This window comes from Capra hircus, chromosome 5 (genome assembly GCF_001704415.2).
Source record: "Capra hircus breed San Clemente chromosome 5, ASM170441v1, whole genome shotgun sequence".
In the NCBI taxonomy this organism is placed as follows: domain Eukaryota; kingdom Metazoa; phylum Chordata; class Mammalia; order Artiodactyla; family Bovidae; genus Capra; species Capra hircus.
The window spans coordinates 105,336,572-105,890,136 of NC_030812.1; the positions used below are offsets into that span (position 1 = coordinate 105,336,572).

General features: G+C 53.1%; 10 protein-coding genes and 1 pseudogene across 21 annotated transcripts; 5 read left to right on the plus strand and 6 right to left on the minus strand.

Moving 5' to 3' along the window:
- TSPAN11 (tetraspanin 11) lies at window positions 72,570–139,519 on the plus strand. 3 transcript variants are annotated; one of them, XM_018048622.1, is made up of 10 exons: window positions 72,570–73,104; window positions 75,504–75,609; window positions 103,484–103,578; window positions 115,472–115,663; window positions 127,493–127,567; window positions 128,758–128,862; window positions 130,007–130,165; window positions 130,594–130,680; window positions 130,819–130,923; window positions 136,079–139,519. In XM_018048622.1, the coding sequence occupies exons 3-10, from the start codon at window positions 103,495–103,497 to the stop codon at window positions 136,136–136,138; spliced, it is 867 nt and encodes a 288-aa protein (XP_017904111.1). In that variant the 5' UTR covers window positions 72,570–73,104; window positions 75,504–75,609; window positions 103,484–103,494; the 3' UTR covers window positions 136,139–139,519. The 3 variants fall into 3 exon arrangements, with proteins under 3 accessions (XP_017904111.1, XP_017904113.1, XP_017904112.1); XM_018048623.1 differs by lacking the exon at window positions 130,819–130,923 and having other exon boundaries at window positions 72,571–73,104; XM_018048624.1 differs by lacking the exons at window positions 130,594–130,680; window positions 130,819–130,923.
- On the minus strand, window positions 142,867–333,320 carry TSPAN9 (tetraspanin 9). Of its 2 annotated transcripts, XM_018048626.1 has the most exons (9): window positions 333,243–333,320; window positions 325,473–325,541; window positions 222,263–222,342; window positions 151,186–151,377; window positions 150,757–150,831; window positions 148,793–148,894; window positions 148,006–148,137; window positions 147,560–147,643; window positions 142,867–146,109 (listed from the first exon to the last, which is right to left on the minus strand). In XM_018048626.1, the coding sequence occupies exons 3-9, from the start codon at window positions 222,323–222,325 to the stop codon at window positions 146,038–146,040; spliced, it is 720 nt and encodes a 239-aa protein (XP_017904115.1). In that variant the 5' UTR covers window positions 222,326–222,342; window positions 325,473–325,541; window positions 333,243–333,320; the 3' UTR covers window positions 142,867–146,037. The 2 variants fall into 2 exon arrangements, with proteins under 2 accessions (XP_017904115.1, XP_017904114.1); XM_018048625.1 differs by lacking the exons at window positions 325,473–325,541; window positions 333,243–333,320 and having other exon boundaries at window positions 222,263–223,189.
- On the minus strand, window positions 359,376–422,769 carry TEAD4 (TEA domain transcription factor 4). 2 transcript variants are annotated; one of them, XM_018048627.1, is made up of 12 exons: window positions 421,624–422,769; window positions 390,820–391,074; window positions 375,371–375,435; window positions 374,923–374,985; window positions 370,362–370,490; window positions 369,115–369,158; window positions 368,663–368,718; window positions 366,326–366,465; window positions 364,917–365,090; window positions 360,961–361,101; window positions 360,445–360,597; window positions 359,376–359,662 (listed from the first exon to the last, which is right to left on the minus strand). In XM_018048627.1, exons 1-12 carry the CDS (start codon window positions 422,138–422,140, stop codon window positions 359,549–359,551), a joined length of 1,851 nt encoding a protein of 616 aa, XP_017904116.1. In that variant the 5' UTR covers window positions 422,141–422,769; the 3' UTR covers window positions 359,376–359,548. The 2 variants fall into 2 exon arrangements, with proteins under 2 accessions (XP_017904116.1, XP_017904117.1); XM_018048628.1 differs by lacking the exon at window positions 370,362–370,490 and having other exon boundaries at window positions 421,624–422,768.
- Window positions 393,273–395,487, plus strand: LOC102182287 (annotated as a pseudogene). Its single transcript, XR_001295743.2, has one exon. The product of XR_001295743.2 is annotated as a histone-binding protein RBBP4 pseudogene (transcript).
- Window positions 431,179–461,439, minus strand: TULP3 (tubby like protein 3). Of its 5 annotated transcripts, XM_018048630.1 has the most exons (12): window positions 459,862–461,305; window positions 459,727–459,753; window positions 449,243–449,294; window positions 442,623–442,857; window positions 441,745–441,918; window positions 439,024–439,157; window positions 438,467–438,664; window positions 436,105–436,217; window positions 435,764–435,878; window positions 434,265–434,363; window positions 433,631–433,802; window positions 431,179–433,084 (listed from the first exon to the last, which is right to left on the minus strand). In XM_018048630.1, the coding sequence occupies exons 3-12, from the start codon at window positions 449,273–449,275 to the stop codon at window positions 432,951–432,953; spliced, it is 1,407 nt and encodes a 468-aa protein (XP_017904119.1). In that variant the 5' UTR covers window positions 449,276–449,294; window positions 459,727–459,753; window positions 459,862–461,305; the 3' UTR covers window positions 431,179–432,950. The 5 variants fall into 5 exon arrangements, with proteins under 5 accessions (XP_017904119.1, XP_017904121.1, XP_017904118.1 ...); XM_018048632.1 differs by lacking the exons at window positions 459,727–459,753; window positions 459,862–461,305 and adding an exon at window positions 461,327–461,439 and having other exon boundaries at window positions 442,698–442,857; XM_018048629.1 differs by lacking the exons at window positions 459,727–459,753; window positions 459,862–461,305 and adding an exon at window positions 461,327–461,439.
- RHNO1 (RAD9-HUS1-RAD1 interacting nuclear orphan 1) lies at window positions 462,411–472,024 on the minus strand. 2 transcript variants are annotated; one of them, XM_018048634.1, is made up of 3 exons: window positions 471,984–472,024; window positions 465,227–465,481; window positions 462,411–463,645 (listed from the first exon to the last, which is right to left on the minus strand). In XM_018048634.1, exons 2-3 carry the CDS (start codon window positions 465,395–465,397, stop codon window positions 463,091–463,093), a joined length of 726 nt encoding a protein of 241 aa, XP_017904123.1. In that variant the 5' UTR covers window positions 465,398–465,481; window positions 471,984–472,024; the 3' UTR covers window positions 462,411–463,090. The 2 variants fall into 2 exon arrangements, with proteins under 2 accessions (XP_017904123.1, XP_017904124.1); XM_018048635.1 differs by having other exon boundaries at window positions 471,900–471,985.
- On the plus strand, window positions 474,064–484,386 carry FOXM1 (forkhead box M1; the record flags this gene model as incomplete). The annotated part of the gene is given in 7 exon segments (NM_001314325.1): window positions 474,064–474,597; window positions 475,219–475,370; window positions 476,973–477,173; window positions 478,760–478,888; window positions 480,223–480,292; window positions 480,438–480,613; window positions 483,328–484,386. Coding segments are annotated over 7 exon segments (2,247 nt in total). The 3' UTR covers window positions 484,342–484,386.
- On the plus strand, window positions 485,880–489,273 carry LOC102183046 (uncharacterized protein ENSP00000372125). The gene is made up of 3 exons (XM_005680994.2): window positions 485,880–485,950; window positions 487,193–487,784; window positions 488,807–489,273. The coding sequence occupies exon 2, from the start codon at window positions 487,193–487,195 to the stop codon at window positions 487,745–487,747; it is 555 nt and encodes a 184-aa protein (XP_005681051.2). The 5' UTR covers window positions 485,880–485,950; the 3' UTR covers window positions 487,748–487,784; window positions 488,807–489,273.
- Window positions 505,104–513,225, plus strand: NRIP2 (nuclear receptor interacting protein 2). The gene is made up of 6 exons (XM_018048636.1): window positions 505,104–505,597; window positions 509,107–509,262; window positions 510,347–510,429; window positions 511,073–511,194; window positions 511,417–511,469; window positions 511,751–513,225. The coding sequence occupies exons 1-6, from the start codon at window positions 505,406–505,408 to the stop codon at window positions 511,841–511,843; spliced, it is 699 nt and encodes a 232-aa protein (XP_017904125.1). The 5' UTR covers window positions 505,104–505,405; the 3' UTR covers window positions 511,844–513,225.
- Window positions 513,629–524,225, minus strand: ITFG2 (integrin alpha FG-GAP repeat containing 2). 2 transcript variants are annotated; one of them, XM_018048637.1, is made up of 13 exons: window positions 522,680–524,225; window positions 518,549–518,644; window positions 517,964–518,005; window positions 517,699–517,870; window positions 517,479–517,553; window positions 516,812–516,951; window positions 516,294–516,442; window positions 515,815–515,912; window positions 515,567–515,620; window positions 515,373–515,464; window positions 515,068–515,185; window positions 514,552–514,725; window positions 513,629–514,428 (listed from the first exon to the last, which is right to left on the minus strand). In XM_018048637.1, exons 1-13 carry the CDS (start codon window positions 522,773–522,775, stop codon window positions 514,325–514,327), a joined length of 1,410 nt encoding a protein of 469 aa, XP_017904126.1. In that variant the 5' UTR covers window positions 522,776–524,225; the 3' UTR covers window positions 513,629–514,324. The 2 variants fall into 2 exon arrangements, with proteins under 2 accessions (XP_017904126.1, XP_017904127.1); XM_018048638.1 differs by lacking the exon at window positions 517,479–517,553 and having other exon boundaries at window positions 513,645–514,428; window positions 522,680–523,511.
- On the minus strand, window positions 529,761–538,012 carry FKBP4 (FK506 binding protein 4). Its single transcript, XM_018048639.1, has 10 exons — window positions 537,664–538,012; window positions 535,686–535,830; window positions 535,109–535,251; window positions 534,116–534,236; window positions 533,690–533,846; window positions 532,976–533,066; window positions 532,803–532,886; window positions 532,367–532,552; window positions 531,516–531,755; window positions 529,761–530,535 (listed from the first exon to the last, which is right to left on the minus strand). Exons 1-10 carry the CDS (start codon window positions 537,766–537,768, stop codon window positions 530,428–530,430), a joined length of 1,380 nt encoding a protein of 459 aa, XP_017904128.1. The 5' UTR covers window positions 537,769–538,012; the 3' UTR covers window positions 529,761–530,427.

The following is a 553,565-nucleotide window of genomic DNA, read 5'->3' on the forward strand; positions in this document are numbered from 1 at the left end:
CTGAGAGGGTGTGACCGACAGACATCCTTGGATCCTCAAACCTGAGGGGGTCGTGGGAGGGGACAGAGGAGGAGGGCTGGGGACAAGGGTGGGTCTCCACACTGGCTGCCTTTCACTTCATCCTGTCCCCCGACTCCTGTCCAGAGCCCAGCAGGTAACAAGAGCCCAGGAGAAGCCCCAGGCCTCGATGCAATCTCTGATGAGCCATCACTGAGACCAGCCCCCCCCCGACCCCCACTCAGGCGTCTCCATCACCCCCACTTGTTTATCCGTGAAGAAGTCGCCATTTCCTCTGCCCACCTCCCCCCACCCCCCGACACCCCACTCCCACTCAGCTTGGCTCTAGTCTTCCCAAGACATGGGTCCACATTTCCTGGTGTTCAGCCTCTGGATCCCACCGAGCGTGGCCCTGGTGGAAAGAGGCAGGGTAAGGGGCGGGGAGCCAGGTCTTCTCTTTATACATATCATTTTCAGGAGTGGGCCTGAACCTGTGCCTTTCAAATCTCCCAAATGTTTCTTTGAAAAGCCCTGTGTCCAAAAGCCTGTGGCAAAGTCAGAACCTAGGGTCACTGGTGGCAACCTGAGTACTGAAATGGACATTCTGAGCTAAGGATTCATGTGCCCAGGGCTCAAAAGAGGCCTCAGCTCTCCTCTTGTGCATGCCTAAGGCCCCCTCTTAAGCCGCCGCAGACACAGCTGTCCACTGAGGCTGTGATCTAGAGCGGTACATGGTTCTTCCTTTCGAGAGACACCAGTTCCGGGGTGGGGAGCAGGGGCTCATGTGGCCCCTGCCCCACCTGCTCCCTCCAGGACACCCTGCACATGAAGGCATACATAGTCCTCCGCTCTCTGAGGAGCACTGAGAATGGAGAGCCTAGGGAAGGGGGGCAGGTTTAATCTGCTCCCGCCTCCAGCAACCCCCAACCTCAGCCCCATCTCCTGGAGATTTTCCCTCCATTTCAGCATTTCAGGCTTTCTGTGTCCTCTGCCCTCTCAGGGAGACGCACGTGGAGCCTCTCGGGAAAACAACACAGGTTAGTACCACTGGGGCGGGGTCCTGAGAACCCAGATGCCCCAGGGGGCTGGAGGAATCGCCCGCCGTCTGGGGTTAGTGAACTGCGTGGGGACATTCGCCTTTCCATGAATGCAGCAAGGACCCCGCCTCTCTGGGAAATGAGTCATTCCACATGCATTATCCTTCTAGCTCCCTGACACTAGCCACCAGCAGCTTCCACATTTCTTTAAAAGGTTGGTGGTTTTGGAAGAAAGTTTTTCTTTTTTTTAAACAAATTTATCACCCATGACTCATTCCTCTGCCTTCTTAAACTAAACAGTTTTGGACATCAGTCAGCTGCCTCAAGATGGGGTCACCAGTACGTATGCTGGCACTGTGGTGTGGGGGTGACCTCCCCCACTCCAGGCAGCAGGGGCCGTGTCCTAAGTTGTCTTTCTACCCCCTCAGCACCCAGGCCTGCACAAGGCCAGCAGGGACACCGTGTGCATTCATGGGGTTATGATGACGAAGCCGGCGGAGGCTCCAGGCAGACCTTGAAGCTCTAGATGGGTCTGATTCCCGAGCAAAGATGTCTACTGTGCTTGGACCCTCTCTAGCCATCAGATTACCAGGTTGCCAGACAGGCTTTCCTTCATTCTAACGTTTTTTAAAAATCAAAACATAGATCACCTATCACTAAATGTACCCTTTAAGGTGGTTTTTAGTATATTCTCCAAGTGGCACACCCATCACCACTAATTCCAAATATTTTCGTCCACCCCGCAGAAGAAATTCGCATCAATTGTCACTCCCCCGTCCCTTCCCCCAGCCCTGGAAACCCTTACGGTCCCCCTCCTGTGCCCTGGACCTTCTTCTTCTGCACATTTCCTTAGAAACGTGATCTTGGTACCTGGCTTCTTTCATCAGTATAGTGCCCTCAGGGCCCCCCCCCCACGTCTGAGTGGTCCTGTCACTTCCCCTTGCGTTTCTAACCTCCTGTGAGCACCCTGACAAAACCAGTTAGAGCGGAAAGTCTTGTGTTAAACCCCGAGATCTTGTAAACACGTGGGGCATTGGGGGGCTTTTATTTCAGGTGCTCAGAAGTGTGGCCTTCTTGCTTCTAGTCTTTGACTATTTTCTCAGTGGCCAAGGCTTGTGGGTAGGCAACTCCCAGATAAGGAAAGTATCAGGGTAAGAATTATTGCCTTCCCTCGTGCTCTTCTTTTTTACACATCCTTCCACAGTTCTCCAGCTTGGAGTCTCCCAGTTGCACTGAAGAACTGGTCTATGTGAGACAGAGAAATACAGCCCCAGACCCTCAGGAACAGCCCCATTTACCCACATAGCTTGGCCTCCATCTGCCAGGAGCGGGCATAGGGCCCTGGACCAGGGTGCCCTGGTGGACATCATTTCCCAGGACACCAGTGTCAGACATAACCACTGACCACAGGAGAGACGAAAAAAAAAAAAAATTACTCCTTCATAATCTGGTCTAAGCAGACACACAAACGTCAGGCGTCTCCCCATCTTAGTGACGCACCCGCCGCACACGAACCGTCCACCAAGCATCTCACCTTCTAGGTGATTAACTGAGATCTGCAGTCAGAGCCTCCCACCTGCTTATCTCTGTTATTCAGAGAGACCCCCCCCCGCCATGCTAAGCTACACCCTCCCCAGAATTGTCCATCACAAGCCCAAGCCCCAAGAGTTCCTTCGAACACCCTCTCCACAGGTAAGCATTCTTCCTTTTGGAAACAAGTCAAGGAAAACCCATTTTTGTTCAACTTCAGGCATGTTCTGGGTGGGTTTAGGCAGGAGGCACGTGGCAGAAACGGAGGTTCCCCTGCGGGGTGAGGTGAGCCACCACCGAGCCCAGCCTCACTTTCCAGACCCTGAAGACAGCATTCAGCTGTGGCCCTCACGTCAAGCCTCCAGGCCTTCCGCTGAGCGGGCCTGTGGCTGGGGATGAAGCTCGGCCCAAAATAAGTTCCTGGATCACCTGGAGGGCCCTCGGCTCTGAGCCCCTTCTGTTCTCCTAGGAATGAGATGCTGTGGGACTTGTCGATTGTCTGGTCAGACTCGGGCTGCTCCCTGGAGAAAGTGTTTCCAGCCTTCTAACAGCTGCTCCTGTGTCTGTCTCTGTCTGTCTGTCTGTCTAATGTCTTAAGTGCTGTTTGTGGGAAAGCCAACAGGAAGAGCACAGACGTGAAGATCGAGAAGTCTGTCCTGGCGCTGGTCCCCAGGACGCAGTTCAGGAGATCTCTTCAGATCAGTGCGCCTTCGGACCCCACTTGACCCTCAGGTCACTGTTTCAAAGCCGTCAAGACCCCTTCCCCAATCCCATCTTTCTGTTGTTCTGGGGAACCGCCTTCCTTAAAAAGTTCCACCTGCCTGGATTCTGGAAGATTTGGGGTCAGCCCCTGACCGCTGACATCCAGCCATCGGCCTCTGACAGTGGTCATGAGACGCAGAGCCGCCTACAGAGCCTCCTTCCAGATTCTTCTGGTTTGCTCAGGGTCTTTCTTCTTAAACCCAAATGACCCTTTGGGGGCATGACACCTGCTATTGTCATTTTCTCTGTCACCTGGTACCCCTGTTTCTCTAATGCAACTGTGAGAGACAAGTTGGAATTGCAGTGGCCCCTTGAGGGAATTTTGACACAACCAAGACAATTTGAGAGGAAACTGCATGGAGACTGTCTTGTCTAAAACAAGACTATTTACTATATGAGACACAACCCCCACCCCCACCTTGGTTTCCATACTTTGGGGATAAGTAAGTGCTGGCTTTTTGCCATGTAGCTTGATACAACTGTCAAGGGTCCGTGCTATTGTCTAAAACAGAGTAAGGCCATTCGCTTTTGACTGCATATGTCAAATTCTATTCTTCCCTGTCTAACCTTCCTTAGCTCTCTGTGCAGAAGAGACTCCATTAGCCTCATCATGATAATTTCATATTATTGGAAGCCAGTTTCCTCCATTTTTAAAATTTCTATCTTTCCATCTATTAGAAAACTAAAGGTAACCAATCAAAATATCAATCTCTAGTTGTGTGTGCCTTCCAGGAATAGCCAGAGTGCAGATAAACTGTCAAAAAAGTCTGAAAAGGAGAGTGGTTCAATTGTGTTTCTTTCAGTAGACACTGAAAAGACACTTACCTACATAACAGTCTTCTCATTTTTACTACATTGTTGAGACAATTATAAAAGGCTTTAGCTCTGAGATAAAGGGCCTTGGGTTTGATTCAGCATCTGTAAAAAAATTAATTTACCCTGTACAAATAACATCAGCACAGTATTTTGCTTCGAATGAGGCCCTGGTTCCAATTCTCGTGATTCAACCTTCCTAGGTTTTCTATATTGGTTTCACGATGTAAGTAAGTTCTGCTGTTTTCATAACTTGTTTAAAAAGAAGAATTATATGTATTTACACACATAATATTCAGCTAAATAGAATAATGATAATGGCTCATGTAGGGGGTGTGCAAAGCCCTGTAGGTTCTCGTTCATGTGTATGTCATCTTCTGCTTTCTGCGTATCACTGTGCTTTGCTTTTTCTCAACATGAGCTCCCATCCCTTCCTCCTCTCACTATTTTACTCCCTATGGTCCTCTTAGGAAAACTCAAAACTCTTTTTTTTTTTCAGGCTTAGCCACTGCCCTGAATTTAACTGATTCTTGACAAAATTTAATAACGCTTCTTTAAACATCTAAGAAGGTTGATTTCCTTCTGTGGGCCCCTTCTGGTTCTTAAGTTTCTCTCCCATGACTGATTCCAAATTTGAGTCTTTGAAAATCGAAACTTGCTTTTCCACTTCAGCAAGATGTTTCTGCTGTGGCTATTACAATCCTATCAGCAGAACTTAGTCCACCAGGAATGGGAACTAATATTGGGGCTCTTGGAGCTACAAGAGCCAGACTGTTCTTGCTCTGCGGGAATGAATTGAATCCACTCAAGGGATCTGTCCTGATGTGAGAGACAAAAGCTTTGCTCATGTTTATTGTGCTAAACAATGTTCTCCTAACCCAGTGTGTGTGCCCCCACTGCTTCTGCAGACATTAGACTTTCACCCATATGCCAACACACTGACTTTCTCTCTTCAGGGGAGCTGTTGGGAGACTTTCAGGGGCGTCCAAAGACCACCCCTCCAGGCTTCCCTGAGGAGTATACTCAGAAACCTCCAAAAGAGGCAAGCATGGAGCACGTCATCCCCTCTGAGAGCCCCAGTTCCCACGGTAGGGATTAACATGACTGAGAAAGATGGTCTAAACCATTCTCTGACCCTAACGGCATCGTAAATGACAGCACCCTCAAACACAGAAGTCCAGCAGGTCAGTTCAAACGTCACTAGCCAGAGTTGGCTCATTGTGAGTAATCACAGAAGCCTCAGCCTCTTTGTCGGTAGGGAAAGGGAAACTGACATCACAGCCAACATGTCTTGCCATCCCTGTATGTCCACATTATAGGACAACACAGCATGTGACTGGGCACAAGAGAAAGCCACCAGGCTCTAAAGCAGGCCCAGACGGATCCTGGGACATGTTTTCATCATCTGAGTTTCATAACCTAGGCCCCCTGGCATCGAGACCAGTCATAAGAACTAACCAGCCTTTTGTTTTCAGAGGGAGCCTGTGTTGCAGTTGGTCCATATATTCTGCCCAGGGTCTGTGATGCTGCCCTGTAGCCATTAGCAACTCACAGGAGCCAACAGCTCACCTTGTAGCAGAGGAACCAGAAGAAGACTGATCCCTAGACCAACTAATACACTACATTCTCTGAACCACTTTCTTGATCTAGACAGCAAAAATTCAGCAATGGGCAAGATCTGGGTGTCAGAGATGAATGTCCTGCAGCTTGACTCTCTCTTGGTCAAAAGAAGAATGTTCGGCTGGAGGGCATGGCCAATAAAGTTATCCATTTTTTTAAGAAAGGGAAACAGAGACTCATAGAGGTGAAGTGACTTGCCCAAGTTCACACTACTGACCTATAGCTAGGCCAGAACTTGAACTGGGGTTGTAAGACCTGGCTGGGGACCTAGGGGAGAACATCCCCTGTTGAGTTTTCTGCCTTGGCAGCTGTGAGAGGGAAGAGAAGGCACTTGGGGACCATGTGTCATGCAGGAGGGACCACAGCCTCGCTTGGTCCCACAACCCGCAGGATGTCAGACCTCAAAGAAACAATAGAGACCACCCAGTTTCACCCCTCAGTCTACAGAGGAGGACATTTCAGGCCCAGAGGAGAAAAGTGGCTTGTTCAAGGTCACACAGAGGATTAGTTACAACGCTCAGACTTGAGCCGGCATCTCTAGAGCTTGGTGCCCTCAGTGTCCTGCCCCCTGCCCCATCAACATGCATTCACCTTGGCCGGAGAGCCCGTTACCAGGCCCTGCTTCCACGCCCCTCCCAGCCGCCTTAGGAAGAGACATCTTCAGGCTGGGGAAGCCACTTCTTCCTAGCTAGTATTTTTAGACACATCCTCTAGGTTTCTCAGTCGTCTGAGGCCATCTCAGTCAAAAAGGGAATTCCAAGAGAATCTAACTCTGTACACGTGCATCATTCTCCCTGCCAAATAAAGAGAAGCAGCGAATATGACATTAGCAGAGGGGCAACTCCACGTTGCTGCTCTCTTTCAAACATCCTCAAGTTACATTACACCCACCTGTGCAATCATTGTCTGCGTTCATTCTCACAACTAAGATTCCAAATTTCAGGTCTATATAGCCAGACCATCATGCTGCTCCCCTGCTCAAAAACTTCTCTATTACTCCCCACATCTTAAAAATAAAATCATGAATTGTTAACCTGTTATCCAAGGCCACCTGTCACCCTGTTTAATCCTACCTCTAAGGTTAACTCCCACTCTCTCTTCCCATCAGCCACTCAATCTAACTCCTAATGGCTCAGATATATGAAAAATAAACACTCCTCTTTTTTATTCCAAACCTGTTCCCTTTCCCCACAAGTCAGAGATGCTGGGGTGTCTATCTTTTCTTCCCAAAGGACAGGGTCTTTTCAGTTTATTTTTGTTAATCCCCACCTAGGAGACAGTTCAAGAGGTGATGGGTCTTAATAAAGAGTAAACAAATAAGTGTGTGCTTAGGGAAAATTACATTTATCCTCCCCTTGGCACCCCTGGGAAGAATCAGCTACTACTGTAGAGAAAAACAAATAATGTCTTGAGATTTTCTCAACAGAATATAAACATAAAGCTCAAACGAGATAGCAAGTTGGAGAAAATGTGACGCTGCTTTATTTTTAGGAATTTTTTTTCTTTCTTAAAGAGGCACACTCAAGAAAACACATTGCGTTAGGAGTGCAGGAGATGGTATAAATCTTTGTGGTTTGCGTGCATTTTTTAACCAGCACTCCTGACTGGGGAAACAAAAGAGCCTCTTTGCCTGTGTGATTGTGCTCTCTTCCTTCATTGCTTTAAATAGGCAAGATGTGGTTTGCATTCTTTTCACCGCTAATGTTTGCTTTGTATTCCTGAACAAAAATAACTCACCCATTTCATACGGCTCTCAGAGGTTGATAATTATCCCATCTCCCTGTGCATTCCACTCATTTGTAACCAGGGTCTCCAGTGTTGCTAACAGAGGCTCCCCCAGTCCCACATCCCCTAGGATGAAGCAGTAGGTGGTGGGTCTAGGTGTGTGAAACCCCAGGCAACAGCAGCATCCTTTAACCTGACTAGAGAATCCTCAGGCTGGAAGGATTATCTTGCACATACGATTGCTCTAGACAAGAACATGCACCAGCATCCCGGGGTTTGGTATAAAGCTCCTCTCCGTCACCATTGCAGAGTGAGGACTGCTCTTTACAGCAAACGTATCTTTTTCCTGGTTATGTTCCCCCTTGATCATTGAAGGTCCCCTGTGATATAGGTGGTACTCTCTAGATCACAGTCAAAAATGTTAAATGGCTTGTCCTAGAGCACACAGCTTGGCAGGGCCAAGCTTCAAATTTAAATCCAATGCCGTCTCCTTTATGCTGCTGCAAACCTCCTCTAGCGTTTATGAAAGTCCAACTGCTTTGCAACGTGGAGAAGAAGCAACTATGACCTTCCTTGATATTGTAACCTAGCTAACAATCTTTGGCCTAGAGAGAATCTTCCAGAAGTCCAAGACAGATAAGTAGACCTGTGTCCTTGCAGATGTGTACTTCCACCTGCTGACCACAACCGTACGTCTCAAGCCAAAAACTAGAAATTCTCAGGGCAACGTTGTCTCAGGCGTGCATCCCACTTTCAAAGCCAGTAGATTCAGGTTTCTCTCTCCATCCTTCCAGATGTCTCTGATTTTACCATAACCAAACCCTGAATCTTAGGTCGAGCCTTTCTTCTGCTAATTTTACTTCTTGTGCACACATTCCTGTGACCTCCACCATTCCCCAGTAAGTACTGATCCCCACCCACACTTGTGCAGTTATGAAGACTCTCCACATCTTTTCCATCCACCTGCATCTATGCTACAAGATCTCAGGGAAAAGGACCAGCTCACGCTTCCTAACAGATGCATTTCTGTGACTTCACGGGCTTTGACCAGTTCAGTCCAAAGGGACCATGCTTTTGGATGTCAGTGGTAATCAGGGGACCGCTGACCCCTCCCCAAGCACTTTAATTCCTTGGCACCCCTCTCCTTGGCTTATCTCTGGCCCTGCCAGCAGTTGCTTGTAGGACTAGTCCTGACACCCATATGGGAGCACATTGATGGGTAAGAATAAATAAAACACCCAGTTCCTTCCTCTGTCTGAAACTTGACTGCACAGGAGAACACATCCTGCTCCAAGACAGGAAGGAGGCAATCTCAGAAGAAAGAGAAACTCATGTCTGCTGAAGACACAGTTCTGTCCAATGAGGTTAGGGCAGAGCTGTTGGCAGCTTCCGTTAATTCCGTTGGGGCAAGTGAGTGGCAGCTGGCAGTTAGTTCAGAGGTTGCGCTGAGGATGCTGGGGTGGAGTTTTAAGTAAACAGTTAGTTGGCCCTTATACATCATGAGCAGTTTTAAGTAAACAGTTCAGTTCAGTTCAGTCGCTCAGTCGTGTCTGACTCTTTGCGACCCCACACATCATGAGCCTAGCTTAAGTGCCCAAGGAAATACAATAGCAGAATGAAAGGATATTCACAAATGATGCCAAAACCTCTTGTTAGTCTTTGGCTTCCACATCCTTCCCCCAGACTGGAGCTCAAGTGCTAAACAGGCCATCTTCTCCATCACTTCCACCTTCCTTCACGTAGAGGGTCCGGTTGTAAAGCAATAGCTGAGAAGTGGGAAAGATAAAGGGTTATTTAAAAAAAAAAAAAAAAACTGCTCTGGAGAATCTACAGAAAGTCCTGCTGGAATTAGGTTATGAATTTCTGAATCTGAGCTAGGTTTGTTGGGTCAGTGACTTTGCCAGTTTATTGGCTCAAAAATTGACAGAACAGGTGGTGTTTAATAAATGCTCTTTGGATGGATAAACAGCTACGTGAGTGTTTACCTGAGCCTGAAAAACTGCTTTTATAGGCGCAAACATAAAGCCCCAGCATCCTCAGGCCTGTACCTGCTGGAAAAATTCCTGTCTGTCAGCCCCAGAAAAAAGTGGGAGAGAAGAAATGAGTCCTGAGCATGGGTAATCCAGGGAATATCTGTTCTCCTTTTCTTGCCCTCACTTCCACTGTGGTCCTAGAAATCCCATCAAGACAGCAGCAACAGGCAGTTAAAAAAGAAACATTCTTTGCTGCCGCCTCTCGGAAGTTTCCTAGATACCTGACTTTCTCCCTGCAGCGTGGCCCCATGAACACGGTGATGACAAGCTTCGGCTCTGAAGCCAGGGCACCTGTTACTTGATGTGAGACTTTGAGCAAATTACTTAACGTCTCTAAACCTCAATTTCCATTTCTTCAGTCTGTAAAATGGGGATAATATTGGGTAAAGCACTAAGCGGAATGCCAGGAATATAGTTAGTGCTCAATAAATGTTTCTCATCCCTCCTGCACCTTATTCTGCCACTCCCTTCTTTCTCTCCCTATCACTGCTAACTGCGTTACCACCTAGGATCAGCCAGAGAGTAGAGTGGTTAAGGAAAAGTTAGTTCATTTGGGAAAGCCAGGAAATGGCTGGCAAGTCTGAAAGCGAGCATGGCAGCTGTACCAACTGCTTGGTCTTTGGAAGAAAGGCATAATGAGAAACTGGGGATGCCCGCAGCCCATGTAGATTGCTAAGAATGACAGAGGTGGGTCTTCGTTCATAAACTAACTGGACCCTTAGAAAGAAGACTAGAATTTTTTGCTCCCAGGATATCTCAAATGGCACCTGGGTTGCCAAGAGCCTGCTATTCAGTCATTGAAGTCACCCAGCAAGACGGATGTGAGGCAGATTAACAGTCTAGGTCTGTGAGCTGGGGTAGAGCACTTGGGTCTCAGCTCCAAACCCTTATGGGTAAAATGAAAGGGGCCGAGCCACATATTCACCGAAGTACCTGCATGTTCTAAGACTTACATTTTCAAAGGTTCTCTGATAGTCAAGAGATTATCCTAGAAAAGTAAAATACACAAAGCTTAACCTCCCAGGGGACCAGTAGAAATGTTTTTGTTGGATGTTAACTAGAAAGTGATAAGTGACTATAGTCTACCAGGGTCCTCTGTCCATGGGATTTTCCACGCAAGGGTACTGGAGTGGGTTGCCATTGCCTCCTCCAGGGGATCTTCCCGACCCAGGGATTGAACTCGGGTCTCCTGTACTGCAGGTAGACGCTTCACCGTCTGAGCCACCAGGGAAGTTAGAGATGGATAAGAATTAACCAAAGCTGGAGATCAGAGGACTTGGACCCTCAAACCCTTTCTCAGCACCAGACGTGGCACCTGGAATTTCCTAGGAGACACCTATAGGTTCTATCTTCACCTCTGCTCTGAAGATGCCCCCATTGAGTGAGAAAGTGACAGGGAGCCCCCAGCTGTGTTCACCCCATCACTAGCCATCTTTTTTTCCCAAGTTGCAGCAGAGGAGGAGACCCCAAGGTCTCCCATCGCTGCTGTGGTCCCCAGCCAAGGACCCCCAATCCTGTGCCCCTGTCCCCCAACAGAGCCCTGCTAGGTGTTAAGTGTAGCTGCACTCCACATGCCAAAGCGCTTCCTCCTTCCATGTTTGTCACAAACATGCGCAGTGTTGTTTGCATGCATTTGCAGGCAGGGTTCAGGAGACCGTGGGTCAGTCCACTTATACAAGAGAACACCCAGTGACCACGTCTGAAGTCCAAGAAGGCTTTCCAAAGAGCACAGTTGGTTCTCCACGGGGTGTGAGGTGTGCCTGCCCCTGTGTGAGGCTAGAATGCCCACACAGGATCCCCCATGCCTGCCCTCCCCACACCAGGCCCAGGAAAGGGGCACTCTCTTTGAACGTTGGCTTGAAGTCACACCACTAGGAAAGAAACAAAAGTTTCGCCCAGAATGTGGGCAGATGAGGAGGGGGACAGAGGGCAGCCAAGAGCCCCAGTCCAGAGCTGGTCACCATGCACTGAACGCTTGGTAACGCTGCCCAAGGTTCTTAGATTTCTAGTCAGTCAAACCTGGCCCTGGTTTCCGAAGTAAATGTCCCCAGAACAGCTGAGGGAGTAAAAGGTTTCTGCCTGAAAGGTGAATGTGGAGTGGCCCCGGCCATCAGGTTCTCGGGCCACCCTGACAAACACGCCTGCTACCTCACACCTTCAGTCTTTGCACACATCCAGCTGAAGGAAAGAAAAAAAAAAACCCAACTAGAAGAGCAAGTGGATGAGGAGCAACCCCATGGGGCCAATCATTTTCAAGTGGACACCCTCCGAGCAAGTTGGCAAATAAACCAGGACTTGACCTTTTCCCAGGAGACTCGGCAAAGTCTCCTGTTGATTACCCATGCAAGGAGAGGGGGTTCGGATGATCACCCCAAGAGGGAGTAACTGGCCACCGACTGCAAGAGCGAGTGGGGTGAGACCCAGAGAATGGGAAAAGTCACAGAGGCCACCAAAGCCATCAAATGCAGAGAAGGTCATTACTCACCAAACAAGGGGAGGGCCCCACTGCATTAAGAAAGGTCAGGGAGGTGGTCCAAATGGAAGGGCCACAGGACATAGAGAGTGTGCACCAGAAGAAGTTTGGTCCCAACTTTGGAGTGACTCCTAGAGCAAATTATAAACTGTCTTGGGATACCTTGCTGTTCTGACTTTGTAGCACAGAGGCCTGGGCACAGCTCTGAACAGATTCCAGAGGGATGGACCTGTGGTGCCTGGTCCCAGCTGGAGGATGTGCCTGCTCTCAGGTCGGGGAAGTTTTTCTTTGACACATACTTTTGTGAAGAGCTAGGAGCCCCAAGCTCCTTGGCTCCTGCATAGCTTTGAACGTGCCCATCACTCCAGCTGTCTTTTCCTCACTGCCAACAATGGACAGGCAGGCTTCTCTCCTGGCCAAACAGACGTGATAATCATGGGAAAGTAGCTGGAGAAATTTGTTAGCAAAGCTATGTTTTCCAAACCGGAAAACTAAGGTCCAGAGCCTCAGCCCCAGAAGGTGGGGGGAATAATACACGATTTCAATACCGCTGAATTGGGGTGGGGTGAGGCCAGCTGGAATGATCTCATCAGAGGTCAACAAGCACTCACATATGGGCGGTGGGATTACAGGTGATTTTTATTTTCTTCTTTTCTGGATCGGTTTTCTATATTATTCTTTCCCATGCTGGGGTCTATATTCTCCGAATTTTTCCACTAGCTGTGGTTTTGCGAAATCATATTTTTGAAAAAAAATGTTGATGTAGCAAGGATGAACTCAAGGTCAAGGTGGCTGTGGAGTTGAGGGTGGGGGTGCTTCCCCTGCCATCACCCCCAATTCCACCCAGGAGCTGAGAACTCAGAGCCTGCTGCTGAGTCTGGCACCCCCCACCCCATGCTAACCAGAGCCCACCAGGGTCCATCTAAGCCAGAGGGGCCTGTCTGTGCTCCACCCCCCGAGAAAGGGTGGCCATGCGGGTCCAGGATCCGGACACTGGCTCTTGCAAAGCTCACTCGGAATCCAGGTGGAGCAGAAACTGCAATGAGTATCTGGCCCTTAGGCGATACCTCTTCTGCAAGATGGACAGAGAGTGCCTGGTGCTATCCCCAGGTCCCTGGGTTCCCAGGATGCTGCTTCTCTGGCCTTAGTGTTTTCATGACAGGGATGGTCAGCAGCCCAGGCTGCCGGGGTCCAGCCCTGGTGGGTCCAGGGTAATTCGAAGGGGAGACGGAATCGGCGTCCTAGGAAAAAACTTATTTAATTACAGATATAAAGAGAGATAAGAAAAGAATAGTGTAGTAGGAAAATTAGTGGAGAAAAAGAGGCTGAATGACTTGGTTTATGTGGAATACCAATAAAACTCCAAGACAAGGACTTTGCACCACCTATGTAGGCCACAGGCGTCTTTCCGTTTTCCCGAAGGAGAGGAGGCACTGAGGCCTCCCCGGTCAGATCTTAGAAGCCCAGGCAAAATTAGCAGGCTTGGTGAGTACCCACGCTCCAGATAGGAATTCAGCCAGAAAAATGGAGAACAAGAAAGAAACGACACGGGAGAATCACTCTTTCCAGAAACTGATCTGTTTTCTTTATTTTCAGGTTTGCTTATATACTTTTTGTTATACATAGGGATGAATACAGAGTCACGCGGGGTCAGCAGACTTGACCCTTGTCAAAATCAGGTGCTTCATATAAAATTATACAAAGGTCTTAGGGGTTTTACATCATCTTCTGGCCATGAGGCCTGCTGACATTTTATGGCCCTTTCTGATAACGGTCAGTCAACCAGAAAACTTATTTTTTCCAGGGGTGATTTTTTTCTTAAACCAGGCGCCACTCTCCAAATGTACCAGATAAAGTTGCATTCCTACAGGGTGAGGGTGCAGGGGGTTATAATCAAGAAAAGGAATTTACTTAAGCTTAGGGTTTAGCATGATTAATATCAAAGGTTAATACTTATTTCTCCCATATGCTAGTTATATTCATTATAAGGGCAGGGAATATGGATGTTTAGCAGCAAATATTGGCTCAACAAATGAAAAACCCTTCACCAATATAATTTCTAATCAACCCACTATACTATTCTAATAATTTTCTAACTTCTCAAAAGAGTCTTATATAGAAAGTTTTAAAGCATCTCGTGCCTCTCATGGCTGGGAGGCTATAAACAATCACATGTGGCTGGACGAAACTGCTCAGGCAGGCTAGAGAAACTTCAGAGGAGTTTGTAAGTTGAAACACTCTTGTCACGCCCAGGAATTTTTATTGACTGGAGCTGCAAGTTAACTCCTTCTCCGAGAGAGGTGGTGGGAGGGTCAGCCCCCTGTAAAGTCAGAGGTGTAGGTGGGAGCATAAAACAGTAAAGTAGGCAGACTCTGGTTTTGGATCTCCTGAGGCTCAATCCCGCCTTTGCATAATGCCGAGCCTCCTTCCTCATGACCTTTGCCACAGGCAGAGTTCCTCACGCTGGCTCCCGGCACCAGGCCCCCAGTCCCGGCCACCCAAGAGAAAGCCTCTGAGTTGAGAGAGCCCACAACTTCTGTTCTGTTGTTCACCTACTATTTCCCTGTGGGAGGGTTTCAGTTGTCTGTCTGGTAAAACTCCCTTCCCCACACCCACCCACCCGTGGCCTTCTTTCCTCTATTGTTCAATCCTTAGTCAATAGGGAGAGGGTGGACACCGCCAGTGTCTCCATCCCTTGTCATCTGATCTTCACTGCGCTGTGTCCTCCAGGCTCAGATGACTCAACCCTGGAACTGGGGTGGGGACCTTCCCCACCACCCATCTCCAGTCCTCCATGTGTGCGTTCCTTCCGCATTGGGTGGATTCGGAAGCACCGCCCTGGCCCTCTCACAAGGGAAAGACCAGGGAACAACTGGCCAACACAGCAAGTCACTCAGTGTCAACACTTACGCTCAAGCGTCCTGGCTTTCCATCTGGCAAAAGAGTTTTGCAAGTGGCTTTGGAGACTCTGGGAGTTCCCCTGAAGTGCTATAGAAAATGGTATAGTGTGGATGTGTTGGCACTGGGCTTTTTTTTTTTTTTAACTTGGCAGAGGGATCCATGGTTTTTGTTAGTTTCTGAAAGAAGTCTGTCAACCAGAAGAGCATGGAGAATGCTTCATCTAATGGCTCCGTCCCCCAGCTTAGACAGAGCCAGCAGCCTTAGGTTGTAGTGGGTACGAGGTGGCCACCTCCTAGGTGGTAGAGTGCACAAGACTGCCACAAAAGACTCTGAGTTGGCCACAGAGCCTTGTGGTTCCAAGAAAGGAGGCAGGTGCCCTTTATGGGGCTTTTGTGCTTATCGGCCGGGAGCCCAGCTCCACAGCTCTGGGGTTCAGTCCTTGCTCGAGCCCCACTTTTCCTCAGCCATGTAGGACTTATTATCCTCATTTTACAGATGAGGAAACAGGCTCAGAGAAGTTAAGGAACTCCCCCTATGTTACACAGCTGGCAAGAGACAGAACCAGACCTGGAACAAGGACTGTGTGAGGGCTCAGGATCTGCGCCGGCTTCATGGCCTTCCTCAGCCTGGCCCCCACTCCTGGGGCCCCTGCTGAGGTGGTGGAGGCCAGAGACACGTCACCTGACCTCCTGGGCATCCAGGTCTCCGTACCTGCAGAATGGCCTTCCATCCCTCCGCCCCCGGCTCCCAGCTGCCTGGCTGTTTGCAGAAGGGAGGCAGAAGGACCTAGCCAGCCATCTTCAGTTTAGCGGGTTCAGCTCCACCGCCTCTCCTCCCCCAGCCTCCACCAACCAGGAGCTGGGCAGGAGGTCAAGGCCACCAGCCGGGGATGTCCTCAGCCTGGGCAGAGCCCAAGACCCGGGCCCTCACCACCTCCTCTCCGTCACCTGGGGTGGTGGTTCAGATAGGAGTGGGGCGAGAATCCCTGGGTGCCAGGTGGGAGCTGCTGCCCTAAAGCCCACAGCGGGCAGCTCCCACCTGGCACGCTCAGAAGTACCCTAAGTGTATGGCACGTTGTTCACGGGGGAGGGGTCAATTTCAATTTAGCGAGGAGCACAGTCCCCCAGCTCCCCTCACGCCCCTCGCCCTGTGCCTCCTCCCCCAGGGTCGGCGGTCCCTTCCCTACCTGCAGCCTCCCTCCCCCCAAAACACCCACAAAGAGCTGGTACATCATCGTGGCTAGGTTTTGGGGAGGCACTGGGAGCCAGCGTTCTCGGCCCGTCCCTCCCATCCCCCACCCATGCTCCGCCAGGAATGACGTCCTCTGCGGTCCTTCCCTTCCACTCCAGCCCCCATCACCCCCTCCTCTAAAGAGCTCTCACATAATGTGGTCTTGTCATCAGGATAGGTGATTCACTTCCCATCCAACTTTAAACACTGCCCCCCTCCGCAATGAGTAATCCTGACTCCAAAGGGAGCCTTGCAGTTGTCGGCCGCAAGGTTCTCTGGTTCCTGCCACTCCTGTCTTTCCCATATAAGGCCCTGAGAGGTGGGTGGGGGAGGCCTTGGTGATTGAGTGGGCACCCAGCCCAGGTAGGGGAGGGGCTGATGCGGGTGGGGGTCCAGGGGACTCAGCATGTGGACTAGAGATGGGAGCCCGAAGCTCTAGCCACCCTGATAGTCCTTTCCAGCCCCCCCCTTGAAGGGTCTGTGAAGGGCCTTTGTGGACACATATGAGGACCTCAAATAACATGGGGAGATGTCCCTGAGGCTCGTTCCCAGCTCTCTGATCACCTCCCACCCCCAGGCTCTCCTCAAGCACATGCCCAGATCTCAAGAGGGCAGCCACCAGGCACCCCTCGCCCGCAGGTCACCATGCTTTGTACCTTGTGACACCACCAACCACCCTGGCCACAGATGCTGGATGTGAGGTTAGTGCGTGAGCCCACGGAGGCCCCCTGGGGCCAACCAGCAGCCCAGGAGGTACGCTTGCTGGGGCCCCAGTCCCCCCAAGCCCAGTGTGTCCGCCCCCCACCTCGTAAGGACTGGGAGGGAACTTGAGGAGATGCTGACAGAAGGACAGAGAAGCCAGGGCCTCCCTGAGGGCAGGCAGGGACCACGGGACATGAGACAGATGGCAAGTGAGATGCCGGAAGCAGGTAGTCTGCTGGGAGCAAGGCGGGGGCAAGGGCAGAAGGTGCTGGACCTGCTGCGACTGTCTGGTGCTGCCCTCGGCTGAGAGCTGGACGTGGCCCAGCCTGGCCATTCCCCCATGTATCCTTACAATACACCCCCGTCACCTGAGGTGACCTGAGCCTGTTACTGTTGCTCATGCTTTCCAGGGCCCGTCGTAGACTTTCCACGAGAAACCCAGGCGACCATGTAGTCTCAACCCTGAGGCCCATGCTCCACCAGAAGCCAGAAGGCCTTCTCCCTGCTGGAAGGCCAGGCTGAGGAGGGGGCTTCCGTGAATAAGAGCATCAGGGTACCATGTGCTGGGCCACCTAGGGACCTGATCACAGGGGGGCTGATGCAAGCCACCCAGGGCCAGGAGGCCTGGAGCAGTCAGGACCTGGGCACCCCAGGAGGAGAGGCTGGTAGGGCAGGGAGGTCTGTGAAACAAGGGGCTTCTAGGCCACACAGTCAACCCTTCTGGGCACATCCTCAGATATGGGTCCTCGGTCACTGCCAGTGGGAACCACAGGAAGGAACCAGAGAGGCCACCTAGCCCAGCCTCTGGCTCTGGACAGGGGACTCCAGCCTGGGACAGCTTCCAAGGAGATCACTTGGGATACTAGCTCTTGGAACTCCCTGGGGGGGAAAAAGCACAGAAGACAGGGCTGGAAATAATTTTCAAGCTCCAGGTCAGATTTCTAAACTTTGCTGTGCTCTGCAGTTGGCCAGTAAATTATCTTTCTGCAATGCTTAAGTGAAACCAAGGGGGAAGGGGGGCCCTATTTTCTCAGCTCAGCCCCCACCAAAGGCAGGCCCTGCGCTTCCTTTCTAAAGAACATTGCAGGAAGAGGTCCTTGCCCTCACCGGCATTAGTAACTGTGACTCCGTGCCAGCAGCCTGTTTATGGGGAGAAGCCGTGTCTGTCTGCCATGTCCCACCCCCCAACCCTCCCCCTCGGGACAGAGAAAAATGGCTGCAGTTTTCCTGTGGAACACCATTGCAAGGCACAGGAGGTCATAGTGATGGCTGAGGACAAGGCAGCTCCCTGGAAAACCTTCCAGAAGCTTCTTTTAAGTTTGTCAAAGTACAAGGTCAGTTCAGTTCAGTTCAGTCATTCAGTCAGGTCCGACTCTTTGCAACCCCATGAACCGCAGCACGCCAGGCCTCCTTGTCCATCACCAACTCCTGGAGTCCACCCAAACCCGTGTCCATTGAGTTGGTGATGCCATCCAACCATCTCATCCTCTGTCATCCCTTTCTCTTGCCCTCAATCTTTCCCAGCATCAGGGTCTTTTCCAATGAGTCAGATCTTCTTATAAGGTGGCCAAAGTATTGGAATTTCAGCTTCAACATCAGTCCTACCAATGAACACCCAGGACTGATCTCCTTTAGGATGGACTGGTTGGATCTCCTTGTAATCCAAGGGACTCCTCAAGAGTCTTCTCCAACACCACAGGTCAAAAGCATCAATTCTTCGGCCCTCAGCTTTCGTCATAGTCCAACTCTCACATCCATACATGACCGCTGGTAAAACCATAGCCTTGACTAGACAGACCTTTGTTGGCAAAGTAATCTCTTTGCTTTTTAATATGCTATCTAGGTTAGTCATAACTTTCCTTCCAAGGAGTAAGCGTCTTTTAATTTCATGGCTGCAATCACCATCTGCAGTGATTTTGGAGCCCCCCAAAATAAAGTCTGACACTGTTTCCACTGTTTCCCCATCTATTTCCCATGATGTGATGGGACCAGATGTCATAATCTTAGTTTTCTGAATGTTGAGCTTTAAGCCAACTTTTTCACTCTCCTCTTTCACTTTCATCAAGAGGCTCTTTAGTTCTTCTTCACTTTCTGCCATAAGGGTGGTGTCAACTGCATATCTGAGGTTATTGATATTTCCCCTGGCAATCTTGACTCCAGCTTTTGCTTCATCCAGTCCAGCATTTCTCATGATGTACTCTGCATATAAGTTAAATAAGCAGAGTGACAATATACAGCCTTGACGTACTCCTTTTCCTATCTTAAACCAGTCTGTTGTTCCATGTCCAGTTCTAACTGTTGCTTCCTGACCTGCATACAGATTTCTCAAGAGGCAGCTCAAGTGGTCTGGTATTCCCATCTCTTTCAGAATTTTCCACATTTTATAGTGATCCACACAGTCAAAGGGTTTGGCATAGTCAATAAAGCAGAAATGGATGTTTTTCTGGAACTCTCTTGCTGTTTCCATGATGCAGTGGACGTTGGCAATTTGATGTCTGGTTCCTCTGCCTTTTCTAAAACCAGCTTGAACATCTGGAAGTTCATGGTTCACGTATTGCTGAAGCCTGGCTTGGAGAACTTTGAGCATTACTTTACTAGTGTGTGAGATGAGTGCAATTGTGCGGTCATTTGAGCATTCTTTGGCATTGCCTTTCTTTGGGATTGGAATGAAAACTGACCTTTTCCAGTCTTGTGGCCACTGCTGAATTTTCCAAATTTGCTGGCATACTGAGTGCAGCACTTTCACAGCATCATCTTTCAGGATCTGAAATAGCTCAACTGGAATTCCATCACCTCCACTGGCTTTGTTCGGACGTGGTGTAGCTCCTTTCGGCCGTGCTTGTGCGCTGTCGCAGCCACCCGTGATGGCTCTATCCAAGAGGTAGACTCTTCTCTGCCCACCCTGCATACTACACCAATAATAACTGTGTTTTCTGAGAGTTTTGATGATCTGATAGACCCGCACAGTGCCTCAGCATCCAGATGTTGGGAATTTCTGTGGACTATGATGATGATGTCATGGTGTTTGTCCAGGAAACAGGCGAGGGCAGTCTGAGCCTCCTTGGTAACTGTACACATAAACCTTGCTTTTTCACATGCCCTGCAGAATCCTTTACACTGGTTATCTTCTTTGATAAATACTAAAAGTACCTGGAGTTGATCTGGATGAAATCTCATGGGGCCAAGTTGCTCATCAGCTACTGCTACCTTGTTGCTGCTGCTGCCTCTGCAAGGCTCGGACTCTGTGCAAGGTGGGGAGTCCTTGTAAAGTAATCACACTGTGATATGACCCAGTGAAGCCAAAGAACCACAGAGTTCCCTGGCTAATCAGTTCGAAGGAGGGCCTGACTGTCAGAACACACAGGGGCCACCTGGTGCCTCTGCCCACCTGGTGGTCCCAGCACCTGGAGACAATAGCAGCCAGCCCCCTCCCCCAACCCCTCAGAGCTGCTAGGCCAAAGGAAGCTTGCAGACACACGGTCTATATGTAAGTGTAATGACGCGCAGTCATCCCACGTGCCCTCAAGCACCGTCTTGCAGGTGGACACCTGTTAGAGGCCCCACGAGTGTTCGAGGACGAATGGGAGAGAGCTAGGAGGAAGAGCACTGGACTGGGAATCAGAAGACCTGGGTTCTAGGCCTAGTTCCTCCATGAGCGGCTGTGAGACCTTGGGTCTCTCCCCCAGCTGGGTCTCAGTCTGCCAGTCTGCAGTCCAAAGGAGCTGGACCAGACGGCCTCCTGGGACCCTTCCCTGGTACTTTCCTAGCTCATCATGTAAACAGCTCCTGTTTGCTCAAGACAGACACTTGCAGTGGTCTTACCTCACCATCAGAGGGAGACGAGGCTGGTGGAGACCAGAAGGCATCCTCTGGGGTCCCCAAACCCTTTCCAGCTCAGCAAGGTCAAAACTAGCTTCATCGTTAATCGAAGATGCCATGTGCCTTTGCCGCTGTGTTGATACTTGCACTGATGGTGTTGAGTGTGCAGCGGACGCATCAGACGGGTCTCAGGGCCAGTCGAACAAAGCAGGGCTGGTCATCATGGCTGTCACAGGGGACTGGGTAGGGGGGTGGGGAGTGGAGGGGGGAAAAAGCCAGTTTCCCTTAGGAATGCCCTTGATGAAGCAGTAAACGTGAATTTCACTCTACTCCTGATACGCTGTTTACGATATTCTTTGGGCTGCTGAGGGAGGTACCCAGAAAGCACTCGGGCTGTTCATCCGGGCTAGGTGGGGTGCCGGAAAGAAGCCCATGGGGGAGGGGGTTGAGTCGGGGGCTGCAGCAGCCGCTTTAAACACAGAACAGTATCTTCACTTGAAAGAATCATCTGTACTCCAATTGTGTAAACGCTGGTATTCGGTAGCCATGTTTTTCAAACGTCAGCGAGCTGGTCACTTCTAGGAGAACAATTCATAGTGTTTTTTGGCCAAAATCAGATCTTTCCAGGCAGAAACAGATTTTTTGATGACTTGGATCTGTTGTTGTGATCTTGACAGTTGCCCAGAATTTTAAAACTTTTGTAGTAAGATGAATACAAACACATGTAATTTCTTTTACAGTGAGATGCGTCAAACTTGAAAAGACTCGTGCAAAACTTTTCCAAAAAGTTATGTGTGATGTTTCAAAAATCTCACATGCGTGAAAGGAACCATCCAAAGGTTGAGAGAAATGGATGTATTTGGATGTAACAGAGTATAAAAAGTTCATGAACACAGCAGATTCCACGTTACAACTAAGCTTGAAGAAACTGCCACACGTTGGGTTTTGGGGTAGCACCAAAGAAGACTATACACAATTATTTTGAAAGCTATTAAAATGTGTCTCCCTTTTCCAACCACGTGTCTGTGGACAGCTGTAAGTTCAAGACACACTTCAACCAAAAGAACGTAACCACAGCAGACTAAATGCAGAAGCAGGTGGCAGGATTCAGCTGTCTTCTGTAACTGAAGACATTAAAAAGATCTGCAGATGTAAAACAGAGGTTTTCAACCAGGATGAGACTGTCCCCTGCCCCACTCCAGGGGACATTAGTTGTCATAGCTGAGAGGCGGTGCTGGGTGGCCCTAGGTGCCCCTAAAACCTAGTGGACATTAACACCAGGGATTTTGCTCAAAGTCCTACAAGTAGGTACAGGAAGGCTCCCCTTGTCCCCTCTCCCCATACATCACCAAGAATAACCTGGCCCGAGATTTCAATAGCGCCACGGTTTAGAAACCCTGATATAAAATAACACAACCTCTCCTCAAGGTTTGTTTATTTTGTTTCAAAAATACTCACGTGAGTGTGTAACATATTTATTATTGTTATGATTCAGGTAGTATATATATGTGTATATATATATATATTTTAATTTCAGCTTTCCTTTGTTACACCGGAATCATCAGTAGACATAATCCACATAAACAAAAGCTCTTTGGCGTCCTTAGCGACTTTCAAGATTACAAAGGGGTCCTGAGACCAAAACGTCTGAGGACTCCCCAGACAGGCAGGAGAAGGGTATAGATGACGAAAGGAAAGTTGCTGAGCAGGTCTACCCACTGGCCACCATAAAAAGAAGAGCCCTTCTCTGCGGTAGATGTGCCCCCAAGCGTATGTAATTTCTTCCCGAGGCCAGCTGAGGGGGTGAGCGCCAGAGTGGGGTGAGAGTATCAGCAGAAGAACGTGCCTGGGCTTGTGGTCACCAAGGCGGACACAACCAGGACTGACATGTGACATGCACCCACTGTTCCCCAAAAGCTTACTGTCTAGAAGGGAAGAGAGACACGATAGCTTTGACTGTAATTAACATATGGATGGGAAGCAGGGAAATACATGCACGGGGCTCATGAGATCAGTGGGCAGGAGTCCACGATTAGGGGTTGGTGGGGGGTGGGGGTTGAGGAGTGGAGATAAAGGAGACAGAGACAGCTCCCCAGAGAAAGTGCTGTCTCAGTTGAGTCTTGAAGGATGAGTAGGAGTTTGGTCTCAGGGCTTGGGAGGAGCCCTACGGAGGGGACGGGGTCCCAGACACAGGGAACAACGTAAGTGAAGTTTCAGAGGCCCGGGGGGTTTGGAGAAGGTATGAAAGGGTGTAGAGAAAATAAACACGTTGCTAGATATGTCCCCTCCAAACAAAATACAATGCCACCAATGAAACTAACATATTTTCAAATCAAGAAAGAACCAACAAAATAGTAAGAAAAGAAAGAACAGCTCTGATAACGTGCAATATCTATTTTTAGAAGAGAACAACATTCCGGTGTTCTGATATCAACTACCTATTTGGGAAAACACGAGCGAGACCTTGCTTTCTTGTCCAGACACAGGGTAAGATGCTCCGTGATTCCTTCACCGCCACCCTCCACGCCCAAGCCCCCCATGCCCTTCTCTATCTTTACCTTCTTTCCATCTCTGGTCCACCAGGGCTTTCCAGAACATTCACTGTGGGTCAGCAGATCCTGCCAAGAAAGGGCGAGGGAAGCTCGTTAGCAGAGATGGCCCGGACCTGACTCCCCATCGTTCAGAAAAGGATTCCCATGGCTCACTTGATCAAAGACACCCACGCTTGCTTCTCCCACCAAAGAAGATGATTGAGGTGGTTGTGTGTTGATTTCTGAAGCAGTAAGTCAACAGCATCCAGCACACTGGACCAAAGCACCCTGGGTGGAAGGAGGCTTTGCTAGTCGTGTAAAATAAAAGAGGAATGGGGGGAGAAGAGCCCATCTCTGCTCACCAACAGCCCCCATCAGAGGCTTGAGCTGGTGGGAAGCACACGCCGTGCTTGCCCCGGGCCCAGGGGAGAGGCTGCCATTCCCAACAGTCACTGCTGGCTGCACAAGAAGTCTGTCTGACACGCATCCGTGACTGTGTTTCCAATACAAGTCTGACTGGTCTCCCTTGAATTAAAGAGGCCTAGCTGGTCCCCAGCCTGGGGTCTCAGCCCAGGATCCCTCGGAGGGCCTCCTGCACAGGCTGGTATGGGTGGCCCAAGAGGGCTCAACCAAGATGTTTTCCCAGGACAGCGGACAGCCGAGACCACACAGCCAGAGTGAGGTTGTACGGGGAAAGGGGGGCTCAGGATGGGGAATCAGGTGCTGGGGAGGAGGGCTGGTGGATGATTCTAGGGACAGGAGAAGGAAACGATCAGGAAGGGCAGAGGCCACAGAGCAGCTGAGGTGGGACCTTTAGGGCAGCCCGGGGGCAGACAGCAAAGGCTCGAGGGTGCAGTGGTGTGTGACGAGCGAGTCCTTACTCAGGAGCAAACAACCAGGAGGGTCTCACCCTCAGAGGCCTTGCTCACACACTCCTCTGGCCAGTAGTCCAGGGGTGGACAATTGCTCCTGGACTTTGTGAACATCTATGGGCCCAGTGGGCTGTGTGTGTGTGCCTGAGTCGGCGAGCTGGGCAGGGAAGAGGGTGCCCTGCATCCCACGATGGCCCAGCCCCTCCCAGCATCCCAGGCCAGGGCACAGGCCCAGAGTGAAGGCTTATCAGCCAAGTCTCTAAATTCAGGTGGAATCGTACAGGTACCCCCTTTGGTGGTGCCAGGAGGCAGACGGCTCAGAAGGGAACACCCATATCACAAGTCCCACCGGCGGATGGGTGGCCTGCACACACCCTATAGCACACGCCGGTCACTAAAGGGGGCTTCTGGGCTGGCCAGCACTTCACCCACACGAGGTGCCAGTGCCAAAGATCCAGTTCAGGTCAGTCGCTCAGTCGTGTCCAACTCTTTGCAACCCCATAGACTGCAGCATGCCAGGCTTCCCTGTCCATCACCAACTCCCGGAGCTTACTCAAACACATGTCCACAGAGTCAGTGATGCCATCCAACCATCTCATCCTCTATCTGCCCTTCTCCTGTCTTCAATCTTTCCCAGCATCAGGGTCTTTTCCAATGATTTGGTTCTTCGAATCAGGTGGCCAAAGTACTGGAGTTTCAACTTCAGCATCAGTCCTTCCAATGAATATTCAGGACTGATTTCCTTTAGGATGGAGGGGTTGGATCTCCTTGCAGTGCAAGGGACTCTCAAGAGTCTTCTCCAGCACCACAGTTCAAAAGCATCAATTCTTTGGTGCTCAGCTTTCTTTATAGTCCAACTCTCACGTCCATACATGACTCCTGGAAAAACCAAAGCCAGAGGTTAGGTCTGAACAAACAGCCGTGTGGGCCAGCTGCTTGGGTGCCTCCCTCCTCTCAGCCTGTGAAGCTCATCCAGTGAGCCAAGGGAACCGTGGGTGCTGCTCTGTCACCCGTGAGTAACCCTGTTTACTCGGGTTATCAGAAGTTAGTGGCTGAAACACCATAGCTGCTCTAATGATAACAACAGCTGGAACAGCTAACAGTGCCAAGCACTGTTCTAAGCACTTCACAAACATTAACTCAGCTGATTGGCATGAGTCGATCAAGTGTTGTGTCTGCAACTTAAATCCTCAAAGTAAAGGTACCTGCCTCTGGTGACTTAACAAGAAAGCAAGCAGGTTGTGCCAGGGCCTCGGTACGGCTCCCCCACCCCCCAGGTCTGATGCTGTCTGGATGGCCCCGGGCACCAGAGGCAGAGTGTTTCCTTCTTTCTGCGCTTGTCCAGCTGTGATTCAGCAATGGTGACGGTGAGGACACAGGACACCACGTGGATGCACGTGGCTCTGATTTATCAAGTCCACTCCCTGTGAGGTTATAAAAGCAGCACTGGGAGGTCTACCCCAGCCCAGAGGTTCCCTCCAGCCCGCAGCCCCCCAAATCCCCGCCCTGCTCTACTCCAAGTCCCTCATTCAATCATCATTAGTTTAGATGGCACAAAAGCCCCCTCCCTCTTCTCCTGACCTCCCCCCAGGGGAGCAGGGGAGCCCCAGGACCGTGCCCTTGAGGACCATATGTTCTCTGGTCTTTTTTCCCCCACGGTCACAGCCGGAGGCAGGGATGTAGGCGGGACCACCGCAGGGAGCCTGTGTGGGCAGCTTCTGTACACTTTCGGCCACCCTGTGGAGCCCCCTCACCCTCACCTTTGAAGCAGGCCAGCCAACCGCCACACCCCCTGTCTCCCCACTTCACTCTTGCCCCAGGAGTTCAAGCAGCATCCACAGTCTGCCCCGATCATAGCAGCCGAGCTCCTTCCATCAACATGGTGCTATTGGCCTGACCTGCATGCCAGTCCCTTCCCACCGAGGGAGAGCTGATCTCTGAATTTCCCCTCTGACCACGGCTTCCACTCAACACCCGCTGATCACAAGAAATGCCTAGAGGGAACTGAGACCGTAACTGGAAAGACCAGATTTTGCACAAAGACCAAAAGTGGATGACCTTGCAGGAAAGGGGCCCACCTCCCCGGGACTTTGCCCTGCAGCAGGGGGCACTGCGAGAGACCACGGCCCCAAGGCTCTTGTCTGGAGCAGGCGTCCTCCTCCTGGCCACAGTCCCCTTAGGGATCATCAGGCTAAACTAGCATGAGAAGCAAGGCAACAGCCCCAGGGGGAGAAACGCCAGTGGGGTCGGGGTGTCGATCCCCAGGAGGCAAGGTGAAAGCACCAGGAGGAGAAATGCCGATGGGGGCAGGGGTGTTACCGTGATCACCAGGAAGGCCAGGAAGGCCCCTCACACAGGAAAAAAGCGTCCCCAGCATCTGGGAACAGCACGCTCCTAGAGTGACAGGGGAAAAGCTTCATAGCTTGTCTGATAAGAATGGAATTAACCCAAATCCTTGTCTGGCTGAGTTCCAGACTCAGGAGGAATAGGACCATGGCCCTCTCATTCCTGGCCACTGCCATAGATGTGTGGCAAAGTACGAGGACTTTGAGATCACCCTATACCTAACATATTAAAAATATCACAGGGAGGTGTGAGCGAGGGAAAGGGGGGTGGGGCTCCTTGAGTTGGGTTCAGAGAGAAGACGTTTAAGCTGAAACCAGGCAAATTAAAATGATTCAGTTATGAGATTTGGGGGCATGCATTTTGGGCCAGTCTCTAAGGTAGGAACAAACTTGGGGAAAAGAGATAAAGGCCACTGTGGCCAGGGCAGGCTGGGTGTAGGGGAAAAAGTCAGGGCTGACGCTGACAGGGCTGGAGGGGGCCAGGCTGTGCGTATAAGTCAGGAGACTGAAGGCCAGGGAAAGGGGTTTGGATTTTATCACAAACCAGATAAACATTGGTTAGAAAGTGGCCGGTGATGAAGTCTATTCACAGTTAAAGATAACTCCGTGTGGTCCATGGAGAAACCCAGAGAGGAAAGGAGCAGACACGTGAACACCACGTAAGAGGCTGTGGGCCATGGCACTCTGGGCGGGAAATCGGAGTAGGAGACAGACACAGTTCCAGTTTGGGAAACGTCTTAGAGGCTTGAGACTTTACGGTAGATTGCATGTGAGTTGGGGGAGAAGGGGACTGAAGACGGATTCCGAGGGTTTCCCTTGAGCAGCTCTAGCTGGATGGCCGGGCCACTTAGATGAAGTTGGGGGGAGCGGGGAGCAGGTTTGGGAGTCGTCGCTAAGAACTCTTGCTTTTATAACAGAGTCGATCAAAACAGTGGACAACTTTGCCTATCAGAGTGGAGTGTTATTTGCCAGATTAAAATCCAGAACATCCCAAAGGGAGCCTGAGCTTTTGTGTGTGTGTGTGTGTGTGTGTGTGTGTGTGCGCGCGCGCGTATGTGTGTATTCTCCAAATTATAAAATCATATCACTCAAAAATCTTCACCTTGAATATATTCTGAAATAAAACTTGGTTTCCAATTTAAAAAATAAATAAATGAAAAAGAAGGCTGGTTTAGGACATGTCGAATTTGAGAATTAATGGCTTGTAAAATGTAACGCCATCATAGGACCCAAAACCCTCCCCAGAGCTATGGCTTCTTCCCTGAGGTTTTAAGCTCTATGGTGAGGACCATCTACAGAGCCCACAGGGTTACAGGTCATCCCTAAGGTCATCAAATGATGGCTTTGTCCTTGGGCCACTCATTCATTCATCTGCCCCACAAGTACACACATGGGTTCCAGGGAGGAGGTCTGCACTTACCACGATCTTCATAAGAATCCAAACTGTAAAAGACTTGGGATCCAGAATCTGTCATCTCACTTTTTAAAGATGATCTTTTGTAGCAGATGGAGGCAAGGGAAAGTGCAAAAGTCCCAAGCATGGCCACCAGCCCCTCGGAGAGGGTGCATCTGAGGGGACTCACAGCTGCTCCCAGCCTACCCCAGGATCCCAGCCACAGGGTGGTCCAGATGGGAAAGTCTTACGTCCCATCCACCCCAGGAGGGACTGCGCTATTCTCGTGGGGTGGTGGAGGGAACAGGTCAGGGTGGACAGTTGCCCAGGAGCCTCGAACACCACCACCACCAGCTCCCCGTCTTTCCCCCACCAGCAGAGCCTTCTGGAAGGTAGGCTCCGAAAAGTCACTTTCCTCTTTGCCTTTGGTTTTGCGTTCTTTCATTTTCACTGTTGTATTTCTGCCTTCTGTATTTAAAATAAGAAATAATAGCCACCCTACAATCCGCTCTTCAGTTACTTTATTGACTTCAGATTTTCTGAGTTCTGAAAGAGTTTGTTGCAACATTATTTCCACTGCTCTCCTTTCCTTGTGTTTCTTTTTCTCCCCACTTTTAACTTTTCTAGCCAGATACTCAGTTGTCCAGTTCATCACCACACTCTCATCTTTCGGAATGCTATGAATTTTCCTCTTTGTGTAACGCTGGCTCTCTTTCTCAGGTATAGATACAGTGCTTTCACTGTCAGTATCCTAAATAATGGTGCAGTTTGGGCTCTTGTGGGTCATTTTTTTTTCCTGATTCAAAGTTTCTTTAGAAGAGTTTTGAGATGTCCAGAGTTGCTTTTTGATTTTTGCAACTTGTTTATTGAATTTACTGAAATGTGATTACAGAAAATGACCATCAGAAAATTTTATTTTTCAAACAACATTGAATTCTTCTTTGTAATTCAAAGGGTGAATTCTGATGAATGGTTTGTGGTCACCCAATGGCGAACATTTGTTAAATGTTTCCAATTATTTCACACAGATGCTTTATGCCCAGGGGAGTTCAAAACCCATGAAACAGAACCATCCACTGAGACAGCAGAGCTTTGTGTGTGAGTCCTCAGAGACTGCCAACTATGGGTTTCCACTTATTTGGGCTCTTATTCCACAAACATGGGGAGCACAAGCGCCCACTGCATGCCAGGCCCTCCACAGGGCCCAGGGACACCAGAATGAGGCCTGATGGTTATGGATAGACACGTGCTCACCACACAGTCCTGAGTTCAAAGACCTTCCCGGTACAGGGGACAGTGGGAGTTTCACCCTGTGATGGAGAAAGACCAATGTCTGGGGTCCCCAGAGGTCTACACACACCAAACTTGAGGTTTGGCCCATCGCAGGCTTTTTAGCAAGCCAGCCAGCAAGAGAAGAACCTGGATGGTCAGATCAAGAGGAGGAACAGCTTTCTGTCACTTCAACAAAGATCCGCATTCTGAACAAAGAAGCCAAACCTGTTGGAACACAAGAGGAAGAAGCTAAAAGACTTGAAAATTATTGCAGGCAACTGAAGGAACACTCAGGACCTGTATACTGACCTCTAGGACCCGTGGAAGGCTAACCAGTCCCTGCAGGAATGTCCATTCATGGAGGAAGAAGTGGCAGCTTCCGTGAGAGAAGACACACAGGTGGTAACGTGGGGTCAGGAGGTGGAAACTGGCTGGACCCCAGGCTCCTGCTCCTGGGGCCAGGAGAGAAGGGCTGATATGAGGAAGGAAGGGAGCATCTGAGTGCCCAAGGTAGAAAGAAAAGTCTGTATCAGGGCAGAAGAAGAAGACGGAGATCTGAGAGCAAGCCCCAGTGGACAGTGCAGATCCAAATTTCTCAGGCGAGTCCCTGAAGTGACTGAACTTTGTCAAGAAGTGGAGCTTCTAGGAATATTCTGTCAAAGCAGATGATGACTTGGAGCAAAGCGGGGGGACTGTCCTGAAGCAAGAGACAAGGTGAGCCATGCAGATGAAGCTCCAGATATCTACAGGGGCTGGGGGGGAAGGTAACTACAAGACCTTGAAGAAAAGCAGAGAGGTATTTCTTCTTCTCGAAAGCCTGATGCTGTCTGGTGAGCTGAGAGCTCTCGAAGTTCTGCTGGGAGCTCAGGAGACAGATAGATGCCTCCTTATCTCCACAAGGGGGTTGCAGATCAGAAAAGAGTCACTGAAACGGATTAAAGTCAAGCTCCTGGAAGCGGACCCTTGTGCGTCTGATAACCCAGGTGGAGCATCTGCCAGAGAACACTGCTCCCGGTCCCTAGGCACAGGTAAAAGCCTTGGCTCCTTCCCTCCAGAAGCCCCTCGTGGGTGCTCCTGCTTCCTCCTCGTCCCCTCTTCTGCTCCTCTTTCCTTCCATTTATCCCCAGATCCCACATTTCCATGGATACTAACAGGGAGCTCAGGACAAGAGGTCATCCCCCTCGCCAGGAGCTGCTCAGGCCCTGAGGTTCACCGCATTCTGTCCCCCTCAGGGCCAGATCATCCCTGGACCCCCTCCCTCAAAACAGAGCGAGCTCCCTCCCAGGGCCCCTGACTCTCATGACCATACTCGTCAAAACTACAAAAGACCAAGAGGACCTCAGGACACTGTGCTTCTCCAGATATTTTTTTAATTTTCCGCATTTATTTTTAGTTTAAAAAACTTCTAAATGGAATTGTACTTTTACTCAACTTGCATTTGATAGTATTATGATTTTCAAGACTGTTTTAAAAAATAGAGGTCATTGAAGATGAATTATGTTATCCAGATATCTACACGGTGGGTGTAATATGTGTTGTATTATGGATTGTATTATCTCTTCTAGAAAATGTAAGCAGTAAATTTTCATTTAATGATTCACTTGTATGTTCCCCAAAAGTATATGGCATCTCTGAGCAGTGCAGCAATAAAGGACATTTGAAATAGCAAAGACTGTATCCTTCTGTTAATGTTCCACAGTGATAAAAAAGTGGAAGCCACTTGTTGGTCTTAACAAATTTTGATCGATCTTTTAAAACTTTAAGTTAGATGTCAGATCCTAATATACCCCCTATAAACGTTTCTTCCTAAAATTGTGACTGGCATCTGAAAGAGACCCCCAAGGGAAACATCATAGCGGAAGATTCGTCCATAATTGCAGGATTCACATCTTTACCCTTCTTTGATGGGATATCTCTTATCAATAAAAATCCTGGGCCATACCCCCCCAAACGGGTACTTCTTTGTATATAAATTATAACGTATGTGTCTCTGTATAAATACATTTATTATAAAGCAAATGTTAAATGCTTTTTGAAAGGATGCCATGAAAAATTTGAAAGGTTCCCAATGTATTTAAATTTACTCATTAATTATGCAAAATGTCTGCTCTCCTTAAAATGCCATCCATATACTTAGTGAGAGCAATGTGGTAGAAGTCACGCCATTTTTAAAACAGCTTTGGTGGTATGCTTTGACATACATCCATGTGAATATCTGAAATATCAAATGTTTGACGTGCCAATTCGTGCTTGCTTTTGATGGTCATCAGAGTTGCGCTCCCAATGGCACAGTGGACACACTACAAGGGTTTCAGCTCTGCCACTCTGACCATCCCCTCAGAAGCCATCTGAGACTTCTGAGAAGTCTCATCGCAGAAGCCAGGCAGGGTTGGGGCTGGTGAATGCTTGGACAGACACACACCACAAAGCACACTGTTAACAAGAGGAAGCAAGTCTGCATTTTTAAAGCCTAGAGAACTGGGCAGTTTAAGTCAAGTTCTTCTGTGATCCAATTAGGCCTTTCACTGTTTTTCGTTCATAATGAGAGTGACAGATTGTTTCAGGCGCAAAAGAAAGGTTGACTACACTGTTTTTCTTGCTGTTTTTCTGTCTTTGCAAAATCACTTATCATTCATCCATGCATTTCTTCAAGAAATCTTAGTCACTCATCCTTGTTATGGGGTTAGTTTGGTTCAAACTAGATAATACATTTTAGTGGGGCCTGGGGAAAGGGAAAAACGCTGCACTGGGCTGAAAGCCAACGTCTTTGCATAATGAAGCTCCTCCTTCCCTTCAGCACCATACGGGACATGTCATCCAGGGGGACTGGCACAGGGCTCCAGACTCATGAACCATAGGTGGAGCCTGAGTGCCGGGCACAAGACATCAATCTCTATCCAGATGGATTGTTTTTTAAGATAAAATAAGAACATAAGGTCTAATATCTTCATCCTGTGCCTCGATGGCTTGCATAGGCATCCCGGTAGAGGCCACCTATTCGCTTTCCGAATTTAGAAAGACTCAGCACATGCAAGTGGCAACTTGCCGCAGGTCTCACATCACAGCTGGAGGAAAGAGCAGGCCTCGCCAAATGCCCAGGCCAGGGCTCACTCTGCAGCACAGGGTACCTGAAGCTTCTGCTACTTCCACCCTCTCCAGTTCCTGACCCAGTTTGAGACCCCTAGTTCCCACAGAAAACAATGACTGCTCCAAAATTAAGGCAGCAATTTTATGCACAAGCGCGAATGTGTGGGTCATGGCGAGTTGAGGGTGGGCGACACGGGAGACGCTGCTCGTTATGACTATAAATGCAAGGGAGCAGAGTCACCCCATCTTTATCCCCACGCGGATTGTTCTGAGTGAGGTGTGACAGTAGCCGTTGTCTGTGAGAAATCAGAAAACACTGAACTGGTGCCTCCTGAGAGGAGTGAGCTACAGTAGCAGTTTCAAAGGATGCAGCTGAAACCACGAGCTGATAGAGTTTTGGGCCAACAAGTCAATCAGGAAAGACGCTGGGATGGAAGGTGAGAAAAGGCGAATCCAGCATTTTAGAGAAATAAGGAAATGATCAGAAAATATATCAGATTTTGTTTTTGTTTTTTTAATTGATCTCAGATGACAACACCTCCAGCTGTGCTGGTGACATCAAGCGTAAACGAGGTGTGACGCTGGGCTGAAGAGCCTGTTCCATTGAAACCAGTGGTACCCAGGAGTGGGCAAGGGAGCGGGAGAGGCCACCTGGAACAGTGTCGCCAGCCGTCAGGATGTAACAGCTCAGTCAGTCAGTCGTGTCTGACTCTTTGTGACCCCATGGACTGCAGCACGCCAGGCTTCCCTGTCCATCATCAACTCTCGGACCTTACTCAAAGTCAAGCCCATTGAGTCAGTGATGCCATCCATCCATTTCATCCTCTATCATCCCCTTCTCCTCCTGCCTTCAATCTTTCCGAGCATCAGAGTCTTTTCCAATGAGTCAGTTCTTTGCATTAGGTGGCCAAAGTATTGGAGCTTCAGCTTCAGCATCAGTCCTTCCAATGAATATTCAGGACTGTATATATTTGGGATATAACAGATAAGGACAATTTTAAAGTTTGGGACTCCACAAAGGATCTTCTGATCTGTCCAAATATGGATGCAAAAACAGGGGAGAAACTAATAAAATATTGACGCTTAAGGGGGAAAAATAATACAAATTTGAAATATAAAATAGATTTCTCACAGCTTTATCTAAATTGCAAAAGGAATTGAATATGAATACATAAAAATGCAAACTACACACCAAAAAGTGTGATCCATAAAATCAAGTGACATATGACAAGTTGGGAAGCATTTGCAAATATTTTCCTTAGAGAGGTTGATGTTTGTAAAATCTAGGCTATTTTACAAGTCAACATGAAAAGCATTAACACCCAATGGACATATGGGCCAAGTCCTTGAACAGAAAAATCACAGAAATTAAAATATCATTGGAAATGCTTCCAATTGTCAAAAAAGAAATGACCACCATTTTCAAAATGACATGTTAATGCCAAAAAGGCGATCTCTCCACCACAGAGGATTAAGAACAGTCCTCAAAATTGACCATACTCAGCATTAAGAAAACTCACCACTCTGTTCTTATTTTTCTCATTCCACCATGGACCAGTGATGGAAACCAGTGTGGGGGCCACTATTGGCATCTCTGACCTAGAAAATTCTGAGTACATGGACAAGCCTGTGCACACTGATAGAGGGCCCCAAACCACATGGACACCCAAGGGTTTCTGGGCTATTAAGGAGGCCACCAGGGTACACGTGTCTGATGGCCTTGGAGTCTCCAGAGAGAAACAGAATGACTCAGGGATGACCCCAGTGGCCCCTGGGCCCTAGAATGGAGAGGATCTACAGAGCAAACCAGTCAACCTCTTGGTTGGCGTGCAGGTGAGGGGCTGGCCCCATGGAGGCAGATGTCATGCAGCGAACGTCCCGCCTGTTTGCAGAATGCATGGGGCTGACACCCAGACCCCGTGTGTTGTCAGTTTTTCATCACAGGAGGCTGACAGCTCAAGACCAGCTGTACGGCACTGGCCAGCTGCAGCCACTGAGAACTGAGATATATCTAGACAAATGACGACAGCCGTTAAGGAGAAGGGCCAGTGACATTGGCGCAGGAGGTGGCAGTCACCGCCGCAGCTGAAGGCGCTTATCTGCTGCATGGGTGCCTGGCACAGAGACTGAACCAGGGGATGGGGAGCCTCAGAGGGGTTCTACTCACAGAGCAGAGGCAAGAGGCCCAGGTCCTTCCTGGGGCTTCCCAGGGCCCCGCCCCCACCCGAACCCGGCCCAGAGGAGGCTGCATCTTTGCCATTGTTCAGTCTCTCTGTCGTTTTCAACTCTTGCGACCCCAAGGACCTGCAGTATGCCAGGCTTTCTTTTCACCATCTCCTGGAGATGGCTCAAACTCACTTCCCTTGAGTCGGTGATGCCATCCAACCATCTCATCCTTTGTCGTCCCTCTTCTCCTGCCTTCAATCTTTCCCAGCATCAGGGTCTTTTCCAGTGAGTCGGCTCTTCACATCAGGTGGCCAAAGTACTGGTGTTTCAGTTTCAGCATCTGTCTTTCCAATGACTATTAAGGGTTGATATCCTTTAGAATTGACCGATTTGCTCTCCTTGCTGTCCAAGAGACTCTCAAGAGTATTCTCCAGCAACACAGTTGAAAGCATCAATTCTTCGGCATTCAGCCTTTTTTATGGACCAGCTCTCACATCTGTACATGACTGCAGGGACTGAATGGTCGGCATGGCGGGATCTGCATTCCCCAAACCCTGGAAAGTCCTAGCCTCCAGTTACAGCAGTAAGAAACCTGCCAAGACAGGCAGAGCCTTCCAAACCTGCAGGTACCCCTGATGTCTTTTGAGCACCCACACATATCAGGCCCTTCTCCCAGACAGTTGATCTGGACCATGCCCTGCCAGCCTCACCGCGTCACTTCAGTCCCCATTTTGCAGCTGATGACGCTGAAGTGAGAAGAGCTCAGAGACTATATGAAAGCTCACACGATAAATGGCAAAGCTGAGATTCACACCCAGGTCTCTCTACTCCCAAAGCCCCTGTTTCAGGCACAGATACTTCCAGAAGGAGGTTTCTGGGAGCAAAAGCTAGAAACAAACTGAAAACACATGGGAAGGAGAATGATTAAAGGAACCACGCAGCCCCATAATGTAACCAAGCAGGACCCTCTGAGGCTTTATCTGAACAGATTACTGCCCACCCGACTCCCGTGTCCTCCGTCCACCTCTTGTCTGCAGAAAATCTTTAGTCTCCTAGGTCTTCCCCAAGTTCCAAAGAGTAAATCAGGGAAGTGAGAAAATGCAGAAAGGAAAACTGTCAAGTGAGACAAGATAATAGTTTAGTTCATTAAACAGGGTCTAGGGCCTCTAATTCCTCTTCAAGGGCTACAGATAATATTCTGAGCTGTCTTTTGAGCTGTTTTACAGATATTGAAATCTCTACCAGGTGGAAGAAGTTAATTGTCTGCTGTCCACAAGCCCAAAGACCCCAGACCAATTGGAAACACAAGGGGGATCCACAAAGTAAACTCCCAATGACCTCACCACCAACCAATCAGAAGGCGGCCCATGAGCTCATGACACACCCCACAAACCTTCTCTCTCACCCTGTCTTTAACAACCTTTCCCTGAAAGTCTTTGGAGAGTTTTAGTCTTTTAAGCAGTAGCTGCCTGGACTTCCTGCTTGGCACCTCCAATAACCACTGTGAGCGGACCAAGTTCGGTTTGGTAACAATAGCATGTGATTCTATGCAGCTATTGAACAGAAATGAGCTGGATTTATATGTATCAACCTAGAAACCCTGTTTTATGGTTAGGAGCAGGGGTGGAGGGGGCGCAAAGAAAGTTGCAGAAAATACATTGTATCATGCATATACTTGAAATTCCTATACTTGTGAACATGTTCACAGTGGCATAAAAAACTCATGGAAGCCTATGGTGCAAAGGCGCCTTGGACACCTCATGGAGCTGGGAGTTGAAGGGGAAGAAGATGATCATTGAGCTTGTCGTTAGAACAGTTCAGTTCCGTTCAGTTCAGTCACTCAGTCGGGTCTGACTCTTTGCGACCCCATGAATCGCAGCACGCCAGGCCTCCCTGTCCATCACCATCTCCCGGAGTTCACTCAGACTCACGTCCATCGAGTCCGTGATGCCATCCAGCCATCTCATCCTCGGTCGTCCCCTTCTCCTCCTGCCCCCAATCCCTCCCAGCATCAGAGTCTTTTCCAATGAGTCAACTCTTCACATGAGGTGGCCAAAGTACTGGAGTTTCAGCTTTAGCATCATTCCTTCCAAAGAAATCCCAGGGTTGGTCTCCTTCAGAATGGACTGGTTGGATCTCCTTGCAGTCCAAGGGACTCTGAAGAATCTTCTCCAACACCACAGTTCAAAAGCATCAATTCTTCGGCCCTCAGCCTTCTTCACAGTCCAACTCTCACATCCATACATGACCACAGGAAAAACCATAGCCTTGACTAGACGGATCTTAGTCAGCAAAGTAATGTCTCTGCTTTTGAATATACTATCTAGGTTGGTCATAACTTTTCTTCCAAGGAGTAAGCGTCTTTTAATTTCATGGCTGCAGTCACCATCTGCAGTGATTTTGGAGCCCAAAAAAATAAAGTCTGACACTGTTTCTACTGCTTCCCCATCTATTTCCCATGAAGTGATGGGACCAGATGCCATGATTTTCTTTTTCTGCATGATGAGCTTTAAGCCAACTTTTTCACTCTCCTCTTTCACTTTCATCAAGAGGCTTTTTAGTTCCTCTTCACTTTCTGCCATAAGGGTGGTGTCATCTGCATATCTGAGGTTATTGATATTTCTCCCAGCAATCTTGATTCCAGCTTGTGTTTCTTTCAGTCCAGCATTTTTCATGATGTACGCTGCATATAAGTTAAATAAGCAGGATGACAATATATAGCCTTGACATACTCCTTTTCCTATTTGAAACCAGTCTGTTGTTCCATGTCCAGTTCTAACTGTTGCTTCCTGACCTGCATACAGATTTTAGAATTGTTAGAACAACAATATTTCAAATCCATAATTTTAAATCACAAGACTTGCTTTTGTGTACTCTGGACACACAGTAGGAGCTGAGCGAATGTTTGCTAAAAGAATCAAATTGAACCCTCTGGTTCACTGGATCCCCCACCAGTGAGGCAGGCTGCCCAGAGCAGGAACAGGGAGTCTGTGCTCCCAGAGACAGAAGTCAGGGAGCCGGGTGACGGCATGGGCAGCCTAGCCTGCCGAATCTGCTCTCCATCACCTGGGCCTCAGTGCTGCCAGCGATCAGCTGGAAATCACCTCACCTTGATGTTTAACTGACTCATGGCTTTCGCATTTCCAGGCAGCACGATCACTTTAGCAGCCCCATAACCCAATTACGGCCACGCACCCAGCCGAAACCTCATGCAAAAGTGGGCGGCCAAGCGGCCAGCTGCATCAGTGCCTCCTCTTAGAAAAACCACCAGAAGCATGAACTCTCTAGTCTATTAATAGAGACCTCCTGCACTCTGACAATAGCAGCGCATGAAAAGAGGACGCTGATACCCGGGTTCTGAGGGATGAGACCAGAATTTTCTCACTGTGGCTCAGCCTCCAGCTTACCTGGGGCTGCCATTGTTGAAAAGATGGAGAACTTTTTGCCTTTCAAAGGCATGAGCTTGAAAGTTACCCAGCATTCCTGTGGAAACTGTACTAAGATGTTTTAAAAGCAAGTTGAGTGTCAAAGACAAATGTGATGGAGCCGTGAGATGAGAAAAGCCAAGGATCTCTCAGCACTTTGGGTGGACTCAGTGCACGACTGGGTCCCGCCGATCCTCACTAGGCCATGATCTTTATTCAGGCGAGTGAAAGGGACCCAAGGAGCCCAGTAACCTTGACTCCAAGTCACAGGGCAGTGACCGCCTCACCTCGGGCCAACCTCAGCACAGCGTGGGCTCTGATCCTGGACCTCTCCCATCCCTGCCCCTCCTCCCAACCTCCATCACTCCTTCCTAAGGAGGAATCAGTGATAGGACTTCCCACTGGTTAAGACTCCAGTGGTCAAGACCCAGCACTTCCACTGCAGGGGGCATGGGGTCCATCCCTGGTCGGGGAACTCAGATCCCAAATACCGTGAGGTGTGGCCAAAATATGCAAATAAAGGATTAAATGGGATCTGGGCTCAGTTGCCATTCTGACATGGAGTGGATCTGGGACCAAACCCTGGTTCCCTACAGTTGACATGTAACAGGTGAAACTCCCCCTGCCAGGACACAGAAAGGACCTGTGAGTGTGTGAGGTCCTGAGACAGTTCAAATGAAAACACATGAAGTTATCACAAGAAGGAAATAGCATCCTCTACAGCCATGCAGCGATGCGCGGTTTTGAAAGCATTTTGCAGGCGACTCTCAGGAGCCTCGTGTAACACGCCTCACCCCTGAGGGCTGGCGGGACTGGCCGATTGGCCTGTTTAATATAGGAGGAAACTGACGCAGCAGGAGCGGGCAGAGCCGAGATCAGGGACTGTGCTGCCTTCCCGCCCAGGCGCCTTCTGCACACCTTATGGAGCAAACAGCAAACAGCAAACAGCACCTCTCCAGAGATGCCTTTCCCTGCACACCTTGGCCCTGGCACAGAGAGAGGGATCCCGCCAGCCGTAACAGTCCAGCCCGGAGCTAGGGCTTCCCCAGGGCCTCATCCCCTAGTCAGCACTGCCCTTTCATCACAGCTCATGTAAACCCCCAGACCCTTCAGAGATCGCAGCTGGAAAGTGAGTTATTACACAAAAAATGATGGAGATTCAGCCATGTTCACCATCCCCCTGCCAACACATACACACACTCACACATACAACACACCGCCGTATCATACCTGAACACTTGCTTCTATGCATCAGGGTCTGGAAACTCCTCCCACTGAGTTTTCCTGGAAGCACCTTCTGCAACCTGATACACCAGCCGTGTCCCATGGTGATACACCAGCCGTGTCCCATGGTGAGAGGGGAGAGCACCCATGAAATTGTAGCAAATCTGGACACAGTGCCACTTTATGGGGTGTGTGTGTGTGTGTGTGTGTTTGGGGTGGGGGGCTTTTGCTCAGAGTTATGTGAAAATCAGTATACTCAGGAGACAGCAAGGAGAACGTGGGTCTGCTTTTCATTCCATGCTCGAGATAAACTAGGAAGTGACTGGCCCTTGACAAAAATCTTCGTTTCCCTGAAGTCTTCGCTTGTTGGTGCCGAGTAGCCCTCGGTTCGCGGGGTCGACACAGGGCCTCTCGGGGCACCTCGGATCAGCTTTCTCCTCCCTAGGCTACACTGTCCTTGGTTCCACCACTGTCCTGAATGGGTCTGAATGGTGGTGGTTTCCTTTCTACTGTCTGGACCTCTGGCTCACAGTATGCCGTGCTCCAGGTCAGGACAGACGATGGCCATGCTCAAGTGCAAAGCCCCTCATTTTTCCTCTCTTGTCTGCCTCCTCATTCACCCCACAGGCTGTGATGGAAGCTTTGCCTTTCTTTAAACTCCATGACTTGTTCCCAATTCCTCCTCCTCATGGGAAATCCCTGCTCTTCCGGTGCCCCATCTCCCTGCTGGGAGCACCCTCTCTCCATCCTAAGCAGCAGCGCCCACTGCTCACCCCCATGTCTCCCGGGTGATCTCCCAAGTATATCAAAATGCTCAAGCCCCCTGCGCCCACACAGCCCCCCTCACCTCGAGTGCCCTTTCTTGAGAGACCAGCTTCTTGAAAGTGCAGACTGCAAATTCCCTGCTTGCTCATCCCCATCACTCCATAACCCATGGCTCAGACTCCCTAAGGAAACGGTTCCTGCTGGTATCTTGTCCAGTGACCTTGACTGTGCTCTTGTAACTAACATCTTGCAGCCCTAGCCTTGCTTGACTGCAGCCTTGGCTACCCTCCATCCTTCCTTCCTGAAGTCTGATCGTTTTCCTTGCTCTCTGGGACTCCCATTTCCTAGTGGTTTTGTCCTCTGGGGTCTGCTCCTCTTAGCCAACCTTTGTATTGGAGTATCCCCCTACCAATGGCCGAAACTTGGCCCTGCCCTCTCTGATCCTCCGAGCCTGACCTCTGCAGTTTCCCTTTCCCACCTTCAACCACCAGCATCACCACCACCCCTCCACCCCCATGGTGAATGTATCACCTGACTCAGGGGATGTCACCTGACTTAGAAGCCTCTGCCTCCTGGAGGTCTTGCCTTAAGCCCCCGACTCAAAGGGTCATCAGAGCCAGTGATTCCACCACCACCCCTTCCCTGAAGTTGGCCCCTCCCTCCATGTCCATGAGGCGCTGCTCTGACCAGGGCTCCACCTTTTTCAAGCTGAACGTCTCAACTGGCTTCGATGCCTCCGGTCTGAATTTTACCCAACTCATTCTCTGAACTGCAGGCAGAGGGATGTTTCTAGAACAGAAACCTATGTCAGTCTTCTGTTTGAGGCTACCCATAGGCTTCAAAGGGGCTCCCCAGGTGGCCCTAGTGGTAAAGAATCCACCTGCCAAATTAGGAGACGTAGGAGCTGCGGATTTGATCCCTGGGTCGGGAAGATCCCCTGAATCAGGGCATGGCAACCCACTCCAGTGTTCTTGCCTGGAGAATCCCATGGACAGAGGAGTCTGGCAGGCTACAGTCCATGGGGTCCCAAAGAGTTGTACATGACTAAATTGACTTAGCACACACGAGCATGGGCTTCAGAGCCAAGTCTAAATTCTTCAGCATGGTGCAGGGCCCTGCAAGGTGTGGATGGCCTGGTCTCCAAGGTCCTGAGTCTGTCTGACTCACCTACCCGCTCAGGGGTCAGCAGCTCACCCAGAGCACCTTCCCTGCACCTGCTCCCCGCTCCCGGCCGGCCCTCTTCCCTGAGCTTCTGCAGTTATCTGGTCCTCCTGACGCCAGTGGACTGTCTCCCCACTAGGCTACAAAGACCTCATCTTATGCTTCCGTGTTTTCCAGAGCATATCACAGCATCGCTCCATTGGGTGGGTGGATGGATGTGCCAGAATGTTCTACTCTCTGTGGGGCAAACCCTGCCTTAAATATATTACAATATGGTTAGTTCTTGGCGCCAGACTGGACAGGCCTAGATAATGTCAACCAGTGCAATGAAGGGACCTGAAACCATGTTACTGGAAGATTTTAAACAGGGTGGGGAGTAGAGTAACAGAAAGGGCTCCTGCTTATGGCTTCTTAGTCGGCATTTCTTAAAAATGTGATCACATTCAGTCTCCATAAGAATAACCTGACATCAATGTTGCGCTCATTGTACAGATCCAGAATGAAGGCACGGAAACGTCAGCTGGGCTGAGGCTGCACGGCTAAGTGGGAACACCAGATTGAAACACAGGTCTGTGTCTCATCTCAAAACCCATGTTCTATCCACCGCATTTTGCCCAAGATCCATCCAGACGACAGTGAAGGCTGGAATAGGGATGGGGGAGCTGGAGACCAGGGACGAGACTGCTGTGAGGGTCCTGGTGACGGACGCCAGGAGGGGTGAACCAGCACAGGAGGGGTGGGGATTCAGAGCCGGACGTGGCGTTCAGGCTCCTAAAAGGAGCATCACACAGCGTGGCGTCCAGCTGGACACCTGGAGGAGAGAGGGGAGAGTGGGCGTGGCTTCTGGGGCAACTGGATGCAGATATCCCTGCAAAAAGAGGTTTTCTGTGACCTTTAGAGGGAGGTGACAGGAGTTGGATTCCTGCTCTGTACACGGACATGCTCTCTGGCCAGGATGAAAGGGGACAGAAGTGGAGGGCAACAGACACCAGCTCAGAGCCCCTCGGCAGGGACAGGCAACCGTGGGCACCAGGGTCAATGAGGTGAGGACTAAATGGAATGCCCTGACTGACCAGCCGGTGGCTCTGATCCACTCCACAGGTGTTGAAGGGGTCACAGAACAACGCCATCTGTTTAGCCTCTCCTACACTTCACAGGAGAAGGCGATGGCACCCCACTCCAGTACTCTTGCCTGGAAAATCCCATGGACGAAGGAGCCTGGAAAGCTGAAGTCCATGGGGTCGCTAAGAGCCGGACACGACTGAGCGACTTCACTTTCCCTTTTCACTTTCACGCATTGGAGAAGGAAATGGCAACCCACTCCAGTGTTCTTGCCTGGAGAATCCCAGGGACGGGGGAGCCTGGTGGGCTGCCATCTCTGGGGTCTCACAGAGTCAGACACGACTGAAGCGACTTAGCAGCAGCAGTGGCAGACACTTCACAGAGGCAGTAAGGATGGGGTTTAATGCAGGTCAAAAGGAAGGACCTAAAAGCTGAACCACCAGCTCACAGGCAAATATGGCCATGATATCCTCCCGCCTCACCATCCAGCTCTAACGATGCATTCTATGTTGTCTGGCTTTTGCATAAAAGAAGACATACAAACTTTCACATTAACTTCCTTTAAATTCAGTGGTACTCTGCATGTAATAAAATAAACTAACTTGGTTAAAACGGAACATTTTTGGAATAGCTCCTAGGTTTTCTGTTTCTGCTCCCACTGACTTTTTTTTAAGCCACACAACTGGCCTCGTTGGCTATCTCACCCTCCGACAGTCTGATGTCTGGGATACACAGACAGCCCAACTCCGCCAGCCCCTCTCATCCATCTGATCTTAGCTCATAGCAGGTGAAATTCATTTCCAAGTAGGACTCAAGGACATGCTTCCCCAGCTTCCTTTGTTTATCACCAAGATGTGCGTGTTGTCTGTTGAGTCACTTCAGTCATATCTGACTCTTTATGACCCTATGGGCTGTAGCCCGCCAGGCTCCTCTGTCCATAGGATTCTCCAGGCAAGAATACTGGAGTGGGTTGCCATGCCCTGCTCCAGGGGATCTTCCTGACCCAGGGATCAAACCTGTGAAGTGAAGTCACTCAGTCGTGTCCAACTCTTTGCGACTCCATAGACTGTAGCCTACCAGGCTCCTCTGTCCATGAGATTTTCCAGGCAATAGTACTAGAGTGGATTGCCATTTCCTTCCCCAGGGGATCTTCCCAATCCAGGGCTCGAACCCGGGTCTCCTGCATTGTAGACAGACGCTTTACTGTCTGAGCCACCAGGGAAGTCCTACCTGCTTCTCCTGTGTCTCTTGCACTGGCAGGCGGTTCCTTTACCACTAGCGCCACCTGGGAAGCCCCAAGTGTGCTTATCACCAAGATAAGCCCAGGCAGTTCCAGGGAGAGGGGCCTCTGTCTAGTGTAAGGGGGTGCAGAAAGCACCTTTGGTCCATCTAATCATTGATGATCGAGAGACTGTCCAAACCCCAGAACCACAGCCCGGCAGCCTGACATCTCAGAGGCTCATGGGAAACAGACTGGTCAAAGAAAAGCTTGGCCGTCTTTGCATCTTACCCCATGCTCCATTTTACATATGAGGAAACTGAGGCCCACAGAGCTAAAGGGAGAGCTGGTTCTGAGCTGCTATGCCCACCGCCAGCACCCTAGATCAGACCCCACGTCCCCACAGCCTCCCCAATCCTCTGCCCCTAGAAGACCCACAGGCTCCACGCAGACTTTGAGGAAGCGCTGAGGACGCAGCTCTGCCACCCCAGGCGAGCACCACCCTGGGGGTAGGCCAGCAGTGCCCACGGCCCCAGCAGATGCAGAGACCCGGGCCAGTCCCTCAGTGGCAGCCTTGGCCTGGGCCCCTGGGTTACGCGGCCCTTCCTCCTCCAAGAGGTTAATGGCTCTGCCTTCACATTTATCAGACTGGCTACTCGCTCTTTCAAAATGGAAAGAACTTAGAAACATTGTGATTAAGTTCTGTGCCTTCAAAGGGCCTCTTTCCCTGAGGTGGCAGTTATGAATTCCAGGGGTGGGGCTTGAAGGCGTGTCCTTTGTGTTCCCCAGGAGGCAGGCAGGAGTCAGGCTCTTGTGAGAATGCTGTCCAAAGTGGAGGAGACAGCAGCCCGGGTTTCAGGGACCGAAGGGCTGAACAGAGGGAGCTTAGGATGCTCCCCGGCGTGGGGAGAGCTGACATCAACTTCACGGGGGGCTGAACCCCCAGGTGAAGCCTGATCCTTGGTGGGCAGCTTCTCAGGCTCCATGCTGGGGGAGACCCGGTCCACGGCCTATAGGTCTGTCTTTCCAGCCTGCCCTCAGCTACAGAAAAGTGACCCCCGAGGCTGCTGCACTGAACCCAAACCCACTAGATTCCGAGCAGAAATAAATCCCTGCCTTCTGGGTGTTCACAGTCTATGGAGATGGGTCTGCACCGCTCTCCACTTTTTTTATTTTTTCTGAACAAATACGTTTTTAAGCTAAACTGAAGGCACAGCGGAAGAGTGGGAGATGAGATGGATGGACGGCATCACAAACTCAATGGACATGAATTTGAGCAAACTCCAGGAGATGGTGAAGGACAGGAAAGCCTGGCGTGCTGCAGTCCATGGGGTCGCAAAGAGTCAGACACGACTGAGCGACGAACAAGAGGCCCCTCAATTGGTGAGACAAGGAGAAGGTCTTACATTCTCCTTGGACTCATAGAGCATTTTCACAATATCTTTGCCTCCCAAAGGATGCCTGACATTTGATATAATTCTGATCATTAAGATTTCGGCTTCCTCTAAAGCATGTGTCCCAGGCCCCACCCACTCCCACAAAGCCACACTCCAGTCTCACGGAAGCAGCCCCATTGATATGTCCTGCTTGACCCCAACCATCCATGCACGGGGTGGGGTTATAAGCCGAGAAGACCCTTGGTTCCGTTCCCAGAAACAGATTGGCCAACTGAAGAGCGTGAACGGAATTTACTGGGAGAGGGCAGTGCCACTCCCAGACAATTCTAGAAGGCAGGGGAGACAGGATCCAAGCTCTGGGTGCAGGGGAGTCTGGGCTGGACACCCTGATGAGTGACAGCCTCCACTGGCACTGTCACGGCCACTTCTAATTTTCCACCGCACCTACCTGTTTTTATGAGAAAATGTAAAGTACTGAAAATAAACTAAAGCAAATGATCGGGTGCGAGGAGGCCATGCAGGAAGCTGATGTGGCTACAGGTGTTTGGAGCCGGACGGAGAGAAATGGAGGGATTCAGGCATTTTTAAACATGGGATTGGAAGTTCTCAGCGATGGATTAAACACTCGTCGGGGGTGGGAGTGGGGCGGGAGTGGGACGGGAGCGGCAGGTGGGCAAAAAGGAAAATCCAGTGTCTCGGCAAGTGGGTGGTCCGTGGTGCTCTCTAGCATCGCAGGCGAAAGTGGGCTGGGAGGCTCGGAGCTGAGAACTCAGGCAGGAAGCTGGAAGCTTAAAGGTCAAATGCAGCCTCCTGGATGGTCACTGTGGGTGGCGCCCCGGTGTCTGAAGGCTACGGTGGCATCAGTGCCCCTGCATAGGGTATCGAAAGGTAAGCTGACATGCGACAGCCCCTGCAGGTAGCTGCAAGGTGCAGTGGGACCCAGGGTCTCCCATCAGCTCTGCGACAAACCCAATTTGTGACCTTGAGCAAACTGCTTGCCCTCTTGGGTCTTGGTCTCCTGGCCATCACTAGCACTCCAGAGACTCATGGATGAATACTGAAGGAGGCGAACGCCACGAAAACGTTTTCCGCTAATGCCAAACCATCCACAAAACGTCTGTGTATTGCCTGGGCAACCCAACGGCTTTAAAAATCTTAAGTGGCTCTTCTTCTGATTCATCGCATCCTATGCATTTAACTTCTAGAACACATTTAGCCCTCAAAATATCTTGGTACATTTTCTACCCACCCCTTAACATTTCAGTCCTCCGTCTTCCACACCACGGCTCCATTCTGGCATCACCTGTTCCCCCAGCACGTCCTCATCCTTTTCCTCTTCGAGTCAGGAGCCCAGCACACCCACCTTCCCCCCCAGAGAAGACAAAAGCCACCAGACACACTGCCTCGTTGGGTCTGCCCAGCCCCCTCCTGAAAGAGAAACCAGCAGAGACCTAAGAGAAAAAGACCACGGGTGCCACAGGGCCGCAGAGTCAGACATGACTCAAGCAACTTAGCACACGAAGGGGAGGGCAGGCAAGGAGTTAGGACCCAATTGAAGGGAGGGACAGCGTAGTTAGATTCAAACCTGACCCCCACACACACACACGTCCCCTGGAAGCTGTGGGATCAGGGAAGGTCTCTGCAGCATGTCAGTTTCAGCCCTCTGGTCACTGGCTAGATCATCGGTGTCATCAGCAGTGGAGCTGAATCGACCAGGAGTCCCAGCCCACCCTTTTTGTCACTTGGACCAAAATCAAGGTTTGCACCACTTTGTCAGAAGCATTTGCCTCATCCTCCCATCCTTCCCACTACTTGCTTTTTTATTTAAGCAGAAATTGCTTCTAGGGACTTCTCTGGCAGTTAAGAGCCCGTGCTTCCAATGCCAGGGTGCAGGTTCAGTGTCTGGTTGGGAAGCTAAGATACTCACAGCCAAAAAACCAAAACATAAATCAGAACCAGTATCGTTACAAATTCAACAAAGACTTTAAAAATGGTCCACATCAAAAAATATATATATTAAAAAAAATAATAAATTGCCTCTAAAGTGACCAGTGAGGCTGTTGTGTTTGCTGTGTGGGATCAGCTGTGTAGGGAGCTGAAGAGCAGAGATTCAACAATTCCCTTGTTCATTGTCACTGTTTAGTCAGTAGGTCATGTTCAACTCTTTGCGCCCCCGTGGACTGTAGCCCTCCAGGCTCCTCTGTCCATGGGATTCTCCAGGCAAGAATACTGGAGCAGGTTGCCATTTCCTCCTCCAGTGAATCTTTCTGACCCAGGAATCCAACTCGGGTCTCCTGCATTGCAGACAAATTCTTCACCACTGAGCCCCCGGGGAAGCTCAACCCCTTCGTTAACCAGTGACCAGATCCAATGTGTGAGATTTTGTTCCAAGGACGCTTCTCTTGAAAACACTTAGCCCAGGTTTTGCTTCTCCTGTGACCTGTTTGTCTGATTTTTCCTTCCCTCCTCTGAGTGCTCCCTCCACATCCCAGTTTCATTCTTCCTATCACAAGGGCTGAAGAGCATTCCGAGGGTCTGCAGTTGAGAAGCAGAGAGAACTCGCAGCCGCACCCAGCCTCCATCCCTCAAACAGCAGCCGCCAGCCTGCGGAAAGCTAGGACGAGTAAGGACAGAATCAGTACTGAGCCCTTTGTAGGTGTCAGGAGCCACGCCGAGTACCTTACATGCAATACGAGAGCCTTGTGAAGTGAATACTCTTAGCATCTTCATTTTACGGATGGGAAAGCAAAGCACAAAGCGGGTAGACCACCAGCCCCAAGCCCCCCAGGTGGACACTGCAGAGCCCAGTTCAGAAGCCAGGCAGGTGGCTTCCACCAGGGCCCCTCTGAAAATGAAGACACCTGGTCTACGTCCATGGCCAGAGAACCCACTAAGGTGGGATTTCTGACTCCTCGTCCCACCTCTCCTCCCCAGACGCCATTTGAAGCCCCTTAGAGATGGGAAGAGGACCGCCCTAAGCCTCACTTGAATAAGGAAGGGGTGGCAAGGTGGGATGAACGCCTGCTGGAGAAGTTTCCAGCCTCCGGGCTTCTGAGCACAGGTGGGATTTTGAGCTGGGGTCAGAGCATCAGCCCTTTGAGGTCTAGATGCTGCTTCAAGTGCGTGCTCAGTGCTCAGGTGTGTCTGATTCTTTGCAACCACATGGGCTATAGCCCACCAGGCTCCTCTGCCCATGGAATTCTCCAGGCAAGAATACTGGACGGGGTTGCCATTTCCTACTCCAGGGGATCTTCCCAACCCAGGGATCAAACCTGCGTCTTTTAATGTCTCCTGCATTGGCAGAAGGAATCTTTACCACTAACATAGGTGGTAAGACCAGCCCACTCCATACCCAGGAAAGTTCGCCAGTGCAGGGACCCCACCTCCTCCAGGCAGTCCCCCATCTCTCCAGACCCGAGTCCCCATCCCATTGCTTCCTCTTTCAATTATCTTCACCTCAAACAGCACAAATTGTTCTTCTCCTTTCAGTACGGTCCCTTCCTGACTCAGGGCCCTCTTACGTCTTTCTGAAACCGACACCAGCATCCAGGAGAAAACAGAAGCCGGCAGAAAGTCTTTGAAGGGCTCTGCTAAGAAGCTCTGCACTGCCTGTCCCTCTGCCAGCGGCTCATCCACATTTCCAGTCTGTTCCTTCCAGACCTGCCCTGGCCTCTCACAAGCATGCTCTTTCCAACAGCTCACACCTGCTCCACAAGTGTTTACAGCACTCACACCAGACACTGACTGGTGGGCCAGGAGGAAGCCAGCGTGCAGACGAAGCCAGGCCTACCCCAGAGTCTCAACAAGGAGAACGCCGAGCCTGGGGTAGGGGGTCTTCCCAGACGAGAGGCACAGCCTCTACCCACTGAAGGGGAGGACGAGCCCTGGAGTGGCAGGTGGAGGGAACAGGAGAGGGGGTCCTGATAGGGGATCCGGGGAACAAAGCCACAAGCACCCTGGGGAAGGTGAGTCTGCTGCTCGGGATGGTAGGACCAGATGAGCATGGCAGGGTTGAGAGGGTGGTGCACAGTCCAGGGAAGACAGGAGGAATTTTTATCTTTGTTCACTTCTGCCTGGAAAGGTATCTGGCAGGTAAGAGGTGCCTGTATTATGCCTGTGAAATGGGCATTTAAGTATCGGCTGGATAAATTAATCAGAGAATGAGTGCACACTACAGGAGATGAGAGCAGGGCCAAAGATGGGAGGAGCCCTGGTCCTTCTCCCCAGAGGCCACCCTCCAGAGCCCAGAGGCCCGATCACTGAGAAAAACACACACACAGCCTACCTTCATTGACTTCTCAGGCTAGAGTAATCACCTAAATGAAACAGCCTATTGGCCTGACCCACAGCTATTCATTCAGCCCAAAAGATGCATTAAACATCGGTGTGCATGCGCGCGTGTATGTGTATGCTCTGTCTCTCAGTCATGTCTGACTCTTGTGACCCCAAGCACTGTAGTCCACCAGGGTCCTCTGTCCGTGGGATTTCCCAGACAAGAATGCTGGAATAGGTGGCTATTTCCTTCTCCAGGGAATCGTCCCAAACCAGGGATCAAATTAAGTACCTACAATGTGCCAAGGATGGCACTGGGCAGTGGAGGCCCAGTGGTGAGCAAAATGACCAGTTCTCTGCCCTCTTGGACATTATCATCTGATGAACAACATCAAAGCAAATGAACAGCAGAATTATCCATCATAAGAAGTGCTAGAACTCCTGCCCAAGTCACATCCTTCTGAGATGAGGCAGTGTGGCCTAGTGGACAGCAGTGTGAGCTCAGAAGGCACACCACCTGATTCAGTCCTGGTCACACTATTAGCTGTGTGACCTTGGGCAATTTACTTACCCTCTCTGAGCTTCAGTTCATGCATGCACGCACACTAAGTCGCTTCAGTCGTGTTTGACTCTTTATGACCCTATGGACCATAACCTGCCAGGCTCCTCTGTCCATGGGGATTCTCCAGGCAAGAATACTGCAGTGAGTTGCCATGCCCTCCTCCTGGGGATCTTCCCGACCCAGGGATCGAACCTACGTCTCTTATTGCTCCTGCAATGGCAGGCAGGTTCTTTATCGCTAGCGCCACCTGGGAAGCCCAAGCTTCAGTTCCTTCCTGTGCAAAATAGGAATCTTAGTAATATCTTCATCTTATCTGGGTTACTGCAAGGATGAAATAGGTCATCCATATAAATACCACACAACAGTCTGGCATCATAAAATGTCACGAATCTGTCATGGTTGTTGCCAACTATTGTCAAGGGCAAGGATCCGTGGCCAAGCTGCATGAAGTCATTTCATCAGCTCCCTGAGAGCTGATGTTTCCTAACTGACCTGACGGTGCCACTGGTCAGCGGCAGGAACAGAACAGTGCAGCCCAAAACTTTTCATTGCCTGTCTACGCCTTGGTCTAACCAGCAACAAATTCCTCCCTTCCAGCTTGTGATGTGATCATTCCCCTGTGCAGAATCAGATTCAGGCTTAGAGTGGAGCGATAACCGAGCGTCCGTCATGCCCTGAACCGGGGGATCACAGGGCCCCCGGCAGCTGGCACGGCAATTAGTGACCCGTGGGCCGTCATGTCCCTGCTTCTCGGTGTCCTCCCCTCTTCGCCCCCGGCTCCCGCCCCCATGCCCACAAGCACAAACAGCTCTGGAGCTGGACGGCCACAGGGGACGCCGAGCTCTCATCTAAACCTTTGAACCGAGCCGATAACCAGCTCCAGGCTGTTAATGGCCACACCAGCCACACCAATTACTCCCGAGGCTCTGATAGGCTGTGTTTCTGGCTCCCTTCTGAACTCCTCTCATCACAGATCTACCAGATCTATTCTGCTGTTCCTTCCCGTCCTTTCTTCCCCTTTCATGTGTGTGTGTGTGGGGGGGGGGGGGCGGGGGGAGTCATATCTATCCCAGCAAACTCCCACATGCCCACAGAACATCAAAGCATCCTTCTTTTTCTGCATCCCAGGGGCTCTAGATGCAAGCGTTACCCTGGCACTGAACACTTACGATGGTGGTTGTCGAGTGGATTCCTTCCTCCAGCTAAACAGGACCTGCTTCGAGGCTGACTCTGTGCTTCTTTTCTCTCTGTACCCCTGTACCTGCCACACAGCAGGAGGATGATAAATGTGGGTTAGCAATGAATGAACCAATGAGGGAAGGGGGAAGCATGACCCAGCACCTTCCAAACAACAAATCTGAGAAGAGAATGGCTGGGAGAGGGCAGCAGAGACACCAGAGGGCGGGCAGGCTGGTCAGTGAGGCTGACCCTGGGTAAGGGTGCGACCGAGCATAACCTTAGTGGTTTTGCGGCGCTAGTGGTAAAGAACCCACCTGCCAATGCAGGAGATGCAAGAGACATGATTGGATCCCTGGGTCGGGAAGATCCCCTGGAGGAGGAAATGGCCACCCACTCCAGTATTCTTGCCTAGAGAATTCCATGGACAGAGAAGCCTGGTGGGCGACAGGTCCAGGGGGTTGCAAAGAGTCGGACACGACTGAGCGACGGAGCATGCAGACGTGCAAGGAATCCCTAGTCTGGGCCCAGACCTGTGGGTCACCAGCTGTGACCTTGGGCAGTCCTCTTACTGCTCTAGGGCTCAGCTTCCTCATCTACAAAAGAAGGGAGTTGGGCCGGGTGATCCCTTCACTCTTGTAATTTTAATACATGACCATGTTTTAATTCAGTTCTTTTTTTCTCTTTGGCCTTGCCCCGTGGCATATGCGATCTCAGTTTCCTGACCAGAGGCCAAATCCGTGCCCCCTACACTGAAAGAACAGAGTCCCAATCACTGGACTTCCAGGGAAGTCCCCCGAATTCAATTCTTGACTGTCAAGTCTGGCACCAATAGAAAAGTATATCGCCACCCCCATTCCCAGGACCCCTAAAATCCACCTCTCTGGGTCCCAAGAACACCCCAGATGAACAGTATCACTCAAGGACTTAGCACAGAATATTATGGTGATTGAATTGATCTCCCCCACCTATGCCGTGACCCAGAAAGGAGCCCCATGAAGTCATCACTGGAGATTGAGGCAGTGGTCTTCCTCACACCTGGAGGGACCGATCCCACGTCTGAGGGCGTCGACCATAGTCCAGTGCTGGCCAGCGGTCAGTCCTGGACATCGGGACAGCAAATCAAAGGAGAACAGCACAGTCCAGGGGCCACTGGACAAAAGCATAGTTTAGTCACCACATGTCAGGTAATAGTGAAAGGTGAATCAAGAGGGATGAGTCTTCAACAGGGGGAAAAAAATGCGCTTAGGGAATAAGAAGAAAGAGAGCCAGGGCTGAAATGAATTGTGTCTGATATGATCTTAAAAAATCACTTTATCTCATCTTGCCTGGAGCAAAAGGGATGTGATGTCTACCTCCAGACAGAGCGATGTGGGGAGCAGTAATAGAAGAAGGGTGAGAGGCAGCCAGACCTAGGTTGAAAGCCCAGCTCCATCCCTTACCAGCCTTGAGCAAGCCTCTTTAAGACTCAGCCTGTTCACTGTAAAAATAGGGAAAATGGTATCTTCCTCACAGGGTTATTATGCGAGTTTAAAAAGATAACGTATGATCATGGCCAATGATTGCAAAAACCACCAGGGACTGTCACACAACCACCCAGTAGCGCCCTGCAGCTTTCAAACTAATTACAAGGGAAAATGGCATCTCTGAGACACAGAAGTCAGGCAACAGCCGCCTCGGCCAAGTGATCCTAACATCATCAGCAGCGGGACAAACTGACATTTTACATCGCCCCCCCAGTGGGATGAACTGAGAAGCGCACAGCGTCACTTGTGCAATTATTCTTGCCAAACAATATTTACCCCGAGATCTTTCCATGAGGGAACATCAAACAAGTCTAAAACTGAGGGACATTTTGCAAAAATAGCTAGCTTGGACTCCTGACAGTGGAAGGAGAAAAGGGGGGTGAGAAACTGTTCTACATTAAAGGAAACTATCAAAGCATAAAAAATAAGGGCAATTGACAAGCCTTGATTAGATCCAGGAAGGAAGGATTGTTATTAAGAAAATTGGGAAATTTTTAATAACCACCACAAAATGAATAGTGGAACTGGTTTAATGTTAAATTTCCTGCATGTCATGGTTCTATTCTATTTATGTAGAAGAATGCCCTTGTTCTGAGGAATTATATGCTGATATATTTAGGATGAAAGTGTCGTGATGTCTGCATGTAACTCTGAAATGGTTCAAATATATATGTATATAGAGAGAAAGAGAGAAGTACAGCAAAATGTGAAACTAGGTATAAGAAATAGGTGTAAGAAATAAAGCAATTAGTAAAATTCAACGTTTCATTATATATTACTACTAATTGTAGGTTTGGAATTTTTTCAAAATAAAGCTTTTGGAGAAAAGATAATGCTTATCAAGTTCTTGGCACTTAATAAAAGCTCCATAAATAGTAAATATGATATGCTGGCGATGATTATATCTTGGCTTGATGGAAACTACTAAAACCTAACAATGCCTATTCTATCGCTATATCTCAGTTCCTGACCTTCCCTGTGAGGTGGCTCAGCCCCTAGGCCATTGGGCTGAGGTTTGGTTTTCTACCCAGAAACCAGGACAGTTATCAGATCCATATGTGGAATAGCAATGAGAAATGGGATGCTGAGAGGATGGTAATTAGACATAATGGAGCAATCAAATTCTTCTCAGGGGCCGGGATAAGTCAGTCCACATTTCTGCAATCACGACAGTGACACTCTGATTATTTGTGTGAACTCTGTCCTGGTTTATTTTCCTCTTTTTTTTTTATCCTGTTTCAGACTCTGATGAAATCAGTGTCTCTCTGTGCTTTTTTAACATCCCAGGAAACTTAAAAGGGAAAAGGACTGCCTGTCTCAGGAGGCTTGATGAGAAGGCAGGCGCTGTCGGAGGGACAGTCCGGTTCTACAGACGTTGACTGAGTACCTTCCTCTGTGTCAGGCACTTGGCACAGAAGGAGGAGCTAGACCCTTTCTTGTCCCTGCTCAAAGGATCTATAATTGAAGGGAAAAAAAAATCTCATAATCAAAACACTGACAAACCATATGAATTCTTCCTTAAGTGTTAAGGCATGTAAAACACGGTGGGGTCATTGTGTTTACCAAATCATAGTTGAGTTAAAGAATAGTTGAGTGGATGGATGGATGAACGGATAATGGAAAGATGGAGGGATGGATACAGGAAGAGATGGATAGATGGATGGATGAACAGGCAGACAAAGGGATGGAGAGGTAAGTCATGAATAACCCTCAATACAGGCAAAGTAGAAATGCTCCCCAGGAATTGCTTCCTTAAGGATGTGTCTACACCAAAGCTTCCAGTGGCTGGTTTTGCCTCCTGGAAGCCTTGCACAAGCAAAATAGCTTTACAAAGCCTAGAATCATTGAGAAAATAAAAAAGCATGAAGAAAGCCAGAGCTTAGATATGGAATAATTAAAAACAATACTTGAGGAAGACAACTTATACTTACTGCCATATTTTAATTTTGTCCTAATCATATCTTTTCTTACGAACTGTAAACTCGGGGTTGTAATTAAGGCATACCCTAATAGTTAAACTGTTGCTTTAATGAGGAGTTTTTCTTTTAGAAATAGCAAGATAATATGGCTGAATCACGCTCTTCATCTCTTACCCCTTCTCAGTCATACAAAACTAGAGTAAATTTATTCATTCCCTCCAGCTGGTAGGGAGACACGGTCACTGTGGGCATAATCTAGGAAGAATTGCCAGACTTTTGGAGAATGTCTTGCTAACCCACTCAGAATAAATGAAAGCAAGAGACAAAAAAGCTTATTTTACTGGGGAAGGAGTACAGTAGACCAGCAAATTCTGCTGACTCGGGAATCAGCTCTTAAGCAACTTCCTTCCTTTGGCTCTGCAGAAGACCCCGTCAAGAGGATGAAAAAGCAGCCCACAGACAGGGAGAAAATATTTGCCAACCACGTATCTGACAAAGCACTGGTGTCCAGAGGAGGTCGGAACTCTTAAAACTCAATAATAAAAAACAAACGGATCCTATTAGAAAAATAGGCAAGAAATACAAAGAAACATTTCAACAGGGAGGTTATGCAGATGGCAGGTAAGCAGGCGAGAGGCCGCTGAACGGCACTGGTGACCAGGGACAGGCAAACATAAGTCACGTGAAGACGCCATAGAGCCCGCTCAGAATGAGCGCAGTGAAAAAGTGGTGGCCACATTAAACACCGGTGGAGACGTAAAGAAACGACAACTCACACGTGGGCATGTGCAATGGAACAGCCACTCCGGAGAACAGTTTGGCCGTTTTGTTCAAAAGAACTAAATACGCAGCTATCGTATGACCTAGCAATTGCACCCCTGGGTATTTATCCTGGAGAGACAAAAACTTGTATTCACACAAGAAACCCATACACAACTGTTTCTGGCAGCTTTCGTCAAAACAGCCCCAAACTGCAAGCAACACAGGTGTCCTTCAATGAATGAACGGGGACAAATTTATACCAGGAATACTGCTCGGCAGTAAGGAGGATCTATTGATATATGCAGCAGCTTGGATGAGTGTCCAGAGAATTGTGCCTAGGATACAAAACAAGCCAATCCCAGAAGGTGACAGAACATATGATTCCATTTATATAGCTTTCTTGAAATGACAAAATTACAGAAGTGAAGACCAGATTAGCGGTTGCCATGGGCAACTGAGGGGTATAGTAGGAGGGGAGGGATGAGGGAAGGCGTGGCCATAAAAGGATAACAGCAGAGACCCTTGTGATAGGTTACCCTGCATCTGGAAAGTACCAGCATATTTCTCCTCCACATCCTCCTTGTGATACTGGCTATAGTTCTGCGAGACGCTACCGTGAGGGAAACCCATTAACGGGGCCTGGACTCTCTCTGAATTTTTCTTACAACTGCCTGTGAATCGAGAATGAGCTCATAAATAAAAAGTTTAATTTTTAAACATTGCACCAGGAAGCCCAGAGCCCTGTGGTGGGTGTTGGAGAAAGATGACAACAGGCCCTGCAAGTGAACAAGAGGGAAAAAGTCAACAGCCTTACAAGGGGTCAAGACACACTCACACTGATATTCCCCTCGCAGGAAGAAGGAAGGAAGAGAATTAAACCACGCAGACCGGTTTACCAAAGAAACCTCTTTCAGCCCGAACTCCTCTGAAGCCAGAGGCTCCATTCAGCCTGGCACACTTTCAAACAGCAAGGCCCCACCCCTCCCCGACACGGACTTGGAGATGCGATCCGTTTGCACAGAGTCAGCAGTCTGGAACATGTGTTTGCAATCGTAGGCTTCCTGTGAGGTTCGCGGGCCTTCATCACATGTCTTCCGGCATCTCTGTGGTTTGGGAGGCTTGGCCAGCCGGCTGTTGGACTAAATTTCCAGCTGAGCATAAACAAGGGGTCCAAGGGGCAGTTCTTCAGCCAGCAGGCTAGACTGTGGGCCTCGGGGTGCAGACGGGGCCTGATCTCAGGCATTTTTCTCAGAAGATTATTTATCTTTTTTTCCCTCGTGTCAGAGAAGAAAATCCCTCTAGGACTGACCCACTGCTCCATTCCGGCCTCTCCTGGGAACCAGGGAAGTGGCACAGAGCCCCTGCCCTGTCTACCCCCACCCTGTCTGCAGCCCAGAGGGAAAGCTGGCAGGCCAGCCACACACATCAAGCAAAATCACTGCCTCCCCGCTGCCTGGCTGCAGCCCCCACTCACCCTGGCCCTTGCAAGTCCTGTTTCGCACGAGTAGCTCCCAGAGGAGCCATTCTTGTCCTAATGTGCTTCTTGGGCATTTCAAGGGGTTCCATGAACCACACTCTCAAAAATCATGTTCTAAGGTATTAGCGTGACCGATTTCTCACTTAATCTGCCCCTACCATTCTCAACTTCTTTTCCGGATGGGATCACAGAGATCTGGAAAAGCTCATTCTCTCTTACTTAATGCTGACATCCTTTCAACAATTTCTCCTCCTCCCGCCGTCTGCTTCAGGAAACAGAAATCAAGAGTTTGATGAGGAAACTTTCGGGAATTCCCTGGCAGTCCAGGGGTTGGGACTCTGAGTTCTCACTGCTGTGGGCTTGGATTCTATCCCTGGTCAGGGAACTGAGATTCCACAGCCATGTAGCTGATCAAAAATAATAAATAAATAGGTGAGGACTTCCCTGGTGGTCCAGTTGTTAGGAATCCTGCCAACGGAGGGGACGCACATTCGATCCCTGGGCCGGGAAGATCCCACAGGCTGCTGGGCAGCTAAACACATGCACCACAATGGCTGCGCCCGGGCGCTGCCACTACTGAGCCCGTGTGCCCTAAAGCCCGTGCTCTGCAACAGGGGGAGCCACAGCAATGAGGAGGCTGTGCCCCGCAGCTAGAGAGCCGTCCCCGCTTGCTACAACTAGAGAAAGCCCTCACACAGCAGTGAAGACCCAGCACAGTCAAAAATAAATAAGACTCAAAAATAAATCAGTGAGAACACTTCCTTAAGCTATCAGCTCACACTGCTCCTCCATCTGGCCTCAGGTCAGAGTCCTGAGCCCCCTCCCTCCGTCCAGGGTCTCCAGGACTATCCTCAAAGGCAAAGAAAAGCAGCTGACGAATTTTCCAGAGGCTTTTCTACAAACGTCCTTTATCACATGCAGTCTCAGGGGCCACATACTGGAAAGAAATGTCAGCCAGCCAGGGGGACCATGAATGTTCTCTATCCATACACGGAACTTTCTCAAGGCCTGTGCTTTTGTTTAGTAGGGGGTGAGGTGGGCACAGAGGAGAAAAGTGAGAGAAAGGACAAGGAAAACTGCCCAAATGACTAAGAAACCTGGTGATGGGACAGTTCCAAGACTCTGTCCTCAGAAACAGGGGAAGCAGCCTGCGGTGTATCTGCAGGGCTGCTGATCCTCTGTCTCAGCTGTACCATGAAGGCTACTTACCGGGCTGAAAAAGCAACGGAGTTGGGCAAGCAGGCGGGGCGAGCGCAGTGGGCTTCCAGTGTGCGGGCCGCTTGCCCTGCAGTTCTCCGTCCTCTTAGCCAGACACAGATGTGAACACCCTTCTCACTTTACAACAAGGAGATGAAACCAGTCCATCCTAAAGGAAATCAACCCTGAATATGCATTGGAAGGACTGACGCGGAAGCTGAAGCTCCAATACTTTGGCCACCTGATGAGAGGATCCGACTCACCGGAAATGACCCTGATGTTGGAAAAGGCTGAAGGCAAAAGGAGAGGGCAGCAGAGGATGAGATGGTTAGAGAACATCACTGACTCAACGGACATGAATGTGAGCAAACTCCACGAGATAGTGGAAGACAGGGGAGCCCGGCATGCTGCAGTCCACGTGGTTGCGAAGAGTCAGACGTGACTGAGCAACTGAGCAACAGCAACAGGAGGTGCCATAAATAACAGAAAGCCTGACAACCAGGCCCCAAAGAATTAGGAGTTCTTTGTTGTCACATGAATCTAGAGGTAGATATTCCAGGGCTCAGATACTTATTCCGTTTGCATCGACCCTAAGACCCACTTTTCTCTTTTTCACATTTTAACATCTTGGGAATCCGACTGTGCTTTACCAACAAACCAGGGTTTCATTAGGAGCAAGCACCTCTCTTTCCTACTGATACTTAAGTAAAGGTGTGTCTTAAAATACAGACGGTGTTTCAGTGAAAGACAATGTGTTCTCAGGAGCTACACTCTTACCTTGGGGGCATTCGTCATGCTGCCTTGCCTCATGGTTGCAGGGTGGCTGCTGCACCTTCGACCATCACATCCAGATTGCAGATGGCAGGAAAAGAGATGTGGGAAGGAAATTCAAGGCTTTTTCTTCTGGAAACTTTGTCTTTTAGGTTAGGAAGAAATGCTCCTTCCAATAAATGTCCACTTTTATATTATTGACCAGAACTGGGTCTCATGGCCATCTGTTGGCTGCTGGGAAGGTAAGCTTTAGGTTCCCAGGTTCCGAGTGAGCCAACGTGTCGTGTCTGCTCCAGGAGGTAAAATAACAATCCCATGTCCTGGCTACTGTAAACAGAGCTGCTCTATAGCCAGGACGGAGAAGGCAATGGCACCCCACTCCGGTACTCTTGCCTGGAAAATCCCATGGACGGAGGAGTCTGGTGGGCTGCAGTCCATGTGGTCGCTAAGAGTCGAACACGACTGAGCGACTTCACTTTCACTTTTCACTTTCACGCATTGGAGAAGGAAATGGCAACCCACTCCAGGGTTCTTGCCTGGAGAATCCCAGGGATGGAGGAGCCTGGTGGGCTGCCGTCTATGGGGTCGCACAGAGTCGGACACGACTGAAGCGACTTAGCAGCAGCAGCAGCATAGCCAGGACATGGAAGCAACCTAAATGTCCATCAACCAAAGAATGGATAAAGAAGACGCGGTGCGCACATACAATGGAATGTGACTCGGCCATAGAAAGGAAAGAAATAGTGTCATCTGCAGCAACACGGATGGACCGAGACTGTCATACAGAGTGAAGTAAGAAAGAGAAAAACAAATCTCGTATATTAACGTATATATGTGGAGTCTAGAAAATGGTATAGATGATCTTATTTGCAAAGCAGAAATAGAGAAATAGACATAGAGAACAAATGTATGGACACCGAGGGGGAAGATGGGGTGGGATGCGTTGGAAGATTGGGACTGACATGTATAGGGCTTCCCTCAAAGCTCAGTCGGTAAACAATCTGCCTGCAACGTAGGAGGCTCGGGTTCAATTCCTGGGCTGGGAAGATGGACCAGATGCCAAGATCTTAGTTTTTTGAATGTTGGGTTTTAAGCCAGGTTTTTCCCTCTCTTCTTTCACTTTCATCAAGAGGCTCTTTAGTTCCTCTTCGCTTTCTGCCATAAGGGCGCTGTCGTCTGCATATCTAAGGTTATTGATATCTCTCCCTGCAGTCTTGATTCCAGCTTGTGCTTCATCCAGTAACTATTCTCTAAAAAAAAAAATTAATTTGAAAACATAGTATAATAACAAGCCAAGTCTCTGCCGTGTATAATAGTAGAAGCTGCCCAAGCAGCAGCTCTTTACCTCTACACACAAACAAAAAGGCATGACTTCTGTGCTGGGGTGAGGAAGCCAGCACACTAAACAACCTCACTTCTTGGAACGTGGCAACCAACACTCTCCAGGAATGCAAATAAGCTTTGCCCAAGGAAGAGGGAGACATACAAGATTCTGCAGCACTGTCTCCACAAGCGCATACCCCTATTTATTTTCTGGTGAAAAATAAATAAACACACTGTTGTGCTTTGCTCACAAATGGTTTCTTTGGTTTTCCTCCACCAAGCGCAGCCCATCTCCTGCTCCTGCTCCGGTGTACTCTCAGCCCTGCGGCCCCTTCCAGCCTCCGCGGGAACCAGCCAGGCATCCTGGGCATCTGGCCATCCCATGGATGTGCCCAGCTTTCTCAGGGAACTGGAAAGGAGCTGATCTCTCTTCAGCCTTTCACAGGGCTTTCCTGGTGGCTTAGATGGCAAAGAATCTGCCTGCAATGCCGGTGATATGAGTTCAATCCCTGGCTAGGGAGATCCCCTGGAGAAGGGAATGGAAATCCACTCCAGTATGCTTGCCTGGAGAATTCCATGGACAGAGGAGCCTGGTGGGCTATAGTCCATGGGGTCTCAAAGAGTCGGATACGACTGATCGACTAACAGTTTCACTTACTTTTGGCTTCTCATAGAGTAACTCATGTAGTCTCCCTGAGAACCTGCACGCAGGGTATAAGCATTCCTATTTGCCAAAACTACGGCTCAGAGAAGTTAAGGGCGTGTTCAGGGTCACCAGCTGGGAAGCAAGGAGCTGAGATACAAACCCAGGCTGCCTGCAGCCCGTTCCCTCCGCGGCACGACTCAGTGCCTCCCCCGTGTTGCTGATGTTTACCTCTCTGTTTAGGCCAGAAAAAACCACATCAGGAGGCCATGGAAAGAGTAGGTATTGCAACTACAGGGGGCCTTAGGACCCCAAGACCTCCGCTCTTCTGCCTGTGCTGGGCGAGCTGTGCTCTGGAGTCACAGAGGTGGCCGGCACAAGACCAGCCAATCCATTTCCCTCCCGAGACAGGCGAAGACACAGAGGCCCCGAATGGCAACAAGAAGAAATGGAGCCAGGCCTCAGACCACAGCTTCTAGGCCACTCGCAGTTTCCAGCATGATCTTCAAGCTCTCCAACGACAGTCACTCACGGGGCCAGGCCGAGAAGCTGCCCCCGCCATAGTTACCTTGTGGATTTCCATTCGTCAATTGCACAAAAATATTTCCAGATAGAGGACCATAGGCCCAGCATTGTCCTGGAAATGGGACAACAAACAAAAGGTAATGACCAGGTACTCGTGCAGCTTATATTCTTGTATGGCAGACAGGAAGCTTGTGTAAAGGGCCTGGAGCTGCACTTTAGAACTGGGGTCAGGGATGCACTCTTGTAGGAGGTGACACTTACACGAGGAAGGATGATAAAGAAGCAGCAGGTGAAGGTCTGGAGGAAGAATGGTCCAGGCAGGGGACAGAAGGCCTTGACAGGGAGAGGGCTTGGCTACCCTAGCAAAGAAAAAGAGGCCACTGGGGCTCGATTCTGGAAGAGAAGAAAGTGACAGGTGGGAGAGGAGGCCAAGGGCAGGTCCCGTATAGCCCAGGGGCAGGGAGAGGGGCTTGGCTTTTGTTCTCCATACAATGAGAAGTTGCTGCAAGGTTTGCACCTGAGCCTGGGCTCTCACTTCAGCTATAGAAAGATTGTTCTGGATGCTGGGGAAAGAGCAGAGAAGGGGCAAGAGCACAAAGAGGCAGCTGAGTCCTCAAGCAGGGCCAGCAGTCCTCAGGTCATGTCCTCATTAAACTGTGAGCCTGGAGTTTTCACAAGGCGGCACTGCACAGCTGTGCGGGTTGTGCACTGCCCAACTCCGGGATGCCCACCACTTAATCTACATATGGACAGCATCCCGATTGCTTCAGTCCTTTGTGATTCTGAAAGACTCTTACCAGCTTGACATAGTCATGTCAAAGGAGCAAAATGAAAACCTCTTTAGTACCATTTTTCTACATGAAAGTGAGACACACTACAAATCACTGTGTCTAGGATGGCATCTTTAATTATACAAATTAAGGATGTAAATAGAAGGAACCAAAAAACCTAAAATAATCTTGTACCTTTAATGAATTCACATCCACTGGAAAATACATTAATCCCTTGGTTATCTGGCCCAGCACTTAAAAAAAGAATCATGGATGATGAGCCCCCAAAAATGGATTTATAATTGTAATTGATTTAAACATGCACCAGGGACTTCCCTGGCGGTCCAGTGGTTGAAACTCCGCCTTCCAGTGCCATGGGTGCAGGCTCCATCCCTGGTTGGGGAGCTAAGATTTCACATTTGGCCTCCAGGCCAAAAATTCAAAACATAAAAAAAGGAATGTTGTAACAAATTCAATAAAGACTTTAAAACTGATCCACATTAAAAAAAAAAAAATCTTAACAAAATCAGCATGCATGGGACGACCAGTACTCAGAGACAAGCTGCAGCTCTTCCACGGGCAATGGCATTTCAGTTCATATTACTGTCCAAACCTGACTCATGAATATTTAAAACAAACATAAATTCTTGTTCATTCTCTCATCAAACATGTGTTGAGAATCTGCTGTACATAGCCAGACACTGCTGGGTCTTGGAGGAAACAAACAACCTGTATGTCCCCTGCTTTCAGGGACCTTGGCATCTAATGGTCTGCACAGACACTAAACAAGGAAAAACACACAAATACATAGACAGTTATAACTTGTAATAAGGACTAGAAAAGAAAAGGACAGAGAAGAGATTAGGGTGGGGGAGACTCCTTTAGGTTGTAAGGATCAAAGAACAAATCCCTGATGCCTTTATGATGACCAAGGGCCACCATGGACATGACACCTTTCCATGGCTCTCCCGCCTCATTCTCCTCGCTCTCTCTTCAAGCAAATATTTACCCAGGAATTCATTCTCTTACCCCCATTATCCTCCATGCCCACCCCAAGCCCTCCAAGCTCTGGGACCCTGAAGCAAGCAGATAATCCTCAGAACCAGCACCACATATCAAAGTGTTCTCGGAAGGACAGCAGTGAGCAGTCTTGAAGAAAGAGCTTAGTTTCTTGTCCAGGAATTGGACCTGGGTAGCGTAGATGAAAACCAGGAATCCCAGCCACGAGTCCACCAGGTGTGTGTGAGGAAGCACACAGCCCCTAGAGTCCCCACATGAACCCCCAGAATTGACTCTGCTGCACAGACGGCCTTGGCGGCCCCACAGCAGACTGGCAGGCAGACTCCCAGGCCAGCCAGGGAGCAGAGCAGCAGAGAGCATCACAGAAGAGCCCTACCCCCTGCCGGGCCCCCCAGCCTCTGGCAGGGCCAGACCCCAGGCACAGACTCCCCAAAGACGCCTCTGCCAAGTCTGCCCAGGGCTGTGCTGCTGAAACTGACCGCATCACCTGAGTGTATCCAACAGGCTTAAGAGCCACTGCCCCCAGCAGACCGGATCTGGGAAATTTACATTGACCACATTTTAGATTGGGCCCAAATCATGATCTATGCTGTCAGCAGAGCCTCCGGCTGGTTTCATAATTTATCCCACAGGTATCGAGGTCTATTACTGTCCGGCTGTGCTCAGAGCTAGAGAAATAAAGATGAATGGAACCTAGTCCTCACTCTCCAGCAATTTCCAGCTGACCGACTGTAGCATCCCGGGGTGTCCTGAGCTAGAGCACCCATTAGTCCAAATGGCACCTTTTACACAAACTAGGAAGAGGGACCCCCTCTAGGCCAATGTAGTCTGGTGGACAGATAGGGCCGGCCACTGGTCCCCCTCTGTCCCTTCATCTGAGCACCCTGATGCAGCAAGCAATCTTGTCTCTGAGCTGGAAGGTCATGATAGGCTGACAACTTACAGTCAGAGTCGAGCAGATGTTTCTGCTCCCATGGGATTCGCACGTTAATGACGTCTTTCAAATGGAAAACAGACCCAGAAAGTCCTGCGACAGTGGAGGGAGGAGTAAGCCAGCTCTGAGAAGGTAAGAGCTGCAAACTCAAGCCAGCATGGTGTTTATTGGAACATAAGAAACCATAATGCTTAAAATACACAAGAGCTCATATTCAGAGCAGCAACCAGTATTAAAGGGAACCAAGTGATAGATAGAGTGGGAGCTTTTATAGTCGCTGTGGGACCCAGTTACACTGCAGCAGTGACTGTGCTATAATTATTCTCGACTTGTTTAATGTGTTTTTAGTATTTTAATGCCACAGGGTGCCACACACACACCAATGAGGAAACACACACATACACAAAGGTTGGAAACCTTTAGTCTACCAGGAAAGAGGTGTAAAGAGAAGAATTCTAGCTCCTGACTCAACTCTTACTGGAGACCTCAGATCAAAAAGACAAGACATGCAGTTCTACCTAGAGAGGTCAAGGAGGACTTCCTGAAGGAGGTGAGAATGCAAACAACCTTGAAGACCGAGTAGGAGCTTCCTGAGCAGACAGGATGGGGAGAGCCTTGTGCAGATGTGAGAGGAAAGAGCAAGCTTTGTGGACATCCTGACTGCAGGCTGTGATGTGGCTGGATGTGGGGAGGGGATGAGTAAAGGAGGGGGAAGGAGGGCGAGGGAAAGCAGCTCATGAAAGAAAATCAAGGATGTGGCTCTGTTCCTTTTATTTCCTCTCAATTCAATGTCTCCCCCCTCAAACCCTGCAGAAAAGATAAGATTAGTCTGAAGACATATGATGGCACTTTCTTTGGGATCAGTGAGATTCCACAAGCCTGCATCTTTAACTTGAGTGGGAAATGAGTAGTTTGCAGAAATACCCAGGGCCCGGCTCTGCCGAACAGAAGCCCATGTTCAGGATTAGTAATGCAAAATGAAAATGGGGGCCTCCTGTTAGAAAATTACAGAGAATTTCAAGACAGCACCAGCAAAGCATTAAATGAAGGACAAGCTTCTTTGTATCATCCATGACTCTTTCTAAGTGCTGGGCCAGATAATCAAGGGATTAATGTATTTTCCAATGGGCATGAGGTAATTAAAAGTATAAGATTAATGCCATTTTCAGAAAATTGCATGGACCTAGAGATGATCATACTAAGTCAGCAGTCCCCAACCCCTTTTGGCACCTAGGGTCAAATCTTATATATAACGGAATACTATTCAGACATAAAAAAAGAATGAAAATTTGTCTCCAAGTCAGCATCATGGATGGACTTGGAGGGCGTTATGCTAAGTGAAATAAATCAGAAGGAAAAAAAAAAAGAAATCAGAAGGAAAAAGACAAATACTGTACAATGTTACTGATATGTGGAATTTAAAAACTACAACAAATTCGTGAATATAACACAAAAAAGGCAGACTCACAGATATAGAGAACAAACCGGTGGTTACCAGGGGGGAGGGGAAAGGGGAGGGGCAATAGAGGGGTAGAGGGTTAAGAGGCACAAACCACTAAGTGGAAAATAAGCCACAAGGAAATACTGCATAACATGGGGAATATAGCCAATATTTTATAATAAGTATAAATGGAGTATAACCTTTAAACATTGTGAATCACTGTATTATACCTGTAACATATAATATGCATCAACTACACTTCAATTTAAATTTTTTAATTAAAAAAAAGAATGTAAAATCTCTTAAGTCAAAATGCTCCCTTTATGTCCTTTTTACCTTATACATTTTGAAACTGTGCACAAAGATTTATGAGTACATAAGACCAAAGCAGAACAAAACCCTCTTCTCGGACCATTAATTCTTTTGGCTTCAAATTCCATTCTATCTTACGTTAATAATGGCACACCTGTTTCCCATGGTTAGAGGTTCCATTTCTTCACTCTGCAGCTTTCTGTCTTCTACTCTTGTATCCCCATTTAAACAACATATACCTGGATTTTGTTTTGTTACCCAATATGAGAGGCACAACCTTTTAATGGACACTTTAACCAAAGCACACAGATTGTGAGCACTGGAATACAAGGATGTATTTTGTCCATAAACTTGTATTTTCCATTCACAGTGCTTTCCTATTGTTTCTCTTCTTTTTTTCATTTCTTATTTTTGTTCGATTAATCACGTTTTAGTTGTTGTGTTTCCCTTCTCTCTTTTAACAGTTTATAATTTATATATCCCATTTCTATTCTTTTTTTAAACCTTTAATTTTTTTCAGTAGAAGAAAATGAAGAGTTTTATTTCCAGTGGTGTGTGATTTTCAGCTGATAACTGCTTTATCTTGCCCTGTTTGTTGTTGTTGTTTTGAATTTTTAGCAATGTTAAGTTACATGGATATTTTCTTCTTGTGAAAAACAAAAACATTATGGATTTGGTCAATTCCTGTTTGATTATATCCTCAATGCCAGTCCCTTCTCAAAAAGTAGTGACTATATTAAGTCTAGAGATATCCTTCTAGCATTTTCCATGGATTATATTCTATATATTATATAGACATGCAGTACCTGCGTGCTCAGTCACTCAGTCGTGTCCAGCTCTTTGTGACTCCGTGAACTGTAGCCTGCCAGGCTCCTCTGTTCATGGGATTTCCCAGGCCGGTTGCCACTTCCTACTGCAGGGGATCTCCCCGACCCAGGGATCGAGCCCACATCTCTTGCATCTCCTGCATCGACCAGCTGATTCTTTACCACTAGTGGTACCTGGGAAGCCCCACATTCAATACACGCATATTCACGAGAACTGGTATTTCCTTCAATTCCATTTCCATTAATTCCATTTAATAAGTAGGCCAAAATATTGGAGAAGGAAATGGCAACCCACTACAGTATTCTTGCCTAGAGAATCCTGCGGACGGAGGAACCTGGTGGGCTGCTGTCTATGGGGTTGCATAGAGTCAGACACGACTGAAGCAACTTAGCACGCATGCGTGCATTGGAGAAGGAAATGGCAACCCACTCCAGTGTTCTTGCCCGGAGAATCCCAGGGACAGGGGAGCCTGGTGGGCTGCCATCTACGGGGTCACACAGAGCTGGACACGACTGAAGCAACTTAGCAGTAGCAGCAGCAGACCAAAATATATGCGAAAAAATGTTTCGCAACCACACTGTGAAATTTTTTAATTAAAAACATTCTAAATATTCATCAACAGAAGACTGGTTAAGTAAATTATGGCATATTCATATATTACATCAAAGGTGATGCAATATATTCTTAATTTCACTGATATAAAACAGTGACTAGAACATATTTTTTAAAGAAATAAGGATTCCCCTGGTGGTCCAGTGGCTAAGCCTCTATGCTCCCAGCGCAAGGAGCCCAGGTTTGATCCCTGATCAGGGAACTAGACCCCACAGGCTGCAACTAAGACCTGGCAGAGCCACATATATAATAAATATTTTTTAAAAAAGAAGCAGAAAGAGAAATAATCAGATTACAATCACACACACACAAGTGTGCACACGTGAACATGCGCACGCGCGCACACACACACACACACGGGAAAGGGTACTGACATAATAATCTAGTGATTCCCCGTGATGGCTAAGATTTCAAGTGATTTTGCTTTCTTTAGTATCTTATATTAATTGAATTTTTACAATCAGCATACACAGATCTTATAATTTTAAAAATATTTTAAAAATCTTTTCCAAAAAGATTAATCTTAAATGACATAAATGCTCCGGGAATATTTGTCATGTTTATCCAAAGGTTTCTCCTCCTCCCTGGCATATGGCCTTTGACGCTGGGAGATCCTATGTCTCCATTATAAAAGCAAGCTCTGGAGAACTTCTAAATAAGGAGGAAAGAGGGTTAGCATCATGTGCTATGCATACTAAAAACATCCAGCTGCAAATAGTCTGTGTCACTTCACATGTCACTGGTGTTATTTGCTCAGCTGTCAGTCCTTATGTTTTCTGAACCCTAGACACGTTTTTCTGTGTTTTGCCTTAAATAATATTCTTCTGGAAAAGAAGCAGGCAGTAAAGCCCTTCGCGAAGAATGCCAAGAGCATGGCAAGCGGTCTAAGCAATGCTTCTGACACTGTTAATGAAAATCAATAATTATTTCAAGTACTCGTTAGTGCAATTAATGTTCTTGGCATCATTGAAAGTGTGCCTCGCAACCGTTGAAAAACTCCTACTCCTGGTGGAACATTTCTGTCCTGGGAATTACCCCTGAGATCGTGAGGTTTGGTGCCACAATCATTTTGTTACTACCTCCTATTAAGCATCAGGAGTTGCTGCAATAGAGAGTAGCTTGGTCATTAAGCTCACAGTTAAATGCAGGCTGAAGTCAAGCTGATCAATATTTAATATCTTGTCATTCCCCTGTCCCTTTGGAAGAGGCTCACCAGAGGCTACTTAACGCAATTTGTCACGTGAAGAAACCAAGACCAGTTCCCGCACCCTAGGGGTAGAAAGAGTCTTAAGAAGAGTTTCTCCTGATTTTAAATAAAGATGAGGGGCTGGGCTGTCACACAAGCTAAAGGCTGTACACATGAGGGGAGTGCTTTCTACCTGGTTGAGTCCACCTGCAGGAACATGGCCATTCTTCCTAAAAAGGGCTCGCAGAGTCTACACAAAGAGTTCTTATCGGGACCACATCAGGACTGCGGTTTAACCAGCAGGCATGTCAGGGAGCAGGAAGAGAGGTTGTCAAGGGAAACTTCATTTCCTTGCAACCCTCCTGGGTGCTGACTGCAAATTGTTTGGGAAGACAGGCTTGTCCTGGAGGTTGGAGAAAGCCAGGTTTTACATTTTCTGACCTGGGATGGCTCAGGGTCCACCCTGAACGCTAGGCTGATACACCAAATGTCCTGGGGGCGGGGATGCCAGTAACATCAGATCATGCTGTTGTGTGTGTGTGTGTGTGTGTGTGTGTGTGTGTGTGTGTGTGTGTGTGTGTGTGTGTGTGTGTAACAGGTGATGGTCATTTTAGATCTAAGGAAAGAAGTCTAAATGGCATTATTTTTTTTACGTCTCTAAAGGAGTCTCAATGACTCCCACCCCCCAGCACTCCGTGATGGGTCTCGCTCAGACCTAAGGCAGCAAACAGTGCCGACTGCAGACTGGAAGCAGAAGCTGCCAGTCTCCAGCCAGGGGCAGAGAGTGCCCTGCAGGCCTGGACGAGGTGCGTGCGTGCTGCAGCCGTGTCCGACTCTTTGCAACCCCACGGACTGTAGCTTGTCAGGCTACCCTGTCCATGGGACTCGCCAGGCAAGAATACTGGAGTGGGTAGCCATGACCTCCTCCAGGAGATCTTCCTGACCCAGGGGTCGACCCATGTCTCCTGTGTCTCCTGAGCTGGCAGGCGGATTCTTTACCACTAGTGCCACCAGGGAAGGCCAGGATGAGGAGCACAGATCTCTAATCGGGGACTGAAACTCCTCCTTCACTGTAGCTTCCTACTGGGGTTTCACCAGCCCCTCCTGGTTTTCCCTCAAATGAAGGACTTTGTTGTTATAGTTTAGTTGCTCACTTGTGTCTGACTCTATGCAGCCTTGCAGACTGTAGCCCACCAAGCTCTTCTGTCCATGGGATTTCCCAGGCAAAAATACTAGAGTAAGTAGCCACTCCCTTCTTCAGGGGATCTTCCTGACCCTGGGTCAAACCCAGGCCTCATGTACGCATAGGCAGGCTCTTTACCACTGAGCCACCAGAGAAGCTCAAATGAAGGGCTATTCTTCCCATTTTTCAGAGCCAGGAGCCAAGGCTGGGACCCAGCAGCCAAGCCCAGGCATCTGTGACTCAATGCTCAGAGCTCGGGGGGCCGGTGTGGGGAGCTACAAAAGGGGGTCCTGGCCTGCATAAAGAGAGCCTTTGGAGGAGCAAGCTTGACCAGAAACCACAGCCTTCTACACATGAATACGGGAGGAGGATGGGAATGGATTACATCCAGCTCACATCTCACTTGCCTCTCCTCACCAAGGTGGTCCAAGTCAACCCCCAGTTCCCTTCCCCACAGGGGCTGGATCCCCAGCCACTCTGTCATCTTCTCCAAGTGTGTCCTGTGAAACAGAATGGAATGGATCAGGTTCTTGTTGGTGGAGCAGCACCTGGAGGGGGCTGGGGATCCATTCTTTCAAAGAAGGTACTGCTGCTGCTGCTGCTAAGTCGCTTCAGTCGTGTCTGACTCTGTGCGACCCCAAAGACGGCAGCCCACCAGGCTCCACTATCCCTGGGATTCTCCAGACAAGAACACTGGAGTGGGTTGTCATTGCCTTCTCCAATGCATGAAAGTGAAAAGTGAAGGTGAATTCGCTCAGTCATGTCCGACTCTTAGCGACCCCATGGACTGCAGCCCACCAGGCTCCTCCGCCCATGGGATTTTCCAGGCAAGAGTGCTGGAGTGGGGTGCCATTGCCTTCTCCAATGCATGAAAGTGAAAAGTGAAGGTGAAGTCGCTCAGTTGTGTCTGACTCTTCACAACCCAATGGACTGCAGCCCACCAGGCTCCTCCGCCCATGGGATTCTCCAGGCAAGAGTGCTGGAGTGGGGTACCATCGCCTTCTCCATTCAAAGAAGGTGAGGACAAAGCAAAGACCAAAGTCTAGGACTTCATGGCCATGAGCCTGATATGGGAACACAGGCCACGTGTGGTTCCTGAACACTTGAAATGTGCTAAGTGCAACTAAAGCACTAAAAGTTTTATTTCAGTTAATTTAATTAACCTAAATAAATGTAAAAACTGACCATTTGAGGGACTCCCCTGGCAGCCCAGTGGTTAAGACTGCAATTCCTCTGTAGGGACGCAGGTTCGATCCCTGGTATGGGAACTAACATCCCGCATGCCATGCAGTGTGACCAAAAAATAAATCAGTAAAAATGAAAAACTGGTCATTCGATTTGGTTTTTGGAAAGCGTAAGTATATATCGAGCAACTTAGGTTTATAAATCTACTTTCTCAATCTTAAATTTTATGAAATCTGAATGCAGAGCAGACATTTCCAATGAAAAGGGAGCATCTGAACTCAGAGGTGCTATGAGTGTACAATGCACACCAGGGTTGGAAAACTCAGTAGCAAGAAAATCTAAAATACCTCTCTAATAACTTTTTATATTGATGCGTCCTGAAGCCATCACATTCTAGATATACTGTGTTAAACAAGATGTATTATGAAAAGTCATTTCACCTGTTTCTTGTTTTACTTTTTTTTTTTAATGAGGCTACTGGGAAATTTAAAATTACATATCACATTTCCATGGGTTCACTACTCTTCGATGTTAATGTTGCCAGGGACAGTGCTGGAAAGCGGACATTTGTCACTGGCCCTCTCATATTGCTAAAAGGTCCCTCTGGAACATTTTCCAGCCCTCTCTTTTCCAATTACTGTTTCAGCAACACTAACTTCCACGAGCACGCACCTCTCCTGCTCCTCACCCCCACAGCCTCTTCTCTGCTCAAGCCTCCTCCCTCTTCTCTCCTCCACCGTTTTGAAACTACCTTCTACATCTCCTCCCACCCATTTCTCAGGGCTTTTTCTTTACCGTTCCCTTCTCTGGCACATCTATGTCACTTCATTAGAAGTTAAGGTGCTCCCCAGAGGTCAATGTCCTCCCCAGAGGTCAAGGTGCTCCCCAGAGGTCAAGGTCCTCCTCAGAGGTTGTGGAAAGTTCAGGGAGAGGCACTCATATTCCATCTGCTCTGTCTTCTCTCCCACCACAGGCTCAGCCTTCACCCCAAGTGCAGTGCTGGGGGTCCACAGCCTCTCCCTTGCCCAGCCCACCACCTTTTCTTTCTCACTGACCCTCTATCTCAGAATGGATTTCTGGGAAACAGGCTGTGCATAGAGATGGACAGCCCAGCATCAATGGGAAGGACTCTTGGGGACACGACTGTGAGAAAGCCAGAGAATGAGACCAGGCAGACAGTGAACTTGAACTGGATGCCATTTCCCCAGGAGCTGAGCCCTCAGGAAGCTTTGGAGCCCGGATGGCCTCAGAGGCCTCTGGAGCAGAAGCAGCTCACCCGAGTGGGTCTAGATGCCCCTAAAGGGATTGAAGGCAGGAGAAGGGGACAATAGAGGGTGAGATGGTTGGATGGCATCACCGACTCAATGGACATGAGTTTGAGTAAACTCCGGGCGTTGGTGATGGACAGGGAGGCCTGGCATGCTGTGGTCCATGGGGTCTCGAAGAGTTGGACACAACTGAGCGACTGAACTGAACTGAACTGAAAGGTGGGGGATCGTGGTTCATCTTCCCTCCCACCTCCAGCAAAGAGACTCTCTCAGAAGCCCCCAAAGACATACTCATCGTCAAGTCTAATGCCGCCTCCTCTTCAGAATCCCTGGAGCTGGGGTCCTGCAGGACCTGCCCCTCCCCCACCTCCTACTCCAGTGATGTGGCCCCTGGCACCGTGCAGGCCCCCGCCAACCAGGACAGTTTCTTTCACCCACTCCTTTCCCGCTTAGACTTGGGTCTGTCTTCAGCCAGGCCCGCTCTGCCCCGTCTACACCCGCCCTGCAACTCAGCTTCACAGCCCTCCAGATCTCGGGTTGGCTCCCTCACGCCCAGCACCACAGTGGCAACTCCTTTCTGAGACCCGCTGCCCTGGACGTTCAGCTGCACACCCCCTTCCCCCCCACCGCCCACCCCATAGCTCTAGAGATCTGTCCATGGCATCTTCCCCAGTCACCGCCCCATTTCAGGTTTTCCTCTATGGGGACCATGGACCCCACAGAGACCCCCACCCCACCTCCCCTCTGTCCACCTTTCACAGTCCTGGGAGGCCTGTCAACTCTCCCCCGACTCTGTCTTCCCGGACCCAGCAGTCCAGCAAACGGGTAACCGAGCTCCCCGCGGTCAAGTCTTAAGAGACCACGAGGTGGGTAAATTCTGGCCTTTGCTACTTGGGGAAATGGCAACAGCTGTCTCGCCCTGCTGGTCAGATCCAGTTTAGGCAGCTCTGCCCCTGCGGGAGGCCAGGACAGGACAAGGTGCGGGGCGGGGGGCAGTCTCTGCTCCTTCTCTTCCTTTTCCTCCAGTCCCTCCTCCAGGGCCCAGGAAATGGGGAAGTGGCAGCACACCAGACTCTCAGAGGGCTAGGGCAGTGATGGGGTCGTCCTTGTGGGGAGGACTCTGCGGGGAGGGGAGGAGGGAAGGGAGGCTCTGTGATAAGGCCTGGTTCTTGGAGGCCCTGGGCAACCACCCCCCACCACCACCACGGCCAACTTCTCCCAGGACCCTGCCGGTTTAACGCCCCACTAGGGGCCGACCCGGGGTGGGGGTGGGGGCTGGGCAGCGAGCCCTGGCGGAGGCCCAAGTGGGGACTTGCAGGCCGCCCGACATCTATCCATCCATCCGTCAATCCCCGCTCCTCGCAGGGACCCGGGGCCACCCCCCAGCGGCCCTGATTCCCACTGGATTCGCCCCCGCTCTCCAAACGAGAGAAAGACCAACCCCAAACAAAGACCAGCGCAGCCGGCGGGGCGGCGGGAGAAGGAGCCCGGGCATTGGAGGGGCCGGGGGTGGGCGCTCGGGAGGCGGGGCGCGGCCGCAGGAAGTGCCGATCTCGATCTCGGGGCTGAGCGCGGCTGCGGTGCTGACCCGCCAGCCCTGTAGCCCCTAGCCGGCCGGCCCTGGAGGCCCTCGCTGCGGAGCCCGCAGCCGGTGAGTGCGGTGGAGGCGCGGGAGGGGGCCCGGCGGCCGCTCGCGACTCCAGGGGAGGGGGCTGGAGTTGGGGGTGCCCGGGGCCCAGCGCGGCGGCCCATTCTGGAAAGGAGGGGCACGCAGTCCTGGCTGCCCTGTCCCCAGCTGGCGTCCCCAGCTGTCCTCCCGGGACCGCCTGTCTGCGCTTTGTGTCTTGGAAGGAAGCTCAGTGCCTGCTGTCCCTCCTCCAGACGTCACTCCCTTTGTCCACCCTGACTCCTGGTGGCTCTTATGCGCAACCCAAGGTGACAGGTCGAGGGCCATCCCAGCTAGCACGGAGGTGTCCTTGGCTTAATGCGGGCCGCTGGCATGTCTCCTCCAGACATTGGACTGTTCTTGGCGCAGGAGTCGTCTGTCTGCTGGGCGGGCTGGTCCCCAAGTCCGTGGGCACATCTGTGTATTTGGGGTACCCGGCCCTGCAGGGCCTGTCATCCGCGTGTCCTGCCCCTTCCTGTGCGTGCAGCTGGCTGGCTTGTGTGGAAGGGCAGGAGGTGTGGAAGGGCAGGAGGTGTGGAAGGTTCTGGGTGTGTTGTTTTCACCAACGCTGCGTCCACACACATGACTTGGCTGGAGAACATGGAAGGGGCTCAGGAAGGCCTCTCGAGCTGGGTCTCAGGGGCCGAGGGTGAGGGGTGAGTGCTGGTGGTCTCTGCGTGTGGACACACACTGTGGGGCAGGGTGGAGAGGTGAGGCTTCCCTGGTGGCTCAGTGGTTAAAAATCCGCCTGCCAGTGCAGGAGACACAGGTTCAATCCCCCAGTTGGGAAGATCCCCTGGAGAAGGGAATGGCTACCCACTCCAGCATTCTTGCCTGGAGGATCCCATGAGCAGAGGCAGGCTACAGTCCATGGGGTTGCAAAGAGTTGGAGAGGAAAGAGCTCCTGGAAAAACCCCAAGTGCCCTCTAGCTCCTGGACTCTTGGGGACACACCCTGGGTAGGTGGACATGTAGGGAGGGACCGGGGCTGTGGGCAGCTGCGTTAGAGGTGGCTTTAGAGGCCTGAGTTTGAACCAGTGACCTGTCCCCTGCTCCTGTCATCCTGGGGCTCCATTGCTTTGGGTCTAATGAGTGCTGTCCTGCCCACCTCTCGAGGTGGCTGGCTGCTTAAGAGAGCTGAGTCCTGGCAGAGTGCTTTGACAGCAGGCAGGCTCTGACGGCACAGGCCGAGGGCTGAGCCACAGTTCCAGTTGAGGATTTGGGGAGTGCCTGCAGGAGACCTGGGTTCAATCCGGGTCGGGAAGATCCCCTAGAGAAGGGAATGGCAACGCACTGTAGTATTCTTGCCTGGAGAATCCCATGGACAGAGGAGCCTGACGGGCTACAGTCCATGGGGTCACAAAGAGTCGGACATGACTGAGCAACTAACATTTTTGGGGGCCCCCTCTGCAGGCAGTGGAAGGAGCTATCTTCTCACTGCTTCCCTGCATGTTCCAGAAATGAGAGTGTGTGCCCAACGCCAGCCGTGATCCCCTGGAGTGTGAGGTTTGTGCAGGCCTGCCTGGGGCAGGCCCTTTGGTGTGGATGCCTCGGCAGCACACAAGGGCAGCTGGCTCGATGGGTCCTCTGGGCTGTGCAGAGAGCCTTCTCCAGGCAGGCCGGGACCTTCACACCCACTGGCTGGCTTTTCTCCTGTGTGATCCCTGGGTGCAGCCAGGGCACCTTCTACAGCTCAGGCCAGGGAGGTGGCAGAGGAGGGAGCTCTCTGTCCCAAGTCACCAGCCTCATTTCAGCTCAGTTCAGTCCAGTCACTCAGTCGTGTCCGACTCTATGCGACCCCATGGACCGCAGCACTCCAGGCCTCTCTGTCCACCGCCAACTCCCGGAGTTTACTCAAACTCATGTCCATTGAGTCAGTGATCCCATCCAACTGTCTCATCCTCTGTCCGCTTCTCCTCCTGCCTTCGATCTTTGCCAGCATCAGGGTCTTTTCAGATGAGTCAGTTCACCAGCTTCAGGGTTCTCAGTTCTGGTCACAGGGGACCCTGCCCGACACTGGACCTGCCGAGGAAGCCTGAGAGGGTGTCTAGAGTCCTGAAAGCCCCAGACACCAGGGTGTGATTGTGCTTTGTGGCCCCTGGATGTCACCTGTCACTGAGGCTTCTTGGCCCATAATAGCTGCTTAGGAAACATTGAAAGGAAAACTGGGCTCAGTCCAGCTCGGCTTCCTACCTGCTGTGTGACCTGGGAAAAGTCCCTTCACCTCTCTGGGCTGTGCCCTCGTCTTTGGTTGAGATCGGCATCTTTCCAGGTTACAATTCTGATCTTGACTCACATTTCACATCCTCAGAGAGGAAGGGACCATTTATCTAAAGCAGCCACCTCCTGGCTAAGTCACATTGCGCTTGTCTGTTTCCTTCCTAGCACCATCTGACCCTCTCTTGCCAGCATCCAACCTCACGGAGAGCTTCGCTGAGGAGCGGCCCCGCCTGGGTCCTGTTACCTGCCGGCTCATCACGCCTGGAACCTGGTGGGTGCTCCAAGAGGCTGTGTCAGTGAGTGAGTGAGTGACTCAGTGAGGAGTGTGTCTTTTACCTTGTGCTCCTGGGAGCTTGTGCAAGAGCTGCAGCCCCATAGGCAGGTCCTGGGGCTGTGCACCCCAGCTCCGGGCTGACCTGAGTTACAGGCTGGCTTCTGGGTAGGACTTCCTTTGACGAAAGGGCCCTCCCACTATAATAAAGCTAGAAAACCATTGCATCCAAAGACGATAGGGCCCTTTCAATACCAGTACTGGGACTGGGAATATCCCATACTTGGGGAGGACCAGAGGCGGAGGTTCAGATGGTCAGAGCTATCGTCCCACCAGGTGTCTCTGCTTGGCCATGGATTCCATCATATGGTTGATTTTTTGCAACTGGTTTAATTTCCTGAGTTTGGGTCAAGGCTAGTGAGAAATTGACTCTGCACGTGGTATGGCACGGGGCACTGAATCAGGAGGCTACAGCAGGCATCCCAGAGTGAACAGAATGCACGCTGATATTGGAGAACTACACGTGCAGGGGACCCTTCTGTCATTGTCCTCCCTTGGGTGTGTCCCAGGCCACCTGCCCAGATATGTCTCTCTCTAGGAGATTGCTCAACCTGGTTCTCTTGAGTAGCTGGCAGTGGAGAACACCCTCCTCTTTGAGTGATTCTTGAGCCTGGAGGCCAAGGTGGATGGCAGGCCCTGCCCTATATTTAAGCAGCCATGGGAAATGTCCCTCCTTTGTCGCTTCTTGTAAATTCACTTGTGAATGGCGGGGTGATTCCGTGTCCAGTGCTATGCCTGGGTTCGGGATATAGTTCATCACCACCTTTGCTAAACCCCGAGGGCCAGGCATCAGTGGTTCACCCAGGGATGGGGAAGGAGGTCGAGTTGTTCGTAGGGTTGTTTTAGGTCACTGGTCAAGGAGGGAGACAAGAGAGAAGTGGACAGAAGGGACCTGAGTGCAAGACTGAGCCCTCTGTTAATTCCTTTGACCATTGACCTTGCTTCTTGTATGCATCCCCCCAGGCTGACTTGTGGTTCTCGGGTCCATAAGGTTTATACTACAAGATGGCACAGGCAGAGGGCAGAGCCAGTGGCGGGGGGAGCCAGGGGTTTGGGGCATGAGCCTTGGTCCTGAGAAATAATAAAGAGCCAGCCTTGACCTCTGGGCATCTAGTTGTGGAGGAGACGATGCTTACTCCCAGGAGGAGAGGAGAGAACAGCTGAGTGCAGACTGCGGAGGAGGCGGGAAGGGAGGCTCCCCCAGGCCACAGTGGGAGCTCAGAGAAGAATCGGGAAAGTCCAGCCTGGAATCTGGGCTCTGCTTTCTCCTGAGCAGCTTCCGTGACCTCACTAAGCCTCAGTCTCCTGCCATGTAAACAGAGGAGATGGTCTCTGGGTCCTAACCTGGATTCAGGTCGTTGAGGTTACCCAGCAGGCCAGCCCCACCTCTGGATGCCCCTCCAGCTGGGTGATTCCCCTCCCCAAAGGTCTGCAAGGAGGAGCCAGTTATATTCCAGAACTTCTGCCCTACTCCCTGTGGGAGGAGGTGGGTACGCAGATGGCCCTTCTTAAAGGCTTAAGGAGCTTTGCTGGCAAATACCAAGAATTCAAGACCTGAAGAGATTACAGAGGCTCAGGAAATGTTATGGGAAGTTGCTCTGCCAGGTCCCTGGAGTGCTGAGATCCAGAGTAGTGTTCTCAAACCCTCTCTAAAGGTAGTGGGGGTGGGTAACCCACAGCCGTCCTCACCCTCGTCCTGACTTATAAATTCCTCCTCTTCTTTTTAAACACGGACCTTTGAAAGATGTTCTATCAGCCAAACTTCAACATAAGTGAAAATGTGTTTTTCTATCTGACAAAAGTAACCAAAGACCCACCTTTCTGTTTTGTTTCATTATGTTTTTTAAAAATATCAGCTTATGTCATTTACTGACAAATTCTGTTGTGTTTAAAAGGCTCAGAAGGAGGACATCCTAGGTGGTCCAGTGTAGAGGGTGCAGATTCAATCCCTAGTCAGGGAACTAAGACCCCACCTGTCTTGGGGCCAAAAATCCAACACATAAAACGGAAGCAATATTGTAACAGATTAAATAAAGACTTTAAAACTGATCCACATTTTAAAAAAATCTTTTAAAATAAATTAATAAATAAAAATAAAAGACTCAGAAGAGGAAAGAACGAAGGACAGGAGTGAGCTGTGTGTGTCAGTTTGCTAGAGGCCTGGAACTGATTGCAGAAGCTTACTAAAAAAGCATCACCTCTTCTGGTTGATCGAGGAGGGTGGTAGCTGATCTCTGAAGTATATTGGATAGGTGAAGGCCCAAGTTTCTTGTAATACTGTAAAGAGAGTTCTCTCTTGGAAGCCCCCTTCGTAGACATCTATGAGAGTTCTCACGTTCAGAAAATGATGTCCCGAAACCTGGTTGCAGAGTTCTATTGTGCCCCACTACTAGAGGATGGAAATTACATTCACAGTATTGACTTTCTGCTCCTGGCAACCAGCACACAGCTGGGCAGACAGTAGGAGTTCAGTAAATGTTCACTGGGCGGATATTTCAGGAAGGACTCATCAGCCTGAGACCGTGTCTCAAACTCTCATCCGGGACTTTAGTTCAAAAATCGGGAAAAAAGGACTATTAAAGGCACCAAAATATAAAGCCTTTTCCTTTCTTCCCTGCCCTCTTTCTTGACTTGTCATGACGGGTTTTTTTTTTGTTTTTTTTTGTTTTTTTTAACTTGCTTTTTAATGACGTTGTGAGTAAAGTCAACGTTTTGAATGATTTGCGTGAATTGTACCATTCACTTTTACATTGTTGTTCAGCCGCTCAGTCGTGTCTGACTCCCTGCAACCCCATGGACTGCAGCACGCCAGGCTTCCCTGTCCTTCACCATCTCCTGGAGTTTGCTCAAACTCGTGTCCACTGAGTCGGAAATACCTTTACATTGGGCGGTGCCAGTTTTCAATGTAAATAGACAGCCCTTTAACTTGTATGTTGAGTCATCAATGTGACACAATTCTTATCTCACACCCCTTGTGTGCACAGGTATTTTATTATTATCAGGACAGTAGAAATGGGGCACGAAACTGATTCAAACTGTTTTTATTTCACTTCTTGACACACACACATTCTATCAACACACTCCACTTTTGGCTTAGTGATGATAAAGGAAGGCTGGAAAAGAAAAGAAGCTATGCTTGACCGTCCTTGCTTTTCCCCCGTGTCATCGTTTGCCGTGGAAATGGGTGTCTCATGCCGGAAGCAGCAGAAATCAGAAAGGACGGGCCGTCTCAGGCTCCTTTGGTTGTTGGTATTTCTCAGAATGCACGGCTTTCTGTCGGCTTTGAACCAAGCTCTGGTTCCTGGCCAGCAGGGAGCCTGGCCTCAGGGGCTGCTACGTCGTCGACGTAACCCCTTACCTGTGCAATAAGCCCCCTACGTACGAACCTTCACATTATGAACTTTCACAGATGCGAACGTGCGTTCACACGTCCGATCACATAAGTTAGTTCCCGTGTCTGGGGTATACTGTCGCGTGCATGCATCCTCTCTAAGTGGGTGTGTATTTGTGTTCTTGGTACAGTGGTGCGTAGAGGACAGTGGTACAGTGTCTTTATTTCAAGCCCAGGATGTCTGGAAGCAACTGTAAAGCCAGCGGCGATATAGCTAGTACTGCTGTAATTTTCAAGGTGCTGTACTGTAAGACTAAAAATGTGTCTGTATTTTTGTGTTTTTTAATGCATTATTTGTATGAAGACTATTATAAAACCTATTACAGTACAGTACTATATAGCCTTTTGTGTTAGTTGGGTACCTAGGCTAACGTGATTGGACTTACCAGCAAATTGGACTTAACGAACACACTCACAGGACCAAACTCCTTCGTATGCAGGGGGCTTCTTGTACTTGTTCTGGGCTCTCTGAACCCCACACAGCAAGAACGCCCTGGGATTCTATGCTCACGGGACACCAGAAACGCCAGGTCAGACGTGGCAGCAAGGAGCAGTGGGCACGTATACTATGTGTATCTCCCCGACGTGCCCACCATCCTGTGGGACTCGATGTACCACACACAAGTTCAAAGATAAATGATTAAGAATTCCGAGATGAAACGGCTGAGCATTAAACCAGAGGTGGGGCCTTGTGAAGCTGTACATGTTTGTGGCCCAGGAAGTCCAGGAGGACCCTCGTGTGGGTCACATTTTTGGATAGTGGCCCAGTTAGGGCAGAATTAATCCTTTAAGGCAAAAGGAGAAGGGGGCAGCAGAGGATGAGATGGTTAGGTAGCATCACCGACTCAATGGACGTGAATTTGAACAAACTTCAGGAGATAGTGGAGGACAGAGGAGCCTGGCGTGCTGCAGTCCGTGGGGTCACATAGAGTCAGACCCGACTTAGCAACTGAACAACAACAACAAATCCCTTAAAAGAGTGGGCCGGTCAAGTGTCCTCAGATCCCCACTCAAGGTTTATATCTTTGGAAAATGCTGGAGGCTGCCGTTTCCTTTCTAGGCCTCCACCCTTCTACTTGAAATCATTTACATTTTTTGAAAGTCAGCTTAGGTCATTCCCCTCACAAGTTCTTGAGCGTTTTAAAGCCTCGGAAGAAAAGAACAGGAAAGGAGCAGAGGTGGGTGTTGTCCATTTCATCTGGGATCTGGAACGGATCAGAAAGCAAAAAGCCTCTAGGAGTTCTGAGGCCCATTCAGAGAAGCTCCTCAGCTGCTCCGGGCATGGCTATTTTCTGGCCAAAGCTGAGCAGATAAGTCGGGACAGGGGAAGGAGTGGCCTGATGACCAGGGACCCAGTGCCCTCAGGGCTGGAGAGAAGGGAGGAGAGGAGGGGCCGCGTGCAGGTGCCACGTGGCTCCACGTTTGGGGTGTGTTTGGCATACACAGAGGCTTAGGGAAGCCAGGAGTTTCATTCCAGAAGAAAAACTCCTCTCTCCCTGTGGGGAGGGAGGGTGAAACAGGAAGCTCGGACTAGAAGCACAGAGAGAGAAATAAATGCTCAGAAAGCAATGAGCACTTTCTGGCAGCTCTGAGCAGACCACTGAGGGCTTTTCAGTCACTGGAAATGGAAAGTTCCAAGCACATGGCAGGAAGCAGGTAGTGGTACCTTGAGCCGGAGGAGGAGGGTGAAAGGAAGCCTGCCCCCTCTTTAATGTAGAAGGAACACTGTGTTAGTGGAAACAGTGAGGATAACGGGAAGGTGAGCGGGAGAAGCCGCATTTACAGGGTGCCTTCTGTTCCTTTGACTCAGTCTGCCTTCTACCTTGGTTTCCATTTACTGTGTGATTAATGCTGATCGTGAGTTGCCGTTTCCATCGTTAGATTTAGTAGTTGCGTAACTGGCTGTCCTCCAGGGCTCTGCACACCATTTTTGGATGACCAGCAAGCTGAGGGTGATTTTTACCTATTTAAAGGGCCAAAACAAGCAAAACACAAAGAATATACAGCCGAGGCCAGAGGCCCACAAAGCCTGAAATGTTTCAACTGGTCCTGTGCAAAGACAGAGTGCTAGGCAGTAGCAGTGAGCCCCAGGCTGAGATCGTGGACAGCTCAACACACCCAGGGTGTCCCCACTCTGAGATCCTAACGTTCAGTGCAACTCAGGCTGAAAAGCACTGCCCTGAGGCAGCAGTTCTCAAAGGGAGATCTCGGCCTCCTCCAGCTGGTTAGAGATGCAGCATTCTGGCCCTCCTGACCTGCCAACTCAAGAACTCTTGGGCAGGGATAGTAAACCGCGTTTTAACAAGCCCTCCAAGGGATTCTGATGCACCTCAAGTCAGAGACCACTGTCTCTCTTACCCTTAGCCTTTCAAACCTAAACCTTCTTGTTTGCAGGCAAACGTCATAGATGGTTAGGTGGAGAGGGCAAGGTGGAGAGGGGTGGAACAGCGAGGCCTGGAAGACTCTTCCAAGGCTGCATATAACTGTAATCATTACTTTATACACAACCAAGGCCCTAGGAGACACTAGTTTGGAGACACTAGTTTGATCCCTGGGTTGGGAAGATCCCCTGGAGAAGGAAATGGCAACCCACTCCACTATTCTTGCCTGGGAAATTCCACGGACAGAGGAGCCTGGTGGGCTACAGTCCGTGGGGTCGCAAAGAGGCTGACGCAACTGGGCAACTAAGCACAGGGCCCCAGGAAGTGACATGCGATGCAGGAAGCAGGTCTTGGGACTAGAACACCACCACCATCGACAGCAATAATGTTATCCTTTTAAATTTTTTTAAAAAATTTTTTCGTTGTAGCACATGGCATGTAGGATCTTAGATTCCCGACCGTGGCTCTAACCATCGTCCCCTGCATTGGAGGAGCAGAGTCTGTACCGCCAGGGAAGTCCCAACAATAATGTTATCTTTAATCAGTGTTACCATGAATAGCAATATTAGCTTTGGGCTCTATTTTTCATGACTATGTGTATGTTTCTCTTCTAGTACACCTTTTAGAAGGTACACATTTGGTAAATGCAAAGATTTAAGCACACTTCTAAACCACCTTGAAATCATTGAAATAAACATTATTCGTGCCTGGGAAGTCGGAAAGCTGTATTGCTGACCTTCGCATCATGACTGAGTGTGAATTCTGTTCTCTTAGCATCCCACTCCAGTGTTCTTGCCAGGAGAATCCCAGGGATAGGGGAGCCCAGTGGGCTGCCGTCTATGGGGTCGCACGGAGTCGGACACAACTGAAGCGACTTAGCAGCAGCAGCAGCATCCCTCAAAGGTAGACAGACCACTCCCACCCAGGGTGCTTCAGCCAGTTGCTGGCCCTCCAGTGATGTAGCACATGGATACTGACCAGAGCGTCGCAGGGACCTGAGCCTATTGCTATCCTGCTGCGTGCCAAGCACCGTGTGAGGCGTGCATGCATGCTCAGTCACTAAGTCATGTCTGACTCCTTGCGACCCTGTGGACTGGAGCCTGCCAGACTCCTCTGCCCATAGGCTTCTCCAGGCATGAATACTGGAGTGGGTTGCCACGCCCTCCTCCAGGGGACCTTCCTGACCCAGGGATGGAACCCATCTCCTCTGCATTGACAGGTGGGGTCTTTACCACTGAGCCCCCTGGAAAGCCCATGTGAGGGCTTAGCCTATGTCATCTCCTACCATCATCACGGTGCAGTTATCCCCATTTTACAGCTGTGGATTCTGAGGCACAAAGTTCAAGGCTTCCCCCAGTCCCAGGATGTCTGGCCTCAGCATTGGTGGGGGTGGAGGGAAAGCTCGCCCACGATCAGGCGGTATGTGGCATTTCAGTAAATCTAAGCTGGTGATCCTGTGGACATGGAAACCAGTTATTTCCTTCCCAGTTATCCCAAGCCTTGCCCAGTGTCCTGGGTGTCCTTGGAAGGGTGAGCCTGCTCCCTCCAAAGGCTTGCATGCACTGACGTGCCATCTTAGAAAGAATTCAAGGATCAGAGGCGCATGGGCGACCAGAAAGAAAGACTCCATCTGGGTTGTCAGGAATGCAGTTGCTCCCCGTGGAGCTGGCTGGGTCCTTCCATTCTTCCTTCCTCATTTAGAAAATTAATAGCCAGACTGGTAGGCAGATTTTATGTATCATCAACATCAGCAGTAATGAGGCATCATTTTAGAGTGTTCACATCTCCAAAGTACTAGACCCTCCCTAGCTTCTGATGTCCTGGCGTTAGTGGGCTTGGTTACGGCCAGAGGCAGCGACAGCTCAGGGGTCGTGGTCATGGGGACAGCCCTGTGGGTCTACAGCATCGCCCCTCCCCCACCCCAAACCAGGACTGAAGATCAGAAATACAGGTTTGTGTCCCAGTTCTTTCCAGTCTTACCTGGTGAGAATACAGAAATGGTTTCCCTGGCCAACGTATGGGGATGAAGTGATTTCTAAGTGATTTCTCCATCTTCTGGACCTGGGATCTGCAGACAGCTTTCCAAACTTTGGGAACAATGGATAATGATGCTCCTGGTGATGATGTAATTGGTACCCGATTCGGGAGCCAATGTGGGCAATAGCTAGGGTGTTCTGATGCCAGGTCCGTTTCTATAACATCCTCCCTCTGTAACTCATGAAACTAAAGCTCTTTTGGAAAGAATTAGGGTGACAGTACAGGGGTTGCTGGTTAGTTGCCATATGAGTGTGCTATTTCTTGGCCCGGAAAGGTCTAGCATCTCCAAAGAGACAGGTTTCTGTATGCTTGGCTCTCCTACAGGGGAGATTCTAATACTTTGGCAGGGGGGCAAGATGGGGGATGATAAAAGTCCCTAGAAGATTCATTTTCACAGACCTGGGGATGAAGAAACATGATTTATTTATCAGGGAGCCTAGCAGCTTCCAAGTGCTCTTCAATAAATTACATCATCTCCTGGACTTAATACCTAGCAGATTTACATCCGAGTCCCAAAGTGAAAATTGGCGTTTAGAATCGGATGCATGAGTGCCCTCTCTCACCGCCTTGCACACACACGTGCACGGATCCACCAATCTGTGTGCTGTGGCAGACAGCGAGCTGAAGCGGGGGGAGGTCTGGAGGCCCGGGACGCCTGGCTTCCTCCCCAGCTCGGCCTCTGCTGCTTCCCTGGGGTCTCTGAGCCTGTATCTAAGACACGGCCTTTCCTGCACGAGTTCACAGTCCAGGTCTTGTCTGTACCCACCCAAAACAGACACCTTAGCCTATTTCGGAGGGAAGTCATAAACCCCTTTGGGGATGTGCTGAAACCTATGGGATCCCCCTGCAAGTAAATGGCAACATTTTTCCACACAAATTCAGGGGCCTCCAAGTTATATATCTAACTCCTTGGAAGCAATGGTCTTCCAAAGCCTTACCGCTAGGCCACAGTATCCTGTACCAGACGCAGTGCAGGCCCTATTTTGAAACCAGATGAGGAATTGCACCGATCCTCCTCTCTGGGAATGGAGATGAGTTACTGTGTCATTCAGGGCTTTTTTTTTTTTAATTTCCTGGTGCCTGGGAAGGAGTGCCTGTGCCTTTCTGACTCCCGGGGAGTGGGGGTGGGGGTTGTGAATGTCCATCAGCATGACGTCCTGTGCATCATACTGAAGGGCTCTGAGTCACTCCCACCCCCAGCATCCCTCCTGCAGTCTGGCTCGTCCTTAGAGCCACAGAGCGGCCAATCCACCATGGTCCCCTCGATGGAGGCCCTGCTGCTGCTGGTGTGATGGGGGTGGGGTGCGGGCAGGCTGCATGTTAGCCATACTTCCTGGTCTTCATGGTCACGCTCTTGGGGTCCTCACTCTCTCTCCCTTACAGGATGGAGGGGGAAACTGACTTAGGTGCTGGGATGACCTACCCGAGGTCACACCACTGGTCAGGATGACGTGTATGTGACAGCCCAAGCCAAACATCAGAGAACCGCAGTGGGGCAAGGGGGTGGGAGCAGTGTTGTGGGGCATCTCTGTCTGAAGATTTGGGCCCCTGAGTCAAGCCCGGTGGCGAGTCCTTGTTGAGTCTAAGAGCTGGGACCATCGCTGCCGGGGGACCTGAGTGCCTCTTGCACCCTCCAGGCTATGAGTGCGTCTTACGCCCCTTCCCTGCTCAATACCCACAATGGAGGAAACACCTCCCCCTACCCCGGCATCCAAGAACAGCGCCACCGCGAGTTCCTCCAGCTCCAGTCTGAGCCTGAAACCCAAGCTTGGGAGGCCTGTGGGCCCAGTGCTCCCCGCTTCTGCCTGGGTCACTGGGAGGCTGCGGGTATGGGGTTTTCCCTCCCCTCTGGGGGCCACATTCACCCAGCCCTTCTGACCGTCTGTGAGTCCCTCCAAGGCACTGGCACCCAGGTGTCGGCTGGACCACTGATGGGTGGACGGGTGGGTGGCACACTGATGGGAAGACCTGCTTCAGATGCTCCCAGCCTACCCTGTGCCAGACGGCTGGACCAGAGCCCACCGGCTGGCATCTCTGGCCACCGCCTCCTCTGGGCCTGTGTGTGGTGGTCAGCCTTTTTGCCCAGCCCTGGTCACCATGGCCCCGGACTCCTGAGGTCCCAGTGCAGCTTTCTAAGACCCAGCCTGGGTTCCGTCTCCTGGCTGAGTCCAGGGTCAGGACAGTGCAAGTCAGAAGTGCTGGGAGCTGCTGTGGGGAGAGGGAAGAGGCCAGTCCTCCTGGCCTGGGGTCCCGAGGCCCCCACCGAGGGCACAGAGCAAGGCTCCACTGGCCAGAGGCCTCCTGGCCAGAGGTGCTGTCATTAGCAGCTAAAAGCTGAGCAGATATCAGAGAAGCCTGATGCTGAAACCGGGGAACAGCTGGGCTCATGAACCAGCCTGGCCAGACCCAAACTAGGACATGCTCCAGGGAGCAGGCACCGGGAGCTGGGCAGGACGACCTGCCAGGCTCTGGGATACGGGGGAGCATGCGGGGAGTGGGCAAGGGGGTGGATGTGTAGTTAGGCTGAAGGACTTTGCTTGTCTGTGGGGTTGGGAGTCTTAAGAATGTCGACCTCATAGTTATCATGAGAATTGCTCACCGCTTGGCTTTCTTATTCCCCTCATCTGTGCAGGTGGCCTGAGGTGGTGACGGCAGTACATTTTATGTTGTATGTATTTTGCCACAATAAAAAATGAAAGAAAAAGTAGAATGGGGTTGAGGCCAAGGAGGACTGCACAAGCTGAAAGTGAAATTATAGTCGCTCAGTCGTGTCCGACCCTTTGCGACCCCATGGACTGTAGCCCCAAGGGTCCTCAGTCCATGGGGTTCTCCAGGCAAGAATAGTGGAGTGGGGGGAATCCTCCCAACCCAGAGATAGAGCCCAGGTCTCCTGCTTTGCAGGCAGATCCTTTCCTGTCTGAGCCACCAGGGAATCTCAGCACAACCCAAACCATCTATCAGAAGAGGGGCTTCTCAGATGATCGTGGAGGTCCCTTTCAGTTCGAAAAATACCTTCAGGGTCTATGATACAGACCCCTGGGATGTAGCCCCCTGGCTCTCCCCCGGTTTATCGACCGTGGACAGCGCCGTGTTGCTGCTGCTGTTCTTTAGTCGCTCAATCGTGTCCTAATCTGCAACGCCATGGACTGTCACCCACCGGCTCCTCCATCCATGGGACTCTCCAGGCAAGAATACTGAAGTGGGTTGCCATTTCCTTCTCCAAAACGAATCTCAATGCAACCCAGATGGGACACGAAGCCACAATCCCTCGTGCCAGGTGATGGTACCATTAAAGAATAAGGAAGCTCACACCTGCATCTTGGCCTCAGACAGAGCTGGAGTGGGTTACTCTGTGGTTCCCGCTTTAGGGTGTGTAGGGGAGGGGAGACAGGGATCAAGTGAAATTGAATGCGGGGAAGGGGCTTAACACACTCCCTCTGCCAGAGAAGCCGCAGTTTTATCTGTTTCATATGTTGAGGGTCTACAGGAAAACTTACCTAAAAGAATGTCCTGCTAGAACAGCAACGTCCTCCTATGCAGATGAAGAGACTGAGGTACACAGAGGGCAGTGACCTGCCCAAGGTGCTGGCAGGTAGGGAGGGATGCCCCAAATTAGACCCCCGGACACCCGGGCCCTCCCCCGTCTGCCAGTGCCTCTGTAACACCAATGCCATGTCCATTAGCCATTCCGAGCATCATTCTCTTTGGGAATCATGGGAAGGGAGGGCCACCCTCGGTGCCTGTTCCTCGCCTGGGGTCCAGGCCACACTCTCTCCCACCCAAATCCCCTCATGCTGAGCACCTCCCTTCCCTGGGGATGATGACCAAGTAGCTCCCTGCCTCCAACAAGGCCTCACACACAAGCCTCCATGTGGATGATGAAAGGAGCAGCTCTTTCTAGGTGGAAAGTGTGATCCATTCATTCACGAAGATCGGGAAAATTATAATATAGATCCATCTGTGAGTGTGGGAAAAATTATAGACTGGATTCTTCACTATAATTAAGCTGGTTTTAGTGGGAGCAGTAAGTACATTTGATGGCAATGCTTTGTTCTTTAAAGGTGCATTTGAGACCCAGTGCATCAGAATTAAAACCCTGTGGTGGTAGTTTAGAGCGGCAGTGATTTTCCCTGGTGGTTCAGAGTCCCACGTCTCACCACCAGCCTCCTCTGCTCCCCTGGCTTGGTTCACCCATGCAGGTGGGCAGCCGAGGCTGCTGCCTGGGACTGATGGTGGCCGAGATGGCCAACCCTTGGATATGAGAGTTGGACCATAAAGAAAGCTGAGCCCCCAAGAAATGATGCTTTTGAACTGTGGTGTTGGAAAAGATTCTTGAGAGTCTCTTGGACTGCAAGGAGATCAACCAGTCAATCCTAAAGGAAATCCGTCCTGAATGTTCATTGGAAGGACTCAAGCTGAAGCTGAAACTCTAATCCTTTGGCCACCTGATGCAAAGAACTGACTCATTGGAAAAGACCCTGATGCTGGGAAAGATTGAAGGCGGGAGGAGAAGCGGACGACAGAGGATCAGATGGTTGGATGGCATCACTGATTTAATGGACATGAGTAAGAGTAAGCTCCAGGAGCTGGTGATAGACAGGGAAGCCTAGCGTGCTGCAGTTCATGGGGTTGCAAAGAGTTGGACATGACTGCGTGACTGGACTGAACTGGCCTTCCTAATACCACGGTCTCTATCATGACCTTACAGAGCCACCAGAAGTCAACAAAACACATACCTGGGCCCACGGGTGATTTTGAGAATTCGCTTAAGTGAATGCTCATCCCCCCAGGCTCTGCTTTATAGCTTGCTTAACCATTTGGGTTTACTTAATTTAACTTCCTAAGTAGTGACCCTAATCCTGTCATCCCCTGAGTCAGAAGGTCCAGTGGTGTCCGCATGCTTCCAGAATAAAGGCCAGTTTTGAGCCTGGCATAGACCTGCTTTGCACCTTCTTTGCTAAATTCCCGTTGATCCTGAGCACTCTTCCGGGGCTCCCTCCTCAGCACCCCAGGCACGCGTTTCTGTCTGAGCCTTGTGCATGGTGTGGAAGTGATGCCCATGTGTCTGACTCCCCAGTTGTGGTCTCTGCGAGGTCAGGGCTGTCTCAGTCACCTCTCATCTTTCATCCCAGCACCTGGCGCATCACACAGTGAGGTTCCATGAATTCATAGATTAATGAGTTCCTCTCAGATGGGAAAACAGATATAGGAGCAGTGAGAAGCCCACTGCAGCCAGAGATGTGGGTGGGTGTGTGGCAGGATGTGGGCAGTGAGAGGTTCAGAGGAGTGGGATCGTGGCAGGTGGGTTAAGGAGAGCCAGGGGAGGGGTCAGGAGACAGAAGAGCCCTGAATTCAGCAGCAGAAAGCGAGCTTCCAGGGGAAGGTGAGATGGGTGGTTTCAAAGGCAGCAGAGCTGAAGAAGAATGGGTTTGAGATGCTGCCTCTGGCTTTGGCAACTAGAAGTGACTTTGGGGTGAGTGGAGGGGTAGGGGGCCAGACGCCTGGCTGTATCCCACCCCCGTGACTCCCCTCTGCAGAGCCCCACAGCCTGGGCTCTGGGGACTTCTGCTTCCGCTGCTGCTTGCCCTACAGACCCTGAACCCACCCTGAAAGGCCCCCTGTGAGCCTTCATCCTCGCTGCACGAGGCTTCTCAGGAGGTGTGTCCGGGCTCCAGGGGCCAAGCCTGGACAGGGCAGTGAACTCTGCATGGAGGCAATTCCTCCCCTCCCCTCAAAGCCCGCGGAAAACCCAGACCTGAGGGGCCTGGACTTTGATGTCCCTGGCCCCAGGACCTGGTTCCCGGGTGTGTCAGGGAAAGATTCAGCCTCCTCATTTATGAAATAGACATGATGGCACCTGCTTTGCTGAACCATCAAGACCGTTGAAGGCCTGGCCCTCCTGAGGACCAAAGCTAGAGGAGGCTGGGATTCGGACTGCTGGCCAGACTCTGGGAGAGGCGCTGGGGCTGGAGATGGTTTCTCCAGGCCCTAAAACAGCTCATCTCCATGACTAGGAAAGCTTCCGTTTCTGGAACAGAGCAGGATGACCTGCCTCCCTTGGAGCTGGCATTTGTTTATTTAATGAGCTACTTCCCAGCTCAGCGCACCTCTAACAGCTCAGCCACTACTGCTGTGATGCTGGGCCTCCTGCAGTAGGAGGGGGAGGAAGCCAGAGGGTTTGTCAGCCTGAGAGCCCCCTGGGGCTGCCCTCAGGGCTGTGGGCTTTCCTAGCCTCCGCCAGGGAGCCATACCCATGGGCTGAAGCCAGTGCAGGGAAAAGAGGGCACGTGGAGGTCGGAGAGGAGCTGATACATGTCCATTTTCAACACCTGTGGTTTCATCTGAGGTCAGCCTCCTCTAGGGAGCACCTGTATGTCTGGTCCCAGGTCCCTGGGTATGTCCTGGTCCCAGGTCCCTTTCGTGCCGTGTTTGGATTATTTTCAGAAAGCTTTTCTATTTTGATATACCGTGGATCTGGGACTGTGTTTCTCAGCTGGGGCTGGCGTTGAGAGATGAGGGAAAGGAGAGGGTGGCCTAGAGAGGAGGGAGGAAGCACCTGGTGGCTCGGGCGGGACGTCCCAGGAGGCCTGGCGGGAGGTGCTGGGCTGGTGCTGAACCATCCATGCGAAATGTCTTCCACACTCGGGTGCATCAAGGCGCACAAAGGATGCTGTAAGCTTCGCTTCTCCCTTTTCAGCATCTTTGACCCAGGCATCCTGGGGAACTTGGGAGACATAGTTCTGTCACTGTTACAGGCACAGACTTTCACGTGGCTCTTTGGTGCATATGTCCATCCATCCATCCATTCCCCATCCAGTGATGCACTGGGTGCCAGGAGCATGTTCAGGATACAGACTTAGCTCAAATCTTAGCCAGCGCTGTGGTTAGGGGAAATGCCTTATGCGTCTTTGTGGCATTGGTGAGGCTGGATGTCAGAGCTTGTGGGCTGGAGAAATCTACAGCGTGTGGAGGGGATGGGCCAGAGAGTCAGGGGCTTGAGGAATGTTGAACATTGTTGGCACACAATGTAAGATACGGGTGAAGAGCCAGGACTGAACATCCACGTCGGGATATTTTTTTAAGTGAAAAGAGTACTGCCAATCTTCATGTCAAGGTAATCGGTGTGAACCAGGACTGTCGGAAGAAACTGGCCTTGGGTGGGCAAACTGGAACACATCGGCCCCCGAGAGGAGTCACTTTGAAGCCAGACTGCGTGACTGAATTCCACCCCTTGCTTACTGACCGACTGGCCCAGGCAGAATCTGTCCCCTCTCTCTCCCTCTCTTCTTCTGTCACATGGAGTAATGCCTATGCCTACTCATGGGGTTACTGTGAGAATTAAAAGAGGGGACACTTCCAAAGGGCTTGGGACCATACCTGACAGGTGGTATGGGATCAGTAAGTATTGGCCCTTGTTATGTGTAAGCACACGATCATATACACGGAGCCTCAGGTGAGGCAGAAATTACATGCCAGCAATAAGGCCTAGGCTAGGGACTCGGCCTTACCCACCTCAGTAAGGGATATAGAGTCATTGCAGTTTTATGTGCTAAGTTGCTTCAGTCGTGTCTGACTCTCTGCAACCCCATGGGCTGCAGCCCGACAGGTTCTTCTGTCCATGGGATTTTCCAGGTAAGAATACTGGAGTGGGTTGCCATTTCCTTCTCCAGGGGGTCTTCCTGACCCAGGGATCGAACCTGCATCTCTTATGTCTCCTGCATTGGCAGGTGGGTTCTTTACCACCAGCTCCACCTAATCAAGGCCCACAGACACAGAGCAAGTTAGAAACAGAGATGGAACCAGTACCCAGGTCTCTAGATGCCAAGGCTAGTCCTCCTTACATCCTGCAGAGGGACAGAAGGGTTATGGAGGGAATCAGTGGAGGTGATAGCCACCCCTCTCTGGGCTTAATGACCCCATTAGCCCTACTTTGATGACAGAGGCCTTGCTACACTGTCCCGTGGAGCCCCACCCATGGGTCCCCCAGGCTGCAGCCCTGCCTTGGAGCCCCTTCTCCCACCTCACAGAGGGTGTTCCTTTCGCAGCATCTTCCTGTTTTAAGAATGGAGATGAGGTGCTTAGAGTTCACCAAAACCCTTGCCCCTTTCCCCCTTCTTTTTCAGTAGAAATAAATGTTTTTAAAACGTAATTAACAAAACTGAGAAGTACGCACTCTTTTCAATACATGTGGAACATTCACTACAGGAAATGATTTTTTCTGGGCCATAAAGCAAGTCTCAACAAATTTCAAAGGACTAAAATGATACAGAGCATATTCTCAAGCCACGGTAGAGTCAAGCCAGAAATTGGCAAGAAAATCACAACTGAAACATTCTCCAAATGTTTGAAAAATCAAGCAACACTTGAATAATCCTGGATCAAAAAAGAAATGGCAGTGGAGATTAGAAAATACTTTGAAATGTATAGTGAAAATATGATGAATTAAAATGTGCAGAAAGCAGCCAACACAGTACTCAGAGGAAAATACATAGCCTTAAAATGAATCTGTTCACTTTGAAAAAGATCATCAAGCTATACACTTAGATCTCTGCACCTTACTATATATGTGTCGAACTTCAGCTTTAAAATTTGGTAAAACAGGAAATCATCCAATTTAGCAAATTCACACTAAAATACAAATGAGTGATAACATTCAACTATATCTACCTTTTAAGAGAAGGGTATTAAAAAGTATAGGAAAAAATGGGGTTTTTTTGTCACACTTTTAAGCAGAATGTCCTTACAAACCGGAAAATTTCAGATGACCCATGTCAGAGTTTGGAAGCCTTTCAAGTGAAACTGAGACCAACCCATCCAGCAGGAGGTTGCACATAGAAACATATTTGGCTGAAAGAGAGCTTAGAAATAGAGATGTTGATGAAAGATAAGAAGGGGACGTCTAGGAAAAATAATGTCCAAATACATATTTTATAGGTTCATATTAAACACGGTTGACAGAGACCTAAGGAGCTCTTTACTGGTATCAACCGTACTATTTCTAGTATAATCCTCAGTAAAGTGAAGTGAAGTGAAGTCGCTCAGTCGTGTCCGACTCTTAGCGACCCCATGGACCGCAGCCTACCAGGCTCCTCCGCCCATGGGATTTTCCAGGCAAGAGTACTAGAGTGGGTTGCCGTTGCCTTCTCCGAAACATCCCCTTTAAAGCTCAGTTGCTTTTCAATGTATAAGCTCAAATTGATTTCCCTATAATCTATAGAGAGTATAATTCTTTATCATTCTTACCCTGCATGCTTCCACCGCAGGTTAGTTGATAGACTCTCATGACAGAGGCTCATCTTAATAGTAGCCTTAGTTAAATATTATTAATATTTATGCTCCCTTCTTTTGAATGACTGTCATGTCTGGACCAATCAACTTTGTCAAAGTAAGGGACTGATTTTCTGCAGGTGCCTTCTTCCTGAGCAGCTGAGGAAAAGGTCTCCTGTTACGGCCATGGACGTGACCCCCACTAGTGGGCAGTGGGCTTAGGTGCAGAGGCTGTGACCCTGTATCTCCAGCGGCCAGATACACGGCCTCTGGTTGACGTTTTCTATCAGGTTACCCATGACTTGTTCCTCATCAAAGACCTCTTAGGGCGTCGGTTGTAATAATCCCTTCACCCTGGCACGGCACTGAGTTTGTCACCATAGTACACACAGTTCTTGTAAATTCTTCCGCTCATGTGATGCCCATGACCACCCTGCAAGGGAGACAAAGCCAGACCAGCATCAGCCCCATTTGACAGATGAGAAAGCTGAGGCCCAAGAGGACCTATGACCTGCCCAGGGTCACACAGTCATAGGTGACAGATGATAGTCACACCAGCATCTTCTAATCTGCCGACTGTTCTTGTTTGTTCGATGATTCTTTTTTTTTTTTTTTTTTTTTTTGACTGTGCTGCATGTTTGCTCCTGCAAAGCTTTTCTCCAGTTGTGGGCTGTGGTGCTTGGGCTTCTCATTGCAGTGGCTTCTTTTGTTGCAGAGTCCAGGCTCTAGGGTGCTCAGGCTTCAGTAATTGTGGCGCATGGGCTCAGCAGTTGTGGCTCCTGGGCTCTAGAGCACAGTCTCAGCGGTTGTGGCTCACGGGCTTAGTTGCTCTGAGGCATGTGGGATCTTCCTGCATCAGGGATCAAACCCCTGTCTCCTGCATTGGTGGGCGGATTCTTTACCACTGAGCCACCAGGGAAGCCCTCCCTGTTCACTGATTCCTATCATAAGCGCTAGGGAAGTCCCCATTTCCTGGGTCAGACGGCGATTTTTTTTTTTTTAAAGAAGGACTCAGTAAAAACAACAAAGAGTGATACTAGCCTACAGGCAGGACCTCCAAGACTGTGTATGTATCGCTGCAGAGACTCAGAAGGCAGACAGACCACCTGCTTAAGTTTTAAGCACAGCCCCGACTAATCCATTGAATACGCAGGGGTACTTGCAAATGAAGTAAAAAAAAAAAAAAAAAGCCCCGTACTTAGGAAAATATGTGCCTCTGGTGTTGGGATTTTAATTCAAGTTTCACTTCTGGCACCACCCACATGATGCTCTAAGTAACATTTGAACCTACGCGTGGTCCAGAAGAGTCGCCTGCAGCCCTACCTGCCCACAGTGAACACGATGACGTCACAGGACAAGCCGGTGGTCACCCAGAGCCCCAGGCTAGCCGAAGTCTTGCTGTAGCACTCACAGCTGGCGACCCTCAGCCCTGAGGTCAAGGAGATGGAAAAGCAGGGAGGAGGGCGATTTGGGGTCTTGGTGGCACTCCTGACCCAGGATCCTGCCAGGATCAGAGAACAGTGGCCCCACCCCCTCCTGCGGTCCCCATCTGGGGTCCATGCCCGGCGACACCCCTCCATTCAGCTTCAGCTAGAGACCGCCGAGCTGGAAGCAGTTACAAGAGGCCGAAACTAGAACTTTCCACAGACCGGTGAACATCTGCTCCCACTCCCACATGCCTCTCCGCATTCTCATTCTGTGCCTCGGTTTCCTGCCCAGTGAAAGGGGTGATAACCCTCTCGTGGTTGTTTTTGGTGTTAAACCAGTTGGTGCACACACAGCGCTCAGTGCAGAGCTCACCACGCTCTGTCGTTGTTGTTACTCACTCAGTGGTGTCCGACTCTTTGTGACCCCATGGACTGGGGCCCGCCAGGCTCTTCTGCCTATGGGATTCTCCAGGCAAGCATACTAGAGTGGGTAGCCATTCCCTTCTCCAGGGGATCTTCACAACCCAGGGATCTAACCCACGTCTCCTGCCTTGGCAGGCAGATTCTTTACCTCTGTGCTACCTGGGAAGCCCCTAAGCACCTATTGGCATTTTAGCAACAGTTGATGATATAAGCATATCAGCCAATCATAATCCTCTTGGTGGCCATGGGGCAAAAAGTCTAGCTCTCTGTCCTGCCATTAATCTGCAGTGTGACCTTGGCCACAGTGTGACCCCCCCCCCAGCCCACCCTGGGACTCAGCTTTCTCAGTTCTCAAAGGGGCCAAGTCAGGAATGCTGGGTTCTGACCAGCTGTCCCTCTTGGAGGCCTGAGGGAGCCCCACTTCTCGGACCCCTTCAGAGGGATGGTCCACCCACCAGGACTAGGCCAGGCGTGTGGAAATGAAGCAGAGAGGGAAGAGGGTGAAGCAGGACCACACACGCAGCAGCTGCAGCCACGGTTCATTCCAAGCCTATATTCAGTTACACGTTAAACCACTTAGACTGTTTTTTCCTTTCCAACTGTTTGACCATCACGCAGGCCTGACCTTTTGTTGACCAAGAACCCAGAGCAGGAAAGTGGCACTTATTTAACTGATGGGAGAGGGTGGAGCTGGTTTTTCCACAGCAAATATACTGGTTTCATTTTTATTTTAGAATCACCAAGCCTCCCCTACACCCCAAGCATGGGATCTCTCCACTTGAGAGATGGAGGCTCAGGGCACCTCCAGTCTGAGCTAGGGCTCACAGGAGCATCAGAGAATAAGGGGTTGCTGAGACCCCGGGGGTAGAGAGTGTATTACAGACAGTGTATTATTGTGTTGTTCTTTTCTGTTGCTAATTCAGGCCCGTCTCTTTGTGACCCCATGAACTGGGGCCCGCCAGGCTCTTCTGTCCATGGGATTCTCCAGGCAAGAATACTGGAGTGGGTTGCCTTTCCCTTCTCCAGGGGATTTTCCCGACCCAGAGATCGAACCCAGGTCTCCTGTACTGACAGGCGGATTCTTTACTGTCTGAGCCACCAGTAACAAGGGTCAAGGAGGCAGGGCCACCTCCTCATACCCACAGGACTTTCTGGGATCCTGTGACACAGTTGACTATCATCCCCTGAGGGGAGGGAGGGTCTCTGCCCCACCTGCCTCCCCCACCACTGTCTATCTCGTACCCCTTACAGGAGCGTCCTCCCATTGATTCCTGCCCACCCAATGAACCCCACTTAAGAAGATGAGTCTGTTTCTGAGAAATCACGAGACACTCCTTGGAGCTCAGGGGAAAATGGTTCTGGAAGATGATCCAAAGCCTGGCTCCTCCAGTCACTGGGGGTGGAGGACGGGGGTGCAGCGGGGCAGGGGGGCAGGAGAAAGTCTATCAGGCAGCTGGGGTTTGCTTTCCTCTCCAGGGGCTGCTGCCCCATTCCCACCCCACCCCCTACTACGAGCCTCCCCAGGAGATGGTCTTAATCACAGGGGAGGGCTGAGGAAAGCAGGGAGAAAGGAGGGCAGGGAAGAGAGTGGTCTAAGCCGGCTGCCTGCCGGGCCCATCTGGAACCACTCAGGCCCACCCACCCGCCTTCAGCCTGTCCCCCCATCCCTGGTCACTAGCCAGGAGGGTTTAGTGGTGGCAGTGGCATCTTTCCCCGTGAGATGAACATGCAAATCACCCTTTCTTACAAAGTCAGAAACGCTTCTCCACCTTAACTAGGCCTTCTAGCTGCTTCCCCCGCCTTCTCATTTGAAAATATCTACCTTGGATCTCCACTCCCTTCTCGCCCCCAGTATTGGACCCCTACCCCTCAGCATCCTCCGCTGATGCTGCTCTGGCAAAGGTGAGACCTGCCAGGCTCTTGGGATGGGCTGTCTCAGCAGCACTGGCCCTGTGGCCCATCTCTGGCTCCCCTGTTCTCCTTCGGTCCAGTCCCTTGCGAATCAGTCTCCCCAAGGCTGCTTCCTCCTCCCAGGATCTTTCCTCTGCAGCCTCCTGGCTGTATGCACACCTGCCTTCAGTGTCTGCCCCCTGCTCTCCAGCCTGCTGCCCTTGGCCCATTCAGACCCTGCCGTCTTTCTCTTGGACACCAGCCTCAACTGCTTAACTGGTCTCCCCAAGCACCCAGGCAGCCCCAGCCCCATGCCGCCCCTGCCCTGGGACTCTCTCTGAAATGTGGTTCTCATCAAGGGACCGCCTCACTGAGCACTTTCCTGTGGGTCTCAGGATGTGAGTCCAAGTTCCAGGGCTTGGCTGCCCGTGGTCTGACTCCTGCCTGCCTGTACACCTCTAATCCCTCCATTTACAGCCCGTACCAGTGGGCCCCAAAGTGCAGACAGACAATCTACTTAGGATTCTGTTCCTAATTACTTTCGTCTTAAAAAAAAAAAAGCTTTGATGGTATTTGCTATACAGATTGACAACAATCCATGAGTAAAATTTATAAATAAATATACATATTTGTGGGGTGTGCTGAAAACATTTTAGTGATGAGTATACAGTTAGAAGAGCTTGGTGACCAGTGCCCAGCATTACAGCCCATCTCACTGCCCATCCTCAGCAACCCTGTTCACATTCTCTGGCAGACATTTGTGCTTACCACTCCATCCACCACACCAGGCTGAAGTTAGCTGTGAGTGATAGAATATTCAAACACATACCTTAAAGAAGCCATCAGTTTTTTTGTTCTCTCATATAAACTAAGTCTGGAGGTGAACAGCCCACAGATGGTATAGCAGCTCCAAAATCATCTGAGATCCAGGCTCTTTGAACTGATTGCTCTACTCTTTTCAACTCATGGTTTCCAGCTCATGGCTCAAAATGGCTGCTTGAGCTCCAGCCATTCCATCAGCATCCCAACTTGCTAGAAGAAGGAAGAGGTGAAGAGAGACATGCCTCGCCTTACTTTTAGGATATTTCTGATTACTAGAGATAAAGAATGGCATTTACTAATGATAAAGGGGTTGATCCATCAAGATGATATCACAACACTAAATCTGTATACACTCCAAGATACATGACACAAAAATGAACAGAGTTAACTGCCGGGGTCCAACCCCGGTGGATCCAGGGAATTTGAAGTGGGGATGGAGTCAGTGAGGAGAGATTTATTTATAAAGAGAGATTAGGAAAGAATAGTGTAGTAGGAAAATTAGTGGAGAATAGAGGCTGAATAACTCGTTTCCACAGGAGACTAATAAAGCTCCGAGACAAGGAGTTTGCACCATCTACATAGGCCACCGGCGCCCACTTGAATAGCGGAGGGTGCCCCACCTTGGGCTCCCTCTCGCGTGGGTCTTAGAAGCCAGGGCAAATAAGTAGACTCGGAGAGCCTCTGTGCTCCAGATGGGAATCCAGCCTGAAAGGAGAGAAAAGAACAACATGGGGGAGCCAAGCATTGGTGCCAGACCCACAACTTTATTTTCAAAAGCAGCTTATATACCCCAAGTTGTACACAGAGAAATAATGGAATATGCAGAGTTATGCAAGGACATAACTGACCCTTATTGAGACCAGGCTTTCTTTTTGCATACATCCCGTATACAAAAGGTCTTAGGTGGTTTTACATCATCTTCTGGCCAGGGGGCCTGTTAACATTTTTATGGCTCTCTTCCTAGATAAATGTCTATCAACCAGAAAACTCATTTTCCCTTGAAGTGTTTTCTCTTTAATCTGTATCACCCTCAAAGTACTAAATAAAGTTACATTCCTGTAGAACAAAGGTGCAATGGGTTATAACAAAGAAAGTACTTAACTCAAAGATCTAATGTTGCTAATACCGGGGCTACTACCTGTTTTTTCTACATACAAACTATATCAACAAATAAAAGATATGAAAACTTGGCAGCAAGTATTGGCTCAACAATGAAACCCTTAATCAGTCCTATTCTAATGATTTTGACTCCTTGGAAGCCCCTACATTCCTAGGATGTTTTAAGCTTCCTGTGCCTCTCGCAGTCGGGAGGCTGTAAACAATCACATGCACAGCTGTAAGAGTCCGGACAAACCTGTCAGCCAGGCTAGAAAGCCATCAGAGGGGTTTTTGGATTGAAACACTCTTATTATGCCCAGGAGACTTATTATCTAAAAGCTCTAAATTAACTTTTTCCAGAAAAAGGTGGTGGGGGGACAGCCCCCTGTTAATGCCAGAAGAGTAGGTGGAAAGCATAACACAGTAAAGCAGGCAGACTCTGGTTTTGGGGGTAGAAGCTCGAGAAAATCCAAGGGGACCCCTGAGGCCTGATCCTGCCTTTGCGTTTTGTCAGGCCCCTTTCCTTATGACCTTTGCCACAGGCGGGATTCCCCATGCTGGCTCCCGGCAGTTAACCAACAAGGACATACTCTATAGCAAGGGAACTATGCTCAATATCTTGTAATAAACTCTAATGGAAAATAACCTGAAAAAGAAATATATATATATATATAGTGTGTATATATATATACACTATCTCAATATCTTGCAATAACCTATAATGGAAAATAATCTGAAAAAGAATATATATGTATAGAAAAAGAATATATATATATATATATATATATATATATATATGTGTGTGTATACAACCTAGACAGCATATTAAAAAGGAGAGACATTACTTTGCCAACAAAAGTCTATCTAGTCAAGGCTATGGTTTTTCCTGTGGTCATGTATGGATGTGAGAGTTGGACTATAAAGAAAGCTGAGCACAGAAGAATTGATGCTTTTGAACTGTGGTGTTGGAGAAGACTCTTGAGAGTCCCTTGGACTGCAAGGAGATCCAACCAGTCCATCCTAAAGGAGATCAGTCCTGGGTGTTCATTGGAAGGACTCATGTTGAAGCTGAACACCTGATGTGAAGAGCTGACACATTTGAAAAGATCCTGAAGCTGGGAAAGATTGAGAGCAGGAGGAGAAGGGGATGACAGAGGGTGAGATGGCTGGGTGGCATCACCGACTCAATGGACATGGGTTTGGGTGGACTCTGGGAAGTGGTGATGGACAGGGAGGCCTGGAGTGCTGCAGTTCATGGGGTCACAAAGAGTTGGACACGACTGAGCAACTGAACTGAACTGATACATATATATGTATATATATTCTTTTTCAGATTAGTACATATATTATTATATAATATTATTATATATTATGTATTGTTATATATATAGTTGAATCGCTTTGCTATACACCTTAACTAATACAACATTGTAAATCAATTATATTTTAATAAAAAATGTTTAAAGAAAACAGTAAACAGAGTTGAAGACAGATATACAAGTTCATGGTCCTAGTGAGAGTCTGATATACCGTTTTTAAGAGTCAGTAGAGCAAGCAGCAGAGAAGACAATGGCACCCCACTCCAGCACTCTTGCCTGGAAAATCCCATGGACGGAGGAGCCTGGTTGGCTGCAGTCCATGGGGTCGCGAAGAGTCAGACACTACTGAGTGACTTCACCTTCACTTTTCACTTTCACGCATTGGAGAAGGAAATGGCAACCCACTCCACTGTTCTTGCCTGGAGAATCCCAGGGACTGGCGAGCCTGGTGGGCTGCTGTCTATGGGGTCGCACAGAGTCAGACACGACTGAAGCCACTGAGCAGCAGCAGTAGCGGCTGAGCAAGCAGACATAAAATCAGTGAGATTGAAGCTGTAAAAAGCACGGCTAGCAAGTTTGACCTAATTGATGGCTACAGAACTATGGCAGCTCACAGTGACAGGGTTTACCTTCTCAAACACATGGGAAACATTCACCCAAAAATGTTACCTTAAGAAGGTGCATACACTGCTTCTGCTTCCGTGCCCTCTGCCATCAGTTAATCCTGGCAGTACCCAGCAGGGAGGGGGGCTGGGAAGTGTCATCTGCTCCAGGTGGCCAGGTGCCCAACTGAAATGGGGGCTTCTGGTCCTAAGGCTGAGGGGGAACAGGTGTTAGGAAAGCCAGCAGCCTCAGTCCTCCTTGCTCCCTTCCCCTGGCAGCTCTGGTCCCAATAGCAGTGCATGGTGGATAAGGGCTTGGGCTGAGTCAGAAGCTCCTCGTTCTGTTCTGGTTTTACCACTTATTTGCTCTATAACTTGGATGAGTTATTTAACCTGTTGGAGCCTCTGTTTGTTTATCTAGCAAAATGAGAATAACTCTATTTCAAACCATCTCATCCATTTGGCATCATCGACTCAATGGACATGAATTTAAGCAAATTCCAGAAAGTGGTGAAGGACAGGAAAGCCTGGTATGCTGAAGTCCATGGGGTTGCAGAGTCAGACACGACTGAGCGACTGAACAACAGCAACTACTACTTCATAGGGCTGTTGGGTAGCTGGAACGAGATCATGTGTGTAAGGCACTTAGTCCTGGGCTTGGCACGTGATAAATGCTCAGTGTTAGCTGCACAGAGAGGTTAAGTAACTTGCTCCATGTCACACAGCCAGGAAATGACAAGGCTAGATTTCACATCCAGGCTTCTGGCTCCAAGCTGGTTCTGATACTTCTCTGGGGACCTCTGCCACCCCCAGCAGAGGGCCCCACAGATGGTAGGGCCCCATGGAAGGATCACACAACAGGGAGGATAGGAAACCATTAGCCATGTGACTTGAGAGAGGTTATGTTAAAATGTGTGACTTAACTCAGATGTGTGTGAATTTCCTCATTTCTTCTGCAGAAGGTTGGCTTAAGTGAGCCCAGAGGTTTCTACTGATGCTGACATTCCACAGACCCTTGTGGTTCTGTCTTCTCTACCCCTAGTGGCTGAAACTTTGCCATTAGCAATGTGTGGTTTTAGTTAAATCCTGTCACCTGCCTGAACTCTTAAAAATATAGTTTCCTTCGGGGTATCCTGATACCTCAGTTTGCAGGTCAAGAGAAGGCTCTGGTGCATGGACCCAGTGGGCCCCGACTGGGAGGGAAGGACCAGTCACAGGGAGAGGAGAATACAGACAGGCGAGGCCGAGCCCACTGGCCCAGGGGGTCCCTTCTTAGGGACCCGCCTAGTGACCTGCATGGTGACTGTGTCATAGCTCCTGGGTCAGTCGCCTAGTCAACTCCAGCCACTTTTTTATAGGGCTTCCTTTTTTCTCCTGTATTTTTTCTGCCACCCTACCTCTCAGACTAAATTGGAAGAAAATGGGTTTTGTCTTTTTTTAACGAGAAGACAAAGTCTTAAATTACCTTATTTGAGGTCTGCAAATAGAAATCCCAAATAAGACAGCCACCTCTTCTTTTCTCTCTTCCTCTTGCCTTGTCTCAGGAGCCCCTGAGCTCGAAATAAATCACAGAGCAGTGGCTCTGGAGGAAATCATCTGGGTCGGACCGGTACCAGTCACCGAGCGTGGGCAAGGCGGTGGGGGAAGAGCCCGAGTGGACAGTGGTGGGAACTGGGGAGAAGGAGACAGAGGTGGGCACACCATGGCCTTGCTGCTCTGGGTCTGGAATAAAAGAGGTCCCCCTAAAGGGGCGATTCCTTAAGGAGCAGCTGCGCTGAGTGTCAGCGTGTGTGTGGGTTCCCAGGAGATGACGAGCCCGCGGAGAGACCACAGAGGCTGCTGTTGGAACTTATATGCGAATGAGACCACCAGGCACAGTGACCCTTCAGTTTCTCATCTCACTGACGCCAGCGCCCAAGGAGCCCACCGGTGGGCATCAGGACTAGGGGAGGGAGCATGGCTCTGGGGCAAAGACTAGGAGTTCTACGGCTGGCGTCCTGGTTTTAATCCGTGTCCCAGGTAATCAAAATAGCCAACCGAGATTTACCCTGTGCTAGGGACTATGATCAGCCCCTCACAGAGACTATCCCATCGAGTCTGCAAGACATCCCGCCATGCAGGCATCGTCATCATTTCCTCCTGTCCAGATGAGGACACGGAGGACAAGAGGTTCCCTAACTACCCAGATTTTCACATGGCTGTGACAGATCAGGGTTGCAACCCAGGGAGCCGGGCTCCAGAGCTCTTGTCTTCCTCCTGCCAAGCCCCTCAGCCTGCTGACCCACTTCCTTCTTAGGAAACTCGATGTGCCAGGGCCAGGCAAGGTGGGCTGGGGATCATTGAGGCCCTTTCCGAGCATGATGCTCTGGTTTGAAATTCATACCTCACCTACGTGTGCAAAGGTCCTATTCAAATGATGCAGGATTCCACTGCAAAGCAGGTGCACTGAGTGTGTGTGTGTGTGTGTGTGTGTGTGTGTGTGTGTGTTGTGTGTATTCACGCACTTGTGTCTGGCAACCCTGCTGAGACAGGGCAGAGAGTAAGAGCACAACAGGACTGGAGACTTCCCTGGTGATCTTGTGGCTTAGACTCTGCATTCCCGTTGTGGGGGGCCCAGGTTCGATCCCTGGTCAGGGAACTAGATCCTACATACCACAACCAAGAGTTCACATGCCACAGCTAAAGATCCCACACATCACCACTAAGAGCCAGCACAGCCATGGAATTCTGCAGGCTAGAATACTGGAGTGGGTAGCCATTCCCTTCTCCAGGAGATCTTCCCGACTCAGGGATCAAACCCAGGTCTCCTGCATTGCAGGCAGGTTCTTTACCATCTGAGCCACCAGAAAAGCCTGTTTAAAAAGAATACAGCAGGACGGTGCAAAGTTGGTAGGAAGACTTGCAGGTTAGACCTACGTCAGAGGGGCCAAACCAAGATACACAGGCCTAGAAAATTCTGTCTGGGTTACCTCCTTTGTATGTCCAATGGACTCTGGGTTTTTCTGTTCTTTGCTCAGGGTTGCACACCCCCAACCTCAGAGCCCCCGGTCAGACAGGCTTGGGAGCCCCTTGAAAGGAACCTCACTGGGGATCCTGGCTCTGGGCTGGCGAGGCTGCCTCTCTGGACGCCCTGGCCACACATGTGTCTTTTTTGCAGGCCCAGCAGCCATGGCCCATTACAAGGTGGAGCAGGATGACTGGCTGATCGTCTACCTGAAGTATTTGCTCTTCGTCTTTAACTTCTTCTTCTGGGTAAGTGCACCCAGCGTGCTCCCCCCTACCCCAGCACCGAGTGAGTCAAGTCATCTTTGCTGTTTTGTGAGTTATCACTATGGCGTTGATTTTTTTCTTTTCCAAAGACCACTCAGGAGCAAACTCTGCCTGCTTGAGAGAGAATGTGTGCGTTTGTTACTGAGGGGGAACAAAAGTCTCAACCCACAGATTGGCGTGGGCAGCATCATGGCCTCTGAGAGAAGGCTCACTTGTATCCCAGCATCCTCGGCCCGCAGGGTCCACTCTGCCTTCCCAGCCATAGCTCGAGGCCCCGGGGCCTGGCTGGAAGTGTGACGGCCTCTAATTACTGCTTCTTTGTGTTTGAAGCCCATTTGCCTCTTATGACTCACATTCTCCAGGCCCGAGGCAGAGAGGCACAAGTCCTGGGGTGGGGTGGAGGATGGCAGGGCGGGGGCGCAGGATGCCTCTGTGCTTGGGGAATGGTCTCCATAGTGACCCCGCCCCAGGAAACTGCCCAGACTAGGTCTTCTGGGAGCAGAGGAGTCTGCGCACTTGAGACAACTCTCTGGGTAACCGGGAGCAGAATACCATCAGGTGCCCAAAATAGCCAGATCCTGGAGTGTGTGTATCACTTTGTGAGATGGTCTCACTTGACCTGGAGGGCTAGGGTGTGGGCAGCGTGGGCAGCTCTGCTGTGAGCAGCTCCTCTGTGCTGGCCAAGGCTGTTGTGTTCATCAGTAAGTCATATTCGACTCTTTTTTGCGACCCCATGGACTGCAGGATGCCAGGCTTCCCTGTCCTTTATTGTCTCCTGAAATTTGCTCAAACTCCTGTCCATTGAGTCAGTGATGCCAGCTAGCCATCTCATCCTCTCTCACCCCCTTCTCCTGCCCTCAGTCTTTCGAAGCATCAGGGTCTTTTCAATGATTCTGCTCTTTGCATCAGGTGAGCAAAGTATTGGAGCTTCAGCTTCAGCATCAGTCCTTCCAGTGAATCCCCAGCTAAACACAAGTTAGCTCTGCAATGACAAACCTGCATTTTTACCTGAATAATGTTCTTGTTCCCCCTCCCTCCCCTTGGAAAAATCTTTTATGTTATATGTCTCTAAGAGCTCCTTTTCAACTGCTCAGTGGGACGCCGCCTAGATTCAAATGGAGTTTTGTTCAAATCAACCTCAGATTTTGAATGTACCTCAGTTTATCTTTTATTGGTGTATTTCACAGATGCCCTGAAATGGTGTATGTATGTAAAGTGCTTGATTCCGTCTCTGCACACAGAAGGCACTCAATAAGTGCAGTATTTTGGATACATGAGATGTAGAAGGCCCCCAAATGCCACCAGATCAACCTGCCGATGAGGCTGGTTTAGGTTTCCTTGTTGCCATGGCAAAAGATGCAGTCTTGGAAGCATCTCGGAAAGACAGAGGCAGAGATGGGCTATGTCTGCCTTTTCGGTCTTTCATTAAGACAAATGAAATTGCTTAATACGGGGAAGGGTCCTGGCGCAGCAGTTAAGACTTGGTACACATACCGAGGCAAGGGTTTCAAAGAGTCGGAGACGTGATGCTATCTATTCAGAAGTTGAATGAGCTGATACTTGTTTAAATGCAAAGTTCCTGAAACAAACCATAAGCTCATTTTATTTGCACCTTTTATCTTCCTGGGCAAGTGTTTCCTGGAATAGTGGAGTTGTATAGAGGAAGACAGTGGAACAGTAAAGTCACGTGGGTGTGATCAGTGTGCTCTGTGGGTGTAGACACTTCCGATTCCCAGAGATAAATCCAGTGGGGTGTTTAGGATACTCGCTGAGTGAGGGTTTTTTTTAAAGAAGAAGTATGCTTTTCCTGATCATGAAAGTCTGATGTATCTACTTTAATAATCTTAAAATACTGAGAAATATAAATAAGGAAAAATTGGTCCAGTATCTCACTGTCTTGGGCTGCTGAGGAGCCTTAACAAAGCAGCATAAATTGGGTGGCCTCAGACAACAGAAATTTGTTGTCTCATAGCTCTTGAGGCCAAAAGTCCAAAGTCAGCTCCCCCGACACAGATCTCCTGCTCTGAGTTAAAAATACCCCTGCCCGGGGGGCCTGGCTGAACATGGCAGGCCTCCAGGGACCCAGTCAGCCAAGTCTCCTCCCCATGTAGGGGATGGTCAGTTTCAAAGGTTCAAGCTTTGAGGTTCTGGCATCTGTCCCCCAGACTCCCTGTGATCTCAGTAGACATGGGACAGACCCCTGGTCTTCCTTCTCCCACAGCAGAGCCCAGCCTCATGCATTCAGCAGCACACAGAGTCCCTGGGAATTTTCAAGAATTCTCCAGGGAGGGATCTTGTCCACGAGGACCCCTCCCACACACCCCAGAGTCTAGTGGCTGTTCCTCCCCTCGGAGCAGCCCCTCTCATAAGATGCATATCAGAGCCAGCACTTTGAGTGCTCTCCACGCCCCCCAGAGATCCCCACCTCTTCCCCCTTCCCCATAGAATCTGTGTAGAGCACCAGGGAGTGTCCCCAGACACCCCCATTTGCCGTCCACTGCCCCTCCCCCCACCCCGAGCACAGCCACGGAAGGTGCCCTAGACGGCAGAGGCAGATTGATAGGGGTGAACAATCCAAACACTTCCTCGTCAGAACAGTGGTCCTGCCCCGGGCATCTCCTTGCTACACGGTCCAGATCCGGCTGGGAGAGAGTAAGAAAGCCCAGGTTCTCCCAGTGGGAGGATTTGTGGGGACTCCCCTGGATAAAGACCTTCCGTGGATCATCCCTTGCGATGCTCGGATCAGCCCTGGTGGCCGTACCTCTGTCACCAGCAGGGAGCAGGCTCAGTCAGTTCAGATTTCTCCTTACTGTCTTGTTGTGATAAGCGAGCTGGAGCTGAAATCCAGGTGTTCTGGTCAACGATAATTGAAAATCCAGTTTGTGGCATTTATTAAGCAGATGCTAAGTGCCAAGCCCTGCTGTGGGCCCTTGGAGTGTCTGTGGACAAAGCTTCCTGCGTCCATGGAACTCACAGCTGAGGGCTCCCCTGGGCTGTGCTTCCACCTGCATTGTCCTAGATAACCTCCCAGTGCCCCGAGGCTGTGAACAGCTCTGTGAGAGCCCCGGCTTACTGAGGGGGAGGCTATCTGCCCAAAGCCCCAGAGCTGGAAGCACCTGTCTCCCATCCCTGAGTTGTGTGCTTGACCATCGGCTCTGATGTCATCCATTGCCTCCAGCTCCGAGTCCTGCATGTTCCCTGTGTCCTGGGGGTATGTGCTAAGATGCTTCAGTCATGTCCAACTCTTTGCAGTCCTGTGAACTATAGCCCGCCAGGCTCCTCTGTCCATGGGATTCTCCAGGCAAGAATACTGGTGTGGGTTGCTGTGCCCTCCTCCAGGGGATCTTCCCGACACAGGGATCCAACCTGCGTCTCTTATGTCTCCTGCATTGGCAAGCAAGTTCTTTACGACTAGTGCCATCTGGGAAGCCCATGAATTAGTGACACAGTAGAGCGTGCCAGGAAGACTCAGGCTCAAGTTCCAGCTCAAATTCAGAGCCTATTGTCTACTGTCATGGTACTGTGGGCCGAATTGTGACCCATTGGGATTCACGTGTTGAAGCCTGAATCGTCAGTGAGGCTCTATTTGAAGACAGGACATTTAGGAGGTAATTAAGGTTAAGTAAGGTCATAAGACCTGCCTCTTGAGAAATCTGTATGCAGGTCAGGAAGCAACAGTTAGAACTGGACATGGAACAACAGACTGGTTCCAAATTGGGAAAGGAGTACGTCAAGGCTGTATATTGTCACCCAGCTTACTTAACTTATATGCAGAGTACATCATGAGAAACACTGGGCTGGATGAAGCACAAGCTGGAATCAAGATTGCCAGGAGAATGATATGCAGATGACACCACCCTTAGGGCAGAAAGTGAAAAAGAACTAAAGAGCCTCTCGATGAAAGTGAAAGAGGAGAGTGAAAAAGTTGGCTTAAAGCTCAACATTCAGAAAACTAAGATCATGGCATCTGGTCCCATCACTTCATGGCAAATAGATGGGGAAACAGTGGAAACAGTGACAGACTTTATTTTGGGGGGCTGCAAAGTCACTGCAGATGGTGACTGCAGCCATGAAATTAAAAGACGCTTACTCCTTGGAAGAAAAGTTATGACCAATCTAGACAGTATATTAAAAAGCAGAGACATTGCTTTGCCAACAAAGGTCCGTCTAGTCAAAGCTATGGTTTTTCCAGTAGTCATGTATGGATATGAGAGTTGGACTATAAAGAAAACTGAGCGTGGAAGAACTGATGCTTTTGAACTGTGGTGTTGGAGAAGACTCCTGAGAGTCCCTTGGACTGCAAGGAAAGCCAACCAGTCCATCCTAAGGGAAATCAGCCCTGAATATTCATTGGAAGGACTGATGTTGAACTGAAACTCCAATCCTTTGGCCACCTGATGCGAAGAACTGACTCATTGGAAAAGACCCTGATGCTGGGAAAGATTGAAGGCAGGAGGAGAAGGGGACAATTGAGGATGAGATGGTTGGATGGCATCACCGACTCAATGGACATAAATGTGAGTAAGCTTTGGGAGTTGGTGATGGACAGGGAGGCCTGGCGTGTTGCAGTCCATGGGGTCACAAAAAGTCGGACACAACTGAGCGACTGGACTGAACTGAACAGAACTGAAGGTTATAAGAGGCTTCCCAGGTGGCGCTAGTGGTAAAGAATCTGTCTGCCAATGCAGGAGACTTGGGTTCAATCGCTGGGTCCGGACGATCCCCTGGAGAAGGTGTATTCTTGCCTGGAGAATCCCACAGACAGTGGAGCCTGCCGGGCTACAGTCCATAGAGTCACAAGGAGTCAGACACGACTGAAGTGACTTAGCCTGCATGCACTCACAAGAGATCATGAAGGTTGGGTCCTAATTCCATAGGTTGGTGGCCTTAAGTGGAGGAGGAGAGCACTCTCCAGAGGACATGTGAGGACACAATGAGAAAACAGCTGTCCGTAGGCAAAGAAGATCCTTACCAAAACTGAATCAGCCAGCACCTTATTTTGAGGACTTCCCACCTCCACAACTGTGGAAAATGGAAATAAATTTCTGTTTAAGTTGCCCAGCTATGGTGTTTTATCATGGCAGCCTTGAGCAGAGTAAGACATTAGGCAAATCACTTCATCCCACCGAGCCTCACTGTTTTCATACGTTGTGTGGGACTACCAGTACCTGTAAGAATTAAAGATTGGTATCGAGGAAAACATTTCCCTCTATTTCTGGCACATACTGGGTGCTTAGCTGCTCTGTGTTGCTACGGTGATTAGACTAAGGGGTCTGCCTCACCTCCAAAAGCTTTCTGTGTCCAGATCTCTGACTCAATGGCTTTGGGGATCACCACCCATGTAAGCAGCTTGTGAACACATAAGAAATGCTTCCATGAAGCTAAACTTACCTTTACTGTGTGCTGTGCACTCATATTCTCTCTTCCATTTCATGGTGGGTGTTCTGTTCTGTGTTTTAATGCAGGCTGCTGTTGCTTTTGTGATTTAGTTTCTAAGTCCTATCCGACTTTTTATGACCCCGTGGACCTCAACCCACCAGGCTCCTCTGTCCATGGGATTCTCTGGGCAAGAATACTGGAGTGGGTTGCCATTTCCTCCTCCAGGGGATCTTCCGGACCCAGGGATCGAACCCATGTCTCCTATGCTTCCTGCATTAGCAGGCGGATTCTTTACCACTGAGCCACCTGGGAAGCCCTTTAGTGCAGGTTACACCCATCCCACCAAGTTTATCTCACAGCCCTGAATGGTTACATCCCACAGTTTGAAACACCCAGAGCAATGGGATGGGAGTTGGGGCGGGGGTGGGGAGTGGTGGGAAGATTCAGGTGCCAGCTATGCAGTACAAGGTCTTGATGAGATTTTAAACCAAGCCTCCACCAGCTGCCAGCACAGCACAGTTTGGGGGTTATAAATCATCTCACTCTCCAAAAAGATCCTACAAGCACTCTGTAATTATCCTCACTCCCATTCTGTAGATGATAAAATGTCAGCTGAGATGATTCCCAGAGGTCAGTTCTGGGCTTTCTGACTCTGAGTCCGCTGCTCTTCCATCTCCATAGACCACAGACAGCTTTAGATCCTTCTCGCTGATGCCTGTGTGAACTCCCAAATATCCCCAGGGGTCAGAGTTGAACCCAGATTAAGATGTGTTTTGATGGCATAGGTAGTTTAGACACGCAGAGTGTGAAGAATATAAGCAAAACTGAAGTAGCGTGGCAGTACACACCCACATTCTGCATCTAAGCTCTGCCCCACCTCCGGACCCCTACCCCCACCTCATCCCATGTCTGCCCCCCATCCTTCACCATCACCTGCCCCTGACTCCCCCACTCCACCATGCAGTTCCATTAATGCAGAGTTGATCATGCCCATCTCACCAGCAGGATACAGCTCTGGGTCAGGAACCAAAATGCCAGTGCTTTCATGATCCTAAAATGAGCGCGACCCAGGCTTGCTAGGAAATGCTTTACTCGCCCTCCCGTGTCCTACATGGGTCCCTACAGTTCCCATCCCTCTTGCAATGTTGCTCTCTAACTTATTGTTTTAATTAGCTGCTTGGCTGTGTTAATAATCAAGGCTTTCCCAGCCTCCCAGGAGCTGCGCGGGCTGGGAGAACCAAGGAGCAGCGGCTCCCTTCCCTGGAGAGGCGTCTCTGCTCCGGAAGCTCTGTGCTGTCCAGGGTGTTGGCTGCTGAGTGGGCATCTCCCTCAGGGGCCCGTGGGGCTCGGCCTCCAGGAAATTCCTGGGATCCTCTGGGAGAACACGGGCCAAGGCGGGAGGCAGCTGTGATGGAGGACTCACCAGCCAGGGGGAGAGAGGTGTCTTGAGAGCACCCCTCCAGGGTCCCCAGGGAAGGAAGAGACTGCTCACCTCCGCGCCGAGGGGAGAAGCTTTCACTGCTCACCATCACCCCCACAGAATGTGGCCTGTGCCCACCTCCTGAAGCAGGCCATCCAAGGAAGAACAGCTGAGGGGCCCCGTGGCTGGCGTTTCTGCCACGTCCCACCTTAAGATGCCGAAGTCGCAGGACCCCATGGTGCCCGGGCATCCTGCCTCTCTGAGCCGCAGCATCTGCTGGGGGACAGGCCCTGCTTGGGGCGGGGTTGCTCATCTGGTCTGCCCAGGGCCACGGTGGGGAGGCTGGTCCAGGAGGAAGCCTGGGGTGGCTGCTCTGAGCTCTCCCTGAAGCGGCCCAGAAACCAGACAGTTTGCTTGGAGGAATCCACACCTGAGTCCAGGCTGGGGGCCTTGGGTGCTGGGTGCTGGGGGCGATTTTTCGGTGGGGATCCCAGCTGGTCAGCCCTGGAAGCACACACACTGCCTCTGGAGTGAGCAGGGACCAGGAGGCCATACAGGGTGGGCTGTTGTTGTTGTTCAGTTGCTAAGTCTTGTCTGACTGTTTGCGACCCCATGGACTGCAGCACGCCAGGTTCCTCTGGCCTCCACTACCTCCCGGAGCTTGCTCACACTCATGTCCATTGAGTCAGTGATGCCATCCAACCATCTCATCCTCTGTCGTCCCCTTCTCCTCTTGTCCTCAATCTTTTCCAGCATCAGGGTCTTTTCCAGGGAGTCCCCTCTTCGCATCAGGTGGCCAAAGTATTGGAGCTTCAGCTTCAGCATCAGTCCTTCCAATGAATATTCAGGGTTGATTTCCTTAAGGATGGACTGGTTTGATCTCCTTGATCTCCATGCTGTCCAAGGGACTCTCAAGAGCCTTCTCCAGGGTGGGGTGGAGGGACAAAAACCCGTGGCAGTATTTGGAGTGGCCAAATGGCGAGCTGTGATGTCAGAGGGGGACAGGCCCCTGCTGTTCCTGTAGGAGAGTGAAGAGTCCAGAGTGACCCTGGGGGGCTGGTTGGTTTGGGCAGTGGTGGTCCCGTTGATGAGGCTGCCAGGGGTGGGGAGCATGGAGGACAGAAGTGGTTCTGACTGGGTGAACTCACATCCAGCTCCCAGCCCTTCCAGCCCAGGTGGTGCTTGGCCCCTGGCGGCCTGTAGCAAACACTTAAGGGAGAGGACAACACTGTCACCTGTGTGATCCCGCTGCTGACCGGGGTCCCTCCACCGGGAGCGCCACCATCCTGGGCCTGCTCCAGCGGCCGGTCCTCCACCGACCCCAGCACAGAAAGCCTTTCAGCAGCCACACAAGACAAGGAGAAGCTGCAGTAACTTTTCCATTCTGCCTGCTTTCCTTTTCTGCCTGCAGCCTGAGGTCTCTCCAGCACACGCACGGACGAGCATGTGCAGCCACTCAGGCTAATCCTCCCCGTGATGACAAGTGACTTTCTGGCCATGCTTCTCTTCTATAAATGGGCCATTCCTAAAATTACACGGCCTGGGTGCCCTGCCGCCCCTCCCGGCCCGTGTGTGTCCTCGTGGGTAAGAAGGCCAACTTCACCCTCTGCAGGGTTTTTCTGGCTGATTGGCTGCAGGCTCTGGTTTTGAAAGATGTACCTAATATTCCACAGGAAACCAACCCAGTTTCTGCAAAGAGCCAAATGCTGTTGGATCAACTCTATGCAAATAGCTGTCTGCCCAGCTCAGCGGGGTCATTTGGCTCCAGCCCGAATCATCCTCCCCCGGGGCCTCTTCCACTGCTCTTTCTGCTGACCTGACATCTCAGAACTGCTTGTTGAAAGCTATGAGTGCTCTGGGTTTTTTGTGTCTTTTGGGCTTTGGGCCACAAGGCATATGGGATTTTACCTCCCCGACCAGGGATCAAACCCACTCCCCCTGCATTAGAAGGCAAAGTCTTAACCACTAGACTAACCAGGGAAGTCCCTAAAGATGATTTTCTAAAGAGCCAACTGGATCCCAAGGAGGACCCCCCCTGGAGGACTTGAAACCCACTCCGTGTCCCCAGCAGACGCATGGGATACCCCAGGGGAGGGTTGGGGGCCTCACTGACTTGGACTCGCCTCCTGATTTCTGGATGTCAGAACCAGTGTGGGTTTGTTGCTTTCCAGACCCAAACCAGGGCACTGTGTCCACCCAGACCCTCCTGTGTGGGCAGGGGCCTGCTGCCACCGTGCCTAAGCTGCGGCGCCCCCTGCCTTGTGAGACCCCAGCCCGTCTGTGACCGCAGGGTGCGCTGTTCCTTTAGGGGGCAGTGTGCTCCTCCCCGGGAGCACGTAGTCTTTTCCTTTCTTGCATAATCTGATTTTCATCCCTTTGGACCGAAAATCCTGCTCCTCGTTACCCCACCTTATACCCCAAAGCTACCATCACTGCGAGCACCCTGGCGTAGACAGGGAAGGAGGTGGGCAGTCCAGAGCCCGGCCAGGTGCCTCCAAGTGGTGGCCCAAAGGGAAGGTGTTCTTGGGGTCCTGCTCGGGGAGGGGGCACAAAACACTGACCCCTGTTAACTAGGAAACTATGTAATGGTTCTCAACTGGAAGCTACTGGAACTTGGTAAAGGAACCGTGGCAGTCCCACCCCCAGTCACCTGCGTGATGCTCCAAGGTGCCCAGGCAGTGCAGCCCGACTGAGGAGTGCTGTCTTAGAGGATGAGTGATGGCCCCTCAAGAGGCATCTATGCTGGGGTCGTTGTCTATGCAAGATGGGACCACGACCCCTGAAGCAGGGCACATTAGTCCATGTGGATGGCACTTCTCTGGGCATTGTGTGCAGAGCTGTTTATCAGAGTCTCAGTGGGTTCCATGTCCCCCAGCAGATTAAGTGTCCCCGGGGCAGTCCGCGCCCATCCCTTTGGGTGGTTCTAGGTCCAGTGTAAGCCTGTGGGGTCGACAGGCCTCGTGGATGATGTGCAGGTTTCTCTAAAGACCCTACACGTGCTGAAAGGTAGGGCCACTCAGCGCGGTCACGTTGGCTGTTTCATGCTGCCCAGGATCTCTTCTTGGTGGTAGCACGTGCCTTTGATTAATAAGAAATGAGGAGTGAATTATCACTTAATACACTGCGTTCGGTGGACAGAAGCCCTTCAAAACCTAAGATCCCTGGGAGAAAGTCATCAAAGGGGCCCTTGGTGATTAGAGGTTAGGAACCCCTGGCCTAATACACCCCGATTGTTTGAGGGATGGAGACATGAGGCCCAGAGAGGTTCAAGGACCATCTTTAGGTCACACAACTAGTTATGCACAACTGAGGCCCTCAGCCCCAAGCTTCTCAGGTGGACTGTAGGGGCAGAAAGAATATGTGCCGAATATTTTGCTGGAAACCCTCACTTGACACAATCCCGCGGACCCAGTTGTGGGAAATCCCTTACTGGTCACGGAGGTTGCGTGGCCAGAGATAGCCCGTGCCCTCAGAGGACTGTCCTAGGCCAGGATTTCATCAAACGTAAGATACCATCGCTTGTAAGATACGCCCTTGTTTTCGGTACCGCAAGGCAGGAGTGCTGCCAGCTGTGGTTGTCAGGTGCCATCAACCATAAGCTGTATCTTGAGCTTTGTTGGTGGTGTTCAGTCACTCAGTCACGTCTGACTCTTTGGGACCCCAAGGACTGCAGCGCACCAGGCTTCCCTGTCCTTCGCTATCTCCTGGAGTTTGCCCAAATTCATGTCCATTGAGTCCGTGATGCCGTCCAACCATCTCCTCCTCTGTCATCCCCTTCAATCTTTGCCAGCATCAGGGTCTTTTCCAATGAGTCGGCTCTTTGAATCAGGTGGCCAAAGTACTGGAGCTTCAGCTTCAGCTTCAGCATCAGTCATTCCAACGAATATTCAGGGTTGATTTCCTTTAGGATTGACTAGTATGATCTCCTTGCAGTCCAAGGGACTGCAAAAAATCTTGATCTTAGAGATGTCACAGTGTGAGGAAAAAAATGTGTCATGGAATCAGAGCAGGTGGATTCCACTCAGAGCTGGTTCTCTTAACCTGCTAGAGGTGCTAAGCGGGACAAAATGGTCCTTAGAAGGAAACACGTGTATCTGAAAGCAGGAATGAGTCGAGAGCCTCCCAGCCCGGTGTGTGCAGTCCCAGGATGGCGTACTCGGACTGGCCCTCAGCAGACCTGCATCTGCGTCTCAGTCTTGAAACTTGAGGGCTGTGCTCGTGAGCACATTCTAGTCCCCCCAGCCTCCGTTTCTTCATGTGCAAAAGAGGGGAAATGTGCGCTCCCACCTACCTGCCCTGAGCCTCCTGGACTCTTGTAAAGCTCAGAAGAAGACATGGGAAGTTGAGTCCCAGAGGTGCCTGGTGCAGACTCATGGTTAAGGAGTCCCCACCCGCCCGCAGAGGTCCCTGTCCGGCCGCTGGAGGACACACACACGCAGGCACACACACGCTGCCCGGCATCACAGGAAGGGTCATTGAGCCTCACTGTAGGAGGAACAGGGCAGGTGTGTCCCCAGGGCCCCTTCCTGGGATCAGGGCTAAAAAGGATCAGTCAGCAAACAGGACTCCTCCCCTCCTGCTCAATGTCCTGCTGTCCCAGAGCGACTCCAGCCTCTGGGGCATGTGTCCCTTCTGCCGAGGGGGCAGCATGGTTGAGCCACAGGCCAGGGCCCAGAGCTGGAGCCAGAGGTGGCCCTCAGGCAGCTCCTACTCCATTGGTAGGGCGCAGGTAAGAAGCCCAGTCGTGTGGCCCCCCAGGGTGATGAGAAGGGGGCTTGTGAAAGTGCCCCTCTGGGGACACGAGCAGCAGGGTGGCAGGAGGGGTCCCCACGACTAAAGTGTCCCTGACTCGTGACAGAGATGCTCGGGCATCGTGGTGGGAAGCAGGGGACTGGGGGGTCAGACCTGCATTCTCACTCTGTCCCTGCTTCTCCCCTTGGCCATGGAAAAGCCTCTGTTTCCGCATCTGCAAAATGGGCAGCCAGACCTTTCCCCCGGGCTCCTCCAAGGACCAAGTGAGTGGATGGGCAAGAAGGGTCCCGCGTGCAGTGGGTGCTCAGACCCCGTGTCCCGCAGGTCGGGGGCGCCGCGGTCATGGCCGTGGGTGTCTGGACCCTGGTGGAGAAGAGCGGCTACCTCGGCGTCCTGGCCTCCAGCACCTTCGCCGCCTCTGCCTACATCCTCATCTTCGCGGGCGCCCTCGTCATGCTGACCGGCTTCCTGGGCTTCGGCGCCATCATCCGCGAGGACAGAGGCTGCCTCTCTGCGGTGAGTGCCTGCCCGGCAGCAGGGCGGAGGGGGCCACCCGCCCGCCCGGGGCCTCCGACCACCTGTTCCCCCCCTGGGCCCCCGACCAGGCTCCGTGCTGAGAGCCCCACTCTGAGGCCTGCGGAGGGCTGGGGAGGGGCGGGTGGCCACGAGCCGGCTGTTTGCCACCGTCTCCAGGTTCTTATTAGGACCTAAGCCAGGAGGATGCCTCGCTGGTGGTGGCAAAGCTGCTCCCTCACCTCCTTCCTGTCCCCTCCTCTTCTTCCTCTGTCCAGGCTTTATCATGGCAATTTTCAAACATAGGCTAAAATGAACAGAACTTTTTCATGAAGCTCACGTCATCACCCAGACTCACCTCCACCATCTCAGAGCCGATCCTCTCTGCCTGCACCCTTCCCCGCCCCCACCGGAGACCCCAGACTGCAGGCGTCTGTCAGTGCCTCAGGGTATACCTCGAAAATCAGGATTCTCTTTTGAGAAAGGGTAACGACAAGACTGTTATCACACCTAGAAACCATTAAGAGCCGATCCTTAATATCATGAAATAACCAGGCAATTTCAGATTTCCCCCGTTGAGCCATAAGCTATTCTTTTTTGTTGTTGTTTTTTCAGTTTATTTGAGTCAGGATGGAAGTGAGGTCTGTGTGTTAAAGTCGGCCAAGTTGTCCCTCGGGTCTCTCTTGGCCTCTCGCTCCCCATCAGTCTCTGACTCTTCCTCGCAACGTATCTGCTGGAGGAACCAGGTCATTTCGTTGATGGCTCTGCTCCCTCCCCGTCTGGACTTTCCCATGCCGTCCTGATGATGCTCTGGGAGTTGGATGTAGAAGCTTGGTCAGACTCAGGTGGGATCGTTCAGGCAGGTGTTTGTTTCATGGGTGAGGTGGGCACAGGCTTCTTGACAAACACCCCCTGGGAAGGTGGGAAGACTGCTCCCCACCCCCACCACTGCTGACCCTGAGCACCAGGGAAGGAAGTCAGGGCTATACCCGAGGGGGCAGAAGCCGGAGTCCCACTCTGGACTCCCAGGCCTGACCCTCCCTCCCTCCCTCCCTCCTGGGCACCTGTCGACAGATCAGGCTCCCTGGGGCCCGGCTGGCATCTCCCCCTTCATGTCCCCAGCCACAAGCCCTGTGTGGGCAGTAATTAAGAAGCGTTAGTCGCTCAGTCACATCCAACTCTTTGCAACTCCATGGACTGTAGCCCTCCAGGATCTTCTGTCTATGGGGTTCTCCAGGCAAGAATACTGGAGTGGGATGCCTTGCCCTCCTCTGGGGGATCTTTTCCACCCAGAGATCGAACCCAGGTCTTCTGCTTTGCAGGCGGATTCTTTACCATCTGAGCCACCAGGGCAGGGGAGGAGGGAAGCTGCAAAACATTCAGACATAGACAGGAAGGGTCAAGGCAGATCCAATCTGAGTCTCAGTGAGGAACCAGGTTGAGCTACAGGAATCAAGTGACGAGAAGAAGCCTTGAGGTCAGTGCCTAGCCTGCCCATCTTTACGTGCCCAGCAGCCTAGGACCTGCACATCCGACCAGGGAGGGGAAGCTCCATCCAGAGGGCCTGAGTCCCAGGCCTCTCTCACCAGCCACAACGCAGTTTCAGCTGTGGATGCAACAGTGTGCGTGTCCAGGCTCAGCGGGACGGCTCTCCCCTGCCTGGAAGAAGTTTTAGTTTTGCTCTGAGGATCGCCCAGAGCAAGGTACAGGCCGTGCAGATGTGGCTCCCGGGGAAGGAGGGGTGAAGCCCACAGGGACCAGCCTCCAGGGCTTGGCTTTGACCCGACCTGTCCTTCCAGCCATAGGGCAGGGGTGCCTTGAGCCAACCCATCCCCAACAATGTCCCCCACGCCGGAGTCCCAGCGAACCTGCTGATGCCCCTGATCAGATCACTGTTCGCTGGATAAGAGAGAACACAGGCCTGGCTGAGCGACACCAGGGATGCACTGTTCTGGGGGCAGGGAGGCCCAGCTGTGATGGGACAGAGGCTCACAGGGGCTGGAGCCGCTGGGCTCTTCCCCTTGGCGTCCTTGGGGACCAGAGGAGAGCCAAGGTGTCCATAACTGACCCGCCCAGCGCCGACCGCAGCCTCCCCTTCCTACACCATCCATCTGTGAGAGCTGTCCTGCCATCCAGCCTCCCCAATCACAGCCAGACTGTCATGTGGTCTGAGACCTGCCCTGGGGAGGTAGGTGGGGGGGGCAACCATGGAAGATGCGGAGACCCAGGAAGGCCAAAAGCTTCTGCCTGTGGCCCCAAAGTACACCTTTCACCCTTCTGAGCTTTGGAAGGTCAGCAAACAGACCTCTCATCTCCCTGGGCCTGGAGGCAGCACAGGGGACCACAGGGGCTGCTGGACAGGCTGGTATGAGATGCCTTCCTCCTTCTCAGCCCCACCTTGACCCCCCTGCCTGCGTTCACTTCCATCCATACAGAACCGATGGTCTCTTTGCCCCAGCATCACTAACCAGACACTTAAGAGAGGCGTCCACCTGAAAGTAAGGTCAGGAGAAAGTGCCCGTGCGCGCGCGCATACACACACACACGCACACCTATCTAGGAGTGTGGAGCCTGGGGCTTACAGACAGCAAACCTCAAAACCTGGTATTTTCTTCCTTTGCTTTTCTCTGCCCGACCCTTGAAAGAATCCAAGGCAGACCCAGTCTGGGGACTGAACACAGGTGAGGGAGCAGACCCTGAGTCATCCACCTGTTGGCCCACAGCCCCTGAATTACTGAGCATTGGAATGTTTTAACCAAGAAGACGGCTGTCAGACTTTTCTCTGGTTAACCCGAGTGGACATTTTAAAACCCAGGCTCCCATTTGGAGGCAAGTGGAGATGCTTAAGGCAGTTTAAAAGTGTTCTGTGGTTTCTGGAGTTTCCTTCCTGGTTTCATTTCTTTTCTCCCCCTCCATGTCTGACTTCCTTTTGAAACCCTGAGTCAGCTAAAAGGAGACGTGCAGTGAGTGGAACGCTATCTAAAGTGGTCCCTGAAGAGGAGAGGGAGAGATGAAAGACCAGGCATCCGAAGAATCTACGTCCAGCTTAGCTCAGGCCGAGGAAGGGGCCCGACATCAAAAGCTCCCCTCGAGCTGCCGGGAGAGGGCCAGCTGGCTCCCACAGGCACGGCATCAGGCACGGCATCTGTCCCGGCCCGAGCCCTTCCTCCAGCACATCTGCAGCCCCTCAGAGTCACTTTCCCCAGAAGGAAATGTTCATCAGGGACAGGAATAGCACGTCTTCGCTGGTGCCGAAATCATGATCAGCAAGAAGTCGGAAGTCTGCAAAAGGGGAAAGGGAACGGGATTTAAATTATTCACGCCAGCTCTTTTTTAGCGCAGGCTGCGTGAATAAGCCAGGTCATTCAGGCCAGCCCAGTCCAAGACGATGACCAAGACAGATGCTACCCTGATCGAAAGCAAGGGATGTTTTTAGAGTTTTGAATGCGGGCTCTGAACGCTCACATCTTCAGTCAGATGAAGATGAGAATGGGTGGTTCAGGCTCAGCTGGGTCTCCATCAGGGCTTCTTTTATATTTAGGGGAAGGAGTTGAAGAAGTTCTAGAACCGGTCTTGAAAATGAGGGGACCCCAAGTTGCAGCGCTTCCACTGGGCTTCATTAACCCGGGCAGTCAGGGCTGGAGTAGAAACTGTACCTGGTGCTGCGTGCTCGGGGACCCCTTGGAAGTCACCTGGCCCCTCCCGGCCACCTTGATGTCCCCATCCCCATACGGGGGGCTGGGGGGAAGCATGAAGAGAACAAGACAGTATTTTAGGTCTTAGGAAACGAGTCACCGCATTATATAAAGATCATCAAGTGTGGCTATAATTATCATTTGCATCACCAGCACCAGCTCCTTTGAGAAGGAGCCTAAATGAATGGAGTTATTCTTAGGGCCGTGACTCCCAGGTCCCCACATCTTGGCTGGGCCACTCTCTCTGTAAAAGCAGGGGACAGGGTGGCATAAAGGGTGCCTGGATCTCCATGCCCAGGGTTTTGACCATGTCCTCCCCAGGCTGGTTTCTTTCTCTTTTTTGGAGGAGTAGGGAGTCCACCCCATGTGGTATGTGGGATCTTAGTTCCCTGACTGGGGATCAAACCTGTGCCCCTCGCATTGGAAGCGCAGAGTCCTAACCACTGGGCTGCCAGGGAAGTCCCTCCCCAGGCTGGTTTCTCACCCACTCCTTACTCGGTCAGGGCCCCACCAGTCACCCAGCCAGGTGGTCACAGCCTCGTCCGTTGGTGGCACTCTGCTCTTGGTGTCACCGCCTGCATGTGTCAAAGGAATGGGTCCTGCAGCCGAGGCCTGGGGAACCCCGACTCTGCCCCGTCAGAGAGGGCCTCTGCTTATCTGCTTGATTTGGATCAGTGGAGGCAGGGAGTGGGCAAGAGGACCCTCGCCAGGCTCTTGGGGGATCAGGTACAAGTAGCCCCAGGAGCCGTCCAGAAGGTGCCCCACGAGAGCCCCCACAGTCGCCCGGGGCCCCAGTCTCCCAGCTGGGGCCTGGGCGGAACTCAGCTCTGCCCCCCACCAGGACAGCACACGGTAGGTCGCCTGCGAAACTCAGCCCCTTCCTCTCAGATCCTCCCATCAGCCTCCTCCTTGCTGGCCTTGCTTAGTTTAGGGGCTGCACAGGAAGGGGCTCCCTGGTGGCCAAGGGGCGAACCGCCCCACCCTCACCACAGCCCCAGAAAAACAGACTTGCCCGAGGCCACACAGCCGTCACCTGGCTTGGCCCAGGCCCTTCCCCTGTCCCTGCCACCTCCGCCCCTGCTTCCTGGAGCGCTCCCACACAGGGAGTGGGCACTCAGCTTGTTGTGACTCGGGGTCCATGGTTGACATTCTGGGTGCAAAGGGAAACACAGAGGTGAGGACTGGGGGCCGGTCACCTGGCTACCCGCCACCTGGCCCACCGGGAAGTAGGGGTCAGGCTGCAGAGCGCTGGGGTGCAGGGGTCAGCTGTGAGTGCACCAGAGAAGCGCTTCGGCTGAGTTGGAGATGAGCCTAACACAGCTGGGGCTTCCCAGGTGGTGCTAGAGGTAAAGAACCCACCTGCCAATGCAAGAGACGGGGGTTCAATCCCTGGGGAGCAGGTCATGGGGGCTCATGGCAACAGTTGCTATGGGCCTCTGTCAGTTCTGGAGATGACCTTGGTGTGGCACCTGCTACCCAGGGATTTGCACCCCCGTCTCTTGCATCTCCTGCATTGGTCTAGGGCTCCACACAAACCTTATTTCACAAGCAAGCGCCCAGCAAGGATGGCCCAGTGAGGGCTGGCCATGGAGCAGAGCTGATGTGGAGAGGAAAAACCCCCTCCCAGCCTGGCCCTCTCTGTGCTCCCAGCCTCTCAGGCCAGCTCGCGTATCAGCACCAGGCAGGAACCAGAGCACACCCCGGCGTCCTGCAGAGCAGCCCCCGGCCGGGTGGAGTCACTGTGGCTGGGCTGGGGCCAGAAGGGTAGAGGTCACCTTCATCCTTCCAACAGTGACATTTTGTTACTGGAATGGCTCCAGGCTCCAAAATCCACATCCTCACTTTTCTGCACGAGCAAGTAGGCAGCTGCGCCCCTGAGCCCTGACTGTCTCCAGCCGGCAGTTAATTGCCAACAAATAACGTGGCCTGAGGTCACTGCTGCTCAAACAGCTGGCTCTGTCTTTTCCAGTCCAGCCTCTTTGGCTGCTCCAAGCTCCCTGACCCTCCCACGGCCGTGATTGGATCACACTGCCAAGCTGGGGGCTGCAGGCCGCCACTTCTTCCCGAGACTTAAGCTCAGCTGCACCTAACTCTGCTCTCTCTCCACTGGAGAGAGTCAAGACTCTCTCTGAGTCAAACCGGCCAGTGTCTCTGCCTCACCCCCACCTGCCTGGACACCGAGCCAGCTGTGGCTTGGTTTCCATCCCTGACTGTGCTGATTGTGGAGGAGACAGAGGAGAAAACCTTTGTCCAAACCCCCTTCTTTGTGGCAGAAGCAGTCCCATGGAGAAATTCCCAAAGTCCAGTGGTATAAAGTTCTTAAAACTGACCTCAAGACAGCACCAGCTGGGCTAAGTTGCCCGATCTCGTGGGCACCAGTGAATCCACCCCAGAAACTATATCTGGGGCTCGGCTTGCCCCAGATACAGGCAGGGCAAGTCCATCTGAAGATCCACTTGCTAATTAATCACCTTAATGTCACAAGGAGGAATATTTTTGCGTGGTTCCTGTGGAATCTCTCATTAAAGAAGGTATCAGATTGGTTCAGAAAGGGTTGTGGTGTTTCAGCTTCATTTGGGATCCGTAGCTTTAGAAACTATCCACCTTTTCTTCCAGTGCAAACTACTCCATTAGAGAATTAAAGAAAATAAAAATGTTGGTAGATGGTACAGGGTGGAGGTCAATGTTTGGGTCCTGTTCTGTCTTAGCAGGCTGGTCCGTTCTGTGACTGGGCTCCAGTCTGGCGTGTTTGGAAGGGGCCTGTCCTGATGGAGGGCTCTGGGGTAGAGGTTCCAAGAGCTGTCCTTGGAAATATCATTACTGGTTTCTATCAGACCAAGATTTGGGGGGTCAGTTCTGGAAGGACGGGGGGCAGGGCTGAGTACAGGATTGGGAGGCGGTCACAAAACTCAGCAAAGGGCAGGGGTCTGGGAGGAGTGGCTGTGGGTGCGTCCCTTTCACCTCACGGAGGAGGGGGACAGGACGAGATGCGGATCAGAGCCAGAGGGCGAACATCCCCGGGGGGTCGGACAGGCCTGAGTCCCGGGAGTCAGACGGGGTCAGGAGGAAGGGTGTGGCCACAAGGTCAGGGTCGGGACCTTCTGGCTCGGGGAGGACTTTGCAGAGGCCTTGCCCGAGCCCAGACTAGACAGCGCTCAGCTGCACACAGAGTTGTGGTCAGGGCAGCAAACCCAGGCAGGACCAGCAGAGACCAAGGCATGCCCTGTGTGCGCTCGAGGGGTGTAGCTCAGCTGGGCAGTCGCTGGACTCGGAGGGTCAGGCTGGGCTGAGTAGAGTGAACGGGACGGATATAGGCATCAGAGCCGTGGCTGTGACTCCCGCGCAGGCGTGAAGGCTCAGGGCCCCTTAGGGAGGAGGTGGCCTGCCCAGGGGGTGCCGTGCCTGGCCTGCCGGGAGGGCACTGTAGGCTGGGGGCTGAGTGGTGGTTGGAGAGAGACCATCCTGTGCCCAGTTTCCCCTCTGCCTCTTGTCGCCACCCTCTCCTGATGACCGGTGTCCCCCTAACCCTGGCCCCCCACCATGAGCTCAGCCAGCCCATCCGCCCACTGCCCACCCCCATGCTGTTAGCCATCGAGGGGACACAGTGGGGTCAGCACCAAGCTCTGCAGCCGGGATCCCTGGGTTCAATTCCGGACTCATGCTAGCGGCGTGACCTCTGCCAAAATGTAGCCCCTCCGTGCCACAGAGCCGTGTGATACTGGGGCCACAGAGGCGTGTGACAAACCGGGTCACGCAGGGAGCACCTGCTGTGTGTGCTTGGGGAGCATCTGGGTGGGTCAGGCACTGATTCTGCCCAGGGAGGGCTAATTTGGGGTTGTTGGGGGGCGTTGTGGTATAGGGGATCCTGCCCACCACTCCCATATAGAAAACCTACCTTTCCCCTGCTCCTGAGAAGGCAGCACCCATGAAGTTATCACCCACTAAGCCGCGGGCCGGGAATTCTGGGGGCCCCTTGGGGATGGTGGGCTTGGGGTCCATTATGTCCTGACTCATGTTGAAATACGACTTCTGCAAATGACTCACAGGGGTTCTGAGAATTTTTTACTGCCTTTTGTTAATTCCAAAGTAACAGCAAACCAGATTTAAAGGGGACACACTGTAGCTTAAGAACCTTCTTCAGGCTTCCCAGAATCAAGTACTACAACAGACCTTCAGGGCCAGCCCTTTCCCAAGGACCCACCTGGGGACCCCAGAGTGTCCCCCAGACAGCAACATCTTCTCTGCACTCCAGGTCCCACGGTGCCCTCAGCTGAGTCCATGTAGACATCCCTCATCCTGCCTTGAATCGTGGTCCGAAACCTCCTGCTGTGAAGGTGCCCTCGCAGGCAGGTGCAGGGCAAAACCTCTCACCTGCTTCTGTCTGTGTTGCTTCAGGCTTCTCAGGGCCCAGACAACCTTCCTCGGGCTCGTTTTTGCCATGTCTCCCATAGTACTTAGAGGCACACGCGCAAATCAAGTCCCAGCATCAGCCTCAGAGCCTAAAGGTAAATGTGTGAGTCAGAGCTTCTCAGCAGCGTTGGCACCGGTGACATTTAGGCCAGATCATCTTTGCCATGGGACCTGCCCCATGACCGTGTCCCCGGGGCGTCTACCCACTCGAAGCCAACAGCGCTGCTTCCCGGAGTTGTGACAACAACAAAAAATGCCTCCAGACATCGCCGGTTGTCCCAGGGAGGGCAGAATCATGCCAGGTGGAGAAGCTTTGGCATAAATTAAACTAAAGCAACAATTTCACGCCATCCGCAGATCAGAAAAGGATTAAGCTGCTGCCCCCACGTGTGGGCTGCCTGCTGTGGCCAGTTCCCCATCTCACAGGCACGCTCAGTGAGAAGTGCGCTTGCAGTCTCCTTCTGGAGCTGTTTTCCGAGCATGGCGACCCAGCTCTGGACCAGGCCCTGAGGAAGAGCCAGAGGAGCCTAAGAGAGGGGCCCACTCCCCCAGGGGCTCACGGCCACCTGGGGAGAGTGCAGTCGTGCTGACGCAGCCTCCAGGTAGCGGTGGGTGAGGTCACGCCCCTCGCCCAGTAGAGGCCACTCGCTCACCTGGGGACTGCTGCGTGAGGACCGGGAGGTGGGCAGGGGAAGCCGCAGCGGAAGACCAGGGCCTGGTCAAGGGGAGAAGCAAAACAGGCACCATCAGGAGACGAGGCAGGTGAAATGCTGAGGCGCTGGGGCTGGGACCCAGGGGGGGTCTTGGGGGGCTGTGATGAGCTGCACAGGGAAGGCCAGGGAGGCCTGGGAACAGGGCAAAGAAAGGCTGGGAGGCTGGGCCTGGATTCAGGGACCGTCTACGCAGACTTCTATGCCGTGGGAGTGCTAAGATGATGTGGCTGGACCCGGGGAGTCAGGGCAGGCTTGGTGGAGTGTGAGGCAGGGTGCAAAGATGAGGACTCATGGCCCCTGATGGCAGAGCCCCTCCGCCCCAGCCTGGCCCCCCATGCCCAGGCCGCAGCCAGCCCCGCTCTAGAAGCTAGGCTGCCAGGATCCCTGTGTGGGAGGATCTCCGTGCAGGAGGGTCCCAGTGAGCATGACCCTTGCCCACCCCCAGCGACTGTCACCCTGATCTGTGACTCAGGGCCTCCCCCGCGCAGGTGAGTGACATGCCTGCAGCGGCACCCCGCCCCCTGATCACCCCTCCCCCTGATTACCCCGCCGCTGGCACCCGCTGTCCATCCCCCAGAGCCCCGGCCTGGCCCTCTCTCCCCTTGTGGAGGCATCCTCACATCCAGGGCACCGGGTGGAGGGAGCCTGGAAGCCTCTCGGGAACACTCCCCTCCCTCCTGACAGCTCTCGCAGGTCGCAGGTCGGGTAGCACAATTGACACCCGCTTGATGCCTCAGGGCGGTTTTGAGTGACTGGCAGGCACTCATTTAGCCTGCCATCGCGTCAGGATGTGGCTGGGTCCCCTCCCTTCCCATCAGCCCTCCACCCCAGCCTGGCTTCGGGAGCAACTGTGGCAGTGATGTCCCGGGGGCAGCACGGTCCACCCTCCCACGTGACCCGTGGCTGGAGGGGCGCTGGGCCTCCTGGTACCGAGGGCCCCAGTGTGCACTCAGGAAGCCTGGGAGAGGTCATTGTGAGTAGGGGCCAGGTGGCAGGAGGGTGGTGTCAGTGCCAGGCAGTCAGGGCAACAGGGGCTCTCACCTGCTAGAGGAGGGTGGAGCGGGTGGCAGGCTAGTGCCGTCATCCCAACCGCTGGTTCAGCCACACAGGCCTGGCTGCCTGGGTTTAGGGGGATGGGGAGGCTGGTTCCAGCCCCCTACTCACTGCACCACATTATCGCTTCACACAAGGCACCAGGGCCCCCCATGTGGAGCCAGGCGGTGGCTGGGCCTGGATATCAGCCAGTGTCCCATCACTGCTGCTTGGGTTTCCAGGCCCTGTATCCAGGCCCCGTATCCCAGAGGTTCCTCCAGCAGCAAGGGCGCATCCACAGACCTCTGAGCAGCCTCCAGCCTCGGCTTATCTGGACAGCGTTCCACTTATGGCGGGACCCCTTCATCCAGACTCCTCCCCGTGGCAGGAAAGGTCCACAGGACCCTTGTGGAACCTGCCGCTCCCATCCCCACCTCTCATCCGGGCATCCAGGAGCCTGGAGAGCCCCGTGCCTCCATCCAGAACCCGCACGGACGTGAAGGTCCTGTGGACCCGGCCTTGATTCACATCCTTGCCAAGGGATAACCGGGGCTCCTAGCCCTGCTGGGGGATGGACAGAGCTCGGACATGCAGGCTTTCCCAGAACAGTGCTGACCCTGGGTGTGGGTGCAGAAGGGGGACCAGGGACCCCCACTGTGCTCTTGCCTCGGGCCCCACCCCACCCATACTTGAGGCCCTGCTGGCAGCTCTGATGCTGGGAGGGCGGGACCCAGGAAGACAGCTGTGGGGAAGGGGGTGATTTACTCAGCCTGAAAGGAAGCCTGACTCTCAGTGCAAAGTTATTCCTCTGTGCCAGCTGCCCCAGGGGCTGGGAGGTGGTCGAGCTAGCCCTGCAGCCCCATGGACCAGCATCACCCCGGAACTGGCCCCACACGGGCCAGGCCCTGCGTGGTCTCCTTCCCACTTGTACCCCTTCCTGCCCTCCTCCCGTCCCCTGCCTGATGAACCCTGGTTCCCACGTTCACCCCCAGGCCAAGCCTTCCCTGGAGTCCAGTGACCTAGTGGCCGATGGGGGAGCGGTTCCCCCCAGAGAAGGAGGCAGCACTAGTTAGGGCTGGGGGAGGGGCCCCTTCCTCCCCCTCCTCCTCTCTCCCCCATCCCTGCTCCCATCCTCCCTCAGCCCCTCCCTGTCCCTCCCGGCCACGAGGGTTTGGCAGGCATTCCCGACCCCTTGGCTCCTTCAAGAACACCTCAGGAGAGGCAGTGACACCAGGCAGGGGTGGGAGAGGGGTGCAGACCCGTCCTCCCGCAGTCACCGCGAGTGCACAGCCTGGAACCCAGCCCGGCAGGGCCCTGCAGGGCTGGAAGAAGACAGGGCAGTGCCTTTCCCAGGATCTCCACTTTGCTGTTTCCCAGCCTCAGCTGTTGCTGCCCAGCCGGCCTCTATATACTCAGTCTCCTCTCTCTCCACTCCCTGAACTCCAGCCCCACCTCCCCCGAGCGCTGTACACCCTCCAAGCTTCCCCAGGTTCTCCCCTCCACCTAGAACGTGCATCCCTTCTCCTTCACCTGGCATCTCATTCTCAGAGATACTGCTCAGGTGTCACCTCCTCCAGGAAGCCCACTCTGACTATTCCCCCCAACCTGGGGCCTTCCATAGTTTCTAGAGCTTGCCCCATAGTAGCGTTTATAACACAACGTCGTGATCACATACTTATCTCTCCCCTCCACCAATAATTGAGGGCAATAATTGCCTTACTCTACCATACCTGGCACATGGGAGGTATTTAACAAACACTGGCTGTGTGGATGGATTAACGAACTGATAGCAGATCAGTGCGTGAAGGGTTGAGAGGGGAACTCCAGGCTGGCAGCCAGGAGAGGTGGGTGTGTCCAGAAGATGCTGTGAGGGATGGGGGTCCCCATTGTCCTGGGGAAGTGTTTGCCAGGGGCCCTGAGGGGCCAGCTGGCCGCCCAGGCCTGACCCTCCCCCTGTGACTGCCTTCTCTCCTTGCTTCTAGTATTTCTGCCTGTTGCTGGCGATCTTCCTCGTTGAGCTGGTGGCGGGGGTCCTGGCCCATGTGTACTACCAGAGGGTGAGTGGAACGCCCTCCTTGTCTTTACTTTACCCATCAGCACCCCCAGGAGGGACCACAGTGGGAGGGGCTCACAGAGGCAGGGAGGCAGCGACACACGGTGGTCCCAGGCCTCCCCTGCCTGCTCTGGACAAGGAAGAGGTGGTCAGAGCCCTCCCACTGGGTGCTCTGTGACTCAGGGGTGATACTCAGCTCATACAGACAGATGACCACATTGTCCCTTCACACCAGCGCCCATGTCACTGACAGATATCCTCAGATAACTATGTAAATATTTTGAACCCACACGTGCGTGCTCAGTCGTGTCTGACTCTTTGCAACCCCATGGACTGTAGCCTGCCAGGCTCCTTTGTCCATGAAATCTTTCAGGCAAGAATACTGGAATGGGTTGCCATTCTCCAGGGAATCTTCCCAACCTGGGGATTGAGCCTGAGTCTCTTGCATTGCAGGCAGATTCTTTGCCACTGAGCCACCAAGAAAGCCCTGTTTTGAATATTACCTTGTAATCAAAATGAAAATCAACACATACAGACAGTCCTCCATATTCACAGGCTCGATTCACAGACTGAACCAAGCTTGGATCAAAACTATTCAGAAAAGAATTCCAGAAAACTCCCTAAAGCAGAACTTGACTTTGCCATGTGCAAGTGTTTATGTAGCATTTACATTGAATTTACAGCTGTTTCTACAGTGTTTACATGGCATCAGGTATTATCAGTAATCTAGAGATGACTCAAGTGTACAGGAGGGCGCACATAAGTGATGTGCAAACACTGCACCATCTTATATAAGGGACTTGAGCATCCACGGAAGACCCATGCTGGCCCCGGAACCAGTCCCTGGGTACCAAAGGATTATCTAAAGTCACCTAGTGCCCGGCCTCCCCTCTGCCATCCCACCAGCCTGGAACTGTGGTCCTCCACCTGTCTCCCATTCCCATCCATCACACTCCGTCCTGACACGGGGTAATAGCCTTTGCAACACCATCTTCACAGATCCTGCCTTCTGTGCAGCCTCCTTCCCATGGTCCCCTGGTCCTGGGCAGTCAGAGAGGGCTTCCTGGAGGAGGTGACACCTGAGTGGCATCTCTAAGGATGAGATGCCAGATGAAGGAGGCATGGCCTTAGAGGGGCCTGGGGACAGTCTGTGGGTGTTTCTGCTGATGCACCTTCTCCCTCCATGCTCCTCAGCTGAGCGACGAGCTGAAACAGCACTTGACCCGCACCCTGGCCGAGAACTACATGCAGCCCGGTGCCACGGAAATCACAGCATCTGTGGACCGTCTACAGCAGGATGTAAGCATTGTGCTGGGGCCTGAAGGCCACACAGACACGGTTCCCAACCGTCTCTGTTCCTGCCCATCTGTGTGACCCTGGGCAAGTTACTTGCCTTCTCTGAGCCTAACTTGCCACGTCTCTGAGATGAAGCCTCACAAGGTATGGGAGTGTTAACCACAGTCCCCTAGGTAGAAGGCCCTCCCGCATGACAGTGCTTCCTGGATCCTGGTTCATTCATTCCTCCCTTTCCTCTGCATTCCCCTCTGGGTACCTGGTGGGCAGCAAGCTGGCCATGCCAGGATCCAGGCTCTTCCCGTCAGCGGGCCTCCTGCTTCCTCCCTGGGGAACTGATGGCCGCGGCTCTGGGAGAGTGAACTGGAATGGGCAGAGTGTTTCAGAAAAGCAGCTGTAAGAATTTCCCAGTTATCATCAGGCAGAACTCAGGGGATGGAGGGTCTCTCCTTGCCAAGCAGGGACTCGCAATTGCCCAGCGAGGCCTGCAGTCCTGCAGAGGCAGGGAGGGGCATGTGGACCTCAGTCCAACACGGTTGCCACTGGCCACACATGGCTCTTTGCATCCAAATGTAAGACCTCGGCCTTATGCAGCACACACACCAGCCCTTCTGGTCAGCACTGACCTGCCCATCCAGCGGCCTCTGGGACACCTCTGTGTCCTGCAGGCCTGGAGGCGCTGAAGCTTCGAGGTCTGAATGGGGGACACCTGAGCCTCTGGCAAGGCTTGGGTCCCTATCCTGGGGGTCCTGTCTCCCTGGATGACCAGGAACCCATGCCCTGGTGGTTTGGTGCTGCCCTGGGCCTGCCACACAGGGAGACACAGCCCTCCTCCCTCGAGGACCTGCCAGCACCCACCCCCCACCCATCTTCTCTCAGATCCTCCCTGCTCCCAGGACACCCAGGACAATCTCCTTAAAGGACATGGGTGCCCCAAAGAGGTGGCCATCAGGTTCCTGCAGCCAGCTCCCCACTTGCCTGGAGAGAAGGCCCCCCCAGAGCCAGCTCCCTGCTCAAAACAGGGCAAGCGAAAAGTCTCCAGCAAATATGGATGAGATTAGGGTCTGAACACTGTCCTGTGGGCCTGTAACTGAGGGGTTGGAGAGGCCAGGCTCCCTCCTCACCTCCAGCCTCTGCCTCTGCCCCCCAGTTCAAATGCTGCGGGAGCAACAGCTCAGCCGACTGGCTGCAGAGCAGCTACATCCTGTCTCCAGAGGCCGAGGGCCGCCGGGTGCCGGACAGCTGCTGCAAGACAGTGGTGGCACGCTGCGGCCAACGGGCACACCCCTCCAACATCTACAAGGTGGAGGTGAGTGCCCTGTCCCGCGGGGCCCAGAAAGGCCGGGCAGGTGGGCGGGGTGGTGGAGATCACACTTACTCTCTGACCACAAGACGGCCGTGGGCCTTCAAAGGTCCTCACAAAGTCTGGGGGCTGCAGCTGCTCCAGGGAAATCTGGGGACATCATAGTGTGCCCCTGGGTCATCTGAGAAGCCCATGGGCACTTGAGAGGCTAGACCTGGCCCTTTAAGTGTCTGGCCTCCCTCAGCGGGGAGCAGCTCCCACCAGCCTTTCCTCCCCATCCTCACCTACTTCCGGGCCAACGTGTGTGTGTGTGTGTGTGTGTGTGTGTGTGTGTGTGTGTGTGTGTGTGTGTGTGTGTGTGTGTGTGTGTGTGTGTGTGTGTGTGTGTGTGTGTGTGTGTGTGTGTGTGTGTGACCTGCCTACCTGCCTTCCAGGGAGGCTGCATCAGCAAGCTGGAGCAGTTCCTGGCTGACCACCTGCTGCTCATGGGGGCCGTGGGCATCGGGGTGGCCTGCCTGCAGGTGAGTTGGAGTGAGGATTCTAGGGGGGCGGTGTCTGGAGCCCCGAACCCATCTCTCGCTGGCTGAGATCTCAGCTCCTGGCCCTCTGCCCACCCCTGCCTAGCCTGCCCTCTCCACTCCCATCTCTCCCCTCTGCAGCCAAGGTCACGCTCTTCCCCCAGAAAACATGAAGGAAAAGGCCCTGGGGGCCACCTTGAACTTGTCAGGAACAAAGACCTGGGAGGAGTGGGAGCGTGGGTGCAGGTATGTGCAGGCACGCTGTGTGTGCACGCCAGCCTGCTGTGGTGTGCGTGGGGTCCGTGGGCGTGTCTGCATGTACCCAGGAGTACGTGGTCGGGGCTGGATGCATGTATGTGTTTAGGCGTGCTGTGCATGTGTGTATATGTTCGTGCATGGACAGGCACTCGTTCCTCTGTGTGTGTGATGTGTGTGTGTGTACCCCTGGGGGGGTGTGCACCCCTGTGTACACCCGGCTCTGTGCTCCAAGGATGAGTGATGCTTTTGCCCCGTTTCATCACTCACACCCCTCTCCCAGCCACCACCCAGGGTCCTGTCGAAGGTGGAGGGAGTGGACTCAGGAGAGGCAGATGCAGTGAGTAAGGGTTCTGCAGGCCCACCTCGCCCAGCAGAGCTAGAGTAGCTGATTCACCACAAAGTGTCACCCCCGAATCCCCATCCCGGGAGGTCAGAGCAGAGGCCGGCATCACAGGACCCGTCCCATCCAGCCCCTGCTCCTGTGCGACGTGAGAGGTCACTTCCCCGCCCCTCAGGGCCTTTGCAGCGAGCAGCTCATTCCCAGCTGCGAGAGGTGTCAGTGGGAAAGGGGGTACCTGGCTCACGGAAGGCCTCCCTGAGTGCTCTCCTCCAACCCTGCCACGGCCAGAACCTATCCAGGCCAGCAGATCAGAGGGCTGATGGCCCAAGGGTCTCACTCCCTGAGCTGACACCAGGCCCCTGGCTCCTGATCCTTTGTTTTCCCAGGCTCTGTTCCTGATGCAGGGTCCGTAGAAAGAGTTGGGGTGGTGGCGGTCTTTAGGTTGAGAGCCTCCTCGGGTAGGGTTCCTTCTGATCACCATCTCCGTCTGTGCACCCAGGGGACCTGGCTGTAGCCCAGGGTGCGTGGGAGACGGCCTGCCCTCTGGTGGGGACCAGCCCACCTAGGGCTGGCTGTTCCGTCTCGGAGCCTCAGTTCCTCATTTGTAAACTGGGCTGGTCACACCAGATCAGCGACCAGTGTGCACATCGATCACTCGGCTCATCGCAGACGGACAGCAGCTGCTCACGAAATGGTACCCACCACGTTATCATTTCCACGTGTGCACGGCATCTCTCCAGAGAACCTGTGGTTTCCTGGCCAGACCAGCCCATCCCCTTCATCCCCACTCAAGTGCAGGCGCAGCGGGTCTCGGGGGCACTCACACGGCCCCTTCGTACCTACCCAGGCAGGCCTCCTGCCCAATGCACTGACCTCTGGGAGCTGCCAGCCTGACTGGGGAGGGGGTGCCCCGCTGCTGTGCCTCCCTCACCCCAGCTTTCCAGACACCTCCTGCCTACTTCAGGTGTTGGGGGCCCGCTCTGCAGACACTGACCGGATCTGGGCTTCACTCTCCATCCATTTCCTCCTGACCTCTGCCCTCAAAAGCCTGAAGCTGAAGACAAGGGCAGTGAGGCCAAGGGCATGGAATGAGATGACAAGCCTGAGGTCAGGCAAGTCCAGCCATAGGAGTAATTCCAAGGAGGTTGGGCCACCAGGCAGTGCCCACAGCTCCACACTGACTCCATCATGGGCAGCTCACCCTTCACAGTGCCCTGCAGAAATGTGCTCCTGTCCCCGAGAGAGTGTCATTGGGCCACCACCAGGGACCCATCCCTGGCCCATTTTCTCTGTCCATTCCATCCATGCTGCTGCAGCGACCAAGCCTCGGGCTCCATCGCCCCCTGCCGTCCAGTGCTGGAACTACCAGCCGGGCCCCCAGGCTGTCATTCTCCACCCGGCACCCAGAAACCTTCCCCGCTCCCACTGACCCGGCACTTTGGAGATCCCCAGGCCCAGGAGATACAGGCCAAGATGTCCTGTCCCCCTGCCTCCAGGAACAGGGTGGGAGGGTGATGCCTGAGAGTCGGAGGCCCCCGTTGTAGACAAAGGTTCCTCTTCGATGTGATCTGGGGGGCCACCCTCCCTCCAGAGCCTCAGTTCCCTCACTTGCAGCGTGGAGGAGTGGGACGTCTGCAAGCCTTTCTGAGCGGCAGTGTTCTCTCATCGTGGCTTCCCCAGTGGCACCTAGTGGTAAAGAACCTGCCTACCAGTGCAGGAGACGTGAGAGAGGGGGGTTCAGTCCCTGGGTTGGGGAGATCCCCCGGAGGGGGAAACGACCATCCACTCCAGTACTAGTGCCAGACTTTATGTTTTTGGGCTCCAAAATCACAGCAGATGGTGACTGCAGCCATGAAATTAAAAGACGCTTGCTCCTCGGAAGAAAAGTTATGACCAACCTAGACAGCATATTCAAAAGCAGAGACATTACTTGGCCGACTAAGGTCCGTCTAGTCAAGGCTATGGTTTTTCCAGTGCTCATGTATGGATGTGAGAGTTGGACTGTGAAGAAGGCTGAGTGCCGAAGAATTGATGCGTTTGAACTGTGGTGTTGGAGAAGACTCTTGAGAGTCCCTTGGACTGTGAGGAGATCCAACCAGTCCATTCTGAAGGAGGTCAGCCCTGGGATTTCTTTGGAAGGAATGATGCTAAAGCTGAAACTCCAGTACTTTGGCCACCTCATGCGAAGAGCTGACTCATTGGAAAAGACTCTGATGCTGGGAGGGACTGGGGGCAGGAGGAGAAGGGGACGACCGAGGACGAGATGGCTGGATGGCCTCACTGACTCAATGGACGCGAGTCTGAGTGAACTCCGGGAGATGGCAATGGACAGGGAGGCCTGGCGTGCTGCGATTCATGGGGTCATGAAGAGTCGGACACAACTGAGCGACTGAACTGAACTGAAGTGATCCTCATCTGGAGAATCCCCGTGGACAGAGGAGCCTGGCGAGCTACCGTGCATAGGGTTGCAAGGGCACGACTGAAGCGACTTAGCACGCAGCACGCACGTTCTCTCATCGGTGGGAATCTCACCCAGAAGCCCAGTTTATTCAACGTGAGGCCAGAGCTGACCTGGCGGAAGGAGGCAGGAGTCAGGAGACTGCGGTGACAGCTGTCCAGAACAACCTCCCATGGTTTTCCAGGAAGGAGCGCGCCTCGGTGCGTTGGAGGCGCTGCAGCTCCTGGATGTCTCATGAATTCTGTGAAGACCAAGCAGGAAACGACGATGACAGAGCAAACCTGCTTTCAGCCTCCCAGACTCGCGGACCAGGCACTGGTCTGCCTGCAGAGATGCTGGCAGGCTAGATGGCCAGGATGCACGAAGGGACAGGCCTCTGGGAGCCTCCAGGCTGTGATCCTCAGCCAGGGCTGCACGTTGGGGTCACCTGGTGAGCTTTGAAAGGTCCAAGGCCAGGCTGCACCCCAGCACAATGAGAACACCATCTGCAGCCGGCACCCTGGCCACAGTGCCAGGGTCAAGCGCCTGGGCCTCACAAAGGCTGGGCCCAGCAGCCTGTCCTGCCCCGCCCTTGCCTCCTCCTCTCCTGCAGCGCCCTGTCCTACGTGTTCTCCACTCACAGCTGTTGGTACAGATCCCTCTGTGTCCTCTGTCAGGAAGTGGGCGCTGGGGCTCTTTCAGAGACAGGTAGTTAGCACCCATGCCTTGTCTGCATGTACCGGGGTGGTATGTATATGTGTGTGCGTGCACGCTTGTGTGTGTGTGTGTGTACACTCATTGATGTCCATCTCACTGTGCCTTCCCCGGGGCACCCTGGGGCCACACTTTGTGTACAGAGCGCTAGCTAGGCGCTCCATCCTCCGAGTCCTCCCCAGCGTGAGGCGTGCGCCTTGGAAGATGCAGCCAGGAGTCTGTGCTGGGCTGGCTGCTCCCATCTGGCCTTCCCTTCAACAAGGGTCAGAAAGGTCCAGATGACCCTGAAGGACGAGTCATCGAGCCCTGATGGGGGGATAGGGCAGAGAGTGTGCCTGACACCTGGGTGGCATGGCTGGGACCGCCACCCGCTTAGAGTGAAAGATGAGATGAGCTCTGAGCCACCTTTCAGCCCAAGACTGAGTCCCCAGGTGGATTAGCACTGCTCTTAGCACCAAGTCTGACAGCTGAAAGCTGTGTTCCCAGGGGGTGAACCTCCCGCGTGGGGACAGAGTTGGGAGGGGGAAGGGGACGCCGAAGGGCTCAGCCCCTGTGCCCTCCTTGAGCCTCTCAGAGAGACAGTAGTGTCTGCCAGTCCTGGGGCATCCTTGTCAGCCTGCCATCAGGTGTGTCCAGAGGTATCTCAGCAAGATCAGGTCAGCTGGAGGGTCTGGGTAAGACGGGGCTCTGCTTCCCGTCTTTGGGAACCCCTCTGGACCCCTGTCCATGGCACAGTCATGGGCTGCCCCCCCTCCACCGCCCCCTCCTGTGGGCGGGGAGCCAGGAGCCAGCGGCGTCATCTCTATCCGGGTCACCGTCACAGCCCTGGGCCTCCTTGGCCTTCACAGCCTGCCCTCCTCGTCCTCAGTGCATCCTTGGGCGGGAGGGAGGGCGGAGGAGGAAACGAAAAGCGACGCGGGGGACAGCAATCGTCTTCCTCCGCGTTCAGAGGTCGGCAAGCGAGACGTGGAAGGTGGCCGCCCAGTACTGCCCAGCCTCGGCCAGCTAGTTGGTAGGACAGAGCGGCCAGCGGGCAGGGCAGGCTCCCGGGGCCCAGGGTTCGTCCTGAGCCGGCTTACAGGATGAGCTGCTGACTGTCCTGGGCCCTCCACTCGGATCCTTGGTTTCCTTTCCTGCACATCAGCTAGAGAATTAACTCTACACCCTGGTCTTTGCTCCAGAATCTGAGAGCAGCAAGACGTAGACAGACCTTCCTGGAGAAAGGCTGCTTCGGCAGCGATGAAGGGTGACGATGTCACTACCCGGGGTCTAATTGAATCAGGCCGTCTCTGGAGAAGAACTGGGACCACAGAGCTGCAATGTGGATGGGAGGCTTGTTCAGAGGTGCAGGCCCTCACCCAGGCCGCAGGACTGGAATCCACAGCATCCCCGGGCAACCCGTGCACATTCAAGTGGGAGAAATACTGCTCTTGGCTAGTGGTTCTCAAAGTAGTCCCCGCCTCCAGCCCCTGCCCACATCACCTGGGAGCTTATTGGAAATGCAGGCTCGCAGACCTGCACCCAAGGCCCCCTGGGTCTGAATCTGCCTTTGATTGAGTCCACAGGGGGCTCCTGGGGGTGGGAAGTCTGGCTCTGGCTGGCAGGCTAGCAGACTCCTGACTCGTGTGTGTCCCTGCACTCTCTCCCCACAGATTTGCGGCATGATACTCACCTGCGGCTTGCACCGGAGGCTCCAACTGCATTTTTACTAACAGCCAACCGCATCCTGCTCCGACTGCCCCTCACAATTTCAGGGGCCCAAGGCCCACAGGCCAGGCCTGCGGGGTCAGCACCAGCTGGCCTGGAAGCTCCCAGCAACTCCCCCTCCTCTGTGCCCAGCCCCTCCGGACCCACCCAGTAACTGCAACCACGGCCTCTGCAGCCCCCACCTGGCCGGGGACCCTCAGCCCCCGCCCTCCACTTCTGTGTGCTCACCACCGGAATCCTGGGGCAAGACGGCACAGCCCGAGCCTCACCAGGCCTAGGCTCCCATGGACCCTGGGGGGCTGTGATGAAATCTGCTTTCCTCCCCGCTCCTGAACCCTGAACGGGGGCTGGCCACTTTGCCCCCACTGGGATGCCCGCATACGAGCCTGTGATCCCCCCTATGGGCGCTGAGCACCCCTCTCCCACCCCTGCTGGATGTGCTCTCTGAGAAATGCATCGAATAGGCAGTTAGAGTTGGCTCTGCCCCCGGAAGACCGCGGCCTTTGCCCTGCCCCCTTCCCCTCCCCTCCCACCCGCACCATCTCACCTGGAGAGAAGTGTCCCATGGCCTGATTCCTTCCTGCAGGGCAGGGTTGGGTAGTGGCAGGGTGGAGGGCAGGGGGTGAAGCCACCAGGGTGGGGAGCAGGTGCCTGCCCCAGGCCCTCCCCAGGAGGGTCCCCTGGGAGCCCATGACCCCAAGCCCCAGTCTCCAGCCATGTGCCCCTCGGGGGTCTCCTTTCTGGACTGACGCTCAAAGAAAGCCAGGTTTTTTAAACTATCGTCTGCCCTTCATGTTGGTGGGAGTAAAATCCTTCCTGATTAAACCAAACCCCAGACCCTGCAAAGCTGGAGCCACCGAGAAGGTGCAGCTCTTGAGCTGAAGGGTGCTCTGCCTCGAACCTCCTTTTCCTGAGCTGGTGCTCCTGGACCACCCAGCCCCCAGCGCTTGGCCTGCAGAGACCCCGCTCTGCTTCCCAGAGTGGACATGGTCCCTTCATTAGGTTTTCTCTTGCATCTCTTGGAGCACGGAATTTTCAGAAAGGACTTTCCAAAATGTGGACAGAGTACAGAAAGGAAATTCTAGGAAACACTGAGCACAGATGCTGGCAGTTTTCCAGAGAACATGAATCAGCTCATAAGATCCCCCAGAGGGTCCCACGTGGGCAGAGACCCCCATGCTTGTCCCCGGGTCCCAGGTCCTGGATCCTGCACTTCCTACTTCCCACCCTCAGGATGCCGAGGTCAAGTCCAGAAAGGGCACACCTGGCCTCCGCTCTCTCTTGCTGACCTGGGCCCATCCCAGGTGAAGGTGTTTTCTTTCCCATTCATGGATCAGTGCTGTCCCCGTCACAGCCTCCACTGTACTAAAACCGCACACCCCTGGAGAGAGGCGACCCATGCACACAGAGGGCAGACCAGCCTCCTGCAACAGGTTGCCTCCTGCCCTGGGATTCTCTGGGGCTGTCAGGAAGAGCTGTGGGGTCACTGATGCCAGTTCACTCTAAGGGAGACCAGCTTTCCAGCAACCCTAGAGTCCCAAGGCCCCCCAGAAGTTGGTGCTGTGATTGTCTTTGCTGCCTCCAACTTCCTGGATTCGTGCAGATAACCAAAAATGACCGTAAGTCCCAAGTTCTCTGCAGGGCTAGTTGTTAGCTGACGTCTTACAAAGTGAAGGCTGAGGGGCCCGAGGGAGGTGGCAGTGGGCCGGGCAGTGCTGGCTGGCTGCACATGTGCCCCTGCTGGGGTCCCTGCTTACTTTATCAAGGTCAGAGGGGGCTCACGGAGGGATAATGGGTAGGTGTCACCTGCACAGCCTTGTCCTGGTGGAGGCCCAGGAGAGCCGGACTTGTCTGCTCCCACCGCCCCCATGGGTAGAGGCCATCCTGGCTAGGGTAGGAGAACTCTGGTTCTGCCCTGGGAATGGTCCCACCCAGAGGGTGGAGGTCCACACTGCAGAGAGGGAGAGAACAGCCCTGTGCTTTCTGAAACTGGGACCTCCCTGTTGGTGCCAGCAGCTCGGGAGATGAGACAATGTGAGAGGAAACAGTAGTTTCTCATGGAGCGCACAAAGGGTTAGGATGGAGGCTGGCCCATCCTGCCTGCAAGGATGCAGCTCTGTGCCCAGGACAGCCCCTCCCAGGTCCCTGCTGGGAGGTGTCCCAATCCCGAGCTCCTTGGAAAGGAGGACACAATGCTTAAAGGTCATCCATCGGTCCCCCAACACCAGGGACTGGCCAGAAAGCCGGGGCTGTGCAGAGGTCTGGACATGGCAGGCATGGGAGTCCACGCGGCCCTGGTCCTCCCCCTGGACCAGGCTGCCCCACCTCCTTGGGCTCCCAGCGCAGCACCCAGGAGGGGCGGAGTGCTACACCCCGGGGACTCTCATCCCCACAGCCAGTTTCTGGCCTGGACTCTGCCACCTGGTTCATCTTGGGAGGCTGAGGTAGAGGAAGTGAATTGAAACCATTACTGCCATCGCTGCCCATCCCCCTGTCAGCCTTGTAAAGGTTCTCTGCCTGGTTTGCCACTTGAAGCCTGGACAAAAGGGGACGGGGGTTTCCACGGGCTAAGGAAGACACCTGTCTTTGTATCGCCACTGGGTGGTGCCCACACCCCCGGGGGACGCTGGTGATGGAGTTGTCTAAGCTGGGTTCTCAGCATTGGTCAGGATCAGCCTGAGAGCTTCTGAACCATTGCTGGGCCACCCTGGGCTTCTTATCAGTAGCAGGGGCCACAAGCCTGCGTCCTGCCAAGTTCCCAGGTGACACTGATGCTACTGGCCTCGGGGCCACACCTTGACAGCACCTGCCCTAGAAAACGCCACAAAGCAGGCCTCTGCCACCTCCCGTGTGTGTCACACCCCCCAGGGTTCAGAAGCACCCCCCCCCCCCAGGTGTCAGGCCAAATCCCACTGGACTCACCGGAGCATGGGATAAAGCGCCCGACCCGCTGTGTACCTGCCGGTCCGTGACCTTGGCAGGGACACCGGGGACCTGGGTCCTCTCCCTGGAAGGGACAGTGATGCCCCAGCCCTGTTTTCCCACCACCTCTGTGTGCCTTGGGAGGGCCCACTCCATCCTCACGCCCCGTCTTCTGTTTCCACACAACGCTCAGCCTTGTGCTCTGTTCACAGTTCCATGTGGGCCCCCTCTCTGCCCTGCTTCCACACCAGACTCACCCCTGCAGGTGCCACCAAGAGTCCCAGGCAGCCCAGTGTCAGGAAGACTCCTGGATCCAGTTGCCCATTGGCTAGGGGTCATCACAACGTTCTGGAAACGGAAAAGTCGCCTTTTTGCACAGAGAGGAATTGCCCCAGCGTAAACACGCCCCTCCTTAGCCTCCACCTCCATCCTGGGGGCACGACAATAAAGGAATGGTATCCAGGGCTATAGTGTTCACTGTCCCTTCTTGGCCATTGGTTTGTCAGAAGCCCCGCTGTGCCCTGAAGTGATGGGGGCAGGGGCCCCAATAGGAAACCCACCCACCACACTGGTCAGGGCCCTGCTCACCCCTGCCCGCCCGCCAGTGTCCTTAGCTCCGGCCTCAGGTGGCAGCCGGTGGGCTGCCTTGGGCTGGACCCTGTTCCCTCCCTGCCCTGGCTTGAGGATGAGCAGGCTGTGGGTGGTGGTACAGGAAGCCCCGCTTCCCCTTTCCTCCTGCATCCAGCAATGACTGAGCAGAAAGGTGAGGCTGCAGTGAGGGGGGTGGGGGTGGGGTCAGGGTTTCAGAGGATGGGCAGTAAAGCATGAGCCTGGCCCTGTCCATCTGCAAGGTCCACACCGTCCACGTCTCTGCCCTTTGTCATCAGCCAGGCCAGCCAGAGCCAAGAGGGCTCCTGTTCCCACTGGCTGGGGACTGCTTCTAGAGAAGGGGACAGTTTCCAGCAGACTTTGTAAATGTTGCAGTAACTATCTCCAAACCCCTAATTGGGGGTTAGGGATTACAGGTCGGGGATCAGGTCTAATTTCACATGCTGCTCCTGAATTGCCAACCAGTAAGCAAGAAGGCTGAATCTTCTGAGAATCTAGGGTCTCTGACAGAGAGTGGGCATCTACTGAGACGACGCTAAAGCTGCAGGAATCCAGTGGAAGGGAGTGGGGTGGGGGGAGGGAGGCACAAGGCAAGGAGCTTCTTGACGTCGCTGACCAATGAGATGGCTCTGCCTTTCCAAGTGTCGGATCAGCCCTGCTCTGGACACTGGCCAAGGCTAGACCCTGCACTCACCAGCCACTGGAAGAAACCTCTCTGGCAGCAGAAGGCTCTACCAGCAGACCGGCAGAGCGTGGTGTGGCTTGGCCACACTGCTCCCCATCTGCTAGGCATCTGGGGCGCCCCCCTGGTGGCTCAGACGGTAAAGAACCTGCCTGCGATGCAGGAGACACAGGTTTGATCCCTGGGTTGGGAAGATCCCCTGGAGAAGGAAATGGCAACCCACTCCAGTATTCTTGCCTGGAGGCAGCCAGACCGCCTGACCCAGGCACACCCCGGGACTTATTCTTTTTGTTAGTTTGAGGAGATGCGCTAGTCCACCACGGCTGTCATTACATCAGCAGAAACAAGATGGCTAAATCAATAGCCTCCTAGTCTTCGCCGGACACTGTAAGACAGAACACTTGCAAAGCTGATATTCTGTGTCCAAAATGACATCCCCTTAATCTGACTTCCATGGATTATTGAGTGCCGCTATTGGGCTAGCGGAGCAGAGCAGGCTCACGGAGGGGGAGGAAACACTCATGTCCATGTCCACAGATCTCCTCCTGAGCTCTCTCCCCCGTCCATACCCCAGCTCCCCCTCTAGATCACGCTCTTGCATCCCCAGTTTTCAGCCAGGGGATGCTCTTCCTTGGGGTTCCACCTCTTGTCTGAGGACTCCTGAGGGCCCAGACTTGGCCAGTTTCTTGCCCAAGTGCCTACTCTGGTCCGGGAGCAAGCTAGATGTCTTTACATGCACACTTTTATTTAATCCTCATGAATTATATCCTGAAGATTTAATTCTGCAAAATAATATTATCTTCATTTTGCAGATGACGAAACCAAGACATGTTCAGTGAGAGCCCAGTGCTCACGTGGACACCAGCCACGTGCAGAGTGGGAGCCGAACCCAGGCTCCAGCCCTGCAACCAGAGCTCTTTCCACCCAGACCACCCAGACGTGGTGCCCCGCTAAGGCTGAAAGCTCAGGCTCAGTGACAGCCAATAAAACAGTTGTGGTCAGGAGGGATCTATAGAGCACACAAAGGCATTTTAGGAGCTGTGAATCAACGTCAACCAAACGAGATTTAGTTACAGCCCGCAGCCCTCTCCTCCCTGTTCACGAGACCCATGAAGCCTCCGTCGGGTTCCAGGAGCCCTCTCCTGTTGAGAGAGGCACTCATGATGCCAGGAGGGAAGGCAGGAAGGTTCCTTCTCCCCCCAGACTCCGGTCCATCACCACGGCTTGTCAGTCCTCCCGTGAGTCCCTCTCTCTTTCCTCGCATCCTGCTGGTATACCTGCCTTGGTTGTCACTGCAGCCAGAGGGCTGGCGCTTATCACACTAGGCTTCAAACCTCTCAGGGGCTCCCTCTGCTCTTTAAGAGCAGAGTTCAAGCTCTCCCACCAGCTCACAGGCTGTGGTCCCTGCCCAGCCAGGGTACCGTGCATTCATGTGGCATAGCTCAGTTGACAGGTGCCCAGCACTCACATTGCAGCCAGGATGCTCTGGGGCCCAGGGAGCCAGCCGGCTGCACTCTGCTCCCAGAAGCAGATAGCACAGGGGCTGGGTGGGCATCCCCTTGGGACATCCACGGGCTGGGGGCAGGAATGAGAGCAGGACAGGAAGGGGGAGCAGCCCCACCACGCTCTTATGACTTGGTTGGTCCTCAGTGGATGACGGGGTCACTGGCCCCTCAGCCCTAAGGCCCTCTGGTAACCATCCTTGGGGAGGCTCTCAGGGGCTCCCACTCTAGCTGGACCTTTGAGGGGGTCACCTCAGACCCCCCAATCCTCAGCAAAGCCTCAGGGGCTTCGGAACACGGCAGCCATGGGAAGGGGCCCCAAGGTGGGTGCTCAGGACAAGTCGTGCCAACCTGGTCTCCCCGCAAGGAGGAATTCGAGGATACCCCGAGCTGTACCCACCCTTCCTTCCCGCCCAGCCCATCAACCCGCCTCTCTTCTGTGCCTTGTCACCATGACAGTGATGGCAGAGGAGAACCACAAACCAGAGCCCCAGCCGGGGAGCCAGCGAGCATCCCACTGCAGCCAGCAGACCAGGGCTCTCGAGGTTCCTGGGCCCCCCTCTCCCGACCACTGACGAGCATCTCACGCTGATGGGTGTGTCCCAGGGCCAGGTCACAGTGTGAGGTCCCCTCAGTCCCGGGTGAGACATCAGGCCCACAGGAACATCGCAGGCACTTATCCCTGACAGCCCTGCCCCACAGGGGCCATGGATGACTTGTTCCGGGACTGCTGCCACACACAGGTACAAACCCAGCCCACAGGATGGGCCATCAGTGGTGGGTGACAGACACTGAGCTGGGAGCTGGCCTCTCATGCAGCCGGTCCAGACCACTCAAGCTGGCCCCTGACGGAGCCTGCATCCGCTGACCAGGACGAGGAGGGCGTGAGGACTGCTCGGCCCCCAGAGAGGCAGGCCGCCCACCTACAGATCTGTAGCTGGGGCCCGAGGAGGGGAGGAGGCCCCTGCCCTGGGCGCAGCGCAGGGGACTCAAGAACACCACAAAGAGACAGCCTGCGTGTGCTTTTGACACGTTACCAGCTTTTATTTAAAAACATGCTAAAAACATGGCGTTCCACAGCCAGGACCAGGATGAAGGAAGCGTACAGATGTGGCATCGCAAGCAGAAAAGTGCGCTGAAACCAGCCCACGGGACCCCGCTCGGCCATGTCTCCCCGGTGGACGGGGTGCGGGCAGGAGCCCCAGCCTCGCCCTCGACGGGGGGCCCGGTCAGGAGGGAGGCGGGGGCGTACCCTGGACCCGGCCGCAAAGAGGGGAGGATGGGAGGACGGGAACACCACAGGCCAGCCCTGCAGGGCACCTCCTGGCTCTGTCCGGCCAGGTCCCTGCTGTTAGCACCTCCACCAGCGGTGGGCAGGGGCCGGAGAGGTGGGGACCTCCTTTCCATCCACCTGGACCATGCTTTGGCCACCAGAGCAAGGAGGGATGGCCAACAGGTCCGAGTCAAACCAGAACACCTGCTTGAGGGTCTCAGAGGGGTGGGAGGGCGATCAGCAGCCTTGCCAGAGTGAGAGGCTCACACTGGCGGCAGGGGGGAGCTGGGGGTGGGGGGTCGCACAACTGCTGCCCCTAGGGGCGGTGCTCAGCCCTGCTTGCCCACCTGCCCTGCACCCACCTGGCTGCAGAGAAAGGCCGGGTGGAGGCAGGCATGCCCCTAAAGGCTGCAGAACCTTGGCCTTTGGAGTCCACTCTAACCTGCCTGCATCAGACCCCCTGGAACTGACTCTGACCTGGGCAGGGAGCTGCCAGGGAGGGGACTTACTCAGGTAGCTCTGGCGTGAGCCCAGAGTCAGGAGACACCGAGAAGATGCCAAGCCCCGTCACTTGACAGCACGCAGCGTGCCTTCTGTGCAGCAGGGGAACCGCTCTGCACGACGGAAAAAGGGTCGCAGAAGGGCTCTCCCCTGGTACACAGAGCCTGCTGCCCCATGCGGACGCGGCCAAATGACCGATCAGCCAAGCACAGGGTCAGGCAAGAAGGCAGTTTGGGGAACTGTGGATAAGGCTCTGCAGACAGATGGACGAGGCGGGGTGGCTGGCAGGAGGAGGGAGACTGAGGCAAGGGCCCCAGGGCTGGAGGGCACCCCCTAAGCTCCAGAAACATGAGATTCCAGGGAGACCCAATCACCCCCAAGGTGCTAGGCTTTTCCTGTTGATTTTAACGAAACTTTAAAATTGCATTGATAGGCATAAACAACGGCCCCTCAAAAACAAACACTACGCCGCAGTCCCAATGCGCCACTCAAATGCTCGTGTGCTGAGGGTGCCTCAAGGGGGCAGGGTGCACGTCTATTCTGGGCTCTGCAGACCTGGGTTCCCAGGGGAGCCACTGAAGCTCCTTTCCAGGAAGTCAGGCCCAGAGGGTGGGGAGGGCCGGTCCTGTGTGCACCGGCCTATCCTCCTCCCAAACCCCGCCCACAAGCTCGCCCACAGGCACCCCCACTCCTGTCCCGGGAGGAGGTCTCTACTTCACCCAGCTCACCGAGACCACCCTTTTCTCCGCTCCCCACCACCCAGAAGCACGACCCTTGAACACACAAAAGTTCTGCACTGCTGGTCCCAACCGTCTTATGCTTAAGGAGAGAAGGGGGTGCTGGCTGGGTGTCAGCTCTTGGACACACAGGATGGGGAGGAGACAAAGCGGGGGCCCGTCTGGGGAAGTGCTAGCTGGTGAGGAATCTTTCCAAGCTCAGCCCTACAGATTCTTAACTTATATTTCAACTGCACAACTTGCTTAGACCAGCGTGAACCCTGGTGGGGGCACCTGGCTGCGGCCGGACACCCCCCAGCTGTCTGACTCAGGTTGCTTTGTCCTGGGGCCACCGTAACAGGATCCCTCTGGGTTTACTCGAGTTTCCTCTGCTTTCCCTTGGGGTCGCAGAGGACATGATCACCAGCCACCGCCGCATCAGTGAACCCCGAGCAAGGAGCTGAGGGTCCTGGCAGCCGGGTGGACATCCACCCCTCCCTCCCTCCCTCCCAGCAATGACTCCAGCCGGACCATCACGGCTCCCCCCGCCCTCCCCTCTGGAGGTCGTGGGTCCTCTGTCACTTCTGAGCAGCTCCACGGAAGGACTGCTTCCCCTTCCAGAAGCAATGTGAGAGAGTGAGCAGCATCTGAACTAGAGAGGTATTTGTCCGAGAGTTTCTAGCAGGAATGTCTGTGAAATAACGGGTTTGCAGAACCTGTCGCGGGAATCCCCCGCAAGGGGTGGAAGGGGAGCCTCCCAGCCCGCAGAGGGCAGGTGGGAGGAAGAAGGAAAAAGAACTGCTCATCAGAGATGCGTAAGGACCCACGCCTGCTCGGCCTCGTTCCTGGCAAAGCACCCCCAGCCCCCAGAAGACCCCCTGCCCTGTGTCTCGCTTCCATCCCGTGCCTCCCGCACCCCTGTCTCCCCTGCCACCTTCCCCCAGGCTCCCCCCTCCCTCAGTGCATCCTGGCCACAGCCTCCTGAGTGTGCCCAGAGGTCTGTCCTGATAGAAACCAGACGAACGGACGTGCCCTGTCCCTTCCCGTCCCCCACCCACAGAAAGAAAACCAAACCATTACAGAAAATCAACGCAGTACAAAGTTATAAATCAGAAAGCTAACCCTAAACTTATCTGAGAGATAGTATTCCTGAATAATCATAATCAGAGTAAAATAAAATTTAGAAAAAAGTTACACTGTAAGGTATAAAATGTCTGGGTGAGACACTCCCACAGCCCAGCCCGGCCTGGAGACGGTCAGCCGGCCCCCAGCCAGTGCACACCCCCTCCGGGTGGCTGGAGGGCACCGGGGCCCTACTGAGCAGTCTCTCCACCAGAAGGCAGCCCTGAGCGCCCCTACCCCCACCCCATGCCATGCGGGGGAGACAAAGTGTCAGCTGAGGAAGAAAGACAGGGCAGAAACGCATCAGTGCTGGGGGCTCCAGGAGCACGCCCCCCACCCACCCACCCTGTCTTCTTTGGCAAATACACAGGAATCCGGGCGCCCCAGCACCCCAAGGTCTCTGCATTTCCTCCCCCGCCTGCGGCCTCCGCCCACCGACAAGGCTGCGGCAGGTGGCCAGGAAGGCAGGCCAGGGTGGGGATGCAGGGGTCAGCAGTCTGGAGGTGCAGGCGACACAGAGCTGAAGGCCTCCTCCCTCGCACAGTGTCTGCGGGGGCCGGGGCGCTCGGCCAGCCGCTCAGGCGTCGTACTTCTTCCCAGTCCGGTGGATGTGCTGGAAGAGGGTCATAGAGAAGGCCATGCCCAGAATCTGAAAGACATGGGGCCAAGGGGCCTTAGACAGGGGCCCAGGGGGCACCCAGCACCCGCGGGGGAGCCCCTCTCATTATGCAGACACCAGGGGGTGTGAGGGCGAAGCAGAGCTAAGAAGGGCCGCACATGGGGAGTTTGGCCCCTCGGACTGTCCAGGCTGGATGTCACCCGGCTGTGAGGCCCAGAAACCTGTTTCAGAGCATGGTGAGGACAGAGGCCTGACCCTAAATGGGAGGGGGCTGAGGAGCTGGGGAGTCGGTGGGGAGGCGGCAGGAACGCTGAGCGGAGTCCCGGGGCCCACGGCACGGTGACTCACGGCTGCTGCCTTGGGAGGATGTTATGGCCGTCTGTGTCCCTGCACCCCCTGGGTCCTGACGCACTGGAGGAGCAGGAGGGCAGCCTGCCCACCCCTCAGGCAGCAGGGCACAGCATGGACCCGCTGGCTGGGGACACTCACTGCCTCCGTGGCTCCCATGCTCGAGGTCTGTGGTGGCCCTGGAGGCCGGGGGCTGGACCCAGCCCAGCCCCAGCACCCTGCTCCAGGCCTTGCCGTGGGCTGCCCTGACCTGAGCCCCACTCGGAACCACACAGCCTTCTCCCACAGGCCTGTCTCCCCTCGGAGCCCCGAACGGGCACAGTGGCTCATCCGCCAAGCTCAAAGTCTCTTCGACAAGCAGACTCGGTCCGAACCGCAGGCCCCAGGGTTTAGGGAAGAAAAGGGACTTCGAGCAGGATGTCCGTCTCTCTGTGGGCCCACCGGTCAGGGGTCGGGGCTCACCAGGGGTAGCAGCTACACACAACTGGGAGAGGAGGGAGCCCCCAACCTCCAGAAAGACGGGGGGTCTCCTGTTCCCACCGCGTCAGCCTCCTGGTCCAGGAGGGAGCTGAGCATCTCTCCTGTTCCCACCGCGTCAGCCTCCTGGTCCAGGAGGGAGCTGAGCATCTCCTTGGCACCCTTCTCTGTCACCCATGCTGGGCCGTGCAGCACAGCCACCCACAAAGCGCAGACCAAGGAGGGCAGCCAGCCCTTCCCCAGCGCCCTCCCGGCCCAACGCTCCGGGTATCAGACTCACATAGTGCTAAGAAGTGACCCGTGATCAAGCCCACTACACAGATGCGGAAACAAAGGCACAGAAACTGAGCTGCGTGCGCCAGGTGGCACACGCGCACAGGCGCTGGGGTGGGACAGACCCCAAGGAGGCTGCCCCTGGGCCTCCTTACACTGTGCCACGCGCTTGGGTCACAAAGTAAAAAAGGTCCCTGTGCCTAGGGGGACAGGCCTGTCCCAGCCAGCCCTTCCTGCAAGGCCAGCACAGGCCCAGGGCTCAGGGGGACGTGAGGAGGCTCGGGCAGGCCTGGGGCGGGTGGCAGGGTGGCGCGCAGGCCCTGTAGGGAGGGGTCTCCCTCAGGCTGTCCCCTCCACCCCACTGGCAAGATGGCCCCCTTACCTGTGTGATTAGAAGGCACATCCCCACCGTGCCGAGCACGTGCTTATTGTCAGCAAACCACTGTTTGACCTTCTCATAGCAGCCCTGGGGAGTGAGGACCACAGCTTCAAGTGCTGGGGTGAACCGTGGACCCTCCTGCCCAGCCCCCACCTCACTTCCCTTTAGACCCCTCCCCCACCCCGGTTCCGTCCACAAGGCCCCACTGCACAGCCCCAGAGCCCTTTCCTACCCGACTCTGACTCCCCGAGACATGGGCCCAGACGCTCACTTGCCACTGCCTTTCGGCTTCAGGCCCGTGTGCCCTCACCCATCCCACATTAAGCCACCTCCTCGGTGTCCTGGGCCACCACCCACCCCCACCCACACTGTCCACCCAGGGGCCCCCGGGGTGCCCAGACTCACCGTTCTCCACTGTCCACCCAGGGCCCCCGGGTGCCCAGACTCACCGTCCTCCACACGAGGGTGGTGTTGTTTTGTCCGCAGCCCTGGGAGTTCTCCATGCAGCAGCGGTCGGGAACCGTGTTCTCCCCCAGCACCGAGAACCAGTCTCTGTAGTCGGTGACGCCACAGCAGTGCATCTGTGGGAAGGGATGGGGGTGGGGCGGTCAGACGGGTCTAGCTCGAGCCTTTCCCTGCTGCCCAGCCCCACGGGAGCTGGCCCCCAGAGTCCAGCTTGCTTGTCCCTTCTCTGGGCCCCAGCCAGGCCCAGAGGACGGAATGATATCTCCCTCCTGGAGGCAACCGCCTGCTCTCTGAGCAGGGTGCTGGGCACTGGGCACTGGGCAGAGCACTCAGCCCTCTGCTTGTCTGCGCCCAGCTCTTGGCTTCGTGATGGCAGCCCCGCCCCAGGCTCCACGTGGAGCTACACGGACACGTTTCCTCTTAGGACAGGGTTTCCTGAGTCACAACCGGGGAGGCAGACCTGTTGCTAAAATACTGTCATTCGTGCTGAGGCTTCAGAAAGGATGGGACGGAGGAGGTGCCCTCCTGATGGCCCATCTTGATTCCCAGCTCCCAGCCCCTTGGATGGCTGCTGGCCACATCCAGGCCCCCACGCAGCCCACCACCCGCCCCGCTGCCCCGCTGCCCCGCTGCCCCGCTGCCCCGCTGCAGCTGCCGCCCAGAGCACCATGTCTGACCCAGAAAGCCGGTGGCCCAGCCCAGGCTGGGAGGCGGAGTCTGAGGCCCAGGCCCCGCCTTCCACCCACACCTGCCCCCGCCCCCAGCCCTCACCTCTGCCTGGATGATGTTCCAGGCGTTCTTCAGCCCCACGTTGTTCTCCGAGTTGTACAGGAGCAGGCCCTCCTTCAAGTCCTTCTTGGCGTTCTCATTCACCTGTCGGGCGAGGGCAGACTCAGGTTGGGGTTGGGGGGGGGACCAGGAGGCTGCCCCTCTCCCCAGGTCGCCCAGGTGAGCCGAGAGTGCCGGCCCCGCAGACTCATGGGGGAGGCCTGCTGGGGGCCGGAGGTAACCCCCGTGAGAGCCGAGCATTTCAGGAGGGAACAGGGACCCTCAGAGGCGGAGACAGCACAAGGCCCCCAACAGCTCCCCTGCTCCCAGGACATGCCCCCCACAGGCCACGCCGCTCCCTGGCCCATGACATCCCACCTTCCCTGCTGGCCATGTGGGAACACACCCTGGGAACTGTAGGGCGCAGAGCCGCCGTCCAGAGTGTGGGGCCACCCCTCGCCAGCAAGTTGCTTACCCTCTCCCACCTCTGCCTTATCTATAACACTGGCGCATAACATCCACCTCGGAGACAGTTGTGAGAGTTCAAGGCATGATTCCCATGAAGACCAAGAACAGGGCCGGCCCACAGGCATCTCTCAGTATCATCAGTGCCTCCTTCATACAGATGCAGAGGAATCACTGCTTCTAACCCTCACAGTGACTCTCCCTCTCGGTGTGGCCTGGGAGACTCCTTCAGGACCCGAGGGGCAGATGGTTACATGGTTCTGGTTACCATGAACAGAAGTGAACAGAAGTGCCCTTGAGCCCTAAGTCTGCACACTTGGCCAGTCATTCTTGGTGGTCCCAGAGGAAGTTCCCCGACTGGGTGGAGAACTGTCCAGCCTGCACAAGGGTCAGTCCTTCTTAACCTCCTGAACCCCCAGTGCAGCCTGAGATCAGCTGAAGTGAGTGAGTGAAAGTCGTTTTCACTCAGTCGCGTCCAACTCTTTGCAACCCCATGGACTGTACAGTCCATAAAGTTCTCTAGGCCGGAATACTGGGGTGGGTAGCCTTTCCTTCTCCAGGGGATCTTCCCAACCCAGGGATCGAACTCAAGTCTCCCACTCTGCAGGTGGATTCTTTACCAGCTGAGCCACAAGGGAAGGACAAGAATACTGGAGTGAGTAGCCTATCCCTTCTCCAGAGGATCTTCCTGACCCAGGAATTGAACCAGGGTCTCCTGCATTGCAGGAAGATTCTTTACCAACTGAGCTGTCAGGGAAGCCCATGAGATCAGCTGCCTATCCCCAAAGGCCTCTGGAAAAGGAAGCACAGCTCCCTTGATGCTGAGCCCTATGCAGTATCACCTGGAAAATTCCACCGTGTTACCTCTGGGTTACCCTCCCTAGCACCCAGCCCAGCCACCCAGTGAGTTCTGCGCAGAGTTTCTGGCCTAAAATGTGAACTTTTCAAATTCTTGGAGAAGAGCTTCAATAAATTGGAGAACTTCAAGAATTTGGGGCTTCTCAAGTTCTTGGAGAACTTGACCCTTGTCCAAGTGGTCAGCACAGCTATGCTTGAATGCTCCCAGTAACAGGGAGCTCAGTGGCGCTACCCAGCTAGGGCTAGGGTTAGGGCATCCCTGGGTGACTAGAGGGTCTACATCCTAAGACATGCAAGTTAGTCCCTGAGTCAGGAAGATCCTCTGGAGTAGCAAATGGCACTCCACTCCAGTAGTCTTGCCTGGGAAATCCCATGGACAGAGGAGCCTGGCACATTACAGTCCATGGGGTCGCAAAGTGTTGGACACGACTGAGCAACACACACACACACACACACACACACACACACACACACACACTTCCTAAGACAACACAAGCCACAAGCAGATGAGCGCCCTGCTGCCCCCACCAAAAGCTCTCGTCTCCTCAGAGATACAACTCGTCGGTGCTTTTCCTCCAGATTCCCTGACCCAACCCCAAGGGTGATGAGACCTCATGTGCCCCCTCCCCTCCTGGAAGACTCACCTTGTCCATGTAGACAAAGAAGAGGATAATTAAGATCAGCTCTGCCAGGAGGATGATCAACAGGACAATGAAGAACTGGAATGAGAAGGTGCAGGCATGGGCACGTGGTCATGGACTGGGAGGGGTCGCAAACAGGATGGCAGGGGGCAGGCTTCCCAGGTAGGGAGGGGCCGCCACTCCTGAGGATCCCATGTGGGCAGGGGAGGGAGATAAAGCCTGACAGCCAATCAAGGAGTGGGAGGGGTGCCTAGGCTGGGGGTAGCCAATCATGAGGAAGAGGGGTGTGGTCATTCTAGAAGCTCAGGCTAGACACCCAGTGGGCTCAGCAGGCCCCAGTGTTCAGAGGGCTGGGGGTCCGGGGGGGCTGGGGGACTAAGGGGACTGGGAGACTGGGGGGCTAGGGGGCTGCGGGGCTGGGGTCCAACTTACGCTGAGGAGGAGGCACCTGTTCTCCTTGATGGCCCCCAGGCAACCGAGGAAGCCCGTCACCATGACGATGGTGCCTATGGCGATGACCAGGTTGGCTGCTGACAGTGAGGGGAAGCTGGGGGAGAAGGTGGCAAAGTTGCCTTGCGACACGGACAGCCAAATGCCCACTCCAAGCAGCCCACAGCCACAGAGCTGGAGAGAAAGGAAAGCCGTTAGCCCAAATCCATCTCCATGGGACTCGGAAGACCGCCGGTCCTGCCCCAACCATCCCCGCCCCTCCACCCCATCCCCGGTCCCAGCCATGAGACATGGAGCAGGTACCACAGGGCCCGAACTACATTGCAGGGGTGGTGGCCTGCACAAAGTCCCCAGCCTCTCCGCGTCTCAGTCTCCTCATATGGCAAATGGGATGACACCAGCCTCATGACCCCTGTAGGGTCACTTCAATGAAGACAGATTAAACAGGGCACGGGGAAAGCAGGTGACAAACACGGAAGGTCCCAGCTGCACACGCAGGGCTGCGGGCGTCCCACTGAGCAGAGGCCTGGAGCTCAGAAAGGAGAGGGGATGGGGTGGGGCCAGGGTGGCCAGGGAAGCAAGTGAGGGCTTTGGGAGAGAGCCTCAGAACCCCGTTCCTCAGAGCCAGACTCGGCGGCCACTGCGTCCCGCCACCCTGATGAGAAGGGGCACTAGCCCACAGAGCAGGAGGAAAAAGTCCACAGAGCTGGAAATAGGAAGGAGCTCCCTGGCCCGGCTGAGGGGCTGGCTGGTACCCGCTGTGCAGGAACCCACCACTCCCCACACACCCCCAGGGAGCTGGCAGCTGCACCCAGCTCTGCTGCACGGCTCCCTGGGGCTGCGATGCCCATGACGACGCGGTCTCCACAGCGGCCTGTCTTCCGCTCCATAAACTGACACTCCCTCCTCCACCCCTGCGGAGCCTGAGTCCATCAGTCACCAGGTATTTACTGAGGACCTACAGCCACAGGCTTCCCTGGTGGCTCTGGCGTAAAGAATCCACCTGCCAAAGCAGGAGACATAGGAGACGCGGGTTCTGCCCCTGGGTTGGAAAGATCCCCTGCAGGAGGGCATGGCAACCCACTCCAGTGTTCTTGGCTGGAGAAACCCACGGGCAGAGGGGCCTGGTGGGCTACGGAGGCTCCTACAGAGGTTGCAGTCGGACACGACTGAGCGATTAAACAACAAGAGCACAGCTGTCAGCACAGTGGTGCTGGTGTTAGGGAGCTGTCTTCCCGGGGCCTCTACTGGGGCCAGATGAGAGGCAGGGAAGCACAGCTTCCCAGACTGTATGCTCGGGGAACAGGTGAAGGGCCCAGAGCTCAGGTGCCAGGTGGAGGCGCAGCCCCACAGACAGGTGGATGGGGCAGGTGGAGAATGAGACACTGCCCGCCTCTTCAGGACCACTATGAGAATTTAAAAGAAAGAAGCCCTGTGGAGAGGGTGACAGGGCCAGGCGCTGGCCTCTGGGTAACATTTCATGAGCCAGGTGCCAGGCTGCGACGCTCAGAATCCAAGCCTCCAGGGAGCAAACACGTGGCAGCGAAGGCCGGGCAGCCACATGCAGGCGGAGAGTGGGAACAGACAGGGCCAGAGGCTCCTGGAGGAGACGCACTTCATCCCTCATCTGTTCCACAAACCGGAATGGCGCCGCCGCTCAGGAAAGCCAGGCCCTGCCCTGAGCTCAGGGAGACACCCTGGGGAAGGGGGGACGCAGACATCACACAAGCAAACAGAAGACAAAAGTCCAGGTGCAGTGAAGAAAAAGAAGTCAGAAGAAGAAAGAGTCAGAAAGTATTGGGGGTCGGGGCGGTGGCGGGGGGCGGTCAGGGAAGGCCTCTCGAGAAGTGTCATTTGAGGAGGGACCCATGAAAGGAGCGACTTTCCAGTGATAAAGAATTCATCTGTCAGTGTAGAAGGTGCAGGGGATGGGAGTTCAGTCCCTGGGTTGGGAAGATCCCCTGGAGGAGGGCATGGCAACCCACCCCAGTGTTCTTGCCTGGAGAATCCCATGGACAGTGGAGCCTGGCGGGCTACAGTCCATGGGGTTGCAAAGAAGTTGGACACGGCTGAGCGACTAGGCACCAGAAGAGAAGTAAACCACGTGAATAATGGGGAAGGAAGTTCCAGAGAAGAAAGCAGGTGAAAAGCCCTGACTGGGGGTGAGCCTGGCCAGCTGGGGGCAGGGGAGGGGGCAGCGAGGTGACAGTGGTGAGGACCAGTGGGCGGGCCCTCACAGCATCTGTTCCCGGTGAGATGGCGAGCCGGGAGCAGGTCAGGGACGTGATCTGGGATTTCAGTAGGTCACTCTGGCTGTTGCGCGGAGAACAGGCCATTGGAGGGCAAAGGGGGCAGGCGAGCAGTCAGGCCACTGCAGTGACCAGGTGATGGGGCAGGGCGCTGTGCAGGAGTGCAGAGAGATGCTCCAACTCAAGATGCAGCTGGAAGGGCTTGCTGGGCTTTGACGAATGAGCAGGATTTTGATAAATGGGGAGATAGGAAGGTGGTCCAGACGGGGCATGACAAAGGAAGTGGGGCTTTTCCCACCGTCACTAAACCAGTGTGCTTCTGCTCAGTCATGTCCGACGCATTGCGACCCCATGCGACCCCATGGACTATAGCCCGCCAGGCTCCTCTGCCCATGGGATTCTCCAGGCAAGAATACTGGAGTGGGTTGCCATGCCCTCCTCCAGGGGATTTTCCCGACCCAGGGATTGAGCCTGCTTTTCCTGTGTCTCCTGCACTGCAGATGGATTTTTTACCCACTGAGCCACTTGGGAAGCCCCCCTAAACCAGAGATGCCCCCCAAGAGCTGCAGCGATGGAATCGGATGACCAGAGCGGCTGCTGGGTCCCCGCGCTGTGGAGAGCCACCCTGGCCCCATGCCCCGCAGCAGCCCCAGAGGGACAGGGCCAAGGCTCCAAGGTGTGGGCACACCAGGCCCAGAGCCCCCACCTTATGGGGTGCGTCTACTCGGCTCAGCTGGGGACTGGGTGCCACCACCCCCGCAACCACCAGGTGGCGCCTCCAGCCGGGTCAGAGCTCTGGATTGGCAGGGAGGCACGGAGACTATCCAACTTGTCACTGACTCTCTTCAACCGGTCACTTTCTGTGCTGCCGGCTCAATCTTTCTTTCATTAATCACCCCATGGAAATTCATGCTCTCCACGCTCAAGATTTAAGGCTCTACAAGCCAGACCCTGGAATGAATAACAGGAGACCTCGCAGCCACCAGCTCACTACTGGTAAGGAGGTAGGCTTTGGGACCCCCAGAGCCACCAAACACTCTATGCTGGAGATGCCCTCCCCCCAGCCCCAGGCCTGGGAAGGTCTTCAGGGTACCAGGCAGGGCACTTGATGCAAGAAATGCCAGCATCCGAGGTACCAAGGGATGACACTCCAGCTCCCCTACCCCACTGACGCTGAGTGGGCCCCGGGGGGATCCTCATGCCCCTCCTGGGGGAAGGGCCCCCATGTGGGAAAGAAACCTCAAAAGCTCAAAACCTCCAGGCGCTGGTCATCATCTCTGGCTTCAGGCTTCCAGCCTCTGACGTGCCATGCCAGCTCCCCAGAGCCTGCCTGGGAGGGGGAGCTGCTCCCCGGCTCCCACCCCTGCTTCCCTTTCTCTTCCTGCCCTAGATCGCCTCGCCCCAGGGAAGACTCGGGTGGGGCCTGCTGCCAGCACCAGGGCAGCCCCCACCCCAAGCTGCCAGTAGCTGGGACCCAAGCCCTGCATCTTCCCCTCAAACCCACACCCCCATCCCTGCCCCACAAAGGCCACTGCTGATGGCATTTGGAGACATTTCCTCCCCAAAGCAACAACATGTCTCAGACCCCCACCAGCTAGAATCAAGCCCACAGCTGGAAGAACCTTCAGGAGAAGGCAAGGTGACTCGGAAACCAGGACCCAGCCAAACTCCCAACCCAAAGACACCAGGCACCTCGCTATACCAGCCGAGCCTGGCAGGCATCCAGGGTGCCTTTACCCCAACCCCAACCAAGGGCACTTCGAGGTATTTTCCACTGGAGCTCCAAATGAACCCGCTTCCAGCTGTGGGCAAACCCTTGCATTTGCTGGTGACTTCAGCGTAGAGCAGTGCCTTCCTTTGGCAGGGCCCACGGATCTCCCTCCTCCAGGCTCACCCTTCAGAGGGACCCTTCAGAGCCCGCATCTTCCTCACCACCGTGGGCCCATCCAACAGAGGCACAGCAGGCAGACAGACCAGCAGGCTATGGCCTCATTGCTCAAGTCTACTCTAATTAGCCAACACCCCCACGGCATTTTCCCATCTTCAGTTGAAACCACACTGATTTGTAGTTTTAATATATGTTTCCGCCACATCTCCTAATGTACTTTTCACATAGCATCCCAGTTGTCTGGGGGTGAAGCCATAACCTCCCCTGAACCAACCTCCCTCTTGAGCTCCATGCCCCCAACTTGCTTAGAGTCCAGGGACAGCCACTGCCTGTGCCCCCCACAGCGGCCACCATTTCCCTTGCATGCGGGACAGCCTTCCCTGGGGTGACCTTTTGCATCAGGGCTGAACATCCCTGCCCAGCCCTCTGTGCAGATGCGCTGCCCACCCCCATGAAAATACCAGCACCCCCAGGCCAGGTTCACAGTTCAGCCATTCCACTCCCATTGTGGGGTCCAGAGCACGCCTGGACACTACAGACACATTTATTCCATGAATGAGTGGATGGGTGGGTAGATGGATGGATGGAGGGAGGGATGGATGGATAGGTGGATGGATGGATGAATAGATGCATGTGTGGATGGATAGATGGATGGATGAATAGATGGACGGATGGGTAGATGGGTAGATGTATGTATGAATAAATGTATGCATGTATATATGTGTAGATGGATGGATGAATGGTGTGGATGTATGTAAGGATGGATGGACAGATGGATGGATGGACAGATGGATGGGTGGGTGGATGGATGACAGATGGGTGGGTGGATGGATGGATGAATAGATGGATGGATCGATGAACAGACGTATGCATGTATGTATGTATGCATGTATGTATAGATGGATGGATGGATAGATGGACAGATGGGCAGATGGGTGGATGGATGGACGTATGAATAGATGTACGCATGTATATATGTATAGATGGATGGATGGATGCATGTGTGGATGTATGTAAATATGGATGGATGGACAGATGGATGGATGGATGGACAGATGGGTGGGTGGGTGGATGGATGGATGGAGGGTTGGGAGGGCTTGGGAACAGGGCCTGACACAGACACACAAACCCACCTGAAAAACAAGCCCCCCTCAATGCACCCGCTTCCCCATATAGCACCGAGTTCCCCCCAGCTCACCCGAAGCCCACCCTTCGCCTGTGTAAGTCGCCTGCTCTTCCTGCCCGACTCTCAGAGGTCCACACCCCCTCTGACTACCTTCATCCCCGTGGCCTCTGTGGCTCTGCAGGGGCCCCCACGCCCTCTTTGCTTTGAAGGAAGCCCTCAAACCCTCAGCCTCAGCATGTCCCCATGCTCTCTACAAGCCAGGGCCCAGTGGGATGTTTAACGACATTTAATAAATTAGTGGATGTGGAGAATAAGAGAGCAATCAGAAACGAGTTTAATTTCACAGCCAACGTGCCGGCTGATAACAATCCTGCCCTGCCCTGGAAGAAGCCGACTGCCAGCAACTTCACCACAAGGAGAAGAGGAAGCATCAGGACTGGGAAGGGGGGCTGCTTGGGGCTTCAGCCATCCTTACCTCTGGGGGCTCTGCAGCTCATTCACTGTCACGGCAATGGGAGGCGGCGCCGACGGATAGTGCTTCCGATTCGTAAGAAAGGGACAAAGTCCCCAAGCCACCCAGTAGACAAGAGGATGAGGGCACGGATGGGGTGGGCCCCTCCACTGAGAGGGCTCCTCCGTGCCTGTCCCTGGCTCTAGGGGTCAAGCTTCTGTCTGAGGCCCCCAGGGTCACCAGCCAATAACACACTCCGTTCTTTTTAGCACAACTCTAATTGGTCCAGAATTCTTGTTTATTAACTCAGGAATCTGCTTCCCCACGGCTAACATGTGTCAGTCCTGGTTTTGCCCAGGAAGCCCACCAAGCTCAAGTGCGGCAGGACTTGAAGTTGTCTAAGTCCCATATCTAACAACATCCTTTCCCAGCCTTCTCCCGGCCCATAAAAAGGCTTTTAGGGCTCTCACCTCTGAGTCACCGGCAACTACGGAAAGGTAGGTTCCAGCGCTGGAGGGGCTGGCACGGAGAGCAAGACCCCACCCTCTCCCCCTGCACTCTGAGCTCTGTACCTCTACTAATCCAGCCTGCGCCGGCCCTGGCCTGGCTGGCAGCCACGACACAGGTGTGGCTCACACTGAGCCTGTGTGTGATTCAATCAGTGTGATTCCTCGGCCGTTCTTTTTTGGACCCCACACTTTGTCTCAAAGCCCCCGATTTCTTCACGACTTCACAGCCCCCAGTGGCACCAGCTGGCAGAGGTGACAGGGAGATCACACCCATATTTCTGAGCCAAATTTTCCTCCAAATAAACAGGACATAAGGCATTTGCATATCTCAAACCCAGTTACATGCTCATTATTGGAAAATGAGGTTATTTTCTATCTGAGATGGTTCTAGGGGCATTTAGACGCAGCCAGGCTTCGGGGTTGTTGTATTTGTTGTATTTGCTGTGCATCTCTGAGGTTAATAAAGCTCTTAAATTAAATGTTTCCTGAGCCCCCTTCTCTCCAGAGAACTTTGCAGGGATGTTGGGAATGTGGGAGCCCCTAGTCCGATCCCCTGGCACACCCTGTCAGTCCTGCTACGACACCTCTTGCCGTGTAAGGCTCTGAAAAGCGCTGGGGGCAGGGCGGCTTCCCTGGTGGTCCAGTGGGTAAGAATCCACCTCCTAACGCAGGAGACACAGGTTCAGTCCCTGGTCTGGGAAGATCCCACGTGCCATGGAGCAACTAAGCCTGTGCTCCTCAACCTCCGAGTCAGCACTCTGGAGCCCGTGCTCTGCAATGAGAAGCCTGCACACTGCATTGAAGAGTAGTCTGCTCGCTACAACTAGAGAAAGCCTGCGTGCAACAATGAAGACCCACCACGGTCCCCCCCAAAAAATGCTGGGGATGAAAGAGCTGAGATGGGGGAGACGTGAAGACAGCCCTTCCTCCCTCCAGGGGGTTCGGGCTCCGGATGTGGGTAAACGCCCAGGCACCACAGCCCTGGCCCCCAGCTGGTGTCCTCTGATCCCGACAGGGACAAGGAGGGGCTGGTTTTGCTGAAGTGCTGCCCATCTGTTTGGGCTTCCTGGCCTGACCTCAGTGCATTGGGACCCCAGGGTGATGACCAGTCCTGTGGCTGTCTCTGGGCTTCAAAGGCCAGGTTAGGGGTGCCAAGAGCAGGCCCAGATCCCAGGACAGCTGGGATCAAGAAGCAAGGACTAAACCCGGGAGTGGCGGGGGTAGAGGGGGGGAGGTGTCTATCATGCACTCTCTCAACACAGCCCCCTTACAACTCAGGTCCTCCAAACTGTCCCTCCATTTGGGAGAAAGGCCTGAAGGGCACCAGGGCTCCCCTCCCCCACCTACACCTACACCCCCATTCCCAGGCCATCTGGGCTCGTCAAGTCTGACAGCAGGGCCCAAATCAACCTTCTCAGGAGCCAGCATCTTTCCATCTTCTCAGACTGACCACAGGCCCGCTCACTCGGTAGGGAAACGGAAAAGGAGGCAGGAACCAGCTCAGAGCTCCCAAGGGGGCCCGAGCGAATGGAGCCCGAGGATCGGGCCCAGAAGGACCACAGAATGGTGTGTGCTTGAGATGCCAAAGCACAGCGGGTGACACGAAGCCCCCACCGGCCTTGCAAACGGGCCGTGATCACCCACTGGTGCAGCCACACTGACCCAGGCCACCAGCCCGGCAGATCCGCACCATCTTCCCACTCAAGCAGGGGTGGGGTGGGGTGAGATGGGTGCAGGGGAGAAGGGTCACACAGGGAGCACTGCAACCCAGCGTTCCCAAGCCCACTCCCCAAGGATGGAGCCCCCAGACGTGGGGTCCCCTCTCCTTGGGAGAGCACACAGTCATTCTCCATCATGCTCGGAATACGCCGAAGAAGCAGGCTGAAATGGCAGGGAGCAGGCTCAGGAGAAGACAGGCAGCAGTCCTGGCTCCGGGGGAGGTTTCTGCTCCCCGAGCCAGTGAGAGGGCTGCCCCTGCACCACTGGAAGCGAGGAGCGAAGGTGACCTCAACTCCAGGACTTGTTAGCACCCAACAGGACACAACTCGCAGCCTCAGGCCACCACCCCCAGGAGCACTCTCGGGAGAGTGTGAGTGCACACGGGGTGCCTAGAGCTGGGGCAGGGTGGGTGTGCACGGCGCCCCAAGCACCACGGCTGCCTGAGTTCTGGACCTGTCAGACAGCGAGGCACTGTCTGAGCTCCCAAGGTCACCAGAAGTTGGAGGGAAGAGCGCCAAGGACCTGGGATACTTGTCAGCTCTGAATCTGGAGAGAGGATTTCTCATCACCAGCATATTCCTTCCCTCCTGCATCTGTTTTATTCGATGCATCTGGGGAGAAAGGCACCGCGGACAGCGTCAAAGCATGGAATGGAAGGTGGAACCCGGGCTGCCGCGGGAGGCAGGGATGGCTTTCAAGGCTACATTGAAGCCAGGGCCACACCGGCTTCCTGAGAAAGTACAACCATCCATGGCCCGCATCTACAGATGTGAAGCCCCAGGGGAAGGCAATGGTCCAGCATCTCCGGCCGCAGCCTTTCTGGGATGTCACTCCACTAAAGACTGAGGAAGGGGGGAAAAAGACACCTCCCCAGCACTCAGGGACACTGGAGGGTAACGGGATTATGCCCACCGAGCACTCTGTGTTCCTGAGAATATAAATGATACAAGGTACCGTGCTATTATTCACACTCCGTGGAAGATGCAGGGATCCCTTGAATTCACATCGTATCTTTCTGACAGAGAGCAAATGGTCTGGGAGACTCTAGTTCACCCTACAGAATGTGGCCATTCTCCCTGTTTGAGGAAAGCTGTCCCCAGCTCCCCCTACTCCCCCAGAGAGGAAGAAGAGCTACAGCGTGAAAGTACCGTCCATTTCTGGGTGCCTCTCATTCAGCAAAGCTGCCTCCTCCACTCAGTATCTCACGGAACTGAGGCCCTTTTTAATAATGTAACGAGAATGGTCTTCCCTGGCTCCAGTTCAAATAACACTCTCTAATTACACGTATAGATATCGGGAAGGATCGGACTGACAACCAGGTCCATCTCTGGCCCCAGGACAGCCCGCCCACACCTACGTCTGCTCTAAGCCCTGGACGTGGCCAACGCGATTGGTCCTCTCTCCAGGGATGCTGTGCCCACAGCCGGATTATTTATACTGCCAGCCGGGAGCTGTGTCCACCCATGCCAGGACTTGGCATTTTTGACACGTTTTGTGGGGGGCGGTGCATGGGCTGGTTAAATTCAAGCCCCCCTGACAGTGATGGTCTCTGCACCAAGTTACACAACAGTCTGAGACCCCTTCTCACCCACCCCTGAGCCGACTCTGCCATCTCTTCGTCCGCTAGTAGAACTGGAGACCCTGGCCCACTCTATTCCTCAAGGTGCTCACTGCGATCAGGTCACTCGCTGAAAGCAGCCAGGCCAGGGTCGGCAGGCTAGTATGTCCAAGGTCACAGAGCTGGTTCAGGGAGGACCATGCCTCGCCCCATCCTATCCCCGACTTCACTCTCCCCCCAAAGCTGTGCTGCCAGGGACACTGATCACATGCCCCACACGCTTTACTTAATCCTCCCGACCCAATGGCAAGGCCCCAGGGTGGTCATTTTCGTCCTTCCAGTTCCACAGCCTTGGAGGACCAAAACACTGAGAGGTTAGATGGTGAAACAGCGAAGGAAATCTGACTCCGGAAGCCATGTTCTGACCCACCAGGCCCCACGGCTTAGATCTCTATGCTGGGAGAGAGGAAGGCCAGCCACAATGTATAGGGCACGCCTGGCACCCACCTGCAGACGAGGAGGGTGGGGAGGGCAGGGAGGGTGACCGTGATGGTGGTGACGATGACAAGGAAGACACCGAGAACGCTGATGAGGAAACTGGCAGCTACTGACCCGAATCCACACCGAGAACTGTGCCAACCCCGCCTTGCCACAAAAACCAGACAAGAGGCGTCCTATGGTTTCCCATGCCTCCACGTCGCAAAGGAGGAAACCAAGGATCAGGGGTTTACGACCTCGTCTGAGCTGGACTTTAATGCAGTTCGAAGTGATTCCGAATGCTATGACTGGTGAATCTCTGGGCCTCCACTGCTGTATTTGAAGTAGATAACCAACGAGGACCTACTGCACGCCACAGGGAACGCTGCTCAATGCCGTGTGGCAGCCTGGATGGGAGGGGAGTTTGGCGGAGAGTGGATTCCTCTATATGAATGGCTGAGTCCCTTCGCTGTCCACCCATAATTATCACAACATCGTTAATCGGCTATGCTGCTGCTGCTGCTGCTGCTGCTGCTAAGTCACTTCAGTCGTGTCCGACTCTGTGCGACCCCATAGACGGCAGCCCACCAGGCTCCCCCGTCCCTGGGATTCTCCAGGCAAGAACACTGGAGTGGGTTGCCATTTCCTTCTCCAATGCATGAGAGTGAAAAGTGAAAGTGAAGTCGCTTAGTCGTGCCTGACTCTTCGCAACCCCATGGGCTGCAGCCCACCAGGCTCCTCTGTCAACCCCATGGGCTGCAGCCCACCAGGCTCCTCCATCAACCCCATGGGGTGCAGCCCACCAGGCTCCCCCGTCCATGGGATTTGCCAGGCAAGAGCACTGGAGTGGGGCACCATCGCCAAGTTTTATTGTTGTTTTTTAAAAAAACAATCTCTGTGCCTCAAACAGACAAAAAATAAGCAAGTTTTTAAATCTTCATTTTATTAAACATTCTCGACAACTTTGCGGCCCAGTCTGAGTCAAAGGAGGCAGGGAGAAGTGTTGGGGAGGAGAGGGCCCAGACACAGTCCAGGGAGAGATCACAGAGGGGAGGAACAGCAGACGGTCATCCTGGGTGCAGGCTGGGTGGGTGCAGGAGAGGACCCATCGCTAGGGGTGCCCCCAAAGGGAGAGGGGCATACAGGGGGCAGGGGGGGTAGAAGTCGCGCCAACCAGGGCTGCCCACTTCGCTGATTTCAACAGATTTGTGGAAACTGTTGGCTATCCCGCTGCAAGAGGAAGCCAGAAGGAACGAAACACACGAGCCTGGAGCTCAGCAAACCTTCTTTCCGTGCCTCCAGTGCTACACCCAGAGGAGCTTATGGAACCGACCCATTCCCCGCGCCCCAGTTTCCTGGGGGAGGGGGTCTTCCACATGCTTCCCACAGTCACCCGGGGTTTGCTGCTACCCGCATCAAGCACGAGGCCCCTGAAGCTCGCGGGAGCCTCAGCCTCGTCTCCTGAAGGCCCATCACCACCCGCCGCACGGCCCACAGGCTCCTGAGGACACTGCTTCTGACCCACCAGGAGACTGAGTTCAGAGGAGCTCCCAGAAAGGGACATGAGACTTTCCTCTCTTTAGGAAGGGGCATCAGGGAGGCCTGACCGCGGCCCCGATGCCCTTCAGCCCGGTCCCTCTGCAGGGGCCCCAGTACCTCCCCCGAGCCAGGCCATGGCCACACAGGAGCGGGAACTCTGGCTGGACCGGCAAGACCCGGCCGGAAAGGCATCCGTGAGGAGCAGAAGAGCACGGGACCAGGCTGAAGTCTGGGGTGGGGCTGGGACGGCTTTGGCCTCATTTCAAGTTCACGGTGCTCTCAGGTACAGGCCAGGGAAGCTCAGAAAACAACTTTGCAGGGCTTGTTCTTTCAAATGAGGTAATTCACGGTTCCTACCACACAGAGTTGTAGTTGGAATTGAATGAGATTCACGAAAAAATAAACTTCCCAGCGTGGCGCCTTCACAGAGCTATCAACGAGGGTCGTTATGAGCATTTATGGCCTTCATTCACCCAGACTGCTGAGACCCAGCAGAGCGGCTGTAAGCCAGGGGCCAGTGGTGGACAGGGGTCCTCAGCCCCCAGCCCCCGGGGGTGCCCACCGGGGCCCATCCAGGCCACACACCCGTCAGCCCACACGCGCCCTCCTCACTCTGCCGCCCGCCCAGTCCCTAGACGCCCATCTCCGGGAGGCAGCTGGCTTTCCCGCTCTGCGAGCCTGCTTTCTTTTGGCAGGGAGCTGCTGCCGTCTGTGCTCTGGACCGTAAAACAAGTTTTCATCAATAAATTAAGATAAGCGGAAAGCCAGTGCCAGAGGGGGCGGGCTGAGGCGGATGGGCGGCGGGCGGGAAGTGGCTCTGTGACCCAGAAGGGGTCTGAGTGGATCCAGAGCAGGACTGGGCTCCCCGCTTCCTCTCCCTGGATCCCAGGGGCCCCTGCCCCCAGGGGTTCTCAAGATCGGAGGCTCACTAGGGAAGTCCCTGGCCTCCCTCGGGTCAGTTCCATCCCCCCGGCGAGTGAGCAAGCGGCAGCGACAGGTAGAGAGTCAGGTTCCCAGCAACGCTCCAAGCCAAAATAACGATCGTGATCGCTGCATCAGACACAAGCTAAATCTAATCAGACACGTGCCCGCCCCACCGCTGACACCGAGACCTGCCTCTAAAAATAAGGTGTGTTGGGCCAGAGCCTCCCCACTCCTCGGCGTGAACTCTCAGGTCCCTTCCACATCCCTGCCTGGCTCACAGCACCCCGCTCACCCAAGAGCCTTCCCCCTCCCCTCTGCACCTTTCTCAGTCCCACCCAGGGCCCTCGAGTGTCTGCTGGCGTGCCCACCTGCTCCTCCAGGCTGGCCAGCCCTGCCCTGACCACCGCCTAACACCTGCAGCAGCTCCGACCGTCTGACCACTCATCGGCCGTGGACCTTTCTCCTGCCTCCCAGTGCTGACCTGGCCGGTGATGCCCCGCTGCCCTCACCTCTCTCTGTGCGTGTCCCTGGCACCCAGCTGAGCTCTAGGCCAGATGTGGACAGAGCCACAGGGGGACAGAGGGGTGCGGGGATGGGGAAAGCCAGCCCAGTGTCCAGCTCAGCAACAGGAGCGCCTCCCTAGCCCTGGCGAGAGGGCAGAGCCCCCTTCCAGCCCTGACACTTAAACAGGCCGGAGCATATGGCAGGAGAAGGGCCATCTGTCCGTCCAGCACCACACGCGGGGAGGCACGGCCCCGTGTATGTTCCGAGTTAACGGACAGGTGAGCCTTTGGGCAGAGTGGGTAGGTGGAGGGGTGAACCCTGAGAGGTACAGCCCACGACCACATGCTGGCAGCTCCCTCCCTCCTTGAGCCCCAGCACCCACCTTTCCAACAGAAGGTCGAACCTCACAATATCCCCACCTCCCACCTCAGCCCCAAGAGCCTAGGTTTTCTACTCAGCTCCCCGCCCACCCTAGCCGAGAGGCAAGGAAAATAGCTGTGTCCAGTTTGGGGTGTGGAGGCGAGGTCTCTGAGGCTGAACGGTTTGTCCCCGAGCTGGGAGCCCACCTCTCTGCCTCCCCAGAGTGAGGTGGGGCATCACTGGCCAGGTCAGCGCAGCGGCTGGGAGAAAGGTCCATGGCCGACGCCCGATGAGTGGTCTGATGGTCAGAGAGACCCCACTTCCCTTAGGGAAGGCAGTAGGAGGGGACAGTAGCAGAGCTGCCCTCCCCACCACCACGGCTCAAATCCCCCAGTTAAGGAAACAGGTGCCCCGAGATGAGACAGGGTCCCACGGTCAAGGGGGCAGGCAGAGAACAGGGCAGGAACCAACCCCTGAAACACACACACATACACACACACATACAGGACGGCAGGGCTCCAGGCCATGATGACATGGAATCGAGACTGCTAATCACACCCGACCAGGACGCAAAGTCGGGATCAACCACGTCTGAGCTCAGGCGCTTCCCCAAAGAGGAAGGAGCAGAGGGGTGTGAGCTCTTTGATCAAGTCCAGGGCTGGGGGAGGCCAACCTCCAAGCAGATCTGAAATGGCTCTCCCCCTCTCCTCTGGGCCCCCTCTTCTGCAGCGTGCACACACACACACACACACACACACACACACAGACAAGTGCTCCCCACACCGACACCTGGCAGGAAAGGAGGCCATTTCATAAAGGGCAAACGGAAAAATAACCTCGATGTGACGCGCGGGTTGGCAGGAGCTGGGCAGAGTTCAGGGAACAGAACAGAAACATATTGACAATAGCAAAAAGAAACAATTACCACGCATTTTCATGAGATCCCATCCCCAGGAATAAATTTGCTCTGCCTTTTGCTTATTCGACAGAAAAACACGAAGCAGGAGATGGAGAGGGATGAGGACCGGCAGAATGCAGACGCTGGCACTTTGCGGCTCCACGTTTCCCCGAAGCTCTCTAAAGAGTGTTTTTTGGAGATACAGGCTGACACGGCAGTCAGGAGGAAACAGAAAGAAGAAGATTGTAAGTGGACAGGTTTCAGGGTGCTGCCTCCAGGGCACCCACAACATAGACACCATCAGATTAACAGGGAGAGGGGCCGCTCCCATCCACTCAGCAGAGTTTTGCACCTCAGGAAGTAGAAGTTATCGGAAAAAAAAAAAAAGATTTTAGGTCCACGGTACCAGCTGCTCTGGGGGAGCCAGAGTCTGGCTTCATCTCAGGAAAACTCTGATCTCTTTTGCACAAGCGAACCTCTAAGGGAGTCCTACAGATTCTGTCCCTTCTCTTCAAAGCGGGTCACCAAGGGCCAGGAAGGTGGGGACCAGTGCTGGGGCGGGGTGGGGGAAGCACGACAGCCCCGCAGAGCAGCACATCCTGTGCCAGCTGGGCTGACACCGCAGACACGCCGTCTTCTGTGGAGGGCCCTGTGCCTGCACCGGGATGGGGGTCATGCTGACCACATAGGCGCTGCCCTGCCTCTCAGGTCGCCAAAGGTCCAGGGCCCTTCGGTCGGACTGGTCATCAGTGCATCCTCTCCATGGTGTCACACGCTCTCTGACTGATGTCCTCTGAACCAGGGTGTCTGTCTCAGCCTCCTGAAAATGTGCCTTTCCCTCCATGTCCCCTATCTGGGGACACGTTCCCCCAACCAGTCCTCCATCCAGGAATCAAAACTTGGATCTGCAGCCGGCGATTCAGCCTGGCTTTGGAACCCCAGCTCTGCCCCTGCCGCAATGAGCCTCGTCCCAGGTGACCTCTGTGACTCTGACTGGTTTTGGTTGGTTTGGCCCCTCAGTCGTGTCTGACTCTTTGCGACTCCCTGGACTGTAGACCACCAGGCTCCTCTGTCCATGGGATTCTCCAGGCAAGAATACTGGAGTGGGTTGCCATTTCCTTCTCCAGGGGATCTTCCCGACCCAGGGATCAAACCTGGGTCTCCTGCACTAGCAGGCAGATGATTTACCCACTGAGCCTCCAGGGAAGCCCGTGACAGAGTCCTCATCTTGGAAAATGGGGAGAATAATGCTAACTCCCCCAAAACTGCATGTGCTACCTGCAAGGTTTGTTGTGAAGCTTAACTCGGAGAAAACTTCTAACGCCTTCAGAACAAGAGCATGGCCTAACATCATACAAGACTGTCTTCACCGTCATTAATTGCCCTCCCGTATCTCACCATCTCAAATCTTCCAGCCGCCTCCCTGCAACTCCCCTGCGCCCACTTGAATGGCCCATCCTTTCGGCCAGAGCACCGGGAAGCACCCCTGTTGGTCACCCCACCTCCCCCTGTCACCACTGCCCTCTGCACACCCCCCCCTGGGGTACATCCACAGATACGGCAGGAACTCCTGAGCACAGCGTCCACTCCAGACCTCCTGCAGGCTCATCTTTTCATTATCACGGTGCTCTCTCCCCACAGTCCAGGGCACAGACCCCTCTGTGAGGTACCCCAAGTCCCTTCCTGTGCGCCTCTCCACCAGCTCTTCCCCCAGCCACGCCCCTCTGCCACCCACCACCTGGCAGTGCCCATTCTTCCTGCAAAGGGCTCATGAGCTCTGAGCTCTATCACTGGAAGCACCTTACACCACCTAACACATGTCGCCCCACAAGAGTCATTCCTTTCTGGTTTTGCCTAGGCTGACTCTTTTTCGCATCTCCGCCAGCACCCTGCATATAGCAGGCTCCCAAGGGGTAATTTTTTCTTTTGTTTTCACAAAGGCAAACTCCCATGGCAGCATGGGACTAAGATGGTACAGCTTCTTCTATGCAGCCCCCAGCTGGTCCCCTGGGTGAAAAGGCGCCTCCCCTTACACTGCCACGGCCTGTAAGGGTCAAGCCTTTGCATGAATGCCAACTCTTTAGTGGCACAGAATGCTGTCATGTCAAACGCAGCTGTGTCCCCACCCCACCCCACCCCGCCCCACCCCGCCCGAGGCTTGTGACCACAGGGATCACCAACTTGCATCCTCTGTGGGACTCAGTTATGCCATCATCTTTCTTCCCTTCCAAAGGCCATTATTAGGCAGAAACGATGCCAGGGACCATGTGCAGCAGAGCTGGCCATCTCACAGGCCCTCCGAGTGTCCCAAGGGACCGCTCCATCTGACTGCCACCGGGTGGAAGAGGGGTGCCCCTCCCTGGGCTCAGAATCCTGCACCTACCCACTTGCCCGCGGTGACTTCCACATGGATGCCTTACAGACACCTCACACTTAATGGGGCCAGCTAGTGAGCCTGATGCTCAAGCCAAGGGGAGCCCGAGTTGCCCATGACTCTCTGCTCTCCCACCATCACCCAGCAGCAGGTCCTCATGACTCTACCTCCGAGTTGTGTCCCCAGCAGACAGAACCCTCCCGTCTCCTCTGCCACCCCCTGACTTCCCTGAACCTCTGCAGTCCTTTCCTGGTTTCCCAGCGGTCACTCTTGCCCTTCCGTTACCCTCTCTGCAGAGCAGTGTGATGGTCCTTGTTCAAACTTCCAAAGGCTCCCCTGGTGTGTGGAACAAATCCTAATCACCTCCCATGGCCTCCGAGACTCTCCACAATCTGGCCTCTGCCTTTTCAGCCTCCTCCACGCCCTGGGCCCGGTCACCAGCCTCTGCTAGCTCCCACACTCTATGCTACCTATTCAGTGTGTCCCCGATCCAGAATGTTCTTGGGGACAAGACCCTGGGAGCAGGTTCAGTGAGGGGGGAGGGACATGGTGCAATGCCATTCAATACCTCTTGGTTCATTCAATACCACCCCTAGCTCCTCACAGCCTTGACGGGAGCAGGACGAGGATAAGAACCAACTCCCCTGACATCTTGGTCTCAAATGCCAAACAGCAGCTCCAAGCCCAGGGAGGGGTGAAGGCTCCCTCTGCTCTTAGCCGCTTCCTGAAGGGGATGAGCCTCACAGCCTAGGCCAGGGATGCTCAGAGTCCTCGTTCCTCAGGAGTGGGGGGCCTGCGTTCTTCTTCCCCATCCCAGTGGACAGGATACCTGAGAGATTTCGAGATATCCTTGGGTGGGAGGACACATCCCGGGCCCACTCGGACCCCCAGTGAATCTTGCCCAGGCTCTCCCTTCCTGAGCCCCCCAGCCCCTGAGCTGGTCCTAGGCTGGACCACTGGGGTGTAGATGCAGCCCAGGATGGACCAAGCCACGCGCAAGGGGCTGGACCCTCAGGGGCCCAACACTACCGCAGCGCCCCCACCTCTCTGCCCCTCTCAATTATTCTTCCGAAAAACTGCTTCTGCCAAGCCACTCCCATGCCCAGAGCTTCACGGGCTCTCCATGCCCTGTGAGGAGCCCATGCCCTCTGGCCTGACAGTTAAGGTTTTGGAGAGGCAAGCGGCCATGCTCCCTGCCCAACTCACCTGCTAGGAACCATCTCACTCCTGCCAAACAGAGAAGTCAGCTTCCTTATCACCAAACTGTCCCCCTTTTCATAGAAAGAGGACCTTCCTTCTCCTAGCTCACCCACAAAGCTGGTTAAATGTCCTCCTTCAGGGCCATCGGTCTGTGGCAAAGAGCATGAAGAAACTGAAGGATAAAGCCCAATCCTCGGGATTTCTCTGCTGGGCCAAGGGCTAAGACTCCAAGCTATCAATGCAGGGGTCCTGGGTTCGATCCATGGTCAGGTCCCACAGGCCGCAACGAAGGTTAGCATGCCACAGCTCAAGATCTCACGTGCTTCAACTAAGACCCAGCACAGCCAAATATATACGTACTTAAATACTGAAAAAACAAAACAAAACAAAACAAAAAAAGCCCGGTCCTGCCCATGTCTGGGCCCCCGCAGCATCAGTGCCCTGCCTGAAGCTCCCGACTCAGTGCACAGTGACTGATTAGAGAGACGATGTCCCAGAAGGTGCAGAGGACACGTGGAGGGGAACAGAAGGCCAAGGGGGACGGATGGCAGGAGGCTCCAGAAACCCGGCTAAGATGCTGGCGAGAGGGCGGCTGGGGGCTCAGCAGAGGAGCCCAGAGAGCTTGTTGGAATAATTTATTCCCACAGCATCTCGGAGGGCTTCGACTGGTTAGGTTGATAACCGAACAAGCAGCGCCACCGATCTTGGACGCCGCGGCCGTGACGGGAGTGAGCGCGGAGTGACAGCGGCCGTAAAGCAGGGGACGGCCCCTTTGGGGGCGCAACACTCCACGGGGCCTAGCTTCACAGGCCTGCAGAGGAGGTTCTGAGAAGCGCAAGAGTACGGCCCGTTCACGGTAGCAGGAGGTGGAGCAGGACCCCACATCCAGAAGGAAAAGGTGAGGCTGGAGGAGAAAGCCAGACCAGACCCCACACTTTTCCGGGAAGCAGCGGGCACCTCCCATGAGGCTGGCAGCCAAAAACCGCCCACCCGCCACCCTGGGGAACCCCGAGGAGCAGGCAGGCTGCAAAGTTACCCTCGCTCTGCCGAAGGCACGGCGGTGCTCCAGCTCAGTAGACAGGATGGGGGCAGGAACCATGGAAGCCTAGAACCATGGTGGGGGTGCTCCCTGCTCCTACTCATAGGGAGTCTCTGGGGAGTGGGTCTCAGTGCATCAGACTGTGGGGAAGGGGACAGGACCCTGACCTTCAACAGTGCCACCCCAGCACCCTGACCCTTGGCAAGGCAGGCCTGGACCTAAGCTACTGCCCAGGGAGAAGCACATGGTCTCTGCCCCACACGATGACCACAGGGCTGCCCCAGAGCGTCCTTCCCCCGGACAGCCCTGTGGGAGAGACGGTCCCACAGCACAGTCCGCTCTGGACTGCAGGTCCCAGCTCTCCCCCGGACGGACCCTCCTGAAGTCCAGCCCCTGACGGCTCCTGCTCTGGTGTGGACAACGTGGAGTCGTCACAACTTTGGGGGTCTTTTTGCAGCCCCCTCGAAAGAGTTAACCTGGCCTCAAAGTCAAGATCGGGGGCGCTGCTAGGGAGCTTGTCTGACCTCCCGAAGGGATTAGCACCCGGCTCAAGAAATGCCAACCAGCCATCAGAGCCAAATTTAACCCAGCCGTCCCCTCGGCCCTCGCCAGAGCACTCTCAAAATCGGCGATTACGCTAGAGGCAGCTCTCAGTGCAACCCGTCATCCGCTATTTATAACACACTCGCTTTCTGGGAAGAACCAGACACTGCTCGGCACAGCGAGGCACCCAGCGCCAGGCCTGCGGCCTTGGCCTAGGGGACTCGGCCACTGGGCCGCCCCTGCTCAGGACCCCGCCAGAGGCGCCTCCCCCGGGTTCAGAGCAGCCCAGCCATGTCTTCTCTGCAGCCCAGACCCTGGGCATCTCTGCCAGGGCCCAGCATTTCCTTGTGCAGATTCTAGGCCAACCACCTGGAGGTCCCCAGGCCCCTCTGGCTGCTGGCTCCCCCATAGCCTCCTCCGTTTTCCTCATCCCTCCATCATTCTGCATAGTCCATACAGACAGTGGAATGATATTCAGTGCTGAACACAAATGAACCCTCACACCATGAAAAGATATGTGCATGCATGCTCAGCTGCTAAGTGGTGGCCAGCTCTTTGCAATTCCATGGATTGCAGCCCACCAGGCTCCTCTGTCTGTGGGATTCTCCAGACAAGAATACTGAAACAGGTTGCCATTTCCTTCTCCAAGGGATCTCCCTGACCCAGGGATCAAAGCCGCGTCTCCTGCATTGGCAGATGGATTCTTTATCTCTACGTGTGAAGTGAAAGCGGCTCAGTCTTGTCTGACGCTTGGCAACCCCATGGACTATACAGTCCATGGAATTCTCCAGGCCAGAGGACTGGAGTGGGTAGCGAGTCCCTTCTCCAGGGGATCTTCCCAGCCCAGGGATTAAACCCAGGTCGCCCACATTGCAGGTGGATTCTTTACTGAATGAGCCACCAGGGAAGCCCCATCTCTACGCGGCTGGACATTAAATGCATATGACCAAGTGAAAGGAGTCCATCTGAAAAGGCACACACTATATGATTCCAAGTATACATTCCAAAAAAGGCAAAACTGTGGAGACAGAGAATTAATCAATGGTTGCCAGGGTTTGGGGGTGGGGTGAGGGTGAAGAGGTGAAACACAGAGGACTCTTAGAGAAAATACTCTGCATGACACTATACTGGTGGGTACACGTCAAATCCACAGCACACACAACACCAAGCATGAACCTTCGCGTAAACTACAGACTTCGGGTGACCACGACGTGTCCATGTACAGTCATCCTCGGTGACGAATGTTACATCTGTTGGGGGGTCTTGGTGATGGGGGAAGAGGCTGAGCTTGTAGGGGGCAGGGGGTGTAAGGGTTATCTCTGAACCATCCTCTCAATTTTGTGGTAAGCCTAAAAGTGCTCTTAAAAAGAAAAAACTCTTTTAAAGAAAAAAAGAGAGGTGGATGACAGCAACCAGCTCTATGAGGTTATCACTAGCAAAAAAAGACAGCTCTTGCACTCAAGGACACAAACAGAAGCCGGTACCCATCCTTCAGAGACACCAAGAGGGTCCAGCTTTGTTCCCACCAAAGGGAGGCCAGACCATCTCCTGAACCTCAGCTCATCTCCGGACCCGAGAGAGGCCAGCCCTTCTCAGCACTGCCCTGCCGCCAAGGGCCCATTCACTTGCCCACACAAGGACTTCACCTGAAAGATGTTGCCTCATTCTAAGTGAAAAGTGTTAGTTGCTCACTCGTGTCCAACTCTTTGCGACTCCACGGACTGTAGCCCTCCAGGCTCCTCTGCCTATGGGATTTCCTAGGCAAGAATACTAGAGTGGGTTGCCATTCCCTTCTCCAGGGGATCTTCCTGATGTGGGCAGATTCTTTACTATGTGAGTCACCAGGGAAGCCTCATTCTAAGGGTCCCCCAAAGAGAAAGGCTCGCTGGCTTCTGGGGTATAAGCAAGATGTCCCAAGAAGTTCTTTCTGAAAGCCAGCTGCTCCTCTGCCACCGAAGGAGGGGCATCCCACCGGCAACTAACACAGGCCCCCGCCCCTCCTCCCTGTATGGGCTCATGGCGGCCACAGCCTTCTGGGGTGGCATAGGGACAGCCCCGTAAGCATGGTGGCGAAGGGCTGAGTGGGGAGAAAGTGCTAGAGAAAAGTTTAATAATAGCTGGGTCGGCACAGCCCGTTTCCTTTTTCAGCTCCCTGGCGGACTGCTCCCATTACGCGATGAGGCCATGGGCAGGGCCGGGCAGCTGCTACCAGGACTCAAACCCAGGTCAGCGCGGGGGCCACGTCTCCTCAGGGCACCCCAGGGTCCACATGCCGTGGTCAGATGAGGGCCGTGCACAAACGCGCTGGGCTCACCCAATGCGGCTTCTCTATAAATAAAGCCCGGAGCTGGCGGGACAGGTGGGGCCAGGCCTCAGGGTTGACCGTCCTGCACCCACCAGGCCTGCAGCTCCGCCACCTGCCTTGCTCCTCACTGGTCCTGCTGACCATGGACCGCTATCCCGGGCTCTGGGTTGGGGGAAGGGGAGCTGGTGAGCACAACAGGAGGCCGGCATGGGGGGCAGGCTGGCGTCAGAGCTGCCCTCGCGGCGATGGGGCAGCTGCTGCCCTCTGTCTGGCCTCTCCATCCCCTGGAAACCAACAAATAAATTCACCCAACAGTCAGCACACATGTGCAAAGAGCGTCCACCCTGCACAGAAGCAGAGGACCACAGAGGGAGGAGACCATGTCAAACTGCACTGCATGCTTATAACCGTTGATGGGCCATAAAGGGAAACTGACTCGGAATCAGTATTAAAAGGGCAGGACTGGGGAACAAACGGCATGCTTGAAAACAAAGCCCTTAGCGACGCACAGCTCAGCTGTGACTCATCTTCGAAACCTGTTAAATGGGTTTGAAGCTAAAATAAGTTTGAATACGAAAAGCACATGGAACAGTGCCTGGTTTCAGAACCACCAGGCGCTGGGTGCTGCGTCATCTTCACGGTCAAGATGGACAAGGCAGAATCCAGGGCCTTCACCAGAGTCCTCTCTCTGGTGGACAAATGAGCTGAGCACGGGTCTGGAGCCAGGAACTCAGGCCCGGGCCGGGTTAGGAGGAGCCTGCAACCCTGACCCAGGTGCAGCCCAAGCCGAGCACCAGTGTCCAGTTCTTCATGGACCTGTGGACGGTTCTCCCCTGCCTCTAAAACGAGAACTCCACCATCACCACTGTATTTAGGCCTCCAGTATGGGGGTGTGGGGAGGGGAGGGGAAGGGCGAGAGCAAGGAAGAGACCCTTACCTCCTGCCAAGCCCAGAAAAGGTCTAGAGAAGAAGTTTGAGCCCTGAAGGCAGCCAGTACCTGGCCTGACACAGGAGGGGCCCCCACCCAGCTGGGGTTGCCAAGTTCACCATCACAGCCACCATGCACGGAGCAGGGCTTCGTGCTAAGCTCTAGGCTGGCTGTTTCAGACCCACTGTCTCATGTCCTCTCACACCCATCCGAGGAGGCGGGCACTGCTGTTCGAGGCTAACCAGCGGGGCCGGGCTGAGTCCCCAGTCCTGTCTGTCCATTCCGTTCTTATCCCCCCACCTGCTGTGCATCAGTCTCCAGAGCTGTAACCAGCCACCTTCCCAGCCAGGAGAGGGCTCCCCTGGGCTAAGGCACAGTGGACACAAACATCCCCAGGGGCACGCTGCCCCTTGAGACCTGCCATGCCACGGCCCCTTCCCTACTTCCCCTCGAGAATGAACACCTCTTCACCACTGCCCTGGGCATCCCGGCCCCAAAGACTGGGCTCCATCTAATCCCTGCCGGGAGCTCCTGCACCTGGATGGGCAGGGACTAAGTTTCCACCAAAGCTGGTCCTGGGCCGATGGGTGCCCATCCTCTCCGGGCGTCAGCATCGGGGCGAGCGCCCTCTGTCTACGACGAGGATCTGGGACAGTCACTGCAGGCGCTAAATCGCTCAGCAGTGACTGGCGGCAGCGGCCCGCCTGCAGACTGCCATCTCGTCTCGTGCCCACTGACACCTAGGAGGTCAGCACCCTCGGCATCCCCTTTACCCGAGAAACCGAGGCTCAAGAGGTTGGGGATCTTATCCAGCGAGAGGCTCGGCCAGCCAGACCCAGAACTCAAGCTCTGAAGTACAGGCCACACTGGTTCTTCATGGGTGACGGTCATTCTTCCATTCACCGAGCCGGCAGCAGCCTTTTGAGTGATGGGACGGCCTCTGCTGCCTGTCTCCATCAGCTCGTTATTGGGTTTTCTCAGGAACCTGGGTCTACTTACTGTGGGCTTTGCCTGGTGGGGAGGGTGACTCTGGCCAGTGAAGCAGGATGACCGGGGTCGGTACATCTCAGACGAGTTCACGGCCTTTCTTGGAGGTCACGGGGGCGCTCTGAGAGCCAGGGCAGAGCCTCGTGGGCCCCCATTTCCCAGATGGTAAGGTAAACACAGTGGCCAGGCCCCCTGCTCAAGCACAGCCACAGTATCACAGAGACAAAACAGACAAACCTACCTGCCGCCCCAGCCCGGCCAGCCACGTGATCCTGAAAACCCTCCTCCAGAAGGCCCTGCAAGAGCCCGGCCTCCACCCTCTGCCCTCCCCCAAGACAGGGGTCCCGGGCCCATGGAGGGAGAAAGCGGCCAGCCCCCAGCAACCAGCCCCTCCAGGGAGGCGTCCTGGCTTAGCCCAGGAGGTACCTCTCTCTGCTCCCTTCAGTTTAAAATAGGCCATGGGGACACCTGCCAAAGACCCAGGGCTCCTGCCAAACAGGAGGATTATATTTCTGGCCCAGCACCGTGAAACCCGGGGACAGCTTCCCGAACCGACAGCTGACTCCTGGCTGTGATGACAAGACTATCCTGAGAGTCGGCCCGGGGCCGAGCGAGCAGCAGGCTCCCTGCGTGTGTCCGGTGGGGTCCGGGGGTGTCTCCACCCGGACTCCGGGAGCAGGGCGACAGCTATATAAGGGCACACGTGCGGGGGGAGCCTGGGGGGCTGGGATTCCTCTGGTCCCGGCGGGAGCTCACCCTCACACGGGCCTGCGTGCACACCTGCCGCGGATGAACATTCCTGCACGCCATTCCCTGGCCCGGATCGGGCTTCCCCATCCCGGCAACATCACCGCACCCTCTCACCTGCTCCTGGAAGACCAGCCAGAGGTTCCACCTCCCTCCTGCCACTCCAGTCCCACACACTGTGCAGCCAGCTTTCCACGAGCAACGGGTGGGACCGTGAGAGGGCTCAGGGAAGTGGCAGGGACACAGCCTCAGGTTTTAAGGACAAGAAGCCCGGCTGCGGCTCGTGGTGTCTGGGTTTATCCCACAAGGCTCTGGAGGGCAGAGCTGGGAGACCAGAGTCAGAACTTACAGGTGACAAATGATCCATCAGCCTCACTCACCCAGAGACCCGGAGCTGACCAACAGGGCAGCTGCCACTGGAAGTCTGGACACAGACCCACGGCCACCCTCCAGGAGCTTATATATGCTTTGGGGCAGGGGCTGTCCCAGGAGTTAGTGGGGTCCCAGCCACTTGGCTCTGTGCTTCCATACCACAAAGCAACTCCCGGGAACAGAGTCTGCCTTCCAGTGGGTGCTCGAGCAGCCCACTGGGGCCGACGGCCCAAGTGGGAGGCTCCCCTGGCAGCCCAGGGTGGAGGCTGGAAACCCACTGTCCCCTGCATCCTTCTGTCCCTTTAAACTTAAGACGTCCTTGGCAACAAAACAATCTCCTCCACATCCACACCCAGAAACTACCAAAGGTGAGGGGCGGTTAGTTCTGCGGGGCAGCGTGATGAGCCATCTTCATTTATGCTCTGTTCCTACCCCCCTGCTCTTCCCAGTGCTCTCCAGTGGCCACATACGAATTTTACCATCAGAAATCAAAGGATGAACTAACTTCCCCCTCGCCTCTCACACACCCCCATCAGTGGTGAAGATCAGCCACCTGGAGACCTCTACCCTCCCCTTGCCGTCCCCTCTGACACATTCACACCCACCAGGGGAGAGTGTCACACGCAAGTGGATTCTATTTCTAGGGCCGCTCATTGCTGGGAAGGTAGCAGGGCTGGACTTCGCTGTTTTCAGGCTCTGGACGCCTGTGCGGCAGCAGGTGTGCCCAGCAGGTGCCCACGGAGTGCCACTTTCCTTCCTGTCGTCCTGGAAGTGGTCTCTGCTGTTGCCAAGGCTCCCTCACCACCTCCAGAGATGGCCTTGGATCTTTAACACGCCTGTAAATTTCTTTAAGAAACCCAGGCTGGTGGCAAGCCCCAGAGCAGAAGAGCTTCCAAACTCTATAATCTCTGGCTAGGACGGTACCAGCCCACAGGCAGCCTTGAATGGACTCCCAAACATAGGAGGGAAAGAAAAAAAGAGAAAGCTGAGGAAGAAAGGGAGCCTGCAAGGAAGGAGAGGCTGAGGGGAGCTGAGAGGGACCCTGGACCAGAGCCCGGCACCACCGCACCCACCTCAGTCCACCTGTGACCCCTCCCAGCCCCGAGCCCCTTTCACTTAACAGGTCATGCCCATCGTAGCCATTAACCTGGCCGTCCCTGGGCCTGGCACCCGTGGTGGGCACAGGAGGCCAAGAGCCATGCTCCGCGTGCCTCCGGGGTTCCGTCACAGTACCAGGAACGGCTCTCATGTCATAGGCATGCAGCAGTGAGCCAGCGGGCCTGGGGCCGGCCGTGCCCACAGCCACCGGGGAGCTGACCTCAGCATGGGCGGCTGGGCCCGGAGTGGGAGCAGAGACAGGGCTTCTCAGGGTGCATCCGTGCAGCGGGAGGCGTCCTGTGTGTGCAGCCGTGGGCGGATTGGGGAGGGGCGCCCTGACTCTACGGGGGAGACCGCTCTCACGTCAAACAGACCAGATACACAGGAAGCGAGTGAGACGTGACAGGGGCCCCCAGAAAGCTGCAACCTCCGCATTCTGGAAACACAAGACGGGGAGGGCGGTGACTCAGGAGACCAAAGTTTCCAGAATCGTGAAGGACGATGACACAGCTGCCCAGAAGGCCTCAGGGCAACAGAGCCTCAGGGGCCGCGCAGAAAGTGGGGACGCTGGGGGCGGTGGCCCCCCTGACAGCCAGACCCCCGGCCAACACCGGTGGCCGGGCTGCCCTCCCAGCGCGGTGGCCCTGCCCACGTGCAGTCACGTGGCTCTTTAACAGGTGTGGGCAAGCAGAAAGTACGTGGGGTCTGCAGTCACATCCCCGCCCCATCACTCGATCGGAGGGAAGCTGTGAGTCAATAACATACCACGCTGGGCCGTTCCCTCGCTTGCCAAACACAGATTAGGAGGCCTTCCATGTGGGATGTCACAGGCATGAACCCCAAGGACGGTGCCGGGTGAGAGGGAGGGGCACCAGGGGCACCAGGGGCCCCTCACAAGGGTCCACATCCACCATGGGTGACTCAGACGTGGACCTGTCCACAGGAACATTGGATGTACATCTGGGGAGAGAGAGGTATAGCCCAGCTGTGGCTCTCAGCCCTTCTGTGCCTGAGTCTTAGCATCGAGCACGTGGACCAACTCTCCCGCTTGGCTGGCCGAGTGCTCGTAAGAGGCACTGCAAACGACAAGGGCGCCGGATACACCTGGGATGCTCTGATCAGAGTTCACAGCTGAAACCAAGAGGCAGGACAGGTTGGTCAAGTGAAAGAGAGAGAGAATCACGGCCAGAGGCGGCGCTTTCAGGGACATTAGGTCCATGGAGGAAGCATGGAAGCAGAAAGAAGAGCAGGAGAGCATCTGTCTCCAAAGGGAAAGCCAAAGAGCTGTGCCTCCAAAGAAGGGGCCACGCAGGCTCCTCCTCTACCACCCACACTGGCCCCCCGCCTGCCAGCCCAGCCACCCCTGCCCGGCGTCCCGCCTCATGGGGCCAACTCCGCTCCATCTCCCCAAAGAGGGGGATGGGGTCCAAGGGAAGGAAGGTCCTGGCAACAGAACAGACCAGAGGGAAAGCAAAAGAGGGGACTGGACAGAGAGCAGCTCACACAGACGCAAGCCTTCTGGGCCAGCCTGTCCTCTAAACCAGACGGCCAGCAGAGCAGGGCTAAGCGTGTGCCCTCCTGGGGTATCTCTCTGTGGATTCCTCTCAAGGGCTCTACCCCACCCTGCCTGCCCTAGTGGGCGGAGGGCGTGGTCTGAGACCCAGGAAGGGTCATTCTGGCCTGACACCTCTCAGGCCTCCCTGCACTTTTTCCTGCTCTGCAAGAAGGTTCCCCCACCCCCAGGGCATCTGTGCCATCCCCGGCCTCCATGCTAGCCACCCTCTGGTATCAGAGACACCTGGCGGACACCACTCTACATTTTCCAAACCAGCAAATTCCATCAGCCGCGGCCAGAGTCAGTGAACTCGGCTGTACCCTTTAGTACATTTCACAGGCCTCTGTCAAGTCGCTTCTGCTGTGACCCTGATCGCTCCTGCCAGGCCTCGGACAGGCTCACAGGCACCCCCAAGACACCTCCCTAGCAGCCTCACAGCTTCAACACAGTATGTTTACGAGCACCGTCCACAAGTCCAGCACACAAGACACGCCTCCTCGCTGCCCTGGAGAAACCCACACCCCCTCCACCCACTTCTTCCTTCCATCAACATCAGACGACGCTCTATCCCTCACCCCCCAGGAGCCACAGACACACTGCAGACTGGGGGCTGCTCCCACTGCCCCCAGAGCAGGCACGCGGCCTCCTCCCCATGTCGTCAGAGCCACACTCACCACCAGCCCCCAGGGCTGAGCCTCCCTGAGGCCCGGCCAACGGGGATGGCCAGGCAACACACGGAGAAGGGGGCTGGAGGACACACCAGGGCTGCTCTGAACAGCCCCCAGCGGGGCTTTACCCTGCCTTGCCCAGAACACGGCCATCATTAGGCCCAGAAATCGGAGGGTCACGATCCAGAAGGGCGCAGGTGTCCTGACGATGGGTTTGGAACAACTGGGCTAATGTTCCCTTGGCGCCAAGAGGGACGCGGACTTGGAATCCCAAACTTTTCAAGTGGGAGAGGTTGCCAGCTGTCCATCTGTCTCCTTCTGTCTCCCCACAGGGCCAGCCTCAGGGTGACCGGGGTTCATGCCCTTCTGTGAGAAGCAGCTGCAGTCCCCCTTGCCCCAAGGAACCTGGGAGGAGGGCACTGGAGCTGAGAGAAGGATGGCGTGTTGTGGGGGTGCGGGTAGGCAGCCCCCATCCTCCCCTGGATTTTGAGGAGCCTGCCCAGGTCTTCCCACGGGGACCGCAGCCCGTGACACTGACGACCTCCTCCACGACAGACGAGCCCAGACACAGAATCCACCTGTTCAGGCTGCGGCCACAGCCCCACCCCCACACCTGGGCACCCCACCCCCACCCCCAAAAGGATGACTGGGGGTTGGAGGAAGCAGGCTCCTGCCTCCACGTCCCCTCTTGCCTATTTCATAAGCGCGGGCTCCACTGACACAGAGCAAAGAAGCCACGTGGAGAGAGCAGGGAGCAGGCAGTCCTTCCTAGTTACAGGGGGTCCATGGTCACTGGGCCCCACCTCACCCCACCATCTTGACCCCTTCCCCTGCACATGGCTGGGCTCCAGCTCAACGGGCTTCCTCCTTAGGGACATTCAAAAAGGGGTCGAGAGAAAGAAGGCTGAAAGGCGTGCCTGTCTCTTGGCAAGAGTCAACCTGCCCTTCCTATCTGCAGGAGAAGCGGCTTCGAGGACATCACCCTGTGCCTTCCCGCACCTCTGGGCCCTCCCTTTGGCCCGAGAACCAGGAACGGGCCTGGCACCTTCCTGGGCTGCCCCGCCGGCTGGCAGGTGCGAGAAACGTGCCTTGGTCCAGGCACCTGCTCGCTGGCTTGGCCGCCCCAGGACGGTCCGGTCACAACGGTGCCGAGTTCCAGAACCAGGCGCTGCCAGCGAGAGGCAGAGGAGCAGAGCCTTGCCAGGGGCCGGAAGAGGCGGGGGGAAGACTCAGATGGTGCCCTGGACTCTCGGAGGTCTGTTCCCCCTCCACGCCAGGACCACGGCACCCAGGTGAGCACCCTGGCTCAGACCTGTCCTCCCCAGGAGCCAGGACACAGCGGGTGCCTCTGCGGCTGGGACACTAAGGCCATGGCACGAAGGGGCAGAGATGGGGAGTTGGCACAACCGAGTCGTGGAGCTCCAAGAGCACGGCACCAGATGCCGAGAAACCAGAGCTGGGTCGACTGGCCTCAGGATGGGGAGAGAAGGAAGAGCCCAGCCATGCTCAGCGGGAGAAGGTTCCAGAGTCTGGCTGGGGCGGTGCACACTCCCTTCTCTGCTATCCCACTCCAGCACGATTTGACTGCCTCCCGCCCCCACGTTCCCTGCCATTACCCAAGCTCTCACACCCGTGACTAAAGAGGCCAGCAGCCAGATGGTCCCCTTCAGGGAGCGGCCGGGGGCTCACCATCTGGCGAGACTGATGCTGTGAGCCTGTCTCTCTAGAGGCCAGCAGCGCTGGGGGAGCCACAAGAGCTCAGTCTCCCAAAGTGGACACTGCCAGGCTCTCAGGACTGACCAGCCAGGCCTGGCCAGTAAGGTTCCCAGGAACGCAGACCCAGAAGGCCACGTGGGAGAAGCGGGACCCCAGGACGGAGAATGGCAAGAGTAGCTCAATCAGAGAGGGCTTCCTGGAGGCAGCGGCCATCAGCGGCCGGGGGCCTGAGAGTCTGTATCAGAGGAGACAGGAAGTCAGTGGGGCCTCCATGTCCCTCCTCAGCCAGGCCAGGGCAAGGTGGCCACGGGGAGGGAGTTGGGGGGAGGAGGGTGGCAGAGGCAGAGACTGAAGCCTGAGCTGCCCCCCTTCCCACCAACTCCTCCCAGGCTGGCTGTGACCCAGTGCTGCGCTAAGCGGCTTAGCCAAGGGCCCTATCTCCTCGGCTCAGGGCTGGCATCAGGGGATACAGGGAGCCAGTGCGACCACTAGTAAAAGCCAAGCTGATCCCTCAGGCCCTCTGAGCCTCTTATGTGCAAAAGAAGAACAAGTGCAGCCTCCCCGCTCTGGGGCTGGTGGGGAATCGGTGGGGTCTTGGGAGCGAGCACAATTCTGAGCCTGGCACACAGGAGACCTCCGCACAGGGGCCCATGACAGTGGAGTGGAGGCACCGTGGGTCGGAGCCGCAGAAAACAAGGAACAGAGATCAGGCTCTGTGCAGTGACCGCGGCAGGAAAAAGGTGGACGAGCTCGTGGAAAGCTAGAGCATCTCCCAGACAGGCTTGAGGAATGACTCTGCACCAGGAAGGCCCATCCTCAGGCTTCATCCCCACCGCCCCCGACCCCAGCACATCAGTCCACCCACAGCCCAGCTACCCCCTGCCCAGAAGAAGAGAGAGCTTTCCCGGGTCCAGAATGGAGTGTCCCTCCAGCCCAGGGCACAGCCCACCGCCTGCTGCAGCCCCCGACTCTGAGCAGCTGCCTGGCGGCCATGGTAAAAACAGGGCAGGGAGCTCTGCCCTCCACGCCCCTTCGGGACACTGCCTGGCCGGCAGCATTCCGTTCTATACTGAGCAAGTGACGCAGCAGAGCCGCAGGCTGGCCGTGCCGACAGCCTCCAGCCCCACTGGGCAGCGCACTAGCCAGGCCAGCCTCTCCACCAAGGTCAGGACCAGTCCAGACCGGGGCCCACACCCACCACGCAGAGCAGGACCGGGGTGAGAGCACCGGGGTGAAGTCAGGGCCCCTGCATCCAGCCTCTCACATATAGGGAAGAAACCCAGGCTCAGAAGGAAAAGGCCTGTTCAAAACTCTCACAGCCCATTTCTCTGGGACCACTTCCTTGGGTCACCTTTTCAGGAAGTCCTTCCTATCACATACAGTCATGTACATACACTTTTCCTTTTTTTTTAATTTAGGTAAGGTGGCTTAGATTGTAAAGAATCCACCTGTAATGCAGAGACCAGGGTTTAGTCCCTGAGTCGGGAAGATCCCCTGGAGAAGGGAATGGCAACCCACTCCAGTATTCTTGCCTGGGAAATCCCACAGACAGAAGAGCCTGGTGGGCTACAGTCCATGGGGTCATAAGGAGTCGGACACGACAGACCTCCCCCAACCTTATATTCAGGCTCTTTCACCTTTAGTCCACCTCAAAATGTCCAAGCGCACCCCGCCCCCGTTTCCTCACCCCACTCAGCTTTCCCCCTCTCCTTCCCCAACCTCCTCTACCTCAGATGCCTGCAGCTCCTGATGACCCTCCATGAAGGCCAAGTCCAGGGCAGCAGGCCGGGAACCAGGACACCTGGGCTCCTGTCCCTCCCATGGGAGGCGACCTAGGCGATGGATCTCAGCAAGAGGAGGCAAGGAGGCTTGGAGCGAGGCCCGGAGTCGCGGAGACTCGACGGAGCCCACAGCCCCTGCTGCTTCTAAAGGGGAACCAGAGCCCCCACTGCCGGAGCCTGAGCACAGCCACTGGACTCCCTGGGGCAGCGGAGCTGGGATGAGGCGAGTCCCAGGACAGACACTCCTCACCCCTCCCATCTGGGGAAGTGAGAACACGGGCCATCGTGGCCCCCGTGTGAGCAAGGCCACAAAACAAAAGGTGCGGGGCTCCCCTCTGCCCAATGAGCCCTGGGTGCCTTTCAGAGGAGTCCAAGGCAGGGAGGCAACTTCCCAGGAAGGATGCCCGCCTCTCACTGCCCATCCCAGTTGCCCCGGGCTGGCCTTCTCCCTCTTCTCCAGCCCAGGAGGATTGGCGGGGGAGGCTCAGGCCTGGATAACAAGGGGCTCCTAAGATCCAGGAATGAATCTTGAGCCCCGTCTGAATCTAGTCCTGCTCTGCCCTGAGGCAACTATGGACAGCCCTCTCTCAGGAGAGAGCAGCCACCTGACCCTCCCTGGGGAGGACCAGGCCTCTGGTCCCCAAGGAGAAAACCCATCAGGGAACTCCCTGGGGATGAAAGTGCCACTGGTACAGGGCTGCCTGCAGCCCACATGCCCCGCATCCCAAGTTCAAGCAGTTGAACACTAACTGGTCTGCATGCTGCCCCACCAGGGATGGGGGTCTGAAGTGGTAACAGCCTTCACCCCATCTTCTGAGTGGGAACATGAGGGCATTCGACTTGGCTCGGAGCAGGGCAAGGGGGCAGCTGGCTGTGGGTCTAAACCCAGGCGTCCCCTCCCAGCCAGGGCTCTCCCGTGAGCCACGGCAGCATTGACATGGCTTTCTGAGGAAGAGGACTACGGCGAGTAGGCTTTGCTGCCAACTCAGGAGAGGAGCCAGCCCCGTCGTAACTCAATGACATTCGCAAAGGGCACTGTGGGAGCAAACAAAAGCCACAAACCACGTTCAGCACTAGGCAGGCTGGCCCCCGGCAGCTGCAGTCCCTGGTGGGGCCAGTGAGGACTCTGCACGGGGCCCCCAGGGAAGGCGAGTGTCAAGCCGGCCAGACGAGAGAGCAAAGGACACAGAGGCAGCCTTGAACCTTCAGCCTCAGACCTCGGTCTCTCTGACCCTCACCTGCGAGGTGCGAAGAGCGTCTCTTCTCCAGAGGACAGATAGAAGTGCTGTGCGCACTACAAACAGAAAGGAGGGAATATTCTAGTCTTCTGGAGGCTCGAGGGGGAGGGGAAGGGACGGGAGGTGGGAAGACACAGGAGGTCGTAGGGAGCATCCTCGGCAAGGCCAAAACTCCGAAAAGCAACCTGCAGGCTTGCCAGGCAAGCCCTCCATCATCACAGGAAGGCCAGCCTGCAGCCAGCGTCCACCGAGTTCATAAACATGATGAAGAAGGCTGTTTGCAAAATTCATACAGCGGAATGAGCTGCAGATGGTGGCGGTGCTGCCCTCCGCAGCGGGAACAGCTGGCCACGTGGACACAGGGCCCACTCAGCCCACTTGCGGCTTTGCAAGGGGAGGGGGTGCCAACATGCCCTCCCCGTGATGGGGGTCAGGGAGACCCTGAGCCAGGAAACTGCCGTTCATTCCAGAGAGATCAATCAGTCAGGTTTTTAATTTCAGCCCCACCAGGAGGGCTGGCCAGACCCAGACAGAGGAGCAGGCTGAGTCTGCCTCGTGGGACCCAGCCCTGGAGGGTCCTCGGTGTGGGTGGAGGAAGGGGTCAGCAGACCTGAGGTCCTCCCTGGCGTGAGGAGATGGGGTGGGAAACGCAGGGACCAGAGCCTTCTCTCCTGCACGGGGCCCTGCCACAAGGCCTGAGGTCACGATTACCCCAGTGGCATCAACCCTCCTGCCTTCAACAGCGAGCCTCCAGGAGGCAGGTCCAGGACTTGGTGACCCAGCTCCCAGGAGGGCAGCCCATATACAATGCTCTAAAAAAAACGTGAAGAAACGGAATATAAGGATGATACAAGGAGGCCTCGGCCCCAGTTCAAGATGCCCCTCCCCCTCCTGGCCACACTCCACCCCCGCTTCAGCAGCAGCCCCCTGCTCTAGGAAGCCCCCCTACTGCTGAGTCACGCCCAGCACATCACATCTGAGGGAGCCGCCCTTCCCGTGGTGCCGCTCACGTGGCCGGGCTGCCGCTACCCAGTCACCATCTCCACTCCCGTGTGTGCGTGTCTGGGGGCTGTGGGCCGGCCACGTGCTCCCTCGGGGCAGGCCCACCTGTGGGGCAGATCTCAGGTGACCCCACAGCTCCAGGGACCCAGACAGCGCTCCAAGACCAAGTGCACGAGGAGCTTTCAGAAACTCGCAGGATGAGCATCATTACCCACCCCTTTGCCTCCCGCTGAGCTCAGAGGAGAGTCATCAGGCTGCCACTGAAAATACGTCCAGGCCTTCATGACAGAGGTGGCGTGCACAGACCTGGCTTGCCAGTCTCTTCTCTGCCTCCACCCCCATTCCTTCCAGTCCCCAGAAAGCCCCGGCCAAGCTCTCAGTAATACCACAGAGGCCAGGTCAGACTCAGATTCAGCCGCCGCATGCCGGACACTCTTCACGTGTCATCTCGTTTACCAAGAGGAGCAGCACAGCGCAGATGGACAGCACAGGTGCCCACTGGTGCCAGCCCACCCTGCAACCACCAGCTGTGCGACCGGGGCAAGTCACCTAACCTCTCTGAGCTGCAGCAGCAACATGGAACACTGTACCACCCCTCTCTTGGGGGTGTTGCTGAAATGATGCCTGTAGAGTGTGTACCCTCTTGGCACGCACTCAATCAGCGGTCGTTAGTATCACACGATTGCATGACCCCCTCAGGGTATCACTGTCTTCTCTCTGCCACAGAGGAGGTGACGCTCGGAGACACCAGACGACTGGTCCAGGGACAGAGGAGACAGAGATGGGGGCTGGAGCCCAGCTCTTCGGGTCTCAGGGCTGCTGTTCTTGCAACACCATGGGCATGCAAAGGGCACAGAAGGACAGAAGCAGCAGATGTACCCTCAACCCTGGGGAAGCCTCAAGTCACAAGAACCAAGGAGCTGTGGGACTCTGGCTCACTAGACTGCCCCCTCCCTGACTCTGGCAGCGCCCTGGGGATTCTGGAAGATAAGGCATGACCTTAGCAAGTCTCTATTTGAGAGGACTGGCTAGTCTCCCCAGATTAAATGCTGTTGCAGCAGCGTGTCCAATGCTCCCCCCCACCCCAAGCTAATCAGATTGACACCTGCCCTCCCCACAGCAAAGCAGGAAGGTGCTGCTGGCTGGGTCTGGCAGTTAAGTCTCACATGTTCCAGCGCGATGGGAAAGCAAGCATGTGCAGTGCTCTGGCTAAAGTAGAAACACAGCTTGCAGGGGGAACCAGATTCTCCACCAGCAAATGGCCAGCAATCACCAGGGCAGGTAAGAGGGTCGGGGGCACCTCTCGAGTCATAAGCAACCCACTTGAGAGGGAAATATACCCATGCCCGTCACAGCCAGTCTCCATCTGCCAAGATCCCGGGTGTGCAGACGTAACCTCGAGGGGAGCGGGCACCTTCACAAATGTGATCCCCGGTGGTCTCCTGGGCCACGCTGGGGAAGGACACCCTTCTGCCCCGCTTCACAGAAGAGGGAACTCAGAGGACATTAGGGGACTTTTCCAGCATCACACAAAATAGTGAGGAAAATGCTCCCAGCCGGCGTTCTCGCCCATGATGCTCCTGGTTGTCTGCCAGCTTCTTCCCTCACTCATTCATTCACTGTCCACTCATCCCTTCATTCATTCACTAAATTTCTTCCCTAAACAGCTCTAGTTCACTGCCCTCTGGGTTGTGTATCCCCAGATGCCCGAGAAAGCCTGGGACACCAGGATGGCGTCTTTGTTTCCTGCAGATCTGCCGGGACAGCACCTCTCCTGGCCCCTCCCAGCAGAGCGACTGGGTCGGGAGGCTGAGACCAGCACAGCCCATGCCCCGCCCCCACCCAGCATGCAGCCCTGGCCTAGAATTGCCTCTCCACTGCACAATGAAGCTAAGAGCCTCATAGAGAACATATCCAAACCACCCAGGAATACGGCTCTGGGGATGTTATTTTTGGAGGAGACATGCAGTAAGGAACAGGAGGGACCGAGCAGCCAGTCACCCAGCTCAGAGGCAGGGGTGCGTGGCCAGTGAGGACCCGGCCAAATAGTCAGTTAATAGCGGGATTGACTGAGTGCCCACTACAGGACCGGGGGCAGGGGAAGAGGGGTGCTGTGAAGGATGAACAGAGGTCCTGCCCTCAAGGGGCTAATGGTCTGGTTGGAGGGGACATGTCTGAAAAAGGAACTGTCTGAGCAGGACACAGACCCTAAGCACCACCAAGAAATTCAGAAGAAGGTACAAGCACGGCTCTAGAACGCGTAGTTGAGGGCCGTGTATAAGTGCCAACATCGCAAAACCAAGGAGAAAGGAGCAAAATACAGCCAGGATGGGGGTCCCCTCCAAGAGGAGAGGCCAGTGATGACCACAGGAGACGTGCTGGTGAGGCTCTGGCCTTGGGGGTGTGGTGGGTGCGGGGGGGTCCCTTCTATTAAGCTTTATAACTTACATGTACCTTCCATACCTTTAAAATACTACCAAATGAAATTATTTGATGTTCTTGCTAAGTTAATTATTAATAATCAGTAGTGAGACTGGGACGGGGTTGGGGTGGCTGGATAGCTCCATGAAAATGACCTGCTAATGGTGACCGGGAGAAACAGAAAAGGATGAGGCAAGGTGCTGTCAGGGGGAGAGAGGGCCCCAGGCCCGGCCAGCAAGCTAGGGTTCTCCCGCACCCCTCCCCTCTGTCGCCTGCTCCATGCTCCTGCAGCGAAGGGAAGGCGGCTGACACTCTGAGAAGGGGCCGGGGTGCTGGACAGGGCAGCTGTCCTTACATGAGAAGACCACCCCGGTCTTCTCAATCCGTCCCTGCAGCTCTGGGGAACAGACCAGGACCGATGAGAAGGAACTTTCCAAAGTAAAACACCCCCAGACGGTAAAACACCCCCAGGACCGGGAGGCCAGGGGTGGACTTGTCAGGATCACCCGGGCACTTACTAGCCAAGTGTGTGTTAGTCGCTCAGTCACGTCCCACTCTTTGTGACCCCATGGACTGAAGTCTCCAGGAATGGAATTCTCCAGGCAAGAACACTGGAGGGGGTTGCCATGCCCCTGGCTCTCCTGCATTGCAGGCAGATTCTTCACCAACTGAGCCACCTTCTTAACCAAACCGAACCCCAATCCCCACTCCTGCCCAAGGGTGTGAGATGCAAGCTTCCCAGTGACTCCTGATGCACAGCTAGGCTCAAACCATCAGACTGAATGTCCTCTGGGTATTCTCTAGTTCAAGATTCCGGGAGGCAACAAGGGAATGGAGAGGAGGCAGGCAGGGAACACATCCGATCCGGGTGATGGTGGAGGGGAGGGGAGCGGAGAGTTTCCAATTCCCACAGCCCTGAGACCCAGTCCAAACCATGCTGCTGCTGAGTTCTCCCTCTCTATTGTTAAACAAACCTTAAACAGGTTTCATAGCCACTGCTTATCAGAAGGAATTTGAAGTGAAGTGAAATGAAGTCGCTCAGTCGTGTCCGACTCTATGTGACCCCATGGACTGTAGCCTACCAGGCTCCTCTGTCCATGGGATTTTTCCAGGCAATAGTACTGAAGTGGATTGCCATTTCCTTCTCCAGGGGATCTTCCCAACCCAGGGATCGAACCCAGGTCTCCTGCGTTGTAGACAGACACTTTACCGCCTGAGCCACCAGAGAAGTCCCAGAAGGAATTTAAATGTAAGATGGTAAGTGTTGTAAGAGGGCATCAGAGGGCAGACACACTGAAACCATACTCACAGAAAACTAGTCAATCTAATCACACTAGGACCACAGCCTTGTCTAACTCAATGAAACCAAGCCATGCCTGCGGGGCAACCCAAGATGGGCAGGTCATGGTGGAGAGGCCTGACAGAATGTGGTCCACTGGAGAAGGGAATGGCAAGCCACTTCAGTATTCTTGCCTTGAGAACCCCATGAACAGCAGGAAAAGGCAAAATGATAGGATACCAAAAGAGGAACTCCCCAGGTCAGTAGGTGCCCAATATGCTACTGGAGGTCAGTGGAGAAATGACTCCAGAAAGAATGAAGGGGTGGAGCCAAAGCAAAAACAATACCCAGTTGTGGATATGATTGGTGATAGAAGCAAGATCCGATGCTGTAAAGAGCAATATTGCATAGGAACCTGGAATGTCAGGTCCATGAATCAAGGCAAATTGGAAGTGGTCAAACAAGAGATGGCAAGGGTGAACGTCGACATTCTAGGAATCAGTGAACTAAAATGGACTGGAATGGGTGAATTTAACTCAGATGACCATTACATCTACTACTGCGGGCAGGAATCCCTCAGAAGAAATGGAGTAGCCATCATGGTCAACAAAAGAGTCCGAAATGCAGTACTTGGATGCAATCTCAAAAACGACAGAATGATCTCCGTTCGTCTCCAAGGCAAACCATTCAATATCACAGTTATCCAAGTCTATGCCCCAACCAGTAAAGCTGAAGAAACTGAAGTTGAATGGTTTTATGAAAACCTACAAGATCTTTTAGAACTAAGACCCAAACAAGATGTCCTTTTCATTATAGGGGACTGGAATGCAAAAGTAGGAAGTCAAGAAACACCTGCAGTAACAGGCAAATTTGGCCTTGGAATGCGGAATGAAGCAGGACAAAGACTAATAGAGTTTTGCCAAGAAAATGCACTGGTCATAGCAAACACCCTCTTCCAACAACACAAGAGAAGACTCTACACATGGACATCACCAGATGGTCAACACCAAAATCAGATTGATTATATTCTTTGCAGCCAAAGATGGAGAAGCTCTATACAGTCAGCAAAAACAAGACCAGGAGCTGACTGTGGCTCAGATCATGAACTCCTTATTGCCAAATTCAGACTGAAATTGAAGAAAGTAGGGAAAACCACTAGACCATTCAGGTATGACCTAAATCAAATCCCTTATGATTATACAGTGGAAGTGAGAAATAGATTTAAGGGTCTAGATCTGATAGATACAGTACCTGATGAACTATGGAATGAGGTTCATGACATTGTACAGGAGGCAGGGATCAAGACCATCCCCATGGAAAAGAAATGCAAAAAAGCAAAATGGCTGTCTGGGGAGGCCTTACAAATAGCTGTGAAAAGAAGAGAGGTGAAAAGCAAAGGAGAAAAGGAAAGATATAAGCATCTGAATGCAGAGTTCCAGAGAATAGCAAGAAGAGATAAGAAAGCCTTCTTCAGCGATCAATGCAAAGAAATAGAGGAAAACAACAGAATGGGAAAGACTAGAGATCTCTTCAAGAAAATTAGAGACACCAAGGGAACATTTCATGCAAAATGGGCCTCGATAAAGGACAGAAATGGTCTGGACCTAACAGAAGCAGAAGATATTAAGAAGAGGTGGCAAGAATACACAGAAGAACTATACAAAAAAGATCTTCACGACCCAGATAATCATAATGATGTGATCATTAATCTAGAGCCAGACATTTTGGAATGTGAAGTCAAGTGGGGCTTAGAAAGCATCACTATGAACAAAGCTAGTGGAGGTGATGGAATTCCAGTTGAGCTATTTCAAATCCTGAAAGATGATGCTGTCAAAGTGCTGCACTCAATATGCCAGCAAGTTTGGAAAACTCAGCAGTGGCCACAGGACTGGAAAAGGTCAGTTTTCATTCCAATTCCAAAGAAAGGCAATGCCAAAGAATGCTCAAACTACCGCACAATTGCACTCATCTCACATGCTAGTAAAGTAATGCTCAAAATTCTCCAAGCCAGACTTCAGCAATACATGAACTGTGAACTCTCTGATGTTCAAGCTGGTTTTAGAAAAGGCAGAGGAACAAGAGATCAAATTGCCAACATCTGCTGGATCATGGAAAAGGCAAGAGAGTTCCAGAAAAACATCTATTTCTGCTTTATTGACTATGCCAAACCCTTTGACTGTGTGGATCACAATCAACTGTGGAAAATTCTGAAAGAAATGGGAATACCAGACCACTTGAGCTGCCTCTTGAGAAATCTGTATGCAGGTCAGGAAGCAACAGTTAGAACTGGACATGGAACAACAGACTGGTTCCAAATAGGAAAAGGAGTACGTCAAGGCGGTATATTGTCACCCTGCTTATTTAACTTATATGCAGAGTACATCATGAGAACTGCTGGACTGGAAGAAACACAAGCTGGAATCAAGATTGCTGGGAGAAATATCAATAACCTCAGATATGCAGATGACACCACCCTTATGGCAAAAAGTGAAGAGGAACTAAAAAGCCTCTTGATGAAAGTGAAAGAGGAGAGTAAAAAAGTTGGCTTAAAGCTCAACATTCAGAAAACGAAGATCATGGCATCTGGTCCCATCACTTCATGGGAAATAGATGGGGAAGCAGTGGAAACAGTGTCAGACTTTATTTTTTCAGGCTCCAAAATCACAGCAGGTGGTGACTGCAGCCATGAAATTAAAAGATGCTTACTCCTTGGAAGAAAAGTTATGACCAACCTAGATAGTATATTCAAAAGCAGGGACGTTACTTTGCTGACTAAGGTCCGTCTAGTCAAAGCTATGGTTTTTCCTGTGGTCATGTATGGATGTGAGAGTTGGACTGTGAAGAAGGCTGAGCACGGAAGAATTGATGCGTTTGAACTGTGGTGTTGGAGAAGACTCCTGAGGGTCCCTTGGACTGCAAGGAGATCCAACCAGTCCATTCTAAAGGAGACCAACCCTGGGATTTCTTTGGAAGGAATGATGCTAAAGCTGAAGCTCCAGTACTTTGGCCACCTCATGCAAAGAGTTGACTCATTGGAAAAGACTCTGATGCTGGGAGAGATTGGGGGCAGGAGGAGAAGGGGACGACCCAGGATGAGATGGCTGGATGGCAAAACAGACTCGATGGACATGAGTCTGAGTGAACTCCGGGAGATGGTGATGGACAGGGAGGCCTGGCGTGCTGTGATTCATGGGGTCGCGAAGAGCTGGACATGACTGAGCGACTGAACTGAACTGAACTAACTGAAATAAGTAAAGCTCACAGTAAAAAGACAAAGGAGCTTATCAAGGAAGCTGGAGCTTGGGACAGAAAGTATCTGGGGAGGAGATTACACGGATGATCCAGGATTTGCATATATCAGTGTGTTGGGAGTGGGTACCCGGTGACACAGGACACTCTGGAAGCTGGGAGGCCTGTGCCTGCCCCACTCGCCATCCTCTGGCTGTTAGAATCCTATCGAAAAGAAAGTTCCAGGGGTGCACGCCAAGACCAGACAGCAGGGACCTCCTCGGGAGAAGTAGGGGCCGAGCCCAGCAGGCTCCGGTCCCCTGCGGGGCTTGGGGGACTGCCCGTCTGCACCGGAGAGGCAGCACGATGCTTGCAGGTTGCAGGGAGACCCTCCACTGGGCTGGCCCGGCCTTTGGAGAGCCAGCCCAGCCTCACGGAGCTCGCAGCGCGGGGCAGAGAGGAGCACGGACTCTCTGATGGCCGGACCCACATGCCACAGCGGGTGAAAAGGTGGAGGAAAGTGAAAGGCCCTGCCCGGAGCCAATGAGAAACCCGACCCAGGAGATCATCTGAAGGTGCCGCCCGCCCACGGCCTGGAACAAACCCCATGCAGGCTCCGACGCCAACATCTGTTGCCCTGGCACCGAGGCGAGCCAATTCCACGTGAATTTCCGCCCTGCCAGCCCCACGCTTTGCTGACCTCTTCAGGGTGGGCCCGGCACAGGCACAGGGGGAGCCGGTGGTCACGCGTGGATCTGGAGAGCTCCCTCCAAGCCCTCTCCCCAGGGCATCTCTCCCTCAGGAAGCGGGGGCAGGGCCAGGGACCTGGTCCTGGCCCAGGCCAGCGTGAGGGCCTGACCTGGGAGCATCGTCCCCAATGACTCCCCACCCCAGAGCACACTGGCGTCTGCCGTGGGGGCAGCAGAGCTGGGATCTTCCTTCCTGACCTGGAGGGTCAGGGTACCACCAGCGGGAATCCAGACGCCCCAGACGGGGGGGAGGCACCCGGGCCTGGTCAGGGAGGCCGAGGGCAGGGGGCACCTGGGATGTCCCTGCCCTCTCCACCCCCACCGCCGCCTGCCTCTCTCATGTCTGCACCTGCTGCCTCCGGGAGGGATCACAGGCCCCACGGGCAGAGAGAAAGAATGCGTGGCATTCTTGGCAAGAAGCTGAAATTACTTTTAAAAGCCCACAATCCTTACACACCCAGGCACACACTCTTGACTAAGCAGTGTCCCCAGTCTGAGGTGTCCTTCACCTCCCAGCCAGCAGGCTGATGGCAGGACACGCTGGGCCCTGATAAACAACCCCCCACCCCACCCCAGCCCTGCCCCATCACTCCAGGCAGGGAGGGGCACAAGAGATCCTACTGGCCGGGGGTCTCCGGATGGGGGTCAAGGAAGCCCCGTGGTGTCCCTGGGGGTCTCCTGGGTGACCTCGGGACAGGCAAGCTTCCAACAAATCAGTACTTCCTCAGGGAGCAGAGGACCAGAGCAGCAGCTGACTGGGGAGGAGAGTGGGGAGTGAGGGATACAGGTCGGGGATGAGCTGGGAGCAGCCAGCACGACAGGCTGGGAGGGACCCTCACCCCCGCTGGTCCCAGAGTAGCTGGGAACACCCCTAGGGCCTGAGACGGTCTCCAGGGACTGAGAAGCCGCTGTTCCACCCTTATTTTGGGAGACTGTGGCCCCAAGTGTTGAAGAGCATTCAGTAGGCATCGACTGTTTACAGAGGCAGGTGCTCCGGGTCCTCTGGAAACGTTTGGCCCCAGGGCGGGGTGGGCAAGGCCCTGGTGGGCACTGCTTGGCAACAGAGGAGACCACCTGGTCAGCGGAGGGACAAGGGCTGCGGGTGGAGGTGTGGGGAGATGGGGAGACAAAGTCAGGGAGAGCAAAGCTGGGCCCCGGGACCAAGCACCAGGGAGACATCCGCTTCCCCCGCTGAACCCCCAGAGGAACCGGAACTGAGCCTGCCTCCTGACCTCCATGGAGAAGAAATGGCAACCCACTCCAGTATTCTTGCCTAGAGTATCCTGGAGACCTGCTGTCCACAGGGTCGCACAGAGTAGGACAGGACTGAAGCGACTTAGCATGCATGCATGCATTGGAGAAGGAAATGGCAACCACTCCAGTATTCTTGCCTGGAGAATCCCGGGGACAGAGGAGCCTGGCGGTCTGTCGTCTATGGGGTCACACAGAGTCGGACACGACTGAAGCGACTTAGCAGCAACAGCAGCAGCCTGACATCCAAGACCGTTCATCCCCTCAGGTGATCCAAGATGCCCCCCACTTCTGCGAGGGTTCCCAGCCGCTCAGGCAGGCTCGGGCAATCTGGGGGCAGGCGGTGTGCAGGGGAGCGGCCAGGGTAGTGCTCGGATGAGCAGGAGAGGTGGGAAGGCTGGGGAATGAGCCGGAAGGGCAGGAGGCCCTGGTCTGCTGCTCAGGGAACCACAAGAGGCCCACACAGCAGCGGTTCCTGAAACGTCTTTGCGATAGAGGCTGACGCAGCAGTGCCTGCCAGACCGAAGGCTGCCGGCCGGGCCCGTGAGGCGGCAAGGGGCTCCGTCTGCGTTCAGCCCAAGTAGCACCTAGAAGGAGAGCAATGCAGCCACAAGCCCTTGTCCTCGCTATCTCCAGTTCAGCAAAATGCAGCAGGGAAGCAGCCCACTGCTCCGCCTCTGGGCAGTACCACCAAGAGCCCACCCCCCCATTCAGTCTTGTGCACCGGGCTCTCAGCCTGGGCACAGGCTCACAGCATAGACAGGTCCTGGTGAGAGGCCCTTGCCAGCCAGCCCCAGGCAGGAACACTGCAGAGGGCAAGTGTGGTCAGAAGTCAGGAGAAAGTGTCTGATCAACAGTAAGAAAGCAGAGGGCACCCAGGGATGAGTCCAGAGAAGGCGAGTCCAGAGGCCAAGAGAGGAACCAGAAACTCGAGGGACCTCCGGGTCCAGAGGCTGAGAGTTAGCAGACAGAGTGGGAGGGAAGCATGAGGGCAGCTCGGCCACGGCCCTGACATCCCCCGCAACCACGAGGCCCCACATGGGGGTCACCACCCCGGCTCTGTGCCCCGGCCCTTGCAGGGAGGGCTCGTATATCCAGGGTCTGAACTGGGACCAGCTCCTGCCGCCTGGGTCCACAGCACCTGTGGATGCCCTCACGTGTCCATCCACACCCTAATCCAGAACCCGTGGGTGACCTGACTTAGGCAAAGGGTCTTCGTGTGTGTGACTGCGTTAAGGGCCCTGAGATGGAGAATCATCCTGGACCACCCCTAAGTACCATGACAAGCATCCTTATAAGAGAGATGCAGAGGGAAAATAGGCGCTTCCCTGGGGACTCAGGCGGAAAAGAATCTGCCTGCAAACAGGGAGACCTGGGTTCCATTCCTGGGTCGAGAACATCCCAGGGTGAAGGAAACGGCAGCCCACTCCAGTATTCTTGCCTGGGAAATCCCACGGAGGAGCCTGGAGGGTTACAGTCCATGGGAGTCACAAGAGTCGGACATGACTTGGAGACAAAACCACCCCTATCGTTGATTTACAATGCTGTGTTAGTTTCAGACATACAGCGAAGAGATTTCATTATATACATACATGTATCTATTCTTCAGAATCTTGTCCCATACAGGTCATTACAGAATACTGAGTGGAGTTCCCTGTGTTGTACAGTAGGTCCCTGTCGAGTATCTATTTTATATATAACAGCGTTCATGTTATTCCCAACCTCCTAACTTATCTCTGCCCCCGCCTCCAACCTTTTCCCTTTGGTAAACAAAAGCTTGTTTTCTAAGTCGGTGAGTCTGTTTCTATTTCATAAATAGGCTCATTTGTGTTATACTTTAGATTCCACATATAAGCGTTAACCGTAACAGTGTTATACGGTATTTGTCTTTCTCTGCCTGACTCACTTCACTTAGTAAGATCATCTCTAACTCCATCCGTGTTGTGGCAATGGGTTCATTTCATTCTTCTTTATGGCTGAGTAATATTCCATTCATGTATATGCACCACATCTTTACCCACTCCTCTGTCAATGGACATTTAGGCTGCTTCCACGTCTTGGCTATTGTGAACAGTACTGCTATGAACACTGAGCTGTGTGTCTACATTTTCAAAGTATGGTTTTCTCCAGATATACGCCCAGGAGTGGGACTGCTGAATCACCTGATAGCTCCATTGGCCATTTTTTAAGGAACCTCCATACTACTCTCCAAAGTGGCTGCTCCAATCTACATTCCCACCAACAACGTAGGAGGGTTCCCTTTAGGAGAAAACTTTTTTCAAATGCATGTAAAACATTTAGCGCAGTGCCTGGCACATAGGAATTCCTCAACAAATACTAGCTGTTGCTACACCCTTGAGAGGAGCCATGAGGAGCAGATGAGAAACATGTATGAAGGTGTTTGTCAAACAGGTGAGCATCACACAGGTGTCCGTCATCCTTGGCCACTATCACTTTGGCGGAAGTCAAGCTCTGTACCACCCCAGCCCACCTGCGTGGGACTGATCACCCATGTTTATGAAGCATCCCACCTCCTGCCATCTACAAGGCCCTCCGGGATCCAGGCCCCCTGCCTCACACAGGCTCAGGCAGGGAGGACCCAGCCTGGTGGAGCAAAGGGGCAAGCAGGACAAGTCACACGAGGGGGCGAGGGGATAGAGGCAGGGGTGGTCCGCCCACGAGGCAGCCTTGCACCATCTCTCATCCACACTCCTCCTCTGTGCCCGCCAGAAATAGCTCTGTCCCTTCAGGCATCTGACCGTGGTGGCCCATGGAGCCCAGGGGTGTACCAGCCGTGGGACCATACAGAAGATGGGCCTCCCTGAGGCCAGTCCTCACCAGGAGGCTGCAGGAGCTCTCGGAAGCCTCTGCCAGCAGCGTCGACAAGCCAGACTGCACAGTCTTGGGGGACACGTCCAAGACCCAGCAAACCAGGCACAAGCACGGCAGATGGCACCTACTGCCGCCCTGGGGCTCTCAGTCTCCCTTGTGTTGCTTGAAATGACCGCTGGCTTCGGCTCTTGCATTTAACTCTTCACCAGTAAACACTCACGGGGCTTCCCAAGTAGCGCTAGTGGTAAAGAACCTGCCTGCAGGTACAGGAGACACAAGAGACGAGGGTTCGATCCCTGGTTCAGGCAGATCCCCTGGAGGAGGGCATGGCAACACACTCCAGTATTCTTAACTGACAAATCCCATGGACAGTGGAGCCCGGCTAGCTATAGTCCATGGGGTCGCAGAGCTGGACACGACCGAAGTGACTTAGCACGCACACACTGATTCAGATTTGCCCACCGAGGTGCTTGTCGCTGATGCACAGAAAAGATGCTATAGGGCTCGGCGTGTCCACAGACAGAGGCCTGGGGAGGAGGGCTCCATCCGAGCCTCCATACCCCACCCAGACACGCCAGGTAAGCGCTAGGGTCTCCCGCCTGAACCTAAGTGTCTCACTAAGCAGTGGGCTTGGGCCCTCTCTGCTGTTAGGTCAGATGTAAGGAGACAGCCCTAAAATCTGAACCCCAGGGAAGGCCTGGTCCCTCCATCCCCAGGGAGAGTCAGTGCTTCCCCTGGAGGGACGGGAAGAGGCCAGGCGGGCCCCAAGGACAGCCCAGCCAGAGGACTCGGGGTGGGCCCTCCTGAGGCTGCTGAGATGTGATCCATTCTTTCTGGAGCTGAGCATCCCCCAGAAACATCCCAGCCAGTCTCCTTGAACTTGTGGGTAGAGTGGGAAAATGAGTCTCCTTACCAAAGCCCCAAAACTAAGAAGGGAAGGTTCTCGTCTCTGGTCTTGAAAGAAGTTCCTGCCATTATGCGCAGATCTGAGACTAAAAACCACCTTCCTTTTTGGCTCTTCCTTTCTCCTCCCCCAAGGCTGAGCCAGGGCAACCTCCAGGATCTCTGTCCTCCCCAGGCTCCACTCTGCAACCCCCAAAACTGACCAGCAGGAGAGACGGCAGAACAGCAGCCCTGACTGCTCTCTTCTGCCTCACGTCAGGCCTGGGATGATGGTTTTTTGGTTTTGTTTCTCGGGTTGTTTTTTGTTGCTGTTTTGCCTGTGCTGGGGTTTCAGGGCATCACACCAGCTCTCTAGTTGTAGCACCTGGGCTTGGTTGCCCCACAGCAGGTGGGATCTTAGCTCCCTGACCAGGGATCGAACCCACGTGCCCTGCATTAGGAGGTGGATTCTTCATCACTGGAACACCAGGGAAGTCCCAGGCCTGGGATGTCGATGGGCCCTGGGACCTTGGCTGGTCAGAAGGAAGGAAGTGGCTCCAGCCTGGCCCAGCAGGGAGACTGAGGACAAAAGCAGGGTCCCTCTGGGTCCTCCTGGCACAAGCCCCCTCCTCCAGCTGAGAAGGATCCTGCCCACCTTTCCTGGGGACCAGCCTGGAGGCTCTGGGGCTCCGGGGCAGCTGTGGTCACGCCCCTCTGATGAGTGTGACCTATTTGGACAATAATCCCTTCTATTCCCCCAGACAAGCCAATTCCTCTGCCCCCTCTTCCTGTTATTGCAGAGAGAAGGGGGCTGTTTCCCCACTTCCAGGCTCCGGAACCGAGCTGAGTCAGGCAGCGTGCTAAGATGCATTGCTCATCTCCCCATGAGGACACAGCAACCAGCCAGCAGCCCACGGGGAACTGCCCGCCTGCAGCTGCTTGCAGACTGCTCCCGAGCAGTGGGCACGCATAATACTCCTGCACTCAGACTTCCAGACCCCGGGCGTGACGGCCTCCCTACTACCCTGCCCCCTCCTGCAGAAGGTGCAGAAACCGAGCTGGTTCCGATGCTGGACTCCTGGCAGGGCGGGGTGGGGGGTGGTGGCCTGCCGGGTGGGGCTCAGGGAGAGACACCAGGAGACAAAGCCCAGTCTGGCCTGAAGTGGCTCACCTCCGCTCACCCCGAATGCAGACGAGAGCATGCGCCAGGCCCCGACTTCAGTCCAGGTGCCCGTCCCAGCGTCCACACAGCTTCCTGTGTCTACCCGCTCACAGCTCCTAGCACGCCACGCTGACATGGAACCTGTCTCTCCGCCAGAAGGCAGCTCTCTGGGCTGGGGCTGAGCCCACTGAGAGCACCTCTGTGCACCACGTGGGGCCAGGTTACAGAGGATGCTCACCCTGCAGTGACGAGTGACAGCCTGACCACCACATGGGGACGCTTGTCCCAGACACCCTCGCCCTGCTCCCCCTCCTTGGGGCACTGGCCCATCCAGGGCTGACCTGCATCCCCCCTACCACCACAGGAAGCACGTGGCTGCAGCAGTCGAGCTGACAGAACTGGGGGATGTGTCAGGGGCCCGCACTGGCGTCAAACCAGACCCGACAGCTGTCATTTCCCCAGCCCGTCACACGGTCCTCCTGGCACAGCACGTGCGTCTGGGAGCCGGCAGGCGCTCAGCCTTACTTGAGATGCGGGAATCCTACCCCCAGGCTCAGCCTCCCCAGAGACAGGATCCAGGCCCGCTTCTCCCCAGCGGGGTCTGCACGGGTGGGAGGTGGCTCTGATGGGAGTCAGGCCTGGGGCTTCCTGCTGGCCAAGTCCTCTCCTTCTCCGGCTCCCATGTGAGTAAGGGGTCGGGCTGCTTGCACCCCTCCCTCTGACACTGCAGGTCCCCGCGGGCTCCCAGCTCCACTCCAGCAGCCTGGAGCACACAGCACGGTCCTCAGGGAAACCACACTGTCGTTTAGTCGCTCACTCATGTCTGACTCTGCGACCCTGTGGATTGCAGCACGCCAGGCTTCCCTGTCCTTCACCATCTCCCTGAGCTTGCTCAAACTCATGTCCATCGAGTCAGTAACGTCATCTAACCATCTCATTCTCTGTCGTCCTCTTCTCCCGCCCTCAATCTTTCCCAGCATCAGGGTCTTTTCCAATGAGCCAGCTCTTTGCATCAGGTGGCCAAAGTATTGAAGCTTCAGCTTCAGTATCAGTCCTTCTAATGAATATTCACGACTGATTTCTTTTAGGATTCACTGGTTTGATCTCCTTGCAGTCCAAGGAACTCTCAAGAGTTTTCTCCAACACCACAGTTCGAAAGCATCAATTCTTTGGCACTCAGCCCTGTTATGGTCCAACTCTCACATCCATACGTGACTACTAGAAAAACCGTAGCCTTGACTATTCAAATCTGTGTCGGCAAAGAAATGTCTCTGCTTTTTATTATACCATCTAGGTTTGCCACAGTTTCCCCAACAAAAGCCTTGGTGTCCAGTTTATGAGACAGCAGGGTCCCCACACTCCCAGGGATGACCTGCCACCTGACACCATCCATGCAGAGAGATGGAGCCAGGCACTCACATCCAGTGATGGGAGGATCCGAAGCAGCAGGAATTCTGGTTAGACAGAAGGAGGAACTTCCCACCTATCAGTTCCCCATTTTCCTTTTTTTTTCAGAGATCTTTGACATTAGTTAGTATGGCTCCCTAACTGGTAGAGAGCCATTCTCTCCATAGGTGCTGTATAGGTGGCTCAGACGGTAAAGAATCCGCCTGCAATCCAGGAGACCTGTATCTGATCCCTGGGTGGGGAAGATCCCCTGGAGGAGGGCATGGCAATCCACTCCAGTATCCTTGCCTGGAGAATCCTCATGGACAGAGGAGCCTGGCGGGCTATAGTTGCTGCTAAGTCACTTTAGTCGTGTCCGACTCTGTGCGACCCCATAGACGGCAGCCCACCAGGCTCCCCCATCTGTGGGATTCTCCTGGCAAGAACACTGGAGTGGGTTGCCATTTCCTTCTCCAAAGGGCCAGACACAGACACAAGTGACCGACCAAGCGCAGCGCAGCAGCACAGTGTGGCTCCCGTCTAGAGCAGCACAGACCCATCTGAAGTCAGAGAAACGGACTGGACGGCAGTTCTCAGCCTTGGTAGCAGGTGTATGTGAATCCCTCGGGTGGGGGTCCCCAGGAGACACCCCAGGCCAATTAGAGCAGGATTTCTGAGGATGGAGCCCAGCATCAGGATTTTGTCTTAAATCTATTTGTGACTCCACTGGGTAGGGAAGAGTGACAGCCATCCTGCCGTCCCCGTCAGCCCCCAGGCTGATGGCTCTGTTAACAAGTGCCTGCTGCCGCCAATTCAACGCTCCACGTCCAGACACCTGGCCTCCCCTGCTCTCCCCCAGAGCCCAGCCCAGAGGGTGGGCAGTGAGGACGCGGAGGAGCTGATGATGGGAAGTGCTAGGGAGGCAGGATACTCGATGACGGCCTGGCCTCAGGGGTACTGTTTTTCACTCCAAGGCAAGACAGACGCACATGCGTGCGTGTGCACACAGACAGGCCCACCCAGGCACTCGCACAGAGCGCCACGCTGAGCGTCATGACAGCGAAACACACTGCAGAAGCTGGGGGTCTGGGGCAGGCAGTGAAACAAACTCGGTCTGGCCAGACGCCTCCAAGGGACTTCAACAGGATGGTTAACTGGCCCAGCTCTGGACAAATCCATTTCGAGACACCTCTCCATCAGGAGCTGGCCGTGCCGGGGGAGCCCTCGGGGTTGAGCTGTGTTCAGATCAGGCGGGGAAAGGGCTCGGAATCTCCCTGTAATGGGTCCTGGTTGTTCTAAGGATGACGACCACGGTGCATTTCTGATGTTAATATCGTCTGGCTACCGTGTACTGCAATTATTCTGCATCGATTTTAGAGCCGACTTAGCACAATAGCAGCTTCTAATTTGTAAGCAAAACCGCGGCGGCATAAATCAAACTGTTAGAGGGAACACCACGGAGCATGCTAATGGAGTTAATAGACAGCAGCGGGCAGCCTGGGCAGTGGGCCCCGCAGGTCCACCCTGCCCGCGGCCCGGCCTCCCTGCCCACGCTCCGCCTGTCCACCCCAACCTCCCCATGCGTTTCTGGCAGCGGCTCCCCAAATCTGGATGGATGAGCTGGGGCTAAACCCACAGTGTGGGACAAGACCCACAGCGAGGAGAGGAGGAGAGGTCCCAGCACGTGGCCCGGGGAGTGATTTAAGGAGAGAGCTACAAACCGTGGGAGAACAGGGACCCAGAGGCCAGCAGTGGGGAGCCTGAGCCTCTGGTTCTTGCTAACAATTAGTATTTCCTGGGGACCCACTGGAGAAAGACCCTGGACTTGGCATGCTCTCGGCAGGAACGCGGGTGATGGAGCCAGAGCACAAAATGAGCCATCGCACAGGCCCCACACACGAGCATCGGGGGCTTCTCTGGGCGGCACTGGGCTGGGGAGCGGCTGTCAGGAGCCAAGATCCCTGTGGCTCACCCAGACATGCCCTCACGGGTGCTGGGAGGCCTGTCAGCCTGGCAAGGGGAGGTCCGGCCAGGCAGTGCGTGCTGGACCTGCCTCCCTTCCCCCTCCCCCACTTCCTTCGGCCACCATCACCGCAGGCCACGCCAGCAGGGCCTCCACCCCCACCAGCTGCAGCCGTCCCTGACTCTGGAAGTCCCAGTTCAGCCCAAGGCCAAGTGGGGATCTCGTTCGCACAGCCTCTTCCTTGGGGCTGTGGTCCGCCCCCTGGACCCCATCAAGACCAAGCCCAGCATTGTGTCAGGGGTAGCCGAGAAGTTCAATATGGTTCATCAGAAGAACTGCCAGGAGCAGACGGCAGAAGCCTGGGCAGATCTAAGGAAACAGAGCACTGAGCCGCTGCCCACTTCCTCTCCAACACACCCTCACTGGGGTCCCTTAAATAACGCATTTTATGTCCAAGTCCGACGGTAAGTTCGAGTGCAGAGGGAGAACCCAGAGGATTTCTCAGGCAGTGAAGCGAGTCTGTATCATACTTCCATGGCGGACCCCTTTCATGGTACACCAGCCAAACCAACAGAAGGTACAACCAGGGTGAACTCCAGTGTAAAGGGTGGACTTGGGTGATAAAGGTGCGTCAATACCCCTTCACTGATTATAGCAAATGTATGCTCTGTTGAGGGGTGCTGACTCCCAGGGGAGACTGCCTGGGGTTGGGGGCAGAAGGTCCCTGAGAACTCTCTTTAACCTTCTGCTCAATTTTGTCATGAACATGAAAATGCTCTGAACAAGGCATTGAATGGCCTGGTGACAGTGTTATGAAATAAAATTTTATTAAAACTAAAAAAAAAAAATGCTTTGATCAGATGCTCAGCCTGCTTCAATATTTCCCATGGTTTTTATTTATTCTGTTTTACGTTTATTTATTTATTTGGCAGAACCACGTCTCAGCTGCGGCAAGCAGGATTTCCAACCTTTGTTTCGGCGTGTGGGATCTTACGAGGGCAGCATATGGGATATAGTTCCCTGACCAGGGGTGGAACCCAAAAACCCTGCATAAGCAGCATGTAATCTTAGTGACCGGACCACCAAAGAAGTCCCTACTATTTCCTTTTTATACAAAATAATGTCTCCGTGTGTCAAGGCAGTCCAGTCGTGACAAGGTAAGGTCTGTGTCCCACCCCTGCAGAAGCAGGTGCCTCAGTGAATGAACAAATGAACAAGCCAGGGAAGAAGCGAGTAACGGATGGGGTGAGAGCCCAAGCGAGCGGTCCTGATGAGAGGCTGCCCCCTCCCCCTCGGCGCTTGGGGTGACGTAGCCCCATGACCCTGGCTGCTCTCCCCTCCCTCCTTCCACCAAGGGCCAGCAAACCTGCAAAAGGTCAGCCCGATGCCCAGTCCAGGGCTCTCTTGTCCCAGAGCCATAGAAGGTGACTTGAACTATCTCTCTTCATCTTTGGAAGTGAGCACTGGGTGAAGGGTGGCTCCAGAGTTGCGAGCTATGGGCCAAGGCCGGAGTGCTGCTTATCCAGGATCTACCGTGAGCAGGGCCTGCCCTCTGAAGGACAGAAGCTGCCCCACCTGGGCCCCTCCGCTGGCAGCCTGGCGTGCTAGTCCCCAGGGGGATGGGACGTGAGTCTCCCGTCACAGGGAGGCAGCCACCAGGGCCAGGACGGCAGGGCTATGTCAGTCCCAGTGAAAACCTGTATCAGATTCCTCCACAGATCCCCCCCCATGCTCCCCACTCCCAATAAACAGCCAGTTTCAGCCTGATCACCCTGCCCGCTGTGCCCACCAGTGCTGAGCCACTCTGTGCTGGGCACGGGCCACCAGGCCTGGCCCCTGAGTTCCCTCCATGAGGGTAACTGGCCATGGGGCTTAAGACCTTCCAGCCAGGTGCTGCCTGTCCTCCCAGACACCCCCAGAGGGCATCCGAGATGAGGCCCGGGGCCTGGCCAGCTCTGAGAGCTTCACACCAAGTCACGTTCCCCAGTCCGTCACTGGCCTGCAGGAGCAAAGGGAACACGGCAGTCAGGAGCAGGGACGGCCCCCGAATCAGCCAGAGGAGATTAACAAGGTGGGTGCTCAGACCAGCGTCCTGGGTGGTGTGAGCTCCCAGAATGGGCAGCTGCTGTGGGTACCTTGAACTCATCCTCGACTTCTCCCTTCTCCACTCTAATCCTGGATCTCACAGTAAGGAGTACAAACCAGCCTCGATCCCAGAGTGAGGAGTACAAACCAGCCTCTAGGGGCTTAAAAGGAGGCTTGGTTTAAGAGGACTGCCAACCTGGCCACTCCTTCACTTCTGGCTAGGGAGGTCAGGATGTCTCCCCGAGGAGAGCTAAGCTAGGCCTAACACTGGCCCCAGGACTGAGTAAACGGGCTGCCTCCTTTCCCAGATGGCACTAGTGGTAAAGAACCCGCCTGCCAATGCAGGAGACTTAAGAAACGCTGGTTCAATCCCTGGGTTGGAAAGATCCCCTGGAGGAGGGTATGGCAACCCACTCCAGTATTCTTGCCTGGAGAATCCCATGGACAGAGCAGCCTAGCGGGCTACAGTCCATGGGGTCACAAAGAGTCAGACACTACTGCAGCAACTTAACACAACCAAGCAGCAGCTCCCTTCCTCCTGCGAGCGGGACAAGCCCTGCAGACCCCCACAACAGCGCCCAGGTCAGCTGTGGCCACTGACATCGTCCACAAAGGAAGACGTCAGCCTGGAGAGGCCGGGCCGCCTTGCTGGACCACGAAGTCTGACTCTGAGCCCACGCTCACAGCCGCCGATGGGAGAGAAAGCCCTCATCTTTAGCATATCCCTCTTGGTTTGAGGCCTTCACTTCACAGCCACACAATGCAAAGAGTCACCACGGTGACTGCCTGCCTGGCTGAGTGGCCCTGACAGCTGGCAAGTCCACTCTGGCGCCCAGTGCTTCCGGCCCCTCCTAGGGTCCCAGCTGTAGTCCAGGGCACTGCTGCCCGAGGTAAAGGAAGATGAGAAACACCAGGTTGATTTTTCTGATGGCCCAGATTCAGCTAGATGCATTTGTTACCGGCCGGGCAGCTGGTGATGCAGACATGCGTTCATCATCACGGAGAGGAAGAGGCAGTGGGTATCCCTGCGATGCTACCTGGCGCCCCTCTGCCCCACCGCACCCCACCCCACCCCACCCCACTCCCTCCTGCCCTTCTTCCCTCTCCTCTCCTCCTCCTCCCTTCTCAGGCCCTGCTCTCCTCTTTCACTCCATCTCTGCTGAGACCCTCGGTGGGGCGCCCAGTCTCCACCACAGACAGGCCTCAGCCCCGCCAGCAAGACCAGGTGGCCAGGTTACGGCCCATGATAGCCCCTCCGCTTGCCTACCCACGTCCCGCCGGCCTGGCTCATGCTGGCCCCGGGGCCAACTCCCGGCCCTCCTCTCAAGAGCTCAGAGAGGTTTTCACTCCTGTTTAAGCACTGAGTCCCTGGAGAGCATCCTAAAAGCACAGAACCCCACCTTCCATTTCCTCAGCCTCTTTAAGCCCTGGGTGGCGGGACTCACTCCACTTCTGGCCGCCTCCTCCTGCCCTGAAAGAGCTAGGGGAGGGGCGGGAGGAGGAGAATGACTCGCCTGCCCGCCTCCTCCAGCTGGAGAAAAAGCTAACACACAGCCTAGAGGGCCGGCTGGGCGGGGCGGCTGAGAATGCAGACAGGCCCTCCAGCCTGGTTCTGAACACAGGCTCCCCACAGCTCCTGGCTGGGGAGCACGGCTACACCACTCCAGCCAGCATCACACACACACCTCACCCGGCCCACACGCCCATCACGCGCTGGACAATGGGCTAAACCCTCCAGTGTTTCAGTTACTCCCTGAGCCAGAAATTGTCCCATTCTACAGAGGAGGTCAGGTTTGTACAAACAAGAAGCGGTGATGCCAGGAATCAGACACACCTGTGTGTCTCCAAAACCAGCGCCCTTCCCACCTTATTACCGTCACCTCCCACCAGGGCTGGGGAAGCCTGGAAGGAGGGAAGGAGGATGAGAGAATGTTGCGGACAGGGCGGGGGCGGGGGGGGGGGCGAGGAGGGAGGGGAGGAGCACGGGGATGTGGGCAGCACACAGCCAGGCCAGAGCATCCCTGTCTCCGTGTGCTTTCTTCTCCCCATCCCCAGTTTCCTGGGGGAGAAATGTGTCTGCACCACACGGGAGGTGTGGAGCAGCGTTCACCTCAACCCCCTCCCTGCACCCCGAAAGGCCGGCCACCCCTCTGCCTGCTGCCTCGGTGATGGGGAGATGCCAGAGCAGTGGGCGCTGGCTGGGTGGGGCTGCTTCCTCCTGCATCACTGAGGATGCAAGACCTAGGTCAGCCTCTAGCTCGACGGGGCTATCGCCATCAAGGGACCCAAGATGCCTTCCACAAGGGCCCCCAAATTCCAGGTCAGGGGGCAGCACAGGGGGGCACGGAGGCTCACCTCCCAATACCTCCTAACAGCCAGGTGGCGGGAACCCAGAGGGAGAGAGGCATGAACAGAAGTTTGGAAACATCAAACGGGAAAAAAAAAAAAAACAAACAGAGAAAGAACCCCAGCAAACTGAGCAGCAGGGCGGCGCCCCGCCCAGCCCTCCTCCCCAACCCCTCCTCCAGCCCTCCTCCCCAGCCCCTCCTCCAGCCCTCCTCCCCAGCCCTCCTCCCCAGCCCTCCTCCCCAGCCCCTCCTCCAGCCCTCCTCCCCAGCCCCTCCTCCAGCCCTCCTCCCCAGCCCCTCCTCCAGCCCTCCTCCCCAGCCCCTCCTCCAGCCCTCCTCCCCAGCCCCTCCTCCAGCCCTCCTCCCCAGCCCCTCCTCCAGCCCTCCTCCCCAGCCCCTCCTCCAGCCCTCCTCCCCAGCCCCTCCTCCAGCCCTCCTCCCCAGCCCCTCCTCCAGCCCTCCTCCCCAGCCCTCCTCCAGCCCTCCTCCCCAGCCCCTCCTCCAGCCCTCCTCCCCCAGCCCCTCCCTCCCCAGCCCCTCCTCCAGCCCTCCTCCAGCCCTCCTCCCAGCCCTCCTCCCCCCCCTCCTCCAGCCCCCTCCTCCCCCAGCCCTCCTCCAGCCCTCCTCCCCAGCCCCTCCTCCAGCCCTCCTCCTCCCCAGCCCCTCCTCCAGCCCTCCTCCCCAGCCCCTCCTCCAGCCCTCCTCCCCAGCCCCTCCTCCAGCCCTCCTCCCCAGCCCCTCCTCCAGCCCTCCTCCCCAGCCCCTCCTCCAGCCCTCCTCCCCAGCCCCTCCTCCAGCCCTCCTCCCCAGCCCCTCCTCCAAGCCTGGCTCAGAGCTCCACTCTGGCAGCCGAGTCCCCCCAGGACAGCGAGCCCTTGGGGCAGCGGCCTGGCCTGGGATTCCATGAGGGCCCTGTGAAGCAAGGGGCCATGCCTGTCTTGTCTAAAGGCTGCAGGTCAGGGCCTTAGCAAAGGAGGGTCACGTTCCCATGTTTCCCCAGGACACCTGCAGCTGCCTGGAGACACCGGCCAACAGTGGGGAGCAGGCAAGGGGCTGCAGCAGATCCCTGGAGGAACCACCCAGCCTGGAGGCCAGGCCACCTCCTGCCCCATCTAACACACTTGCGCACCTATGGTTCCACTGAAGCCAGGTGGGCTTGATCTATTCCCCATGTGGCTAGACCCCCGACCACTCAGCCTCCATAAAAGCAAAACATGGTCTTGACACTCTCCAGGGAAGACGTGCTTCCAGCTCCTCAGAGACAGTGCAGGATGGGGAGGACCGGGCTGGAGAAGCTGCCTGAAGGTTCTCGGAGGGCCTGGCCCTGTCCACAGATTCAGCAGCACTGGTCTAAGCAAGGGTGTCCACATGTGTCTGGGGAAGGAAGGAGCCTCTGGTCTCCCCGAATGGAGAAAGGAGCGGTCCACGGTGATGCAGGCGAGCATCGTTCCCCAGAAACCTACCTCCACCTCCATGGTTGAAGCACAAGCCGCGGGCTCTGTCCAGCAGAGGACAGGCACCTGATCTGGGCAACCCCATGGGGCAGTTACAGCCAAGAAGAACATGCTCCCCCAGCACAGACCTAGGCAGGGAGCGAGGGCAGGGTGCCCCATCAGCCCCAGGTCACAGGATCCATGCTGTGTGATCCCAAGATACCCAGGGCATCCCACGGTCATCCCAGGACCCCGGAGCCCCAGAGCAGCCAGAAGCCCAAACCAGCCCAACAGAGCCACTCTCTCCAGCCTCGGTAGATGTTTCCAGGCTGGCCCACTTCCCCCCAACCCAGCGCAGAGCCTCAGGTGGGCCCCCACTCAACTCCCCACTTCCCGGGGGTCTTGAGCAGGCTCTGCCGAGGTGTCAGCCTCCATGGGCACCTGGGCAGGCGGCCTGCAAGAACCAGACCCACACACAAGGCTGCCTGGAAGGAGAAATGCCTCGGGGAACAAGCACTGCCAGCTTTGGGGCCACCCAGAAACAGAAACATGGACACAGAACCATAGGCAGTCACAGAAAGAACAAGACAGGCATCGTAATGTACACCAACATCACCCTCTACAGGTTTCAAGGACTTCCCCAAACACCCCGATGTGTCCTCCGGACGATTCTCCCAGGCCGGCCAGCCGAGTGTTAAGGTTTATTCCCATTCTGCAGATGAGAAGCTCAAGTCCCCACAGGCAGGCCACGGCAGGGCGGCCAGGGGAACCCGCACGCCTGTCGAGGCTTTCTCCACGTGTGCCCTGGGATGGCCCTCGAGACAAAGTCGGAAGGACAGAGGGTCGAGAGGAAGAGGGGATGCAGCCAGTGGTGGTGGAGAGCCAAGAAGTAAAAACTGTGTGTCCTTTCCAGTGGGGGCAGGACAGTCCTGCATTCACAGTGGGACAGCACCACAGCCTGCAGCCGTGAGTTTGTGGGGGGGGGTGGGGGGGCGGTGGTGTTCGTTTGTTTTCTCAAAGGGCAGAGGCTGCCAGTACAGCAAGATGGGGAGGCGCCCGGATCGGAGTGGGTGCTGGGAGAGACAGAGGTGGGAGGCGGAGGGAGGCAAGAGCAGGGGGCTGGGGAAGCAGGAAGAGAAAGCTCTTCCTAGTGCTGCAGGGTGGAATTGGAACAACCATAATTAAGGCTTCTTTCTAACAATAGGAAGGGAGCCGGGAGGCGCTGGGTGTCAAACACAGCACCGTGCTCCCCTCCTCTCCTCTCCATACGGGGGAGCCTAATGAAGCAGCCCGCCCCTCATTACCGCTTGGCTTGGCTCGGTGGTGACAGCCCTCCCAGGAAGGGAAGGCGATGGGGGAGGTGGGGGCAGGGGGTGCGGCTGGATCCCAGGCCAGATTCCCCTCTCCTCCTGACCTTGGGTGGGCCATGGGGCCCAGAGACCATGCACCTGGGCCCAGCCCCACAGCACAGTAGCTGCAGGTTCCCGGCCAGGAGCCCCGAGATGAAGCAGAATGTGGGGCAGTTTGGTGAGGCCTGGAGAGTGAGTTCCAGCACAAAGAGGACACATCGGGTCCTGGCCAGTGGCTCCACCCTCGCTCTGGCCTCAGTTCCCCCACTTGCGAGACGTAAATAACTCCACCCTTAGTCCCTAGCTCCATCTCCGGTCCCCAGCTCCATCTCCGGTCCCCAGCACTATCTCTGGTCCCCAGCTCCATCTCCGGTCCCCAGCTCCATCTCCGGTCCCCAGCACTATCTCTGGTCCCCAGCACTATCTCCGGTCCCCAGCTCCATCTCCGGTCCCCAGCTCCATCTCCGGTCCCCAGCACTATCTCCGGTCCCTAGCTCCCTCTCTGGTCCCTCACTCCCCCCAGGCTACTAAGAGGAAGAGAAAGATAAAGCATCTTGAAAAAACACAAAGGGGAGCATAAGAAATGCATAAGATCACAGGATGTCACACTCCGGAGGGATCTTAGAGACAAGCTGGTCCAAGTCCACCACTGACCAGATGTAGTAACTTCTGCCCAGAGAGGAAGTAACTTGCTCAGGGTCACACAGTCAGCCAGCAACAGCCAGGCTGGAACCCAGGGCTCCGTGCCCCTCTGCCACTCTTCCCTACCCTCCCACCTGGATCCCAGGAGCGACTGAAGAGTTAACTAGTGCACATCTCCCGTGAAAAGCAGGACTCCTGCACTTCTAGAAGCGGGGAAGGAGGCAGTCTACATAGCTGGGCCCACTGGGGGCTGGGAGGCTGCCCAGCCCCCCCACCCCACCCCACCCTGATGAGACGCGAGGCGCCTCCATCCACACCTCCATCCAGGAGGGAGGAGAGGAAACAAAACAGCGATGCTGAGAATCCTGTCGCTCCTCCTCCCACCGCTCCTGACTCACACCCACACAGGCGCCCCATCCCCGGCAGGCGGTGGAGCTCGGGGCAGGCGGAGGGGGCTCCAGGCAGAGGGGAGACGGGAGGGGATCGCTCGCTTTGGCTGCCATAAATGGTAAGGAATCAAGCACCTTGCGATCAGCTCTTCTGCCTGCATACACGTTTCTTTTCCCCACCTCCACCAGGGTCCCCATCCCCTCCCCAGCGCACCCCACCCCCCAGGCCTCAGGGCCCAGTCAGCACCGTGTCCTAAATAGCTCAGACATCCCAGGGCTCATGCCCAGGACCCAGGCTCATCGGCCTGACAGGCTGTCACTCTGATTTGGGTCCAGCGACTTCTCGCCCGCAGGTGGGAGGCCTCCCTTCAGCAGGTGGGGGGGACAGTGACTTGGAACACACCTGACCACCACCACCCCCCTGCCCCCGCCTGGCCACAGAGAACGCTAGGGCTGCTGCTGCTCACCGCAGGAGCATGGAAGGCTCAGGAAGGTCCTGCCAGCAGCCGCACCTTTCTTAGTTGTTCAGTCGCTCAGTCGTATCCGACTCTTTGCGACCCCATGGACTGCGGCATGCCAGGCTTCCCTGTCCTTCATTATCTCCTGGAGTTTGCTCAGATTCGTGTCCGTTGAATCAGTGATGCCATCCAACCACCTAATCCTCTGTCTTTCCTTAGAGCCCATGGCAAAGGGCCGTGGGGGTCTGCGGGCCAGGCCACCTTCACCTGTTCTCCAAACCCACCACCTGCAGTCTCCACCGACGGCGGGGGAGAAAGTCCCTGCCCACCACACTGGACGCATCAGAGCCTTTCCAGGCTTCCAGTATCACCTTATTTCTCCTGCCCCCATGTCCTCCACGCTGCCCTGCCCCCTCTCACGCAGAAACTTCCACAACTGTCCCACTGCCCTGCCTTCTCCCTGGCTGTCCATGCCCTATCCTTCGGGTTCTGGAGCCCCATCCTTGCCAGCCGTCAGATATTCCCTGAGACCTGCCTCCTCCACCCAGCCTGCTCTGCTCAGAAGTCAGATGGCAGGCACTGGACACAGAGATGCAGACATCGCCTGCCAGGGTCAGGAGAGCCCCCAGCACCATCTCTGGACACGGCAGCCACTCCACGCGCGGGGTTCCCTCCACTCCCGAGGGGCAGCCACAGGCCCCCCACCCACCCCCCTCCTCCTCCAAGCTCACCTCCTTCCCGGGATCCATCCCCAGGTTCACACCCTGCTGGGCTCAGATTCCCCTTCTCAAGTGTCTGCCCCTTGTCCAGGCCAGTCTGGGGGTTAGTGAACCAGGGCTCATCATTGAGGACACATTTAGGGAATCAAGGGACTCAGCACTGAGGAAGGTCAGGACACCCCAAGGCAGGGCTGAAAAGAGCAACATGCCCACACCCACACCCCAGGGCACTGGCTGGCCCGGGCTCTGGCCCAGCGTGGTCACTGGGGAGGCGTGTGGAAAGGGGCTGACAGGCTAGGATCCACGGGGGACACCCCAAAGAGTGTCTTCCCTCTGGGGAAGCCAGAATACCTACCCCCGAGGGACTCAGACACACCCGGATGGCACAACCAGATGCTGGGCACACAGAGGAGCACCCAGGCTGCCCGCCTCACCTGCGGGAGTCAGAGCAGCCACGCAAACAGAGGCAGAGCCGCTGGCCGGGGCCCTGGGTCTCACGTCTCCACCTGCTCCTGCCCTCTCTCTCCAGGAGGTGTGGAAGGCACATCTCAGAGGACGAGCAGACCCCAGGGGCGGCATCTGGCCCTGGGAGGCTGGCAGGGGGCGAGCACTTCACCTACATTCTACCCTCCCCTTCTTCTGGCATCAGCATCCGCTTTTTCTCCAGGGAATTCTCCTCCTCCCCCGTGCAGATGGCCTTGTCCTGTCAATCAGGGACAGGACACCTCTGCCCACCCCTGCCCAAGGGTGGGCTGGTGACCAGCCAGCTTCTCTCTCCCAGGGACACCAACTCCTGAGCAGTGAGCCCCAAGGGTCACAAACAGCAGGAGCTGTGGCATCCTGCAGAGCCAACGGGGCCAGGCTTGCTGTCATCTGTCACCCTCTGCTTCTACTCTGTGTGTGGGCACGCGACTGAAGCAGCTTAGCACACACGCACATGTAAACGCACACACACATACTTTCACTATGAAAGTGTTAGTCACTCAGTCACGTACAACTCTTTGCGACCCCGTGGACTGTAGCCCGCCAGGCTCCTCTGTCCATAGGATTCTCCAGGCAAGAATACTGGAGTAGGTTGCCATTCCCTTCTCCAGGGATCTTCCTGACCCAGGGATTGAACCCAGGTCTCCTGCACCGCTACCAGATTTTTTACCTCTGAGCCATCAGGGAAGCTATTCACACATGCATACATGTTTGTGTACATACATAAAACATTAGTTATACACACGTGTGCACACGCATACACATACATATCTGTGTGTGCAGCGGGGAGGAAGCTCTGAGAATGTACAATATGTGTACCTCAGGGAAGATGCAAGCGCAGAACCAGACCAGTGGAAGCTGAGGATATTTTAAAAACCCTCAGCCAGGGGAGCTTCCCTGGCGGTCCAGTGGTTAAGATTCCATGCTTCCACTGCAGGGGTCATGAGTTTGATCTCTGGTCAGAGACCCACACGCTGTATGGTGCAGCCAAAAATAATTGTAAAGACCCTCAGGAATTTGTCCTTCCCTCTGTGCTATCAGAGCAACTTCAGACAAAGACAGATTCACGCTGGCTGTCCCTCACCCCCTCCTTCTGCTTGTACTCTCTGTACTGTCACTGAGACATACCAAGAAAGGTTAAAAGAAAAGAACTCATCACTGAGGACTTCCCTGGTGGTCCGCAGCTAAGACTCTGCACTCCCAGCACAGGGGGCCCGGGCTTGATCCCTGGCCAGGGAATTAGATCCCACCTGCCGTATTTAAAGATCCCACATGCCTCAAAGTAGATCTAAGATCTCGCGTGCTGCAACTAAGACCCAGCACAGCCAAAGAAGTAAATTAAAATAAATATTAAATTAAAAGAGCAGCAGAAACATTCTTGAAAAGCATAAGATGAGCAGACTCGCCTTACCACTTGTGGAGACTTGTCATAAAGTATTGGGAATTGAGACGGTGTAACACAGGGAAAGATGTACGGTACCCATCGGTGGGGAAGGGAGGCCTGGCGAGTGGGCAGGGGGGCGCTCAGGCAGCTGATGTTACAAGAGGAGGGGAACAGGAGCCCTGCTCACATCACACACAAATACATTCCAGATCTACAGAGCACTCAAGTATGAAAAGTAAAGCTTTCAGAAGTAAACACAGGGTACTCGCCTTTGATCACTCATTCATTCAAAAATTTATGAGTGCCTATTATCTTGTGACAAGCACTGTCCTATTACCAGGGACATAAAGATGTCCCTGAGATATTATATATTTCCTAAATAATACATAAAACGTACAATCTCACAAAGAAAAGAGACTGAAAAGTTTGACTACATTAATGTAAAGAATTTGTTTATCAAAAGACCTGTGAAGAAAGTGAAAAGACAAGCTGGAAATTGTGTTTGTTCAGCACTTAGAAGACAACAGATGATTATCCAGAACATAAATACAATACCTAAATATTAGTAGGAAGTAGCAAACAACTCAGTAGGAAAATGAACAAAAACATCAACAGGCATTCCCAGCAAAGAATGACTGATAAACCTAGGAAGAGAGGTTCACGAGCAATCAGAGAAATGCAAATTTAAAACAAAACACAGCATTTTACACCCACTGTACGGGAGAATGCCCAAAATTTTCTACTTTCAATTGCCACTCCACTGGGGGAAATGTCAACCGATGCTTCCACTTTGGAAAACAACCTGGCATTCTCTGATATGGTGGAGACGCAAGCATCCTGAATCTGAGCAATGCCAATCCTTGCTGTGTTCCCTGGAGCAGTTCTCCAAGTGGGGTCCTTGGATGGGCTCGACACTGAGGAACTTTATAGCCATTTGACATAGCCGGAACATTCCTGCACACAATCAGTGAGCTCAGGAATGCAGGGGGTCACCTGTGACTGCAGCTGGCTACCAGTCACACAGGACACCGCCATCCGAGCACTGGAAGGAAAAGAGCTGCTCCTTCAGAGATATTTTTGGAAGCGCTGCCCTAGAGACACTCCTGCATATGTGCACCACGAGGCTTGTTTAAGAACGCTCCCAGAAGCATGTTTGCAAAGAAGGAAATAACCCAATGTCATTACGAGAAGAACACACCACCACACACTCACACAACAGAACCCTCCGGAGCAGCAAAAACACAGACGCTCTTATAACACACATCAACATGGATGGATCGATAAGTGTAACACTGAACTTCTTCAAAGTTCAGAAGGCTTCCACCTCTCACAAGTTTAAAAACAAGCCCAGCCAAACGACGCGGTGTTTAAGGATGCCTACACGTGCAGAAAAGCTATAAAGAGACACTTAACACAAACTGTCAGGAGAACGGTTCTCTCCAGGGAGGGTGCTGGGTCTATGGCCCAGGGAGGACCACAGACACTTCACGGGTGTAGATAATGATCCCTGAACTGCACGGTGGGCACATGTTTGTCATATACATTTTCAAACTATATGAATTTAGATATGCTATATTACACATTTTGAAAGTTTTAAATGACCATTTTTTTTTTGGTTAGTAAGGTGACCTGGAGGAAGCCCAAATGCCTGGCATCTCTTGTCAGCTCAGATTCTGGCCAAGCTGCCCAGCACAGCCCAACCCTGAGTGCACCAGCGCCCATGACCTGCCCTTGGAGCACCCAGGGCAGAGGGCCACGAGACCCTGCTATGTGACTGCAGGCCCAGTCGGCCCGATTCACAGCCCCAGGGACAAAGGGAGGCAGAGAAGGTATGGTCCGACTGGAGTCAGAGGGAAGGGTGCAGTGAGGCAGGGCAGCTGCAGGCCTGAGCTCTGACACCTCTGCCCTCAACCACTGCCTTCCACCCTATCCTCCATTCCCACTTCTATCCCGTATGCCTGAGAGCAGAGGACATCCAGAACTCTCCCCAGCCTAACGAGGCATCTGGGGCTCTGTCCAGGCCCCAGAGCCCTGCCCAGCACTGTCATGCCAGCCCTGGACACCTGACTCACTGTGGGGAGGCTCCCTGGGGGGCCATGCTCTCACTGCAGCAGGATGGTGACAACACCTGCACCCACCGGTCACCAAGTGCAACGTGCCAGCATCTCTCTATGAAGCGGACCTGGATGAGGCACACTGCTGCACCTGGGCCCCGGGACAGCCCCACAGCACAGGTGATGCTGTCACATGTGGGGAAACCCAGGCAGCAGGAGGGGCAGGAGACCCCAGCCACACAGGCCTCATTCCTGGGGACTCTGAGTCAGTAGGTCACAGGTCGAAGGGCAGGGTGTCTGTCTGTACAAAGCTGCCTGGGTGACTTGAACCTATAACCCTAGGGAAGAGCCCTGGAGTGGACAGGAAGCCCCTGAAGGCAATCACCCTAGCACACCTCCTGCATGGTACTGAGCTGCCTGAGACGACAGAGAGGATTTGAACCCCACAGCCTTGCTTTCCAAGGGCTTCCCTGATGGCTCACACGGTAAAGAATCTGCCTACAGTGCAGGAGACCCAGGTTTGATCCTTGGGTCAGGTTGGATCCCTCAGTCAGGAAGATCCCCTGGAGAAGGGAATGGCTACCCACTCCAGTATTCTTGCCTGGAGAATCCCATGGGCAGAGGAGCCTGGTGGGCTACAGTCCACGGAGTCATTTCCAAGGCCTCCTCCAGGCTCTCAGGAGGCCTGCCAGGACCCAAAGGAGAATATGGCAGAGCCCATATGAATGGAAGCACAAACTGACGCTGTTAAAAGAGATTTCAGGTCCCCTGAGGTCCCAGGGCTGGAGGAGGACAAGCTGGGGGTGACGGCCCTCACCCTCCCCACCGCGTGCCATTTTTAACGTCCCAGTCCCAACCCCCTACTGCTCCTGCCGGCAGATTAGCTTTCAACTGTGAACAGGGACAATGGTTCAGAAGACTTAACTCTGCCTGACGGGTCTACCTCTGCCTCAAAGCTTCCTAACTGGGACCAAGTAAGCAGGCACATCGCAGCCGGAGGGGAGCGGCAGGCGGCTCCTAAGCTGGATTATGAGCTGCAACAGCTTGCAGCCTGAGTGGCAAAGCAAGACCTGTCACGGTGGCCACTGCCCAGAAAGCAAAACATCACTCTCCACAGAGCCCTGGCACCAAGCCAAAGAGCCCCAGCCGCTCACTAGCCCAGGAAGCCACGCGCTGCTGGCCCCATCCAGGCTGTTATTACCCATTGTCTCCTGTGTTAAGCCCATTTCACACGTGCTGGAGACCGTCTGGATCACCCTTCTCCCTGGCCTCATCCTCATCTATCCAGCAAACTCCTATTCATCCTTCAAAACCCAGCTGTCACTGTCCTCTCTGTATCTTGTTGCTATTAAGCAGTATTAATTACTGGGTCATTGCGGCTCAGATGGTAAAGAATCTGCCTACAGTGCAGGAGACCCCAGTTCAATCCCTGGGTCAGGAAGATCCCCTGGAGAAGGAAATAGCAACCCACTCCAGTATTCTTGCCTGGAGAATTCCACGGACAGAGGAGTATGGCAGGCTACAGTCCATGGGGTCACAAAGAGTCAGACACAACTGAACGACTTTCACTTTCTTCTTTTTCAAGAAGCTCTAATGGAGACTCACTGCCCAGAACTGCAATTGCCTATCTTACGTGCCTGACTCCTCTGTCGGGCTTACAGCAGGTGCTCAATAAATGCACGCACGGCACACTAGCCACAGAGCACCTTTCCACAGAAGAAAGAAAGAAGACATAATTCACTAATGCTTTTTTATAAACTTGGACACTCTTTAAAAGAAACAGGCGGTTTTTCCCTTGCCTTTATGTCTGATGGACAGACACATTTTGGAGAAGGGGTCAGACAGCCACCACCCCACATGGGAGAAGGGAAAGACAGGTTAAGTCAGGCTCCCAGGATGGATGCAGGGTCGGGGCCACCGCTGCCCCAGCCCAGAATGCTGGGGCGGGTGAGGGGTGCTCAGTGTCCAAGTGCCCCGGGGGGAGGACAGGCCAGGTGACCTCTCCAGCCGCGACTTCCTGGCCGGGAAAGCTGATCCGCCCTGTACGAGCCCAGTCAGCCGGTCCCCAGTGCTGGAGGCCCCTGCGCACGCAGCGGGCATTCAGGAAATAGTTGTGGCATGAGTGCATGGGCTCGATTGAGACCCCACAGCCCAGCGAGCCTGCCGTCAAGTTCAGCCAAGGGCAGCCGGGCGCACGGAGGCAGGGCAGGGCGAGGCCCCGTCCTCCGGGGAGGGCTGTGGAGGCGCCAGTGGCCTTTCTGTGCTCCTTCAGGGCAGCAGCAGATGGTGGGGGACAGGCCTGGGGCCTTTCCCCACCACGGCGACAGCATTTTCCCCGTTTCAGAGGGACTCTCTCTCTCTCTCCACTCTCTTCCTCCCCGCCCCCTCTTGACTGACACCAATGCTGGCTCTGACATGATTTAAAAATAGATATCAAGACAAGGAAGTTTAATTTTTAATGCTTTGGAAAGGAAGCGAACACAGCCGGCATCCCCTCGCGGCCACATGCCCGGGGCTCCGGGCGTCTGCCCCCCTCCCCCGCCTGACCCACCCCGAGGATCCACGTGGAGCTGCCCTGCGGGTAGCAGGCCGGGAGCCCTGGGGTGCGGGGCGGGGAGCCTCTCCATGCCTCCTGCTGCCCAGCTTGGCCTGTATGTCCTGCTCGGATTCTGTGCTGACCCCTCAGAGCCCACCCCCGCCTTCCCTGAGAGAAGGCAGCCCACAAACTCAGGACACGAGGCCACCCCACCCGTACTGTGCACAGACCTTGTCCTGGGCGTCATGGACCACGGGGCAGCCACGGCATCCACTGGCAACGAAGCCAGTACCGAATACGAGCCCCCGAGGTGACTGGAGGGTTGAGATCACGCTGCCCGCACCCAGAGGGCAAGTGAACAGCCTGAGGGGAGGCCAAGCTAGAGCCCTGCCCCCCCACATAGGAGAGGTCAATCAGGGCACACCCCCAACCCGACCCACCCCTGCACCAGCCTTCCTCCTGCTCCGGCAGGCACCCTTGGGTAATTGGCCTTTATTAAGGAAGCAATCCACAAGGAACGGACTTTCCAAAGGGGCCAGAATGTCACCACTCTGCCAGGCATGATTTAAAGCGATGGGACAGCTCTGCCAGCCACGTGAAAAGTGACCACGATCCTCAGAAGCAATCATGACAGCACCCCCAGCTCTACCTCCAGCACCCCCTCTTCCATACAAGACAGGAACTCAGTGCGGGTTGGGGGGAACAGGGCTGGGGTCACAACGTGCCGACCCAAGAAGGGGACAGAGGCCCCCAGCACTCGGAGCTCCCCCTGTACTCAGAGTTAAAAGCCCTGAGCCTTTTGTGCCCTCCTGGAGGGGCTTAGATGCACCTGATCTCTGCCTGGAGAACTCCACCAGATGGTCCCAGGAGGCCGGTGAGATTGGGGCTGACTGCCGTGGCCGGAGGACTGGTGGAAGGGCCCCTCAGGTCGGGGAAACGCCTGCCCAGCTCACTTCCTGTCCACCTCAAAGCCAGCCTTCTCTTTGGCCCCGAGGATCTGGGCAGGGTATATGCAGGCCCAGAGGAGATGAGCTTCATTCAGGCAGGCTGACCTCTACCCCACCATCTATATCAGGCCCTCAGAAATGCGGCCCCGGGTGCCAACCTGGCTAGCACCAGCTGGCTCTAGTCTGCGCTGCCAGGGGCAGACCTGAACACCACCCCCTCCTCCGCCCGGCAGGCACCCAGCAGCCTGCAGGCACCTGCCCTTTCCTGGGGAAGAGAAGGAGGCGGTGCCAGCCCCAGGGCCCCGCCTCCATCCTGCCCCCGGTGATGTCACCCCAGCCCTCGCCAATACCAGCACCCCAGAAGCTCCACCCAGTGGCCAGGAACTGAGCCCACTCAGGCCTGCGATGGGGGCTGCAGTGCAAGAAGGCTGCACCCCTCCCGGCAGCGGGACTCCTCCCTGGGGGGCTCCCCCCGAGGCAGGGGGTGTAGAGACAAGAGGCGGGTCTGGAGAAGGACCAGGTAATCTTCAGGATCTATGGGAAGATGTCTATGTATGGACTGCAGGCCTCAGGTTCAACTCTAATGCCTCCTTAGGAAAAAAAGCCTCCTTTGGGGATGTGAGCCAGGAGACTAGAGAACAGATGCTACACAATTCCTGACAATCGCTCTGGGTCCCCGAGGGCTCGGCTCTGACCGCTCGCCTCCTGGCCCCCACCCTATCACTCCCCGCTGCGCTTTCCAGGAGGACTCTCCAGGGGTCCTGCCTCGTCAACAACCCCACCCGCCTTGGATCTTTCTCTCCTGACTTGGCTCTTCCCTCCGTGGCTCCCCCCATCTCAGACCCCCAAGCACCTCCCACAGGAAGCCCCTGCCGCACTGGAGCACAGGGACCACTGGCCCAAATCCTGGCCGCACCTGCTCTTCCCCCTCCCAAGAAACGCAGTGCCCACAACGGTCACACACACACAAGCATTCTCTTGTGCTGATTTTCCATCTCTCCTAAGGTCCGGGCCTTATGTCATCATCTCATACACTACTAGCATGAAAGAGCTGGGTCTCTGAGACTCCAAATTTTTCCCAGCCCATAGCATGTCATGAGAAATCTGAAAATACTAAGTAACCGGAAAAGTCAGAGGCTAGGAGAAAGTGACTTCTTGCCTGGTAAAAGACAGGTGGGTGGTGCTTTCTTAATAGGAGGAGTATGTTTTCTCACTGTAACCAAAAGGGAAGGCCGTTCCACCGACCGGCTCGTTCTCCTTGGGATTAAAAGTTGCTTGTCACCCTACAGCCAAGCAACTAGGACAGCCTGTTCCACTGACAAGTTTGAGAACTGACTTCTCCTCCCCATCAAGTGGGATGTGGGAACCCCTATCCCACGTTTGAATTTTGTGCACTGATCCTTCGTCCATTCACCCACAAACACATAACTATTAATAGTGCCTTCTAGGTGCAGGGCCAAGGTCCCTAAATTCTTGGAGAAATGAAGAGGCAGTCATACCTACTCCGGCCAGAAGGTGGCGGGGTGGGGGTTGGGAGGAGCGCAGCTGAGTGGGAGGTACTGGCCAGGGCAGGGAGCATCCCATGAGGGCCTTTCTAGCAAGAGAGGGGCACGGGCAGAAAGGCAGAAAGGGAGGTCGAGACCATGAACAAGGGCAGAGAGGGAAGTGAGCGGGCAGCATTTGTGCAAATCCGCGGGCACCAGAGAAATACACACGGGTGCTTGACTGACACAGATGCTGGCCGACGAGCCAGAGGACCAGCAGCAGCTGCCCAAAGGCGGCCCCAGAACCATTCCTGACATTCCCATGGATCTGCCCCAGTCTCCCCTCACCACGGGGCAGGTAACACCTTACAGCCGTGGCCAGAGGACCCCAGGCCATGGAGGTGTCCGGGGAAATCCTACTCAGACCATCTCAGACCAAGTTCCTGGGAATAGAAGAGACGGGGGCTCCCTCCCCAGAGTGAAGGCAAACAGGCGGGACGTCCCGTAACTAAGGAGGTGAGGCTGTGAGGGAGACCATCACAACTCCCCACTCCCACTGGACTGCAAAGGAAACCAGTCCTTGGGGATAAAATGATTTGCCCAAGGTCACACGAAGAGCTAATGCAGAACCAAGGCCGGAGGCCAGGCTTCTTCCTGCCCTAGCCTGAGCGCACCCCACCTATGAGAAAACTCACCCTGCCCAACCCTACACACCCACAAAAGTTTTTCAGTTCAAGTGGGTCAGTTCACACAAACTCTTGACCACCAAAGCACACTGTGCCCAGCCCACTGCGCTGAATGACTCCCCTGCCCCACCCTCCCCCGGGGACTCCTCCTGGACCGTGGGCAGCTGACAGCCTCCAGGAGGCAGGAGGACAGCCCTGGGGCAGAGCCAAACATCTGTGCTGACTACAAACATCTGGGCTCTGGAGGAGAAAGGCGAAGGCAGAAGTTGAGCTGAAGAAAGAACCAGATATGAATGTAAGAAGTTTTCAGATTCGCCAAACTAGGATAGATATTTCTCATGCACACAGGGAAGGGAGGAGAACAGCAGACGGAGAATAATTCCGAGCCGCCCCACCCACTGACACCTCCCCTGGAACATCATCTCTCACCAAGGATGGGGCACGCCCTTTGTCCCTTCCAGTCTCCGGGTTCCACGGCCAGAGCACATGGTTGGCCCGCTAGCAGTCCACTGCAATCCCTCAAAAGCAGCTGCCGCCACCCGATGGCAGCACCCCTCCCACATCCTCCTTCTCCTCACAAGCCCCAGCTCCTGGGGGTGAGGGTTGGGCAGAGCTGCAGGCCACTCAGAGGCCCCCTTGGGCTGGGACAGGGGGCCCCCAGCTCTTCCTGGGATTCACTGGAAGGAGGGGGAGGGGTGTGACCTCCACCGCTAGCCCACCTCACGCCCATAGAACGCAGCAGACTGTGTTCTCCAATACGCAAGAGGAATACAAGAAGAAACTCGGAAAACCATGTGCACTTCTGCCTGAATTCAACTCAAGGTCACAGCTGTTAAAAACGCCGACCCCCACACCTATATCTGCACAGGGCCCAGTTGGAGGCACGGGTTTCTTGGGGACGGGGGTGGCGTGGAGGAGGTGGCGGCAAACTTCAGCAGCCTCCTAGGAGTAGAACAAGTCTCTCCTGGAAGAGTTGCAGTCTCCATTCAGCCACCAAGGAGAGAGAAAGATGTATGAGAGAGGGAGGGAACTGTGTTTCAAGACCCACTTACCACTGTGCAGAGAGCAGGGCCCTGCTGCTTGGAGCGGGTAGAGGGTATGTGCTTAAGCAAAGAGGAGAGGCCACGGCAGGTGAGACACTCGGAAGGACTTACCCAGAATATCAGATTGAAGAGGAACATCGCGTACTTGAGGCAGCACAGGCAGCCCCTGGCCATGTTGCACTTCTTAAATTCTAGGAGGAAAACAAAGGACAGGTCCAGATAAAACACCACGTACTTGCTGCCTTTGGGCGCATTGTACTTGTCGGTCTTCACGCCGGCCTCGGCGTGGCTCTGGCCGCGGGAGCCCGCGGTGCCGTAGAAGGCGCCGGCCGTGAAGCCGCGGCCGAACGGGCGGCCCGAGGTGGACGGCTTGGCAAAGTCCGAGTCCTTGCTGTCCAAAGATGGACTCCGGTGGATCGAAGAATCCTCGCTACTCGACTTCTCCATGCTCGCGTCGCTCCCGGCGGGCGCGGGGGGCGGGGGGCATCGCTCCCGGAGTGGCACGGAAGGGGCGCCCGAGAGGGGCGCTGGGCTGCGAGAGGGTCGGAGGAGCCTCGCACGCCCCGGCTCAGCCCCCGGGCGCGCCGCCGGCCGGACTCCGCGCTGGAGCCGGGGTGGGGGTTGTGGGGGTGGGGGTGGAGGGGTGAGGGCCCCGCTTCCCACCGGCCGGCCCGGGAGGGCTCTGCAGCGCGGCTTGGCTGCACGCGCGCTCCCCGGGCGCCGGCTTGCCGGCGTAACTTAGTGCCTCTGAAGAGGCTGCGATTGTATTTCTCGATCCCAAACGTCAGCTCGCCTCCCAGGCGCTGCACCGCCGCTCCACACGAGGCACCGGGGCGCCGGGCTCGGGCTCCAGGGCACACCTCTCTCAGTCTCAGCCCGGCCCGGCCACTTTGCGAGAGCCCGCCTCCTCTCGCTCCGCGACTTTGCGGAGCTGCCCCGGGGCCCTGGGCTGCCGGGCGCGCGCGCGGCGGCTAGTGACGAGGGATCCGCCGCAGCTGCAACCACCGCTGGGCTCCCCCTGCGAAATCCCGGCCCGACTCCCGACTCCCGACTCTGAAATCTCCGGAGCCCCCTCCCCGGCCTTCGGCCCCGCCCCCTGGTTTGCATTCGGCCAATGAGCGCCAGGCCTGCAGGGGGGCAGCCCCCCTCCCGGATGACACCACGGCTTTAATGGGATTAGCGTTCTGCCGGGTGCCTACACCAGTGCGCCTCGAGCCCAGATAAATGTCAAGGGCTCCGGAGCCGCGGTGAACCAGAACCTTCATTGCAAGGCGCTGGCCTCTTCCAGAGGAGAAAAGGGGGTGGGAGGGGAGGGCAACGGCTGGAGGGACCACGATCCAAGGAAACCAGAGGAAAGGGCTGGGGAGGACTAGAGGGGACAGAAGCGCGGCCACAGTCGAGCTGTCCGCCGCCCCATGTGTCCACGGGGCCTTTCCGAGCTGGGGGCACACGGTCTGCGGGCTGCACACACACAGAGGCTGGTGCGTCTGCACACGTGGGTCTGGCTGGGGCACGCGGGGAGACGGGGACCGCAGGGGAGGCGGGAGGTGTGGGAAAGGCTCCGGCGACCCGCGCCGCCAGCCCCGCCCCCTTCCGCGCACGCGCGCGCGGACCCGCGGCTCCGGAGGCTCCTGCAGCTGCGCGAGCTCCCCGCACCTACCCACCCTCCCCTGCCCCACGCTCCGGGCAAGACCCCCATCCGGCTGAGAAGAGTAGACGGCCTAGGTAGGGTCCTGCCTTGCCCCTCCGAATCCTTCCTCGCCCAGGGTGACACCGGGGTGCGCGGGGGCTACCGGATGCCCAGGGCGCAGCACCAAGAATGCTCTGGCCGAGGACTTGGGAGTATCCAGGAGCCCTGCATCCTACCGCGAAACACCAGCTGCGCCCCGGGCTCGCGCGGAGGTCTGCACTGCCCAGTTGGCAAATAGAGAGAACCAGAAGACGGGGTTGGGCGGGGGAGGGCATCTCTCTTTTCGCCACCAGCCAGAGGGTGAGAGAGCCCCAGAGCACCCCGGCCCTGTATCCCACGCCCAACACCGCGCCTGGCCGCCGGGAGGCGCTGCGTAGGGTAGCTGGCTCCGGTGTGTGTGTGCCATGTCCTCCCCGGATCCCATCAGACATTTACTCCACACCTGCTCTGTGCTGAGCGCCCAGGGGAAAATGTACGAGGTGTGTGGCTCCTGCCCTTCAGGTACACAAGATCCAGCCAGGAAGGCAGAAAGACCTCAATCACCAAGACGGCGGGCAGGAACAAGAGCTACCATGCGGCTATGGCCGAGGGGGACATTCATTCCGACCAGACCCTCATCACAGATGTTCCGCAGGGCCGTAGGCTGCTGAGTCTGCATCTCAGAACTGGAGGCAGGGCGGCATTCCGGGGTGCAGCCACTTATTCTGAGGGCACCTCAGCTTCTTTAAACGGACCAGCAAGGGTTCTGCTATTCCAAGCCCCTTCCCCACTCACATGGCAACCCAGAAATGGAACCCAGTGTGCGTCACAGCCATGGCAACTTGCCATCCCCTGGTTGGGCACTGCGGTCCCATGGGTGCTGTGCACACGGTGGGGGCAGATGTCTGGCTAACTCTGATGGGCCCCCCGGCCACCCGACTGGACTGGCTAACGCCTCTTGTCCGCTTCAGCCTGGACCAGCTCCGGAGGGCTCCCAGCTGCACTTCATTCGCACCACATCACTTCTTTGATGCAGGAGAGATCATACCAGCTGGAGAAACCTGTTTTTCACTCTGAGCTGAGAGTTTAGTGTGTGATCAGGGTGAGGTAGTTCACCTTTCTGAGGTGCCATCTCCTCCTCTTTAACCTGGGGTTCACAGAGACCACCCCCTAGAGGAGTGGGCCAGTGTGAGAACCATCTGACGACGCTGAGTGCTGTCCAGGGGCTGTCATCGCTAGTCTCGGGATGGGCACTTGGAGTAAGTCAGGGCCCCCAGGCTGGCCCTCTCTGCCTTCTTAATTTCCTTTCAACTTGCTCTTCTCCCCAACTCACACTGTCCTGAACTGTTCCACACTCATTTCCGATTATACGTGGATTCCTGCCAGTAACTACTTCCTCAGCAACTGATGCCCTGGGGGGAGCAGGTGGGCCAGGGGCAGGACCACAGGCAGGTAGGAGAGGAGGAGGGGTTGTCCAATGTAACCAGAGCTCTGCTCTGCTCCCTCCTGGCCTTGCTCGTCAAAAGGGCACTGAAGTCCCAGTCGTTGGCTGACCCACAAAGCTTCAGTGAGGTTCCACGAGGGCATGCAACTTAGTCATGATCAGAAGAAAAACCGCAACGCCGATATACAAGTCCCCAGTGTATCCCAGGCACCAAGCGTCAGCCACAATCACCCACGGAATCCTCAGACAAGCCCGCGGGATCGAGATGGTTATCACCTCATTTTACAGTTAAGGAAACGATGCTTTCAAAGCCCATGCTCTTTACTCCCTTGAGCTCTAAACCCAGTTCTGCCCTTAGGAATCTGCCAGTCTAACAGACAGAATCTGAAAGCATAACAGGGATGGGACTTCCCTGGTGATCCTGTGGCTAAGAGTCTGAGTTCCCAATGCAGAGGCCCCAGGTTCGATCCTTGGCCTGGGAATTAGATCCCACATGCTGCAACTATTAATAAGAGTTCCATGCCACAACTAAGACCCAGTGCAGCCAAATAAATAAATTTAAAAAAATAATAAAAGCATAACATGGAGCCTAGTGAAAGGTCATTAGCAGAAGGAGCTGAGTGAGGGGCAAAGGGAAGGGGGCTGGTCAGGGCAGTGCTGCTGGACCGACGGTCAGCAAAGGGGAGCCCCTAGCTGCCGTCCCCTGGTTGGGCACACCAGTCCTGTGGGTGCTGTGTACACGTGGGGGGCAGATGTCCAGTTAATTCTGATGGACCCCACGGCCACCCGACTGGACTGGCTAACGCCTCTTGTCCACTTCAACCTGGACCAGCTCCAGAGGGCTCTCAGGTGCACTTCATTCTCACCACGTCACTTCTTTGATGCAGGGGAGATCATACCAGCTGGAGAAACCTGTTAGATCAGCCCTGCATGATCTTGTGGAGGGCTAGAAGAGGAAGGGGTGCAGGGAGAAGGCAGTCTGCAAGACAGGAAGCAAGTCCCTGAAAAGAAGCAGCTCTGGAAAAGCCGGAGAGGAGCCACGGGAAGGCAGTTTCAGCTAGCGGCTTTGTCCTCCGTCTACCACGAAAAGACCATGCATCCATAATAGACGGCTCATAGCGGGCAGGACGTCCAGGGACACTGGGAGAGACAAACATGAGGACGTGGCTGTAGGCCCTAAGGAGTTTGAGATGCAGTGAACAGACCAGGCTTCCACCCCACTCCAGACCATCCCTGGAGAAGCCCACACACAGCAGAGGGACAGAGCATGCACGAACCACAGCGTGCAGAGTGAGCTCGGCACAAAGCTGGAGCACGGCCCTCCTGGAGAAGGGCCAGCCGGGACAGGCGAGGCAGGGACCAGGGAGGGCATGGTTAGGCGGCCTTCCGGGGGCAGCGAGGAGACGGGGCCTGGGGGTGCGTCACAGTGAGCTACCTGTGAGGCCTCACATGACACATGGGGAGTCTGGGCTTCATCTTGGGGCTTCTCAACCAGCGGGGAATGGCACAGACTCAGGGCCCTAGGAACCGGGCCTGGCAGCAGGGTGGAAAGGCGAGGTCAGGTGCTATGCTGACTCTGTTTCTTGGACTTCAGGCACAGAGGGAACAGCGGAGAGAGACGGTGATGGCAGACAGCATCCCCCTTCCAGGTCCTCATCGACTCGCCGGGCTCAGGAGAGCTGGAAGGTACAGACTGCCCTTGAGGATCTCGGAGCATGTGAACAAGGCAGAGCTGCCTTTTTTTTAAATTATTAAACAACAACGACAAAAAGTGAAGCAGGTACAGAATTCCCAGAGGAATGAAGAGACGTGAATACGTGAAATCTCTGCTTCACAGCAGCTGGGGAGGTGAGGGCTTCAGAGTGAACACCAAGTTCTTGGCCTCTCCTTGCACTTCTTGGGCCTCTGGGCTCTCACCCACCTGCACACATCAGAGCTGACGGGCCACATAGACTCCCTCTGGTCCTACACTGAGGTCTCTGTATCTGACAACGTATGTGGCTCGTGAGGCATCCTGGACCTCTGAGGTTCAGATAAGGCGGCCCCACCGGAATTTAGGTGAGGCGGGGAGCACTTGCTATCCAGAGGGCTGCCCTCGGAGGAGAAGGGGGACTTAATCCCCTCACCTCAATTTTTTTAAACTCCAAAATTGAGATCGTCTTCAGCAATATATTGCTAAGCAAACAGTTTATGGATAGATGGCGTCAGAAGGAAAGAAGGATGGATAGATGAACAGATAAAAAAGATGTAGGGTACGTGGAATCTAAAAAGTCACGACACAAATGAACTTACAAAACAGGAAAAGATTCACAGACTTGAAGAACAAATTTCCAGCTGCCGGGCGAAGGATGAGGGGAAGAGACGGTTAGGGAGTTGGGGATGGACATGTACACACGCTAAATTTAAAATGGATAACCAACAAGGACTTATTGTATAACACAGGGAACTCCATTCAATGCTATGTGGCAGCCTGGATGGGAGGGGAGTTTGGGGGAGAATGGACACATGGGTGTGTATGGCTGAGTCCCTTCGCTGTTCACCTGAAACTATCACAACATTGTCAATCGGCTATACCCCAATTTAAAATTTAAAGTTTTTTTTTTAATAAAAAAAAAAAAGATGTGTATACAATGGAACACAACTCAGCCATGAAACAGACCCTGCCATTAATGACAACACAGACAGACCTCACGGGTTAAGTGAGACAAGTCAAAGGGAGAAAGACAAATACCATGTGATCTCACTCATATGTGGGATATCAAACAAATAGACAGTACAAAACAAGCCACAGACACAGAGAACAGAACAAGGCTATGGGGGTGTGGGAGGGGGTCAGCGGCGTGGTGAAGCGTGGGAACCACACTCTTGGTGCTGAGCAGCCGCAGAGCACACAGAAGTCAAAATACCATGCGGTACAGGTGAAACTTACGTGTTATAAACCAAAGTCACCTCCATGAATGTTCAAAAGAAAGACAGAGGTCGAGGGAAGGATGGAGAGGCCCCTGGCAGGGGCCACACCCCAGGATGTTCACAGGAAGGTTCACCCATCAGGGGGAGGTGAGGAGGGTCCAGGGTGGGGCAGAGGCAGAGAGGGAGGGGGAAGAGGCCTCCTATTTGCTGTAGAAATTAAATAGCTCCAGGTCAAGAGTCACCAGACTTGGCTAGGATTCACGAAGGACCATGGTGATGGTAAAGGGTTGGGGAAGAAAGGAACTAAAGGCCAATGAGGCCCTGTCATCTGGACCAACGAGCATAATTCTTACAGTAGCTACGGTCCCAGTCCCCAACTGATCAAGAGGTAACTGAACAGAGAAAGATACGAGACAATACATAATCAATATAAAGTGTTCTTTGGCTCAGATTCTAAGGGCAGGTGCTGGTGGGTCCTCCTAAGGGTTTACCTGGGCCTCGCCTGTCTTCTGAGCCCCGAGCATGTGTACCTAGACCCTGTGCTTGGCATCCCCCAAGTGGCTGTCACGAGGGCAGCTCCAATCTCTCAAGCCCCATGGGACTGACATCGACCCTGCCCCTGCCCGGCGCCTCTGGCAGCACTTCTCAATAAATGGCCTAAACACCCATCCCAGCGCTTACGCTGGAGCGCCCCACCTCCAGTCAAACAAAAGTCCATCTGATGAGCCACGTTCTTCTCACTGGCTCCACGGGCACCACCCTGGGCCAGCTCCCTCACAGCTCGGGGAGGATTCTCCTTCCCACCCCTTCTCCAGGGAGCGGTCACCCCATCTTCTCATTCACCCTGCTCTCTTATGGCCCTTAGTGTCTTCTGTTTTGCTGATATTGCGGTCGTGTGTGTGTGTGTGTGTGTGTGTGTGTGTGTGTGTGCGCGCTATTCTACTTTTCTACCACAATCCACAATCCTAAAGCGACCTCAGAGGTCTGGCAGGCCTGGCCCTGCCCCTCGCTCCAGCCCACTGTGCTCCCGCCAGCGAACCCTCGGAGCCCACCCTCCTCAGAGACTTTGCCGTGGCTGCTCCCTCCGCCTGGAATGCTCTTCCTCAACCCACTACCTGAGGACACGTCCCTGAGCTCTGGTGAGTTCTTCACAACAGTCCCTTCCACTTCTCTGCCTCCTCCCCGCCCCTGCCGTCTGAATTAAAGCCTGAATCCTCAGAGTCCCCCTTCCCTCCCTTGCAGCACTTTTGTCGGCTTGGAAGCACATGTTTACCTGGGGGACACTCTGCTGTCCGGGTCTCCGACCCGACCATAAGCCCCAGGGCAGCAGGGGCTGTATCCAGGACAATGCCTGACCAGCAGCGGGACCACCGCGTGATGATGAACAAGGAGGCGCTCAAAGCAGGCGTGCGTGGGGATGGGTGACCACCATCACCGGGAAGGGCTTCCTGGGTCCCCACCTGAGGAGCACAGCTTCAGGACGCCGGTTACCTGCGTGACCTCTGGTTCCTCAACTGCAGGGCAGGAAGCCTGCACTGGTTGCTTCTCTAAGGCTCTTAACAGCGCTGAAACCTCCCCACCCAGTGACATGGGACCCAACCTGCTTCTCATTCAGGACAGGGCAGGGCAGGAGGAAAAGCACCTTGGTGGGCAAAGGCTGGAGAAGCCAGAGGGAGAAGACTATCAGGACGTGCCAGCAGAAATGAGGCTTCACGGACGTGAACTGCAAAGAGCAGCGGCATGGAGCAGAAACAACTCCGGATGCCAGTGCACCCACCCCTGCCCACTCCCCCTCCATCCCCTGAATCCACTTAGCTAAACTCCCCCAGGACAAACCTCCCCGGTCTTCCCCGCCCCCACTCTTGGCACCTCCCTCCTCCCCGCCACCACCTCCCAACCCGCCTGCCCATGTCCACAGCGGGGCTGGGGCCCATGCTCAGAGCACCAAGGCACCCAGGTCCATCCCCTCCCCTGCACCGAGCTGCTTGCTCAGTGCCATCTGGCCCCAGACCTGGAGCCCTCAAGTGCGAGGCTCGTCCATCGTCTTTGTACCCCAGAGCCAGGGCCCAGCACTCAGGAGCCATGAAATCACCCCTGAACACACGCAGGGAGAGGGCGGACCTCCTGGGGGCCTGGAGCAAGATGACAGAAGGATGGGCCCTGCCTTAGGGCAGGTGGGGGAGGGGCATGGTGAGCGCTGCCATGCCTCCTCTCTGAGCAGGCTTACAGGGTGGGGGCGCAGGCTGGGGGCCCACCAGGGAGCTGCCCAGCCTGGGCTCTCAGGCCCTTTTCTCCAGGCAAGTCCCAAACAAGTGCCCCAAGTCCAACCAAGCATCCCAGTCAGGTCTCCCCAAGGAGGGCCTGCTGTGCACGCGGGCACTTACCACACCAGCCCCTCCCGGACGCCCAGAGCCAGAAGCACCAGTAATGAGCACTTATCACGGAGGGCAGGCGGCTCTCAGAGGTGAGATAAGACCAGCTGCAGGCACGGGGCAGTGTGGTGAAGCCCCAAGACTACCGCCATGCACCAGTGGAATTTCCTGACCCAGCAAATCCAAATATTCCTAAACCGCTCCGTGGAGGGCATTGACTGGCCGGCCGGGACGGTGCGCTCTCTGACCCAGAGGCCGGCCTGGGCAGGGGGGGCTCACACAGCTGGGACCCTCCCCCAATTCAGGAGCTGCCGCCCCTCTCCCCCTGCACTGAACACAGAACCAGTGCAGGAAGAGCAGACGGCACAGAGATGCTCTCGAGAAGACGGAGAAGCGACAGAGGCCGGGCCCCCGCCTGCTCTGAAGCCACGAGGGACGGGAGCCTGCACGCACACACACACACACACACACATCCCCCACTCCCGGCCAAAGGGAACAAGAGGCACAGGGTGGGGGTGGACAGTGGTGGGGAAGCCCCACTAGGGCATTCCTGTCGGGAAGAACTGGGCTGTCTGAAGACTCACAGGTCTCAGGGCCTGAAGCCACGTGGTCTCTGGACCACCGGCCACTCTGTACGGTAAGGCTCCCTCCCCTGTGCCCACTCAGGCTTCCCTGAGTCCAGGCGGCCGCCGTTCAGGGTGCCGCCCGCCCAGGGGGCCTCAGAGAAGCATCTGGTCCACCCCAGACCTGGAGGCATGTCTCTCACCTCAGAGTGCTTGAGGTGAAGACGGTCACAGACCACACACTCTCATCTGCTGTTCGGGCTACTAAACCTTCAGGAGAGTCCTTTCGGCAATGTCTAGGTTGCTCTGGCAGATGGCCACTCTGGTCGTAACCTAGCCGCACGCGATGCAGACCCAGACTCGTTCACCCCTCGCACAATGCACGCAGCCCCCCAGCCCGCCTCCCCCACTTCCCGACGTCTACTCACCTCAACCTGTGCATCGGACACCCCCCACCTCCGCCCTCAGCCTCTCCCGTGGGTGCTCATCTTGCTAGCTCACCACCATGTGTCCTCTCCCCGGAGGCCCTCTCTGGGGTCACCGGCCAGCTTTGGTCACCTCCTGAACCCTGGGGAGCTCAGATGTCCAGGCTGGAGCTCAGAGAATGTGGCTGGGCTCCGCAAGGCCTGAAGCGTCTGGGTGACTGCGTGTCACTCACCCCCAAGCTCCGGCCCCGAGGGGCACTTCCATGTCCCCGTCAGGCCAGGCGCCAGGGCACACCTGCTTGTCCCCTCCCCCACCTGCTGCCGGAGGAAATGCCAGCCCGCCGCCCCGAGCAGAGGGCTCCTCACTCCTAACAGAGATCTCTCCTTACGCCAAGACGTTTGCCCGGGCCCAGGGCTGGACCCTGCTCCTATGTATGGAGGCAGACATGGAGCCATCCCTCAGGCACAGGGGGAGGAAAGAAGTCGGGTGCGGGGGGGGCCCTCAGGCTCTAGGACCACCCAGCCAGAACAAGAGCCAACCCCCTTCCCCCACCCCGGTCGACATGGGACACATTCTGGAAATCCCGGGGAACACGCCGACACCCCCAGCACCGCTCTGTGTCAACCCCAGTCAACGTGTCCCCATGCTCTGACCTCACAGAGCAGGAACCAGGGGCAGGTGCCAATGACAGAGGCCGAGGCCCCGACCCCAAGACCCCGGCCGTAGCAGAGTAAGGATGATGACCAGGGTGGGCTGTCCACGTCTAACAGCCGGCTCTCTGGGGCAAAGCCCAGATCTGTGGTGCTCACCACCTTCCGTAGTGTAAATATTCCCCGTGGCCAGTTTCAAGCTACTCGTGGTGTGACAAATAACTGGCAATGTTCCTGCTTATTTACTACCAGGCTCTTGACCACTGGGACAGCAAGGCTTTGGCCAAGCCCTGCAACAGCCCAGCTCCCTCCACCCAGGGGAAACTCCAAGCCAAGGAGAAGAAGCTAGCACCCTGCTCATCCTCCCAAGAGAAGTCACATGTCAGGGTGGGGACAGGAGTGGACACGTCATGGGGAGGGTCCTGGGATCCCCCACAGGTGGCCTAACGACCCAGAAAGACCACGGACATTGACTCCTGGACTATGGTGACCCTCTCAGGTAAGACAGGCTTGTGGATTCCCTAGGGGCTCAGATGGTAAAGAATCCGCCTGCAGTGCAGGAGACCCAGGTTCGATCCCTGGGTTGGGAAGATCCCTGGAGAAGGGAATGGCTACCCACCCCAGTATTCTTGCCTGGAGAATCCCATGGACAGAGGAGCCTCGCGGGCTACAGTCCATGGGGTCCCGCAGTCCATGGGGTCCCGAGTCGGAAGCAACTGAGCAACTTTCACTATTACTGCTAAGATAAGTCAGGCCAGGTTCCCGCTCTGCTCCAAACCCTCTAAAGGCGCCCATCTCTCCCAGAGTAAAAGACAAAGATCTCACAGTGTTTTCTCAGTCGACACACGTCCACCTCCCTCCTCCCTCCACTTGGTCCTTCCTGCTGCTTCTCACGGGAGAGCCTTTACACTGGCTGTTCTCTCCTCTGGACACTCCTCGTCCAGGTGTCTCCTTGACCAGCTCCCACCTCCTTCACAGCTGCCACCTCCCCAAGGGCTGCCTGCTGAGCTCCGTACCTCCCCAGCGTGCCCAGCATCACCGGGCCCTGCTCTTTCCACAGCACTCAAACCCATCATTCAGCGCAGTTTGCTTTATTGACTGATGGTTTACGATCTCTCTTCCCCACCAGAACTAAGCTTCACGAGGGCAGGGGTTTGCTGTGTTTCACGATTTGCTGTTTTTCTACGGCCAAGAGCAGCTTCACACATGACAGACCCAAGTGCACGCATGCTCAGTCATCTAACTCTTGCGACCCCGTGGACTGCAGCCCACAGGGCTCCTCTGTCTATGGGATTCTCCAGGCAAGAATACCGGAGTAGGCTGCCATTTCCTCTTCCAGGGGATCTTCCAAACCTGCATCTCCTGTGTCTCCTGCATTTGCAGGCAGATTCTTGTACCACTGAGCCACAAGGGAAGTCCCTTACACATGGCAGGTATCCAGCACACATTTGGTGGGTAAAGGTAAGGCCAGGCCAGGGGAGGTGTCTGCCAAACCCAAGAGGAGGTGGGTAGGGAGCAAGGGGCCCAGTGGTCAGGGTCCACCTGGCTGGGACTCAAGGTGCCCTTGACCTGGCACCCCACCCCTGCATCTCCTTTTCTCATTCAGGCTGCATGGGAGCCCCACGTGGCTAACTCTGAGCAGTACCAAGGGTCAGGGCCAAAGAGGATGCCGGCTCTGACACCCTCTGACCCTGCAGTGGGAGGCCCTGCGGTCCAGTCCGAGGCCTTCCCTAAAAGGTCTCAGGAAAGACAAACTCCCTGCTTCCCCGTCTGTACCTGCCACGCCTGAACCCCCAGCCTTGCGATCGATCAGGAGACGCCCCCAAAGAGCACTGTCCACCCACGGGTTAGAGCCACTGATACCCCAAATCCAGGCAGCTGCCCCATCCCGCCTCAGCGGGTGCCCCACACGCACAGCGGCCAGCTCACTGGCTATTTTAAGCTCCACGGCCCAGCTGCAGCACACTGCCCAGGCAGGCTGGTGGCCTGGGGAGGAGGCAGGGGCTGCTAACTCATGGAGGAGCGCTGACCTGGGGAGCTCCGAGAGGGCTGGGCATCTTCTGTGACCACACTCCCTCCAGGAGGGACTGGAAACTCCCGTCCACACCCTCAAAAGCACCAGCCGTGAGAAAGTGAGTCCAGGGCTGCCCGGGCACGCCCAGATTCCACTGCTGAATGTGACCCCTGAGTCTCCACATCAGAATGAGTGCTAGCCCCACCCTGCCTGCCCCCAGAAATGCCAACACACTGGAGCTCCCACTGCACCCGCTCTCTGGGGCCCAGCGACGCAAGACAGGCCACACTGTAGACTGAAGACTTGGGGACCATTCACCCCCGAGACCCCAGCCCCTTCTCCACAATGGTCTCCCCAGCGGCCGCTCAGTGTTGGCTCACAACCACACTCAACAAACCCTTGTTGACCAAATGGTTGCTTCTAAATGTGTTCTCAACCACATGGGATGGAAGCACGAGAGACACAACCCAGTCTTGACAGCTGGTATCAGTATCAACGCTACTAAGTACATTTCTGCCAGCCCCATGGGGCACCAAGCCTGACGATAAAGACCACAGGACTGGGCTTCAACTGGTGGCTCAGTGGTAAAGAATCTGCCTGCCAATGCAGGAGACACGGGTTCGAGCCCTGATCCCAGAAGATCCCACATGCCAAGAGGCAACCAAGCCTGTGCCCGACAACTACTGAGCCTGTGCTCTAGAGTCCGGGAGCAGCACCTACTGAAACCCACGCGCCCTAGAGCCTGCGCTTCGCAGCAAGGGAAGCCGTCACAGTGAGAAGCCCGAGCACCGCAAAGAAGACCAGCCCCCGCCCACCATGCGCCCTAGAGCCTGCGCTTCGCAGCAAGGGACGCCGTCACAGTGAGAAGCCCGAGCACCGCAAAGAAGACCAGCCCCCGCTCACCACATCTAGAAAAAAGCCTGTGAAGCAGCAAAGACACAGTACAGCAAAGAAAATTTAAAAAAAATAATAATAAAAAACACGGAACCAAGGAATCAAGAGAGTTCAGTGACAACACTAGGGCGCCCCAAGCTGCGGCCCTTCCAAGGAGGGAGGTCACCACCCAACTCACTCCACGGGGATGTTTACACCTGTGTTCTCTGGGAAAAGGGTCTCCTGAAGTTGTGCAACGTGGAGGCCCTGCTCCAACCCACCCTCCTCCATAGGACATCCAGCAACCAGGAGCTGCCTTCCTTGAGAAGCAGCGTACAGAACAGAAACCCCAGGGCGAGCTCTTCCCACCCCCAGCCTCCGCCGCAGGACATCGGCAAGCCCGAGGCAGGACAGGTCACACGTCTGGGGCTCTGGCCACATCGTCTGGCTCTAATTGCTCCGTTGAAGCAACATCAGAGCCAGAGAGGAGGGAAGGAGACCCAGAAGGTGCTGTAATTAGGAAGCTCTGTGACCTAGCTCCTTGCTCCCGTCCACCTCGAGATGGATCTGGCCACCCACACCTTAAAGAAACAGACCTATACTGGGGGAGGAGCGGGAAATTCCTTGAATTTCCTTGTTGGAGGAAGACTGCCAGAAGCTCTGGGTCTTCAGAGACCATTGGGTCCACTCCTCCTCCCCTCTCCTGGCAGCCCCTTCCCCTGGCCTCCGTCCTTCCAGACTCTTTCTGAATATTTCTATTATAACTATAAAAGCAATGGCAGCAGCTTGCATTGACAGAAGATTAAAACATTCCTTGTTGAAAGGGACTTCATACAAGTGACTCTCCCCAAAGTCAGGTCAGAGACAGCATCACGTGGAAGGCAAAGGGCCTCATACCACCCATCCAGCCCCACGTCCCCTCAGCGAGCTGTCCAGGCCCCCACGTCAGAGTCCTCGGATGTCTGGTACCAAAATCGAAATTTCTGGAGGCAGTTACTATGACAAGCTCCTCTGTGACCAGCCCCTCCCCTTGAGAAGGTGGTTAACTGGACTCACTACCCAGGCAACAACTGGGGTCCCCCCCAGCTCTAGGAAATCTTCCAAAACTGGAGGCTCTGGGGGGTAACGAGGCCCCCCACGGCCCGGTTCGGTGCGTCCCCTGAAGAGACATCTGCGCGTGATCACCGAAGTGGCTGAGACATTTCAGTCCGTCATCTGAAGTCACCCCAGCTGGGGGAGGCACGCGGGCCAAACTCTCCCCCTCCGGCAGGACAGAGCTGCCAAAACCACTCTGTCAGCTGAGCCCATCCTCACAGAGGCGCCTGAAGAAGGGGGATGGGGGGTGCAGAATGACGGAATGAAGTCACTGCCGGCCGCCCCTCCCCCTCGCGCCGTATCATCAGCCCTCGGACAGGCCCTTGGCGACCCAGCCACACAGCACAGAGGCCCAGGGCTCCCTGCACCCCCCCAGAGACGGCTTTCAATCTGTCCTCCATGAGCCCTGACCCTGAATCCACTGCGATCCCCGCTTCAAGGGGGGCGGGGGGCAGGGGGTGGGGGGAGTGCTGCGCGCCTGGCTCGGCTCTCACCAGCCTGCCCCAGTTCTAGGAGCCTGGGGGTTCCTCAGGCTGGTGGCCCATCCCCCTCCTCACGGTCCCCCGTCACGTGGCCTCGCTGACTCAGCCCGGCCAGCCGCATGGGCAGGTCGTGCCTCGGCCAGTGGACTGTCAGCCTCAGGAGACCAGAGCACACAGATTCTCGCCGCACCCCTTGGCTTCCTCCACGTCCAGTCCTGAGCCAGGGACCCCCGCACGAGTGCTTGTCGAATGAATGAACAGAGTCTGGAAATTTGGCCCAGCTGGCTCTCCTGGCGGCATCTCATGCCAACAAAAAAAAAAAGGGGGTGGGGGGAAGGAGAGGGAAGAAAAGTTGAGGGAGAGAAAAAAGGGAATAGAGGAGAGCTCACCCACAAGGCAAGACCAAGGCCACCGGTCCGGGGAGCCTGAGCACCTGGGTACTCCCAACCCCCCGCCCCCATCAGGAACCAGAAGTGGTCAACAAGCAGCTTCCTCCTTCCATCAGTAGGGCACACCCGCCCCCCTCCAGCTGAAAGCCTGTCTGATCTGAGTGAATTAACTGAGTAATTAATTTCTCTAAACTGCTGCCCTGGCCCACCTCTCAGAAAGGATGGGAGACCTAGGGGGAGGGGGCTAGAGTCGGGGGGCGGGGAGTGAGGAATAGGGCAGACACCTGCCCTTCACGGTCTCACCGCCTTCTCCACCAGCCCCACAGTGCTGGGAACTCCAGCCTGCTCACCCCACATCACACACAGCCCCGAAGCCTTCACACCACCCTCAGGGCCTCCACAACACACACACACACAGGCACATGTGCACACACGCACACACACATGCACACTGGCTGTGGTGACACCTCTCCAGCAGGCGGGATGCCGGCCCCCGTCTGGAGCTCCGGAGCCTGTCCGGTCCAGAAAGGAGCAGGGAAGAGCAGGTGGAAGGAAGCACAGACAGCAGGCCTGCTGGGAGGCGGGAGGCGGGGGGGATAGCAGGAAGGGCACAGGGGAAGAGGGGCGCTCAGAAGACCCAGACTGCCTGACTCCTGTCTCTGTGACTCTGCAACTCTGAGCAAGATACGCAGCCCCTAGAGCTAAAAGCAGTCTTCCTGTATGCAAAAAGGGGATAGAGTCCACCTTTCCAGAGGATTTTCAGAAGATCCAGAGAGCCCAGGAAGAGTTACTTGCTTATGTCACTCTCTTCCCCTCCAAAGAAATCCCCTGAGGAGACACCCCCCAACACACACACACAAACAGCCTTCACCCTCTGCTTGAACACAGTCGTCAGGCAGCTGTCCCCTAACCTGAGCCCCACCTGCCCACCTCTACCTTCTACCCAAAAGACTCGGCCCTGGAACCAGCCAAGCTCTGCCCCTTCCCACGTCACCTGCTGCTCCATGCCTCAGCTTCCCCACGTGAATCATAAACACAATCAGTGCTGGAGCCCAGGGTCTACGCGCGGTGCCTTGATCAGGGCCTGGCATGTGCTGCATTTGATGAAGAGTAGGTAATATTTCTCTTTTTAAGTGTCATCGCCACTGTTGCTGTTTAGCTGCTAAGTCGCTTCAGTCTGACTCTTTGTGACCCCGTGGACTGTAGCCTGCCAGGCTCCTCTGTCCATGGCATTTTCCAGGCAAGAACACTGGAGTGGGTTGCCATTTCCATCATCACTACTGTGGCTAAAAGAAAGAGTTCTTCCCTCTGGAGCGGTAAAGTGGGGGCCCAATTTCTGTCCCTGGTACCAGGCTGTCACACATAGGGAGACAGTGTCACATGGCCCGAGCTTCTCTCTCCGAGCCTCACACCCCCATCTTAGCAGATCCCTGACACCCCCTCCCAGCTCTCCTTCCTGCCCTCCCTAAAATGCAGTGCCCTAAACTGCTACATCCGGGCACCTGGCACACAGTAGGTGGACAGAAACGTTCAGTGACAAGCATTTGATGAATGAGCAGGACGCTCAGTGGAATCTGAACTTTGCAAGTGACAACAGACTGGTTGCCTGGGGATGCTCCCTCCCCACCACTGCAACCTGGTGACACCTCCATGCTGTAACCATTACAGACAGAGTCTTGATCAGTGCCAGGCCAGCCCCATCTCCCCTCCAGCACTTTAAGCCAGAGCTCCTCGCTCACAATTCCTGTCCTGCCACTGCTACGTCTAAGTTCAGGATTTGGGTTACAGGGGCGAGTGTGAACACCTGCTTACCGTCTCATCTTGTTAGATTTGCTCCATCGTTACAGACAACGGGGATTTAAAGCCCCAGTTCCAACGTCCAATATATTGGTGAATTACTTCTCTCAGTGTTCAGAAGACCACAGAATTTTCAGCACTTCCCAGGTAGTCCAGTGGCTAAGGCTCTGTGCTCCCAGAGACGGGGCCCGAGTTCCATCCCTGGTTGGGGAGCTAGATGCCCCATGCCTCAACAAACAGCCGTACAAACAAATAATTAAATAATTTTAAAATTTAAAACAAAGGAGTTTTGCCCCAGCCTGCATGTTAGAGATGGTCAAATTCAAGGCCTTCCATATTCAAATGAGCAAACCAAGGCCCAGAGCAGTGATGTAACTTGCCCGAGGACACCTGTAATTTTGTGACAAAACTGAGATTTGAGCCCTGGACAGTTCCTCTCAGCCCAGATAATGAACAGTAATGCTCCAAAACTTTAGAGAACTTGCCCTGTGCCAGGATGTTTTACATGTATTTTCTCCAATCCTCATACAACCCTGTAAAAATTTGACAGATGAGAGAGCTTAGGGTAGGTAACTGGTCCTGGACCATGCAAACCAGGAGCCGTGGCCAAAGCAGGCGAGCAGTCTGCTCCGTCTTACCCTAGACTCCTCCCTGCTGGACCACTTGAAGCCAATGAGCACCAGAACATCTCCAACCAGACGTCCGACATAAACGTAACCGACGGGTCAAAAATCTAAATTCGTTCTCTCCTCTCTCCAACACCTAGCTGTTCCTCCCGTGGTATTTTCTACTGTTAACAGCATCACCACCAACGTGGTCACTTAAACGAGAAACCGAGAGAGTCCTCAGACTCTGTGACTTTACCTCTTTACCCTGCAGATTCAAGCCAGCCCCCAGGACCTGCAGCTCACCCCTCTTCCTCTCCTCATTCTCCCTGGCAAGGCTCCTCATCCTACCTCCTCCCTCCAAAACCAACACGAAACAGTTACCCACACCTCTGCCTGGTTTCTCTCCCAGCTGCAGCTCCTGAGCACCTTTCACCTTCTTCCTCACAATCACCTTTCTAAAATAAGTCGACCAACTTGAAATAAGTGGCTCCAACTTGAAAACTTGGTTAGTTCTACCGTAAGTCCCCTACATACGAACTTTCAAGTTGTAAACGTTCAAAGACGCAAACGTGCGTTCCATCAGTGTCAAGAGGTGAGCGAAACAGCAGCTTGCCCTCCATCTCCTGTCGTTGACCATCCTTCAGCTCCGCCACCTCCGACCCCGCCTCCTCCAGGCAGTAACTCTTCTCGCCTGGTCACTCGATGCCAGCCCCTGGGTGCCAGCTGTTGTGCTGTCTTGTACTTTTCAAGGCACTGTACTGTAAGGTTAAAGACGTTTTCTTTATTTTTGGTGTTTGCATTTTAGGTATTATTTGTGCAAAAATATTATAAACCTATTATAGCACAGTGCTATATAGCTGATTGTGTTAGTTGGGTACCTAGGCTCACTTTGTTGAACTTACGAACAGATTGGACTTTTAAACACACTCTGGGAATGGAACTCATTCGTATGTAGAGGACTTACTGTATCTCAGATTTCTCTGAAGAGAAGAAAACCAGCACCTTCATCACAACCAGGCAGGCCTTTTTCTCGAACTCCTATGCATCCTGCAACACCCAACTCAAAACCCCGCTGCTCCTGCCCTCCTGACCCACTGAAGTCGGTGGTTCTGACTCAGCCTCTGGGAGGCCTCTGCTCCACCCTGCATTTCGTGGGCAGGTCTCTCCCCTCTCTTTTTGAGGTGAGCTCCTTGATGGCAGGAAGGTGACACTGCTGAATCCGCAGCTCCAACTCATGGATCTGCTCATTTATTCATTTGCTAATTTACTCCACCTTGAAAACAGAGTGAGTAAATGAGCAAATTCATAAAGCAAGGCTCAGCTACCCACTCCAGTATTCCTGGGCTCCACTGGTGGCTCAGCTGGTAAAGAATCCGCCTGCAACGTAGCTGACCTGGGTTCTATCGTTGGGGTGGGAAGATCCCCTGGATAAGGGAACGGCTACCCACTCCAGTATTCTGGTCTGGAGAGTTCCATGAACTGTATAGTCCATGGGGTCACAGAGAGCTAGACACAACTGAGCAACTTTCACTAAAGCAGGGCTCTGTTTCTAATTGCATTATAAAAAATAATCTTCTGTTAACTTAAGCAAAGACCTCTGTCATGAGTTAAGATCAAGTTTATTTTAGAAACACGATGTTAAAACACTGACTAAAGTCCTGGTTAAAAAAATAAAAAAGCATGAAACTCAAGCTTCCTGGTTGTCAGGCACTCACTTTGGAGGCATCAATGACAATAAAGAGGAGAAAAATTCAATTTCAAGAAATGGAGACTCTGAGCTATCATGGATATAATAGATGTGTGACTGTGACCCAGATGAATTAATTTGTTAATCATTTCCATTTGCTCTCATCTGGAGCAACTCCCAGATTAGTATTTTTTCAGACAGTCGGTCATTTCTCATTAGTGGGTCATAAAATCAGTTTAGTGGGTCAGGAAGAGGATTTTTTAAAAATTAAAACAAAACAGAAATTCTCAGAATGTATCTCACACAGCAGTTTCATGGAACACTTTTTCAGGGGGAGCACACACATACACGGCCTCCCTGGTGGCTCAGTGGTAAAGAATCCGACTGCTAATGCAGGAGACGCAGGAGATGAGGGTTCAATCTCTGGGTCTGGAAGATGCCCTAGAGAAGAGCATGGCAACCCTCTCCAGTATCCCTGCCTGGAGAATCCCATGGACAGAGGAGCCTGATGGATTACAGTCCATGGGGTCGCAAAGAGTCGGACATGACTGATCAAATGAGCACGCCTGAGCAAACACACACACACACACAAGCACATACTGAGTCATGAAGTTTGAGAAACGCAGCCCTGGGCCTCTCACAGTGACATGTGTGGTCCACGACAGTCTCAGAATATGGGCTGGCCGCTCATAAGAATGTGTGCTTTCCAGACACAAGCTCATAATGAATTGTTTTCTGCAGGCAGGCCACACCTGGATGCGATAGTTCACCCAACTGCAGGAAATACACTTGGATTCAGCCTCCAAGATGGAAATGTGGCTACAAGATGCCAAAGAGTTACATGTCCCATGAAGAGACAGGGCAGGAAAATGTGTCTGAGTCCCCAGATTCAGCAACAGCATCTGCTGGGCAGAACTCTGGCTGGGAAAGTGGACGCAGGGTGCTGGGCTACGAGACGGGAGATCAGTGCCCACTTCACAGTGAAGCAAAACCTCAAATGGACCGTGAATAACGTGGGCTCTTTATTCATGTATTCCCCTCTTGATTGCTGAAACAAATCAAAGTTGGTCTAAAAAATGCATGAAGTTCCCTCAGCATAGAACTCTACCTTCCTAACCCATTAAACCAGAGAAACCCAATTCTGAATTGAGCCAATATTTTATCCGTTACAAATTCCACTCAGCTGTCCACCTCATGCGGCTGAAGGAGACACCACCTCCCTCTGGTTGCCCCCAAACTGAAAGAAGACATCAGCCCTCGTGTGTCCAAAGGCCCTGGGCCCAGGACGGTGGGCTAGGGTCTTGTTTTGCTTAAGGTGGGGTGAGAGGAAGGGTCTTGAACCACAGGGGGAAGCATCCAGAAGAGAGCAGTTAAGGACAGGGACAGGTGAGCAGAGCACGTGCTCGGCACCAGCCCAGTCTGGCCGAACCCCACCCCACCTGGAGCCCGGCGGGGCCACACCGTGTCGGCTGTGTAATGCAATGACCCGGCATGGCAGCAGCCTGGTCCCTTCCTTCCTAGATGACTTTGGGAGGTGCCTTCCTGTCTGAGGCATCTCTGGTTCCAGGATGAGGAGCGATGGTGACCACGGTGTTGCCACCAACAGTGGGCCCTCCCCCCTGGGGCCCCCGGGGCCCCCCGGCCTATTTCCAGCCCCCGAGAGTTCCTGTCTAAGGCCAACGTCGCCTGAGGAATTCAGGGCATCCCAGGCCCAGCATTGTTCACATCACACATTCCTCTTCTTGAAAAGCTCCTGGATAGCTCTCATTCCTCTACCTCCCAGTAGAAACCATAGCAGACGACGGGCCACCAGATCCCCGACGTGATGAGAACAAAGCGGGGACAGCCACAGGCTACCCCTGCCCACCAGCTCCCTGGCAGGGGGTGCTCAGACTTGCCCAGAGGGCTCGTCCACCCCTGACCCGTAAACCCTTGCCCAAGGAACCCCTGCCCATCAGTTCCCTGGCAGCAGGTACTCAGACCTGCCCAGAGAGCTCACCCACCCCTGTCCATAGAGCCCCAGCTAACGGGCCTAGCCCATCCCCAGCCACGGCAGCCGAGAACACCTATAGGCAGTCTGTGCCCCACCTGCGCCCACAGCCCCAACATGCTGCCCTTGAAGTGTCCGTGTTTCTACACCATCTGTCTCCCTAGTTCTTTGTGAAAACTGCGGTGAAAGCCTTGGGGAAGGGAAAAAGATCACTGATTGTCACCAAGAGCCTCACTCTCAGGCTTAGCAGGCGGGGTGAGAACCCTCTTGTTCCCTGTGGGTCACCGGTCATGGTGGGAGACTGACCTGCAACTGGGGGGAAAAGACCACAAGTCTTGAATACAGCAGGAGGGGAACAAGCAGAAACAGAAGGATGGATGGAGGCTGCCATGGGGAAAGGCTGACACTGCCCCCAATCTGTCCACGAAGTGAAGACGCCACCCTCTCTGTCTTGCTCGCAGAGGTCGGGTGCCCACGAGGAGCCCACGAGGAGCCCGCTCTCCATCAGGTCAATCAGAGGGCCAGACTCACCCCGGGGCAGAGCTCACAGGACCCCACACTCTGGGTGCCAGTCACCCCATCCTTCCCACCAACCACATCACCAGGTGGTAACCAGGGCTCTCTGTGAGTACCTTCTGCCGCAAGGAATTTCCCTCCTTTGTTTCTTGGCAGTAAGAAATCTGGGGACATGACAAGTCATGGAAATATTACAAATTAAAACAGCAAACCGTCACTGATCACCTATGGGGCTGGTACAGCACCTGCATACGGTGACGCCAGGCCGCCCAGTGCTGGCAGGAGTGGGGCGCACCTCCTCGGCCCCTCCACCCCACACCTGCCCCCTAGTCGCATCTGCCCTCCTTCCCAGGGCCTCCCCAGGAGACAGCAGGCACCCTCCTGACACTCAGACCTGCTCATCTCACTTATCTGCTGAAACATGTCAGTGGCCCCAGTTTTAAGGAGGGTCTAAAGAAGAGGTACACTGAGGGGGTTGCCTGGGGGCAGACTGAGCAGGACCCAGTAGGGCCAAAAACATGCACGATTCACGGCCAGATTGGGGAAGGGGGCCAGGACAGGGTACAGTGTAAAGATGGCACCTGGGGTATCTTTTCCTTGGGATTTCCCTCGCACTGACCTGACACCCTCTCCCCTGTGACCAGGCCCCAGAAAGGGCTCCAGGTCACCTGATGATCAGGAAGGAAGCCCCAGGGATGGCAAAGTTATTTAGTCAACGGCTCAGCCTCCTTTTAGCTAACTTTTCCATTGTGACCAGGCCAAGGGATAGAATACTCAGCGAATCAGCAGACATTGACGGAGCATCCTCTGACCCCAGGGAGGCTAGCAGGGGATGGAGGGGAACGTTACGCAGATGGTGCCATCCACTGGCCATGCTTACACGCACCCCCTCCCTGGCCACACTGCCTTCCTCCCCCAGCCCAGGCCCAACAGGACCTTCTCTTCTGCACTTGGAGCCAGGACCAAGACTCATCCTGTACGCCGCTCTGCAATGGAGCCAGGACCAAGACTCATCCTGTACGCTGCTCTGCAAGTCTCGACGCCCAGACAAGGAGACAGTGGAGGAGGGGGTATTCCCGTGCACCCTGGAGTCCCAGAACCTCGCACAGGTCTGGCCTCTAACGGGGAAATCAGCGAATGAATGAATGAACTAATGACCCAGGGCATAGATGGCACAGCCACAGAGAACATCAGAGGGCTCGGGGAGACAGACCCAAACCCCTGGAAGGCCTGGGCCGGCCTGGGCTGGGCAGCAGGCGGTCTGAGCCCGGGAGGAGAAGGCTTGGGGCGAGCGGAGCCCTGGCAGCCAGCAGGGTCTGGTTAAGATGCAGTATGCAGAGTCCCAGAAATCAATGCTCATTTTTAAAACACTGCTGTCCGGAGCCACCTCCCTGTCTGACTCCAGGCTCCGCGTCGGTGTTAAGTATCTTTCTATTTATAAAGTGACCCTCCCAGCGGTGGTGCAACTCTGGCCCCACACTGGCTACGTGGCAGGGCAATGGAGGCTGGAGGAGAAACTGAGGCCTGGAAACCAGACGCCAGGAACGCCACGGGGTTGCAGCCAGGTAGAGGCTCCCCAGCTTCGGGCCTCTCGCCAGCTGGAAGGTGCTGCTCTTCCCCTCGGTCCCAGGACCACCGCCGGGTAGGCCAGGCCTTCCAGAGTGAGTCCGCGGAGCACCCGGCACAGAGCACCCGGGGGTGTGGGGACATGAGCATGGGAGCCTGGCCTCCCACACCCCCACCTCCCACCCTCCCCCAGCACGGCCTCTGCCTGGCAGGCCCCCTTGCCGGGGGGCTGACCTCCCAGTGTCTTGTCTGCGGCTCCCTTGAGGCCTCCAGGAGCCTGGATGACTTCGTGCTCAAGGCCAAGGAGGAGGCTGACTCCTCCCACACTGCCCTCGGGGTGTCTCCTGCCCACTCAGGCTTCAGGCTGAGGACTGTCCTGCTCCCTAGTTCCAGCCCCCGGCTCCTAGGAAAGGGAAGGGCCAGAGAGGGGGACACTCAGGGCCTTGCAGCTTGTGTGCCCCAAAATCGGGGGCTGCTGAGGTCCCGCCCAGGTTAACCACGCGGCCAAGAAGCACTGCACAGGCACCTGGGGAAGCCCTGGACCAGGCACGAGGGGACATAGGCTCTGCACCTCTCACACTGAACCAGGGTCAGACCTGGACAGCGACCTAGAAATCACTCAGGCGGGTGCTTGCTTCACAATGGAGCACAACGGGCTTCCGGGGTGAAGAATGGGCAAATCTGGGGTCATCCAACAAGGCAGTCAGACAGGCAACAGGAGCCCCAAGGCTCCCGACTGCACACTCAGGCTTCTCCCCTGCACTCAGCCCGTTCAACAAACGCTCACTGGACAGAGGTCTGCAGGCACAGCACCCGGCACCTGGGTTCAGGACATAGTTGGTTCCTGCCTCCAAGAACCTGAAAATCTAATGAAGGAAGACGTCAATGGCTGGACTGTCTTAGCTCTTCTTGTCAGCTCCTCCTGGAGGCTACGATGTCATCTCTAGACACACTCAAAGATTTCCTTGGGGAGGGGTCACGTGTACTTACAGCTGATTCACATTGTGGTACAGCAGAGACTAACCCATCATTATAAAGCAACTCTGCTCCAATTTAAAAAATTAAATAACACTAATAAATAAAAAATTAAAAAACAAAGCAAAAAACTTTAAACAAAACACAAAAAAATTTGAAATGCAAAAAAATAAATTTTAAAACAATACAAATTTTAAAGCTTAAAAAAGATTTTTTAAAAGATAATGATAAAAGATCTCAAAGTCTAAAAAAAAAATGAAGCTAAAAATTTAAGAAGAAAGACAGAGAAGAAAACAGAAGCTTCAGAACAGAGCAAACACCTCCGACAGTAGGAGATGTGCTCAGGGGTACAAAACCAGGCAGTGTGGGGTGATGCTTCCTCCAGGAGCACACATGCCCCGGCCCCAACCCCTCGACCCCACAGGTGAGACGGACCTGCCTGCCTGGCAGAGGGGAGGAAGGGCACCCGGGTCCCAGGGGGAGCTGACGGCACAGGTTGAGACCCAGAGACTGGATGGCGTGGTGGGGCCACGTCAGGACCAGAGGAGGAGGAGGGCCAGCACTGCAGCCAGTGAGAGCCTTGGCAGCAGGGCTGCAGAGCCCAGAAGGCCACACAGAGCCTGGGCTTGCTCCCCAGACAGCCGGTGGCCGCTGCAGTCAGTCCATCCAGACCCGATGCGCAACCCCGTCCCCCTGCCCAGCAGCAGCACAGGTTACCAGGCCCCCAGGCACGGCCACTCCAAAGAGTGGGGAAGACAGCACGGAGGGGGCTAGGGAGGAAGCTGTTCCAAGGTTCAGGCGGGAGTGTGGGAGCACCTGCACTGGGACGGGGGATGGAGAGACAGAGCCCGGGAGGAGGCCACGAAGGCTGGAGGCAGGCGTGGGGTGGGGGGGAACAGAGGCTGGAGGCAGGTGTTGGGGGAAAAACGGAGGGAGACTCCTACACCTGGGGGAGGAGACAGAGTGGGGAGGGCCGCCCCGCAGGAGGCCACCCGCTGCCTGGAAGAGACATCCCTGCCTCCGGTTAGTCACCTCTGGTGCCTACATGCCTACAGCAGCTCTGTGCCCACCAGGAGCTCAATCAATACCTGCAGGCGGACGCTGATTACAAGGCAAGTGTGACTCCGCAGCTCAAGAAAGCCAGGCTAGGCGACAGCGCTGATGGATCTAGAGCCAGAGCGGGTCACACAAAAGGCCCATCCCACCACCTAATCCACCACCCGACTCACTCTTCATCAGTACTGTCCGTGGCTCCTGGCCAGGAGCGGGTAGCCGAGCGACCAGGCAGGGCCCAAGGAAGCTAAGTAGAAACACCCAAGAAGAGCCCCCGAGATACCAACTCTGTGCTCTGGGGTGGAGCTCACAAGCTGCTCTTAAATTCCCAGATGACTCAGATGCTTGATCCAGACTAAGAACCACCAATCATTAACCCCCTCATTTTAAAGACAAGCGGGCCTGCAAAGGGCTTCCCAGGCGGCCCTAGTAGTAAAGAACCCGCCTGCCAGTGCAGGAGACATAAGAGACGTGGGTTCGATCCCTGGGTCAGGAAGATCCCCTGGAGAAGGGAATGACTACCCATTCCAATACTCTTGACCGGAAATCCCATGGACAGAGAAGCCTAGTGGTCTACAGTTCATAGGGCTGCAAAGAGTTGGACATGACTGAAGTGACTCAGCAGGAACACAGAGCTAAGCAGTGGCATACGGCTTTGAATAGAGAACAGCCACAGTCCGGTCCATGCCTTCTCCCCAGGGCCAAGGGCAGAGCTTGCCAGGAAGGCAGAGTAGCACCTGCCTGCCGGGACCAGCGTGCATCCCTCCCTCCAAGGCAGTTCGTGGAGAGCAGATGGGGGTGGTGCTGCCGTGATGGATGGGTCCTGCTCCGGTGGCTCCTGCCAGAGGGCCAGGGAGGAAGAGGAGAAATGAAAAGCAGCCCAGAGATATTTTCCCTGTGATTTGTGCCGGCCGAGATGCCCTGGAGCAATATTTATCCTGCGGCTCTGCCCCACTTTCGTTTATTATCCAGCTTAGCCTGAGTTATCACAACCAAGACGGGACCCATAAACTAGCTACCTGACACCATCGGGACCATGCAGTGTATTTTAACATCTCAAGGAGCAGTTTCCACCCTCTACAGAAATTTAAAGGAATAGGTGCACTCTTGACCCTCTGGGGACAATGGCCATTCTGGAAGGAGACGCAGGAGCCCAGTCACTTGGCCGCCACTCCTGGAGCTGCAGCCTGGAGCCAGCACTGTCCACACCCCTCCACGTCCCTCCAACCAGAATCCCTCCAACCATCCTCTGCCACTGCCCCTTGTCCAGTCCCTAAGGCACACCTTTCAAAGGGGCCAGGTCATTTTCAGTGTTGAATATATGTCAGTGAGTTCAGTTTTCAGTCGTGTCCAACTCTTTGCAACCCCATGAACCGCAGCACACCAGGCCTCCCTGTCCATCACCAACTCCCGGAGTTCACTCAAACCCATGTCCATTGAGTTGAATATATGTATGCATACGTATATATATATGTGGTTGCACCAGGTCATTTCAGAGTTGAATATATGTATGTATATATACATATGGCGGCACTGGGTCTTTGTTGCAGGGTGCAAGCATTTTTTCTCCAAGCAGCAGCAAATTGGCTTAGTTGTCACTCAGCATTTGGCATTTTAGTTCCCCAACCAGGGATTGAACTGGCACCCCCTATAGATTCTTAGCCACTGGACCACTAGGGAAGTCCCCCAGGGTTGAATTTTACTCATTTGTCAACAGCAACTGATTAAAACATTTGCCAGTAGAGGAACGGATAACAAAATTATTGAGCATCTTCTATTATGGACTAGATCCGTGCTGGGCAAAGGGGTTGGGGGTATACGACCAGGTCCCCAGTCATTACACCTACCAGATCAACCCAAACAAAGCACAGGGCTGGACAGCTAACCACTCAGGAAGGACAGACATCCACTGCAGGAGGGGGCAGGACAGCAGGGCGGCCAGAACGTCCAGGACAAGGGATCCCCAGGGTTGGCATTGGCATCAAGGAAAACTTGATGAGAGGATGGACAGTAATTCCGAGACTGACGACAGTTTCTAAAGATCACAGATTACTCATGCGATCTAAGTTACTGGGCTTAGAGCACTGCACAAAACCAGAAGGCAAAAAAAAGATTAAAAAAACCCTGCCCTCAGACGGCTTACATTCTGACTTGAGGACAAGGAGATGGCCATGAAGAAAGACAGAAGTCTGTCATGCACAGTGAAGTCAGAAAGAAAAAACCAGATGTCACATATTAACGCAAATGCATGGAATCTAGAAAGATGGTACTGATGAACCCATGTGCAGGGCAGCAATAGAGACACGGACGTAGAGAATGGACTTGCGCACACAGCGGAGGAAGGGGAAGGCGGCATGAACTGAGAGAGCTGACATAGATACACTCCCGCGCGTAGAATAGATAGCCAGAGGGAAGCTACTGCCCAGCCCGGGGAGCTCAGCTCCGGGCCCTGTGCTGACCTAGAGGGCTGGGATCGGGAGGGGATGGAGACTCAAGAGGGAGGCAATATATGGAAACATATAGCTGATTCACTTCATTGTACCGCAGAAACCAACAGTACATCGTAAAGCAATTGTGCTCCAATAAAAAAAGAAGAAGAACTGAAAAATATAGTCTGATGTGCTAAGCAGAAAATGAAAAGGATGGGGGAGACCAGGAATATATGAGGGGTGGGGTTGGCAGGCAGCTCCTTTAATCAGTAGTCAGGAAAGGGCCGCCTGGTACCTTTGAGCAAGGGCAGTGGCAGGGAGACACCTTGGGAAGTGTTTATTATATTCCAGGCAAGAGATGATGGATGCTGTAGAAGTGGAAGCACTAAGGAGGGCTGGATCCTGGCGCAGTAGGGGTAAGTAGGGTGGGAAAGCCCAGGGGGCTGTCAACACATGAAGGCGTCTGTCAGTCTTCAAGTGGAGGGGCGAACCCATGACTTTGTGAGCTGAAGAACTTTAGAGATAGGAGAGACTGAACAGAGGACCATCTGAGAGTCCCCACCCAACGGGGATGTGCTGGTGGCCCTTGAGGCCCCCCTTGCATCCCACCCGGCAGGGCCTTCTGCCCCACTCGGGTTCCACGTCAGCATTCCCCTGCACCCTGCTCTCACTGGAGAGGCCTGCTTTCTGCACCTGTCTCATCCTACACGTGAGCTCCTCTGAGGCCGTGTGATGAGGCCATCCCCATGTGATGGGGCCGACACCACCCCCCTGGGGGCAGAGGTCAGCTGGATGAGCCCCTTCCTATGCCGCCCAGATCCACACACTAGATTCCGTTTCCAGGAATGGGATTTTGACGCCTATGAAAAGATCTCTGCTTCTAGAAGTTTCCCCATAAAGTTGCTTTCGAACTCTGAGTTCCTTCCCAAGAACCTACGTTCCATACAAAACCCATGCTACCTGATATCCAGAGGCAAACTGGACACAGACAGGCAGGTCTGGACCAAGAATATAGGCTTTTGATATGAAACAGGCATGGTCACAAAGTCTGTCTCCACAGGAAGGAAGGCGAATACTGAGCCCCGGTGTGGACCCACATGGATGTGTCAAGAGGCTCTGGAATATTCATGGCAAACGCCATAAACGAGATGGATGGGAGAGAAATTCACATTTAAGTGACATTTATTGAGCACCTTCTATTTCCAGGCTGTTCTATGACTTCACTCAATCCTCACGGCGACACTGTGAGACAGGTACTGTGATCCCCAGATGAAGGAAGTAGAATGTAGGGGAGGCAGGACATGCTCAAGGTCACAGCAGCTGGAAAATGACAAGACACAGGGGATTCCAGACACCTCGCCCAAGACATTCTCCTAAATCACAGCCCTCCCACTGCCACTCCTAAACAGAGGGCAGAAGGGCCCCACCCGCAGGCCCCAGGCAATGGCTCATCCTAAGCCCGGGGCACCGCCACCTCCAGGCTCCCCTCTCTCCCCTCAGGACCAGCACCCTCCAGGATGTGATGCTGACATAGTCTTCTTCCCTTCTCTAAATACGTACAAAGCTGCCCCCTTTATCCAGGGCTCCATGCTCACCACTGTGCTCTACACCCTCCAATGAGCTGGAGGGCCTGGGAGAACCTCACAGATGCCGGGCTTTGCCCCGCCTGACCTCAGCCCTCAGATTCACAGCTTTTCCAGCTGCGACTGCTCACAACCCCATCTGTACCCAGATACCTATGGCCTGAGCATAAGGCCAACGGTACTCGTTATCAACAGCGATGTCGCGTGACTCCTGGGCTGCACTTGCCCTGGGCTGCCACGTGGTGAACCCACGCGGCCCTTCTCACCACTCTGGGTGGCTGAAAGGCAGGCACACATCACTTGACATGTGCGGGAACTAAGACGTTGGGGCCAAGGGACCCTCCCAATGACACCAACTCATGAATCTCTGAACCAGAACTAGAAATCAGAGATGCTCGCTTTGAGGCCAGAGACCTTTCTGCCAAACCATAGGTGCTCCCTGTCTCTGCCCCGATGCCCTGAATGCTCCCCTCCACGTCCTCAGAGAGAGCCAGAGCCGATCAGCCTTCCCCACAACCCATCCTGAAGCCCTGGAACACAGGCAGTGCCTTCTGCTCCCTATGGGGAGGGCAGACCGCTTTACAGAGGGAAGGCAGCACGCGTGGAGGGCCGGCACCCTCTCTGAAGCTCCCACGGGCACTGAGACCTGTGAGAAGGTGACAGGGCGGCCAGGGTCCTCTGACTGATCACCCTCCGTGGAAAGTCCTGTTGGGGGGCGGGGGTCCTGGGATGAGGAAGGAAAGATGGGAGGATGCGGGTACCCACCCCTCGTGTACCCGCCACACGAGATCACCCCTTGAATTTCTCCTTCCTTCCTCCTGAGTCAGGTCCAAACCTGAGCTCATCCATCCGCACGCCAGCCCCGTGCCAGCCAGAGCGGAGGCGGGTGGGCGGCCACGCACCACTTCTCATTTAGTCATGTGCTCCTCAGGTGCTTGGCTAATAGAGGAGGGGGGCCGCCCTGGCTTCCCGACGGGCCAGGGAGGGCTGGGAGGGGAGCTGTCACCAAACCCTCCCCACCCACATCCTGTTCCTCCCTAGGCCCGACCACCTCCCTAGAGACATCCATCAGAGGAGAGCCGGGATGCCCATAGCCTGAGTGAGTGATGACGCTTCCCAGATGGGCGGGGAGGCAGGGGGATGACGGGGGTGGGGAAGAGACCACCCCCGCACTCCCTGCTCTCAGCTCCCGTTCTCTCCCGCTCGGTCCTGCACACGCTCCTAGAGTCTGCAAATCCTGTCCTTGGTGCCACCCACTGGGCAGCTTCGGGCAGGGCTGGTGGTCTGCCCACCCAGTGCCCCCAGGACACCTGGCACATACATACTGGGGACACACTCGTACGACCCCCCTCTTTTGGTTCTGAGGTGAAGGCGGGCCTGCAAGGCAATTTCACAAAGACCTTATCAGCTGGGAGGTTTGAAGCGTGTGGTAGGAGCTGGGATGCCAGAGAGAGATGCGGGTTGTTCTGATAGTAGAGAGAGGGAGTGGTCTTCGCTGTGGACTGTGCAGGGCCCCTCGCAGGGAGCTGAGCTGAAAGGTGTGTGGGGTCTTTGAGCTCCTGCAGCGAGTTCAGCGCATTGTCTGTGACAGACGGCCCCCCAGGGCCCCGCAGCGGAGCCACCCGGAGTCCGCCTTCATCCACAGAGGCCACAGCTGCTGCGGACTTTACTCCCTCTTGGGGCATCTGCTCACACCCTGACCCTGCAGAGTCATCCCCAGAGCTCCCGCAGGAGCCAGAGGAGGTGACCAGCAGCACGCTGCCCCAGACGGGGATTCTGCAGGTCCAGCATAAGGCTCTCCAGCCCCCACCCGGGTCATGCCAGCCAAGGACACTGGGAGACCCCAGCCTTGGCCCCTGCATTCCAGGTCAGGGGTCATCTTTGTGCCCCACGGGCTTCTAGTTCCTCCCTTCCCAAGCCTGCAGAAGGTCCATGGGAGGTATGCTCACAGCGCTGAGCCAGCGGCTAACAGAACTGGCCACATTTGAGAGGCCTATGCACACCCCAAACCCATCCCACCCTGGGCTCCAAGCCCCATGCCCACTCCAGACCCCATGTCACGCCTCTCCAGCTGGACCTTGGGTCCACACCATGCCCCGTCTTCACCGGGCACTAGGGTGCCTGAGCATTACCCTCACCACCAAAGGGGAGGTTGGTACAAAAGGCACAAGCCACAGTGTCAGCCCCAGGGTGCTTGCAGCCGTTTCTAGTCTAAGCTCAAAGGTAGATATTGGGCATGGCAACCCACTCCAGTGTTCTTGCCTGGGGAATCCCATGGACAGGGGAGCCTGGTAGGCTACGGTCCATAGTGTTGAAAAAAGTCAGACATGACTGAAGCGACTTAGCATGCACCCACCGTCCCAGAAGTATGTCTTCATCTCTCTGCTTCTACCACGGCTGACACAGAGTAACTTCTTCAGTAGAAGAGCTAGAAACCCAGTCTCCGCTTAGAGTCCTGATTCTAGGGTTCAGTGCCACTGGTTATCAGCGAAATCAAATCAAAGCCACAATGAGACACCACTGCACACTTACCAGAAGGTGAAAACAGAGACAGGAAACACCACGTGCTTGTACAGACACGAGCATCCAGATCCCTCACACACCACCGTTACTGGGAGCAGAGATTGAAACCACCACTTAAAAAAACTGGTCATGTCTACGCAAGTGCAATCTACCCATGTTCCACATCCCGGCAATTCCACTCTTGGCTGTAAACCAACAGAAATGGGTTTTGATGAAAAGAATATGCAGAGATATGCTACTTAAAAATAGCCCAAACCTGGAAACTACCAAAATACCTATCAATGGTACAAATCAATCAGATCAGTTAGGCAGAGTCCCATGTGTGGCTAGACCACACAATGATAAAAAATAATAAACTACACCACTTGTAGTTGGCGCAGGCAGGGAATGTGGAGGAAAAGTCAGACACAGCAGAGCGCATACTGTACGAACCTCTCAACATCAAGTTCAAAACTCGTCTGTGTAGTCAGACACCTGGGGAGTGGTTCTGCTGACCAGGATAGTGGCTGGAGGGAGAGGCAGGGGGTCGGGCATGCTAGCGACGCTCGGTTTCTTGATCTGGGCTCCAGCCACTTTATAAAGGTCCACTGAGTGCTGTATCTTCACGCATGCAACTTATACATCAATAAAAGATTTGGGAAAATTCCCATTTCTCTCTATTCAAAAGAGACGGCTTCAGGACTGCCCTAGTGTTCCGGGGGCTAAGCCTCCACGCTCTCAATGCAGGGACCCCGGGTTCAATCCCTGGTCAGGGAACTAGATCCCTCATGCCGCAACTAAGATCCAACACAGTCAAATAAATTCAAAAGAATAAAAAGAAGAGAAGGCTCCACCCCCTGCAACTCTTTCCTATTAAGGGACAAAGCTGTTCGTGTAAAAGAAATCGCTGACCGTCTGCCAGTGCATGTAATAATGTAGTATTTTTTCATCTGCAAAATGAAGACAGTGAGATGATCTCTAAGGAACCTTCCAGCTCTAGACAGGCTGATGCTTTGATCCTATTCTTAGTAAAACCTCATTAATCGGTAATCAGAAATCCTCCTCAAATTAGTGAAAAGTAAAAAAAAAAAATACAGAACATTTGTTTAAAGACGATAGGGTGACTGCTTTCAAGAATAAGTGTATCACAAATTAAAATGTAAATGTCCACTAAATTGAAGTTAATGAAAAAAATGGCAATATACATTAGGCTTACACTACTTAACAGTGCTCGAATGTTATTAAAATTCTGTGTGTCGCTCATCTGAGATCTTTATTTCAACCATTTTAATCAAGAGGAGTCAAGAATGCCAAATGACTACAGAGGGTGAAACGGGCAGACAGCCCTCACTTCTGAGCCTGGCCCTTCCCTTCTCACACCAGGGACAAGGCGAGCCCAGGCTGAGCCCCGAGCTGACCCCCTCCTAGAGGACCATCTCTGCACCAGCCTGCCTTAGAACACGGATTACTTAGGAGACTTAAGACACCCCCGGGAGCGGGTCAGCACCAGCGTCGGCCACCGAGTCGTGCAGGCAGCAGGGCGGGATTCGAGGCGTCATCATAAATAAAACCTCTGCTCGGTGGCTAATCTCCCGGGCGCCTCACAAGCACACAAACAGATCCACGAGGAAGGCCCGCAGTCTGTGAGCTTCTGCCCGAGGCGCCTCCCCGTCCTGCCTCCTGCACAACAGCAGCGCTGCCGGCCCCTGCCCCAGGCCTCAGTGTCTCCCTCCGTACAATGGGCACACCCGCTCCACAACCCCCCTCACCTTGCCTTGCAAACACAGGGACCGATGAGATTGGACTATTTCTGGGCTCCCTTGGCACGCAGGGGAGCAAGGGAGCACCGCTCAAAGGAAGTCACTTCCTGGGGCCATGAAGCCACTTGAAAGGGCAGACCTGATCAGGGCATCGGCTCCTCCAGGACGTTCCCTGACAAGAGAGCCAGGGGACCTGGGCCCCTCAGTCAGCTCTGCTTTTCCACTGGCCAGGGATGGGGGTGCCAAGTACTTGGCTCACAGGGTTCAGCTCCTCTGCTGAGATCTAGACGCACTGAGGACCTGGCTGCAGATCGTCAGTCCATCAGAAGAAAGGCCAGCTGGGCTGGGCCTCCCATGCGAACTCCCCCCTCCTCCAGGCTCCACCACCTGTCTCTGGACCAAATTCGGATCACAGAGAGGCATTTCCTGAGCTCTGCCAGCCTGCTGACCCCGAAGGTTAATCCAACCCCTCCACAGCCAGGCCTCACGGTGATGAAGGTCCCCCCACCAAAGCAAGGAAACCAGGAAATCCTAACATTTCAGGGGCCTGAGACAGGGTTGAGCACCAAATCCAGAAAACTCTGCCCATGTGTCTAATTGACTACTCATTACTGAGTGCCCACCATTCATTTATGAGACAGATGTGCATGAAACATCCACTGTGTACAAGGAACGGGGTGCCTTCCTACCCACCCTACATCCCAGGAACAGGACCCTGCCTGTCCCTGCTGCCACCCTTCAGGAGCCAGCCGCCTGCCACTCCACTCTGCAGACCTGGACCTGAAGACAGGGGTGAAAACAGCTCCCAGGATTGTTGTGAGATGCAAACTGGAAATCTACATGAAAGGACATTCATTGCTGTTGTTCAGTCGCTGAGTTGTGTCCAACTCTTTGCGACCCCATGGACTAATCCTCCAGGGTTCCCTGTCCTTCACCATCTCCCGGAGTTTGCTCAGATTCATGTCCATCGAATCGGTGATGCCATCCAACCATTTCAACCTCTTCGGAAACAGAAGGCTGTATCAGCACTGGTGGTCAAACTATCCCTCCCCTCCCTTTTCTCTCCTAGGGACAAGATGCCTGCCCAGCTCAGGCGTCCACAAAGCCCTATGCAGCTCAGCACCCCAAGAGGCTCTCCCCCCTCCCAGCAGCCTCTCGCCCCAGTCACCCCACCTTCCAGGTCAGGACTGTGGGGGGTAGGCAGAGGTCCCACAGAGACAAAGAACTGAGAAGGCCATCCCATCAATGGGAGGGAGGCGCCCAGCAGCAGCAGGTGAGTCCCTAGCATCCAGGGGGTGGCAGCTCACTTGGGAGATTGTCTGTATCCTCCAGGGCACAGCAAGGATTACACTGCTGTGTTATCTGCTCCAACTCTTCCTGCCAGGAGTCAGGTATGATACCTCAGTGATACGGCCGGCTGATGCTCCCCACAAAGATATGCAACTTATACACTCTGGATCAGGCACCGCATGCTGACATCTGTCTCCCACACAGACTTCCCACTCCAAGATGTGAGGCCAGGGACATCCTCCTCAGGGCAGCATGAAGCTGCAGGCAGGACGCGAGCCTGGGGTCAGGGGGCGCAGAGGGCCAGCCCCAGTGGCCCGAGGCCCAGGCACCATGACCGGTCAGATCATTGAGTTGCAGAGTCTGCAAGACCCAGCGCCAGGTGTGGCAGGGAGGGAGCAAGAGGACACAGAGGGGGAAAATGCAAAAGGAGAAAGCACAGTTCCTGTACCATGTCCTGGGCTCCAATGCTGGGGTTAAGACGTGCACGCAAATATTTTACCACAGGGCAGAGCATGTGTGCTAAGTCACTTCAGTCGTGTCCGACTCTTTGTGACGTTATGAACCATAGCCTGCCAGGCTCCTCTGTCCATGAGATTCTTCAGATGATAATACTGGTGTGGGTTGCCATTTCTTTCTCCAGGAAACGTTACCGACCCCAGGGATCAAACCCGAGTCTTCTTCCTACGTCTTCTGCATTGGCCAGTGGGTTGTTTACCACTGGCACCACCTGGGAAGCCCAAGCAGAGTGTGGCAAGTGACAAGACAGAGGCAGAAACATAAAGAGAAGATTCGAAAGAGAAGAGATCAGGACTTCCCTGGTGGACCATTGGTTAAGACTGCATGCTTCCAATGCAGGGAACGTGGGTTTGATCCTTTGTCAGGGAACTAAGATCCCACATGAGCCCCAAAAATAAAACTAAATTAATTTTTTTTTAAAAAAAGGGGGGTGAGATCATCATATTCAACTAGGGGACAGATAGGGGTGACAGGGCTTTAGGGCTTTAAGGGCAAGATCTTTACACCAGACCCTGAACAGGCTTCCCTGGTGGCTCAGATGGCAAAGAATCTGCCTGCAATGCAGGAGACCTGGGTTCAGTTCCTGGGTTGGGAGGATCCCCTGGAGCAGGAAATGGCAAGCCACTCCAATATTTCTGCCTGGAGAATCCCATGGACAGAGGAGCCTGGTGGGCTACAGTGCATGGGGTGCAAAGAGTCGGACACGACTGAGCAACTAAGCACACATATACATACTAAACAGAGACGCCACAGGATGACACAGAAGGAGAGAGAGAGGACAGATTGTGACCCAGGTGGGGAAAGCCCAGGGTCACCCACCGGCTTGCCCAACCACTGCCTGCAGCGCCAGGTGGCTCGCCTGTGGCAGCTGCAGAGGCGGGCAGGACGAACTCGCCTGGGAGGGTCTGCATGGCCACAGCAGGGACCAGGGAAGAGGACGCGAGGAAGCCTGGGAGAGAGCGTTAGAAGCCTGCTGGAGAGACTCGCTCCTCTTGCCAGGTGTCAGCAGCAGGAGGAAGGAGGAGGCCCGTGTCCTCCGAGAGCCCCACTGCCCTCCGCCCAGCAGGCAGCCCGGGGCCCAGCCATCTGGCCCGGCTCTCAGGATGGGCGAGATGAAGCTTTGAGCTGTGGCCCAGGACGCCTGGGAAGAAAAGGGGGACACACAGCCCAGAGTCTGGTATAACCATAAGTTGTCTCACTAACTCCCCTTAAATCCACCCAGGAGACCTATTAGCGCAGCTGAAAAAGTGCTGAGGGGAAGGAAAATGGTCCTTGCTTGGCCCGAAAGCAGAGTTGGACTAAAGAAGCCAAGAGCTGAAAATGCCCTCTTTCTCCTTCTCCCCAAACATCCATCACCTGCAGTCCCCATTGTCACTGTCCTTTCCTCCCCAGCTGAAGGACGGGCCTGCCAGGGCCCATCACCGGGACTCTGATGGAACGAAGCTGACGCCTTCTCTGCTGTTGGTTCTGGAGGTCTTGTGAGCCAGGGACAACCTTGTTACTATGGAAGCCCCCAGCCTCCACCATCACAGGATCGCTGATTCAGCACCCAGCTGCACACAACACCATTCCGGAAGTGGTGGAGAGCAAGTTAAACAAACACAGGATGATAAAATCTCAACACAAAAGACTGTCCAGCAGGGGCTGGAGGCTATGTGTGGGCGCTGGTGCCCTGAGCGCTTTCCCTGGGCCAGATGCTGCTCTCACCATACCCATACTTCCCCCTCAGACGGTGGGCTGCTCTAAGGGACCCCTGAGGTCCCTAGACAAATGGTGCTGGACCTCCACTTACCCACCCACAAAAACACAAAGCTGGACCCCTACCTCACACCATAGACAAAACCTAACTCAAAAGGGATCAGGGATATATGTGTAAGAACTAAAACCACAGAACTCTTAGAGGAAAACACAGGAGTAAATCTTGGTGACCTTGCACTAGGCAATGGTTTCTTAGATACACTGGAAGCAAAAGTATTACAAGAAAAATTAGATAACTTGGGCTTCATCAAAATTAAAAACTTCTACGCTGCAAACGATAGCACCAAGAAAACGAAAATGAAAAGATGATGCACAGAATGTGAGAAACGATGTGCAGATCTGATAAGGGGAGACATATAAAGGACTCTTACAGCTCAATAATTAAAAGACAACTCAATTTAAAAATAGACAGTGTATATTAATAGATATTCCTATATAAACGGCAAATAAGTATGCTCAACATTATTCATCATCAGAGAAATGCAAGTCAAAACCACAGTGAGATACCATTTCACATCCACTAGGATGGCTACAAAAAAGACAGACAATAACAAGTGTTGACAATGGTGTGGAGAAACCAGAATCCTATACACACTGCTGGTGGGAATACTTAATGGTGCAGCTGCTTTAGAAAATAGCTGGACGGTTCCTCAAAAAAGTGAGACCCAGAGTTACCATGAAAAGTGAAAGTGAGTCACTCAGTCATGTCCGACTCTTTGTGACCCCATGGACTATGGTCCACGGAATTCTCCAGGCCAGAATACTGGAGTGGGTAGCCTTTCCCTTTTCCAGGGGATCTTCCCAACCCAGGGATTGAACCCAGGTCTCCCACATTGCCGGCAGATTCTTTACATATTGGATTAGGATGCACCCTCATGACCTCATTAACATTAATCACCTCTTTGGTGGTGGTTTAGTTGCTAAGTCGTGTCCGACTCTTGCGATCCCTGGACTGTGCCTGCCAGTCTCCTCTGTCCACGGGACTCTCCAGGCAAGAGTACTGCAGTGGGTTGCCATTTCCTTCTCCATGGATCTTCCCAACCCAGGAATCAAACCCAGGTCTCCTGCACTGCAGGCAGATGATTTACCAACTGAGCTATGAGGGAAGCCCTAATCACCTCTTTAAGCACACTATTTCCAAATACGGTCACATTTGGAGGTCCAAGGGGTTACAACTTTGACATATGAACTTAGAAGGGCCACAGTGCAGTCTATAACGATGGGAGAATTTTATGGTATGTGAATTATATCTCAATACAACTATATTTGGGCTCCCCAGGTGGCACTAGTGGTAAATAACCCGTCTGCCAATGAAGGAGATATAGGGGATGCGGGTTTGATCCCTGGGTCAGGAAGATCCCTGGAGGAGGGCATGGCAACTCCCTTCCATATTCTTGCCTGGAGAATCCCAGCAGGTCAGAGGCCAAGTGAGAGGCTCCTACTCCAAGTGTGGGGCTGCACCTACTACACCCTCCTTCCACCTTCACCTCCTAACCCCAAACTGAACCATGGGGAAAGTAGGAGAACATCGCAGTTAAGAAGAAAAATGCCTAAGAAGCTAGATCATGTGCAATTCAGAAGCAAACACACTCCACGACTTGTGGGGACAGGGGGCAGACAGCACAGCTCCCAGGAGGCCCTGGAAGAGTCCCGCCGTGACACGCACAGTCCGGGAGACAGTTCGAGACTCATCTCATGTCTGTAATCTGCCAGGCGGAACAAGAGCATGTTCCTGGGAAAGATGTGGTTTCCAGAAGAGTTGGCACTTCAGCTAATCCTTGAAGCATGGGCCTGAGTCCACTGGGCTGGGGGCTTTCCAAGCCAAAGGAAATGCATGACACCAGGCAGGTCATTTCCAGACCTGTTCAGCAAACAGCAAGCTGGCCAGAGCAGCGGAAGCAGAAGCTTTGTTCCAAGAGCAGCAGGGGATACCCAGCAAAGGGACACCAAGGTCAGGTTCCCGATAGCCTGCCCGCTATGCTCAGAAGCACAGACCTGAGCTCGTGACCAAGCTGCCAAAGGTTCTGGGCAGAGGGATGTCACCTGAACCGGGCTAGGGGAAGGGGATTCGAGCACGGCCAGCAGACAGCTGGAGGCCACTTCACTGGCTCTTGCACGAGGCATTCACAGGATAGGGGAGGATGGGGACAAAGAAAGCAGAAGAAAAGACTCAATGGGAGCTGGACCCTAGAAACTCCCTGCTTCCAAGAGGGGCACTCTCAAATTCGTCGTAATCAAATTTAGGAAGCAAGAAGTTGAGGGGACTCTCTGCAGGCCCTGAAAAGCTGCCAACTCCTGGAGCCTGTGTTGTGATCCAGTGCTGACAGCCCTTCATCTTTTCCATTTCTTGTATTTTTTTAGGCAATAGAGGGAGGGAGGGGGAGGGGAAAGAGACACAATGGAGTTGCTTGGTGAACAAAAGCCCCGGTACATTTCTCTTCATCATTTTCATCAGGGCGTGCTGCTCCATTGGCACCCTATAATCAGAGGTAAGCAGGGGCGCAGCCCATAACGTGCAATTCAGGCATCAAGGCACCTGGACGGCGCTGGGCCTGCCTGCCCACGTCCCGCCAAGCCTCTGGCTCCTCAGGGGCGGGGAAAGAAGGGCCAGGGACTCAGAGGAGGAGAAATGAAGTGAAGAGAAAGTCGCTCAGTCGTGTCCGATTCTTTGCAACCCCACGGACTCTAAGGAATTCCACAGAGTCCATGGAATAGAGTCCACAGGGTCCATGGAAGTCCATGGAATTCTCCAGGCCAGGATACTAGAGTAGGTAGCCTTTCCCTTCTCCAGGGGATCTTCCCAAACCAGGGATCGAACCCAGGTCTCTCACACTGCAGGCAGATTCTTTACCAGCTGAGCCACAAGGGAAGCCCAAGAATACTGGCATGGGCAGTCTATTGCTTCTCCAGGGGATCTTCCCAACCCGGGAATCAAACCAGGGCCTCCTGCATTGCAGGTGGATTCTTTACCAACACGGAGGAGGGGAGGACTCAGCATAAGAGGTCGAGCGGCCTCGGTTCGAGCCCTTGCTGTTCCCCCACCAGGTCTGTGACCTTGTGCAAGACACGGCCTGTCCCAGCTTCCGCTGCTCGGACCACAGGGACGGCGACTGGTAGTTATTCCACGTCTACTCTGTGCCAGCGACTACTTCAGTTGCTTTGCCTTCACAAAACCTCCTGTGAGAGGAGCATTAGTCTCCCCTGTTCCACAGATGGAGAAACCGGGGTCCAGAAGTTAAACAGGTTAATCAAGGTCAGAAAACTCTGTGTAGTTTCGAAACTCCCATTCTTTTTTAAAAAATTATTTTATTTTTTAATTGAAGTATGGTTGATGTACAGTGTTTGCTGTACAGCACAGTGGTTCAGTTACACACACACACACACACACACACACATATATATACACACACATTCCTTTTCATTCTCTTTTCCACTGTGGTTTATCACGGGGATATTGAATATAGCTCCCTGTGCTATCCTGTAGGGCCTCTTTGTTTCTCCATCCTACGCATAGTCGTTTGCATAATCCCAAATTCATTTCTTCTCTCCCCAACTCCCTCCCTCGTGGCAACCGCAAGCCTGTTCTCTGCATCTGGGTGTCTGTTTCTGTTTCACAGACAAGTTCATTCGTGTCGTATTTTAGACTTCACATGAGTGATATCACATGGAAACCCCCATTCTCAAACTATACACACCAGTGTGAAACAGGTGGAAATAACCCTGCTCTCCACTCTCTCACCCGCTTGCCTGAGGCTCAGTGGGGAGAACTCGTGCCCGATACTGCAAGGGTATCACCTGTATCGATATCATTGGCCTTCAGAAGCTGCAGGATTCAAGCAACCATGGATTGAAAAAAAAATTTTTTTTTAATTCCAGAAAGTTCCAAAAACTCAAAAGTTGAACTTGTTGCACACTGGCAACTACTGACGTAGCATTTACACTGTGTACAGGCTTCCCGGGTGGCGCGAGCGGTAAAGAACCCGCTTGTCAGAGCAGGAGACATAAGAGACGCAGGCTCAGTCCCTGGGTGGGGAGCTCCCCTGGAGAAGGAAGTGGCAACCCACTCCAGTATGCTTGCCTGGAGAACCCTGTGGGCAGAGCAGCCTGGCGGGCTGCAGTCCACGGGGTCAGAGAGTCAGACGTGACCGAAGCGACTGAGCATGCCCGCCCGCACGGATGATTTACAGTACACGGCAGAATGTGCGCAGGTTATTTGCAAAGTCTATGCCATTTTATCAAAGGGACTCAAGCACCTGCAGATTTTGGCATCTGGGAGATTCCTGGAACCCCATCCCTGGATACCCAAGGGCAGCTGTACTGTACTTACTCCAGGTCATCAGCTAGACCTCCCCTCAGCTAGGGCCTTCTCGTCCAGAAAGTGGTCCCAGCGGGTCCAGCCTTGCTCCACTGCTCACCCACGGTCACATCCTCACGATGCTCTCGGTCCCTGGACTCTACTCAGCTCTTAGAAGCAAAGTCCATCTCACCCTGATTCCAGATTCTGGGAGACTGTCCTCTCCAGAGGTGGTGGGTGGGATCGGCACCCCCTCCTAACCACTGGCCCTCCTGTCCTGGAGGGGGTCATGTGAGAGGGTGCAGAGTGCCCAGCGCAGGGCCCCACGACAGGCTCTGGACCCAGGCACCCCCACATCCTGGACACCCGTCCCCTTGACAGTCACTCCTTCCAGAGGAGCATCCAGACACATCTGGAGCTCCCGATGCCTCGGGAAGGACACCAACCTGTTATTAACAGAGGAAAATGGGACCCGACACTGTCAGTGATCTGAAACCTCCCAGCTGAGGGAAGCTTTGTTTTTTCAATAAATAATAAATAACACAGGGTGTTTATTTCTCCAACAAGTCATATTTCTTAAGTACCACTAGGCTCGTACGTCAGGGCTGTCATCCAGGGAAGGAAACAACGATACGGCGGCTTCAAGCCCTTCTCTCTCGCGAGGAGTTCATAGCACCTCATGCAGACCCGCTCCATCATCCCTCCGGCTATCAGCGGGCAGGGGACCGGCAACCCAGCTGCAGCGAATGCCCGCTGACGGCCCCAGGGGTCAAGTCCTCCCTCCACGGCTCAACCAGCGCCCACATGGCCCCATCTCCAGTGCCCATTCTGCATCGGGCAGGGGGCCTGCAAATGATGACTCGGTCTCTTGCTCGAGACTGACAGACAGACATTCCCGTCTCAGCACACACCTGATGGTGCACAGAGAACACGTCCTTCAAGATGGCTTGGTTAGTTCTAAACCCTGAGCAGCCTCCTCAGGAGGACCGACGAAGGACCTCCTCCAGCCAGGCACTTTCAGAACGGGGCGTCTCTGCTCAGGAGTGTCAACCATCACAGGACACTTCCTACATCATGCTCCTTGTGCAGGTCATTCCCCTGCGTGTGATTTGTGGTCGTCCCAGGTGGCATGAGTGGTAAAGAACCCGCCCGCCAACGCAGGAGACATAAGAGACGCAGGTTCGATCCCTGGGTCGGGAAGATCCCCTGGAGAAGGAAATGGCACTCCTACTCCAATATTCTTGCCTGGGAAATTCCATGGACAGAGGAGCCTGGCGGGGTCGAAAAAGAGTTGGACACGACTGCGCCACTAAGCAGAGCACAAGGGGCCCAACATAACAAGTGACCCAGACACAACACAGAGAGCAGGGGCCACGACTGGCACCCTAATGGCAGGTATATTTCATTCTGGATGCATCGTGTTTTACATTTTTTTAGTTAGTTGCCAACAGTTAAAAATCAGATTTTACCCCTCAAGTCAGGGGTGCGGGCTTCCCTTGAGAAACGGAGGCTCGGGCAGTACCAGGCTGTTTCTGATGTGGCAGCAGGCCCTGGACAGCAGGTGCATCCGCACAGTGGGGCGAGGCCTGTCTCACGCACCTGAGCCTACAGCACTGCGTCCAGTTTGGCTGGTGGAACCGAAGGTGCATGGTGTTCACTTCCGACCACGAGCCCCCACGGGTGAGCACTGGATCTACTTCTCTTGCTGTGGAAGGGTGGCCTGTTAGGAACCACTCAGAGTGAAACATACACAGTGCAAATCCACGCCCCTGGACAGCGGCTTCAACAACAAGCCTCTAAAACAGGGACTCCGCCTTCTAACTCACTGCCTTGGGTGGTTCCAAGGTCAGACTTAGACGAAGATCTGAGTCCTGTGTCTGCCCTCAGGCACCTGACTGCAGGCTGGCATTTCACAGCCCAGAACAAGATCTCCCATTACGCTGGGAAAGAGTGCCCGCTGTTTGACACATACAAGACGGGGAGAAATGGGGAGGGAGGTTTAAGAGGGAGGGGACGTGTGTATACCTGTGGCTGATTCATGCGGATGTATGGCAGAAACCTACACAATATTATAAAGCAAGTATCCTCCAATTAAAAAAAATTTTAAAGGGAGGAGAGGCGAAGAAAAGGAGAGAAAGAGAAGAGACAGACACAGACAAACATATAATATTAATATATCAATGCATATTAATGCAGTTTTATTTGCAAGTACTATTAATGCATGATTATTTAGGTATATTAAAACCTGAACAAACCTAATGTCCAACAATGGGGAAATTGATAAAAACTCAAACTCAGCCACTTAAAAGTCTAATTGCGATGATTATGGGAGAATATTAAGCAAACAGAATGAAAAAATCTACCCACATTATGACTATAACCATGTAAAAATTATGTTTGCAACTAATAACAGACTAAAGGCATGGTGGAAAATGGAAAGTTGATTTGTCAAGGTGGCAGGTGGCAGGTCTTTTCTCTCTGTCTCTTCCTTTGATTTGTATTCTTTTTGCACAGCATTATTTATATAAGAAGCAATTTTTTTAATACCCATCCCTCTCCTGATCCCAAATTGAGTGAGTACAGCCCAACCAGAGAGTGATGAGATCAGGCATGGCTCCTTTCCCCGGGAGTCCCTGGGGGTTACACACACAGGTCGAGCAGCGAAAAGCTGGGGGCTTCAAAGGAGACCCCTCTGTACCCGCCACCCCTACTCTACAAGGTAAAGGGGAGTTCAGCTCCTCTGGCCCAGCTGACACCTTGGGGCCACCCTCTGCTGCTCTGCCATTGGTCATGGGTTCAGAACCTGTCTTCTGATTCCATGTCAGGAAAGAGAGGTTCTGGGGCCTCCAGACAGGCCTGTCCCTCACTCGCTCTTTTCTTTCCAATACACGCTCCACCATGCCCATCACTGTAGACTCAGGAGCCAGGTCTAGGGACGGGGCTGGTAATTCAGAGCACAGGGAGCACCCAAGCACCTTCTAGAAGGCGGGCTCAGCTTAGCATCAACCCAGACTCCATGGAGAGCCTCCAGGTGAGGGCGGGCCTGAGGTTCTGGTCCTGTGGACACCAGAAGACCTGACCCCGCAGTGGTCAAGGGAGGGGGGACAGGTGGGGTGTCCCCCTCTGCTGAGGGCGGTGGGGTGGCAGCCGCCTCATGTTTGGTTAACCATGATGGAGAGCTGGGGCCTCGAAGACAGAGAAACTCCGTTACCCACACCATTCAAAGGCTCAGGCTCCCCGGGGAGCGATTTCCTGCTCTGAATTCCCCTGGGACCAAGAGCTGGAGAAGGAAAAGACTCCTCAAGGCAGCCCGCATCCACAGGGCATCCCATGTGGAGGGGAAGGCGCTGAAACTCAATTGTCGGGCTTTCATTTTTCAGTTCCTGAGATGGCTTTTTTATTAAAAAAAGAAAGAAGGAAGGAAGGGAGGGAGGGAGGAGGGAGATTTCAGTCACTGCTGCCCCACTGGGTCCAGCCCCTGGGGTTGGCAGAGCAAGTGCCCAGGGATGGGGCCACACTTCCTTACCAGCAAGGGTGGGAAGAGGGCAGCCACAAGGTCCGGCCATCAGGCCCACAGAGGGGCACTGGCAGCCCCTGGAGCTTGCCCAGCTGGTGGCATCTGCCAGGAGGGGAGGAGGTGGGGACAGGCTGGAGAGGCGGGTGGCAGGCGGCCCCTCCTGTAAGCAATCCCCATGGGGTTATTTCCAGGCACTTTTTCCTGTGAGAAAAGAATGGGAGGAATGCGGCCCAGCCATTACCCAAATCCCCCCTCCCTGGTCCTCCGCGCCCTGATGTGCAGTTGTGGGGGGCGGTGGGGGGGGCCCAGCGCCAGGAATCGGCAAATCTGTTTCAGAAACTCCAACTGGCAGCGGACCCCAGGGACACAGGTAACGCCAGCCCCGGGCCTCCCGGAGGAAAGAGGGGCCAGGAACACTCCTGAACGTTTATAGCTCCTCAGGGATCTAAGCTCCAGGAAGCGCAAGCAACTGCTATCCAACTGTGTCCCTGGCCAGAGAAGCCGGCTGGAGACTGGAGCCGTGCTCGGGGAGGAAGGACTTCATTGGGAAAAAATGTTGACAGAGTTTCATGTGAGCGGAAGGACAAAGGCTTGGATGGGGGTGGGGGGCCTTCCTGAGAAACAAAACATGGAGCACTCCAGCAATTTGCATGGGGCTGTGTGGGGAGGATTGGGTTCAAAGCCCTGGACGAGGGGCCAGACTCCCCCAGGCAGGGCCAGGCCCAGGGTGAGGAAGGGGCGGCAGGCACCCCCCTGCAGTGCCTGAGCTTGGCACCCCAACCCAGCCCTGCAGTGGGAATGCGCTCCCGACCACCCCCACCACCCCACCCCACCCCACTCTACTCCCTCCCCGCATCCCCCACCACCGCCCCCACCACTGGAAGCAGGGTTCAGAAAACTGAGGCCAAAAAACAATGCTGTCCTCACTCCAGAGACCAAATAAAATGGTGGAGAAGAAATTCGAGCATCTCCCGAGCCCCTGGCGTGGATCACGCACACGGTCCCCTCTAAGAGCCTGTAGTAAGCGGGCACGTCATTCTCGCACTGCAAGCAAGAACCTGGAGTTCTGGACATGGACCAACGGCATGCGGCTGGAACCAGGCCCGATGTATCATCTGCACACACCTCGGGGGTGCAGAGAGACCACACCCCACCACAGGCTACAAGGTGCAGTTTTTCCTAAAGGAAGCCCAGTCCCCTCCAGACCCCGCTCTCAACAACCACCACATAGGCCAGCTCAACCAGATGGCCTCAGTCAAGCCCCTCGGTCTCTGTGGGCCTCAGAGCAGGGGTGACTGAGGTTCCTTCTTATTCAGTAGGTGTAGGAAGAGTGGGTAAGCCCCCAATTCTGGCCAAGAACCCGATCAGACCACGGGGGCTCCATTCTGCCTGCACCCCTCCGCCCGGAGCCACCTCCAGCATGCTGCAGACACTGGGTCAATGTCAGCGGGCCAAGTGGACGAATCCATGAACCGACAAGTGAAGAAGTGTCCTGGGAGTCGGGACCGCCCGCTCGGAAAGGAGCACTGGAAATATCTATTTGCCAGACTTTCCCCCAAAAGGCGGAAGACCTGGACCGTCCCAAACCTCACTTTGCATTGAAATCATCTGGGAAGTTTGTCAAAATACAGATTCCTGCCCCACTGACGCAGTGTGAGACATGGATGTTCTGGGAGGGGTGTGGGGGGCCCAGGAGTCTGAATTATTCAAGGGCTCCCAGATGTCTCCAGCTCAATGCCAGGTCTGGAATCACGGATGTACGTTACTTGGCTGAAGCCCATTTGGTCCTGGAGCTGGGACCGGATGAGGCTAAGAAATCAAAACAAAAATAAATGACTCTCTCCTAGAGCTATTTTCCAAAGAGCTCAAGTCAACTTTCTACGCCAAGATGTTGTTTGCTACCTGTCGGAATGAAACGGGGTAGCAGTGCCTCTCTCCATTTTATAGGTTGGCAAACTGAGGTCTGCCCAAGAAAGAGGGCTAACTCTATTTTTCACCCCCTGCCTTTAGCTCCTGAAGAATGCAGAGTACTAGAGCCTGTATTTAGGTATTGGAGACTCAGCTAAACTTCATGAGAAAGAAAGAACGAGGCCAGGCACATATTTGACTGCAGGAGAGGCTGCTGCCAGGAATGATACCTGTCCCTCTCCTGCCCAGACTGGAGGATGTAGCCCACCTGTTTCTTGACAGCTGACATCCTCCCAGAGTCCCACCACATCAAACCATCAAGCGGGAGGAAGGAGACCTGTCCCCTTCATCTCCAGCCTGAGCCCACCTCCCGATCCTGAAGGTGGTGGGGTCATTCCCTGATTTGTGCACGAAAACATGCAGCAGGAGAGTTCTGGTGAGGTGAGGGAAGAATTCATCCCTATTCTTTTCAGTAAAAAAGTGGCCCTGCTGGGGGGATGAAAGCTGAGCCATCCACAGCCCACAATTTACCCAGGAGCCCGGGGGTGGGCGTGGGGGCGCACACACCACCCCAGCCCCCTCCCTTGGCAGCTGGAGACTCCTCTCAGAGGCAGGGGCCAGAGTAGCCTCAGCTGGACACACCCAAGAGGCCCCCTCTTCCCCTGGCCCCCTCCTTCCTCCCAGCCCTGGATGAGATTGATGGAGCTGAGACAGCTGCAACAGCTGGACAGAGGGAAGCCCCTCCCCCTGCCTGGGCAGAGTCCAGCCAGAGCTGGAGAGAAAGGAGAGAGAAGGGGCCTCCGCCAGGAGCCCCCTCCCACCTTGCCCCCTGCCCTCCTGGTCATCCAGGTGGCCGAGTATCCCCAGATCCCCCCAGAGCAAGGCTGAACAGCAGCGGTCACACATCTGGGCCCTGGAGCAGGCAGCCCCACACTGCCTGGCTGTGTTCTATGCAAACGGACCACACCCTCCACCCGCGTGGGACTGGACTGGTTACACCTGGTACTGCAGGTAAATGCCCAGGTCCTGACCCCACCCAGCACGGGGAAGGGCCACACAATGACCTGTGGTGTAGAGGGCTGGCCTGGCGGTCAGCTGACAGTGGTTCTGTCATAAATTAAGCTTGCAACTCTTGACAAACTTGGGGTCACTCTTGGTTCCACTAAAAACCTTTGTGACTTTGATTTATCGTCGCCTTTATCGCGAAATTTATCATTTTGCCTTGCAAAATGAGGATGACACTCTCTACTTTGTAGGGTGGCCCTTACTTAGATGGCTTCCCTTGTGGCTCAGACGATTAAGAACCTGCTTGCAATGCAGGAGACCTGGGTTCAATTCCTGGGGTGGGAAGATCCCCTAGAGAAGGGGACGGCAACCCCCTCCCGTATTCCTGCCTGGAGAATCCCCATGGACAGAGGAGCCTGGCAGGCTCCAGTCCATGAGCTCACAAAGGGAGGGACACGACAGAGCAACTAACCCTTCCACTTTGGATGGAGAGGAACCACACCGTGGTCTGCAACAGGCCTTCAGCTTCCTCATCAGCAAGAAGAGTGAGCTAGACTCGATGGTCTGTGGGTCTCCTCCAGTTCCTATGAAACCCACTCAGCCCTTTGGCCAATAACCCTGGAATGTAGCCCCTTCATCCCTTTCCTTTAAGAGACCCACTCAGAACACTGCCCCTAGTTCTGCTGTGTCTCCCAGATAAATGCAGCCCTTCCTAACCCCTCTGCAGACCCTAACTCAATCTCCAAATGTGCCCAGATCAGACTCCCAAGGGCCACCCTTTCCCTGCCAAGCTATGCTCCCCACACCTATGTAAGCCCCCCACACAGCTCAACACCTCACCAAGAGCACATCATCCACTCAGCACATCTCACACCAAAGGGGACCCCCCCGCCAGGGGTAGTAACACTGTAAGAGGAAACTCTTGATGGAGAACCGTCCTGTCCAATGCGGCAGCCACGAGCAACACACGGCCACTGTTAAGGGAAGGCTAATTGAGCCTGAATAAAAGGGAAAATTCAGTCCTTCGGGTGCACCAGCCACACCTCAAATGCTCAGAGGCCATGTGGAACCGGTGACTGTGCCCTGGGCGGGGCGAGTGAGAACGTCTCCAATTCTGAAGCTCTGGTCAAGTAGATGCTCTTCTCCTCCACGGCAGGACGGGACCAAGCTGCTCAGACAGAATCCAGAGGAAGCGTTCTGGGGCGGGGGCCGGGGGGGGGGGGGCGGGGGGGGGGCGAGCGGGAGGGCAAACCTAGAGGGGAGGGGGCCACTTCCCACTGCTTCACGGGAGACACCGCCAGAATGGAGGGCTGCAGCAGACCCACCAGCTCGGCAAGGGTCTCCCTGGCCCCAGCACCTGGCAGCGGGCAGCAGGCAGCTGTCACACACACTTCATTTTTAGGATGCCTGGGGCGCTTGTCATTCTCTCCAGCCCCTAGAAGACTCCTGGCCCGCCTCACGCGAGGTCTTCACTTTGCCTCAGAGCAGAGGCACCCTCCTGCCATCGTCCTACTGCCCAATTTCTGCTGAAGGATGTCCTGCAGAGAGCTGGGCTCCTCTGCTTCCATCCCAGACTCAAAAATACCTGGCTGCAAGCCCAGATGGAGGGGAAGGGAGGGGCAAAAGCTAATTGCAATCAAGCTCCTACTATATTGGGGGGGCCCTCTAAAATCACTGCAGACATTAACTGCAGCCATGAAATTAAAAGACGCTTGCTTCTGGGAAGAAAAGCTATGACAAATCTAGACAGCGTATTAAAAAGCAGAGACATCACTTTGCCAACAAAGGTCATCTACTCAAAGCTATGGTTTTTCCAGTAGTCATAAATGGATGTGAGAGTTGGACCATAAAGAAGGCTGAGTGCCAAAGAACTGACGCTTTTAAACTGTGGTGAAGACTCTTGAGAGTCTCCTGGACTGTGAGGAGATCAAACCAGTGAATCCTAAAGGAATCAGTCCTGAATATTCATTGGAAGGACTGATGCTGAAGCTGAAGTCCTAACACTTTGGCCACCGGATGCGAAGAGCCAACTCATTAGGAAAGACCCTGACTCTGGGAAAGATTGAGGACAGGTGGAGAAGGAGACGACAGAGGGTAAGATGGTTGGATGGCATCAGTGACTCAACAGACATAAGTTTGAGCAAACTCCGGGAGATGGTGAAGGACAGGAAAGCCTGGCATGCTGTAGTCCATGGGGTTGCAGAGTCAGGCACGACTTAGCAACTGAACAATGAGAATATTCAAGGTACCACCAAGGTAGTTACTTTCACTTGCATTTTCCCACTTGATCCCCCAAAACTGCTGCAAGGTGAGCGCAGGTAAACCCATCTTCCAGATGAGGATGCTCAGGCTCAGAGAAGGTGAGTGACTCATGCGGGTTTGTTAAGGGTCACAGTCTGAACACAAACCCAGAATGTCTGATTCCAAAGCTTAGGGCCTACTACCCTTCAGAGGCTATGGGGTCTAGACAACAGTGCAGGAAGAGGGGCCCTGCCATTCCTCTGCCAGGAAGGCCGCAAACACACAAGTAGGAAGGGCATGACCCAGGGATTCTTGAGTATCTGGCCCAAGAGAGCCCAGAACCTCGGGAAGGCCCTGGCTGTGAAGAGATGAAGAGAGCCGCACAGCGGGATAAGGAAGGGGCAAGGAGGCAGTGCGGGGGCAGAGAAACAAATTCATGAAGAGAGGCAGGCGCCCGGGAGTATTCCAGGTGCCATAAATTAATCCAGCAACGCTCTGTCCAGGGCCTACCTTCCTCTCTGTTAGACATCAGGTCCTGAATGAAATTTACTCACCTTGTTCACAGCACAGAGCCTGGTGCACAGCAGGGGTGCGTGTGTGTGTGTGTGTGTATGTGTACCTCTGTGTGTGTACCTGTGTGTGTGTACCTGTGTGTGTGTGTACCTGTGTGTGTGCCTGTGTGTGTGTGTACCTGTGTGTGTGTACCTCTGTGTGTGTACCTCTGTGTGTACCTGTGTGTGTGTACCTGTGTGTGTACCTGTGTGTGTGTACCTGTGTGTGTGTACCTCTGTGTGTGTACCTCTGTGTGTACCTGTGTGTGTGTACCTGTGTGTGTACCTGTGTGTGTACCTGTGTGTGTGTGCCTGTGTGTGTGTACCTGTGTGTGTGTGTACCTCTGTGTGTGTACCTCTGTGTGTACCTGTGTGTGTGTACCTGTGTGTGTACCTGTGTGTGTACCTGTGTGTGTGTACCTGTGTGTGTATGTGCACGCGCTTAGTCACTCAGCTGTGTCTGACTCTTTACGACCTATGGACTGTAGCCCGCCAGGCTCTCTGTCCATTGCATTTTCCAGGCAATACTGGAGTGGGTTGCCATTTCCTCCTCCAGGGGATCTTCCTGACCCAGGGATCAAACCTGCGTCTCTTTTACTGCCTGCCTTGGCAGGTGAATACTTAACCACTGTGTCACCTGGGAAGCAAGTTCTCAAAAAATACCTGTAGGAAAGAGTGCGAGGTGGACAACATGGCAAACAGAATGTCCAGAGGGAATATATACAGAAAAGTCCTCTTTCCTACCTTTTCAGAGGCCACCTCCTCCAAGAAGTCTTCCTGACTGCAGGGCCAGCTCAGCCCTGAGACCTCAGGTGGGGAGAGCCACATTCTGCCATGCCGGGCCACGGTTGCCCCTTTGCCATCAGCCACAACCCAGTCACCACTCTCTCAGTGACCACAGATCATAAATCTCGGCGATGTCGGGGCCCAGAGACCGCAAAGGTCATCTGGTCCACTGTTCGCAAATTATGGACGAGGAGACTGAGGCCAGCACGGGAACTGTCCTGCCCGGGCACACAGCTTCTAAGTGGAGAGAGTTCCGTGCCCGCACCAGCAGGAGCTTGATCGCAGAAGCTCACGCCAAGCCCCGAGGGCCTGCAGCTTGCCTGGGGGGCCAGGCCCGGTGCCCGCAGCCCATCTGTCTCTCCAGCCTGCCAAGAGGCCTCCCCTCCCGTGTACCCATGTGGATGAAGCCCACCGCGGGTGATTTCAGAACACTGCACCATGGGGAGGTGATGCTGGCCCCAGCTCCAGGCCTTTAATTTCCGATCTCCCAGCCTGACACCCCTAATGTCCGAGCCCTCGCTGCTGAGCCCTGTGTGGTCATACATCACCTTGGCCGGTGCCAGCCATGCCTCCCCTCCAGCCATCTGGACACGAACACGAGGAGAGAGCAGGACAGGATGATCCTGGCTGAGAGGATGGCTGGGATGCCAAGGACACCTGGTCCCTGCCCTTCCTGACCTCGCTATGCACATGCCATTGACAAACGGGGCTTGGCATGTTTATCTTTTCCCAGGACTCAGTTTCCCCATAAGCAGTGGGAATCTCCAGCCCCCAGCTCAGTGAGATACGTTGAGATGGGGGTGCCCGTACCCCCGGATATAAAGAAGGCCACCCCATGGTCCCTTGGACTGCAAGGGATCAAAGCAGTCAATCCTAAAGGAAATCAACTCTGAATATTCATTGGAAAGACTGATGCTGAGGCTGAAGCTCCAGTGCTTTGGCCACCTGATGCGAAGAACTGACTCATTGGAAAAGACCCTGATGCTGGGAAAGATTGAGGGCAGGAGGAGAAGGGGGTGACAGAGGATGAGATGGTTGGATGGCATCACCGACTTGATGGACACGGGTTTGAGCAAACTCTAGGAGATCGTAAAGGACAGGGAAGCCTGGAGTGCTGCAATCCATGGGCTCACAGAGTTAGACACGACTGAGCGACTGAACAACAACAACCTGTAGGATAGAATACATATCCGTGATCCTTACTACACAACACATATCCATGCATATGTTATATAGTGTATAATTTAAAAAATAAATACTGTGACTCTAATGATAAAAGACCACTTAATAAGTTAGCAAATAAATAAAAGAAGGAAGAAAGGAAAGAGAAGGGCCAGCTCTTTCCAGAGAATTCCAATTAACCAGTGTAGTGGAAATGAGGAAAATAGGAAATGAACATTAGGCAGACACCACAATAATAGCTACTGCAGGAAAGAACCACTGATAGACGCTAAAATTAGTGAGTAAAAGTTGGAGGATAAACAGGATATTTGTATAGTCTCAATGCACCTCCCCACAAGACGTCTATTCATTACCAAGAGAAAAAGAGTAACTTCACAGAAGAGCTGCCTGGCCAGCATCACCTTGTCTAAGCATCAAGGTTAACATCAGCAGCGATAAGACATGCTGGGACTTCCCTGGCAGTCCAGTGGTTAAGAATTCGCCTTTCAACGCAGGGGACGCCGGTTCGATCCCTGGTCAGGGAACTAGGATCCCACATGCCAAGGGGCAACTGAGCGCATGCACCACTACAAAGACCCAGTGCAGCCAAAAAAAAACATACCGATGTGTGTGCGCCCTGTGGCTCAATGCACTGAGGACCCAGCCCCCCCACCTGCAGCATCCTTGCCAAAAATGCACAACCTCACCCCAGTCACAAGGAAATGCCAGCCTCCTACAAAGTGACCATCAAGGCCACAAAAGGGAAAGAAACAGCAGAGCATGGTCACGGGTTGGAGGAGCCTCAAAAGAGACATGACAATTAAACGCAAGGCAGGGTCTGGGAACAGCAAAAGGATGCTGGTGGGAAAACTCAAAGAAACTCTTCAGTTGAGTTAATGACAGCACACCAATCTGGATTCCTACTGCGGTTGGTTATGTAAGATGTTTACAATGAGCCAAAAAACAAAAGAAAGAGGGTGTCGGTGTGTGTGCAGGCCGCACGCATGCACGCTCCGGGGAGCACGGGTGCAAGAGTGCCCACAACCGTACAGGAGAGCAGGGGGGGTGGGGGCAGGGGGCCAGGGGCAGGCCCTCTGGCTGCTGGAGCCGGCGTGCTGAGCCTCCAATCCGATTCGCACAAAAGGATTACTAGATTACATTCTCCGCTGCCGGCAGCTGTCCCTGTCAAATAAATAATCATCGCCTTACATGTATAGATCACCTTTCATCCTGCAGCCCTTTCCTACGGTGGCAAGGACCAGCCTGGGAACCCACTCAGCCCTGCCCAGGGAAGGCGGGAGGCGGGAGCCACCCCGAACCCCACGTGGATCCCAAGGAAGGAGGGTTGGGACTCCCGTCAAAGAAGGGAAACTCAGCTACTAAGAGGGGAGAATGGAGTGGGTATGTGGTTGTGTGTGTGCTGGGGGTGGGGGGTGCTCCAGAAAAGGCCGGGCAAGGGACAGAGTGGCAGGCGGCAGGCCCCCTAGAAGGGCACGCGCTGAGCAGTGTCAACCCAGGAGCAGCAGTCAGCAGCTCTCAGCCTCCAGAAAGTGTGGGCCAGCCCCTTCCCCATCCGTGAAGCACACCTCTCACAGGATCCTGGGAGCATCTACCCCCATTTCAGCTTTGGCATGTCGTCTGAAACCACAACTTTTATATATATATATTTATTTATTTATTCAGCTACTCCAGACCTTAGTTGTGGCATGTGGAATCTTTAGTTGCAGCATGCGGGATCTAGTTCCCTGATCAGGGATCAAACCCGGGGCCCCTGCACTGGGAGAGCAGAGTCTTAGCCACTGGACTCCCAGGGAAGTCCCCTGACACGACATCTTGCCGGCCACATGGGACAAGCCAGACAAGGGCCAGATGGAGAAAGTGGGCGTCGGGCATGGTGGGAAATACAGGGAAACAGCTGGTCCTGAGGAGAAAGTCCTTAGCCCCCAGCGTGGATGAGTGCCACCAGCCCCTGCTGAGCAGCATGGGGAGGCCCCCTGTGCCCATCGCCCACCTAAGGCAGTGACTTGTTCATGTGCAGGGCTGTTCTTCCAACAGCTGCCCTGTAAGGCCTGCAGAGTGGGCCTGGGCTGGGCCAGGGGGCAGGGAGGGACGCCTTCAGACACCCAAGCACCTAAGACAGGGTGTGGGAGCCGCCCAGGCCCCGCTGGGCAGGCATGTGTGCACGAGAAGGTCAGGTCAGAACCGCGCCAGGCAGGCCAGGGGCAGGTGAGAGAGCAGGGGAAACGCCGTGATCACCTGGGGAGGACACGGTCACACAAAGTTTCCTCGAGCAAGCAGGGCTCCAGCTGAACCCCGAAAGACACGTGGGACCCTGAGGAGTAGAGTCAGGGAAAAGGGGAGGGGAGGGGAGCTGGCAGAGACTCCAGCACGCTCTCCGGGCAGGCTGGGCATCCATCACTGCTGTGGTGGGGGCCGGGCGAGCTGGAAAAGCCATCTGGAGCGAGGCTGACGAGAGCTGGGGCAGGGGCTCTGAGCTCAGACCCCCTGCAAGCCCCTCAGAGCGGGCACGCTGCCTTGGCACTGAGAGAGCCGGAGAAGCTGAGCCAGGGAAGGTCTTGGCACCAAGGAGCAAGCCTTCAGGGGACAGGTTGAGAGATTTTTGCAAACGTTCTCCTTCCCTTTTACATTCCACATATAGGAGATGTCATATGATATTTCTCCTCCTCTGTCTGACTTACTTCACTCCGTATGATGCTCCCTGGATCCATCCATGTGGCTGTGTGCGTGCTCAGTCGCTTCAGCTGTGTCTCACTCTTTGTGACTCCATAGACTGTATTAGCCTGCCAGGCTCCTCTGTCCATGGGGTTTCCCAGGCAACAATACTGGAGTGGGTTGCCATTTCCTTCTCCCCCTCAGCCTCCTGTACAGCATCCCAAACCCCCTCCTGTGAACCCAGACACCCCCTCTCCCCAGGGCTTCCCTGTGGCCTCCTCCAGCAAACCCTGAAACTCTCTGAGTCCTTACCCGACACCCATCCAAATGTCCTTCTCGTCTTCCAAATAAAACCCCAAATTTCTCCTCAGCCCCCCACCATGCACCTCCAAACCTCCACTGGCTCACATGAGTAAGCCCATTCTCCCCTCTGTCCTTCCCAGGAACCTAGTGTTTCTTTGTGTCATCACCCAGGGGACCTCAAGGAGCCATCTGCTCTCCCAGCCTAACCTCAAACCATCCCCACATCCTCCCAGCACAGACCCCAAGCTCCCCACTAACTTCCCATGCCTACAAACCTTCCTCATTCCAAGTCCCCTCAGAATTACTGAACTTTCCCTGAGCCTGCATCCTCAAAGTTGAGCCTGTTCTCAACTTCCCACATCAAGTCTGAGCCTGCAGCTTCTCCCAAGAAACCCCCGAGTTTCTTCCCGGGATGCAGGCAGGTTGGGATGCTGAGGGCAGTGCTTCCCAACCAATTGGTGGCAAGTGCCAGGCCTTTCATTTCCGATCCATCCTGGGCCCTGAGGTGGTCATGCTCGGGAGGGACAATCCCAGCTTTCACCCCTGGAGAACCGCCTGGAGAGTCCAGCAACATCCAAACTGGCTGATGCCCTGTTCCACAAGACAAGTCCTTCAGCTTCAAGGAAAAGTCCCAAAGAGTCTATTTGGTTCCAGCCACCAGGATCCATGACCCCTCCTCCACGCTTTCCCCAGGAAACAGCACACTACCCTAAGACAGCCACGTCAACCACTGCAAATAGTTCCCTCTATTTCTACACTTTTTCATTTTTATTTATTTATTCGGTCATGCCGCACGGCTTGTGGGATCTTAATTCCAGGACCAAGGATGGAACCCAGACCCTTGGCAGTGAGAGCGCAGAGTCCCAACCACTGGTAGCATGCTAGGCGCTCAGTCATGTTCGACTCTTCGCGACCCCATGGACTGTAGCCCACCAGGCTCCTCGGGCCACGGGGATCTCGTGACCCCATGGACTGTAGCCCACCACGCTCCTCTGGCCACGGGGATCTCCCAGGCAAGAATACTGGAGTGGGTTGCCATTTCCTTCTTCAGAGGATCTTCCCGACCCAAGGATCAGGCCTGGGTCTCCTGCATTGCAGGCATATTTTTTTACCATCTGAGGACCCCCAGGGAAGCCCCACTGCAAACATCTCTGAATGTGTACTTTCTACTCTGGACCTACGTCACCATCATCAGCGCTGGCCCACAGGCCCCACTTTAAGTGGCACTAGCTTAGACGATCTTTCCCTCTCAGACTGTTCTGGTGGAGGCCCCGAGAGGCCCTCCCACAGCCCAAACAAGTCACTTCCCCAGGTGTGGCTAGCCAAGAAGCGGGTGGTCCAGGACAGATGTCCAAGCGACCAGCTAGAATCCACTGTCCCCTTGCTTCTGGGGAGATGTGGGCACAACAGTCTGAGCCTGGTGGGTCAGCCTGGGGATTGGAGGGTCACCCCCCGGAGAGGGGGAATTAAATCCACCGAGGGCTGTGGCAGGCCCTGAGGCTGCAGACCCTGTCCAGGGATGTCAAGGGAGGCAGGCTAGAGAGAGTCCACTGCCTGCAGGTTGTCCCATGACACAAGCCGGGGCCCCCAGGAGGAAGCCCCTCCCACTGCAGGGTGGGGGACACCGGGGGGCAGGCTGGCCTCAACTGCCGAGCGGAGGAGGGAAGGTGCGAACAGAGAAGGGAAATCTAATTACAACCAGTTCCTGCCCCGCCACCTGCTAGAAACCACAGCTCGCCCAGGACTTGGACGGAAGGATCTCTAAGGACGTGGCCCAAGCGTCTCTCCCCGCAGCCGCCGGATAAAGGGAGGGGCCAGCTGAGCCTCCTCCACCCTGAGCACCACCCCCCCAAGAAAGAGACTCCTGGAGCTGAAACCCGAGCAGATGCCAAGGGGCAGTGGGAGGCGATTTACAGCCGGGAAACCGAGCACTCTGGCCAGATGTGGGCCTCGGGGAGGGCGGGAGGGGCTCAAACGCACGTGTGCACAGAACGGGGTGCAGAGGCCCGGGGCGCCGGACTCTGGTGGGGCGGGGGTCCAGCTCTGCCTGCCCAGAGAGCGGGGGAGGGGGCTGAGGGCCTGCAGGGCTGGAGGACTGGATCAGGGTCAGCACTGGAGCGGGGTGGGCAGACGGGCGTGATGAGAGGCATGGAGGGATGAGAAGCAAAGTGAAAAAGGTAGGCAGAGCAAAGCAGAAGGAGCAGCCAGGAGTGGTGAGCCCAGGGCAGGGGCGCCCAGGAGCGCACGGCAGGCTAGACACTGAGGCCTCTGCCCTCTGGCCAATCGGCCCCTGGACGGCCCCTAAATCCCGAGACTAGAGGAGGCACTGTGGGGGAACCAACCAGAGTCAAGGCTGCCTTTGCTTCTCCAACCCCAGACAGAGCCGGGTCTTCCTCCACCCTGGCCTGGCCGATGTGCCAGGTCCCCTAGGACCCTGCCACACCCACCAACCCCCTCAACAGGTGGAGGGGCTGCCCCAAGGTGGGAACAGGATGGAAATTCACTCCATCAAGTGAGAGCTGGACAGAGTCCGCTCTCCAGAGTGGGATGTGCTGGGCACTGCCCACCTGCAGATGGCAGGTGGACTCCAGGAAGCCGAGGCCCAGAGAGGGCAAGGGCCCAACCCAGATCACACAGCAGTCGGGGGGAGCAGACCCTAGACCCCTGACTCCCAGCTCCATGCTCTCCCCGCTCCCTGCCTTCCTCTGGGCCCCAATTCAAGGAAACTAAGCTGTCCCCTTTTTCAGAGCATTGCGGGATCGGGGGGAAGGAGGGGGTGGGAGGAGGAGGGAGGAAGCCAGGCCTCTAAAGAGCTGAATGCAGAAATCCCTGTGACAAGGGTGGAATTATTTCCCCTGGAAAAAAATTAATAAAAGGCCCTCCCTTAGCAGACCCCAGGGGTCCTGGGCTGGAAGCTGATGTAATGTGGAGAGGAGAGGCCCCCCTCCCACCCCCAGCAAGCCCCGCCAAGAGACAAGGGGAGGCTGCAGCTGGAGTTGTGGGAGAGGCCACGCCCACTGAGCAGGGTGCTGGGGTCCCGATCCCCGGCAGCAGAAGCCTCTGGACTGGCAGCCCAGGGGCTGGCAATCACATCGGACCCAAACCTGGGCATGTCAGGGCATCGAGGGGTCGGTGTCTCCTGGCAGAACCCGCAGAGTGGGAGCCCAGGAGGTGGGAGGCAGGAGGTGGTGCTCTGGAGAGCTGGGGTTAAGACAGAGACTGGTTCCTCCCTCGAGGAGTAGTGGGGACCCAAGGGGCCTCACGTGGGCCCCATCTCCCCATCAGCGCCCGTCACTCAGTTGCTATAGTTCTGATAAAGCTGACTGGGACATAGCAGCCCCACACCTGCACCCAAAGAGATCAGGGGAGGTGGGGGATGAAGACCAGGATCGCGAGAAGACCCAACCTGGAGCAGAGAAAAGACAAGAAGGAGCCAGAGCCGCCCCTACAGCTGCCCTGAGGTTGGCAAGGGCTGCCCTGAGCAAAGCCCAACCGGAAACGGGTCCCAGCAAGGCCCCCTGGCTTCAGATGAGCCCAGAGCAAGGCTGAGAATGCAAAAAACCAACAGGAAGTTGATTCCAGCATAAGAACACCCCTCCTGGCCCAGGCCCTCAGGGCAGGATGCCAGCGGAAAGTTCTGGCAGCTCCACAGTCCAAAGTGTGAGTCAGGACCGCGTCCCGATCAACCTGCCCTCCACCCCATACGACGGGTGGGATGCTTGGAGGAAGCGGCAGGGCGCAGTGGCCAGGCAGCCCCCCACACACACACCTCATCTGCACCCCCTCCTCCAGTCCTGTTCCTAACAGGTTGGGCTCCCTCTAAGAGAGGCGCTGGCAGGGGCTGCAAGGTAACAGGACAGGTGTCCTGATAGTCATCCTGATCGAGCAAATCTTCCCAATCCCACATCCTCCCTGCCGCCCAGCAAACAAGGTGCTTCACTACAGAAAGAAACAACAGTTTGTGCAACACAGTGTGTTCAAAACAAAAGGCCCCTGGGCTTGGAATCTGGTGCATGGGGCCAGCACCTTGCCTTTTTTTTTTTTTTTTTTTTTTTTTTGCAGCTTTTGAGATCTTAGTTCTCCAACCAGGAATCGAACCCAGGTCCATAGCAGTGAAATCGTGGAGTCCTAAGCACTGGACCACCAAGGAAACCCCTGGCAGTCTGTCTCTGAAGGGCACGCCCTCCCCTTCTCTGGGCCTCTCAACTGTAAAAGGAGACAGCCTCGCACCCAACAAGGGGCCACTGGGCAGACCGAGGGAGTGCCCGCTGTCGAGTGAAGCGCTAGGTGCACAGCCACCGTCAGCAGCCTGTGACTCACGCTGGGACCAGTCTCAGAGCTGCGGCCTGACCCAAAGCCAGCGCAGGTGAGGGGAGCATGTGAGCCAGGGGGAGTGGAGCAGAACCCCCTCCATCCCCCCGCCAGAGTGCTACATGGGCCAGTGTTCGTACGGCGCCTGTCCTGGCCTGTGCTGTGTCCACCGCACACACCACCACAGCATCCGGCCACAGCAGCACAGATTCCACTTGGGGGACTCCGCCAGGAGCAGCTAGACTTCCTCAGTGACCCTGGATCTCAGCTTCCAGTCGCTCTGAGGCACTAACCCCCAGGCTGGGACGTAGGACAAAATGAAAGTGTTAGTCGCTCAGCTGTGTCCACCTCTTTGTGACCCCATGGCCCATAGCCTGCCAGGCTCCTCTGTCCAGGGGATTCTCCAGGCAAGAATACTGGAGTGGGTTGTCATTCCCTTCTCCAGGGGATCTTCCCAACCCAGGGATCGAACCCAGGTCTCCTGCATTGCTGGCAGATTTTTTACCATCCGAGGCACTAGGGAAGCCCTAGGGACATAGGACAATTCTTTCCCAAGTGGGAGCACTGAAAAGCCACCTCCTGTCACTGGGCTGTCTGAGCTGAAATGGTCACTTCTCAGGAACGTCTGCGGGAGAGCCAGCTGCCTCGGCTTCACCCTGGAACCAGTGAGACGGGGAATCAGAGAGTCCCTGTGCCAGCCAAGAAGCGATGCCAATCCACCCCAGAGCAAAGGGCTTGACCTAAAACCACATGGAAGACAAATTGACAAGCTTCCTGCTGCCATCTAGTGGCCACAATACACAAGCGCGGGCAACGCGCCAGAAGGCCACCAGCAGGCCTCGGTAACCAATGGTCAGCCCTGGACGCCTGAACGAGAGGGAAGGACCAGCTCTGGCAGGCAGACCCAGCAGAAAGGGCTGGGGAAGGAGTATGGTTCATTCTCCACATAAGAGATAAAAATGGTGTGCCAACGGGCCAAGGCGTTGCCCAGGCCCTGAGAACGAGCCCAGGATCTTCCTGTGTGCCTGTCCTCCCTCCCCCTGGGTCCGGGCAGCCTGCACTCTGGTCACTCTCGTCTCTGCAGCCCCAGCTCTGCCAGGCTCCTCGTCACGCGGCTCCTTCCCCTCTCTGCTACAGCCGGGCAGTCTGCCGTGCAAAGGTTCTCCCACCGTACGTACACATCACCCTCGGTTCGTGCTCCCACGCTGGATAGTGGCCACTGGACTCTATGTCCACCTCTCCCACTGGATACAGCGCCCTCCCCGCCAGCTCTCAGCTAGCAGTTACATCTACAGGGCGGCAGAGCCAAATTGCATCTCAGCCCCAAACACTTCTCTCCCTCCCTCTTGCAAGACGCAGGGCCGGCCCCAAACCTGCCAGGCCAAGTCCAGGGCCCTGTACCCAAATCTCCCTCCGTTCCTCTAAAAGGCCCATTTGTGGGCCTCCTGCCTCAGGGACCCTGCACCTAGAAGCTGCAGCCCCAAGCAGAAGCAGGCACCCAGATACCAGGCTGGGCGTCGGATGGACAGAGCACCAACCGGACTCAGGAGTCTGGGCTCCAGTCTCGACTGGCCCTTAACTAACTGCATGACACACCTGGAGAGTTGCTTCTTACAGCCTTATGACTTCCTTATTTGTAGCATGAAGGATCATTTCTTGGGTCTCTTTTGGGTCAAAAAACTCCATGACAGTAATTCATACTCACGTGTCAAGGACCAGTAATTTAACTGTGTGACTGTTCCCAAGAGCCCATGAGACCCTCAGCCTGAGCAGAGTGGGGAGCCTCAACCCACCACCCATTCATTCTTACAATACAAACGCACTGAGCACCCGGGCGCTGGCGCTGGGATCACTATTTTTAGCGCTGTGACCTGCTTAGCTCTGCTCTGGCCACAGGGAGAAAGGCCAACGAGGAAGGTCAAGGACCGATGCTGAGCTGACGCAGGCAAAGCGGGGGAAGGAGCGCGGTCCCCGGGCCTGGCACTCACACCGCACCTTCTCGGCCATGCTTCAGTGCTAACTCCTCGCGACAAGCTAGGCCTTGACTTCGTTATAATTGACGAGACTGGGGCCCAGGGAGTCACCTACATTCGCCCAAAGGGACACAGGCAGTGAGCGCAGAGCAGGGACTGACCCGGGGCAGCTGCGGCTCTCACTCTGTGACGGAGACCAACATAAATGGCAGGGCCCTGTCTGGCCCTTGGTCCATCCATCTTCCTGGTGTCTGCCTCCTAAGAGCCTTCACCCTCCTCACTCAAGGTTTTCCCTCCCGCTCCCCCTCATTCAAGCCCCACCTGGGGAGGAAAATTCCAACCGCTGTCTGGCTTTTAAGAAGCATCACTCCGGTGCACAGCTGAACCCTTTCTCTTTGATACACTCAGCCTAATGGTGTTATTTATCCTGCATGTGTGCTGAGTGTTGTCAGTCAGTTGGGTCCAACTCTTCTGCAACCCCATGGATTGTAGCCCACCAGGCTCCTCTTGCATGGGATTCTCCAGGCAAGAATCCTGGAGTGAGTTGCCATGCCCTTCTCCAGGGGATCTTTCCAACCCAGGGGTCGAACCTGAGTCGCTTACATTTCCTGCTCTGGCAGGCAGGTTCTTTAACCACTAGCACCACCTGGGAAGCCCTATTTATTCTGGAGCTGCCCTTAGATGTGAGAAAATGAATGCACTAGAAGGAAAGGCCTTGGAGGATCCACAGTCCACACCAGCTTCCACCTGCAGTTCCGCTTGGGAAGGGCACTGGGGTGGGGGGTGGGCTTGGAGATGGGGTCTCTCACATTTTACTCAATTCCTCTGTTGTTATTTTATTTTTGCAGCAAACCAAATTTTCATATACTAACCAAGTCATCATTTAAAGGAAACGCTCTGTGCACACAGATCAATGGCAGACGACCACACCCTGCACTTGCGAGAAAAGGGCCCGAGGCAATGAGGCAGGCAGGCCAGGTCTCACCAGACAGGCCCTAGAGCAGGAAGTGATCTTAGTCTTTCCAGGATGGGCCGGGTCTCTAATTCAGAGGCAGATGCGGGAGTGGTTTCTGGAACACAGGCACAAACTCTCTGCCCCCCAAAATACCTCCTCCATCTGCTCAGCCATGCCTGGAATTCCATCACCAAGGGGCAGTCTTTGATTCCTCGGTCAGAAATAGGCCTGAAACTGTAAACCCACCCCGGAGATGCGAAACGGCGCCTTCCAGTCACACTTGGAGGGAACGAGGTTCCTGGACTTGAGGAAGCCAGGCTCTTAGGAGGGAACGAGGTTCCTGGACTTAAGGAAGCCAGGCTCTTAGGGGGGAACAAGGTTCCTGGACTTGAGGAAGCCAGGCTCTTAGGGGGCTCTCAGAATAATCCCACGGACAAGAGAGGGATGCTCCGGCTGGGGGCTGTCATGGCCGGACGGATTAGTCCCTGCCCACAGACGAGGGGGCGGGGGAGTTGTGTGCCAGGCTGTCCTCACCCCGACCAGGCTGAAAGAGAGAGCCGGGGCCCAAAAGTGAGAAGGATGAGGCAGAAACAGCTGGGACCAGCTGGGAGGAAAGAATCAGAACCTGAGGGGCCCCAGGAGCTGGAGCAAAGGATGGCGCCGTTCAGAGGGGACCGGGGAGAGACAGCAGCGCTTCTGGGAAGAGTGAAGTGGGACCTCCATCCCCATAGAGGGCCGCCCTGGGATCCGAGGGTCGTGAACAGGGACGAGACTAATGAGGCCATGCTTGGAAAACCATGAACAGAATGGTCTCAGGAAGACCTAGGAACTGGCTCAAGAGAAAGCGGGAATGTTAAAACTGCAGGAGAATGCTCGATGTCGTCGGCCATCAGGGAAACGCAAACTGAAACCACCGCCAGCTACCACTTCACACCCATGGGGACGGTCATAACATTTTTTTTTTTTTGGATGAAAAATAACAAGTGTTGGCAAGGATGTAGAGAAACTGGAGCCCTCTTACAGTGCTGGTGGAAATATAAAATGGTGCGGCCACTGTGGAATATAGCTTGGCAGAGCCTCAAAATGTGAAACATAGAATTACCACATGATCCAGCAACTCCACTCCGAGGCATAGCCCCAAAGGAATTGAAAACAGGTGTCCAAACAAAATCTGTGCGTATGCATGCTCACAGCAGCTCTATTCACAGTGGTCAAAAGATGGAAACGGCCCAAACGTCCATCAACAGACGAACGGATAAACAAAATACGGTATACACACGCCACGGAGTATTATTCAAGCCATAAAAAGGAATGAAGTACTGATACACGCTACCACGTCAGTGAACCTTGAGAACATTATGCTAATGGTTGAAATAAGCCAGACACAAAAGGCTGTATATTGGATGATTTTATTTATAGAAAACGCCCAGAATAGGCAAATCCATAGACAGGAATCAGATGAGTGGTTGCCAGGGGCTGGGTTTCAGGGGGACTAGGGGTGACGGCTAAAGGTGCGAGGTTTCTTCTGTCTGGGGGTGATGAAAAAGTCGAGGAACTAGGTACGGGTGATGGCTGCAAGAGGATGTGACTGTCCTTAATGCCACTGAACTGGACACTTCAAAATGGTTAAAACTGTAAATTTTACGTCGTGTGTATTCTACTGCAGCCTTTTAAAAAGGTCTAAGAAATGGAGAGGACTTTGGGAAGGACAGGATACCTGACATCAAACCCCCGCGGGTGTGTCCAGAAGAGGCCAGGAAGCTTGTTCTGTGGGTTCCCAGAGTCAGGACCCTCAGGACATCAATCCCAAGAGGGGGCTCGCATTCCCCACACCAGGCTCATGGTGTCACCTGGTGCTACTGACACCCCCATTTCCAGGTGGACAAACTGAGGACCCCCAGGCACGCAGTGATGGGGGGGCAGGGCAACCGTGTGGTCAGCCATCAACGCAGAGAGCACGCTGCAGCTTCACACATCCAGGCTTCACCAAGGCCCACTGCCCCCTTCTTTTTCTCTGTACTATTTACTAGTCTGCGCCAGGTCTTTTTTAGTTGCAGCGTGTGGGCTCTAGTCCCCTGATCAGGGAGTCCCTGACCCAAGACCCTGGCAGTGGGAGTGCGTGGTCTTAGCCACTGGAGCACCAGAGAAGTCCCCTCCACTGTCCCCCTGACCTCTGGCCATCTCCTCGGCCTCCCTTTGCCTCAGTTTCCTGCCCTGTGAAGACAGGCACGACACCATCACTAGGCTCCGAGGCTGCTGGGACGAGCTGGCGAGCCCGGGAATGCGCCCAGCAGCTCCAGGTACAGACGGGCTCCTTACAATTCGGCTCCTTTTTCTACCCCAAAGTGGAGAAAATGATAAAGACAGAACAAACCATCTCAGCAGGGAGAGAGCTCCAGGTCAGAGGAAGTAAGGAAACACAAAGGCATCACTCGGCCATAACTCGTATCAGGTGGGGACGGGCCAGACTTGAGCTTCCACCCTTGAACCTGGCAGGGCCACAGTTTGAGACCCTGCCCAGAGTGGGCTCCACCAGAGGAATGCGCGTGTATGCTCAGTCATGTCTGACTCTTTGCGACCCCAAGGACTTGTAGCCACCCAGGCTCTTCTGTCCATGGGATTCTCCAGGCAAGAATACTGGAGTGGGCTGCCATTTCTTCTCCAGGGGATCTTCCCGATCCAGGGATCGAACCCAGGTCTCCTGCGTCTCCTGCACTGCAGGCAGACTCTCTACCCCTGAGCCACCTGGGACACCCCCCCCCCAGAGGAGCGAGGGGGCAATGAAAGGATGAGGGACCCAGCGGGGGCGGAGCGGGGGTGTGCATCAGGGCTGCCACAAAAAGAAAAGGTGGAGAGAAACGAATGGCTGGAAACAACAAAAATAAAGTTTGCCAATAAAAATAGCAGTAGCTTACGTTTTTAGAGCGTCCCATGTGTGCCAGACGCCACACTAGGCATTCACACAGATTATCTCGCGGAGGCCTCACATCTCTGTAGGCACATGCTATTATTATCTCATCTCACTGGTGAGGAAGCTCAAGCAGAGGTCAAGAAGCATGCTCAAGGTCACACAGGTGCCACCGAGCCACGGGCCAGTCCTGAGAGCTGGCCCAGAGAAGCCCATCGCCAAAGGGTGACCCCCTTCAGATACCAAGTACCAGTTCCTGCCCTCTGCTTTTAGGCAGAAGCCTCCCCACCCCAAGCAGAAAATCAGCACAGAGCCCAGAACCTTCTCCCCACCTCCCCATGCGAGAAAGCTGAAGCCAGAAGCCAGCATAAGAAGAAATTGTGAGAAGATCCAGTAAATATTTAGGAAACATTTAAGAAGAGAAAAAAAGAGAGAACTGTTTTCACCAGCTCCATCAGCTTCAGGAGAACACAGGCCGCTTTTAGAGGTTGTAAATGCTGGTGTTCGGGCTCCGCCAGGCCAGGGAGGCTCAGGTTTCCTGAGCTGGCGGGCAGGCCGTCCACAGAGACACAGCTGACATGCTGCAGTGGCCTGGGGAAGTGACCATCCCAGCCATCCCAGCAGGATGCCCTTAGGAGCCCAGGAGTCCGTGTGACGTCCAAGTCCACGTGGAGGACCAGCGACTCCGCAGGCAAGAGGATGCCAAGGAGGTATCCAAGATGACCAGGGACCACCTGAGTGGGAATGGAGAGCACGCGGGGACAGGTAGGGACAAGTGGGAAGTGGGCTTCCACTCTGATTCTGAATAGCTCCCCCCTCTGACCCTTGGGACTCCAGTACATATCAGGACTGGAGGGGGATTTAGTATTTAAGGGAATGCAGAGGTCCAGCTTCTTTTTTGGGGGGGGTATAGTATATTTTTTTTATTTTTAATTGGAGGATAACTGCTTTACAATGTTGTGCTAGTTTCTGCTGTACAACAACATGAATCAGCTGTAAGTATATATCTACCCCCTCCCTCCCGAGCCTCCCACCCCCTCTCTCCCGAGCCTCCCACCCCCTCTCTCCCATCCCACCCCTCTAGGTCATCACGGAGCCCTGAGCTGAGCTCCCCTTGCTGTACAGCAGCTTCCCAGTAGCTGTCTGTTTCACACATGGTAGTGTATTTCTGTCCATGCTACAGAGTTCTAGTTCTGAATGATGAATAAGTCCTAGAAATGGACAGTGGTGATGGCTGCACAAGAATGTGGAGGTGCTTAATGCCACTTGTGAAGGTAACTTTTATGGGTCAACTTGACCGGCTGGGGGATGCCTAGAGGAGGGTTACAGGAGGGTTCTTAACCACCTGAGCTACCAGGGAAGCCCGTAAATATACGTCACATATAAATCTGCTTCCCTGGTGGCTCAGATGGTAAAGAATCACCTGCAATCCAGGAGACCTGGGTTCAATCCCTGGGTCAGGAAGATCCCCTGGAGAAAGGAATGGCAACCCACTCCAGTATTCTTGCCTGGAAAATTCCATGGACAGAGGAGCCTGGTGGGATGCAGTCCATGGGGTTGCAAACAGCTGAATACAACTGAGCAACTAACACGTTCACTTTCACATATAAAATCACCATGCTAGCGGGTCAGGATCTAAATCTCTCTGATCCAAAATCTGGCTTCTTAACTGCAACAGAAGACTGTTCTCTTTGTCCACCTGAACACAACAAGCTCACAGGACGTCTCACTGCTGGGAGTGAAGGTTGCCGCAAAGGCCAGTATTTATCCAAACAACACATGCAGGGTCTTCAATGCCACGTGATACACCACGTCCTGATCAATATCCACAAAACATAAGCACAAAGGCTGTTCTGAGCCAGGACCGTAGGTGTTCTCCAGGCTCGCGTGGGGGTAAAGTTCAATCGTATCATCGGCCACAGAAATGCGGGCAGAACTGCAAGCTTCCCTTCTTCACGCCTGTGTGAAACTGGGCCCGACCGGTATTACCTAACAGGCCATGGCAGCACGGCTTCATTTTAAATTGGGCTTTCAGAGCCCATTTGGAAGGCCGGAGCAGAAAATTCTTCTATCTGACAAAGACCATCTGAACTGCAGAGAAGCAAAATCAACTGGGATCACATGAAAGGAACTTCAATTAAGCTTTTCTTTCAGAGGGAGACACAGAAAATGCCTCCTTGTCAGAACACGCAGGAAACACGACAGAGAAAAAGAATGCATATTTTTAAATCATCCTTCAGTTGTAAATTTACAGCCAATTCAGAGAGAACACTGGAGGGGCAGAGTGTGATGGAGAAGGAAAGAAGGAAAGGGGATCCAGGGCAGAGGCTTCGCCCCCCACCAAGAGCTCACCCCACGCTCTGCTCAGGAAAAGCGCTGGAGACCTGGGGTCACAGGCAGGAGCGTCTTATCTGTTTCATAAGCACCCGGAAGTCCCCAGACACCCAAGACCTTTTTGTTGTTACTCTAGGTTACTAAAGAAAAAAAAATTTAAGTCACTATTGACTTTGTTACAATATCGCTTCTGTTTTATGTTTTTTGGGCCCCAGGCATGCGGGATCCTAGCTCCCCAACCAGGGATCAAACCTGCACCCCCGGCACTGAAGGCAAAGTGTTAACCCCTGGCCCACCAGGGAAATCCCTGAAGAAATGTCAGAAATCACAGAAGAACATTAAACAGGAAATAAAAATCACTGACAATCACTACCATCTTTAACATTTTTGGTGTATTTCCTCTACTCTTTTTTTCTTCATCTTGCAAAAGGATTGGAATTTATAGTGTATGTAGTTTTACATCTTATAGTATTTGCTTGATAGTTTTCCATAAATATTATCTAGAATCTCTATATACAGTTTTTGAAGACTCGATGTTTCTTTCTCTTTTTTTTGGCTGCACCATGCAGCAAACAGGATCTTAGTTCTCTGGTGGTGGTTTAGTCACTAAGTCGTGCCCAACTCCTGCGATCCCATGGGCTACAGCCCACCAGGCTCCTCTGTCCACGGCATTTTCCAGGTAAGAATACTGGAGTGGGTTGCCATCTCCTCCTCCAGGGGGTCTTCCTGATCCGGGGATCGAACCTCAGTCTCCTGTGCTGCAGGTGGTCTCCAGGACTGCAGGCAGGTTCTTTACTGACTGAGACACCAGGGAAGCCGCTAGCTCTCTGAGCAGGAGTCAAACACGCACCCTGCTCCTGCCCTGGAAGGACTCAAACACGCACCCCCTCCTGCCCTGGAAGGACTCAAACACGCACCCCCTCCTGCCCTGGAAGGACTCAAACACGCACCCCCTCCTGCCCTGGAAGCACAGAGTCTTAACCACTAGCCTACCAGGAAAGTCGCAAAGGTATGTTTTTTTTTTAAGGCTGTACTGTATCAAAATTTACAAACTAAACAGCCATTGCTGATAATTTGGTATGTTTCCAATTTTGAACTATTGTAAGAAACATTACAAAGAAGATATCTACGTCTACACATATACACCTATATATGATTAGTCCCTTAGTATAAATTCTAAGGAACGGAATTACTGAGTCAGAAGGAGAGAGTACATCTCAGGCTACTGATATCAATTGCCAACGAACTACTAAAAACAATTCTAAGTGACACTGCATTTTTGCAACTCTAGACATAAACAGCATTTATGGGATTTCCCTAGTGATCCAGGGGATAAAACTCCACCTGCCAATACAGGGGACATGGGTTCAATCCCTGGTCCGGGAAGATCCCACATGTGGCGGAGTAATTAAGCCCGTGCACCACCAATACTGAGCCTGTGCTCTAGAGCCCGAGTTACAACTACCGAAGCCCAATCGCCCTAAAGTCTGTGCTCCACAACGAGAGAAGCCACTGCAAAGCAACAAGGATCCAGAGCAGCCGAAAGAAATAAGCAAAAAAAAATTTTTTAGAGGAATTTGAACAAATACTCTTAGAGACAAAGGGTCACTGGAAGAATTAATTTGGATAAGTCATGAAAAGTACCACTTAGCAAGCATGACAGGAACCGAGAAAACACTCATAAAACAATAGCTTTTGTTTAAAAAAAAAAACATAATACACAATAACAAACCCACCAAAAAATTGCTTAATCCTCAACCCACTGGAGGAGATTAAAGAGTCCCACAGCTGTCTCTCTTGTCGGAAGCTCATCCAGGTCTTGGATGCATGGGGGGAGACTCGGGGCCCCAGGGACTGCGCCAAACCCACAGAACCTCAAACCGGGGGTGCAGGAGGTCTGCCAAAGCTGGACTTGGAAAGGCAGGCGGGCAGCTGGTCAGCACGGAGCCTCAGCGGCTCTGAATCAGCTGTGCACAGAGGAGGAGGAAGACAAGCTACTGGGAAACCGAAGGGCCACAGCCACCCCAGCCAGGACGGGCCCTGGGACACCAAGAGTCAGCAGCGCCACGGTTCCCGGTGCCACCGGCTCCTCCCGACCATGAGTCTGGAAGCAGGTGACCGGCACAGCACGGCTCCCGAACTGACCCTGACATATTGTCCACCAACAGCCCTGGGAGGTGAGTCAACAAGGCATTGTCTGACCGCTCTATCGAGAGGAAGCAGCTGGACAGACCGACACCAAGTGCAGGAAACCTCCACCTCCACCAAGGCTCCCCTTGGGCCCCGCCCTGTGCAGGAGGCCCAGCATTAGCATCCTGCCTGTCCCCCCGGGAACCCTGGCCAATCCTGCCGCGTCCACCGCCTGAGCTGACATCCTTACATTCTGCTCCCCTTTGCTTGGTGGCCAAAACATTGATACAAGCTCCTTGCGCGGCATTTTGGCAACACTCACTGGGGTGGGGAAGTGGGTCTCCCGGGTTCAACCTTCCAGTAAACAGAAACCAAGGGGCAGAGAAACAGGCAGGGAAACAATAATCACCTTAATTTGAAAACGACACGCCTCGTGGCAGGGAGGTGACTGTTTTTCCCGACTGAAAGGTGAGCAGCAAGCAGACACCAGCTCACCGCCACAGCCCAGCCCAGGGCTGAGGACCAGCCTCCCAGAGAAGGGGAATTATTGCCAATTTCCTCATCTAGAGGCTGGACCAGGGCCTCTGAGGCGCCAACAGAGGAGTCCAGAGTCCCTGCCGGGTTTGGGAACAACTGGGAAGAGCAGCTGAGTGGTTCACATTTGACAGAGAGCCAGGCCTGCCTCCTGCCCTCATGCTGCGTAGCAGTCGGCCTAAGGCGTGAGGTGCTGGTGGTGGTGGTGCTGCTGCTGCTGCTGCTGCTGCTGCTGCTGCTGCTGCTGCTGCTGCTGCTGCTGCTGCTGCTGCTAAGTCGCTTCAGTCATGTCCAGCTCTGTGCGACCCCATAGACAGCAGCCCACCAGGCTCCGCCGTCCCTGGGATTCTCCAGGCAAGAACACTGGAGTGGTTGCCATTTCCTTCTCCAATGCATGAAAGTGGAAAGTGAAAGTGAAGTCACTCAGTCGTGTCCGACTCTTCGTGACCCCATGGACTGCAGCCCACCAGGCTCCTCCATCCACGGGATTTTCCAGGCATGAGTACTGGAGTGGAGTGTCATCGCCTTCTCCTGAGTGAGGTACAGCACACCTTAAATCAGGGTCTGCAACTCAAACCTGCAGACGCAGGCAGAACATGGGAATGAGCAAGTCCAGCCAGACACCCAGGCGTGTCCCCGGCTGCATCAAGACCTGGGTGGGTGGGGGGAAGGGGGTGTCACGAAAGCACAGGCCCCACCCCGCTGTGATACCTGAGGCTCAGATGGAGCCAACAGTCATCTCTGGGCCATTTGGGCTCCAGGCAATAGACCTCCTTTCATCTCTTTCAACCCAGAACTCTCAAGTTTCTGAGATCTCTTCAGGGCTTCAATGTTGGCTCTGAAAAATAGTAACATCACTGGGCCCAGATCTGACTTAGGGGCCAGATTATAACCTGGGCTCCCAAGGTTGGCTTTCTCATCTATAGTGAAAGTGAAAGTCGCTCAGTTGTGTCCAACTTTTTGCCACCCCATGGACTTATATAGTCCATGGAATTCTCCAGGCCAGAATACTGGAATGGGTAGCCTTTCCCTTCTCCAGGGGATCTTCCCGACCCAGGAATTGAACCAAGGTCTCATGCATTGCAGGCAGACTCTTTACCAACTGAGCTTTCAGGGATCTATATCTGTATCCTCATAAGTGGGGGCAAATCTGAAAGCCTGGCATGGCGGGGGGGAGGATGAGATGGGGTCAGACCTGACCCCTGACCCACAGAAAGCACCGGAAGAATGGTGGGTGTAAAGCAGGTGGGGTTGGAAGGGCCTTTGGGAGGAGCACCCCCAACCCATTCAGTCTCTAAAGAGGAAACCTCCAGAGGCCCTGCCACCGAGTCAAGACGCACAAACAAGCCAGCAGCCAGAGTGGGGCTGGCCCCAGACCCCTAGGCTCCCACCATGTCCACAGAGACCCCAGGAGCCTCTGCCGTCTCATCTGGTTTGTCCCTGCTGGCTCTGTGACCATCTCTCACGAGTTCAGCCTCTCGACTGTGACAGGCAGCTGCCTCAGGCAAGGGCCCTGTGCTTGGCTTTGTTTCGCCCTCGGAGCGCAGCCCCATCAAGGTGACCCAACCAGGTGACCGGAGGTTGCTCCCCGCCCCCTGCAACCCCACTCCCAGTGAGTGGGCGCCATGGGCTGGCCCTGTGCCGAGCTCAGCCCCTGACCTCCCCCAGCCCTAGCTGTCAGCTAAGGGAAGAGGGCAGAGGGTGTGAAAGGGAGGGAGTGCCCTCAAAGGTACAGAGGCTGGGGCTCAGGGAAGGCAGGCAGAGGCCAGGGAGCAGGGCTGGGCCGGAGCGGGGCTGGGGCAGAGGAGGAGAGAGGCTGAGCGGATGGGATGGGGGCGGGAGGGGGCCTGGAAGGAAGGCCAGGGTCCCCAGGTCAGGGGGGCTCTGGACCAGCTGGCCTGCTGGCCTTCTCCCACACCAGGGCACTAACCAGGCAGTGTGCAACCAGCCACGTGTCACCAGCCGGGTATAACCGGCTGGATCCCAAAGGGCTCGCTGTGTTCCCTGAGGTGGACCAGGGTTGCAGCCTGTTCCCAGGCCCTGGCGGTATCCTGTCTGAACTTGAAAACTTTTCATCCCCGTGTCTGGAGCAGTCAGGCCCTGGACGTCTCCGAGCCAACCCCACAGCACACGGGGAAGCTTCCAATTACCAGCAGCGGAGAAGCACACATCAGCCTTACAGAGGCAACGGGGAGGGAGACAGGAGGAGTCCGGCGGCTCCGACGTGGGGAACCTGGAGGGCTGAGGGAGCTGCGGGACCGCTGGGTACACACCTCCCGCCCTCACGATACAGCCAGGCCACCGGCACTAGGCAGCCCTTGCGAGGGCCTTCCATCTCCTTCCATCTCTCCCCTGGGAAGCCACCAGAGCCACAGGACGTCTCACCTCCCCTGGTGGCCCAGAGAATCCTAAGGAAGCCCAAGGTCACCCACACCTTCCAGCTCAGTCGCTGTCACCTGATGCTCTCCCTCCTCCCCAAGTCTCAGCGGGCAGCGGGGATGAGACGACAGGCAGGGGAGGTGAGGGGCGGGATGGGAGGCAGAAGAGAGAACACGCAAGCGTCACGTATTGAGAGATTTCACAACGACGACGCTCCAGAAAGTCAGAGAGACTTGGGAAGTCTGCCCCAGAGCCGGCCATCCCCGTGTGGAAAGAACACAGGCTCTGGAATAGCCCAGACGTTTACATTCCTTCTCTGGCATACTGCACCGTGTGACCTCGGGGAGGGGAGGACGCTCATGAGCCCCTCTGAGCCTTGCTCTCTTCATTCCACAAAGCAGTGGCCCAGCACAGTGCCTGGTGCAGCAAGGGAAAGCAATGACCCCAGGTTATTCAGGGCTCTAATACTGAACCATCCTCTGCCCCTTTGCAGGCATCCTGAGGGCAAAAAGCATAGTCCAGGGACTTCCCTGGTGGACCAGTGGCTCTGACTCCCTGCTCCCAATGCAAGGGGCCCTAGGTTCTATCCCTGGTTGGGGAACTAGATCCTACCTGCCGCAACTAAGACCCCGCACAGCCAAATAAATAATTTTTTTTTAAACAAAACATTGTCCAGGCTGGGGTCAGAGAATGAGTGCATCTGAGCTCACCGAGAACACTGGTTTGGGACTTTCTCATCTACCTCCCACCTGCTCCAATGTGAGCAGGGCCACCCAAGGGACATGTGTCTGCTCACAGCACCATACCGGGGGTACTCAGCTCCACTTCCAGCCCACGAGAACCCTCGAGACTTGACCCTGAGCCCCCAGCCCTCCCACACCGTCCACCAAAGTTCTGTCCTCCTACCTGTTGGCCTCAGTGAGTAGAGGCCACTGGACAGTATTCACATCCCTGGAGGCACTGGCACGGAAAAGGGAGGGGTGAGCGTTTTTCCTCCAGGTCACAGATGAGGGCAGCAGACCGCCCACTGCCCCTGGCCATCAGCCCTCGGCTGCTCTCACCTGGTGTGGGAGGGAGAGTGAGTGGGCGCTAAGGAGCCTAAGGGCAACCGCAGTGGGCTTGAGCTGAGGACAAAGGTTTTCCATATTTGTCAATAAATACAGACGAAGCCTCCTGTCTTACTGGTGAAAGAAGGATGGGGACTTCCCTGATAGTACAGTGGATAGGAACCCGCCTGCCAATGCAGAGAAGATGGGTTCGATCCCTGGTCCGAGAAGATCCCATGTGCCCTCAAGCAACTAAGCCCGTGCGCCCCTACTACTGAGCCGGTGCGCAGGGCCCGCGTTCCACAAGAGAAACCACTGCAGTGAGAAGGCCGGGACTGCAGCGAAGGGTCACTCACTGCAACGAGAGAAAGCCTGCACGCAGCAACGAGACCCAGCGCGGCCAAAAATAAACAACTTTTTTTTAAAAAAGAAGTACGGATCGGGGAACCGCATAAGAAAGCTAGGTAAGCATCCTGTCACCACTAACGGCCGCAGTGCCTCCTATATGCCAGGCAGGTTCTAGACGCTTGACTGTGTTAACTCGCATCGTATTCATAACCACCGTGTGAAGCAGGTCCTTTATTATCCCATTTCACAGAAGAGAAAAGGTCTCCGAGACCTTGTCCAAGGCCACATGACTGGCGAGTGGCGGCCAGGGAATGAATCAGGATGCACGCGGCCTTATCCGCCGAGTGTACCCCTCTTGCCACCCCTTGGCCGCCCAAGCCCTGCGCTGCCCTCAGGCCCTGGGATCCCTGCACCTGCAGCAGCGGCCCCCAGGGTGCTCTCCCCAGCCAAAGAGTTGGGACTCAAGTCTGCTACAGATGGGCTCCCCTTCCTGCAGGGACGAGACCCAGGAGGAGGCAGGGGCCGGAATTCTACCCTGATGCTCTGTTCCCATGGATTCAGAACCCTGGGAGAACAGAGAGATGGGGGGATTTCTGAATGAGTGAACACAGAAGAACACAGTTATGTAAGTCGGCCGGGAACCCAGAGAGAGAGATGGGCTTTCAAACAACCAGGCCTGGGAGTGGGGAACGCCCCATGAGTGCGGCTCCCTCAACGCTGCCGCCTACGGGCAGAGCAGGGCTGGCTGTGGGCTTCCAGACGCTCCTGATTACAGAACCACAAGGTCGACAGAGCCCAAGGGCAGCAGCAGAGGGAATGCTAAACACACATGGATCCCTCCCACCAAGAGAAGACAAGACGCCTTAGGACACAAAACTCAGACAAATGGTGCCGCCTCCCAGGCCTCTCCTTCCCGAGTTGTTTCTGCTAAATTGCTTTTATCAATGGGCTTTTATCACCAGCTCCCTCCAGCAGCTTATACAGTGGAGCCCAAGAAACATATCAACAGCTCTGCCCTTTTGGGGCAGGAGGTGGATGACAGCGGGGGAGAAATTCTCCAATCGCCACCCCTGTGGGCAGACCTTGTTGCGCCCATCAGCGAGCCAGACGCTGCAGGCGGCCTGGGCTGCCTGCCTGCACTGAATGTGGGGAGCGGGAGGGGGAGACGAGGCAGGCTTTGGCTGGAAGTTTATTTTTTCCATAATTTAGAATGAAGTTATCTTTCCTGCCCGAGCACTTTCTCCCATAAAACCGTCCTGCTGGGAAAAGTGAAGATTTGTCATCTTCCAGGCTTACAACTCATTCTGGCACTGAGAGTGCGGAGCTCCGACGAGAAAAGGCTCGGCCAGGCCAGGAAACCAGCAAACGAGCTGGGAGGTTCCCAGAGGCGGTCTGGGGATAGAGGTAGTGGCAAGACAGCAGGTGGGACTGGAGAGGAGACGGGGGTAGCTATTGACAAAGGGTCCTGCACGGTGGAGAGAACGAGGCGGCTGGCTCAACCTCGGCTGTGCCCGCGGAGTCATGGCCACAGGACGGCTCCAAAAAGGCAGGAATGGTAGGGGATCTAGAAAGATGCTGCTGATGAGCGTATCTGCAGGGCAGCCGCGGACATGGCAGACAGAGAGAACAGACTTGTGGGCGCACGATGCGGGAGGGAGAGGGTGGGACGAACTGAGAGAGTAGCAGGAAACACACCCATTACCACATGTAAAACAGACAGCCGGTGGGAATTTGCTGTGTCAAGCAGGAAGCTCCACCCAGGGCTCTTCGACAACACAGAGGGGTGGGACGGGGCGGGAGGTGGGAGGGAGACTCGAGAGCGAGGGAATACATGTCCACCTGCGGCTGATTCGCGTTGATGTACGGCAGAAACAACACAGTAGTGTGAAGCAAATATCTTGCAATAACAAATTAAATAAATAAATACCAGCAGGGAAAAAAAAAAAAAAAAGAAGCAGGGTGAAGACCAGACTGTCCAGCCATGGGGGGAGGGGGTGTTCATCCCTGAACTGTCCGAGCAGAGGCTGGAATCCACCAGACTGGAGCCCCAGGGCCAGGCATGAGAGGGGAGGATGAACTGTGAGCATTTTCCATCCTCTGAGAGTCCCTGTGGCTACCTGACCACAACCTCGAGCCCTGAGGAGCTGCGTGGCCTCGGGAAGGGCAGGTCCTGTTTTCTGGATTTTCATTCTTACCATTTATAAAGTGCCTACAAGGGCTTCCCTGGTGGCTGGGACAGTAAAGAATCCTCCTGCAATGCAGGAGACCTGGGTTCAACCCCTAGGTCAGGAAGACCCCCTGGAGGAGGGCATAGCAACTCACTCCCGTATTCTTACCTGGAGAACCCCATGGACAGAGGAGCCTGGCGGGCTACTACAGTCCATGGGGTTGCAAACCTGGGGCTACAGTCCACTGGGTTTGCAAACATGACTGAGCGACTAACGTTCACTCTTCATAAAGTGCCCAAGACTATGCTCTGTTCTGCACGTGTATCACCTTGTTGAATCTCCACTGTAAGCCAGAAGACAAGCGCTGTGCCCGCCACACAGTAGGTGCCCAGTACATATCTATCGAATGAACGATAAATGAGTGAATCCTTTCCACCAGCGAGAAAACAGGGGCCTAGAAAGGATGAGCGTCTTAAGGTCTGGCAGCCGCGGCAGCAGAGCTGTCAGTAAAGCTGGCTGAGCCCCCAGGGCCTGCATCTAAGCCACTACATTGCTCCTCGTGGCCACCTCCTCAGTCTTCAGAGACCCTTAAAGAGCTGGTGGCTGTGAACAAACATGACTAGTGCATCGCAAAGAGGTATCAGGTTTTGTTTTCCAAATCCGCTCTAATAAGCCTGCATTTAGAGGTGGTCATACTGAGTAAAGGAAGTCCGAGAAGGAGAAATATCGTTATGATGTCCTTTATATGCAGAATCTAAAAAGAAATGATATAAATGAATGTATTTACAAAACAGACTCACAGAGTTTGAGAATGAACTTAGGAGTGCCAGTGGGGAAGGACAGGGGGAGGGATAGTTAGGGAGTTTGGGATGGACAAGTACCCACTGCTATATTTAAAACGGGTAACCAAGGACCTACTGGACAGCACAGGGAGCTCTGGTCAAAGTTAGGTGGCAGCCTGGATGGGAGGCGGGGGTGGGGAAAACGGATACATGTGTCTGTATGGCTGAGTTCCTCTGCAGTCCACCTGAAACTATCACAACATTGTTAATTGGCTATGCTCCAATACAAAATAGAGTTTTATTTTTTAAAAAAATAAGCATGCATTGCTCTCACAAATGAAAATAACAAAACTTCTCAAAGTATTCCTGCTCAGCCCACAATCTCACAACCAAGGATGGTGTGTCCATTTAAGAACTAGTCAGCCAATCAAAAAGACAGAAAATAAACGAATCGTTCAAAAAATCAGAGTTGTCTGCAAGGATGTGGGGAAACTGGAAGGCTCCTACATGGCTGGTGGAAACGTAAAATGGTGCACCTGCTTCGGAAAAGAGTCTGGCAGTTCCTGAAGGCGTTCAGCCTCCAGTCACCATATGACGCAGCAATTCTAGATATCTTCCCAAGAGTCGTGAAAGCACATGTCCACACACACACACAGCTGTGCATGCTTACAGCCTCATTATTCATGGCGATTCAAAGTGGCAGCAGCCCAAAGGTCTGTCCACTGATGAGTGGATAAGGACGAAACGTGGAGTGTCCCTGCAGCGGAGTATGACTGAGCCTCAGAAAGGAATGAGGTTCCGGTACGTGCCACCACATGGATGAACCTTGAAATACCACGCTAAGTGAAAGCAGTCAGTTACAAAAGACCACATAGGGTCCGAGTCCATTCGCATGAAACATCCAGAACAGGCAACACTATAGAGACGGAAAGTACATTAATGATTGTCTAGGGCTGGGGAGGGGGTGGAAACTGGGGGAAGAGGAGAGAAGCTGATGGGGACAGCATTTATTCTGGGGGGAGAGGTGACAAAATGCTCTGGAATTGATAATGCTGAGGGTCACACAATGGAGAATGTGCTGAAAACTACTGAACTGTATACTTTAAACGGGTGAATTTTAAATAGATGGTAGCGAATTATATCATAGTAAAGCTGCTTTTAAAAAAAAAAAAAGAACCAGTTGCCTATCTTCCTTAATTTTAAGGGATTACAAGGAACCTGCTAAGGGGTCGAGATCATGATGTGAATAGAGGGAAAGCAGCAGCTCACAAGCTCACTACCTACTGCCCATGGCCAGGATGTCATTCAGGCATTCACCAAACATCTCATTCAGTCACTCAACAAAGATCTATCGAGAACCTACGCTACACCATGCACTGGGCTACATCTGAGGTCAATAAACCGCAGCCCACAGGCTGAATCCAGCCATCGCCTGTTTTTGTACAGCTTGCAAACAAAGAATGGTTTCTGCATTTTTATGAGGTTGCAAAAAAAAAATCCAAAGGAGGATAATATTTCCCGACATGTAGAAATCATATGAAATTCAGATTTCAACATCCATACATAAATTTTATTGGAACGCAGCCACACTCATCGGTATATGTTTTGTCTTTGAGCCACAGGGCAGAGGTGAGTAGCTGTAGCAAAGACTGGATGGTCCGCAGAGCCTAAAATGTTTACAATCAGGTCCTTTACAGATAAAATACACCAGCCCCTGCACTAGACGCTGGAGATGTAGGGGAGAGAAGAGATAAGCATCACAGTCGGGGCCGCTGTCCTTGTCTGTCCATGGCCCCGACAGCCAGACAGCTGGGCACTGAGGACCACAAGCTGAGTGTTTGCAGTGAGCCAGAGCAAGGGGGTGACCTGGCCAGGCTGTGCACAGACTTCCCTGGGAAGAGCTGGCCATGAAACCAGGAGGAGCAGGAGGTGCAAGGCCCTGGAAGGTCCTGAGGGTCCAGAAGAAGACCACCGAGGAGGAGCACCCAGTGGAGGGCGGGGAAGGCAGGGCGGCACCAGGATCTGGGCTCCACAAAGTCATCCTCCTCCTTCCCTTCCCTCTCCCCTCCTCCTTCCCTTCTCTTCCCCTCTTCCCTCCCCTGTCCCCTTGTCCCCCTCCTCATCCCTCTAACACCCAGACATCCCTGAAGCCCTTACTTTGCTCAGTTTTCTCCCCAGCAATTAACTCTGTTATACAAGCATTTGCTTGCTCACCCATCAACTCTTACACTAGAATGTGAGGACAGGAACTTTGTTTTTTCACTGCTGTATTCCCAGTCATGACCTAAAGTAGAGTTGCCTCTCATAAAAAAAATCTTTGGAATAAATACAAACACCAAACCCTTAAAAGAAAACTTAAGAGTTAAATGTCCTTGATTTGCAAACTTGAGCAAGCTATTTCTTTGCGGTTTGGTCTCCTGCTTTGTAAAACAAAAATAATAAAAGTAACTCCTTCACGGCAAATAAGGAAATGCATATATATGTTGGTGATTATTGTTATTTTTATCCTCTTGAGTCACAGGTCTATTTCGAGTCACAAGTTAAAGGGGGAATTTTTAAACCTATCTCATTTAATTCTCATATAAGCCCCATGAGATAGTGATAATTTTTATTACAAATTCCACCTGGATAGATGAGGAAACAGAAGCTCATAGAGGCTAGGTAAGCAGTCCAAGGTCACACAGTAAGCCACAGAATTAAAATTCAAACCAGCATCATCGGACTCCCAAGGCTCTGCCCCTTCCTCTACACCCTGCTCTAGACTGAAAATGCCCGAGGAGGCTGGGGGAAGGGAGCCAGGGTGTCCCGGAGCAGCTGGGGAGCCCTCGTGATGGGAGCGTGCAGATCTGAAGGACTGAAAGGATGCAGAAGAGAGGCTGAAAGGCATTCTAGGTCAAAAAGCAGAAGAGGAGGAGGTGGGGGCAGGTCTTTTCCACAAGCAGTCACACTGTCGCAATACGAACAAGAGAGGACGAAGGTGAGCTCGCAGGGCCGGTGCTCGGACGAAACCTCAGCTACACCCGGTCCAACAACTTGTTTTAAAGAATGAGAAACAGAGGCGAGGTGAGCTGGGGACACTGTACCCACGCTGGCGCTTCATCTCATTCACCTTCCAAAATCACAGGGGTACACAGGCTCACTGCAGCCGGAGAAACACTCCAAAGGAGGAAAGCCATCACTGAGCACCCCTCACCAGCCACGACGAGTTAGTTCTGCGCTCAACAGGCCTGGAGCCGCAGTGAGCGGCTGGCATCCCAGAGCAGGCTGGGACCTGCCGGAACTGTGCTCCGGTTCCCTCGTTTGGTTGGTTGGCTTTTGTTTGCGGGGGGCTGGTCTGCGCGGGTTTTGTGGTTGGTTTTTGGCCTGACCACGTGACATGCAGGATCTCAGTGCCCCAGCCAGGGCTGGGACCCGCGCCCCCTGCGTTTCCAGTGCAGAGTCCTAACCACTGGACTGCCTGCAAGTCCCCGGTTCCCACTCTGTCACCAAGTCTGTCTTCAATTCCCGCATTTGCTCCCTCGTCCACTCAGCCAGTGGTTATGAGAATCTCAAATATGAGAATCTCAAATAAACCCGGCCCAGTTCCAGGTACGGGGGTCTTGCAACGGACACACATGATGAAATGATCTTTCATTCCTTCCTCACAAGGGCTGAGCACCCTGGTTTGTGAAAAACGACAAATGGGAGCAATGAAACAGACCCACTCTGCTCTGACTAAGCTCTCAGAGAACAGTGCGTCCCCTCCAAGGCCCTGACGCCCCGTGAAAACAAGAATAAAGAGTTGTTAAGGAATAAACAGGCTTCCCAGGTGGCTCAGATGGTAAAGAATCTGCCTGCCAATGCAGGAGACCCAAGTTCGATCCCCTGGGTTGAGAAGATCCCCTGGAGGAGGAAATGGCAACGCATTCCAGTATTCTTACCTGGAGAATCCCATGAACAGAGGAGCCTGGCAGGCTACAGTCCATGGGGTGGCAAAGAATTGGACAAAACTCAGTGACTAAACGACAAGGTATAAATGTCCGCAAGGGGAGACACATATATAACTGATTCACTTTGCTGTGTACCTGAAACTAACACAGCATTGTAAATCAACTATACTCCAATAAAACATTTCTGAATAAAAATAAAATTTTAAAAAAAAAAGATAAGGAGGAACCCTCTGTCCCAGAATAAAACTATCGTTAACAGCTTCAGAGAGAAAGAGGAAAGGCTGCATCTGTGAAAACAAGACAAGATGCTATAAAAACAGAAGAGGTCTATTTAGAAAACAGGAGACCTTCTAGATATTAAAAATATGCTGCTGCTGCTGCTGCTAAGTTGCTTCAGTCGTGTCTGACTCTGTGCAACCCCATAGATGGCAGCCCACCAGGCTCCCCGTCCCTGGGATTCTCCAGGCAAGAACCCTGGAGTGGGTTGCCATTTCCTTCTCCAATGCGTGAAAGTGAAAAGTGAAAAAAGTGAAAGTGAAGTCACTGAGTCGTGTCCAATTCTCAGCGACCCCATGGACTGCAGCCTACCAGGCTCCTCTGTCCATGGGACTTTCCAGGCAAGAGTACTGGAGTGGGGTGCCACTGCCTTCTCTGAAAAATATGCTAATGAACGTGAAACCCTCAACAGAAGTCTACAAGATAAAGCTGAGGAAATCTCTCGGAGCAGGGGGCCAATAAAAAGAAACAGTAAAATTATAGGACTAAATCCAGGAAATTCAATATCCAACTTCTAGGAGCTCCAGAGGAAAGAAGAGAGAAAATGACAGGAGGAAATCAATGAAATTATTCAAGAAAATTTCTCAGAACTAAAATAATGAGTGTTTCCAGATCAAAAGGTTCCTGGGTGCCTGGATGGACACCCATCCACACTGAGGTGAGTCATTTGTGAAAATTCAAAACAGCAGAAAGGAGATGTTAACACCCACAGCACTAAAGATTTCAGGAAGAAAAACTGTGTTACCTGCCACAGATTAAAACTGGAGTGACATTAGCCTTCTAAACATAGATCCTAGAACTTAGGCAAAAGTAAGTACATGCGTGCTCAGCCATGTCAGACTCTTTGCGAGCCCATGGACTGTAGCCTGCCAGGCTCCTCTGTCTATGGGATTTCCCAGGCAAGAACACTGAAGTGGGTTGCCATTCCCTTCGCCAGGGGGTCTTCCAAGACCAGGGATCGAACCCGAGATTCCTGCATTACAGGCAGATTCTTTACCACTAGCACCACTTGGGAAGCCCAAAATTAAGCAGTGCTTTGCACAAAAAAAAAGCCTAAAGCAAGCCACAGCATCAGTAACACGTGAGCATGGAAGGAATGCTTTTTTCAGATCCGTGTGGCCAGTGAAGGTTCAGAGCACCTCCCGTGCAGCCGGAGCACTGACGGCAGGGTGCTTCTGCACGACGTTGTCAGTGCCAGGTTACCACGGCCCACACCCTAGACTCCAGCACTGAGGCTGTCTCCACACGAGGTGCTCCCAAGAAGGGCGAGGCAAGGGTCACTTAGTGAAGAAAAGGAAACCCAAATGGACTCCTCGGGGATACAGAGTCACAGCATTGCACCGTCCAGACAGCAAAGACTAGGGCCTGGGGCCCCTCCACAACTCATCAACCTGCTGAGCACAGACAAGAGTTCTAGCCGGTGGTGAAACCTAAGCAGGAATGAATGAACTCATGCCCAAGCAGGACTGATGATGTTAACCAGGTATGTGGGGTTCTTTAATCATAATTTCTGGGACATGTCAACGAGCTACAACCAATCTGAGCAGGAAGAACAGGAACACTGAGGCAGTAGACGCTTTGGGTGTGACCCAAGGGTCCCCAGTGCAGTCTGGCAGCCCCACGGGGCACAGGCCACCAGGACGCCACAAAGGGGCAGCCAGACCTTACAACCAGCACACAGAGCCCCTGGAGGAAGGATGCCTGGGCCTGGGGCTGGGCTGGGCCAGGGAGGCCCTCTGTCCTCACCCTCACCTGTGAGAGCCAGAGCTTCCAAGACTCAGAAAGATCCAGGCTCCGAGACCAGTCACCCGGCTGGTTAGCCAAGTCAGCCAGGAATCCAAGCCGGTCTCCAGGCCTCCGACCGCATGTTCTCGTGAGGATGTTCGCCTGCTGGATTTCCAGGTGGGAAGAACCAGCCCGGGGGGGCCTCCCTCCCCCATGTCCGCCCCAAGGAGGCGCCAAGTCTAATTGGATTGCCATGGCCCGTGACGATGCTACACTCGGCAGTGGTGTCAGTTCTGAAATAGAAACTAGTCAGGGGCCCGCCTGCTTGGCTTCCAAGGCTGGGAATCCGCTAGAATCTGAGCAGCCAACAAGGAGCCTTTCCTTCCCCCAAAAGGTCCCGAAACAGCACTGAGCCCTCTTCCCCGGCCGCCAAGGCCTGGCTCTGCCGATGGCGTACGTTCAAGGTGGGCGGCGGGAGGGTGGCGCACACAGGGGAGCCCGGCAGAGGGGCCGCCTCCTCCCCTTTCAGAGTCTCCCCGCTTTCCATGGCCAGTCCCCTCCCCCCGCAGCTGACTCTACAGGACACGTTACTCGTCACAGGCACAGCCCTCCTAGCTGAGGTGTCCCCTCGTCTCTGCCAGGTGAACCGAGGCACGGGTGGGGAGGGCGAGGGCCTGGTGCTGCGGGGTGCCCCCCACTGCTGCCACAAGCCTGGCCGCCAGGCCAACTGCAGCCGGGGTCCGGCCTCTGACGGGCGCTGCGGGCGGTGTGTGCGTGGGACGCTGAGTTGCACGCGAGGAGACACACGGGCATGTGCAGAGCGTGAGTGTGAACCAGCACAGAGGAAAGCACGTGTGCAAGCGTCTGTGTGCATGCTACATGTTAGTGTGCAAGGGGGCAGAGTGGAGGGAACGTGTCAGAACAGGAGATATGTGTGCAAGGGGTCTTGTGCAGAGACCAGAAGCTGAGTCCCCAAGCACAGTACACGCAGAAGGAGCAAGCCCCGCCATCTCCCACCCAGCTCACCTCAGCCCTCCCTGCCCACCTCGAGGTCAGCGGCAGCCAGCCTGGGCCTCTGGGTTCCCTCCCCCCTCCTCCCCCACCCCACCCGCCCCCCCAGCATTCTCTGACCGATTTCCCAATCCCAGCATTCTCTTTAAAGACAAGGGAAAATTCCCCTCATTTCCTTTGGGAGCAATAAATAGGAGGATTACGGAAGTGACATTCTGAAAGTGATCTGAACTACTCCGAAGACAGGGATGGATAAAATAGAGGGCACTTTGGCCCAGACTCACTGGGAAAGAGAAGGAGCTTCTGCCTCCAGGGAGGGGGCACCATCTGCAGAGGCCTCAGGCTAAGCCCCAGTCGGTAGCAGAAAGCCCAGGCCTCTAAGTCACCGGGCTTGTCTAACACGCCAAACACAAGATACAGGGCCCTCGAGGGCCGAAGAGGCTGCTGTCTGGAGTCGGGGCACAGACTCCAGTCTCTAGTCCCTCACCTGGAAGCAATTTGCCGACCACAGCAAACAGTCTCTCACCCCCTCCTGCGTAGCCAGCTCAACACCTGAGCGAGGCCAGAGATCGGACACAGGGCAGCCTGATCTGCACTTCAGATGTTTGCACCTGTCATCCTAAACAGTCTCTCCCTTCGACCCTGAAAACTGGACCACAGTCAAGAGCGTGAGCTTTGGACTCAAACTGACCAGAGCAGGCAGCCGCTCCAGCAGCTGAGCCTCGGTGTCCTCCTCGGGAAGATGTGGGTAACTGTCGTCAAGAGGATCAAACAAGACATGTGTGCAAGGGGTCTGCCCAGGCCAGGCACACAACACGTGCTTGGTAGACGGCAGTCACTACTGTGCCTGCCGCTGCCCACTCAGCTGACCACACAGCAGCCACGCGGTCCTTCTGGAATGAAAGGCAAGTCTGTCTGCTTGGTCTAACTCCTCCAATGGCACCTGCCTCACCCATCAAAAAAGCTACGGCCATCAGAATGGACTTCAAGACCCTCTGGGGGGACTTCCCTGGTTGGTCCAGTGGCTAAGACTCTGCGCTCCTAATGCAGGGGGCTGGGATTCCATCCCTGGTCCGGGAACTAGATCCCACATGCCGCAACTAAGACCTGGCACAGACAAATAAATAGATGAGTAAAATAAGCATTGCTCAGAAGGTGGGGTACCAACCAACACTGTAAAGCGAGTATACGCTAATAAAAATTAAAAGGCCTGTAGGGTCTGAGTCCCCTGAACTTTCCCTTGCTCACTTCACTCCAGCCCTACTGGGCTGCAACACACCTCTCACACTCCTACCTCAGGGCCTTTGCACAGCCTGCTCCCTGGGCCCTGAGCCCCACCTCCCCCACATCTCCCCAGGACTCATCCATCTCTTCTCCCCTCTCTGCTAGACCGTCACCTCCTCAGTAAGACCTTCCCTAAGTGCCCTGTTTAACCCATAACACCTGCTGCCACCCCGTTATCTCACCCCCTTCCCTATCTTGCTCTTCCCCATAACATCTGTCGCTACAGGTTTTGTTTATTACCTGCCCCCACCCCACCCCCCACCAAAATTATAAGCTCTTCGATTTTTCTTCATTCCTGCATTCACAGATCCTGAGCAGGTTGGCCAGGAGATGCCCTCTCACATGTGCGGGATGAATGAGTCTCAGGATACTTAGGACAACCCCACTGGGGGTCACCAGCCCTCTGAGGCTTAGTGGCCTCCTCTAGAAAAAACCAGTCGAGGGCCTCCCTGGTGGCTCAGGGTAAAGAATCCGCCTGCCAATGCAGGAGACACGGGTTTGATCCCCAGTCCAGGAAGGTCCCATCTGCCACGTAGCAACTAAGCCGGTGTACTACAACTACTGAGCCTGTGTGCTAGAGCCCAGGAACTCAATTCCTAAAGCCCAAGCAACCTTAGAGCCTGTGCTCCACAGTAAGAGAGGCCACTGCAGTGAGAAGCCCGTGCAACACAATTAGAGAGTAGCCCCCACTCATCGCAACTGAAGAAAGCCCAGCACAGTCAAATATATATATATATATATAATTATTAAAAAAATAAAAACCAGTCTAGCCACTTCTCAAGGTCACTGTCAGGAAGGAGCGACAGTAGGATGACTTCTGGGAATATGCTTGGGTGCTTTCACAGTGGGGTCCCACAGAGAAATGGAAGACCTCAAAACTATTTCTCTGGCAGCAGCTGTCAGGCCAGCTTTCAGTCCCAGGGTGAAGGCTCTGAGCGCTAACAGGACACTGCAGAGAGGGACTTAGAGAGACGGTTCCGCCTCCCGGGACTGCCTGAGGCCCTGGGACAGGCAGGCACAGACTGTGCTGTTCTTCACGGAATCACCAGCACACAGCAGGTGCCCAGTAAATGTCTGGCAGAAGCATACATGAGCAAGTCCCAGACAGACAACCACACAGAGACCAGAAAGATCGCCCACAAAAGCGTCAGTAAAACACCAGGTGACCTACAGCAGCATGCAGACAACAGTTACTGCAGATGAGACCAACCGAAAGAGTGAATATATTTTTATTACCTTCACAACAGGAGAAAACGTGTTCCTACACAGATGCCAAGAATTGGTGCAGAAAGCCCCGGGGGATGGAGAACAAGCCCAGGAAACTGCTTCCCAGTGAGTGCATTTCAAGAATTAGGCCAAAATCCTGCAGATCATGACAGAATGCGCTCCGTCGATATTAGCTGTGATTATATCATTGTTTTTATTATGGTCTTGGCGCCCCTCCAGTGGAACAAGCAGGAAACGAGGAGACAGAACACTCAGGTTTCCATCGAACAGTGAGCAGCCCGGGCGCACTGCTTCCTGCTGAAATGCCACTGGACTGGGGCTCGACCCTAACCACGGGATGCTGGGCCACCTTCACTGGGTCATCGAGGGCTCCGGAGTGCCTGCCTTGTGCCAGACATCAAGTGGACGCTGGAGGGACAGAGCAAGCCCAGAGTGATGGGCCTCCTCTCCCCACAGCTCCCTTCAGGGGTGCTGGCTTTGTGAGCCCAAGTGCAGGCAGGAGCCAGCCCTCCAGATCCACCAGTCTCCAGAGGACATTTCCTCTCGGCCTCCAGGAGAAAGGACTCTCATTCCCAAGGGTTCTGATCACCTGCTGGGGAAGAAGCCAGGTCTACGCTGCTCCGGACAGAGAAAGCTACTCTGGGCAGTCAGCAGCCTTAGACACCAAAGTCCTACAGCTGGACCTGCAGTTCCCATCCTCCAGCCCCTCACAGTCTTCCCTTTTTACAGATATAATGCTATTTATCTATTTTTGGTTCTTCTGGATCTTCACTGCTGTGCCTTTCTAGCTGCAGTGAGCTTTCTCTAGCTGCAGTGAGCACGGGCTACACTCTAGTTACAGTGTGTGGGCTTCTTGCGGCGGCTTCTCTTGTTGCGGAGCGCAGGCTCTAGGGATCGAACCCGTGTCTCCTGCACTGGCAGGTGGACTCTTTCCCACTGAGCCACCAGGGAAGCCCCTGTACCTCTCATTTTGCAGAGGGAGAAACTGGGGCTTCTGCAGGTCACACTGGTCTGGCGGCCAAGACCAGAGAATTCAAGAGTGAGTCTCACACCCACCCGTGACGGTGCCTGGCTGGTGAGCTAGGGAAGGGGAGCCCCATCCTGGGAGAGAGGTTCCTGAAGTTCAAGCCATTTGCTCAGGGTACAGACGGGCACTTGGCTGTCAGGAAGCACTTTCTACAGAGCCCTTACCCCAGTGCCCGCCTAGCTGTGACTTCCCCCGGCGCCCCTGACGACTGCAGGGGCTACGAGGGGGGCTAGGGAGGCAGCATAGATTTCCCCAGTGGCCCACTTACAAGTGACCTGACCAGGCTCCTTCCACACAGAGGTGGGGCAACAGAACTTTGGGGAGATGGGACCCTTGGCTTGCTCCTTGAGACACTGACCCCTTCCCCACCCCCACACCAACCGAGCTGTAGCCCTGCCCATCCTTCCCAGCTTGGAGCCTTATTTGTAGCTCCTCGGAGGCCACTTTGAAAGGGGGAAAGGCAGGTGCTTGAGGCAGGTCCCTTGAGAATCTGCCAGGACCACCCTGGTGGCTCAGAAGGTAAAGAATCTGCTGCAATCCAGGAGACCCAGGTTCGACCCCTGGCTTGGGAAGATCCCCTGGAGAAGGGAATGGGTACATACTCCAGTATTCTTGCCTGGAGAATCCCATGGACAGAGGAGCCTGGTGGGCTATACAGTCCATGGGATCACAAAGAGTCAGACAGGACTGAACAACTAACACTTTCTCTTTCACTTTCCCCAGCACCCCTGAACCAGGAGTGACATCTCCTGGGCGCGAGCAGTCCAGGGAGGAGAGGGCTCCCCCAGAGGCAGAGACCCAAGACCCAGAGAAACAAGCCAATGACCAAGTGTAGGGCAGCAGTGCCCCGGCACAGGGATGTTCACCAGTGCCTAACTGCCAGGGTTTGCCGTGAGGGAGGCAGGAGGCTCAGAGCCATTGTGTCTTGAAGGCTCTGTGTGTCCAGACACAGAAGACAGTGCGACGAGGCGCTCACACGGGACCAGCCAGATCCATGGGGTGCCAGGCAGGCAGAAGGGGAACGACAGGGCCCAGCGTGGGCAGCGGGTGGCCAGTCATCAAGGGCCCCAGACAAGGCCCAATAATGGAGGCTGGGAGGAGAGTCACAAGAGTAAGAGGGAGCATGTTGCAAGTATGTTTCCTGAACTTGGTTGTGCACGTGTGTGTGTGTGTGTGTGCTGCAGAGTTGGGAGGGGGGATGAATCATGGGCTCAAAGGCAGGAGTAAGATGGGGAGGTGGGAGGGAGGTTCAAAAGGGAGGGGATGTATACTTAACGCTGACTCAGGTTGTTGTATGGCAGAAGCCAGCACGATATTGCAAAGCAGTTATCCTTCAATTAAAAATAAATTTTAAAAAATAGTTAACATCGTTGAGTAGAAAAGTATCTTGGAGAGTATCTTGTGTAACACTGTATCTACTCTTACAATCCCACACAAAACTCCCGATCAGTATCAGTCTTTGCTTAAAACCCAGCAGTGGTGGGGAGCTCAGGACCTCCCAAGGTAGCCCACCCCTCCTCTGCCGGATGGCTTCAGTTGTTAGAGAGTTCTTTCTGGAACTGGGTCCACCCCTGACCTCCTGGAATCCCCACAGGTCCTAGGCATTTGGGGATCTCGGCTATGAAGCCATAGGACATGTTTAAACCCTCCTATTCCACATCAATCCCACACATGAGGGGAGACCACTACTGCGTATGCCCTCTTCCCCATAACACTCCATAAAGATAATCCCCAGAAAAATAAGCATTCCCAAATCCTCATCCAATTCCCATGGGGTGTAGGTCCCACCATCTTAGTCATCCTCCTCTAGACGCATTCAGATTTGCCAACTGGGAAATTACAGAAATTACAGAATTAACAAAACCCAGATGCAGACATGGTGTAAAAGCCACAGAGCAAGGAGGGAATCGAAAACTTCATACCCAGGGCAGCATCATCGTTCTTCCTAGCAACCTGTAACAGAACAGTTAGCTGACGGTTCCTTCCATCCATCTCTTTTATTCACTGGATCAACAAACATGAGGGACTTCCCTGGTGGTCCAGCAGCTGAGATTCTGTACTCCCAATGCAGGGGGCCTGGGGTTCCACCTCTGGTCAGAGGATAGATCCCGATACACACCGAAACTAAGACCCAGAGCAGCCAAATAAATAAACAAATAAAAATATTAGAAAAAAGCCCCAAAATCCAAAAACATGAGCTGCCTCCTATATACCCAGCACTAGACTAGTTAAAAGGGATACTAAGAAAAATACCATATCATCTTGTGCTCAGGGAGACAGCCTATGTAGAGAGATAAGAAATAAAACCACATACAACATGGGGGAAAAAAAACATGGTGCTTATGGGGTCTTTCCTGTAGAAGGGATGACTAGAGACCCCTGCCCCAGAGGGCAGCAATGCCCGAGGGGAGCTTCCCGTGATGCCAGACTCGGGTTGTAGCCACAGTGAAGGTTGGCTTCACCCTTGCCCCTTGAACAACTAGAAAGCGGCAGAAGTCATGAACCAAGGGCTTCAGACGCCGGACAGCAGGTAACTCTGGACTGTGATCTCTGAAAGAAGGAAATGAAAGAAAGAGTTCTGTGATGCCCAGCTACTGCCTGGAGGCAGCACCCACGTAACAGTTCAGGGTGAGGAATCCACGTGGAGTCCAGTGGGCCCTTCAAGTTGAGGAGACGGAAATTGGTGTTCATGGAGACAGAATTCTCAGGGCAGAACACTGGAGAGAAGAGCTTCCCTGGTGGCTCAGACGGTAAAGACTCTGCCTGCAATGCAAGAGACCCAGGTTTGAACCCTGGGTTGGGAAGATCCCCTGGAGAAGGAAATGGCTACCCACTCCAGTATTCTCGCCTGGAGAATTCCACGGACAGAGGAGCCTGGCGGGCTACAGTTCATAGGCTAGAGTCAGACACGACTGAATGGCTGACACTTTCGCTTTCTTTGGAGAGAAGGGCACTGCATAGAGAGGGTGCTCTAGAGAAGAGTCCCCTGGATTCCCCGCCTGACCCACACAAGTATAGGGTAAAACACCAAAAGCCAGGGGACAGAACCAACAGAAAGCGGGGAGCCAGCCAACCTGCAGAGCTCACTCGGGGCCGCACTCCCACCAGCGAGAGCAGAGAGCTCACGACACACCAGGGGCCGGTGTGTCCTCAGAGGGCGAGGCCTCCGTAGTGGAGCTGAGCAAGCCCTCGGCTGAAGGTGGGTCCACCCTGACAAAGCTTAAAGCAAGATTCACTGGAGGAGGAAATGACAAACCGCTCCAGTATCCTCGCCTGGGAAACCCCTTGGACAGAGGAGCCTGGAGGGATATAGTCCATGGGTGGCAAAGAGTCAGACATGACTGAGCAACTCAACAGCAACCACAGAGCCGTTTAAAGGCATGCCAGAACAAACTCCAATACTATTGGAAGAAACAGAACAAAATCCAGCAAGATTCAATCCACAGTGTCTACCATTCAATCAAAAGCTACCAGGCACTCAAAGAAGCAGAGGAAAAAGCAGGAGAAAAAGCAGTCAGGAGTACAGACCCAAAAACGATAGAGATGATGAAACCAGTGGACAAGGATGGAAAAACAGCTATTGTATGTTCCGTGAGCCCAAGAAAGTAGAGGAAAACATAAGGGTAATGAGAAGAGAAATGAAAGATATCAAAAAGACTCAGACGGAACTTCTAGAGATGAAAAACCCAGTATCTGAAATGAAAGATACACTGAAGGGGAGTTATTAATATCAGATTAGACACTGCCCAAGAAAAAGTCTTGAAGACATAACAACAAGATGAAGCACAGAAAGAAAAAAAAAATGACAGAAAAAAAAAAAAATCAATGGTGCATCAACAACCTACAGGACAACATCAGTCTAAATACACATGCAATTAAAGTTCCGGAAACAGAGAAGAGGGAACAGAAAAATACTTGAAGACGGAATTCCCTGGCAGTCCAGTAGTTAGGACTCCACGCTTTCACCTGGGTGCCGTCCCTGGTCAGGGAATTAATATCCCACAAGCCCCGCGGTATGGTCAAAAAAAGAGAAAAATACTTGAAGATATAATGGCTGACCAAGTTCTCAAATGTGCTAAAACAATGCTTATAAGAGAAAAGAACAACGCAGGATGGGAGCGGCGTTCTGAGTCAGGCAGACCACGCCAAGGACACTGAGGAGTGAGAGCCCGCACGGAGGGCCTCACAAGACGGACGGGACAGGCTGGCCTCGGGCGGGCAGCAGGGAGGCTGGACACTGCTCCAGGCCCCGGCAGACTCGGAGCCTCGCTCAGCGGCTTGAACCTCATCTTGCAGCCCAAGGGGTGACCACCTCCTCCTGCACGAGGACAGCCAAGCTCTTGAACCTAAAGTCAGACTTGCCAGTTTCCCATGCAGGACAGGAGAGAGGCTAGAGACCCAGCCGTGACATCCGAGCCCCCAGCCTGTCCCCATGGGGATGACCCAGCTGAAAGGTCCACCCTGGGAGCCCGTTTGGAACACAGAGGGGAGGTAACAAAAATATCCCACCCGTCTGAGAAGGGTCTTCCTCCCCGAGACCCCTGGAATCAGGGAAACTCTCAAGCCCAGAAAGGGCTTGGGGATCACAGACTCCTCACTTTACACCGAAGAACAGGAAGGTCCAGAGAAGTGACGTGGCTGACCCAGGACCAGGGAGGGGTCCTCTGGGGCTGCTCTTTCCCCTGACCCACTCGCCTGCTGTGATCCCCACTGCCCCTCCAGCACTGCGGATGGTGCTGAGTCTGTGGCGGTCTACACGGCCTCTGCACACCCAGCCCAGCTCCTCTGGGGCAAAGGCAGATGCCTGGCACCCCTGGGCTACTGACCTGCCACAGGGTGGGTGCTTGGTACCTGCCCCCTTCACGTGCACTGAACAAAAGGGTCCCTGAGCCTGACTCTGGGGAAGGGAGAGAGAGATGAGGTTTCCCAAGACCCAAGGCCAGAGCTGCCCCGAGCCTGCCAAGGCCCAAGAGATCCAGAAACAGAAAGAGCAGAGATCCAGAGAGAGGGAGGTACCAACCCAGCTGCTGGGAGTTCACCAGGCAACCCCCTCAAGAAGCAGGGATGGGCCAGTGTGGGGAGGGACACGCCTCCGGCCTCTAAATGCTGCTCCTTATCAGACTGGCCTCAAGTCAGCCCTGGGCTGCCTCCCGCTCCTCCCCGGATGAAAAAGAGGAAACTGCCTGAGACCTACCTCCTCCCCGCTCCCCATTCCAGCACTCTGTGGGCTCCAGGCAGGGCAGCACCTCGTTAAGGGGTTAAGAATGAGCAAATTCCTGCGCTATTCCTGGAGCCTCAGTTTCTACCATCCTTCCATTCTGGTCAATTCTGAGAGAGGCCAGCGGCCAGGAATGCCAAAGAGATCCGAGCCCGGCCCACCAAACCCAAAATAACCACGCACGTGCCTCTCCCAAGTCCTCCGGGATTTGGCCATTTTTGATGCATGTTTTCCTACAACGCTGCCCGCAGGCCCCGTGGGGTCAACACCTACAGGTGCTGGGAACTCTGAGGCGCTCCCAGGGGGAGCTGAGGAAGGTGGGGGCAGGTGAGGCGGGTGGTAAGAAAGACAGAGTCCAGGGTTGGGGTCTGGCCAGGCTGGCTCCAGCCCTCTCTGCTCCTCTAGCGGGGAGCTCCTGGGGGAGTCAGCCTCGGGCTCCTCCTCGGGAAACTTCCAGACAGTGTCCTCCTCTTCCCCACAATTTCCTGTCCGCCTCCTCAGGAGAGGTCACCATCAGTCTCCCTCCCAGATACAGACACATTAATAAGAAGCTCCCGAGTTGAGAGTCCTTCGCCCTCCCCAGAGACAGCTCCCAGCCTTGAGACTGAAGATGTGTTAACTACTCAGTCGTGTCCGACCCTTTGAGACCCCACAGACTGTAGCCCTACAGGCTCCTCTGTCCACAGGATTCTCCAGGCAAGAATACTGGAGTGGGTTGCCATCTCCTTCTCCAGGGGATCTTCCCGACCCAGGGATCGAACCTGGGGTCTCCTGCATTGCAGGCAGACTCTTTACTGTCTGAGCCGCCAGGGAAGCCCACCATGAAGATGGATGCTTTTAAATCAAGCGAGTGCTCCAAGTGTCTGGGGAAACGGACTGGATGAAGGACATGTTTCTTTTCATATCTCGAAGTAAGTATTCATTCATTCAAAAGAGATTTGAGTGTGCACCGAGTGCTCAGTGACAAGAAAACAGGCAGAGTATCAATGGAAGGGAAAATTCAGGCCTCTGCCTTTCAACAGAAATAAAGAGACAGAGGTTAAGGTGAGTTGACGGAAATGCCCCAGCCGGGCAGAGACTGGAGGCTACACAAGTCTTCAGTTTGAGTCCTCTGGCCACACAAATACTGCTCAGAGTCCAGAAGCAGGGAAGGGGACGCAGGGTCTCAGAAACACCAGCGTGGGTGGAGACTGCACCACGGGGTTTAAGATGTGGCATCCCCGAATGGTTTAGCTCCTGACACAGGTCAGAAATGTCAAAGATACTTGACTTAACCACTATCCTAAGACAGATACTCTCTCTTAGGTGTTTGTTTAAAGCTGAACCATCCCTCCAGTGAATGCCTGTGAGGATTTTTTGGCAATGAAAATTTATTTTGAGGCAAGGAAAATTTAATTTTTGGCAAATTGAAAATGTAGCCATTTTTGGTGGGGGTCCAAAGGAGAAAAGCCCCACAGTCTAAGGAATTGCGGTCTACCCCTCCCTGTGCCCCGCGGTCAGGATGGGGCTCACCGCCCCCCCAGCCCAGCGCCTTCCCTCACCCTGCCCCACAAAGAGAGGGTCAGATCCCCTCACCTCGATCATGGGCACAGCACCATCAGCTGAGCGTCATTTGGATGAGCAGGGATGAAAGCAAATGATGAAACAGACGTAGCCTCAGTTTTATTCCAAACTAGGTCAGGCGGGCTTCTCCTCTGAGCCCTGTAGAGAGAGCTCTGGCCCTCTCTACAAGCAATCCCACCCCTTCTCACTCGGCCTTCAGAGCCCAGACCTGGTGCCATGGACGCTGCGGGGCCAAGCCTCAGGGGGAAATGGGAGAACTTGATGAAACAGAGAAGGCCTCTGGTAGCCCAGAACAGGTCAGAGACTCACCTAACCTCACATCGCCTGACATTCTCTGATCACACAGAGCACCAGGGCCAAAAGATGACTGGGACCCTCACAGACTCAAAGTTGGCCAGGGCTCACCTGCCAATGACTCCTGACGCTGCTGACATGCGAATCCATTCTCCTAGCCACAGAGAACCAGAACTCTGGGTGGAGGCATGGGCAGAGAAGTCAGGGATCAGAGAGAGGCCTCCTGGGTCTCCCCGGAGGGAGAGTTTACCTACCATCTGCCTGGAAGTAGCAGACTCTCGACTGGTGCAGGCCGAGAACCTCCATTTAGTTTTTCCAGCTCCTCGGCCAAAAGGAGCGGCTGCGGTTCCTTGTCTCACTTGTGAGGCCAGATTTCTCCGAGGTCTGCAGTGTCAGCTCTGCACGTTCTTAACTCTAAGCACCGGGACACATTAAGCCCGAGAGCTGATCAGATATCACAAACCCGGCAACAGGAGCAGGACGCCGGCGGCCTGGCACCTGGGAAAGCATCAGGGCAGCTGCAGTGGCCTGCTCCGTCCCGCCCCCAGTCCCCACCGAGCCCTGTCCTGTCTCTGAGCCGGGTCCCTTCCCACCCCCGGGACAGCCTAGGATGGGGAGAGAAGGGCCACAAGGCCGAGTCGTGCGGCCTGGACGGCTTCACAAACAGCAAACCTTTCAGCCACAAGACAGTTCTTTTCTGAGAGATGCTGGGAGAGAGCAGGGAGAAAATAAAACACCAAGGGGGTTTCAAACGTGAAAGCCCTCTCGGCCTTTGTTCTCGGCTGATGAACGCACAAAGCACCCGGCAGACGACGGGAAAAGAACAGGGTGTGCAGGAAAGTACTTCATCAAGGCCAGGCAGGGGCCCCAGGGAGAAGGAAGCGGGATGAATGAGAACCCTGGGAGGACTTCTCCAGCAGCTCCACCGCAGCATCCTCGAACCTGGGAGCAGCATTCCCCAACGACCCCTGAGCTGGCTCTCCCCCGCCCACCCCGATTCCTCCTGCCTCCCTGCCACTTCAGACATTTCACACGAAAGAAGATATACCACACATGGCAGGTGATAAGACAGCTATACAAACAGAACTATCAGGGGAAGTCAGAATGTGAGGCCCACTGTGAGTTGTCTGGGAAGCAAAGTCGGATCGAGCAGGAGGGTCTTCTCGCTCCACCTCTGAAGGTGGGAGGGGACAGGGAGAGAAAGTCTGGAGCACCGGGGGTGTCCCATTTGCTGGGCAAATGAATGAATGAGGGCCGGCAGAGGCCTGAGTCTGGAGTGACCGGCTGGCTTTCATTAGGACCCTTGCTTCACTCACTGACACACATTCTTCGGAGATGCCATGAGAATCAGCAGCTGGTACCGAGCAGCCAAGGGGCCAGCAGCTTCCGGAGGACAGGCAGGCTCCCACCCTACTTCTCGACCAGAGAGCTGTCTGTTACAAAGCCCTCACTCTAGCTCACTCTCGTCTCCTGCCAGATAAGCGGCTCCCCCACACACACACACACACACAGAAGGTACCACTAAGCCAGAAGGAGGGTCACACCTTGCCAGTATCCCTGGGTGACCCACGTGGGCAAAGGGGGCTGAGAAGGGGCAGAGCCTGGACTGTCCTCCAAACATCTGTGAGGTTGAGCCCCCAGCATCCCAGTCTTTCCTCCTGGGCCCGTGCAGGGACTGCACAGCCTCGCCCTCCCACCTCTCAACACACCTGCTCTTGATATGACTGCCAGCCCTCCCATCAAGAGGGGAGTCTCTGCCCCAGCCCTAAGGTTCCGGTGGGTCTAGTGACTTGCTCTGACCAAGCGGAGGGTAGATATTACATTGTGAGACCTCAGAACTTCCATCTCAAGAGGTCTTGAAGATTCCATTTTCACTTAAAAGGCCAGGTCCCTTGAGAATGAGAAATCATATCGGGGAAGAGAAGCCGAGCAGTGAGCCAGTACCAGCCCAACATGTGCCAGAGGGGCTCCTGGACCACCCAGGCCACCCTCCAGAGCTCCCAGCTGACTGCCACCAGACCACCCAGGCCCTGCAGGGCCCCAGCTGACCGCATCCGCATCCACAAGCTCAGGGGCCAAGCCCAGCGAGCCGTGCCTGGTCCCTGAGGATCAGTTCAGAGGGACATCTAAAGAAGTTTCCATTTAGTATATCGTGCTTGTCACGCAATCATGTCTGACCTTTTGGGACCCCATGAACTGTAGCTTGCCAGACTCCTCTGTCCATGGAATACTCCAGGCAAGAATACTAGAGTGGGTTGCCATTCCCTTCTTCAGCGGATCTCCCCAACCCAGGGATCGAACCTGGTCTCCCACATTGCAGGCAGATTCTTCACCATCTGAGCCATCAGGGAAGCCCTTCCAGTTAGTATAATGTGATGCTATTTATGGAAATTAAGATAGTAGGTAGATAGCTGGATGCTAGTCTATCATTAAAATACCTGGAAAGAACATAAGCCAAAGTATTAATAGTGATTGCCTCAGAAGGGTAGGATTATAGGAGATTTTCCCTTTCTACAACGTCTGTATCATTTGCAGGTTATAAGGAGTTTGTATTATTTTTGTGCAACAACAATAACAAAAAGGTACTTTAAAAAAAATTCACCTTGAATTCTGCAACAAGCCTATTTTCCTAAAAATCCACTTTCATCCTGGCACTCCGCTGTTTAGGGGCCAACACCAGCTGTCCACTGCTAGTCTGCCAAGATCAGTCTCCTCTGGGGGGCACTCCAGGTGCCCCTGAGTGAAGGCTCGCCCCCATGGCCAGCTTGTTCCTCCCCCTTCCAGCCAAATCACCAGGCCATGCCCGTCTTGATCCAACCTCCCAGCTTGCCATCCTGGTCTCTTAAGGCCCAGCCACACCTCCCCTGGGCTCCTCTAGGGGTCCTCAGAGAACAGCCCACCCAACCCTGCCCTCGATGAGACAGTGTCCTGTATTATTCTCCCTACACTGCAGGGACGGACTGGCTCTCGTAGGAGACATCCGTGGACCCAGGCCAGCTGGCCACCACCATTCCCAGTTTCTCGGTCTACAGCAGGGGCAGGCAGAGCCCAGACCAGAATCCACCCCGCTTCCCTCTCTGCTGCCCCACCCTGGATGGTGGGTGGTGACCCCGTGCTGGTGCCCCAGCCCAGCAGCAAGCCAGCAGGAGCCCCTCTGTAACAGCTGCTAGTGTGGAGTGACTCACGCCCCGGGGGTGTTCCGAGAGCTCCCCCCACCCTCGGGTCCCACATGCTACATCCAGAGCCCAACTGTGGCTTCAAACCTGATCGCCTTCCTGGGGGACCCAAGGGCTCTTTCTGATTCAGTTCTCTGCAGTCAGCATGTCCAGTGTTTAAACAAAGCTGTTTAGAATCTCCCAGGATGAGACGAGCGGAAATGGCAAGCTTCGAGCTCCACCTCACTTTGCCTGAAACAAAACATGTCATTCTACGTGTTCACACCCCCTACTCTGACCCGCCTGGCACCCCGCTCCTCTGAGCCCTTCCAACCGTGGGGTGGGGGGCTTGCCAGGGCAGGACCCATGCCCCCGGGGCTTGTTGGAGAGCACTGACCCAAAACCTCAGCCTCCACGTTGGGGCCGGCAGTCAGGAACTGTGTTTGCTTCACACTCTAAAGGGAGGGGGGCGTTCGCATCACAGGTATATGCTGACCTGGTGAAAGGGCTCAGGTGGGCCTCTCAGCTAAGAGAACAATATAGGAGAATGCCCTTCTAGACAAACCCACACACTCAAACACGCTGAGACAAGCACACACATACTCGCACACACACACATACACTGACACACATACATTACTCGCACACACTCACACACACGAATACTCAAAAACACACATATACACACAGATATACACATACACACTCACATACACACATGCATACTCACAGACACACACACACATACACACAGACATACACACACTCGCATGCACACTCACACATACACACACATATACTCACATGCATACTCACAGACATACACACACTCACAGACACACACATACACATAGACATACACGCATGTGCACACACATACTCACACACACTTACACATACATACACACATATACTCACAGACGCACAGATACACACATACACACACACACATATATACTCGCACACACACGCATACTCACAGACACACACACATACATATACACACACGTATACACACTCACACATGCATACTCACATATACACACAGACAGAAACACACACTCGTGCACACACATACTTGCGCGCACACACACACGCCCACACACACACATATACTCACACATAAACACATACTCACACATGCACATACACATACTGACACACACACACAAACACAAACACACTCACACATACACACAGACATATACACACACACTCACTGACACACACACACTCACTGACACACACGCACAGCCACACCCGGTTCTACCCTTGCTTTCAGCACCCCCTGAGATCACGCCCCTTCCCGTCCACTGTTCTCAGAGGCCCGTTCCCACCCCAGGCCTTCTCCCCAGCTCTGAACCCAACCCCCTCTCCTCCTGGGGTTGCAGGGAGCACAAGCTATGCTGGGACGGACGCACAAGCACAGGGCCACTGCCCGCCAGGGCTCCAGAAGGCTGGCCCAGGTGGAGAGGGACGTTGTTCAGGTTTACAACAATTTATTCACTCTAATTTATTTTCTTTTTCACCTGTTGTTTTCCAGTCACTAAGTCATGTCTGATTCTTTGCGACCCCATGGTCTGCAGCACACCAGCCTTCCCTGTCCTTCACTGTCTTCTGGAGTTTGCTCAAACTCATGTCCATTGAGTCAGTGCATTTTTTGAATCTGCACAAAGATGCTTTGAGGGTTAGCAGTGGCCCTGCGTTGCCAAGGCCAAGGCCAGAAACACATCAAGATCCTACATGGGGGGCTGAGGGATCCTCAGTCTTCCTGCAGTGACAGCCAAGCCTCCCCAACAAGTGGGGGGGTTCCAGGGACCGGCTGAGATGCCTGACTCTTCAGAACCCCTGGGCGGCTCTCCACCCCTATCCTTTCCTGCTTGCAGCACAAGGTCAGATATTTTTACAAATGCTGACACTGGGTGTAGAGATGATTACAAGACTCTCAGAAAGCAAGCAAGTATTCAAAGTGCAATAAATTTCCATGTCCTGGAAAGGGAGTGGGGAGGGGGTGGGAACCTCAAACACACAGACAGTATTAAGCCAGACACTCAAAACTCATCTCTAGGACTTCCCTAGTGACTAAGCAGTAAAGAATCCTCCTGCCAAAGCAGGAGACACTGGTTCAATCCCTGGTCTGGGAAGATCCCACATGCCTCGGAGCAACTAAGTTTATGCGTGTGTGCTAAGTTGCTTCAGTCGTGTCTGACTCTTTGCGACCCCATGAACCGGGGCCCACCAGGCTCCTCTCTCTGTCCAGGGACTCTCCAGGCAAGAATACTAGAGTGGGCTGGCATGCCCTCCTCCAAGGGATTTTCCCAGCCCAGGGATGGAACCTGAGTGTCCCACGTCTCCTGCACTGGCAGCCAGGTGTTTTACCCCTGGGAAGCCCAACTAAGTCCATGCACCACAACGACTGAGCCTGTGCTCTAGCAACCCGGGGTCTGCAACTGCTGAAGCCCACGTGCCTAGAGCCCATGCTCTGCAACCAGAAAAACCACCACAATGAAAAGCCTGTGCATCGCAGCTAGAGAGTAGCCCCCCCTTTCCGCAATTAGAGAAAAGCCCTCACACAGCAACGAAGACCCAGCACAGCCAATAAGTTAAAATTATTTAAAAAAAAAAAAACCTCATCTACACGTGGCTGCTGATCGGGGACCGAAGCGCACATGGTGATAGGTGAGCCCGCAGACTCGCAGCTCCTGGCTGCCTCTTCGAGAGCCCCGCCAGTGCCACTGAGTTTGGGCTGCAGATCTGGTTTGAGAGGAGGGCAGGGGGAAGCCGGCCTCCACCTGGCGGATGTTCTCATTCCACCAGACTGGGGCTCTAAGAAGATGTTAGTCGCTCAGTCGTGTCTGACTCTTTGCAACCCCATAGACTGTAGCCCACCAGGTTCCTCTGTCCATGGGATTTTCCAGGCAAGAATACTTTAGCAGGTTGCCATTTCCTCCTCCAGGGGATCTTTCCAACCCAGGGATCAAACCCACGTCTCTTTTGTGGCAGGTAGATTCTTTACATCTGAGCCACCTGGGAAGCCAGGGGCTCTAACTGACACTCAGACTATTAATGTGTTGGGCTGGAGCCCAGAGATGGGGGCTCTCCCTCCTAAACTCATCAGGCTGGGGCAGGAAGCAGGTGAAATGAGAGTGGCCACAGAGGCGTCAGCGCAGGACAGAAGTCAGGCCGCTAGCTAACCAGCCGGGCAGCCGTCTCTGTGGACATCCTCAGCCCCCAGCCCAGCTTCCATCAGGACTTAGAGCTCTGGTTCACTCATTAACCTCGTCCTTCCATCCTCTGTCCACCTCAAGGCCAGACACAGAAGGCATCTGAGCGATGGAGGGGAGGAGACAGGCCTGCCCCAGGTCACCTAACCAGGCAAAGGTAGACGACCTTCCACCCGGAGCTGGTCACCACTCCAGAGGCTCAACCGCAGGAGAAGACCTAGCTAAATCAAAGCCTGAGAAAGGCTCAGGAGGGGATAAACTTCCTGTCCAGAAGGGCCTTTACTCAGACCCCCAACTCTGCCTTCAGCACAGACCCACAGAAGGACAGCCGTCTGGCTAGATGGCAAGTGATGTTCAGCTGTCCGGCTCCTCCCTCGAGGCTCCTCCCAGCATGCTGGGCTTGGCAGGGCCCTTCCAGGCAGGCCCTGTGGGATTTCTGTGATGGGGCAGGACAAGGCAGGACCGGCGATGACCCTCACCCACTTGTGCAAATTCCCTCCATCCCCGCCACCGGATTTTCAGCAGACTGGCTTCCCTCGGCCTGGCCTTGTGCCGGCTGCCGGCCAGTCGTCCTGTAGGCGGTGCCCCAAATCCCAGGGCGGCAGACTTAAAGCACAGCCCCCCCTCCCCTGCCAGGCCCCAAGGGAGCGGGGAATGACTTAGAATGAGAGCCTACACCCTGGCTGCAGCAGACTGCAGACTCAAGGAGGGACAGGAGCAGATTCCCTGGCCTGATAGGAGGGGCTGAAGGTCAGCTGGGACGGCAGGGGTGGGGGCTTATTGAGCCACTGACCCCACCCCCAGCACTAAAGATGTGGTCTTAGGCAAGTCTCTGGCCTGCGCTCCACTTAACTGCTGCCATTGCAAAACGGGAAATGCAAGCTACCCCGCAGGACCCTCGTGGAAACCGAATGAGAGTAAAAGTAAGATTCAATACTGCAGCCATGTTAAATTAGGTGTGTCTGTGTGTGTGTGTCACTCAGCCGTGTCGGACTCTTTGCGACCCCATGGACTGTAGCCCGCCAGGCCCCTCTGTCCATGGGATTTTCCAGGCAAGAATACTGGAGCGGGTTGCCATTTCCTTCTCCAGGGGATCTTTCTGACCCTGGGATTGAACCCAGATCTTCTACACCAGACGCAGATTCTCTACCGTCTAAGCCACCAAGGAAACCTAAATTAGCTGTGGACGTACAGACACTGGCAGATGATGACAATGACAAATATGAATTCTGGCACCTGAGGGTCGTGTGACAAGCACAACAGGCCAGTAAGAGGCACGAGGCCGCTCCTGGGGCTCCAAACAGCTGTGCTGGGACTCACGAAGAAGGGACTCTTGCCAAGAAAACTTCCCACCCACCACCCTTATCACCACACCACCCCCTCCACCACGCAGTCAGGTTCTGAAAGGTAAGACATTCACAAACCACCCAGCAGGAGGAAGCCACAGGATAAAACACACATCAGGTAAAACATTAAAAGACCCAGGTCTGTAGGCAGCAGTGCTGGAACCTGAATCAGCACCATCCACAGCAGAAGCCTGGGTAGGCTGCCACCCACATCCAGCTCCGCAGGGGCCTCAACACACGGGTGGTGGGAAGAAAGAAGCTACCAGCAATATCCCCCCGGAGCCTGCAGGAGCAGAGATGAGGACCCCTGGTGAACATCCTGGCAGAGGGTGCCCACCCAGAGGGCTAGAGGCTTTCCTGCAGGGCCCAGTAAAGAGGAACAGATACAGGTGGGACTGGCCAGATTCCCAGAGATTCTTTTCTGGCCGGCTGGTGGGAGGTCCTCCACCCTGGCTCCCAAGCCCACTGCCGGGAGGAGACAGGAAGCAGGAAGTTAAAGGCCTCTCCTGTATTCCCCCAGGCTTCCTCCCTACCATCAGGGTGGTGAAGAAAGAAATTAAGAATACTGCCGGCTACCATTCAGAAACAGCGAGGAGGAGGGACTATCTCCCTGGCCCCCAAAAGCCCAATTTGAGGGGCTTATCAATTCAAAGTCAAGAGCTGGGGGGCAGAGAGACAGCTAGAAAATGTCAACATCCCAGTCCATCCTCAGCCCCCAACCCACAGTGAAAGGGCAAGAGAGACTCTGGCTTTTAACAGTTTATAACACTCAGACTTTCAGAGGCCCCACCACACGGTGAACCCAGACCGGCACTGACCTGTTTTTCCCTTGAATTTCCTGCAAATACCTTGACGGCTGACAGATCAGAGACGATCCCAGGATATTTCTGCAGGAAAATACACAAAACACTAGGTCATTACCTGCTGTGAAGGCACTCCAGGGCGAAATCTGTCCAGCAACGGCCATTCAGGCAGATTTTTTACCACTAGTGCCACCTGGAAAGCACTCAGCGGGTGGTGGGTGCTGAAGACTCAGCGGGAAAGACATCCAAGACGGATTAGTGATGTCTGCTAGGGGCCCTTCTAACAGTAAGAGTATCTGTGCCAGGTATTTGCCATCCCTGGGGTAGACCCTTGGCATCCAAAGGATTTACTGTCTGGAATCCTGACCACTCACAGTGAGACAAAGTTTCATATATCTGAAAGTGTGTAAGTTGACTGAGACATGAGAGAGACCCTCTGAGGCCACTTTGTTGCATCCATCTCTGCTACAACCAAAGTTCCTTTTTTTATATAATTTTATTTACTTATTTATTTTTGGCTGTGCGGGGTCTTGGTGCTGTGCGGGCTCTTCTCTAGCTGCAGGGAGCAGGGACTACTCTCACTGCGATGAATGGGCTTCTCATTGCTGCGGCTTCTCTTGTTGTGGAGCACGGGCTCTAGGGCACACAGGTTTCAGCAGTTGCGGTTCTCAGGCACTAAAGTACTAGAATACAAAGTTGTGGTGCACAGGCTTACTTGCTCCGAGGCATGTGGGATCTTTCCAGACCAGGGGTTGAACCCACTACTCTGGCACGGGCAGGTGACTTCTACATCACTGAGCCACCAGTGAAAGCCCCAAAGTTACTTTCGAGGAGCAATAAAAACTTGGTGAAAAATGGCCATCAAGTGAGAGATTAAACTGTTGCAGAAGTTGAAAGTGTGGTTAATTTGGGATGCGAAGATATATACAGGAAACATTTGGCCCTTCGTGGAAACATGACTCCGGAGAAAGCCAGGCTCATGCACAAATGGTGCTGCAGATGCAAACTTGGGATTCTAGAAGGTTCAAGGTTCCCCCAAACACAATCTACTCATTGGCCCCACTGAGCTGTTCAAAGCCCCAGCACGTCCTCAGTGCTGTTCCTCAGGCTCACCCTTCCTTCCTTCTGTCGAAAGGAAAGCAGTCCTTCAGTATTCACGACAAACACCACCTGGTACATGATGCGTTCCTCTAGAATCACGGTGATCAACTCCAACCCCGTTTGAATCCATATTATACTTTCATAGGCTGCTCACCTTATATTTTGAACTGTCATTTTTAGGAAGATCTTTCTTAACCCTTTATTGCATTATGTGCCCCATGAAAACAAGGACCTTTACCATTTTCATTTTTGTATCTGTTCAGTCCAGTCACTCAGTCATGTCAGACCCTTTGCAACCCCATGAACTCCAGCACGCCAGGCTTCCCTGTCCATCACCAATTCACAGAACTTGCTCAAACTCATGTCCATCAAGTCAGTGATGCCATCCAACCATTTCATCCTCTCCTGCCTTCGGTCTTTCCCAGCACCAGGATCTTTTCTAATGAGCCATTTCTTCACATCAGGTGGCCAAAGTATCGGAGCTTCAGCTTCAGCATCAGTCCTTTCAATGAATATTCAGGACTGATTTCCTTTAGGATTGACTAGTTGGATCTCTTTACAGTCTAGGGGACTCTCAAGAGTCTTTTCCAACAACACAGTTCAAACGCATCAGTTCTTCAGCCCTCAGCCTTCTTTATGGTTCAACTCTCACATCCATGCATGACAACTGGAAAAACCATAGCTTTGACTATAGGGGCCTTTGTTGGCAAAGTAACGTCTCTGCTTTTTAACATGCTGTCTAGGTTTGTCCTAGCTGTTCTTCCAAGGAGCAAGCATCTTTTAATTTCATGGCAGCAGTCACCGTTACAAGTGATTTTGGAGCCCAAGAAAATAAAGTCTGTCACTGTTTCTGTTGTTTCCCCATCTATTTGCCATGAAGTGATGGGACCAGATGCCATGATCTTCGTTTTTTGAATGTTGAGTTTTAAGCCAGCTTTTTCACTCTCTTCTTTCACTTTCATCAAAAGACTCTTTAGTTCCTCTTCGCTTTCTGCCATAAAGGTGGTGTCATCTGCATATCTGAAGTTATTGATATTTCTCCCAGCAATCTTGATTATAGCTTGTGCTTCATCCAGCCCGGCATTTCATGTGATGTATTCTGCGTATAAGTTATATATAAGCAGGGTGACGATATACAGCCTTGACACACTCCTTTCTCAATTTGGAAACAGTCTGTTGTTCCATGCCCAGTTCTAACTGTTGCTTCTTGACATGCATACAGATTTCTCAGAAGGCAGGTAAAGGTGGTCTGGTATTCCCATCTAAGAATTTTCCAGTTTATTGTGATCCACACAGTCAAAGGCTTTGGCATAGTCAATGAAGAAGAAATAGATGTTTTCCTGGAATTCCCTTGCTTTTTCTCTGACCCACGGGATGTTGGCAATTTGATCCCTGGTTCCTCTGCCTTTCCTAAATCCAGCTTGAACATCTGGAAGTTCTCGGTTCATGTACTATTGAAGCCTAGCTTGGAGAATTTTGAGCATTACTTTCCTAGCATGTGACATGAGTGCAATTGTGCAGTAGTTTGAGCATTCTTTGGCATTGCCTTTCTAAGGGATTGGAATGAAAACTGACTTTTTCCAGTCCTGTGGCCACTGCTGAGTTTTCCAAATTTTCTGGCACACTGGGTGCAGCACTTTAACAGCATCATCTTTTAGGATTTGAAATAGCTCAGCTGGAATTCCATCACCTCCACTAGCTTTATTCAGAGTGATGCTTCCTAAGGTCCACTTGACTTCACACTCCAGGATGTCTGGCTCTAGGTGAGTGATCACACCATCACAGTTATCTGGGTCATTAAGATCTTTTTTGTATAGTTCTTCTTTGTATTCTCACCATCTCTTCTTAATCTCTTCTGCTTCTGTTAGGTCCATACCATTTCTGTCCTTTATTTTTTCTGTCCTTATATGCAGTGCCCTTCTTTGCATGAAATGTTCCCTTGGTAGCTCTAATTTTTTGAAGAGATCTCCAGTCTTTCCCATTCTATTGTTTTGTATCATCAGATGTAGATCAGCACAAACTCTTTTTAACATTAAGAAAGCTTTATTTATTATTTATTTTGGCTGCACTGGGTCTTACTCCTTGGAAGGAAAGTTATGACCAACCTAGATAGCATATTCAAAAGCAGAGACATTACTTTGCCAACAAAGGTCCGTCTAGTCAAGGCTATGGTTTTTCCAGTGGTCATGTATGGATGTGAGAGTTGGACTGTGAAGAAAGCTGAGCACCGAAGAATTGATGCTTTTGAACTGTGGTGTTGGAGAAGACTCTTGAGAGTCCCTTGGACTGCAAGGAGATCCAACCAGTCCATTCTAAAGATCAGTCCTGGGTGTTCTTTGGAAGGAATGATGCTAAAGCTGAAACTCCAGTACTTTGGCTACCTCATGTGAAGAGTTGACTCTTTGGAAAAGACTCTGATGCCGGGAGGGATTTGGGGCAGGAGGAGAAGGGGACTACAGAGGATGAGATGGCTGGATGGCATCACTGACTTGATGGACGCGAGTCTGAGTGAACTCCAGGAGTTGTTGATGGACAGGGAGGCCTGGCGTGCTGCAGTTCATGGAATTGCAAAGAGTCGGACACAACTGAGCAATTGAACTGAACTGGGTCTTTGTTGCAATGCATGCTCTCCAGTTGAGGTACGTGGACTTAGGTGCTGTATACGAACTCCTAACTTGCAGTATGTGGGATCTTAGTTCCCCGACCAGGGATCAAACCCAGGCCCCTGCACTGGGAGTGCAGAGTCTTATCCACTGGACCACCAAGGAAGTCCCAGCACAGACTCTTGTACTAAGACACACATTAAAGAATCACCCCCAAGCAGTGTGGCAAAGCCAGGAGAGATGAAGACGTAAAATGCCAAAAGGTTCTTTGGGGATGGCTCTATGAAGGAGCTCAGACATGAGTAGGATCCTAAGAGTGGAAGGAAGGAATGGGGAGGCACAGTTCAGGAAGGTGGAACAGTCTAAGAGACAAAGAAGGAATGAGCCAGGCATGCTGGGAGATGAGTCTGGCTGGCACTGGGGATCCCTGGGGGAAGAGAGTGGAAGATGAAGCTGGACAGGCAGGGCAGGTTGGGTAGGAAGGATGTGTGTGTGCGTGCTCTGTCTCTTCGGTCATGTCCAAGTCTTTGCAACCGTATGGACTGTAACCCACCAATCTCCTCCATCCATGGGATTTTCCAGGCAAGGATACTGGAGCCATGCCTTCCTCCAGGATCTTCCCGACCCAGGGATCGAACCTGTGTCTCCTGTGTCTCCTGCATTAGCAAGCGGGTTCTTTACCCACGGAGCCATCTGAGAAGCCCAGGAAGGATATGCGGTGCCAGCTAAGGCACCTGGACTAGATCCACACCCTCTCAGTCCGTGGGGTGCCCACCACAGCAGGCCTGGGCCTTGACAGTGGAAGAAGTCCTCTCCTCCTCTGTGAGTCCAGCTTCTCAGCTAGGTTATAAATAACAGACACCACTTAACTGCACACCTGCTGTGTCTGAGGCCCTAAGCTACATGCTTCACATACATGCTCCCACTGCTCCTTCCAACAGCCCTGAGAGCTGGTATTGTTATCCTCCTTTTGTAAGCAGCAAGGGAAAGCTCAAAGAGGTGAAGGCACTTGCCCCAGGCCTCACCTGCTCACTCATTTACTGAACAGATCGGCTGGTGCTGGGGCTTCCCAGGTGGCTCAATGGTAAAGAATCTGCCTGCCAATGCAGGAGACTCAGGAGACACAGGTTCAATACCTGGGTGGGGAAGATCCCGTGGAGGAGGACATTGCAACCCACTCCAGCATTCTTGCCTGGAAAATCCCATGGACAGAGGAGCCTGGCAGGCTATGGTCCATGGGGTCACAAAGAGTCAAACACAACTGAGCAACTGGCCGGTGCTTAAGTTATATTCACAGGGATGAGGACTGGCACTCCAGCCAGCTACCTACTTGCCTTATTCATTCCTCAAGGGCAACATTTATTAAGGACATGCTTCTGCTGCTGCTGCTAAGTCGCTTCAGTCGTGTCCAACTCTGTGCGACCCCATAGATGGCAGCCCACCAGGCTCCCCCGTCATAGTAGGAGCCTAATGAACCATACTGAGTAGAGTGGAGGTAGCCGGGGGCTGAGAGGATGGGCTACAGTTTAATGGGTGTACGGTTTCAGTTTTGCAGACAAAAAAATTCTGGAGATCTGTTGCAGAACCATGTGAATATACTTCCTACAACTGAACTGTACATTTTTAAATGGTTACGATGGTCATTTTTATGCATTCTTTTTACCACAATTAAAAATAGAAAATAAAGAACACATTAACTCACTGATTGGCTGCTGATAGCATTTTACACTGTTAGACATCCAAAGATGGAAGAGACCCTAAAAACATTTTAACCCATAATCATCCAAAAGAGAGGACTGGGGACTTCCCTGGAGATCCAGCGGTTAGGACTCTGAGCGTCCAATGCTAGGGGCACAGGTTCGATTTCTGGTCAGGGAACTGCCAGAAGCCCTGGGGCATGACCAAATTCAAAACACAAAGAGAGGCCTGGAGAGGAGCGGTAACTTGCCCAGGGTTGCACAATTAGGCGATGTTAGGACGAAGGTCGGAGCCCAAGTCTTCCAGGTTCAACAGTGAAGAATGACAGAGGCAGCTAACATAGCAGAAAACACAGCCTAAGGGGTCAGAAGCCACGGATTCAAGTTCTGCTTCTCCCGCTTACGCGTTCAGTGACCTCAGGGAAGTCATTTATTCTCTCTGAGCCTCATTTTCCTAAACTATAAGGGGGCAATTTAAAACGACGTTTGCTTGGGGACTTCTCTGGTGCCCCATTGGCTAGGACTCCATACTCCAGGAGGCCTAGGTTCGATCCCTGGTCAGGGAACTAGATTCACACGATGCAGCTAAAGATCCTGCATGCCACAACGAAGATTGAAGACTCTGAGTGCTGCAATGAAGATCCAAAGCAACCGTAGAAATAAAAAATTTTATTTCAAAAATTTTTTAAATTATGTAAAAACATAAAAATGTGTTCATCAACTTAAAGATTAAAATATGACTTGCTGCGGTTGTTTAGTCACTAAGTCATGTCCTACGCTTTGCGACCCCATGGACCCCTCTGTCCATGGGATTTTCCAGGCAGGAATACTGGAGTGGGTTGCCATTTCCTTCTCCAGGAGATGTTTCCAACCCAGGGATCAAACCCACGTCTCCTGCATTGCAGGCGGATTCTTTACCGCTGAGCCACCAGGGAAGCCAGCCCATAAAATATGATTTAATCAGATCAAAAAAAAAAAATCCTCTCTCCATTCTGGTTCACTCTCAGCTGTTCCTGGCCTTGCACACAGCAGGTCTTCAACAAGCGACTGTAGAACTGAATCGCCGTTCAAGTTTTATCCACCCCAACCCTCCTCCCTCGCTCACCCCTCCAACCCACAGCTCAGTTGCATGGGCCCTACCAGGACCCGGCAGAGGGTAGGAAGCCAGTGTGAACGGTCTGCCTCCCTGGCTGCATTCCTTAGCTAAATATAAATGATTTGTCCAGGCCATTGTTTGAAATTGTCCATAATATGTCTCCTCCCCTTCCCATTACTTACAATGACAAGTTGACTACACATCTTTATAGCAGAACATACATACAAAACATTCTCTGCGGTTATTTTTAGTAAAGAGAGGAAAGCTGGCTGATATGCAGGGATCAGAGCATGAGTCCTCAGTATTCTCCACTAGTCCAGGAAAGCTTCCTGGAGGAGGAAATACCTGAGTCACCCCAGGGAGGGGGACAGCTGCCTGTCAGAAGGGCACCATCTCATAAAGAGTTTGGTTCTCTGAAGTCTTATCCATGTTTGGGGTATGGGGAGGAAAGGTCTACCCAGCCCAGGGGACCCCATAGTACCCTAATGCTTCAAACCTCCCCAGACACTAGCAGAATTGGGGAAAGAGACAGAGAACGGACAGTATCTTTTCCAAAGACAGGAGATCCAAGATTCCAGCTCTGAAATACACAACTACAAACACTGCTCTTGGTAAGGAGCCAGATTCTTGTTTGGACTTTTTAATTTCTTTATAACCACAGAAAGTTTTTTAAAGTCCCAAACTTGGATGCACAGATGGGCTACATCCCAGACCTCGGGGCCTGCCAAAGCCCTGTCACTGAGTGCCGACCTGCCAGCGGTGGCCCAAGAGGTGGTCGGGGAGTTCCGGGGCTGCAGGCGGTACCCAGCCCTGCCCGAGCTCCCGACCCTCCCTGGGGGCGCTGAAGGGACCTCCCCCGGCCGTCCCGCTGGGTTCCACAGTCAGAACCTCTTGACAGCTCCGGAGCTCCGCCTTCCTGCTGCATCCTACAGACCCCCATCCCTCCGCCTAGGGTTCCGCCGGCCACTCCCGCACCCCGTTCCCGGAAGGTCCTCCTCTGAGCCTTTCCCCGTGAAGACCCCTCCTCGCCCGGTTACCGGGCCCCGCACACGTACTGCCCTTCAGGCGGCTTGCCGCCCCCTCACAGGGCGCAGATCCCACCCCCCCCTCAGTTGGCCCACTGCCGCCCCCGACACCCCTTCCAGGGGCGCCCTGGGCCGCTCGCCCCTCCGCGGACCGGGTCGGGGGATTGCCGGCCCGCCCCCCGCCAACCCGGACCTGTAACCCTGCTCGTTCCTGCGCCCCCGGCCCGCGGCCCGCCGCCCTGCCTGCCCCGGGCCGCACTCACCGAGCTCCCAGGAATGTGGGGTCCTGCTCGATCGCGCTCGCGCGCCGCCGCCACTGCCGCCGCCAGCGGAAACAGGGGGCGGGGCCTGTCCTGGACTGCGAGGCCTCGGGGCGGGGCCTGCCGAAGGGGTGGGGCGGGGCCTGCCCTGGAATGGCGAGGGCGCGGGGCGGGGCGCGGGTGCGGGGCGGGGCCTGCCGAAAGGGAAGAGCGGGGCCTGCCCTGGAACTGCGAGGGCGCGGGGCGGGGCGAAACCGAGGGTGGGGCGGGGCCTGCCCAGGAATGGCGAAGTCGCGGGGAGGGGCAGGGCCGGCCTAGCGGCGGGGCTGGACAAGGGGGCGGGGCGAGGCGGGGCCGGCCGGAGAACTACAAGGCCGGAGGGGGCCAGAGCCCCGCGCGAGGTGTGGGGGAAGGGACGGAAGCGGGGACCTGGAGCGGACACTACGGGTGGGGCGGCGGCTGGGGAAGGGGTGCGCGAGGCTGAGGGCGGGGTCTGGGGACGGGGACCTCCAGCAACCCCGACCAGATCCCCAGCGTTGGAGCTAGAGGGACCCAGCCGGACAGTGCCGGGCTCGGACTCCCCAGGCCTGGCATCCCGGGCCTGGCCCAGGCTTGGCTGCCGTCCGGGAGACTTCCTCCCTCCCCGCCGCCTGGATTCTTGGATCGGCCGCTCCTCTGGGGCACTGGTACGACCCCTGCCCCTGCCCCATGCATGGGCCAGAGTGTAGGGGGAGATGAGGGCCTGGAGGTTCACGCCCCTGTGCCCAGTATGGTCCCAGCTGGGGTCGCAGCCTTGCGGCTGGAGCTGGGCCCTGTGCCCCCGCCGCCACACCTAGGCAGGAGACCACGTCTCTCCAAGAGTCTCTAAGTGTTGGTAAAGGGCACCATGCGCCCTGAGGACCTGACCAGCAGCTGGACAAACTCAGGTTACAAACTCCACCCCAGGGCTTCCTATATGCCTTCCTTCCTGGGCCTGGGCTCTCCTTCAGAGTGACCCCTGAACAGCCCCATTGCTGTCATAGAAATGCATTCTGTGCTTCTCACGTGCACCATCCCCTGCTAAGTATGATTTGAGACAAAGTTTTTTTAACTGACTCATCACCACGGTCTCCTTGGCCTTTCCTAGTTGGACTGGCAGCTAGGAAATCATACACACAATCTTATTTTTGTCTGTTAGATTGAACCCAATAACCCATTGCCTCTGACTCCCCTCTTCCTTTAAACCCTTGTTCAATGCCCCCATAAAGTCTTCCCAGGACCCCCCCTGCCCCACCCCACATCTCTCCAGTCACTAGGACAGCCTTTAGCACATGTAACTACTCCTCCCAGCTTCCAGAAGAGGAAGGTGAGACCAAGAGAGGGAAACGGACTTGCTGTGATGTCTGCTAGATGAGTGATCTTACCGTAAAGACACTGGGAGCTGCCTCGGGTGGTAAGACAGGGCTTTGGAGCCAGACAGCCCTGGAATTGAACCCCAGCCCTGCCTTTCATGGGCTGTGACCGCTCTAGGCCTGTTTCCTCACCTGTGAGATAGGGTTTAATAATAACAATCCAGTAATACCAATCCCCAACCAGCAGTGCTGAAGAAGCTGAAGTTGAATTGTTCTATGAAGACCTACAAGACCTTCTAGAATTAACACCCAAAAAAGATGTCCCTTTCATTATAGGGGACTGGAATGCAAAAGTAGGAAGTCAAGAAACACCTGGAGTAACAGGCAAATTTGGCCTTGGAGTACAGAATAAAGCAGAGCAAAGGCTAATAGAGTTTTGCCAAGAGAACGCACTGGTCATAGCAAACACCCTCTTCCAACAACACAAGAGAAGACCCTACACATAGACATCACCAGATAGTCAACACTGAAATCAGATTGATTATATTCTTTGCAGCCAAAGATGGAGAAGCTCTATACAGTCAGCAAAAGCAAGACCAGGAGCTGACTGTGTCTCCGATCATGAACTCCTTATTGCAAAATTCTGACTTAAATTGAAGAAAGTAGGGAAAACCACTAGACCATTCAGGTATGACCTAAATCAAATCCCTAACGATTATACAGTGGAAGTGAGAAATAATTTAAGGGACTAGTTCTGATAGAGTGCCTCATGAACTACGGACGGGGGTTTGTGACATTGTACAGGAGACAGGGAGCAAGACCATCCCCAAATAAAAGAAAGGCAAAAAAGCAAAATGGCTGTCTGAGGAGGACTTACAAATAGCTATGAAAAGAAGAGAAGCAAAAAAGCAAAGGAAAAAAGGAAAAATATACCCATTTGAATGCAGAGTTCCAAAGAATAGCAAGGAGAGATAAGAAAGCCTTCCTTAATGATCAGTACAAAGAAATAGAGGAAAACAATAGAATGGGAAAGTCTAGAGATCTCTTCAAAAACTTAGAGATACCAAGGGAACATTTCATGCAAAGATGTGCACAATAAAGGACAGAAATGGTATGGACCTAACAGAAGCAGAAGATATTAAGAAGTGGCAAGATTACACAGAAGAACTGTATAAAAAAGATTTTCATGACCCAGATAATCACGATGGTGTGCTCACTCACCTAGAGCCAGACATCCTGGAGTGTGAAGTCAAGTGGGCCTTAGGAAGCGTCACCACGAACAAAGCTAGTGGAGGTGATGGAATTCCAGTTGAGCTATTTCAAAGCCTAAAAGATGATGCTGTGAAAGTGCTGCACTCGATATGCCAGAAGATTTGGAAAACTCAGCAGTGGCCACAGGACTGGAAAAGGTCAGTTTTCATTCTAATCCCTAAAAAGGCAATGCCAAAGAATGCTCAAACTACCACACAATTGCACTCATCTCACACACTAGTAAAGTAATGCTCAAAATTCTCCAAGTCAGGCTTCAACAATACATGAACTGTGAAATTCCAGATGTTCAAGCTGGATTTAGAAAAGGCAGAGGAACCAGGGATCAAATTGCCAACATCCGCTAGATCATCGAAAAAGCAAGAGAGTTCCAGAAAAACATCTATTTCTGCTTTATTGACTATGCCAAAACCTTTGACTGTGTGGATCAAAACAAACTGTGGAAAATTCTTCAAGAGATGGGAATACCAGACCACCTGACTTGCCTCTTGAGAAATCTGTATGCATGTCAATAAGCAACAGTTAGAACTGGACATGGAACAACAGACTGGTTCCAAATAGGAAAAGCAGCACGTCAAGTCAGCATATTGTCACCCAGCTTATTTAACTAATATGCAGAGTACATCATGAGAAATGCTGGGCTGGATAAAGCACAAGCTGGAATCAAGATTACTGGGCAAAGTATCAATAACCGCAGATATGCAGATGACACTACCCTATGGCCGAAAGTGAAGAAGAACTAAAGAGCCTCTTGATGAAAGTGAAAAAGGAGAGTGAAAAAGTTGGCTTAAAGCACAACATTAAAAAAACTAAGGTCATGGCATCTGGTCCCATCACTTCGTGGCAAATAGATGGGGAAAGAGTGGAAACAATGGCTGACTTTATTTATTTATTTATTTTGGCTCCAAAATCACTGCAGATGGTGACTACAGCCATGAAATTAAAAGACGCTTGTTCCTTGGAAGAAAAGCTATGACCAACCTAGACAGCATTTTAAAAAGCAAAGACTTTTGCTGACAAAGGTCCTTCTAGTCAAAGCTATTGTTTTTCCAGTAGTCATGTATGGATGTGAGAGTTTGACTATAAAGAAAGCTGAATGCTGAAGAATTGATGCTTTTGAACTGTGGTGTTGGAGAAGACTCTTGAGAGTCCCTTGGACTTCAAGGAGCTCCAAATAGTCCAACCTAAAGGAAATCAGTCCTGAATATTCATTGGAAGGACTTATGTTGAAGATGAAACTCCAATACTTTGGCCACCTGATGTGAAGAGCTGACTAATTTAAAAAGACCCTGATGCTGAGAAGGACTGAAGGCTGGAGGAGAAGGAGACAACAGAGGATGAGATGGTTAGATGGCATCACTGACTTAATGGGCATGAGTTTGAGTAAATTCCAGGAGTTGGTGATGAACAGGGAGGCCTGGCCTGCTGCAATCCATGACGTCTCAAAGAGTCGGACATGACTGAGCGACTGAACTGAAATACTAATCCCATGGGGTTGATGAGATGACCAAGATGGTTGAAGAAAAAGTATAACATTTGAGTCATGGTGAGTGGGAACATTAGCTTTCCCCTGCCCTTTAATGGAAGATAAGCAAATCTGAAATAGGATGATGGAGACTAGGAATCAGAAGAAACCTTAGAAGAATCCCCTCAGTAGAGTCACAGAGGTAGAAATCAAATTTATGGTTACCAAAGGAAAAACAAAGGTGATAAATTGGGAGACTGGGATTGACATACTACTGTATACAAAATAGATAAGGACCTACTGTATACCACAGGGGGCTTCCCTGGTAGCTCATCTGGTAAAGAATCCGCCCACAATGCAGGAGACCCTGGTTAGATTCTTGAGTGGGGAATCTCTCCCCTGGAGAAGGGATAAGCTACCCACTCCAGTATTCTTGGGCTCCCCTGGTGGCTCAGATGGGAAACAATTCCCCTGCAATGCGGGAGACCTGGGTTCAATCCCTGGGTTGGGAAGATCCCCTCGAGGAGGTCATGGCAACCCACTCTAGTATTCTTGCCTGGAGAATCCCCATGGACAGAGGTGCCTGGCGTGCTGCAGTCCATGGGCTCGCGTCAGACTTGGACACGACAGAGCGACTAAGCACAGCACAGACAGTACAGCACCGGGAACTCGACTCAGTACTCTGTAGTGACCTATATGGGAATAAAATCTAAAAAAGAGTGGATATGTGTGTATGTATAACTGAGTCACTCTGCTGTACACCTGAAACTAAGGCAACATTGTAAGTCAACTATAATTCAATTAAAAATTTTAAAATAACATGGAAAGTGGCCACTTACTCCCTCTCTTTCTACACATCCAGAGATGGAGGACTCATGCTTCTGAAGGGGTTTCCAGCTGGAAGAGAAGCCGTAGAGGATACAGCAGAGAGGAGGCCTTGATGCCTGGAGGTCTGTGGGGCAGACACATGCCCACCACGTCCACCAGGGACAAAACTCAAGCAGATGACCTGACAAGCAGGCAAGATCTCTTAAGGCAAGAAGACAACACCTGCTGGAATTAAGACACGCCCTAAAGCACAAGGTCAGTTTATTGTTCTGGGATCTTAAGGTATGTCAGGGAATTTCTGTCTGGGGATTCTGAAAATACTGAGGAAAAACCTCCATGGATGGGGTGCTCATGTTTAGATTCTTGGGAAACGCCCAGTGTACTTCTCTTGTCCTGGCATCATTACTAATGGTCCCCTTCTTAAAATATCTTCCATTTGGACAATAAAGTACTTGTCACATTAACTCTGAACAAAGGCAGAAGTCCAAAGAACCTCTTCCAGGCCTGGACACTAGCAATTCTGCTGGAATTTCTGGATCCCCAGAGACTTCAAGAGATAGTGTGCTGGTTTATCCCCTTGAAATCACCGAATCAAATCGAAAATGAGAATAAGCAAAAAGTCAAGCTAAGGGACGGGCAGGGCCTGCTGAATTGCGACACCTAGTGGGGAGAGTTCACAGTGCTGGAGGCTAGGTTAAAGGGACATCCCAGGACTGGCCATTGGTTATTTCAAGTCAGCTGGTAAAGCAAAGAACAACAGCTAACATTTACCAAGCACTATATTTTCCAATAGTCATGTACGGATGTGAGAGCTGGACCGTAAAGAAAGCTCAGAAAAGTTAGGTAACATCCTCCAGGTCATTTAGCTAGTGAATGAGCACCTCACTGCCTCTTGGTCCAGTCTCCATCAGCTAGAGGACGAAGCTCCTTCAGAGGTATCTCCCATCTAAGATGACTTCAACTAACCCTCTGACATGGAGATGATGTGAAGGAACGGTGAGAGGCAGAGTGTGTACCAGGAGGTCTGTTTCCACATCTAACAGAAAAGAGTAGTTGTTTCTGTACCAATTAGGGATTAAATTTGGGGCATTAAACCAGACAATGAGGAAATCTATAAACCATCTGTTCAAGCCACAGTGGAGCTGTTCATTTAAATAAACACTCTCCGGCAGGAAAAATGAAACAGCTCCTCCCCTCCCCATCCCCTTCAACAATATTTGCTCGTGGAATTTGAAGAGTGGCCACTGCAGCTTGCCAGCTGCCCCCGGGGGACCCAGACCCAGACGTCCCACCATTCTCACTGCAAGGAAGGCCAAAGTGACCGAAGACTTTCTCCTGCTTCCTTTACACATTCTCCCTTCTAAGGAAGGCAGATCATCCCCAGGACCTCTCTCTCCTTTAATTTCTTTCTCTTCCAAAGTTAAAAAGTGAGGCAGGTGAAGCAGGGCCAAGGGACCATAGACCGTGGGAAGTCTTGTTAGAAGTCTTTGTTAGAAGATTGCCAGGCGACATTTGGGACATGCTTATTGTCAGTTCAGTTCAGTTCAGTCGCTCAGTCGTGTCCGATTCTTTGTGACCCCATGAACCACAGCACGCCAGGCCTCCCTATCTATCACCAACTCCTGGAGTCCACTCAAACCCACGTCCATTGAGTCAGTGATGCCATCCAACCATCTCATCCTCTGTCGTCCCCTTCTCCTCCTGCCCTCAATCTTTCCCAGCATCAGGGTCTTTTCAAATGAGTCAGCACTTCGCATCAGGTAGCCAAAGTATTGGAGTTTCAGCTTCAACATCAGTCCTTCCAATGAACACCCAGGACTGATCTCCTTCAGAATGGACTGGTTAGATCTCCTTGCAGTCCAAGGGACTCTCAAGAGTCTTCTCCAACACCACAGTTCAAAAGCATCAATTCTTCGGTGCTCAGCTTTCTTTATAGTCCAACTCTCACATCCATACATGACTACTGGAAAAACCATAGCCTTGGCTAGGTGGACCTTTGCTGCCAAAGTAACGTCTCTGCTTTTTAAAATGCTGTCTCGGTTGGTAATAACTTTCCTTCCAAGGAACAAGCGTCTTTTAATTTCATGGCTACAGTCACCATCTGCAGTGATTTGGAAAGCATTAATTGCTTATCTGAAATTTGCTGTCCATATAAGTGTCCTGCATTTTTAACTCCTAAATCTGGCAACTTTACTTTGCAATTGTCACTGAAACAGCTGGAGAACATAGACAGTCAGAGTTCTGCAAACTTCTTCTGTAAAGGGCCAGAAGCTAAGTATTTTAGGCTTCGAAGACCTTACTGTCTCCATCACAGTCACTCACCTCTGCCACTGTAGTACATAACTCGGCCGCAAACAACGCAGAATGAGTGAGCTTGACTGTGTCCCAGTAAAGCTTTATTTACAAAAATAGACATCAGGCCATAGTTTGCCAGTTCTTGGACTGTTAGATCCTTCAGACTTCGGGCTATCTTCACAGGTGTGGTAGAAGCAAGAGTGGCTTAGATCTGAGTTCTCAAGCGTGGAAAAAGTGAGAGAGAGTGATCAAAAGTCACTGAGCATAATGCATACGCGTAATTCAGGGTGGGTGTGCACAGAGGCACACGTGGCCCTTCGGAAAGCAGGCGCTTCTAGAGCAGGGGTGGTCTGGAGCTGCTGAGGTTTTACAAAGTCTCTGCCAGCCCCCGTGTGAAGAAGTGCAGGTTCTCTGCTGGAATTCCTGACAGTTGGCATGCGCTCTGTGAAGACAGAAATGCGCAGGCAACATCGTGAGATCAGACAGAAGGCACAGACAGCAAGGAAAGCAGACCAGCCCAGGAGAAGGCCTTCAGGTGAGCTCAAGCTGTTGGCACTTGTCTGCCTGAGCCTGCGTGCCGCAATGAAAATCAAAGGTCCTGCATGCCACAACTGAAACCGTCACAGCCAAATAAATAAATATTAAATGAGAAGGAGCCAGGTATGGCTGAGTCCCTTTGCTGTTCCCCTGAAACTGTTACAACATTGTTAATCGGTTATACCCCAATACAAAATAAAAAGCTTTACGTTTAGGGAAAAAATAAACCACAGCCCTGGGACACCCTAAGCGCTCCAGTGCTTAAGACTTTACTTTCCAATGCAGGGGGTGTGGGTTCGATCCCTGGTCGGGGAACTAAGATCCCCCATGCCTCTTCACCAAAAAACCAAAACATAATAACAGAAGCAATATTGTAACACGTTCAATAAAAGACACACAAAAAAAATTTTTTTTAAGGAATCAGGTCTTAATTGACCAACTCTCCCACAGATAAGAGACTTCCCTAGTTGCTCAGACAGTAAGGAATCTGCCTGCAATGCAGAAGACCCAGGTTGGGAATCCCTGAGTTGGGAAAATCCCCTGGAGAAAGAAATGGCAACACACTCCACTATTCCTGCCTGGAGACTTCTATGGACAGAGGAGCCTTGTGGGCTACAGTCCATGGGGTCACAAAAGAGTCAGACATGACTGATAGACCCACAGATAATATCTATACATGCTGGAGAACATACAAAAATACAAAACCAGAAAAAACAAGCAAACAAAAAACAACGAAACCAAAACAAACAAAAAACCTCCCAAAATCCAACTACCTACGGGCTGTAAAAGCTGAACCCAAGCACAGAGACTTTGGAGAGGATTCAAAATGTGTGCAAAGCAACTGGCATTGGATGATTTCCCATTTTTTAGAAAATGTTCCCCACATTGGCCAGCCACAGTGCAGCATGAGATGGGTGAAATGCAATAGAAAACCCGCTGTCTTTCTGGCAGGAGAAACCAGAGCCTGGAGCCCAGAGCAATTAAGCTTGCTGAAGAGGTGGGGGGGCGTGAATCTTGGAAAGGAGAGAACCAGAGAAGAGGAACCCTGAATTCCCTGTATAGCAGACTCTGCCCAAGTCTCCAGTTGAGATGCCTGAACCACATCTGAGCAGGGGAAACAGCAGCTATCCCTGCAAAGATAAAAGAACCAAACTGAGCCTTGAGCAGTTGCCAGCTGCAAGGAAGACAGTGTGTGTAGTTTGACGTTAACCAAGTTAATTACCTACTCAAGGGAAATATCAGCAATTTCCTGAGGGATAAAGTAGAATTCAGGGTCTCTTCAATACCATCTTCAAAATATTCAGGGTATAACCTAAAATTCTCAGTGTACAAAGAACCAGGAAAACATGACCCATTCTCAAGAGGAAAACAAAACAGAGGCCAATCTCAAGATGATTGAGATGCTCGAATTATCAGACAAGGACATTTAAAGCAACTCTTATAACTGTATTCAAGGATATAAAGAAAAAATACATTTATAATAAAAGAACAGATAGGAAACCACAGCAGGAAAAAAAAAGAAAATATAAAAGAGAACCAAATGGAAATTTTAGAACTAAATATCTGGAATCAAAATAATTCCGGGTGTGGGCTCAATGGTCAAATGAAGATCCAGGGGAAGAGAGCATGAACTTGAAGAACATAATAGAAAATAATGAATGGGAAAGAAAGAAAACACATCAGAAAGGAAAAAGATGACAAAGTGTCAGGGACCTGTGGAATAATATCGAAATGTCTAATATATGGGTAATTAGAGTCCCAGAAGGAGAAGAAAGGGAAAATGGGACAGAAAATATGTATACAAGTATATTTAAAAGCTTGTGGGAAGAGATTTCCTTGGTGGCTCAGTGGTTAAGAACCCACCTTCTAGACTTCCCTGGTGGCGCAGTGGATAAGAATCCATCTGCCAATGCAGGGGACACGGGTTTGATTCCTGGTCCAAGAAGATTCCACATGCCTCGGGGCAACAAAGTGTGTGTGCCACAACTGCTAAGCCCACCCGCCTGGAGCCTGTGCCCCACCACAATGAGAAGGCCACACACTGCAATGAAGAGTAGCCCTCACTTGCTGTAACTAGAGAAAGCCCACGCTCAGCAGTGAAGACCCAGCATAACCAAAACAAAATAAAATCTGCCTTCTAACAGACGTTGATAAAGAATCCGCCTGCAATGCAGGAGACCCCGGTTCGATTCCTGGGTAGGGAAGATCCGCTGGAAGAAGGGATAGGCTACCCACTCCAGTATTCTTGGGCTTCTCTTGTGGCTCAGCTGGTAAAGAATCCGCCTGAATGCAGGAGACCTGGGTTTGATCCCTGGGTTGGGAAGATCCCCTGGAGAAGGGAAAGGCTACCCATTCCAATACTCTGGCCTGGAGAATCCCATGGACTATATGGGGTCACAAAGAGTCGGACATGACTGAGCGACTTTCACTTTCCAACAGAGGAGACATGGCTTCGATCCCCTTGCGGGGGAACTAAGACCCCATGTGCAACTAAGCCTGTGAGCTGCGACAAAGATCTGAGACCTGACGCAACCAAATGACTAAAAAATGAAAGAAACACAGGAGCACCTGGGAGGCTCCCGTTGGGAGAAACAAGTTGAGTACATGGGGAAGACAAGCAACCACAAATTGTAGACGTTTTCATAGAAGGAGGACAGGGATGACAGAAGTAAAGTGTAGAGATTTGGCGAACGCAGGAAAGATGCCAGTCTTTGTACCGGGAGCAGGACGGGGAGAGGAGGGACGGGCAAGGAGAGGTGGATTCCTGCTCTTCATGGGGATGCTACAGTCGGGACGTCACCAGACGGCAAAACGACGGAAGGTCGAGGTCAGGCTGTCACCAGGACTGTCAGAAACACGCACCTCCAGCCTGATAAGGACAGCAGACAGGAAGTGAGAGGCCTAGAGGGCGGGTAGTGTGAGGGTGAGAGCTGCGGTGCCGACGGGCGGGCGGTCCAGTGGGAGCAGCCGAGCAGACAGCAGGAAAGACAGGAGGGAGGCTGGCTTTGGGGTTCGGAGCAGAACAGTCTCCTGTGATGCCAGACCCAGCAGGGCTCAGCAGGGTTCCCTGCTCAGGATATCACAGGTGGCGACCAGGGTGCTGGCCAGGTTGTGTTCACTCGGTCTGTGGTCAGAATTTACTCACTCACGGGCCCTGGATGATGGCTGGTTCCTGCTGGAGGCTGCCACAGCGCCTGGCCAGGTGGCCTGGCCCGGCACAGCCACCTGCTTCATGGCACCAGCAGTCTCTGGACTACATCTGTTAGTGACATGGAGTCTGTATAACATAATCACAGTTCGACATCCCATCGCCTTTGCCATGGTCTCTTCGTTAGCAACACGTCGCAGGTACACATGCTCAAGAGGACAGCATCTCAGAGACAGGTGAACACCAGGAGTCAGGGAGCTGGGCTGGGAGGTGCGCCGTGGGCTCTGTCCTCCACAGAAAGCAAGCGGACATGGGGATTTGCTGGTCACTGCAGGGCCGCATGCTGGAAAGAGGTGCGAGCCGGGTCAGGGCAAGGGCCTGGCGAGGGATGGGTGGGCTTGGGGAGAGGGTCTTAGACGCTGATGGAGACTGAGTTCTCTGCCTTTCATGTGTCACACAGACTATGAAAAAGCAATCTGCTTACCTATGATAACATGCTGTGTCAAATAGGTTAACTTTGTCAAGTATATATTGATTTTATTTCCTCCCAAAGGATGGCCTCTTTAAAGAGCAGATGGTTGAGCACAGACACCAAGACAGCCTGAGAGGAGTCCCGGAGAGGACAGGGAGAAAGAAAATGACAGGCGTTCCCAGCAGAAGAGGCAGAGGAGAGGCAGGAGGCGAAGGAGGGAGTCGAAGCCGATGCTCTCAAGTTAGAACTCAGACTAGTGAGCTCAATGAGGATGAGAGATTAAATTGTGTGACTGTCAATAAAATGATCAGAGGACGATGGCTGATGAGACCCGAGGATCAAAAAAGTGACGAGGGCACACTTGAAGCCCTGGCCGGGACAGCCACGATCCAAGTTGATATACATCCATGTGTGACATTTAAAAATTCATTATAATTAAAATATGCCTTGAAAGAAAGTGTTAGTCACTCAGTCATGTCTGACTCTTTGCAACCCCTTGGACTGTAGCCCACCAGGCTCCTCTGTTCATGGAATTCTCCAGGCAAGAGTACTGGAGTAGTTAACTGCTGCTGCTTGGGCATCCCTGGTGGCTCAGATGGTAAAGAATCCGCCTGCAATGAGGGAGACATGGGTTCGAACCCTGGATTGGAGAGATCCCCTGGAGGACGACATGGCAACCCACTTCAGTATGTCCATGGAATTCTCCAGGCAAGAGTACTGAAGTAGATAGCTACTCCATTCCCCAGGGATCTTCCTGACCTAGGGATCGAACCTGGGTCCCCTGCATTGCAGGCAGATTCTTTACTGCCTGAGCCACAAGGGAAGCTCAAAATATGTACAGCATGACAATAAAAAGAAGCAGCAGCTGGTAGCTAAAAGCTAGTCATTTAGAGGGGCAATCAAATGAGAAGCTCTTATATATTTTCTTTTTATTAGTTCTTTTTTTTAATTTATTTTTATTTATTTGGCTGAGCTGGGTCTTAGTCACTGCATGTGAGATCTAGTTCCCTGACCAGGGGTTGAACCTGGGTCCCCTGCATTGGGAGCACAGAGTCTTAGCCACTGGACCACCAGGGATGTCCCCAGTAGAGTATATTTTCTAAAGGACAGAGCAGGATTGGAGTTAACTGGACACGTCCACGTGAGCTCATGTTCCAGCTCTCTCACTGGAGTGGACAGGAGTGGACATTCCTTCCTGCCCTCAGTGCCCATGGAGACGATGTGATTTGCACCACGAGGGCCCAGGTGTTTGTCACTAATAACATTCACCATTTAAAAAAGCAGGGCTCCCTGGAGAATGGCTGGGTCCACATCTCAGTGCAGAGAAGTGCCAGCAGACCTAAGTCTGCTAGCTGAGGCCAGAGCTTGCTAATCCAGAGGACTCAAAAGGTGGTGTTGAAAGCAGAAGGGACACAGCAAAACAAACCAAAGCTGGTGATCCGAGTTATCAGAAAGGAATCAAAACTTGTGAAAAGCCTGAGTCCCTAACAACACTGAATACCAGTTAGACTTAGACAAGGTGCATGGGAGCTCTCAAAAATGTCAGCTATTCCAGCAATGTGCATGCCACAGCCAAGTGTGGGTTGATAATTAAGCTGTGAATTTCTGGTGCTTGTGTCCAGGCAGTGAGATACCTAGGAATGAAAGAGGCCCTGAGGTGTCTTTTTTGTTTGTTTTTTGGTGAGGGTTTTGGGAATTTTGTTATTGTGGCAGGCAAAATTTGACCCCAAGAAGTCACTCCCCACAGATAATTGCCAGACTGGGTGACATCTAGACTCTATCCCCAGCCTCCTGCAATCTCTGAATCTGTAACAGTATGGTAGCTTCAAATACAAAGCTTATAACCCCAAAGTGTAAGGATCCTCAAGTCCTAAATCTTCACTGTAGTCATCTCAGCCCACCCGTGAGGCTGATTCTGCTTGCTTTGTTTGGACAGAGGCTTGAAAATAAATGTAAATATGATGAATGACACAAACATGTATCGATATTTGAATTTTGTGATAGGTTTAAGGATATCTGTAGCAGTAATTATTATAACCGGAGAAGGAAATGGCAACCCACTCCAGTATTCTTGCCTGCAAACTCCCATGGGTGGAGGAGCATGGTGGGCTACAGTCCATGTGATCGCAGAGTCAGACATGACTGAGCAACTTCACTTCTTCACTTCAAATGTTATAATCATTAGGGTAATTTATATTTTCTCTTGGTTTGGGGATAATTTTAAAAACATGACCTTTGTTGTTGTTGGTCAAGCCAAGTGGCTTGCAGGATCTTAGTTCCCCAACCAGGGACTGAACCTGCACCCTCAGCAGTGAAAGCTCAGAATCTTAACTACTGGACCACCGGGGAATTCCCTAAAAATATAATAACTTAAATTTTAACTTAAATCCTCTTGAAAAAGTCACATAACATGAAATTAACCATTTTTAAATGAACAATTTTTATCTGCTTTTTTAAGTTGTTGGAAAAGTATAAAAGTATGTGATATATTAGACTTATGATGTTAATTTAATACTAAGGTGGCTGAACGGTGAAGGTTAAATGTTTAAATAAGTCTGCTTAGATCTCTAAATTGAAACTTACTATGTTTCATGAATATTGTGTGTTCCTAGTATTACATTCCAAGTGTCTAAGATTTTGTTAGATTTGTTTAAGTATGGCTTGTTAGATATTTGAAGTGCTTAATTATAGTTTTGTCTAAGCTAATTTAACCAAGTTTGTAAGTGATAGTAAATATTTAAAGAATTTGTAAGCAAATTAAACATTAATCAAAAAGAAAAAGAGATTTAACATAAACTACTAGCTTTCTGAACAAAATAGCAGGATTTGTAAGTTGAACTTAATAAAATCAGGCTTTAAAATTTACAACTTTAATCAACTGAAAAAAAATTAAAATACACAAATAACTTGAAGTATTCTTTCCCATGCACGAAAGTTTCCCCTCAGGCATTAAAAACTCAATTAATAGTGACTTAGCAGTTTATAAATTAATACAGTGGTGTAGAATGATATTGTTGAAATTTTTGACCGCTTAAAATATTACAAGTCAAATGAAAAGGAAGCATCCTTTTTTGAATTTGTTAACTTTTTAAGTTCTATTTTTATTGACACTATTTTATTTATAGTAACTAAACCAAACAATGATGAGGGGGACTTCCCTGGTAGTGCAGCATGCTTCCAATGCAGGGGGCCTGGGTTCAATCTGGTGGGGAACTAAGACCCCACATGCCATGCGGTGTGGCCAAAAAATTAAAAATAAATAAATAATGGCAATGCCTTAACTGACTTGATTAAAAATCCAGACCCTTCTCTGCTACATATTAAAGATGGCCACTAATTCTTCAAAAGCAAAACAAAGAAACAGAAAAACCAGTGATGAGTGTGTTGATCAAATGCACACCTTTCCCAGGGGAGGAAGTCCATCACGTGCTCTACCTCCAAGGAGGAGGCGTGATCATTGACGAGTCACGGGTGGGGGGCAGGGCTTTTCTCTGCACCTGGTTAGAAAGCCTAGCCTGTTGCTTCTCAGATTTGAGTGTGTAGGAATCACCTGCAGATTTTGATCCCGGGAGGGTGGGGTGAAAGTATATGGGTTCTGAGCCCCAAGTGCCTGCTCTGCCCACGTGAGCACACACGGATGTGGCTCTTCTCAGGGGTCCCATTTACCAAGGGCTGGAGCTGCCCCCTCAGCCAGATCAGCCACGTCTGTGTCTCTGTGGCTGGAACAAGCCATCTTGCCGTCACACTACATCGGGACCCGGGGGGGTCACTGTCTCCTCTAAGCAGGCATTGAAGCAAATGCTCTCTGTTGCCCTTGACTCACTTCCTCCATCACAGAGACCAGATCCAAGATTCTCTGGGTACAGCCATGGGAAGGATAAACAGAACAGGAAGGCGGCCCAGTTTTGCTTGTTTGTCGTGTGATCCCCTGCTAGCATATAAGCTCTCCCAGGACCTGGACTTTGATTCTATTCACCGCTGCATCCCAGGAGCAGACACGGGAACCGTGCCAGACACATCCCAGGTGCTCAGCAATTGTTTAATGAGATAAACTCGGCCTATTTGGGCTGTAGGCTTTCAGGCCAGCCCTTCTAGAATTTGACATTGGGGTCCAAGTCTCCGCTGATAAAGACAGTGGTCAGTGCCTTGCCTAGCCTCAATTGTGCATCTCTCTCTCTCTCGAGGGAGAAGAACTATGATCAAGGGTAGATCTGGGTCTTCTTAGGCCCCTGGCTAAAATGACAGCTGAAGACCACTTCCATCTTAGAGCCCAGGCCAGAGGAGGGTGGTCCTCACTCAAGGCCGAGGGAGGACACACACCAGAGGCAGAAATAGAGCAGACGGCAATCGAGAAAACCAAGGCCCCCAAAGCTGCAAGTGGAATGCGATGAGTTGCCAAACCCAAGGGAGCAGAAGCAAATATCAAAGCCAGGGACCACGGCCAGGAATCCAAGACCCAGGGAGATGAAGGGGAAGAGCAAGTGGGCCTGCAGCAAGTGGGGAGGAGCCGGGCCGTTCCCCGGAGCAGGCATGTGAGGCTTGCTTTAATGTGCCTCCAGGAGCAAGGCCAGGGCAGTCTGTCAAGATTAAAGGGGGCCTGGGTGGGATAGACAGAACGGCATTCCCTGGGGGCTCCTGGTTTTCTAGAGCTAAAGCTGGGAGTTGGGGGAGTGGGCGGTGTATGGTTTCTCAAGTCCCAAGGCTGCTTTGAATTGCAGCTTGCACTTCCCGACTTCGGAACCTCTAGCAGTCACCGAAAAGTCTTCTCACCTTCACTTGCTGTTTGTTTTTGTGAGGGGCCAAGCTCTGTCTGACTCTCCATGACATCTATGGACTGCAGCATGCCAGGCTTCCCTGTCCTTCACTGTCTCCCAGAGTTTGCTCAAACTCATTGAATCAGTGATGCCATCCAACCATCTCATCCTCTGCCGCCCTTTGCTGTTAGGAAGGTGCAAACTCATAATCAGTTTAAAGTCTGTTTCTCCCCCACAGTCTCCAAGTGATATAGGCATATACAGCCTCCACAAAGTGTCTACATCAGGATCAGTGGGGGATTCAGAGAAAGAAACTGGAAAGAAGTCGGCCAAGTAGTGACTGGAGAGGAAAAGCGGAAGGAGAGAATCGTGCCAAGCTTCAGAAGTGCTGGGCTCGCCTTTGGGAGGGAGTCTGCAGAGAGAAGCAGATCCCCTTTGATATCAAGAAAACATTCCCCCACCCGCCCATCACAGGATGCTCAGCAGGCTCTTGCTCTGAACATCTCATTGCTACCCAATTACTTCCAAAATGGGACTGCTCGCCCGCCAGCTGGCATGCACATTTCCCTCCAGTGTTTGTGGTTGTCTGATCTTTACTTCTCTAATTATCCTCTACAGTCTCCACCCCTGTGCAAATAGGAGCATTTTCCAGAGAGATGAGAAAGCTTCCATCGTCAATGACTGCCAGTGACTCTCAGGGTCTCTGGGGCCAGCTCCCAGCTTTCTGCCCAGCACCAGCATCTGGAACAAAACCTCCTACACGTTCCTAACCTGTTCCCCACTACAGTCACCAGGAGAGGAGCCAGAGGATCCAGGTGGAAGCACAAGATCTGCGACGCAGTAACCGGGTGCCATGAGTGAGCGATTCCTCTGAGCCTCGGTTTCTTCTATGAAGAAAGTGTCTACAGCATCACTACAGAGCAGCTGCGAAACCAAGCAAGACAGTGTGTTTAAAAGTGGTCTGTAGGTGCTTCCCCGGTGGTCTGGTAGTTAAGAATCCGCCTGCCAGTGCAGGGGACTCAGGTTCAATCCCGGAAGATTTCACATGCCGAGGAGCAACTCCCCGCAACAACTGAGCCCACGTGCCTACTGCCTGTGTTCCACAACAAGGGAAGCCCACATGTGATAACAAAGAGTAGCCCCTGCTCGCCACAGCTAGAGAGAGCCCTCAAGCAGTAACAAAGACCCATCACAGCCAAAAATAAATAAACAAACCTTAAGAAAAAAGTGCTCTGTAAACTGAAAAGTGCTGCAGAGTCAGGAGTGGGATTATTACTGTTGTTGTTATAGCCATTCATGCTTCAAACGTTATGCCATGATGCATGAGTTAGAAATATGTTTGGCTGCAAATTACAAAAAAAAAAACACAAAAGTAACTTAAAGAAGATAGTTTATTTCTCTCTCATATAAAATCAATCCAAAGCTGTAATGGTGCTTCATGGAACCAAAGATCCAAGATCCTTTTACCTTATTGGTTTACCACTGGTAACTTCTATTCCTAAGGTTATTTCCTAGTACAAAATAGCTGCAGGAAATCCAGCCATTACATCACAATCCAGTCAACTGAAAAGAAGGAGAGGTGAATGCCCTCATTCTTCTTATTTATTTATTTGACTTCCCCATTTCTTAGTTGCAGCATGTGGGATCTAGTTCCCTGGCGAGGGATCTAACTCAGGTCCCCTGCATTGGGAGCATGGATTGTTAGCCACTGGATCATCAGGGAAGTCTCCTTCTTTCTATTAGAACACTTATGAAAACTGCAGCTCTATTTGCCTCCATTGGTCAAACTTACACAGCCTCATCTAGTGGCAAGAGAGACTAAGGAATATGGTTTTTATCCTGAGGGCCATGTGCCCTGCTAAAAATGGGGGACTCTATTATTCAGGAAGAATGGAAACCAGAGCATCTCTGCCCCAAATGATTGTTTCTGTCTCCTCATTTTAATATACATGTCAGTGCACAGCTCCCCTAGAAATGCTTTCTTTTCTTTACAACTGAGAAGAAAACCACTATTTCCTGCTTTCCTCCCCCCTCTCCTCTGCCCTTCAATGTTGGAATGACTCAGGGCAGTCCTGGCGACACCTCCTCTTCTCCAGCCATCTTCTCCTAAGTAATCTCATCTAGTCTCAAGGGCTTAAATACCAACCCAGGCGCCAGTGAAACCTCTCCCCTTCATTCCAGAATCGCAAGGGCAGCTGCTATGGACGCCTCCACTGGGAGGTCTAACAGGGATCTCAACTCAGCTCCGATCTCCACCCGCATATTTGCTCCTCCTCGAGTCTCTCCCATCACTCTAAGTATGTGACTTGAGCCAGGAACCTTGGAGTTAACCTTGCTTCCTCACTCTCCTGCCCACCCTGGACCCAAGCCTCAGGAAATCAAAGTGATGGTCTTCAAACACATCTCAAGGTCACTGGCTTTCTTTCCTCTCCGCCACTAACCCGCATCCAGAGCACTGTCTCTCCCCTTGACTCTGCAGCCACCTCCTAATGGGGTCTCCCTGCTGCCTCCCACCCCTGCCCTCCACTTATGTATCCTCACCTGACAGCCAGGTTGACATTTCAAATAAGTGACTCGGCACAAAGGTGGCAGATTCCACACATCCGTCTTTGTTTTCTCTTGAAATCCTTATAAGATGGCTGCATAGGTTTTTTTTTGTTTGTTTGTTTGTTTTTTAAGATATAAATCTCAACAAGATCAGGAAGGTGGGGAAAAAGTTCAGGAGCTGGAAAAAAGAAGAATGGGTGCTGGCTGACTTAGCAGACCAAGAGAGCGGAACCCTAACCTGGAGGAAGCCAGAAGGGATCATGGTTTCTACCACTGATCCAACTCGCCAACAGTCAAGAGCCAATGGCTCTGGGGGTCTCTGCAAGTGGAGGTGGAGGTGGCGGCGGGGAGTGGGGGACTGCTCCAAGTCAGTTCAGGAAGAGATAAATGGCCCAGAGCCCCTCCTAACTCCTTGCAGCTCCCCCTCCCAGCCCCAGCAGAAGTCTGAGCTCTTCCCCACGGGCTGGGGGACACCAGGTCCAAGCGAGCGCAAGAGGCTCGTGCAGAACAGGGGGTCCGTGGGCAACACTGGGGCACTCTTCTCCCACTTGGTTCGCAAGATGCTGGCGGCCGGACGGTTCTCCATGGCAGGAAATTGGGGGAGCCCTTTCCACGGAACCAGATGAGGCCAGGAAGCAATGCCCTAAAGCAGGCTGCACCCTAACACAAGAACCCCACCGGATGGTCACAGACGAACCAATCCCCCGCTCACAGCTGCCCACCTGCTCAGAGTCTTCCACGGGCATGTGGGACCCTCTTAAGCAGAGGTGGACAACCAACAGATGACTGGGTGGATGATCAAGGATGACTAGGAGTCTGAACAAAAGCTCCAGTGCAAACAGCAAAGTCTTAAACAGATCCGGAGGAAACAGGTCAGGTTGGGATGGGACCCACACTCCTGAAACCATCGCTGCCATCACTCAGGCCAACCAGTGATGATGTGGCCCCCTGAGAGAGGGGCAGGATGTCACCTTGCCCGTCTTCCCTCCTCAGCACCCTCCCAATGGGTCTCACTTCCCGGATCATCATGTGGCCGCTCTTGCTGTCCCGTGGACAGGCCCTCGTTGGCCCCTGCTCTGAGGGAGGCCCTTGGTCACTCTCTGACTCAGGAGTTGGGAGCAGCTCCTGGAAAGGGCCACTGTGAGCCAAGCCACCAGAGCCCAGTGCAATGACCCCCAGTTTACCAACCCTGGACTTGAACTGCAGACCATTGTCACAGGCCATGTGCTAGTGTCCCTTGGATTTCTTTTTAGCCATTTAAAAACAGAAAAACCGTACTGTCACCAAACTTTACAGTTAAATATGGTTAAAACAGTGTGCTTTATATTATGTGACTTTTACTACAATAAAAAAAAAAGGTTTAATAATAAAAAATAATAACCTTTCTTAGCTGCCAGGCTCTACAAAGGCAGGCGGTGGACCGGAAACAGCCAAACCATGTTCTGAGACACCCCGCTGACACACCCACCACCAGTGACCTGGCTCCCCGGGGAGGAAGGGCCCCTGGGAGGGGTGGGGGTGACACCTAGGTCCCGGGTCCCAGGGAGCAGTGCAGCTCAGGGTGAACTGGCGTGTGTCTGGGCCCCTCAGTCCACTATCACCTGCAGTTCTGATTGTGGGGGACCAGCAAGCCCCGTGGGCCTGCTCACTCCCAGGCTAACGTCATGTCCCCAGAAGGCCAACTTAGGGACGGCACCCCTAAGGATGCCCGGCCTGAACCTCTGGCTTTAACCACTCTCTGAATGCAGGGGGTGTTAAGTCCGTTTGCTGTTTACTGAGTACCTAACGCTATGCATCTAGAACCACGGTGCACACAGAGCCCGGGGCCTCGAAGGAGGAGGGGCGGGGTGGCTGGCCCGGGTGGCGGCCAAGGCTCGTCCTCCCTGCCGGCCGGCCAGCTGGACCTGCTGCTCTGCGTTCCGTCCACAGGGACCCCTTCGCTTCCAACAAAGAAATCATCGCACAGACACCTTTGTGTGTGGAGCAGACTTTACTGAGGTTTGGAGGCAAAGGGGGTTCACATAGCAAAATACAAAACACTTGAAGTTGAACATCAAACAGCCATGAACCCAGGCACCACTTCCCCCCACGGCTTCCCGCCTGCCCCGGAGGCACAGGCCCACCTCACCCGTCCTGTCCCGGGAACTGAAACAAAAACGCACTTCCGGACAGCTTCTCAATCGGAGCGGCCCGGCGCTCCCTTTCCAGAGTCATTTTCCCAATGAAGAATACCTGCTCCTTGTTTCCAAGCCCCCGCCCCACCACCCCACCAGCCGCCACAGAGTGAGGAGGAGGGTCTAAAACGGTGGCCCCCTTGCTGAACCAGGCGCCCCGAGGCCTCCTCTCTGCCTTTTCTTGGGGCCACGCTGCAGCAGGTGGGACCAAGCAGCATTCGAACCCACGCCCCGTACAATGGAAACCCAGAGTCTTAACCACTGGACCACCGGGGAAGTCCCTTCTCTCTGCCTTTGAAAGGACATTAGAACAGAGCTTTTGTTTCTCTAAAAATGTGTGTGTGTGTGTGTGTGCGTGTGCTGACACCTACATGTCCATACATGTGTGTGTGTGGTGTAAGTATGTGTGTCTGTATGATGAATGTTGAGTGTATGTGTGTAGGTGTATGGTACACGCACATGTGTGTGATGAGTATATGAATGTGTGTAGGTGTGTGTGTCTATGTGTAAGTGTGTGCATACAGTGTGTGTAGCTGTGTGCTATATGTGTGTGTATGTATGTACAGTATGTGTGTGTAGGTGTGTGGTACATGTGGTATGTTTGTGATGGTGTGTATGTCTATGTGTGAGTGTGTGCATATAATGTGTAGGTGTGTACCGCATGTGTGTGTGTGTGTATACAGTGTGAGTGTGTGTGTAGGAGTGTGGTACATGCGGTATGTTTGTTATGGTGTGTATGTCTATGTGTGAGTGTGTGCGTATAACGTGTGTAGGTGTGCACTGCATGTGTGTGTGTGAGTGTGTATACAGTGTGAGTGTGTGTGTAGGAGTGTGGTACATGCATGTGTATGTGGTAACTACGGGAATGTGTGTGGTATGTGTGTCTGTGTAAGGGTGTATACAGTGTGAGTGTGTGTGTAGGAGTGTGGTACATGCATGTGTATCTGGTAACTACGGGAATGAGTGTGTGGTATGTGTGTCTGTGTAAGGGTGTATACAGTGTGAGTGTGTGTGTAGGAGTGTGGTACATGCATGTGTATGTGGTAACTACGGGAATGTGTGTGGGTATGTGTGTCTGTGTAAGGGTGTATACAGTGTGAGTGTGTGTGTAGGAGTGTGGTACATGCATGTGTATCTGGTAACTACGGGAATGAGTGTGTGGTATGTGTGTCTGTGTAAGGGTGTATACAGTATGAGTGTGTGTGTAGGAGTGTGGTACATGCATGTGTATCTGGTAACTACGGGAATGAGTGTGTGGTATGTGTGTCTGTGTAAGGGTGTATACAGTGTGAGTGTGTGTGTAGGAGTGTGGTACATGCATGTGTATGTGGTAACTACGGGAATGTGTGTGGGTATGTGTGTCTGTGTAAGGGTGTATATAGTGTGTGTAGTTGTGTGTGCTGCATTGGTGCATGGGTGTGTATGCAATGTGTGTGCCTGTATGTGTGCTGTGAGTGTGTAAGTGTGTGTGGCCGAGGCGGCAGGGGCAGAATCAGGAGCGACCTCTTCATGCATCACACCCCGGGTGTGGGGCTGCCCCCTCGCATGTGTGCTCACCCTCCTCCCCACAGCAGCCCACTTCATTCCCGTCTTGCAGACAAGGCCACAAAGGTTCCCGGAGCTCAGTCCCTTGCCCTCAGCCCCCAGCAACCTGGCTCCGGGTTTCCACCCTCAGAGCAACTGCTCCAGACTCACCTTCTTGCTTCCGTCCTTGGCTGACACAACAGTAATGTCAGAAGGGGTCAAACGCAGTGACCCCTGGGATAACCGGGTAAAATGGGCCACAACTCAGCTCCAGCTCTGCCCCTCCTCCGGGCAGCTGCGGCCCAGGTGTGCATAGGTGGCCCTGTCCCTGCGGGGTCGGGGGCTCCCTGTGGTCACCACCACTGCCAGGAAGGGCCGCGCCGCCCCTGGCTTCACTGCTCTCGAGTCCCATGGGTGGGAGGGGAGCAGGTGCCCCGGCCCCACACTCCTCACCCATTGGATCCAGCCCACATGCCCCTCAACTCCTGTTGTATGGGGCTGCCCCCATTAGGAAGAGCACCCCCACTCAATGTAAAATCCCTGATGACCGTCTGGGCCCTGCCTAGTCACCAGACCCCACGGGTCAGGCACAGTCCGGTTTCAACGTCCCCACCTCCTGGCTCCCAGTGCCATCAGGAGGGTCCTATCCCTAAGGGGCGCACAGACTCCAGGAACCTCACTCACAGCCCCAAAGGCACAGATCACGCACCTTCGAATGTTCACCAGGCAGCTGCCGTGCCCCAGACATGGGGTTTGGGTTGTGGAAGGTGGCAGAGCAAGACCCCTCTGCCCTGCAGTGGCTCCCCTGCCCCTGATGCGGCGTCCAAGAGTAAGACAGACCCAGAAACAATGACACTGCTCTGTGGGCCACAGCCGCCTGGTGGTGTTTCCCAGAAACCAGACTCGAGAGTATTACTCCCTCACTTAAGACCCTTCCAGGACCTCCCAGCATACAGAGGAAAATCCAAGCCCTTCCTGACCTTGGGGGCCAGGACCTGGGCCACATCTGGACCTGCAGCTCCCTCTCTCAGCTCCTGACACGGCCTCCCCACTGTCCCCACGCACACGCCACCCTCCCCAGGTCCCAGGGCCTCTCTCGTCTCCTGGTGGTCCCCCGTCAGTCTACCCACCCTTTACCCACTCGGTTTGTCTTCCCTCCTTAGTAAGACGTAAGCTTCCCAGAGACCCCATCTGTCTCAGCCGTCTGTACATCCCTGTGTCTGGTACGAACCAGAAGTTAAATAAACATGTGTTAAGCTGGTAAATACATGCATTCAGATTCCAGAATACTCCAAGCAAGTTAGCTGGCCTCTCTGGACGCCCCTCCCTCCTCTTTAAAATGGGGAGAGCACAGCACCTCCGGATGAGAATGGAAGCGATGTCTCGGCCCCGAGGCGCAGGGACGGGTGACAGGTGCCCTGATGGGTCGTGAGCGGAATGCCTCTCCCCCGCCAGGCAGGAGCCAGCATCCCTTCTGCAGGAGTGGCTCCATGCTGGGAGTGTCACTCCGTGCAAGAATGAGTGACAGTTCTCCAGGGGCCTGCTGGCCAGGGGACATGAGGCGCCAAGACTACAGGCAGAGAGTGGCTAGGAGGGGATGTGTGTGAGATGACGGCGCAGGAGAAGCGGGCCGGGTGGGACCTCCCATTTGTTGGCCCCGCGGGTCACGGTCTGCACTGCGCCTCAGGGAGAGGCGCCTAGACCTATGTTCTCGGTGGTGGAACGGTCTGGACTTTCCAGCTCTAAGTAGGTGACTATCCATTAGGCTGCTGAGACCAGGTCCTAAAGAGAAGGGAACACTCGCAGCCGGCTCTGGCCCCAACATCTACATGGACTCCCTAGACCCAGGACACAAAATGATGGACGCAGTTTGTGCATCTGTCCCAGGGCCCAAGGCTACTCATACACCAGTGTTTGTCCAAAGGTTCAGTCCTGTGGGGGCACAGAGGTCACGGGCTCCCTTTATCCTGACAGCTCCAGGAACACAGGTGGGGAGGTGGGAGGGCAAAGGCCATGACGGTGACTGGGGGTGGGCAGGAAAGCCTCCCCAGACCCAAACCACACAAAGACGGTAGACGATTCTCAGGGACTCAGGGACCCCTCGCCTCCCTCCACATCACATCGTCTATAGATGACAGCCGGGCCCCAGCACCCAGGAGGGAGACACGACTTGGCCCGGGGTCTAGCAGCTGTCCAGGAGGAAGCTGGAGGGCTGGTCCTCCTGCCCTGTCCAGAGCGGCCAGCAGACTTCCCCTTCAGGCTGTTTATCTAGGCAATGCCTCTCTTTCAAGAAGCAGCCCCTCTCAATTTCCGCCTCTTCCCTGAACCTTCCAAGCCCCACCCCCTCCCACCTCTGAATTCCAGTTGCTCTGAGGACCACCCCACCCCCACTTAAGAGTCTCCCAAGCTGACTCCTCAGACTGCAAGAGTCAGTGCTATTAATAATAATGCATACTCACAGCACACACTCGTGTGCTTGGCACCATGCTAGGCACTCTACATATATGAGGTAGGTACTATTGTTATACCCATTGTACAGATGGGGAAACTGAGGCACAGTGAAATTAGGTAACTTCCCCAAGGCCACACAGTCCAAAGCTGAGCACCAGGATTCCAATCCTAGCCACTGACTCTGGAGCCCTGGCTCCTAACCACACAACACCTCCTCAACACCATCTTATTCACTTCATATCCCCACACATGTCCCTGAGATCAGCACACAAAACTCCTGCGCGTGACTCTTAGTCTCCTTTGGCTCCAGGCTCCTGGAAGTGTGGTTCCCTATTAGGGAAGATAGCAAACAGCCACTAGATGGCAGCAAAGAGCCGGTTCCCAGCATCCCAATGGCCAGGAGGGGTAAGAGGACGGTACCTTTTTCTCTCTTCAGTGCACCTTGCACCAGGCACTATACAGACATGTCCTCCTCACTAAGGCCGTCCCCCTCTACAGGGAGGAAACGACACATGCTGAGACAGGGCGGGCAGCGGGGAGCCCTAGGACTGAGGCCAGTTGCCAGGAGGAACAGACCAGGGAAATTCCCTCAGCTGAGGGGTCCCCTCCAGGCCCAGGGTGGGCTCCACTCCCCTCTCCTCCATCCCCAGGGTGCATAGAACCTTCCGTCCGGGAAGGGGGTGGTCAGTGCGGCTGCCTGAGGTGGTCACCACCCAGCAGGCTTCTTGGCTGGGAGGCGTTTGCTGTGAGATGGCAAGGCATACCAACTGCATGGTCTCAGTTGGACCTTGGACCAACGTTCTTGGCCTTCACCACTGAAGAGGACGCCGAGGAACCCCAGGGCCCCCACCCACACTCAGAAGCTGGCCCCAGCACTTCTACCCTCTCCATCTTGGGCCCCCCCTGACCTGGAACCCACCCCCTGGGCAGCTGGCGGGGCCAGAGAGTTCACGCCCACTGGAGCTAAAGAGCTCTGATTGCCCGTCTAACCTCCATACCTGAAACCCACCCCCGAGCTGGGCCGGCCTCCCTGTGGGCTGTTCAGGGGGAGCGGCAGCAGAGGCGGTGGGGGAAGTGGGGCAGACACATCGCTCCCTGTGGCCGAGGTGCCCGCACAGGACACACAGGCGGGGGACCCGCGCCCGTCCCCAGGCCTCCCACTGTGGCCAGAGCCGGGGGCAGGGCCTCCAGGGCAGCTCGGGGACATGCCATCTTGAGCATCGGCAGCTGGCGACCGTCCTGGCCGAGTCCACGGAGCCCTGGCTTCACCGCCGCGCCCAGGTGGCATCCGGCCCCTTCTCCCTCAGCCCTCCCGGGGCTCGCGCAGCCAGACGGGGCCTCTGAAGACGCACAGAGCTGGGGTTTATTGGGCTTGGGCAATTGCAGGTTCAGGCAGAATTTGCTCCTGGGTAGAAGAGTCACCACCTCAACTCTTGGTGCTTCGGGGGCTGCCCCATGGGGCCCCTCCCCTCGTCCCTGCACACGTGATGTCACCCCCTCCCTGTCCCTGGTCTCTACTCCTTCACCAGCCGGTAGATGTGGTGCTGAGCCCCGTGCTCGCTCGCTGACACCTCGAAGACGTACGCGACGCACAGCAGGGTCTCCTGGGTGTCTCTGTTGGTGACCACCTGCAGGGGGTAGGGGGGAGGGCCTCAGGAGACAGCGTGCTGTCCGCTCCGCCCACTGCCCACCCCGCCACACACACACACCTACCTTCCCACACCTGCACACACCACACACCTGTCCCCACACACACACCTGCCTTCCCACACCTGCACACACCACACACCTGTCCCCCCCACACACCCGTGCCTTCCCACATCGGCACACACACACATCTGTCCCCCCACACCTGCACACACCACCCACCTTCCCCCTACACCTGCCTTCACACCTGCACACACACACCACACACCTGTCCCCACACACACCTGCCTTCCCACACCAGCACACACACACACATGTTTCCCCACACTTGTCTTCACACCTGTCCCCCCCAGACACCTGCCTTTCCACCTGCTCCCACACACACACACCTGTCCCCCCACACCTGCACACACCACCCACCTTCCCCCCACACCTGCTTTCACACCTGCACACACCACACACGTCCCCCCCACACCTGTATTCACACCTGCACACACATCTGTCCCCATAAACACACTTGCCTTCACACCTGTCCCCCAACACACACCTGCCTTCCCATACCTGCACATGCATGCCTGTCCCCCCACACCTGCACACACACCTGTCCCCCCCCACACACATCTGCCTTCCCACATCCGCACACACGCACGCCTGTCCCCCCCACACACACCTGCCTTCCCACATCTGCACACACGCACACCTGTCGCCCCCACACACACCTGCCTTCCCACACCTGCACACACGCATGCCTGTCCCCCCACACCTGCAGGATGGTGAAGTTCTCCAGCACACTGTTCATCATGTGCTTCTCGGGCAGGTGCCTCAGCTTGTGGATGAAGTTGACCATGTACTCGCAGAGCGGGGAGCGGTGGATTCGGTAGGAGTAGTGGCCGTTCTCGTAGCGCGCGCACTCGGTCTACAGGGCCGGGGACGCGCGGCTTAGGAGGCCGCCGCCCACCGCCAGCCCGGCGGCTCCCAGACACCACCCGCAGGTGGGAGAGGTCTGGGGTTAAACACTGTGGGGGACTCAGTGCCAGGGTGCTCAGGTGCCCCCAAGACCTGATGTACAGCGGTGAGAACCACCAGGATGGGGGTGCCTGGCCTCCCACCGCTCCCCGGCTCGTGCTGGGCGTGAGGTAGGTTGTCAGTAGTAAGGACGAGGTGAGGGTGAGACTGCCATAATTCAGACAAATCTGGGGGAAGAGGCGAGAAGCCCAAGCTGGGGGTGGTGTGTGTGTGCGCGTGAGGGGCCGGAGCCCAGGTGGGCAGCATGGCCTACCTCTACTTTCTCCACCACCTGCTTGCCGAAGGAGCACACCTTGGTGGAGCAGGTGATGACCATGTTCTCGGGGCTCTCGTACTGGCTGGACACCCCGTAGAAGGAGCCGCCCTCGTCTTCCATGTTGGTGTTGAGGTCTGCCTGGAGGGAGACAAGGGCGAGGGCCGGGTGGTGACTCAGAGGGGTCTTGGTGGAGGTCACAGCCCAGGTCGCAGGGCCAGGACATAACTGAGGGGGCGGTGCTCAGAAAGAACATGGATGAGGAACCTCAGAAAGCCGCCCCGCCCATTCACACGCAGGCCTGGGGTAAAGTCAGGCTGTGCGACAGAAACAGTGTCAAGAGCCTGGCCCCTGCTGCCCACCAGGTACCAACTGCCCAGCAGACAGGACCTCACATTGGCCTTCAGCGCAACGAGACCCTGCTGGTGCCTTTCAGCAATGGCTCTGGGGGGCCAGCCCCTTGCCATCTCTGTGGCCCCGTGAGCCCAGCCACCCTAGACTTGCATCTCAGTTCTGCCTCCAGATCAGTCTCCCCAACACCGGTCCTCTTCCACTCGGCCCCTCCTCTAACTGCTCTGAGAGGTCTTGGCACCCTCGTGCAGAACCCCTTTAAAATGGGAGCAGCACCGGGTTGGCAGGGCCTGGCCTTGCCCCTTCCAAACGGTGAAAACCCTGGAGGCAGGAACCAAGCTCTCCCAGGGCTCGGCCAGGCGCAGGGTGTGTGCCTTCAACAGTGTGGCACGTGACTGTCTAAGCCTGCCCCCTCACGCTGGCTCTGGGCGAGGAGTGGTCCTATAGTCACAAGGGGGACACCTAAGCTTCCTGCACCTGCCAGTCCTCAGAACCGCAGCCCCACCCCAGCCCAGAGACACTCCCGGGTCTCCTGGCATCGCCTCCCACTCACCTGGCCTTTCAGTCACCCATGCATCCTGCCTGGCCCAGAACAGTCAGGGTAGAAGGGGAGAGGCTGCGACATAGTCTCTGCCCTCAAGGAGTGTGTGTGTGACTTGGGGGGTGGGGGGGAGCAGCAAGAACAGGTGAGCTGGCAGCTGAGAGAGAGAGAAGGAGATGAAGCAGAGATGCAATTCCACAGGGACCTCCCTGGCGGTCCAGGGGTCAGGACTCTGTGCTTCCACTGCAGAGGGCCCAGGTTCAATCCCTGGTCGGGGAACTAAGATCTGGCATGCAAAAAGAAAAGTCCCACAAGCGACGGTCCAGAGTCTGCCCCAGAATCTACCCCTGGGGACCTCAGCCAGCGACAGCCACAAGTATCCTCCGTGACATCCTAACTACGATCCCACTCCCTCAACAGCCCCACTGCAGGATTTCCTGCCCACCATGTACCCCCACTCTGAGCAACGCACCCACACAAGCTTGGCGTCTCCACCTTCCCAGCCTGAGAGCAGAGCTGCCTCCCTGTTACCCTGAGAGGCGCCCCACCCCCCACCCCTCTCGGCCCCTCACTCCCCTCCCCCATCCTATTCATAGCCACGGCGTGGTGGGCAGCTCGCAGGCTGTGCCCAGAACAGGTGTGGGGGATCGGGTGGCTGACAGATGAGCCAAGACAGCTGGGCAAGGGGGCTGGGGGCTCAGATTCATTGTCACGCGCTGGTATGTGCCCAGGAGACAGGGTCCTGCAACGGAGGAGGGGCAGGGGCCCTGTCCTCCCTGCCAGCTTGACCCAGCCTTTTCGATCCGGAGTTAACAGCCATCAGTGCCCAGGAGGCCCCCCTCCCTCCGCCGACAGACAGAGGAGGACTCTGCTGATCTCACAGGTCCTGGGGAAGGAGGGAGGGGTGCTGGCCTCTCGGCCCCTGCATCTCACATACATAGACATAGGGCCCAGCCTGAGCCCCCAACCCATCCTGTGCCGATGTCCCTGCCAGCTGGAATCGACATGCACCGGCGGACACGAGCCAACCATTCACTCCCTATCCCCCACCAGTGAGGGCAGTAACTCGGCAGGAGGGGCTGGGAGGCCGAGCTGGGGACATCAGAGTCCCCCCTCCTCCCACTCCAAGCGCCCTCTGACCCACCCTGCAGCCTGCATGCCCAGGGCCTGGGGCCAGATGAGAAAACCACCAGGCAGGAAAAAGGAGGCAGGGAGGGGGTAGGGAGGGGGCACACCATGTCCTTGCCCAGCTGTGTCCCTGCCTAAACATGTGGCCCATCTCGCGCCAGCTCCAGGCCAGGGCACAGGAGGAGAGGGTTTTGGATGACTGGGGTCTGGGGCTGCCCGGGAGGACCCCGAGTCCCATGATTAGCAAGCACGAGAACTGCCTTCCCCACATCACAAGTCTGACCTTCCCTGGCGCCTCTGCCTTCCCCACATAGGAGGAGAGGGTCCAGATGGTGGCTGAGGTCTCCCGGCCACCAACATGCACCCCCCACCCCACCTCCTCAGCCTGCTGCCCTGTCCCCAGCTCCAATTTCACCCACCCTCACCCTGCCCAAGCCTCTGGCCATCAGGGCTCAGGCCGAGGGCATAAGGCAGGCACACAGCCCCCTTCACCATCAGCTGCCTGCACACGCCAGGGTCCTCAGACACATAGCCTCTCACACGACCCCAAGAACCAAGTGCTGATTGTGCAGGTGGAGAAACAGGGTCCAGCGGAGCCAAGACTCCTGGGAACACAACTCTCCAGCCAGACTCTCCGCTGCCCGCCTGGCTCTCCTTACACTCTGGAGGGCTCGCTGGTAGCCCGCCCCCAGTCCTGTGTGGTGACCGCCCCTGGGCGCTGAGAACGTGAGCTCCTGTCGGTCCATACAGCACAGGCTCTGTGTGCAGCCCACGGATGGGGCACTGAGGCCAGCATGGAACTTGCCCGTTCACGCTTCCTGGCATCTCCATCCCCACCCCCTCTTTTCTCATCATCCCACCCCCAGCACCCCCAGAGTCAAAAGGAAGGAGAGGACCAGGGCCATGGGCCAGACTGGGGAAGGATGCTCTGGCTCCTCCCCGACTCCTGCCAGCTCTGATCTCCAGGCAGGATGCCCCCGACCATCTCCTGGAAGCGAAGTCTGGGCTATAGAAAATGACTCTGAATGCACGTCTAAGTCTGCTCTCTTCCTGCCCCCGCTTAGGGGCTGCGGTCCCTTTTTAGGCAATCCACAGCCTTCTCCACCAGGACAGGGGAAGCACCAGGGCCCTGAGGGAGGCACCAAGCACCTGGCGAAGCAGGAAATGTAGGGCGATGGCTACAAGCACACTCCCAGAGCTGGGTCTGCACTCTGGGCTGCCACTACAAACTGGGTGGCCCTGGCAGGTCACTTCCCCTCTCTGTGCCCCAGTTTCCCCTCTAGGGACCAAGGCTGTCAACTGTACCTCCCTTCGGTAGGGTGGCGGGGATGCACACGCGGTCGCTCAGTCATGTCCGACTCTGCGACTGCATGGACTGTAGCTGGCCAGGCTCCTCCATCCACGGGATTCTCCAGGCAAGAATACTGGAGTGGGTTGCCATTTCCTCCTCCAGGGGCTCTTCCCGACCCAGGGACTGAACCCGCATCTCTTACGTCTCCTGCCTCGGCAGGCGGGTTCTTTACCACTAGTGCCACCTGGGAAGCCCGGTGAAGAAGAAACACGCTAATAAAAGTCTCCCGACAGCCCTGACTTTCCCCAGCACACCCGTCACAAGAGGGACTGCAGGAGCCGGGCTCGCCGGGGCTGGGGGTCTCCCAGCCAGGCCCTTGCTGACTCCAAGCCTCAGTTTCCCCATCTGTGAGATGGGGGTCTAGGGTGGCTCTCATCTGAGGATGGCTAGAACACAGACTGTTATCTCTGAGTGGAGGAAGGCAGGTGCTGGTGAGAAGGGCCCCCACGCTGCTGTCTCCCCCGACCAGGGCAGGGTTCCCATCAGTGCCTCCTGCCAGCCAGGCCTCCCTGGCCAGGCTTTTCCCTCGGGGCAGTTGGTCATCGCCGAGCTAGGGCAGGAAGGAAGAGGCCACCAGAGACTTACCCAGAACTTCACGAGGAAAAAGGCGTTGGAGGGTCCACGTTCAAAGAGCTCCTTGAGGCCGCCCTTCTTCTCGGGGAACTTGTCGTAGATCTGGTGGATGTCCACGGCTTCGAGGTAGGGGTCGCTGTAGCTGGGGCTCGACTGGCCGATGTGCACGAACAGGTGCTTGTTGTACTGTGGGCACAGGAGAGCTAGTCTGAGGGGCTGCGGGGCGGGCGGACCAGCACTGGGGCTCGGAGCCCAGCCAGGGGCCCAGAGCAGGGATGCCACGGCAGGGCCTCAGTCTCCCCCCTGGTGACACGGAGCAGGAAGAAGGGCTGAGTACACAGCAGAGTAAACAGGCACCCCGCCCTTGGGGCAGGCGGCCCCCCACAGGTGCTTGGCATGTGTTGGTCGCTATTTGCATTATTCTGAGTCGTGACTCGGTCATTGAATATCCTTAGGTGGGTCATTTCTGTCTTTGGACCCCCTCAATCTCATCTGTGATGGAAGACCACTGAACCAGAAAAGGGGTGTTCCCCCCGTTTGAAGTGGGGGGCGGGGGCTGGGAACCCCTTGCTGCAATCCGAGAAAATCCACTGCTTTCACAATACATGCTGGGCTTCCAAGGAAGGGTTTGTCTGACTAACAAGTTCCTCACCTGAAAAATAAGCTTCTAAATGTCAAACTGGGAGTGGGGGGTATAGGAGGGAGGCTCAGGAGGGGAGGGGATATCTGTATACATATGGGCTGATCCACGTTGTTGCATGGCAGAAACCAACACAACGCAGTATAGCAATTATCCTCCAATTTAAAATAAATTAAGAAAAAATAAAGACCTTGAGAAATCTTAGCGTTTAAGAACAAAAAGTGTTAAACTGAAATGATCGGTGAAGATTCCCAGGCTCTGGCCTCCTGTCCACCCGGCCAGGTGCTACTCTGAACTCTGCAGGTGACACGGGTCACCCAGGATGGAGACACAGAAGGGTTCAAAGTGGGGGTGGGCTGCTGCTCCTGCTGGTGCCCCCGAGGATGTGCGGCAGACAGACGGCTCCTTGGAGCCACAGGGGACAGCGCAGTGCAGCCTGGGGTGGGGCTGGGACCAGCGTCTTCAGAGGGAGAGGTGACTAGATGGGAGGAAGGAGGGCGTGAGGGACTGGGGACTAGGGTGGGGCACAGAGACCAGGGGAGGCTTAGGGGAGGGAGAGACACAAGGTCCAGTGAGAAAGAAGCCAGGGGGAGGACAGGTGAACCAGGAGAGGATAAGAAGGAACAGGAACCTAAATTCAGTCCCAAGGTGGAGCAGGGCAGAGGGCAGGGAGAGAAAGCCAGAGTAGGCAAAATTGGAGCTGGAGGAGGCTGGGGAGCAGCACGCTCCAGGAATGAGGATGGCGCGGGAGGAAATCTAGCTGGCGACGGCTAGGACCTACCGTATCGGGGTCCTGCTGCCGCTCCAAGAAGGCAGAGAACTCCAACATCCAGAGCTTGGAGCTGGCCACGCTGCGGCCCTGCCACGGGGGTGCGGGGGGCGCAGAGGGCGACGGGGCAGGTCCTGCCGGAGACTCGAACCCTGCACACGGTGGACGGCACATGGGAGCCAGCCCACACGGCCTCCCCACACCAGCCTCCCCCAGACCCCCAGAACCATCGGAACCTGCTGTGTGCCTCCCAGCAGGCATGGGGGTGGGGACAAAGCACTGGCCAGCAGTCCAGGGGCAGCCCTGGCAGGGGGCTCAGCCCTGACAGTTCAGTCCCCTGAACTGAGAGAGTCAGGATGGCTCTCAAGGGAGGTGATGCTGGCCGGGGACAGGTTGTGGGGGCAAGGGGATGGGGGTGGCTGGGGGCAGGGGGCGAGTGGAATGCCTGCTGGACCCAGGGCTTCCAGGGCAGGCACTGCTTGGTTCTTGCTCTGGAGGGGCTTCAGGTCCAGCCAGGGAGATAACTGGACAAAAGACTACAATGACACGAGTCTCTGCCCAGCCCCTGTGACAGCATCTGGCCCAGAAGGGCATGCAGGTTTGTGATTAAGTGAAGCAACGAACGTGATGAAAACAGACTGAGCGCTGCAGGGGGGTTCCTGGTCCACCTTGGCGGTGGTCAGAAAGGCTTTCCGCAGGTGATGCTTAAAGAGGTTACACAGCAGGGGTGGGAGGAAGGCTCAGGTGGCAGGGGATATATGTATACTTATGGTCGATTCACATTGTTGTACAGCAGAAACTAACACAACATCGTAAAGCAATTATCCGCCAATTAAAAATAAACTTAATAATAAAAAGAAGTGATGTGGCAGGAGCAGGAGGCAGCAGCAGAGACAGGGGAACGGGCTGCAGGCAGAGGGCACGGGGCAGCCGGATGCTCAGTGGGCTGGGAGGCTCCGTCCAGCAGGTTTGTGCAGGAGCCGGAAATGAGGCTTGAGAGTTGGGGCCTGGCTGCTGGGTGGAGAGTACAGGTTTCAGCCTGAGCTCAGGAGGGTGACAGAGGATTCTAAGCAGGGCTGAGGAGCGATTGGCTGAGCATTTCTGCACATCTTGTTCCTAGTGGACGAAGGAATGGGCAGGGGCAGTGCTGGCCAGAGACGCGGGCCTCGTGGGCTCTTCTCAAGGGGGGTAAAGAAGAGGGCAGTGAAGAGGAGGGGACACAAGAGGGACATGGAGGGAGCAAGACTGCAGGACTTGGTGAGAGACAGGACGAGGGGGCAGCCGAGGCAGGTAGGTCAGGAGCTCGGGGAAGAGACAGAGAAGAGATGGCAGAGGAGTGGGCAGAGGACCACGCTGGACACACCAGCTCACACACTGGACGCGTGAGCTGAATCCCTCGTTCATTTGTCCAAGGGCAGCTTCCCGAGTCCTGCCCAGTGGGGGCACACTGGACGTGGCCCAACACACGGAGGACAGACACCAGCCCGGGATGGTGCCCGGGTGCACGGAGAGGGACAATCACCAGGGAGCCTCTAATGGATTCTAAGCTGGAAGCACCTCGGTGAGAAAGACGCTTCAAGATGATGGGTGAGTTATGGGGTGGAAGAGCAAGGATATGGTTGCAGATGGGGAAGCTGGTCAAGAGGCCACGGCAGTGACCCAGGCAGGAACGAGGAGGGCCTGAGAGAAGCTGATGGGCAGACAGGGGAGCGCACAGATTAGGGGGGTGGAGGGTGGCCCCAAGTGGCCGTCAAGAACCTAGGAAGGCAGCAGGGCTCCTCTCGGAGCAGGAAAAGCCAGGCCACCGTGCAGGCAGGAGCCAGTCCCAAACCAGGAAAGGTGGCTAAGGGCGAGGATCCTGTCTCGCCCCGCAGAGGGGCAGGTGGAAGGACCCTCCTGAGAAAGAGGCAGGGACAGAGCCGGTCACATGAGCAGCAGGCTGCCACCCAGCCTGCCCCGTCTCAGGAGCCTTCCCTCTGCTGACCAGGGGCTCCAGGCTGGAATGCCAGGCTCTGCGGGAAGCCCATCTTGAAGGAGAGGGTTACAGTGTCCCAGAGGGAGGCCAGCCCAAGCGCCAGGCTGGACGGGACACACATGCAGGTGGGGCAGCTGCCCGAGGCACCCACCGTGCCCCTTGAACCATGCGCACGCTGCCAGCCCTGAGTCTCTCTGAGGAGGATAGCAGCCCTGGGCACACAGGGGTCTTGGCTCTGGAGAGGACTGGGGTGCACAGTCTGAGCACACACCAGGATGGCATCGAAGGGGGCGTGAGTGCCCAGCTGTCAGGGCCTGGGACCGGGACAGGAGCCAAAGTGTGACACAGGAGGAGGTCAGACCCTGCCCACCCACCTGGCAGAGGCAGTGACGGCTGGACAGTGTAGGTTTGCTGGGAGAAAGGTTTCACACTGCAGGAGACAAGAGAGGACGCGTGAGCCCGGGGCAGCCTTGGAGCCTCGGTCAGGCCCCAGCGCTGTCTGTGAGGCAGCCCGGGGGGTCAGGACTCTGGCCTCCTGCTCCCTCAGGATTCTGGCCGGCCCACGGAAGCAGCATGTCTGTTGGGCAAACCCATCACTCCCTCCCTCCCACCCAGGCCAGCCTCCTCCCCTCGGGTCCCGAGCTCAGGCCCTGCTCCACCCAGGACAGGCCAGGGCTTTGGCAAAAGCTGGGTGCACCATCCTTAAGCACAGGGCCACCCGGAAACGCTGACTCCACCCTGTGGCCCACCCACCCTGTGGCCAGGGTCAACAGAATGGTTCACCGGCTCAAGTGCAGCCCAGGGAGCAATCAGAGGCCATACTCACTCGTGGGACGTTCCGGCTTGGCCTGGCAGAGCTCCTTGCCAAAACTGAGGAGGTAAAAGCACGGGGTCAGCAGAGCCCCGTGGGCACGGCTGGCATTGTGGAGTCAGATATGGCAGGGGCCCTAGAGCTGGAAGGGAGGCTGGAGCCTGGGCCCGGGGGCTAGGGAGGGTGTTAACACCCCTGCCTCCATCCAGGCAGCATGGCCTCCCAGAGAATGCATCCAGGAAGCCCAGCCCCGGGAACATCCCCCAGTGCGGGGCTCCCAGGAGAAGCCCCCAGACTCACAGACACGGCTCCTCCCATCTCCTCCCTGAGACAAGCCCTCTGTGACGGTGCCAAGCATGGCCCCCAACAGTCCTGGAGTCAGGCATCCTGCTTAGATCTGAGCGCCCCAAAGTCACGTGGGCACACCCCAGGTCCTGTCGTCCTGTCTACTCAATGCCCTGCTGGACTAGAGGCCTCTGGGCACACTGAACGCCGGCCGGATGGGAGGCTCGCCAGACGGCCCCTTGTTCTCGGGCCTGGGCTGGTGCATTAGTCCCAACAGCCAGGAAAACCCTATGCGGACACAGCCCTGGGAAGGAGGGGCCTTTCTGGACTGTTCTTAGAGAGGCCGAGAGACCCGTTCTCAGGCCAAGAAGTTCACATTCAAGACGAGTTTGCTCTGGGACGTCAGCCTCCACCTGGGAGGAACACCTGAGGGGGAGGGGCATGAGGCCAAGTGGGGGCGGGGGTTACTGGGGACTGGCCAGTGCAGCCCCACAGCCTGGGGCCTAGGCTGCCTCTTCTGCACGTGTGCATGTTAAGCTGCTTCAGTCACACCCCACTGTTTACTATGACCTGCAGCCCGCCAGGCTCCTCTGCCCATGGGGTTCTCCAGGCAAGAGTATTGGAGTGGGCTGCCATGCCCTCCTGCAGGGGATCTTCCCCACCCAGGGATCGAACCCAGGGATCTCATGTCTCCTGCACTGGCAGGCGGGTTCTTTACCACTAGCGCCACCGGGAAACCAGGCCAACTCTGCAGAGCCCCCAGGCCGGCCATCTGATGGCGTGGCTTCGGCCTGTGTCCCTGCCAAGGCCCCTAGAGGGCGGGTCCAACACCTGCACGGCCCTCGGTCCTTGGTCCCTCCTTCCCTGAGAAGACTCAGGTGAGGACTCTGGCATGGCCAGCGCCGTGTCTCCTCAGAAGGGGGAGGAGGGAGAAGGACAGGGTGGTCCAGCCTCTGGCTGCAGGCAGCTCCACTTACCCCTGAGACCGCTGGGTAGCCTGGGCCCCGGGTGAGGGTCATTTTACTGTGGAAGGCTGCGGCGGAGATGATCTGGGCGGACGACATGGCAGCCATGCTCTGCAGGGCCTTGTCCTTAGCTGCCTGATCCTGGGGAGACATTGGGGGGAGGCCTCAGCGCAAGCACCCTGGCAGGCCAGGAGAGGCCCCAGGACCAGGCTCCCGCTCCTGCAGGGCTGTCAACCTTCCCTGTGACTCTGAGTAAGTCACTGGGTGGCTCTGATCCCTTTCCTCATCTGTCAAAGGGGACACTTGGCCTGCCTGTCACACTAGCGTTTAAAGAGACTTTGACCCACTCCCAGGCATATAGCCAGAAAAACATGATCGAAAAGGATACGTGCACCCCAGTGTTCACTGCAGCACTGTTTACAACAGCCAGGACGTGAAAGCAACCTGGATGTCCATCAACAGAGGAATGGATAAAGATGTGGTGTATACATGCAATGGAATATTACTCGGCCGTTAAAAAGAACGAAATCGAGCCTTTTGCAGCAACAGTGGATGGACCTAGAGAGTGCCATACTGAGTGAAGTAAGTCAGACAGAGGAGAAAAGTTGTATGACATCCCTTATGTGTGGAATCTAGAGAGAAATGATACAAATGAACCTACTTACAAAACAGAAAGAGACTCACAGAAAACAAACCTACAGCTGCCAGGGGGAAGAGACAGTAGGGAGTTTGGGATGGATGGGTACACACTGCTGTATTCAAAATGGATAACCAACCAGGACCTACTGCATAACACAGGGAACTCTGCTCAGGGTTGTGTGCCAGCCTGGATGGGAGGGGGGTTTGGAAGAGAATGGATACATACATATGTAAGGCTGAGTCCCTTCCCTGTCCGCCTAAAACTACTAGAACATTGTTAATCAGTTATGCTGCTGCTGCTGCTGCTGCTGCTAGGTCACTTCAGTCGTGTCCGACTCTGTGCGACCCCATGGACGGCAGACAACCAGGCTCCCCCGTTCCTGGGATTCTCCAGGCAAGAACACTGGAGTGGGTTGCCATTTCCTTCTCCAATGCATGAAACTGAAAAATGAAAATGAAGTCGCTCAGTCGTGTCCGACTAGTAACGACCCCATGGACTGCAGCCTACCAGGCTCCTCTGTCCATGGGATTTTCCAGGCAAGAGTACTGGAGTGGGGTGCCATTGCCTTCTCCAGTTAATCAGTTATACCCCCAATGCAAACTAAAAAGTTTAAAGTTCGAAGAAAAATAAAGAGACTTTGAAGGTCACCTGCCAGACCACAGCTCTCCTGTTACCAACCTAAGGGACACCTGTGAACAGAGACCACCCAGGCCTCGCTCACCTCCACACCAACGGTGTCTGGGGCCCCACCTGGCTCATGGGAGAGGATGTAGGAATATGCTCAGCAGAGGTCATCTCCGGTCACATGGACCAGTGGTCCCTGTCTCAGACCTGGCCTATGGGTGTCAACTGTACCATGGGCACCCACAGCTCCTGAGCCTTTTATGTGTCAGAATGTGACTGTCTGTCCTCTGTAGTCCAAAGACCCTCCCCCAAAATTGGGCTCACCCAGCACAGGCTCTGAATGAATCAGCAGTATCATCTGCTTATAATAAATCCTTGTTAATACTTGTCTAAGCCAATGGTCCCAATCTGAGCTCCCCAACCCCGAAGGGCCTCTCAAGCAATAAGACAACATCCTGTATTCCAAAAAAGTCCATATGGATCGGAAATAAGACCATACATACAGACAGTGGGCTGGTACAGGCAGCATTACTGGGGCTAAAACGTTGGGTTATGTCAACTCAGGAGCTGTGATTAGAAATCCTGTATCTTTATGATGGATTATTTTAAATGGGAAAAATATGTGGGCCCTTTATTTAATCACCAACTTGGTGACCCAAATCTGTCCTGAATGATAAGCAAGCAGATTGCTGAGGGAGGGCCTCACAGCTCACAGCTGGGTTTGCTGTGACTTCACTCGCCCAGTGGGTGGCATTACAAAGGTCCGAGTGTTGAGCCCGGCACCCTGTAGGACACAGTGTGGGGCCAGGCCCTTCTACCCAGACTCTCAGGGACCTTTACAGTCCCAGGGCACCAGACAGCCCCCAGAAAGTAAAGAATGCTGTCTCACTTTGGCTCTGAACATCACAGGATCTCTGTGAGGCTGGCAGGACTTGTCACACCCCCATTTTAAGATAAACTGAGGCTCAGAGAATTTAGGGGACCCGGGTGTTGACAGGGGTCACAGGCCAGTGCCCTGCGAAGTGGGTCCAGGACAGGCCATCCATGACCTCTGACCTCTGCAGGCCCAGGGGCTGAGCAGACTGAGGACAGGGCAGGTCAGGACCTGAGGGCAACCCCGTCTCCAGCACGGAGGGGGCAAGAGGCCACACTGAGTGGTGGGCACCCGAGCCCACTGTCCTTCTGGGGCCAATCTTGGATCCTGCTCTAAGGCGATCCTTATTAACCAAAGTATCAGGCTGCCTCTCTGCAAGGACTCTGGGGGTCTCAGGAGCATCACCCAGGCTTGCTCCCTTCAGGACTTGGATGGGGCAGCACCCCAGGTACAGGCTCTGTTAACAGACCCTTGTTAACAACAGCACTGGGAGGCTGGATGGCTCCAACCCGAGGTCAGAGACCTGTACTCCTTTCTCATAGCTGGCCTAATGAACAGCCGGGGACCAGCAAGTGGAATAGGAATCGGGGGGAGTGGTGGGGGGTGGGTGGTGGTGACATCAGTGACCTGGTACTGAATTTTGAGGTTGGAGGGGACCTCAGATAGCACCTTGATTAACCCTGTCATTTATAGGCAGGGAAGCTGGCAGAGCTTGAGGTGAATGACCCAGCCAAGTGCCCCCAGGCAGAGCCTGGCCAGTGACCCAAAGATTTCCACCTGACCTTGCTGCCCACGGAGGAGCTTAACTGCCCTGGGCCCCAGACCCCTTGGAGAATATGGTAAAATCCTCAGACCAAATTCTCCCCTAAGTGCATACGCAGGAAAATGTGTGTGTTACTTAAAGGACCAGTGGCTCCCCTTGAAGCCTGTCTGGTGGTCCACTGAGGCTGTTACTGGCCCCTCATCAAAGTCTATGGACAGGGACAGGTTCAGTCTCTCCAGCACATGTGGGCCATACAGCTGGGCCCCTTGGGAATCAACAGCTCCCCTCAACAGCTCTAAACAGAAGCCTGGACACTCCACTCTCCATCAGGTCCCCTGCTGGGCCCCATGGAGTCACAGGGCAGCCAGAGAGTAGAGCGGGGAGGAAGTGGGCGCCAGGGCTGAGGGTGTCCGGGTACACGTGCCAGCGTGAGAGGGAGGGACCAGCAGCTGCGGCCAGCCAGCTGTCCTGGGGGCAAAGGGGCGAGGGCTGGGCCGCAGCTGTGGGAGGCGGGGACGGCTGGGTGGGCAGCGGGGGCAGCCTCCTGTGGCCTCCCACCCACGCCTTCCAGGCTCCAGTGTCAGGGTCAAGGGCCGCAGTCCCAGAGGGGTCCTCTGTGGTCCTCTAGGCCAGGGGCTTTGAAACTGGGTTCTCGTATGTTCTCAGGTTCGAGAGTCGTGGGGCCTGAGAGGGACGTAGAGGAGGAGTCCCTAGCCCACCCCTCGCCAACTTAACTTTGACCACAGCAGCTCCTCTGACATTGTATCAGTGATAATTCAGTTAGGAATAAAGCAGAAAGGCTTCCACTGCTTTAAAAAAATGTCTGTGGGGAGTTCCCTGGTGGTCCAGTGGTTGGGCCTCTGCACTTTCACTGTCGAGGACCCACGTTCAATTGCTGGTCGGGGAGCTAAGATCCTACAAGCCGCACAGTACAGTCAAAAAAATTAAAATTAAAAAAAATTTGTTTTAATGTCCATGGATTTACTAGTCTGATCTAAGGCCCAAATGCTGGCTCCTCCACGGGAGGAGTAGTCACCCAAGGGGCCCTGGCTCTGGGGTCCAGAAGGCCTGAGTCCCACGGGGAGGGGGCTCCCACCAGGGCTGGCCCCCTTGAGCAGTCACCCGTCCAGGCCTGCAAGGTGGGGCTGATCCAGGGAGGGACAGGAACCTCCATTCCCAGAGAGTGGGGTGGGAAGAATTCCACCAGCCCCTCCTCCAGCATGGAACCCCTCTCCCCAGCAGTGCCTCCCAGGCCCCGCCACCCTCAAACAGTAAGGGGCTGAGGGGTCCTCAAGGAAAGGGGCCTGGAGGTCAATCCTGTTGCCCTAGCCATGGGATTTGGGGCATGCACCGTCCCTCTGAGCTGGGCGGGGGGTGGAATGCACAGCAAGAGACGGGACTGTGCCTCCCAGGATGCTGAACCTGGCCTTTCACACACACACACACACACACACACACACGGCTGCCAGTCAGTGGTCAGTGTCCTCTGCTGGATGGGGGAGACAGGTTACAGGCTGGACCCCACTTTCCTCAGCGCCTTGAAGCCCGCTGGCTCCACGGGCAGTCCTGAAAACCATAGAAAGGCTTTTCCTCCTGGGAAAAGAGCCCAAAGTCCCAGAGGCCAGCCCTCCTGAGCCCTGGGCCCTTGCTCCCACCGCCATCCCTGTCTTACCTTTAGCTTGGCCTGGATCTCACGGGCTTTTCGCCGAGCCAGCACCTGGATGTGGCTGGACACCTGAGGCAGGAAAAGGGACTCCTGTTCCTGCCTTCTACCTGAAGGCCACTCCCCACGGGGTTCCCCCTGGCCCTCCACCCGCCACAGCCCTCCATCCACATCACAGACTGACTGAATGAATGAAAGATCCATCACCGATGGGCGCTCGGTTCTGCCCTCCCCGCTAAACAGAAGTGAGGTCCTCCTGCTGGCCAGGAGAAGTAGGGGAGGGGTCTCTCTCCTCCCAGTGATGGTGGCAGGGACCCCAGGGAAACCGACCGTCTGGGGCACACTCAGTGGAGGATCCCTCCCGAGCTGGCCCCCAGAGCCCACACTCGGCCCCGCAGAGGGCCAGGCCCACCCAGGGAGCCACCGTTGGTGCCAGGGCACCCGCGCCAGGGCCCACCTGCTTCCTGGTGCGGGTCTTCCCTGTCCGGAGCTTGATGTAGCGGGCGATCAGCTCGTTCCGACCTGCAGAGACACAGCAGCCTCTCAGTGGGAGGGCCCGAGGGACCCCAGCCCTCACCTCTGCCCACCTGCCCGGCACTTGGGGTGATGATTCTGCAGGCCCCTGCCCCCCCCCACCCTCCTTAGATCCCAGGGGTCTCCAGGCAGCAGGAGGGAGCCAAGGCCTTGCTGGGGACGGTAACCTGAAGACATGGTGACAGGGCCATGGGTCTCCGGCTGGTGGGCACACAGCTTGAAACTCCCCCAGCCGGAGCCTCCCCTCACCTGCAGCCTGGCAGTCACTTCTGCTTATGCCTCCCCTGGGGCCTCCCTGCCTTGGCCCTGGCTCCAGACAGCTCCCTCGGTCCCCACCACCTCCACGAAAGAGCAGGACCGGACAGGGTGTCTGTCTTGTCTGTGGGCAGCAGAGGGCACATGGGACGCAAGGAGCGTCTCTGGAGGGGAACCCGCGGCCCTGACCCGGACTCAGCTCCAGGGCTCCTGCTAGACCATCACCAGGTCACACGAGTGCTTCCTGCCGGCCCAGCCTCCTAGAGGAGATGCCGCAGGACCCCGTGTCCTCCATGGTCATAAATGAGATCAGGATGAGGGCTCCCTGCCTTCCAGGAGCTCACCACCTGTGTGGCCAGACGACGGCCCAGTGCCTGCATCCAACGGGGCCCACGCCGTATGCTGAGGACGAGGCCCCAGATCAGGCTGGGTGGCCAGGTGAGCCTTGAGCTGCACTGACCACTGGTAGGATTAGACCACAAAGAAGGGCACTGGGGGAGACGGAGGGTGAGAGGGTTTGAGCGGGAGTGATGACCTCCTTTCTCCACCTATGGGCACAGTCGCCAGCCAGCCCAGTCCTCTGGGCTTGGCTGAGCCAGGAGGCCTGCGGGGGGTGAGAAGCTGCTGATGCAGGGGGGCAGTGAAACAAGCAGGCCACCCGCCACCTGGGTGGTAACCAGGGCACCCAGCCAAGGCCACGCGGGTCTCCCAGCTGACCTCTCCCCACTGCCAAGGCTGAATCAAGAGCCGCCCTCAGGAGGTCTTGTCTGCCAGGAAGACTCGCCAGCCTACGAGCACAAACCTGTCTGTGTCAGGGAAAGAGGGGGAGGTCCAGACCCTGGGGACACTGCCTGTGGGCTGATCTCTCTAAGCCCACGGTCCAGCACCATGCCCCTTCTCAAAGCTTCCCAGAGAAAGGTATTCCGCAGGCAGTCCAATGGACGTGAGACAGTCCTACTCCACGTCTAACCAGAGGCAGTCATGCTGCAGGTAGGAACAGCAGAGAAGTGGGTCATGGGCTAGGAGTCGAGGAGCCAGGTTGCAACCTGGCAGCTCCACAGACAAGCTCTGGGGGCTCACTGCTCACTTCCCTCTGGACCCTCACACAGCCTCCTCATCTAAAACCTGGGCCCTGACGGCCGTAGGCTCGTCATTCAAACGTGTCCGGATTGTACAGACTTGGGAACAGACCTGGACTCTGGCTCGACTGCAGTTCTCAGGAGCTCAGTCTCCCTTCCTGTTAATCAAACGAGCTCCAGGCCCACAAGAAGAGTCCAGTGCCAACAGTTCAGGGACAGAGGGTGGACGGGGTGGAGGTCCTTGGGGCCCCGAGGCTGAGCCTGGTGCCGGTGGGCATGGTGCCAGCAGTGGGGGAGCCGATGGGGACCCTTTGGTCAGCATCCGGGATCCGGTTCTCCTGCTGCTCCAGCTCAGCCCTCATAAGGGCAGCAGCCCATCACTTCTGGGTCTGTCTTTTCCCGCTAGATTCTTAGCATCAAAGAAGAAGGGACCACACCTCCCTTCAGGTCTGCATCCCCAGACTTGGCATCTCTGTGTCAAATGAATGAACGAGTCTGCCAGCAAAAGCTGATGATTCTGTTTTCAACCTAGGTTGGAATCCAGCCCCTTCTCCCCCATCCACCACCATCACAGTTCAAGCTACCACCTTCCCTGGCTGAATTCCCTGCTCTGAGTCCATTCTCTACACAGCAGCCACTGTGATGCTATTAAAACTCAAGCCCCCTCCAGGGGCTCCCACCTGCCTGCTTAGAAAGTGTCCAAATCCCTACAACAGCCCAGAGGCTCCCCCAGGATCTGTCCACCCATCCCCAGCTCAGTCCGTCCCTCACCCCACACCACCAACCTTTGAGGCTCTGAGCTTTTGCTGGACGTGCCAGGCCTTCCCACCTCAGGGTCTTTGTATGTCCGGTCTTCTGCTCAGAGACCCTCGAGGCCCACTCCCTCATCTTCACGTCCCGAAGGCAACTTTGGCTCAGCGGCCACTAGAGGGGGGGACGTGTTTCCTAAACAACCCACTGAAAGCTGAGGTCACCCCCTCAAACCCCCCAACTGCCCGTCCACCCCTGACTCCCAACAGGAAGAAATCTCCTGTTTATCCCTAAAACTAAGAAAAGTGCTGTACAGAGCAAGCGCCCAGTAAATGCTTGCTAAATGGATGATCTGACATTGGTCACACCTTCTGTGGGAAAAGTGAGTTAAATTTTAAGTGCAAATAGGGACTTTCCTGGTAGTCCAGCGGTTAAGACTTCTCCCTTCAATGCAGGAGGGTGTGGATTTGATCCCTGGTCGGGGGAGCTAAGATCCCACATGCCTCACAGGCAAAAAACCACACCTAAATGAGAAGCACCATTGTAACAAATTCAGTAAGACTTCAAAAACCAGATCCACATCCAAAAAAATATTTTTTATGGCTGATACACGTTGTTGTAAGGTAGAAACCAACAGCACTATAAAGCAATTATCTTCCAATTAAAAATAAAATAAGTAAATAGAAAAAATAATTAAAGAAGAAAAAAACATGCAGATAATCCACTTTCGATGAGTCTGGCATCATTCTCAAAGTGCTCTCCTAGCCAGGTCTCATTTGAGCCTCTCAGGGCAGAAACAAATCCAGATTTCCATGGGGCCTAAAGCATATAAAAACTGTGGGGCTCTCTTTGAGAAAAGGAATTTAGAAATACCACACACAGAATTAGGTTCAGACCCTCTGGAGGTGAGGATGGGCTCATTCTCTTGATGGTGGTCATGGCTCCATAGGTGGACACATGGTCAAACCTACCAAACTGTCCACTTCAAATATGTGTCATTTATTGCACGTCAATCAGATTTCAATAAAGCTATTTTAAATTTTTAATTAAAACTAAAAAGTTTCGGAAATTCCCATGGTTAGGACTCTGTGCTTTCACTGCTAGCTGCTAGTTGTTCAGTCGCTCAGTGGTGTCTGACTCTTTGCAACCCCATGGACTGCAGCACGCCAGGCTTCCCTGTCCTTCACCGTCTCCCTGAGTTTTCTCAAACTCAGGTCCATCGAGTCGGTGATGTCATCCAACCATCTCATCCTCGGTCGCACCCTTCTCCTCTCACCTTCAATCTCTCCCGGCATCAGGGACTTTTCCAATGAGTCAACTCTTCACTGCTAGGGCCCAGGTTCAACCCCTGGTCAGGGAATTAAGATCTTTCAAGACACACAGTGCAGCCAAATAAGTAAAAGGAAGTTTACACATAAATATACAAATTAAAAGTTTAGGCACCTGGAAGGGGCCCAGGCAGGTGAGGGCCCTGAAACGTGAGCCTCACTGACTTCACTGGAAATGCACTACCTGCCCCACAGAAGCGCAGGCAGATGGAGCATCTCACCCAGGTGGGCACAGCAGATGCAGGGTTAACGCCCATGTTCGAGTCCTGGCTCAGCCACTCAGAAGTGGCTCCGGGCCTGGCAAAGAAGTTGTTCCGACTGCGGGAGGTCACTCCCCACCTGGCCTCCTGGCCTGGACATAGTGGCACCTCCCTTACTGCTGTGCGTGCTCAGTCGTGGCCGACTCTTTGTGACCCCATGCACTGCAGCCCGCCAGGCTCCTCTGTCCGTGGCAAAAAGACTGGAGTGGGTTGCCATGCCCTCCTCCAGGGAATCTTCCCAACCCAGAGATCGAACTTGCATCTCCTGCATTGGCAGGCGGATTCTCTACCACCGCATCACTTGGGAAGCCCTGTTAAACAGCAGCCAGGAGGCCCCTGCCCACCCCTGGCTGAGACCGTTTCTCCCCACATCATAGAGACTCCCCAGGTCCTGAAGACAGAGCCCTACCCAGCTCTAGAACCACCTGTGTCTCTGCTATGGGGTCCAGGAGCTCTGCCTCCAGACAGGCCTCCTGGTCCTGGGCACGAGGCCAGCAGTGGGGCCAGAGGAGCCAGGGGTCCAAGGCTGGCTCGGCTGTCTTTGTGCTTTTCAAGTTGTGCTTCTCTCCTTCTGGGGAGATTCGCCCTCCCTCTCCCTGGCCGGCCCCTCTCAGACCATACCCCAGCCAGGCCCTTTGTGCTGATCAGCAGTGGAGGATCCTGGGGTGGCAGTGGAGCCCCAGGTGTCTCTGGGTGTCTGGAGCCAAGGGGGACAAGCAGCTTCCTTCCTGCACCCTGAGGTCCTCCCGAGGTCAACCTGGCCATTCTACTGCCTCCAGACCAGCTGGCATCTGATCCAGACTTTATACAGACATAGGGAACCGCTATAGTTTCTTTTATTTTTGTGATGATAGTAATAATAATGAATGCTTATGGAGCACACAGGAACCTGTACACATACAGAGAGAAGACAGTATCTGCTCTATATGCGTTCACACTTTTGCCCTCCTGGGGCAGCTGTTCTGTCTTCCATTCCAACCACAGGGAGATCGAGGCACAGAGAGGTTTACAGGCTTGTTTACATCACAGGCAAGACCGTGGTTGAGATCGAATCCAAGCAGTCTGGTTCTCTCTCTTTTTTTTTTTCATTTTTGGCCACGCCATGTCACATGTGAGGTCTTAGTTCCGTGACCAGGGATCAAACCTGCATCCACTGCGTTAGGAGGAGGAAGTCCTATTCACTGGACCACACGGCAAAGTCCCTAGAGCCGATCTCTTAACTTCTCTTTAACATAAGAGTGAGAGGACTGACCAGGTGGCCCCAGGGGTCCTATGTAGCCTAAGTGAGAAGAAACTAAGGCCCAGAGAGGGGACATGATTTATTCAGAGTCACATGGCTTATTACTGACCCAGGGCCATGGAACATCCGTTTTCTAAGGCCACACCCAGGGCTTCACAATGGCTCCTCTTCCCCATGGATGGTCTGGGAGTTGCCCGAGACCACTCTACTCCACCTTTCTGGACCAGTTCCCCCACCACCACCCAGGCCTCTGCGTGAAGTCCTTAGTGATGGCTTACTGTCCCTTGCCCTGACCCTGCCCGGGTCCTGCAGGGACAGCCAACTATCTAGGCCAAGAGCCCGTCCCCCCACTTTCACTCTCTCCTGGACAGTGGCCCCCAGGGATGTGGGAGCCAATGTGCCTGAGGTTATGGGGATGCCAGGAGGACCCCGGAGCCTGGGCAGCAGCAGAGAGAGCCAGGGAGTGTGCAAAGCCGCTAAGCCACAGTGAAGGCAGCAGAGAAAAGCAACGGCGGAGGGAGTGAAGCGAAGTCGCTCAGTCGTGTCCGACTCTTTGTGACCCCATGAACTGTAGCCCACCAGGCTCCTCCGCCCATGGGATTCTCCAGGCAAGAATACTGGAGTGGGTTGCCATTTCCTTCTCCAGGGGATCTTCCTGACCCAGGGATCGAACCCAGGTCTCCCGTATGGCAGGCGGACGCTTTAACCTCTGAGCCACCAGGGAAGCCCAACGGCAGAGGGAACCTAATAGGAAATCCAGATGAGTCAGTGGGGAGACAGGAGACCCACATTCTGTCCCAGCTCTGCCCCCAGCTGCAAACCCCCTCCGGGGGCTGAGATCACAGACTGGGGCAGCGGGAGGCCAGCTTGGACCAAGTGGAGGCCAGCTGGGCAGCTGGGCATTGCAGTCTGGCAGTGACCTTGGCCAACCCCAGAGAGAGTCTGGGTGGGGCTGGAAAGGACACCCCACCAGAAGGTGGTCCATGTGTCAGAGGACATGTGCCCAAAGCCCCCACCCAGCTCACACCCATGACCCCACCCTCCATGGGCAAAGACAGCCATAGGGATTGACCCTCAGGCTAAAGGTGGGCCCTCCCAATGCAGCGGCCCACTCCAGTATCCTTGCCTGCAAAATCTCATGGACAGCGGCCACACCAAGTGACCACCCCCGACTCTGAAGCCCACACCTGGAGTCACACGTGTCCTGCCAGTCACCCCAGGCTCTTCCTCAGTCACACATGAGCCACGCATGAACCTTCAGTTAGTGTTAGTGTTAGTCGCTCAGTCATGCCCGACTCTGCAACCCCATGGGCTGCAGTCAACCAGGCTCCTCTGTCCATGAGATTTTCCAGGCAAGGATACTGGAGAGGGTTGCCATTTCCTTCTCCAGGGGATCTTCCCAACCCAGGGATCGAACCCGGGTCTCCTGCACTGCAGGCAGATTCGTTACCAACTGAGTTATAAGGGAAGCCCCTCATGAACCTTTATGCCATGTGTAAATCCTGTCTGGGACAGGCCTTTTGTGTGTCTCATCCCCTCCCTGCACCAGCCCTCCTCCCCCTGGGCCATAAACATGTTCAAAGTTTATGTCCATTAAGAAAGGTCGAAAAGACAGTTGTTTTTGCTAATATTGACAATACAGTCCTGTTAGAACTAGTTTTCTAGTCAAAGCTATTGTTTTTCCACTAGTCATGTATGGATGTGAGAGTTGGACCATCAAGAATGCTAACTGCTGAAGAGTTGATGCTTTTGAACCATGGTGCTGGAGAAGACTCTTGAGAGCCCCTTGGACAACAAGGAGATCAAACCAGTCCATCGTGAAGGAAATCAGTCCTGAGTATGCACTGGAAGGACTGATACTGAAGCTGAAACTCTGGTTACCTGAGTAACCAGAAAAGACCTGGAAAAGACCCTGACGCTGGGAAAGACTGAGGATGGGAGAAGGGGATGACAGAGAATGAGATGGTTGGATGGCATCGCCGACTCGATGGACATGAATTTGAGCAAAATCTGGGAGTTGGTGATGGACAGGGAAGCCTGGCGTGCTGCAGTCTATGGAGTGGCAAAAGAGGCGGACACGACTGAGCGACTGAATTGAACTGAAAACTAGTTTTCAAAGTTGAAAAGGGCTTGAGCTTCCCCTTTGAAGCAAAGGGAGATATTCAGCAGAGTCCTCACAGGGAGGGAGCTCTTTAGAGGAGCTGACATTTCACTCTTGCAGTGGGTGGCTGCGGAGGAGGCCAGCCCCTCCCCCCCCGCCATGCACATGGCCTGGCCTGGGGGCCGCTCTGGCCAGGGGTCAACTGAAGCTATAAACACCTGCAGCTGGAGGAGAAGGCTATTTGTGGAGAAGACACTTTTCAGGCCTGACATCCGAGCTGTCACCACCATTGTCCCTGGAGGGCTCTCGGACTTCTGGTGAAATCCAACCCCACCTTCAAGGCCACCGCCTAGGTGGGCATGCCCACTCCCGCCTCCAAGCCTGGTGCACAGGCTCTGTGGCTCCCTGGGCTCAAGTCATCTGAGCTCTTCCAAGGCAGGGAAGAGGTCCCCCACAAGTGCTGCAGCCCGTTCACTGGGCACCTCTCGGCCCGCAGTGACACCAAAGACTGTGCCGTCTTTCAACAAGAGCATGAAAAGGTGCTCAGCATTGCTAACCTTAGGTGAAGGTAAGGTAAGGTGAAGTCGCTCAGTCGTGTCCGACTCTTTGTGACCCCATGGACTGTAGCCTACCAGGCTCCTCCGTCCATGGGATTCTCTAGGCAAAAATACTGGAGTGGGTTGCCATTTCCTTCTCCAGGGGATCTTCCCAACCCAGGGATCCTGCAATGGAGGCAGATGCTTTAACCTCTGAGCCACCAGGGAAGCCCTCGCTAACCTCAGGGAAATGCAAGTGAAACCATGAGCTACCACCTCACACCCGCTAGAATGGCTACTGGGGAAAAACGGAAAATAAGTGCTGCCAAGATGTGAAGAAATTAAAACACTTGTACGTTGCTGGTAGAATGCAAACTGGTGCAGCCACTGTGGGAGGTAATCTGGTAGCTCCTCAAAAAATTAAACAGAATCGGCACCCGAGCCAGCAATTCCATCTCTAGGTGCACACCACAAATAACTGCAAGCCGGGTCTTAAAGAGCTATCTGTACACCCATGTGTACACTATTCACAATACCCGGAAGGTAGAAATACCCACATATAAATTAATAGCTTAAATGGATCAATAAGATGTGGTCCAGCCATACAATGGAGTTCAATGGAATTGTTCAGCAGTTAAAAAAAAAAAGAACGAAGTTCTGACCCAGGCTGCAACGTGGATGAACCTTGAAGGTACTGTCCTGAGAGAAATAATTGAGGCACAGAAGTGCAAGGACTGCATGATTCCACTACCGTGATGAACCCAAGATGTTGCTGCTATTGTTTAGTCACTAGGTCGTGTCCAACTCTTTGCAACTCCATAGACAGGCTTCCCTGTCCTCCATTATCTCTTGGAGTTTGCTCAAACTCATGTCCACTGAGTCAGTGATGCCTCCAACCATCTTATCTCTCTGTAACCCCCTTCTCCTCCTGCCCTCAATCTTTCCCAGCATCAGGGTCTTTTCTAATGAGTCGGCTCTTTGCATCAGGCAGCGAAAGCATTGCAGCTTCAGCGTCTGTCCTTCCAATGAATATTCAGGGTCGGTTTCCTTTAAGATTGACTAGTTTGATGTCTTTGCTGTCCAAGGGACTCTCAAGAGTCTTTTCCAGCACCACAGTTTGAAAGCATCAATTCTTCAGCACTCAGCTTTCTTTATGGTCCAACTCTTACATCCATACCTGACTACTGGAAAAACCATAGCTTTGACTATACAGATCTTGGTTGGCAAAGTGATAGCTCTGCTTTTTAATACACTGCCTAGGTTTGTCATAGCTGTTCCCAGAATAGGCAAATTCATAAAGACAGAAAATAGATTAGAGGCCATCAGGGCCCGGGAGGAAAGGGATTTACTGCTTAATGGGTACAGTTTCTGTTGGGAAAAAGGAAAAAGTTCTGGAGACGTCCGTGAGGATGGTTGCCCGACACTGTACGTGTGCTTAACACCACTGAGCGGCGTACTTAAAAAGGGTCCGGATGGTACATATTAAGCTCTGTGTATTTTCCCACAATAAAGTATATGACGAGTTGGCTGTTCACATGAGTAATGTGAGTATATGTGTAATATATGAGCAATAAAATGAAAATACATGAGTAATAAATAAAACCAACCCCCCCAAAGGCAGTATTATTACTCTCCCCATTTCTCAAGTAAGGAAACTGACGCTGAGAAGAGGTACACAACATGCCCGAGGCCACGCTGGCCGCTGGACAGAGCGGATGTGGGCAGAGGTGCCCATCGTCAAGCCTCCAGAAACAGGAGGCCAAGGACCCAGGCCGGATGAGGGAGACACACAGCACAGAGCGGCGGAGGGTCCAAGGATCACAAGGAAGCGGGCAGAAGTCGACTGAGGTTTCCTGACCTGTGCCGTCCCTGCAGTGACCAGAGCCCCACCCAGGTCCAGTCTACTAGTCACCTCTGATGAGGGCCTCCCAGGTGGTGCTAGTAGTAAAGAACCCGCCTGCCAATGCAGGGGACATACGAGACGCAGGTTCATCCTTGTTTGGGTAAGATGCCCTGGAGGAGGGCACGGTCACCCACTCCAGCATTCTTACCTGGAGAATCCCATGGACAGAGGAGCCTGGTGGGCTACGATCCATAGAGTCTCAAAGAGTCAGACACAACTAAAGCAACTTAGCATGCCAAGCATCTCGGATGGGCCCTGATCACAGTGCTTTGCCCAGATCCCCAGGGAAGCCCCCAAACCCACACAGCTAGTCTCCACCTCTGGGCCAAGGATCACTCCTTTCGGCCCTCCTCCACCCAGCCAAGCCCCACTTCCTCCCAGAAAGCTCCCAAGGTAAGCCAGCCCCTGGCTGACTCCTCTACCCAACATGAGCGCCATCCGTTTTCTTTAAAAAGATGTTCCTCCGGCATCTCCCTCAACCATGAAGCTGGCAAGAACAGAGACCATGGCCCCAGCCTGGGCTGTTCCTGGATAAGAACCACCTGACGGCTAACAGGCCACGAGGCACCCAGGGAGACCCGGGAGAAAGAGGGGTCGGGGGGAGGGCAGACACAGACACTTGGGAGATTCAGAGCAGCATCCAAGAAGGTGAGGGGCCTGGTGGGCAGAGAGGAGGAAGTACAGGAGCAAGACAGCAGCCGGAGGGAGAGTGAGGCCACTGGGGCCAGACTCACCTCCCACCACCTGCCCACGGGGCCAGAGCCAGGCTGGGCAAGGAGGTCAGAGTGACCAGCAGCGCCAGGGTGAGGGTCACACCATGACGGGGCAAAAACAAAGGCTGCCGTGAGCCGGGGAAGGGGAGCCCCCGCCCAGGGGAGGCTCGGCATAGACAGGTCCCTGCACCCGAGTGTCACCTGCATGTCTGTCTGACCCTAATCGGCGGTCCTGTTCTCGGTGTGCATGGGCTGGGCTGGGGGCAGGCCTGAACCCCCATCCTCAGAGACTCCAGGTCTCGGATATTCCTCTGGGCATTTTGCGCTTCCTGCCTGAGAAGCCAGCTGCCCACCTGGAAGCCAGGTTGAGGACTCTGGATGCAGAGTCGGGGGTTAGGGGGGTAGGGGAGGAGCCCTCCAGGGTGCCCAGGGCTCAGATGGGGCAGGGGCACAGAGGGTGGCAAGAATGGGTCCGGGAGCCTAAGAGGGTGGTGAGCAGCCCGAGGTCTGAGTCAGCTTGGCAGCAGGTCCCTCTCCCCCTCCCCCTGGGCCTGGGGCCCATCCCACGCCTAGGCCTGAGCTCAGAGTTATATATACCCCCCAGCTGGGCCACTCACTCGGGCAGAGAGCCCCGTCCACTCCCCGGCGAGGCCCCACCTTGGCTCAGCCCCCGCGCCTGTAAGAGGAGACGGGGAGCTGGGAGAAGCCAGCGTCTGGGCCCCGGGCAGGATGTGTACCCGAGGAGGACAGGTGCTGTGGGGGCTGGGTTGGTCACCAGACTCTGCAGGGATGGGGGGAGGCCCCCCTCCGGTCCCCCTGCCCAGAGCCTGACCCACCTGAGCCGGGGCCAAGCGGGAGCTGAACTGGCTTCGAAGAGCTCACCAGGGCCACTTGGGGTGACAGGGAGCGCTGAGCAAACCTCCCCCAGCCCCCACTTACTACCTGAGCGACTCAGGGACTCAGCCTCTCTGAGCTTCTCTCTCTGCATCTACAGAGGCTGTAAACCCTCCCTACTCACCCCTCCCCACCAAAGACGGTCACTATGAAGCTCTGGCCTCCTTGGCCCCTCTCCTCTTCCTCCTCCTGGGTGGCCCCCCCACCCTCAGCCCCTCTCTATCTCTGGGCACACGGGAAGGAGGGCCACAAGGGACACCAGCAAGACCCACAGTGAGCCACTGTCTTCATCCTGCTTCCCCCGCCCATCAGCTCCCCTCCTGCCAAAGAGAATTCCACCCCCGGGCCTGCTGAAAGTATGCCTGCCTGCTGAAAGTGTGCCTGCCTTTCCCAAACCCTGCCTCAGTCGCATCGCCAGGGGACTAAGCTCAAGTCTCCCAACCCCGATATCTCTCTATGTGAACAGAGATAGAAATAGCCACCCATAACGACTGTCGGTCTGGTCAAGGCTATGGTTTTTCCAATAGACATGTACGGATGTGAGAGCTGGACCATAAAGAAAGCTGAGAGCCGAAGAATTGATGCTTTTGAACTGTGGTGTTGGAGAAGACTCTTGAGAGTCCCTTGGACTGCAAGGAGATCCAACCAGTCCATCCTAAAGGAAATCAGTCCTGGAAATTCACTGGAAGGACTGATGCTGAAGCTGAAACTCCAATACTTTGGCCACCTGATATGAAGAACTGACTCATTTGAAAAGACCCTGATGCTGGGAAAGGTTGAAGGCAGGAGGAGAAGGGTATGACAGAGGATGAGATGGTTGGATGGCATCACCAACTCAACAGACATGAGTTTGAGCAAACTCCGGGAGATGGTGATGGACAGGGAGGCCTGGCGTGCTGAGCTTTGGGGTCACAAAGGGTCAGACACGACTGAGTGACTGAACTGAACTAAACGATTGAATAAACTGAAGCGTTCACCCAAACGTCTGTCAACTGAGTCAACAGCTATGCACCACGGGGTCCATCCATATGACGGAACGTGACCCAGTCTTCCAAAGGAAGGAGGTTCTGACACCCGCTACGTACGACGTGGAGGAACCTCAAGGACACGACGGTCATTTAAACAAGCCGGACACAGGAAGACAAGCACTGTGTGATCCCACTTATGTGAGGTCCACAGAGGAGTCACAGACACTGAGACAGAAAGTGGATGGCGGGCACCAGGGGCTGGGGGGTGGGGCGGCGGTGCAGGTGAGTGTTTAAGGAGGACAGAGTTTCAGTTTGGGAGGATGAGAAAATTCTAGAGACGGATGGTGGGGATGGTCACACAACCATGTGAATGTACTTAATTTCACTGAACTGCACACTGAAAAATGGTTAAAACGGTCAATTTGATGTTCCGTATACTTTACCACCATACACAAAGGAACAGCTGGTCCACAGCGGCCCTCAAACACTGTCTGCTGGCTCTCCATGGTTTGCAATCCCTTGGGGTCTTCCCCACACGGCAGTGACCTCAACTTCCTCCCCATGCTGAGCGCCTCTGCCCACCTGTGTTTGCCAGGCCCTCTGTCCCTTGAAAGCAGGAAGAGAAATCCTGCCAGGTTCCCCAGGAACCCATCACAGTCCCACCAGGGACCTGCCAGCTCTCCAGCCACCCACCTGCCCCTCCCTGCACACCCTGCCCTCTTCTCACCCTCACCCCTCAGCTCGTGACCAGCAGGCACCCCACTCTCCCACTGAGCAGTGGGAAGCACCCCAGATACTCGAGACCCTTCCTCCCCAGCTCCACAGGCAAAGCCTCCATGAAGCAGCCCCATCTGGACCCACGGATGCTCCATGCACAGTGCTGCCCCCTCCACGAAGCCTCTGCAGGGACCAGAGGTAAGAAGCAGCCACTAGAAACAGGGGTCAGGCAGGGCGGCCTAGGGGCTGACACAGGGCTTGAGTAGAGCCACGGCGGAGGGGCCAGTAAGGAGGGATGAGCTGCTTCAACTGCTGACCGAGGAGCAGACCTGGGGTCCAGAAAGGACCTTGCTTCCACAACAAGCAGGGGATGAGTCCTTTGTCCTCACAGGTGAGGTGCAGGAGAAGGGTAAAGGAGGCAGAGCTGTGTGGCTCCGCAGCACCCCAGGCCAGTGAGTAAGAAGCTTTGGGTTTGGTCACTTGAATTGAATTGAACAGTGTCCCCCCAACATTCATGTCCACCTGGAACCCCAGCACGTGACCTCATCAAGAAGCAAGGTCTTGACAGACATAATTAGTTAAGATGAGGGCATACTGAATATAGGGCTTCCCTGGGGGCTCAGTGGTAGAGAATCCACCTGCCAATGCAGGAGACACAGAAGACGCAGGTTTTATCCCTGGGTCAGGAAGATCCCCTGGAGGAGGAGATGGCAACCCATTCCAGTATTCTTGCCTGGGAAATCCCACGGGCAGAGGAGTCTGGTGGGCTACAGGCCATGGGGTCATATAGTCAGACACGACTGGGCTCACATTGGATTAAGGTGGGCCCCCGATGTCTGGTGTCCTGATAAGAGCAGGACACACAGAGACTTGGAGAGGACAGCCATGTGACAACAGGGTCAGAGACGAGAGTGATGTGGCCACAAGCCAAGGGCACCAGGGCTGCCAGCTGCCACCAGAAGCCAGGAGGGAGGCATAGCACACATCCAACTCTACAGACCCCCTTGGGTTCAGACTTCTGGCCTCCTGACCCTCCAGAGGATACATTTCTTTGTCTAAGGCACCCCTTAAATTTGTGGTGATTTCTTACAGAAGGCCTAGGAGATGAGTTGGGTCAGCCCCTAAGGGCCCCTCACAGTTGACAAAGCATCTGTGCTGGGGAAGGGCATCTGGCTTGGAGCCCTCTCATTGAGGGCAAAGGGCGACCCAGGGAGCAGCACCCTGAAGCACCTCCTTTCCTGGGAATCACAGCACGGGGGCTGGAAGGCTTCTGTCAGTCACAGAGACTCTCTTGCCTGCCCAAGACCCATGTCTCAAGCTGGGTGTCCTGGGGGACTTTCCAATGGCTGAGCTGAGCCTCCCAATGGCTGTTACTATTTGCTCTGCTTCCCCAAAGCCTTCCTTCAAGGCTATGGTTTTTCCAGTAGTCATGGATGGATGTGAGAGTTGGACTATAAAAAAAGCTGAATGCCAAAGAATTGATGCTTTTGAACTGTGGTGTTGGAGAAGACTCTTAAGAGTCCATTGGACTGCAAGGAGATCCAACCAGTCAATCCTAAAGGAAATCAGTCCTGAATATTCATTGGAAGGACAGATACTGAAGCTCAAGCTTCAATACTTTGACCACCTGATGCAAAGAGCCAACTCAGTGGAAAAGACCCTGATGCTGGGAAAGACTGAAGGTGGGAGAAGGGGACGACAAAGGATGAGATGGTTGATAGCATCACTGACTCAATGGGCATGAGTCTGAGCAAACTCCAGGAGTTGGTGATGGACAAGGAGGCCTGGCGTGCTGCAGTCCATGGGGTCGCAAAGAGTTGGACACGACTGAGCAATTGAACTGAACTGAACTTGCTTCCCTATGTACCGTATCTTCCACCCAAAAGTCAAGACAGAGCCTGGATGGGAGTGGAATCTGGGGAGAATGGATACATGTATATGTACGGCTGAGCCACTCTGCTGTGCACTGAAACCATCACAACAGTGTTAACCGGCTATATGCCAATCTAACATGAAAAGTTTAAAAAACAATACACAGTCACAGAAGTCAACACAGCCCCAGGAGAATGGCTCAGCCCACCGGCTGCTGGACACTGAGCATGTTCCCAATCTTAATGGCTCAGGAAGACCTAGCCTTCCTGATCACTGTCCTCTCTGGGGACACTCCATCTTCCCTGTGTACGGCTACATGTATGCTCACCTCCCCCACCGCCCCCACCGAGCAGGGCTTAGATCTGCCCCACCCCAGCTGGTACACAACAGACTCCTGCCTGGGGGAAGGAGGGAGGGAGAGGATGAGCAAGGACATCTTCCTAACACCCTTCACACGTGGGAAGCTGGGAGAAGGTCAGGCATTTGCCTGGGGGGCGGCTGGAGGGATTTTCCCAGCCTGCCCTGGGGGGATATTCTGCCACTTTCCCAAGTCTTCCCCCACCACCTTCTTACCAACCTCCACATCTGTCCACGGGCATCTCCTCCAAGATCCTCCCATCCCTTAGGAGTCCAGACAGAATAAAGCAGCGTCCACCTGGGAGAAGTCCCAGGAAGTCACACCCCTCCATCACTTGGTGGGAACGTGACTCGACCCTGAACAGGGGTACGGCTGCCCAGACCCAACAGCCTCCTTACCATACATCTTGCCTTCATCCGACAGGATGATCTTGCGCCGACCACAGGGCGGGTAGATGGCCAGGGCCTCCTGGAAGCTCTGCTCAATGTCAGGGCTCCACACGCCCTCCGCGTCATTGTCGATGGGCTTGTCCAAGGCCTGGCTGCCCCCAGAGACGTTGCTCCCCTCGGGGGAGTTGGGAGAGCCCCACTCGTTGGAGGTAATGGTGCCGGCCTTGCCCTCCAAGGCTCCGCTTGGAGGAGCGCCCGTTGGACCTGTTTGGGCAAAAACCACCAGGGCATCAGTGGACGAATGTGTAGATGTGGGGCAGGACACCCAGGGAGCACCACCCCCGGAACTGGGTGCTCCTCCTTTCTTGCCCATCGCAGCTCAGGAGCTCAAAGAAAAAGGCCAGGGACCCCAGGGAGCAGAGTGAGGCAGAAGGTAGGCGGGGCAAGGGCAGGTCATCTTCAGTCCATCACCCTCAGCTTCCCACCCTGTGAGAGCTCAGTGACCAGGCCCTGATTGTGGGTCTAAGGCCCAAGATGGCACTGGGAAGCCAAAAGTGAGGACCAAGTATCAGGGTTGTTCTATGTTAAACCACAAAGGGGCAAAAGAATGCAAAATATTGTGCACTGTAACGTAAAGTGGGAACAACAGCTAGGGAAAACAGTATGGATGTCCCTAAAAAAATCGGACTACCATATGGTCCAGCAATTCCACTTCTGCATATACAGCCAAAAGAACTGAAAGCGATGTCTCGAAGACATGTGGGTACACCCCTGTTCACAGCAGCATTATTCACAATAGCCAAGAGGTAGAAGCAACCCAAGTGTCCATGGATGGATGAATGGATAAGCAGAACATGGTGTCTATATATTATACAGCAGAGATGAACCTTGACACTTTATCCTAAGTGACGTAAGCCAGTCACTAAAGACAAATATGCTGTGATTCCACGTTTATGACGTCTGAAAGCAACCAAAGTCATAGAGACAGACAGTCGAATGATGGTCACCAGGGGATGGAGCGGGGAGGAGGCGGGGAGTTGCTGGGTACAGAGTTTCTGTTTTGCAAAATGAAAAAGTTTCGGAGATCTGCTGCTGCGCAACAATATGTATATACATTTTTTCCCCTGGTTTTAAGTTTACCTTTTATTTTTAAAAATTTTTTATGGCAGTACCATTGATTTACAATGTTGTGTTAGCTTCAGGTGCACAGCAAAGTGTTTCAGTTATACATATATCTCCTTATGAATATACTTTGACATGACTCAACTGTTTCCTTCAAAATGGTTAAGATGATTAATTTTATGTGTCTTTTTAACCATAATTAAAATATGAAATTAAAAGAAGCATACAAAATAAAATGCAGGTCACCATTCTCCTACTTCATCCCAGCTCAGGCCGTTTTTAGAGGAAGAGTCTAACCCTGGCAGATTCTCGGGTGTTAGGGCTTCCCTGCTAACAGTCAGTAAAGAATCCGCCTGCACTGCAGGAGACCCGCGTTCAATCCCTGGGTCAAGAAGATCCCCTGGAGAAGGAAATGGCAACCTACTCCAGTGTTCTTGCCTGGGAAATCCCATAGACAGAGGACCCTGGCGGGTTACAGTCCATGGGGTCACAAAGAGTCAAACATGACTAAACATGAACAACAGCAGCAGCACGTGCTAATAATCTTAAGGCAGTTTTTGGATTATAAAAACCAGGTGGACACCAGCTACCTCCCAAAGCCCTCTGGAGCCCCCAGCATCCCATCTCTCTCAGCCACCAAGCACCTCTGCAAAGGAGGACCCCCTCCCCATCGCACGTCAGCCCCTCCCTTCTTCCTCATTAGCCATCAGGAGCAGTGTCAGGAGTCGGAACACCTGAGTTCCCACCCACTACCATCCAAGACTCTCTGAGATAAGACCTCCCCAAGCATTCCTCCTCCCTGTCTCTCTCTTCCCCAGGCTTGTTAGAGGCACCACTGTTCACAGAAAGGTGGGCATGAGGGTTAGCACGGTCAAGGTCACATGGAGGAAAAGGAGGAGCTGAGTGCGGGGCAGCGCCTCCTGGGAGGGGTGGAGGGTCTAAGGAGCTTGGCCTGGCTGCTGTCATGGACATGTAGTTGGAAGGAGGGTAGAACCACTGAAATTCAAGGCAGGAACCCCAGCGGAAACCTAACCCAATCCCCTCAGCTTGAGGATAAGCACCCTGAGACCAGGGAGGCCTAGGGACACGCCAGAGGTCACGGAGCCAATCACTAGTGCAGCTGACTCTCGATCTCTGCCCCTAGGGTCCCAGGTTTTTCAGCATAACAAACTTACATCAACCTCCTCTCTGTGGCTGTTAAAATAAGTTTTCCTACAGCCACTATGGAGAACAGTATGGACGGTCCTTAAAAAACGAAAACTAGACCTACCATTTGACCCAGTGATCCCACTCCTGGGCATCTACCCAGAGAAAACCATAATTCAAAAAGATAGAGAGCGAGCGCCCGCAGGCTCCCCGCCCCTCCCGCAACGCTCAACCCCGGGATCCCCGCCGGCTTGCCTACCCGCCATGGCCGACAAGGAAGCAGCCTTTGATGACGCAGTAGAAGAACGTGTGATCAACGAAGAATACAAAATATGGAAAAAGAACACCCCTTTTCTTTACGATTTGGTGATGACCCATGCTCTGGAGTGGCCTAGCCTAACTGCACAGTGGCTTCCAGATGTAACCAGACCAGAAGGGAAAGATTTCAGTATTCATCGACTTGTCCTGGGGACACCCACGTCGGATGAACAAAACCACCTTGTGATAGCCAGCGTGCAGCTCCCTAACGATTATGCTCAGTTTGATGCTTCACACTACGACAGTGAAAAAGGAGAATTTGGAGGTTTTGGCTCGGTTAGTGGAAAAATTGAAATAGAAATCAAGATCAACCATGAAGGAGAGGTAAACAGGGCACGCTATATGCCCCAGAACCCTTGCATCATTGCAACAAAGACTCCATCCAGTGATGTTCTTGTTTTTGACTATACAAAACATCCTTCTAAACCAGACCCTTCTGGAGAGTGCAACCCAGACTTGCGTCTCCGTGGACATCAGAAGGAAGGCTATGGGCTTTCTTGGAACCCAAATCTCAGTGGGCACTTACTGAGGGCTTCAGATGACCACACCATCTGCCTGTGGGACATAAGTGCTGTTCCAAAGGAAGGGAAAGTTGTGGATGCGAAGACCATCTTCACAGGGCACACGGCAGTAGTAGAGGATGTCTCCTGGCATCTGCTCCATGAGTCCCTCTTTGGGTCGGTTGCTGATGATCAGAAACTCATGATCTGGGATACTCGTTCAAACAATACTTCCAAACCAAGCCACTCAGCTGATGCTCACACTGCTGAAGTGAACTGCCTTTCTTTCAATCCTTATAGTGAGTTCATTCTTGCCACAGGATCAGCTGACAAGACTGTTGCCCTGTGGGATCTGAGAAATCTGAAACTTAAGTTGCATTCCTTTGAATCACATAAGGATGAAATATTCCAGGTTCAGTGGTCGCCTCACAATGAGACTATTTTGGCTTCCAGTGGTACTGATCGTAGACTGAATGTCTGGGATTTAAGTAAAATTGGAGAGGAACAATCCCCAGAAGATGTAGAAGATGGGCCACCAGAGTTGTTGTTTATTCATGGTGGTCACACTGCCAAGATATCTGATTTCTCCTGGAATCCCAACGAACCTTGGGTGATTTGTTCTGTATCAGAAGACAATATCATGCAAGTGTGGCAAATGGCTGAGAACATTTATAATGATGAAGACCCTGAAGGAAGTGTGGATCCAGAAGGACAAGGATCTTAGATCATGTCTGCACTTGTGATTTTTAGACTCCCCTTTTCTTCCTCTCGACTCTGAGATTGATTTAACACTGGTTTTGAGACACAGACTTTGTTTGGTTATCCCTCTATAATAAGTTCTATCAACAATGTTATTAGTCCAAACAGAAGATGTTTTCTAAATATTAACTGGGGGCTTCTTGATTCAGCAAAGCCACAGACTTATATTTAAATTTTCTTTAGGAATTTTCTAGTAACAGAGGTCTAAAAGTAGCCACAAAAAGGGGGAATATTGTGTGTGGTTATTTTTCTTCTTATGCTATATCCCCAAGTTTTTCAGACTCATTTAAGTAAAGGCTAGACTGAGTAAGAAATAGAGCTAAGTGAGGTAGGTGTCTGAGCCATGAAGTATAAATACTACAAGATGTTGTTTTTATTCAGGAAATAGGGGCGATTCAAGTCATACAAATTCCTACATGCCGAACTTTCCAGGATGCACATTTCCTTACATAGACCAGTCTCCTCAGTTTCTTCAGCTAAGTCAAAACAGTGTGTTCCTCCTTCCCCATATATTTTTGCTTGTTAGTGTATTTCTTGAGCTGTTTTCATATTATTTCTTTCCTTTCTGTGAAATGGTTTTTTTTTTTTAAAACTTGGGACCACCAAGTTGTAAAGATGTGTGTTTTTACCTGACAGTTATGCCACAGGTAGACTGTCCAGTTAAGTTGAGAAGAGTGAATCAATAGCTTGTATTTGTTTTTATAATTAAATTAATCCTGGATAAGAGTTGCTTTTTTTTTTTTTTTTTTTAAGGAGTTAGTCCTTGACCACTAGTTTGATACCATCTCTATTTTGGGTGACCTGTTTCACCAGCAGGCCTGTTACTCTCCTTGACTAACTGTGTAAGTGCTTATAACGGAATAAATTGCTTTTCTACATAAAAAAAAAAAAAAGATACATGCATCCCAGTGTTCACTGCAGCACTATTTACAATAATCAGGACAGGCAAGCCACCTAAGTGTCCATCAGCAGAGGAAAGGCTAAAGATGTGGTGCATACATGTAACAGAGTATTACTCAGCTATAAAAAGGGATGAAATTGCGTCATCTGCAGAGATGTGGTTGGACCTAGACACTCTCACACAGAGTGAAGTCAGTCAGAAAGGGAAAAACAAATATCATATATTAATGCATATATGGGGAATCTCGAAAATGGTACAGATGATCTGATTTGTAAATCAGAAATAGGGACACAGACATAGAGAACAAACATCTGGGACGCCAAGGGGAAAAGGGGGTGTATGGGATGAACTGGGAGATTGGGATTGACATGTATTGATAATATATATAAAACAGATAGCTAACAGGAACGTACTGTACAGCACAGGGAACTCGGTGCCCTGCGGCGACTTAAATGAGAAGGAAATCCAAAACAGAGGGGATATATGTATCTGCATGGTTGACTCACTTTGCTGTGCAGCAGAACCTGACACAGGGTTATAAAGCAACTATACTCCAAATTAAAATAAAAGTTTTCCTCAATAGTCTGAGGGTGTCACAATAATACTGGAATGGGTTGCCATTTCCTCCTCCAGGGGATCTTCCTGACCAGGGATGGAACTCACATGTCCTACATCTATCTCCTGCATGGGCAGGCGGATTCTTTACCCCTGAGCCAACAGGGAAGCCCAGTAATGAAGCCGCTGAGTTTTAGTGGCCACACCTATGCGACCTTACACCAGAGGCATGCAGGGTGGCTGTAACTCAGTCCTCAGAGAAAAGGTAGGCTGTTCATAAAATACGACATGGAAGATGGTCCGTCTTGGTCTAAGCCCTAGGTATAAAAAAGAATCGTCTTTCCTCAGAATTTGCAGCCAACGTTCTGCCCTTAAGTGGATTTGAGATCTGAACTTCATATTACAGGAAGCCCCAGTCAATTCACAAAAATAAACAGTGACCCCAGGCTAATAATCTCTAAGTAGACAGTCTTAACTCAGACTGCTGAGACCCAAAGCCTTGCTAAAGAATCTCAAAATCCAAAATGACAAATCTAAGAGGAAACGGTCTCAGAGCTTCTGAGTATGGCGACCATGTGAATAGGCGGGGAGAGGGGCTGCCCACAGAAAGGGCGTGGAAGCTTGCTTCCTTCCCCAAGCCACGTCAGGTGCATACCTGGCATCTGCTGTTCCCGAGTTACATCCTTTTATAGCAAAGTGGTAGGCTGGTAAGTGAAATGTTTCTCTGAGTTCTGAGAACCACTCTAGCAAGTGAATTGAACCCAAGGAGGTGGGGGTCTCTGGAACTTCCAATGTACCTATGCGTGCGTGCTCAGTTGCTTCAGTCGTGTCCGACTCTTTGTGACCCCGTGGACTATAGCCCACGAGGCTCCTCTGTCTGTGGAACTCTCCAGGCAAGAATACTGAAGTGGGTTGCCATGCCCTGCTCTGGGGGATCTTCCCATCCCAGGGATCGAGCCCGTGTTTCCCACGCACTGCAGGTGGATTCTTTACCACTGAGCCACCAGGGAAGCGCCCCAGTCTGTCTGTAGTTGATGATAACCCGAACTTGCAGGGTGAGGGCCGTCTTGTGGGCCTGAGGCTTTAGCCTGTAGGAGCCCGTGCTACTTCCAGATAGATAATGTTAGAACTGAGTTGAATTGTAGGGTAAACACTTGCTGGCTGGTGACGGGAAAAACACCTAGTCACAGATTGGACTTGGTGACCAGAACTTTTAATGATTAAACACTAAAAGTATTACACTTCAAGTCAGAAGTAAGATAAAGAATGCTCACTTTCAACACTGAACACTCCACACTGTAACAGAAGTCCTAGCCGGTACAGTAGAATAAAAGAGCTCCGCAGATCGGAAAGGAAGACGTAAAACTGTCCTTGTGCTTAGGAATCGTGATAGAAGATTGAAAAGAAACAAACCATAAAAAGAGCTTCTGAGTTCAACAACACCAACATAACAAAATCAATTCCATTTTTATGCCAGAAATAAGAAATTTGATAACGCAATTTCTTAAAATATCCTGTTTAGATACAAAGTCATAATTTATCGAGTAGTGATAAATCCAACAAAGGATGAGATCTTTACAGAGAAAATGGTAACTGCTTTAAAAGATATCATTTCTGCATGAGACAGGGTGCTCAGGGCCAGTGCATTGGGATGACCCTGAGGGATGGGATGGGGAGGGAGGTGGGAGAGGGGTTCAGGATGGGGAACACATGTACACCCATGGCCGATTAATGTCATTGTATGGCAAAAACTACTATAATACTGTAATTAGCTTCCAATAAAAAAATTAATCAAAAAAACAAAAGACATAATTTCTAAATAAATGGAGAAGAAACTGTGTGTTCGTGGAAAATAGTATCGCCAAGAGGTTGAATCTCTCTGGATAAATCATAAATTCAGTGAACGTATGACTAAAATCCCACAAGGTTTTCCACAAACTTGAGTTGATTTTCAAGACACATGGAAGCCCAAGACAGTTCTCAAGTCATCTAACCCACTGCCTTCACCTTGGATTAGACCTTCCCATCCAAACCCAAGTCTTCCCTGGGTTCTGGCTGCAGAGCGACCACCCACCAATCATCAGACATCTCCGAAGCTCTTCCCTCTCAACGCGTCCAGAGTCACAAGGCTCGAGATTGAATCCCGCTCCTCCTCTGTCTCTCGGGAGAGGACATCACCATCTGCCCAGAGGCCAGCAGCCAAGGAATGTGCTTTGACTCCCCTCTCATCTCCCATCAGCAGTTAGTGACCACATCCTGGCTTTCTCTCCCGGAGCCCTACCCCAAAGCTCCAGCTTCGCCAGTGCTCACCTGGACGACCGGGCCAGTCCAACCCGGACTCCATCATCTTTTCACTGCAGCTTCTACAGAACACATCTGATCATGTGACTCCTTCACTTAAACTCTTTCCCAGGCTCTTAGATAATGAGATTTTACAAGGCCTTTCATCCGCTGATTCTGGCTCTCCAGCCATACCTTCTGTCCGTCCACACCATCCTCCCTCTTCTTTGCACCCACCCCAAGCCCCAAATGACACCCCAACATGCCAAGCTCTCCCCCTGCACAGGGCCCGAGCTGCCTGTGACCTTCCTTCCCACCCCCTACTTTTCATCCAGCCAATTCTCACCCATCCTTAAGGTCCAGCCAAAATCTTCCTTTATTTTTCATTTTTGTCACTGAAGTATCCTTGATTTACAATACTGCGTCAGTGTCAGGGGTATGGCAGTTGCAGGCAAACTCACTTCCCCTGGGAGGATGGTCCCAGCCCAGTCTCTGTGCTCTGGGCACCCTCAGCCCCGACTCCCAGGTGCAACCACTGACCCCCCAACACACCGCAGACCCCAGAGGGCAGGGCTCGTTGTCTTTCTCTACTAAATCTTCCGCACGCTGCACACACTGGGGCACAGAAGGACGAGCACATGAATGGCTATTTGGTGCGTGTTGTGGATTAATGATTTCTCTGTAGGAAGGACACAGGATTCTGTTTAGTGTCAGGAAACACAAGAAAATCTCAGCAACCTCTGGGCCTGGGCACACCCAAGGGAGGGCTTGAGTATGTATGCAAATCCCTTTGGGGTTTATCCTGGAGGCTGAAAAATCAAAGGATGATGCCTGGGAATCAAGAGAGTCCCAGGATCTGGCTCCTGTCCTACAAGCCGCTACAACCATGGACAAGTCCCTGTGTTTCCCTGGACCTCAGCCAGCTCACCTGTGAACTGTGCAGGCAGCTCCTCCCTGCTCCAGCAGAGCCTGTGGCTCTCGACCTGACCCCCAGTCTCCAAAGGAAAGAGAAAGTGTCAGTCACTCAGTCATGTCCAACTCTTTGTGACCCCATGGACTGTTGCCAGCCAGGCTCCTCTGTTCGTGGGATTTTCCAGGCAAGAATATTGGAGTGGGTTGCCATTTCCTTCTTCAGGGGATCTTCCCAACCCAGGGATCGAACCTGGGTCTCCTGCATGGCAGGCAGATTCTTTTACCAACTGAACCACCAGGGAAGCCCAGTCTCATTATCAGAAAGATTTCAATAAAAGCTGTAAGTTCCCAGTTCTTTGGAAAAGTTCTGAGTAACCAGCATCAGTGGTCCCTAGGAGGGAGCCAGAGTTTGCTTTGGGTGGGGGCAGAACCAGAGGCCTCCGGGGCAGGTCCTTGGGCCAAGTCAGGGATTATTTTTGTTCCTCTGCTGGTGGCACCTGGCCCAGGCTTAACGAGGCCATCTGTCCCCTCCAGCTCCTCCTGGCAGGCCCCCGAGGGTCTCTGGGGAGCACTGGGGGAGGGGCAAGGGGACCCTTCTCTCAGATGCTGCTGGCTCACCCCACTCCACACCCTTTGAGCCGCGGGCAGAGGCTGTGTGGGAGCTCTGTCATGGCCGTGGCCTGAGACAGAGGGAGAGGCCAGGCAGCCGGCCTTGTGGGCCAGGAACAGCAGGCCACACAGGGCTGGGAGCAGCTCCATTTTGGTAACGGATCCCAGGTCCAGGACCTCAGGTGACCCGCTGCCCTGCTCTCCCCAGGGCGGACCCAGTGCAGGGCCTCGGCAGACCTGCCTTGTGGGGCAGCGTCCAGGCCTACCTCCCAGCTCGGGGAAGGAAGGACCTTGGGACCACAGTCCTTGTTCTGCCAGGGCCACATGGGACATCAGGGAAGTTGGAGCACCCTCCTGTCATCTCCCAACTTTCTGGCCTCCAGGGCACTTGCTGTGTTTAGTGTTAACCCCAGGAGAAAACCTAGGCATAGCCAGGAGACACGACGCCTTAGATATTCACATTATTAACTAGCCAGTTTAATTATTACTGGGACTTCCCAGGTGGCTCAGTGGTAAAGAACCTGTCTGCCAAGCGGGAGACATGGGTTGGATCCCTGGATCAGGAAGATACCCTGGAGAAGGGAATGGCAACCCACTCTAGTATTCTTGCCTGGAGAATCCAATGGACAGAGGAGCCTGGTGGGCTACAGTCCATGGGGTTGCAAAGAGAGTCAGACACAACTGAGCGACTGAAGAACAACAGCCGTCCTGCCCCCAGATTGGAAGTGATGGAGACGGAAACTCAGGAAGTTCATAGGACTTGCCTGGTATCACCCAGAAAGTTAAGGAGAGACGATTAGGACAGGGCTCCTTCCCAGTCACGGGGATAGGAGCTCTGGGATCCAGGCTAAAGGTTGCAGCCACACAGGACTCTCGGGAGGGGGTCTGACATCCTGCCCACCGATGTCTCAGCTCTCACGCTGCTGCTCCTCTCCTGGGGGCCCCTGGAAGAACCACCTCCTGCATCCCAGTGACTCCTAACTGAAAAGCTGGGAGGAGAAGAAAAAGTGGGGTTTCCTTCCAGAAATCACTCCCAATCTTCCCGATACAGGAGGCCAGGTGTAAAGATATAGGAGATGAGGGAGTTGTTCCTATTGCTGTATAGTCGCTCAGTCATGTCGGACTCTTTGCAACCCCATGGACTGCAGCACAAAAGGCTTCCCTATCCATCACCAACTCCCAGAGCTTGCTCAAATTCATGTCCATTGAGTCACTGCTCCATCCAACCATCTCATCCTCTGCCGCCCTCTTCTCCTCCTGCCCTCAATCTTTCCCAGCATCAGAGTCTTTTCCAATGAGTAGGTTCTTGGCATCAGGTGACCAAAGTATTGGAGCTTCAGTTTCAGCATCAGTCCTTCCAATGACTATTCAGGGTTGATTTCCTTTAGGATTGATTGAGGTTGACTACAGTAATCTGGGGTGGGGAAGCGGGTCCTGTCCGCCTCAACCCCAAACAGGGATCCTTCTTCAGGCTGAAGGACTTGTCTGCACAACCCGGTTATCAGAGTGTTCATATGTGCTAAGTCGCTTCACTAGTGTCCGGCTCTTTGTGACCCTGTGGACTCTAGCCCTCCAGGCTGCTCTATCCATGGGATTCCCCAGGCAAGAATACTGGAGTGGGTTGCTATGCCCTCCTGCAGGGGGTCTTCCTGACCCAGGGATCAAACCTGCGTCTCTTATGTCTTCTGCATTGGCAGGCAAGTTCTTTACCACCAGCACCACCTGGGAATTCCAGTTATCAGGCCAGGTGGGGTCAAGTCTCTGGACCCCAGGTGCTTTGCCCGACCTGACTCAGTTGTTACAGAACCCACAGAACATCACGTTGGATGGAACACGAATGTTTTCCATCCAACAGACATCAGAGCTGGGATGAAAATGGCTCTCCCATCATTACCATGGCTACTGCCACCAGCCTAGGCTCTGGAGATTGGACCCAAGGGTACGAGGACCACAAAGTCTCGCACACACTGAAGCAGGTGGAGACCTCCGGTGGGCTGGGCTGGGGCCGAGGGGTAGTCATCTCGGAGGCTTTGCTGCTCTGACCTCATTCCTGAAACTAGATCTGGAGGGAAATTCAGGACCAGTGGGCTCCAGCCTTCCTCCAGCCCCGCCCACTCTTTCCTCCAGCTCCTGGTCTCCTCACAGTCTCCAAATGCACACATATCACTTTCCAGAGGCCAGGGCTCTGTACTTAATTCTGGACACCAGTCCATCTACAAATATCTACTGAGGGTGGAGAGAATGGGAGAGGTCAGTAAAAGGGCACAAAACAGTTAACCTCTAAGAATAAGGTCTGAGGTCTAATGTCTCACATGGTGACTGCAGCTGCTAGCCCCGGATTGTACAACTGAAATCTGCAAGGAGAGTAGCACGTAAATCTTCTCACACACAAGAGAAAACTATGTGAGCTGAGAGATGTGCTAACTAACCAGATGGAGGGGACCCTTTCATAGTGTACATGTACATTAAATCACCAGATGTATGCTTGAAGTCTCTTACATTTCCAGATGTCAATTATGTCTCAAAACAGTTGAAACTGGGGCTTCCCTGGTGATTCAGATGGTAATGAACCCACTTGCAATGCAAGTGGTGTAGGTTCAATCCCTGGGGTTGGGAGGATCCCCTGGAGAAGGGAATGGCTGCTCACTCCAGTATTCTTGCCTGGAGAATCCCATGGACAGAGGAGCCTGGCGGGTTACAGTCCATGGGGTCAAAAAGAGTTGGACACTGCTGAGCAACTAAGGACCCACACAAAGTTGAAATTACCTACTGTATGCCAGGCTTGAGGTCCAAGATTACTAGGACATTGTCCTGCCCTCTACTTCCTTCAATCTATGGGTCCAGGGGTCCCTGTGATGTGACGGCGCAAGTACAGTCATCCTTTATTATTCATAGGTTCCATGTTTGCAGACTCGCCCATTCACTAGAATTGAGCTGTGAGACCATCACCCTTGATCTGGCTGAGGTCCAGCGAGGCTGCCCTGCCTTCCAGTTTCAGCTCAGACCCCAAACAAGCATCCTTTCCTCCGTCTATTTAGTGCCACAACTTTGACACTTCTATCTTTTTTGCTGTTGATCTGTTTAGAACAGCACCCAAGTGAAGCGCTGGGGGGCTGACTGGTGACCCCAAGGGCAAGAAGGTCGTGATACGCCTTACAGAGAAAATCTGTGCATTAGATAAACCCTGTCCAGGCATGAGCGATGGCGCAGCTGGCCGTGAGTTCAATGTTAATGAATCAACAATCTGTAATAAATTATGTGTCTCTGGACAGAAATACAGATAAAACAAGGTTACGAATTAAACAGATGACAAAAATGTTGCAACCAGGGACTCACAGGACCCTAACCTGTGTCTGCCCTTGGAACTCTGGCTCTGAACCTGCTAATTCATGTTCCCAGTGACTCTATGGAAGTCAGGAATGACAAGAATCCAGTGTACCTGGGAGAGTAACAAGGTAAGCCATTACAGGTAAACATCTCAGAGGGAGGATTCTAACAGGTGCCAAGATCAAGGCCCTGGGAAAACCAAAGTTGGTGGCGAAAAATGTGCCCAAAGTCCCCAAGACAGCCAAAAGGTGGAGACAACCCAAATGTCCATCATGAGCTGAAGGGATAAACGGAAGGTCATCTACCCATACAGTGAATTTTATTATTCAGCTTTAAAAAGGAATTTAAAAAAAAAAAAAGATGGGGGGCAGGAGGAAGGGAGATGGTGTTCCAGTCGATAGGACTTGGCACTTTGACTGCTGGGGTCCAGTTTCAATTCCTGGTCAGGGAACTAAGAGTCCACAAGCCAAACAGCATGGCCAAAAAAAAATTTTTAATAAAAAAATAATAAAAAGGAATGCAATTCTGACACATGCTACTTGAGGACATTATGCTGTGAAATGTCAGACACAAAATCACTAATATTCTGTGATTCCACTTATATGAAACACCTAAAACAGGCAAATCCATGCAGACAGAAAGTAGAAGACAGGTTATAAGGGGCTGGGGGTTGGGGGAAGTTATGAGTTAAAGGGGACAGAGTTTCTGTTTGGAATGCTGAAAAAGTTCTGAAGACGGAGACTGATGGTAACACAAGATAACGCTACTGAACTTAACAATGGTTAAAATGGTACATCTCAAGCTGTGCGCATTCTACCACCCTTTTTAAAAATAAGCAATGGCAACCCATTCCAGTATTCTTGCCTGGAGAATCCTATGGACAGAGGAGCCTGGCGGGCTATAGTCCATGGGGTTGCAAAGAGTCAAACACGACTTGGTAACTAAACACCACCACCAGGAGATAGAAGGGAAAAAAGATGCAGATGGAAACGGGAGATAAAGGGTCACTCCAGAAGTCCAGGGCCCACCATACAGGAGAGAAAGGAAGCTGCCTGCTCATAACCAGAAATGAAGAGAAAAGGCAGGCACTCCCCAAGGATGGGAGAAGGAACAGGGACAGGCCAGGCAGGGCAGTCCGTTGGACAGAAGTGACCACTGTGTGACTCAGAAGGCTAGCCAGGGCTTGAAGGATGCCAGCAAAGGGCCTTTTGCAAAAAACCACACAGAACCAGAGGCCATGATACACAAACGTCCCCACAGTCCCTTTGCACTGGGCAGTACCCCTTCCTCCCTGAACACACACAGCTCTGAAGAAGCTGAGCACGAGGCCGTGTGGTCCATCGTGAAGTTCAGAGTCTCAGGACCTGCGTTAAGGTCTGCCTCTGAGCAGCTCTGCAATCACCTCCTGAAGCTCCTGCATCCTCACCTCGGAAACTAAACCAGACACCCACCCCTTGCGGAGCGGTGACAGGGACCGCATGGGATAAACAGCAAAGCCCTGGAGGGTAGCAGGGTGCCCCTCCCTTTCCTTTCAGTGGGGATGTCGACTGCATCCCACTTCTTGACAGGACAGGATGGGGAGAGGGTGGAAGGGAAGAAGGCAAAGGACGAGCAGACACAGACCTTCCAGTGTGAACGCATGCTGGAACCAAAGTCACGGAGAGCCAGGCTTGGCCAGGAGGGCGGTGCTGCGGAGCCCAGGGTCAGAGGCCTGGCTGGGCCGCACACTGTCCAAGGGATACCGACCTGGCAAGCCATGACTCTCTGGGGCTACATCCTTGCAGATACACAGCAGAGGCAGTAACGATCGTGAGGACCAGGAAAACTCCTATCCACAGGCATGGCACCTGGCTGGCTCCCAGAGGAATGATGGATGGATGACAGGGGGGGCAAGGACAGTGAGGAGCATTGCCCCTGGACAGTGGGAGGTGAGGAGCAGGAGGGGTGAGGGGCATGGAGAGAGGTAACTGGAGGAGAGGGAAGCAGGCCAGAGGGAGGAGTCAGCAGAAAGGGACAGAGAGGCTCAGAGAAGAAAAGAAAGAGGGGAGATAAGATCCCTGAGCAGACACAGGCTAGAGGCCCATCCCCAAACGCCCCACCCACCCCAGGGGCAGCAGTGTCAATGAGGGCGAGGCACCAGCAAGCCACCCCCTCAGCTCCGACCCTAGCCCTCCTCCCAAATGGCCAGGCCGTGGGTGTATATGGACCAAGCCCTAAGGCATCCAGGAAATGGGTGCCCAAGGCCCTCCACCCCCACCCCACCCTGGAGGCCTGCGTTGGGGCCCCCAGGGGGCCTTGATGAAGCAGTTCTGAAGTCCCTCTGATCCCAGAAGGAAAACAAACTAGTTCTGCATTCAGACCTGGGGCCATGTTCCCTCCCTGGACCTCAGAATGTCCCCACAGACAAAGAGAAAAGCTGGGGAAAGTGGAATATTGCTCAGGATGAAAAAGAAACAAGCTGTCAAATCAGGAAGAACATGGAGGAAGCCTAAAGGCATATTCCCGCGGGAGGCCCACCTGATGCCATCGAGAAAGGCTACGGATGCAGGACCACGCCTACAGGACATCCAGAGAGGGCGCCACTGTGGGGACATGCGAAGCTCCACGGAGGGATGAGCGAGGGGGGCATGGGCGTTCTTGGGCACTGAAGCTAGCCCATCCGATGCTGCAATGGTGCAAGTCACTTCAGTTGTGTCTCTTTGCAACCCTATGGACTGCAGCCTGCCAGGCTCCTCTGTTCATGGGATTCTCCAGGCAAGAATACTGGAGTGGGTTGCCATGCCCTCCACCAGGGGATCTTCCCGACCCAGGGATCGGACCCGGGTCTCATGTCTCCTGCATCGGCAGGCGGGTTCTTTACCACTAGCGTCAGTCACCTGAAATTAGATATTTGTCCAAACCCACAGGGCACACAACACATAGATCAGATCCTAATGTAAACTGTGGCTTTCAGTTAATAATGTAGCATCATTAAGGCTCATCAAGATAACAAAAATGCCACAGAAGCAAGAGTTAATAAAGAAGAAACTGGGGGAGAAGGAAGGGTATTCTGTGTAATTTCTGCCTAATTTGTATGTAAACCCAAAACTGCTCAAAATAATAGCAAAAGCTATTAATTTTTTAAAAAAGTTAAAAAAAGAATGTAGCTATGTGGAACTGAATCACTGCTGTACAGCAGAAATTAACGAAGCATTGTAAATCAACTATACTTCAATAAAATAATCTTTAAAAAAGGTAGGGACTTCCTAGCTGTCCAGTGATTAGGACTCCACGCTCTCACTGCTGAGGGTACAAGTTCAGTCCCTGATCCGGGAACTAAGACCCCACCAGCCTTGAGGAACAGCCAAAACCAAAATTTTTGTGTATATATATATACACACACACACATTTGGGGAAACTGGGCGGGTCGGGGGGATGGTGAGAGGGTTAAGCCTTGCAGCCTTGCATTTATTTCTCCTCTGGGCCCCTCTCAGGATTCTAACATAAAGCAAAGGTCTCGAAAGCACTGGAGGCAAAAGGACTGAACCAACCCACTGGTGTCCCTCTGGGTGCCTGTCCCAGAATTCAGATCTCTCAAGGGATAAAGAGCCCAGAGTCTCTGAAACTCCTCGAGTAGCGATTCCCCAGGCTGGGCTGGAGAGAGCTCCCCGAACACTCAGTCCCCAGCCTGGGGGCGGGGGTGGGGGGTACTGCCACACTCCATTGCTCCCCCTCTTCCCCTGCAGAGTGCGGGATGGTGCCCAGCAGTCGGGACCCAGGCAGTGCCCAGGCTGGGCACCCCTGCAGCACAGGGCCCCGCCCAGGGAGGAGCAGGTGGGAGGCCTTGCCGTGGCTGGGAGAGCAACCCAGGACCTATGACATCAGCAAGCCAAGGGTGGGGGCAGAGGGAGCCCCGTCCTCAGCTCTGACCACTGTTTGGTCATCCCTGGGCAAGGCCTGCCTGGCAGAAGAGTGAGGACTCTGCATGTAGGCAGCAGCCCAGCCCCCCAGCCCCCAGCACACAGGAGTGGGATGGGCTGGACGGACCTTGGAGAGAGGCAGGAGGCAGCACCCACCCCACAGGTCATTTTCATAGGAATGTTCTCATGTCTCAGAGCCACCCCCCGGACCAGGGTAGAAATTCTAGTGACCAGAGCCTTCAGACTCCAGGCTGAGGTCACACAACCCAGGACCCACCCTAACCCAGAAACTCACCCTGTGATTCCCTCCTGCGCCAGCCAGACACCCACCAGGCCCTTGCTCCTGCAGGCCAGCAAAGGTCCCACCTCCATACCAGGATGCACAGTCATCTTGTTAGGAAATGAGGCCATGTACTCAGCTGATACCCAGGCTTCACATAAGCATTTGTTGTTCTTGATGGGGTGCCCCAGCCTGGCCCAGTGGCCTCAGGGAAGTCTAGCGCGGCTGGCCAGCGCAGGCACCTAGAGAGATGCCACCAGGGTCTCCTGATCTGAGACAGATGCTGTGCAGGGCAGGACCTCACAGAAGACCGGCTTCATTTCTCACCTTATCAGGAGGTCTTTCTCTAGGGGACTCCCAACCCCCACCTCACAGGGTCCCACCTTTGCCCCTGAAGAAAAGTCAAGACAGGGACGCGGGCGCCGTCCGGGGACCAGAGGAAAAAGACCGGGCCACGCGGCCGGGCCCCCAGGAACACCAGCGCGGGATCCCACCACCAAATTCGTGCACCACACCCACTATCTTTTTTTTCGCACTTTATTTTTCTATTTTTATTTTATAATATCTTAGAAAAGTTTATGTTGTTTGTTGTTCAGTCACTAAGTCGTGTCTGGTTCTTTGCGATCCCATGGACTGCAGCATGACAGGCTTCCGTGTCCTTCACCATCTCCCAGAGTTTGCTCAAACGCATGTCCATTGAGTCGGTGATGCCATCCAACCATCTCATCCTCTGCCCCCTTCTCCTCCTGCCCTCAATCTTCCCCGGCATCAGGGTCTTTTCTAACGAGCCGGCTCTTCACATCAAGTGGCCGAAGTATTGGAGCTTCAGTTTCATCATCATTTCTTCCAATGAATATTCAGGGTTGATTTCCTTTAGGATTGACTGGTTTGATCTCCTTGCAGTCCAAGGGGCTCGCAAGAGTCTTGAGTTTATAACAGCATATAGATGTATCATTATACATGTATATGGGCTTCCCTAGTGGTTCAGAGGGGAAAGAATCTGCCTGCCAATGCAGGAGACAAGGGTTCCATCCCTGGGTTGGGAAGATCCCCTGGAGAAGAGCATGGCAACCCACTCCAGTATTCTTGCCTGGAAAATCCCATGGACAGAGGAGCCCGGTGGGCTACAGTCCACGGTGTTGCAAAGAGCCGGACACGACTGAGCTACTAAGCACAGCACGCAGCACAGCATACATGTACATATGTACATGTAATAAACTGGATGGAGGAAATAAAATATTCACTTTATTTTAGGCTGGAAGATCTTTGTAGAGTTACACTGGAAGATCATTTAGTCCTTTTCCAGTTATACCCCATTGTGATTTCTTACTTTTCTGATTATTTAAGAACATTTTCTGACATTTAAGAACATTGTTTAGGAGCTTCCCTGGTGGCTCAGCTGGTAAAGAATCAGCCTGCAATGTGGGACAGACCTGGGTTCGATCCCTAGGTTGGAAGATCCCCTGGAGCAGGGTATGGCAGCCCACTCCAGTATTCTTGCCTGGAGAATCCCCATGGACAGAGGAGCCTTGTGGGCTACAGTCCCTGGGGTCACAAAGAGTCAGACATGACTGATTGACTATGTACACAAGAACACTGTTTACAATAAGATGTCAGGTTGTTACAAACACATTGGGATGCAATATCTAAGGTAATAATTATCCTAACAAAATGACATGTAGTGAGTACTAGAGACTAGGGACAGAAATAGCCCTGGAAACTCCATGGATGAGAATGAGATGACAAGGGCTTCCCTGGTGGTCCAGTGGCTAAGACCCTGTGAGTCCAATGCAGGGGGCCTGGGTTCAATCCCTGGTCAGGGAACTAGATCCCACATACCCTAACTAAAGATCCCATATGCTGTGGAACAACTAAGCCCGTGAGCCACAACTATTAAGCCTGTGCTTAGAGTCCCTGTTCAGTGACAAGAGAAGCCACTGCAATGAGAAGCTCACACACAGCAAGTGGAGAGTAGCCCCCGTTCGTCGAAACTAGAGAAGGCCTGTGCCGGAAGGAAGACCCAGAGCGGCCATAAATAAATAAATACATTAAAATTTTTAAAAGATTGAAAATAATAAGCTTATAAATAATAAAAGAAAAAATAGTGAGATGATAAAACAGTATTATTCCTGATAAAGTTAATCACCATGTTCTCAAATAACAGGGTTTTTTGTTTTTGCTTTCTTACACATATCTCTTTCTTTATTGGAGTATAAGTGGTTCAGTAGTAAAGAATCTGTCCAGGTTCAATCCCTGGGCAGGAAGATCCCTTGGAGAAGGAAATGGCAACCCACTCCAGTATCTTGCCTGGAAAATCCCAGGGACAGAGGAGCCTGGAGGGCTACAGTCTGTGGGGTCGCAAAGAGTCAGACACGACTGGGTGACTCAGCACACATAGTTGCTTTACAACTCAGCGTCAGTTTCTGCCATACAGCGAAGAGAATCAACCCACCATCTTCTTTTGGAAATTTCCTCCTTAAGCGAGTTTTCCAAAAATCTATATAAATCAGACATCTGAGAAGCGACTTGTAACCAGAATATTAAAGACAAAACAATCAAAAGAAAGAAAAAAATAGGCAAAAGATTTGGACAGACATTTCCCCAAGGAAACTGTATGAACGGCAAGTAACTAACCTGAAAGGTCAACAAGGAAATGCAAATTAAAACCGTGGCCTCGATGAGATTCTACTACACACCCTGGGGGATGGCGCAAACACGCCAGAGGGAAACCGAACACCATCACGCGCTAGGACAGATACTGCTAGGGAGCACCGCGCTCCGCTGGGAGGAATGCAAGACGCGACACGTGGGAAAACAGTTCGGCAGCTTCTTTTTTGAGATGTTTCTTTGATGCGGATCTCTCTCTTTTTTTTCTTCTGAATTTGTTGACAATATTGCTTCTGTTTCATGTTGTTTTTGGCCACGAGGCATGTAGCATCTTGGCTCCTCGACCAGTGACTGGAACCATCCTCCTTACGGTGGAAGCATAAAGTCTTAACCACTGGACCACCAGGGAGGTCCCTTGGCAGTTTCTTACACCATTAAACATACATACACGGTGTGACCCAGCAGTCCCACTCTAGGTATTTATCCAAGAGAAATGGAGGCCTGTGTTCACAAAAAAACCAACACGTCAGTGACGATAGCAGCTTATACAATCAACAAAGGCTGGAAACACCCCAAGCCCTTCAGCCAGTCAGTGGCCAAGCACACTGTGGGATGTTGTATAATGAGATCCTTACAACTCAGCGTCTTCTGACCCACACGCCACCTAGTGAAGGCCACAGAGCCCAAAGCTCCATGCGGTGTGATTCCACAGGACAGGACCACAGGAGTGAGAGGAGATCAGAGAGGGCAGAGTGGGTGAGGGGCGACAGGGCTGCAGTATCGGGCAGTTGTCTGGGGAGATGGATAGTCATGGACACTGATTATGGTGGCCACCACCCAACTCTATACATCTGTCAAAGTCCATAGGACTGAGACTTCCCTAGTGGTCCAGTGGCTAAGACTCAGCACTCCCAATGCAGGGGACCCCCGTTCAATCGCTGGTCAGGGAACTGGATCCCATGTTCTGCAGGCCGGATGGAAGACTGAAGATCCCACATGGCACAATTAAGGTCCAGTAGAGCCAAATAAGGAGAAGGCAATGGCACCCCACTCCAGTACTCTTGCCTGGAAAATCCCATGGACGAAGGAGCCTGGTAGGCTGCAGTCCATGGGGTCGTGATGAGTCAGACATGACTGAGCGACTTCACTTTCACTTTTCACTTTCATGCATTGGAGAAGGAAACAGCAACCCACTCCAGTGTTCTTGCCTGGAGAATCCCAGGGACGGGGGAGCCTGGTGGGCTGCCGTCTCTGGGGTTGCACAGAGTCGGACACGACTGAAGCAACTCAGCAGCAGCAGCAGCAGCAGAGCCAAATAAATTCAAAAAGAAAGAGAAAAAGCCCACAGGACCGACACATCACAAGGAGTAAACGCTACTGCAAGTTGACAAGTAAACTTTTAACAGGTCCTCCTTATTCTGCCCAGAGGCCCCCAAATCAACCTCGTCATAAAGCCCAGTGATCTCCCCCCACTTCCCCTCCCCACTGTCTCATGACCACAGACCCGCAATCACTACTACTTCTGTCTTCTCGCGGACGCTTCTCCCACTCGCTTCCTCCCTCCCTCTCTCCTTCTCTCTGTCCCTCTTACACACACCCGCACACACAGCTGTCAAATACCCATCCTTCAAAGTCAGCCCGAGTACCTCCTCCTCCATGAAGCCTTCCCTGGCTGCTCCCTCTCCAAGTGGGAATGAATCTTCTTCCCTGGGCACCCCCTCAGCACTGATCAGTGCTTCTCCGTCGCCCTCCTTGGCGCACCCTCACAGGCTCTCAGCGTTTGCCACTCAGGGTGTCTCCCCTGCCTGATGGGACACTCCTCCAGCACAGAGACCAGGCCCTCCCTTCCAGGTTCCCCCCACCACACCTGGCCCAGCGCCCGGCACACAGTGGGTGCTCTGTGACCACTGTGGCTTGGCCAAGGGCAGGTGCAACCAGGGGGTTGGGGGTTGATGCCAAGATAGAGAGCTGGCACTGCTGGCACTGGCGGAGCTCCAAGGTGGGTATCGGAAGCCACTGATCCTGTCTCCCTTCTTCTCCTGCACAAGCAGCAAGACTACCAAGAGCTGGAGGCAGCCCCGCCTCCCATCCTAACTCGAGGTCCTGCCATTTACAGCAGAGCATCTGGCCACGCAACAGAGCTCTGAGCCCCAAGCAGACAGACACCCAGGACACACCTCTTGAGGTCTGGACCCTGCCCTGTCCTGTCCTGTCCTGTCGTTGGGGTGCTGACATTTCTCTCCCATGAGGCGGCCCTCTGCAGTAACGGTGGATCAGCCCATCTGATCTGAACCCATTTCACTCTGTAGAACTAGGGGGCCACCCAGGGAGCACAGGGTCGCCCTACAACAGGGCTTTCCCGAGTTCATCACCACCTGCCCCTCTAGCCTGTCCAGGGGTTAAGGACTAGTTACAGGTCATTTATTTGATAAGCACTTTATAGAAAGTTTCTGGAGAAGGAAAGGGCAGCCCACTGTGGTATTCTTGCCTGGAAAATTCCATGGACAGAGGACCCTGGCAGGCTACGCAGTCCGTGGGGTTGCAAAGAGAAGGACATAAAAAAGAAATGAAAAAGCAAAAAATTAAATAATAAAAAACAAAACAAAGAGAAGGACACGACTGAGCAACTTTCACTTTCACTTCTATACAAAGTTTAATGCGTGCCAGGCCAAAAAAACCAAGGGCTTTACAAACATTGCCTAATTTAATCTTCACATCAACCATATGGGCTTGGCACTGTTAGTATTATTGACCCCATTCATACGAGGGGTAAGTAAGAGACTTCCCTGGTGGTCCAGTGGTTAGGACTCTGTGCTTCTGCTGCACAGGGCACAGGTTCAATCCCTGGTCAGGGAGCAAAGATCCTGCACACTGCTAGGCCAGGCCAAAAACAAAAAATGTGGAAAACAAGACACACTGAAGTCTGAAAACTTGCCCCAGGCCACATAGCTGATAAGAAGCAGAAAGAGCAGGCCAGCTGTGAACCTACACGGTCCAAAACAGTGGCCAGTCACATGTGGCTGCTGGGCACTTGAAAAGTGGCTGGGCGACAGAGACGAGCCGATGAGTATAAAACACAGGCTGGATCGCCAACCCTTTATATGAGAAGCAACGTAAACAATCTCATTATATTGTTTTACTATTGATTACACAGTAAGTGGTAATATTTCAGACACAGTAGCTTAATAATATATTATTAATACTCATTCGGTCAGTTTCTTTTTGCTTCTTTAATGTGGCTCCCAGAAAACATACAATTTCACATTCCCATCAGACGGCGCAGCTCTGCAGTCTGCTCACGGCTGCTACCCCCAGCCAGGGCATCTTCCCCGGCCCCAGCCTCGGGGGCAGCCTGCCCCTGACAGCTGTCCACTCAGCTTTCACAGGGTGATGGGGGGCCATGCAGTCCCACCAGGTCTCCCCCATCGGACACTGCCTTCCCCCCTGCCCACATCTCTCAGCCTCTCCTCCGGCATTACCTCCCTCTAGCAGGATGGATTTTCCAGCAAGTCCAAGTGGGAAATACGCCCCCACCCTACTGGTGGAGAAACAGGCCAAGACCACAAAGTGGAGGCGAGATCCCAGAGGTCACTAATGCTATCTCCCAGCCAGAGCGGAGACCTCCTGTGAAGTATCCCGAACACATTCTTCACAGAAATAGAAACTGGATGTGGATCCGCCTGGTCTTCCCTCCTCAAATGGACCGCAGATCAGATGGAGGGGTCTGCTGCTCCACAAAAGAGGGCTGCCTCCTGGGAGAGAAGTGCCAGCAGCCACCCTTGCTCCATCCTGGCAGAGACAACCACAGCTCAGTGCTCCCTAGGTCTGGTGTGTCCACCCTCCAAAACCAGAAGAGGCTCCCAGTGTGGCCAGAGCACAGCAGTGGCCTCAGCCCTCCTGTCGCAGGCCCCTCCCACACCACTGTCTCCGCAGCGGAGAGCCAGATGGACCTGGGCACATGCCCCAGCCCCACATTAATCTCCATGTAACTTCCTCCTCCTCTGTAGCCTAAGTTATCTAAGTCACTTCAGTCGTGTCCGACGCTGCGACCTCCTGGACTGTAGCCTGCCAGGCCCCTCTGTAAATGGGATTCTCCAGGCAAGAACACTGGGGTGGGTTGCCATTCTTTTCTCCAGGGGATCTTCCTGACTCAGGGATCAAACTCACATCTCCTGCATTAGCAAGCGGGTTCTTTACTACTGAGTCACCTGGGAATCCTCCTCTGTAAAGTAGAGGCTAAAAAACAACACAAAGCCTATGTCACAGAGCTGCTACAAAGATTAAATGAGAGATTTCGAGAGAGATGCTTAGAATACTGCCTGGCATCCAGTAGGCACTTAATAAATGCTCATTTCCCTTCCCCTTCCTTCATCAACCAAAAACCTCAAGATTTTTCTCCTCACAAGGATTGACAGTAAGTTCCTATTCTATATAATTGATGTTCTGAAGTTAAACGCACGATTTTACAAGTCAACTTTTTAGATTTCATCTTCAGATAGGCAAACACACTAGATGTCAAGCAATTTTGAACTGGTTAAATATTGAAGACAGTTTTTAAAAGTCCAGCAGGGCACAGTTAAATAAATTGTCATAGGGTACAATACTGTTTGAGGCTTCCCAGATGGCCCTAGTAGTAAAGAACCCACCTGCCGACACAGGAGACTCAGGTTCGATCCCTGGGTCGGGAAGACTCCCTGAAGAAGGGAATGGCTACCCACTCCAGGATTCTTGCCTGGAGAATCCCAGGGACAGAGGAGCCTGGTGGGCTACAGTTCAGAGGGTTGCAAAGAGTTGGACACAACTTAGCGACTGAGCACATAGTGTTCAGTAGCTTAAAATAAAAAAAAAAATAGAGTATAATTGCAATTATGCTAGAATATACAGATTTGCATGAACACAAATTCGGAGGGACATATACCAAAATACCAATGGTACTCATCCTTAAGTTGTGGTCCTAGGTATTATTTTATTTTCCCCTTTATGTGTTTATTTTCCTGGCGTTCGATAATGAGCATGTATTTATTTTAACTGAAAACAAGTTTTTTAAATTTCTGAGTTCTGCTTAACCTCAGCCTCCTAGCCAATTGAGATGGTTCTGAATCCTGGTTCTGTCATCCTATGTGCTTGTTATCCTGAACACCCACAGAACTGATAAGAGGACAAAGCCAAAAAAAAAAAAAGAGAGAGAGAGAGCCCTGTGACACATCACTACAGACCTCGCCCCAGGGCGACACGAGGTCGTACCAGGACACAGGGCGCTCTTTCAGGCAGCTCCAAATCCCTCTTACCGCTCTTATCAGCCAGAACACGCTCAATTCTCTTGAACCCAAGAAAATCCCACACCCAAATTAGATTTTTTTCCCATGACTTGGGTGAGTGAACACACACTGGCTGCTAGCTTCCTCAAATTCATTTCTGAAGCCCCCCCCAGACCGAATGTTCAAACATCTGAGCTGGAATTTGGTAAAGGATCCATAGGAGGTATATCAACTAGTCTTGCCCTCTGTGTGTGTGTTAGTCGCTCAGTTGTGTCCAATTCTTTGCCACCCTGTGGACTGTAGCCCGCCAGGCTCCTCTGTCCATGGGATTCTCCAGGCAATAATACTGGAGTGGGCTGCCACTTCCTCCTCTGGGGATCTTTCCAACCCAAGGATAGAACCTGTGTCCCCTGCATTGGCAGGCAGATTCTTTACCGTCAGAGCTACCTGGGAAGCCTTGGCCCCTAGAAGGGTTGAACCAGGACAATGTGGGTTGCTCTGCCATGCTCACCTTCTCCCACTGGTCAGGGCTCCTCCCAGGGCCCAGAAGCTTCTTTCTGGTTCCCAGAACCCGATCTGTGAGCACTGGCCACCTGAACTGACGAAAAGCAAGTAGTCTGACTCACTTCTCCCGAAGCCGCCTTAGCTCTCTCCCAGGTCGGCTCTGCTCTTACAAAGATGAAGGCTAGGTAAGGGTGCTTCATCTCCCAGAACATCCTGCCACCTGCTCTGGGTAGGATCTCCCTCTGCCTGTCCTGGTCGGAATAATCCCTCTCTGTCGCCCAGCTGACCCAGACCAGTTGCCTCCCCACCCAGACCTCTGCCCACTGCCCAGTCAACGATTACTCGAGGCTCAACGCCAAGATGGCCGTCAGCCAGGAAGGAACAAGACTGGTCTTTTATCCCAGCCAGGCCCATTCACACAGACATCCCATCCAGGGAGCTGGCAGGAAGGGAGGACCGTGGCTCTGGTGGGAGTGAGCCCGGCTGGTGGACCCCAGGGACACCTCTGCTGAGAAGACACTGAGCAGGAGGTTCAGCCAGAGTGGGCTTCAGCGGCCCAGGTCTCTGAGTCAACAGCCCCTGCAGAGAAGACGCCCACCCTGTGTGTCAGCGGCCCGGCCCCAGTGCCCTCTGCCCTGCCCCCAATGCCCTGCCTTTCCTCCAGGCCGGATGTGATTCCCCTCCCCCACGACAGTCACCCAGCCTCAGCACAGCTCCATTTCCTGCCCCTGGTGACTCCTCTGAAGTCCATTGTTCCAATGAAGTTTGGGTCAAAGGAAGCCGAGTCCCACCCACGGGGGCCCGCCCACCCTCAGCAGGACGCACAGCAGGGAGCCGGGCCCATCCCCCTGATGGGCGAAAGGCCAGAAGTTGTGGGCACCCTGGGGAGAAGGGGGCTGCAGTTCCAGTGGAAATCTTCCCAAAGGGCCAGTCGCAACAGCTGAGGCTCGGGGACCACACCTGGCAGGAGCTGGCTGTTGTTCAGTCACCAAGTTGCGTCCGACTCTTTGTGACCCCAGGGACTGCAGCACGCCAGGATTCCCTGTCCTTCACCAGCTCTCGAACTCATGTCCGTTAAGTCGGTGATGCTAACTAACCCCCTTCATGGATCACAGGCTTGTCGTGGTGACTTGCCCCGAGAACCCCATGGACATGAATAGTACGAGAGGAAGTGTGCTAGAATCTCCTTGCTGTCCACATGGCAAAACCAGAAACGGAGGAAGAACTGTCATTTCAGGAAAGGTCAAGGCAAAGCTGGAATGAGATCCTAGAGCTGGAGGCTGTGCCAGCGACACAGCGCTGCCCCCACGTCCACCTGGGCCCCGAGCTGGTCACACCGCCGGGAGGGGGGGCCGACAGCAGCTGTTCAGCTACAATTTCAGAGCCTGAAAGGGAGCTGTGGTCTCAGCCCCTGCCAGCAACAGGTCACAGGGGGCAAAGGCACGCAGGCCACCCGGGCCCAACCTCGGCGGCAGGAAGGCCATCACGTCCTCCACTGCCACGCTCTGTGACAGTCACCCGTACAAGGCCGGGACGGAAGTCCAAGCTGGCTGTGCTCCGCATCCCAAGATACCTGGAAGGACAGGGACGCTTCTCACCTGGCTAAGGGACCTGCAGACCCAGGAGGAGAAAGGCGGGAGCATTTTAAAGATCTCTTGTGGGAACTCCCTGGCAGTCCAGTGGTTAAGATCCCGAGCTTCCACTGCAGGGAACACGGGTTTGATCCCTGGTCAAGGAACTAAGATCCCACATGACACCATTGCGGCAAAATAGGAAAAAAAAAAAGACCTCTTGAAGTCCCTACCCACTTCCAGAGGTCATTCTCAGGTTCCACAGTTCCTAAGGGAGTATTTCTGCCCAAACAAGCTTATCTGAGCCACAAGATGGAAGACATCCCCAGGCGGAATACTCCAGACTCCACACCTGTTAGACCAAGGTGGCCAGTGGTCTGGGCATTTCCACCCACAGAGCAGGAGAGAGAAGGCATCAGAATGGACCAGAGTGGACCTCCAGTCCTAGCTCTGCCACTCACCAGCCATGAGACCTTAAGCAAGTCATGGTCCCACCAGGGCCTCAGTTTCTCATCTTTATATTTATTATTTTTAAAAATTTTATTGAAGTAGAGTTGATTTACAACATTGTACTAATTTCAGGTGCATAGCAAAATGATTCAAATATATATATATATATATATGTTTTAGATTGTTTTCCATTATAATTTATTACAAGATACTGAGTAGAGTTCCCTTTCTACAGTAGGTACTTATTTATCTATTTTATACAAAGTAGTATGTATCTGTTAATCTCAAACTCCTAATTTATCCCTCCCCCACTCATTTCCCCTTTGGAGACCATAAGTTTGCTTTCTACGTCTGTGAGTCTATTTCTGCTTTGTAAATAAGTTTTTTTCTACCATTTTCTTTTAGATTCCATGTGTAAGTGGTATCACACAGTATTTGTCTTTGTCTGACTTACTTCACTCAATATAAAAATGTCTAGGTTCATCCACGTGCTGCAAAGAGCATTATTTCATACTTAATACTTTTTATGACTAAGTAATATTCCCTTGTGTATCTATACCACATCTTCTTTATCCATTGATCCATCGATGGACATTTAAGTGCCTTCCATGTCTTGGCTACTGTAAATAGTGCTGCTATGAACATAGGGGTACATGTATCTTTTCCGATTATAGTCTTCTCCGATATATGCCCAGGAGTGAGATAGCTAGATCATATACTAACTCTATTTTTAGGTTTTTTTTTTAAGGAATCTCTATTCTCTTCTCCATAGTGAGTGCTTCCCATCTTTAATACGAGGGGGGTTCGGTGCTGACATTAGAGATCTTTAAAGTTTAGCAAGTTCACCCTGGGTCAAGGCAAAACCGGAATCTGAACATGGAGAGCCTGTGCTGTTCAGTGACGAAGCCCAAACCCCACCTCTACCTGGGCTGCCGGCTACCCTGGTTCCTAAACCCGAGATAGGAAACCTGTAGGGTTCAGCGTACAGTAAACACTCGATCCGTTTTGCTAAATAATCATGAATGACAGGGCAGGGTTTAGCAAAGGTGTTCAGGAAATTTCCTGGATAAAGAGGCTCTGTGGTGAAATAGGGTTAGGAAACACTGGCTGTTCCTGCACGGTACAAGTTGCTCTGCCAACAATAAATTTTCACCACAAAAACTCCTTGGATAGATGTTAATTACCCCTCCCCCATTACTCATCAGGACACTGAGCCCGAAGCCTTAAAGGTAGTAACTGTCAGGATTTATACCCTGCTATGTCTGCCCCCAAACCTGAGTCCTTTCTACTACATCTATAGACCAGACACCCTCGAAGCCCCACCCACACACCTGGCCTGAGCAGGTGAAGGAGGAGGTGGCTCCCAGCAGAATATCTGTGTCCTCAGGGTGGATGGAGGACCAGTGGGAGTCCCCACCCCTCAGGGCATCTCGGCCCTTCCTTGCAAGAAGCCCTGAAGGTTATGCCCACAGCATCTTGTCGTGGGATGAAGAGATAACTCAAGGATCAGTCTGTGGCCCCCACCCTCCTCGAATGCTGTCAGTCTCAAACTTCTGCCCATCTCCTGGGCACAGGGGCTCTCGCGCCACCCAGCTCCACCCTCTGAAATGTTTCCAGTGGTAAAACTCCAAAGGGAGAGAAAACAGAAGGCATAGCAGAAAGGAAGAGATGAGGAAACAGCTATCCAGAAGGGCCTCCCCACAGGTCAACCCAGTGAATCAGAGGCAGCCTTCCCCACTAGGAGGGCAGGAAAACATTCTCACTACATCGCAGTGCCTGGTGGTCCAGTCAGTCAACAAGAATGAGGGTCCTTCCATTTGACCCCCAGGCGGCTCCAAGGAGAGCTGGACCAGTAGTTCAATTTACCCCTGTCCTTGGAGCCAACTTTAAAAGCACTGGCTAGACAAATACTATATGATATCACTCACATGTGGAACCTAGAAAATACAACAAACTAGTGAATATAACATAGGACTCACACATATAGAGAGTCAACGATTGGTTTCCAGTGGGGGAGTGAGGGGTGGAAGGAGCAAGCTAAGGGTGGGGGAAGGGCAGGTACAAACTATCCAGTGTCAGACAGGTACAAACTCAAGGATGTATTGTACAACACGGGGAGTATAGCCAGTATTGTTGTAACTGCAAATGGAAAGTACCTTTTACAAATTGTTTTTTTTTTTAATTAAAAAAATAAAAGCACTGCCTACACAAATCTCAAGATGCAAAATGAGCTCTTTCTGGGGGGAGGGTGTCCAACCCCTCCCACAAACATGCCCAAGTCTGACTATCAACAACCCACCCCATCATGGAAAAGCAAGAATCTCAGCTTCCCTAAACTTGCTACCAAAGTGTTCCCTAAACTCTTCCAGGCAAGAACAAAACCGACCTCCCCAGAAAGACAGCTGCCTGCGAGAGGCAGGTGTGCACAGCTTCCCTGCAGCTTCGCGGGTCCAGGGCGAATGAAGCCCGGGGACCACACAGCCCCACAACCACCGCCAGCTCCTTGGGCACAGACACCACCAGAGACTCGCTGTCCTGCCCCCGCTCCTGCAGGGAGGGAGGACTGTCCCGCCCAGGAACATCCTCACGGGGGAAACACACTGAGAGACGTGGCATCTCGCTAGTCCTCCAAGACGCTCAGCTTACAGACAAACAGCGCTTTTCTCGGGTGGAAAGGCGCTCCCGTTCAACACAAACATGCCTCCTGAAAGGTAGGTGATCTCATCGGTGAGCAGGTATCACCCTCAGACACCCGGAGCTAAGGAGGCGGCACAGTCACACGCCACGTGAAATCATCACTGACCTGCCAGGTCTGGCCCCGAACCCCCTCTCCCCTCGACACACAAGCGCACAGAGGCGCGAGTCCCGGATCTGCTCGCCCTCCGGGGAAACGTTCGCTTCGGGCTGTGGAGCTCTGCTCTTCAGACTCACTGGCTTCCAGCACGGAACGCACCACGCTTCTCAAGCCCTGGGAAATGGGGACCTTTGGCGGAGGTCCTCTCCGCTCTCGCAAAGCCTCGGCTTGAAATCGCCAGGACACCCTTTCCAAGCCCGAGAGGCGCCCAGCAGAAGAGAGGCGCGGGCGCTGGGTCTCTTTTCGGCTGCCGGCGACCTGGGCTCGGCCTCCGATCTTTTCGGCTCCGCGCGCTCCCCTTACTCCTGGCCCTCGCGCCCACCCCAGCCTCGCGGTTCGCGCGACTCCACGTGTCCGGCTCGCCCCCAAGTCCGATCCCGGGTGAGAGCTCCTTCCGCGCCGCCGTCTTACCGGTCCCAGGGTGCGGGGAGGTGGGCGGGTACGCGGAGCCAGCCCCGCGGAGTCCGCCGCGGCTCCGCTGAGGTCCGGCGAGGCGGGCGAGGGCGCTGCAGAGACAACGCGGGGTCAGCGAGCGGAGACCCGGGCTCCGGCCCCGGGCCGACCGGCTGAGCCGGGATGAAGGCGGATCGCGGGACGGAGCCGATATCCGCGCGGGCCCAAACCCAGCTCGCCCCGCCCGGCGCGCGGTACTCGGTGCGCGGTGTCCGGTGCGCGGTGTCCAGCGCGCGGTGGCCGGTGCGCGGAGCGGGGCGGAGCAGAGGGCGGAGTTTTCCCAGAAGGGGACTGACGGGAAAGCACGGGCGATCCCTATTCCTGGCGGGGTGAGTCAACGGGAGAGGAAGGGAGCTGGGGGAACAGAGCGCGCGCGGGAGGGCGGAAGGGAGGGAAGCGGGAGAACGGAGACGGGAGAGGGGGACAGCGGGCCCGGCGCGCAGGTCCCAGGCGGGAAGGAAAGAGCGCCCGCGGCGCGACCGAGGGGCGCGGCGTCCGGGCCACTCACCTGGGGGATGCGGCAGCGCGGCGGAGCCGGGAGCTGCGGGTTCTCCCCGCCCCCGGCCTGGGGTTTGAAAGGAGGAAGCCTGGAATGCGTGGAATGAGGGCTGGAATGAGATGCGCGCGGTCGAGGGCGGGAGCTGGAGGGAGTGGCGGCCCAGCCCCGGGCCCTCGGGGAGGAGACTGGGACGCGGGGAGGGGCCGCGGGCTGGGCGGGCCGGGGGCGGCCGCGGGGACCCTCGGCTGTGACCTCGGCATCCGGCTCCGGCCGGGGCCATCGCCCGGCACACGTGCTTCCCCTTTGATCTCAGCCCCGACTCTCCTCCTCCTCCCCGGGCCCGGATTCCCGCCCCTCCCGGCCAGTCCCCCGCTCTCTGCCGAGGCCGGAACCCTTCCTCCCGACCCTGCGGGCCGGGCTCTGGCTTCGCGCCCGGCCTCCTGCTCGCCTCTCCCTCCGCGCCGGCCCCGAAAGGGCGGGCGTCCAGCCCGCGGGCAGCTGCGCCCTTCTTCCCTACGGGGCCCATCCACCTGGGACCCCGGTCCGGGGCCCAGGACGCAGGAGCTCCGCGCGCCCACAGGTGCCCTCCCCGCAGAGTCTTTTGGCCGCTCCCCTCCGCCCGGCTCCGGCCTGCATCGCGGTCATCGCTGAGTGCCGCGCACGAGGGGACGGGATGCCAGTGTGACGGGCGTGTGGCATGGCCGGAGACGCGTCTAACCCTGATCCTGCGTCCGTCACTCGCCCAACGGACACTGTGGAACAGCGAAGGATAAGACCTCAGCACCTGCCCTCTCAGAGCTAGCTTATCATTGAGCTGGGAAGACTCGATCTATTGTGGAGCATCGCCCGAAAGTGGGGAGTCTGCGTCTTAAATACGCCAGGATGGATTTAGCGATTGGGTTTGTTTTCTGGTGTTTTGTTTTTGTTTTTAAGTCTTCAAAAGATACTGGCTTGACACAGGGTGCAATCACAGACCTCAGTCACCCTTCTTGCTGGGAGGTTGAAACCAGAGGACTTTTATCTTTTTCCGAAACTCAGGTCCAACCTCCCTGGAGCCTTATTGCTTAACCCTGTGCTGTAGTGGGTGTCCAGATCTTACCTCCCTTACCAAACAGAAACTTCCTTAGAGACAGACTAAATGTCCGATTTATCTTATCTTTCACCCAGGTCCGGCTTGGTGCCTGGGATAGATAAGTGTATAATAAATATTAAGTTAAAAATGAAAAAGCAGAAAGCTACTGCCACAGATCTTGAAAAGAAAGTGCTACAAATGCTGAAGTGACTTCCAAGAGAGATGTTCCAGTGGTGTGTGTTTTTAATAATTTTATTTCTCTAATTTTGGCTGTGCTGGGTCCACTGCATGCTTTTGTCTACTAACTGTGAGCAGGGGCTGCTCTCTAGTTGCAGTGTGCAGGCTTCTCATTGCAGTGGCTTCCCTTGGTGCAGAGCACGAGCTCTAGGGCTCAGTAGTTGTGGGGTCCGGGCTCTAGAGCACAGGCTCAGTAGTTGTGGCACACAGGCTTAGTTGCTCCGCGGCATGGGGGATCTTCCCAGGTCAGGGATGGAACCCCTGTCTCCTGCATTGATAGGCAAACTACCGCTGAGCCACAGGGAAGCGCCCAGTGGCCTTTTGAGCATCACAGCATCACTGACAAAGTATTGAGTCTCTTGAGGTGGAGATTTTGAAGGAAGCAGGTCTCATTTGCATATAAATTCTGGTCTGTTTGTTAACTAATGCAACACATCAGGGCTTGGTCACAGCTTGTCCACATGAGACATGTCTACAGCTCAGGACAACAGGCAGGCACTCAGTTCAGTTCAGTTCAGTCGCTCAGTCGTGTCCAACTGTTTGCGACCCCATGAATCACAGCACGCCAGGCCTCCCTGTCCATCACCAACTCCCGGAGTTCACTCAGATTCACGTCCATCGAGTCCGTGATGCCATCCAGCCATCTCATCCTCTGTCGTCCCCTTCTCCTCCTGCCCCCAATCCCTCCCAGCATCACAGTCTTTTCCACTGAGTCAACTCTTCGCATGAGGTGGCCAAAGTACTGGAGTTTCAGCTTTAGCATCATTCCCTCCAAAGAAATCCCAGGGTTGCTCTCCTTCAGAATGGACTGGTTGGATCTCCTTGCAGTCCAAGGGACTCTCAGTGAGGCACAAATGGTGAGCACTGGCTACTTAGTATAATAACCATTTGTTGAGTGACTGTGAGCTTTGAGCCCCATAGAGGAACCCAAGGGAAGGCTCAGAAAATCCAAGTTATAGAGGTGACTAGCGGAGGAGCCTGGTTGGCTGCAGTCCATGGGGTCGTGAAGAGTCAGACATGACTGAGCGACTTCCCTTTCACTTTTCACTTTTATGCATTGGAGAAGGAAATGGCAACCCACTCCAGTGTTCTTGCCTGGAGAATCCCAGTGACAGGGGAGCCTGGTGGGCTGCCGTCTATGGGGTCACACACGACTGAAGTGACTTAGCAGCAGCAGCAGCAGCAGCAGTGACCTAGATCTTGAAGGATAAATGAGAGCTTGCTGAATTGAGTCTGGAAGACTCAGGAAGGCTGGTGGTCTGTACTTGGGTTCGGGGGTTGGGGAGCGTCGGGGGACGGTGGGAGGAGGGAGGAGGTTAGGAAAAGTCTCTTAAACAGGAGTGGCTGCAGAACAGAAGGCAGGGAGGATGCATTGCAACAGCAGTGTCAGCTGTGTTATTTGATACTGTTTCCATTCCTTTAATTTTTTTTAATTAAAAAAATTATTTTTTAATTTTTAAAGTTTTTTCAACCCATATTATGTGTGCTCAGTTGCTTCGGTTGTGTCTGACTCTTTGCAATCTTATGGACTGAAGCCCACCAGGCTTCTCTGTCCATGGGATTCTCTAGGCAAGAATACTGGAGCGCATTGCCATGCCCTCCTCCAGGGGATCTTCCGGACCCAGGGATCAAACTAGTGTCTCCTGGGTCTCCTGCATTGCAGGCAGATTCTTTACTGCTGAGCCACTGTGTTAATAAATCTTTTCAAACCATATTATGGTCATAGTTAAATTATCCATGTGATACTGTGTTAAACAAACTCAGCCACATCCATGTGATAGTATTCTTTAAATAAGATTTTTTAAAATAAACCCGACAAACGTTCTTGATATAACAAGTGGAAAAGTGGATTTTAAAAAAAAATAGTGTATATAGGATGATCCTGGGGTTTTTTAAATTTTTTATTTATATTGACGTATATAGCTGATTTACAGTGCTATATCCTGTTTTTCAAAAATAAATTGAAAGGTACTTTTGAGTGATTATCTCTGACAGGTTGACGATTAAGGGGCTTTCTTTGTCATTTTGTTATTAATTATAACAAACGTACTTCTTTTATAATGGGGGGTTGTGGGTGAGATGTGACTGGAACTATATGTCTAAGTGAAAAAAAGTGAATGTGAAAGTCACTCTGTCTTGTCCCGACTCTTTGCAACCCCGTGAACTGTATGTAGCCTACCAGGCTCCTCTGTCCATGGGATTCTCTAGGCAGGAATACTGAAGTGGGCTGCCATTCCCTTCTCCAGGGCATCTTCCTGACCCAGGGATTGAACCTGGCTCTCCTGCATTGGGAATGTGGAGTGTTAGCCACTTTATCATATGTCTAACCCTGCCCTAATTTTTCCATATCTTAAAAAAAAAAAAAAAACCATGACTGGATTTAATAGCCTAATACGAAGCTGACCAGGGCAGAATCAAGAGAAGATTATTGCCTTGTCTTTAGGTCAGAGGAAGATGCACTACTTTAGAGATGCCCCTAAAGCATGCCCCCTCACCCTCGGCTTAAAAGTGGGATGCTGCTGACTTGGTGCTAGAGTGTGAGTGCTGTGACTCTGGGTCCTTTGCTTTTTTAAAAGTGTTTAGTTATTCGTCTGCACCCAGTCTTTGGTGCAGCACACGGATCTTTAGTCGTGGCACGTAGGATCTAGTCCTCTGACCAGGGGTCGAACCCGGGCCCCCTGCGTTGGGAGCAGGGAGTCTTAGCCACTGGACTCCCAGGGCAGTCCCCAGCCACTATCCTGTATTTCCTTTTGCTATTTTCCCTTAAGAAGACTCTTCATTCCGTACCGTCTCCACTGCATCGTGTATTGAAGGGCGAAACAGTCCAACTTTTATCAAAGCTGCAAGCTTTCTTTTCCTCTATAGAATAAAAGCAGTCTATAATTTGAAAAGCATAGTATTAGTACTGTTTTCTCTTCATCAAAGAGAAATGTGGACAGGCTAGACTCCAGGTCTACTTTGAGGACAGTATGTGCCGGGAGCTGACTTATGCTTCCTCCCCCCATCCCCAACCCCCAGCCCATCTGTTGAGCTCCTAATCCTCAGTACATCAGAATGGGATTGGATATGGAGACATCTTTAAAGAGGTGATTAAGTTCCAACGAGGTCTCTAGGTTGGCCTAATCCAACTTGCCTGGATCAGGGCCCTTCCTAATCTTCTTTGTAAGAAGAGATTAGGATGAAGACTTCTCACAGAGGAAGGACCACGTGAGGACATGGAGAGAGGATCCATCTCTAAGCCAAGGAGAGGGGCCTCAGGAGAAACCAAGCCTGCCTACACCTTGACCTTAAACTTGCATCCTCCACAACCGTGAGGGATAAATTTCTGTGTAAACCACCCCATCTGTGGTACTTTGTACATCTGTGGTACAAATGAATGCGGTATCCAGACTGAAACGGGACGCTTGGTGTCTGGAGCCCAGAGGTGAAGCTTTCTCACCTCTGGTTACAGTTCTTCAGAAATTTTTCTGAGGGTCCCAGAGGATCATTAGGATCCAATATTCGGGAGCTTCCTGGAAAAAAACTCAGAAGGGAGGAAAGGCTTCCTCCAGCCTTACTGTTAAAGAGTTTCATTTTCAGTGACTCTGATATTTTGGCAACAAAAGGCAACAGAAGTCACGTATTATGTGGTTACTGGGGAGTTTGAACAATAACAGTTCAGCCGAGACTAATTATGACCCTGGGGACACTTAGGTGTCTGAACCTGTCTCCTGTCACACGGGTTTCCATCCCACCAGGACGGAGCATGGATACGGTCCTTGGCACTGTACCAGGTAGACACCAGTGATGCACAGATGTCAGCCCTGGCCTGCACGCTGCCGACATTCTACTGGGGGAGCTAGACAAGCGCCACTTCCACTGAGAGGACACCTGGTGAGCAGAGGTTACATTTTCGGAACCTGAGGTTGAATTTCTGTGGACCCACATTCTCCGACAGAACATTTTAGGATGATGAAGTGTTCTTTATCCACACTGTCCAGTATGGTAGGTGCGAGCCACGTATGGCTACTGAGCCCTTGAAATGTAACTAGTTGACTAAATTTTAATTTGAATAGTTCCATGGGACTAGCAGTGACAGAGAGCACAGCTGGGCGCCATCCAAAAGGAGACGCTCAACCAGCAGGTAGATGAGACCTGCGGAGCCAAGGGGAGAACTTGGGACTGTGGGAGATGCCAGGGGGAGAACTTGGGACTGTGGGAGATGTCAAGCGTAGTAATGCCAGGGGAGTTAGTGAGTTACTTATTACAGTAAATAACAGGTCCCTGCAGCACTGTATATACTTAAAACACACTGATACAATTTCTCAATGCTCAAACTGTACATGCATGGGGGACTATGTAAAAGCATTATGGTACTTCCCGAAGTGAATGAAATACTGTAGCCTAAAAACAGGCACGTGCACATCTGAGAGACACTGCAGCCTCAGTCCCAGACCACCACAATGAGGCAGCTATCAAAATAAAGTGAGCCACACAAATGCGGGGCTTTCTCAGTACATACGGCAAAAGTTATGTTTATACTATACAGTAGCCTGGTAACCACGCTGTGCAACAGCATTATTATGTCTAGAAAACAATGCTCATACTTTGATTTTAAGATATTTTATTGTTAAATGATAATCGGCATCTGACAACACAAGGTTGCCACAAAACTTCAATTTGTGTAAAAACACACACACACACACAAAAACAGTGTCAACAGATCATAATAAAGCAGTAAAATAAGGTATGCCTCTATAAGGAAGGACTGTATTTATTGATATGGAAACATCTCCAGGATATATTAAATGAAAAAAAGCAAGCTACTGAACCAAATCCTGAGGATGGGAAAGACTGAAGGCAGGAGGATAAGGGGGCAGAAGGACAGAAAATGAGATGGTTGGATGGCATCACCGGCTGGATGAACATGAGTCTGAGCAAACTCCAGGAGTTGGTGATGGACAAGGAAGCCCGACATGCTGCAGTCCATGGGGTCGCTAAGAGCTGGACACGACTGAGTGACTGAACTGAGCTGGACTGAACCAAGTATGTATTATGCTACCTTTTGTGCACAAAGATTGGGAGATTACAAATACATTTTTATTTTTGCATGAAGAAACACTGGAAAGATACCCTGGAAACTAAAATTGGTCAACTGTGTGAGTACGACAGGGCAAGAGAAACAGAATAAGGGGACAGGTATGGGAGGAGGCTTTAATTGTATAAACACTTTTTGAACCACATGAAATCATCAGTATTTAAAATTTGTGTCCATATGTGACACAGGATAAGATAAGACTGACCAAAGGCAAAATCGGGACGTGTTTCTAAGGGCACCCTTCTGTCTTACCCTGATTGAGTCCGCACTAGGCATGCATCAGCACCCTAGAAATCCCATCTAGACCCACTCTTCAAAGCTTGATCTGAGTCCCAGCCCCCTCTGCCTGTCACCATTCTTTCCTCTCAGAGCATCCTTCCTTCCTGACTTCCCTGCCCCCAGACTATGGAAGAAAGGGAACTACTGATTATTCTTGGAGTCTCTGAAAATCACAAGGGACAGAATCTAGGTGGATAGTACTTAACCAGACGTTACAACCCCGAGGTTTGAGAACCACTAGATTATACCACCATGTGTAATAAAAAGTTGGAACAGACCAGGAAAGTCCCACTTCCACCCTTGCCCCCACCAGCTCTGCCCTCCACGTGGCTCACTCTTCTTGCGCCCAGGCTCCTGGGTCTCAGCTTGGCCCCATGCATGGGAGAGGGGACCTGATAGACAGAAGGACTCGGCAGAGCCAGAGAAGACCACGGAGGCTTACTTCGTATTTGAAATATTTCAGAAACTTGCATTAATCTCAGGGCATTTTTTTTTTTTTTTGGCATGGGCTGTTCCTTCCAATAGGAGAAAGTGAAAGTGTTAGTTGCTCAGTTGTTTTCGACTCTTTGTGACCCCATGAACTGTAGCCTGCCACGCTCCTCTGTCCATGGAATTTTCCAGGTAAGAATACTGAGAGAGGGGTACAAAGTCAGGAAGGCAAGGTAAGCTCAGGCCTGAGACCACAATAGGAATGTTTATCTCCCTAGTTAAGTCATGCTGTTTTCCTTTCCTTGGGCCATAGTCCCTGGAAAACTTTATGAGCATTTATAAACCATTTTATGTAACTGCATGGCTAAAAAAAAAAGTCAACTGAGATGCATTATTCTGTTTGTAAAAAGACACTAGTGAAAATGAGAACATTGATATCTGCCTAGGCATTTGGTGCTGGAGCCCCGGCGTTCTGCCTGGAGTCCGTCCACTGTCTACCGACCAGAAACACTACTGTCCCTAGAGCTTCTAGCGTTGTGTTGATGCTGAAGCACAGAGTGCCTAGTACAATACAGTAGCACAGGACAATAGGGTCTGGGCCTTGGAATCTGTGTTCCTTACTGCACTTGTAACATGCCCCCTGGGTCAGCAGGTGGTGCTAGGGAGCTGCCCACAGTTTAGGGAGGTGCTGTTGCTCAGACTCTGCAGCCCCCTGGACTGTTAACCCACCAGGCTACTTTGTCCATGGTTGCCATTACTCCTGGGCATCTTCCCGACCAGGGATGGAGGGATGGAACCCATGTCTCTTGTCTGAACTGGCAGGCGGATTCTTTACCACTAGCACCACCTGGGAAGCCCAGTGGCTTAGGAGGGCTTGCCTGAAAACTTCACAGGCAGTGCCCCGCCCCCCAAACTGGGTTTGTGCAGAGGGGAAGAGCCATGAGACTTAGAGAGCACACACTAAGACAGCTAGCTGATAGGGCAGGGGGAAAGGGGCAGACTAGCTCACTTGCCCTTGGCCAAGAGATGTGTGAGGCCAGCCATGCAGAGGGGGACTGGAGGCTGAGGGGGGGCAGTTCTCAACATCCAAGGGTTTTCTCCGGGAACAGTTGTGTCCAGTGGTTGGGAAGCGGCTTCCTCAGTTGCAAGGTCACGCCCTTCCCCAGGTGTGCTCCCCTCAGTCCAGTCTCCCCTCCCCAGGTTTCTCCAGCTACAAACAGTGGAACAGCCAACAGCAGCTGTGCAGGAAGGAGAACCAGAGCACGTGGCTGAAAACACGCTGTGGGGTCTTGGGTGACTGTGGGTGTGGGCAGGGAGGACTGGGTTCACGCGAGGACAGGAAATCCTATGTTAATAACTCTAACTCCTCAATCTACAGGAGAGGCAAATCCCTGGCAGAAGAACCAGAACCCAGGGACTCTGCCCGATTTGACCGTTGCTTTATTTCTGTACCCATGTTGCTATCTAAAGGCAGGGAACTGATACTCGTTCATTTCTCTCTCTCACCCAACCTTCCACTCAAAAAGAGCCTTGTGTAGAAGGACGGAATGGGGTGGGAGGTGGGAGGTTCAAGTGAGAGTGAACATATATATACTTATGGCTGATTCATGCTGATGAATATGACGGAAACCAACACGATATTGTAAAGAAATTATCCTGCAATTTAAAATGAATTTTAAAGAGCCTTTTGCAGGCTTATTCAGATGTTTGAAAATCACCTGCTGGTATCTTTCATATCAATGACCACTGATATTATTCTTGGCTATTGAAAAGAGTATAAAAAAAGTGTATAACCTTTTGGCAAAAAAATCAAGTGAAAAAGAAAACCCAAGCTGTACACATCAGACTGACCCCAGCCCTCACCGTGATGTGACTCTTCCCGCTTCTTCCATGGGACTCATCCCGTGACCCTAAGAGCAGGAAGGCCTCGCCAGGACTTGTGAACATACTCCTTTTAACTTGTCTGTAGAAGGAAGCCTTAGATGTGACCACTGAGAACTGAGAGAGTCCCTTCATTCTGTTTTATTCTGCTGGGAAATCAGGAAGGTGACCCAGGAAGCTGACGGGTGCAGGCACCACCCTCTGGGCCCCCCCAGTCTCAGCTCCCTCGTCTTGCCCCCTGGGGCCCCCTCAGTCTCAGCCCCATTGTCTTGCCCTCTGGGGCACCCTCAGTCTCAGCTCCATCGTCTTGCCCTCTGGGCCCCCCGTCTCAGTCTTAGCCCCATCATCTGCCCCCTGGGGTCCCTGTCTTACGCTCAGCTCCATCGTCTGTCCAGGAAACGCCGTGTCGTGCATGTGATGAGTCCTCAGACTCCTGCTCTCCTGTGATGGAAACTCACAGTGAGACTCACTTGGCTTCAAAGAACTGACTAGTTCACGGCTGTAGCAATGAAACTGTCACAACAGATGTGATGGAAGGAGCCATGTGAGGGATGGGGGGTTTGAAAGAATGGCAACACTCACATTTTTATAGAAATTATTTTTATTTCTGAAGCATACAAAAAGTATAAATATGTAAAACTGATCACCTGCACACTTGAGCAGGAAGGACAGGAGGCCGGGGTGTATCTGCGCCAGAGCTGGGGCAAGAGGCAGGTCAGATCAGCCACCCACCAGGTCCCTCCCCAGACACTTCATATCCCCTGCTGGAGGCAAGCGAGCAGCCTCAGGAGAGGCCAGCGGGGGAAGGGCACCTGAGGACCGAGGCACTTGAGGGACGCAGCCTGAGATGACCGCCAGGTCAGGACAGAGCAGTGGACATGCGGGTGGGGTGAGCCATGGGTCGGCTCACCCCCAGTCTCTTTCCTTCCACTGCTGTTCGATGTGGAGCAGGGACAGGAAGCAGGGACAGAAAGGACGTCCACATAAGGAAACAGAAGGAGCAACAGAGGCTGCCGCCCAACACCAGGCTAGCAGACAGGCCTGGGGGTGACCGACGGCAACGTGGAGCTCATGGCGCTCCTGAGTCAGGATGTGGGTGCCCGAGCAGGCCGTAAACCGGCAGCAGAGCCATGCAATTTGTTGGGAGAGGCTAATAATCTGAACAAAATAGCAGAACGCTTACAGTCTGCGAGCAGAAGCGACAGGACGTGACCTGGCTGGGGGAGCCAGGCCTTGGGGCTAACGACACTTGCGTTGAGAAGAGAGGCCTGAGCGGCCTCGCCCTGGACGGTGACAATGGCAGGTTTACACACCCACACGGTTCTCTCCCTCCCATGGGGCGGCAGGTGTGTCTGCACTAACGGCTCCACGGTAACCCATTGAGGGAGGTGCTCGGGGCTGAGAAGGTGAAGGCCACGTCAAAGCTTCTCAGCCATGACCTGACCAGGTCAGGTCCCCTCTGAAGTCCACACTTCCAGCCTAAACCACGATTAAGACAATTTGTAAATTTCTCACATCACTAATCACAAATTGGACCACAGCCACCTTGACTGAGACAGGAGCCAGTTGGCCAGCCTTGAGGGAAGAGGGGATCACGATCAGGTGACTCCTGAGCCCCCAAGTGGAGCGGCTGGCTCTGGGGAATGGGCGCCGCACTCCCCCACCCCACCCCTGCCCCCTGACAAAAGACAGCAGGGAGCGAGCACTTCTCCCGGGGCCCCTCCCCCGTGGGTGAGGCAGGTGTTGGGTGGACTTGGAATGACCACTGATGGTAAATGATACTCTGCAAACCTCTGTGGGCAGGACACAGGAAAGGCTATGTCGCAGCAGACAAGGCCAGCAGACAAGGCCTCAGCTGCGACCTGCACTCCTGGAGGCAGTCGTCCCCCAAGTGCTCTCGTGACCACAGGCCCATTTTGGAAGACCGCCAGGCCCAGGGCAGTACAGAGACCCTGGAAACTGGGGACGGTCACATCTCCATGGATGAACCGGCCATTTTCAGAAAAAGTCTGCAGACCTGGAGACTGAAGGTCACTGAGGGAACTATCCCTCTCTGAGAAGGTCTGCAGGAAAGGGAAGTCAAGCTGATTCTGGCTGCGAATTTCCAAAAATGAGACTCTGACGGCTGGACGATAACGTCAGATCACTTCTGTGCTCTGCAAAACCTCTTACCCGAGTTGAGCCATGATCCCTGACCAGGGCTGTGTGACCAGGGAGTGGGGGTGTACAAACATATATGTGCACGCACACGTATGTGAATCCACACACATCTATACACACACTTCCAGGGACCACTCCACAGGGGCAGCCTCTTGCTCTGGGTGTCCTGGGGCGAGAGCGCCCTGCTCCGGCTGCTCGGCCTCACTCGCAGGCCAGCTTGCTGTCAAAGCTGGAGAGTCCGATGGCAAAGGCCTGGAGCGCGCAGAGCGGGTAGTTGTAGTCCAACGTGAACACGTCGTCGGCCACGCGTCCAAACTGCATGATTATGTAGTCAGCTGGAAGCAGAGGGCAGGCACATCAGTGGGGAGGTGCTTCTACCTGGAAGGGCCCACTTTAGATATGGAGACAAACCTTCCACACAGGCCAGCAATCCCAGCTCTCTAAAATGGGAATCCCTCAGAAGGATGGAAAGAGGCGTCACCAAGAGTGCCCGCTCCCTGCCACCACAGGCTCTACTATGATCCACTCTGCTCTGGGGAAGAAGGCTGCCCAGGGCAGGGCCAGAGGAGGGGACGGCGATGAGGAACCTGCCGGGCGCAGCACAAGCTCCATGGGCCCGACTGGACTCGCCCAGAATCTTCACTGAGGAAGGGAAGGTCTGTGCCCCTGCTTCGCACGCTGCCTCCCCCGGATGTCTCTGTCTCACTTCTGCCCTCCACACAGCGACTCAGAGGTCCCAACTGTACAATGCAGCTCTGTCTTTCCAAAGGAACCATTTCTTTCTTTCTTAAACCACTCTTTCCTGAGTGCAACTTCCTACCAAACAAGGCTAATGCTCATTTCCGAATCTCGCCAGAATACCCTTCTCCCTGGGGGCTTACGGTCGTTGTCGTGGACGATCTGGAAGTTCTTCACAGACGCCTGGGTGACCCGGCCGTGGAAGTTCAGGACATAGGACTGGGTGTCATCGTTCCAGACCGGGGACTTGTTGTGCAGCTCAATCAAGTTCTCCATGGCTTTGTTCTGCCACTTTGAAAGCAAGCTCTCGTGGTCCTGCAGGCAAGGGGTCTGTGTTGAGGGCCAGGGGAGACCACCCCTCCTCTACCCTGTATAGGGACAGGCAGAGGAGGGGCCTATTTTCTCCATTTCAAAAAATAGAACAGAAAGTCAAAGATTAAGCCAGGTATCCGGATTCTTAGAGAATCACCAGCAGTTCTCTTTGCAGAGTTAAGCGGCTGCCATCAACTGCATGCGCAAGTGCCGGTGCCCAGGGCTCTGGAGCGACAGCTCTCTGAAGCAGAGGGGCCGGTTGCACACTGGGCTCTGGTGGAAGCAGGAGTCTGTTCTACTGACTTTGTCTGCATCACGGTCTTATTTTTAGGGTCCTCTGATGATTAAATATGTATACCTACGGCTGATTCATGCTGATATATGGCAGAAACCAATGCAATATTATAAAGCGATTATCCTTCAATTAAAAATAAAGACATTAAAAACAAATACACTCTTACTTACATTTCGTGGCTGAAAAGGAATCCGTTCATGATTCATATTCATCCCAGGGATGATCACAGACATTTTCCTCGGGCCTTTAAATCCAAGAACATTTGTCTCCTAGAAGAGAGGGAAATAAGCAGGAACTAGAAACAGAAAATAAAAAGCGACAACATTCTTAACACAAGACTGCTGGGCACGCGCAACGTCCACAAGGTGGAGAGCACTAAAAACCATTCACTTACTTCACTGTAGTTAAACAAAGAGACAGGGAATCAAGACCAGGAAAATAATACTGTTTCCTCTTTTTAACCTACTTTGAACATTTGAATTCAAAGCAGATTCTATTACTCTTACTCTTCTTTAGCCTGATGTGAAATTTAAGACAATTTTGAGCAAACTGCCCAGTTTTATCATCATCAATAAATATCTATTTCCCAACTAAGGACATGGCACTATATGATATACAGGGAGAATTACAGTTTAACTAAGGCCTGTACTTGGAAGTAAAAAATTAAAATGCCTATCAAGCCAAGCAGATTATACATGTAAATAAGTACATTAAATATGTGGATGTGTATATATTTACATACATATATACATGCATATTAAAGTCATGCATAGTTAAAATATTTAATTGATTCTGAAGCTAAGAGAAAACATACCATAGGTTATAAAGGGTTAAGTCAAATGATTCTCAGTCACACAGACAAAATCTCATGGGAATCAAGTGATGAGATTAATTCCAACTGAAGAAAAGCTGAGACTCTAGGATCAAAGCAACAACTGAGTCGGGTTAATTCCTTCTCGCTTCTCTGACTCTGCATGCCCTCTACACGGCGGGTCCAGGTTTGTGCGGAAATAGCAGTGAGCGGGAGTTTACAAAGTGGTCAGAGAAGGATCAGAAGCATGACGAGGGTAGCTCACGGGCTGCGAGAGGAATCGAGGAGAGCCGAGGAGAGCCGAGGGGAGCGTCAAGCATGTCCTGTGCGGGGAGAGGCCCCTCTGCAGACCCTGGTGGGCAGGCAGGAGGGGGCGGGCAGGTTTGGGGTGGAGGGAGGGGGCGGCCAGAGAGGAAGGCTGCTGCAGCTCGAGGGGCAGGGAGCGTGCTGCCAGGGGTGAGCCAGAGGGTAAGGTGGAAGGTCCGGGCTGGACTCTAGATTCGCTGGGGAGCAGCCTGAAAGGCCGCGGAGCGGAAGGACGTCGCCTGCTGGAGCAGGGCCGCTTGGCAGCAGCAATATACAGCACACCAGCGTGGAGAAGATGGAAGGAGGGACCAGCTCCCAAGTCACTGTCACCTCTAGCCAGTATGTCAGCGGTAACGCAGTGAGCGTTCACACCACCACGGCACAGGGAAGGGACAAGAGCAGAGGAGACAGGGCCTGCCGGAACAGTAAATACACTGAACTTGGCGGATCACAAGTAAACCTGAGCACACAGGGAAACAAGCATGGCGGGGCGGGAGGGGTGGCAGACTGTGAGCCCGGGGCTGGTCAGAAGGCCGGCAAGATGGCACTCACGTAGCACACGGCGGCCAGCTCCTGACGCATGTAGGCCTTCTCCAACAGGCCCTGGGCCTTGGCCGGGCTCACACCGTGGTCATACACGGTGAACTTAGTCCCCATGAGGTTGGACCTAGAATAAAGAGGAAAGGTCACCACAGAGCTCTGTAACTTTCTCTCATTTTGAGTCACTCTCTCAAAGATTCATCCTTAAAACATAGAGAGGCCTTGGGCTTTCTATTAACTTATTTCTTTAGATGGCATCAAACCAGGTCACTGTAAAACCAGCGTGGACTTGCTTTGAGACTACAGGAATCAAGCTCTCACAAGAAGAGGACGTGACATGAGGCTGCCCCCACCTGAGCTTGCCAATATAGCTCTCCCCTTCTCGGGACAGGTCTGTGGGGTCCGTGGAGATGAGGTAGTTGGATGTCTTGCTCTTTTTCCGCTTCCTACCTGCAAGAAGAAATATCTAGAAAAGGAAAAAACATTTCAGTAAAAAATGCACTCAAGAGCTGCCAGGTGTGTATGTGTGTCCTACCTATTCAGTGAGCAAATAGCCAGCAGCTGCCTGTCCTATACCAAGCAGTCCCCCTCTGGGTCTTTTCTATTTTTAAACAGGTTTAATTTGCTTTAACTTTTCTTGTAGAAAAGCCACATGGTGGCTACAGCTGGAGTCCTCTTCACTGAGACTCCAGTGTGGGTCGTGCTCAGCGCGTTCTCAGACACTCTCCCTTCAGAGCCTGGGGTGAGGCGGCCCAAGTCTTGGCGACGACATCAGAGATGATTTCAGCACAGCGCCCGGGGCAGCGTGCAGCCCAGCCACAGCACAGCGCTGTTCACGCTGGCCAGCTGGCAGCTTCCAGGCATAGGAGCAGAGGCTATGCTAGGGTCCCAGGGCGGGGGTGAGAGGCGCCAGCCAGGAGCCGAGGGGCTGGTCAGCCTGCAGGATGCTGTGGGGCCTGTTGATCCCACTCCCAGCGGCCTCACCACACAAGGACTGGAGAATCTGGCGAGAACCACGACCTCACAGATGGCAGCAGTGACCTCCCTGAAGCCCCAAACACCCAGACCAGCCTCTATGCACTGGAACCCGAGTGGTGATGACACCTGGCCCCTGGTCTGCAGGCTGGCACGTGTTAAACTCACGCATCATGTTCAAAACCTAGTCCTGGAAGGGTACTCCCAGGCAGAAGTCAATCATCTCGGGTTCCCAGATAGACAGGCACGAGACAGGGCTTCCGCAGAGCCTGGATGAGGCACCGAGCTGAGCAAGGGGCCCCCACTCCCTGTCCCTGACCTTGCTGCCGTGTGCTCTATGGCCTTGGGCCCTAGGTGCCACGGTGGAAGCCCCTGTGGTCTCCTCTCCCAGGGCCCTGGGGCCTCCAGCCCTTTCGCAGCACCAGCACATCTGCTGTTTGGGGTTTTCTCAGAGAAGACCAATCTCTAGGTCTTACCACTTTTTCTAATCCTGATTATGCCTCTTAGAATTCACCACCAGAGTCTCCCAACTGCCTAATTTTTCTAAATTCACTAGCCTCATTCTCCACATCATTATTTGTAACTTCATCCCTAAAACCTCCACTGACATTTTATTTATTTGCTTGCACCAGGTCTTAGTTGCATCATGTGGGATCTAGTTCCCCGACCAGGGACCAAACCCAGGCCCCCAGCATTAGGAGAGTGGAATCTTAGCCACTGGACCTCCAGGGAAGTCCCACTCCACTGATATTTTAAACAGGCTTCGTGCAGTTTCACGAGAAGACGGCCTCTACCCTGGAGAGGCAGGACCTTGGACACTGGGCCCCCCGCTCCCCACCGCACTGCCCTCCTGCTGCACTGTGTTAGCGGCTGTTCTGAGCTCCTGTGGCTTCAGAGACGTGGGTACCATGGTGTGGACATCCTTCCCAAACCCTGCTGAACCTGGAGAGTGACAGGGAGGCGGGCGAGGACAGTACCCGGGGGTGGGGGGGCACTATGGAGTCAGACACATTGAGACTGATGTGGGTGCTCCCCGAGCCCCAGTTACCTTGCCCGCACAGGGGGACAAGGACTCCTGTCTTACAGCGCTGTCCTATGGGTTCCAGGTGATGACACACACAAAGCCGGGGCACACGCCTGGTGCGCAGCGCACACGCAGTGAACAGCAGGTGTCAACAGCACTGACACCTACTACCACCATCTTATTTCTAGAACCTTAAAATCATCCACTTAGACCTGGTATTAACACAAAATAGGCTGGTCACTGGCAAATACTAACTGCCTCAAATTTAGGGTAAATCAGAATTTCTAGGATGAAAAATAAGACATTTCACTGATATGTTTTTGTTTTTCCAATTCCTCCTATTCCCTAAAATGTACTCTCTTTTTCCCACATTGGCATGTTCTACCATGTAATAAGAATAAAAGTCTAAGAGCACGCTGGAAACCCCTGCACCCTAAAAGAGGGATGGAGGTAAAAACAACATTTAAATATTCTCCTCCATTTTATGACTCCTTGATAAAACTCTCTTTTTTCTGGGGCGGGGGTGGATTTTGACTATTAGACTAGGACCTCTTTGAAGACAGTGAGAACACTGCCCCGGACACTTGTAAGTACACCCTTGTTCCTGCTGACTAGGTCTGAGACTGGTGCCCCCCAACCCCTGTTGCTAAGACCACCACCGTCCCCGCCCCGACAGCACACTTCCCTCCATCTCAAGATAAGAGCCACTCGCCTACCTTGCGATCCTCATCCTTTTCCAAGTGCATGTAGTAGGTGGGGAAGAGCCCCCGGTCCATTCCTTTCTTGTCCCGGGTTATCCGGCACTTCACTGTGACACCTCGTGGGGCAGGACTGTATGCAAAGCCTTCCAAGTCCTCCATTTCTCCCAGCTGAATGTCAGAGTGCGGGGATGCAGTCCTGGAGGCCCCTGTGCCCTGAGAGAGCAGCCGCAGCTGGGTCACGAAACCTCATGTTCTCTTTGAGAAACACTTAAAGGACAAATTAACTTACTGATTTACCCATATGTCTTCCATCTTCTGACAAAATAAGGAAAAACTCTGAGAAGTTAAGTAAGTATGTGACCACTGGGAGTAATGAAGGAGAGAAGTACGAAAATGGGATACAGCTTTACAAAAGCTGGCTGCAGACACAGGAAATAGAGTCGTGGGCTCTAAATATAATTCCAGCTTAAATCCTGGAAGCAGCCCTCATCCAGTGATGGCACTGAAACAGGAAGACGTGTCCAGGAAGCAGCGAAATCAGCCCCAGAGGAAAAAGGTTCAGGACTACACACCGGGGCTGGCTTCTGGCTGGATGCAGAACCGGGCCTCTCTGCCTCTGAACACGGTGACTGAGACCTTAGTTGGTTCCCTTCTCCTTCTTCCCCATCAGTCTCCTCCTCATCAAAGTTCAAACTCCCTGAGATCCCTGGCAGAAAGGGAGAAACTGTTTTTAAAAAAGGCCAGAAAATCTTTGAGCCAAATATAACTTTAACTCCCCTGCTTAAAACATTCCAGCTGTTCTGACTTAACACACGGCTCTTTTATGCACATTCTGACAACTCTTTCTTCATATTCTCAGCTACTCCATCCCTCGTTTTCCCTGCCCACTTCTGCCACCCTAATTTGAGCCTCTTTAAAACATTCTATGAGAGAAAATATCTGCAAATCATACATCTGATAAGGATTAATATCCAGAATATTTAACTCAACAGCAATAAAACAAACCCAATTCAAAAATGGATCAAGGACTTGAATAGACATTTCTCCAAAGAAGATACATAAGTGGCCAATAAGCATGAGAAGATTCTCAACATCACTAGCCATTAGGGAAATGCAAATTAAAATCACAATGCGATACCACTTGACAAGCACTGGGATGACTACTATAAAAAAAAAAAACCAGGCTTCCCTGGTGGCTTAGTGGTAAAGAATTCGCCTGCCAATGCAGGAGACACGGGTTCTATCCCTGATCCAGGAAGATCCCCCATGCTGCAGGGCAGCTAAACCCCTGTGCCACAACTACTAAGCCCGTAGCCTACAGCCCGGGAGCTGCAACTACTGAAGCCCGCCACCTAGAGCCCGTGGCCAGCAACAAGAGAAGTCTCTGCACTGAGAAGCCCCAAAACCACAACTAGAGAGTAGCCCCAGCTTGCTGCAACTAGAGAAAAGCCTGGGCAGCAACAAAGACCCAAAGCAGCCAAAATAAATAAGTAAAATAATTAATTTTAAAAAACAACAACAAAAACCCAAAACCAGAAAATAAGTGCTGGTGAGGATGTGGAGAAACTGGAACCATCATGCACTGCTGGTGGTGATGCGAAATTATGCAGCCACGGCAGAAAGCAACATTGTGGTTCCTAAACTAGACATACAGAACTGCCCCAGAGTCCACCAATCCCACCTCTGGGTATGTTCCCAAAAGGAGGAAGAGAGACACAGACAGGCACGTGAACAACCGATGTGCAGAGCCGTGTTCTTCCCAATTTTCAGATGGTGGAAACAGCCCAAATATCCAGCAACTGATGAATTAACAAACCGTGGCACATACGCAAATGGAATGCTATTCAGCCTTAAGAAGGAATGAAATCCTGACGCCTGCTGCAACATGAAAGCATCTTGAAGACACGATGCTAAGTGAAAGCAAGTCAGACACAAAAGGCGGAAGCCCCTGTGATTTTCTTCGTGCGCTGTGAGGGGAAAGGAGGAGCTGGGGAGGCAGAGTTCACAGGGGACAGAGGCTCAGTCTGTGAAGGTAACAAAGGCCTGTAGATGACAGTGGGGAGGCCCAGGAGGAGCAGTTCTGCCCAAGACAAAGAAGCAGAGCTCCGCTTGAATCCCAACCCTCTTTCTCTTTGGTCTCTGGGGTGAGGCTGCCCCTCATACAATAGCTGGCACAGCCCCCAAATCGTAACTGGCAAGGAGACCGAGCAACAGGCAGTCCTACCCATCTCGGAGGAGGGACCACCATGAGCTCTTTTCACACAGTTCACAAATAAATGGTATCAAGTTTTTCTCAAGGACACCCAAGGATAAGACTAAGGCCAGGAAAACATACATCCATATGAAAATGTATGCACAACTATTTACAGCAGCGCTATTCCTAACAGCCAGAGTGGAACCAGCGCAACTGTCCATCAGCTGATGACAAGAAGAACAAAAGATGGCTTATCTGTACAATGGAGCGTCACTTGCTATAGACAGGAATGAAGCACCGACAGGCCAGAACGTGGGTGAACTCTGAAAACCTGACGCTGAGTGACAGCCAGGCACAGAGGGCCACACGGCCTGTGACTGCTGACATGACATCCCAGAATCAGCAGGTCCACAGAGAGAGGGAGACTGGTGGCTGCCTACGGATGGGGCGCTGAGAATGCAGGAAATGAAGGGGGACAGCTAACAGGCATGAAGTCCTGTGGGGTCAGACAACGTTACAAAACAGAGAGCGCTGATGGCTGCAGGCTTCTGAGTGAGACACTAAAGGGCCAATCAACTGTTGGCTTTAAGTGGGTGAACTGTGTGTTATGTGAATTATATCTCAATAAAACTACCATTTAAAACATTTGTTGGTTTGTGATGGACACTTCTTTCTTTTTTCTTCCCTAAAATGTTAACTTTTGGCGGTGGGTAGCAAAAAGGCACAGAACTCTTGGGACCTCACTCTCATACGGGTATCTTCATTTCTACTACGCTTTCTTCTTTTCTGTAGAAGTACCGTTGACTTACAACGTTAGTACTATGTTTTCAAATGCCATTTTATACTAAAAACTCAGTTTATGTGAACATGTACCTTAAGACAGAGATCAAGGATTTCTCCCAAACTTGTAAGACAAGCAAACGAACCTCCTCCACTTGAGGAACATTATCTTCCAAACTGACACTTCCTGAATCTTGGTCTAGACAGCACCTGCCTCCTCCACTTCATTCTTCACAGCATGGAGTAACTCTTGTCCAGCCCACACCTGACGTCACCCCAGCTCAACCAGCTCACGGCCTCAAAGCCGGGACCCCCTCACCGTGCTTTCGGAGAACCTCCTGCAGGTCCGGCTTGGAGGCGGGGTCCTGTGCACTCTCCCCATCTGCGCTCCCTTCAGTGTCCTCAGTGGCAGAGGAGCCTACCGTGAGAACGTGAAGTCTGGTGTCCACATCCTGAGCATCCGGCTTTAGGAAGGCAGCAGGACCATCAATGCCTAGGAGCCCAACAAAAAGAAACAGAATCCGGTATTATCCGCTCTGTGGCCAGCTGGTTTTGGTGCGTGTTATCCGAATGAACACCCACCAAACGGGTTCACTTCTCCAGCCTTAACCTCCACGAGGACATCTGTTAACACAGGAAGCCACTCCATTAACTGTGTTCATTTTATCAAGCTGCCCTGACTAGAGGCTAAAGTATGAATAAAACACACCTGATGCTGTGTTTCAGAAACTTAAAAAAGAGACGGAAAGCAAAGCAGGTCCTCTGGACTCGAGGCCTAGTCCAAGCAGGCGGCCAAGGGCTAGCTTTGGCCGTGTTTAACCCTGCTCTTTCTCGTCCCTGCTGCTGTTGCTGCTGTCCCCCGAGTCCGGCTACTGGAGGAATGGTTGCCTCTCTCTGCTCCTGGCTTTATGGTTCACTCTGCTGGGAGACAACAACCAAGCCTGCCAGCTCCTCAAATGGGCTGTTCTGGGGGCTTCCCTGGTGGTCCAGTGGTTAAGACTCATCACTTCAATGGGAAACTAAGATCCCACACTCATTCATTTTGCAGATAAAACAACTGTTCCAGCATGGCTGTGAACTTTCAGGTATCCTCTGCTGATTGGACCACTGTGTTTATCCCAACTCAAAAGCCTAACTGTGATTATAAAGATTATGAAGGGACCTGGTAACGATGCTAATAGCATCCCTCTGGCCCACCTGAAAAGGCTCTGCCTTCCCCCAGGTCTGTGAGAGCCCTGCGGCAGCAGTAGGGGACGCTTCCTGAGCACACACCCTGCAGGACGACGCCGCCGTGCGGGGCCTGGGGTTCCACCAGCAGAGCGTGCTCCTCGCAGCCCCTCGGCCTTGCCCGCCGCGGCCGGGCCTCCAGGTTCGGCTGCACCATGAGCGGCTCCAGGCGCTTCTTCCTCTGCTTCTTCTCCAGCAGCGCTCTCTGGGGAGGATTGAGAGGGGACAGCCAAGGGGTCGACCACCAGGTCTGGCTACTTCAGTATATACAGTCTTTCACAGATCCTTACAGAGCCTCTGGAACTTACATTTAAGTGGGAAAAACTGAGGCACAGAGAGGGGGGTAAGGATCCATTTACTTCATTTAATAAATACTAAACACCTATAAAAAGCCATCTAAAGTGATACAAATGTATTTCTAGCCAAGCTAAGACCATAGTTCAAGTATATTAAAAATATATAGTAATTAACATATTATCAAATCACAATCACAAGTTTATATAAATACATATGAGTGGGAAAAAGATGAAGGAACACGGTAACGGTGATTTGTCTAGCAAGTAGAATATGGATGATTATTTTTCCTTTTCCTAGTTTTCTAAATTTTCCTACTTTTTTAACTGGAAGAAAAAAAGAAAACTTATTATCCTTTAGGTGTGAAGAAAAGGGGACCATCCACCACTGTTGGTGGAAATGTAGACTCTTACAGCTGCTATGGAGAACAGTATGGAAGGTCCTTAAAAAACTAAAAACAGAACTACCATATGATCCAGCAATCCCACTCCTAGGCCTACGTCCAAAGAGTAAATGCCCTTGAAAGGATACATGTTCCCCAACGTTCACTGCAGCATTCTTTACAGTAGCTAAGACATGGAAGCAACCTAAATGTCCATGGACAGAGGAACAGAAAAAGATGTGGTACATATATATATAAAATGGTATATTATTACTCAGCCATCGAAAAGAAAGAAATAATGCCATCTGAAGCAACATGGATGGACCTGGACATTATCATGCTGAACGAAGTAAGTCAGACAGAGAAGACAAGTATCTTGTGATATTGCTTATATGCAGAATCTAAAAAAAAAAAAAAAGATACAAATGAACTTATTTACAAAACAAAAAGACGCACAGATTTAGAGAAGGAACTTATGGTTGCCAGGGGGAAGGCACAGTTAGGTAGTTTGGCTGGACATGTACACACTGCTACATTTAAAATAGATAACCAACAAGGACCTTCTGTACCACACAGGGATATCTGCTCAATATTCTGTAATAATCTAAATGGGAAAAGAATTTGAAAAAGAACAAATACATGTATATACCACTGAGCTGACTGCTGCCACCTTGAAGCACAGGCTGCCTGAAGACCACTGGCTCGTGCTCCATTCTGGGTGCACATGAGAAGGCTGGATACCTCCCATGTGGGGGTCTGAGAGGCAGTGGACTTGGTGAGAGGCCCCACAGAGGCACCATGGACACCAAGGGCCTGGGAGGGGCTCTGGAAGCCACACGGCCCCAAGAACGTCTCCCTGGACACAGGTGAACTAGGTTCCACCTTTGAAGTAATTTACTGCCTTCCAAGTCCTCTTACACAGAAGAACTATACAAAAGAGATCTTAATGACCCAGATAACCACGATGGTGTGATCACTCACCTAGAGCCAGACATCCTAGAGTATGAAGTCAAGTGGGCCTTAGGAGCCATCAACATAAAGCTAGTGGAGGTGATAGAATTCCAGCTGAGGTATCCTAAAAGATAATGCTGTGGAAGTGCTGCACGCAATATGTCAGCAAATTTGGAAAACTCAGCAGTGGCCACAGGATTGGGAAAGGTCAGTTTCATTCCAATCCCAAAGAAAGGCAATGCCAAAGAATGCTCAAACTACTGCACAACTGCACTCATCTTACATGCTAGCAAAGTAATGCTCAAAATTCTCCAAGCTAGGCTTCAACAGTACATGAACCTAGAACTTCTAGATGTTCAAGCTGGATTTAGAAAAGGCAGAAGAACCAGAGATGAAATTGCCAACATCCACTGGAATGGCTGAATTTAACTCAGATGACCATTATATCTACTACTGCAGGCAGGAATCCCTTAGAAGTAACGGAGTAGCCATCATAGTCAACAAAAGAATCTGAAATGCAGTACTTGGATGCAATCTCAAAAACGACAGAATGATCTCTTCATTTCCAAGGCAAACCATTCAGTATTATGGTAATCCAAGTCTATGCCCTGACCAGTAACGCTGAAGAAGCTGAATGGTTCTATTAAGACTACAAGACCTTTTAAAACTAACACCCAAAAGAGATGTCCTTTTCATTATGGGGGACTGGAATGCAAAAGTAGGAAGTCAAGAAACACCTGGAGTAACAGGCAAATTTGGCCTTGGAGTACAGAATTAAACAGGGCAAAGGAGAATAGAGTTTTCCCAAGAGAACTCACTGGTCATAGCAAACACCCTCTTCCAACAACACAAAAGAAGACTCTACATGTGGACATCACCAGATGGTCAACACCAAAATCAGACTGATTATATTCTTTGTAGCCAAAGATGGAGAAGCTCTACACAGTCAGCAAAAACCAGACCAGGAGCTGACTGTGGCTCAGATCATGAACTCCTTATTGCCAAATTCAGATTTAAACTGAAGAAAGTAGGGACCATTCAGGTATGACCTAAATCAAATCCCTTATGATTATACAGTGGAAGTGAGAAATAGATTTAAGGCACTACATCTGATAGATAGAGTGCCTGATGAACTATGGACAGAGGTTCGTGACACTGTACAGAAGACAGGGAACAAAACCATCCCTAAGAAAAAGAAATGCTAAAAAGCAAAATGGCTGTCTGAGGAGACCTTACAAATAGCTGTGAAAAGAACAGAAGCAAAAAACAATGGAGAAAAGTAAAGATATACCCATTTGAATGCAGAGTTCCAAAGAATAGCAAGGAGAGATAAGAAAGCCTTCCTCAGTGATCATTGCAAAGAAATAGAGGAAAACAACAGAATGGAAAAGACTAGAGATCTCTTTAAGAAAATCACAGATACCAAGGGAACATTTCATGCAAAGATGGGCTCAATAAAGGACAAAAATGGTAGGGACCTAACAAAAGTAGAAGATATTAAGAAGAGATGGCAAGAATACACAGAAGAACTGTACAAAAAAGATCTTCATGACCCGGATAATCACGATGGTGTGATCACTCATCTAGAGCCAGACATCCTGGAATGTGAAGTCAAGTGGGCCTTAGAAAGCATCACTATGAACAAAGCTAGTGGAGGTGATGGAATTCCAGTTGAGCTGTTTCAAATCCTGAAAGATAATGCTGTGAAAGTGCTGCACTCAATATGCCAGCAAATTTGGAAAACTCAGCAGTGGCCACAGGACTGGAAAAGGTCATTTTCATTCCAATCCCAAAGAAAGGCAATGCCAAAGAATGCTCAAACTACCTCACAATTGCACTCATCTCACACGCTAGTAAAGTAATGCTCAAAATTCTCCAAGCCAGGCTTCAGCAATACGTGAACCGTGAACTTCCACATGTTCAAGCTGGTTTTAGAAAAGGCAGAGGAACCAGAGATCAAATTGCCAACATCTGCTGGATCATCAAAAAAGCAAGAGAGTTCCAGAAAAACATCTATTTCTGCTTTATTGACTATGCCAAAGCCTTTGACTGTGTGGGTCACAATAAACTGTGGAAAATCCTGAAAGAGATGGGAATACCAGACCACTTGACCTGCCTCTTGAGAAATCTGTATGCAGGTCAGGAAGCAACAGTTAGAACTGGACATGGAACAACAGACTGGTTCCAAATCGGGAAAGGAGTACGTCAAGGCTGTATATTGTCTCCCTGCTTATTTAACTTATATGCAGAGTACATCATGAGAAACGCTGGGCTGGAGGAAACATAAGCTGGAATCAAGATTGCTGGGAGAAATATCAATAACCTTAGATATGTAGATGATACCACCCTTATGGCAGAAAGTGAAGAAGAACTAAAGAGCCTCTTGATGAAAGTGAAAGAGGAGAGTGAAAAAGTTGGCTTAAAGCTCAACATTCAGAAAACGAAGATCATGGCATCTGGTCCCATCACTTCATGGGAAATAGGTGGGAAAATGTGTGGCTGACTTTGTTTTTTTTTTGCTCTAAAATCACTCCAGATGGTGACTGCAGCGATGAAATTAAAAGATGCTTACTCCTTGGAAGGAAAGTTATGGCCAACCTAGACAGCATATTAAAAAGCAGAGACATTACTCTGGTCAAGGCTATGGTTTTTCCAAGCAGTCAAGTATGGATGTAAGAGTTGGACTATAAAGAAAGCTGAGCACCAAAGAATTGATGCTTTTGAACTGTGGTGTTGGAGAAGACTCTTGAGAGTTCCTTGAACTGCAAGGAGGTCCAACCAGTCAATCCTAAAGGAGATCAGTCCTGAGTGTTCACTGTAAGGACTGATACTGAAGCTGAAACTCCAACGCGTTGGCCACCTGATGCGAAGAGCTGACTCATTTGAAAAGACCCTGATGCTGGGAAAGATTGAGGGCAGGAGGAGAAGGGGACAACAGAGGATGAGATGGTTGGATGGCATCACCGACTCAATGGACATGAGTCTGGGTAAACTCCCAGAGTTAGTGATGGATAGGGAGGCCTGGCGTGCTGCTGTCCATGGGGTCGCAGAGTTGGACATGACTGAGTGACTGAACTGAACTGACTGGATCATAGAAAAAGTAAGAAAATTCCAAAAAAAACATCTACTTCTGCTTCACTGACTTCACTAAAGCCTTTGACTGTGGATCACAACAAACTGGAAAATTCTGAAACAGACAGGAATACCAGACCACTTTACGCCTCCTGAGAAACCTGCATGCATGTCAAGAAGCAACAGTTAGAACTGGACATGAAACAATGGACTGGTTCCAAATTGTGAAAGGAGTACATCAGTGCTGTATATTTAACTTATATGCAGAGTACATCATGCGAAATGCTGAGCTGGATGAAGCACCAGCTGGAATCAAGATTGTCAGGAGAAATATCAATAACCTCAGATATGCAGATGATACCACCCTTATGGCAGAAAGCGAACAGGAACTAAAGAGTCTTTTGACGAAAGTGAAAGATAAGAGTGAAAAACCTGGCTTAAAACTCAACGTTCAAAAAACAAAAAACAAACAAACAAAAAAATGAAGATCATGGCGTCCAGTCCCATCATTTCATGGCAAACAGAAGGGGAAACAACAGAAACAGCAACAAACTTTATTTTTGGGGGCTCCAAAATCACTGCTAACAGTGACTGCAACCATGAAATTAAAAGACGCTTGCTTCTTGGAAGAACAGTTATGACAAACCTAGACAGCATATTGAAAAGCAAAGACATTCCTTTGCCAGCAAAGGTCCCTATAGTCAAGGCTATGGTTTTTCTAGTAGTCATGCATGGGTGTGACAGTTGAACCATAAAGAAAGCTGAGAGCTGAAGAACTGATGCTTTTGAACTGTGGTGTTGGAGAAGACTCTTGAGAGTCCCTTGGACTGCAAGGAGATCCAACCAGTCCATCCTAAAGGAAATTAGTCCTGGAAATTCATTGGAAGGACTGATGCTGAAGCTGAAACTCCAATACTCTGGCCACCTGATGCGAAGAACTGACTCATTGGAAAAGACCTTGATGCTGGGAGAGAGGAAGGCAAGAGGAGAAGAGGATGACAGAGGATGAGATGGTTGGATGGCATCACCAACTTGATGGACATGAGTTTGAGCAAGCTCCGGGAGATGGTGAAGGACAGGGAAGGCTGGCATGCTGCAGTCCATGGGGTGGCAAAGAGTCGGACATGCCTGAGCGACTGAACAACAAAAAGTCCCATTATGAGGTCCAAAAGCAACATAAAGGAGCAAGACAGCACTTGGAGGTATTTTTAGCCACCTGTCACTCCAGACACTGATGGCTAATGATCCTACGTTGGCAGACTGGATGGACCTAAAGAATTTCCTGAATTAGAAAACACTCCTATGAAAGTAACACATGTTGGATGTAAGATTCTAGGCTGACTAATCAGGACTCTCACAGTATGTGACAACACAGAATTGCATTTATCTCTTCCATCATGCCAATATTTAATGAAGGACTACAATGGGCCCAGCCCTAGGCCAGGACCTTCTGATGGAAAGGTCATCATCAACAGACTTCATGGAGAAAATGAACGTAAGTCAAATCACTGCAAATAATAACACATAACTGAAAAGTGGGACCAATACTGTGAGAAAATATTCTGTAGGCAACAGAGGCTTTTAAGTAGCACAGTACCATTTTCAGATTTGCATTTTAAGATTAAAAAAAAAATCTTGCAGTTACATGAAATTACAGTGCAGAGAGGTATTTGGGCAGCAGTTTCATATTACTACACAGAAATACAGCGTTAACATTTTTCTAATTCTTATGACAGATGCCAAGGAATCTTTAGTGACTATAAGTCCAAGGCCAGTTTTAACGCTGATATCCTCAAAGCGCTTTGGCCTTGCTGCAGCCACAGTCAGGCCCATCGGCTTCCTGGCCAGGATAAGCTGTCCACATCTTTCAGAAGAGGAGCCCTCTGCTCACCTGGTTATCCAGTTTCAGCTGCCTGAGCTTCATGGTCTCATCTTCAAAGGCACTGTTAAGAAAACATGAAAGCACTTAGAGAGAAAATCCTCTTAAAACCCCATCAGTCTTGTCATTTCCGTGTAGCTAACTACTCCTTTGGGCCATCTGGAGCCAGTCGAGTCTACCTCAGGGAAGCGCCAGCCTCCACGGGCTGCCCTCACTCACCGCAGGAGGACCGGCCACCCTTCATGCCACACGGTCCAGGGGACCTGACGAGACTGGATACCCTCAGGGTGAGAACATGCCACACGGTCCAGGGGACCTGACAAGACTGGATACCCTCAGGGTGAGAAAAGGCAGAACACAGACCCCCGTGCACGCCAGGATTTTTTTTCTCTTTAAAATCATGTACTGAGTATTCAATATGTTCCAGACACAGTGTTAAGTACTTTAAATGTATTCTTTTATTTATTCCTCAAAGCAGTCCTATGAATTAAGTACTGTCATTTTTCACACTTTGAAGATACAGGAAACAGACCTGGAGAGCCACGCCTAGGGTTAAATAACAGAAACAGACACTAATCCTGGTCTCTTTCCAGAGTCTAAGTTACATCTAAAATCAAATATATTCTACTTGTTTTTGTTTTTAATTTTTATTGGAACACAACTGATTTAAAATGTTGTGCTAGTTTCAGGCATACAGCAAAGTGATCAGTTAATACACATACTCTTTTTTAAAAAATTCTTTTCCCATATAGATCTACTTTAATTTTGGAGATAGTTCTAAGAGATAGTTAGGTAGTATATAAAGCATCTTACTAAAATCACTGACTTCAAGATCTAGCAAGTCATGTAACTTCCTTTTCAACAGAAGAATAAAACACTATTTAGTCATTACAAGAGACTACAAATGTGATGGACAAGATTTAATACTATTAGACAAATTTGTTTCACTGAAGGAAGTCAACAAAATGGAATCAAATTACTGTCTCAATTAAAAAATCAAACCCTTCTGTCTTTAAACTCTTTCTGAAAGTCTTTTCTATTTCTGACAATTTCCTAACTTAAGATTTTGTGACTCAGCATTCTTAGAAACGAAGTATAAAACAAGGCAGAAGTGGTTCTCAATTATTTCTATTGTTAAGTTTTTACTAGGAGCTTCTTGCCAAAAAAAAAACACCAACTATAAATATGATGTCTTTATTTAAGAAGACATGTTCCACAGCTACAAAGGGAAGCAGGGCTTTTCCTGCACTTTGGGTAAATGCCCAAAAGCATCTCTCTATGGTTGAATGGCTAACTAGGACATTCCCACATTGTGGAAGGGTTTGTAAATTTTAATAATGCACAGCAACCTGGAATTTGTGCACCATCTTCAAGACTCCTCCTGCCCACTAACTGTAAGCCGATTTAATAACCCCTGAGATACAGACAAGGAGGTATGCTGATTCTCTGACAGTCCCCTGTATTTAAATTTCTATGTAACCTCTACATTTGGAGAAGGAAATGGCAGCCCACTCCAGTACTCTTGCCTGGAAAATCCCATGGATGGAGGAGCCTGGTAGGCTACGGTCCATGGGGTCACAAAGAGTCGGACATGACTGAGCGACTTCTCTCTTTCTTCTTAACCTTTCCATCTTATGTGAACAGCCAACTCACTGGAAAAGTCCCTGTTGCTGGGAAAGATTTCGGGCAGAAGAGGAGGACATCAGAGGACAAGATGGCTGGATGGAATCATGGATGCAATGAACATGAACTTGGACAAATTTCAGGAGATGGTGAGGGACAGACAGGCCTGGTGTGCTGCAGTCCAAGAGGCTGCAAAGAATCGGGCACTACAGGCAGACTGAACAACCACCACCACCTTTACATTTAAGAATAACAACAACACTAAGTGTTAAATCATCTCATTTTTTCCCTAGCTTAAAAGAGACACAAATAGACAAAATATGAGATATGATACACTCTTCACCTTGACTTTGTCGACCCCTATCTAGGTATGCTCCTGATTTCCTGTCTTTAATCCTCATTCACATATTTTTAAATCAAGCTTTATATATACAGTGAGAGAATATTATTAGTATTCAGTGAAAATTAGTATACACTTGAAAAAGTCCTATATAAAACAATTAAGACAAAAAATAAACTCACTGTTACAGACTAGTATTTTCAACAACTACTGCTATGAAACTGCTTTTCCTCCACCTCACTGGTCCCTCTTCACCAAACCAGAATTGTGAGCAGGGGGGAAAAAATCATTCTATCTCGGAACTTCCCTGGTTGTCCAGTGGTTAAGAATCTGCCTTGCAATGCAGGGGACAAAGGTTTGCTCCCCGATGGGGAACTAAGACCCCACATGCTTCAGAGCTACTGAGCCCAGGCACCACAACTAGAGAGTCCTTGAACTGCAACAAAAGGTCCCATGTGCCACAGCTAAGACCTGACGCAGCCAAATAAACAAACAGGTATTTTTTAAATGCTCTAAAAATCATTTCATTCCCTATAAAATACTAAAACCTTTCCAATGATGCCAAATTCTGAAACACAACTAAAATCCTCAAACATTTCTCTTACGGGCCTCTAACAGTGATGAAAACAGGTGTGTCTTTAATGCCTTATCTCAACACCACTAATCCCTTTCATCAAGCCTGGGCAAGATGGACAATTTAAATAAACAGTGTGGTATATTCAAAGCATTCTGACCTGAACTGAAGAGGCACTAAAAAGATGTTATATAATTGTAACATTTAGATCCCTTCTGTACTTCAAAAGCTACACTTTCTCTGAGCTCTAGTTTTAAATTATAACAGCAGAAATAATCAAGATTTTTATACACTTATAATAACTCTGAACTAGGATTTCTGGTCAAACTGTATTATGATCTTACTAAACTTGCATTCGTTGCTTTAACATTCTCTTTTCTTCATTTCAAACCAAGTTGTTGAATAGCAAGCCTAAACAAGCCTGGTTAGTAAATCTACACAAAACGAAGTTCTACAGAACAGAGAGACAATCATTAACTCAGAGGGAAAGTTAACACTAGAGAAATGTTAACTCAGAGGGAGCTATCTGTTCAAGGTCAGAAAGTGGATGAGTGGATGAGCTAGAGTTCAGCCTCAGCCCCACAGGACCTGCCTCAGCATGCAGACTGCACCTACCGCGCAAATATGCAAATGGTCAGCAGAGAGTCTGGGATTTCATTATTATGGCATTTCAACAAGTCTGCCAAGAATCTTTTCAGTCAGAATGTCAGTTCATGGGTATTTTTAGGCAGCAGAATTTCCAAGCCAGTGAATGGATTTTGAAGATGCCCATGGGAGCAGCTGATCATAGGTTATAAATACTATTGGAAAAGGGTCATCAGATTTCATTGTGTCTGAAGTGATCACGGTGTCAAGTACTTGGGTTGACAGCTATTAATAAAGCATTTTTCTCTAAGTCAACTGACAAGTACATTCACCTTGTCCAAATCCCAAATGTCAATACTGGAGGCTGTATTTTCACACACAGTGAGACCCAAGAGTATATATGGCTGGAACAAAACATTGCTTCTGGGAGAAGGCACAAAGATCAAATTAGAACGGCCAGAAAAAGACTCCACAGAAACCTACCCTGCCTCGTGTGGGAGAACTGTTAATATTCCGGGCTCAGCGGTCTGTTACTTGAGTGACTGCCACAATCTGGGACTAACTTAATTGAAGAGAGGGAACGAAAACCCATTTCCTAAGAGGCCCATTTAGAAGAGACAATCAGAGAGAAGGGAGAACTGCCCGGGGAGAGAGAGGCAGTGAGAAGGGAAACTTGGCAGCTGATGAGATGATTCATTTGGCCCCAGAGAACACAGTGAGGAAAACTGCTCCAGACGAAGAAGCCCTCTACCTCATTCAGCATGTCCCACACAACAAAGGCTTTAAAAAGCGTTCTTTTTAGTGAGCCCAACAGAAAGGTTATTTAGAACAAATGACTTGATGCAAAAGTTAAACTATCCATTTATTCCTCACAGATTTCAAAAAGGACACAACTGGGAATCCAAGTTCACGTCACCTCCTGCTGGGCTGTCCTTTTCTCAGGGGTTTCAGTTTCTCTCTGGTAATGTCATTTCCCTTCTCTCTCGTGTGAAGATCAGAGTACATTCTTCTGGACATCCCTGGTGGTCCAGCGGTTAAGAATCCACCTGTCACTGCAGGGGACGAAGATTCGATCCCGGTCTGGGAAGACTGCAAGCGGGGCAACTACTGAGCCTACACTCTGGAGCCCAGGCTCCACAATGAGAAGCCATGGCAACGGCAAACACGCACCGCAACTGGAGAGGAGCCCCTGCTCGCGGCAACTAGAGAAAGCCCCTAAGTAGCCAGGAAGACGCAGCACAGCCAAAACCCAAAGTGGCAAAGAGAAAAGTACGTTCTTTTGCCTTAGAACAACAAGTAAATATTTCCACTCCCGTTCCACTGGATGAAATTAGTACTCACTAGTACTTTGCTATGGAGAAGGCAATGGCACCCCACTCCAGTACTCTTGCCTGGAAAATCCCATGGACAGAGGAGCCTGGTAGGCTGCAGTCCATGGGGTCGCACAGAGTCGGACACAACTGAGCGACTTCACTTTCACTTTTTACTTTCATGCACTGGAGAAGGAAATGGCAACCCACTCCAGTGTTCTTGCCTGGAGAATCCCAGGGACAGGGGAGCCTGGTGGGCTGCCGTCTATGGGGTCACACAGAGCGGACACGACTGAAGCGACTTAGCAGCAGCAGCAGTACTTTGCTAAGATGTCTGATTTCTTCAACCTTGCTCTAAAAATAATCTGAATGTAATCAGTAGCAGCTGTTACCAGTTACGTGCATAAACGGCATCCAGAAATATCTGGAATGGATATTTTAATAGTAAGGGAGAAAAAGAAGAGAAGAGATTAGAAGTCAAAAGCCCAGTTTTATGTCTAGACTTCACTTCTGACCACCTCATTTACCTGTCACACAACTTGGCTGTATCACACCTTTTCTGAGTCTTAATCTCCCCACCTATAACATGAAGACAGTGTCAGAAGCCCTGATTTCTGTAGAGCTCTGAAGCTCAGAAGACATCACATACGTGAAAGCTCTCTGTACTCTGCAAGGATACGCAAATGTAAGCCATCATCATGGATTCATTTATCTCGACAGATCTTCCCTCTCGGAAAGCACAGCTTATCAGCCTTCTTCAGTCAAAACATCTCCCTCTGCCTTGCCTCTGGTTTAAATAAGTATCAAATTGTCATAACAAAATTACACTGAATTTCAAAAGGAAAACAAATCAATCCTCTATAAACTTGCTTCATTCTAAAACTAAAAATCAGACGCAAACCATAAATTTATTGACTTTTTTTCTAGCAAATCTAAGAACCAATGATTTATTTTTCAAGAGGCTTGTTTGAAAAATAATTTTCTTCCTACAAGCCTTAATTCTATATGTTAATTATCACACAGAAAAAAAGCTTGAAGCAACCATAGCTCATATTCTAAAAATATACCTTGCCCATGATCAAAGTAGGTATCAGTGTTTAGACTATCGTCAGTTCAGTCACTCACTCGTGTCCGACTCTTTGCAACCCCATGAATCGCAGCACTCCAGGCCTCCCTGTCCATCACCACCTCCCGGTGTTCACCCAAACTCCTGTGCATGGAGTCCTTGCTGTGTCATCCCCTTCTCCTCCAGGCCCCAATCCCTCCCAGCATCAGGGTCTTTTCCAATGAGTCAACTCTTCGCATGAGGTGGCCAAAGTATTGGAGTTTCAGCCTCAGCATCAGTCCTTCCAATGAACACTCAGGACTGATCTCCTTTAGGATGGACTAGTTAGATCTCCTTGTAATCCAAGGGACTCTCAAGTCTTCTCCAACTCCACAGTTCAAAAGCATCAATTCTTCAGTGCTCAGCTTTCTTCACAGTCCAACTCTCACATCCATACATGACCACAGGAAAAACCATAGCCTTGACTAGACGGACCTTTCTTGGCAAAGTACTATCTCTGCATTTTAATATGCTATCTATTGGTCATAACTTTCCTTCCAAAGAATAAGCATCTTTTAATTTCATGGCTGCAGTCACCATCTGCAGTGATTTGGGAGCCCCCAAAATTAAAGTCTGACACTGTTTTCACTGTTTCCCCATCTATTTCCCATGAAGTGATGGGACCAGACGCCATGATCTTCGTTTTCTGAATGTTGAGCTTTAAGCCAACTTTTTCACTCTCCTCTTTCTCTTCCATCAAGAGGCTTTTTAGTTCCTCTTCACTTTCTGCCATAAGAGTAGTGTCATCTGCATATCTGAGGTTATTGATATTTCTCCCAGCAATCCTGATTCCAGCTTGTGCTTCTTCCAGCCCAGCATTTCTCATGATGTACTCTGCATAGAAGTTAAATAAGCAGGGTGACAATATACAGCCTTGACGTACTCCTTTTCCTATTTGGAACCAGTCTGTTCTTCCATGTCCGGTTCCAACTGTTGCTCCCTGAACTGCATATAGGTTTCTCAAGAGGCAGGTCAGGTGGTCTGGTATTCCCATCTCTTTCAGAATTTTCCAGTTTATTGTGATCCACAGAGTCAAAGGCTTTGGCATAGTCAATAAAGCAGAAATAGATGTTTTTCTGGAACTCTCTAGGTTTTTCGATGATCCAGCAGATGTTGGCAATTTGATCTCTGGTTCCTCTGCCTTTTCTAAAACTAGCTTGAACATCTGGAAGTTCACGGTTCTCATAGTGCTGAAGCCTGGCTTGGAGAATTTTGAGCATTATTTTACTAGCGTGTGAGATGAGTGCAATTGTGCGGTAGTTTGAGCATTCTTTGGCATTGCCTTTCTTTGGGATTGGAATGAAAACTGACCTTTTCCAGTCCTGTGGCTACTGCTGAGTTTTCCAAATTTGCTGACATACTGAGTGCAGCACTTGGACAGCATCATCTTTCAGGATTTGAAATAGCTCAACTGGGATTCCATCACCTCCACTAGCTTTGTTCATAGTGATGCTTTCTAAGGCCCACTTGACTTCACATTCCAGGATGTCTGGCTTTAGGTGAATGATCACACCATCGTGATTATCTGGGTCGTGAAGATCTTTTTTGTACAGTTCTTCTGTGTATTCTTGCCATCTCTTCTTAATATCTTCTGCTTCTGTTAGGTCCATACCATTTCTGTCCTTTATCGAGCCCATCTTTGCATGAAATGTTCCCTTCAATGAAACTAAGCAATGCCGTGTGGGGCCACCCAAGACAGGCGGGTCATGGGGGGAATATGGTCCACTGGAGAAGGGAATGGTAAACCACTTCAGTATTCTTGCCTTGAGAACCCCATTAACAGTATGAAAAGGCAAAATGATAGGATACTGAAAGAGGAACTCCCCAGGTCGGGAGGTGCCCAATATGCTACAGGAGATCAGTGGAGAAATAACTCCAGAAAGAATGAAGGGAAGGAGCCAAAGCAGAAACAATACCCAGTTGTGGATGTGACTGGTGATAGAAGCAAGGTCCAATGCTGTAAAGAGCAATATTGCATAGGAACCTGGAATGTTAGGTCCATGAATCAAGGCAAATTGGAAGTGGTCAAACAGGAGATGGCAAGAGTGAACATCGACATTCTAGGAATCAGCAAACTAAAATGGACTGGAATGGGTGAATTTAAATCAGATGACCATTATATCTACTACTGTGGGCAGAAATCCCTTAGAAGAAATGGAGTAGCCGTCACGGTCAACAAAAGAGTCCAAAATGCAGTACTTGGATGCAATCTCAAAAACGACAGAATGATCTCTGTTCGTTTCCAAGGCAAACCATTCAATATCACAGTAATCCAAGTCTATGCCCCAACCAGTAACGCTGAAGAAGTTGAAGTTGAACGGTTCTATGAAGACCTACAAGACCTTCTAGAACTAACACCCAAAAAAGATGCCCTTTTCATTATAGGGGACTGGAATGCAAAAGTAGGAAGTCAAGAAACACCTGGAGTAACAGGCAAATTTGGCCTTGGAATATGGAATGAAGCAGGGCAAAGGCTAATAGAGTTTTGCCAAGAGAACGCACTGGTCATAGCAAACACCCTCTTCCAACAACACAAGAGAAGACTCTACACATGGACATCACCAGATGGTCAACACCTAAATCAGACTGATTATATTCTTTGCAGCCAAAGATGGAGAAGCTCTACAACAGTCAGCAAAAACCAGACCGGGAGCTGACTGTGGCTCAGATCATGAACTCCTTATTGCCAAATTTAGACTTAAATTGAAGAAAGTAGGGAAAACCACTAGACCATTCAGGTATGACCTAAATCAAATCCCTTATGACTATACAGTGGAAGTGAGAAATAGATTTAAGGGACTAGATCTGATAGACAGAGTGCCTGATGGAGGTTCGTGACACTGTACAGGAGACAGGGATCAAAACCATCCCCATGGAAAAGAAATGCAAAAAAGCAAAATGGCTGTCTGAGGAGGCCTTACAAATAGCTTTGAAAAGAAAAGAAGTGAAAAGCAAAGGAGAAAAGTAAAGATATTCCCATTTGAATGCAGAGTTCCAAAGAATAACAAGGAAAGATAAAATAGCCTTCCTCAGCAATCAATGCAAAGAAACAGAGGAAAACAACAGGATAGGAAAGACTAGAAATTTTTCAAGAAAATTAGATTATCGTATCCCACCCTAAAACTAAAATCATCACATTTTAAGAACAGTAAATGAGGGACTTCCTTGGTGATCCAGTGGTTAAGACGGTGCTTCCAACGAAGGGGGCATGGGTTCAATCACTGGTCAGGGAACTAAGATCCCATATTCTGCGTGGTTCAACCAAAAATTAGAAAAAAAGAAAATTTAAGTAGCAGGAAAAAAAAATCCAAACTTTTAAAAGTAGCACAAACAAATAAAAAAATCCAACATGCCATAAATTCAAGACGGTATTTTTCAATGTATGGGTCACAGAATGATCCCTGGATATTTGTTAAGAGCTAACATTCCTGTGCCTCAGCTGAGTTCTATCAAATCAGAATCACGGAAATCAGCACTGTGACAAGCAACGTGAAAATTCGAACATACTCACTTGTTTACAAAAATAAATACATAAATAAAGAACAGGAAAGGAAAAGATGAGATTATTTAACATACAGAAAATCTTTAGAAGATCCCCCTAAGAAACCTACCAATGAGCAAACTGAGTGACATCAGAGACAACAAGACGACATACTTTTCAGCAAATGTAGTTTTGTACCTTTCGAAATTTGTTATTGAAATGTTATTTTATTAATTCGGTATAAATCATTAAGGGAATCCGAAGAAACCCTGTTATTCCAGAGGAGAAAACTGAAGCCAGACAAGTAACTGAGGGGCTCCAGGTGGCACTGAGAGGCAGTGAGGAAGCTGGGACTGGGGCTCAGGAACCCAGTGGGAGCCTCCAGCACTTGCCCCACCTCAGTGCCTGGCGGTAAAGCAGAAAGGACCCCCTGATAAACACTAGGGCACTACTCTCATCACCTTCAGAACAGGGGTCTCCCAGAGGTCCGGTGCCCCCTATGATACAATCCCTTTATTCCAGAGACCCTTCCTGCTAACCATGAGTGCTGTCACAGCAGTCCTAAGGCAAATGGTCAGCGATGACAAGCCTCATTATCAGGACTCATGACAAGTACTAAGAGTTAATAAAGACAGCATATCCACCAGCATGTGGACAGGGTGTCTCTTCTCAAGCATCAGTGGAGTCAAGCTTTAACCAGGCCAGGACAATGCTGTAGGCCTTACTAACCACAAGAACGTCTGGCGAGGCAGCACAGACTTAAAGCATCTTCCTAAGGAACCGAGCATCTTCCAAAGGAACTGGCTCAGAGGAAATAAAGGAAAGCAGACCAAAGAAGTCTCAGTTTGAAAGAAGCCTTAGCAATTTCACTGTTAACTGTACTCAACATACCTAAGGGAATTATCAAGGCCCCTTCCAGGCCTCAGACCCAGGTTCAATCCCTGGGTGAGAGAGATCCCCTGGAGAAGGGAATTGTGACCCACTCCAGTATTCTTGCCTGGGAAATCCCATGGACAGAGGAGCCTGGGGTCGCAAAGAGTTGGACGTCACTGAGAAACACACACACACACACATATCCAGTCCTCAAATCCTCTAATACGGAGAAGGCAGGCAGCTTCCACTCTTTCTCTGAGCAACTCAAGCATGCTTTCCCTCTTGGTAAGAAGAGATGTTAACTTTTTCTTTCAGTGGGCACAAAGGCAGGGGAATCAGCACAGTTTACACAGGAAAGAATAAGAGAAGCTGGACATGAAAATTATTCCAAAGAAAGTCTGAGTCTCTTTGCTTGGAAAGGAAATGTATTACAGGGGTTATTCTTGCTTTCCTAGGTCTCTATGAAGTCTTCATATTCGGAGAAATACATGCATGAGCGATGTCAGTCAGTAGGCTTTTACTATAGCTCTTGATAATGCCCAAATACACTGTAGTCTTGCATTAGTTAATCTAAGTATATTCAAGCACTGGGTAAGTCTGTTTACCAACAATTAGCTCATCCGATGAAACACCTGAAAAAGAGAGAAAGTGAAAGAGGATAACAAGCCTGGCCCAGACATAACCCCCAGCCACCACTACTGGCTGCATTTCTGAAGAAAAACCATGGCATATGGACAAACCAGAGACTAGGACTTCCGTAGTCAGCTCTGGGTCACCAGGTCACATCACGCGGAGCAGCCTCTCCCACCATATCTTCAGTCCTGGATCAGGAGCACAAAGCCAGGGAGGCTCAGGTTCCAGCGCTGGCCAAGCACTGCTGTCATCTCCAGGGGAATCTATAGCACAAGCGCCTAGCTCAGCCAAGGAGCTGAGAGTGCTGCTTCAAATTCCATCTCCAGTTTCCACTAAACAGTTCAGATACAGGAAAAATGTTCAGCGTATTTGCTCATAATTTTTCTACTTTGTTGAAAATAACTCTGGGGAAACGGTCTCATCACTCAAAAGAAGAAAAAGAAAAAAAAAGAGTCAGATGAGACTTTAAAAAGTCAGATCCTTCACACTGAAAAGTACTCATACCAAAAACTCTATCCATGTATCTCATCAAAAACATCCAAAACATACAACGTGAAGCCAAAAAAAGCAAGAGGCTTTCATTCCACTCCCCTCTCGGCAACAAGTCAGATAACCAATGACAGAACATAGGGCAGGAGAAACATTTGGTGACTCACACATTCCTCTTCGAAGTCAATTTTCAGATTAAAGAGCTGGTTTCTCTGGGAAGACAGAGAGGGACTAACTTGACAATTATCCCTTGAAACTTCAGGTCCAAAGAATTAAAAACCGTTTTGCCTCTTGGTCTCTCAAAGTCAATTCCATTTCTTTTTCCCCCAAATCATGAGTCACACCAAACATCTGGTAGCCGGGAAATTTACTGCCTTAAATCCATTCACTTAAGATTGACCGGATAGCCACGGCAGAGCGAGCACCACCCGAATTCAACGGATGATGCTGAATTTTAACTGGATCTCCTCCTTGGGCGTCCATATTTATACTTGTAAATGTCGGTTCTTCTCTCGACTTAAGAAAGCAAAAAGCAGTGAACCAACTTCACAGAGCGCTGCTCTCACGTAAATAAAACCCGATGAAACAGAAAAACGGGTGTTGTCGGCGCCAACGCCTCTCGGGAGACCAGCTTTTGGGCGGTTTCAGCTGCTGACCCAGGGCAGGGTCGGCCCGGCTCCGGACGCACGCCGGGTGGTACCGGGCAGCAGGCGGGCGCGGGCCCAGGCGAAGCCGTGATTCCACCCCGCCTGTCCACTAGTCCGCCGGCGGGCCCCGGCCGAAACGCCTGGCCCGGCCTGCGCTGACTGCCCGGAGAGCCCGCCCTGGACCGGGATGCCGCCGCCCCCACAACTGCTGGCCCCCGGAGCCACCCGGCACCCCCGGCCCAGGCCGAGCACCCCCTGACTGACGCGTTCTGACGAGGCCGGACCGACCCCGCGGGTCCCGGCGCGACTGGACACGAGCTGGCCCTCGGCGTGGGGGCCCCGCGCCCCCCGGCCCAGCCGCGCCCGCCTCCCCTCGGCGTCCAGCCCAGACCTCTACGGCCCTCTTGGGTCTCCGCCCGCCGCCATCGCTCCTGACCTGTCCCCGCGGGGGCCCGGGCGGCGGAGCGACGACTCCATCCTGCCGCACCGCGAGCGCCGACCGCTTCCACACCCGCGGCAGCTCCTGGCCAGCCTGGCGCAGCCGCCCCGCCCCGCAACCGCACCCCGCATTGTCACCACCGCCCATTGGTCCGCGCGCACGCCGCTCCGCGCCCATTGGCCAACGCACGCCCGACGCTCCGCGCCCATTGGTCCGCTCGCCCGCCGCTCCCACCGCCCCCGCGAGTGGGTTTCTAGGGGCGGCGACGCCGCGGGAGGGTTGCTAAGGGCGGGTTGCTACGCGCCGCTGGGTGGGAGCCGAGGTCCACACCCTAGTTGCGGCTGGGCTTCCCCGCTGCCCGCGCTCCCCTGCAGCCAGCCCCGCGGCGGTCAGTACTCAGAGACCACCCAGGGCGCTTCCTGGGGGGCCGCCCTTCCGATCCCGAGACATTCCCGGAACCACACTTGCCAACCCAGCAGTCCTTCCCAACGATGAGCGGCCGCGCCCCCTACCCGCAGGACGCCTTCTGCCTGCCCTAGTCCTGCCCAGACTTTTAGGACGTCCACGAACTTGCCCTGCACGCTTGCCTGACGGTCTTTTCCATCTCCCGCCCTTGACTGCCTGCCGCCGTCTTCTAACGTCTGTATCTCGTAATGAGATCCGCTGTCGGATCCAGTAAATCTTGTCCCCAACTTATTCGCAGTTTTACGGTCCCTACAGAACATCCTGTCAAAACTCATCGCATGTTGACTTTGCGGCGTTCGATTCGGAAGCTAGTGTGGCGTCCACGTTTTGAGTTTTTAAAACGCAGAAAATGTGGCACAAGCTAGGAGAGCCGAGGTCTGTGCTCGCCGGCCAGCCTCCACTCACTGTGTGACCCTAAACCCGGTTCATTATCTGTGCTTCAAATCCCCACATTGAAAATAATCCCTGCTTGTCTTGGTCTGGCTGGACCTGACAGACTACGTTCTGAAGGCCGAGGCGATGGAGTTAAATGAGAAGATACTTGTATGGGTGGGAGGAAAAGTAAGATATTTTCTTGACTGGACAGTCCCTCTGCATTAATTACAGTAAGAAGTAGTATTTGAAAAGATTACAGATTTATTTACATACACTTTAAACAGGACAAGAAATCATTTCCCCATCCTAGTTAATATTTATAGGTTATTTCAACTGGAAACAAAAAAATCAAAACATAGCAACCCTAGGTAACTTAATCATGTCCCCTTTATCTCCCCAGCAACCCCCCTTCACCATATTTATTACATGTTTGCTGCTCTCTCTTCACTCTGCCCTCTCAGATGAGCCAAGACTGCAGGGACAGCAGCTCAACTAGGAAAAGTCACAGTCTGCTCCAAGTTTTTCCATGTACCGGGTCAAAAAGGAAGCAGTCACCGAGCTGGTCCTCAAACATGTGGACTGAATTACTTTGAATGAGGTGACTAAAAGAATGAATAGATAATGGCTAAAGGGAACCATTAAGAATGACCATTTATGGGGGGAGGGGGAGGCAGTATTGCTGCATTAGTGTAGGTCAGAAGCAGGGTTCTCTAAAAACTCTGCAGCCATTTATTTACAGACATTCTAAAGTTATATTTAAAATTTGTTAAACAGTTAATACACTAAAAATATGAAGTCAACTGTTTACGATACTAAAAACTGTTTATGACATAAGATATTTTAAAAAGCAAATCTGGGAATTCAATTCCCTTTTGACTCCAGTGATCAATTTCTTGAGACCACAGATGTCTGGGACACCAGTCAGTCTTTCACGAGGAACTGGCTTCTGTTCAGCTTTCCCCTCTCCCTGAGGTACGCGAAGAGGTGTCGTCGCCTCCTCCACGTGACCTTTATCCCGTACTTCTCCTCTGGGGTGTCTTTAACCAGAACAGGCCCAGGCTCTGGGCTCTTCGGTGTGCTCGAGTGAAGGGAACAGCTGGGAAGGCTGTTTTCCCTCAGTTCAGAGGGAATGGGCTCTCCCTGCCCCGGGGATCCTGGGGTCTGGATGTCCGGGGGAATGAATGCACATGGGAAGTCTGGAAATGTGTGTGCCGACAGCTCCCTGCAGCTCTGGGGGCTGAGCATGGGCACTAAGGGCCTTCCGGAAATGTCCTTTTCTGGTTGACTGGGGCCATCCCCGATTGCCAGGATCCCGGGTGTGGCTGAACTGGCAAAAGACTGTGGAGTCTCAAACGTTAGACATGGAAACCTGGAGCTGGTAGATTTTCGACTTGAACGCCTTGCGTGGTCTCGATGATGATGCTTCCGGTTGCCTGGGAACCAGCTTTCTGCTGTTGTATCAAACTGAGGTGATACCTAAGGATTCCAAAAGAAAGACATAAATGTGAAGCATGCTAACTCCCAGATACAAACCTAAGGAAACTGCATCAGATGACCAGAATCCTAAATAGAGGCCCACAACAGCAATGGACTTAAAACAGCTGCCTAGGGACTTCCCTGGTGGCAGTGAATAAGAATCTGCCTGCCAACGCAGGGGACATGGGTTCGATCCCTGGTCTGAGAAGATCCCACATGCTGCAGGGAAACTAAATCCATGCACCACAACTACCAGTCCAGCTCTAGAACCCAAGAGCCACAACTGCTGAAGTTTGAGCGCCTAGAGCCCGTGCTCCACAACAAAAGCCACCACAGTGAGAAGCCTGTGCACTACAATGAAGAGCAGCCCCTACTGGCTGCAACTAGAGAAAGCCCAAGTGTAGCGGCAAATACCCAGCACGGCCAAGAAAACAACAGCTCTCTGTCTTACTGGATAACCATAGGAAGGGATGCGGGCTTTGGGCAAGTTACTCAGCCTCCCTGGCTTCATCACACCCTATGGCTGCAACACATTTAACCATCTCCCTTTCAGTCCTGAGGGTGGGCCCAGCTGTCTTCTTCACCACTGATGCCTAGCACCTAGCAGAGCGCCTGGCACCTAGAGGACCCCAGTGTAGGAAGAAAGGGCTGAAGGCAGACCAGTGAGTGAGATCAGGCATGGAGAGCAGCGAGCAGGGCCTGGCGCATGGTGAGGACTCCGGTACGCCTCTGCGTGCTCATGCCTCCTCCCACCAACAGCGCTCCAACATCTACGCTTCCTCCCCACTCCTGAAGCCAGGGGTCCGGTTCTCCCCAACACTCCTGGACCACATCTGTTAGGCGCTCTGGGGCAGAGCTCAGGCTTTTGTCTGGCTCTTCTGCTACACCACTTTCTGAAATCCTATAGCTGTGTCCTCTTCCCGGGGCTTCTAAACTGTCAAGACAGAACACATGCCATTTCTGAGAGTTTTTCTTCACTGTTTGGTCCATTAAACAGTAAACAGAGGGACTTTCTTGGCAGTCCATCAGTTGGGACTCTCCATTTCCAATGCGGGAGGTGTGCATTCCAGCCCTGGTTGGGGAGTTAAGATCTCACAGGCCTTCTGGCCAGAAAGAACCAAAGCGTAAAACAGAAAAAATGTTCTAACAAATTCAATAAAGACTTTAAAAATGGTCCACATTAAAAAAAAAAAAAATCTTAAAAAAAAAAACACCCCAAAACAGTAAATAGACTACTTAGCTAAAAATTCCACCTCTAACATGAAGCTCAGGAAACAATCTCATTTTTCATTCATTCTGCCACTTATCTGGCTTTCTCACCCGGCTTTTCTGGATACTTTTATACCGAACTCTTTCAGGGGCACTGGTGCAGAAAGACTCCAATTCCAGTCCACCCACGCCTCAGCCTGAACTTAGGCGAAAAGATACAGCAGAGAAGATGGCTGAGGACGGCGGGAGAGTGAACACTGCCTCCTTGTCGCTGAGCCCGTGAGGCTCCTAATTCTTTGGCAGCCCTGGTCACGGGGCAGAGTACGCACTCTGAGAAGCCTGGCAGAGCAGAAATCAAGGCAGGAACCCTACCCAGGAGGTGATGGTGTTGTGGTCCACAGGCTTGCTGGGCACCTGTCTAGTGTGGGTGACCACGGGAGGCTGGGGAGATTGACCGCGGTGTTTGGGGCCCTCCAGTGGTTGGTGGTGGAATAGCAGCTGGGGCTTCTGAGCAGCTTGGCGGCGCTTTTTCCTGGGAGGCATCAACGGGTGAGAGAAGAGCAGTTAGCAACTGCATGATGCTGGCTGTCGGCAGGTCCGGGGAGAGGCTCCACTTCCAACCCATGCCTGCAGAGAAGAAACAAATGCCAGGAGAAAACAACCCGGTGATTCCCCAGCTCCTCCTCACACTCTGCCAGCCATTTCTGCTAGCAGCTCGCAGCCCTACCTCAGGGGGTGGGCTGGCATACCTAGCCCAGCTTCCTACAGCTGCAACACACAGCACTTCCCACTCAACAAACACCGCCCAGTGAACACTTATCGAGCGCGGCCTAAGCACCATGCCGGTGCTGGGAGTTCAAAGATGAATACCACTTATTGCACCATCATATATGGGGTGCCAATCACTTGTACAGACACGGCCGTGCCTGTCTTCAAAGACCTGAGAGTCTAGCGGAGGGAGACAGGCAGTTACAGCAATGGGAGCCGTGCTTCCCTCCACTCCCCTCGGGGAGGCTCTCTGCGGAGGGTCACACCTGACCGAGGTACAGAAGGGCAGGAAAAGCCAAAAGACGAGGGGTGGGGGTTGGGGGCCGCTCCAGGCTGAGGAGCAGCGCACACAAAGCAGAGACGTGAAGGAGCTCGGGAACCAGGGAGCGCATGGAGCTGGACCCAGGGCAGGAGACGACAAAAGCACACAGGCTCGACGTGGCATCAGGGCCAGGTCGGAAGGCCAGCTGGACCACCTGAGTCTGGACTCTGGCCTAAGTAGTCAGGGCAGATTCTCAAGCGAACGGATATCATCACACTTGAATTTCTTTTTTCAACTTTTACCCCAGCTGATTTTGAACACAGGAAAAAAAAAAAAAACAAAGTTAATAATACGAGCTGCTATGTGCCCATCACTCAGCTCCAACAGCCATAAACCCACGACCAGTCACAACCCATCCACACCCCAGCCATTTCCCCTACCGATTTATTATTCTCAAAATATGATATTCCCAGTCATGATGTCACTCCTAGTAACACAACCCATGTAAATATTTGAAAACTATAGGTATTATACGGACTTCCCTTGTGGCTCAGCTGCTAGACAATCTGTCTGCAGTGTGGGAGACCTGAGTTCGAACCCTGGGTTGGGAAGATCCTCTGGAGAAGGGAAAGGCTACCCACTCCAGTATTCTGGCCTGGAGAATTCCATGAACTGTATAGTCCATGGAGTCACAAAGAGTCAGACACAACTGAGCGACTTTCAATTCACTTACAGGTATTATACATATTTATATACTAGGTGTATTAAATATACTTATTTATATACTATATGTATCTACATAAACTATAGTATTCATGTATCTATATCCATTCATATGTCTGTCTGTGCAAATTCCTTAGATAGTAAAGATCCAGTGTTCACATGTTCAGTTGTCTCATAGGTACCATAATTTTTTCTGTGTGTTTTTGTCTTAAGACAGATCTTAAAGCCAACAGAGGCAAGAGCAAGTGCCCTGGAAGCAGGGGGACCAGTTAGAAGGTTACTGTGTTGTCTGAGAACTGCTGGGGCCTGCACCCAGGCTGTGTCAGTAGAGATGGGAGGCTGGAGGCACAGGCAGGGTCAACAGGCCCTACCGGGTAATGAAAAGTCTGAGACGGTGTCCAGGAAATCTAATAATGGGAGGAGCCACCAGGCATCCAGGAGAGACAGTCACACAGCAGAGCCGGCGGGTTCCGTCAGACAGTCATGATCCTTCATTCAGTGCTCTGTGTCACTAGGCAGTGGAGAATCAGGTGAAGAAAAATAAGGATGAAGTCTCTACCCTCCGAAATCTAACATTTTAGGAAGAGTGCAGGTAGGAAATACATCCATTTGCTCATTCATTCATTCAACACATATTTACTGAGTGCCGACTGTGTTCTGGGCACTGTTATGGGTGCTGGAAATATATACCAGGCTACACAATTAAATCCCTGCCCTCGTGGTGCTTATATCTAGTTGGGGGAGTGATTAGAGGTGGCGAGAAAAGTAAAATTGGCATACGGGGCTGAGCTGACCTAGGCCTATTTGAGACAGGGTCATCCGGAAAGGCCTAGCTCAAAAGCCATATTTGAGCAAAGACCTGAAGGCAGAAACGAGAACAAGCGGACAAGAGAAAGAACACTGCAGACTGAAAGAACAGTAAGTGCAAAGCCTGCCAGATGGGACTGCGCCTGACGCGCTCGGGAAGCAGTAAGGGGCAGCGTGGCTAGACTGGAGAGTGGAAGGAAGTGAAGCCAGTTCACACGACATAAGGCCAAGGCAAGGTCAAGGCCTGGGCTGCATTATTCTCGGTGTGCTAGGAAGTCGCTGCAGGGTTCAGGACAGGGAAGGAGCATAGTCTGATTTATACTCTTACAAAATAGCTCTTGGTGCTTTGTAAGGAAAGGTGGGTTGGGAAGAGGAAAGTGAAAGTGAAGTTGCTCAGTCATGTCCGACTCTTCACAACCCCACAGACTGTAGCTCCTCCGTCCATGGGATTTTCCAGGCAAGAATACTGGAGTGGGTTGCCATTTCCTTCTCCAGGAGATCTTCCCAACCCAGGGATTGAACCAGGGTCTCCTGCACTGCAGGCAGACGCTTTACTGTCTGAGCCACTGAGAAGAGGGGGCATGGACAAAGGGAGCAGAGAAGCAAGTCAGAAGGCCCCCATGGGAGCCCAGTGGAGAGATGACAGTGGTGGCAACATTTCCAGTGAGCAGTGCTCCAGCCAACAGCATGCTCAGAGTCCCCAGCCTCATGGGGACACCACACTGTTTAGCAGTCCTACTGGGTCCTGATCAACTCATTTTCCCCACAAAGATCGTCTTAAAACTTTAGAACTCTTCTCCCAACCAACTGCCTTACTTCCTCCTACACAAAGAACCCAGGAGACATCAAAGGAAACACCCTCAGCTTCCAGGAAGCAGACGCGTATCTGCACCCACCTTCCTTTCTCTGCTGTAACTAGAGGCCGGTCCCTTTCGCTACAAGGGCCTCGCCCTCTGGCTGGGTTTTGGAGCCTGCCTCACTCTGTACACCTTTCTCAGGCAATCACAGGCTGACATGTCTATAACTACCTAGAAGTAGGTGAGTCCAGTATTTCTACCTTCAGCTTAGAATTCTCCACACTCAGGACCCAAATATTCCACTGCCTAGGTGACAGCAACTAGATGTCTCAAATGCAGCTCAAATTTGACGCATTTCCAACTGAATCCATGCTCATTTCCCCTGCACTCCCTCCACAAAAGTGATCATCTTCCAGGGCTTTTGCTCAGGGAACGGTTTCATCACTCATCCAGCTATGTGGCCAAAAACTCTGACATTTACCTTTCCCCTCTACCATCCAACCCAACATCAAGCCCTCTTGATTCTACCTCTTAAGCATGCCTTGAATAATACCCCTCTCTGGGCTTCCCTGGTGGTCCAACAGTTAAGACTCAATGCAGGGGGCCCAGGTTCCATCCTTGGTTGGGGAACTGGATCCCATATGCCACAACTAAGCCCTGGGGCAGCCAAATAAATAGTTCTTTTCAAAATACTAACAGAGGCAAATTTCTAAAATAAAAATACTCCTCTCTTGGGGAGGGCAGTTGAGGGGTAGGCAAAATAAATGACGGAGGTCAAGAGGTACAAACTTCCAGTTATAAAATAAATACACTGTAGGATGTAATATCGGAGAAGGCAATGGCACCACTCTCCAGTACTCTTGCCTGGAAAATCCCCTGGATGGAGAAGCCTGGTGGGCTGCAGTCCATGGGGTCGCTAAGAGTCGGACACGACTGAGCGACTTCACTTTCACTTTTCACTTTCATGCACTGGAGGACATGGCAACCCACTCCAGTGTTCTTGCCTGGAGAATCCCAGGAACGGGGGAGCCTGGTGGGCTGCCATCTATGGGGTCGCACAGGGTCGGACACGACTTAAGCAACTTAGCAGCAGCAGGATGTAATATGGGGCTTCCCAGGTGGCACCAGTGGTAAAGAACCCACTTGCCAATGCAGGGAAATGTAAGAGAGAGATGTGGGTTCAATCTCTGGGTCAGGAGGATCCCCTGGAGGAGGGCATGGCAACCGACTCCAGTATTCTTGCCTGGACAATCCCATGAACAGAGGAGACAAGTGGGCTATAGTCCATGGAGCTACAGTTCACGTACAGTCAATGGGCTATAGTTGTGTAAGAGTCAGACACGACTGAAGCGACTTAGCACACACACACAGAATGTAACATACACTGCGGTCACTATAGTCAGTATTGTATTTCAAATCTGAAAGTTGCCAAGAAAATAAACTTAAAAGTTTTCATCACAGGACTTCCCTGGTGGTCTAGTGACTTAAGACTCCACACTCCCAATGCAGGGGCCTAGGTTCGATCCCTGGTCAAGAAACTAGATCCCACATGATTCGACTAAGACCCAGCATAGCCAAATACATAATTTTTTTTTTTTTTTAAGTTCTCGTGACAAGGGAAAAGATTTTTGTCACTACGGTGACGGGTGGTAACTAGACTTACTGTGACCATTTTGCAATGTATAATAAATACCAAATCATTATGTTGTACACCTAAAACTAACATAATGTTCTACGACAATTATACTTGTGGAGGGGTGGAGCTTAGATGTGTGGGATTCAGTGATATAGCTCAGGATTAAATGTAGGATCACAATCAATGGCAATCTATTTTTGAGACTTGTTAGATGCAACTCAAAATTTGATAAAAGCATTCCTCCTGTGTGAAAAATAATACTATTACCCTACCCTTCTCTCCCTCTCTCCACCATCCTTCAGGTTCCAATAATTATGGCCTGGGGTAATGCAGTAGTCTAACTGGTCTACCCTAACCTCTGGCACCCCCTGCAGGGGAATGTTTTGGAAATGCAAAGCTGATCTCCACTCCCTCCTGTCTGAAACAATTGTTTGGGGCAAGAAGGAAACTCCTCCGTGATGGCTAAGGCCCTGTTGCTCTGGCTCCAGTGTCATCGCCCAGTCCACCCTTGTCCCTTAGCTCAAACCCCTCAGATGTCTTCTTCAGCCTTTGTGCTGCCCCTGCTTCCTCCTGTCATGTGGTCCTTCAGTTCAGTCGCTCAGTCGTGTCTGACTCTTTTCAACCCCATGAATCGCAGCACCCCAGGCCTCCCTGTCCATCACCAACTCCCGGAGTTCACTCAGATTCACGTCCATCGAGTCCGTGATGCCATCCAGCCATCTCATCCTCTGCCGTCCCCTTCTCCTCCTGCCCCCAATCCCTCCCCAGCATCAGGGTCTTTTCCAATGAGTCAACTCTTCGCATGAGGTGGCCAAAGTACTGGAGTTTCAGCTTTAGCATCATTCCTTCCAAAGAACACCCAGGGCTGATCTCCTTTAGAATGGACTGGTTGGATCTCCTTGCAGTCCAAGGGACTCTCAGGAGTCTTCTCCAACACCACAGTTCAAAAGCATCAATTCTTTGGCGCTCAGATTTCTTCACAGTCCAACCCTCCCATCCATACATGACTACTGGAAACACCATAGCCTTGACTAGACGGAAGTTTGTTGGCAAAGTAATGTCTCTGCTTTTCAATATGCTATCTAGTTTGGTCATAACTTTCCTTCCAAGAAGTAAGCGTCTTTGTACCCCCTCAATTCCCTTGTCCTGGAGTGTCTCCTTCCCTTGTTTGCATAACGGCATCCGATCTCAGACTAAGCTTTAGTTCATCAGAAATGCCTTTCTGGGTACCTCCCTGGGGGAGGCGGGGGGTGAGGTCCAGCGGCTGAGACTGCGCTCCCAATGCAGGGGGCCCGGGTGAACTAGATGCCCCAGGCTACAGCTAAGACCTGGTGCAGCCAAATAAATAAATATTTAAAAAAGAAAGAAAGAAAAGAAATGCCTCTCTCACCTAACTTAAGGCAAGATCTCCTTATTTACATACTCAGTTATCCCTGAGCTGTTATCACTTCACAGTCGTAATTCTTCATTTGCTTAAATATGCAATTCGACGGGAGCTCGTGTGAGCCCCTCTTACCTCCCTACAGACTGTAAGCTCGGGAGAAAAACCACCGCATCTCGCCCCACCACTGCATGCCAGAGCCGCCCCGCACATGGCCGACGCTCAACTAAAAACGTGCTAAATAAGAAAACAAAGTCCATTACTACAAAGAAAAGACTGCGAGGGACTGGGCGGGAGGAGATCAGAGATCCAGGATTCCAAGCGGAGGCGAAGGTCCGCGGCGTGAGCGGTCATTTTTAAGGAGGAGGGAACCAGAGCGAGGGGGTCGTAACCCCCTTCGGGCTGCTCTGGGAGCCAGGACGCTCGCTGCCCGGGAGGTCGACGGCGGACAGTACCCCCGCAGCGAGGAACCGGGGACGCGGGGAGAGCACGGGGCGGGCGGTGGGAGAGCACGGGGCGGCCGGGGGTCCCTATTGTCCCCCGAGGTCCCTCGCGTCCCGCCACCGCGGAGCCCTCCTGCGCCCTCTCCCCACGAGCCTTCGGCCCCACCCGCCGCCACTCGGCCCTGCCGCCCGGTCCGCACGCCGCTCTTCCCGTCGCACCGGCCTCACCCGCCGCCTATCGGTCCGCCCTGCCTGCCCGCGGAAGCAGACGATCCGCCCGCCCACCTCGCCGGCCCCGCGGCGCCGCCTCACCTGCCCGTCCCGCCGCCGCCGCCGCCGCCGATACGCCCGCCTCTCCCGCCCTCCCGGCCCGGAGCCCCGCCCGCCGCCGGCGTCCCGGCCGAACGCGAATACAAAGCAGGCGCTGATTGGTCACGCTCGTCACGTGACCGCAACGCTCCGCCGGCGCCAATTTCAAACAGCGGAACAAACTGAAAGCCCCAGAGCGGGACCCCACCCCCGGCCCGGGCCTGGGACACCCTCCCCCCCTCCCCTCCCCCGCCGGGATCCCGGGATTCCCCGCCCCGCAGCCGGGGTCGCGGCCCGGCCCGCAGGTCGGAGCAGCGCCGAGCCGCCCGGAGCCGGCGGTGCAGCGAGGTGAGTGGGCGGCGGGCTGGAGGCCCGGGGCCGGCGGGCGCGGAGAGCTGGCTCCGGCCGGGGGGTTGGGGGGACTGGCGACAGTGCGCCGCGCTGTTGCATCCAGCCTCCCGGCCCCCCACCACCCCCCCTCACCTCTCCCACTGAGCCCCCCTAGCCTTTCATCTGGGTCTGGGGTCCTTCTAAGCTTACTGCGCTGGTTGCCGCGGCTCGCATACTCCCCTGAGCCCAGGTGCTCTTCCTTCTAGGTAACCCAGTCTCCACTCCGCCCTGTCCCAGGACCCTCCTCCGGGTTCCGGAGACCCCCACAGCCTTGCTCTGGTCTGGATAGGGGTGAGTCCCCGGGAGCCGCTCCGGAAATCTCCGGGCTAGAAAGTGTTGGCAATGGTAGCAAGTAAGCTGGTCAGAGTAGAAGGAAAAATTAAGACGGTTTAGACCAGGAAAATATCTTTCTGGGGGGGAGGAAGAAATACTAGCATCTACTGATTTGATGGGTGGAGGGAGGAAGGGAGGGCGGAAGAGATAGGAGGTGGAAGTAAAACTGAGATTTGAAGGTAGAGGAAACCTAGATATAAAGGAAAGGGAGGCGGCAGAGTGGAGAGGGTCTGTGACCTCTAAGCAGATGGCAAATGTCAGACGAGCATGACAGTCATTTCTAGGGAAATTGCAGATATTCTAAAGAAGAGGCAGACAGTTACTCTGTCTCTCAAAGTACCTCTCAGCAGAATTTCACTACTTGGCACAATAGTAGAGTATGCCATGGATCTGTCAAAATCAACAACACACAATTTTTAAAAGATAAAACTCGTCCTTAATGCGCAGCACTAGTCAGGAGACAAGGATTATAGTCTTGGTTCTGGAAGAGAAGTTAAGTAAGACGGTAACATGCTTAGAAAGTTGAAATATGAACAAGCATATGCAGGTACTAAAATGTCGCTATATAAATAGTTTGCAAATTGTGAAAGAAAAAATGTATATACTTTTTTTTAAGATCAGTGCTAGCATAATAGCCCATGAAATGATGTCACCCCTCAGCGTTACTCTGGGTGTTGAATAGAGCAGTTTCCCTTCTGTCTGAAGCCTTGTGCACTGGGAGATGATTTCTTCAGTGGTGTGACAGTAGTGTAATGGTACAATCTGCCTTTTCCCTCTGATTCTATGGGCTCAGACCAAGTGGTCAATGCTAGAATGGATCCTGGGATCAGAGTTCTGTCAGGATGGCCTGTTCCGGGGTCCTCATCCTGACAGTTACCGCAAGTGGTCTGTGTTAGACTAGGCAAGAAGAGACATTTCCACATTTTTGTAGCTTCTCCGCTTGTTTCTGTAGCTGAACATTCCTTTTGGCCACGCCGCAGGGCTTGCAGATCTCAGTTCCCCAGCCAGTGATTGAACCCACACCCTGGCAGTGAAAGCACAGAGTCCTAACGGGCTGAACCGCCAGGGAATTCCCAAAACATTCTTAAGCTTCCAGAGCCTTGACTATGTGGACCTACAGCCAACCTTATCCCACTCTCCCCCTTTGAATTTCTTCTGTTTGCTTCAGTTTTGTCTATAGAACTCATCTCCTTATAGTGCGCGGTCTTTGCAGAGGCCCAGGGAGCATTCACCTGGGCCTGTGGGTTCACACTTCTGGTCACATGATGAGGAAGACCCTCCCTAACAGAACCTCCTTCTCAGCCTAACAAACCTTTGACTTCTCGCTAACCCTTGCCCTTTGCAGGGTCCAGGCTTATGATGCTCAATGGAGAGTGAAAGCACAGATTCATGATGAAAACCAGCCCCCGTCGGCCATTGATTCTCAAAAGACGGAGGCTGCCCCTTCCTGTTCAAAATGCCCCAGGTGACACAGCAGAGGAGGAGGCGAAGGGGCCCCCTGCCCAACAAGAGCCTGCTCAAGCGCAAGCCCCCAAGGAGGTGGCAGAGCCCAACCCCTGCAAGTTTCCAGCCGGAATCAAGATCCTGAACCACCCAACCATGCCCAACACCCAAGTGGTGGTTGTCCCCAACAACGCCAACATCCAGAGCATCATCACAGCACTGACCGCCAAAGGGAAGGAGAGCGGCAGCAGCGGGCCCAACAAATTCATCCTCATCAGCTGTGGGGGAGCCCCCACTCCCCCTCCAGGACCCCAGCATCAAGCCCAAACCAGCAAGGACCCCAAGAGGACAGAAGTGATCACCGAGACCCTGGGACCAAAGTCTGCAACTGGGGATGAGAATCTTCCAAGACCAGCGGGAGTCCTTCCTGGGCAGAGATGGAAGAACTGTGGTATGTGGTCTGTAAGGCAAAGGGGGGAGGAGCCAGCCTTCGCTCTCTGATGCAAGGACCGTAGTCAGCCATGCTGATACCTAGGGCACACAGGCGTCTGCCTGAACCGGGGGAAAGTCTTGCCTTCCTTCATCCTGAAACCTTGACCCAGATCCTTGGGCCCTGTCGACAGGGTTGCAATGTAATTCAGCATTCTGTTGCCTTCTTTATATTGGAAAAGGATTTGTTTATTGTTTCTATTTCTCCTTTGCAGTGACCACATAAGGAAGTAGGAATCTTTCTCCATCTTAATAAAGGAGAAACACAGGATGGAAAAATGACTTACTTTGTTGAGATGTTCGATCATGCTTTTTGTAAGGTTGCCTTGACCAATCTCTGAGGCTCAGGGTGGCTCAGGTTGAAATGCAACTTGAGCCATGCTCCTGAATTTCTCCCGAAGTCCTAAAAGGGCACCATAGATTCAGCATGCGTACTCTCTGTGCTTAAGGGGAGAGGTCCTGGAGGGGTGATCCCTAATCACAGTCATCACCTGGAGAGGTGATGCCTAACTGCCAGTCTCGGTGGACCTGCCAGGCAGGGAATCAGGCAGCTAAGTGTCGTCTTGGGTTGTCTCCCCTGTAGCTGGCGGTGAGGCAGCCAGCTGCCCCCTGGACAACAGCTTGACCAACATCCAGTGGCTTGGAAAGATGACTTCCGATGGGCTGGGCTCCTGCAGCATCAAGCAAGAGGTGGAAGAAAAGGAGAATCGTCACCTGGAGCAGAGTCAGGCCAAGGTGAATGAACGGTCCTGTCCTCCACCAGGGCAGTCAGAGCCAATACAGGGAATTTCTAAGAAGGGAAGTAGGTCAGGTAGGCTGCGGAGCAGAATTGCCAAGTTTTCGTGTTAGCACTTCATTTAGTGTTTATTCTGAATAATTTGGAGCTTCCTTTCTGCCTGGGATCTTTCCCCCTACCCCCATCTGGTAAATTTCCTTGAGGGCAGGTTCCTCTCGCTCACCCTGCACCCTGTCGGCACTGGGTTTAATGCTCTATCCTTAGCAGGTACTTAGTATTCAGGGACTAATGAAGAGGCCTTAGTTCAGAAAGCTGCTCGAACGTTAAAGAGGTATTCCGACAGTGGAAGAGGAGTACGGCATTTTTAACAAGATTGCTTTATTAGAAGACAAATTAACAGCAAATAAAATGAGTTGTGAATTTTAAATACCTCTCCAATCAAAATTGACTTGACCCATTTGTGTGGTCTGGGTTTATTTTTCGTGGTTGCTCTTTACATATGCCCCTAATTCCTCATTCAACAGGGTTTTTGTTGTTTTTTTTTTTTTTTTTGCCTTCTCAGCAGCATGTGGAGATTTTAGCTCTCCCGCTAGAGATCAAACTCTTGCCTCCTGCCTTGGAAACGTGGGGTCTTAACCAGTAGACTGCCAGAGAAGTCCCATCAATAATTTTTAAAGGGGAAAATTTACGTGGATGTGTGCATAAGTGAAAATTGAGCTGTTCACTTAAAACTTGTGTACTTTATAAAGTTATGGCTCAGTTTTTTTGAGGGGAAAGGGGGCCGTGCCTCGTGGCTTGTGGGATCTTGTAACAGTTCCCTGACCAGGGATCAAACTCAGGCCACCACAATGAAATTGCCAAGCCCTAACCACTGGACCTCTAGGGAATTCCCAAAGCAGGGGGTTGGTTTTTCGGGTTTTGTTGTGGCTGAACCTCACAGCTTATAGGATCTTGGTCCCCTGACCAGGGATTGAACCCACACCCCTGGTAGTAAAAGCAGAGTCCTAACCACTGGACCGCCAGGGAATTCCCTGAAGTTATAGCTCAATCTTTTTAAATATGGATGAGCAGATCTTTGCCTCAGACTTATCCAGATGTGTGCATTGCTAACCTTTGTCTGCCCCACTTTGGGGAATATTTCTGTTCTACAAACACTGAAAGGAGATGGGCTTGTTCACATCACTTCAGGAGCAGGAATCGGACTAAGACCTAGGTCCCTCAACCCTGAGGTCTGAAAAATGGGTGTAGTTTTAACATACGATCGGTCCTTAAAGGTCATAATATATGCCCAGACTTTCCTGAAAGCTTTCAACCAGCAAAGACTAGATGGACTTCTGTTTATTACCGGGCAATATTCTCAACAAAATGACCGATGACAGAGAAGTGGTCCTGTGTTCAGAGACTGGATGGGATCGTCTCCAAAATCCTCCCTGATCCTAAAGTTCTCTCCTATAGAATAGTGGTTCAGATGAGTTTGTTTCTGTTCCGGTCTGTGGGAGAAAAGCTTTCTCTAGAGAGTGTTCTTAAGGTGGGGGTGGGGCAGGGGAGGCCTTGTGACCCCTCCTTTCATGGCCTACTTTTCTTTCCCTTTGGCTTCTCAGAGCCCTCAGGTGGAGAGGCCCCCTGGAGCGTCGGCACCCTGGCCAGACTCCGTGTCTGAACGACCCCCATACTCCTACATGGCCCTGATACAATTTGCCATCAACAGCACAGAGAGGAAGCGCATGACCCTGAAAGACATCTACACTTGGATCGAGGACCACTTCCCCTATTTCAAGCACATCGCCAAGCCGGGCTGGAAGGTACCATGTCCTGCAACAACCGCAGTCTAGGTCGCTCAGGCCTGTCGTTTGGTCTGCACAGCAGAGTGGTAGTCTGTGTCTGGTGCGGGGGGAGGAGTTAAGTGCCGATGATGCTAGAACCATAAACAATAGTCGTAACTTTTGGACTGAGACTTGACCCTACTGGATCCAGGCAAAACCATCAGTAAGCGCCTTGCAGCCACTTCATCTGTCGCTCCCCGGCTAATGCACACTCTTCAGTGACACTCAGAGCCCACTTCTGAGCTACACTGAACAGCGGCTAGAGTGTCTAGGTAGCTTTGTGAAGAGACATTGATGGAAAAAAAATAATAATCTGGGAGCCTCAAGATCCAAGGTTCACCTCCTATAAAGTCACATCTCTTCTCCAGTAGGTGGGGATGTTCTCTGCCTCGTGTTCATGGAAAAACAGATGCCCTGGAGCCATAGCTCATGCAGGCCTCACAGCCGCAGCTCAGGTGCCCTACAGATGCTCTGTCCCAAGCCAGGGGGCTTTTGGATTGTTTTCCCCACAGCAGGAATCTTTTATAGTCTTTATTTATTTTCTTATTTTTAATTGGCGCATAACTGCTTTACAATATTGTGTGGGTTTCTCTTGTTCAACAACATGAATCAGCTATACACATACATCCCCTCCCTCTTGAGCCTCCCCCGCACCCCAGCGCAGCCCTCTCCGCCATCGCAGAGCAGCGAGCTGAGCCCCCTGTGCTATTCAGCAGCTTCCCTCTAGCCATCTGTCTTGCGCGTGGAGGCACATGTATTTCAGTGATGCTCCCCCAGTTCACCCCACCCTCCCCTTCCCCACCATTTCCGCCAGTCTGCTCTCTGCGTCTCTGTCTCTATTCCTGCCCTCCAGCTAGGTTCATCTGTACCATTTTTCTAGAGTCCATATATATATGTTAATAGATGATATTTCTTTTTCTTTTTCTGACTCACTTCACTCTATAACAGGCTCTAGGTTCATCCATGTGTCTGCAACTGACTCAAATGTGTTCCTTTTCGTGGCCGAGTAATATTCTTCTGTGTATATATGTACTGTAACTTCTTTATCCATTCATCTGTCAGCGGACATCAAGGTCACAGCAGAACTCTCAGCCTCACACTCTTACCTCAACTAAATTCCCCAGCTTCCTGATTTCTTTTTTATTTTTTTGCTGCACCTTGTGACTTGCAGGATCTCAGTCCCCCAACCAGGGTTTGAACCCAGGCCCCAGCAGTGAGAGCACTGCGTCCTAACTGCTGGTACAACAGGGAACTCCCCAGCATTGTAATTTCTCCCCCCACCTCTCTGGCTACCGGTTATTGCCGCAGCCTCACTCATCTTTCCCAGCCCCCAACAGCTGTTTAGGTCTCTGCTTTATTACCACCTCAGCAACAGCCCCAGTCTCTGTCCCCACGGGACAGCTGGGTTGGTAGCCCAGGTCACCTGGCCTGCCAAGCGGACAGTCCCAAGAGCGGCCAGCAGCCAAGGTTATGAGACACGAAGCCGGGGGCTGACCTCCTCGGGGTCATCGGAGGTGGTGCTCGCAGAGCCAGAGTAGCTGATGAGCTGTGTCCTCCACTTTCAGAACTCCATCCGCCACAACCTCTCTCTACATGACATGTTCGTCCGCGAGACGTCTGCCAACGGCAAGGTCTCCTTCTGGACCATTCACCCCAGTGCCAATCGCTACCTGACACTGGACCAGGTGTTTAAGGTAAGCATACTGGTTTTGTCCAAATAGAGCCAGTGCTGGAGGTCATGATGTCCATCCATCTCAAAAGAAAACAAGTCCTTGGTGGGGAGGGGGGAGGCAGGCAGCCAACCTTCGGATAGGAATCCATCCTTCCACCCCCTCTGCCCTACCCCACCCCCAGCTGCCGGCATCCTAAATAAAGCAAACTTTCCTCTCCACCAAAAATAAGAAAGAAGCAAGTCCTCCTTGGGATGAGCTTGTCTGCTAAGGGCAGAGTTAAGGGCCAACCAGCCCATAAGGAACAGCACCTTCTCTGCTAGACCAGGCCCCAGAGAGGACTTCCTGTTCCAGAAAGGGGACCTCCTGGGGCAGGATGGCCCCTACTGCCCTGTGATAAGAACTACCTAGGATACTTCTTAAAGTACAGCCTCCCAAGCCCCTCTTGGGGCTTCTGATTCAGTAGGCCTGGGATGGGCCCAGGAGTATATTTTTAGCAAGAATCTCAGGTGATTCTTGGGTTTTTAAAAAGCCGATTTTTACAGTGGAGAGTAGAAACGGAGCCTACAGAATCTCTCGTCAGAAGCGATTAGTTTGGGTCTTCAGAGTGCCCACAAGGCTGCCACTAGCCGCCTCCACTCTCCCGGGAGAGCCCATAGTTGAGGGTGGCCCTGGGCGTCCATCCGGAGTAGGTGTATCCATCTGGTCAGCTTGACTGCACTGGTGGTAACTTGGTCTCATTTCTCTCCCACAATGCCCATCCACCACCAGCCACTGGACCCAGGGTCTGCACACTCGCCCGAGCACTCGGAATCAGTAAGGTTCTTTCCCTCCTGCTCGGGGCTCGGCCTTGTTTCCCCTCCACGCTCAGCATGGCTTCGGTGACGGGGACAAGGTGTTAGCCGGAGACGGGAGCCTGTGGCCGTGTGCCTGCCAGCCCTGGACGCAGAGCCTTGCTTCTGGGCGTCAGGACACTGGTGACTGCCACCGCCTCCCACTCCCGTGGACTCATCAAGGTGGCCTGAGCAGAGCACGTGTGGCAGGGGGACCTGCCACAGGCTCACTGCAGGATGCTGATGAGGTGCACGGCACAAGCCCAGCGGGCGGCCGTTGCTCTCTCTTCTCTACCTGGCTTTTCTTTGCCCTCCTAGAGCTCCATGCTTTGCACCCTGGGGGTGAGGACACCTGGATGAGGTGGGAGGATCACCCGCCGCCCTGTGCCTCTGTTGCCACCTTCCAGGACCAGGCGGTTGGTCCACTCCATGCCCGGTCCCAGAGCAGCTGCTGGTGGGGTCCCCTACCCCGTCCCCCTACCCTCCTGACCCAGGTCTGTCTCTCTCCCTCTCTGTCCCAAACAGCAGCAGAAACGGCCCAACCCTGATCTCCGCCGGAACGTGGCCATCAAAACCGAACTCCCCCTGGGTGCACGTTAGTATAGGGGGAGGCATGGTCCCTGGGCACACCCACAGGGGGGCAGATGCGGGAGTCAGAGCCCAGGGAAGGAGAGCAAAGAACCCAGGGCTGGGAGGGGACCCGGCCCTGGACCTGCTCCTGACCGATCCTATTCCCCCAGGGCGGAAGATGAAGCCACTACTGCCGCGGGTCAGCTCGTACCTGGTGCCCATCCAGTTCCCTGCAAACCCGTCGCTGGTGCTGCAGCCCTCGGTCAAGGTGCCCTTGCCCTTGGCAGCCTCGCTCATGAGCTCAGAGCTTGCTCGCCACAGCAAGCGAGTCCGCATCGCCCCCAAGGTCAGTGCCTCAGGTCTTCTCCGAGGAGAGACTCCAGTTCGTGATGGGCTCTGCTTCGTGTCCGTTGAGAAGCTCATAAATTTAGTGGGTAGACCAGGCATCGATACACAGGAAAATGCAAGTGTTATAAGAGCCAAAAAGGAACTTGGTAGGGACTTCCCTGGTGGTCCAGTGGTTAAGACTCCACACTCCCAGTGCAGAGGGCATGGGTTTGATCCCTGATCAAAAAACTAAGATCTTGCATGACATTCAGCATAGCCTTAAAAAAAAAAAACCCTAGTAAACTATCCTTAAAAAAAAAATTCCCAATAAAAAGGAACTTTACAATGTAAGTGGTATTGGAAGGCCCACATATGCCTGATGAGTTTGTGAGAATTGAGATGGGGGTGATTGTTATAGCAGATGGGCTGGGAGGTTCAGGAAGAGTTCACTAGGGAAGCAGGCTTAAGAAGTAGTCGGGGCATCGAACAGTGTGGAGAGGGCCTTGTAAAGGGCATGGCCTGGGGCACGCCCAGTCACAACCATAGAGTGGCTGGACAGTCTAGCCCTGGGTTTCTCGACCTCCAAACAGCTGACATTCATGGCTTCCCAGGTGGCGCTAGTGGTAAAGTACCGGCCTGCCAACGCAGGAGATGTAAGACACTCGAGTTCGATCCCTGGGTGGGAAGATCCCCTGGAGAAGGAAATGGCAACCCACTTCAGTGTTCCTGCCTGGGAAATCCCATGGATAGAGGAGCCTGGTGGGCTACAGTCTATGGGGTGGTAAAGAGTCGGAGGCGACTGAGCATGCACAGTGCTTTGTGGGGGTGGGGTGCCACCCTGTGCCCTGAGGGATGCTTAGCAACCGCATCCATGGTCTCTTTGCTGGATGCCAGGAGCACCGCCTGGTGTGACAGTTAGGACATCTTCTGGTGTTGCTGAGAGTCCCCTGGGGAGAGCTGCTCCTGGCTGAGCCTCAGCGGTCGAGCTGGAAGGCTGGAGAGGGCAAGTTACAACCCCACCATGACACAGAGAAGAGTCTGTGAGCAGGACCGGGCCTGTAACAGATTAAGGAAGGGCCCCTCTGCCCCTTTCTCAGAGATAGAAGTAGCTGCAACTTCAGATAGAGAGACTTGGGTTTGCTTTTGTCTTTTAATTTAAAAATATCACTTTAATATACATAAAAGTATACATACCGGCATAGACCGCTTTCCTTAGATGCATCCATGTGATCGTAGCATGGGTAGTGTTTCTGTTTCAGTGCAGTCTTGGAGTTTTTTCCTCCTTCATTTTGCCTCTTCTCACCTTCCCCATGTCCCCCCTGCTCCCCGTGATAAGCCATGTTGGCAGTTTAGCGTGCCTTCTCCCATGATTCCTTCATGCTCTTAGTATGCTCTGCGCACATGGATCACCGTAACCGTGTTACACATGCGCACACACCACCCAGAGCCTTGTCGTATTGCTCTTTCTGCCCCATGGAAATTCTTCCAATCACTTGGCATCACTCTAATTCACTATTTTTTTTTAAGATTTTTTTTTTTTTATGTGGACCTTTTTTTTCACGTCTTTATTGTATTTTACAATACAATATTACAATGCAATATTACAATATTGCTTCTATTTTATGTTTTGGTTTTTTGGACTCCAGGGATGTGGGATCTTAGCTTGCCAACCAGGGGTCGAACCCAGGTCCCCTGCCTTGGAAGGCGGATTCTTAACCACTGGATCACCAGGGAAGCTCCTTATTCGCTATTTTTTAATGGCACATAATAGTCTATGATGTGGCTTTGCCATAAATTTTTTAACCATTCTGCTTTCATGGGCACATTTTTTTCAGGCTTTTTTCGCCCTATGACCAATATTGTAATAAATACCTTTGCAAGTATCTTTTTTTGCTGGTGCTTTCATTTCTGTGGGTAGAGAACAAGACATGAGATTGCTGAGGGGGCAAGTGTTTTAAAGTTTATTGAATACTGCAAGATTGACTTTAAGAAAAATCTGTGATAACTCACATACATACCAACAAGCCCTGCTTGCCAGCAATCGGTATCATCGCCCTTTTACAATGCTTGCCCATGTCCAGTGTGTGAAGGATACTTGCTTGTTTCATTTCGTCTTCGTCTCCTGATGCGTAAGTCAGCAGCTGCTCACCATGTTCGGTCACTCGGAATCGTTCACTATGCAATGCTTATTTACACTCATGGCCTGTCTTCTTACAGGGTTTTGTTAAAAAGTTTATAACTTGTCTTTTCAGATATTTCTTACTCCTCTTGCTTGCTTCTTAACTTTATGATCTCTCTTGCTGCAGTAAGATTTCTATTTTTATACAGTCAAATATGTCTCTCTTCTCTTTTACAGCTTCTGGGGTTCCAGTCTTGGTTTAGAAGGTTTACCCCGCTGCTGACCCTCAGATTATAGACGTACTCTCCTAGATTTCCTTTCAGGATTTGAATGGTTTGAGTTTTTCTGATTAAGTCCTTGTATGAAACAGACATCCACTTTTATTTTCTCTTGGATGAGTGCTAATTACACCAGTGCTCTTTTTACCCCCAGAATTAAACTACCCCCTTCATCACACGGTCTTATATTTAATAGTCTTCAAGACTTTGAAGACAAGAGGATCGGCACCAAACCATCACATCATTCGTCTCAGCGATAAGCTTGTGTTCCGCCCCCCTCCGGAGCCTGATGGCCTCTGCGGGGCTCCCTTTCAGCGTGTCCTGCTTCTCTTCCAGGTGCTGCTAGCGGACGAGGGGGTGGCCTCTCTGCCCACGGCAGGACCAGTGACAGAGGAGAAGCTACTCCTCGCAGAAGGACTGTCTCCTCTGCTTCCTGTACCGTCCATCAAGGAGGAAGATGTCCAGCCTGGGGAGGAGACACCACTTCTAGGGAGGCCCATCAAAGTCGAGAGCCCACCCCTGGAAGAGTGGCCTTCACCCTGCCCATCGGTCAAGGAGGAGTCATCCCACTCCTGGGAGGACTCGTCCTGCTCCCCAACCCCTAGGCCCAAGAAGTCCTCCAACACTGGGTCCAGGTCCCCCGCCCGCCGTGTCTCCGACCTGCTGGTGATCAAACGCAGGGAGGGGCGGGAGATGAGCCGGTCTCGGAGGAAACAGCACCTCGTGCCACCCCGCCTGGACGAGCCCGAGCTGCTCCTCTCCGAGGGCCCGGGGGCTCCCCAACCAGCCCTGGCAGGGCCCCCGCAGCCCACCTGCCAGCTCAGCTGCCCCCCAGAGGACGGAGGCCCCTTTAAGACACCCATTAAGGAGATGCTGCCCACCTCCTCCACCCCCAGCAAATCTGCCCTCCCCACGACCCCTGAGTCCTGGAGGCTCACACCCCCAGCCAAAGTCGGGGGGCTCGACTTCAGCCCTGTACGAACCCCCCAGGGTGCCTTTGGCCCCCTGCCGGACTCCCTGGAGCTCGTGGATCTCAGTGCCACCCCACTGAAAAGCGTCCCGCTCTTTGACTCCCCCCGAGAGCTCCTCAATTCCGAACCCTTTGACCTCGCCACTGACCCCTTCAGCAGCTGCCCACCCTCTGATATGGAGGTCCCCAAGCCGGGTTCCCCCGAGCCGCAGGTGGCCGGCCTCTCGGCCAACCGCTCTCTGACCGAGGGCCTGATCCTGGACACAATGAACGACAGCCTCAGCAAAATCCTGCTGGACATCAGCTTCCCCGGCCTGGAGGAGGACCTGCTGGGCCCCGGCAGCGTTGGCTGGACTCAGTGCATTCCTGACCTGCGGTAGAGGCAGGGCTCCTGCCCCTCAGGCCATCCGCTCGCTCTCCAGATGCTCGGGCTGGCCTTCCGAGTCCTCTGCGAGGACAGTCAACGGGGGCCGTCCGCTGGCCCAGCGCCCCTCTCCCCTGACTGGTGATGCTACAGCAGGCGCCCTGGAACTGGGGACTGGTCTCTGTGCCCCCAACTCCCAACCAGGCGCTGAGGGTGGGAACAGCAGAAACAAGGGTGAGAGGGGAGGAGGGGCCCCCAGACCGTTGGCATCTCTGCCCAACAACACCCCTCCACTTTCCCTGCTGCATGCAAGGTGGCCCTTGTAAATAGTGTATACGCTCCAAATTATCCTCTAATTATAAACGTAAGCCTATCTTAGATCATTATCCAGAGACTGCCAGAAAAGGGGTAGGATGGGGTGGGGGTTCCAGTTTGCTTCTGTTCCTTGCTTTTGGCTCCTGGAGGTGGGAGGGCTGCAATGCACGGTTCCTTTGGGGCCCCTCCCTCAAGAGTTCCTCGTGGTGGGTGCCCAGAGGAGCAGGTCTGCCTACCAGGGTGCCTCTCACTGCCCTTCCTTCCCACCAGTCCCCATTTCCAAGTCATCTTTCCTGCACAAAGAAATCCTGGTAAAGGGGGCTCTTATTATGGGTCAAGAGTTGAGGTGGGAGTGGAGGTACCTGGACCAGAGTGGCTGCCCCCACGTACCCAAGAGACGTTTCTCTGATAAGAAGCCTAATCATGCCAGAGAGACACAACAGGAGATGGAGGCCAGCCAGCCCGCCCGCCTTACCTGGCCTGCCTGCCCACCTTAGCTGGCACCACCGCTTCGTGGAGAGCCGCCCTGGGTCCCTGCTGACCGCGTGCACAGGCCCTGGCTCCAGAACACTACTGTAACTACCTACCCAATAAAGCCCAAGGGCACATGCTTGTCTGTGCGTGCTGGTGTCTGGTCCCTGTGGTGTGAGGAGGGGCTGGGAAGGAAACCAGGTGACAGTGAACCTGGTGATGGGGAAGATGCAAGGCTTGGAGCTGACCTGGAGCCCCGGAAGGAGAGTACAAAGGGCTTCAGCCCGGTCACCGCACTCCCCCACCCCACCCTGGTACCTCTTCTAACTCAGCAGTCAGCTGCAGGTCTCCCATGCTGGTCGCTCATAACTGGCCTCTTTTCGGGATCTCTGAACCTGCTGGAGGAATTTGGGCCTCTCAGAGAGAGCTCCCTAAGAAAAAGGCCTACCCAGCAACCCCCCTCCCCCAATGTTAGGGAAAGATGGGCCGTTAAGGGTCCTGGGAGCCAGCGACCCTGCCTTTCTCCCCCTGCCTTCCTAGCAAGAAGTCCGCCCCGAAGCAGCTCCTGTTACAAGTTCTATCCCCCACCCACCTCACCTGAAAGGCAGCCAGGTGCCAAGGGACAGATGAGCCCTCCCAGGGAGGGGTAAGGCTTCCTCCCTGCGTTGCCAGCCAGGAAGCATCGCCATAGCAACCCCAGCGGCAAACAATGCTGCCAAGAAAATCTTCCCTACCAAGCTGCCCCTGCTGCCAGGGAGCCCAGAAAAATGGCCAGCCATCTCCAAAGACCATCCAGAGGGCTAGATGACCCATCCCGAGTGAGAGAGACTTTCCTGAAGGTAGGAGGCAGGGACACCTCTGCAGCGGCCTTCTGCGTCCCGCTGGGCGAGAGGCTGTCCCCACCCTGGGATGGGCCTTGCTGTCCCCTGGGCAGCTGAGCCCCTGGCATGTGAACCCGCATCCTGTGACCCTGTGAACACAGGACTCAGAGGAGTGGAGAGATGGCTGATGACGACCTCTCAGACCCTCCCCCCAGGGTGCTGGTGTGGACTTGACTCAATGGACTGGGCCCAAGAAATGGATACGTTTTTGGAAATAGAAAAGTCCTTGGGGCCAGTGGGAAGGAGAGGCATTTTGGGGAAGCATGGGGGTCCCAAGCAGCACAGCCTGGGGCCCGACTCCACCATCCTTGCTCAGCGCTGCGGGCGAGCTCTTCACCCTCCTGTGCCTTGCTTTTAGCATCTTTGAGATGGAACAATAGCACTTGCTCGAAGGCTGTGAGAGTTACATGAAAGTAAAAGTTGCTCAGTCGCGTCCTCAGTCTGTCCGACTCTCTTCAGCCCCATGGACTGTAGCTCGCCAGGCTCCTCTGTCCATGGAATTCACCAGGCAAGAATACTGGAGTGGGTTGCCATTTTCCTTCTCCAGGGGATCTTCCCAACACAATTGAACCTGGGTCTCCTATATTGCAGGCAGATTCCTTACCATCTGAGCCACGTGGGAAGCCTGTGAGGGTTACATAAGATGTGGATAAGTGTTCAGCAACATGTCAAGTACATGTTTGCTAGTTGATTTCATGGAGAAAGGAGAAGAAAGGGGAGGAACCCCATCTGATGCTTCCTGCACTTGCTTGTATCTCAGTGAGGGATGAGGGGAATGCAGCAATCATAGAGAAGCTGGGGAGGGGAGGAGCTGGGACAGAAAAGCCCTGGCCCATCCCCTGGAGAACCATTTCCCTTCCACACTCTGCTTGGAAGCAGCATTTTCTGGAGAGGAGCTCTAGACCCCAGGCAGGAATGGGGACCCAGCATGGGAGGAGGGGTGAAGTCCAAGTGAGGAGTGGGAACATGTCAGTTGAGGAAAGAGGCTGGAATCAAAGCCAAAACCCGATAGATGGAAAGAGAAAAACTGATGAGGTTGCATGCGAATCACACAGAGTGCCACACACTTCGAGGGCAGGGCAGAAACTCCCTGGCCAGGCCACTAGGTCCTAATGAGAACCTGAGTCCAGAGGCCGCTGGCAGCTGGTCTTCTCTGGGGAGGAGAGGGAGAGCACCCCAGACTCCCTTGTCTCTCCCCAGATGGTCCACGCCCATGAGACCCTCCCGATCCCCGGCACGTGGGCCCAACGCGAGTTCCTCCTCCCCAGGGAGCCCAAGGAGCTGCCCGGCTTCACACAGCAAGCCTACTACCAGCTGGCCCTGAAGCCACCACCCTACACGGAGATGAAGGCCAAAGTGCGTCAGCGACTGGCCTGCCCCTGGAAGGACACCGCCCAGCACACCTGGGGATTCCACACCTGGCTGGACGTCGGGCGTCTGCCGGCCACCTTCCCCTCCAGGCCCGACAAGCCCTACGACAGCAACGTCTGGCGCTGGCTGACGGACTCCAGGGCCCACCACCGGCCCCCGGCCGAGCCCCCCGTGCCCCCTCCCTCCTGGCTGGGTCAAAACAGCTTCCTGACCTTTATCTCCTGTACTCCGATCTTCCTGGACAGGAACAGAAGGAAACAGGTGATCTTCAGGACGGTGAAGGAACTACAAGAGGCAGAGAAGCTCAAGCTGAGGAGTGAAGTGAGGGCGCCCCCACTCGACACCCATGGCAACATCCTTCCCCCCAAGGCCTCCAAGAAGTAAGAGGAGCTCCCTTGTCAGGGAGTCCACCTGTGTCCAGGTGACCCCTCCCTCTTCCATTCCTCTTTTTGATGCTTTACCTTCCCTCCTGCCTTGTCCTGAAAACCACACTCTGTCTGAACATAGCTGGAGGGGAGGGGTGGAGGCCAGGGAACCACAGCACGGGAGGGGCTTGATGCCTTAAGGGAAGTTTAAGGGATCCAGCTGTGTGCTGTACACCTGCCAGGCCCTGGGGATACAGAGACATGTCACTCAGTTCCTGCCCTCCAGGAGCTTCCAAAAGGCAGGTACCGCTGTGCATGTGTGGAAACACGGCTCTCAATGCCAGCCCACACCCTCCAAGTATCCAGAGCGTGAGACAGACAGTGGATGTCGTGAGGTCGTCAGTTATCAATAGAAAGAGCCAGAGGCAGAGTGAAAGTATTAGTTGTTCAGTCGTGTCCGACTCTTTGCGACCCCATGAACTGTAGTCCGCCAGGCTCCTCTGTCTGTGGGATTCTCCAGGCAAGAATACTGGAGTGGGTTGCCATGCCCTTCTCCAAGGAATCTTCCTGACCCAGGGATCAAACCTGCAACTCTTAATGCCTCCTGCATTAGCAGGTGGGTTCTTTACCACTGAGCCACCAGGGAAGCCCTGTATTCAACTCTGTTGTGTGAAAAGTGGACTTCCCAAGGCAGAAATGAACACTGCACCTCTGCAGACCAGGGCCAGAGGGCGGTGGGTCAGAGCAGGAAGGTCTTCTGTAATTGTGGTGTTCACCTTGAGGACAAGGAGCATGGCATTGGTGGAGGAGGTGGGAGAGCTTAAAAAATGGCTAGGATCTAAATGATTTCCTTACAGACCACAGGGTGGAAGACTGACCAACCACGTAGCATGATGTCACCAGCCTCACGTCAAAACGTACAGGCAGGGTGCAGGTCACTGGGCTTAGGTCCGTGTCCAGGTGGGCAGAGAGCTGGAAGGGGTCCCCATGGGCTGATGGCTGAAAACATCACCTCCCCAGCCCTGGCCCCTGAGTCTCCCTTTTGACCTCTGTCCTCTCCGCACCTTTCCCCCAACAGGTACCGGCACTTCTCAGCTGGTGGAAGGTATCAGCCTGGGGGCCTCCAGCTCATGCCCAACCCTCTTCCCAATGATCTGTCCAGGAGCTGGCCCTGCCCAAACCCGCTGCCTCACTACCGGGAGCAGGCGGCTAGGCTGGCCTTGCTGCCCAGCGCGCCTCTGAGCCAGGACCTGGTGAAGAACTACCAAACCCTGCTGGAGAGCCGGGTGGCCTTGCCCCTCCACTGTCTCTCCAGGGCCCGTTCCGGCAGGACCTCAATGAGGAGACCTGGGCACCTGTAGGAGTGCCTCCAGGTATGTGGCACGATGGTGGGCACACAGAGCCCCCAGCTGTGGCTCTCCACCCGAGGACCTTCAGCAGGAAGTCTCAGGGGCCAAAGGACTCAGCCTTATGCAGACAGCCTCTCCACCACCCTCCCCAGCCTCACCTGTACCCGGGCTTCTGGAGACTCTACTGAGATTCTAATCTGTTCTGTCTTCCTTGGAGCGACCGCTCAAGGCAGGTGGGAGGACTGGGGAGAGCAGAGGAGGATCCAGTTCCTGGCGAGAAGCGGTGTGTGCCTGTGTGAGTGTGCATCTGTGCTTGTGTGTGTGTGTGTGTCTGTGTGTCCATATGTCTGTGTCCATGTGTCTGTGTGCATATGTCTGTGTGTCTGTGTTTCTGTGTGTGACTGTGTCTGTGTGTCCATGTGTCTATGTCTGTGTGTGTGTGTATCTGTCTGTGGTTCTGTGTGTGACTGTGTCTGTATGTCTGTCCGTGTCTGTGTGTGTGTGTCTGTGTCTGTATGTGTATGTCTGTGTCTGTGTACATGTCTCTGTGTCTGTGTGTGTCCGTGTGTGTGTATGTCTGTGTGTCTGTCTGTGGTTCTGTGTGTGACTGTGTCTGTATGTCTGTCTGTGTCTGTGTGTGTGTCTGTGTGTGTCTGTGTCTGTGTGTGTCTAAGTGTGTGTGTCTGTGTGTGTATGTCTGTGTTTCTGTTTGTGTGTATATGTCTGTGTGTATGTCTGTGTCCGTGTGTGTGTGTGTCTGTCTGTCTGTGGTTCTGTGTATGACTGTGTCTGTATGTCTGTCTGTATCTGTGTGTGTGTCTGTGAGTGTCTGTGTGTGTCTATGTGTGTGTCTAAGTGTGTGTGTCTGTGTGTGTCTGTATCTGTGTGTCTGTGTCTGTATGTCTGTGTGTGTGTCTGTGTCTGTGTGTCTGTGTCTGTGCGTGTGTGTGTGTCTGTGCGTGTGTCTGTGTCTGTGTGTGTGTATGTTTGTGTGTGTGTGTCTATGTGTCTGTGTCTGTGTGTGTGTGTGTCTGTTTGTGTATGTCTGTGTGTGTCTCTGTGTGTGTTTGCATGTGTGTCTGTGTATGTGTCTATGTGTCTCTGTGTGTGTGTCTTTGTATATATCTGTGTGTTTGTGTGTGTCTCTGTGTGTATATCTGTGTGTGTCTGTGTCTCTGTATGTATATCTCTGTGTGTTTGTGTGTTGTGTATGTCTCTGTGTGTATCCATGTGTGCTTGTGTGTCCTGTATATGTGTGTACATGTGTGTGGTGTGGGGAGAGCATGTGGACGATGAGTTACCTCCGCTCTCACAGCCCATTTGGAGCAAGACTGGGATTGGTTAGGACACAGGAAGCTTCTTAGGCAAAAACAACCTCTATCTCAGCCTTCCCTGGACCATCTGAAGTCTGGACAGAACCCAGAAGGCACCCTGCTGGCTTGTGGGTCCCGCACAGAGTTTGGGGGAGCAGAGGTCAGGCCAAGGCTGTTCTGGAGGAAGGAGAATTGGGTCTGAAGAAGGCTGACCAGGCCTCGGCGGAAGGACAGGAACAAAGTGGAGATTTAAGGTAAAAGTGGGAGCAGTTCCTCTAGAGCCACAGCTTAGGGCCCATGCTCACCCCAGGGCCTCAGGTTTCCCACTGGAGGTGGAGGGAGGAAGGCAGAGACAAGGGACCTCAAGTGGAGGCAGGCAAAGTGCATGGGTCAGAAAGGTGCTGACCGGCTGGGTGGAGAGTGGGCAGGAGGGGCTGGAGAGGGAGAAGCTGCACCAGGGGCCCACCTCCCCTCCCCTCGCCCATGTTACACCCCCACGTCAGTGACCTTCCCCAGCTGGTTTCTCTTGGCTTCTCTGCCCCCTGCCCTCTTTGCCCACTTGTCTCGAGCCTGTGGGAATCAGGAGGCACCTGGGAATCAAATATCACCAGGGTTCCAGCCCTGGTCTAGCCGCTCACCAGACGAGCGCCCTCTGAGAGGGTCCTTGTTCCCCCCAGGCTCTCAGCTTCCTTCCCCGCACAGTGGGAACCACTAGGGCAAAAATAAGTGGAATGGGGCTTCCCTGGTGACTCAGTGGTTAAGAATCTGCCTGTCAAGGCAGGAGACACAGGTTTGATCCCCGGTCCGGGGAGATCCCACATGTCTCAGAGCAACTAAGCTTGTGTACCACAATCACTGAGCTGTGCTCTAGAGCCCGGGAACTGCAACTACTGAGGCCCATGTGCCACATACTGACGCCTACGGGCCCTGGAGCCTGTGTTCTGCAATAAGAGAAGCCACTGTAATGAGAAGTCAGCACGCTGCAACTAGGGAGCGACCCCCACTCACCACAGCCAGAGAGAACCATGCAGCAACGAAAACCCAGCACAGCCAAAAATAAATATAAATAAATAACTTTTAAAATAGATTAAAGAAATAAGTGGAATAAATAAACAAGTGACAGACCTGCAAAGTGACCTCCATACCTGCAACTGTCCATCATTACCTATAGAATCAAAGAAATAAAAGAGTGGAAGATGATTCAGCCTAAGGCATCAAGTACTGACACAGGCGACAGTGTGGATGAACTTTGAACCCTGAGTGGGAGACGCCAGGCACAGAAGGGAGCATACCACTCAATTCAATTTCTAGAAAGTGTCCAGAATTAGGCAGTTCCTTAGAGACAAAGATGAATCAGTGGGGCCAGGTGCTGGGGAGGGTGCTGTGTGCTTCACGGGTGTGGGGTTTTCTCTCGGGGGATGAGGATGTTTTGGGACTACACAGATGCACTGGCTGCACGAGGCAAATGAATGAGATGCCTCTGGATGATAAACTTTAAGGTGGTCCATGTCATGTGAAAGTCATCTCCGTTAGAAAGAATTATAATAAAGAGGATGTGTATAGCGCATTTCCAAAGTTCCTTCCAGTTCCAAATTGACAATTCTATACCACAGTCCTTCTCCTGGCCGCCTTCCCCCCATGGTGTGGGGTCGGTGGGGAGGCCCGGAGCCAGGGGGTGAAGGAGAGTGCTCCAGGGCAGTGTGGGGCTCAGGGATGGGCCTTTTCTCCTCGCTCTGGATCAAGAATGGGAGCCGGAAGAGGAGGCCCCTTCCTTGCCTTTGATCCAGACATGTCAGAGGAGGTCGGGCTCTGGGAAACAAGGGTTTGGATGGAAAGCTGAGGCCCAGGGAGAGGTGACTGGCTCCAAGCCACACAGTCAGGCGGTCCCTGCCCTCCTGGTGCACCCCGGGCTCCAGGGCCCTGTGGTCATCCTGCTTCTCCGGCCACTTGCCCATCAGGCCTGAGTTTTGTCACCCCAGCAAGAGAAGCCCAGGGGACACTTAGAGAGTTAATGTGAAGTTTTAGGGGGATGGGAGAGAGGAGAAAACCTCATCCACTCTGGCCAGAAACTGAAGCCCGGGGAGCAGAGGTGTAAGGAGCGTTTCACAGATGCCTGCCTTACAGACCCAGCCCCCTTCTCCGAAGGCAGGCTGCCGGCCTCCCTCAGGACCACCACTCCAGCCTCCACCCTCCTGCTCTGCTCTCTGAATAGCGGCCTCTTTCCTGCCGGCGGTGCTGTTGGGCGCTCTGGGCCATCACAAGTGAGAGATGCAGAGGCCAGGCTTCTAGAATTCCTGAATCCCACTGGGCCATGGGGCTCCACAGGTCCTCCTGGTTCTAAGGATTCTTCAAAGCCATCCTCAGCCCAACCAGCCCACAATCACAGGCATCAGCCCTACCCTGGCCCTCCCACATCCACCCACAGATGTGGAGTCCTCCAAAGCCTCTGGGGGTGATGATCCTGGTGCCTGGGCCCACCTTAAGGACCTCCTCTCTCAGATCCAAGAGAGAGGCAGGGTTGGAGCCTGCCTACCCGCATCCTGCACCACTCCCCAAGACACCCTGTGCTCTGCTGGGTGCCACCAGCTTCAGGACACGAATGGATCCCAGCACAGAGGCTCAGAGCCACTCCTGGGTCCTCCCTCCCCTCCGCAGACTCCCTCTCCTTTGGCCAGGTTCCAGCTCATAAGTGGGCGGCTAGGGCATGAAGCAGGGCTCGGGCCTGTGAGGCTGGAAGCTGGGGAGCTGAGGGCCCCTTGGGGAGTCTCGGGGCATCCAACAGTGACCTTCAGTCTTCATCTCAACCGCCTGGCTGCAGAGCTGACCTCTGTCATTGCCATGGCTCAAAATGCCCCACCACTGCTCTGGGATGCCAAGTCAGAGCCACCATCCTCTGCCCGGGCCACCCAGACCCATTCCTGGCCTCCCGAGATGCACTGGCCTCTCGTCTCCATCCTCCGACGACCTGCTTGCTCAAGCCCTTCACCATCCTGCGTCTCGTCTACTTCCAAGCTTCTCCTGGTTCAGGCTGTCCCCGAACCACACCACTTTCTCTTCTCATTACCTGGGATAACTCATTGCTATAGCCTGCTTGTCGTTATATCTAGTGGTTTCCGCGGCTCTTCATAGACTTGCCCATCTCAGGTGAATCTCCAGCGACACACACTCTGCACGTTCCCAAAGGGCCCCCTGGAAGAAAGCTGCTGCCTCTCAATATAGTACAGATTCCAAGGCAGAGTTAGGACACGTGGTTTCCCCCTGCCCAGCATCGCTTCCCCTGGTCGGTCACTGAGCACTGGCATGAGACACCGCGACAGGCTCCCTGGGCAGTAATCAGTGGCTTCTTTAGCAGGAGTATCACTAGAGCGACACCTGCCACCCCGGGCAGGTCCAAAGCTTAGGCAAGGAGAAAGAGGAGATGGAGGGAAACGGAAGCAGGAAAGGAAGTCATTAAACACAAGACGGGCACGCGGGGCTTGGGGGGAGACGGGCTGAGGCCAGAGGGAAGGCAAAAGCAGGATTCCAAGCCCCCTCTTCACCCTTGCCAGGCACGGGATGTCCAGGATGTTCAAGGGGAGATGGACATCTTTGCCAGATTCCCTGAGGGCACTCTCAGGATCCAGATTGGAGTGCAGAGCCCAGGGAGCGGGGCAGTTAGAGTTCCATGGTGCCAGGGAAAGGGGGTCTGGAGTGACCGCCGATGGCCGTGAGCAGATTCTGCAACTGGAAAGAGTGGGTGGGATGCCCAGCAAGCTGGTGTCCCAGCACCTGAGTCCTCGGTAAGAGTGGCACGGTTCCTCCTGGGTCCTGGAGTCCTGCCAGACAATTCAGTCAGCAGACTGTGTGTAAAAATGTTACTGGAAGGTGTGTGGGGTCCAGCTACTTGCCGCTCAAAAGCCAGTAAACAGGCCAGGCTGGTGGAAAGGATGCCTGCAACTAGGGGGCGGAGTTGGGAGAACGGAGGTCTTTCCAAAGGCCTACTCCCCCAACCACTGACCATCAGTGGGGCAAGAGCTTTTATAGACAGAGGGAGGGGGCTCCATGCAGAAACATCACAGTCATCTTTGACCGTCATCTTGAAATTGGTCGTCGGTGGTCTGACTGGCGTCATCTTCATTGTTTTCGGTACAGTTAAGCTTCAGTTCCCGAGTTGGTTTATTTCCATTTCTTTGAGGCCAGTTCTCAGAACTGTGGCAACTCAAATCATGGGTGCAGTCTGGATATCATGTAGTTAACTTCTTCCACCTGGGGTTTCAGTATCTATAAAGCAGCTCATACGATATGGCTCAGAATATTATCCGTAGCCCTTGAGATGGAACTAGAGGTCCTTGACTATGCTTAATGACTACATTATTTCTCCTTTGACTGTTTTCCTTTGTTTCCACATTTCTCATTTCTCTGGTTAAACTTATTCTTTGACTAAAGTTTGCCATAGATAAAAGGCAAGCAAAGGACTTGGGGTTGGGTGGGGGTGGAGTGGGGCAGCAAGGACAATAGGGAGAGAGAAGGGACCAAAAAACAGAAAAAGACTGAGCCCTTATAAAGGCTAGTATCTGGTGGGAAGATGGACAGGCAACAATTTTAAATAGTGTGAGAAATAAGGTAAGAGATGCTTGACCCGGCTGTGCTGTGAGAGCAGAGGGGAGAAACCTCTAGGTCAGAGCCTGTATGCGTGTGTGTGTGTGCGTGTGTGTGTGTGTGTACAGGAGCACTCACGTGAAGATGAACGTCACCTCCCAAACAGCAGCAGGTGGCTACCCAGGACTCTGTGTGTTGGACAGGGAGTTGCAAGCTTTCCGTGAACCAGCCCACATCACTCTCCCAACACGATGAGGAAGGACCCACAGGGTCCCCATTTTAGAGATGAGTAAACCCAGGCCTCCAAACCCTAGCCAGTTTGCCGTTGTGCCTCTTGCTCAAACTTCACAGCCGTTCTCCAGATGACACGTTCGCTCAGTTTTACAGATGAGGACGTGATTCTGAAAGACGAAGCGCCTCACCCAAAGTCAATCACCCAGCTGGTGAATGAGCTGGGAAACATGACCAAGTTTGTCTGAGTGCCACGTCCCAGGCTCAATCTGCTTTCATCAGTAGAGACAAGCATTCTGCCTTTCTGTGCCTTGCTTTTGTTGTCATTCTTGTTATGTTTTGGGTTTCTGTTTGCACTGCGAGGCTAACAAGATCTCCATTCCCTGACCAGGGACTGAGCCCAGGCTTCAGCAGTGAAAGCCCAGAATTCTAACCAGTGGGCCACCAGGGAGCTCCTTATACCTTGTTTTTTGTCATCTAGGAAACACGAGGAAAATATCTTAGCCTGGAGTGTAAACTGGGGTCCTAGACTGGTGGCCTTTGGAATATCTCCCTTTTGGGGGTGAAAATTGTTGTTGTTTAGTTACTCAGTCATGTCCAACTCTTTGCCACCCCATGGACGGGCTTTGTCCTTCACTATCTCGAGGAATTTGTTCAAACTTATGTCCACTGAGTCGGTGATGCTGTCTAACCATCTCACCCTCTGCGGCCCCCTTCTCTTCTTGCCCTCAGTCTTTCCCAGCATCAGGATCTTTTCCAATGAGTCGGCTTTTCACATTAGGTGGCCAAAGTATTAGAGCTTCAGCCTCAGCATCAATCCTTCCAATGAATGTTCAGGGCTGATTTCCTTTAGGACTGACTGGTTTGATCTCCAGGAGGTAGGAAGAAAAATTTCAAAACTGGCCCAGCCTCCTGGGACCCTTGCTGGACAGGAGAATTCTGGAAAAAGCGTCATGCCTGTCTTGAGCAGATCTGATAGGGCTGGAGGAGAAAGCCTGAAATAGACCTGGCTGCCCTCACCCTCCACAGACCCGAGGGAGCTGTTTGTCCAGCTCTGAATAACCATTCCAAGGAGGATGTCCTGGGAATTTCCTTATGTGGCAGGGCGTTTGACTAGATGACTTCACAATGCCAGATGGACTCTCCCCCACCTCCATCTCTAACCTGGGCTATAAGAAACAGCACTACTCAGATTCTTCTTAAAAAGAAACTTAAAGACATCAAAGGTTATCACAAGGGAGGTGGGAACCGGTTCACCTCCATGTCTACTGAGGCTTGGACAAGAGAGCGGGGATTTTCAAAACAGCTACAGAGATTTCCAGGTGGCTCAGGCGATGAAGAGTCTGCCCACGATGTGGGAGACCTGGGTTCAATCCCTGGGTCGGGAAAACCCCCTGGAAAAGGAAGTGACAATGGCATCCGGGATTCTTGCCTGGAGAATCCCACGAATGGAGGACCCTGGCGGGCTACAGTCCATGGGGTCTCAAAGAGACGGACATGACTGAGTGACTAAGCACCGCACAGATGATGCTAGTAGTAAAGAACCTGCCTACCAATGCCAGTGCCGGGGCAATAGAGACTCGAGGTTGGTCCCTGGGTCAAGCAGATCTCATGGAGAAGGAAATGGCAACCCACCCCAGAATTCTTGCCTGGAAAATCCCATGAACAGAGGAGCCTGGCCGGCTACAGTCCATGGGATCATAAAGAATCATTCACTTTCTTCACAGGGATTTAGATTAGACACAAGAGCTTTCTGATAAGGTGAAGAAAGGCTGGAGTGGATTATGCCAGGTTCCAGGAAACAAGCTGTGAATCTCTTTAGACCTGTGATGCCTTGCAGAAATATAAAGGAGCCACATGTGAAAGGGAAGTCGCTCAGTCGTGTCCGACTGTCTGCGACCCCACGGACTATAGCCCACCAGGCTCCTCAGTCCATGGAATTTTCCAGGCAAGAATACTGGAGTGGGTTGCCATTTCCTCCTCCAGGGGATCTTCCCAACCCAGGGATTGAACCCGGGTCTCCCACATTGGAGGCAGACGCTTTAACCTCTGAGCCGCCACATATACAACTTTAAATTTCTTAGCTGCCATATTTAAAAAGAAAAAAGAAACGTGACGATAATTTTTATAACATATTTTATTGAACCCAACAGATCCAAAATACCATCAATAGAAAGTAATGTAGGGACTTCCCCGGTGGTCCCGTGGTTAAGACTTCACCTTCCAACGCAGAGGGAGTGGGTTTAATCCCTGGTTGAGGAACTAAAATCCCACCTGCCCTGCGGACAAAAAATCAAGATGTGTAACAGAAGCAATGCTGTAACAAATTCAATGGAGACTTTTAAAACGGTCCGTATCAAAAATAGATTTGTTTAAAAAGTAATGTAATTTACATTTTTTAAAATAATGAGATAATTTTTATTCATGAGATATTGCACATTGTGTTTGGTATTGTCTTCAACACCCAGCGTGTATTTTACACTTACAGCGTGTCTCAGTTCAGACTGGTCGCATTGCTGCTACTCAGCAACCACGTGTGGGCATGACCATGCGTCAGTCAGCACAAGTCTGAAATCACTAATGACGGGCACCCCATGGAGACACAAGTAGTCTGGTTTTACCTGCAGGCAGAAAGTTCTCCAGAAGTCCCGAGAGTCTGTGAGGGTGAAGACCCAGAGAGCGGTACCTCCTAGCACTTCTCAGCCTTCCTTGTTGCCGGAAACACAAGATCCATCGCCACCCGCAGTTCTGAGAACCCGCTGGGCAGGGCTTTGTGTGCCCTTTTGGCAGAGGGAACCCTGATCCCGAGGGTCTGTCAGGTCCAGGGTCAGTGACTTGTTGACCACTGCGGGTTAACGCTGCCCAGGAGAACTGGGAGACTGGGATTGACCTATACACACTGTTGACACATAACGTATAAAACAGATAGCTAATGAGATCTGAGTACAGCACAGGGGACTCAGTGCTCTGCGATGACCCACATGGGAAGGAAACCCGAAACAGAGGGGATAGATGTAGACTTATGGCTGATTTTCTTTGTTGTACAGCAGAAGCTAAGACAACATTATAAAGTAATTATCCCCCAATTAATTAAAAAGACAAAAACACCGCTTGGGAGAGCGAAGAAATATTCCGTGCTGGCCTCCTGGTTGTTCCCTCCACATCTTGCTGGTGTGAATGACTGGTCACCAGATGGGGGTGCCAGGCTGGGTTGGAGGTCTACCGCATCTAGGGTGTGGTGTGGGGGCATCAGCCCAGCCCAGTCTGGCCCATGTTACCCCCAGCTGCAGCACCTCCGCCAGGTACCATATGGCCCACCCCCTCCCCTGCGCTCATCTCCGCACGATGTCATCTGCCCCTACACTCATCCCTCCCTCTCCTCTGCCTGGTGTATCCTCCAGCACCTACCCCTCCCCGGCACCATCCGTGAAGGTGTCTATAGTCTGCCTTCCTCATCAGGATGCAAGCTGTATGGAAGCAGGGCTGCATCCGGCTCACCACTGTGCCTCCAGGGTCTCGCTCAGTGTCTGACACACAGTGTTGCTGTTCAGCCGCTCAGTCGTGTCCAGTTCTTTGCGACCCCATGGACACACCAGGCACACCAGGGTCCCCTGTCCTTTACTGTCTCCCGGAGTTTGTTCAAACTCATGTTCATTGAATCAGTGATGCCATCCAACCATCTCATCCTCTGTCATCCCCTTCTCCTCTTGTCCTCTTTCCTCAACCTTTCCCAGCCTCAGAGTCTTTTTCAATGAGTCAGTTCTTTGCATCAGGTGGCCAAAGTTCTTCAGCTTCAGCAACGTGGGGCAAAGGACAAATTTACAAAGGAAGAAGTCAAGGGATGCAAAAAGCAAGAGTCTCCTTACCCCTGAGCCTGTGGGACCATGATATAGCGAGAGAGCCAGTATTAATTTAAGTCACAGACACAGGGACCAGCTGGACCCCTTCTGCAGCCACATTCCAGAGAATGGTATTTCCTGAGCACAACTGGTTCCCAGGCCTCGTCAGACCCACTGGGAAAGAGGTGACGCTGTCCCCAACCTCTCCCCGTCCAAACTGCAAACGCCCGAGTCCCCCATCTTCTTTTCTATTTTCTAAAAATATTTATCTATTTGGCTGTGCCAGGTCTTAGTGGAGGCATGAGAATTCTTAGTTGTGGCATGTGGGATCTAGTTCTCTGATCAGGGATCAAACCTGGGCCCCACACCTTGGGAGCTCAGAGTCTTAGCTACAGATGACCAGAAAAGTCCCCCAGCCCCCACCAAGTCCCCCTTCTACACCACAGGAGCTTGCGCTGTCCTGTGGGATGCAGACACATGCTGGGACACCCATCCAGGTTGTCAGCCCAGCCTGAGGCACCATGGCTAAGCCCCCGAGGGTCCCCTCATTCTTTACCATTGACTGTGGCACCCCTCTAAAGAATGTATTAATAAAGGACTCTTGAAGACATTGAAGACTTCTCAGACCTAAGGAATGGATGGCTGAGAATGAGGTCGGGAGAGATACCTGTCAACGTGGGCCTGCTGAGCATCATTATATACAGAGTCCACGTGCACGGTTAATCCCGCTATAACAACCAGGGACCTCAGTACATGCCACGGGAGCCTCTTCAACCTCTATGCCCAGCTAATATGGGGATAATGGGTATCCAGGCATGGGAGTGGAAGGGAGCTGGAATATACCACTGAAACTGAGGCCAGGATGTGGGGGCTGAGCTGGGTAAGTGGAATCACACCAGTGTTTGGTTTTCAGTCCACACTCGCCATCTCCCTCGTGCTTTGGCTTTGGCCCGTGGGGACCGAGCAGGACTTGGGAGACAGGCAGGAGGCTTTGAGTTCTGGCTGTGCCCCCCACCTCAGTACCTGACCTTGAGTAAGTTTTCTGAGTCTTGGTATACTCGCTTCCTGGGGCTGCCTCAGGAAGCCACCACCTAACAAAACCCTGCAACCTGGGTGGCTTCAACAGCACAAATGTGTTGTCCCGCTGTCCCGGGGAAGCTGGAAGCCCAAGGTCAAGGTGTAGGCAGGACTGTTGCCTCCTGAGCGCAGTAAGGCAGGATTTGCTCCAGGCCTCTCTCCCGGCTGCTGGTGGTTTGCTGGTGACCTCTGACCTTTCTTGCCTTGAGACACACCACCCCACCCTCAGCCTTCATGCTCATGTGGTATTCTTCCCAAGCGCAGATCTCTAGGGGTCCAAATTTCCCCTTTGAAGAAGAACACTATTTGAGCTATTTCAAATCCTAAAAGATGATGCTATTAAAGTGCTGCACTCAATATGACAGCAAATATGGAAAACTCAGCAGTGGCCACAGTACTGGAAAAGGTCGGTTTTCATTCCAATCCCAAAGAAAGGCAATGCCAAAGAATGTTTAAACTACCACACAATTGCACTTATCTCACATTCTAGCAAAGTAATGCTCAAAATTCTCCAAGCTAGGCTTCAACAGTACATGAACCGTGAACTTCCAGATGTTCAAGCTGGATTTAGAAAAAGCAGAGGAACCAGAGATCAAATTGCCAACATCTGTTGGATCACTAAAAAAGCAAGAAAGTCCCAGAAAAACATCTGCTTTATTGACTATGCCAAAGCCTTTGACTGTGTGGATCACAGCAAACTGTGGGAAATTCTTAAAGAGATTGGAGTACCAGACCACCTGACTTGCCTCCTGAGAAACCTGTATGCATGTCAAGAAGCAACAGTTAGAACTGGACATGGAACAACAGACTGGTATATTTTCACCCTGCTTATTAAACTTCTGTGCAGAGTACATCATGTGAAATGCTGCCAGGAGAAATATCAGTAACCTCAGATACACAGATCCCACCACCCTTATGTCAGAAAACGAAGAACTAAAGAGCCTCTTGATGAAAGTGAAAGAGAAGAGTGAAAAAGTTGGCTTAGAACTCAACATTCAGAAAACTAAGACCATGGCATCTGGTCCCATCATTTCATGGCAAATAGATGGGGAAACAGTGGAAACAGTGACAGGCTTTATTTTCTTGGGCTTCAAAACCACTGCAGATGGTGACTGCAGCTATGAAATTAAAAGACACTTACTCCTTGGAAGAAAAGCTATGACCAACCTAGACAGCATATTAAAAAGCAGAGACATTACTTTGCCAACAAAGGTCAGTTTAGTCAAAGCTATGGTTTTCCCAGTAGTCATGTATGGATGTGAGAGTTGGACTATAAAGAGAGCTGAGCGCTGAAGAATTGATGCTTTTGAACTGTGGTATTGGAGAAGACTCTTGAAAGTTCCTTGGACTGCAAGGCAATCAAACCAGTCAATCCTAAAGAAAATCAGTCCTGAATATTCAATGGAAGGAATGATGCTGAAGCTGAAGCTCCAATACTTTGGCTACCTGGTGTGAAGAACTGAGTCACTAGAAAAGAGTCTGATGCTGGGAAAGACTGAAGGCAGGAGGAGAAGGGGATGACAGAGGATGAGGTGATTGGATGGCATCACCGACTCAATGGACATGAGTTTGAGCAAATCCCGGGAGATAGTTAAGGACAGGGAAGCCTGGCATGCTGCAGTCCATGGGGTCACAAAGAGTCAGACACGACAGAGTGACTGAATTGACTGACTAAAGAAGGACACAGCCCATATACACAATGGAATATTACTCAGCCATAAAAAGTAATGGATTTGAATCAGTTGTAGTAATGTGGATGAACCTAGAACCTGATATACAGAGTGAATTGAGTCAGAAAGAGAAAAATGAGTATCATATCTATGCATATGTATAGGATTTAGAAAAATGGTACTGATAAACCTATTTGCCTCAGAGAAGGCAATGGCACCCCATTCCAGTACTCTTGCCTGGAAAATCCCATGGATGGAGGAGCTTGGTAGGCTGCAGTCCATGGGGTCGCTAAGTCAGACATGCCTGAGCGACTTCACTTTCGCTTTTCACTTTCATGCATTGGACAAGGAAATGGCAACCCACTCCAGTGTTCTTGCCTTGAGGATTGCAGGGAGCCTGGTGGGTTGCCATCTATGGGGTCACACAGAGTCGGACACGACTGAAGTGACTTAGCAAAACCTATTTGGAGGGCAGGAATAGAGACAGACAAAGAGAACAGAGTTGTGGACACAGTGGGGGAAAGAGAGGGTGGGCTGAACTGAGAGAGTAGCATGGAAACATATACACTAGCATGTGTGAAATAGACAGCCAGTGGGAATCTGGTGTATGATGCAGGGAGCTCAAATCAGGTGCCTTATGACAAACTAGAGGGGCGGGAGGGAGGTTCAAGAGGGAAGGGACATACGTCTCTTGGTTCATAGAATACCTGTGCTCATGTATACCTGTGGCTGGTTCATGTTGATGTATGGCAGAAACCAACACAACACTGTAAAGCAAGTATTACAGTTAAAAACAAATTTTAAAAAGGAAGGACACAGTCATACTGGGTTAGGGTCACCCTGATGACCTCATCTTAAATTGACTATCTCTGTAAAGATCCTATCTCTAAATAAGGTTACATTCTGAGGTCCTAGGGGTTGTGTGCGTGCCTGCATTTTAAGTCACTTAGTCATGTTCAACTTTTCGCGATCCTATGGACTGTAGCCCACCAGGCTCCTCTGTCCATGGGATTCTCCAGGCAAGAATACTGGAGTGGGTTGCCATGCCCTCCTCCAGGGGATCTCCCCCACACAGGGATCAAACCTGTGTCTCTTACGTCTCCTGCATTGGCAGACAAGTTCTTTACCACCAGCACCACCTGAGAAACTCCCTAGAGGCTGGGCCATTAACATATGGATTTGAGGGGAACACAACTGAACCCCTAACATCTCGTCTGTAAATGGGGATCGTAATGTAATTGTCGTGGTTGCAAAGTGCCTCAAGGAGGCGTGGTCCACAGTGGGGCCACAGGGGAATGCCCGCCTGGTCTGAATGGGCATGTGCCTCCTCTGTGTTGCCTGGATGGGATCGAGCCCTAGGGAGCAGGGCCCAGGTCAAGACTCACCCTTTGAGTATCCAGCACAAGTCAGCAGAACCTTGACCAGGGTGTGCCAATGATGTTGGGGACAAAAGGCTGGAGAGAAAAATCTGATGGCAGATGCATCAGGGCCCTACAAAGTCTGAGAGTGGACTTCCCTGGGGGCCCAGTGGCTAAGACTCTGCGCTCCCAGCGCAGGGTGCAGGTTCCATCCCTGGTCAGGGAGCTAGAGCCCACGTAAGGCAACTAGAGAACCCGAGTGCCACCACTAGGACCTGTGGCAGCCAAACAAATTAAAAAGGAAAAGTCTGATACCAAGTGCTGGCAAGGAGGTGGGGCCAAGGAACCCCATCTCCTACTGATGGAGTGCTGGTTGGTACAAACACTTGGGAAGGTAATTTGGCATCATGTCAAAAGAGACAAGATGTATATCTGATACCCCAGCAATCCCAGTCCTAGGAATGCTTACAGGTGTACCCCCAAGAGACAGGTGCAAGAAATGTTCACAGCATCTTTGTTTGTAAAAATGAAAAATAACCTAAACTTCCTAAATGTGATGCATTCACTAGAGAAATACTATACAGCAATAAAAGCGAATTAGCCCATGGGTGAATCTCACCAATAAAATAATGAGCACGAAAGAGCAAATTGGGACTTCCCCAGCCGTCCGGTGGCTAAGACTAGAGGTGGCTAATGTAGAGGGTGTGGGTTCAATCCCTGATGGGGCAGTGAAGATCCCACATGCCTAAAAAAAATTTTTTTTTAATTGCAGAAGGATGTCTACGGTGGGTCAGACAGTGTGAAATGACACTGCTTAGGACACACACAAACCTATGTGCTTGAAGAGAGGAAGGAGAAGCCCCAGATGCCACAGCAAATGTTATCTGAGGGGAGAGGCACCCAGGGAGCTTCATGTATGTTTGTGGCAGTTTTTTTTTTTCTTTTTTAATGAGATGGGGAGGAAAGGATATTGTTTATTCCTTATAACTTTCTGCATGTTTGAATTATAACTGTTTTAAAAAGAGCTAGGGGATTTCCCTGGTGGTACAGTGGTTAAGAATCTGCCTTGCAATTTTAGAAGGCTTCCCAGGTGGCATATCGGTAAAGAATCCATCTGCCAGTACAGAAGACTCGAGTTCGATCCCTGGGTTGGGAAGATCCCCTGGAGGAGGAAACGGCAACCCACTCTAGTTTTCTTACCTGGAGAATCCCAAGGACAAAGGAGCCTGGGGGGTCACAGTATATGGGGTTGAAAGAGCCAGACACCACTGAGCACCAATGCTCTCTCTCTCTTGCAATGTGGGAGGTGCAGATTCGATCCCTGGTCGGGGAACTAAGACCCCACATGCCACAGAGCAACTAAGCCTGCTGGCTGCAGCCACTGAAGGCCTCTCTCTGCAACTAGAGAGTCCATGCACCGCAATGAAAGATCCCACACAACACAGCTAAGATCATGCATGCTGCAACTAAGACTCAATACAGCCAAAATTTAAAAAAAAAAAAAAAAAGAGAGCCAGACTCAGTGAGCCTTACATAAAGGGGAAGGGGAAGCTGGGGCCCTACTTGTGGGAAGATTCAGAGCTGCTCTTGCCAACCCTGGAACCCAGGACCCAGAGTAAAGGAGCAAAGGATGCTGAAAGGTTGAGACCCAGAAGCGGAGAGGCTCCCTGTTGAGACAAATGTGATGCTGGACCTCCCTGTTCCGAATTTGCACTCCAGGTGTTGGCCTGCACCCCACCCTGGGGCTGCAGAGAACCCCAGGTGGAGGGCACGGCCAGGAAACCCAGGAGACACATGCCCAGGGATATTTGTCCTGCATCTCACGCCTGCCCCTACACACTGACACATGCTGCCTTTCCAACCACCTGGCACGGATACACTGACAGTTTACAGCACAGATTCACCCCCTCAGCCACACACGCATGCACACACACACACACACACTCCTCCACCACCCACTCCGGCCAGGACCCCAGAGCTAGAGATGGTGCAGAGCCTGCCAGCTGCAGCCCTGCCAACCACCACTCCCCCCACCTCCTCCAGGGCTGGGTTTTTCCAGCCGGAGCCCCGCTCCCTCTACTGCAAGCTCTGGAAATTGGTGTCTGACGCGGCTGCTTCTGCACGTTATTTATTTCCTCTCTTCTTCCCGCCGAGACGACCCTCCGGTCAGGAGAGCCGCAGCTGGGACACAGCAGGGGCTGCAGAGGCAGGGAGCACGGAGGGCAGGATCACTCAGGAGCCCCTGGTCCGTTCCAAGGGGCCATGAGCATCAGGCCGGAGGCCCCACGGGAGGAGGGCGACGCTGGGGACAGGGGCCGGGAGGCAGAGCTTCGGGGCCGAGCCCGGCTGAGCCAGCAGCGCCGGCTCAGACAGGCCACCCAGTTCCTGCACAAGGACTCGGCCGACCTGCTGCCCCTGGACGGCCTCAAGAGGCTCGGCACCTCCAAGGACTGGGTGAGGCTGCCCTCTCCCCTCCCCTCCCCCGGGGGAGCTGAGACCCCCACCTTCTCTGGCTCTGCTGGGAGGGTGAAGACCCCAAGCCTCCAGACACCTGCCTGCCCCTGGGGTGGGGGGAGGCGGCTCTGACTTGTGGGTTCACCTTGACCATTCCTGGCTCCTCACTGGGCTGTTGCCACGGCTGGGTGGCTCTTGGGGACCCTATCTATTGCTCAGCTTCCCTAGAGAGCTCCAGGCTTCCCTCCGGGGAGGTGAAGAGCACCAGTTAGAGCAGAGGCTTGCAGGGGGCGGTTTACTGCTGGCCCCAGAGAACCGGTGGGTTCAAGGCTGTGATTCGCTCCTCTCCCAAAACCACAGGTCCCGGCACACGGGGACTGGACATTCATTGCCTGTCGCCCTCACCCCTGCTAGAACACCAGCGTTTCCCATGGCTCTAGCCTGGGTACCCGGCTCCTCAGGGCCCCCCGGTTCCCTCCTAGTTGATGTGGCCCTTCCAGGCTCCTTTCCTTCCATCCTCCTGCAGTAGCTGTGCCCCCCGCCCCCTCCAAGGATACCAGGTCAGGGAGCACCCACCAAGAGGTGGTTAAGTCAGGGGACAGCTGCATATGCTTGCTCCCCTCCAGCTCCGACAGAGGGAAGGGCTGAAACTGTGGGCTTCTGCAGAGCCTGGAATCTTGGGTTCAGAGCCTGGCTCCAGCGCTTAGCAACTTGGGCAAGTTACTTTCTGTCTCTGAGCCTTGGTTTCTTCATCTGTTACATGAAGATAAAAATAACAGGTTGTAGCGCATAGGGAATGTCAGGGTTACATCAGCTAAACCTGTAGAGGGCTTAGCACAGTGCTTGAGAAATAGGAGCACCGTCTAAAGGCTATTATTCCTCTAGCTGCTCCTCTGTTTCAATGTTTATTTATTCTGGCTGCGCCGGGTCTTAGCGGTGGCATGCAAACTCTTAGTTACAGCAGGTGGGATCTAGGTCCCCGCCAGGGCTTGAACCTGGGCCCCCTGCACTGGGAGCAGAGTCTTAGCTGCTGGACTCCCAGGGAAGTCCCTTCTCCAGTTACTCTTCCTCTTCCATTTAGCCTGAGAGAGAAAGTGAGGTTCACGGGGTCCAGAGAAGAGAAGATGGCTCTGGCTTCTGGCTCAGGAGAGAAGAGAGCTTCTGTAGAAGGGCTGGGGGCACCCTGTTGCCTCTTCTCACCTAGGAGGCAGGGGATTGGAGAGGAGGGACTCCCGCAAGGGGAGGCATTTCAGGCCATTTCCGGGGGACCTCAGGCCACTCCAGCAGTCCCCTCTCCCCAGAAACCTGGAGCCAGACTTAGCCCCTCACTTCTCTTCCTGAATCAGCCCTCCCTCTCCACAACCCTCCCAGCCAAATGTTCCCCCTCAAGGAACCCAGCCCAACGGCACCCCCACTCAAGGGAAAAGTGAGCAGCCTGAGATTTCAGTTCAGAGAACGGCCTTGCTAGCAGTGGGCACAGCTAAGACCCCAAAGGACCAGGGAAGCAGGTTCTTGGCTCTCATCGGCCCATCTTCATCTGGCAAAGGGGCTCTAGTCACACTGCTGCTCCAGCACGGAGATGCGGCCTTCTGCCCTCAGGACCTTTCAAATTGATCTGGAGCAGTTATCTTGTGTGGCTTGGGGAGTGAAGACACAGCAGTTAGGGGGACCCTGTCTCCCTCCCTGGGTGACTCTGGAGCACCCTGCATGGGAGTAGAATCAGAGCCTGTGCCCCTCATGGGAAAGGTGGGCGGGCCGCCCTTCCCAGGCGCTCCCAGCGCTCGCCGCCCCTTTTCCCAGAGCTGGGTTTTCTGTTGGCAGCCTGCCGGCAGGAGCAGCCTCAAGGGCCTCATTAAGCCCAGGGTAGAAAAACAGTCCCAGGCTCTCATGGAAAGAGGGCAGGTGAGGAATCTTGTGTGGAGCCTAGAGGGACACAGTCATTCTTCGGTGGCATTTATTGAGTGCCTACTGTATGCCGAGCCGAGCCCTGGAATATAAAGAGGAGTAACAAACCTGACCTCAAGGGCAGAAAACAGCAGTGAGATGCATGACAGACAGGGGGCGGGGGACAAGAGATGCAACACTGCCCCCGCCTGGTGTGTGGACGGAAGAACGCAAAGAGGTCAGAGAGGGCTTCCTGGAGGAGGTGAACCCTGCCTGGATGACAGTATGCTCTTGGAATCCCAGACTGAAAATCAAAGCCTCCGTCCAGAGAGCAGTTTCTGAACAAGTGAGTTGAGCCAGTCACCCAGGCTGGCCTAGAGAAGGGTGAGGACTTTCAGGAGGAGGGATGAGCAGGGGCAGAGGCCTGGACAGCCTGGCCCAGGCAGGGCAGCAGAGGGAGATGGGGCAGTGGCCAGCTCACCAGGCTGTCGCCTCCAGGCAAGCAAAGTGGGGAGAGGCAGGCTCTGATGAATTTCTTTTTTTTTTAATATTAAAAAAATTATTTATTTGTGCCAATTCTTCATTGTGACATGTGGTATCGTTTGCAGCATGTGGACTCTAGTTCCCTGACCAGGGATCGAGCCCAGGTCTCCTGCATTGGGAGGGCAGAGTCTTAGCCACTGGACCACCAGGGAGGTCCCTCTGATGGATTTCAAGCAAGGGAGGGACAGGTTTAGTCTGATGGGTTGCTGTGCGCTTCTCAAACTTTCCTGCGCACGTGGGTCATTTGCACGTCTTGTCAAAATGAGGTTCACACAGGTTATTTGCACGTCTTGTTAAAACAACGTTCCGATTCAGTAGGTCGTGATTCTGTGCTTCTAATGGGCGACAGTAAAGCTGCTGATCTGAGGATGGCACTTGGAGTAGCAGTCTCAGAGACTCCCTGGCTTTGAGCAGGTGGATTCGAGAGGCAGGTTCTTATGGACTAATGGAGGCATCCCAGGGATGTGGGAAAGCTGTGCCGAATGCGTCAGTAGCAGAAGGCGAGGTGGGCTGTAAACACAGGAGGCGAAACTGGTGGAACTGAGAAGTGGCTGAACAGGGCAGCGCGGCTGTGGGTGAAGGAGGGGAGGATGGCTCCCAGCTTCCTAGTGAAGACTGGGACTTTCCTTTCTTCTTTGTTCTTGTTTCTTTGACTTCTTTTCATCACACTGTCAACACTGCGATCTGTATCCCATAGAAGAATGAGGTCAGAGGAAGGAAAAAAGAAAAAATGTCCCCAAATTTGTGTTGTAGATAGGAGACAGAATTGCTACCTGCCTCCCAGCATCACACCAGTACCTGCGAGGTCACGTCTAACTCAGGATGGACCCCTCTCCTCCCCCCATCTCTCCATCACTGAGCTATACATTGGGGCCCTGGAAACCAGCATGATTTGACGCTGGGGCTCGCTCCGGTATCATAATCTGACCGCTGGGACCCTTGGGGAAGTTTCTGCCCCTTCTTACTCCTGGGAGACTCAGGCCAGGGGTGGGGCTGGGCGGGAGAGCACGGGACGTGTGAGCTGGGGTACCGAGCAGACTGGGCACCAGGGTTCAGCAGCTCCACGTTTTGTGATGGAGCAGCAGCCACACAGCGTGATCCAGAGACGCCTGGCGGTGGAGGGGAGCCCGGGCCGGCCTCAGGGGGAGCCTCCCCGGGCACAGGCCCCGATCCTCGGCCAGGAGAGCAGGACGAAGACCAGCAAGCCCGAGAGGCCAGCACTTCTGGTCAACTGCAAGGTGAGACCCTCTCCTGGGCCCGGCTCCCCTCACCCACCCTCCCTTCTGCCCCGGAGGTGAGGAGGGGTGGGGAGCCAAGGCACTCCTCCCCGAGCCTGGGCCTAGAACTGGGGTCCTCCACGTTCTTTGTTCCCTGCCTCCGCGTCTTCCAAGGTCAACAGGACTCCTTTCCCATGAGCCAAGCATCCTCTTTAAACTGGAGTGTGCTCTGCACGTAAACAACGCATGTGTGTGGGTAACGCAGCCCTCCTGGGAAAGCTCACGCTCCAGGCCACAGCCTGTCAGCTCTGAGCCCTCCCTGATACATGCCTGCCCCCTCCTGCCCGACTTTGCTGGGTGCCTCCTCTGCCTGCTCTTGGGTGTTGTCCCATGTCCTTCCGGTCCCAGCTGTCACCTCCTCCAGGATCGGTCCCCTGACTTTCCTGATGGAAGGGCCTTTCCTCTGGCTCAACATCTAAGGTTCTAGCCCCTCAACCCACAGGCCTAGACACTCTCTCCCCGAACCGGTGACCCTGCCCCCACCACTGCCTCCAGGGGAGCAGCCTCCTCTGCTGCCCCTCCCACCTGCCACACACAGCAGACCTCAGCAAACGCGCGTAGAAGGAGGAAATGACTTATTTTACGGTATCAAGTGCAAACTCGAAGGTCTGTTTTTATCCAAAAGAAAGCAGCCTCATCCTTCACCTGCAGTGGCGAATCTGGTTCCTAGCATCTCCTTTCCTAATCGGTGCTGTGGTCCCCGCCCCCACCCCTCCTCACTCACCCCCCAGATCCCTCCAACAGGATGCACTCAGCCCTCCTCTCAGCAGAAGGACTTCCATTCAGTTCCTCTACTTCTGATGGAATTCTCCCCAAACGTATGCATTCACCACTCACAACTTAATCTGATCCACTTCTGCCTCAACTGTATGACCCCCAGAAGAATCCCTCTTAAAGACTCAGTTTACTCCCTTCACTCATTTCTGAAAGGGACTTATCAGGGGCTGGGAAATATGATAGAGTCAATCCCAGCCCATTCCTCCTTGTGCCTGCCCGCCCCCAGCCCCGCCCCCAGGGACTCACAGAGACCCTTCCCTTTTCTCAGTGCAGGGACCAGGAGCTTCAGGTGGCAGTGGACACGGGCACCCAGTACAATCAGATCTCCGCTGGATGTCTCAGCCGCCTGGGGTAAGGCAGGGGTGTGTGTGTGTATGTGTGTGTACGCGTGCGCGCGAGGGGCTTCTTTTCCGGGTGATGGAAATATTCTGAAATTAGGTAGTGATGGTTGCAGAACTCTGCTGTCTACTTTAAAAGGGTGGCCTTCGGCAGTTCCCTGGTGGTCTAAGGGTTAGGACTCTGGGCTTCCACTGCTGTGACCCAGGTTCAATCCCTACTTGAGGAACTGAGATCCCACAGGCTGCATGGCTTGGGAAAGTCACAAAAAAAGTGACTTTCACTATATATCTGAACTATATATCTCAATAAAGCTATTATTGATTTTTTTTAATGTGTAACAAACTCTACTAATTTTATTATTTTATTTTATTTCTGGCTATTCTACACAGCATGCGGGATTTTATTACCCTGATCGAACCTGAGCTCCCTGTCATGGAAGCTCGGAGTCTTAACCACAGGACTACCAGGGAAGTCCCAGTAAAACTGTTTTCTTTTTTTTTTTTTAAGAGTTGGTGGGGGCTCTGGCTGATAAGACTGGATTTAGACTCTATGTGGGGCCAGGGATGGGCTGCAAACCCAAAATGTGGTGGGAGGGACATTAATGGGGTGAGGGTGGGGGGCTGTGGTGGCCATAAGCCTTGCTTCCCAACCACAGGTTAGGGAAGAGGGTCCTAAAAGCCCCAGGTGGGGACCTGCACCCGGGGCCCCCAGCCCTGGTGGAGCAGCTGGAGCTACAGCTGGGCCAGGAGACTGTGGAGTGTTCAGCTCAGGTGGTAGGTAAGTCCTCGCTCCGTCAGAGCCCAGTGCCTGTCTCAGCAATTCTAGCTCTCCCTCCTGGGTGGGGCAAAGGCAGAGCCTCTCAGCTCCGGCCAACACAGACGAGGCACCCCACTCCCAAGATGCTCCCATTATCCCCCAGGTTCTCGGGCTCGGGCAGGGGTGGGCAGAGAAGGGTGAGGGCCGACGGGGGACAGCAGTGTCGTCAAATGGTTCCCACAGATGTGGAGAGTCCTGAACTCTGCCTTGGCCTGCAGACCCTGCTTTCTCTCCAGGTAAGGCGATGCTCATGCTGGTACCACACCCTGGCCTGACCCGGGGCCCGGGAAAAAGAGCGTGGACCAGGCTCCGTCCCATAAGAACGGAGTTGGGGACGTGGAATTTTACCCTCACTTCCTTAGAGGTTCCTTATCTGCCCACAACTGAAGAACATGGAGAACTTGGCCCCTTCTCGACAGTGGTCTGGGTGCATGGAAATGGGGAGGCGCAAGGAGTAGGGCGTGGTAGGAAGGAAGGGGGTCACCTGCCCAGGTGAGCTCACTGCCCCCACCTACAGTGCTGCATCGACCTGGAGCATCATGTCCTGCGGCTGAAAGCCCCGTTCTCAGAGCTGCCCTTCCTGCCTTTGCACCAAGAGCCGGGCCAGTGACGACGGCAGCCCCGGACAGTCCCCTGGGGGAAAACCTGCCTCAGGAGGTGAAGCCCTGGGGGATGGGGCATGACTAGAGCCGGGTAGCTGCGGACTGTCCCTCCTGTCACCACCCTGACCCCGCTGTCCCTTCTCCCTGGTGGGCAGCCACGCTCCTCTGCTTCTCAGCACCTGCCCTGCCTCCCAGGAAGAGCAATCCCTAGAAAGGGCCCGAGACCTCAGGGTTCTGGTTTCCCCGTCCTCTCTCATCCCCTCCCAAGAACAGAGTCGCATCAGGACTGCAGAAAAGGACATTGGCAAAGCGGGGCTCCAGGCTGGGCCCTGGCGCGGCCAGGGTGCCCCGAGTCCAAGGCTGCAGCCTGCTGCCTGTCCCTGCCTGCCCTGTCCACCCTCAACACCCTCGAGGCCTTGATTCCACGTTGCTCACCTCACAACTAGCCTGCCCCCTCACCGACCCCAGGCCCTGGCCCTGCTGGCCCACGTTTCTGATTCTGTGCTCGGCTGAGCGAGAGAGAAACCGTCGTCATGATGGGGACGTGTTGGGAGAGGAGTGCCCGGTCCACGAGGCTGCGGGCTCTTTCATCAGTTGCCTTTTCTGGGGGCTACAAACGATCGAAGCCAGTTATTGTTTGATTGCCCCGTGCAAACCCCTGATATTACCTCTATGACTTACTCCAAACACTTGCCCTCCACCTGCTTTCTCACCTGTGGGGTGCCTGAACTTCAAGTGGGGGCACAAGGGAGAACTGCCCCCCAAGCCAGATGGGTTGGTGGGATTGTCAGCACCAACTTTACCTAGCTAGTATTCCTTACTTCCAGAACTATCCACCTCATTCGACCTTCTTCCCACCCCTTACCTCTGGCCTCCTGAGCTTGAGCTCATCTTCTCTGGCACCATAGCTCTTCCCAACTCCCACCCCACCCCAGCCGAGTCCAGTAAAAACCTAAGGAGGCTCTGCTACCTTCACTGTGAACAGAGGATCCCAAACCTTAAGGCCCAGGCACCTGGTATCCTTCTGGCTGGTCTGAGTCTCAAATCTGGGGGAAGAGTAAAACAGTGGTGTAACTAACCTGACTAGGGGACTATGCCCCTTGGGTTGGAAACAAAACCTGGAGCCCAGACTAGGTTAGACCAGAGCAGGCCCAGGAAGGCCATGCCCCCTAGGCATACCTTCCTCAGCTACGTCCCTGGCACCCGGAGGAGGGGCTCCCTGGCACAGGTGCGGGAGTGTGCTGGCCCCTGCTGTCACCCTCCATGATTCCTGTGCTCCTGGGTCTCACCCTGTTCCTCTCCCTTCCACCTGTTGCTTCTGCCATTGTAGACCCCAGGCCCAAGAATGCCCTCCGCTCAGCACTTTGTTGGAATAAACACCTGTTTCTCTAAGCTGGTATCCTTCTCTGCTTCTAGTACCCTACATGATTGCACTGCCTTTACTCCCACACAGAAGGAAATACGAGTGTGGACCTTCCCCCAGGGTGACCTTCTGGCTGGGGTCAGCGTAATTGAGAGTACAGGTTTTCCACTTCCTCTGCACACAGCTCACACACGGTAGGGGCGTTCTACTTTGCCCTCAGCATACACATGTGCATGGACAAGCAACCTGCAATGTGAAAACCACTGACTCGGAGCAGAGGAAGCCAAAGCAGAAGGGATATAAAGAGCACTGGGTACCATTCTGATTGTTGTTGGGATCGAAAACCCACATCAGATTTTAAAATCATGAGCGTGAACAACCAACATACAACCATTCTGTACCCACAGTCACCACTGTTTCTCACTTTCAGTACAGTATTTAGTAAATCACATGAGATACCCACTTTATTCTAACACTTTTGTAATGACACTTTATTACAAAAGAGGCTTGCTTTAGGTGATTGTGTCCAACTGCAGGCTGATATAAGTGCTTGGAGCACAGTTAACACAGAGAAAGCTAAGCCGTGATGTTCAGCAGGTGGGGTATGGGAAATGCATTTTCCCCTTAACGATACTTTCAACCTATGACGGGTTAATGAGGGCGTAACCCCACCATGGTGGAAGATCTGCGGTTCGCCATCCCTGTAACAGGAATGTTACAGGAATGTAAAGTCAGTCGCCTGGGGCTGCAGAAGACAGAACTTGTGGGGCCTGGGCCCTCGCTGCCCTCACTCTTCTGGCCCCAAAGCCTGGTTTCCTTTCAAGTTGGGGCCCCACAAGTAGGGGCCCCTGTGTAGCCACTCCTCACAAACAACAGGAGTAGGGGGCTCTGGGAAGGGGCAGTGCCTGCTGACGGGACGGGTGAGGTACACAAGGAAATGGGCAGAGGGGCAGCTTGTCTCCTCCTTCGCCAAGACGGCCAGGAGGTCTATAGTCCCCAGCACCCAAGGGTGCCGCCATCCTTCCCCGGTAATGTGTACTCCCTGTCTTCCAGATGCCAGATAGCTGGGGATGGGGGGCGGTGGGAGGTTCAGAAGGCTCCTTGTTCTGCCAGGAAGCCGGTCCAGCTAAGTGGGGTCCTGGGGACCTGCGGGAGCGCACTGTGGAGGCTGGTCTGGATGGTAGAGGGTTTGGTGAAGTAGGGCACGGGTGGCGGACAGCTCATCAGGATCTGAGGGCGAGACAGAGGCTGGTGGGTCTGCTGGGACCTGTGCCACTGGGAGCCGGCAGCCACAGGCCCCAGGGCTCACCCACACCCAGCTCTCCCAGCAGCCCCGCCAATCCCGGGGCTCACCCACGCCCAGCTCTCCCAGCAGCTCCCGGAACTCCGGCTGGGCCTCCAGCACTTTGAGCAGGTTGGTGGACTCCATCCGCTCCAACTGCACCTCCCAGTACACATAGATCTTCTGGTTGAACGTGACGTACACGAGGCAGGGGCTGTTGCGGCTGTCTTTGCAGGCATACAGGCCTAGGGGGTTGGGGATGGGGAGACAAGGTTGGGAGGCTCAGGCCCCACGGGTGTTTGTGTCAGCAGGTTGCAGCCACCCACAGACGCTGAGCAGAGCAGTGAAGGCCCCTTTCTGTTTCTACTCTGTTGGGAACTCAGTAAAGCAAGGAAAACAGTAAGACATCTGGTCCGTTCCAGACATGGAGTGACACCCTGGCAGGACGGCGTCCCAGGGGGTGTTTGCCAAGTTCCTGTCTCAGTGGCAGCCTTGGGGAACACGGGCAGCTTCTCTTGGGTGATGACCCCTCTCCCCAGGTCACTGGAGCAAGGGGCAGGTGTGCTGGGCACAGGGCAGGGTCCCACCTGCACAGAAGGCGCGGATGTTTTCGTCCACCTGGAAGCGGACGACGGTGCGGTTGTGGTCGATGATGTATGTCTGGCCGTCCCAGGCGCAGGCGACCACCTCCTCATGCCCGTTGCCCTGGAAAAGGCCAGACAACGGATGTAGGGGGCACTGGGAGCCTCTGAGAGAGGCCTCCTGTGGGGGTGCTGCTCACTTCAGGGGGGTTGGGCCTCTCCAGGGAGCCCTAAGAGGAGGGCAGACTTGGCTGTGGAGGGAGAGCGGCCCCACTGAAGGTGCCCGAGGAGGAGGGGGCCGCCCCGCTTACCGTGACGTCCAGTTTCTCAAGGGCGAAGAGCTGGTGGTCCACCTGCACCGACCACAGCAGCCTGTCCGCCTCCTCCATGAGCTTCAGGGTCCCTGGAGGGAGAGGCAGGCCGGCTGGGGACCCCATCTCTGCGCAGATACCCGGGCACATGACTGCCCACCCCACACAGCCCGCGGTTGACCCGGGGGACTCACCATCCAGGGTGCAGAGAGCAAAGAGGCCAGAGGCACTGCTGTTGGGGCTGTGGCCTAGGTGGGGAGGGGTTTGGGGTGGGGGGTGGGGGGTGGGGGGAAGGACCAGAAGAAGGAAAGGTGAGATCAGAGCCGGCACTGAGGGTGGAGTAGGACGGCTAGAGACGGAGGGAGGCCCCGCACCTCCCCTCCTCCCCTCCTCCCCACTCACCCCTGCACCTGCTGCCCCACCCTGCCCCCGCCACCCCCACCTCGCTTGATGTTGCCGATGAGGTGAGTGGAGACATTTTTGTTGTGGATGCGGCCGGAGGTCTGGTGCAACACGACATCCCGGGCGGCCGGGGTCTCCCTGTGGGGAAGTGGGTGGGGGTGACGCTAAGTGGGAGCCCAAGAGAACCTGGTTCTCCCAACCCCTTGGGCTCATCTCTGTATGAGCTTCCAGGGTGTGAACCAGCTTGGAGATTTGACAGCCCAGCCCGCCTGGCCCAGGGAGAATGTCGAGAGAGCAGGAGAGAGCGCGGAGCTGCCAAGCTGGAACCCCGGAACCTCCTCAGTTGCCATAATTCATGGCAGGGACTCCCTGGCCCCAGAACAATCTTCCTTAATGGGGCTATGGTGCCGGTGCGGAGAATCGGCCGACACAGCTTGCCAACTGCAGACCCGCCCACGGCCCTGGGCGCCCACCTCAGTGCCAGGCACCCCACTGTCCACAGACCCACACACCCCTTACCGAGTGCCCTCCATGGGTCCCTCAGAGGTGGGGGGCGCCCCAGGCTCCTTGTTCCAGGTACACAGCAGAATCGCATAAGCACAGCCTGGCTGAGACACCATCAGTTCAGGAACACCCAGGGGCCCTGGAGTCACTGAGAGACTGTCCACCTGCAGCAGAGGATGGGGGCTTACAGGGGGCTGGGGAGGGAAGGGGGAGCCTGCAGAGGCCGGGACAGTAGGGTAGGAGCCCTGGGACATGTCCTTAGCCTTCAAGGACAGCAGCAGGGGAAGGGCAGAGTCCACAGGGACCACCCGACACGACACACCACACTGTCACACCCTTAACTCAGCACAGTGGCCTTTCCTATCTGCCTGTTACCCACAGTCTCCGCTAAGACTCTCACTGGAAGCGAACTCCTCTGGGTCTCGGTCCCAGGTTGATTTTCCCTTCCTCCTGCCTGCGCCTTGTCCCCAAGTCCCCTGAAGGAGGGAGTCCCTCCCCACTCTTGGGCTGCAGTCCCAGCCTCAGCTGCTCACCTGACCCTCCAACATCCACTTCTTGAGCGATACCAGCTGCCCCATCGGGTGCTCGGCGCCGTCGCTCAGGTCTTCCCAGCGGAAAGCCCGGACCACGCGGTCTGTGTAGCCTACCACCAGCTCGCAACGGCCATCACCATCTGCACATACAGAAAATAAGGCGGGTTTGGAGCCATGTCTGCCTTAGTCAGCTGAGTCCTGCCAGCACACTCTCCCCACCCTTCCAGCACCAGCACTTTTTAATCAGGTTCAACCTCGGGCCCACCTGCTGAGCCGCCACCCAACCCCTGGAGCCTGGGACCCACTCCTCTGCCCTCCCTCGCATCCAGAACCAGGCAGCTGCCTCATGGGGCCTGTCATCTCTTCCCTGGATACACGACTCCAGTGCCTTGATGCACCCATATCCCTACCAACACCCTCCAGACAGCCCAAGTACCTGCCCTGCATCCCTGACCTTGACCTTGAGGGCTTACTCCCCTCAACCCTGACCTGTTGCTCAGATGACCCCTCCCAGCAGGGACTTCCCTGACAACTCCTCTCAGAACAGCCACCTCTCCCTCAACACCCTCCAGCCCCTTTCTTGATGTATTTCCTCTATAACTTCGAGTGTTATATTATACTATTTAATTTTCTTACCCCATTTCTATTGCTAATTTTTTATCCCTACCTTGTAAACATCCAAGAGGGCCATGATCTTTGTCTGTTTTATTCACTACTGCAACCCCAGCGCCCAGGACAATGCCTGGTTTATGACAGGAATGCAGTAACTCGGTGTTAAACGCATAACAACCGCCCAGATGAATACTGATGACCCCCTGGTCCCTTGACCTCTGCTCTGCTGCCCCAACTCCTACTCCCCAGCTGCCTGCAAACACAGCCATGCCCACCGATGTCGCTGATCAGCATGACCTTGGTGTTCGCAGGGATGTGCTGCTTGAAGACTGGGCGCTGCTCCTCTCCACCAAGGGTCTCGTGGTGCCCGGAACCATCCAGGGACTTGGCAGGCGTCAGGTCACACAAGTGAAACCAGCCCTCGGCACTCACAGCCACCACCAGGTTCTGGGTGAGACGAGGCAGAGGAGGGGGCTGGTGGTCAGAGCATGGGAATCGGGGGTAGGCTGAGAGAAGCCTGCGGGCCCCTGGGCTTCTTACCTTTCCTTTATTACATACGTCTCCAACCCCAACACAAGTGAGCTGCAAGAGAATAGAGAGGGGCTCGGGGGACACGCCTAGGGACCCCAGTGCTCCCTGACCTCCTTGCAACTCCGTCATTCGCTGAAAGCGTGGGCACATGGCCCGCGTCAAGGGGCTGTGCTAATCCTGTTACCATGCTCGGGGTCCTGTGTACCAGAGAGCAGTATGTGGACCTAAAGCAGCGAAGACAACTTGGGCTTAAACAAAACAAAAACTACACGTATCAAGGGAGCCAGACTACCCGTTTCTAGACATAATCAAATGACTGCCCCCGTTTTCTACTGTACTTCATACCAACAGGCAACCTATGCAGATCCATGAGTACTAAGGGAGTCATTCCATCACATAAAATGAAAACCAGCCCAGCTGTGTATGTGTGCGCCCATGTGTGACAGCTGGGAGAGCTATGCCTGGGGGCTTCCCTCCCTGACTCAAATGAGCCCTGAACCAGGAGCTGGTGGCCGAGCACACACTGGGGAACTGGGTGGGGGCCCCCAGCTTCGACAGTGCCTGGACAGGAGGGACCCAGGGTTGAATACTGACCATTCCCTGGCAGGAGCAGGTGAGCCACGGCCGGCTATCATCATTCTTATACACTGACAGCTTTCCGCTGGTGTCCCCCACCACCAGTTCATTTAACTTCAAATGGAGAGAGAAGAGAGGGTTAGGCTGGGGTCCTGCTGAGCCATGCAAGGCCTTCTAGGCTCGGCCCACCCTGCAGAAACCACAAGACCTCAATCTGTATCTTCATCGACTTTATCACAGATATTTTGAGACCAACACAAACATGGTTTCCCAGTTTATTTCCAGGCAGGGGTGTGTGGGCTTTGAGAGCGGGACAGCTCAGAGGAGGGGCAATACAGAACCTGCGAAGCATCTCAGAAGAGCCTGACATCTGAACAGCTTAATGCCCTACCTGCCTGCCTTTGGCTCTTCTAATTCACCCTGATGCCTGGGACAAGTTTTGAAAACAACCCCACATATGCAACTTTGGGGGAATTTAGGGCTTCCCTGGTGGTTCAGATGGTAAAGAATCTGCCTGCCCTGCAGGAGATCTGGGTTCAGGAAGATCCCCTGAAGAAGAGAACGGCAACCCACTCCAGTATTCTTGCCTGGAGAATCCCATGGACAGAGGAGCCTGGTAGGCTAGAGTCCATTGGGTCACAAAGAGTCAGACATGACTAAGTGACTAACACACTTGGGGAATTTACCTTCAGAGTTCATATTTAATCAGAGGCCAAGTAAAAACGGTGGCTCTGGGGCACTCCCTCCTCTAGCAACAAGATCTTTTGATATTGGTGCCTCTGAGCGAACACAAGGCGGGTGGAGGTGCCTGAGGAGCTGCATCTGAGTTCTGGGCCTCTAGTGCCTTCAAGTGGTGGCTAAGCTCCCAGGAGGGTCTGCAGCCTCTTCACCATTTACACCTGGGCCTTCCTTTCCCAGAGGTTCCCCAAAGGCTGGCTGCCCTTTCAAGGGGATACCATGAAAACCAACTGGCTCCACAAACCTATTTCCAGATGTCGTTTCAAGATTCTCCCTTAGGGGGACATCTAACACCCCTTCCTGTCCTCATATGAATACTATTTTCTCAAGAGATTTTTTATTTTCGCCATGTGGTGAAGCATGAGTAATCTTTTAGTTTCTGGACTAGAAAATCAAACCTGTGCCCTTTGCAGTGGAAACGCCGAGTTTTAACCACTGGACTGCTAGGTAATTCCATTAATAGACAAATTAGAATTTTTTTTAAGAAACAAAGAAAAATCAGAATCAAAGAGAATGCCCAGCCAGCCCTTTAGTTCTTTTTCAGGGAAAAATCTTTGGTGGGGATCCAAAGACAGATGCCACAGACTTGCAGTTAACAACTGCTGAGAAGGACCTCAATCAGCAACGGCACAGAGGCAGGGATGAGACTCACAGAGCAGTGTGGTTAAGTGCAGTGAGCAAACAGGTGCCGCTCAGCAGGCAGAACCCAGGCCACAGCAGGCGTCCTGGAAGGGGACCCTTCCAGGGTAGCGCGCCTGCTCCCCAGCATGAGTGCTCCTCTGCAGTCCACCCTGGCCCCAGCCTCTGGAGGTCACTCGATGGCACTACAGAACCAAGCTGCAGAGCACAGCTTCACTCAGAAATGCTAACAGGAAGGAAGGGAGTTCTCTCTGAGTGGGAGTGTATTCTATCCCTGGCTTCTCCCTCTTAGCAGGAAATAAATCACTTGCAAAAAAACTTTAGGTGAATGGCTTATCAGGATGAAATAAGTCTTTTTTCTGGCCTGGAATCTCCAAAGATTGGCCTGGAGCACCAGTTACAAAATGTCTATGCACACTCGTGCAGGCTGAACGGATCACATCCCATCACTAGCCAACTACCTCACCCACTTGCCCTTCTTTTAATTACATTTATTGATAACAGGCAAAGCCCCTCAAATTGCCTGGAGATACACAATAACATCTGCCTTTCTTAACAACCCTCATTTAGTCAACAAACATTTATTGAGTGTTAATTATGCACCAGGCACTACAGGTGTAGGAAGGGAATACAGCAGTAGAAAAAAAGATTAAAAATTCCTGTCATTATGGAGCTTACAGCTTTTTTTTTAAGGGTAGTATAATATACCTAATATTGCAGAACTGAGTGTGCAATGCAGTTAGAAAAGTACAATTTAATTTCAAAAAAAAAAGCGACACTGAAGCTATGAGAAAAGGCATATCATCTTCCCTTTTAAACAAAGACGATGATCGGATAAAATGGAAAATGACTATCTCTAGAGTCACTTCGGTAATTTACTACTCTAAAATGCCTCCCTTGATTTTCTCATAAAATTATACTGCTTAGTATATGAAGAAACGCGAAAGCCCAGAAAACATAATACAAATTTACGAGAATAACTTTTTCCTCCCTAGAGGAGGTAGAGCAAAGAGGCCTCAAAATACCTTTCCCATCACAGGGCAAAGGAGGCTAGGGGCGGGGTGGGGTGGGGGTGAGTGGTGGGATGTTTTAGCTCTATGGCAGAAAGTGAAGAGGAACTAAAAAAGCCTCTTGATGAAAGTGAAAGAGGAGAGTGAAAAAGTTGGCTTAAAGCTCAACATTCACAAAACGAAGATCATGGCATCTGGTCCCATCATTTCATGGGAAATAGATGGGGAAACAGTGGAAACAGTGGCTGACTTTATTTTGGGGGGCTCCAAAATCACTGCAGATGGTGACTGTAACCATGAAATTAAAAGACGCTTACTCCTTGAAAGGGAAGTTATGACCAACCTAGATAGCATATTCAAAAGCAGAGACATTACTTTGTCAACAAAGGTCCACCTTGTCAAGGCTATGCTTTTTCCAGTAGTCAGGTATGGATGTGAGAGTTGGACTGTGAAGAAAGCTGAGCGCCAAAGTACTGATGCTTTTGAACTGTGGTGTTGAAGACTCCTGAGAATCCCTTGGACTGCAAGGAGATCCAACCAGTCCATTCTAAAGGAGATCAGTCCTGGGTGTTCTTTGGAAGGAATGATGCTAAAGCTGAAACTCCAATACTTTGGCCACCTCATGCGAAGAGTTGACTCATTGGAAAAGACCTTGATGCTGGGAGGGATTGGGGGTAGGAGGAGAAGGGGACGACAGAGGATGAGATGGCTGGATGGCATCACCGACTCGATGGACGTGAGTTTGAGTGAACTCCGGGAGTTGGTGATGGACAGGGAGGCCTGGCGTGCTGCGATTCATGGGGTCGCAAAGAGTCAGACACGACTTGAGCGACTGAACTGAACTGAACTGAGTGTATTCCCAGGGAAAAGAGCATAGAACAGGGAGGTGAGGATGAGACGCAGGTAGCCAGAGGAGAGCAACAATGTGCTTTGCATTTAGACTGTGAAATAGAGATTATGGGAAAAAAGCGTCCCGCACCCTCAAGAGCCACGGCCCCCTTCGATGCCCCCACCCTAGAACGCTTGGCACATTTTAATCAATGGGCTCATGACATTTCTCTATTATTGTGACTATCCGCGCAGTGGGAGTGTTCTGTCCACTTTTGAATTCCCCAGAATTTCTGAATCCTCGGACCACAATCCAACACTAACGACAACACTGAGGCGTCCCTGAGCCTTCACCGAGCACCAGACTCGGTTCGGGCCTGTTCTACTGATATTAACACACTTTAACGACGGGAGAAGGAAGGGGAGGAAAGGGAGATGGACACTGAGCTTGTAACTCAAGCCAAGGATGGCCGGCCAGGCGAAGACGCCCCGGCCAGGCGCCTAAAGCCGTCCGGTGGGGCGGGCCAGGCCGGGTCGGGCGGCAGGTGCTCCTGCGGAGCCGCACGCGCGCTCCGTGTTTATTTTCCGAGGCTCTGAAAGGGAAGCCGGCCACGCAGTTTATTGGTTCCTCCTGAACACAAGTCATTGAACCACGCAGCAGACCCGTTACGCGAGCCCCTAGAAAGACACCGGACCAGGGCTCCGGACCAACGCAGCCAGGACGCAGTGCACCATAGCTGCCCACATGGCCCCTCCCAGTCCATTTCTCCTAGCGCCCGTGCGCACGCACGCGGGCCGCACCGCCCGGCCTGCAGGGCACGCCGTCCACTCCCACGCAGCACGCAGGCGCCGGCCACCTCCCCCGCCCCTGGCCCCGCCCCTGGCCCCGCCCCGCGTGCGCAGACGACTGCGTCTCCAGTGCGCATGCACCGACCGTGTCGTTGTCAACGTCTCCGAGGCAGATGGCGTGTGGGAAGAGGCTCCCGCTGAACTCTAGGGCTACGCGCTGTACGTAGCTAACCGACCTCATCGCACTTCCGAGGGCTCAGGGACGGTGGAGCCCCGCTAAGTGTTCCCCGAGCCCCTCTCGACAGCCGCCCGAGTGGAAAGACCACCCAAAGCGGAAAGCTTCGTCAACGCCTGAACCTCCAGTCGCGGCCTACCTCGCTAAACCTCGGCGAGGGGGCAGGCCTTCCGGGCGCGCCGGGCGTGGGGGCGGGGCTCCCGAGCTTGAGTTGAGTGACAGGGCTTCGGGCCACTCCTTTTCTCCGCAGGTTGTGGACTGTACCAGTCGGCCGAAGCTGGCGGGGTGAGTCGTTTCCTTGACAACAGGGCTCTCGAGGGCTTGACCTAATAACCTTGACCTCGTGCTTTGTTGCCCTGGCAGTGAAGATTCCTAGCCCCTAGACCATCCCTGAGAATCATAACTGTAATAACCAACGACTCTGTGGTTTCCAACAATGTTTTTTTTTTAAAAAAACAGAACTGTAACATCCCTTTAGTAGTCTTGAAATGAGGGTAGTGAACCGGACCAGCTTTTTAAAATATGAAATAGAAAAAGCCAAGTCATCTCAAGTAGTAAGGTAAGTATTATTTCTGTGAAACCTTTGTTTCAATTGTATATATTGATACATGTATATAGGGCTTCCCAGGTGGCGCAGTGGTAAAGAATCTGCCTGCCAATGCGTGAGTTGCAGGAGACACCTGTTGGATCCATGTGTTGTGAAGATCCCTTGGAGGAGGAAATGGCAACCCGCTGTGGTATTCTTGCCTGGGAAATTAAGTGGACAGAGGAGCCTGGCTGGGTACACTCCATGGGGTCGAAAAGAGTCAGATGCGACTGACCACACACATGTGAATACAGGCTTATTATGTAAAGAAATTTTTTTTCCATGGTGGGTGTGCTCTGTAGGTAAAAGTTTGAAAGTCACTTGTAAGGCACATTGCACGTATATTATCTCATGTAAGTAGTGCATGTGAGCTTGTCTGCCTATTCCAGATCTTTTATTGAAAAAAACAGGTTCAGCAAGATAAAATAGCAAGGCAGAAAGTGATGGATGTGAGTCAAACCAGAATTGTTTGAGCAAAAACCCACATCCTGTCATTGACTGCCAGAGTTCCCAGAAAAGTCCTCAGGCTAGAAATCAGGGTCGCTGGGATTCTGGGTCTGGTCTGGCCCTCCAGCACAAAGCTCTTGCCCTCCTCAGGGGCCTCCATCTGTAGTGTAAATGGGTCGTCCCCATCAAGTCTAGACTTGGAGTGAAACCTTCCATGTTGAAGGAAGGCTTCCAGTGCAGCCTTTCTTTGGGCCTCATCAGTCAGAGCATCAAAAGTATTATTTGTGAGATTCTGCAGGTGCTCAGTGGGTTTTCAGATTTAGGCCTGCAGGCCCAGACTAATCTACACATGGGTTTTTCAGGAGTTAACATTGTAAAAATAAGGACATCTACCTTACCCTGGTGGCTCAGTGGTATAGAGTCCGCCTGCCGATGCAGCTGATGCAGGTTCGATCCCTGGGTTGGGAAGATCCCCTGGAGGAGGAAATGGCAACCCACTCCAGTATTCTTGCCTGGGACGTTCCATGGACAGAGGAGCATGGCAGGCTACAGTCCATAGGAGTGACAGAGTCAGACACAACTTAGGGACTTAGCTGAAGAAGTGGAATCATCTGACAGCAGAAGAAAGCCCCGGGAGCTGGGGAGGCTTGGCACCTTTTGTCCTAGAGGTGCTGTGGCTCTCATGGCTCATTAGATGAGGACAGGGAGCAACTGGTCAGAACAGCAAGAGGAGGCACTCTGGACAAATGCTGGGCACCGTGCCCTCAGGTTTCTGTTTCACGCAAAGTCCATGCAAAGGCCCTGGGTCACACGCATATCAGTTCAGTTCAGCACTCAGTTGTATCGACTCTCTGCGACCCCATGGGCTGTAGCACGCCAGGCCTCGCTGTCCATCACCAACTCTGGAGTTTATTCAAACTCATGTCCATTGAGTCGGTGATGCCATCCAACCATCTCATCCTCTGTCGTCCCCTTCTCCCACCCCCAATCTTTCCCAGGAGCAGGGTCTTTTCCACTGGGTCAGTTCTTCGCATCAGGTGGCCAGAGTACCAGAGTTTCAGCTTCAGCATCAGTCCTTCCAGTGAATATTCAGGACTGATTTCCCCTAGGATGGACTGGTTGGATCACCGTGAAGTCCAAGAGTCCCTTGGACTCTCGAGTTTTCTCCAATACCACAAAAGCATCAATTCTTCGGCACTCAGCTTTCTTTATAGTCCAAACCCCACATCCATACATGACTACTGGAAGAACCATAGTTCTGACCAGACGGACCTTTATTGGCAAAGTAATGTCTCTGCTTTTTAACATGCTGTCTGGGCTGGTGACAGCTTTCCTTCCAAGGAGCGTCACATGTACCTGGTGCTGTAAGCCCACCTCCTTTATGGCGGGCGCGTGTGCTGCCTCACCTGGCTCTGCCACATCTCCGTCCTTGCATCCTGGCTCCAGTCCCAAGCGTCCACCAGGTTTAAGGGGCGGAAAAACAACCAGTTTCGAAACATTTCTATCTGAAATAACTTAGTTTTGAATTGTGTTTTTCACTGTATGTATGACTTCATCGTTTTTTTCCCCAGCTCTTTCAGTGAAATAGTAAAATAATAAATAACCCGGGACAAAATACTTGAGCATCACCTCACCTCAGTCACCCAGTGCCCTGACCTGACCTAGCTCTCTGAAATGGTACCCTGACCCAGCACCCACAGGACCTTGGTTTATCTTCCTCATCACTTGGGCTTATTGTTCTTGACCTTTCTCTGCCAGGGTGCCTGTTTTTGTTTGCTCTGTCATGTCATGAAGGTCATATTACTGTGATTACAACTTGGATTCATTGCCTCTTGGCTTTTGTCAAGAGAGCCAAATAAAGTTAGAAAGGAAGGAAAGATAGGTCTCTGGGAAATAAGGCATGAATCAGTGCCTGCACCCCCACCCCACCCATGCCACGCCTCTCCCTTCTGCCTCAGTTACTTTTAACTGCACCAAGTGTTACAGTCACAGTGAGTGGAACACAGGCCTCGGCATTGCAGAGCCTCGCGGACAGAGGCCTGGCTCCACAAGGAGAGCCCTGACTCCACAGGAGACTCCTGTTCTTGGCCCTTTCTGGGGAGATGATTGGTGGGTCTCTACTGGCACCATCTAGAGCTCAGCTCCTTTAGGCCAAGCACTCTCAGCGTGGGTTTTGGCTTCCTCCCTAGTGCTGCCTAACCAGGCCTTCTTGTTGGTCAGATGACTTGGATGTGGTGTTCGTGTGGGTGGCATATTCTCTACAAACCAATAGTCAAACAGTAGCTTCAGTAGAAACCTGCTAATAGCAGGGCAAGGGGAGGTGTGTTAAGCGGGAAGCATTTCCCCTGGAGATTGTTCACTTCTTTCTCCCCAAGTCGACATGGGTTGTCCTGTTCAGGGTGTGGACCTAAGATGCTCAGTAAGAGACAGGACCTTTCAAGAAATCTCTTCCTATGAGACCCAGAGCCGCTCACCCTTCCGAGGGCATGGCCAGAGCTTCCAGTGGGCTGTGTGAGACTCCCACCAGTCTGACTCATGATGCGCCTTAGCACACGGACGGTTCTAGGGCCCCGAAACACAGAAACCTGTCCCTCAGACTTGACCTAACCTAGAGTTTAGGCAGAATAACAGTGCAGGCAGCCGTGCTCTGAGAGAGGTGGTTACTCCGAGTCCCCCCACCACCACAGGTCTGGCCCTATTAGGACCCCCAGCTCAGGAAGGCTTTGCTCTCAGAACCTGTCTGGGCTGCTGTCTGTTCAAGACTCTGCTGCTGCTGCTAAGTCACTTCAGTTGTGTCCGACTCTGTGCAACCCCATAGACGGCAGCCCACCAGGCTCCCCTGTCCCTGGGATTCTCCAGGCAAGAACACTGGAGTGGGTTGCCATTTCCTTCTCCAATGCATAAAAGTGAAAAGTGAAAGTGAATTTGCTCAGTCGTGTCCGACTCTTCGTGACCCCATGGACTGCAGCCTACCAGGCTCCTCCGTCCATGGGACTTTCCAGGCAAGAGTACTGGAGTGGGTTGTCATTGCCTTTTCCATTCACGATTCTTCTGCCTGTTAACTGAAGGATGAAGAGTTCTTGTCACTGAAGACCAAATGTGAGGAAGTGGGCAAAGAATGGTGAACATGTTTTAGAGCTGGATCGAGGTGGCCGTGCAGTTTTGTAATTAGAGTAAGTGCCACAGAATTGTTCCTTTTGAATGGGTAAAACTATGTGAATTTCACCTCAAAAAGAAAACAAAACAAAACCCAGAACCACATTCTGTGTGAGGCACTTCTCACCATGAGACTGGAGATCTCAAGGAACGTGTGTGTCTCGGATGGGGGGACAGGCATGACTGGTCCTCACCTGTAGTCAGGGAACTCTTGGAATTCAAAAAGGCCTTGATTTTTCTTGGTCATTCCTCCTTTGAACCACTTTGTAAATCTTTCACATTCTGTTTGCCTCCCAAAGCAGTGTATTTAGTGTTGTTCATTACATGCTAAATAAGGTTTTGTTACCTTTCAGAATTAAGGCTTATTGGTGCATCCACATCAGAGGTTGGCAAGCAGCTGGGGAACTCAGGTGGTAAAGCCAGTGTAACGACTTCCAGAAAGAGAACAGGGATGTCTTCTCTCTTATGTTGGCTTTTCTCAGCACTGCCCTGAGCCCACTGCCATTTCCACCTGAGGGTTACCTGGCTTTGAGGAGGGCTCAGGTGGTCAGGCTTCCCAGGTGGCGCTAGTGGTAAAGAACCTGCCTGCCAATGCAGATGTAAAAAGACATGGGTTCAGTCCCTGGGTCAGGAAGATCCCCTGGAGGAGGGCATGACAATCCACTCTAGTATTCTTGCCTGGAGAATCCCATGGCTCACAGAGTCGGACACGACTGAAGCAACTTTGCAAGCACAGGTGGTCAGGGACAGCGGAGGCTGGTCTTTAAGACAGGAGTAAGGCATCAAAGGTTCCACTGTGTAATTCTTGATTTTCAAGCAATAGTTTCCTGAAAGGGGACTCCTTGTTACTAGTCCTGCCAAAAATGTCTTTCCTTCATCTGTTCTTTTTCCAACTGAGATAGTGGACACAGTTGAGCCTCTCTTGCAGACTGGTGTGAAGGGGAGTCCAGCGTACCACCGCTGGGAGGGCAGGCTGGCCCTGGCCCGTGGGGTGACCTGCAGCCCAGATGGGCTGGGAAGGCATGGTTGGGGCTTAAGCCTGTAGAGATTTATCTCCCACGCAGGGTCTCTGGTGCTCAAGGGAACACTGGGGTGCCTTTCATGGGACCATAGGTGGGTGGGGGGCCCATGGCAATGCTGGAAGGAGGCTGCTGGAACCAGGACTGCAGATACTCAGGAGATAAAATTTATAGAACGTGATGTTCAGACCAGCACTAGAACAAGATAAACCCCATTAAAAATTTTCCAGAGACCACTTTAACTCTGCAGGAACTGCTCAGGCCTGGTTGCTACTGGTTCTGTCTACTCCACATTCTCGGCATGGAAAGATTTAGGCATTGGTGAGGAGGGTGCAGCTGCCTGGCAGACGCACTCGCAGTTGACCCAGAGCAGAATGGAGTAGGAGGTGCATTTATCTCTAAAGGCTTCTGACTGCTTTAGTAAAACATCCTCAGAAGAGTTTTAATGTTACATAGACCAGAATTTGTCCACTTCAGGGTTCTACCTGAGTGCAGTTTTTCTTTTCCAGTTTTGTTTCAAATTCTTAGAATCCTACAGAAGCACCCAGAGGTGGAAGAACCCTCACGTTTTTTTTTTAATCTCCATTTTTGCAGATGAGCAAAGAGGTTCAACTTGCCCAAGGTTTCATGAACCTCAGGCCACTCTGGATTTGGTTAAGAGGTCATCTCACATTCCAGGCAGACCTTCTTTCCATTCAGGTTCTGAACCTTGGTTTCCTCACTTGTAATCCAGGGCAATGCCTCTTTCTGTGGGATGGTTTCAAGGATCCAAGTTAATCCGTGTGAGGCTCTTGGTTTAGGGCTGGGCTTACATCAGAAGTGCTTACTGAGGGTTATCTGTACCATGGGCTGTGAGACCAGGACACAAACCCTAAGCCCAGGGCGTTGCTGTGACCCCAGCGAGAGCAAGCAGAGGTGCTGGGAGAGAACAGGCGAATTTTCGTTCTGGCTCCAGCAGCAGCTGTGCTCTATGGCTTAGTGAACTTTTCCACACACAAGTGAGTCCTGCATGGTGACAAAGGATGGAGAAAAGTCCTGGAAGTAACTGTACAGGCGCGTGGCGGGCAGGTTACCTGTACCACAGTGCAGGAAGGACTGGCAGCCCACACATGGACAGAAAGGCACATGGGCTCTGGCTCGCAGTCCGAGCATCTGGACAAGACGTGTGATGCCTCCCTTGTGCCCCTTGGCTTCTCCCAGAGCCCTGGAATGCTGCAGAAGCCATGGGTCAAAGCACGGCGAGAAAGCATCACAAGCTTTCCCCCACCACTGAGGCCAAGCAACAAGCGGGGGAGTGGGCCCAAGCGGCTGTCGGTGCTGTCAAGCTTCATGACTATTCCTCCCTGTTCCCTTGTGTACAAGGTGACAGGTATTGCTGACACCAGGGGACTCACTCTGTAAGGAAGCCAAGAAAGCTTCAACTCTCTACTGAATCGCTTAGGCAGAAGCCAATACATCTAACCTCAAAGCAAACTCAGAAGTTTGGTCCCAGAAGTTTAGATGTTTGTATATTTTCCTAAGCAGTTAGGAAAAGAAAAACCACAACTACTAAAACCCGCCAGGCTGCTGCAGGGAGGGCTGTGGGGAACCCCTGGCCAGGCCTTCAGTGCAGGCCCCGCTGTAGTCCGTGTGGTGCCCAGCAGGCCCTCCTGGACCGCTGCACCACAAGTCTGCTGCACTGCAGGTGGGGCTGGGCACAAAGTGGGCGGCTCCCTTAGCTTTGCCCCAACGGCGCAGCTGCCCACACCCACCCTGAGGCCAAACAGAGAAAGGGCTGCCCAGGTTTTTAGTGTTTCCACTTTATTGCTCAAGCACGGAACTTGAGGCAAGCCTGAACCTTCAGCAACGTGCAGAGAAGAGGCTGAGGGGGTGGGGATGCGACCTGGCTGAGAAGGGACACTGACAGGAGGGGGTACAAGGGTGGTCACCATGACACCAGAAGACAGCATCAGCCACGACACCTGGGCTGAGGAGGAAGGGAGCGGAGGTAACGGGCACAGCAGTGGTTTTCCCATGCCCCTAGCACCCACGTGGAGGCCGCGTGTTTGGAAACGGACCGGGAGGAGGGAGGAGGGGAAGTGGCTGCCCAGGAGGAGTCTCCCTGTCCACCCTGCCTTCTTGTCGGACCTCACATCCCTACCACTCGCCCCTTCTACTGTCTGAGAAACGGATGCAGCAAACAGGAAGCAAAATAAATTAGCATTCTGATGAGTGTGCGTGTGGAGGGACATTCATTCACGTGGAATGGGGGTGAGGGGAGGGGTGACGCCACCTAAAATGGCCCCCCACCCCCCAGCCTGCTCCTCTCTCCCTTCCCCCAAAGCCACCATCCAACCAGATAGAAAAATAAAGGTCTAATTCACTCAAAATTCTTCAGTTTGTACAAAACTAACAGGGTGGAGTAGGGCTGGGGGGCAGGCAGGCAGCCATGGGACAGGGCTGGGGCAAGGCTATGCTTCCGCCTCCACCTGAGGCTGGACCCCAGCCACGTCGTTCTTCGGCTCGTCCCTCATCTCAGCGTCAGCCGGCTGGTCTCCTGCAGCCACTGCGGCCTTGGCCTGTGAGAAGGGAAGAGGGGCAGGGCGTCAACGCCAGTTCTCATTTGGCCCTCGCCCCTGACGAGAAAGGTGACTGTCAACTCCAGGTCCCTACTCACCTGCCTGTACCCAAGTGATCTCCTTGCACAATGACGCCACGGAGTCTGTACCCAAAACACGCACCCCACGTAAAAAATAGTACACAGCAACTTCCAACAGAATTACAGAGACCAACAACACACCTGTGCATGCATGTACAGAATCAGGGACTCGCATTGTTTATTTCAGTACTATGGAAAACTGAATTTGTCCACGGCAGGGCACTGAACACTTCAAATATAGCTAGTTCAAGCTAGTTTAAAATACACATTGGATTTTCAAGCCTCAGTCTGGGGGAAAAAAACTAGCCTTGCCCCAGCAATTTAGAAGTGCTACGTGTTAAAATATTTAGATACCTTGGGTCAATTAAATATTAAAACTAACCACCTATTTTACTTGTTTTTAAACAGTACTACTAGGAACTTAGAAATGTGGTTTGCATCATATTTCTGTTAGTGCAGGTTTAGAACACTGAGAGACCAAGAAGCAGGGAACAGGGTAAATAAGATACGATACACCCACTCAGTGAAATACTATGTGAGCTCTTTTGCGCACTGATGTAAAATGAGCTTCAGGTGTGACGTCCAAAAAGCACAAGGTACTAGGAGGAGGCAGCACCTGCTGCCTGTCACCCGGGAGCACTGCCTGCCCTGCAGCCTTTTTACTACGTGCCCTTCTGTGCACTTTGAATCTAACTATCACCTGTTTAAACCTCAGGTTCTTAAACCTGTGTTTACTAATGGGCACAGAGGATACAGGGCAGGAAGCACACCAGAACATCCAGCTCCCAACCCCCAGGGCCTGAGTGGGCACACACACACACGGACACACACTCAGGGACACACACAGACTGGCAGGGACCAGGTGATGCCGCCTCCCGTCCACCCTGCCCATCCTCACACCTTGTTCTCCTCCTCAGCCAGCCTCTCAAACATGTTGGCGTAGAGCTTCTTCTCCTTCTCAAGCTGCTTGCGGATGCGCTGCTGGCACACGACCAGCTGGGCCTTGGCCGCCTTGTTGCTGGGGTAGAGCTGGAGAACCTTCTGGAAGTCAGCCCGTGCCAAATCAAAGTCATTCACTGCCAGGTGGGCCTCTCCCCGGCGGAAGAGGCCTTTCTCGTTGTTGCTGTCTAATTCCAGGGCCTAAGACACACAGAGGAAGCAGCAGCAGTCTCAGATCCTCCCAAGTCACTGCCGGGGAGATGGGGCCCCACCCCGAATGAACAGGTCTTGGGCACCACGTGGAAAAGACCCAAGGCTGGGAAGGCGCCTCATTTAGTCCAGGAGGCGCACAGGAAGACGGCTCTTCAGATGAAAACTACCTGGGACGCTAACACACTCTTCTCTTTCTGGGGGGCAGGGGAACCATGCAGCTCATAGCTTAGTTCCCCAACCAGGGATCCCTGCCCTCTGTGATAGAAACACAGAGTCCTAACCACTGGACCTCCAAGGAAACCCATCCGCCTTCAGAATAAAGCGGGTACAGGGGGGAGAGGCAGAGGGCCAGGAGGGGAGAATGCTGAACTGGTTCCTCCAACCAGTGCTTCTACTCGCCTCTGTGCCCTCGTCCCCGACCTTAACTAAGCCAAAAACCCGCTTGCTTCCCACATTGCTGCCTCTGGGCCTCCACCTCCGAGCCCCACAGCTCCATCCTGCCTCCCCTGCCCTAGTCCCCAAGGCCAAGTTTCAGGCACACCGGGAGCTCACCCAGCCTGGCCTGGGCACACCGCCCTCACCCCCCTAAGGAGCCTCACCTTGTTGCAGTTTTCAATGGCAGCAGAGAAGGCTTGTAGCTTCAGATGACACATGGCCAGGTTGAGGTGGGAGGCCAGCCGAAGGGCCTGCGCCTTCTCTGCGTCCTCATCAGAGAAGCTGGACTCGTACTCCAGCCAGGACACAATCTTCTTGTACTGCAGCACAGCTTGCTTGTACTTGCCTTCCTACAAGAGGCGGAGGGGCAGGCTCAGGCTCCCAGCGCAGGCTCGGCGGCCCCAGGCTATCACAGCCCGTGGACGCCAGTGACCCAGGGGCATGCGAGTCATGACCCCTGCCCCCCCCCCAACCCGACCAGCCAGCCCAGATCCACTTGGTGACAGCTGCAGGTGCCAGCCTGTCTACTTCCTGGCAGAAACCGCGCTGTCGTGGCAGAGCCCGCCCTGGGAATGTCTGAGGACCTTGCTGGGGGCTCACCTTGAAGTACACAGTGCCTCGCTCCTTCACTATGGTGCTCTGCTCCAGCTTCTCCTCTGAACTCATCTCCCAGGACTCCTTGGCCTGCCATACCCCAAAGGAGAAAAACAAGCTGTCAACTGCCCCAAGGAGTTACGTCCAAGGTGGGGTAGGAAGACCGTGAACGAACTCACCTTCTCAAAACTCTTGAGATGTATTTCATACTTCAGCTCAGCATTTGGTGGGATCTGGAACTTCTCCTTCCCAGCACTGCCGAAAGCATAGCTGTAGGGGCAAGAAAACACCAGGTCGTTTCTTAACTTGCTTCACACTTAAAAGGTTTCCTGCAAAGTACCCTCCATCCCTTTGGTCTTGGTGCAAACTTCCATGCTTGGCAAAATCTTCCCTGATGCTGCTTCTTCACACAGTTAGTTGGGCTCTTAACGTCTTACACATCGTTCTAGTAACTCAGATTACACACTAGCACGATCATCTCCCTGAGAAGAGAGCCACTAGAAGGTGGGAACGATGTCTCTGAACACCCAGGAATTTTCTGCACTATGTCTAGCACATAGTAGGTGTGTTTCAACAAACATTAGTAACGACTGAGTCAATTAACAGGAGACGAAAACCTTGGGCTTGAAAAGGCAATCTGCCGCAGCCGTAACTGAAGAGATGAGGTTTTAATTCAAAAAGACATGGGTGACTGTGGCCACACTCCTGAGTACAACAGAGGTCCTGACGGTGTCTATGTGGGGTGCCCAGCACATAGTGACTGCCGGCAGGGAAGGATACAACTGGCTATACAATACAGGCCGGCTCTACAACTCACCTGGACGAGGAGATTTGACCTCAGTTCGCCCACCTGCTCTACAGACTGCCCACACCTGGGCCAGAGCTGGCCTCACCTGGGCTTGAGATACACAATGGAATGTTCTCCTTTTTCCATGCGCTGGATGGCTTTCTCCAGCCCACAGGGCAGATCCATGCTCTCCCCCTCGCCGACCTCAAAGCGGAGCTCCCGCTGGTCAAACATCTGGTCCTTGAAGTACCCTTCCAGTGCAACTGGCATGGAAGACAGACAACGCACTGGATTTGAGTGGGCTGGTAACTAAGGGATGCACCAGCCACCCCCCGCCACCCCCCAGGCCTGTCCCTTCCCACTCCCCAGATGCCCTTCTGCATGCTCAGATGGACAGATGTTAAGAGAATGTGGTTCAATCCCTCACTTTACAGATTAGAAAGCTGGATCAGGGAAAGGCATGGACCTGCCCAAAGCCACCCAGGCCCTACACAGCAGAACCCGAGTGGGAATCCCAGATTGTGGGCCTCACCCTCCACAATGGCGCCTTCGTTGGGCTTGGCATAGCCCTCCCCCCGTGTCCGTGTTCTCCTGATGATCCCGCCGTCTTCCTCTTCTGTCAGGTCCTCACCCTTGAACTCGAACAGCTCCACCTGTGGGACAAGGTCTAAGGATCCACGCTCCCCTCTCACTCACAAGCGTCCCTGGGAAGGGCCAGAGCGTCACTCACAAGCGTCCCTGGGAAGGGCCAGAGCGCCACTCACAAGCGTCCCTGGGAAGGGCCAGAGCGCCACTCACAAGCGTCCCTGGGAAGGGCCAGAGCAGGCCTGACAGCACAGGCAGCCACACCAGGAATGGACCAAGTGGCTAAGTTCTCAGGAGCGGCCCTGGTCTCGACCTTGGTATCAGTCTCCTCAATGACTGCTCTATAGAACAGGCACGTGTTCCAAACGGTCCTAATTCAGCTGCCAGACAAGCTCCATCCGACAGGCATTAGAAGTAACCCAACACCTCTCACCAGTCTTCCCAACATTCTCCGAGCCTCCAGTGCGTAGGGCTCAACCATTTTTGAGTCTTAACACAGTGAAGTTTCACCTTCTCGGCAAAGGCTTGCCCCTTACCTCGACCCACGCGAGAAGCATCTCTGCCCGCATCTTATTTCTAGGGCACCAATGTTCCACACTGTCAATCATGACTGCATGTAGCCTGTGACCTCCCAATTCCTTCGTTTTGGTCCACCTCCCTCTGAGCATCCCTCTTGAGGTGAACAGGCCTCAAGCCCTCACCCCGCTGCTTCAAGTCTGAAAGAGGGGCTCGCAGCCACCTCTCCCCAGTTGAAACCTGCCCACTGACAGTTCTCTGGTAGAAGCAGTAGGAGATGCGCACTCCATGTCTTCCCTCCCCAGGGCAGGCCCTCAGCCTTGGCTACATTGTCTCCAGGCAGCAGGAAGGGCTGGAGGGCAGCCAGACCCTGGGCTGAGATAAGGCTGGCTCTCTGCCTGGCCCTCTGTGGCCGGACACTCACCTCGAACACAAGCGTGGCGTTGGGAGGGATCTTCGGGGGGCTGCCCGCCAAGCCGTAGGCGTACTCCGGCTTGCAGGTGATGTGGCACACTTCACCCACCTTCATGGTCGCCACGGCGATATCCCAAGCCTTGATGACCTCCCCTGTAGGTACAGAGAAGAAACAGGTCCTCTTTGGCAAGGATCTCCCTCTGGGTTCAAACAATGGCCTGAGAGACTTACTGTCCTATGCCCAAAGGGAAGCTGGGTACTATTTAGAAATAGGACCAAGAAGGTGGAAAATCTGGTTGTGATAAAATGGTATCAGGTCTCAGACCTCTCAAAAAAAAAAAAAGAAAAATTACTCAACTCTGAAACAAAGAGGTTCAAGAAAACAAGGCAGTCCACCCCGGAAAAGGAAGCAAGGTTTTCAGAGGTGATCAAGGCAATGAGAGATTAAAAAATCAATAAAGTTTCAGGACAGTGGATATAAAAAAAGAACTGTAATAAACTGTTCCGTGTTTAAGCTTCTGAGAACACGGTTTCTGTTTGTGACAGCACACACACCCCGGTCCTGAGAGCCTGCTAACCATGCCCACCTTTCCCCAGGTCGAAGGAGAACCTGTCCTTGCGGTCCAGGCTGGAGTCGAACTTGGTGCCATCGAGCAGCCAGCCTGTGTAGTGGACAAAGACACGGTCCCCGATCATGGGTGTCTCCGTGCCCGTGCCCTCGCGCTTGATGACCTGGAAGGAAGGGAAGGAGAGAAGGTGAGTCCCTGGGGATGGACACAGAGAGGAACCATGAATGTTCGCATGCCTCTGGCCAGAATGTAAATGGTGTCCTCTGCCTCCCTGTAACTCAACAAACCCATCATCAAATGACTCTGCTGTGGGGTTTGGCTAGAATTAAACTGACCTCCCTTTCTTGGACCATGACATAACTTGGTTTGAAACACTGGAGACAAAACACCTGAGATCATTTTTGCTGTTACGATCTTACAGAAGTCACTTTAACTCTCTAAACTGACCATATTTGTAAAGTAGTGATGATAAACCCTATCAGAGTGGTTACAGGACTAAACCAGTAAAACACTGAATAATTATCAGCAGCAAAGGGGAAAGTATTTACGCTACACTTCCTCATGCTTCCTAAACGCCAGTCATCCAATCAGGTCTGGTTTAGAGAGAGAAGAGGGAAACCAGAAAGTCCAGGAGAGCTAAGAGCAACCACCAGCTTACAAGTGAGCCAAGGGTCCTTGAGCAGGCCCTAGGCTCTGACCTGGGACTTGAGGGTTCCTGACTGGTAGGCTACTGCAGTCCTTGAAGTCAGGGCTAGAATATGTCCCAGTGTTTAGAAGAACCTGCTTCTCTTTGGTGTTTATAAAAAGGTGGTCTACCTGGTTAAGTGTGCAAGTTACCCTCTAAGGGAAAGCTCCCACGATGCAACCGACATGAACTTGAGTGAACAGAAAAGTGAAAGGGAAGGCGTGGAGAATGAAAAGGGGAAATGGGTCTCCCTGGAAGCCCGCGCGCCCACTAGGAGAGCAGCCAGGTGCGTTTCTGAAACGGCTAAGCAGCTCCCCGGGGTCTCCAACCTGCCCTGGCCACACGCACACGTGGGCTGAGCTGGGGGAAGCCAAGAGGAGCAGAAAGTCTGGGTGAGGATACCAGCGAAGCCAGGCTAGGATTTCGCCATCCTGGACAGCGCAGAACCTGCTCCGAACCGCGGCCGGACCCGGGTCAAGACGCCCTGCTGCCTGGCTCCCAGACCCCTCCCCTGGCTCCTCCGGCCGTAACACTGTTTAGGGCCCCCAACCAAAGCACCTCCTCCCAGTCCCGCATTCCGCGCTCAGTAAGGCCCCGGGCCGGGGGTGGAGTGGGGTGGGGTGCGATGTGGGGGCCGAGGCGGGGTGAACTACAGGTCCCGGCATGCACCGGGGCGTGGGGGGGGGAGGGGGACAGCATGGCCGAGCGGGTGACCTAGCCGGGTCCCAGCCTTTAGGAAAGGGGTGACCAGAGGGCGGAGGACGCCAGGACCGCGCGCCAAGTCGCACAAAGACCCGCGCGGGCCAGGCAATAACTCCCGGGACCCTGTTCGCGTCCTGGCTAATGTTTAACTGCCGGGGTCGGCGAGCTCCGCACCCCGGAGGCGCAGGAGGCCGGGGTGGCGGGGGGAACTCCCTGGCGGCAGCGGCGGCCGGGAAGGAGCCGGCCGCGGGTGGCAGATCGCAGTGGGGCGGTGTACGCCGCCGGGGCCCCCGCGCGAGCGCGTCCGCCCCCCGCCGCGCCCCTCCCGGCGCATGCCGCAGCCAGAGCAGGCGCTGCGCTCCGGGACCCTTCCCAGGCCTGGGGAGCCTCAGCCCAGATGTTCCCCTTCCGAGCGTGTAGCAGCCCTCCCGCCCTGAACCGGCGGCCTGGCTAGGAAGGCGATGCGCAGGGCCACGGCTGCACGGCCTGCTTAACGGCCGGCCGGGAGGCTGCAGAGGCGGCTGCCCGAGCCCCGGCCAGATGCTGGGGCGCTCCCCGGTGCCCGACTACCGCCGCCTCCGCCGCCCCGGGGCGCCCCCCGCCTCTTACCTTAAGCACCCCTTCATCCTGCTTGGGGCTGATGTCCACCCCTTCGAGGGGCAGCGTCGCCGACTGCGCTCCGCTCTCGGCCGTCTTCGTCTCCTCGGCGGTCATCACGCCGTTTCTCGGGCAGCAGGCGCCGGGGTGTGCGCGGCGGTGCGGGCGGCGGGTCGGGGCTCGCGCACCTCTCTGCGCGGGCGCGGGCGGAGGAGGAGGTGGGGTCGTGGGCGGCCGGCTGAGCGATTGGTCCCACCGCCTCGGAGGGAGGGGCTGGGAGGAGCCGGGCGGCCGCGAGGGACGTGGGGGGAGAACTTTCTAGAGGCGCCGGCGGCCGAGCGGGTTCAGGCTCTGGCGCTCAGGGCGTTTCTGCGGAAGGTGGTTTCTGGTTCGTTCCTCCCGCCAGCCGCTTAGCCCCGCCCCGGCCCCGAGACCCTCGGACTCGGGAGCCAGCCCCCGCCCCCGCCGCTCGTTCTCTCGGCCTCTCCCTCTCGTCTCCCCCGGTCTAGCCGGATTCTTCCAGATCCTTCTCGATACCCCCGCAGCATCCGACGCCGCGCCGCCGGATGTGGGCGCCGCGCGTGCGTCTCCCCGGCCCGAGCCGCGGGCTGCCTGCTTCCCCGCCTGGCCGGGCGCGCGTCCTGAACGCAGAGCGAGGGGAGCGGTACCTGGGCGTGTAGGGCCGGGGAGGCGTCTGGGTTTCCCCGGAGAGGGGCCAGCGTGCGCCCAGGGCCCGGCGAAACGCTGCAAACTGCCCGTTTGCAAGAAATGGCCCGCGTATTAAAGGGGCCTTTCCCGACAATAATATAACTGAACACATAGAATGGGTTCAACTCGCTAGGAGAGCCACTGCGTCTTACTGAAGGCCCATGAAAAGGAATATTTTCTTAATACTGGGTTCCTGGGTGTTCATGGACTTCCCTTGGCGACTAGGAAGCGCCATAGTTACCGAAACAGTCTTTTGACAAAAAGATCTGTGTATGGAGGGTCCTGCTCTTCCTTAGCGCTTAAGCCCAGTTTAGTGTCTGGTGCGTGTTATCAAATAATTATTGGTTGCAGGAATTTGTATGCCAATAATAATAAGGTTTTTTGTTTGTTTTGGAGCCCTTGCTCAGTGCTTGACACTGTACTATGAAGACTGTCCTATATTGGTAGAAAACTAAAAGGGCTGTTTTCGGATGAAATTTCAATATTAAAACATAACCAGGGAATTCATTGTAATCTTTTCTGTTGGGATTGGCTGGGAAGGGATGCAGGACAAATAAAATCGTTTCTTCCAGCAATTTACAGCAAGTGTATTTAGCCTTGACTAAGACGTTTTTCATTCAGTGACTGGCCTTCAGCGGACTTGGGGGGATTGACTCGCTAGAGATTAAATCTGCTTCCTTTCTACCAGTGTCCTCAGGAGGGTGAGAAGTAACGGTGGCCCTCCAAAGTTGCAGGAGACGGGCGCAGGGTAGGGTGCTGGCTTGCCGCCTTGGCAGTTATCTTGCTGTTGGTTCCTGCGCCTGTGTGTGGTCACTCTTGTGTGTACTGGTTTCTTTTGAAGCTGGGGCCACTGGATATTATCTGGCTGAACAAGTTGGTATAGAAAAGCTCCGGTCGAGTAATGCTTTTCTAAAAGCATCTATTTCTTTACTGGCAGCAAACAGTTGTAGGTATCTTCTAGTCTGTCAGCACGTTTTACTTGAGCACCCAAGATATGACCGCTTTTGCACGCATACTGACAGTAGAAAGAGCATGTGCTCTTTCTAGAGAGTAAGCAACGAGTGGGGTCCCCAACATACTAACCGACTTGAGGCAGATTAACAGGGACAGGAACACCTGTCAACGAGGGTAGTTGTGATGGTTACAAAGCAGGAATGTATGTCGGGTATCTAGCCCAGTGGCCACCTTCGCACAGGTTAGTAAATCATGCTCATGATTCTGATGGGATGAGTGCTCTGCTGAGACCAGGATAGGATACAGAGGTCTGTAAGAGAGGGGAAAACCTCCTGGAAGGGGAAGGGGAAGGGTCAAAGGGAAAGGTTTCCAGGGAGGAAGTGCTGTGCTCTTTCAGTCAATGAATGGTTGAGGGGTCTGGGAGATGGAAGAGGTGAGGAGGGACAGTAGTCACTGGGTTCTAGGATTCCCCCCATTTTTTTTCTGTTTCTAGAATTATTTTCCACTTTATTTACATTATATTCTTCGGATTGTAAAACCTACACATACTCAATGTCGAAAGTGCACAGATACGTTTGTTTCTTTTTCAATCTGTTTTCTTTTCATTCTTTTCTTGCTAGGGATCGAACCCATGCCCTTGGCAGTGAACTGGCAGAGTCCTAACCACTAGATCACCAAGAAATTCCCCAAAGTTTCTTTCATTCTCCCTCATCTGTTTCCCAGCCACCCCCCCTTTTTTAACCCTCAGCCAGTTTAAATTAGTATTCCTGTTAAAGGTGTTTAATAACGTGATTATTTCCAGTGGTACCAGTCAGTCCTTCAAAATCCTTCTGAAACTCCCCCCTTTTGCTAGAGGAAGAGAGCATACTTTTTCTTTTCCCCACTCCCCACCTTACTCTTTAGGTATTCTGGTTAGTTTTGTTATTATTGTTATTATCTGGCTCATTATTGTCAGAATGAACCTTCTGGGAACTCACATGGTATACCTCCCAAATGCCAGGCCCATCCCTCAGACATAAAGATCCCTTGTTTTAAACGTTTTGTTTTTATTTTATTTAGTTATTATTATTTTGGCCATGTTGCCTGAAGTGTGGGGTCTTAGTTCCTCTTGACCAGGAGTTGAACCCTTGCCTGTAGCAGTGGAAGCAAGGAGTCCTAACCACTGGACCACCAGGAAATTCCCTAAACCCTTTGTTTTTAAAGGTTCTTTAAAAAGGAACTTTTTTGACTGCTAATGCTCTTAAACATTAAAAGACAAAAGTAGTACTTGAATCATTCAAGAGAATGTGAGATGAGCGTGTGTGTACATATACACATTATGTAACATACCAACATAATGGACCTTGGGAATGTACCACACTCCCAACCTAAGAATTAGAACATCACCGATATGACTGGTGTGAAAAAAAATGTTAATACCAAAAATGTTAAGGACATTCATAATTTCTTGCTACTTCTGGTGTCTGTCGACTGAGAAAACACAATTTATACTACTAACCAAAACAGCTACTGAACATTTCATAAAATATTTACTTATTTTAGAGATTACAGCTCTATTTTCATGCATTTGAATAACAATAGACTGCTGTGTGGGCTTCTCCAGTGGCTCAGGGGTAAGAATCCACCTGCAATGTAGGAGATGTGAGAGAGGTGGCTTGGACCTCTGGGTCGGGAAGATCCCCTGAAGGAGGAAATGGCAACCCACTGCAGTATTCTTGCTAGGAGGATCCCATGGACGGAGGAGCCTGGCTGGCTACAGTTTGTGGGGTCACAGAGTCAGACACGACTGAGCACTGCACACGCACGTGGGGTCTGCACACAGTGGATGCTTGAAGCTCCATCACTGAACACACCCTGGGGCACTGGGTGGGCAAGCTTTCCTCATATCTGGGATAGATGGGAATCATCATACTGTCTATGTCACAGGGGTTTTCTTTGAGGGTTAAATGATAAATTATCACGTGTGATGTACTTAACGCAGTGCATGGCACACAGCAGATGGATAAGTGGTCATGAGTCTGTGTGTGCCGTGTCTCACTTGTTCAGCCTGTTGGATGCTGGAGTACAGATCTGAAAGACCCCAAAGTCTCCAGTCTTCAGATTGAGAGCCACTGACTGGTCTGGACAGGGGTTTGATCCATGGTGTCTAGAATAGTGCCTCTTCCTGATGCTATTATGAATAACATCTGTCCTTTTTTCTCTTTCGCACTCAGTGATGAGCATGACTATCTAATACACTAGCTTTGATATTTTGTCATTCCAATAAGTCTGGGCACCCTGTGAAGTAAAGACTTGATCTTAATATTTCCTTGGGTTTCTGATCTCCTTGGGGGAAAGCAGATGGGATATCTGGTGCCTGTCCTACCGAAAGAAAGGAGTATTTTCCTTTTAAAAGATAAAATCTAATTTCACGCTTAAGATAAATACATTTTGTTTTGTTTTGCTCCTTGGGGCAATAAAAAGTAGCCTGTCTTCATCCTTCCATGTTTGTAGATGAACTGAAATTTGGCTTTGGCCTCATTCACGGGAGTGTCCAGTAACCAAATGCCTCATTTCCACCCTTCTCAAAACTGTTTGTGATCAAGGATCACGTGTGGGTCCAGGGCATCAGATCTAATTAGCACAACTGGAACTAGGATCCCCTTTTGGGAGAAATGCAGCCCCGCATGGGCCTCAGTGGAGAGTGAATGTGTTTACCATCATAAAGGTGCTCTGCAGTGACCACAGGAGCAAGCCAGCAGCTCTTACTACTGAGAAATTAAGAAATTATTGTTCCTTTGGTATTACATCAAACTTCTGTAACTGGTCTGCTAATATTTTTAAACATTTAAATTGGAAAATATTAACAACAAAAAAAGCTTGTATGAAAGCTCAGATTTACTCTTATATCCCAAAAGTCCATCTATATCGGTCACTGTCAGCTCTAGTCAAATATTGACTATACATCCTTTCAGTGTGTAGCCAAAATGTGTACTCAGAAGCACCTGGGAGTTCATCTTTTCCCAAAGGCCCTGCAGGTGTGTTGTTCAGCAGCCTGCTGACGGCCTCAGCTTTTTTCCTCCTGGGTTTCTGGGCGCCCCTAGCCGGGGGGTTGGGGGGGGCAGTACTCAGGGATCCCAGGTAGAGGGTGGAGGGGGAAGGGGTGTCTTTTTGCACGGGGCTCTGGGTTCCTCAGGGGCTTCACTGATCAGTGGCAACGTCCCAACTATTCTTTCTCAACTTGCATCCACTTAACGCTCACCATCTGTATTACCTATTGGTGGCCAGTTGGTGCAAGGCTATGTATTGAGTGGGTCCGGAGACCTCCAGGCACACAGTGGGCGGCCAGGCCCATAGGCTTGGAGCCGCAGGCAACCTTCCGGCCCTGGAGCTGAGAGCTGGCAGCGTTGCACTTTCCCTCGGTGACAGCCCGTCCAGTTGTCTCCAGATTTGTTCCGAGGGCAGATGCTGGACTGAGTGTGCAAGGCCGCCTGGGATCACCGGGCTCAGACCCAGACTGTTCGGGTAGCTGCCCTGGATTTCCCATTGTAGGGACACGGCCGAGCGAGGGACCCAGGGACCCAGGGACGGAGGGAGGGAGCTTGATCTCATCAGCTTGAGCGGAGCCTGCGCCGGCGCGTCTCAGGGGCGTCAGGATGGGTCCCCTCCTTGGGCGCGCTCCAGCCTCCGTGCCCTCTGGCGGCCTCTGGGGTCCCCCAGAGTGGCTGCCTAGCGCGTGATGGGGCTTAGTACGACTGGGGAAGGGGACAATTTCCGAAGGACAGTGGCCCGCCCAAGGCCCCGCCCCAGCGAGGTGGCTAGCGAGGCCCGCTCATGCTAGGCGGGTGCTCGGAGGACTCCAGTGACCCGGTCGCCCGCCCCGCTGTAGGACCCCTTCCCGACCCACGGGGAGAACATGGCGCCAGGTTCTCAGCAGCCGGGCCCGCTTTTCCGCCCTTGTCTTTGTACTGTTCTTTGATTGTACCTGTGTCATTGTGATAATAGCAGGGTTAGCTCTTTTTTACGCACTGCTCTTGGCTTTCACCGCTCCCCTTCCATCCCTCCGCGCCTCTGCCCTCCTCCGCCCCACGTGGACATGTGACCTGCTGCTTTAACCGCGATTTTGGTAAGAACCAGGTTTATCCAACATAGCGAACTCATTTCTAACTAAGGAGAAGAGAGAGATTTATTGAGCACCTGCGAGGGCCCTTATCAGCAATAGGGCCTGCGGGCACGTCTGTGATGCTGTCCAAGGCCCTTAAGGCACAGGTACCAGAAGGGAGAGCAAAAGGACTGGCCCGCGTGGGTCTACTTCCAGAATGCAGGGTGGCCCGGTCTGTGAAGGGCAACAGCACTCTGGGAAGGCGCCACAAGCACCCGGGGCTTGAGAAAGAGCTTGGAAAAGTGGACAACAATGTATTTGTTTACTTTTAAAAATTATATACCATCATGAATGAAATAATGCCATTTACAGTAACATGGATGGACCCAGAGATTCTCATACTGAGTGAAGCAAATCAGAGAAAGACAAATATCGTATCATGTCACTTACACGTGGAATATAAAAAAGCGATACAGATGAACTTACCTACAAAACAAAAAGAAACTCACAGACATAGAAAACAAACTTAACAGTTACCAAAGGGGAAGGAAGAGAGAATAAGAGTTTGGGATTAACATATACACGCTACTATATATAAAATACATAACCAAAAAGAACCTACTGTATAGCACAGGAACTATAATCAATATCTCATTATAAAGGAAAAAAATCCGAAAAGGAATATATATATGTATGTATATATATATATTGGAGAAGGCAATGGCAACCCACTCCAGTACTCTTGCCTGGAAAATCCCATGGACAGAGGAGCCTGGTAGGCTGCAGTCCATGGGGTCGTGAATATATACACATGTCTAATTGAATCACTTTGTTGTACACCTGAAGCTAACACAACAAGGTGAAACAATTATACTTCAGTAAAAAAAAAATCGAAAGATATACATCAATAAATTAATATATAGCTGGATAATATTTTTTATATATATATATGTATATATATGTAGCCACCTGACTACCAGTTCAAGGTACAGAACACCTGGGCACCCCAACAGACTTTTGCATAGCCTCTCCCAAGAGTAACTGTCCCTAAGAGTAACTGCTATTCTGACCTCTCCCAAAAGATTAGTTTTGTCTGTTTTTGAACATCATTCAGAAGGAATCAAACAGTATGTACTTTTTGGACCAGTTTCTTTCATTGCACATGATGTCTGTGAAATTCACCTACTGTCTTGCATGTAGAAGTAATTAGTTACCTTTTCCTGCTGTGTGATACTCTACCATATTGAATATACTACAGTTTTCTTATTGATGATACTGGGGTTGTTTCCAGGTTTTGGGTATTATGAATATAGCTTCTATGCACATTCTTGTACATGACTTTTGGTGGACATAAATGCTCATTTCAGTTTGGTATATAAACAAGAAATGGAACTACTGGGTCATGGGGTTTCTTTTATATTTAGCTTGAGCTGCTGCTGCTGCTGCTAAGTTGCTTCAGCAGATACTGCCAATTTCCCAGTATCAGGGTATCAAGTTACACTTCCAGCAAGAGGGTATGAGAGTTCCAGTTGCTGGACACTTTCACCAAAACTTCGTATTGTCAGTACTTTCTTTGTTGGCTGCACTGTGGCATGTGGGATCTTAGTTCCCCTGGGATCAAACCCAGGCCCCCTGCACAGAGTCCTAACCACTGGACCACTGGGGAGGTTCCGTCAGTACTTTTAATTTTAGTCCGTTTGGGGGATGCAGTGCAGCGTAATTTATATTCCTTGATAGTTAATGAAGTGGAATGCATTTTCATATACTTATTGACCGTCTGGATGTAGCCTCATTTGTGAAGTACCTTTCAAATCTTTGGGGATATTTAAAAAAGTATGTTGTCTGTTTGTTATCAATATGTGGGATTTCTTTATATATTATAGGTAAGATACATTGCAATAATCTTCTGGTCTGTGGCATGCCTTTTCACTCACATATTGGTATTTATTTTATTTTTTTTAAATTGAGGTATAGTTGATTTACAATGTTAAACATGACAGAGTGACTCAGTTATACATAGATACACTCTTTTTCACATTCTTTTCTGTTCACTTAATGGTATTTTTTGATGAGCATTTAAATTTTAATGGAATTCAATTTATTAATCTATTTTTATACAGTTAGTGATTTTCCTTAGTAGATTATATTTTTTAGAGCAGTCAAGGTCAAAGCAAAACTGAGCAGAAGGCAAGGAGATTTCCCATACACTCCTGGCCCTCACACATACACAGACCTCCTCCCCATTACCAACATCCCCTCATCAGAGTGGTACAATGTATCATGCTTTGAATTTCAAATTCCTCTAGTTCATTGTCAATATAGAGAAAAGCAATTGACTTTTGTCCATAAACCTGTATCTTGCAACCTTGCTAGAATCCCTAATTAGTTCCACTAATTTTTCAAAATGTTTTCAATTTTACACATAGATGTCCATGTCATCTGTGAGCACAGAGTTCCATTTCTTCCTTATCAATCCCGGGCTAGTGATTTTCCATGTGTGTCTTGTTTAAAAAAATCTTTGTCTGTTCCTTGGCCATGAAGATTTGTCTCTATTTCGTTTGTGCTTTTTTAGAATGGAAGCTTTTTTTGCTTTATCATTCACATCTAGGTCTAGGATCCATAGCGATTAAACTTGACAAATGGAGTGAGGTAGAATTGAGGTTTATTTTTTCCCTGTGAAGGTACAGTTAACCCCAGACCATTTATTGAAAGACTATTGCTTCCCCTCTGAACTGTGGTGGTTCCTTGGTCATCTGTCACTGGGGACCATATATTTATGTCTGTTGTGGACTCTTATTCCATCAGTCTGTTAATAATCCTTGTGCCAATGCCTTAGCATCTTGGTTGCTATAGCTTTAAAATGAGTTTTGACATCCAGTTTTATCCTTCTGTGTCAAGACTGCATTTCCTCTTCTAGGTTCTTTGATTTTCCATATACATTTTAGAGTCACCTTGTCAATGTCTTTTTAAAAATCTAAGATTCTGATTAAGACTCCATTGAATTTACACGTCAAATTAGGGAGATTTGACATCTCAAAATATGGAGGCTTTCAGTCCATGAAAGAAAGTGAAAATGTTAGTCTCTCAGTCGTGTCTGAATCTTTGGGACCCCATGGACTGTAACCCACCAGGTTCCTCTGTCCATGGGATTCTCCAGGCAAGGATACTGGAGTGGGTAGCCATTCTCTTCTCCAGGGGATCTTGCCAACCCAGGGATCAAACCCAAGTCTCTTGCATTGTGGGTGGATTCTTTACTGTCTGAGCCACCAGGGAAGCCCCTTTCTGTCCATAAACATGATCTAGTCTTCCATTTTATTGGGATTCTTTCTCTTTTTTTCAGCAATGTTTTATATTTTATATTTTTCAGTGTAGAGGTCTTATGCATCTTTTATTAAATTTATTCCTAGGTACCTTCAGTTTGGGTACTGTTATAAATGCCATTTCCCAGAGTTTATTTTCTGTTTGTTCATTGCCAGTATATAGAATGCACTTACTTTCTATTTAACTGTGATAAAATATACGTAACCTAAAATTGACATTTTAACCATTTTTCAGTGTATAGCTCAGGGGGATTAAGTACATTCAAGTTGTTGTACAAACATTCAATTGATTTCTTTTTGGTAACAGCCTTACTGAGATAGAATTCAGACACCATATAACTCATCTATTTAAAGTGTGCAATGCAGAGAGTTCTCTGCAGGTCCAGTGGTAAGGACTCTTTATATGTTCACTGTGGAGGATCTGGGTTTGATCTCTGGTCAGGAAATTAAAATCCTTCAAGCCGCACTTCATGGAAAAAATGTGTACAATTCAGGGGCTTTTAACAGAGTTGTGCAATCGCCACTCTAATCCATTTTATTTATGTATTTATTTCATCTCGAGGTTTGTGGGATCTTAGTTCCCCAACCAGGGATCAAACCCAGGTCCCTGGGTCCCCTACATTGGAAGTGTGGTGTCTTAACCACTGGACCACCAGGGAGGTCCCTACAATTCATTTTACAACATCTTCATTACCCTGTAAAGAAATCTCATACCTTTGGGCTGTCACTTCCCAACCATCCTCAGCGCCCAGCCCATGAATCCACTTTCTGCCCATGTTCTTAATTCACAGGTATTTAAGACTTAGAAAGAGTGACTGGAGCTTTCTTTTTCTTTAGGCACTGCCTCCCTTTCCTCCTTTTCATTTTTTTGGCAAAGGATGGGAGGGAAGAAGTCTGTGGTCTGCACAATGCCTCTTGTTGCCAGGAGAGGGCAGCAGTCAGTTCCCTATCCTGCAGGCACAACCTCAGCGCCATCTCCAGAGGTCAATGAGAGCCCACCAGGTGCCGAACTCTGCGCTGGGGTGCCAATCTGACTCCCCGCTCTGGAGGAGTCCATGATCTATAAGAGTGAGTCAGGATAAAAAGAATGAAATAATGCCCATTAGCAGCCTGCTGAAGCTCCAGTGCTTTGGCCACCTGATGGGAAGAGCCATTGGAAAAGACCCTGATGTTGGGAAAGGTTGAAGGCAGGAGGAAGGGATGGCAGAGGATGAGATGGTTGGATGGCATCACCAACTCGATGGACTTGACTTTGAGCAAGCTCCAGGAGTTGGTGACGGACAGGGAAGCCCGGCGTGCTGCAGTCCGCGGGGTTGCGAAGAGTCAGACACGACGGAGCGACTGAACAACAGCAACAAACAGCGACGTGGATGGACCTAGAGACTGTCAGGCTGAGTGAAGTAAATCAGAGAAAGACATATCACATGGCATCACTTATTTGTGGAATATAAAAAGGTGGAACAAATGAACCTATTGCAAAACACAAATAGAATCTCACAGCCCCCTTCCCTGCTGTTTCAGAACCAGCTGAGTGAGCCTGACCCTCCAAGGCCAGCCCAGCTTGAACAAAGGGTGATGGAGAGGGACGGAAAGACTCAGAAGACGGGGCCACAGAGGGGTCGTTGACTGCTGTGCTGTGGAGCCTGGGCCAGAGCCATGGAGGAAATAGGAAGCCACCGGGGTTTAACTGGAGGTTCGATAGGAGTTAAACTAGGGGTTTAAACAGGGGTTTAACTGGGAGAATATTGAATGTGTTACAACATTGCTTCTGTTTTATGTTTTGGTTCTTTGACTCCAAGGCATGTGGGATCCTGGCTCCCTGATCAGGGATTGAACTTGCACCCATGCATTGGAAGGTGAAGTCTTAAAGCACTGGGCTGCCAGGGAAGTCCCTATCCTCCATTCTTATTGCCACCCTTGAGGTCCAAGTCCCTATTGCATTGTCTGGTTTATTGCATAACCTGACTTGTTTGCTTGCTTCTAGTCTCTTTCCCCTCCAAGCTATTCTTCACCCTGCTTCTGACTTCTTATTTCCAAGACACTGCTTTTGCAATTTCATTCCTCTGTTAAAAAAACATTTCAGTGATGTACAGATGGCTTATAAGATAAAGTCTAAACTTGTTAGCTTGCTGTTTAAAGTTTTCTGGGCTTCCCTGGTGGCTCAGCTGGTAAAGAAACCACCTTCTATGTGGAGGACTTGGGTTTGATCCCTGGGATGGGAACATCCCCTGGAGAAGGGAAAAGGCTACCCACTCCAGTGTTCTGGTCTGGAGAATTATACATCTACAATTCATGGGGTCACAAGGAGTCGGACATGACTGAGTGACTCACTTTCACACTTTAAAGTCTTCTACAACCAGACCCCAAGGAGTATCATCTTCTATTCCTCCCATGATGCTTCTTGGAGAATTCGTACCCTAGGGATGTGTGTGTGTGTGTAGAATGGGGAGGGGGATCTTTGAAGAAATAGACCAAAATGCAGTACATTTTCTTAAAGTGTCAAGTTTACCAGATGACAATTACTTTAAGACAATTTTTAAACATGGAAACAAGCCATGGTTGTATAGTAAATGCGACATTTATATAAACTTAAGACTGAAGCATCAGAGACCTTTTCAGGATTTTGATGGGCCTTATTCTAAAGGGCCCATTCTCTAGGGGCTCCCCAGATGGCACGAGAGGTAAAGAGTCAGCCTGTCTTTGCAGGAAATGCAAGAGTTGTGGTTTCAATCCCTGGGTCGGGAAGATCCCCTGGAGTAGGAAATGGCAACCCACTCCAGTATTCTTGCCTGGAAAATTCCATAGATAGAGGAGCCTGGTGGGGTGTAGTCCATGGGACCGCAAGGAGTCGGACACAACTGAACACAAATATATGCTGCTGCTGCTGCTGCTAAGCCGCTTCAGTCGTGTCCGACTCTGTGCGACCCCATAGATGGCAGGCCATCAGGCTCCACCATTCCTGGGATCCTCGAGGCAAGAACACTGGAGTGGGTTGCCATTTCCTTCTCCAATGCATGAAAGTGAAAAGTGAAAGTGAAGTCGCTCAGTTGTGTCTGACTCTTAGCGACCCCATGGACTGCAGCCTACCAGGCTCCTCCACCCATGGGATTTTCCAGGCAAGAGTACTGGAGTGGGGTGCCATTGCCTTCTCCGACAGATATATACAGAAGACATTAATCCATGGTTTGTGTTAGGAACTGAATTGTGTCCAATTTAAAAATTAAATGCATTCCAAAGGGTGATAGTACTTTGCCCTTTTCAAACTACACCAATCAGTGATAGTTGGAAGTACTGACAAAAAACAGACTCTGGAATCATCCTTTTGTAAATTCCCACCCCCATGTTTGTATACAACTTGTAACACTGGCTCCTCTTCTTGAAAACTTTTCCTTCAAGCCTTAGAAACTGTCCCTAAAGTTTCTTATCTTGCCAGGAAATCACACCAATTACCAAGGTCATTCCCAGGGACCACTTAGCATAAAACGCCCCCAGATGTAATTTCATAGGCCCATCCTGAGATATTGTGATAATAAATATATTTTTGGCCTCTGTCCCAGCTCTTAGCAGAGCTCCTAAAACCCTTGAAATTTCCCGAGTGAGGAAAGAGATATAGGTGTCTCTTGTTATGTTAATAAAGTGATTTTGGGGAAGCCCCAAGGTAACCAGCCTGAGGTTGTGAGCCGGGGGAACAAACTGGGTGACTGGAAGGTGGGAATGGTCAGGCCCATCCCCAAGCCTCCTGGGAGGGGAGGGGGCTGGAGATGGAGTTCAATCATCAGTGGGATTTCCATGGTGGTCCAGTGGTTAAAACTCTGCCTTCCAATGCAGTGGACGCTAGGCTAGTTCAGTCCCTGGTTGGGGAATTAAGGTCCCACGTGCAGCAGGATGTGGCCACACAAAAAAGGAAGAAATCACAATGACCAATGATTTAATCAACTTGTGCGTATGTAAAGTGAAGTCGAAGTCGCTCAGTCATGTCCGACTCTTTGCGACCCCGAGGACTATAACCTACCCGGCTCCTCTGTCCATGGGATTCTCCAGGCAAGAATACTGGAATGGGTTGCCATTTCCTTCTCCAGGGGATCTTCCTGACCCAGGGATTGAACCTGGGTCTCCCGCCTTATAGGCAAAGGCTTTAACCTCTAAGCCACCAGGTAATGATGCCTCTGTTAAATACATGGAAAGAGGAGGTTTGGAGAGTTTCTGGGTTGGTGAGCTCATGGAGGTGTGGGGAAAGTGGAAACTCCGCTCCCTCCCCATACTTGCCCTGTGCATCTCTTCCTCCTGCTGTTCCTGAGTTATGTCTTTACATAAAAAAAATGTTTTCCTTGGTTCTGTCAGTCTCTCTAGCAAATTAATCAAACCCAAGGAGGAGCTTGTGGGAACCTCTGATCTACAGTCAGTAGTAGGTTAACAACTGTGGTGCTGGCGAAGACTCTTGAGAGTCCCTGGCACAGCAAGATCAAACCAATCAATCCTAAAGAAAATCAACCCTGAATATTCTTTGGAAGGACTGATGCTGAAGCTGAAGCTCCAATACTTCAGTCACCTGATGCGAAGAACTGATTCACTGGAAAAGACCCTGATGCTGGGAAAGACTGAAGGCAGGAGGAGAAGGGAGCAATGGAGGATGAGATGGTTGGATGGCATCATTGACTCAATGGACATGAGTTTGAGCAAACTCTGGGAAACAGTGAAGGACAGGGAAGCCTGGCGTGATGCGGTCCACGAGGTCACAGAGTCGGACATGACTGAGTGACTGAACAACTACGGCAAGGTGAGCAGCACGGATGACGAGCTGGCCTTGGGGCTGCTGTCTCACGCTGCAGTCCTGTGGGACTGAGCCCCTAACGTGTGGGATCCCAGTTACCTGCAGGTCGTGTCAAAACTGGGTTATTATGTGGTGTTGGAAAACACACTGGACATGCCTTCAGAAAAGCTCCCAGGGGGCATGCAGTCCAATCCCTGAGTGGACAAAGAAGAACCACGTCCGAGGGGGTGAAGGAGATGCGCTCTACCCTCCTGAGCAGGTGAACCCCCCGAGGAAGGACTGGGGCCAGTAGCAACTGCCCTCAACTTGGCTTCCAGACCTGAAAGTGTCATTTCACAGGAGTGCAGAGGAGCTTCGGTACCATAGTCCTTTTTGTCTCAGTGCAGAGGAGAATTCAGTAAGAGCAAAGTGGTAGAGAAGTGATTTACCAGAATAGGACATGTGTGAGGCTTTTAAGCAGGTGGGCAAGAAATGCCACATGCTGAGGACATACTGGGCTACAGTTTTATAATCAAAGGAAAAGTGGGGAGGGGGATAAGACCTTGTCTTTCTTGAGTAGAGGTCATTTTCATCATTAGTTCCTTCTCCGGGTTGAGCAGGGGAGTGTTCTTGTCCCTGCATGGTTAATCTAGGTCCACAAACAATATTCTTTTTCACCCGTGCAGAGAGCGTGTCCCAGGGATCACTGACTTACTGAGCTCGCTGGCAGGATGTGGGGCTCACGCCACCATTGTTTTATTGTCTGGGGGCAACTCTCGTGCTTCTGTGGCATGGGTGTGGTGCTGAGCACACCTGCTTTCCCGAGTAATCATTAACTTACAGGAGTCTCCCATCTTTCTACATAGAACCCCTTAGTGGGATTAACTGTTTAATCCCTTAGTCTGTCTCAACCCTGCTGAGGTGGGCTGGGGAGGTGCTGTCCATTCTAGAGGTAAAATAACAGGGTCTCACATTAAGGTCAGACAGGAGCAGGGTCTATGACCAGACTGAACTTCGGGGCTGCTCACCCTGCACACTGCGTGGTGGTCCATGGGACTGCAAAGAGTTGGACACGACTGACTGACTGAACAACGCTCCACATGTCAGTCACTTTTCTAACAGGGGGTTGTGGTGAGGGAAAGTACAAGGCTGACTGCAGGATGAGCCACGAGCACAGCGGCTGTCTTCTGATTGGTTGGAGATGAGGTAACAGGGCAGCGTTTCAGGAATCTTAATCTTCAACCTTCTGGTTCCAGACAGTCTGGGTTTCACGTGCTTGTGCTCAGCTAGTAGCCACCATCCTCCCCAGGGTGAGGGTCTCAGTTCCCACAGAACTGCTCAAAGATGGGTGTCAGATTATTATGTATACGTCTTGAGGAGGCTCTAGGGCTGTTTTGTCAATGAATGATGGTCCTGACTCCTGTTTAACTGCTCTTGTTTCTTTGTTCCTTTATCAATAATTGCCTGTGCCTTCCCTGTGGAACTCAGGAAAGGTATCAAAAGACCAAAGCCTTTTTCTACAAACAAGAACTAGAACAAGGAGAGGCTTTTTCACCTGGGGGCCCCTGGGTGAAGGGTGCTGCTGGGTTCCAATCCCCCCTTTTCTTGGATACTTTTCAATCCTGAGGGCAACAGGTGCGGGATAAGAAAGGGAATAAAGTTTTAGATAAAGAGGTTAATGAAAAACTGGGCAGAGGAAGCTGGTTTTACCAGGCTCAGTTCCAGGACCAGAATACAGGCTTCCTTAGTCAGCTACACACCTGGTCCTTAGGTGGTGTCAGGTCGGTTCAGTCGCATCTGTTTGCGACCCCCATAGGCTGTGGCCCACCAAGCTACATGGGATTTTCCAGGCACGAATACTGGAGTGGGTTGCCTATGCTCTCCTCCAGGGGATCTTCCCAACCCACGGATCGAACCAGTGTCTCTTAAGTCTTCTGCACTGGCAGGCGGGTTCTTTAACACTAGCGCCACCTGTTTGATAAACATGGTCGACTGAAGTCAACTGACTGCGCTCAGTATTTATGGCTGCCAGCTGCCAAAGAAACACCCCCACACGAATGGCGGCGGAGGGCGCAGCGAAGGAAGGGTACAGAGTCCAGAT

Bases quoted from the DNA above. Each gene is read 5' to 3' on its own strand.
- TSPAN11 (XM_018048622.1), top strand. From the start codon at position 103,495: ATGGCCCATTACAAGGTGGAGCAGGATGACTGGCTGATCGTCTACCTG. The intron at 103,579-115,471 runs GTAAGTGCACCC...CGTGTCCCGCAG, and splicing joins TCTTTAACTTCTTCTTCTGG to GTCGGGGGCGCCGCGGTCAT. The intron at 128,863-130,006 runs GTAAGCATTGTG...TCTGCCCCCCAG, and splicing joins TGGACCGTCTACAGCAGGAT to TTCAAATGCTGCGGGAGCAA.
- TSPAN9 (XM_018048625.1), bottom strand. From the start codon at position 222,598: ATGGAGAAGTCGAGTAGCGAGGATTCTTCGATCCACCGGAGTCCATCT. The intron at 148,895-150,756 runs GTGAGTCTTCCA...CTCGCCCGACAG, and splicing joins TCTTTGTCTACATGGACAAG to GTGAATGAGAACGCCAAGAA. The intron at 147,644-148,005 runs GTGAGTCTGGGC...CTCACTCCCCAG, and splicing joins CCACCCTCGTGTGGAGGACG to GGCTGCTATGAGAAGGTCAA.
- TEAD4 (XM_018048627.1), bottom strand. From the start codon at position 422,140: ATGGGCCCCGTAGGGAAGAAGGGCGCAGCTGCCCGCGGGCTGGACGCC. The intron at 361,102-364,916 runs GTAAGTCTCTGG...GTCTCCCTCCAG, and splicing joins TTTTCCTCGTGAAGTTCTGG to GCAGACCTCAACACCAACAT. The intron at 359,663-360,444 runs GTGTGGGGGGAC...TACCCCCTGCAG, and splicing joins AGAACTTCACCATCCTGCAG to GTGGTCACCAACAGAGACAC.
- TULP3 (XM_018048629.1), bottom strand. From the start codon at position 461,367: ATGGAGTCGTCGCTCCGCCGCCCGGGCCCCCGCGGGGACAG. The intron at 449,295-461,326 runs GTCAGGAGCGAT...TTTTCTTAACAG, and splicing joins CCGGGCCCCCGCGGGGACAG to TGCCTTTGAAGATGAGACCA. The intron at 439,158-441,744 runs GTGAGGGGGTCC...CCTTTCTGCCAG, and splicing joins GGAGGTTCTCCGAAAGCACG to GGATCTCAGGGAGTTTGAAC.
- RHNO1 (XM_018048634.1), bottom strand. From the start codon at position 465,397: ATGCCTCCCAGGAAAAAGCGCCGCCAAGCTGCTCAGAAGCCCCAGCTG. The intron at 463,646-465,226 runs GTAGGGTTCCTG...TGGAATCCTTAG, and splicing joins ACAACACCATCACCTCCTGG to GTATCACCTCAGTTTGATAC.
- LOC102183046 (XM_005680994.2), top strand. From the start codon at position 487,193: ATGGTCCACGCCCATGAGACCCTCCCGATCCCCGGCACGTGGGCCCAA.
- NRIP2 (XM_018048636.1), top strand. From the start codon at position 505,406: ATGAGCATCAGGCCGGAGGCCCCACGGGAGGAGGGCGACGCTGGGGAC. The intron at 509,263-510,346 runs GTGAGACCCTCT...CCCTTTTCTCAG, and splicing joins CACTTCTGGTCAACTGCAAG to TGCAGGGACCAGGAGCTTCA. The intron at 510,430-511,072 runs GTAAGGCAGGGG...TCCCAACCACAG, and splicing joins GGATGTCTCAGCCGCCTGGG to GTTAGGGAAGAGGGTCCTAA.
- ITFG2 (XM_018048637.1), bottom strand. From the start codon at position 522,775: ATGAGGTCGGTTAGCTACGTACAGCGCGTAGCCCTAGAGTTCAGCGGG. The intron at 516,443-516,811 runs GTGAGCAGCTGA...CCTCTGCTGCAG, and splicing joins AGTGGATGTTGGAGGGTCAG to GTGGACAGTCTCTCAGTGAC. The intron at 515,186-515,372 runs GTAAGCGGGGCG...GGCCTTTTCCAG, and splicing joins TTGAGAAACTGGACGTCACG to GGCAACGGGCATGAGGAGGT.
- FKBP4 (XM_018048639.1), bottom strand. From the start codon at position 537,768: ATGACCGCCGAGGAGACGAAGACGGCCGAGAGCGGAGCGCAGTCGGCG. The intron at 533,067-533,689 runs GTGAGGCCAGCT...TTGCCCCTACAG, and splicing joins ATTGTGTATCTCAAGCCCAG to CTATGCTTTCGGCAGTGCTG. The intron at 531,756-532,366 runs GTGAGGCTCCTT...TGTGTGTCTTAG, and splicing joins CCATTGAAAACTGCAACAAG to GCCCTGGAATTAGACAGCAA.